Below are 576716 nucleotides of genomic sequence, written 5' to 3' on the forward strand. Positions count from 1 at the left end.
TCCCTTGTGTAAATGTACCACATTTTCTGTATCCATTCTTCTGTTGAAGGACATCTGGGTTCTTCTCAGCTTCTGGCTATTATAAACAAGGCTGCTATGAACACAATGGAGCATGTGTCCTTGTTATATGTTGGAGAATGTTTTGGGTAGATGCCTAGGAGTGGTATAGCTGGGTCTGCTGATAATACTATGTCCATTTTACTGGGGAACTTCCAGACTGATTTCCAGAGTGCTTGTACCAGCTTGCAATCCCACCAAAAATGGAGGAGTGTTCTCTTTCTCTGAATCCTCACCAGCATCTGCTGTCACCTGAGTTTGTGATCTTAGCCATTCTGACTGAGGTAGAATCTCAAGTTTGTTTTGATTTGAGTTTCCTTGACCACTAAGGATGTTGAATTTTTCTTTAGGTCCTTCTCGGCTATTTGACATTCCTCAGTTGAGAATTCTTTGTTTAGCTCTGTACCCCATTTTTTTCATAGATTTATTGGGTTCTCTGGAGTCTAATTTCTTGAGATCTTTGTATATATTTGGTATTAGCCCTCTATCAGATGTAGGTTTGGTAATGATATTTTCCCAATCCATTGGTTGCCTTTTTCTTCTATTAACAGTGAACTTTACATTACAGATGCTGTGCAATTTTATGAGGTCCTATTTGTCAATTTTTGATCTTAGTGTATAAACCATTGGTGTTCTGTTCAGGAACTTTTCCCCTGTGCCCATGTGTTTGAGGCTTTCCCACCCCCTCTTTCTCTTCTATTAGTTTCAGTGTATCTGGTTTTATGTGATTGTCCTTGATCCACTTGTACTTCAACTTTGTACAAGGAGATTGATTTGCATTCTTCTACATGCTGACCTTCAGTTGAACCAGCACCATTTGTTGAAAATGCTGCCTCTTTTTCACTGGATGGTTTTAGCTCCTTTGTCAAAGATCAATTAACCATAGGTATGTGAGTTCATTTCTGGGTCTTCAATTCTATTCCATTGATCTCTTGCCTATCTCAGTAGCAATACCATGCAGTTTTTTTTTTTTTATCACTATTTCTCTGTATTAGTGCTTGAGGTCAGGGATGGTGATTCCCTGAGAAGTTCTTTCATTATAGGTAATAGATTTTGTTATCTTGTGTTTTTTTTGTTTTTTTTTTGTTTTTTTTTTGTTTTTGTTTTTTTTTTTTTGCTATTCCAAATGAATTTGCAAATTGCTTTTTCTAAGTCTATGAATAATTTAATTCTAATTTTGTTGGGGATTGCATTGAATCTGTAGATTCGTTTGGCAAGATGGCCATTTTTTACTATATTAATCCTGTCAATCCATGAGCATTGGAGAGCTTTCCATCTTCTGAGGTCTTCAATTTCTTTCTTTAGTTCTTATCATACAGATCTTTCACTTGCTTGGTTAGAGTCACAACAAGGTATTTTATATTATTTGTAGCTATTGTGAAGTGTGTCATTTCCATAGTTTCTTTCTCAGCCTGTTTATCCTTTGAGTAGATAGAACAGCTACTGATTTGTTTGAGTTAACTAAATCCAGACACTTTGCTGAAGTTCTTTATCAGGTGTAGGAGTACTCTGGTGGAATTATTGGGTTCATTTAAGTATACCAGCAAATCATCTGCAAATAGTGATATTTTGACTTCTTCCTTTCCAATTTGTTTACATCCCTTTGCTAATTGCTCTGGCCAGGACTTCAAGTCCTATATTGAATACTTAGGGAGAGAGTAGGCAGCCTTATCTAGTCCCTGTTTTTTAGTGGGATTGCTTCAGATTCTCTCCATTTAGTTTGATGTTGGCTACTTGTTTGCTATATATTGCTTTTACTATGTTTAGATATGGGCCTTGAATTCCTTATCATTCCAAGTCTTTTACCAAGTAGGGGTATTGAATTTTGTCAAATGCTTTCTCAGCATCTAATGAGACGATCATGGTTTTTTCCTTTGAATTTGTTTATATAGTGGATTATGTTGATGGATTTATGTATATTGAACCATTCCTGTATTCCTGGGATGAAGCCTACTTGGTCATGATAGATGATTGTTTTGATATATTCTTGGATTTGGTTTGTGAGAATTTTATTGAGTATGTTTGCATCAATATTCATAAAGGAAATTAGTCTGAAGTTATCCTTCTTTGTTGGAACTTTGTGTGGAGTGGATATAAGCATAATTTTGGCTTCAGAGAATGAATTGGGTAGTTTTCCTTCTGTTTCTTTTTTGTGGAATAATTTGAAGAGTATTGGTATTAGGTCTTCATTGAAGGTCTGATAGAATTCTGCACTAAGACCACCTGATCCTGAGCTTTTTCTGGTTGAAAGACTTTTAATGACAGCTGCTATTTCTTTAGGGGTTAAGGGACTGTTTAGATGATTTATCTGCTTCTGATTTAACTTTAATACCTGGAATCTGTCTAGAAAATTGTCTATTTCATCCAAATTTTCCAGTTTTGTTGAGTATATGCATTTGTAGTATGATCAGATTTTTTTTTGAATTTTCTCAGTTTCTGTTGTTATGTTCATTTCTATTTTATTAATTTGAATACTGTCTATGTGCCCTTTTGTTAGTCTGGATAAATATTTATCTATCTTCTTGATTTTGTCAAAGAACCAGCTCCTGGTTTTGTTGACTCTTTGCATAATTGTTTTTGTTTCTACTTGGTTGATTTCAGCCCTGAGTTTGAATATTTCCTGCTGTCTACTCCTCTTGGGTGCATTGGCTTCTTTTTCTTCTAGAGCTTTCAGGTGTGTTGTCAAGCTCCTAGTATATGGTCTCTCCAGTTTCTTTTTTGGAGGCACTTAGAGCTATGAGTGCTGCTTTTATTGTGTCCCTTAAAATTTGGTATGATGTACCTTCATTTTCATTAAATTCTAAAAAGTCTTTAATTTATTTCTTTATTTCTTCCTTGACCAAGTTATCATTGAGTAGAGCATTGTTGAGTTTCAAAGTGTATGTGGGCTTTCTGTTGTTTTTATTGTTATTGAAGACCAGCCTTAGTCTATGGTGATCTGATAGGATGCATGGGATTATTTGTTGAGGGCTGTTTTGAGACCAATTATATGGTCACTTTTGGAGAAGGTACCATGAGTTGATGAGAACAAGGTATATTCTTTTGTTTTAAGATGAAATATACTATAGATATCTGTTAAATCCTTTTGGTTTTTAACATCTGTTAGTTTCACTGTGTCTGGGTTTAGTTTCTGTTTCCATGATCTGTCCATTGCTGAGAGTGGGGTGTTGAAGTCTCCCACTATTATTGTGTGAGGTGCAATGTGTGTTTTGAACTTTAGTAAGGTTTCTTTTATAAATGTGGGTGCCCTTGCATTTGGAGCATAGATGTTCAGAATTGAGAGTTCATCTTGGTAGATTTTTCCTTTGATTATGAAGTGTTCTTCCTTATCTTTTTTTGATAACTTTTGGAGGAAAGTTGATTATGTTTGATATTAGAATGACTACTCCAGCTTGTTTCTTTGGATCATTTACTTGGAACATTTTTTTTCCAGCCTTTTACTCTGAGGTAGCATCTGTCATTGTCATGGAGGTACATTTCCTGTGTGCAGCAAAATGCTGGATCCTGTTTACATATTCAGTCTGTTAGTCTATGTTTTTTTTTTTTAAATTGGGGATTTGTGTTCATTGATATTAAGAGATATTAAAAAAGCGATTATTGCTTCCTGTTGTGTTTGTTGTTATAAGTGAAATTAGGTTTGTGTGTTTATCTTCTTTTGGGTTTGTTGAAAGATTACTTTCTTCATTTTTATAGGTTATAGGTTCCCTCCTTATGTTGGAGTTTTCCATCTATTATCCTTATATTGCTGGGGTTGTGGAAAGATATTCTGTAAATTTTATTTTTTCATGGAATATCTTGTTTTCTCCATCTATGGTAATTGAGAGTTTTGCTGGGTATAGTAGCCTGGGATGGCATTTGTGTTCTCTTAGGGTCTGTATGACATCTTTTCAGAATCTTCTGGCTTTTACAGTCTCTTTTGAGAAGTCTGGTGTAATTCTGATAGGTTTGCCTGTATATGTTACTTGACCATTTACTCTTAATGCTTTAAATACTCTTTCTTTGTTTTGTGCATTTGGTGTTTTGATTATTATGTGTTATGTTGGGAGGAATTTCTTTTCTGGTCCATTCTATTTGTAGTTCTGTAGACTTCTTGTATATTTATGGGCATCTTTTTCTTTAGGTTAGGGAAGTTTTCTTCTATAGTTTTGTTGAAGATATTTACTGGCCCTTTAAGTTGGGAATCTTTGTTCTCTTCTATACCTATTATCCTTAGGCTTAGTCTTTTCATTGTGTACTGAATTTCCTGGATGTTTTGGGTTAGGAGGTTTTTGCAGTTTGCATTTTCTTTGACTATTGGGTCAATGTTTTCTATGGTATCTTCTGCATATGAGATTCTCTCTTCTATCTCTTGTATTCTGTTGGTGATACTTGCATCTATGACTCCTGATATCTTTCCTAGGTTTTCTATCTCCAGGGTTGTCTGTCTCTATTTATGATTTCTTTATTGTTTCTATTTTCATTTTAAGATCCTGGATGATTTTATTCAATTCCTTCACCTGCTTGTTTTATTTTCCTGTAATTCTTTAAGTGATTTTTGTGTTTCCTCTTTAAGGGCTTCTACATGTTTACCTATATTCTCCTCTATTTTTTAAGGGAGTTATTTATATCCTTTAAGTCTTTTATCATCATCATGAGAAGTGATTTTAAATCAAAATCTTGCTTTTCAAGTGTGATGATGTATCCAGGACTTGCCATGAAGGGAGAACTATGTTCTGATGTTACCAAATAACCTTGGTTTCTGTTGCTTATGTTTTTGTGCTTGCCTCTTGCCATCTGGTTATCTCTAGTGCTTCCTGCCTTTACTGTTGCTGACTGGAGCATGTTCCTCCTGTGATCCTGGTTTGTCAGAACTCCTCAGAGTCCAGCTGTCTCTGTGATCTCGTGACTCTGGGATCCTGTGATCCTGAGTTCCTGGGTGTGTCAGAGCTCCTGGGAGTCAAGCTGCCTCTGGGATCCTGCAATGCTGGTGTGACCAAGCTCCTGACATCCTGTGATCCTATGATCCTGGGTGTGTTAGCGCCTAAGGTCTGCTCAGGGCATTGGCTCAGGGTGGAAGGAACCAGTGCCACTGGCAAAGTGGGTGTTCCTCAGTCCCTGGATCCCACTGGTCCCAGTCACTTCTGGTGTTGGGGCAGATGTCTCACCTATGATCTCGCCTCCTCACCTATGATCCTGGGCCTGTTAGAGGACCTTGGAGTCGAGGTTCCTCTGGGTGTTGTGGGTTTTGTTTTTATAATCTTTTAAATATCAATCTCTATAAGTTTTATGAATTAATATCTCAATATGATTTTGATTTGTGCTTACCTAATGAGTAAAATGTACTTTAAATTCATGAAATCTTTCCTCTGATCATAACAAAATTGTTTTCTTGTGCTTGTTTTAAAGTAATGTTTAATCAACCTTCTCATTTGTTTGTAAATTTATCTTTATATAAAGAGTTGTTTCTTTATATATAGTTTAAATAAACACCTTCTATAAAATATATGACTTTTACATATCAATATAAAGCAACTTGTATTTTGAGAAGAGACATGAACTTAGATTTTAGCATGAATTACAATGGAACTTTAAAATCTATTTAGCAAAATGATTAGAATCCACCTGTGGTGTAAGGTCTACCATTAAGCCCACTCTTCTATTCTTTTATGACATCTAGAGAAAGCACAGCCTGAATGATCTAATGACAAGCTCTCTTCCCACTCTTTCTTTTGTATAGTGCCTGAGCAAAGGACACAGGGACAGTTCCTATTTGAATAGCAGGTTTCAGCTGTCTTACTCCCACACTCCTGCTAATATATCCTGTTCTCAGAGGTAAAGCCTGTGTTGCCACCTGTGGCATACAATGTCCTTCACTAAAAAGCTCTGGGTATGCATTGCTAGTAACCTGCCACTAATATGATCTGTTCAGTATCATGTGCCATCTGTTCTGTACTAGTTGATTGAATACAAAAAATCTTAGGTAATTGCCATGATGAACAAAGTAACCCAATCTTATGATATAGGGTAGCTTGTCATGCATGCTTTTACCTGCTTTGCTTGCTACTGAAAATATATTATAATTCACTAAAAAACAACTGGATAGAACCTCCATTTCTTGGGCTACAGCTCTGATTGGGTCCTTGGAAGCTTGCTGCCTCCAAGTGTGACCCCCCACCCTGAACTTCTGCCTACTGTGTCCCCTGGTAAGCTCAGCATCCATGATGTCTGTTCTATCCTCTCTGTGCTCCACATTGCAGTCCAAATCTGTACCTGCAATCTGTTCCCAGGACAGTAGCTCTGAATGCATCCCCTGGAGGCTTACTGCCTCCCTGTACAACCAGGTCCTCACTTTTACCTGCAATCCTGGATGCCTGATGCCTGATACTATTAACTACTACCAAGTCTGACAACACCAGAGACAACCAAATGGCTGAAGGCCAGTGTAAGAGTATAGTAAACAAAAGCCAGGGCAGTGAGGCACCACCAGAACCAAGCTATTCTACTACAGCAAATCCTAAATATTATATACCTGAAGTACAAGAAAACGATCTTAAATCTAATCTAATGAAGATGTTAGAGACTTTTAAAGAGGAAATAGATAAACCCCTTAAAGAAATATATGAAAATATCATCAAACATGTAAAAAGCCTTTTAAAAGAAATAAATTTAAAGTAACACAGGAAAATACAATCAAACAGGTGAAGAAAATGAAAACAACTGTTCAAGACCTGAAAATGGAAATAGAAGTAGTAAAGAACACATAAACTGAGGCACTCCTAGAGAAGAAACCTAGGAAAGAGAACAGAATTACAGATACAAACATCACCAACAGACTAGAAAAGATGGAAGAGATAATTTCAGGCATGAAAGTTATGATAGAAGAAATCTACAAATTATTCAAAGAAAATACCAAATACAAATACTTTCTAACATAAAACATCCTGGAAATTTAAGACATTATGAAAAGACCAAACATTAGAATAGTTTGAATAGAAGGAGGAGAAGATTCACAGTTCAATGGCCCATAATTGTAGAAGAAATTTTCCTAACCTACAGAAAGAGATGCCTATAAACATGCAAGAAGTTTACAGAACAACAAATAGATTGGAATAGAAAATAAAATCCTCCACCACATACTAATAAAACCATAAAATGTACAGAACAAATAAAGAATATTAAAGGCTGCAATGGAAAGGAAATGGGAAACAAAAGCAGACCTATCAGAATTACACTTGATTTCTGAACTGAGACTCTAAAAGCCAGAAGGACCTAGCAGATGTCTTGGAGACCCTAAGAGACCACAGATCTCAGTCTAGATTACTATAGCAAGCAAAAGTTTCAATTACTGTAGATGAAGAAAGCAAGCTATTTTATGACAAAACCAAATTTAAGGAGTATATTTCTACTTATCCAGCCCTACAGAGGACACTAGACAAACTACTCCTACACAAGTAAGACAACTACACCCAAGAAGTTACAAAAATAACATCACTCCAACCAAACCAAAGTCTCTCTCTCTCTCTCTCTCTCTCTCTCTCTCTCTCTCATACAAACACACACACAAAAACAATAATAAAATTAAAATAACAGGAACTAACAATCACTGGTAATTAATGTCTCTCAACATCAATGAACTTAATTCCCCAGTTAAAAAGACACAGGCTAATAGAGTGGATGTGAAAACAGGATCCATTTCATGAATGCCACCATTCTGTGGCATTCATGAAATATATTTCAGCAAAAAAGATAGACACTACCTCTGAGTAAAGGACTGGAAAAAGGTTTTCCAATAAAATGGAATCAATAAACAAGCTGAAGTAGCCATTCTAATATCGAATATAATAGACTTTCAACCAAAAAGTAACAAAAGAAAATGGGAAAGGACACTTCATATTCATCAAAGAAAAAATTTACCAAGATGACATCTGCATTCTGATCATTTATTTGCCAAATGCAAGTTCACTCACATTCATAAGAGAAACACTATGAAAGTTTAAATAATACATCGAATCTTGTGCATTAATATTGGGAGACTTCAGTACCCCACTCTCACCGATGAACAGGTCATCAGGACAGAAACCCAAAAGATGCTCCAACCTACCACAAGCACACTTGCTCACAGACAGAGAGAATAGACAATGTCTGGTTCAACTTGAGACCCATCCTATGGGCAATCCCATAATATGCTTTACTTAAACATAAAAGTATAATGAAATATGTTAGAAGAGTGTGAAAATCTGACTGCATCCAGCAAGACTGTTAGACCTATTCTGTGCTCTTTCTGTTAAAAGTGGTGATAATTGAGTGCTTTTGATTGTAGGAGGGTCACAATTTGTAACTATGAAACAGCACAGGCAATAACTCAAACATGATTTGAGTCTCTGATACTTAAACTCAGTAAGGCAATCACCACCTTTGCAGGACCACTATTTAAGTGACAGTGATTTGGGAGTCTAAAATACTTAATATATGAACAATAGCAATGTATAAACTATTGTACTTAACCACTAAAATATACACACATACACACACACACACATGTGTGTGTGCATGTGCACACATGCACACACCTGAGCACATGTGTATACAAGCTGATATGACAACAAAATCTAAAGGAGGAAGGAAGGAAAAGACAGATAGATGGTGGGATAAAAGGACTGAGAGAGGGAGAGAGGGGAAGAGAAACCTTTGCTTTTAGTGAGAAAAGAAGCAAAAAACAAAACTGAACAAAAAGTCCACAAATTGTTCACATAGGAATCCAAAATTTACTACAAGAAAGGGAAAGGGTAAAAAGTAATACAGGTTCCTGATTAGATTTAGTTTCTTCTAAAATGTAACAATTGGCAAACTTTCATGACCTTAACTATTAGCGGAGGTTCTACAAATTTAAGCATTGAGACATCTATAATTTTAGAAGAGATATTAAATATAAGATATATTATAAATAGGATTACCTTGAGCATAAAAACTTTTCTCCTCCCTGCTCCAGGGATAGTCTTTAAATAAACATTCCTCCTTATCTAGATCCACAGCTCTCCAAAAACCTGCTCATAAATAACACGTAGTTCTTATGAGTTTTGATATGAACAGATGCTTATCAAAACATCACTACATAAAATGAGATTGGCATATCCATCTCATCCAGATGACTTTAGGGTATCTTTATTTGTTTTGTTTTTGGTGTCATGTGATATCTCTTAATATATTAAGTACTAAATTTTATCCCACTGTCCATACTGGCATAGGATTATGAGGCAGATCTTTAGGACTTACTGATCTTTTATACTGAAACTTCATGCTAGTTTCCCGTTTTCTCTCCCCAGCTCTTACCATCCACTATTCTGCTCTTAGTCTCTCTGAATTTGACTGCTTTAAATACATTTTTATTGCTGGAGCAATGCAGTATTTTTTTTTCTGTAACTGACTTAGTCACATGGCTCTGAAGGTTTGTGGGAGGGTAGGTGACCATATACTTTGTATATATGTCTATGGGAAGGCAGTCACTGTTAAAAGTGGAGATGACAGTGATCTCTAACTATTCATGCTATGAAAAATTATAGGGTTTTCTTTCTTCAGAAGATTGATTTTTTTAAATTTTATTTTATGAACATGCTTCTATGTAGCAGGTTTAATTTCCATGCTATCTAAGAATTTTCAAGCACTCTGTGAAGGATGGATCAGCCTTCACTGTTCATTACCCAGTCTACCTCTTACAGACTGATTCTCCACATTACTGTAAAATTCAATATTTTAAAATGGATGAATTCTTGGCATAAATTCATGTGACAATAAGTTAATGGTTGTTAAGATAGTTATATGGAAAGCACAGAAACTGTAGTAGGTAAATTATTTTAACAGAAAAACTAATGTAGAATTCTAGTTATCAAATTTCTAAATTTAATATGAAACAATAGTGATCATTGAGAAATATATATATATATATATATATATATATATATATATATAGTGACAGGCGAATGAGAAGAATTATACTACAGTAACAACAACAACAACAACAGAACCCCCACAAATCATAGTGATCACAGACTTAGCCTGAGTTCTGGGTTAAATAAGTATACTGCAAGATTTAATGGTATGTCTGTGGAGGGTCAGGCCTTAGTGGCTTAGTGGTAGGGTTAGGGGGTTGTGGATATAGTATATATGTCTATGGAGGGACAGTCTTTGTTTAAGGTGAAGGTTACTGTTCCTCTGCTTATCCAACACCATGTATATTGTTGTCACCATTAAAGAAATTTAATTCTTAAAATATTCTACAGCAAAAATGTTTCTCATGTCTCAAATAAGGTTGCAAGATATGTGAGCAATCAAAAATTGACCCCAACATCTCTTCCTATTTTCTGTTGCTGGATAAGTCTTCTGAGTGTCCATGTGTATCTATGCTTATGAAAGAGTATTGGAAGGGTCTATCAAAATTACCTTTGCTGCTGAGGTGAAATGTTCACTACCCAAATTACTTAAAACAAAAGGGGAAAGGATGCTGTAGAGCTAGATATAGAATTCTTAGCTATCTCCCTAGCACCATGTCTTCCTGCGCATGCCATCATGCTTCCTAGCATGAGTAGAATAGACTAAATCTTGAACTGTAATCCAGCCCTAATTAAAATTTTTCATTTATAAGAGTTACACTGGTCATTGTTTCTCATTAAAGCAATAAAACCCTAATTAGGACAAGTACATCCACACAAAAAGCCTTGACAAATCCAACATCCCTTTTTGATAACATTCTTAGAGAGAATAAGTATACAAGAAACATTTCTCAACACAATAAAAGAAATTTACAGCAGACTGCAGTCAACATCAATTAAATGAAAAGAACACAAAGCAACCCCACTAAAATCAAGAACAAGACAAAGCAGTCTACTCTCTGGATATCTACTCAAAATAGTCCTTGATGTTCTCGCTACATCAATAAAACAACCAAAAGAAGATCAAGGGGATACAAATTGGAAATGAAGAAGTCAAAGTATTGCTCTTCGCAGATGGTATGATCACATATAAAAACAACCCTCTAAAATCTTGCTGGAAACTCCTATAACTAATAATGATGTTCAGCAAAATGACTGGACACAAGATTACATAAAAAATAATCAGTAGTCCTCCTGTATACAAATGGCAAATGGGCTAAGAAAGAAATTAGGAAAACAATATCTTTCATAATATCCTCAAATAATATAAAATATCTTGGTGTAACTCTAACGAAGCAAATGAGACATGTATGACGACAACTTCAAATCTTTAAAGAAAGAAATTGAAGGAGATATCAGAAGATGGGAAATTCCTTTATGCTTCTGGTTTGGTATAATTAACCTAGTAAAAATGACCACTTTAACCAAATCAATCTCAGATTCAACACAATCCCATCATAAATTTCACCACATTTTTTTTTACAAACTTTACATGGACAATAATCAACTTTATATGGGAAAATAAAAACAATTCTATATAATAAAAGTACTTCCAGAGGTATCATATCTTTGATTTCAAGCTGTATTTCAGAGCTGTAGTAATAAAAATTGCATGGTACGCATGAACAGACATGATGACCAACGAAAGCAAATTGAAGACCCAGCTATAAAGCCACATATCTATGAAAGGCTGATTTTTTTTATAAAGAAGCCAGAAATATACAATAAAAAAAAAAAAAAACTAGAAAATATCATCCTGAATGAGGTAAACCAGCCACAAAAAAACTCACATGGTATGTATTCACTAATAAGTAGATACTAACCCAAAAGCTCACAATGCATATGATACAACCTATAGACCAAATGGAGTCTAGAAGGAAGGAAGATCAGGGGGTGGATGCTTCAGTCCTGCACTGAGGGAGAAACAAGACGATTGTGGGAAATGGAAGGAGAGAGTGACAAAGGAGGGAGAAATAAAGAGGAGGAAATAAGGAAGGCACTATCAGAATCTGGAGGAGACATGAGAGAGGTACAGAGGGTCAGGAAATCGAATAAAAATAGGTAGCAGGAGGCATTAGGAACTGTGGATTGCCTTTGGTAGGTCTCAGACACCAGAGAAACATGAGACTCCCAGGACCCAATGGGATTAAAATTAGCTGTAATGCTCAGAAAAGGGGGTGATAGAACCTGTAGAGACCATCTCCAGTAGATAGGTAGGGCCATTGGTCAATGGATAGAGCCACCCACCCTTCTCAAAGTTGTTTTTTTTTTTTTTTAATCCAAAAATGTTTCTGTCAAAAGGAAGAACAAGAATAAAAACTGGAACAGAGACTTAAAGAAGGGCCAACTGGAGAACTGCCCTCACCTGAGGATACATTATGTCTGCAGACACCAAACCCAACACTGTTGCCATGGGCAAAAAGCACTTGAGGACAGGAGCCAAGTGTGACAGTTTCTGGGGAGGTCTGGCCAGCAACTGGTCAATGCAGATACGAATGCTGGGAGCCAACCATCTGGATGAACTCAGGGAACCTGGTGGAGAAGCTGGTAGAAGGGCTGGAGGACCTGAGGGGGATTACAACCCCATTGGAAGAACAGCATAGGCTGGCATGACCATCAACCAAGAAGTGTACCGAAAGGGATCTTTGGCTCCTGATACATATGTAGCCTGACAGCAAAAAGAGGGGAAGCCCTTGGTCCAAGGGAGGTTTGATGCCTCAGAGTAAGGGGATGCTGGAACAGTGAGACAAGAGAGTCTGGGTGGGTGTGGGAGCACTCTCATACAGGCAAAAGGAGGGGGAGGGCAGCTGTTGGATGGGGGGGGCAAAGTGGTAACCAGGAAGGGGGATATCATGGGATGGGTTAGGTAGAGGGGGAAAAAGGAAAGTGGGATATCATTTGAGATATAGATGAATGGAATAATTAATAAAAAAATTTTAAAAAGAAAGAAACAAAAAGTATCCTTAACAAATCACGCTTGTCTAAATGGGTAAACGGGTGTAGAAGAAGGCCAATAGATTCATATCACCCTATACAAAACTCAGCTCTAAGTGGATCAAATATCTCAACATAACCCCAGATACACAGAACCTGGAAGAAGAGAAAGTGAAGAATAGAATGCATTGGTACAGGAGACATCTTCCTGGACAAAACATGAATAGCTCTTTTACTAAAATTGACAATAATAAATGGGCTTCATGAAACTGAACAGCTTCTGTAAAGAAAAGAACACCATCAACAGCACAAAACGTCAGCCTACACAATGGAAAAAGACACTAACTCCATACCTGACAGAGGGCTAATACCTGAAAGATATAGAGAATTTAAGAAAGTAGATACCAACGAAGCAAAAATATCCAATAAGAAAAGGGGCACAGATCTAAACAGAATTGCTAACAGAGTGCTTTCAATGGTAGAGGAATACTTAAATGTTCAACCTCCTTAGCCATCACAGAAATGCTAGGTTCTAGTTACACCTTTCAGAATGGCTAAGATCAAAAACACAAGTGACAGTTCATGCTGTAGAGCTTGTACAGCAAAAGGAACACTCTTAACACTGCTGATGGGAGTGCAAAGTTTGGAAATCAGCATGGTGGTTTCTCAGAATTGAGACTTGATCCACTTCAAGATATAGTTACGCTACTCCTGGACATATACCCAAAGGATGCTCTACCCTACCACAAGGACACTTGCTCAAATATGTTCACAGCAGCTTTACTCACAATAGTCAGAAACTGGAAACAACTTAGATGTTACACAATGGAAGAAAAGAATTTTAAAATGCAGAACATTTATACAACTATTACAGTTGTTAAAAACAAGGACAATGGGAAAATTTCAGACAAATAGATTGAAATAGAAAAAAAAAAAAAAACCCTGAGAGAGTCAACCTGGAACCAGAAAGACAAATGAGGAATGTACTCATAATAAGTGGCTATTAGCTGTAAAGAATAATCATGGTGCAATTTACACACCCCAGGAGGTCAAGTACCAAGCAAGGGTCATAGGGGAACACATGAATCTCCCTGGGAGGGAGAAATAAAACAGATTTCATAGTTGAACTGTAGAGAAATTGGAGATGGGTATAGGAGAGATTTTAGGGTATTGAGGTAGAGATTACTGGAAGAAATTGGAATTGGAAGCTATTTGGGGGAAAGCTATAAACATAATACACTAGAAACTCCCAAGAATCTATGAGGTTGACCATACAAGACTCCTAGTAATAAGTATGAGGAGCCTAAACTGGCCACCTTCTGTAACTAGGAAAGGCTTCCAGTTGGTGGACTGGAACACCAATGCAACCACAAAACCTTTGACCTTCAATTTGTCCTGCTTGCAAGATGTGCTGGGGTTAAGCTGGTGCAGAAGTTGTGGGAGGGACCAACCAATTACCGGTCTTCCAAGAGGGTCAGGATCCAGAGACATAGAATAGAAAGATAAAAGTCAATGAAATAATCCTTAATGACAGTCTGTTATACTCATAAACTGGAGCCTAGCATAGTTGTAATCAAAGAGGCTTCATCCAGCCACTGATAAGAGCAGATACAGAGACCCCCTAGCCAAACATTAGGCAAATTTCAAGGAAAACAGTGGAAGAGGTAGTGGAAAGATTTTAGCAGCCAGAGGAGTCAAAGACATCACAAGAAAATTTACAGAATCAACTAACCACAGCTTATAGGGTTTCAGAGACTGAATCAAATACCAGCAAGCTTGTCTTAGCTATGTCCTCTGCATACCTGTTGTTTGTATAAGTTTGTATTTTTGTGGGACTCCTAAGAGTGGGATAATGGGCTGTCTAACATTTTTTTGCCTGTTTTTGGAACCCCTTTTCTCCTACTGAGTTGCATTGCCAACTTTAATATGAAGGAATGTAACTAGTCTTATTGCAACTTGATATGCCATGTCTGAGTGATATCCCTTGGCAGCCTGATTTTTACCAAAGGCAAATAGAGGAAGAGTGGATATGGGGTGAGGGTTTAGGAGGAGAGGAGCATGCTGAAACTGTGGTTAGGGTGTAATATAGGAAAGAAGAGTAAATAAACATATTATATAAATAAAAATAATCAACACATTTATTTTGGTCATTTCCTCATCAGTTTTCTTCTATACTGAAAGAGCATGTTCATATTCATCAACTATGAAGTAGTCAATACAAGTCAATAATATACCTGGCTATATCATATAAAGTTAATGAGATTAAAAGTCAGAAAAATGTGAGTGATTTTTATCTCTATATGGAGCATCCAGCAATGGGCTTATTGTAGATGGGTGATGACGAGAAATGTGCTGACAGATGAACTCAGATGCGTGGGCAGGGGCTTGTACTATTTGAAGATCCCTGCAGAGTCCTTTTATGAAAGTATTTTTATTCAGATCCAAAACTTATATTGGAATATATTTGATGCAGTTGGAAGAGCAAATGGAAACTGGAATGTAGGAATATGATTTTGAATATGATACATTTCTCTATAATAGAAACTCCTGGCATGGAAAGTCCAATCTAATAGCAGCCGTGATATTAAAAAGCCGGTCAGTGGCTTTGAGAACCAATGTTATCCTCACCCAACAGAGGACAGCCTGATGATTTAGCAGTAGTGCTGTACATTTTAACTTAAGAATTATTGGACTATACTTTCTACCAAGAAACAAATGTATTCATAATTTAGACAAAAAAATTGTAAATGTCACAATGATTTAGAAGCACCACATTTTTTAAAACACCAAGAGACAAACTTTTACATTAAATTTAAAAATAACTTTGTTAATTTACCTCTGAACACTATCGAAAATACATGATTTTACATTAAAAGTCTTTTTTTTTCTTTTGTAGGTTCATAGTACTGCACAAGACACAATAATTATACTTAATAAATTTTGAAAATATTGAAATAATGATGAAAATCACAGCTCTAAAGTATGGCACAAGTCCAAAATATATTTACTGAGCTTGGAATGATGGGTCTAAATCTATTTCATAAGATTTTACAATATCAGTAGAGTAAAATTCTCTTTTTCATTGTCCTTTCAAAACCTCTTCCACTCAATATCTCATATATTTTTTCTAACATTCAAAACTTTCTTTTTCACCTCAAGAAACCTTACATATCCTCCAAATTCTGAGACCCTTGAGAGTTTTCTGAGAGCAAACAGAATGCGTAGGACATAATACTTCATGACTTTTCATAGCTTCTCTTACTGAAATGAGGAAGTAATGTAAATATTTGAGGGAGTGGATAAACTACTAAGAGCATATACTACTAAGTGCATATAGTACTAAGTGCAAATACTACTAAGAATATAGGTAAATGGAAATACATGTTTCTTTTATTTCTTTAGAACAGTGAGAATGGTTCAAAGATTTCTTTATTAAACAGTTGCCACCACCCAGTCACCACCATGACAAGTGTCTAACTGGAAAGTAGCATACGATCAATTTGAAGTGACTTTATTTACCTACTACTAACAAAAATAATTCTGTTCCTGTTTTTCATTTTCATTGAAAATAATTAACCTAAAAAGTCTGTGTATATTAGGTATAATATTTTAGTTGGAAGGATAGGGAAATATATTAGGATATGATGGAAAAACATAAATTCTTTGTGTATTTTAGTGAAGTAGAAAATCTTAGAAGAATATACAAATTATCCACATGTTTAAGGGTGATAAATATAATGTCCTTCAACTTGACTCAAAGTGCAGATTCTCTGAAGCATATTGAAGAATGAGACAGGTAATTTAATTGAACAGAGGTTAATATTCTGAAGTATATGCATGCAAAGAAATAAAGTAGTTCAGTAGATAGCTGTCTCCAAAAACAAAAGTGACATGTCCTTAAAGAACAGCACAGAATATGAAAGGAAGAAGTCCGGCATACTCCACTTCTGATATCACTATTTGCCTTTTCAGTATCAATTAATTTCCAGTACTATGAAATATGTGTGTGACTTTTACTTCATATTTTGTATTTACTTGTATCTCAGACAGCATGATCTCACATATTAATTTGTAGATTATTATTAGGTGGAAATGAATAGTCCCAAGATTATGTTATTAGTGACATGTAAGATATCAACTAGAATTTATAGTTTAATTCATCACATTCTCACCTTTTTCCTCTTACTCCCAATCCTGACCCACCCCAAAGCCTATTCTTTATCTATAAGCACACAGCTTACAAGGGCTTTGGAAATCAGTCTCACTATGATAGCAATCTCCTCATTAATTGGCTAAAAATCTTTCAGATTCTTAGAAATAAGCCTAATTTCTGCCCATACCTCTCATTTGAGTTTTACTTAGGTTCTTGTTCAGGTTTGATATTATGATCTGAACATGAGACGGTCTCCATGGAGATGATGCAGCTCTGTGCTTTTCTGTGTTGAAGGACATTCATTTTCTGGTTATTTTGGTGTCTATTGTGTTAGTGTTCTTTGCTATTTGGGAATTAAATGCAATGTAGAGAACACTCTGTGCCTTCTAGAAAGGTGAGACCCAGATTGAGGTCAGTGTCCATTAATGCTTTTGCCATGAGTGAATTTATTTTTTTTTTACATCGAAAATTAATATCAGAGCCCTGTACAATGTTAACTGGTGCTCAATCACTGAGCTAGACTTCCAGTGCATTCTGTATTTTCCTTGTGACTCATGGAGAAATAAATCTACAAATGCTGTTATATCTGTGTATTTGTGACAGGAAAATAGATATAATTACTATTATAAGCTTGAGATACATTCTTCAAAGCATGTCAATAAATTACATTATAATCTTTATATAGACATGTTTTTGTTTATTTATGGATAGTAGTAAATAAAAATTTAGAGAGTTCAAGAAAGATCAGATGACATTCATTCTAAAGCCAAGAAAAAAGCCAGGTTCAGAACTAAGTGTGTTAGTTAGGAGAGGTGACAGAGGTTCTGGTTAGTCAACAGAATGATGGACTGGGTATTAGGACTATATTGTACCTCACTGATACAAATAGGCATAATTATGCTCTAAGTGTATTTTGAGAGAAAAGTTTTATTTTTACAGGAAGGGTGATATGTAGGAGGAGCTAAGGGGGAAGGGGTACCGAGAGGAAAAGAAGGAGTAAGGAGAGGAGAAGAAGAAAGAGAGGAGAAGCTAGGTGATGAGAGAGAGAGAGAGAGAGAGAGAGAGAGAAGAGGGGGCATGGAGGCAGATGTTCACGTGTCTCCACCAGTCAAAAATAGTTGATATATCTAGGTTGGGTATTGGGTTACACTTCTGCTTGAGCAATACCAAACTTATAAAGCCTTTGATTAACATTTTAAAAAATTATATAAAAGCAAAAAGGAAAAGGGGGCATGGGATAGCGGTTTTCTAGGGAGGGGAAATGGGGAAAAGGGATGGCATCTGAAATGTAAATAAAATATCTCATTTAAAAAAAAGAACAAATGCATCTAAATATGCCAAATATTTCAAGAATTAATAGAGGTGGAGGACAGGCACTTTGTGTAAAGGCACTCACCAACAAGCCTGAAAACCTGAAGAAACTTAGAACTCACATGAGAGAAGGAAGTGTCCAATCCACACAAGGTACCTCTAATCTCTACATGGGGTAGAGATTACATGTACAGACATTAAGTCAAAGGCAGTTTGAGTTTATAATAAAGCAGTGTTATTCCACTATTCCATCAATCCAAGAATTAACTAACTCACTCATGAGAGAAGAGCCATCACAATCCTACCATGTCCTTAACTTATTACACAACACTCCAAAAATGTTGGGAGGAACATTCAAACCATAGCCCAAATAAGGACTCATTCTTCAATATATTATGGAGGATCTGCACTTTGGGTAAAGTTGATGGACATTTATACTTATCTGCCTTAAGCATTGTCAAAGTGATGGGCTTGTAAGTAGTTGATTGTCATGAATTTCATGAGCTGCTATCTGCAAATATACTTGTCATTGACTGTTATTAGTCACCATATTTTAATTTTCCTGTGAAATAGATGTTAACTTCATTAATAGTGGCAATTAATATTGAGATTTGAGAAAAGATGAATTTAGTTTTCTCAAAAGCAATTTCTCTAGTCATGTTTGAAAATCAAAGTCAAATAAAACACTTGAGTGTTTGGAATAAGTTTTCTTAAACATTCTTAAAAAAGAATGAAGTTCTGTTTGTTTTTTCATTATTTTGTTTTCTTTTTAACCTAGTCAATACATTTCAGAAAAGTAAGCCTAAAATTAAGAAACAAAATCTATTAAAATGCAGCAAAAATCTTACTTTGATGAATTTACTAATAGCATATTATTAATAAATTAATGAGGTTTGCGTTGTCATTTATTGTAATCACAGAATCAAACTTTGTTATTCAATACTGTAAAAGTTAATGTTTTACTTTTTTAATTTTAAATTTAAAATATAAACTACAAATAAGCATTCTTGACTGCTTCTTTTTTGTTCAATTTTCTTCCTTCATTTGTCTTGATGAATAAAAACTTCAAGTCAAGATAGGTCTTGTTTTCTAATGCAATCATCTTTTGGTCTATAATTTTATTGAAGAAATAAAAGCATTAAAATCTCTCTCTCCATATATATATATATATATATATATATATATATATATATGAGAAGTGTTTACTAATTTCTGTTATTTTGCTATTGTGCTTTCTCTCTGTGTGTAAGGGTGTTTTGCCTACATTCATGTCTATGTATCATTTAATGAGCCTTTGGAGGCATTGGATCCTCTGAATCTGGATTAAGAGCTATGAGGCGATAGAAACTGAACCTGGGTCTTCTAGAAAAACAACTAATGCTTTAGTTATTAAGCCACTGCTGCAGCCCTGAGTATTTTTGCCCTTTATTAACAAAGAATATTAAAAGCTTTACCCAAGTAACTGATTTCCAATCTCTGTCAGTCAACTGAACGATTGGTTGTTTTCCTTTTTAATTTATCATGTCTTTGAATCTGAAACAGTGAAGTAACTGTTTTTTCCATAATAGAAGGAACAGAGGTGCAAAACAATTACATTCTCTGCTTTGTGTATATCTTAGACATCATTTTGCCACATTGACTTTTCTTCTACTTAGACATACATATTTTAGCTAAATAACCAACTGTTATCTTTCAATCTTTTGAATACTGTCACCTACCAAATCAGTGACTGAATTTAGTGGAGAAATATTGGGTGTCTTAATAGCTAAAATTCATGTTTCTCAAAATATTTCTGGAAAATCATAGTCTTTTTTTTCACTTTTTCATAAGAGAACCTTGACAAAGTTTAGATTTATATGATAATCTTTCCACTTTTTATCTAGCATCATATTACTACAAAGACATAAAAATACTAAGAGGAATTTTATACAAGTAGCTTTTGAATAGTATGAATATTGTAGAAATGATACAGTTTCCAGAATACAGTGGAAAGCTCACAAGATTTTCCAGAGTTTTTGGATCCAGAGATGACACTGATAGAAGGCTTAGAAAAGAGTCAGGAATCAATTGTGCCAGGTTATGGCACTGCAAACCTGTAATTTCAGCATTTTAGAGACAGAAAAAGGTAGATCATTGTGAGTTTGAGAACGGCCTGTTCTACATAGTAAATTAAAGGAGGTCAAGAATACATAGAAAAACTCTTGTCTCAAAAACAAAACAAAGACCTAATTATTCATGCTATACAAATAAATAATGTCCATTCTCTTTATGTTGGCATCATTGGCTCTGGAACACATCAACCACAGTCATTCACTATCATCTGCAGATATTCTCTGTTTGTAACTTATGTTTCCCTAAAGTTCTCTAACTGAGAGATTTTTTGCCTGATACAAACATAACTGTGCTCACAGTGTTGTGGGCCTCAACATACCCAGGAATTAACTGTAGAAACTTGAAGGATCACACTTAGACTCATATGTTTTAGAATCCAAAGTTAATGTCATTTAAACAACTGTTAGATGTACCAGCAGACTGAGGCTGTAAAAACAGAAGCAGAGAACTTCATTAAAAACAGACAGCTGACCTGTATGAATCAGAAAAAAGTCTCACTGGTCTCACTGAACTAATTAAGGAAATTAAATTGTGGTTATTTGCAATAACAGTGATTTAATTTTCTTGTTCTGTTTTCTGTTGTTTGTTCTCTCCTTTATCTATGCCTGACTCTCAATTTACCAGTCTTATTTATACCTCATAATTCAGAAGCAAACAACCCGATAAAATAATTTTCTTTAATAAGTAAAATATAATTATCTGCAAACACTGTTTTTTTTTCTAAACATTTACTAAACAATGATTAGGAAAAGTGATCATGATGACTCCCAAGATGGCACCCTGATTACCAAATTGAGAATGTATCTCATTTTATCATATGGCAAACCCACACTAGAGGACAAACCTATGTTTGATTTTATATTGCTTTAATGATAAAAAAATATTTAACATACAAAATTAATAGAAGTTTTGTATGTAATTGAGGAAATCAAGATATGGGGCATACATTATACTGTTTCAGGATATAATACCATGTAATAAAATAAGAATTTGTGGGTCCATGTTCCTCTCTGCCATTGGGCACCTTTTGAGCAGGGAAAACATGGAGAGCTTGACTGAGCTTATTCCAAGCCATGGCATCCTGGTGTTGGCCTGAGACACCCCTTGTGGGTAGGAAAGCACAATCTATGATGTGAGTGGCCAAATTTGGGGTTCTCTGACTTCCCGACTTCTGGGTCTCCAGTCATCACTGGAGAACTGCATAGAGAAGTTCAGAATGAAGGGTTGAGGTTCATGGACCCATGACAAGGCCAGGACAGGTTGCTCCCAAACTCATGGACATTCAGGCGTTGCTGAGTCATGAGGAGTTAGGAGAAGAGGAGTTGGAGGCCCAAGAGCTAAAGATGGCAACTAATCCAAACAGGGGGCAGAGGAAGATGAGAGCTCCTGCTTAGCTCATTGTCAAAGGTAGCAGCAGTTGTCTGGATGTACAGATGGGCCTTCTACAGGAGACATAAGTTTCAGGTCTGTAGGCAAAGGCCTTCTCCATGCTCCTAATGACAGTTCTCAATGAAAGACACAGTTCTCGGTTCCAAACTGTTTATTGACTGTTCATTGTGAAAAATGGATATGTACCAACTTCTCAGGGTGGACCAGAGATTAAATACCTTTTGTGAAACAGAATGTTCTGGAAGGGAAGCTTATTGGCTGAACCCTCAGAGTCTCTAGGTACCTCATTAGCATGGAGAACTCTGTTTTAGGCTATGTGACCCACCATGGGGAGCATGACACATGTTCCAGTCTGTGACTCTGGCAGGAAGGAGGAAGGCACCTACCATCTCAGCAGTTTGTACCCAAGATTCCCAGTTCTCAGATCTACTCTACCTTACCAAGTTTTCTAGCATGGCCCACTGTCCCACAAAGCTTAATGTTCATTTTTTATTGTATTAAAATCAGTATCCAGAGAATAATGAGACATAAAGATACCCAATATAGCTAAGATTTTCATGCTCTGGTGCCATGAAATGCTGATAGCACAGTCTCTCAGATATATTTGAAGGCATTGGTAAACTCACTTGCAATGGGCAAAAGGAACATTACTGGTCACACCTGTTTGCTAAATTATGTTGACTAAGTTTGAGGAACACTAATGCAGATTTACAGTATGTCAAAGGCATTAGTATTATCTAAATAATTAAACCATTTCTAACTTTTTCTTTAAAAATTATGTCTAGATTTATGATTTCTTACTTAGAAGTTTACAGAATAAAGCTATTATAGTCTAAGATTATTTCAGATACGCTGACCTGATGGCTAAGTAGATAAAATTACCTATGATGCCATGTTGGTTTGGATTTGCTTGGCCCAGGGAGCAGCACTATTAAGAGGTGTGGTGGCCTTGTTGAAGTAGATATGGTCTTGTCGGAGAAAATCAAACAAATATCACTGTGGGGGTAGGCTTTAATATCTTCCTTCTAGCTGCCCAAAACCAGTCTGCTCCTGGTTTCCTTTGGATGAAGATGCAGAACTCAAAGCTCCTCCAGCACCATGCCTGCCTGGACATTGCAGTACTGCCTGCCATTATGATAATGAACTGAAGCTCTGAGCCTGTAAGCCATCCCCAATTAAATGTTGTCCTCAGTTATGGTCATGGAATCCCTAAGACAGAAGTTGGTATCAGGAAGGGGGTATTACTGTGTTAGGCCTGACCATGCTTTTGTTTTGAGGAATATGGATTTTGGGACTTTACAAAGCAGCTAAATGCTTTAAGTGGGGCTTAATAGGTCATACAAGTAGAAGCACAGAAGGCAGTGTTCCTTAGTGTGCTTTGAACTGGAGGGACCTAGCTCAAGAGGTTTCAAAAGAGAAGAATTTTAGTATGTGGCCTAGATATTGTTTTTGTAATACTTTAATGAAGAATGTGGCTGCTTTTTGCCATTGTCCTAAGAGTTTGTCTGAAGCTGTGTTGAAGAGATTTATATTAATTGCTTAGAAAAATGAAGTCTCAAAACATCCTGGTATAGATTCTGTTGTATGCTTCCTAAAGTTCACTCTTATAAAGAGCATTTTAATGAAAGGTAGCTAACATAGAAAAGGAAAATAACAAAATACATGGCTCAAGTAATAATAAAGGGGCACCAGGAAATGAAATGGAGATGTGTTCAAGGAGATAAAGACTTTAAGGGAGTGGTGATTTCAGGGCCAAATCCCACCCAGCTAAGCTTATTTTTATGTTTACAGTTGAACAAGGAATAGATTGGACTTTTAATCTGGAATGAACTACAATCTAAAAATGGTGGGCACACTTGTGTTCCAGATCTTGTGGCTGGAAGAAACTGGCTTTTGATCTCAAACTTGAGAAAAGTAGCAATGAAAAGCCTAGGACTAGGCATGGTGGTACACACCTTTAATCTCAGGAGACAAAGACAAGCAGACCTCTGAATTTAAGGACAATCTGGGACAGAGAAAATTCTAGGTGAAGAAAAGCTTAAGTATAGACTTGGTGGTACATTCCTTTATTCCCAGATTTCAAAAGACAGAGCCATGCTGATCTCTGTGGTCAAGGTTAATACACAGAGCAAGTTCGAGGACAGTCAAGCTTAGGCAGTGAGAGAGTTGGAAAACAGAAAGCTGTTGATAGAGCAAAGAGGGAAATATTCCAGCCCAGCAAGCAGCAGAACTCAGCAGCTTAATCCATGTATCTTTGGCTTTAGAGTCAAGGATGGAAGGGATTACTGGGACAATTGACACTGGTTGGCTAGAGCTAAGAAATTATGGTGATTAAGAAGAGACCAGCATCACTGAGGTAAAATCTGGGAAGTGTTTTCTAAGAGCACAAAGAAGCTGTGTTACATGATAGCCAAGATTGTACCTCATGCTGCAGCTGGGCTAGGTAATGTTTAATAATCACCCAGGTGGTACTGATTTTGAAGATGTGAAAAGGTCATGGAAAGTAGCTGAGGTTTGGCACTGTGAGAGTCTAGGGAAGGCCACTGATGAAGGTGCAGCCTCAGTTGTAGTTGACAGCCTAGGACTGAAGAGTTAACACAAAGATGTTGAGGCTTGGCAATATGAAGAGAGCCTATGAGAGGCTATTGTTGAAGCCTAGTTGTAGCAGAAGACCCCCACCATATTGGAGATGCCAGTACCACTGGATGACCATGAAGAACAGCAGCAGCAGTGGAGTGGAATCAACCAGAGCCTAGAACACAAGAAGTGATTCAGGCCATTTTAAGAATGTAAGATTATGTAAGGATCCCAGACATTGGAACAAGAAGCTATAAAATCAAAGTTGCATTGGAGATCCCAAGATGTTAGAGATGCTAGACCCATGGGATACTGTGAGAACAAAATTGGAAAGCAGCATTGTAACAATAACAAAAATTCATGGTCAGCAAAGACCACCAACAATTTGTTAAATATAGTCATAATAAAATATTAAGTCTCTCCAGGGGCAGGGTGACCAAAAATGAAAAGGCATGCAAGGACGTGCCCAGACAAGTCCAAACAAGCCCAAGTGAGTAGTGGGCTATCTGGTGTTTACTTTTCTCTCCCCCTTTTCGAGAAGTCCAAGGTTTCATGGTCAAAAGTAACTAGTCATCCTGCCAGCTCACACGTAGCCACTTCTGCAAGTTGCTGATGTTTGAACTATTCAATCATATAAAACTGCGCCAAATTTTCCCGCTCTCCCCAACCCCTACCCATAAATAACCCAAGTTTCCTGGGTTCTGGGTTGGAACCTCTATCTCCTGCATGAGATATGTTCCGGCCCGAGGTTCCTCATCACTAAACCTCCTCTGCAATTGCATCAAGAAGGTCTCTCGTGTGTCCTTGGGGCGTGCAGGTCCGGGCTTGGGTGAGGGTCCCCTTGCGAGGGTCTTTCAATACCTGTGAGAAAAGCTGCTAACAGGAAGTGGAACCAGTCCAGGAGAAAGAAGTTTGTTGCATTCAACAAAGAGGAAAGGAGTTGAAGATCTGAAGAGCATTTAACATCAGAGATAAAGATGCAGAGTTTGGAAGTTGCCCAGTTTGTTTTTGGTCTCCTTTGGTCCAGTATTTTCTCACTATGACATTTTGGAATGATAATGTATGTTTAAGGTATGGGATTTGCTATTTAATTTTGACTTTATAAGGAATTAAAGTTAAGTGGTCAAGTGAATATCAAAATATTTTGAACTATGGACCTTTAACATTGTTGAGATTCTTATAGACTATGGGACTTTTGAAGATAGACTAAATATATTTTTTTATTATGCTATGGCTAGGCATGCCCTGCCCCCCCCCCCCCAGACTCAGGTGTTTGAACAAGCCTTTTTGGGCCAGGGAATGGAGTGAAGTGGTTTGAATATGCTTGGTTCAGAGTGTGTCACTATTAGGAAGTGTGGCCTTGTTGGAGTAGGTCTGGCCCTGTGGCAGAAAGTGTCACTCTGGGTGTGGTCTTTGAGACTCCCCTCCTAGCTTCATAAAAACAATCTGCTCCTGGATGGCTTCCTTTGAATTAAGATGTAGAACATTCAGCTCCTTCAGCACCATGCCTGCCTGGACACTGTCATGCTTCCTGTCATGATCATAATGGATGAACTTCTGAACCTGTAAGATAGCCCCAATTAAATGTTTTTCTTAATAAGAGTTGCCTTAGTCATGGTATCTTTTTACAGAAATGAAAACACTGACTATGACAGATTGGTATGGTTAGTGTCCATTGTCAATTTGATTGATTCTAGAATCAGCTACAAAATGGGCTTTTATGGATTTGTCTATGGGGGATTATTTTGATTATGTTTATTGATGTTTAAAGATGCATATTAATTGTGAGACTATTGTATGACAGGATATTTGAGAGAGTATAATGGAGAAAGGGAAATAAGTATTAGCATTCATGCATTCTTTGTTATCTATTCCTCTGATTATGGATATGATATGACCAGCTGCTTCAAACTCCTGCTGCCTCAATGTCCCTATCAGGGTGTATTTTATCTAGAACAGCGAACTAAAACAAATCTCTTCTATTGTAAATTGATTGTACCTGTGTATCATAGTAAGGATGATACACCTTTATTCATAATAAAATAGCACCTTTATTCATACTATCAGAAATAGCAGAAGTAACTAGCCAAAATGTTTTATTTATGACATATATGAAACTTGGCATAATCACTTGGACATTTATAACTGTACTCCTGGCACAGCACTGTCATGGACATTTTATAGTACAAAGATTGGAAAGAGAGTTAGACACAAATAAGCCAATAAGTAGCCCAAATGACTTCTATAAAAGACAACCAATAGCAAATGTCTTCAATCATTTCCAGAGAAATTATGTGAGAGATAGTTTCACTTCATCTCTCTTACATTTTTCTATTGGTTGAAAACTGAACTGTAGATATCTCCTTTCCATTACTTTCTTGTTTAGGTTTGACTCCATAACCACTTGGCTTCAATTAACTTAAACAGGTAAATATACTTTGTCTTTATTGTAGTATCTCCAGGGGTCTGTCATATATTTTGCACATAAAATTTCAAGAAAAATAAAGGAGCCTCACATAGCTTATTTAAGTGATTTCTAATTATATATGCTGGTGGTGTGTGCATGCATATGAATGTGTGTGTGTGTGTGTGTGTGTATGTGTGTGTATACATAGTTTCATCTTGAAGGATAACTTTTTCATGATAATTAAATTGTCAGAATTTAAATGCAATGTCATTTTATTACAATATTATTAATTTGTTACAATAAATGTTAGGTTAGTGTATTAGACTCTGCACTCTAAACTCTATTGTTAAGAATTTTTATGACATTGTTTTCCTAAAATCAAATATAGAAACACAAGAAGGTACATCAGCGAGCATATTTTAACTAAAATTAAATTTCAAATTTTGCAAAGGAAAGGCATAAAAGATATCTAATAAGAGATAGATTTAATTTGAAAATTAATTCAAAAAGAAATTGAGTTTGTTCAATTATTTGTCTTGGAATAGGCAAAGAAAAACAAAAAAAGTTGTATAAATACTTCAATGAAGCCAACAGAAAAATCTTAGATAATTTAGGTTAAAAAAAATAACAAAGCCACAGTATCATAATGCTATACCATTAATATTTTATACTATGTTTTATTCTTATGTTAAAGAAAATTATTTTATATAGCAATGTTTTTTAAAGAATTTTTACAATATTATAATTACTATTTTGAGAATTTTATGCAATGTATTTTCCTAAATCATATTTCAAAATCTTATTAGTTTATTTCATAGCAAATAACTAAAATTTCTCCTCACCTTTTTAAAACTGCTGTTTTTAAGGATGAAATATGTGTGTATGTGTGTAGAAAGGGGTAAAAGTCAATTATATGAGCTTTCTTTGTGGAAATTTGACATTACTATTCTCAGAGTCAGTCCTGTGTGGTTGATGCAAATTATGGCCATTAATGCAAACAAACCATTACTAAATATTACCCACATATTTCCTGATATGAATAATTAGATTATTTATCCTTTGATAGCATGCATCCATAAAAACTTAAATTTGAATTGAAAAGTCATTGATTTACAAATGTGATTATATAATTATAATAACTTGTTTATCCTCTTGGAACATTGATTTAATATATGAAAAACTAGTTATCATGAAGTCATTTAGAGATATGTCACTGGTCTTTTCCAGAGTTCCAGGATTTATGTAATGACACCCTATACAATGCCTTTGGACTCATCCCTAAACAACTGAAATGGTTTAATAATGGCCAAGGAAGATTCATGGGTCTTTTTCAAGGTATTAATGGCTCTCTTCTCAGTCTCTGTCCATTAAAAGTCTATATAACCTCAGTGTTGATATATAGGGGCTTGGCCAAATAAGAAAATCCCATTCTCCATAGCTGATAGTATTCAACCACCCCAGGTAATTTTTGTATTTGTTTTATAATACAGGAGTGGGATTTTGAAAGATAGGTGAAATACAGGTGTGGGAAAATGTCTGCTTAACTTCCTCAAAGTTGTAGTCTGAACCCTAGGGTTTGGATGGTTGCATGAAGGCTTTCTGTGGCCTGTCTACATTCATCCTGATGGTTGAAGCTATGAGGAAGTTAACTATGTACTGAAACAGGTTTCTTTGTGAATATTTTTGTCTAAATTACAACAGATCTGTACTTAGGAACCCATAAAATGATGCTGTGAAGTCCTTAATCTTCTCCTGGTCTGTTTCCTCTATTTTCTTTTTTGAATGTTTCCCCAAGGTCAGTAATTACCACATGGAAGCATTTTCTTCCTTCCTGTCTTCCGGTTTTCAGCTGAATCTCAGCCTTAAACTTTCTGAGCAATTTCCAAAGGTTAAAACCTATTCATAATTTCAAGTCCCTCTAGTTTGGGAATTTTTCTGTTATTTTCTTTCAGATACTGGCCAGAGGCTAAGTGTGATGTTTTTCAAAAATATATATTATTGATTCTTTGGGAATTACACATCATGCACCCTGTTACAGTTACATCTAGTTCTTCAATGTCCACCTATCAATCTTGTGACCACCTTCAAAAAATATAAAAATTGAAGTCCATCTTCTGTTATTTATATACATACTAGAGTATGGTCAAACTCACAATGGTCGGTCCTTAAATAAAAATGAGTTCTGTCCCTCCAGAACCTTCCACCCCCAGAAGCCATCAATTGTGGAGAGCTAACTTCATCACCCATATTATACTTTTAAAGAATTCTGTTTAATTGCTTCTTGTTTAAACTGCTACAATTCATTATGGGATAGATGGGGGCTGGTATAGTGGTTAGAGTAGGGCTTTTCAAAGAATCTGTCCATGTCCCTCTTTCTCATTTATGCATCTGAAATCATTGATATTAGTGCAAAAGTTGTGTCCATGTTCTTTACAGTCAACAAGAGCACAGGTTATAGACTTTTTCATAGTTTATGGTAGCATCACAGACTGTGTACATGGGCCCCAGTTAAAGTGGCCTCACAGATCCAGACAAGACCTTGGACACAGCCCAGACTCTGGCCAGCACTCTGAACCTAGGTGTCAGGGCAGGCTATTAATATCAGTATGGCCCCTGGTGGCATCATGGCTCATGGACATCAACATAACTTTAGTTGTAGCACAGATCCTGGATATCTGAGTGGTCTTTGGTGGTAAAACAGGGCACAGACATCAATACAGACCTTGGCCACAAAAGCTTAACTAGTCCAGATATAGTGATCAGTAGCAGCATGTCCTAGGGAAATCAGCATGGCTTTAGGTGTCAACCTAGACCATAAACATCTGCATGGATTTTGATGGTAATATGAGCCATGGACATCAACAGATACCCTAGTTGTAGTGGGACTTTAGACTCAGACATGACCCTCAGCACCAGCACGAACCCAGACATCGTCATGGTCTCAGGTAGCAGCACAGGCTATTTATGTTAATAGGTGTATTGGTAATAGCACAGCCCACTGATATCAACATGATGTCAGGTGGCAGCCCGAATTGACACCCTCATGACCTTTGGTGGTAACATGAGCATTGGCCATCAATCAACACAAACCCCTGTTGTAGTAGGATCTCAACCTCTGACATGGTCCTAGGTGACAGCAGTGATTTTGACATCATCATGGCTCCAGAAGGCAGCACAGGGCATCAATATCAGCCTGGTCCTCACCACAGTAGGGTCTAGGCATGTCTCTAATTCTGTTTCTCTCCATACCACACTGACCATTTTCCTTCTTTTCTTTCTTTCTTTCTTTCTTTCTTTCTTTCTTTCTTTCTTTCTGTCTGTCTGTCTGTCTTTATTTATTTCTTTTTTCCTTTACTTCATCATCAAAGTATTTTTTCGCAGAAGCCACAGATCTTTTTTGCTTGGTATCAGTTTGTTTACCACTTGGCTAATCCCCATGCCAAACTCAAACAATATGGCTTCCTTCCTCTTCTCTATCCCTCTTTTCCTGGCAGATTCCATGACATACAGCTTGACTGCCATTAGAGTTTTCTTCAGAACTCTGCTTTTCCATAAGCTTCCTTTGGCATCTCTTCTTAAATAATGCAATTGATGAGATTAAGAACTCAAAAGGGGACCCTGATTTTCCCGACAGTAAAACAATTGATAATAAAATATAATTTTAATAAGTAGATTTAAATATTTTTGGAAATAATTCAGAGTTTAAAAAATAACAATATACATGTACTTGTTTCTACTTGGCAAATTTTTTATTTTTATGGTCATGTGATGAAAATTCAAATTCTCTAATAATTATAATGCTGAATATTTTTTATAATTATATGGTGCTAAATATGAATGTGTTATATTATACTTGTATCAAAAGTAATATTTATCTCTGCTAAGAAAATGTAATTAACTGCTTTATATTTTAAAGGAAGCAGAGATAACCCCCAACAGAAATTTCCCAAATTTTCAGATGACTGAATATTTTCTTTCAAAGAAACTAAAACTACTGTTTTTCATTTTCAACTCTTATAGTATTTAACTCTGATTAATTTACATTGTTGAATATTTCCAACATATATAACTTGAAAAGTTATAGCCAAAAGCTAAGGTCACATATTGGTTTGATTCATAATTGGTTTCTGATACTTAATTTTAATCATCACTTGACACAGTCCAGAATCTTCTCAAAAGACAGATCAATTTTGGGGACTGTCTGCATTCTGTTGATCTGTGGACATACCTGTGAAGGATTCTTAAATAGATTAACTGAAATGGCAGGACATACCTGAAATGCAGATGGCACCATTTGGGGAGTTGGGAGCTCTATTAAAACAAGAGAGTTAGCTGTCCACTGGCCAACACTCATTCATTTTCTCTTTTAATTTTTCTGTGTTAGAACTAGCTCTTTCAAGATCTTGACAGTTTTACTTCCTTCCTACGATGGACTACAGACTGGGATTGTGAATTCAATTCTTTCTCCCCTAAGATATATTTTATCACAATAGTAAAAAAAGGAACTAGGAGAAATTAATGAGCTTCCTATATATCACATGGATGCAACCTAGGTTGCAACCAAAACAAAGCACAAAACAAAATAGAACAAAATAAAACAAACAAACAAAAAACAACAACAAACCCAAGAAACAAAAACAAACTTTTGAGGGTTATTTCAGATTCAAACCACAATACAAAATAAAGATTGGAGTAATAGACTTGACTCTTCTAATTTTTTTGCTTTCAATTATGTCAGAAAAGTCAATACATACTTCTGGCTATGGAAAGTTAGTATATGGATAGATCAAAAAGTTTAAAAGATCAAACAGTTGAGCTATCAAACCATAATAAAAATAAGAATTATCATATTATTCAACATAAAATGAAACTTTTTAGGTCAATTATGTCTCATCAGGGACACATAAACAATGATATAAATCTAGAAGTTATTTGTATATGTGTGTAGGATATGTATACTGTGCAAGCATGTGAGGGGTATCTTTAGAGGCCAGAAATTAATGTTCATTTTCTCTATTTCCAATCTATTTTATTTTTAAAGACAGAGTCTAAATCATGAGCCCCTTATCTGAGTGTCTGGGTGGCCAGAACCAGTGTCATACTTTCTAGACTTACAAGTCTAAAATGATGACCTGAATAAGTAATAAGTCTCTTTTTCTTTATAAAAAAAATCTGACATGTATTTAATTGCAGTGATAAAACATAAATAAAATACTGGTAATGAAAAACAATTTTTATTATAAAGTCACTGCATTAGAACCAAAACCTCAGGGAAGGAAACATTCACAATCATTTTAACAGATGTCTTCAGGGAATCCAATTAAATTGTTCTTAATTTAATTAAAATTACTTGTAAAACAAAAGGAGAAAATTTTCTAAATTGAAAGTTAATATGAGATGGGATTCTCTGGTATTAAAACTAGAAGGTACTGTATGATTCCCTCAGTCATCATTCAGTCTGTAGATAAAACAAACAGCAGAATAAAGCAGTGTTGTACCAATAGAAATAAAATTTTGCTTTTATGTAAATAATGTATCTAAATTATTTTGCACACCATATCTACTACTAAGAAGTTATGAAATATTCCAACTGTTTTATATAAGGTTGTTAAACACTAAACACTTCATGTCCCTGTAACATTGTGGATTACAATTTGAAGAGTAAGCACCAAAGACAAGAAATAAGATCAAAGCACATAGATTAAGAAGAGAGAAAAGGGGAGAAGCAATTTACAGGATGCAGAGAGAAGGGTGAGAATTTGAAGGAAGGTAGGCAATAGGCTCTGTGAACGACATGTGCACATGCCCATGAATGCAAGAAAACGTGTAGAAGTTGGAGAACAATTTGTAGGAGTTGTTTGTATCTTTTTGCAATCTTTCTAAAACTAGAGAACTAAGATATATGACATCAAAGAAACAAAACCAATGACAACCAGGACTATATGTCTTCAGTGGGGCACAGACACATTATGCCTTCAGTATTCTAACATACATGAAGCACAAAACAAACTTTACAACACAAAATGGCCTTTAAAAATATGATGGAGATCCTTAAAGAGAAAATTAATAAATTCCATAAAGAAATCTGTGAACACACACAAAGTAAACAAGCAAACAAAAATAAATAAATAAATAAACAAACAAACAAACAAACAAAACACCATTGGAAAAAATGAATAAAATAGTTCTTGAAAGTTTTAATAGAATCTATAAAGAAAACCCAAACTAAGGGTAATCTAGAAAGGATTAATTTAGGAACTTGAAAAGGAAGCTGAGAAGTAAACCTTACTAATAGAAGACAAGAGGTAGAAAGAGAATCCTAGGCATTAAAGACACATGGAAGAAATGAATGAGTAAATCATTTCTAAAAGTCCAGAAAACTCAAAGCAACTGAAGTAAATAAATAAGTGTCTCAAAGAACTCTAGGAAAACACAAGACAATTGGAGAAAATGAATAAATCCTTTAAGGAAAGCCAACAAACAAACAACTAAACAAACAGTTGAAGGAAACAAAGAAAACTGTTTAGGACCTGAAGATGTAAATAGAGGCGATAAAGAAAACACATATCTAGGAAATACATTCTGGAATAAAAAACGGAGGAATGCAAAAACAGGAACAGCAGAATCAAGTTTCACAAACTGCAACAAGTGATGGAAGAGAGAATCTCAGGCATTAAGGATATAATAGAAGAAATCCATCCTTCAGTAAAAGCAAAAGTTAATTCTAAAATTTTCTAAGAAAAATAGGATACCTAGAGTATTATGAAAAGATCAAACTTAAGAATAATATAAATAAAAGAAAGAGAAAAATACCAGCTCAAAGGCCTTGAAATATTTTCAACAAAATCACAGAAGAAAAATTTCCTAATCTAAAGAAGAAGGTGCCTATAAAGGTCCAAAAAGCATAAAGAACACTAAATACAGCAGACAATAAAAGAATGTCCCCTTTGCCACAAGATAATCAAAACCTAAATGTACAGAACAAAGAAAGAATATTAAAATCTACAGAGGAAAAAGGCCAAGTAATATTTGAAGGAAGACCTATTAGAATTACACCTGACCTCCGGGATCTGAGGCCTGGTGCAGACCCCTGCCTGGTTTGCTCCTGTGGACACCAGATTCCTTCCAAGACATCCTAGAGGGTCCACTGAACCCAGAGCAGTAGCACTCCCCTTCCGCCCCTCTTCTGGATCTGAGACCTGGCGCAGACCCCTGCCCGGTCTGTTCCTGTGTGGATACCAGATTCCTCCCTAGACATCCTAGAGGGTCCAGAGAACCCAGAGCAGCAGAGAAAAACTGAACTCAGAGCACCAGACAACATATCTCGAGACATCCTAGAGGAGCCATTGCACTCAGAGCAGTGGAAACCTTATCATGAGACATCCTAGAGGATATACTGCACCCAGAACAGCAGACACCTAGCTGGTCAGCTACCTAGGAGACACTATATCCTGAGTTATCCTAGAGGTACCACTGTACTCAGAGCAGCTGGAGAAGATCACAGAGACATCTGGACGCCAAGGTGATCAGACACAAGCAAGATAACTGGAGAGGGAGGCTTCAGTCAGAGACAGCGAGTACAGGTAGCACTAGAGTTAACCAGATGGCAAAAGGCAAGCACAAGAATGTAAGCAACAGTCTCCAAAGTTACATGGCATCATCACCACCCAGTTCCCTCATCATAGCAAGCCCTGAACACCCCATCACACAGGAAAAGCAGGATTCAGAATTAAAATCACTTCTCATGATGATGATAGAGGACTTTAAGAAGGACATAAATAACACTTTCAAAGAATTTAAGGAGAACACAGGTAGACAGATAGAAGCCCATAAAGAGGAAACACAAAAATCCTTTAATGAATTGCAAGAAAACACAACAAAACAGGTGAAGGAATTAAACAAAACCATTCAAGATCTAAAAATGGAAGTAAAAACAATAAAGAAATCACAAAGGGAGACTACCCTGGAGATAGAAAACCTAGGAAAAAGATCAGGAATCATAGACACAAGTATCACCAACAGAATACAAGAAATAGAAGAGAGAATCTCATGTGCAGAATATTACCATGGAAAACATTGACACAACTGTCAAAGAAAATGCAAAATGCAAAAAGCTACTAACCCAAAACATACAGGAAATCCAAGACATAATGAGAAGACCAAACCTAAGGATAATAGGTATAGATGAGGGGGAAGACTCCCAACTTAAAGGACCAGTAAATATCTTCAACAAAATTATAGAGGAAAACTTTCTTAACCTACAGAAAGAGATGTCCAAAAATATACAAGAAGCCTACAAAACTCCAAATAGTTTAGACCAGAAAAGAAATACCTCCCGCCACATAATAATCAAAACATCAAATGTACAAAACAAAGAAAAAATACTAAAAGTAGTAAGGGAAAAAGGTAAAGTAACATATAAAGGCAGACCTATAAGAATAACACCAGACTTTTCACCAGAGACTATAAAAGGCAGAAGATCCTGGACTGATATCATACAGACCCCAAGAGAACACAAATGCCAGCCCAGACTACTATACCCAGCAAAACTCTCAATCAATATTGATGGAGAAACCAAAATATTCCATGACAAAACCAAATTTACACAATATCTTACCACAAATTCAGCTCTTCAAAGGATAACTGGTGGAAAACTCCAACACAAGGAGGGAAACTACAACCTAGAAAAAGCAAGAAAGTAAACTTCCAACAACCCTAAAAGAAGATAGCTACACAAACATAACTCCACTGCCAATTGCAAAAATAACAGGAAACAACATTCATTTTTTCTTAATATCTCTTAATATCAATGGACTCAATTCTCCAATAAAAAGACATAGACTATCAGACTTTATACATAAAAGTGACCCAGCATTTTACTGCATACAGGAAACGCACCTCTGTGAAAAAGACAGACATTACCTCAGAGTAAAAGGATGAAAAACAATCTTTGAAGCAAATGGTCCCAAGAAACAAGCTGAAGTAGCGATTCTAATATCAAATAAAATCAATTTCCAACCAAAAGTAATCAAAAAAGATAAAGAAGGACACTTCATATTCATCAAAGGAAAAATGTACCAAGAGGAACTTGCAATTCTGAATATCTATACCCCAAATGCAAGGGCACCCAGATACATAAAAGCAAATTTACTAAAGCTTAAATCATACATTGCACCTCACACAATAATAATTCAACACCCCACTCTCAACAAAGGACAGATCATGGAAACAAAACTAAACTGAAACATAATGAAACTAACAGAAGTTATGAACCAATTGGACTTAACTGATATCTATACAATATTTCATCCTAAAACAAAAGAATATACCTTTTGCTTAGCACCTCATGTTACCTTCTCCAAAATAGACCATATAATTGGTCACAAAACAGGCCTCAACAGATACAAAAAGACAGAAATAATCCCTTGTACCCTATCAGACCACCATGGACTAAGACTTGTCTTTAATGTGGACAAAAGCAATGGAAAGCCCACATACACGTGGAAACTGAACAATGCTCTACTCAACGATGACTTGGTCAAGGAAGGAATAAAGAAAGAAATTAAAGACTTTTTAGAATTTAATGAAACTGAGGATACATCATATCAAAAGTTGTGGGACTCCATGAAAGCAGTACTAAGAGGAAAACTCATAGCTCTAAGTGCCCACAAAAAGAAACTGGAAAGAGCATACACTAACAACTTGACAATACACCTGAAAGCATTAGAACAAAAAGAAGCTAATATACCCAAGAGGAGTAGACAGCAGGAAATAATCATACTCAGGCCTGAAATTAACCAAGTTGAAACAGAAAGAACTATACATAATATCAACAAAACCAGGAGCTGTTTTTTTGAGCTGGTCTCTATTCCTGAATGAAGACATAGACTAACAGAACAGACATTAAAATAGGATCTATCCATCTACTGAGTCTAAGATACACACCTCAACATCAAGAATAGAGATTACCTGAGGGTAAAGGTTTGGGAAAAGATACACCAATCAAATGGTTCTAAGAAGCGAGGTGGTCTAGTCAATTTAATATCTAAAAAAATAGACTTAAAACTAAAACTAAACAGAAGAGACAGAGAAGAAGAACATGTGCAAAAAAAAGAAGAAAATCCACCACGATGACATTTCAATTCTTCACAGTTTTGTTCCAAATAATGAGCACTTATGTTTATAAAAGAAATACTACTACAACTTAAATAACATATTGACCTCACACATAGATTGGGGAAGACTTTGAAACTATACTCTCACCAGTGAAGGTGCCATCCAGTCAAAAACTAAACAGAGCAATCCTGGAGCTAACAAATATTATAAACCAAGTGAACCTAATGGACATTACACAACACTTCACACAGAGAAGAATACATCTGCTTCAAAGCACCACATGGACACATGGAATGTTCTCCAAAGTTGAGCTCATACTCAGACACAAATCATGTCTCAACCTATACCAGAAAATTGAAATAAATTAAAGCTGAATATCAACAACAACAGATAACTTACAAACTCATGAAAAGTGAACAAGTTTGTACTGAGTAAAATATGGACCAGGAAAGAAAGAAACAAAGAAAGTAAGACTGTCTAGAATAATGTGAAAATGAATACGTAACACACCCCAAGTTATAGGTTCCAATGAGAGCAATACTGATAAGCTTATAACACTAGGTGCCTATATAAAAGAATTGGAGTGACCTATATTATCAAGTTAATAGCACAACTACACACTGTAGAAGAGAAGTAAGCACAGCCAAGAGGAGTAGATAAGAAATAATTAAATTCAGAACTAAAATAAATAAAATACTGAGAGAACAATACCAAGAATTAATAAAACAGAGTTGGTCATTTAAGAAATTCAACAAGATATACATAAACCCTTATATACAACAATAAACACACACACAAGAGAGGGGGGGAAGGAGGGACGGATGGAAGGAGAGAGATATGGTGGGGGGAGAAATACAATCCAAATTAACAAACTCAGAAACAAAAAAGGGGGACATAACTGTTACCATTGAAATCCAGAGAATCGTAAGGACCTAATTTAAAAACCAATACTCTAAATTGAAAAAAAAAATCTAAAAGAAATTGATAATTCTTTTAGGTACCACTTACAGTTTTATTGCAGAATTCTGCCAGATTTTGAAAGAAGAGCTAATGGGAATATTCCTCAAATTATTCCACAAAATAGAAGCAAAAAGAACACTGCCCAATTTATTTTTGAGACCACAGTTAGCTGATACCCATACTACATAAAAAAACCAACATAGAAAGAAAATTATACAACAGTTCCCTTTTTGAAGATAAGTGCAAAAACTTCAATAAAAAGACATGTAAACAGAATTTAAAAATATGTCAAAAATATTATCCACCATGATCGATTAGGTCCCATCAAGGACGTTCAAGGACTGTTCAGTATACAAAAATTAGCAAATATAATCCACCATGTCAACAGACTGAAAGAGAAAACCACCATGATAATCTCTTTAGAGACAGAAAAATCATTTAACAAAATTCACCAGGATAGGAGCTGTGTAAGAGGAACGGCAACAGCAAAACAGCTTTAGAACTCATGCAATGCTGCCCACCAGTTAGCTCTATGTATGGTGTGCTCAGAGAGGCAGAGCCCAGAGGACTATGTATCCTGAGGACTTCATTCTGTTATGGAATTTTTACTCTGCTTGTTGTGCTTGGGTCTCTCCTAATCTATGCATTGTATGGAAACTCTAGAGAAGCTTCCAGAATTTCACTAGGCAATATCATTATCAATCACAATAATAGCAATTGATCTTTGTCAAGCATTCTTGCTGGAACAGATTAATGGTTCATTTCCCTCACTCAGAAAGGACTTAGAGATACAGACTGTGAGTAATGTCTATCACACTTACAAAGCATTGGGAGAAGTAGATTACTAGTAAATGTAGGTTAAAGCATTTTTGCTTAGTGGCTTTGATGTAGAAAATCTTACGGAACTCAGAAAGATACACTTTTAGATTTTTTACACTTTTAGATTTTTAGAGCTCAGAAAGGTACACTTTTGATTATTGAGTGAGGGATGTTTCTAAGGTCAGGAAACAAAAACAATGGCATTCCTACTGGTACCAGACAAAAGACTAAAGCTGGGCTGGTGATCAAGGTGATAATTATTTTCTTGTACCCACTTTTCCCCAAGGTTTCCTGATGTGATTTAATAAATATTGTTAATGAGTAAGTGTGCACCCTGAGGATTTAAAGTAGAAATGAGTGATTGTTTTTACATAAAAGTTTAGATTTGAGATTATTTTATAAGATTAATTTTTAAAATCAACAATTGATCCTTTCTTTGTAGCTTTAAATTGCAACCCACCAGTAGGAGAAACTTGCTGAGAAAATTACCAGTTTGCTTATATTTTGTTAATCTATAACAAGTTGCTTAGCTATGAATATATGAGGGTTCTTGGGAATAGTGTGTTCTTTTTTATCTGTACTACATAATGTTTATTCATGTGAGGGTATTGAGGGACATGTTTATTTTTTTCTTATGTATAGTCATCATAATTATTCACTTAAAAAAAGAATATAACACAATTGTGATTTTTGTATTGCTTCAGAGATTTTGCTGGGATATATAAACTGTGAGAGAAAAAAATAAAATTGTTGGAGCTTGCTTGTGGACCTTTGTTCCATCCACCCAATATGTGTATGTGTGTATGTGTATATATATGTATATATGAACTTATGTAAAGTTGGGCCTTGCTCCATTCGCCAAATGTGTAAATCTATGTGTATGCATGTATGTATGTATGTATGTATGTATGTATGTATGTATATAAGTATGTAGGTATGTGTGTATGTATGTATGTACATGTGTAGCTATAAATATGTTTGAAGTTGTTGAAGCTTGCTTCATCTACCTTGTGTGTGTTTGTGTGTGTGTATGAATTTGTGTGTGTGTGTTTCCTTCTCTTTTTTCCTCACTGGCCACAAAAAGTTTCTCATTGGTCCCCCAGGGAGTATTTCACTGGCCTCAGTGGATCAAGCTTCATTCCCTCAGAGAAAAGTTGGCTGAGTGATCAATCACAAACTCTATGCTGTCCTTCAGTTTATCCTGAATGTCAAAGCAGGTCTTTGACACTAGCATCACTTTGGGATAAAAGTACTGCAAAGAATAGAGAGACAAGGGATATAAGAAAATAAAATAACAATAGTTTTCGGCAGGCCTACAACCAATATCAAATTAAATGGAGAGAAACTAAAAACAATTCCACTAAAATCAGAAACAAAACAATGCTGCCCATTATCTCCATATCTGTTCAATATATTACTTGCAGTCTTGGCTAGCACAATAATTTAACTCAAGGGGATTAAAGATCAAGGAGATACAAACTGGTAGAAAAAAGCGTCACTATTTGCAGATGGCAGAATAATAGAATAAGTGACCCTAAAAATTCCATGGAGAAACACCTACAGATGATAGACACTTTTAGCACAGTGATTGGATACAAGATTTAAGTTGAAAAATTACTAAGTATAATATATACTAATGACAAATGGACTGTGAAGGAAATCAGGGAAACAATACCTTTAACAGTGTCCTCAAATAGTATATCTTGGGATAACTCTAATCAAACAATTGAGAGACTTGTATGATTAAAAACTTCATGTATTTGAGGAAACAAGTAGAAGAAGTTATCAGAAGATTGTAGTATCTCCCATGCTGATAGTTCAGTAGGATACATAGTAAAAATGGCAGTCCAACCAAAAGTAATCTATAGATTCAATGCAATCCCCAACAAAATTATAACACTATTCTTCACAAATGTATAAAGGACAATTTTCATTTCATACATAAACACAAAAATCTCAGGGTAAATAAAACAATTTTGAACAATAAAAGAACTAATGAGTGTATACCATTCCTGATCTCAAATTGTGTTACAGAGTTACAGTGAGAAAAACAGTATTTTAGTGATGACATAATATGAGATACTTTGATCAATGATGGACTTGAAGTCCCACACATAAATCTATACCTCTATTTACCACCTGTTGTTTGATAAAGAAGCAAGAAAGACATAGTGGAAACAAGACAGACTTTTCAACAAATGGTGTTGTTAAAACTGGACCCCTGTATGAAAAAAAATTCAGATATGTACTTACCACACTGCAGAAGACTCACCTCAAAATGGACTAGAGTCACCAACATTAAGCTAGATATGCTGAATTTGATAGAAGAGAAAATGGGGACTAGTCTTGAACTCACTGACACAAGAGACACAGTCCTGAGTAGAATATCTATAGTGAAGGCACTAAAATCAACAATTGATAAATGGGACCTCATAAAACTGGAAAAAAAAATGAAAAAACTTCTCCAGGGCAAAGGACATAGTAATTTGAAAACAAGGTAGGCAGCATTGAAGGCATTTTCTCAATTGATGTTTCCTCCTTTCAGAAGTCTCTAGTTCATGTCAAGTTGATATAAAACTAGCCAGGACAACTGAGCTTTTGTCAACTTGACACAAAAACATACCATTTTTCAACAGTAACTTTTTGTTTCATAATTATCACAGAGATCACACAATAACATCAACATCACAATATAACATGTTTTGCAAACATTTTACAAGTACTTTATTCTTTTCAAATTCAAACACTTTAAAATTTAGGCCCCCAAACCCAAGTCTTTTATACTTAAAATCTCCTTTAAAATTCAGTACAGGACATCCAGGTTTATACAGAGAACCACCTACAAAAAAGAAACCTCAGCTACCTCTCCAACATCATATCTGTTTGCATGCTGCCATGCTTCCCACCATGACTGTTACGGCTTAGAAACCTCCATTTTATGCTAGACATTCATCTTCAGTACCTGCCAGCTGTTTGTCTCTGAGTCAATTCCATGGAAAATAAGTTTCCAGTAGCCCTACTCAGTGACACATGCAAAAATTTTACAGTTATGACTATCTATTTGTTATACATATTGAATATATATAATATACATATATACACATATAATGTACTATAATGTACATATAATGTATATAATGTACTATAATGTATATCTACTTTTTTCAGTTTATACCTTGAAATTCAGTTTAATTTGTTTCTGTATTGTTATTGTTTCTTTATTATTTTCTAATTATAACTCTTCAATATATATATTGAAGGTTTTCAATGGTTTTTCCCATTTAAAATTTTTTCCATTCCCTTCTTCCATGGCAATCTCTAATTTGGCTCAGTGTTTGTTTATTCTGCTAGCAGCTAATAAACCTTTTTTTTTTTACTTAGTAAAAATTTCAGTCTATTGTCTGTGGGCTTCTATAAAATAAAAAGGAAACATAGTGAGAAAGATTTAAACCTACATAGAGAAAGAAAAGTTCCTGGAACCATGTACATTTTGAGTAATGTCAAAACTGTATGAAAGGTCTACATTTTTTTCCAGTTTATACACTGAAATGCAGTTTAATTTGTTTTTTATTGTTTCTTTACTTTTTTATTTTCTAATTATAACTCTTTGCAGATAAACTCCAGATGTAATATCCATTGGTTACTAATATCTAAATATTGTTTCTGATTATTCAAGAACTATCATGTTGTTTTTATTATTTTAGTCTTGAATTTATTAGTACATTATTAAGATTCTTTTTGAATTGGATATTTTATTTACATTTCAGATGTTATCCCTTTTCCCTAATTCCCCACCCCCAAAACCCCTTATCCCATCCCCCTCCTGCTACTTCTATGAGGATGTGCCCCAAATTTCCAACGACACCCTCCTCCCCACCTTCAAATTCCCTCACACTGGAGCATCCAGCCTTCACTGGACCAAGGACCTCCTCTCCTACCAATGCCTGACAAGGCTGTCCTCTACTACATATACAGTTGGAACCATGGGTCCCTCCAAGCATGTTCCCAGGCTGGCAGTTTAGACCCTGGAAGCTCTGATTGATTGGTATTGTTGCTCTTCCAATGGAGGCACAAGCCCCTCCAGCCACTTCAGTCTTCTCTCTACCTGCTCCATTGGAGAGCCTAGGATCAGTTCACTGGTTAGTTGTGAGCATCTGCCTCTGGCAGAGACTCTCAGGAGACAGGTATATCAGGCTCCAGTCAGCATGCACTTCCTGGCATCCACAACAGTGTCTGTGTTTGTTGACTGCACATAGGCTGGATCCCAAGGAAGGGCAGTCTCCAGACGACCCGTCCTCCAATCTCTGCTCCACACTGTCTCCTTACTTGCTACCTTGAGTATTTTGTAACTCCTTCTAAGAAGAACCAAAGCACCTACACTTCGGTCTTGCTTTTTCTTGAGCTTCATGGGTCTGTGAATTGTATCTTAGGTATTGTGAGCTTTAGGGATATTTTGATAAATATCTATTTATCAGTGAGTGCAAACCATGTGTGTTCTTTTGTGATTGGGTTACCTCACTCAGGATGATAGTTTCTAGTTCCATCCATTTGCCTAAGAATTTCATAAATTTATTGTTTTTAATAGCTGAGTAGTACTCCCTTGTGTAAATATACCACATGTATCAATTCATCTGTTGAAGGGCATCTGGGTTCTTTCCAGCTTCTGGCTATCATAAATATGAACATAGTGGAGCACATGTCCTTGTTATGTGTTGGAGCATCTTAGTCCGCGGTGATCTGATAAAATGCAGGCGATTATTTCAATCTTCTGATATCTGTTGAGGCCTGTTTTGCAACCAATTATATTGTCAATTTTGGAGAAGGTACCATAAGTTGCTGAAAAGAAGTTATATTCTTTTGTTTTATGATGTAATGTTATATAGATATCTGCTAAATCCATTTGGTTTATAATTTCTCTTAGTTTCATTGTGTCTCGTTTTAGTTTCTGTTTCCATGATCTGTCCATTGCTGAGAGTAAGGTGTTGAAGTCTCCCACTATTATTGTGTGAGGTGCAATGTGTGCTTTGAGCTTTAATAATGTTTCTTTTATGAATGAGGGTGCCCTTGCATTTGGAGGATAGATATTAAGAATTGAGAGTTCATCTTGATAGATTTTTCCTTTGACATATATGAAGAGTCCTTCCTGATCTTTTTTATAACTTTTGGTTGAAAGTCTATTTTATTCGATATTAGAATGCCTACTTCAGCTTTTTTCTTGGGACCATTTGCTTGAAAAATTGTTTTCCAGCCTTTTACTCTGAGGTAGTTTCTGTCTTTGTCACTAAGGTACATTTCCTGTATGCACCAAAATTCTGGGTCCTGTTTACATATACAGTCTGATAGCCTATGTCTTTTTATTGGGGAATTGAGTCCATTGATGTTAAGAGATATTAAAGAAAAATGATTGCTGCTTCCTGCTATTTTTGTTATTAGAGATAGAATTGTGGTATTGTGACTATCTTCTTTTTGGTTTGTTAGAAGATTACTTTTTTTTGCCTTTTTTAGGATGTAGTTTTCTTCCTTGTATTAGAGCTTTCCATTTATTATCCTTTGAAGTGATGGATTTGTGGAAAGATACTGTGTAAATTTGGTTTTGTCATGAAATATCTTGGTTTTTCCATCCAATTGAAAGTTTTGCTAGGTATAGTAGCCTGGGCTGGCATAGGGTTCTGTATAACATCTCTCCTGGATCATTTGGCTTTCATAGTCTCTGGTGAGAAGTTTGGTGAAATTCTGATAGGTCTGCCTTTATAAGTCATTTGACCTTTTTCCCTTAGTGCTTTTAATATTCTTTCTTTGTTTTGTGCATTGGGTATTTTGATTATTATGTACCAAGAGAAATTTCTTTTGATTATTATGTAACAAGAGAAGTCTTTTCTGGTCTAGTCTATCTGTAGACTTCTTATATGTTCATGGGCATCTCTTTAGGTTAGGGAAGTTTTCTTCTATAGTTTTGTTAAGATATTTACTGGCCATTTAATTTGGGAATCTTCAAGCTTTTCTATGCCTATTATCCTTAAGTTTGGTCTTCTCATTGTGTCCTGGATTTCCTGGATGTTTTGGCTTAGGAGCTTTTTGCATTTTGCATTTTTTTTGACAGTCGTGTCAATGTTTTCTATGGTATCTTCTGCAGCTGAGATTCTCCTATCTCTTGTATTCTGTTCGTGATGCTTGCATCTATGACTCCTGATCTCTTTCCTAGGTTTTCTATCTCTAGAGTAGTCTCTCTTTTAGATTTCTTTAATGTTCTGCTTCCATTTTAAGATCTTGAATGGTTTTGTTCAATTCCTTCACCTATTTGGTTGTGTTTTCCTGTAATTCTTTATGGGATTTTTGTGTTTTTCCTCTTTAAGTACTTCTACCTGTTTACCTGTGTTCTCCTGTATTTCTTTAAGGGAGTTATTTATGTCCTTTTTAAAGTCCTCTATCATTATCATGAGAAGTAATTTTAAATCTGAATCTTGCCTTTCTAATGTGATGGGTTATCCAGGATTTTCTATGATGGGAGAATTGTGTTCTGATGATGCCAAGTAAACTTGGTTTCTGTTGCTTACATTCTTGCACTTGCCGTTTGCCATCTGGTTATCTCTAGTGCTACCTGCACTTACTGTTTCTGACTGGAGCCTGTCTCTCCTGTTATCTTGGTTGTGTCAGAGGTCCTCAGAGTCCAGCTGTCTCTGTGATACAGTGATTCTGGATGTCAGAGCTCCTGGGAGTCAGGATTCCTCTGGGATCCTGGAATCCCATGATCCTGGTTGTGTTAGAGCTCCTGGGAGTCCAGCTTCTTCTATGATATTGGGGATGTTAGAGCTAGGAGTCCAACTTCCTCTATGATCTTGGGTGGGTTAGATCTCCTGGGAGTCCAGGTATTGTGAGATTGGTTGCATAGGTAGTACCCAAGGTCTGCTCAGTGCACAAGTTCAGAATGGAAGGAATCCATGACAGTGGGTCAGGGAATGGTGTCTTCACAGGAGCAGTCCAACTAGGAGTCAACTGCTCTGGGTGCACTGGATACTCAACTGCTCTGAGTGAAGCAGATTCTCTGAGATGGATCTGAATATTGTGTCTTCTTGGGAGCTCATCAGCTATGAGTCTGCCCAGCAAGAAGGACCAGGAGGAGGGGGTGGAAGGGGAGTGGTATTTGGGATGGTGGGGTTTTAGTGGATGATGTGTCCCTAGTGAGCTGCTGGTCTCCCAGCTGCAGCTCTGGGACTTCTGGTCATGGGCAAGGGTTCTTGCCAACTGCTCTGAGTGCAGCAGATCCTCTGGGATGGGTCTGAATATGGTATCTTCCCAGCAACAGACCAGCAATGAGTCTGCCCCAGCAAGGAGGGTCTATCATATTCTTGATGCAATCTTTAAAGAGGGCTCTGTGAAGATGATTTTTTAATTCTAAAAATCATTCTTAAGACTTTACTTTAAAAAGGAATGCTACACATAATTTTATTATAGAGCCATACTCCAATGTGAACAGAATAAAGAATTGATCTCTTTACTTCTACAAGTACAATGGTTATTTTCATTAGAGTCTGACTTCAGAGATGCCCTTAATTTTCCTAAGAAACTGAGGATTTTAATCACCCAAAGTGTGACATCAGTGGAATTCACTAGCTCATAGGAATTTGGATTAACACACTGAGAAGGTCATTTTGTACTTGGGAATGTATCCTGGTACAGTGGGTAAATGTCTAGACAAAAATGTGATCTGCTTTGACTGAATCTCATCCTAATCCTTACCATCTGCATTTTATGGTTGTGAGCCCATTCTTGCAATAGTAGCAGACACTTACCACTTCTGTGAGGGACCTGATAACTTTCAAGATCTACAGAAAACAGTGACGTTGCCCTGCGGAGATGTTCTTTAAGGAGGAACATAATATATGTTAATTTAGATGATTTTAAAAAATAATTTTTGACAGGCTCTCTCTTTAAAAAAAAACATTCTAGTAATCAAATCCTAGCTCATTATAAGTATAATTTCATGCTTTTCTACCAAAGAAAAAATAGCAAGTAACTAGATACAAAACAAATTCTTTTGAGGAGAGTCATCAGATGCAGGTATTTTGCCAGGTGGGGTCACTAAGTCCAGATTATCAGGCTCAAGAAAACAAATGAAGCATCAGAGATGCCCAGGGATTTGAGATCTAGTGTGCATCCACATGAAGGTTTTGTGCACCAATTCTGTCACCTATTGATTATGAACTGAGTTAACTACTATATTCCCCATGTCCTTTTCTGAATGACAAAAAGAATGATAGCACTAATTTATTAAGGCAGTACCACAAACAAAATGTGCGACAGTGTAGAGGGTTTAGAGTAGATACTGACACACAGTGAAAAGTAACTGTTTTCTTATGAGAAGACTTAAGGAAAGTCATCCAGGTGGCCAACAAATAACACACATTTCTTGTTCCTTAATTTTACCCACGTCTGCCTTTTGTTATTTTTATTACCCCAGACTTGCTGCACTGTGACCTTCTTAGAAATTATTTCACATCTGTGTGGAATTCTTCATGTGAAAATCCAAGCAGAGGTCTGACCTCCCTTGCAGAAGGATTAGTTGTTAAATGATTGCCAAGCCCTTGAAAGACATGAAAATTTCCAAAAAAGGTTGGTTGCTAATTCTTCCCATTCTAAGAAAGTCCAGCTGATGACAGCGCTAGGCTGAAGTGTCTCATCTCAGACAAATACTCAGTCCATAGTCACTGTGGAATTTTCAATTTGCAAGTGACCAGAGGGCACATTGAGACATTCATGGAGAAACAGCCCATCCTGCACCTGGCATAGGATTAGTGACTTCATAAGGAAAATGTTATTTCCTGCCTTCAGTTCTCAATTTGGTTTCTTTTTTTTCCACATTCTCTCATCTGACTAGTTAAGTGGGTTTTGCATAGCAATCATTCTGTCATAGGTAAGAAGATCAAATGCTGAAAGACAATATTACCTGAGAAAAACCCATTAGAGTTAGATTATGGAAATAAATAGGCATCTTTAGTGGTTTAGTAAGGTCTGCAGATGACATCATTTCCACAAATTTTACTGCATTTAAACCTCTAGGAAAGATACTTAAAGGTCCCAAAGGCATCTTCAGTGAAAGTACAGGATGCAATGAAAAAAAAAAAGTTCTCATGGAATTGTGAATTGAACAGGAGTACCAGCTAGAGATACATATTCATAAGTCATTAACAGATTCCAGATCAGTTCATGATTATTCATCATTAGAGGCACACTTACTTGAATTCACATGAATTATTCATGGGCTTTGTTTATGAACATCTTTAACTGATTAATGGCAAATCTTGATGAATATTCCTGAATTCAGGAATTTGGTTCAGACCAAAGCACAGATCATACTGAATGAAGTCATGCATTGCCCCTCAGGAGTGCAGGATGAACAGCTGATACAGGAAGAGAAGTAAGTTCAATGTCATTTTGCAAATATGTCTGGTTTAGAAATCTAAGGGCTTAACTTTTTATTAGTATCATATTGGCAATCAACAGCCAATGCTTAAAGCTCTTGGCTATAAAGTCAGAAAAGGTGATGTAAGGCATAGCCAGGAAGCATGCCTCAAGTGCCTCTGTGGAATTTTTCTGGCCCAAATTTCTGAAACCAGCTTCAGACCATGAGTAGGTTGTCCATGCATTTATATTGCTTCCTCAAATAAAGTATTTCATTGTAATTTGATACCAAGAAAAATGTTCACAGGCCCTCTAAATAACCTTAATTTTTCATAAGTGTTGATGTTTCTTAACAAGCAAGTAGACTAAAAGTAGATCAATGAAGAACTTTAAAAAATAGGAGAAAAGGCCTTAAAACTATATTTTTATCTGCAAGTTTAAAACAAAAGAGAAGCTGGGTACAGGTATATTTTAATTTTCATATATATTTTATTTCCATACTTTGGTGCAATTTCTGGAATATCTATATATCTATAGTAAAGGTATCTATAGTAAAGCGGTATGTTCTATGAGGGAAGTAGAGAGTTGAGCTTCCTCGTTGTTTGGACAACTTAGAAAGACTAAAGACCAACGTGATTTTGTCATGCAAGCTCTCACTGGAGTTCATTACTAAGCTATTATACTAGTCTATTGCATAAAAATGAGTCAGAGAATGAAAGCTGATCCTATGGGAAAACTAGACAAAATGGAAATCTAGATGATAAAATGAAATACATAGTAAATTGAGTGAAAATGCAAAATATGGAATATAAGACCTATTGAACTGCAATGTACTATTGTGCTCGACTTTTGTATTCCTCAAGGCAACCATAAGGGGTTAAACCATAAGCTCCAAGGAAGGCAGTTCTTCCAGTATCATTTCTTTCTTCCCCATCCCACCCCAATTTTGTTGTATAGTGCAAACTTTCTAAATGGTTTGACAATATCTAAAATATAAGCATAATTTAAGAGGTCAATAGCATATCCCTGTCATATGTTCTGCCATTATTTTTGTTAGGCTAGTTTTTCTCAAACAGATTGCAAATTTCAATCTTCTATATGGAGATTTGAATACTCTGACTTCTTGCATGTCACTGTTTGAGGAGATGGGACAGTAAAACTGCCATGGAGAACCTTCATTTTTGATAAGATTTAGGATATTCAAGTCCTATGTGAGAAGACAATTACTGTACATTTATTTTCACCTATGTCTCTGGCCATGTTCTCCAAATAGATACAGACTTATAACTGATTTAGTCATTGGGATAGTAACTGCTTCATAAAGCAGAGCCTTAAGAAAGAATATTTTCATTGTATTTTATGACCAAAGTCAGGCTTAACAATCAGAGAATCAAACAAAGTTAAGAAAAGCCTTCATTAGCCCAAGTAATTTAGGTATCCAGTTTAGTTCATGGAATTGCTTTCCCATTAAGAATAGTAAGCTATTGAGACTGCAGATGTTTGGGTCTCAAAATCCGATTCTTAAAAAAAAATTCTGACACAAAATTTCTAGCAATGAATTATTTATATTTGATTCTAATTATCATTTAAAAATTCAAAAGGGAGAGGAATGTTTTGTAAAATAGAGGAAAATAAATTAATAAACATAGTGGAAAATAAGCCGTTTCATCAAGTTAGTAACAGTAGTGATTTAGGCAAAATGATTTGTGCATGATACATATAGTATAAATACTTAATTCATTATGCCTCCTTCCTAAGTGCCATGGCTACAGTTATATTCATTGAAAATACTAAATCTGCATCTGAAAATAAGCTAAGCAAAGTTAGTGGAATAAACAATATGCACTAATGTGAAGGATTTATTTTTATTCAATTGTTTACATTTAAAATATTATTTTATTTAATTATTTACAAATACAAGTTAATTATCACTTATGAATAACAATATATACAGAAATAAAAATTAATATTATAAGTAAATACACACATAGAAAGAATCCATATTTACATATAAAAGTATAAGTTAGAAATATTTTATTCCTCCAATATAACAAATATGTTTATTTTTATGCATACTAAATGATCACAAGAGATTCATATATATATATTTTTTCAGTACATATTCTACCATAAAGTTGAATATAATCACTTGATTTCAAAGTATTTTAATAACTGACAAATTATCACATATATTAAAAAAATATGCTAGGTGTATTGAGATGCATTCTACTTATTACAGAACACAAATAACCCTTATATAGGTGACTGTCTTCATCTCTCAGTTTTAATTTTGCAAGCTCTAATACACTTTCCATGGCCTGGCCTACATAGAGCAGAATTTTGAAAGACTTGATTGACTAGCATTCACCTATGCAATTAAAATTTCTCAGAAATACAGTATGACTAAAAAAATCATGGTATGTGGACAAAGTCAAAGTGTGATCAAGAAAAAATATTTTAAAAGAAACTTTATAGACCCTCACTATTCCTACTTAAATATTATAGTAATTCATTACACACAAGGCACCATATTGTAGAAAACTACAGGAGAGACTAGAAGATCTGGTGCAGTCTTAAAAACATGCACAAAATTTTTATTTGCAGATATTAAATGGTCTATTTCATGTCATTAATGTCTTCTTCTGACAGCATAATTCATTATAAATGTTGAATTTAACAAATTAAATATATATATATATATATATATATATATATATATATATATATAATTCAAGTACAACGATTTAGGATGTATACATATCTATAAATCAGAAACACCATGAAAGACTCCTGCTTGAATTTCAAATCTTACCTCTGTGTCATTTCATTGAATAACTTTTCTTGACAAGAGTGTATCCGAACACTCTGGCACATAAGAACTTAAATGACAAGATCTGTTTTCTATAACAATGTGTTACTCAATCAAAAAAAGTAACGCAAGAAGGTAAGAACAAAGAAAAAACAAAACAAAAGGATATTTAATATCCACATATGATCGGTTTCTATTTAGTGACTAATTCTATGGCTATACACAATGTTACAGTAATGCTGTAGAATTATGGAAATACAACCTATATTAGAAGACCTAGGTAAATAAGCTGTCGTGAAATGAATACCTATATTCTTTTGAATCAAAACCAAGATTATTGTCAGACTTCATGATAACTAAGCTCTAGTACAGTAACACCATATTCTATTCAAGTAATGAAACCATAAGCCATTTTCTTTTGGGGACAAGGTTGATATTGCTTATTTTTAAATCTCCCTTTTCATTTTGTTCTTTTGTAGGCAAGCTACTCTCCTCACTGAAGCAACTTTACTGTTGGGAGTTGGGTTTACTTGATGACATCCTATGTCTAGTGCCTCATTTCATTGCAGGATTGTCTCCTCAGGTCAAGATATTTAGCCTTCGGACACTCAGACCAATTGAAGTAGGAAGGTTAAGAGGCAGTGGAACAGGCAAGTGTAAAATGAAATGTAAAAATAAATTGTGACAGGATAATTAAACCATTGCCATTGGGTTCATGGTCAAAAGACCATGTGTTTGACACATAATTGCTTTATCCAAAGATGACATATCAAAGAAAGCAGATAAGTTGAAAACCACTCTTAATTGTACCTAGAGAAAATTGTGATGGCAACTAAGTATAACCCAAGTTCCAGAAGATCTGATACCATCTTTTTACCACCAACAGGAACAGACACACATGTTGAAACGTATATGCAAATATCCAGCCAAAACTCCCATACAATAAAAATAATATATATAAAAATAAAATGTTCATTTTAGTATTAAATGTCAATATTTCAAATAACTATGTAAATGGACAAAAGGAATAGTAGCCATGAGCTAATGTGTTTATTGTCAGAGATATGTTCAGTAATCACAAACTTGCCATGTTTTAATAAAGTACTTTGGTTGAAGATGCTTCATGTTTCTAAGATGGTCAAAGCCTTAAACACTGCTTGTGCCAAACATAATCCCAGAAAGTTATATTCAGCTGTTAGTGTGGGGAAAATATCACTTATGGTATAGTACACATGTTTCCAGTATTCTAACAATGTTTTTAGAAGGTTTTGATTGTGACACAATGGGCCTTTTATTGAAAGTTGTGCTTCTATGAGGGTGTGATTTTCCAGTTTCTATGATGTTGTTTCCACTAACATAAACTGCCTCCTAAATTTCTAAATCCTTCCATTTGTGTTATTAAATCTCCTATTTTTCTTTTTTTCTTTCTTTTTTTCTCCTTTTTTCCTTTGTTTTAATCTTTTTTTTTTAAAGTGGGTATTATATTTACCTTTCAGATTTTATCCCCTTACCTCATTTCCTCCCACCACCCAGAAACCTCATATCCCATCCTCCCTCCTCATGCTTCTATGAGGCAGTGCCCGCACCTACCCCCCCACTACCCCCTCCCCACCCTCACATCCCCCCCCCACTTTGTATTCATTTTTTATGGGACCAAGAAACTCTTCTCCCACCTATGCCCAACGAGGCCATCCTCCCCTACATATACCTCTGGAGTCATGGGTCCCTTCCTATGTGCTCCGAGGCTGATGGTTTAGACCCTGGGGAGCTCTGGTTGTTTGGTATTGTTGCTTGGGATAAGGGGATAAAAATTTGAAATGTAAATATTATAACCAATTTTAAAAAGGAGGAAAAAGGAAAAGTTGTTAGAACCAACAACTTTTAAAAAATGTCAGCCCTCTAGGAAAAAAAATTATTTTTCTTGATACTAAAACTTGTTCTGAGAATTGTATATTGCAGAATACACAGCCTTGGTGTATCTACTCATCAAGCAAACTGAGCAGACCTGCTCAAACCTCTAATATCCTGGAATTCCATCTGGATGCAGTGAAGACACAGCATCAGAGGCTTATCAATTTACTCTTTCCCCCGCCCCTCTTCTAATATCTCAACACCCATAATCAGTTTGAAGAAGTTAAAGAAGTGTCAGCGCCCCTATTCCCTGGGCTTGGGGACTAAGGTAGTTAATATTGGGCTGTCTTTCTAGGGAAAAGTAGTGGTTTTGTTGCAACAGGGAGGATTAGCTAGGACTTATTGCATAGCCATAACCTATTGATAGAAATCTGTATAATTAATATCAAGATGAAGTTATAATTTCTTAAATGGTACAAAATTTACTTTGATTTCAAATGTAAGCTTTTCATTGGTATGAGCTTCTTATTGATATAAAAGTGAGATGAGTATTGATACTCTCATGGGCATTGTGTCTGTATAACACATCTAGGAATACAAGGCTTAGACCCAGTCCTTCTATAACTTTTTTAACTGATTTGGGATGGTTAGCCTATGAGTTAAGGGACTATAGCAAATTCATGGCTTTGAGTTTATTGTTAGGGTGTTTTCCATATTTTATTTAGAAATAGCTGAGAGGAATTAACAGACAACAGTCCAGGTTACCTTACATGGATAGTTGGTTTTCAAAACATCAGAAGTCCATAGAATTGGCATTACAAATATTTCTATATTAATGTTCATTTTGATTAGAGACCTGTCTGCTCCTTACAGCTTCCTGTCTTGGATTCTAAGAAGAAATTGAGCATCCTTGGAGTTACTCCAGTTGTGCGGTGACAGCCACTAGGCAAGAATTGCCTCTTTCCATCTATAGACAAACTACTGTCCAGAAAAGGACACACTTGCAGAATAGTCAACTGATTATATCTGCCTAGACAGAGTAATCAGTCCTTAATAATCCTGCATCACTAAGGTCTGTCAGATGATTCTGGGCCAGAAGGCTGAAGATTTGATGCTCCAATGTTCGGTAGTATAGGGGCTTTCCAGGTGTTCAGAGGTCTCTACAAATTGGCTAAGATTTAGACGCTATGCTTTGTGCTTCCCATAATTTCAGTTAACTCAGTTATTCTGGATTTCCGATGAGGTTGAAAAACTATAGTCTCATAGCCAATCCTGGCTATTTACTTTGGGAGAAAAGATCTGAGTGGATAGGGTTTTCAGCTGACATTCATTCTAAAGCCAAGAAGAAAGCCAGGTTCAGAACTAAGTGTATTTGTTAGGAGAGATGACAGAGGTTCTGGTTAGTCAACAAAAGGATGGACTGGGTATTAGGACTATCTTGTACCTCACTGGTAAAAATTGTCATAATTATGCTCTAATTTTATTTTGAGAGAAAAGTTTTATTTTAACAGAAAGGGTGATATGTAGGAGGAGCTAAGGGGGAAGGAGTACCAAGAGGAAGAGAAGGAGTAAGGAAAGGAAAAGAAGAAGGAGAGGAGAAGCTAGGTGATGAGAGAGAGAATGAGAAAGGGGGGGGGGAATGGAGGCAGATGTTCACGTGTCTCCATCAGTCAAAGATAGTTGATATATCTAGGTTGGGTATTGAGTTACACTTCTGTTTGAGCAATAACAAACTTATAAAGCCTTTGATTAACATTTTTAAAAAATTGTGTAAAAGCAAAAAGGAAAAGGGGGCATGGGATAGGGGTTTTCTAGGGAGGGGACATGGGGAAAGGGGATGGCATATGAAATGTATATAAAACATCCAATAAAAAAATGAAACACACACAAAGAAAGTTGTGTTTTTATCATGTTGCCAAATTTAAGCTCATTTTGTTTCAAATCTTTTTATCATTTAGAAAAACTAGTTGTGCCGGGCAGTGGTGGCTCACGCCTTTAATCCCAGCACTTGGGAGGCAGAGGCAGGCAGATTTCTGAGTTCGAGGCCAGCCTGGTCTACCAAGTGAGTTCCAGGACAGCCAAGGCTATACAGAGAAACCCTGTCTCAAAAAACCAAAAAACCAAACCAAAACAAAACCTTATCTGGCAAGTGAGAGAATGTTGTCCTTATTTCAAGACCCCAGAGAATCCTTAATTGCAGCAACTAGTTAAAGAGGTGTTGATAGCAACAGAGAAAAAATCCAAAGAAGACAAGAATATTCAGTACTTCACCAGCCTCAGCAATGTCCTGGTGTTGTTGTTGATCCTAAGATGGCATGGTAAGCTTTTAATGAGCTTTGAGGAATGGAGAAAAATGAACTCAATTACATTTTGCAGGCACCACACAGTATACTCTGTTGAAAACAGGTTTTACAAAGCAAAAACTAACATCAGGAATATTAAAAGTCAATGGCATTAAGTTAGATAAGTGTTAATTGTAACTCAGAAGTGGTCACTCATTAAAGATAGATTTTTTTCATCAACTGAAGTACAAGAAAGTTGGTGGAGTAAGTCATGTTAAAATAATTTTAAGCATAAAGTCATGCAGTAATGATGAATACTCATTGTCCAGGCTAAATAACATTTTTATGTAGACACCTGAAGTTCAGAAGAAAGGTACAGCCTAGATGTACACATTTAAATTTTAATTAAAATCATTTCATTTCTTATAACAAGAATTAATGAAATCACCTTGTCAGTGACAGCAAATAGAAAAGGACAAAGAATTTCAACGTTTACCTCTTCAGTACCAGCATATGAAGTCATCACACAGACAAGGCAGAGCATCTACAAAACACACTGAGTGGAATGAAGGGTGAGCTATGAGAACATAAACAAGATTGGCTTGCAGGGCACAAGTGGAGGTTAGATACAGCTGATGATCATGCATGATGAATTACTGAGATGTTTCCTGTATAATGACAGAAATGGTTGTTTTCTTCAAAGTTTAAACATTAATAAGTACTTCACAACATTTACATTTACTGAAATAGGCACAAATTCAATAAATTTTGATAACTTCTCTTTAGATTTCACAGAATGAATGTCTTTGATCCATGCATAGAATATGAGGCTCAATTATAGTAGATGATAGAGTGGTAAGATACATGTCAATAGTTACAGGTATGTGTCATGCTTTTGAACTTCTTCCAAAAAGAAGAAAATGGAAGAAGAGGTATTATTAAGAAAAAAATTATTTAAGAAGGAAAAATATATATTTCTATTTCCTAGGAAGAAAAATTTCATAATCAGATGTATTATAGAGATACTAAGCCAGAATTGTGAGGAAATAGGGCCAATATATTCATTAAAAGTAGACAAAAATAAGCATGTGAATTTTATATTTAAGTGATACAGATGTAAATTTCTCCTATTAAATGTAAAGGTTAAACAATAATTGGACAGCTATTTTTCTCCTTCCATTCCAGAGTACCATGGACAGTGGTGACTGATGAGCACCAACGCTTCCACCCAGTCTGGGGGTTAATCTGGAAGATTCATAAATACCATGGATTTTAGAAAGAAAGTCAGCTGTGTAGCAAAGCTTTCAATGTGGTAATTTAAGTCAAATACTTGATTTGGTTTTAGGATTCTAGAGCATCATGTGATATAATGGAAAGAAAATTGAAACAGAAGTAAAAAACTAAGATTTTCAATACAAGAATACTGATTGGCAATTTAGTAAGTCAATTAAAATTTCTGGGCTCAGCTCATTTATTTGTAAAATGATGACTGAAAAGAAAGTTAAATGTATTTATCAAAGGTAGTCTCATGTTCTAATTTTAAATATGTTGGCTAGACATTGACATAAACACAATACTAATTTCTATACCTACATAAGTGAAAAAATTTCAACATTCCCAGTTTTATCTTAAATGTAATAGAATATCTTCTGTAAATGCTTGCCTTCTGGTATTGGATAATATAACTATCATCCAAATTTAAAAAAAAAATAAAGAGTCCAAACATCCAAACCAAGTAACTTGGCAATGCAGAAATTCACAATGTAATATTCAAAAGACATAGGCAGAATGACTGGCTAATGTAATGATTTATATTGTAATTGCTCATACTGTATCTGCTCTTTTCTTCTATCTATATATTGATGTGTATACTTTTATCTCTCTTCTTCTTAAATTCACAAATGACTGCCAAAATTTCATCTGTAGCAAAAAACTTCCAACAAAGTATTTTACTTTAACTTGTTACTGGTGAGAATACTTGTCAATAATAGTCACTTGTAATATTCCCATGTAGATATTTTTCTTTATTAGACTAGAATTTTATAATGCTTTTATATGAATGGCAGCTATTTAATGAAGAAATTGAATTATCATAACTTGCTGAATGAAATTATGGCATTTAAACTCTTGACTACGTTATTATTATTTATTTCTTCAGTGTATCTAATCCTTAGACAGTAAAATTATAAATGGCTCTCATGTCTAGCTTCTCTGACTTCAAAAATTCAGATCCCACTCCATTTGGCATACTTTTTTTTCAGCACATTGATAGACATGCATGACTACTTTTCAATAACACTTAGGAAACTAGCTTTGTCTTAATAGCAAATCTCTGGTCCTCCCTTATACATGGTTTGTCTAACATTCGAAGGATTAGCAGTAGGTTAAGGATAAATTTCATAATTCAAAACCATAAGTAAGAATTAACAATTTTAGTGTAGTACTCAAGACATTGACCCCACCAATCAACTGTTATCTATAACTGTACCCCCCACAGTATTTAAAGATTAAGTTGTCTGTACCATATTAATGAATGTTACATAGAAAACAAAAATCACCTTTATAGCTTATGGTGCTATCATTTAACCTCTAAAATAAAAGATTTTTTCATTCTTAATATTTTTATAAAATTTTTATTCTAAATAATTGTCTTTTTATTGTAATATTAATATATGTTATATGCATGCTATTGTATTTAATTTTAAAATTTAAATGTGTCAAGTGCATAAACTTGTCCCCAAAGCCTTCGGTAAGAGTCAAAATCTAAATCTCACTAATTTTCAATTAGATAGTAAGTTATATCCAAACCTACTGACTAAATCATCGTGTTTTACAAAAAATGCTTTCTCAATAAGTAAGTCTCTTCAAAACTTTATATTTTTACATCTATACAATCCCAATATCATCAATATCAACATTTTCATTTTTCTTAATGCCAATAACCCTAAATTTAAGATATAGAAATTATAAGCAATTCACAAAATATTAAAATCATTATTTGTCAAAATTATATACTCTAATTATTTTCCACAAAAAATCAATAGCATCTATTACCACAAAAAGTTTTGCGCATGTGTGCACATGCGCGCGCGTGCACACACACATACACACACACACACAGAGAAACAAAATCTGAATAACACCTTCATAAAATTATTTTTGTAGCCCTGAGTCAGTTAACTTGCATTGTACATTATTAACCTTATTTATGCAATAACCCAGAAACAGACAGGTCACCAGATTTGCAACCTCAAACTGGAGGCTGAGAACGAAGTCACCCTGAGTCTAATTACCAACATCGTACTTTACTTAGTCACAAAAATATGATTAATATAGCAAATGTAGGTCTTTTCCCCTCAGGGTATGACATAATTCTGTCTGTCTCTTCACAAATATATTCCATGTGTGATGTTGATCTGGTTTTCTGCAGAGCACACCAGGAATACATTACAGTCTCTGTTCAAGAAGAGGAAATAGGCAGACTTATTCATTCACTAAATGTGTAGATTTATATTGCTAAACGTCATGTGCCATTTTAGAGAAGCCTCTGTTTTTTACACATGAAGTGACATAATTATCCTGTGAAGAAAACAAGAATTAGCAAAAGAAATTATTCATTGATCCTTCAAAGGACAGTAACTCTTGGACCTCAAAAATAGATGATCAAATATTGATGTAAAATTCTGTTGTTAAATTATGGGTTTATTTAGTTTAAACTAAATATTGAAAGTTTGTGGGGTTTTTTTTAGTAATGTACACTTTAAGCTGTGTTTCATCCCTCATGTTAAAGAGGATGCCTGGGGATGAGGAGAGGAGCACAATCTCAAAGCTGAAGGGAACAGAGGATGGGGTGAAAAACTCTGGGCGGGCACAACATTTGGGACATAAACAAATAAAATGATTAATTAAAAACATGTAAAAGTTTTAAATTCAATATAATATTTTAGCATGCCATAAAAACCACATAATAAAAATTATCCAGAAAATAAATTGTGTCATCTATTCAGCTCCTAATTTTAAGTAAAATTATAAATATCAACATTAAAATGAAAATGTACTCTTAAAAATATACTCTTATAAATTCACTAACAATCCTTCAACTACAAAGCAAATTTAATGTATTGTAACTATGGAACATGGAAGGAAAAATGATAAGTGAAAATATCTGAAGACTATTAAGATTTTAGGCATATATTAAAGAGTCCTTATGCCTTTAATAAATATAGATTACATTTATGAGAGAAGATAGGTAAAGCTTGAAAATAAATGACTAAATCAATGCTATTCTTTCACAAAAAGAAAATACTGTATAAATATGAAGTTAATGATGAAATATGAATTATCTGTTATATTTGTTATATAGACTGTACTGACAAGGAAAAGAATTTGAAATAACTTAACATATTCAAAGAATGCTGACATCATTGTTATTTCTATCTATACATCCATGTCTGAAATAATGTTTTCATGCCTTTTAATATGAAGTGAAGTAGCTAGAGAGTATCCTTGTGCCACATCATAAAAAGCATCACTGATGGAAGTTGGCATTTTGCTTTCCTGATAAAGAAAAAAAGTATGTGGATAAGCAGAATAATTCTATCTACATAGGTTTCCTCATCTTATGAAAAATGATAATGAAGATGTGAAAACAACAAGACAAAATAAACATCATAATTTAAGGTTCTATGATACCAAAGGAAAACATACAACAAATACTGTAATGTACATGGGTTTTCTCTTTTATTTCTCTAAGTTATTGGATAAAAGAGTATGAAACTCTGAATATATGGGTGTTGAAATTATTATAATAAAATATGAAAACAAAGAGATGGAAATGGAATTATTGGCATAGATTAAAGGATTAAGTAATTGGTGTGAACAGAAAAATATTATAAGAAGAAATAATTAAAGCAGCCATGGAGACTAAAATGTCAGTCCGTGAAGTGCTTACCACATACATATCTGAGTTTGAATCCCCAGTAACAATATCAAACTTTAGATGTGAGTGCCTCTATAATCCTCGACCTGAGGACATGAAACAGAAGGTTTTCCTTGAGCTCTCTGACCAGTTAATCTTGCCCAATCAGTGAGCACACCTGTATCAAAATACAAACCAATAGAGAACAACTCATGAAATCAGCGTCTTGCCTCCACATGGACATTGTCTTTACTCATGTGAATACACACGAATATGTATGAGTACATATGAAACATATACATATTATTACAAAATAATAAAGAAAACAAAATTGAATAATTTGTGATTGTTAGATGGACCGTCAAATTGACAAATAGGAAGACATTAAAGAAGAAACATTAGCAACATATTTTCTCAGTGAAGAAAAAATTAACTTACTAAATTGGAAAACAATATTTTGTCATTGAAAAAAATATCTTCATTCAATTATCTATAGAAAAGCTACCATTGAGACAAATTTGACATAAAATGAAATGAACTTGCCAGTGAAATAAAGGCAAGCAGGTAAATATCAAATACTTTTTCTTGGGACATTCTTATAACTGGAACAACAACAGAAGGTTCTGTCCACATTTAGGGTGAATCTTTCCGTTTTAGTTAGCATAGTCAAAAAGTAATCACACACACACACACACACACACACACACACACACACATACACACACACATACAGATATGCCAAGAAGCTTGACTTTTAGTTGGTTCTTGATGGCGTTAACAACCAAGATTAGTCATTGTTGTATTAATATATAATACAACAAAAATAGCAGAACAAAGACTATGATTTTCAGGTTAAAATATGATACAATATTTTCATACTCAGCTTAAAATAGAAAATTACAACTCCGTGCTACAATAGTAATAACATGATAAATAGAAATAACGATTGTTTTCTACAAAGAAAAAATATGATAAAATTTAATCTGACATGAAATTTCAGAAATCATGGTATAATCTACCTAGCCAAGTTCCTCCTGTGTCACCACAATGCCACTCCAACTGACTAGAGAACATAAAGAACTGATAGGAAACTTCAGGTTTTGCAGTTTTCAGAATCTCTCTTATAGCTATTCAACCATAGTGTTGTAATCTGCAAGAGCCCTAAACAATACTTAAACAGATGGGTACGATTTGACTCAATAAAACTTTATTTATAAAAACTACTGATTGGCTATTGTTTGCCAAACAATAAACCAGATTGTAACTACTCTTTAATAGTAAAGGAGTGTTTGCTGTCAGGACCCTGGTATAGCTGTCCCCTGAGAGGCACTGAGAGCAACTGACTAAGACAAATGCAAATACTCATAGCCAACCATCAAACCAGGGCACCCCAATGGAAGAGGTAGAGAAAGGAATGAAGAAGCTGAAGGGGATTGCTACCCCATAGGAAGAACAGTATCAACTAAACGGACTACCCAGAGATCTCAGGGATTAAACCACCAACCAAAGAGAACACATGGAGGGATCCATGTCTCCAACTGCATATAGAGCAGAGGACTGCCTTATGTGTCATTAATGGGAGGGGAGACCCTTGGTCCTGTAGAGGTTTGATGCCCCAGGATAAGGGGATAGTAGAAGGGTGAGGGAGAAGTGGGTGGGTGGCTAGAGGAGCACCCTCTTAGAAGCATAGCAGAGGAGGAAGGGATGGTGTTTTGAAGAGGGGAAACCGGGAAGAAAGACAACATTTGAAATCTAAATAAATAAAAATAAATAACAAAAAAGATACATAGTAAAGAATGCTAGAATGCATTTGTCAATTTCTCAAAAAAAAAACCTCAAAGTGTCACAAGTGAGTAATTAACTTGTTTCATTTATTTATTTATTTATTTATTTATTTATTTATTTAATTCATTCACTTTACAGCCCACTCACTGCCCTCATTCGCAGCCATGCCCTCCCACAATTCTTCCCCTTTACTTTCTTCCCCTCTGAGCACATGTCTGAGCAGATGCCCCCCACCACTGCCAACTCTGCCCCCATCCTGATACATCAGTTCTCTGAGTCTAGGCACATGCTCTGCCACTGAGGCCAGATAAGGCAGCCCAGCTAGAAGATCATATCCCACATACAGGCAACAGCTTTTGAGATAGCCCTTATTCTAGTTGTTTGGGATTCACATAAAGACCAAGGTGTACAACTGTTACATATGTGTGGGGGAGGCTCTTTGGTTGGTGGTTCAGCTTCTGAGAGTTTTAAGGGTCTAGGTTAGTGGACTATTGGTTTTCCTGTGGATTTCGTATCGCCTTCAGATCCAACAATCCTTCCCCCAACTCTTTCATAAGACTCCTTTAAATCCATCCCCTGTTTAGCTGTGAGTCTCTGCATCCATCTAAGTCAGCTTCTGGGTGGTGCCTCTCAGAGGACAGCCATACTAGACTCCTGTCTGCAAGCATAACAGAATATTATTAACAGTGTCAGGAACTGGTGCTTTCCACTAGCATGGGTCCTAAGTTGGGTTGTTTATTGGTTGGCCATTGTACCTGCATTTCTTGTAGATAGAATAAATTTTGCATTGAAAGTTTTGTGACTGGGTTGGTGTCCCTATTGCTTCATCGGGTTACTGCCTAGCTGTAGGAGGTGGCCTCCTCATGTTCTATATTCTCAATGCTGTGAGTCACAGCTAAGGTCACCCCATTGATTTTTGGGTGACTCTCCTATCCCAGGTCTCTGGCACATCCTCAAGATGCCCCCCTTCTTCCCATCCCTGCTAGTTGCACATTCCTTTTCTTCTCATGGCCATCTGGTCATCTCTCTTTTCCCTCCCCACACCTGATTCTGAACTTCTATTTCCCCTATCTCCTCTTCTACTCTTTCTGTCCCTCCATCTGTTTCTTATGATTATTTTATTTCCCCCTTTAAGTGAGATTCAAGCATCCTTGCTTTTCTATTTCTTCTTGTTTAGCTTCTTTGGGTCTGTGGAATATAGCATGGCTATCCTGTATTTTATGGCTAATTTTTTTTTATATAAATGAGTTCATATCATGCATGTCCTTTGGGACTGGATTACTTCATTCAGGATGATAATATCAAGTTCCATTTATTTGTCTGTAAGATTCATAATGTCTTTGTTTTGAGTAGATGAATAATATTCCATTGTGTAGACTTACTACAATTTTTATCCATTTTTCAGTTGAGAGACATCTAGGTTGTTTCTAGTTCCTTATTCTTATGAATAAGGCTGCTGTGAACATAGTTGGGCATGAGTCCTCATGGTGTAGTTGGAGTATCTTTGGGGCATATGCTGAGGAATCGTATACCTGGGTCTTGAGATAGAACTATTCCAAGTTTTCTGTTCACTGAGTCCTCTGAGGTATGCCAAGCCAACCTGAGAAGCCTGCTTTCCCAGGTGGACCTCACTCACCCACCACCTCCCCACCCAAGTTCATCAGACCTGCGGATCCTTCCCTTCCCTCACCCATCTCCCCTGAACAGAGAGTCATCTGGAGTACCCCATGCTGCCCTAAGCAGTCTGTTCTTCCCTGCTGACCTCCACTCTTCTGCTACCTCTCTGCCCACATTCATTGGACCTGCAGTTTCTGAACCATACAGACCTGATGATCTGGAATCATAAGCCCAAGGATGCCTCTCAGAGGAATGCCATACCAGGACCATGGAGGTAAACCCACCTCTTAATACATACTACAACAGGAACATCCAGGGACCAAAGCCATCTAGATGGCAAAAGGCCCTTGAAATTACACAATACACAAAAGACATGCCAACATGACACTTTCAGAGAACAGCTACCCTACTATAGCAAGCTTTGGATATCTCAAGACAACTGAAGCATAAGGAAACAATCTTGAATTCAATTTTATAAAGATGATAGAGGCCTTTAAAGAGGAAATTAATAAACCCCTTAAAGATATACAGGAAAATATAATTAAACAGAAGAAGAAAATAAATAAAAGTGTGCAATACCTGAAATTGGGAATAAAGGCAATAAAGAAAACACAAATTGAGCAATTCCTGGAAATGGACAACCTAGGGAAGAGAACAGGAATAACAGATGCAAGCATCACCAACAGAATACAGAAGATGGAAGCGAGAATCTCAGGTGTAGAAGATACTATAGAAGAAATTGATAATCAGTCAAAGAAAATGTAAAATATATTTAGTTTTAATCTGAGATTTTTTGACTTGTATGGAAGGCAAAATAACTTAACTTCTTGTAAAAATGAATATATTGTTACAAAACTTTGCAAATACAAATTCTTTCTAAAGTTGTTGATATATTTTACCACAAGTGATACTAGCGCTCAAATTTGGTGTGTATAGCAAAAGAAGAATAATTAAAATGCTCACAACAGAGAAAGTTTTAAAAGAAAATTATGACTTCATGGATGACAAGCAAGACAATAATTCTTTATCAGGATTATTGTATAAATTACTTTTTTATTTTTGTGAGAAAAATACAATAACCAAGGCAGCTTAGAGAAGGAAGAGATTATTTTACTTGGTCTATGGTCCTAGATGGAGAATCCATAGAGCAAAGGACACATGGCATCAGGTAGACAGAATAGGAAGCTGAAACATTACATCTTCAACCACAAACAAGAAGAAGAGAAAACTAGAAGTAAGACTAGACTATTAAATCTCAAGCTCATTCCCATGATGAATTTCCTACAGCAAGGTTCTACCTTCCCAAAAATTCCATAAGCAAACAGAGCTGGTAACGGAGGAGTAAGTATTCAAATACTTGAGCACATCCTGGACATTTAGCATTCAAACATCTGCACTCACGAATGATTAGTTTGTTTGATTATTTGTTTTTGATATGTCTGTCAGGTAAAAAATTAAAATAAGGAGAAATATATTTTTAAAACATCATCTTTTTTTAATACTTTCACTACTTAGCTCAGCACTAGGAATAATATCCAAAGATGAGAGGGATAGAAAGAATATGGTTGTAGTTGATGGCTGTCATTCTTTGCTTCACCATGGATACACAGGTCTATTCGATTTTTTCACCAGTGTGTACACTGAGTCTTTTAAACTTTTTTATCTAATATTGACAATTTTGACCACAGTGAAACATACATTAAACAGTGAACTAATTATTTTTCTTCTACTAAGTACTTAGTGATATGAGCACATTGATGGGTATGTCTACTTGTTTCATTGTTGATTCTTATGTTCATTCATTTTAGAATGTCTTTTACTCTATGCTACACACATAAATATATGAATGTGCATATAATAGAGATAAAAGCAGAAACTATAAAGACATATATTTATACACATACCAGAAGCCTTTCATATATGTGTAGTTGTGTCTGTACAGGTTTAACAAATTGCCTGTGCACATGTACATGTTCACATGTAGAGACCAAATTTTTATGTTGTATGTTTTCCTGAGTAAATGACCACATTATTTCTTTGAGACCACGTCTCACATCGAATCTAGAACTCACTAATTTAGCTAGACTTTCTGCCCAGTAAGCCTTAAGTTCTCTCCTGTCTCTGCTATTTCTAGCTCTGGCATTACAGGTGGAAATCACCTTGCCCAAATTTTTATATGAGTGCTAGAGATTGACTAGTTTTTCAGGCTTACACAGCAAATGCTTTACCAACTGAACCCTTTCCCCAACTCCACATAGAACTTTTCACTTATATTAGTGTATGTGTATTCTTGTTTCTATGATGTATACTTTTAGATTAGTTGGTCTAACCATCTCTCATATCTGTTTCTGTATAATGCCATTATTCTAAGTATCCATACTAATAACATGAATTTCCAGAAAAAAATATTAGATAAAATATCAGTTTCACTGATTAGGCATTCCTTGAGAGCCAGGAGTTATCTCTTTCAGACTCGTTGAGATGAATTTTTATTATATAACCCAATTTAATCTCATGTCTGTATTGAATGGCAATAATTTTCTCCTGGAAATCTTAATTTCATTGTATCTATTTATGTTTTATTCTTTATCAAAATATCTCTTTAAATGCTATCTCTTGACTTGTTATGGTTCTTGCATTCATGAACTTTAAAGCAGCTATTGTTACCTGTAAAGTTCTGAATAAATCAAGCCAGTAATGTTCCAGCATGGGTTCAGCATGGGGACACAATGTTCTGTGCTTAGCTAAGGAGCTATTATTGACAGTTAATAGCTTTAGGAGAAGAGACAATTATGTTCTAGTGGAAGAGGACACACCTGTGTATATATGAGCAGTACTACCTGGAAACAGTAGGATATAAAATAGAATAAAAAGGAGGACATGGACTTGGAAAGGGGATATATTTAAAAAGGTATCCTAGGGAAGTTGGAGAAAATAAATAAGGATGTTTATGCTCAACATGTATCACATACAAATATGATTTTTTATAATAAAACATCATAATTCCTTTTTAAAATTGTTTTTCAAATGTTGCCCCCATCCTTTGCCCCCCCAAAGTTTTTCACCCCATCCCCACTTCTTTTTGACTCCCTACCCTTTAGTAGCCCAACCCTCATTCACCCCACCCCCACCTCATTCACCTTCACCCTGCATCTCCCTTCCCTGGGGTATGGGGTATAAAGTCTCTATAGGATTAGGTACATCTTTTTCCACTGAGGCAAGACAAGGCAGTCCTCTGCTACATAAGTGCCAGGCGCCATACACTATCCTATGAATGCTTTTTGGTTTGTGGCTTTTCTCTGGGTATTCCCAGGTATCTGGGTTAGTTGACACAGTAGGCCTTTCTACGAATTACCACCTTCTCTTCCAGTTCCTTCAATCCTTCCCCTAACTCTGCCATGGGGTCTTCAATCTCAGTCCAATGGTTGGCTGTAAATGATAGCACATGTTGATGGAGTGGAGAAACAGGAACACTCCTCCATTGCTGGTTAAATTGCAAACAGGTACAAACCAATCTGGAAATCAATCTGGCAGTTCTTCAGAAAATTGGAAGTAGTTCTACCTGAAGACCCAGCTATACCACTCCTAGGCATATATCCAAATGTTGCTCCACCATACAGCAAGGACTCCACTATGCTCCACTATGTTCACAACAGCCTTCTTCATAATAGCCAGAAAACTGGAAACAATCCAAATATCTCTTAACTAAAGAATGGATACAGAAATGTGGTTCATTTATAATATGGAGTACTACTCAGCTATTAAAAATGAAGAAACCATGAATTTTGCTAGCAAATGAATGGAACTTGAAAATAACAGTTTGAGTGAGGTAACTCAGTCCCAAAGGGACATGCATTGTATGTATTCACTGATAAGTGGATATTAGCAACAAGTATAGAATATCCATGTGTAATGCCCGAGCTGCCCCACATTGGGCAGCCAAACTGTAACACCCCGCTCTGTTCTGCAGGTCTGGGTCTAGCATGAGAGAATGTGAGGCAAGCGACGCGAGGGTCTGATCAAGTCTCAAGTCTCGTTTATTGTGTCTCTCTCTCCTTTATTGTCTCTCTCATTGTCTCCCGTATTCTTCTCTATTGAAGGGAAATCTGGGGTATTTATAGGCTTTTGCCACGTGCCTTGCAGGTGTGGATATGACGAAAGCCTTACAGGCATCTATAGCATGGAAAGCACATGAACCACATGCCTTGCAGGCATGGATACCATGTGCGCCTTACAGGTATGTATAGCATGGATAGCACGTGGATAGCATGTGAACAGCATGCCTTGCAGGCATGGATACCACGTGCCCCTTGCAGCTGGGGGCAGTAAACAGCAAAACAAAATATGTGGGATATCAGACTGTGCCTCAGCTGTTGTAGGCTGTTGAAAAACAAGTCTCATGTCAGGGTATATGGCTTGAGATGGCTGCAAAGGTGATAGCCTCTTTCTGCTAAAAGTCAGCTCCCAACACCCATGATAAAACTCACATATAGAAATTAAACAACAAGGAAGGCCTAAGTGAAGATGTTCCAATCCCACTTAGAAGGGAGAACAAAATATTCATGGGATGCAGAAAGGGGAAGGGACTAGGGTGAAAAGGGGGATGGGCAGAGAAAGGGGATAGGATCACGTATGGAGGGGAGACAGGAGAAAAGCCCAGAGAGTCAGAAGAATAAATGGAAATATGCAGCTGAGAAGGGGTAGAGTGGGGGGAATTTCTAGAAAGTCCCAGAGACCTGGGATATGAGAGGCTCGCAAGACTCAATGGGGATGATCTTAGCCTTAGCTGAAATGTCCAACAGTGGGGAGATGGAACCTGAAGAGATCACCTTCAGTAGAAAGACAGAACTCCTAGTGGAGACTAGGGGTCACCAACCTACCTTCAAAATTTTTGAGCCAGAATTGTTCCTGTCTAAAAGAAATGCAAGGATAAAATTGGAGCAGAGATTGAAGGAAAGGCCACCCCATGACTGGCTTGGGATCCACCGCCATGGACAGGCACCATACCCTGACCCTATTACTCATGCCATGTTGTGCTTGCAGACAAAAGCCTCACTTGCATGGTTATCCTCTGCGAGGATCTACCAGCAGCTGACTGACACAGATTCAGATACTTATAGCCAACAATTTCTTTTAAACATGGATCTTATACAATGTAGAAAAATAAACCAGTGTTTTTTTACATTTTTATTGGATATTTTATTTACACTTCAGATGCCATCCCCTTTCCCCATTCCCCCCCTTAGAAAACCCCTATCCCATGCTCCCTTTTCCTTTTTGCACTTATACATTTTTAAAAAAATGTTAATCAAAGGCTTTATAAGTTTGGTATTGCTCAATCAGAGGTGTAACCCACTACCCAACCTAGATATATCAACTATCTTTGACTGGTGGAGACATGTGAACATCTGCCTCCCTGTCTCTCCCCTCTTTCTCTCTTTCATCACCTAGCTTCTCCTCTCCTTCTTCTCCTCCTCTTCTTACTCCTTCTCTTCCTCTCAGTACTCCTCCCACCTTAGCTCCTCCTACATATCACCCTTCCTGTTAAAATGAAACTTTTCTCTCAAAATACAATTAGAGCATAATTATGCCAATTTGTACCAGTGAAATAAACCAGTATTAATTTAATGTTTTAGTCACAGAATCTGGAAGAGGAGGGTCAATGGTATTATTGAGAAAATATCATGCTTGAATCTGACCAGTTGAAAATGAATTCCTTCCTTAATTGCAGAGTTCCTCATTTATTTTCTTTGTTTAGACACAGATAAATTACTTACAAATGAGATTTTCAGTGATGTCAAGAGTAAAAACATATGGTTTTATTTGTTCAGAGAAAATTGCTTGTGATCAGTATTGGATGCAACATAAACATTTGAGATGAAATGACTATTTAATTAGATACTTAATTACTTTTAATCAATCAGAAGACACTCAGATATTATTGATGGCACTGTTAAATTTGATACTCCTTGAGGGGATATTAGTGAGTTTGAATTCAATGTGTTTTCTATCTACACTATTGCAATGAAAGATGTATAATTCTAAAGAATCTACACAAGCAGATCAATGAAATGCAAGCCTTAACCAAACTGTATAAACCTTGTTTCAAAAGCATATTTCAATGGCCATACTTTTAATATTTCATTACATGTCTGTTTAGGCAAAGATTTGTTTCTTCCTGTCTAGCCATTTTACCTTGTATGCTCTAAGATGACTGAATGTCAAATTAGCAAACTGATAATTATACACTGGCCTCGGTTCTTTTTGTTTGTTTGTTTTGTTTTTGATCTACATTGCCAAAACTGGAACAACTCCTAAGAATGAAAAATTATTCAAGGGAAACTTCAAAGTTGTTTGTCTCTTGGAAGGTATTACTCTCAATTATCAGAACTTTTAAGCTTTTAACATGCTGTTAAGATACTGTGAGAAACTCTGGCTTAAGTATATTAACAGCAAAATTATCATACACTCTAACAATTATAAATGATTGAACATTCTTGGTTATAAGGAGGCTTGTGAGAAACGCATTTGGCTAACTGCAGATATTCACTTCTCCTTCCTGTCCTCTAAATCCAATCCTCCAATCTCATCCTCAGCTCCCTGGCAACATTGCGTACCTTCCTATCTCATCTCCAGTAGATCAGAAATGGAACCAATAAAGAATAAGAAAGTCTGCAAGAAGAAAAATTAGTAACTCAAAGAGGAACCTTAGAGTTAAGCCTCGTCAGAAAAATTACAAGAGATGGAAGTGAGAATCTCAGGTATTAAGGACATATAGAAGAAATAGGTACTTCAGTCAAAGAAAATGTTAAATTTAAAAACTCCTGTCACAAAACATCCAGCAAATTTGGGAAGCTAAGCAAAGACAAAATTTAAGAATAATAAGAATAGAGGAAAAAGAAATAACCAAAATCAAAGACACAATAAATACACTCAATAGAATCATGGCAGACTTTTTCCCTATCCTAAAGAAGGATATGCATATCAAAGAACTGAAAGCATAGAGAACACTAAATCGATTGTACCAGAAAACAAAGTTCTTATGGCACATAGTAATCAAAACACTAAATATACAAAACAAAGAAAGAATATTTAAAGCTTTATGAAAAAAAAGGCCAAGTAAAATTACAAATGCAGACCTATTAGAATAACATCTGACTTTTCAATAGAGACTCTCAAAGCCAGAAGGGACTGGACAGATGTTCTGCACACTCTAAGAGATCACAAATGCCAGCTAAGATTACTATACCCAGCAAAATTTTCAATCACAAAAGATGGAGTAAGAAATTTATGATAAAAATTTAAGTTATACATGTGTACAGATCCATCCATACCTCAAGCAGTAGAATAAGAAATCTATCTTAAAGAGGTTAATCATGTCCAGAGAAAAACAAGAAACAAATAATCCTTGACCAGTAAATTAAAAGAAGAGAAGCATGTGCATGCACATGCATACAACATATACACACACATACAAAAACACACACAAACATCAACAAAAACCATAATCCACAAACACTGCTGATTTACATCTCTCAGCATCAGTGGTGACAATTCCCCAGTAAAAGACACAAACCAAAGAATGAATTCAGAAACAGAATATATCTCTCGGCTATATGTAAGAAATATATTTTAACATCAAAGACAGATATCGCCTCAAAGTAAAAGCATGGGAAAAGATATTTGAAGTAAATGGACATAAAAAGCAAACTGGCTTGACCATTTTAATATCTGGAAATAGATACTTCAAACCAAACTAATCAAAAGAGACAGGGCAGGTCAGTTCATATTTATGAAAATAAAAATCCATGAAGAGGAATTTGCAATTCTTAATATGTATGAACTAAACACAAGAGCATCTACCTTAAAAAATGTAATGCTACTTTTCTTGGCCTCTTTTTCTTTCTTTCTTTTTTTTTTTTTGGTTTTGTCATATTCCACTGTGCTAGTTTTTGTTATATCATATCATATAAAATATCATATTATTATGTCTTAGATCATAAGGTTTATAAGCCTGTTAATTTTTTAATGAGAAACAGAAAGAGATGGACTTGGATGGGAGGTGAGTTCAGAGTAAAAACCTGAAGTAGGAAGTAGGAGGTGTAGAGAGAGGAAAAAACCATAATCATAATGAAAATATATTACATAAAAATTATGTATTTTCCATAAAAAAAAGACTTGTATTTATTCTAAATATTTTTAAGGACTATTTTCAGAGTTTTGTTTTGCTTTGTTTTTTTGTGTCTGTTTGTTTGTTTTGTTTGTACCAAAAAGATGATGTCACATAAGCAGTTACATATAGAATTAAGGCCACCTGGAGTCTTAAGCAGATCTAATAACGATATGAAAATCAAAGATGGCACAAGTATAGTATGTCAGTTGAAGAGTTGATATGAGTATTGAAATGAGATTTGAAGCAATATGGGCTTCTTGTTTCAGGCAGAATTTTATGTATAGCAGAAATTATTATCATTGTTCTCTGAAAGATTTTCAAGATATATATTATTTGAAACTGTATGTTTATTTGACTCTGGTATTGTGTTCTTAATTATAGTCTATCCATAAGTTAATGTTTCAAAATTTTTTAAGATAATTTTTAAATGTATCAAATTAGTTAAAGTTGTAAAAGTCATGAGACATTAATGACAAAAAAGTTAAATACATTCAGTTAGTGCAATCATGGTTAATACTGGGCACTCTATGCATTTACAAAGTAGTTTTCTATGCATATTAAAAATACTATTAGAAATTATCTCTCTAGGAAGATAAGGCAAAGACATATTTTAGCTACAATTTCATTAGACTATTTTCTTCCACACAACTAATAATTACCCATCAATCTATCACCCACGCATGATTCTTAGTAACAGTAGTCATGACACTGTTATCCTGGCTTCTAAAGTAGAATGTCAGAATCTAATCTCAATTCTCCCCTACTTTTGCTTTTTTCCCACTGCCCAGTAAAAATTTATTTTCTGGATATTTACTGAGGTGTTAAATATTAGTGTAACCTTAAATCAGAATCCAGGCAATTTTGTTAAAAATTTGTCTCCAACTTCCACTTTTTGTTAGTCTTTAAAAAAAAAAGGTCATTCAGTTTTTTAAGGATTAATTTTCTCTTCTTTCAAAGGAAAATAAATTAGGTTTGACTTGAAAGGGATGTAAAGGGATTACTCGACACAGTTATGCAATAAAATTTCCATAGGTACATGCCAAATAGTAAGGGCTCAAAGATTCTACCTGCAATCAGCATCAGTGGGAGCAGTGAAGTCATCACCATCCTCATCAACAGTAGCATTGTCATCATTAGCACCATTATCGTAATCATCACGTTGGTTTATACCTAGTCATACTTCCTGTCCTAACTTGAATCTTCAGCCCATGACCCTTGGTGGCTATGACTCATTTCTAATTATTCTGTTTCCAAAGTTATTACATTTTGAGAGTAGTCTTTCTAAGTAAAAATGAATCCTATCTTCTATCCGCTTAAGACACATATGCAGCAAATCTCTAAGAGGATATACAGGCTTTAAATTAGGATGAAGTGTTCTTGATGCCTCAAACATTTCATCATAATTTCTTCTGTCTGTTGCCAAGTAATATGTATTCATTTGCAATTTATTCATTATTCACATTCTCCTTTCTTTTGTGTTTTAAGTCACAAACTCAAGTATCCCAAGGGTCAAATGAAACTTGTTATAGACATGAGGGTGACCTTGAACTCCTTAATTGGCTTTATTTGCCTCCCAAGTGCTGAGTATGTAGCACCACTCCTGGTTGCACTTTCTCTTTCCTGTAATGTGCCTTTACTTTACTTTGTAGCTGGAATAGCTCTTTCAGAAGAAAAAGTAGGGGTTATGTACTTTCTCATATTCAGACTCAATTACAAGTTTCTATTGTTACTTTTCCATTATAGGCTTTAGCAGACATATATATCCATTGGTATTGTGTAGCTGCACAGAGATTAAAACAGGGTTTAAAGTATCGTTTCAGTGTCAAAATCTGAGGCCAGTGGTTATCATAGTCTAGCAAAAATGAACCTTTCATGATTCTTAATTGCTATCATAAGTCTTATACACTATCTGTGACAATTGACACACATTGATATGGATTCAAAATTAAAATATTTCTTTTCGTTAGTGGCTTCATCTCAGAATATCTACTCCTTTTGATAATTATTTTAAACCATGATCTCAATGTTTTTAAGTCTCCTAAGCCATAAATATCATTTCAATATTGACATGAACTTAACTAATTTAAATAATTCAATCTGAGAATCATTTTAGAAAATTAAAATCAATGTTTCTTAGTCATGAAACTAATACTCCTAGACATAATCTTCCTATAATATGATTATTCTAGATATAAACAATAAATAAATAAGGTAAAAACAAGCCCAAGGCCAGATGGTTTTAGCCCAGAATTCTCCCAGACTTTCAAAGAAGAGCTAATACCAACACTCCTTCAACTATTTCACAAAATAGAAACAGAAGGAACATTTGCAAACTCAGTCTCTGAGGCCATAGTTACTCTAATACCTAAACCACACAAAGACTCAAGAAAAAAAGAGAATTTCACACCCATTTCCTTTATGAACACTGATATAAAATTACTCAATAAAATATTGGCAAACTGAATCCAAGAACACATCAAAACCAAAAGCATTATCCACTATGTTCAAGTAGGCTTCATCCCAGGGATGCAACGATGGTTCAGTATATAAGAATCCAACAATGTAATCGACCATATAAACATATTGAAAGAAAGAAAAATGCTTGATCATCCTAGTAGATGATGAAAAAGCCTTGACAAAGTTAAACACACGCTCATGTTAAAAAGTCTTAGAGAGATCAGGGATACAAAGTGCATACCTAAACACAATAAAAGTAATATATAGTAAGCCAATAGTTAACATCAAATTAAATGGAAAGGAAATTACAGAAATTCTCCTAAAACCAGGGACAAGACAAGGTTGCTCACTCTCTCCATGTCTATTCAACATAGTACTACAAGTTCTACCTAGAGTAATAAGACTAAAGGAGATTAAGGGGATACAAATTGGAAAGGCAAAAGTCCTAAATGTCACAGTTCCCAGATGATATGATAGTATACTTAAATAGTATATGTAAGTTATTCTTTAAAATGTGTTAATGACTATGCTAACCAGTTTTATGTCAACTTGTCACATGCTAAACTCATTTTGAAAGAGTGGCCTTCAATAGAGCAAGTGTTCCCTTAAGATTAGCCTGTACACAAAACTATAGTACATTTTCATGATTGATCACTGATGTGGAAAGGCCCAGATTGCTGTGGCTGGTGCTACTCCTAGGCTCGAGGTCCTGGGTTCTATAAGAAATTGAGCAAGCCAGGAGAGGCAGGCCAATAAGTAGCAATCCCCCACAGGCCATGCTTCAATTCCTGCCTCGAGGTTCCTGGCCTGTTTGATTTGAGTTCCTGCTCTGAATTGCTTCAGTGATGGAAAATGAATTGAGAGTTGTAAGATGCAATAAACACCCACCTCCCCAAACTGCATTTGGTTATGGTGTTTTATCACAGTAAATGATGCATTGAAGACAATGGTGTAGATTATTCAGATGAGCAAATGGCTTGAATGCTGGTGGTCCTTATTCCTAGAAAGTTCCATTCTATTGCTCACTGTGGACCTATGCCTTTGCTGGCAAATGTCTATTTTAATTTAAATGGAAAAATACTTGGAATTAAAGTATAGATTGTGTAACCAGAAGTTCCCACCCAACTCTGACAAGTTGAGCATAATAGTCTCAAGTTGTTTTGACAGGCAGTGATCAAGATAAATATACATGTTTTAGTTGCCATTCCAGTAGCTGTCACCAAACCCTGACAGCAGCAACTTAAAGAAGAAAGGGTGTATTCTGACTCACAATTTGAAGAGCTAGCCTATTTGCTGGGCCCATCATGGTGCTGGGGATGGACAGAATGACATAGTTCCTGTCCCTGGGACAGAGCCCATGGCTTCCATTGAGTATTAATGGCTGCTGTGAGCATAAGGCTTGTTTGTATAATAATGTAAATCTTTTACATTCTTCCTTTACATTATGTCCTCCCAGTTAATGTTAATGACTCAATGATAATCAAAGATGCTTTAGTCTAGGAGCACTCTTACCACATTATCATAGTTTTTTTTTCCAGTAGATGGTCATTAACATAAATACCTACAACTGGCCAGGATTGAAAGAATACATGACTAACTGGAACACCTCTATCTCACCCACTCTCACTAAGGCTCAGGGATCATCATGGGAAAGGGGGTGGAAACATTCAAGAGCCAGAACGGGTAGATAACTGTAACAGAGCTGTTTTCTGCACCCACAGGGAAACTGCACATAAGAATCACAGCAGTTGTGACAGAATGCACAAGATCTGCAATAGATCAGACGAGACAAAATCCCAGCATGACAGGGAAAGGTGATGAGGAAGTGCCATGCCTAGCTGAGGGGTTATTGATAATCGATGGCTGGTGGAAGAGGAAATGTTTTGCCTCAACATATGATCTCTCACCTGGGGTATTAATTTTCTTTCCTAACAAACAAGAGGAAATAATGATTTTGCCCTTTGAAAAGATTGTTTGTATCATATATAATACAGCTGTCTTTGTGTTTGTTACAAAAGGCACTCTCTGAATTATTGAACCAGGGTACTAATGACAGCAATTTGCTTTTGTCAACCTCTGATTATCTCTGCCGAAGGAAATATTGCTTGGTATAACTAGATAAATAAGCATTTTCTCTAAGCTATTGGTTTTTAGTCTTGATTTCCTATGCAAATCACTTGAAAACTTTAAAACATAGAGAAGCCCAGTACCATTGTGTCACTAGATATTCCATCTTAGGGGGTCAGAGACAAACCCCAAGTCTCAGGGTATTTTAAAAGTGTACACAGTGATTCTGTTATTATTTGAAAAACATCAAAGCTATTACATTTCCTCTTCTGACCTTTACATGAACACAATATTGATTGGTGTGAATGTCACCAATAGTGAGTTCACCCAACTCCTCACAGAACAATAAATAAGCAGACACAGAAGAGCACTGTCCTATTACAGTCATTATGTGTAGCTATTATGCAAATTGAAAAACAGCCCTTTGAATTCGGTATATGGGACTCTGACTAGCAAGCTTATCTCTAATTTTAGAGATGTTTAACTTGTACAGGAATAATAGACAGTGTATATTTACAACACTGGAAAGGAAAATGAATTTTGTATGATCATATGAATATGATCAAGATGAGTTAAACCTTAGAATCACTAACAAAAGTTGAAAATACAAAAATAACATAATTGAGACTGATGAAAACATATACTTTGCTCATTATATTGTAACTAGGTCTTGAATCTAATGTAAATTAGGTATTATGCCATTTACATATTTGAGTTTGTATTTACATATTAAGTTTGTAAATAAATTAAACATTGATTTAAAATATGTAGCTATGCTGGCTCACTTTGTGTCAATTTGACACAGGCTAGAGTTACCTGAAAGGAGGAAGCATCAATTGAGAAAATATCTCCATAAGATCCAGCTGTAGGGCATTCTCTTAATTAGTGATTGATAAGGGAAGGCCCAGCCCATTGTGGATGATTCCATCCCTGGGCTGGTAGACCCAGGTTGTAACAGAAAGCAGGCCGAGTAAGTCATGATGAACAAGCCAATAAGCAGCACCCCTCCATATTCTCTGCATCAGTTTCTGCCTCCAAGTTCCTTCCCTGCTTGAGTGTCTGTCTTGGCTTCCTTCAATAATAGGCTATTGGAAGTGTAAACCAAATAAACTATTTTTTCCCAAAGTTGTTTTGGTTATGGTATTTTATCACAGTAATAATAATTCTAATAGAGGAAGTGGCATTGACATCTGGTCATCAAGATAGACCTGGCATGAACTTCCTACATTCCTAAAATTCTTAACATTTCCTGCTATTGTTTTGCAGCATATATCAAATTAGTATATCTTTTGATAGAATTTTGCTATAATGTTTGATTTTTAAAATTTACCCCATGAATTTCTGATTTAAGTATAATAAGAAAATATTATATAGATTTGGCTTAGAAATATAAATTTTAAACAATTTGTGAAATAGTACTAAACATATCTCTGGCATTCACCACTACATAGTTATACAAAGAAGTATTCTCAGCACTGAAGATTATAAAGTAAAAATTTGCTCCTCTCAGAAAAATGAATAAATATTTTATATTTTTCAGAATCAAACATTTAATAAAGATTTACTATTTAATGTAAAGGACCAGATCCATTTTATTAATTTGCTTTTATATTTAGTAATGAAAAATTATATGACCACCAAAGAATTGTTTAAATTTTCTCCCCATCCTCTGGATTTTTAACCAGAACTTGATAGTTAGATGCTGTAATGAAGATAACAAATACTTTGGTTATTGCACATGGATAAATTAAGATGTAGCTGATCTAGAAGCACTATCCTCCCTGGCCTGCCTCCATAGTGCCAGATGGGTCTAAGCAGATACTGGTATAAAAAAGTCATCAGTGATCTTACCCAGTTGTGAGTCCCACAAGCCACATTAGTTACCTTCTAGATGGCAGGGCTTCCTAAGACAATAGTGGCATATGGATTTGAGATCTGTTGCACTGGAGGGAATTCTTGCTTGATTCTGTAGGCCTCCTCAAAATCTCAGGTCTCTAGGCAGGAAAAGTACTACTATATTTTTTCCTTCTTTATTTTTGAGATTATAATAGAAATGCAATGTTTATCCCTTCTTCTTCTTCCCCCTTTAAAACTTCCTATTTACACCTGCCTGTCCCCTTCTAATTTATGGCATCTTTTTAAAATTAATCATCATTGCATGCATATGTGTATATACATATATATTCCTACATATAATCTGTTCAGACCACATAATGATGCTTGTATGTGTGTTTTATGGACAGACGCATTGGCACTGGAGAAGCAATTGGTGTGTCCTTTCATGTGGAAGATGACCAGTCATCTGACCAGTTTTTTTCAGTTGTCTCTAGTCCTTCGTGTAAGGTTAAGTCCTTGTGGGATTTACCCTATTCTCTTTGGTATATCCATAGGTATTATTATCCTCATTCAGCTAAAATATGTCTCCCTGAAGTTCAGAAATGTATAACTGATTCAAGTGCTGATAATTATATGATAGTGTGATGCTCAGCCATACATAGGGCAGCTAAATAACCCTCTCCAAATCTCAGGGAACATCACAGAGGAAAGGAAGGCTAGAGTGTAAGTTCCAAAGAACATGCCCTCTAAGCCCCACCCTCCCGGAGGTACTATATGTATTGATAGGTTTTAGCAGAGGAGCATAATTTTTTTTGCTGGAATAAACCAGAAATGGGTGGGGTGGGAAATTGTTAAAAATCATATAAATGTTCAAAAGTATGAACAAATAAAAGTGATTTTAAAATCTTGAAAATCTTTATGAATTGCTATTAGTACATGTTCTATATCTACTGCTGTATGCCTGGGGTTGTCTAGAACTTTCATGGGCACAAAAGACTTGTCAGTCAAAAAGTCAAAAGTATTGACATATAGTATAATTCAGTCAAATAAAGAAATAAATAAGATGACAACAAATTGCACAATTTAATGTGCATGATGTCATACTTCTAATTTCTATGTTAGTTTTTATTGTGTTGACTTTTAACTACCTTGTTCTTTTGATGCCTCACACATTTCCTTATGAAGCTTAGCTCCAAACATCAGTAATTATAAACAACCTCTGTAGACATCCTCAATCTTTGACATTTCTCTAATTTTGTAAAACCACCCTGACTGATACAGATCAATATTGTACACAATTGCCACAGAATGTCCAGAGAAAAGCACTGCCTTTTGACTGGTTTCACCCAGTCATTTGGTCTTTCCTTTTCTCAGGCAATCATACTAGATATCTATACACTATATTCTATAACTTTTTAAAAAATGGTTCTTCCAATCCTATAAAATGGCCCAGTAGATTAAAGCTCTTGTGGCAAACCCATTGCTGGGACCCTCATGGTAAAAGGAAAGAATTGAGTCTCAGGTGCTTTCCCATTAATTTTACAAATACTTGGTGGCATACTTACACACACACATACGTGCGCGCACACACACACACACACAGAAAAATACATTTATATAACTTTATAGAAAGATGGATAGATAAATTGATAAATAGACACAGATATATAGGTAGATATATATGTAGATAAAGATAGATATGAAATAGAAATAATACGTGAGAGACAGTGTGAGTCAGAGACAGAGACAGAAAGATACAGAGAAAGAGTATAATCTGGAAAAGTACTTTGTACCTAGCTTAAATCGTAGCTAATTTTTTTCAATCTTAAGAGGAGAACTTGTCCAACTTCCTGTCTCACGCTCACCAAAGTTCCACCATTGTCTTCCACAGGATTTGTGTTCTAAATGCAACAGAGATAAATCATGCAAGAGCCTGTTAAGTCTTCTCTCTTCTGCACTAAGCCTCTGACTTCCCTCCTTCAGAAGATTCCACCTATTCCCTTTGTTCATATACATTTTGAGCAGTCACTCTTTACTAGATCATTTTCATATGTATATTGCCACCCATCAAACCCCTACGCAAATAATACTTTCTTTTTTTTTTTTTTTTTTTCAATTTTTGTTTTTCTTTCTGCTGTTTTTACCCTGTTTATTTCTTTCTGGAGCTGTTTGCTATGTCACACACAGTCTTTGTCTTCAGTTTTCCTTTCACATTGTCTATAACTCATACCATTTTATTAAAGCACGTTCTAACATCATCAGTAATTTCTAAGTCGATGAATCCAATATTCAGTTCTTTAAATTTATCATACATGGTATGTGGCAGTATTTTGTCCCCAAATTAATATTCTTTCCTCTTAACTTTACATTAATGTGTTGTGGATAGGATGTTTAAGCCCTCTCATTATTCATGTTGAAGATCAAATTTCTAGTATAAATTCAAGTGGGACATTTTCAAAGGGGAGGTAATTAGTTTTCAATGAGATCATGCTGTCCTTCTTACTCTTTCTAGAACATGTTAGTGATGCTCTTGCTTGAGGCAACTGGACAACGTGTACCCTTTTCCTAACCATCCGTAGGATCAACATTTTAAAATCCATAATTCTAGCAAGATGCATGCCTACTTAATGGCGTCATTCTTGACTTAACTCTCACCTCCACAGCCTCTGCCCTTTAACTGTTCTGCTCACTATTTATCTGTGGAAACTCTGAGCTCTGCACACAATGGTTTGATTTTTAATGTTTGTTAAGCTTTATTTCTGAAATCAGACAAGAAGTGGGTAAAACTGAAGAATTTATTTATTCAGTTAAGGTTTTTTTTGAATCCTAAATTCCTAGAATTATATTTATCAGTCATAATTTTCTTGAGGCTATTTGTATATGAATAAATGATTAAATAATATTTTTATTCACATAGAACTTCACATACCATATGTGGCTCTCATAACAGATCTATGTGGCAAGAGCCATTCTCACACTTCAGTGAGGCTTCAAAAAAGTAAGCAGCCTGCCTGAGATTTTCTACTTTTTAAACCATAAATCTAAAACTCAATTAGCAATAAAGTGGTAAGTTTGAGCTTGGTTTCTAAAAAAAACTAGACAATAATCTTAGTTCTTGCTGTACTTAGTAAACTTATATTTTAACCAAGCATTAAAGAGTTCACTTATGTCACACAAAAGTAGTAATATAGGTAGCAGTAAAATTACATATCTGAGGGTTGGGGATTTAGCTCAGTGGTAGAGTGCTTGCCTAGCAAGTGCAAGGCCCTGGGTTCGGTCCTCAGCTCTAAATAAAAACAAAACAAAAATTACATATCTGGTTGTAGAAATGGGTTTGTGAACACTATTAAAACAATTCTTTAATTTGGATCATTTTTATAGCTTTTCCATTACACTTGTATTAATGACAAAAGTATTCTCATGAAATTTGTCAAATCATAAACTCCCAGCACATCTGAATGGTATTAGAGGTTCATCTTCTTCACTATACATTTGATGACATCTCAGTAAAAGGCAACATGAGGGGAGAAAAGGCTGTGACTAACTAAGCAGGTACTATTTCCCACATGTGGGTAAGGACATTAAAAGACGGGATAAAATAAAAACCAAACAAGCTTATCTCTCACCAACAAAACCAGCCAAGCGCTTTGCTCCTTGTTCTTTGTTGGCTAGCCAGCTTTGTTCTACGCTCCATTTTTATCCCTTCTTTACCTGAACCATTTATTTCTGTGGTTCCCGTATTGTTTCTGTGGTTACAGTATTTTCCATGCTATGCCGAGCCAGATTTCTTTTTCTTTTTCTTTTTTTTTTGTCATTTAGAGTGTCAATCATGACTATAAAAATTTCCAGCAGAATTATTATGCTGTATTAAGCCAAGCATGATTTGTGATATGGGAAAATTTTAGCAGAAACTAAAGCAATTTGCAGTGTTTCTTTGCTCAGACCCTTGACTGAATTTATAAAGCCTTATATTTCAAAAACATTCATTTCACTGGCTGAGGCTGCTGATTTAATTTTTGGAAGCAAACCTAAAATGGGAATGACTTCTTGTCAATCTTTATTGTATTTCAAATGATGCTTTTTATATATCTAAAGATAAATGTTTTTCAAAATCATTGGAGTTTTGTCTGAATTTACATAAGACTTAGGGATATTAACTACTCATAATGTAATCCAAATGATACAATTGTCTGCTAGATTCAATGGCCATTCTTTTTTTTAATTAGATATTTTATTTATTTACATTTCAATGTTTATTACATTTCATTACAAATGTTATCCCCTTTCCTAGGTTCCCTTCTGCAAACCTTCTATCCCGTCCCCCCTTACTCTGCTTCTATGAGGGTGCTCCCTCACCCACCTACCCTCTCCAGCCTCATTGCCCTAGCATTCCTCTACTCTGAGGCATCAAGCATTCACAAGACCAAGGGCCTCCCCTCCCACTGATGCCAGATAAGCCTCCTTCAGCTCCTTCATTCCTTCCCCTAACTTCTCCATTGGGTCCCTGTGCTCAGTCTGATGGTTGGCTGCAAGCATCTGCATCTGTATTGGTCAGGATCTGGCAGAGCTTCTCAGAAGACAGTTATATCAGGCTCCTGTCAGCAAGCACTTCTTGGCATCCACAAGAGTGTCTGGGTTAGGTAACTGTATATGGGATGGATCTCCATGTGGGGCATTCTCTAGATGACATTTCCTTCAGTCTCTGCTCCACTCTTTATCTCTATATTTCCTTTAGACAGGAGCAATTATGGGTTAAAATTTTGCAGATGGATGGGTGGCCCCATCCCTCAACCAGGGGATCACGCTTAACCTCTAGATATGGTCTCCACAGTTTCTCCCTCCCCACTGTGGGGTATTTCAGCTAATCTCATCCCTGTGGGGTCCTGAGAGGCTCTTGCTTTCCTGGCATCTGGGACTTCCTGCTTGCTACCCCCAGGACCCATTCCCCACTGCTAGACACATCTATTCAATTTCCTGACATCTCCTTCATCATTCTTGAGAATAGTGTTTTCTATAAATCTTATGGCTCTGGTAGCAGTTAAAGTCATAGATGAGTCAGTAACAGAAGAATATAAATAAATAAATGTCTACTGAGAGACAGATGAGGCACTAAACTCAGTTATGATGACCCAGCCTCATAATTATTTATTAAATTATAAAATACTACTGGAAAATATAAGGAAGAAAGGTTAGATCTGTTTTCTGGAAAATGGATGGCTTCAGAAAGTCAACTAATCTGAAAATCATATATTGAGATTATTTTTCATCACAACCAAGATGAGATCCTTTCATTTATAAGGTTTTTTTTTTACTATAACCCATAAACATGGCATTCAATATTATACAAAAAAATGAAAACTCATTTGTTAGTTTCATTTTGAATTGGAAATATGGGTATATAACCAAATGTCTGAGTTTGTCCTCAGAATGTAGGGCTTGGACCATGTCTTCATTTTCCCTCCTTCTGGTTCCACTAATAAAATGGCTGAGGAAAGGTACTGAGCAGATTCTGAAAAGCTGGTTGTTGACTGACATGAGACCTAGATAAGTACCTGTTTTGATTATTATTATAAGCTCATAGTTTATTGCTAAGCCAAGATGAACTCTGTCACAAAGCACATATAACAGAGGTAGGTATAGACCACCTACTTTACATCTCCTCCACATATTTATTCTTGGTCACAGCTCATCGAAAGATTGTTTAGCCACGATCCCCTTCACTTCTTCTTTTGACAATATCAATAATGGCTGGGTTTTGTTTGTCTGTTTGTTTTAAGTTTTCTAGTGTTTTTGTTTTAGATAATAGAAAAATATTTTATTAGGTTAGAAAAAGTAGGTACAATAAATAAATCAACAATCACTACTTAAGGGGCCAAAATTTGTTGTGGATGAAAAAAAATGGGTAGATCTTCATAGAAATATAAAATGCAACTGACAGAGACATACTCGGTTCAGTTGGGTGACTGTCTTAGTTAGGTTTTTTATTGCTGTGATCACAGTACCATGATCAGCATCCTGAGAGAGAAAGGGTTTATTTCAGTTTATAGTTCTACAATACACCCCATCACTCGAGGTTATCAGAGCCGAAACTCAAATGGCATGAACCTGGAGACTAGAGCTGATGTAATACCTTAGAGGAGCGCAGTTTACCAGCATGCTCTCTTAGATAGCTCAGCCTGCTATTTGGTAACATAAAGGAGCACTAGTACAGAATATAGCACCACCCATAGTGAGTTGGGACCTCCTACATTCAATTTTAATCAAGAAAGTGCACCACAGGCTTGACAATCAATTGACAATCTTGTGAGAGCATCACCTCAAAAGAGGATCTTCTTCCAAAATATCCGTACCTATTTTAAGTTGATATAAAACCAACCAGAACAAATTTTCCAGGCATCTTATCTTTCTTATCTACAACAGAGTGTGTTGGGAGCCGATTTTAGTAGAAAGCGGCTAGATCAACTTTGCAGCCATCTGGAACCTTATACCCTGATGAAAGACTTGGATTTCAAAAGCCTATAACAGCTGAAGCACACTCTGATAAATATATTGTTTATCCCACATAGCTTGTTTTGCTGTTTAGTGACCTCAGCTGTATAGTGCACGTGGCATGAGTTCATGGGCCCCTGGCAGGGTTTATAAGCCTGCGCCTGGGAAGGGCTCGCCATTTTGACTACCAACTACTAAGCATCCTGAGAAAACTGCTGTGAGAAGGAACTGGTTGTTCAGTGTCTTAATTCCTGCTGGTCAGGGTTGGCGTGGCACAAGAGTGAAAGTCAAACCCCTTTTACAAATAATTGTATTATACAGATTAGTTCTGTCACCAGATACTGTAAATGCATCTGCTGAGATGTAGAGTCAGGGACCCAGTACACACAAAACTCTCTCTGATGATACATTGCCATTATAGATTTAGTTAGAAGCACATTGAAGTGGAATGTGGGTTCTGATTTAGACTATTCTAAATATATTTTCATAAAGTAACTTAATTTCTTTACATATATTTCTCCCATAGAACCAATGATAATGTACCATGTCAATATGGTAAATATACACAAGGTGTTTGTAGAATTGAGTCTGCAAATTTAGAGCATCCTATAGCTAGAATGCCAACCACTACCATATATGGTCAGTTTTTCCAGGCAGTTGCAAGCACATAAAACATCAGAGTGAGAAAAGAAAAAGGCAGAGGACTGAGTAATTGCATGTCATTTGTAGTGGTTGGTAGGGGCAGAATAGCCAGAAATTGGACCTCTTATGTAACTGAATTGGGAAATGTATTTGATTTTGTATAATTGTTCCTGAGTTTGAAGTTAACAGAGGGGACAAGATTGATAAGCTAAAAGTCTTCCACCAAGTCAAGATTTTGGATATTACTGCTATGTGGATGTGATTTTAATTCCTAATCATCTGCTGCCAAACTTGATGTTGGCTTGTTAAGGCAGTGGACATAGGTGTATGGATCAGAGTTTTGTTTTGTTAGATGTTGCCTGCCATAGTTTGATTATATGTATAGTCTTTGTCTTACACATTGATTTCATTTTTACTGACATTATTTTTAAAATAACCTGATGTTTTGTCAGATTAGTTATTTAGATATATAATTTACATGAAGAAATGAATAATTAGAAGTTGGCACTACACATTTTATATCATATCATAAGTTAATTGAATAGGGAAAATAATTCATTTTGACCAACTTAATATTTTACTTAAAGTTAAATTTTATTTTGCTGAAAGTTTCACAAAACACGCTTTTTAAGATACCAATTCTTATAGGAATACAAAGAGAATATAAGTGTCCCATCATCTGGGGCCAGGATGAAGTGTTACCCCTCAGAGGCATAAAATTGCATATTCATCCAATTGCCTTAGAGGTGATGTTTCCCTTCCTTAGAAGCATCTGGTAAAGGTTGCTTGCTAGACAGGATATTGAGTCAGAGTTCTGCTCTTGTATGACAATAACCACAGTCATGTCCTGAGAATGTTAATTTAGTGATAGTGTCTGTACTTAACTCAATATAGCCTTGTTGTCACTTGTCAGGTAAATCAAAGGCACATAGAGCATATTGAATGCCTGTTATTATCTAAGTGTATCAGTCATGCATGAGTAGTCCCAAAGGTTCCATTTAAAGTAAGAATCACAAAACCTGCCGTGGATGAGAGTAGGAGTCTAGGACATATGTTCTAGAAATAGGAAATTGTAAAATGCTACACAATGATTTTCTTGTTTGCAATTTTAACATTAGCTTATTGAAAATAAAAAACACACTAAATATATAGTTTTTATAACCCTACAAAATGTATTTAAAATTAGTTTCTGACCACATGGAGTTGTTGAGGGCAATGGTTTTCAGATTTATTATGATAATTACATGTTAGAAAATCTTAATAGTTATTTCATCTTCCCCCTCTCATGTTTAAGATTTTGATTACTTTAAAATTTACAAATAACCTTCACAATTTTTCCCTGGTGGTAGTAATGTCCTTTAAAGAGCTTGCTTCATGTTTTGTTTTTTGAAACAATCAAACACTCTCACAGGTGCTGCTAATGTCTTTCAACACCTTTCTCTACTCCCTCATCTCTATTCACCTATCTGCCCCTCCCAGAAAAGATGAGCTCTAGAAACCATTTAACAAGAACAGAAAATGCAAATACTTACAGGACTAATTCTCCAGTGATAAAATTTATATAACTGATTGAATAGTTACATGTGGCTATTGGCTTTATAGTAAAAGAAACCTTTTATTTAAAATACCACTTTTAAGAGCAAATACATTTATATCAAGGAAATGAATTTAAATGTAATAGTACATATCCAGAATGCATATTCATTTGTGTATTCCTAAAAATGAATGGCTTTGTAACTGTATGTGTGTCTGTATGTGTATATTCATGCATACATATGCATGTCTATGTATGTACGTATATGTATGCATGGATGTGTGAGTCTGTGTGTGCATCTGAGAATAGAAGCATAAGAGAACAATGTTTTCATTATCGTGTTGCATAAACTCTACTACTATTTGGAATTATTAACACCTTTGATTATACAACTTTAATTTATACAAATTAATTTCAAAAGCTAACAATAATTCTTCATGTTCCAAAACCTCTTATACTTCTTGTGCAAATATTTCTCTAATTCTGTATCAAAACTGTATTTTCCTCTCACTTTTTGTCGATGGGCTAAAATTTTCCCTTGAAAACAACTAAGGTCAGAAGTGACAGGTTTCTTTCCTCAGCTTAATAGGAACCTAGGCTTAGATAATGCTTTCATATCAAAACTGGAGGCTGGTTTATTTATCAAATGGCCTTTATCACTAGTGAACAAGTATTGAAGAAAGTTGCAATGTGGCCAATGAAATATTGAAGAAGGTTGCAATGTGGCCAATCAATTTGCAAAATGGTTCAGCTCTCAGCATCTGAAAAGACAAAAGACATCCCCTGCATCAGATTGGGGTGTGTTGCGGAACCTCATGTACACCACACCTGCAGCTACCAAGCTCCTATGTACTTGCATTTCACACTCCTTTGAATTCCAGCAAGGTGTCAATCAGCAAATTGGTTCCTGTTAGTGATGGGAAAAGGGTGGCATGGCTGTGTAAAGACAGCCTGACATAACCAGAGCTAGACCACAACACACAATGTAGAAGAGTAGATGCAAAGAGATTACATGAAGGAAATTTTACACCTAACCTGAAACTTTTGGGAAAAGTAGAAGATATATTCAAAATACGTTATTTGGAGAATTATTTGATAAAAATCACACTGAGGCACTGAACATAAAAATAATAAAAGAAAGGTTATGTGGGGCTTCCAAGGGAAGAGCTCTGGATTTACAAAATGCAGTGAACACAAAAATAGGGGACAGTGAAGGATTTGTAGCCCTAAAACCTCTGGACTCATGGTTTTCCTCAAAATCTCAATTGAATTTCCATTTAGGCAAACATTACCAGCAAACAGATAATAAATGTACCTGCTGGCAAAATGGTTGAGGCCAGCCTTCTAGGACAGACAGGAGAAAGGAGAAATAGATCTTAAGGGATACATAAAGAAACAATGTAGCAGGAGATTTTTAACCCTAAAAGGCATCAAACCAAAATTATAGGTAGGAAACTCAGGTATTTTTTTGTTTTTAGGAGTGTAAACGAATATTAATGTTCTTTATTAGTGAATTTGTGAGCGACTGTTTGTTAATATTTAAAAGCAATGTTTTTCTGTTTTAAACATTTTGCTAAAAGTTGGGAATCAGTTCCTTTTAGTTTGTTTTAGAAAGAAAAATGGGAGTATATGAAGACAAAAAATTAATGGATTACAGGTGGAAGAGAGAGAAAGAGGGAGGTAGGGAAGAAAGGGAAGGGAAGTGGGAGAGAGAATGAAAGAAACAAAATGAGAGAGAAAGCAAGAGTGAGAGAAAGAGACTATCAAGGGGATCAAGCTGTACACCCAAGGGTTAATTTAGACTTCTTCAGTAAAAGTCTCAAGTGAATTCACAAGAGACAGATAGAATGGGAAAAGAAACACCAATAATTTATTATCAACTAGTGGTCCATAATATAAATACAATGGAATAAGATAATCAGATGTAACTTTGATCAAAGATGTTTTTTAGATACAATTATCAATGGAAGTGTCTTTGAAAAGGTGTCAGTGAGCTTGGGTCTAAAACCCAAAACCCCAGAATTGACTATGGCACCTGTGTAGACCATTTTATTTACCCTTCTCACTGATCCTAGTGTTTATCTTATTTGGGTGCTCAGAAGCTGAGAGATTGAAACCATAGGCCATGCCACATGTTGACAATTAGACAAACAAATGTCTATTCATTTAACCAATAATGGTGATTGCTATATGGTGTTGTGTTTTAGGCTTGAGAAATACAGGATTAAATAAAATATACAGTGAGTTTTTTTTTTTTTTAATCTCTCTCAATAAAACCCCAACTCTGGTAAGAGGGACAGCAACAGTATGTAGTCTATTTATAAATTGATAGAGGAAGGAACAATCAGTAAAGCAGACAGTCTGGGAAATAAAAGGACACAGTGGAGTGTGATGTAATAGAATCTAAAAGAAGAAAGCTTCAAAGGGCAATTGTCATTTATCAGGCACTAACAAAATTGCCTCTAAGTCATATAATCCAAGACCTAGGAAGTGAACTTGACAACATGGAGGTAACTGCTGACATTAATAAAAGCCATCTTGGGGAAGTGATTTGGATCAATTGAAGTGAGTCAAAAATAGAATGGGAAGCCAGGCTATGGCGAGACCAGCTTTTCATGAGGGAAAGCAAAGAAGAAACAACAGCCGTTCACAGTCGCAGAAGATTGCTTTTCTCTTTTCGCCACTAAGTTTTCCTTTGCAGGAAAGTGTTATTACAGTTTATTAAGACATTAACAATGGTTATATCATTCAAATATGTAATGATAACTTAAGTTTAAAAATTCATAATTGGAAGTCGAAGTTTTGAGGAAGATGAGAGATAGCAAAAGAAAGAGCCCTGGCATGTAGATGAACATTAATAGAACCATGAAAAAAATTGAAACATTCAATATAGTGATTAAAACTGTGGGAAGTTGGGTATTCCTGTGAAATGTATTTTTTCTACCCTATTATTTGTGACAAATTAGCTCTTTAGCATTTTGAGCGTGTTTGAAGAAGTAGCATTAATGGAAAATAATCCTGGAGTGGAGCGGGAGAGTGCAAACACAGGGAAGAGACTGACAAGCAGTGCCACAGCCTATTTAGGAAGCACAGTTATAATTTTAGAACAGCAGTAGCTCTTCCTTTTATGGAGTTTCTGAAGGGATGCTTATCCATGCAAGTGAAAGCTTGGAGAACACACATAATTGACAAGGGAGCTGGACTGGGTATACAAGGAAGGAAGAATGGACAATGATGCTGCAGCTTTTCTTCCACCCATTGTTATCTTAGGGTGAATGACATAGAGGAGGTAGTTCCTGACAACTCAGAACCACAAGTACAAGGGTAGCTCCCCACAAAATAGGCCATCCAAACTAAAGAAATTGCCTCCATAATATCAGGTTGTAGGGAGTTCTGTAAGGAATTTTCTTTATTAGTGATTGATGGGGAAGGGCAGACCCCACTGTGGGTGGTGCTGTCCCTGGGCTGGTAGCCATGCATTGTATAAAAAAACAGGCCTGAGCAAGCCAAGAAGAGCAAGATGGTAAGCAGGGTCCTGCTATGGCCTCTATATCAGTTCCTGCAAACCACCATAACTAACTTTTTGGCAACTTCATGTACAATAATTCTTAACTCATAAACTTTCTCTTTTTCGTTCATATCTAAGATCTCAGATTAATAAATACCTCTGTCTTAATTAGACTTTTACTGCTGTGAGAAGACACCATAGACAAAGCAAGTCTTATAAAGGACAACATTTAATTGGGGCTGGCTTACAGGTCCAGAGGTTCACTCCATTATCATCAAGGTGGGAGCGTGGCAGCATCGAGGCAGGCATGGTGCAGGCAGAGCTGACATTTCTACATCTTCATCTGAAGGCTGCTAGTGGAAAACTCACTTCTAGGCAGCTCGGACTAGAGTATTAAAGTCCACACCCTCAGTGACACACCTACTCCAACAGGGCCATACCTTCTAATAGTGCTAATCCCTGGGCCAAGCATACAAACCTTAACATTCCCCTCCCTGCCCCCAAAGACTTGTTCAAACATTTGAATCTATGAGGACCATACCTAAACATTAGAGGTTCAATTACAGGAAGATCTTCTCATAAAATTAACTGATTCTTTGTTTTTCTTTTTGTTTTTTATATTTTATTTTAATTTTATTTTTTTGGCTAGGGGCTTCCCTCAGCTCCGAAAGTGTTGTTTTATTTGTAATTCCGAGTACTTGTGAACATAAACACTTCAAAGCCATAAAAAAAGCAATTTCTCAAAAAATTATAATTATATATAACATAATTATGGGAGTGATGTACCATCATTTTTTAAAATTTTTTAATTAGATATTTTCTTTATTTACATTTCTAATGTTGTCCCCTTTCCTGGTTTCCCCTCTGAAAACCTCCTATCTCATCCCCCTCTGCCTGTTCATCAGCCCACTCACTCCAATTCCACCATACTGGCAGGCCCCTACTCTGGGGCATGGAACCTTCACAGGACCAAGGGCCTCTTCTCCCATTGATGTCTGACAAGGCCATCCTCAGCTACATATGTGGCTGGAGCCATGGGTACTCTTTGCTTGGTGGTTTACTCCCTGGGAGTTCTGGGGGGTCTGGTTGGTTCGTATTGTTGTTCTTCCTATGGGGCTGCAAACACCTTCAGCTCCTTCAGTCCTTTCTCTAACTCCTCCATTGGGGACCCTGTGCTCAGTCTTATTATTGGCTGCAAGCACCCGCCTCTGTATTTTTCAGGCTCTAGCAGAGCCTCTCAGGGGACAGCTATATCAGGCTCCTGTCAGCAAGCACTTCTTGGCATTCATAATAGTCCGGGTTTGGTAACTGTATATGTGATGGATCCCCAGGTAGTGAAGTCTCTACATGGCTTTCCCTTCAGTCTCTGCTCCATGCTTTGTCTCTGTTTCTCCTCCCATGGATATTTTGTTCCCTCTTCTAAGAAGGACCGAAGTATCCACACTTTGGTCTTCCTTCATCTTGAGCTTCATGTGGTCTGTGAATTGTATTTTGGGTATTCTGAGCTTTTAGGCTAATATTCACGTATCAATGAGCGCATACCATGTGTGTTCTTTTATGATTGGATTACCTCACTCAGGATGTTATTTTCTAGTTCCATCCATTTGCCTGTGAATTTCATGAAGTCATTGTTTTTAATAGCTGAGTAGTACTCCATTGAGTAAATGTACCACATTTTCTGTATCCATTTTATGGTTGAAGGACATCTGGGTTCTGTCTAGCTTCTGGCTATTATAAATAAGAATCTATGAACATAGTGGAGCATGTGTACTTGTTATATGTTGGAGAATATTTTGGGTATATGCCCAGGAGTGGTATAGCTGGGTTCTCAGGTAATACTATGTTCAATGTTCCTAGAACCGCCAGACTGATTTCCAGAGTGGTTGTACCAGCTTGCAATCCCACCAACAATGGAGGAGTGTTCCTCTTTCTCCACATCCTCGCCAACATCTACTATCACCTGAGTTTGTGATCTCAGCCATTCTGACTTGTGTGAGGTGGAATCTCAGGGTTGTTTTGATTTGCATTTATTTATATATTTATTTATATATTATTTGATTTGCATTTATTTATATATTATTGACAGTGTCCTTTGCCTTACGGAAGCTTTGAAATTTTATGAGGTCACATTTGTCTACTGTTGATCTTAGAGCATAAGCCATTGGTGTTCTGTTCAGGAAAATTTCTCCTGTGCCCATGTACTCGAGGCTCTTCCCCATTTTCCCTCATATTAGTTTCAGTGTATCTGGTTTTATGTGGAGGTCCTTGATCCACTTGTATTTGAGCTTTGTACAAGGAGACAAGAATGGATTGATTTGCATTCTTCTACATGCTGAATGCCAGTTGAACCAGCACCATTTGTTGAAAATGCTTACTTTTTTCCACTGGATGGTTTTAGCTCCTTTGTCAAAAATCAAGTGACCATAGGCATATGTGTTCCTTTCTGGGCCTTCAATTCAATTCCATTGATCTACTTGCCTGTACCAATACCATGCAGTTTTTATCACTACTGCTCTGTACTATAGCTTGAGGTCAGGAATGGTGATTCCCCAAGAAGGTTTTTTTCTTAATTGTTGAGAATAGTTCTTGCTATTCTTGGATTTTTGTTATTCCACAGGAATTTGCAAATTACTCTTTCTAACTCTGTGAAGAATTGAGTTAGAATTTTGATGGGAATTCCATTGAGTCTGTAGATCTTGTAAGAGTGTTCATCATCAAATTGCAGTTCATGATTGCATGGAGGGATGATGCAAGATATGAATATATGGAAACAATAATCTTCGATAGTCTCTCATAGATAATGACAAGGGAATTAGAGAACATATATAATTTACTGATGGACTAGTTTGTGAGTGAGTACAGGGAAAGATTAGGAGAACAGACAATGGCATTAATGAAGAAAACAAAACGATAAGTTCCAAAGTTTTTTGAGTATAAGGTGCAGATATTTTTCAAAATGAATGAGAAGAAAGTATCTGAGTTACTTTCCTATCTAAAGGAAGTGACATCCAGACTAAGGCAAGTTATATATAAGAAAACATTTTATTGAGATGCTTGCTTACAGTTTCAGAGTGTTAGTCCAAGATCTCCAAGGTGGGGAACAAAACATGAAGCAGGCAGGCATTATGATGGAGCAGTAGCTGAGAGCTTACATCTGATCCACAGGCAGAGGGCAGAGAGAGGATGAAACACACACACACACACCAAGAGGAGGTGAAGGAGGGAGGGAAGGAGGGAAGGAAGCAGAAAGGAAGGGAGAGAGAGAGAGAGAGAGAGAGAGAGAGAGAGAGAGAGAGAGAGAGAGAGAGAGAGAGAGAGATTCTCTGCTATTACACATACTTCCTCTGTGATTTACTGCCTCCCTAGGCAGACTAGTCAAGCTTGGAGTGCAATCCTTGAGAAGCCATGATCCATAAATAAAGTATTTTTTTTTCATACACTGATTTATTTCAGAGATTTGTTATGGTAACAGAAAACTGACTAATTTATATCAATAATCAAAACTTGTTTATCTTAGTGTGGGTGACCATATGTGTCTCTTTAAAAAAAAATCAGTCTAGCAGTTCAGAAAATTTTGCCAAGACTTTGAAGACTCACTGTGCAAACAGAACCCAGAGAGTAATCAAAACAGAGCAGAATCTCTGACCTGTCCAGGTGTTTTAGGACTCCACTGACCATCATTTTTTGTAGATAATTTCTAGTGTCAACATTAAATGATATTTTTCTTCTCAAGTAACACAATTGCTTTAGTAAATGAAATATCCATATATTTGGCTTTGTGGAGTTTTCTTAAGTATTTTAAAGCAGACTCACTTGGGTAATAAATGTGGAGCTTTTCTTTAAAGGCAACATATTTAAGCAACATAGAATATGAATTTTTAAAATATTCTGTGATTTCTTTTCTTTTTAAAAATATAGCCTCACCATTAACATGTTTTTTCGGTCTCTGCTTCCCAATGTACTGGAATTATAAATATGTGTCACAATACCAAGTCAAAATTCTATATTTTTATCTGTATATTCATAATAGTGGTGTGCTGGTTACATTTTTGTCAACTTCACACAACCTAGAGTCACCTATGAGTAGGAAACTTCAATTGAGGAACTGTTCTGTAGGCAAATCTATGGGGCATTTCTTCATCAGTGGTTGAGGGAGGAGCATTCCCTTGGTGGTGGTGACATCCCTAGCCAAGTGGTCTTGCATTGTATACGAGAGTAGGCTAAGCAAGCCATGTGAGGAAAGGCAGTAAGTACATTCCTCCAGGGCCTGTGCCTCAGTTCCTATCTTCAGTGTCTGCCTCAGTTTCCCTCACTGCTTCTGGTTGTAGTCTTTATGACAGCAATACAAAAAAAAAAATAGGACAAGAAGCAAGTAAAACAATAAGGAAATGTAAAGATTAAAAAGCAGTTGTTGCTCATTCTCCAGTGCTGCTTTCCAGAGGACATTGTCTTAAATGTTCTTGGCTCATTACTTGAGTGGTTACCTCCATTACTCTAAGTATTCTAAGGAGGTACTCTTAGTCCTTTATTTCTGAATAAAATGACTTTACAATATATGTATTCATTTTCCATGTGGCAGGGAAAGACTTTTCTGAGGTTGTGTGGCTACATGACTATAATTTTCTGCTCCTCAACTTTTTTCTTTTGGTATTTTAACTACTTGAAAATAAAATTTCTTTTTAATAAGGCAACTTGTCTGTTTCCTTACTGTTTGAAGGTGTGTGGCTGTAAACATTTGATTTCTAAGTGGTGGCTCTGTTTTGTGAAATTATGGAGCATGTGTGGAGGAAGGTGTGGCTGGTCTAGGAGAGTCACTGTGGAAAGTCTTGGAGAGGTACCTCCTTGCCCCACTTCTAGCCAGAGCTGCTTCCTGTCTGTAACTGCTAAGTTAGAAACTACCCCCTACCCCTTACAATCTGTACTTGGTACCAAATGATGTATCACCCCTGCCATGATAGATTATAACCTCTCAAACATGAGTCCAAATAAATACTTAGTTCCTTAAATTGCTTCTGTTAAGAATTAGTACATTGGCCAGTCACAAATAGCTTATAATTATATTTCTTTTATTTATTCTCCAAGAGTCTGACTCTAATAAGATAATGTTTGTTTTTCTTGAATGTAGGATTCTCTAATTGTCTTAGTGTACACTGTTCACTTCTGCCAAGCTTTTCTTTTCCAGAATCCTCCCCAACCCTGCCCCCAACCTGGATGCTTTCTAGATCTGTCTCACAGATGTCATACAGTGATATCCATGCACTGACATTCTCTTAAGGCCTCTGTTTTGAGAGTGTCATGCCTTTCTTCTGCCTGGTTTAACTTTTTGGCTTGCTAAGTTACTCTTCTTAAACCACCAACTACACAGAGTCTATAGAATATAGCTTTCTTCGATTCTTCATGTCTGAGGAATGATTTATTTCTTAACGTTCCACACTCAACTATGAACTCTATCAGCTGGACATAATGTCATGGATTGAAAAACTCTGTCCGTTGATATGTGCCTACAGCCAAGCCACTAACTTTCAGCTATGTAGAGTTTCTGATATTTGTTACACATTATCTCTAGAAATTTGTCTTATCTGTAGATAAAGTTTATTTTTTTTCAATTTATGGTACTTAGAAATTTCAAAATTGTGTATACTGGAGAAGTTTTCTCCCTAGCATTTAAGCTATGGTCTCCTAGTTAGACAAGACTTCTACCATTGTACCAGTGAACTACAAACACCAAGACCTCCTCTTGTTTTGTCATTTTGAAGAAAGGTCCTACAACATTTCTCAGATTAGACTTAAACTATATAGACAAGATAGTTTAAACTTTATAATTCCTCTGCAGACAAGCTGCCCACAAATACCATCAGCTGGAAGTATTAGTCTTACAGACTTTATGAGAAATCCCACAGATGTTTTACACTTGATGACTTGTATTCTTTACCTTTGAAGATTTCTTTTTTATTTTTGGCTTGGTCTCTGCTCTTAATTTTTTGCTTTTAAAATTTAAGCTAAGGCTAGAGCAGAGGCTTAGTGGTTAAGAGCATTGGCTGCTGTTCCAGATGACCCTAGTTAGAATTCAAGAACAGCTGAGATCTGTCTGAAATTCAAGTTCCAGAGGGTTTGATGCCCTCTTTTGGTCATCATAGGAATTACATACATGTGGTATATAGAATTACATGGTGGTAAAACATCCACACATATAAAATAAATGTAGTATATCTAGTATAAAAATAAGAAGCTATTTGTATTTTCACTACAATTGGTTTACACAATTTCTTTGAAAAACTATTTTTTTTTAGAATTTTGAGACAGCTTTTAAGGAAGTGGGTCTTGGTGTATATTTTGAAAGAGGTAGAAAAAGAGGAGTAGGTGGGTGAGGGAGCACCCTTGTGAAGGCAGGGAAGGGGGGTTGCAATGAGTAGTTTTTGGAGAGAAAACCGGGAAGGAGGATATCATTTGAAATGTAAATAAACAAATAACCAATAAAAATTTAAAAAAGCAAAAGACAGTTCAGTGATATTTGATGTAGCATATAAAAAACCAAGACAACAAATGGATAAATGAAACTGGAACAGTATACAAAATTATTTATTATATAAAAGGGCATTTTTGCAAGTGATTAATTGAGGTGATGATTCACAAGATCTATTAAGTTATACTTAAATGGAGTTCAACCTAGAAATATACTTTAACTGTGAGAAATAGCATGAGAAAGAGGAGCTGGAAAGTATTTTGAAGCAGGGGAATGCCATGATAAAAATTCTTGAAGGAGATGCATGTCTATTTATGATGGTGTGAAGAAGCCGAGAGAGTAAAGTAATGGGGCCAGAGCAAGCGAAGCAGACAGAAAGCTTTCTAATTTAATTCCATGTTGCCTGATAACTATCCACTTTTCACTACCTCTGGAGTCTCAACAAACTTCTGACATTCAGCTTTTGCTGTTGTTTGGCCATGAAGGCCGTTATCTCTTTTATCCTACCTACAAATCACATTCTGCAAACATTTTAAATCTTGCTCAACTCCCAAGTTCCTCCATTCCTTTCCTTCCAGTCTCTGATGAAAGTAGAATTATGTGTCCCTTTTGAATAATATTTTCCATTTTCAGGATATCTATTATTGATACCTACATCCTGATTTAATGTTATTTATTATATAAACCTATTTTCCTCAGAGTTCCACAGATAGGCGTTCTATATTATTCATTCAGCTGGTTAGAAATCATTGTAAAACTGAGGTCGGACAGCAATGGCAAAGTAGGTGTTGTGTAAGCCAATGTCTTTGCGACCTCCTGGATGATTTAAACAGAATAAAAGACACAGCATGTAATTGGATTTTACTGCACCAATTGGACAAGCTAAGGCTCAGTCATTGCATTCCAAATATAGTGTGCATTCTAAGCTGTTGAATCAGGATTTATCAAGGTTAGTGATATAAAGTAAACTCCAATTATCCACATGAGACCTATATTCTCTGTAAAACTAGGGAGTCATAAATTAACCAGAAAGCATTCACAGTAACTTGATTTCCTAGACCATGAATTTTAGTGCATATAATCAGGTTTCAATTAAGGAGGGAGGAACAGAAGGAGTCATTACCCAAATATCAATGGTTCAATATTTATCTTTCCACAGATAATTTATAGGTTGAAAGAGTAAAATAGCAACCACCTTTATGAAACTGACTTATAGAAATTTAAAAATGTATGGGGAACAACAGAACACTTATGGAGCTTATAAGTAATAAAATAATACAGTGCAAGACCTGTACTTTTATTAATCATAAATTGACTTAATTTTTGCATTTGAATATATATATATATATTTATTTATTTATTTAGTGTGTATGAATGTGTATTCACATGTGCCTCTGTGTGTATATGTGTTTCTCTGTGTGTGTGCTATGCACATGTGCCTCTGTGTGTGTGTGTGTGTGTGTGTTTGTACTTGAGTGACCTGAGGTGAGAGAACAACTGCATAAGCTGGCATGCTCTGTCCAGAGATGAAGCACAGATGGTCTTGTCAGTTTTTCTGCAGGAGCATTCCTAATACTGGAAGCTTCATTTGGTAATGCCCAGTTTGTCCTTTCTCTCTATTATTTGATGACTTCATTTAGATCAACTTCATATATGTACATATTTTAGGAAGCTTCTGCATTAGGTTTCCATATAACCACTGAAATGGTTCTTAGTTTTAGCTGGACTTACCTATACTTCCTTCCTCACAGTCTTTTCCAACAAGAAGGAGCTCTTGTTTGGTCCTCCTTTTGTTGGTGGATATCCAATGTTGCCAGCATCACTTGCTGAATAAGCTGTCATTTTTTTCTAGTGCATATTTTTGATGAGTGACCATAGCTATGAGTTTATTTCATGTTCCTCTCTTCAGTCCTATCCCATTTGTCTCCATGTCCATCTTTGTGTCAGTCTGTCTTCTTCACAATATAGCTGTGTACTATAATTTTAAGTCAGGCACTGTGGTATCTCTAACACTGCCTTTTCCACTTAGTTCTCCATGACTATGTTAGTCTATTATGTATCTATATAAATTTTTGGACTTTTTTCTAGTTCTATAAAAATGGCATTAGATGAGACATTATTTTTATTTTAATAAGGTGAACCAAGTTAAATTATTTTCATATTTGTCAATATTTTAGGAAACCTTTGTGATAGTAGGTTTCTATACAGCTTTCAAACAACCTTTAATATGAATTGTCCCTCCTAATATTCACCACTTTACCTTCTTTCTTATCTTTCTCCCCATTTAATCCCCATATCTAGTTTTTTCTTTATCTCTTTATAACACTATACCCTACTTCCTCTTCCCTGGAGGAGCTCCCTCCTCCCAGTTGGTGTCAAAATAGCTACCTTGCCTCTGTGGGTATTTAGATTGAGACACATATCTTTAAAGCTTAAAAGCTGAAAGTACATAGAAAGATGCAATATTTATTAATTTTTGTCTGAGTTACCACACTCAAACATGTTCCATACAATATCCATTTACCTGCAAATTTCATAATTTAATTTTTAACAGCTGAATAATATTCTATTATATAAATGTACCATGTTTTTCTTACCCATTCATCAGTTGTTGGAAACGTAGGCTGTTTCTAATTTTTTTCTAGACAGCTTAAGCCACAAAGCAAATTCTCCAATGGTGAAAATTGGTTCCATTTTGTTGAGTTGTTAGCTAACAGGGTCCCAAAGACTCTGTCTCCCAAATATTATGGCCTATTGCCAAGGCTGTTTGTTGTTCTCCATAACCCAGTGCTAAGATTCTTTTGCTAAAATTACTACTTATTTACAGCATTGAACATGGAAAAACTGATCTGTTGCTGCTCACCTAGAAGCTTTACTGTTACTGAGTTTATTACTCATGCTCCACATGTACTTTACAAAATAGTGCAGAAGAAAAGTAATTATCAGTGTCCTCAACTGCTGTGGTTTGAACAGTAATGGCCCCATAAACACATAAGTTTGAATGCTTGGCTCATAGAGAATTGCACTACTGGGAGGTTTGGCCTCATTAGAGTAGTCATTAACCTTGTTGGAGGAAGTGTGTCACTGTGGAGGCAGGTGTTGAGGTCTCTTATATGGTCAGGCTAGGGCTAGTGTGGAACACAGTCTCCTGCTGCCTGGGGATCAAGATGTAGAACCCTCAGCTCCTCTAGTACCATGTCTGCCTACATGCTGTCATCCTCCCATCATACTGATAATTGACTAAACCTCTGAAACTGTAAGCCAGCCTCAATTGAATGTCTTCTTTTGTAAGATTTACTTTAGTCATGGAGTCTCTTCACAGCAATAAAACTCTAAGCTATCCTATTAGAAACTCTGTGACTCACAACAGTGGCTGTAGGCTTAGTTTTTTTTTTTAAGCCTACTTTTAATAAGAGTTCTCAAGTACTGTGATCCTGCTTCTAGCCCACAGTCCTAAGATAGAAGAGAAAAAAATGGTAAATAGGACAAGAATATGTAGGCCTGTTTAGTAGTAGGACTCTGGGGCAAATCCAATCTCCATTTGTTAGGATACCAGTAGTCCAGTTCAGTAGTGTCAGGATACCAAACATAAATCAGCAGTTGTGGCATAATCGAGTAGAAAAAGCCAGGCCTATGCTGAATAGGCACGAGTTTGCAGTAGCAACCAGAATCAGCTAGTGTTGCCAGGATAAGTTCTCAGCTGTGCCTCTTTCAAGGAAGTGAAGATCAGTGAAGATGCAAGATCAAGGAAGTATTGTGAGGCTAGCTATGCAAATGTGCCATCCCTGACTATTAAGTCTTATTTATACTCCTCCAGGCATCATGAGTCCTCCCACGGGTCTTGACTCAGTAAAATCAAACAAAACCACATGGGTATTCCTCAGGAAAACACTATGTGAGGTTGCATCACATGATACAACCAGAAACTTCCACTTCAAGTGGCCTCTGTGCAGTATATACTAGTGCAATAGTGGCATACATATTTTGAAAATAACCACCACTTTTTAGTAGATTTATGACTTACTTTGTGAGATAGAACCCATATTTGACACTGCTAAATTAGTAAAGAACTTGAGAATAGATACGTCATAGGCCCTAGTGCAAAGCCTACTATTATTATTCTACTAAAGAGCATAACAATAAAATTACTCCTAAGAAAATATTGCTATACCTATAGATCAGCACATTGCTCAACTCTTACCAAAGAATTCTTTTTATATTTTTTCACTATAAATGACAATTATCACAGATACCTATCATTAAAAAAATGTGAAGAAACTGGGAGACTGGAGCACACAGCATTAAATGGAATTTCTTTATTAAACTACTTCCATCAAGGCTTGGGAGTCCATGGAGAAGAAGGGATAGAAGTATCATAGCAGTCAGAGGTGGTAGATGTCTACAAATGCTACTTTTATAGCAACGTATTATAGTTGTCTGAGAGGAGAGAACCTCTGTTGAGTAAAATGCTTTTATAAGATTGGACTATAGTTGGACCTAGAGAAAATTTTTCTTAATTAGTGATAGAGGAGGGTGCAGCCCATTGTGGGTGGTCCACCCCTTGGTTGGTGGTCCTCAGTGCTATGAAAAAGAGACTGAGCAAGGTATGAGGAGCAAGCCAGTAAGCTGCACACTCCATAGCCTCTGCATCAGCACCTGTCTCCAGGTTCCTGTCCAGCTTTCTTCAGTTAGATGGAAATTACAAATATGTAAGCCAAACAAACCCTTTCCTTCCCAAGTTGCTTTTGGACATGATGCTTCATCACAGAATTAGTAACCTTAACATGGCACCAATGAAACTGTGTCTTCCTAACATAATAGAACTGATACATGTATGAACTCACTGAGTATGACAACATGCACAAAAACTATACAGGATCAAACAAAACAAAATCCTACCACAAGGAAAGGGAAGTCCCATTGGCTCCCAATTCTAATAAAAACCAAACAAGTAAACAAAAAAACCCATTTGTAACTGATACCTACTGGGAAACACCTTTTCTCTGTCTGATAAAATTTCACTGGCCTAGCAAATGTATCCCTCTTGCCCAGGAGAAACTGGCAAACAGAAAATGGACTACATGTTTTATGTGGGGGTTTTTTGTTTAGTTTTGATATTTTTGTACAATTTGATTGTTCTGATTTTTGTTTGTGGAATAAAATTTTTAAAAAAGAGAACATGAAGTTGGGTGGACCGTCAAGTGGAAAGATTCAGGAAGTTGAGAGGACAAAACAATATGATCAAAAAATATTGCTTATATTGCTTGAACTTTTCAAGTAAAAATCAGTTGATTATAAAAGAATTTGATTAGAATTTTGATGGGGATTATACTGAACCTATAGATGATTTTTAGTTATGTAGTCATTGTTTTCAATGCAAGTTCTGGCAGTCCAGGATTCTTGAAGGTCTCTTCATTTCATGAAGATTATCAGCATTTTAGGATATGTTTTTATTATATTGCCTCATGATCTTCTATGTCTGTCTTAACAATACCACTTCATTTCTCCTTTTATTTGGTTCATCCCTCTCTTTTGGTTACATTGGTTAGACGTTTGTCAACCTTGTAACCTATTTGGAAGAAGCAAATTTTTCATAGGTATTATACCTTTTGCTTTTAGTTTCTATTTCCTTAATCTCTCTCCTAATCTTTATTTTTTTCTTGTCATCATTTGGCTTCTTGCAGAAAAAACTTACATTTAATCCATTATTAATTTTATTTGAGATCTTTCTTACTGTGAGTTCTTAGAGCTATATACATTCTTCTCTGGATTATCTTACTTGTGTTGCAGTGTGTCTGGTGGGTTGTGATGCTTTTCACATCTGTTTCTAGGCTATTTAATATTCCATTTTTATTTTCCACTAATACAATGATCATTTTAAGGTGTGTTATTTAAATATCTGCTGTGATTCAATGAAATAATATCTGTTGTTTTAAATTTTCATTTCAGCTCATTTTTTTTTTTTTACTGCATGGAATCTCTTGAATAAATTTCAGATGTGTTCAAAGTATTTATTGGCCATGTTTCTTGGTTTCATCAAAGCTTACATATGTCGGCATGTATTGTCTCTATTCTGGCTTCTCCCCCTGAAGTTTATTATCTGTATTGTCTTATATGTTAGTGCTCTCTGATGCTTTACTGATTTCTTTTCATTTTCTGAATTCCTGATAGGTTATTTTTTTAGTGTTTCAAGTTTCAATCCTTGATTGAATTTTCTTCTCTAATTTACTGTTTGGTTAACTGGGGAGACTTTTGTCAAGTTTTAAAGTACATTTCTTAAGTTTACTATCTGATCATTCGAGTCCTCTAAATGGCCATTGACCTATTTTTTCAGAGTAGGACTCTTAATTCTTTCTCAGACATTTCAGATTTCTTGGTGTTTGGGGCTACCATCATAGGGAGAGAATGGACTGACATACATTGTTGTCCCATATACTTTGTGTTTCTTTGTTTTGATTGACACATCTTTTGGAAGGGAAGTTTGCTTGCGGTTTAACCCACCTTCTCAGATGCCTTTTCTATTCAGATTAATTATTAAATTGTGCTTTCTAACACAACTCAGAAGGGAGATGTGCTGGTGACCTCTCCCAGTTAATGCCAATCTAGGATTATCTGATAGGTAGGAAACCTCTTTGCATTATACCTGTGTCCCTGTTACATGCCAGAGACAGTACTGCAGGACAACTATTTCAAAAAAAAATGTGATTATTGAATCTTTTTTCTTTTTGAAAGCAAAGAGAATAATCAATGTTTAAGTAACAAAATGAAGAAGGGATCGAGAAAGGGAGAATGGGAGATACCATTTGAGAAATATGTGTGGCCTGTCAACTTCAGATATAAAAACATAGAAAAAATAACTTTGTTGTATTTTTTGTGTATGTGTGTTTGTCTGTATGTATGTCTGTGCCTAGTTCCAACAGATGTCAGAAGGATTTGGATTCCTTGGATTCTTAGAATTGGTGTTATTTTTGTAAGCTATGAGAGTACTACAAATTTACCCTCCAGAAAGAGGGTAAAATAACTACTCTTTAACTACTGAGCCTTCTCTTTAGCCCCTGTAGAAAATAACTTTCTTGTTTGAGATCTTGAAGGGGATTTACAGAGGTCTATATTGTTGAGCTGAAAGCTAAAACATAGTAACAATTAATTTACAAAATTGCAAGTAGTTATAAAAAACATGACAAGTTCAAAGAAAAATATAAACAACATTAGATAAAAGAGAAAATAAAAGCAGGTGTCACAAGACATAAAAACTCTAAGCCACCAAATCTTCAACCAGAAGAATAGCACAGCCATATATCCAATGCAACCACAAATAACAAGAAAAAAAAGGTAGATATGGAGCAAAAACTTTGCTTCTGACTTACACTATATGTGTTCTTCTTTTTTTTAAAGTAGTCAAGAGAAGTATTTTCAGAGCCATAGACATATAAAGTTCAGTGGTAGAATCATGTTGTTCCAGGATATTTGATTATACTTTGAACCCTGGGATTGTGTTACTTACTGGGAAAACCTGAGTCTAGTTGTGGTATGGCACAACCTTATTATACACCCTTAATCTAGGATATTTCTGTTTACTGTGAACAGGATGAGATAAATTCAATTGTAAGTCAACAGGTATATCAAGCAACCAGTTGACAAAGAATGAACAGAGGAGACAAGAACAAAGATGGTAAAAGAAATTCAGGGTAAGGGAACACACACACACACACACACACACACACACACACACACAGGAAGTATATAGGAGGGACATTCATATTGAGGTGTTTTTGTTTTATTTTGTTTGGTTTGAGATGACTCTTTTGGGATATCAACCGAGGAGGTACTTTCTCTGCCTAACTGAGCTACCAGGCTTCCATCCCAGCATCTAGCTCCTAAGTATTCACTGGTAAAGCCAAGCATTTCAGATTTTGTTTAAAACAACATAATTGATACTCATTTGTTGGTGGAGCTGAATTTTTGCCAGGTTTATATTGACCATGCAGAGCTGCCTGCAGATGTGGTTGAAGTGTTGACAACATGTGGACACTAATATCAAGTGAGGAAATGTCTCTTTATCCAGAAGAAAAAAATAGTGCATCCATGAATGACCAGATATATAAGTGATCTCAGAACAACTGCATTGTTAAAAAGTTCCATACCCCAGCATGTGAAATGCATGATGGCTCCCTGAAGCATCTATACAATCCTATCCTTTAATTAGCCATTTATCTCCTCTGTACTCTAGTACTTCCTAAGATTAAATTCATGAGGGGCAAGTGGGGATATGTGCTGGAATACTAAGTACAGATTGTCTGCACTTCTCCATTGCCATTCTGCTAGAAAGTCAAGTGTAACTAGACCAATTATTATAGATCTGGCTATCACTGTTATTCTTTCTATTTTATTGCTGTAACTGTGGAACCACAGTCATCTCTTTTTCATGATGGGTTTGGAATACTTCTGTTAATATCAAAACCACAAAAAAGTCAATACTGTCATGCTAAAATACTATCTTACAGGTATATTCCAGAGGTATTGTAAAATTTGAACTCTTTTTTTTTGTTAATAAGTTATCAAAAAATTTGACCTCCAATTCACCAGGAGAGTCCACATTGTCACTTCACTTTTTTATTCATAATTATTTTCAGGTTTTATACACAGAGGTCTGGCTATAAGGTTATTTTTGTTGATGCAACACACATCTTTCACACCAAAGTAATAAGTGGAAGTTTCTGACTCTACCATGAATGACTACAGGAAGGAACGCAGATTCAGGTAATTTGACATTTACAATCATGAAAGTTGGTGCACAAACTTTTGGAGTCAGGAAAATAGCAGTCATAAGTCAATGAATGCATCAAACACACTGATGTGGGCAGTGGAGGACAGTCAAGGAATGAAAACTCTACTGTTTGATTCAAATGTTAAGTGATAAAATGTTTAGCTTCTTGTTATAGAAGTTGGTAGTCTACTATAAAGCCATCTGATAGGTTTTACCCGAGAGTCAAAGGGATTTCAAATCAGATACTGATGTAGGTGATGGATGGTACCAAACAAAACCCATAATAAATTTGGCTTTCAATCTATAACATTCCAAATCACCACAATAAGGAATTTCTAGCCCATCAATCAAGCTGGAGGACCTTCATCAAAGATACGACTTTTTCAGAGAACATCAGTTCATAATTCTCTCTCCTAAATATTATGTTTACCCACATGAAAGCCATTTTTTAATGTCTGTTGGTAATAGGCTGGCTCAGTATTAAGATATGATCGAGATAAGAATAGGTAGATAGGAGTATAGGCTTCATGAGAGAAATACTGGTTAAAGCTATTTAGAAAACAGCCTATGCACAATATTATTATTAACTATCAAGATCTGAGCCTAAGCTTTCTTTCTTCCCACTCACTACATCTGACATACATTATATATTTAAATTAAATAGCATGATTAAGCCCAAATAATATCCATAACCAAAAAATAAAGACAATAAGATAGGCATTCTGATAAATAAGTCATCTGTGTTTATCATTATAGACTTTCTCTGGACTGTTTTTCCTTTGTGTCTATAGTCACTTATAATTCCATAAAATAGAGATGACTGGAGTATTTGAAAGTATTTATTGTTTTTCCCCCTTTTACCCATAAAGTTTATTTTCTAGCAATAATCTCATATGAAGTAGCTAGTTCTAACTTAAGAAAATATTGATTTTTTAACATCTAAATAATTTTTACTCTTATTGTGACTAATAATTTCATTTGTCTTATTGTTTTGGTATTAGATCATAGTGTAGTTTGGAAAACAAATGGTCTTATTATAGAGGAAATTAGATAATAACAATACTATTTCATGTTTTTTCCAATAAAATTATCCTTTTCCCATATGCCAAACATTATTAATGATAATGATAAAGACTAGAGATGAGACTTGTGAGAAATATGGTTCCATAACCAAATAGCATCCTGTCTTACAGTCTAAAAGGAAATGGGAATCCAATAGGAGTCATTTTGTAAAACTGCCTACCTACTTCCTATTAGAGAAAAATATGAATGTTAGTATTTTTCTGATCCCATCTGCAATAGTCAGGCTTGATTATCAATCTGATGGGATTTAGAATCACCATGAAAACCAACCTCTGGGCATGTCTTGGTGGATTTTCTAGATTAGATTAATTGAAGTGAGAAAATTGATCTTAAATGTAGGTGGCACCAATCCATGGCCTGGAGTCCTGGACTGAATAAAAAGAAGAGGGGGAAATGAGTAATTCCATTCATGAATGTCTGTTCCTGGCTGCATATGCAGGGAGAGCAGCTGAAACAAGCTCTCAGTGCCACGACTTCCCCACCACCATAGATGTCCTCAGTGTGTGAATGAACATAGGTGCTTCTCTCCTTAAGTTCATTTGCTCATGTGTTTGTCAACAACAAGATAACCAACTAACACAGCAGCTGATTATACCAAGGAATGTTTTGAAGAGTCATTTAATTGGGCATATATTCTTAAGGTATAGTCTCTTAAGCCTCAAGTCCTCTCTTTGTTTCTAATATAACATTTACTCTATGTTCTATGTTTGAACATAAATATATTTAAATATGTAGCTTTATACATTTATTCATTTCAACCTGTCTTAAAATTCTCTGTCCAGTACCTACAGCTCTGTGTGTAGCAGACAAGAGCAGTATGAATTCTCTTGCCCGCACCATGAGTTCTGTTGCCATTATCGAGTGCAGAGTATACCCCAAAGAAAATTTCTTTTTGAAGATTTAAAACTTTTCTGTTGGTCTAAAACCATAATTGTTTAAACCCAAATTATACTGAATAATGAAAGGCTCCTTTTGTGAGTGTAGAACCATGTTTAAATCGTTGTAAACAAAGTAGGAGGTCAGAAGGCAAACACTAATAACCAAAGCTATATTTTAAAAGGACCTAATAATATCATCTTTATGTTTCGTTTCACTAAAAGTAAGGCCGTCTTCATTCCTATAATGTAAGATTGCATATCAAGGAAAATTTGAATATTACAGACAATTTTTTTAAAAGGTCTCAATACAAAAGTATTTAGAAATACGTTATTAACAAGAGATAATAAAAATGTTGGAATGTTTTGCGCTCAGACTTGGTTCTAGAATTGTTGGCATGACAAAAGATGAGTACTGTTCAGATTTTTGGAAGTTCATATAGATATGTCCTCAAAAGCAGATATAACACATTTGAGGTGATAATTGCACACCCAAAAGTATAATCTCTGAAGTCTTACAAACAGAAGGGAAATATTGGCCTCCCTTTCTTTCCTAGGACTCATGCAAGAAATAGTGCATCCTTAAGAAAGGCTTGCTTCAGTCCTTCCTAGAAGGGGAAACAAAATACTCAAGGGAGAAAATATGGAAAAGTGTGGAGCAGAGACTGAATGAAGGACTATCCAGAGACTGCCTGACCCGGGGATCCATTCATTATACAGACACCAAACACAGACACTATGGAGAATGCCAAGAAGTGCTTGCTGACATGGAGGGATCCATGGTTCCAGCCGCATATGTAGCAGAGGGTGGTCTTGTCGGGCATCAATGGGAAGAGAGGCTTGATGCATCTGTGTAGAGGAATGCCAGGGCAGAGTGGCAGGAGTGGGTGGGTGGGTGGGGGAGCGCTCTCATAGAAGCAGGGGGAGGGTACATGGGGTAGGCGCTATCTAGAGGGGAAACTGGAAAAGGGAATATCATTTGAAATGTAAATAAATGAAATATCCCCCCCCCCCAGTCTTTCAATGTGTAAACTTAGAAAAGGCTGGTCTATGTAGATACCTTATGAAGTGTCACATGATTCACAGACTAATACTTTGGGCCTTATTCCTCAACTCAATAACCTAATTTCTAGTCTTGTTCTTTGCCTTGAAGCACAAGAACGTGGAAATAGGTGTCTTCCAAAGTCAGATCTGCAGTTATTATTACTGCTCAAGAAAGTCCTTCCCATCAGGCTGGAGGAAATCTTTGATGTGATGTCTTTTCTTTCAGACAGAGACAGCCTTGGTTCTCACTCTAAGGAGTCCTACAAGCCAAGCTACACAACCAGAACATAATACATACAACCACAGGCTCTCTGAATATTGGATTAGTCTCTGTGAGCCCCATATGAGCCCAGGTTAGTTGATTTTGTGAATTTTTCTTACAGGGTCATTGACTCCTCTGACTCCTTTCTCCCCCTTTTCTGCAGGATTCCCTGAATCATGCCTTCTGTTTGGCATCTGTTATCATCACATGCTGAATGAAGCTTCTCTGACGATGATTCTGCTAGGTTCCTGTCTACAGGTATAGTGAGTATAGAAGAATATCATTAGAAATTAATTCATTGACTTTTTTTTCAGGTTGTGTTTGGATTTATCCTAGGTTTCTGGGCTCTCCAGCCTCTAGCTCCTGGCCTTCAAGGCAATGTCAGGGGTGAGCTGCCTCTGCTGACATGGGTCTCAAGCTGGAACAGCCATTGGTTGAGAGTTCTTGCAGCTCTAAGTTCTGGACTGATGTAGTGTCTTTTCTAAGTGGTGCAGTAACCTTATTTCACCCCTAATCACTAGTTGTCTTAAGTCTCTGGAGCTCATTGGAATAATTCTCTGTAACCAATTCTTAATTGTAAGTTACTATTTTTGTTTTGTTTATGTTTTTGTCTCATGACTCACCAGGTTTAACCAAGGCTATTAGCTTTATGTATGGGTATGCTGCTATCCACAGAATTATGACAAACTCATCAGTGATTTTATCCCTGAAAACAATGAGTTTCTTTCGTTCAGCAGATCATGCCTGCTCTTAGCTCCCCTCAGTGAGCAGAGGACAATTGAGGCCCTTCCCCATCTAAGTGTGAATGTTTAGTGGTATAGTTTAATGGGGATTAATACACAGAGTCACAAATTTTAAGAGTCCATGAGTATCCTGGCTAAATCATGCCTTTAACATAGCACTTCTCATCCATCTTGCCATCATTCATCCCTCTGAACCTTCTCATCATGCATCTCTTATATTCCTGTGGCCTCCTCTTTTCAGGTGTTACTTGAGTTTAGAAGTGGCAATACGAGAATCCTGTTAATTGTTTAGTTAGTTATCATTTTTTAAAAAGTCCTTAGAGTATTCTATAATATATCTTGTTTAGTAAAGAGTCTTTTGTCAATTTTTATAAATGTCTAGTACTTATAGAGATAATTGATGTTTTCCAAAGAGGCTTATTATAAGAGAACCCATGAGAGTGCCATTGCATAAGGTAGATAAAACTTCAATCACTTTTGCCAATTTATTTATTTTTATTGCTTTTTTATGTTTTATCATTATATGAATATACAGTGATAAAAGTAGTAAATATAAAAAAGTATGTACAAAAGAACAGATTTTTTAAAAGTTTGTCTATCAAAAATGACTTCTTCTATTATTATATGATTTATCAATACCTGTATATATAGTAATAATCCTTTTAAATATATTATTCCCTATTGCTGAGGTAGAGACTTCTTTCAAGAGATTATTTCAACCCATGAAAAATGTGGTTGTTTGAATATGCTTGGCCCAGAGAGTGGCACTATTAGTAGATGTGTTCTTGTTGGAGGAAGGGTGTCATCTCAGGGGTGGGCTTTGAGACCCTCTTCCTATCTGCCTGGAAGACAGTAGTCTTCCTCCATTATCTTCAGAACAAGATGTATAACTGTCAGCTCCTCCAGCACCATGTCAGCCTGGACTCTACCATGCTTCCCACCATGGCAATAATGGACTGAACTTCAGAACCTGAAAGCCAGTCCCAATTAAATGTTGTCCTTTCTAAGGGTTGCCTTGGTTATGGTGTCTATTTACAGGAGTGCAAACCCTAAGATAGTAAAACATACAAGCTTAGCATTAAGACAAATTTATATCTTCATGTACAAGATATCCAAATAAAATATTTCAGGTTTCATATATTGTACCCAGTAAAGACACAAAACATAAAATGCCTGATCTTTAAGCTATTTTCTGTAGCTATAAACTTCTACAATTTTAGGTAGAAAGTTGTGACTCTAATTGAGACCAATAGTCTTATTGCCTCAAATTTAATTATATATATATATATATATATATATATATATATATATATATATATGTGTGTGTGTGTGTGTGTGTGTGTGTGTGTGTGTGTATGTAAACTTAAAATTTATATTCATAAAATGATTTTATGGTGCACTTCAACTTTCCAAGATAGATAAAATCTTTATCTATTTCAATTTTTAAGCAATCTTTTACTTTTTTTTTTCCCATGAGACTCACTGAGAGTCACAGGGGGAGACTGGGGCGGGATTCGAACTCAGAAAGTCAGGCACAATCCACCCTCTGGTGGCAGGTACCAAAGCCATGTGCCACCGCACACACAATCCTTTACTTTTAAATCATATTTTTATATGTAAAATTAAATAAAGTACAATCCTATTCTCTTCATTTTTCATAAAATATGTTTCTTACTTTAAACACTTTTTAACCACTTTTCATACTTTATAATTCCATGGGTTTTTTAAAACTATGAATTTAGAAAGATGATTTTAACCAAACAAAATAATTTTGATGTTTTATTGAAGACAAAGGAAGCTCTATGTGAATCACAGAAGGCATGATGATATTGTATATTAATCTACAATTACCAATATAGTCAAAGTATGATATGAGTCCTGAAGACACTTTCAATTTTCTTTCTTATCAGCTGTGGTAGTTTGTATGAAAAGTGTTCCCATGGTAATTTGAACACCTCATCCCCAGCTGGTAGCACTATTTTATGGCAGGGTTAGTCACTGTACTCTTGCTAAAGGCAGTCAATGAAGGTTGGATTTTGATGTTAAAATTCTTGTGACACTTGAAATTAATTTACTACTCCGTACTTACAGTTCAAGATCTGAGGCATCATTTCCTGTTCTGACTGCCATGCCTGCTGCTTGCTTATCTTTTCTCACTGTTCTTCACTCATCCCCCTCAGCAACATTAGCCCAAGTCACTGTTTCTTTCTATATGTTGCTGTGACCATGGTTACAGAAAAGGAATTGCTACACAAACAAATTAACATGAGATTTTAAAGATGTCTTTAATTCCTATATATTAGAAGCAATCCCAGTTAGCTTTTCATGAGAATGTACATACTTAACAAACTAACTAACTTGAATTTAACCATTTTCAGAGTGACTTCATCATGTAATTATTTCATATAACATACATCAAAAGTAACTTTTAGAAAATCTACTCAGAAATCACATGTGTGTACAGATGTGCATTTGTACATTGTGTGTGTGTTTACAAACTTTAAGTGAAAACTTTGCACATAAGATGGGCTAACACAGGTGGCCATTTTTTGTCTCCACGTAAAAATAGAATACTGATCAAAATTTATAATGGGTGAAATAAATTAAGATCACTTTTTTATTTTATCAAACTCTAAAACTGTTTCTTACTGTTATTTTAAGTAAAGCTCATTTTTACCAAAACTTTTAGATGTTCTTTTGTTTTGTTCTGGTTTTGCATCTTGTTTTGTTGTCCTAAGCCAGTTTGATAACTAACATTTCCATGTTTGTATTTTAGATACGATGGGTTGGATATAGTAACATTAAATAACCTGTTTTCTTGGAAATAAAAGGCAGAAACATAACACAAACCCAAACAGACTAAAAGACGAAATGATCCTTTTTTATTCATGTACAAATATAAACATTAAATTTCTAAGAAAGGCCAAGACGTAGACCAACAGAGAAAAATGAGAGATAAAATCATTTAATATCAACAATAACTGTAGACACAGGATAGCAAAAACCAGAAAGAATGTACAACACAATTACATTCAGAGTGTGCCCTTGACAAGCAAAGAGGGTGGAGCATCTGCTTCTCACATACACCAGTGTAATCAGAATGCAGACAGCAACTAGGTGAAGGCAGAACAGATCAGCAGCTACAGCTGACAGTGCAGATTTGGGTGACCATCCTTCCTCTTTGAAGAGAAGCTTAGCAAGGAAGTCTTGCTGTTGCACATAGAACATTCTCATTAATTACTAGAAGTCCAGGCATTCTGTTTCTGACCAGGGATTTTGGATTTTACCATATTTCTTCTCCCATTTCACTTTGCCTTAAAGAATCCATGCCATTCTTTTCTTTACTGTAGAATTCTGTTCCTTTCAGGGATTGCCAGAGAAGATAGACAAATACAATGAAGAAGAGGAAGATCAGAGGACAGAAAGGAGGAAAGTACTTTAAAAAGTTCAATTCTTCAGAATCCATCATTCACCTTTTAAATTGATTTCCTAGTCTTAAATATCTCTTAAAATCTTTTATAGAATTTCAACACTTTATTTTCTTTCAAGACAACATTGCTTTATGTAGCCTTGGCTGTCCTTGAACTAGCTCTATAGTCCAGGTTTTTAAACATTGTTTTCTATGAGAAGTTTTCATATTCTAATTAAGTTATTTATTTATCATCTTGATTTCTATTGCATATTTCTACTTTAACTTATCTCCTTTTCCTATTTTTCCAAGTGCTTATAAATGGAATTATTTAAACTATCAAAAGTAAAACCAACTAGAAATCACAAATGGCAAATTTCTTCTTTGAATTTATGTTTCTTCTGATAGTATCCTTTCTCTCCTAAATATTACAATATTTAATGAATGCAGATGGGATTTAATTTTTGATTCACATATCTTTGGTATCCATGAGAGTGGTTCCCTAAGGCTTATTCTGAAGGTAGTTTCTCCCAATTCTGTCTCACTCTTATTCTATACATATGTGGGGACATGAGTGACATCAGGAAACTGTCTGGTAATACATATGTATGCCTTCTTTAAGCTGAGACACCAAGGTTAGTTCCAACTAAGAATTGAACTCTACTGACTTGGGCTTCTCTGTGAGGATGTTGCAAGTTTAATGCATTCTCTCAGGTACCTCTACTCTGCTGAAGTAAAGAAAAAGTGACTCTTATTATCAGTAACTTTATGATTGCAGACACAGTGAATTTCAAAATTAAAATAAGAAAATTTAAAATAATCAGGAAAGATGAGGTACTACCCATGAAACTGGGTACTAGAGGGATTTCAGAAAAGATAATTCTAAGTAGTGCATAGGTTTTGATAAATCCTCTGATGAAGCCAATAAGAGGATATCCAAAATCTAAATTGATGGATCACTGACCAAATGGAAATGGTTTATACATTTTTAAAGTTATTGGGTGGGGGAGACATAAGTCAGTAGACTTACCAAGTATATTGGTGCACATTGTATGTAGGTGGATTACAGAAATACATGAGTGTCTCCGCCATAGTTTTAGATGCTATTTAATGATATTCTAAGCAAGCATAGCAGAATATCATTAATAGTGTCAGGGGTTGGTAGTTTCCCATATGATGAACCACCAACCAAAGGGAATGCAGGGGATGGACCTTGCCCCCTCCCACACACATTTGTAGCAGATGTGTAGCTTTGTCTTTATGTGTATCTCCTAAATTAGAATGGTGGCTGTCTCTGATTCTGTTGCCTGCTCTTGGATCCCCTTCTCATACTTGAACTGCTTTGTTAGGCCTCAGTGGGAGAGGAGGTACTTAGTTCTGCTGGGACTAGATGTCCAAGGATGGGATGGTACATAATGGGGGGCCTTCTCTGAGGAGAAGAAGACAGAGTAATGCAGAGCAAGACTTTTTATGTCAGGACTTGGAGGAGAAAAGAAGGGGGCTGTGTTGGGATGTCATGTGAATAAAATGTAAATTATGGGAAAAAAGGAAAATGAACAAACTATACACACACACACATACACACACACACCCATATATATGTATATTACCTGCTATTAGTTTATGATCTTGTCAGAATGAAATAAACAATAAAAATATCTTGCCGGGCAGTGGTGGCGCACGCCTTTAATCCCAGCACTTGGGAGGCAGAGGCAGGTGGATTTCTGAGTTCGAGGCCAGACTGGTCTACAGAGTGAGTTCCAGGACAGCTAGGACTACACAGAGAAACCCTGTCTCAAAAAAAAAAAAATCTTAGTACTAAATACCAAATTGGGAATGTGGTTCAAAGGATATCTTCCCAAATAAGTTTCTAAGAAGAAATAAAATGAGAGTCTTTGTTTAAAAATTATCATATAATTTAATTATTTTCTAGACTTAGTTATACAGAGTCTACCAAGTGATTTTATCTAGACAAAGAAAACTGTTGATGTATTTTCTGTCACAGTTCTCTGTGTTAAAATCAAATAATTATTTGTATTAGCTATCTTGGTTCTGAATCTCCCCAACAGTTATATTTAAGCTCAACACCCAAAAGATTATTCTTCACTATTCTTTTCATTACATAACATGATCTATTCATTTGGACAGGACTCACCCACAAAAATCTTCATGCTATGCACTTTCTATAAGGAAGGCACCAATGAAAGTATTACTCTATAATTCTCTATATGACACTATATTTCTTGCAGACTTTTTGAAACCTTATTGACAGCATTGCATACAAAGATAGAAATTTAGCACTTGAAAACCTTTGAAATATTAACAGCAAGAAAATAGCTATTGTAATATTACTATAAATATTTTAACTTAGTTTCAGTAATATATTTTAATTGCTTTTAAGTTTGATTATTCATTTTATATGCTCTATTTATTACTTTATCTAATAAGGTAATTATGAGCAGACACACAATCTTCTTTAAAAAGTAGGTTTTAGTGTCTGAAATGAAGTGGCCTGCAGTGCAAGTTCAAGGTGGTTCATACTACAGTCCTAGTCATTCCTTGAAGAAATGGAATTGGCCAGTCAATAGCTCACTTCTTCACTTTTTCACTCCATTTTTGTGTAATTTCCCAGGCCGAAATTGTGTATTATGGTAACAACTACTAACCAGGAGAGTGGAAGATGTAAGTTCTTCTTGGAGGCTGTGTGACTAAAAGCAAGAAATTCCATCTCTTCAAAAGGAGTTAGGAATTACTAGGATACACTCAAGAGTCATATTTAGACAACTCTCAGTCAATTCCCTAAATGTTATAATGATCCAAAGAACACTGAGACATGTTTTTTTTCCTTGCACCTGTTTTTAAATAAGTGACTTTTATTCAATATGTAGTACCTTTATAGCATCAAATTTACCTGCCAATTTTAGAAAATTTTGCAATCATGTAAGATTAGAGTTTCTCAAATAAAGCGATGCAGTGAAATTTTGTTTAATGTAGCAAAGATGCTCTAAGGGAATCCGAGCATGTGTGTGAATCTCTGAGTGATGTTGATTGCATTTTTAGTATAGTTAATATTAATTCACTTTTAAATATATTTTACATGTTTACTTAAAATTCCTTCTTATGTTTTGTTCCTTCTATCTGAGATTCTTCTCCTTCTGCCTAAAGTCTACCTTTCACTATTTGCTGTAGGGAAGATTAGTTATTGGCAGAACTCACATGCCAAACTATATTTTTCTTTCATTCTGTACTGTATGGTTATAACTACTTTTTATTCTGGAATTTAATAATATTTTATTTAATAAAATATCATAAAATTTCCAAAGGGCCTAGTAGGAGATACTGGTTTTGTAAACAAGAGAATAAAAATTGACTGGTCTTTTCAAAAATAATTTTAATCTTGGAAGAGTTTTGCGAGTGGTAAATTTTACATAGTAATTTTTACAGAGCACTCTGTTGTCTACAGGTAGCTTTCAAAGTAGTTCTGTACAGTTATCCAGATGATTATCATTTCTTTTAGTCTGCTTCTTCTGCTTGGCTCTATAAAGTTTTCAGACAACAAATATTACTCTCCCTTGATGCAAATTTAGGGCAGATGTTATGGACAATCTGAAGTTACTTTCTTGAATTATGATCTATCTTATTAATATTAATATTACTAACCATTTGCCACATGCCTGATCAGTTCATATAACACACACACACTTGCCCCCAACACACACATGCACATACACACACACTTTATCTTATCTATCTTACTAAGGTTCTTACATTAAGTTTTTTTGAAACAGGCAGTCAATAATCTCTATTGTCAACCAAGAAAAAAAGCACAAGACAGACAAGTTATAAGACTCATGGCTATAAAACCATGGCAAAATAATATTAATTTGGCATAATTTAAAAAAGAAACAAAAAACAAAAAGGGACTTGGAAGTTTAACTTGTAAAGTTTTCTCTTATTTAGCATACTACATAGGAACCAGCTAGTGCATAAAATTTAAAATGAGACTTTATAAAAATGTCCTTGGACCCTTTGTTTCACCTAACATAACCAAGATCAAAGACATAGAATATTCTTTCAACAAAATCATAGAAGAATATTTTCCTACATTAAAGGAGAAGGTACTTATCATGCTACAAGAATAATATACCACACCAATTAGGCTGAACCCGAAAAGTATTTCCCTATGACATATAATAAACAAAATACTAAATTTACAGAAAAGGAAGGATATTAGAAACTACAAGGTAAACTATTAAGCAATATATAAAAGCAGACTTATTAGAATAACACCCAATACTTCAATAGTGCCTAAACAAAGAAATACAAGATCTAAATGGTATATAAACAAAATGGGAAATTTACATAATAGAATATTACTCAACTATTAAAAATTAAAATAATGAAATTTGCAGGTAAATGGATAACATTAGAAAATATGATCCTGAGTCAGGTAACAGAGCCACCAAAAGAAAATATAGCATGTCCTCACTTAGCTGTTAGTACTTTGGTAAGTAGACTATAATTCCTATAGCTACAGTAGTTAGATATAGAGTAAGAAACCAGGAGGAGTATTGGAGAACCATTAGAAGCAGCAATAGAGAATATAGTTATTGATGAATGGGTAGACTGGAGCAGGAGGATCCAATGGGGATAGGGAGAAAAAGCAGAGTTTAGGTGAGAGTACAGAGAGGGACAGCTACACCTAAGGGCCATTTGTGAGGTTATATGGAAACTTAATACAGTAGAAGCTTTCCAGTAATACACATATATAAAGGTGATTTAAATGAAATTGTCAAATAATGTAGGGAGACAGAGATCTTGGAACACTTGCTCCTATATAGAATGTATACCTCAATTTCCTCCTCTCAAAGCTTTGGAGACCCTGCAGGAGAGGAGGTTAAAAGATTGTAAGAGCCGAGGGGATGGAAGACACTAAGGAAACAGTGTCTTCCAGGCATAACAGTAGTGATACACATATAAACTTGCAGAGACCATAACAACATGCACAGAGCTTGCACAGGCCTGGGCATCATGGGGTCCCAGAGCTGAGAATGGAAATAGACACAAGTCAACATTCCTAACCCAGAAACTATTTCCAATTGATAGCCACTTGCAAATGAAAGTTAGTTTTCTCAATCAGGGTCTAACTTAGTATATAAACCACTCTTAATGGTAGACACCTATGGCTAGAGGCAGCCAACACAAAGACTCAATTTTTTTGGAAGATTATTTTGTCTTGTAGTATTTTTTTCTTACCTTACCATTCTTTTTCATATATATATATATATCATGTTTTCTAATTTTGGTTTTTGCAAGATTTTGTGCTTATAGATGTGTAAGTCTCTAGGTCTGTGTGTGTTCCTTGTGCTTTTCTTTGGATCTTTGTTTTTCTGGTTTTTTTCTTATTCATGTGTGCTTGATTTTATTTTATTTTTTTTTGGTAGATGCCAATTTTCTAATAAAAAGAGCAAGAAATTATATAGATTTGGGTGGGTTGGGAAGTGGGAGCAGTTGGAGGAGAAAAATTATAATCAGATTGTATTTTTATAAATATTTTTCATAATAATTTAAAATAAAGAAAAATATCTTTCATATTATAAAATATATATTTTCTGTCACTCTAGGTAAATAAATATAGTGTATGACAATATTTCTCACATGTAAGTAAATGAATTTAGAACACATTTATAAGAGCTAAAGAATATATTAGAAAGGATACAAAAGAAAAAAGTCACCTTTTACTCAGTGTGTGTGTGTGTCTGTGTGTGTGTGTGTGTGTGTGTGTGTGTGTGTGTGTGTGTGTGTGTGTGTGATGCTCATATGTTATTTGTTTGGGCAGGGTCTGACTGGCCTTCTAGAACTCACAACAATCCTTCTGCTTCTGTGTCCTGAGTCCTGGAAATATGGTAGTAAGTCACCATGTCCTGCTTGCTTGCATAATTTGAAGTCTGATTGTTAATCAAAATAAAAAATTAAGGAAAGTACCTTTCTATTCTCTTAATTAATTTTCTTACATCAACAAAATTCCAGAGGAAAAGAGTTGAGCAATCTTTATGTCTCGTGAGTTTGCAGAATGATGACATTACCTAGCATATGACCTGAACAGCATGAGTTCAATTTTAAATGCATCTCAGTATCTGTAGGTCGGGAAAGATACAGACTTTGCAAGTATTTTATAAGATGACAAATGTATTTTTAAGCAAGTACAGACTGGTATTAAAATAGTTATTTTTTAAATGCATATATTCATGATTTTTCAAATTGTCAGTTTCAACTTTGGTTTTTATTTTCCTTTTAAAATAGTTGCAAACATATTCTTTTGCTTTCCAATAGATGTCACTATCAAAAAGGAAAACAGAAAAACAACCTTTAAATCTATCTTGCAGTACAACAGGGAACATGGTTTTGTTTCCTGTCTCGTGTAAGGAAAATAATAGGCTTAAACACAGACCACTTGCATTAGGGGCGAAAGCTGCTCACACAGTGTGAGTTGCTTATGATTCCTGAGGTGAAGAAAAAGGTGAGGAAGAGGGGGAGTTTTCTCCAGATAATCTTTGTTTTTACTGCATGTGATTCTTTTATTTATTTTAACCAATACATTGGTAAAGGGAAATCAGATCACTTCACAATATGCAGCGCGTTGGTCCTCAATTTCACAGTAACTCACAGGTCCTTATAGAACAGAGTGATGTATCATTATGTGTGGGTATGTACATGTATGTGTGCCAAGTAGATGCAAGAAAACTTGCCTTAGCAAAAGTCTTCTGAATAATACGTTAACTACAATCAAACTACTGTAAACTAAATCTCCAACATTTATTTGTTTTATAGCTATAAAGTGTATGACGTTTGCTAGGCACATTCAAGAATCACAACATCTCTTTATCTTGTGTCCATATATATGTTTGCATATGCCCATGCCACCATGTGACTATGGAGGTCAATGGGCAACTAGACATGGGGTTGGAGCTGCTTCTCTCTATCCTACTTGGTGGGTCCCTGAACCAAAACTGTAGAACACTGCCTACTGTAGAGTAAGTGTAGGTATGGTCTTCTGGGTCAAGTTTCAAAAAGACTCTGGTTCTAACTCTTTAGCATTGTCTAATCAAGAGAGTAGGTTATCTTCTGATATTTTGGGTCTGGGCAACTCAGAGCTACAGCAGGTGGGCTTCTGACAGTAATGATAAAGCACTTCACTAGCACTGAAAGATAATGCCTATAAAATGGTCTGAAAAATTACAAGAGAAAAACCAGGATTTCAAATCAGTTTTGCTGGATCCAGATTACTTTTGCAGATGAAAGAAACCATCTGTTCCCTCCAAAAAATCTTACAGGCATCATTTTTAATGAGGTGCAGTTTATGCCACTGATGCAATGCCAAAAATAAACAAAAAAAAAAAAGCTTAAGATCAGAGTTAACAAAGGAAAAGCTAGGCCTAGTCATTGATTTTCATGAAACCCTTTGTCTAGGCTCTTACTTTCTTAAATAAGTTCAATACATTAATTTGGAACATATATATATATATATATATATATATATATATATATATATATTCCCACATATTAAAAGTTCTAGCCTTCCAGAAGCAAAGATCTTCTTATTTATAATTTTAGTTTTAGTGATTTTTATTTTGCTCTATTTTATAAAGCCTTGTTATTTACAGTTTTTGAGTTAAGTAACAAGGAAGCCTACTCCTGCATTTGTAAGTGAATAACACATAGCCAAAGGATCCCCTTAGCTTCTAAACATGTTATAAATGAAATTTATAATCATCACCTTGTATCTAAATATATCCTACACCTTTATTCACATAAAGCAGCATTATTCACACTGGCCAAGATGTGAAAACATCCAATTTTTCATCACTGAATGAAAGGATCCCAGAATGGTTAGGAGCGTGCAGCAGAGCATTAGTCAGCCTCAGGGACAAGAGAGGACTGGGACACATGCTACATGAAGAAATCTGGACAATATTACAGAAATACAGGCTAATTTAAAAATATAGAACTCCCTGGGTTGTGGGATTTTTACTTACAAAAGGGACATGAAATAGCAAAAAATCATAAAACACAAACACAATGGCAGTTACAGGTTTGAGAACTGGAAATGAGCTTTGTTTCTCCATGGATGAAAAGTTTCAGTTTAGATGAAAAAGTCTTGAAGGTAAATGGTCCAGTAACAATGAATTTATATTTAATAGTATAGTTGTAAGCTCTTACCGATGTTTAAAATGGCAAATTATATATATATATATATTATATATATATATATATATATATATAATTATTTATATTTTATATATATAATAATTATTTGCCAACTTTTACCATGATTATATATATAATATATATTTTACTATATATATTATATTATATATATTATATATTTTATTATAATATATTATATATTTTATATTTTAATATATTTATATTAATATGATTATATATTTATATTAATATATAATTATATATAAATATAAATATAATATATAATAAAATTATATATTTATATTAATATATAATTATATAATATATAATTATATATTTATATTAATATATTAATATATTATATTATATATAATGTATATTAATATATTATATATAATATAATATATGAATATATATTTATATATTTATATATATATTATATTTTACCATGATTATATATAATGTATATATATAATCATGGTAAAAGTTGGCAAATAATTAGAGAATGCACGGTTTTTGCTCAAATATCCTTTAAGTTGCTTTAATATGATAGTGTATATTTCCTTCATATGTGTATTTTATAACCTTTATTTTTTGTTTTTGTTTTCTGTTTATTTTTAAGTATAGAGAAAATAATTATATCTCAATTTTCTACACCCACAAAATTGGAAGATTTTCAAGTCAATAGCCCTTCACTAGGATTAACTGTGCTCCATGATTCAATAACACAAAATCAGAATGAGAGTTTGACTCTTACAAGTACCTATTTACTTGAACTTGTGGATATTCTGGAGCTTCTCCTTCCAACACAAGGATCATTGAATTCATGTTGTTCTCTATAAGAGAGCATTCTCCAGTATTCATACCTACACACCTTGGCTTGCTGCTCGATGATGTGTGTGCTGTTGTACAGTGTACACAGATTCTAAATTAACACACTTAAGGTTTCTTGCACAGCCTTACATTTAGAGAATTTTCCGATACTCTCTGATAGGTGTTATTCCTGAGGCCATATGCTGCTCTAGGAATTTGTAGTACTCCACAGCTGCTATTAACCATTTACTAATCACAGTGCAGTTAAAATAAACCAGATCAGTCCCTCTAGTATTCAACAGTTATAACCAAATGTAAATTATAGAAAATAAATTATTTTTAAGTGCATTGTTGAGAAGCTTAGTTGTTAGAACTATTTCCTGTGGAAGCAGTATTTAATTTAGTCCTCATCATCCACAAATCGGAATACATTTAAAAGTATCTGATACTTTGTATTAAAGAGTCTATTTTTTTCAAATACTATGTGCTACTTCTAACACTGTAAAAGAAATTGAAAAGGCATATCTTTTAGGAAAGAGGGAAGAATAATGAAGTCAAGGAATGGAAGGAAAGATAAAATGAGAGGAAGAAAGACAAGGAAGGGGAAGGATGGAAATAAAAGAGGGAGAGAAGGAACAGAGGAAAAATGAAGAAACTAGGGAGAAAAGGCAGTAAGAGCAAGGAGAAAAGGCAAACTGAGGGGGAGAGAAGGCAGTATGTTAAAATAAATCATTGTAGCTAGAATGAAGCAATAAAGAATTGTCTCATTTTATGAAAATATTATCTAGAATTCAAGGCCAGAATTGAAAGTAAGCTAGAATTCTATTGTTAAAAACTTTCTATGGAATGTAAAGAAAAATGTTTTTATAAGATTTCCCTTTTTATATATATAACACTTTGTATTTGCTGGGATCAAGCAGTGTCTCATCTTCACTCTTATTTAATGTTTTATTTTATTTTAATTAATCATATTAATGTCTTTCTTTGAAAAATATAAACTAAACACGTGAAACATTTAAATCAAGAGCATAAGGTAATTATTTTATGTGTATTTCTATTTGTGTGACTGATGTCAGCAGTAAACATATCAGGTCTTGATGTCATTAAAATTCTGTAATGTTTTGTTGAAAAGTATTTCTCCTTCTGTTGGTAACTGAACTGAGAGCAGAGACTCCCTAGGAAACTAAACCCCTTCTGCAGCATCTCCGTTGATTACTTAGTTTCTGTAGTAACTACATGTACATTCTTTAGTGGATGATGGCGGTAAGTTGCAGTTCAGTGGTGAACAGTTTAGATCTGCTCCCCAGTATCCTAAGGAAACCTCATCGCTCAAGTATGCCAAGAATGAGCTATAAAGAAGAAGGGAAGATAACTTGCCTGGAATTTAATCATAGCTAACTAACTATAAAGGTTCTTTGGCTTTCTACTTTTTAATTAGAGACAAAGCTTGGTTCACAAAGGTTCTGAACCAAAGGTGAAAGTGCAAACTGTAATCTATAAAAAACTTACATCTTATTTCCTACAAGAAAAAGGTTAATAGGATTTCATTACCACTATGTATAAGAGACTTACTAAACTGTTCCAGAATCAAAATTAATTGTGCAGGTTTCAAAAGTTCATGGTAGCTTTTTTCTTTTTGTCCAGTCTTTTAAGTGTATCTCAAGCACTTATGATTTTGGGAACCTTGTGTTCTGAATTTTAAATGCATGAGCTGTGCTCTGTGCAAAATGTTCAGGCCCACAGCGCTATAGACCAGAACAAAGCCCATGTGCAGTTGACAGGTATATGAATACACCTCTCTACTCTAACTCTGGAAACAGTCTCCCCTTTATTACAAAAGTCAACTCTAAGGCTGGTTATTGTTTCACTAATATTCTGTTGGTAAGATGCCACTTTGCAAAGCTTTCTTCATGAGTTCCAGAAAGCATTTGGCTCCAGACAATACAAAGGATCCTTGCAAGCATTTTTGGTCAGTTTTGATTGAATGCAGATTGCAGGACTGTTTTGCAAACCACATTATTCCTTCAAATGTTTCTTCAGTAGTAGCATATTACTTTCTAATGATAATCATTTGCATTTCCAGGGCCCGTTGGTCCCTGACATTTTATAATGAGTTCACCGCCCCTACCCCACACCCACACCCCTGTCTTTATTGTACTTCCCTCTGGGATGAGAGGAGGCTTGCAGCTCCTGGTCTTCACATGGCCACCTTAACAAATGGCTGCACAGTGTAAACGGGGAGCAGCTCCTGCAAACCACCCGCTTAGTCTCTTTAAAGTGTTACTTGCAAAGCCTAATTTTTCCCACGCTCACAGAAGGAAGAGAACCTAAAATGGCCTCAACTCTACTTCATCGACATTATAAGATTGTTTTTAATATGCATGCTAAGAGTCTTGTGCTTCTTATATAATGCAAGAGGTAAAGCAAAGGTTAAGCAGTTCAGCTGGATGTTTGGTCCCAAGCAGCGCCCAGTTTTTCTTTTCATTGTCTGCCGCCTCCACCCCCTCATGCTTCCTCCAGTCCTCTTCTGGTGGTCCACCAAGCTCTCTGCAGATGTTTCGCCCACACAGTGGAAACATTCCCTAATGGATCTGGGCACTTCCCGGCTTGCTCATATGGGAAAAGGAAAAGTTGGAGAGAAGGAATGAATTTCTGGATTGGTCTAATTTCCTTTTGAGCCCTTTAAAAGTGATGAAATAGAGTAGAAAATTAATTTAGACCTATTCACCTTTCCCACACTGCTAGCCATGTAAGCCATTTGTAAATTATTTTTTTTAGATGAGCAAAGAATAAATAAGTAGATAAGTGAACCCATACATTCTTCCCAAAGTTCAAGATAGCAAATTCATGTTAGACAAGTTTACAAAGTTGTATATAATTTTAAAATTTTTAAATAAAGTATTGTAAACTCTTCACTTTTTTGGAAAACCAAAGTATATGTCATTTATTCTACATAAAATTTAAGCATTGCACCATGAAATTGTCAAATATTTCTGTAATAATTTATTTTTTCTTGTTTGCACACTGTATGAAGATTGTATCTAAAAACACAGAACCTGCAGTAACAAAAGAAAACAACTTTTCCCTTTGTTTACCTCCTCTTGGCAAAGCCCCATTCCCCTCTCTTTTTTGAACTTTAAATTTTAATTATTTAAATAATAAAACTCCTCACGAAAGTTATAGTTATTATCAGCTCAGAAATTAATGTCAATATTTATGATTAACAAATAAAATTTATAAAAGTTAAATTTTCTCCATTTCTAGAGCTTCCATTTCTGCAGTTTCTCTGGGGTGAACATTGAGGAGAAGAAAGAAGGGGGAATACAGTTGGGAGAAAGAAGCTGGGGAAGGCAGTCGGAGAAGAGCAAGAAAGAGAGACTGAGGTGGTTGTGTTCCAGACCTGATTTTGGTCTCCATTTGCTCTGTCAGTTCTAGTTCTGCCTTTTATCAATCAGAAAGGGGGAGGGGTGGAGAACAGGTTTGTTGGACATTATATCCACCTATCCTTGACCTGGCAATAGGGAGAGCCTGTTAGGACCTCCCATGGCTCTTCCTGTTCTCCATCTATAGCACCTTCACTGCCATTGCCCCCCATTGTTCTAGCATTGGTTTCTATCCTTTTGATCCCTGCTTGAGAACTTGTTCTCAGGACTCCTGAGTGAGGTTACTTCCTGAATAAAGCTGGTGGCCACATGGACAGCAGATAGGCCAATCAGAAGTTGAGGCAGATGAACTTCAGAGAATGAAAGATCAGGTCTGCCCCAGGTTTAAAGAGGAAAGGACAACCTCCTGTGCCCTTGGCCAACCTTTACATCAGTGCAGTCTGTACAAAAATTCCTTCCCTTGTTTTCATCTTCTAGTCTACACGGACTTCTGTGGGAGTAATCAAGGCTCTTGGTGCTCACTGTAGATAATCAGTCCCTCCTGGCTTTCTATAATTCCTCTTTCAATTTAAGATTAGCTGGTAATTACTATCTTGAGCATTAGCCAATACTGAGATAGTTTCAGTTTTTCCTTGGGTTATAGAAACTGTTTTGAGCAAAGAAAGCATTAATATTTATTAACCTTCTTTCATGTGACAGAATTATATGAGATGCTGGGCAAATATTTCAAGAAGATAACTACATTTTGGTCTCAGGAACTCTTTGTGAAAGAAACAGAACACAATACACACATGAACACACACACACACACACAAGTAAATCAATAGCATATAGATTTGCAACAGAAGAAAAAACAACCAAACAATAAAAAAGAAAATTCTCTTTAGAAACTGTTTCTGTCTGTCTCTGTTTCTCTCTCTCTCTCTCTCTCTCTCTCTCTCTCTCTCTCTCTCTCTCTCTCGCGTGTGTGTGTGTGTGTGTGTGTGTGTGTGTGTGTTTGGAGAGAGGTGGGAAATTGCATTGAGGAAAAATATCTTCACTGGGATTTAATTTGGTTAAAAAAAAATATGTCAGGGAACAAAATGAATAAACCATTTCCAAACCTGAAGATTCTTCTTAATAGATGCTGGCAACAACAACCATTTGAAAATAACTTAGGGAAATAGCTTTCATTTTATAAACATTTCAAAGCCTCCTTTCTATTAGATATCTGGACAAAGCTCATATAGCAACATCACTGCTGGCTGAATGTAAGGCAGCCAGCATTTGTGCAGGGACAATGTTCTCCCCATCATCAGCTGCTCCCCACTTCCTTTCCACCCAGAGCCTCTGGAGGATGCAGAATTAGGGTCGTAAATTTCAATTATCAAGATAGCCAAACTAAGCCCCTTTTTATAGATGATCTTGGCCTCTCATAGGTCCCAGCACCGAGAGTAGCCGTAGCAAAAATTATTTCTTTGTTGCATTTTTATGCCTATAGGTTATGGGTCTGAAAAATTATACTTATACTTTCAGTAAAATGGTGTTTACCTCACATATTTAATGGTGAAATAAAAATGAGAACGTTTCCTGATATAGTAAGCAATTTCCTTTTGTGTCCCAAGACCCTCCCTGCTACTACATGGTGCTACTTACAACCATATGGAGCAGATGCCCTGAATTTCCTGAGATGTTTGTGAAGTCTGTGTTCTCAAGCTCTGTGAGTGTTGCAGTATGAACTGGGCGGCTGTTTATTCATTTTTTAATAGCAGAGGAAATGCCCGTGGAGGACTTCTCCAAGCCTTTCACTATACAAAAGAATAAAGAGGCAATGTGCATCAGCAGCAAATAAAAATGTGGTGGCTAAGTGAGTGCATGGAGAGAAATGCGGAACAAACTCTTTATAAACAAAATCTAAGCAGAGTAGATAGAACAGAGGAAAAGGGATGCAAACAAGGAGATAAGACACACAGGGCCCAGGAAGGAAGACAGACAGTAGAGGAGCTTGAGAGTTCTCAAGTGGTATGGCTGCAGGTGACAGCTGACGTTAGAAAAGAATGTTTGTCTTTAAAGGATTGAGTTGGTAAATGGGGCTAAGATTTTGCATTAGGGAAAGGAAATTAAAATAGTTTACATTATGATTTTCTAGTTCTCATCTTTTATTTTTCTAAAATTGACCTATTAATTGATTATATTTAGCAATTATAAACTTCACTAATTCATTGCTGATATAACAAATTAAAGAAAGTTCAAAATGTGTATATGCGTGTGTGTGTGTGTGTGTGTGTTTGTGCGCGCGAGCAAGCACGCACGTGTGTGTGTATGTGTGTGTGTGTGTGTGTGTGTGTGTTGTGTTTATATGCTTATCTACATGGGTGTGCTTATGCATATAGGTATTCAGACACAAGGAAGCCAGCAGTCTATGCTAGATGTGCTTACTCAATCATGCTCCATGTTAATTTTTGAGACAGAGTTTTCATAAAACTTAGAGCTTTCCAATTTAGCCAGACTGACTAACTAGCCAGTTCCAGGAATTCACTGATCCCCCAGTGTTGGAATTATAGACAGATACTGCTTATACCCTGCTGTAACATTTGGGTAGACATTCAATCAGGTATGCATGATTAAATGAGAAACACTTTGCCATCTGAGACAGTTCCCTAGATTACTAAATGCAGTTTCTTTATAACATGAAAGCAATTTGGATGAACAACTCATTTCAGAGTCAGAAATACAAAGGACCATGGACATGATTGATATGGGATCCCATTTTCCTGTCCAATGAAGATCTTAAGACAGTGGGCTAGCAGACTTGGATATGATAGCATGTGGTCATTATTTCTGAGCTACTTTCGATGTTTAGAGTCATAATTGAGTAGCTAATTTATTAGCAAAGTCTAACTACAACCTTACATTCATTATTCTTAACCAAACAAAACCCATTTCAAAGAAAATGAGTCATTTGTCGTATGTGTTACAATTTAAACGTCTATTTCAGGAAAAAAATATTTTAAATCGTTTGTACATGGAATCAGGTGGTTTGTTGAAACTATTAAACAAAATTCCCTTTTTATAAATATATGTAATACAGTGGGAAAGAAACTTTCAGACCAGGCTCAATGGGATATGATTTCTTATTAAATATCTGGGACTAAATGAACCCTTTTCTTCTAAAAGATTTTAAGGTACAAATAATTCTAAAGGAGCTGTTGAATTAGACAGATTATAGAAACTTCAGTTCTCTTAAATATGAGTTGAGCTCCTAGAAGCAATATGCATTCTGATGCAGAAAAACCTTAGCCCCCTAAGTGAAGGCCATCAACCCAGTTGGATACCATTTTGTAACCGCAGAATCAAATTACACATTACATAATTTAGTTGTTTTAATATTAAGACATAAACCAAACTTTAAGCTAATAAAGTAGATTGCATGAAGTAGATTAATTTCAAAAACATATTAGTATGTGTGCATGCATGAGCGAGAGAGGGAGAGCGAGAGAGAGAAGAGTCAGAGGAAATGAGAGGGAGAGAGAGGGAAATAGAGGGATAAAGAGGGAGAGAAAGAGGGAGAGGGAAAGGGAGGGGGAGGGAGAGGAGAGAGGGAATGAGAGAGAGAGTTAGGGAGATTTGGGAGGGGGAATGTGGGGAGCATGGGCACACACATGACCTATAAGATAAAGTCAAAGGACACCTTGGAGAACTAAGTTCTCATTTTCCAATATAGACACTCATGTCAGGCTGACACAGAAAATATTTTACACACTGAGTTATCTCCCCAGATCTAGGTCAATTATTTTATCCGTTAAAAATGTTTGGAAACTATTTCTTCTATTTATCAAATTGAGATCATCAGCATATAGGAAAACCTAAGTGTTAAGCTCTGATACTAGATCCTCAAAATAGATCTCTCCATGCTGAAGAGTTTGGGAAAACTACAGTTTAAATCTAAACTGCTGAACAAACAGAGCTGCTCTCATATTCATATAAACAGAAAAGTGCATTTATTTAACTAAAATCTATGGATTGCTAGATTTTTTCAACAGTTAGCTCAAAACTGTTCCCCCAACATTTTTGGCAAATATAAAAATGTATAATCATATGATCAAACCAATGTTAAGAAAATCTTAATACTCAAATACTTAAAGTATTGTAATACTGACTTTGTTTTGAAAATATAGAATTATATATAGAATATAGAATTTTTATATAGAATTTATTATATAGAATTTTTATATAGAATTATTATATATTATTATAATATATAATATTATATATTATATATAGAATTTATAGAATTCCTATTATTATATAGAATTTTTGTCCTTATTTTATTTATTGTAAGAGGTAAATAAAGAGTCATACAAATAGTCAGATATCTTATAATAGCTTCTATTTGTGACAAATTTCAAACATATTCAACAAATTTATTTATCAAGAATTTAGCCTCTAATATCTTACTAGAACTTCAGTAAACCCAGCTGCCATGAATTTCTGGCCTTTGAGTTCTTTAGTTCTTTTCAATGTCTAATATAAATTAATCCATATAAAATAGCATGTATGTGTGTATTATACATAAAGAAACTATATATAATATATATGCATATATACATATGTGTGTGTGTATGTAATCCTCACAAAGGAAGATGTTGTCCAATTGAATTTAAGAAGTAAATCTTACATCACACTTTATTTCTAATATGTTCAATATTTTCCTATTTCCATAGGGGTGAGCTTTTATATTTCTTGTTTATGAGTTTTACTTTCAATTTGTAAAAATCAGCTGCAGCTTTTGTACCTTACAAATTTTGTTAGTGTTTACTCAAGTTTGTGGAATTTTCAATTAGTCTTGACTAGGTTCCAGCATAATTTAGCAGACTCTAAATAAACATCCCACTACTGATGGAGAACATAGGTTCACCTATATAACTGTTCTTTATGCTATGTTTTATTCAGTGACTGGGCACCTGCTTAGAACATGATATAATATCCAGCACCAAAGACTCCTTGAAACATCATATGCAACTCAGTATGATGTCTGGCAGAAAAAATACTGCCTCTCTTTTTTACTACTATTTTAACAAATTCTTCTCTGGATAATTCACTATCCTATTTGTAGAAAATATTTTAGGTTATAAATATATCTCTCTGAACACCAACAGTCATACATATAACAATGTACATGCCACTAGTTTCTTTTATTTATAAATCATTTTATTCATTTACATTTCAAATGATACCCCTCTTTCTGGTTACCCCTCCAGAAACCCCTATCCCATTCCCCCTCTCCCACCTACCCTTTGCCTCTATGAGGGTTCTCCTCTACCCACTCACCCTCTCCATCCTCACCGCTCTAGCATCCCACATCAAGCCTCCACAGGACCAAGGGCCTCCCCTCCCACTGATGTCAGATAAGGCTATCCTCTGCTACATATGTATCTGGAGCTACATATGTATGGGTCTCTCCATGTGTACTCTTTGGTTGCTGGTTTAGTCCCAGGGAGCTCTGGGTGGTCTGGTTAATTGATACTGTTCTTCCAATGGGGTTGCAACCCCCTTCAGCTTTTTCAGTCGTATCCCTAACTCTTCCATTGGCGTCCTCTGGGCTCAGTCTGGTGGATGGCTGTGAGTATCTGCATTTGTCAGGTGCTGTGGTAGAACCTCTCAGGGAAGAGCCAGACCAGGCTCATGTCAGCAGGGACTTCTTGGCTTCAGCAACAGTGTCAGGGGTCGGTGTCAGCAGATAGGATAGATCCCTAGATGGGGCAGTCGCTGGATGGCCTTTCCTTCAGTCTCTGTTGCAGTTTTTGTCCCTGTCTTTCCTTTGGACAGGAACATTTCTGGGTTAAAAATTTTGAGATAGGTGGGTGGCCCTGTTCCTTGGCTGGGGGCTGTGCCTATCTACTGGAGATAGTAGCTACAGGTTCTATCTCCCCTTTGTTGCTAAAGTCATCCCTGTTGGGTTCTGGGAACCTCTCCCTTCCCTGGGACTTTCTAATGGCTATCCCAAGTTCCCCATTCCCCAGTGCTCCATTTTTCTATTAGATTTTCTGACCTTCCGTACTGTTGTTCTACCATACTTTTATCTATTAGAATTCATCTCACCAGCAAGAAAATATTTTAATTTTTCTATTAAACTTTGATTCAAACCATAGTGATAAATGTTTCACATCTGATGTGATTAACACCTTACAAATGATTCCAGTAGGTGGTTAGTTTGTTCTTTTGCTGCATTGTGTGAGACAAACTTAGGGTCCTTTAATAGATCCTATGGACTTCAGCTTTGGAAGCCAGGACTTTAATTATGTTTGTGCAGTAGGAGGCTGAAATTGTTAAATGAATGAAATGAACCTAGAGGAGTCTTTTAACCTGAACAAAATCCATTTCTCCATACTACATGCCTGCAGCAGTTGCCAGTGCTAAATCTTGTCATGTAGGTGTGATCACCCCAAAGAAAGCACCGACTTTTAAAACACACATGCTGCTTCTTGGCTCATCTATTTCTATTTTCTGTAATAACAGATATTATTAACCCTTCATGACACTGTGAATCACATTGATTGATAAACATTGATGCAAACTACATATTCCATTCAAAATTTCTTAGAACTCTTCAATACACAGTTTATTACGTATGCAAGTTTGAATTTTGAAAGAGCCATCAATGCAAATTGGTGGTTATTATTTTTTATCATATACATTATGACAGATGCCAGCAATGCTTCTTTAAGTGTCACTTATCTGCCAGGTGCTATTGTTGAAGTCTCTTAATAACTTCCATTTAGGAAGAATTAGCCATGCTTAAACACCGATAGTCACAGCATGTATCATTTTTCTCTATGAGTTAAAATTCATCATGGGCACTAAGGGCAGGTGCTAGATGCATTTTGTCTGAATTAGATAGAAAATTAGAAGAAATCATTATATATGACAATCTATTATATTTAAGATGCTGTTAAATGGAGAACACTTCACTGCTTATGAATCTCTCACACTAATACAAGAGACTCTGTCAAAACCTGAAACTACTATATAGTGTTTACAAAACCCAGGGCAGTATGTGCTTAATCTTTCTATCAATGGTACTTAATTTACAGAATACAGACAGAAACAGGAGCTGTGCTCACATTTCTTGACCCTGTGCTCATCTCTATTTCATAGCTGGTCATTCCCCATCTTCCCAAAATGTCCCCTGCTATAAAACATTCAGGATAATTTCTTTAAATGCACATATAAAATAATTCCATGTTAAAATGTGTGTGACATCTAAATATTTATAAACATATTAAATGTGCCTTTCCTATGACCTTCTTTAGTTTTTCTTTATTTATTTTTACTATTTTACAATCCAATCATTACTCCCCCCCACTCCTTGGGGCCTCAAGTTTCTCTAGGGTTAGGGACATCTTCTCTCACTCAGAGCAGACCAGGCAGTCCTCTGCTGTATATGTGTCAGGGGTCTCTGGACTAGCTAGCGTATGCTGCCGTTTTAGTGGCTCAGTGTCTGAGGGATCTCAGGGGTCTGAGCTTGTTGAGACTGCTGATCTTCCTATGGGGTAGACCTCCTCCTCAGCTTCTTCCAAATTTTCCCTAATTCTACCAAAGCAGTCCCCAACTTCAGTCCATTGGTTGGGTCAGAAGCTTAGCATGGTCATCCCCTGAGAGGCCCAACAAGCAACTGACTGAGACAGATATAGAAACTTACATCATGTGATATTCTTAAACTTCATGCTTACTTAATTGCCATCACCTATTTATCATAGTTAAGATCTTTACTATATCAACAGTTCTGCCTTATACCATAATAGTGGAGCTTTCTTTCTCCTTCTTCATATTCTGGGAATAGAATGTAGTACCTTGCACATTTTAGGAAGACAAATGCTCTCCCTTATTATACTTTAGACTTATACAAAAACTCATTATGTTATTATGAAGATAACTTTGAAATACATTGCTCTGAAGCCTAATATAGGGTTGTGAAATAAATGATTCCACCATGCATTTACATTTCTAGAATGATCTCCATATAAGGGACAGAGATGTAACTTAGTGATAGAACATTTTGAGAGAATCCCAGTGTTTGATCCCTGGTATTGGGGGCTTTTAGAGGGGAGAAGAATACAAATAATTATTGTGTAAAATACAAGCCCTGATTTTTTTGCAATTATAAATAATAAAAATATGCTGATTGGAACTTTGTACTTATTGATAGTAAGTAAATTATATCCAAATAAGTTGTTTATAACCACATTATAATTATCTATAATTAAATAATAGATCCTGGATAGTAGCATTTGTTGGAAAGGGTGTACCAAGTAGCATGAGAAGAGTAGAGTTTCAAAATACCAAACATACAATACAGAACAATGTTGTTTATATTTTTTATTTTAAAAGATTTTATTTTAATTATTTTTTTGCATTTAATTGAGACTATTTTTTTATATAATGTAGTTTTATCTTCCCTTTTACATCTTCCAAACTCTGGAGATCCTTTCTATCTCTCTACTGGTTCATTCTATGCATTCTTTCTCCCTCATTTAAGGAAACAAACAAAAATTGAAACAAAGCAGAATAATTTTTAAAAACTCACATGCACACAAGTATAAAACAAAATCAGCAATCTTATATATAGCCAAAATATCAGCAACACAAAAAAATGTACAAATAAGCAGTATGAGACAAAATGTCTACAATAATTTCATTGAGTTCATTTTGTATTGGTCATATACTGTTGAACATGGTTAACCTGCTTAGTGAGACTTTATTGCAGAACATTATTTTTTCCATTACAAGCAGATGGCAGTTAGAATTACCTTCTATGTTAGGACTGAAAGAACATGTTTACTTCTGCTGGACAGTACTGCAACCCCATCTGGCTTAAGACGGTCCCATTCAGGCCACTACCATCTCTGTCAGTTCATATGTGTGCCACTCATAATTGTGTCTGGAAGACTCTGTTTCCTTGGAATCATTCGTTACCTGTGGCTCTTACAATTTGTCTGCCTCCTCTTTAACAGAGCTTTCTGAGCTCTGACAGGAGGGCTTCAATGAAGATATCTCATTCTCCAAAGTCACTCACTCTCTGGACATTATCCAGATGTAGGTCTCTATGATATTTCCCATGTGCTATAGGAGGAAGCCTCTCTGAAGGTGGATAAATACATCACTGATCTATGAGTATAGCAGACTGTTGATAGGAGTCATTTCACTTAAATATTCCTTCAGCAGAACAGTAGTATTTGTTTTTATTCCTAGGCCATTTCTGTTTGTGTTCAGGTTCTCAACCACCTGAGCAGTGTCAGGCAAGCTCAGATGAAGCCTTTGCTCCCATAGAGTTGCTGAGAATCCTGACATGAACAATACTTTAAGATTATGGAAGCTAAGGTGCACTGTGTTTTCCAGCTTACATGGGTGTTTTCAGCAAAAGAGGAGCAGTAGAAAAGAGAAAAGGGATGGAGTTTGGTTACTGCTGCTTTCATTAGTAGATTGCATAACTTTAGACCAAAATATTTACTGTATGTTAAGGAATACTTCTCAGTATTTTTATTGTAGTTCCCTCACTGAACAGTTAAATTATATGTTCAAATAGATGGAGATTTTGGAAACTGATGAATAGTAATAAAGGCTAGGAACCCCAAATATTACGAGGGCTCCTTCAGTTTACGGGCTAGTTAAACCTCTGAATGCAGTTACAGAATCACATGTCCAAAATAGCATGGCTTTGTAAAGTTCAACAAATATGATTATAAGTTAACTAACAACAGAGAAATGAATGGAAAATTTTAGTGAAAAAGGCAGACTAAGAGCAGGGATGAATTTTTAGGGGGTGGGGCTGTAACAAGTTTATACACAATAGTACATTACCAATGGTCCTGGTTATATTGTTGTGTCAACATAATACATGCCAGGGTCACCCGGATCGAAGAGCCTAAATTAAGAAAATGTTTCTGTCAGATTACCTGTAGTGTAGTCTGTGGCATTTTCTTGATTGATAGTTGATATAGGAGGGCCCAGTTCACTGTGGGTAGTGCTATCAATTGGCACCCCATGCTCTATTGCATAAGAAAGAAGGCTGAATATGCCATGGAGAGTAAGCCAGTAAACATCATTGCCCCAGATTTTTGCTTCAGCTCCAACCTTGCCTCCCCTTAGTGATGGACTGTTCCCTGAAGTGTAGGATAAAATAAATCTTTTCTCCACAAGTTACTTTAGGTTATAGTCTTTATCACAGAAATAGAAAGCTAGTTAGGACATCAATTGAACAAGCTTTAAAAGCCCAGGACACATAAACCTTTTCAACCATTACACTCAGAATTCTCCTTCAATCTTTTTTCAAGTGGGAACATGGAATTGGAGAGTGATGAGACACTCAGCAGCTTCTGAGCCTGTAATTCTTGAGTTTTTCTCTGAATATCTTGTAACAGGAAATGAAGAAGTGTCATAGTCTTTGCTGTTAGAATTCGGAGAATTGAAAAAATACACAAGCACCTACTGGGTTTTATGGCAGTATTGGGTAAATGATTTAATCTTTCTAAGATTTCTGCAACATGGTTTCAGAGTACTTGTTTCTGCTATAATTTAGAGATTCTGGTAACTTTTGCTCATGGAGTTCTGCCCTATAAACACAGGGCCATTTTGTTTCTTTAGGTAGATAAGCAGGACTGAGTTATACCATAATTATTGCAAAGGCAGAGTGCATTTCTCCATCAAAAATGAGTAACGGACAAGCCCAATTTTTAGTGGTATTCTCCTGAGGGAGAGAAATAGGGACAATTAAAGTCCTTCCAGTATACAGCCAGCATAAATTACACGGAATCATTCAAGATCAATTTATGATATTACTAAGAGTTTCATGATCTGTCATCATGCATTAGTGTTTGTCAGAGAAAATAGAACTGGGAAATTAGCAAGGGTGAAGGTGAATAAAAGTCCTATCTCATGCACAGAGCCTCTGGGCACACCACCTGTTTGGGAACCATATTCATATTTAGAGTCTTAAAATTTGTAACTTGAAGATAGCTATATTTCTAAAATAATATGATCCAAATCAAACTGAAAAAATTAATGTTAGAAAACTAATTCATGTGAGTTTCTTCAAAGAATATTGTTGCACATGAATTATTTTCATCATTAAAGTCATTTTAAACTACCCCTGTATATTCTCTCTCTCTCTCTCTCTCTCTCTCTCTCTCTCTCTCTCTCTCTCTCTCTCTCTCTCTCTCATCTACTTTTTCTGGAACTCTACAGATACCTCTCTCTCCCCCCTTCTCTTTCTCTCTCCCCTTCTTTCTCTTTCTCTCTCCCTTCCTCTCTCTCTTTTTCTCTTTCTCTCCCTCCCTCCCTCCTCCCTCTGCCCTTCTCTCTTCCTCCCTCTCTTCCCCATCTCTCCCAATGTGAATGTGGGCTTGTGTATATCTGTCTCTCTCTTTGTGTCTATCTGTCTGTCTGTTTTGTCTTTCTCCATCATGAAATTATTTTGACATGCTAACTGAAAATTAAAGAATATACAAAATACTATTTTCTCTCCATAATTGAATGATGCAGCCTATAGCTAGAGTTTCTTGAGAATATATAATATGTACCTGAAGAACTTTTATGATCCATTAATAATTTTGCACCAGCAGAGGGCTCCCTGCTGTAAGGCAGCTCTATACCTGTGAAGGCCAGCCATGCCTGTTAGTGAGCCTTGGAAATAGGATTTAATGTTTGCTTTGGGCTTCAGAATTTGCTCCACTCCAGTGTTTAATTAAGAAGTATAAAAACAGGAATGGAGCAAAGCCAGACCCACTTCTGATGCTTGAGATATGACTAATATTTTCATCATGCAAAGTTAATCTTCTTCTGCTGTTCCAGCTTGAAAAGTAAATATGCTTTAGCCCTGTCTCATGGGTGCACAAGCACCTGCAGCCTGATTCTCTGACAGTTTCCTATGTTTCTTTCTTGCAGTCTTAAGTAACATAATTATATGATGCAACCTATAGCATAGAGATTCTTGAGAATATATAATATGCATCTGAAGAACCTTAATGAACCATTTATTTTCCTTAATTCAGTGATACATAAAAATTGAGAGTAATGAAAGTCATTAATTTAGATTAGCACTTTTGACTTGGACTGCAAAAATTGATACTTGCAATTGTCTAAATAATATTGCAAGAAAGGAACAATTCTTATTTTTAAAAACTTTTTGAATCCCTTTCTGGACTCAGTTCTTATCTCTATCGGTTCTCCCTAAATGAAACATATATAAGATTTTTAAAATTTTAATAAGCAGTATTTGCATACCAGCTTTGTCAGTTCTGTTGAGATAATTTTATTATCAATATTATGAAAATTTGAAACAGCATGAATTATGATGCCCTTCTCAAATTGTTGCAACACACTGACCCAACATAGAAATATTTATTATATATTAACCTGTTGAACAAATTAATTCCTTTCAAGTCTCATCTTTTTCAGATAGTTGTTATGTTTTCATGCAGTGCATCACTACAGATGATTCGTTTGCAGAGGCAGGTAGAGATTCATGCAGATGGCAATACATTTTAAAGACAACAGAGATGTATCTAAGTATATAGTTTTAACAAATGTTAAAGGAAAAGTTGTCAAACCAAGAAGACAAATGAAATTTTCACTCTTTAAAATACTTTAAGCTACCATTTCCTTTCCATATCTATTGCCAGAGAGAGAGAGAGAGAGAGATGAATACAGCCTCAATGGATATGAATTATCTCATTTTTAGTGAGAGCAAAAACAAATAATTCACATTAATTTTATCAGAAAAACGAATGAGAAAAGCGTAAGTAGAGAAATACTTTCATTTTTCATTAGTTAAGTAACTTCTGTGGGTATCATATAAGATACCGATCTCTCTGTTTCAGTGACGTAGCATGGATGCCATGTAAGATACCGATCTCTCTCCATGTCTTACTGATGTAGTATGGGCAACTGACAGGACCTGTGGGCCTGTGTGCATTAAGGATTTTTCCAAGATCCAGAGGTGAGTAGTTTTATGCTTCTTATGCCCCAGAAAGCAATGCAAATTGAAAAGAAAATCTAAAGAAAGAAAACAACAAAAGTGAGTCAAAACTCTTGTTCCATTGAGTTAAATTATTTCCTGAAAAAAAAAAAAGAAACACAAATAATATCACACAGTCAAATAACTTAAAATTTAGCAAGCTGTTCAAGGATGGAATTTAGTCAAATTAACAATAAGTCGTGATATGGAAAGATCAAAATAAGAGTAAGAAGTTTTTTGTCTCTCTTTTACTGCTACTTTTACAAATGTGGGTTATTTAAAGGCACAGGGCTATATAAACTAGACACTGAACATAATAGAACAGGGTTTTTTTCTGATTTGTGGGTACTGAATGCTATGTGTTCTAAGTTAGATGATGTCATTGTTTCAATAGTTTCAGGAGGCTTAGGAATATGAGAAGTGAAAACACTGTTGAAGAATCATTTTCCTCTGAGGCGATACAATCTAGCCAAGCATGCATTCCTTCAACAGGAATGAAATCCACAAAACTGTGGCTAATTTGCCTTCCCCATCCTTTGATCTCACTATGTATTAAAATGTAGCTGCAAATTTTTTTTTAAATTGAAGATACATCTAAGTCATAAAAATTAGTCTAGGGAGTTCATTGAGCTTAATTTCTTGCTTTTGCATAATACCAGAAACTCAAAACAAAATCACCAAAACTTTATATGTGAATTTAGCAATAAGGACCACACAGCTATTCCCAGCAAGAATAATGGCTTTTTTCCTCTGCATAATCTAAATACTTAATCCCATAATGCACCTGGCTATGCACTGGTTGTGAGTTGTATGCCTTCAGGTTTCAGCTGTGTAAGCTCTTCCCTTTGTTCCTTTTGTTAAGCCATGGAATTGCCTTGGAATCTTTATTTCAGGAGAGTTTTAGACTGATGATGAAAGAAACAGCCATACTCATTTTAGTAAGTTTGTAATTAGCCAGACGTATTGTAATAGGTATGTGAGCTGCCTCCCTTCATCATCTCTCTATATGAACTGTGCAAATGCCTTCTTCAGAATATGACAATACTATCAGTTTTCTCTCCTTAAGAAGACATTTACTGTTTCTGGAGGGTGCATTAAAATATTCAGTTGAAATCTCCTTAAGCAGTAGATGCAAGCATGGGAGCATGCTAGGTACTGATGTAAAGATAATTACATCAACCATCAATTGACACAAATACCCTTGCTATCAGGATAAAAAAATAATGTCAGCAACAAACACACAAACAAAATGACCCAAATTAGACACAATAAATTTTGCTGAACATTGATGCTTGGATGTGATGCAGTGTCCAACTTCACTTCAACCTCCTGGTTGTTTCTAAATGATCAATTGCTGGAATATTGTCTAGTTATACAAGGTTGTTCCCCTCACTTTCTTCATTCATTTGAGCCTATCATACCCCAGAAATGAAAAAAAATAAAAACCTGTACATATATTGGAGCAGAAGACAAGAATAATATTAACATTTTGGAATTGCTTCAGAAGTCAAGCACACTGTGTTGAATGGCTGGTTTTCAAATTGTTTTTTTTGGTCTGTAACTCAAGAGAAATGACCTGATGAGATTTCTCATGGCAGTGCCAGGTAAAATAACACCAGGAGCAGAGGGGAATTGTGTGTACTCCTAAATTTGAGTAGCAAGTTCCTTTTGTTTTCTGAAAATGAGCTAATGTTCACAAGATAGCTGAGAAAACATCTTCACAAGAGGTTCAGACATAATGTCTATAATATTGGTAAACATTATAGACATTAAATTGGTAAATGTCTAAAATATTGGTAAATAGTTCAGCATACTAATCAACTAGTACATCCTAGTAGAATCTGAAATATATGTGGCAATAGAAGATATTATTAAGTTGGAATCTAATTTTTAAGGTCACAAGGATTTTCTCCATGGAAAAAGACTGGTCAGTCATTTCCATGAACCCTCCAAAACTTTATGTAAAATTTCATGTATCATAAGTAATTTTTTCTAATCCTCAAGTATGGATGGTCTCATTTAGATTATGAATACTTCTATCAAGCTTCTTAATGATACTTAAAAGTCTTAACTAAAACTAGAGTGAAAAAGTTAAAAATTACAGGTTATGACATTTTTATTAATCCACAAGGAAGCTGTTCCAACTTTGAAACTCTGGTCCACTTGGGTCCTATAAACCTTCCTCCTACCAAAGCCCAAGCACTGATTATTTCTTACCCACCTCAACTGCAGTCAGCACCCGACCAAAGTAGCAGGGTTCATGTTTTTTCAGTTTCTCTATTTGGGGCATCTATAGACTAACCTTCTAAAGAGAGGTACAGCTGGTGGATCTCAGCTGAATCAGTCAGACCTGACTAACGTGCTATTAAGATGCTTGTGTCAGGCATTCTCTTGGTGTTTTGAGCAGGCTGTGTTGTCTGAACCCTACAACACAGTTTGGAAGAGTGGTGTGTCAGTTGTGGATGAAGCAGTAGGAGGTCAAATGTGTTAATATATGATTTCCAGGCAATCTCAAGAAGATCAATAGCTGGGGCTGAGCTTCATATTTGTGGTAGTTCCCAGAAAGCCCCTGTGTACAGATGACTCTGGAAGGTAGATTAATGACATAAGTAGCCTATCCAGAGTGATATGATAGGTTTTATTTCAAGAGTAACAATCTTGATTTTCAATGTTTAAAGCCAATAACTGCTATGCTTTAAGATGTTTTTACAGTCAACATTTTAAGAATGAAAATTAAACTTTTAAAATATAAGAACATATACATTGACAAAGGGTCCCAGAAATGACATAAAATGATTGTCCTTCTAAACTTGTCCTTTGTTAGAAGAACAAGTTTAGAAGGACAATCATTTTATGGCTTTATTTCTTGGCTTATTGTTAGAAATTTTAAATTAGAGGAAAACTAATTATTTTTTATATTTCTGAACATATATGAATGGGTTTATTATATTACTATATATAACAAAAAATAAAAAATAATTTAGTAGAAATAATTATTTGTTGTGAAATTCACATAAACACTTGATTATTAATACCAAGTCTGTTAATTTTTTTATTTTGTTTGATCATTTATTAAGCTATGCATTTCTGTTTCCAAAATCATTGAGATTAAATGTGTTTTATTCAATAATAGATCATTAATATATATATCTCATTCAAATAAAATAAAGGCCTCTACAACCTTGCTTGAGCATAGTGACAGAGTAAATAGATATTGTAGCATTTGACCCATATTTTTATATATTACTCTGACGTATAGATGTTTTCTGATTCATACAAATTCAATGCTTCCTCATTTTTATCCTAGTTCTGGCTAAGTCCCTTGATTTTAACAGCTGCATGCAAACTATGAAACAGAGGAAGTTCATTCCCAGTGTCAAGCCCTCCTTGTGCTAACACATCATTAGTGATCCTTGTCTTCGGGCTATTTTTCTGACTTCCCAGAGACTTCAACTCTCATGCCTGAACTTTGACCTGGACATATGCTCTCTATGTTTCTTCCACCTCATTCTAGAAAGATCATCAGTTGGCAGGTGGCTAATCTGAACACCTAATCCCTGTTAAACACCAGTGGGAGCTATTGCCCCTCCCAGTTAAGTCTGTTTCTAAGACCTTGTTGAAAATGACTCTAATATAAGAAAATCAGGCTTCTACCCTACTGGAGGGAAACTCATACATGCAGGAGTAGTTTCATGCAAATGACAATCCTAAAAGTTGCAAATTCTCAAATCACAAGCCAGGAAGGTTGACTTCATTTATTCCTCTGTGCGTATTGATCTCTTCTGGTTTGGACACACTGAGTATAGCCATTCAAATAGACCCAATGTCCAAAAGAAACAAACATTTTGTAGAACATTAGGCCACTACAATGAGAGCAGGTGAGCAGTACTACAGCTTTTATGGAGGCTTTAAAAGAAGTTTTCATGGCATTGAACTTTGATATAAATTTGCAGGTAAAACACATGATTTAAATTTCTTGAATTATTAACAAGAGATTGAACATGTATGGGATAACTTGTAGCTTGTCTTTGGCTATTTTGTGAGTTCTTTCTTCTACCCTTCTCTACACTTATTCTCCAACAGTTTCAACCCCATAACCCTAAATAGAACAGAAAAAAAAGTATAGACAAGGAAGGAAAGAGATCCCTGAATAAAGTCAGTGGTCCGCAACATTATTAGACTACTTCCTGTTGATTACAGGCATAGAGTTCCTTGGGGTAAGTTTGATCTTCTCTGCCAGATATCTAATTTCTTTTTGTTGTTGTTTTCTTTCTGTGCACCACTACTTAACAGACTGCAACCAACAGCAACTAACAACAACCAACAACCCACCCCTCTTCTCAAGGATTTAGCATTTATAAACCTTCTAAAAAGTCCTCAGAGTCCAAATATCACAGATACTATCTGCAACTGCAAGCATGTCAAAAGTGTTAAGTCATGTTTTATAGGGGAGGATCACTTATTCTATGTGACTAAGGAAAAAATCCTCAATTATTAAAATAGGAAACTACATTTTCGTGAATACTAATAATCACTTTATTCCATCAAAATTTATGCAATTGTGTAAGTTCACAAAAATGTACATTTCTGTAATTCCCTAATACTCATGATAAACACAGATATTCATTTGTAGTTCTCACAGCTATTATATGAGCCCTAAATAGAAGATATTTTCTATACAATTTATTTTTTCCCATCCAACTATTAATAGGTATAAATTGAAATCATAAAAAATAAACACTATCAAATGAAAGTTACTGCTCCCTGGGTTGGAGCTAAAAGAACTGGCTATCATGCAGATGACCTGGTGTTCCATTTCCACATCCATATGATGACTTATAACAATCTGTAACTCTGACGCTAGAGGATCTGATGCACTCAATGGACTTTCACAGGCACCAGGCACACAAGTGGTGCACATATATCCAATGCAGGCAAAGCACCCATATACATGAAATGAAATCATCTAAAAGTTCAAAAAACTGTTTCTCTAATGTCAATGAAGGTTGAAAACTGGCTACTGTGAGGATTGTCAACAATTATAAGTAAGAACTGCTTTCATGGAAACATGAAAAGTATCTAAATTATATAAAATTACCTGAAGAAAACTGAAACAACACTTCAAACACCATGCTTTCAATATTTTAGAAATGATGTTTAAGTACTGTGGACTTAAGAACTCAAACACTGAATTTGTCTCTGCTTGTAATATATTCTACAAATGGCCAGGATATTGACTCATATGTTTCCAGAAACTGTAGTATTACTGAGAAATCTTGAGGTGTGTGTATGTGTTTATTTCTAAATAATGTTTTATAATATACTCATACTATATTTAATATAAGGTCCTTGGAAAATTTACTACGGTTTACATTTAAAATGAACTGTATGTATTAAAAAGATCTTAGCCTTTAAAAGGCAACATATTTATGCTCATATACAAATGAGAATTGTTTGGACAGAATATATTTCAGTCTTTAAGTATCTTCTGATATTAGTTTGCAGTAAGAAATTACATTAAATATTTTTTTCAAGTTAACTAAAGTACAGCTTTCAGATGATATAGCAAAGCATCAGAAGTCAGATTTCTTTTTAAAGCTTTTAGCTGACTCTATACTGTGAAAACTCAGGTATTTTACTATTTCACACTAAGATAAGGCAACAGAAACAGTAGAAAAAAAAGTAGATTACTGATACAACAGTCAAATCATCCATGTTAATTAACTCTTCAGCCTCAACCTGATAATCTTCTATCATGTACAATAGTGTACACACTTCTGAAAGTCTAGAGCACCTGAGAATGTGTGTATTCCTTCAGCACTATTTGTGAAATAGTCTGCTCTCTATTCAAACCACACTTGAATTATCACATAAACACTTGGGAATGTCAAATATTCTTAATAAGAGCACTTAGAGGTCTACAAAGCCTACCTACAGTTCCGAGAACATGTTTGAAGACAGTTGGCCTGAATTAGCTACTGTGCATGCAAACCCATCTGGTTAGAATTGAATAAACCATAATTAGCATAGAGTGAAAATACATGCTACATTTCTCAAAACATCTGTGGACTTTGTTTCATTGAATTTAAAGATTGAATTAATTATCTGTATTGATACACAACTTTTAGTAATACTAGCATTACAAAGCTTTGTTTACATAGTATAGTATATCTCGTTCGATTTGGAAAAAATGCTTTTGATTTGTTGCTGAATTGTTTTCTTGCTTATAAGCAATAGTTCTCATCCTCTAAAAGTTTTTTTTCCTATAGTGTCTAAAGATACTGCTGTGTCCTCACGATCCACAATTTCTTCTGTTTTTTTTTTTGGGGGGGGGTTGTTTTTTGTTTATTTTCCCCTTTCTTAAGATAAACATTCTTTCGTTTTGAAATCGAAAGTGAAATTAGAGTGCACTGAGCTGCAGAATATTTTAGGGGAAATGTTCTTTTTTATGGGACTCTGTATACCAGGCATCTTCTTGCATTTATGATGGAGCAGCCCATCGTTTTCTTTGTATGCATTTGAGAAGCTACAGAACAAAGCAAAGCTGCAGCAAACTCATTAGTATGAGCAACCTGTTTTAGCTTTTAAAAAGCTGGAGCTAAAACCAGAGTACAAAGAATAACAAACACTTGAACATTACCTAGTTTTACTTTGTGCTGAAACTTTTATATACATTGAAGTTACTGATGGATAAACCATTCTAAATACTCTGACATTCATTGTGGTCTAAAACTGAATGAACTGTGAACTGAACTAACTCTCTCTCTCTCTCTCTCTCTCTCTCTCTCTCTCTCACTCTCTCTTGACAATTAATGAATTGAAAAGTTTAATACTAAATTTTCTACTTTTAAATTTTATTTAATATTTTTATAGTGATAAGTATTAAATCCAAGCCCTTATAAATGGGAAAGAAATTACTCTGCTACTCCAACTATACCCCATAGGTACACATATTTCTTTTGTATTTCTATACATTTACACAAACACTTTGCTTATAAATAGAAATAAATTCTCTTTGATTTTCTTGTGCTTGCTTACCATCAGCACAAAATTTCTTGCCTTATATCCAGTACATTTGAAACAGAGAGCTTTTGAGTAAAATGTTGCTAGATCCTGGTCTTTCAGTGTTCCTGAAAAATTATCTTTAATGAAGATGAGCATGACAACTAATCTAAGATTTCAGGTATCTATGTATACCTCTAACTTACTTCTCACTAGTGAAATTAGATTATATGTATTCTAAAACAGAACTATGTTTCAATAAAATTCATAAACAGAAATAAATTAGTCACAGTCTTCCACCAAAATCCCATTTCTGTATTTATTTAGTAGCAGCCAACCTCTCTCCCCAGAATCTTATCATGAAACAAATGAATTTTCAGTGCATCCAGGACCAAGAGCTTAGATCCTGAGCTTTAGACTGAGGTGGCTAAAAATTCAATATTTATACACTACTCATAGCTGCAAAGGCACATGTTTACAAATACAGAATTACATTCAGCAGTGCTTATCAGGATATTTGGTGTGGCACCAATTTTCTTTTTTTTGTATTTGTATACTACTTAGGAAATAAAAACATAATTGTTATAAGATGTGTCCTATTTTTCAGGAGAAAATGTTAAATTTACAGACATAATTAATAGTGGTTTCTAGTGTTCAAAAAAGGAGTCTATCTTAGAGAGATTGGTTTTTTTGAAAAGAGTTAGACATTTCTTTTGCTTGCATCACAGGAATGATTAGCGCTCCATTAAATGGGAGTCTTTAGAGTAGACAAATAGATGACCAACAGCCCACATATGGCTTGCAGCTTGAGAGATTTCTCAGAGTTCTACCAGAGATGGAACTGCCCAAACGACTTTCTGAGAATGTCCTCAGTCATAAACTGTATCCTACTAGGCCAGTCATGCCAGAACTGGACCCAAGGGTATACAGAGCTGTGGCTGATGGCTAATAATGACGACTTCATAAGTTTGGCAATATAGGTAGATGATTAAACAAGAACTGCATATATCCACAGTTTTAAAGCTATAAAAAATAAAAAGTATTAGCCTATACCAAGACACATATCTCCCATGTTCTGAATGACGATAATAGTAATAACAACTTAATTATGACAGCAAATAGATTACTAAAGAATATATGATGAACCAATAGAAAACACGTAAAATCTTCACAAATTGAGGGACATTTTATATGTGTGTATAGTAATTTCAGGGTCAAAATGAACATTTCACATCTTTTACAGAGGATCTTGAATAACATACTGGAATATAACATACTGGTATAAAACAGCCTACAGTAATTAAGCCAATCTAGAGTAGAAGTGTTTCTTGAAATACTCACTGACGAAGTTGAGAACAAGCAATAAGCAACATTGATTCAATTCTGAGAAAAGCAAACTACTAGAATGATAAATCATTAGAACAAACAACTGATAATAGAACTGAAAGAAAGGGGTCCAATCTGAAGGATTATATGGATGAAGCATGAGGAGAACCAATGTGGTGGGTGCACAGACTTCTCCTATGCTGTACTGTCCACAGGAGACTGTAAGGCAAATGTGTATTTGAAAAACTATTAAAAGCTTCAATACAGAGCGAATGTCAAATAAGTAAGTTTTAGATTTCTAGCTCTTTGAAATAAATATGCATGCCATTTTATCAATTCATTAATTATGTATTTCTAGGTATTGAAATGCAAAAAGAAAAAGCAGCATGGGGCCTATGTCATATGGAAATTGATGCACAAAATATTATGTGAACTAAACCCTTATTAGATAATATTTTCTTTCTTTCTTCCTTTTTTGGATACAAGAAATATATTTAAATTCCTGTTTTTTACTTAAATAAATAATCCTACTAAACTTTAATGTCTACATCTGTAGATAAAAATAATCTTATAAATTCATTGGAAATATTAACTGTAACAATGTGGATAAAAATTTATTACACCTTCAGTGTTGTATCTATTATGCAAGTGTTACTGGTTTTTGTGTATGCTATCCTGTTATTATTGTCATTGCTCTTAGGGACTCAGCTTAACTATGATGTTTCCTACTTTGTTCCAAAAATATGCACATAGGTAAATTTTTTCATTTTTTTTATTTAACTTTGATTATTATTATATAAGACACATAGTGAGGACTTACTTTTTAACACAGTAAGGAAATTACACACAGAAATTTTAACATTCACTTTTTTTTTTAAATCACAATGAGTCCTCTCACCCTTTGCCTTTTAACCACAAATCAGAAGTATAAAAAAAAAGTCTTAAGAGCTTCAAAACTATGGGTTCTGTAAAAACTATTGTCTGAGAGCTCCAAAATCCGACTTGTACTTTTTGGTCACGGAATGACTAACTAATTTACTTTCTCTAGAAGAGAAAACATGGAGGTTTCCAGCACAGGATGACGATGTTAGAAAGTTCCCAGGAGTATCTACAGAAATAATTACATTTGTTAGGAAAAGAACACAGATAAATAGTCTTACCCATAGTATTGGCATAACAAGGTCACTAAATGAACAGAGGACAGAGGAAAAGGCATAGAAAAGTTCCTTGTAAATGTACTCTCCATGCATTGAGAGAATATAAAAAATACAAAAAATGAAGAGAAAAATGGTATTTAAATTACCAGTCCCAGATAACGAGATTTCTAATCTCCACAGATATAGTGGTCTGCACCATTCAGTTGTCTGAAATTTTAAAAAGCCAGGGCATACTAAGACCATCTTTAAAGAGTAATATATGGAATATTGACAAAATGATGGCAGATAATGTATCAGCTATGACATTGAGTTTGGTGAGAGCTCTCACTGAAGGTGTAATAAATTTGATAAATTATCTCTAGCTGTGAAAGCACCTAGAAGAATATTAGTTGATGGTGCATCTCCCTGATCCTGGGGCCACTGTAGTGATTCTGGAACAGCTAGGGGGTCATTGGAAACTTTTTGGTCATTGGAAACTTCCTTAGAATCCGAGAATATGGAACAGAAGGTGTCTAGAAAAAATTACCTAGAAAATCCTTTAAATAGTCCTTATATAATACAAATGGTTTTGTGTATAAAATCCACTTAATACTAATATATATATATATATATTATATATATATTATATATATATATACATTATCTGCCATCATTTTGTCAATATTCCATATTATATATATATATATATATATATATATATATATATATATATAGAGAGAGAGAGAGAGAGAGAGAGAGAACTACTATGCTTGGCTGAAGAAAATAGTGAGGGAAATTTTTTTTTTAAAAAGCCTGGAAATTCAAAGAATCTTTCCTGTGAGGAGTAAGTTACAAACCATCAGAAGAAAGAAATATTAGCCATAAGCTCTAGCTTCTGCCAGATGAGCTTCTTCATGTATACTAGTCTAGTATATATGTTATCTATTTCATTGTTTTTGTAAAGGTCAACTAAGTTTGTTCTCTCTAAACAATAACCTTCACATTATTAGACAACCTTAGCTGCACAGTGTTGTCAGATATTGTGGTCCAATTATATTCGAACCTTTTTCTTTACCCAGTTATGCTCCTCAGCAGTAAATCATGTTACCACAGAATACTTAACTTCATTCTTTTCTTGGTTAAGAAGCAAAAGCCACAGAGAAACTTCACAGAAGTTTGAATGGGAAGATTGTTTTGGCCCTTGACAGTTTCTGTGTTGAAATTTAACAGAATGGAAACAAGGAGTGATGTATTCTGAAATCTGAAGAATGGATCCTCATTCAGAAATGTTCTTTTGTCTTTCTCATTTTTTCCTTCTCCTTGTTTTATTTTTTGCTCTGGTGAAGTGAATTACAAGTTCTCAGATGACCCGAAGACAGCACAGCTTGGTTTGCCGACCGGAATTCTCCCACATGGGTTGGCGGCCAGGTCAGTCGGCATGATATTAGAACACTTAATTTTCAAAACACATACAGTTGGAACAGATGTGTTTTTTAGGGATTGGAAGATGAAGTTTAAGAATACGGAGGCCTGGGCAATGTTGGAATCTAATATGGTTAGTGGTCACTCTTTGAGACTAATGCCTGCTGCTAATCACAGCTTGTCTTGGTGAAAAGCAGTTTATACTATTTGTGCATAGCACTGTGCATAATATCAAAGCTACCAAGAGTTGAAGCAGTACAGCAGAAGCTCCAGATCTTTATGTAAATTAACCTCACAACATGGAAAGCATTAAGTTGGGGGTTTTAGGAATTTGGAACTCAAAATGCCTAGGATGTGGGTTTAATTGAAACACGGTATTATGACAATCAGTTTTCCCCTTGAGACAATTTTTTTAAAGGTGCATACAAATGTGTAATTGAGCATTGACATATTACATCATGATGATATATTCTAAATAAGTCCTATCTGTTTTATGGCATTTACTTCACCAAATACCACTGGATAGTCACAGATTCCTCCTTTAGAGTCAAGCCATCTGAATAAATGAGTAGCATGCTGAGGTGAGCCAGTCAGCTCTCTGATGAAGCCAGGCCTCAGAGGCTCACACATACACAAAGCACTTCTGGAAAAATATTCCTGGGCTTTCAACATAAATCAGGGTCAACACATAATACAATTGTACTCTAGTGCATTTAAGAGCTGGAAAACAGTCTAACTAGGACGTGGCTGCTTCCAGCAAACCTTCAGGCCAAACAGCAATCAGAAAGAATTCATGGCTTGTGTTTCAGTCCATCTTGGTTAGGCCCAGGAAGGAGCTGCCTGGCCTCCTGGTGGAACTTCCAAATGGACTTTAGGAAACAACACTTTTTCACTGTGAGGAGTCCACAGAATTTTCTTTCCTTTCACTGTTTTTTTCTTTTTTGTAAAATAGACACGTACGAAGATAGCAATGATTAATAATAAATGTTTAAAAGCCTTGGTGTTCACACCATAACCATTGACTTACATGTTTGTGGTGAAGAATAGCAAAAATTTTGATTAGAATGTCTTGTGTATACCACTTATAATTTTTAGTATTAATAAGATTTAAGGGTTTGAGAAGTGGTTGTTGGTTAACTGGATGCCAAAGTAAAAACCTCTTCCAAAGAAGTAAATCATCTTGTAAAAGAGCCTCACCGGGTATGTCCAGACCCCAGTTCAAATGTAGCCAAGTGCAGTTGTGAAGAATTAAACCCAACATAAGTGTAAAATATTATGAGGGTATCTTTATATGCGATTTTTATTTTTGTCTTTGGTAATTTGACTCAATAATCCTGGAGCTTAATCACTGTAGGTGGTACTTTTTGTTCTAATGTTAACAAGAGTATCAAAGATCTGTAGACCTAAGGTAAATATAAACAAACCAAAGGACAAATTTGACAAACATCAGGAAAGACTTGACTGAACCCAAGAAATTAGGTTGTTCCAATCAAAAACAAAATGAAACAAAAACTTGTATTTGGTAAAAATTCTATTTGGTCTAATTGTATGCTTAAATGAATAATTTAACAGATAAATCAGTTTAATATTTTTCTAATATAAACATAAGGCATTATATAATACATATTGCATGTTAAAATTGAAGGGACAAAGAAAAGGAGATGAAAGTATTTCATTTGACTACATATCATATATATATATATATATATATATATATATATATATATATATATATATATACACACACACAAACAACAGAGTGACAATCCTCACATGTCATGACACTTAGTAGACAGAAGTGAGAGTGTGAATTCAAGGCCATCCAGAGCAAAAAGGAAACACGTGGCCGGTTCAAAATGACAGAGAAATAATTGTATGTGCAAATTTGTATAGTTTTAATTCCTTTAACTGTGTTTTATCAATGTGTAACACAAAGTTCTTCTTATCAAACAGATTAGGACTTCATGCAAAGTGACTTATATGATGGATATAAAGAATTCTTCTATAATGTGGAACAAGAACACCTTCACGAACCCTACTATGTAGCTAACCTCAAAAGACAGAGAGTAAATGCCAGATATCCCATGAAAACCACCAAAGAGAATGAATGTAAATCTGGAACAGAAGTGCTAGTGTTGCAGCTGGGTTATGATATAGAGCTCAGCATATGTGAATGCAGGATGGGTGGAAATCAGCCTATATGTGGTCCAACAAATGAAATAAAGTAGTCCTAGGATAAAGCACCACTGGTTCAGAGAAGCACCAAAGAAGGGTTTAGTTGGCTCTATATTACAGACAATGAGACTCTACGAAAACTGACAAGTGAAAATTTTCTGCAAGTAGGCACAAGGCTGTGAGATTGACATTACCCTTACTTTAACTCATGAAGCTGATAGGCACACAGAGATGGAGATGGGCATTATATAGAGATGCCTTCATAGGGCATGTGAGAAGTTCAGGGATGGAACAGTCTCAACAAGGCCCTTGCTCATATTAAAACATCAACACCTGGATCATGTGTACCAGCAGCATGAGGCATGTGCTTTTCCACATACACAGAGCCAGAACCAGACACACACACAGACACACAGACACACAGACACACACACACACACACACAGAGAGAGAGAGAGAGAGAGAGAGAGAGAGAGAGAGAGAGAGAGACAGACAGACAGACAGACAGACAGACAGACAGACACAGACAGAGAGACAGAGAGAGAGAGAAATACAGAGAGACAGAGAGACAAAGAAAGCAGGGGATAAGAGGCACACATATAGGACCTCACAAAGGATATGGCAGATGGCAATATGTATAATGAGAGTACTCATCACAAATACTAAAAACTTGTGAGAATTTTAGCAATGTAAGGTAAGATTTCTTAAAAAGCTCATCATAACATTTATACTTATTTTTGATCTGTGTATGTATGAGTGGTTATGTGCTGACATGTGCATACTAGAACCACATCTGACATGTGTTCAAGGAACAAAACTGTAGTTCTCTTTAAGAGCAATACAAGTTCTTAACCGAAAAGTCATTTCTCCAGTCCCAAATTATGATAAATGTTTTAATGACAAGCAATAACAGAAACAAGAAAAAATATCTAAGAGCTGTGAAAACAGCACATATGTCCAAGTGTAAACCAAATAAAAATATCTCAAAGCAAATTGTACTTACTGAAATTAAAATCTGATAATCCGATACAACAAAATGTTTGAGATATATTTCAAAGCAACAAAGAGCTAAATATAAAAGAAATATGAACCATGAATAGAGATGTGGAAGATAAAATGAGAAATACAGTGTGTACAACAAAGATCAAGACCAGTAATGAGAGGAAGAGCGATGAAACAGTGTGAGAAATTTCTCATGTGTGGGCATCTATCTGAACTCTGATTTTTGTAACCACAGCATGACTGGGGGATGCTAGCTTCAAAAAAGAAAGGCAAGAACCCATCTAGCTCCAAGGAAAACTGAAAACAAAGAAAAGGAGTTATATGTCTTCTCAATGAAACTGCAGAAGAGTTAAGGCTGGGAGGTAAATTATAATGAAAGCCAGAAACAAGAGACTATGTTAGAACAAAATAAAAGATAATGGTGATGGCTGGCTGGTCAAATTATGTTGAGCTATCTTCTAATATTAACAATTCACTTTAAACTTCAAATGTATGCACAAAGCACAAAATAATCTCACATCTCAATTAAAAATTTATGATGAACTGGAAGCATTACTATACAGTCATAGCTCATTAATCATATTGCAGAAAGGCCAAATAAGGGTTTATACTTCAGAAAGAATGATATTACTTTGTAAGTGATTTTAGTAGGTGAGAAAACAAGAAAATTAATGACACTTAAACTAAGATGATATGAATAAATATCTTGGTCAAGTTGTCGAGTACTAACTTAGTTGCAATCAATTGAACAGAAATTGATAATAATCTGTAGGGTGTTAAGACGAACATGCAACATTGGGACTAAAGAGGTGGCTTGAAAGTTGACACTGATAGCTGTACTATCAGGAAAATCAGAGTCCAGCAGAAACACACCCATGACAAGCCTCATAACACACATATGCCTTGCACCATAATTTGCCTGGGAGCAAAGGTAAGAGATTTCTGAGCCTGGCAGTCTTTCCACTTAGCTGAGTAAAGATGAATCTTGAGTTGAGGGTGAAACTTTGTTTCAAAGAAATATGAAAAGAGTGATGAAGAAGAATGTCTTATGTCTTTTCTTGCTTCCATGTATGCACACAGATGTAGGTGCATATATATATATATATATATATATATATATATATATATTGCATTAAACTCATAACTACAAATATATACAAACATTCATATATACATAAACTTAAAAACCTAAGCAAAATTATATATGAGCATAAAACTGGAGATGAAGGATTAGAGTAAAATACTATAAATGCACTAAATATTAAAAACATGAGTAAACACTCAAAAATCTGAAATCATAATTTCTAAATAGTGAAATAAAAGTAAGTAACGTGCACATATACCTACATACACACATATACATACTATGTTGAATGCACTATACAATGCATATCAAGAAGAAACAATGAAAAGTAATGATAGTTTATGTGTAACACATTAAAAATTACAAACAAAAGATGTGGAAAGTGATATCAAATCAACCAAAAATTACAATATATGAAACTGCCTTTACTAGACAATGAAAAGGGATTCTCAGGATCTCAAACTGTGAATTTTTCAATAATGTTTATGAGAATGTATGTGTGTATTTGTATGTATATGTGAATGTGCATATGTAAATACACACATAAATACACATATACACTTATTTAAAGAAAAAACCTCCAAATCTTGAAACCTGAACTATTGTCATTGTATAGTATATGCTACTGAAAATGAACAACTTGAGATACATAAGGGAATTATTAGACATGGAACTATCAACCAAAATGAACATTTATATCATGATTTATATATAACCATATTACTAATAAATATGCTAGAGGGAAATGATGTTACTTACTCTCATGTGGATAAATTTCAAGAGCAAAGATGAATGAAAACACAATGTTATTTGATTTTTCCAAAGCATAATAAAAGGCTGTGTAATAACACAACACCTAGAAATACATAAGCAAACATGGGACCTATGAATAATATATGAGCTTGGGCATGCGTGTGTTTCTGTGCCTTACATATTTTCCTGCTAGTTTGGAAGCCGTGAGTTTCAGTTCTCAGGCCTTCAGTTCTCAGTTGCTCTTTGTGTTGCTGATCTCCGTGATGTAGAGATGGCTCACTGGTATTGCGTTTACTGCAGACTCCAATGTTGTTCCTAGCAGCCAAGTTCACATGGCTTACAGCCACCTTCAACACCAGCTCAAGGCAATCGGACACCTCTTATAGAATATATGCCCATAGGCACACACTCATCATAATACCATCAGTCACACATAGGTACATATACAGAAATAAAAACAATAAACAAATGGTAACAAAATAGTTGACAGTGCTTCAATTTGATTATGTTCAAAATCAGGTACTTTTTTATTTTTCTGTATTAAAAAACTTATGGATTAATATAGTTTATGGATCAAATTTATGTAGCATACATTCACACACAGGTTATCTACATATAATCATCAGTACAGAGGTGAGTGCTAACGTGAGCACATGATCATTAAATATTTATGAAACCATAACTATCAAGCAGGCCATTTCTACTGATACAGGAATAAATAAAAAATCAGGGACACAAACTATAGAACAATTGCAGTAAACTGTGCTGTGTATAGCAGGGTACAGCCTGCAATCTGAAAGGTTGAAGAAAGTGCCTGAAGAATTATGTGCTTGAAATGCAGTTATTGCTCAATTAAGACATTTTGAATGACTTACTGATGGAATGCATTAACCGACATGTGGAGCAAGTCTTAGTGAACTCTATTTCTCCACATAGCACAGGAGCTAATAGGTGGAGCAACTGATACAAAAGGTATGAATAAAAGAAAAGTATAAGTTCTGAGGACAGTGAAAATATTCCAGAGAGGGGGCTAGAGGAAGAAGGAGAGAGGGAGGAAGAGGGATATGGAAGAGGATCTAAGAGACTTAGAGAGCTCTGTCTCAAGAAACACAGGAAACAGAGAGGGCCATTGATGAGTTTTCATCATGGCTTGATGGCATTAGTTTGAGTACACATTGAGTACAGTGGAGGACAGATAAAGGCAGCAGCAAGAAAATCCTGTTAGAATACAGTTTGGTAAAATAGCATCAATCGTGGCAACAGGGAGTACTACATTTAGAGACTTAAGATACAGAGAAAAATGGGTTCTCTAAGGAGTTTATCCATAAGAAGCTATTTTCATGGCATCTTAATAACCCACCAGTGTCTTTTTAAAAAGATAAATTTTGGGCTATTACTTGACCACAACACAGATCTTTCCTGTTGCAAAATGCTCTTAATCCTCAGTTCTCTTCCCCTCCAAATCCTTCAGAACTCATTGTCTGCCTAGGTGGTCCTCAATGTTGCCTCCCTCAGAAAATCTCTTACCTTCTCAGTTTTTTTTTTATGAAATATTTAATCTCTGCTTGCTCTACATTTCCAGAATTTTAGAATCTTATTTCTGTTATTAATTTACTTAACATTTTCTCCTGTAGTGGCCATTGTATAGTGTATAGATCTACTGACAGTAATTGAAAATATATAATTCACGTTTTCTCTCATTAAAGTATTTGATATATAAACTGCCTTATAGGTATTAAAGACAGCAATGTCAATACATGTCTGTTTAGAGGTAGTCCATTTTGATTGTCTTGCCAAAATATTTCAATAGAAAATTAACCTAAATTTAAAAAATTAAATTAAGACTGAATTTTAAAAATACAAACCCACAAATGTTTATGAGTTGGTGTCAATACATGCCAATAATATTTTTATATGCTTTCAGAATCTATGCTATGAATAAATAGAATTTGGGTTTCAAGACACATGTACAGTAATGATGCTCTTCTTTGCAGTGGCACCCATAAATCGTAACAGGAAGTGAAACTGTTGAAAGTATTCAATATGAGTGAGAAACTAAGAAGAATAAATTTGAGATGCTGCTAAACCCAACAACAAAGCTTGACTAGGAGCGTCATAAATTAGTCAGCTTGAAATATATAACAAGACCTCATTTCACGCAAAACAAACAGAAACAGTACTGTAATGATCAATAGAATATTGTTTGATACTGTTAAATTAGAAAAAAGAGACAAACTGTATAAACATCTTTCCTCTGAATCTGTACACTTCTTTGGAATCATAACAATGAAAAAATGCAGAAGAGTCATTTGGGCCCCATTTAGCTTCTGGATATAGAGGACATATGTGTCAGATCAGAGTTATAGGGTGCTTTCCATGGATCTATTCCAATTCCTCTGGCAGTAATGTCCAATTCTCAACTGTATGAACCAAATCTGAGTTCCTGTAAGTCATCTATCAAACCAGAATCTGGCTGATAACACTGTCTGCTGCGGAGATGTCTGTCATGAAATAACAACTTTACCTATGTCATAATCACAGGGATGGAGGGAAATTGACACGATTTAAATCAAAACTGCTCAGTACTTTCTATTCAAATTCTTTCATTTTCCTTGCTGTGCGAAAATACAATAGTGGCAACATAATGCCCCCCCATGCCCCACCACACACACACACACACACACACACACACACACACAAATCTACTTCAGTGTTGGCAGTCAGGATGTTCTGATCCTTGCTTTAGCGTTTGATTAACCCTCTTACTTTTTCTTGCCACCACAAAAAAGATAAGTTGGAAATTGCCTAATAAAAAGACAGTAAGCATTAGCTCTAGCAGAACATCCCTTAGTCACAGACAGAACCCCCATGGCAAGGGTATGTAACTGTCTAAATCTGAGTGGTTCATTGGATGCCCATTTTTTTGATGACCCTGTACAGGTATATAATATTTTGCCTTTTGTCTTGTTAAAAAAAAAGACAGTGAGCATATGGAAGCTTTTGTTACAAAACTGTTGTTCACTGAATGTATAGTATGTCAGCCAAGAAATCAAACTTAATTTTTGCTTTCTTTATGGAAGAGCCACTTGCACCTCCTCTAAGAGGAAAACTCAGCAGAAGAAACTGTTTGCCTCTTCTGTAAAGTGTATTGTCCAGGAGAGACATGTGGAAAAATTTGTGGATTTCTCAATATCTTTACAATGAGTAAACCTATAAAGAAACAAAATAATACTTTTCAAATGTAAAAAAGTCCTCAAAATTATTGCTGGATTGTCTTTATGAATGCCCTTGGATATCAGAGTTTATGACACATGCTTAAAACATAAAGTTGGTAGTGTTACATGCAGTCTACTTATGTATTTTTGGACTTTAAATCAACTCTGGATCGATCATATACAAACAAAGTATAAAGGGTATATAAAAGTTGTTATACTTGATTATTTAGGGAAGTACAGAGGGATATAATGGTTCTCCTAATATTTTTGTTATAGGTTGTATCCCTATAACTCACAGATACAGATAACTAATTTATATTTTAGCATGTATGTGACCATCTAAAATATTTCTGAACGTGGGTATTTATGAGTAGTTAAAAATGTAACCATTCATATTACATTTATGGAAAAAGAATTTTCTCTTACATGCTTACAGAAACATAACTACATTTCCTTTATGTGCTTACAGACATATAATCATGTGAGCACATTAAAACAGATTAAACAAGTTCATTATATATGGTATATACACATTGCATATGATGTCTCAAAAATATTACAAATATGCACATGCAGATACATTAATGTACATGTGTATGAAATTTTGGAATAATCAGGAATAAAAATTGCATTTTATTTAATTAAAATATCACTTCAACATTGTTTGAATATTGATAAAGTATAGTTGAAATCTATTAATTGCATAAATTTGAAACTGCATAAATTTTAGATAAGTGACCAAAAACTAACTTAAGCAAATCCTGAAATTCAGTTTTCAAAAAGACATAGGAAATGTTAGGGAATTTGGTGTCACAGTACTGCCATTTCTAATTTTTTTCACTTTTGCTATTTGATGTAATATTAAGATGTAATTTCTAGCACATAACTATAATAATAAAAGTCAATCCAGTTGTGAGGTCAGCAACATCATTATATTATTCTGCAATATTTTTTATTTATTTTTCTGCAATATTTTATTTTTGCAAAAATATAACTTTTGTAAAGGAAGATTCATATATTAAGAATTTTTAAGTGATGTAACCAGACAAAATTTAGACTTTATTCAAAAGAAAATATAAACAACAGACACACTATAGAATATTAAAAAGAAATGTTTAAAGAGAAGAAAAAGTTTGCCTTGTTTATAGGGGTGTGTGTAAGGCTAGAGACAAGTAATATTCTACATATATTGTTAACAATGTTACATTTCTTCAGAGTTCTTTAAAATTTTATTGACAAAATACTTTATAGTGTAGACTTATACACAAATAAACTACATACTATAAAATCTAGATCCTATGTTATTTTCACAGAACCATGTGTTTTTCTAACAGCCTAACTCACACCTTTTTTCATCCTTTTAAGAACGTGTAATGTCAGAGTAATAGCATTGTTGTGATTCAATTACTCTAATCTATATGATAAATTGGTTTCTACCAAAAAAATCAAAAAGAAATGATGGATATGAAAATATCTGAATTTGTGTCAGCATTATCCCCTAGGATAAGTAAATATATCATCCTATAAACAAGCATGACTGAAAAGTTTTTTTAAGGCAATAAAATTAAGGCCATATTTTTTATGACCCTTTGATATATACATGTTTATGGCATCAGTGTTTAGATTGTTATTTCTAAGTAATAAGAACAGACAGATATCTAAATGATACATAGAACCAGACCACAGAGCTTCCTAAAGAAGTTCCATGAACATCATTATTCTAAGATTTCTGAAGAGCTAGGTAAAGGGTTAGACCATCTGCAGAGTCACCTTGAGTTAGCAAATATTTGACTTTTGGTAAGAAACATAGGGATCAGAATGAATGGTTGTGTGTGCCCTGTATTTGCCCATAATTTACCACATTCAATGGTGGAAATCTTAGAATCAAAGAAGTGTGATAAATGAATCCTCAGAAATAAGAAATCAAAAGCTTGTCTCCATTCCTCCTCCTGTAGCTCTCAGTGATGTAAAAGGCACCTAACCCACTGTCTAACTCAAAAGTTTACTCTCAGTAAATAATTAACAAATAAAGTAATGGATGAATAAGACACATCTGCTTCAATTGTGATGTGTGCTTTCACACTTTTTAACCTATACGTGTGAATATAGCCAGTGACTTATTTAACTCAGTCCTGAGACAGCAGTTGTCTTTAATATATAGAGAGGATTGGCATCTTATCAAGCCTGATCTGGAAAATATCTAAAAATCAGAACATTCAGGTCTATGCGACTGCCCTCACATTGTTTCTAAAAGTGCTTTTAAAATATTATCAGAGTGGGTCCACCTCTAAGTTTACACTGAATATGAGAAGATGATGCACAGTTATGAAACTGGCTTGCCTTTTAATTCCTGTATCTTTAAGATATGAAATAGCATTTCCTTCTGACACAGTTATGCTGAGGACCAGTTGCTTATTTTTAGTGAGAAAGTAGTAGTTATAAATAAATTACATCACAGTTTTCGACATGCCCTTGATGTTCCAAACTCATGACTTAGCTCATGAGCTACGATATATTTGAAAAAAAAAAAAAAAACTATGAAATCAGAACTTCTGTCTAGGCAGAGAATTGCCCTTTGAGGAAAACAAATTCTTTCTGTATATGGCCTTCATTTTATTATATTAGTGTTAGAAAAAAACTCATATTACTCACTGACCTACCACAAATCATGTTGGTACCCTGTGGGGCACTAAATAATGCTAGAATCTTCATCTTCATAAGAGAGACTATTTTAGATATTGACCACCACAGATATAACTCAATTTGAAAATCACCTTGTGAAGAATACCATAGCTATGAAAAAGAACCCATCAAAAATTCACCAGAAGGGCAACAAAAATACAAAAACACTGTCTTCATCCTATATATCTCTGGGAAAAAAAATATCATGTAGTAGACCCCAGGTGGGGATGCATAATGAGGGAGGAAGGTATTAACATTGGAGTTATTACTGAAGAACTTTGACAAATACAATTTCTTTAATTCCTAGAACCACCTTCCTTCTATTCTACCAGTTTCTTTTAATATGGGGTAGAACTCATGTTGATTTCCATGAAATCATGTTGATTTCATTTCACGAAATGAAAATCTGTACTTTTCCAGCAGACTACAATGTATATTCAGTTGTGATCAAGAAATGCATTTTAAATCAAGGGATAGCTACTTGAGGCACATGTGGTAAAAATCTGAACTGAGGGCTTCCCCAATGTTCAGAAAAGACCTCATGACTTCATGATGAGTTTGAACTTACAAATATCCATGGAGGAAATGTGATTAAAGGTAATTCAATAGAGCTGAAGAAAGAGCTTTGGAAAATAGAGAACAATGGTACTGGGCACTATGAGGAAGAGGCAGGGAAAGGTGGAAGAAAGGAGTCTGGAAAAACAGCCCTGGTACATTCAGGGAGCAGAAGCAGAGAAATTCAACTATTAAGCATGAGGCCCAATCACATATTACAACTTTGTGAGGACACAGAAGGGGAACGAGCAAGTCAGTAGAGAAAGAGGAAGGAGGCAAGACCACAACGACAACTAAGGGCACCAGGAGACATACATGATCACTAAAAATTATCTGGCATTTATTCATATTTTGGCATGGTAATTATCTACCAAAGCTGAAATTACAGTATTCCTCTGTGATTCACCATAATAGGCTTAACCAGGTGCATTATCTATGAGCATTCTCTTTTGGGGAAAAATTGGACAATCGTGGATCTGGATGTGAATTTGAGAAACAAGAATAAGTAAAAATCCTCGCCCCCTCCCACACCCCAGTGATATTTATGCAGTGATCCAATCAAAATTGCATAAATTACTGAATTCAATTTCCAGGGGAAAGGGGTTAAATTTAATACAGCTAGACAGCTAAGCAGCTGCTTTTATGATTTAAATAAAAGCAAGCTGAACCCTTGCTGTCAGCTCAGTGATATATGACTTGTTATGGGATGTTTCCAGCCTTCACTTCCATATGGCCGCCTACACATTAGGTAATGCGCCCTGCCTCCAGTGCAACCAGCTTTCCAGAAAACATCTGGGTCTCATTGCTGCCCTATTAGCTACAACAATGCCTCCTATAAGCACAAGAGATTCACTGGACAGCACAGCATCCTCCACTTCAGAATCAAATTTGGAAATTTAATTGATAATTTCATCGTGTTTACACCAGAGATACTGAATGCAAACATAGAACGAGTCCAAAAATGGTCTTTATACACTTTTGATAAAACATAGTCCAGTCCAAAAATGGTCTTTATACACTTTTGATACACATATAGGTAATTCATCTAGATTAATTTAATGGTTGGAAGTAAATATATGTATATGTGTGTATGTATGTATATATGCATGCATGTATGTATGTGTAGGCTATTCCTGAATGAATTTTTGTCTTGCTTCTTTCGCAGTACCCTGTGATACACACATCTCTCCAGCTACACAATTGATTTAACTTTTCTAAAATTACAATCTTCTGAAAATAGGATATTCTGTATAGAGGACAAAGATAACTTTGCTAACAACCCCCCTCCCCTCACATACACACATAACACAACAACAACAACAACAAATGATACCCTTTTAATATTTAAGATGTCAAAAGTAACAATATTTAAAGGAATAGAAACATAAAATATAACACACCTACTATTTGAACTTGAGCACATCTTTCAACCCAGTGAGGCAAGTTCTTATCCCATAATTAGGCCTTTAGTACAGGATTATCTGATCTCTACTAGGTACCATTCCACAGATGGTATAGGGAAAATCTTTGTTCACTGGTATTTCCATTATCAGTTTTGTAACACACAACAGGAATTAAATGGAAAGTGTATTTCAACTGTATTTTATAATCCCACATTAATGTTATAACCTGAAAATTTTGCATAAATATACCATTTTATGACGCTTTATCCACTTAGGTATAAATGCACTTCAAAACAAATTTTACTCTTCCCATTAAAAGATGTTAATGATGAAAAAATAAAAAGGTAGAAGAGAAATAACAATCAAAGCAAATCTGCAGCTGACCACAAGAGTTTGAAATATTTTCTGTCAGAAATAGTGGGACAATCAAAAGTGGTTTTTCTCCCCTCTGTATAACAGAGAATAAAGCCTTTGCTTTTTTTCCCCTAGGAAGAGTATATTGAATTCATTCTGAAATTCATAAAGTTCACTGAAAATTTCTGCTTAGGTGAAAAAAATCTATATGCAATTTTTCTGTCCTGAGCCCAGGAAATTTCAAAGGCGTTACCTACAGGACTCAAATGCAAGTTGCCTGCCTTCCTTACACCAGATCTGGGGCAAAGCCAATATTTAGCAAATTGTGAAGACCTAGCCATGAAGACCCAGGTTCTCCATGGTAGACAGGGCTCTTTATCATACTCTTTAACACACTTTCACTCCTGAACTGGGCAGCTTCACTCCTCAAGCTCATTATCTGAGGGACTGTACAGAAACCCAATTCCTGGTGCCACCAGGGGTGGAGGACCTTTGCAAACACTCCAGCTCTGATTCCACAACAGCTGCTTATTTGCAGCTAGTTCCCTTGGTAACCCCAGCTAAACCTTAAATCTCTGTTGAGCTACCCTGGCCCTGACCACAGGGCTGTTGGAAGCAGGAGAGGAATGGTAGCAGCATTCAGGAAGCAGAGGCAGGTGAACATTTGTTGGTAGGAGGCCTTTGTAGTCTACATAGTAAATTCCAGGACCTCAGAGTTACACGAGAGCCTGTCTCCAAAACAACAGCAATACAGCAGATAACAAGAAAAAAGATGTGAAGACTTTTAACTTCCTTATCTCAGCTGTTTAACTATTCAAACCTTGAAATAGAATAAGTTGGTTGATTTCCCTTCTCTGCTTCTGCCTCACTGATCCTAGTGATACACAGGTTATATTGAGCTCTATCAGATCATGAGCTTCTTTTAAACATAATTCATATCTTATATTGTACTTGAGGTGGTAGTTTGATCAGACAAAAGTATCCTCTTAAATGCCATAGCAAATGCATTTTTATATCAGTCTTTAGTCAACAGTTTTATAAAAAAAACCAGCCCAATCACTTGACATGCAAGGTCCATTAAATTAAGTAGTTTCTAGTGGAGGTGGTCAGACTTGTGATTGGAATCTGGATCTCCTAGACATGCCCAAATTATCTGCAATGAGAATGTTACCTGCCTTGCAAGTTCTGGTGAGGGTAAAATGAAAGGTGATTTTTCTACACATCTTTCTCCTCTTGGCACCACATTTCTGGTCATATGGAAGTGGTTAAAAGCTATGCAACTTTATGGCTCAAGTACAGCATGATGAAGTGCTCAAAGCAGTACCAATCTGACAATCAAAAACATTGCAATAGGAATGTATGATTTTACTGCTGACTCAAGAAAATTCCAAATTGTATTAAAAAACGTAGAATATTTTAAAATACTCCTTTTTGCACATTTTTCTTCCCAGTGTCATATTTGTGATATAATACTATCACCAATCAACCTTTCTCTGGTTTTGCTTTATTTAAGATAGAGTCTCATGTATCCATAGTTGTTGTATAGATAGATCAGAGCTCTGCCTGTCTCTATTTTCTGGATGTTAAGATCAAAGTCTAGGCCATCAAGTTAAGGTAAGTTGAGAGGGCATAAACATTAGGGGTTTGTTTGTTTTATTTTTTTATATTTATTTTTTAAGTAATTAAAAACAAACCCTTCTCCTCCCCATTGAATGCTTATTTCTTTTTTCCTCAACTACCCAACAGGTCAGTTCAATGCAATGGCCCATCCCCAAATTTCCAACTTCATCACAGCCATTTGCTCGCTTTGTATATAAGTAGTCCTGGATGCTGGCTAGCAACATTAACCTACTCCTTATAATGGCAATAAGGGTGTTACAAATGTCATATGTCCTTGAAGAAATAGAATGATGGAGACTCACTGACTTCTCTTGTTCTCATTCCTGGAAGAAACTGAACACTTGTGTGTCATCTTTTTCCCTCCATCTCTTACTCTCCTCCCTGAACTTTCTCTGTTAGCCACAGTATCTCAAACTCATGACAACATATCAGAATGCCCGAGGAACAAAAATGTGAGTCTCTCATTCCGATTGAACTGATGAACAAGATGTTTGCAGAGGATCCAGGAGTGGTCATCTAATTAAGGCCATGGCATCTAATGAGGAAGAAAAATGGTTTGTTAGTAGCTTGGGATTTTGGTGCTAAAACTGGAAGTTTGGAACACAGCTGTGAAGTGAATCTACATCTGCCAACAAATAGAGGTAATTGGAAGGAATGGTTACCTGATAAAATTGCTTCCATTACACACTAGTACCCAGCACCTCGTGAAATCACTCTAATGATTGGGATACTTAATATTAATGATGTAAATCACACACAAGTATCCTACATATTTTCATCTTGTTTTTTACATAATATTGTTATTCTAACAGTAATTATCGAGAGCAAAGAAAATGAGCTCAGTAGAAAAAGTACAGATGCTTTAAAGGAAAGGTGAAAAAAACCATTGTAAAGAACAGATAGAGACTATAAAAAAGAAAGACTGAAACAATAGTTGTCCATCAACAGCTGGATGGATAGTGAAAATTTGTCTGCATATAAATGGAACACCACCCAGCTCTAAATAAAAGTGAAGCTTACAACACATTATGCTTTGTGAGGTACACAGTCTGAGAAAGAAATGAATTACATGTCTGCTCTTATATATGAAATCTAGAAAATTATATATGTATGTAAACAAATAAACATTTGAATAGAGTTTAAAGGAAGAAAAGAGAAACAAAGGCTAAGTATTAGGATAAGGAAGGAGTAAATACAGGCAATGGACATGAATATGCAAAAAGGAAAAGAAGCTACTTGTATTTCTACCACTAACTAGTTGTGTATTTCTGTGTTTCACTGATAGATAAATGCATGAAAATATATCTGATACTGACAGTATAAAATTTAATGTGAAGCTTCACAGATACTGATCCAAATGTCCATGCTAACTGTCTAAAAGTTTTTTGAGGTTTTCACACATTGGATCTGCTTATTTTCAGTGTGTGATGTTTTTATTTTTTGTAAGATTTTTTTTTTTTATTTTTTGTAAGATTTTTTAAAATAATGTTAATATAATTAAATAAAAGAAATAAACACTTGTGATTTTTCACAGCGATACTCCACAAAAAAAGTTTTTTAAAAAAAGTAAGTACAGGAATTCAAAGAGAAAAAAAATCAAAGATATAAAAAAGAAAGAAACAGGCTGGTGAGATGGTTCAATGGTCATGAGCACCCAGCAACCACATGGTGGCTCACAACCATTTCTCATGAGATCTGATGCCCTCATATGAATGTCTGAAGACAACTACACTGTACTTTGGGTTGAAGCGAGAGGGTACAGAGTGAGTGGGGTCTGAGCAAGAGGGAGAAGGGAAGAAAGATAAAAAGAAAAGAAAAGAAAAGAAAGAAAGAAAGAAAAAAAGAAAGAAAGAAAGAAAGTTGTGTAGTGAGACCTTATCCTAAGAAGCTAAATGGTAAGGAAAATAAAATTAGATAAAACAAAAAAACAACATAAAATAAAATGAAATAAATAAAATAAAATGTATGGATTTAATGAATACATATATAGAGCCAACCAGTTTTGTGCATGAATGTTTACTTAAGTATATGGTGAAAAACAATGCCCTCAGAGTCTTGAGCAATTGTTCACTTGGTTAAATAATAGGTGTACAAACATTAAGAGCCGAGTTAGAATTCCTGAAACCCAAATGAAAAGCCAGGCATAACAGGTTGTGATTTTAGTCCCAAGCTTGGTACAAGAGTGTAGACAATATACTCCCTAAGTCTTACGTTTTAGCCAGAAGGCCTAACCCAACCTATGGACTTCAAGCTTAGTGAGCGAGCGACCCTGAATCGAAAACAAAAGTGTAAAATTGTTAAACAAACAAAAATGAAAACTCACAGTCTGCCATGCATGGTTGACACAGAGGAAAAAAAGGGGAGGCAGAGGGGAATATTTCTCAATAGTTATAGTCTGTATATAGGACATTCAGTGGTAATATTAAAAAACATTTTGAATGTATTCAATTCTGTATACCTAAGATGTTTGAATAAATATGCTAAAATTTACATTTCAACCTTTAAGGTAAATTCATATGATAGAGAGTTTGCCACAATTAACAAGAAAACAGTAGGCAAGCATGATAGCTTGCAAACTGTAATCCCAGCACTCGAGTTCAAGGCTAACCTGATCTTTATATGAGAACTTATTCCTCTGAGGTATAAACAACATGAAAGGGGTTTTTTGGTTTGTTTGTTTGTTTTTCAGTTTTTTTTTGTTTGCTTTTCTTAACATTTCATTTATTTTCATTTCAACTGTTATTCTGTGTCCTGGTCTTCCCTCCATGAACACCCCTTGCCCTGTCCCCCTTCCCTTTGCCTCTGAGGGTGCTCCCCAACCCATCCACTCCTACCTTACCCCTCTAGCATCTTCCTTCTCTGTGGCATCAAGCCTCCATAGGACCAAGTTTCTCTCCTCCCACTGATGTCAGATGAGACAGTCCTATACTACATATGTAGCTAGAGCCATAAACCAGCCCATGTATACTCTTTGGTAGTTTAGTCCCTAGAAGCTTTGAGGCAACCGGTAAATTGATACTGTTGTTCTTATGGGGTTGCAACCCTGTTCAGATCCTTCAGTCCTTCCCTTAACACTTCCATTGGAGTCTCTGGGCTCAGTCCAGTGGTTGGCTGTAATTATCTGCATCTGTTTTATTCAGGTCCTGGCAGAGCCTCTCAGAGGACAGCCATGCCAGACAGCACATCTTGGCATTAGCAACAGAGTTGAGGTTTGGTGTCTGAAAATGGAATGGATCACATGGTGGGTCAGTCTCTGGATGACCTTTTCTTGAGCCTCTGCTCCATTTTTGTCCCTGCACTTCCTTTAGACAGGGACAATTCTGTGTTAAAATTTTTAGATGGTTTGGTGGCCCCATCCTACCACTGGAGGCCATGTCTATCTACTGGAGATAGTTACCTCAGGTTCTATTTTCCTGCTGTTGGGTATTCAAAAAGGCAACCTACAGATTAGAAAAAGATCTCTACCAACCCTACATCTGACACATAGCTAATATCCAAAATACACTAAGATTTAAAGAATTTCAACTCCAGAAAATTAAATAACCCAATTAAAAATGGAGTACATGCTAAACAAAGAATTCTCAACTGAGGAATCTCTAATGACCGAGAAGCACCTAATGAAATGGTCAACTTCCTTAGTCATCAGGGAAATGCAAATCAAAATGACTCTGAGATTCCACCTCATACCAATCAGAATGGCTATGATCAAAAACTCAGGCAACAGCAGATGTTGCTGAGGATGTGGAGAAAGAGGAACCTTCCTCTGTTGCTGATAGGATTGTAAGCTCGTACAACTTTGTAAATCAATCTGGTGATTCCTGGGTCAATTGTAAAGACTCAGTTCTACCACTCCTGGGTATATACCCAAAAACTTCTCCAACATATAACAAAGAAATGTGTTCCACTATATTCATAGCAGCCTTATTTATAAAAGCCAGAAGCTGGAAACAACTCAGATATCCATCAATGGAAAAATGGATACAGAAAATCTGGTACATTTACACAATGACATACTACTCAGCTATTAAAAATGATGACATCACAAAATTTGTAGGCAAATGGATAAAACTAGAAAACATCACGCTGAATGAGGTAACACAAACCCAAAAGAACATACATGGTGTATACTCACTGATAAGTGGGTATTAGCCCTAAAGCTCAGAATGTGCATGATACAACTCACAGACCACATGAAACTTAACAAGAAGGTAGGCCAAAGTGTGGAGACTTCAAATCCACTTAGAACGGGAACAAAATAATCATAGGAGGCAAAAAAACGGAGGAATCTGGGTGGGAGAATAGAGGGGAGGAAAATAAAGGCAGGAGGTAGGACCAAGTATGTGAAGAAACAGGGGGAGAAGTCAAGAGGGCCAGGAGAATGAGAAAAAATAAACAGCAGTAGGAGTGAGGAACTTGAGGAACCATTAGATAGTTCCAGATGAGAGGGATGTACTAAGCTCCCAGGGTCCAATGTGGATAACATTAGCCAAAAGGTTTAAAATAATAAAATGTTATGACAAAATATAACAGACAGCAGAAAATAGAGGAAAAATTAGAAATGAACAACTGCAATAAGACACACAGGAGACTGACTGCCTAGACTGGAGGATAGCAAGGATCCACCATTGATTATCTGTGGTCCACAAGGTAGAAAACATATTTATGGAGGTTAGGAAATACAGTTTACTGAGCTGAGTCTCTAAGATGGAAATAAATCAAGGACCAGAAGTGGCTATAGAAGCCAAGAAACAATAAACCCACACAGTTGCCACCATGTCCAGTTAGGGAGAGTTGAAAGGATTCTGATAAAATATACTATGAGGATCATAAACTCTGTGAAAGAAGGAGAGGCCAAAATGAATCTCTTAAAATTTCATCACAACTGCAAAATTCTGGAAGGAGGATTAAATAAAATCCTTTTATTTGCTTGACTTTATCTATCACTGAAAACATATGTAAATCAAGTTGAGCAGAAATGGAATCATCCAGTTTGAAGCTAACTTGTGTCTTCCTCCAAGGAGATAGAGCTAATTCAAAGATTTTGATGACTTTATTCTGTGTGAACATCCACTCCTTCTAAGGGTAGATTTTTCTCATACCAGCCTCAACTTTATTACACAGTAAAGGTACAAAATCATCACTATTGGTTTTTCATTAATCTTGTCCACATATTAAGCCATTTTTAAAATTTGACAAATAAGAATAGATTACATAAAAAAACTGCATTTACCAATGTACTCTCACATACAAAGAGCAACATGGGTTTTTTGTTGTTTTGTTTTCTCTTCTTATACTATAATCTCCTAGAAATTTGGTCTATGGCACAAGTTAGCACACATTCTCTGAAAAGGACCAGATAATAAATGTGCTGGGTTTTACTGAAGCTACTCAACTGTTCCATAGTAGTATAGACATAGCCAAAGCAATCCATGAATTAATGACAGTGTTTTTGTGCCAGGAACATTTCCTGTACACCAAACCTATTGTCCCAAAATATCACTCTTGTAATTTTTGTATGATTCCTTCTTAGCTCACAAGTTGCTGAACTCTAATGTGTGGTATAAACTTCATAATCTGTCCCCTGTCTATTTCTCCAATTTAATCTGTTCTATCCTCCACTCTTCTCCTGTAGTTTGGTTATATAGAGCCACTCCAGTTCTCTGTAGCTTGTCTGGCCATTTGCTACCAATGTCATCTTCATTGATTGATTGATTCTTTCTATGGGTTTTACAGACATGTCAAGGAGACTTTCCTGGGATACACTCAATCAGACTGTATAAGTTGATCAATCCAAAACCTTGCTTATCTTTTCTGTTCTACTGTCTATGCAGATTTGTAAATGTCACTCTCAAATCTATTGCAAGTGTTTGTAAAATTTGTCTTCTTTATTGAGTCTTCACCAGAAGACAAAGACCAAAATAGTGTTCTCTTCCTCTGATATTTGCAAAATTCTGGGGAACTAGGCTGTGCAAGAGTGGAAAGAATGCTTGTTCCTCAAATAAACAGGATGATGATTAACTAAATACAATTGAATTTTTTTGTTCTAGCCAGCAAGTAATTACCATAAATCTACATACACACTAGTGAGTGTGTTTCCTTTGGAAAGTCACAATTCTATGTTGCAGTTCACAGAGAACTAGAACAAGCTTTGGAGATGGGTGGTTTCCTTAGTGGGGCCTTGGATAAAAGTGAAGTTGCTTTGTTTTGCTTTGTTTTCCTGGAGACTAAATTAATCTTTTTCTCAGAACATAGGCCCTAAATAGGAAATAGTGATTGGAATTACAATAACTACCAATACCATAGACCTCTAGGGACACACCATTGAAATATCCGGAAACCACACCTAGTGGCTTTTTGTCAATTGGTCTCTCTTTTCATAGAAGTAAATAATTCCCTTTGAAACTTAATTTAAATCACCACTCTCTTAGAACAAGTTAGTCAACAAGGTGGTGCTCCATATCAGAAATCAAAATTTGCATGATTTCTTTTATTTTTCTTTCTGTTTTAAAGATAAATCAGAGAATAATAAAGAATGTCTTTGCCAAAATTATCTTTTCCATTTTGCCTTGGTAAGCTCTACAGGACAAATATTGGAGATGTGGTTATTAATGGGAAGATGTGGTTATTACCACAATAGCAACTTTTTGACAGCCTTCAACTGCATAGAACTTTAAGGGAAGGGAAATGATACAGGAGCATTTGCCTGAGCAACGTGGGCATTCCTCAGGGATTCAGAGTGTACCCTGGAAAATATTATCAGCATATAAAACTTTGAAGTCACTGCAATGATTTCATAAAGGAAGCAATAATTCTAAAAGATTTTTAGTGAAAAGATCTAGGGCAACCCCATAAAAAGACAAGCAGTCTCAACTAACCTGTACCCCAGAGATCTCTCAGACACTGAGCCACCAACCAGGCAGCATACACTAGCTGATATGAGGACCCTGACAAATATACAGCAGAAGACTGCCTAGTCTGGCCTCAGTGAAAGAAGATGTACTTAACCCTCCAGAGACATGTGGCCCCAGAGAGTAAGAAGTTCTGGTGGGGTCTGGGTGAGGGGTGGGGATATCCTCTTGGAGACGGTGGAGAAGAAATGGGATGAGGAACAATCAGAGGGCAGACCAAGAGGGGGAGAATGATTGGACTGTAAAAAGAAATTTGATGATGATGATGATGACGACAGAGTTGGTATGAAAAAAATATCCTATCTAGAAAATTTGACAGAATTTTATGTAGTAAGATCATATTAAAAATATATTTATTCTGTTTAAAAATCAGACTTTATTCTGCATTTTGAAATTTGAAAAAGAACCTATAAGGCTTACATGGCTATTGACGAATTATTGTGTTAGTCTGAAGAAAAGAGCTGTTGACAGGCATGGGGAGAAGAAGACGGAGATACTTGTCTTGACGTATCTGCCTAGACATCAAAAGTACAAAATGCTGTTTTAAGAACCTAGCTTTGACATGGATATAAGAAATATGTAACAACAGGCTAATTGATTCCAGGAACAAATTGTGTAATTCAACATCCTAAAGAAGACAACCATGGATGACATAATTGGAAGGTTCAGTGACATGAAAGACAAGGGAGTTCTGGGCTAAGGATCTGTAATGTGAAGCTAAAGAGCTTCACAGTTCATGCTGTGCCATCATCTACTAGAAGATGTGTCAAACAAAATAAAAACTGTGAACCTATTTAGGAGTTCATGGTGAAATGTTAGCCTGGAACATTTTATGTACCTTAAACGTACATGCCACTTACTGTTCCATCAATAAAATTCTATTAAAAAAAAAATCTCTAAACACTATGGTTGATTACAAGGAAACTAAACAGAAGAGAGCAAGGAGAGCCTTCATCTAAAATTCAGTTAAATAAGAAATGACCTTATAAGTACTAGAAAATATGCAAATATCAGCATAAAGAGTGAGTAAAGATCTGACTTGGAAATAGGAAGATAGGGGGTAGATCTACTTAGGTAGGGGAGAAAAGGAGATAAACACATGGATGGAACTAGAAAATATCATTCTGAGTGAGGTAACCCAATCACAAAAGAATACACATGGTATGCACTCACTAATAAGTGGGTATTAGCCCAAAAGCTCAAAATAATGAAGATACAATTTACAGACTACATGAAACTCAATAAGAAGGAAGACCAAAGTGTGGGTGTCTCAGTCCTTCTTAGAAGGAGAAACAAAATATTCATGGGAGGAAATTTGTACATAAAGTGTGGAACAGAGATTGAAGGAAAGACCACCCAGGGACTGCCCTACCTGGGGATCCATCCCATATACTGTCACCAAACTCAGACACTATTGTGGATGCCAAGAAATGCATGCTGACAGGAGCCAGATATAGCTGTTTCCTGAGAGGCTCTGCGAGACCCCGACAAATACAGAGGTGGATGCTTGCAGCCAACCATTGGACTGAGCATGGGGTCCCCAGTGGAGGACTGAAGAGATATTAAATAAGGGACTAAAAGAGCTGAAGGGGTTTGCAACCCCATAGGAAGAACAACAATATCAACTAACCAGAACCCCTAGAGCTCCCAAGGCCTAAACCACCAGCCAAGGAGTACATATGGAGGGACCTAGCTCTAGCCGCATATATAGCAGAGGATAGCCTTGTTGAGCATGAATGGGAGGAAAGGCCCTTGGTCCTATGAAGGCTCAATGCTCCAGTATAGTGGAATGCCAGAGCAGGCAGGCAGAATTGGGGGGGGGGGGGTCGTGTGGGGAAACACCCTTTTAGAAACAAAGGGAGGGAGTTTCCAGTTGGGGGGACTAGGAAAGGGGATAACATTTGAAATGTAAATAAAGAAAACATCCAATAAAAAGATATTTGAAAAGTCATATGGAATCATATTCTTAAGATTCTGCCTAAAACTGGTAAGTCTATAATACATGCAAGAGTATCTATAAATAAACACATAAGCTTAATTTTTCTCACATGGGCTGTTAATGCTCTTTCCCAGAGCCAAACATCATCTAAGAAAAATCTCTACTACCAGGGAATAGAATTCAGTTTTTAAGCTGTTAGTGAGGGTTTTCCAAAAGACTCTCCAAACTTGATAGGCTGCTACTATTGTTGTTGGTTGCCTCCCAAGTAGTGGAAATGCCTATTACTTAAGACATCATGCATTTCAGACATAGGATCCAGAAGCCTCTGAACCAGAATTAACCTGAAGCATTCAGTACAAGAAGACATCATACATGCTTCCAAAGAATGAAAACAAACCACATTCTTACTCAGCTACTGTATTTATAAACCATAACAATGATCTGAATGAGACAATAACACCAAGGGTACACTAGTAACCAGTGTGCTTTGGTGGTAACCAACAAGTTTTCAGTTGGACTTAAGACCTGCTCAGCAAGAGGAAAGTCATGTCTGGTACCAGAAACCTAGACAGAAGCCTATTGAATTTATGGATCTTGGAGAAGAGCCAGCAAATACCAATTTACTAAAACAGCATAGTCCCTAACTTCACTCTAAACAGTTGTTCTAATATTCACAGGTAAGTGTGGTCCTTACCCCTCATCCAGGAGGCCTCTTTGTGATAGACAGAAACTATTACAGAAAATCATGACAAATCAAAAAGCAAAGGGAGGAGCCGCCCAGTCCCAATGGATACATTTACAAAACAACTCCCACACATAAGACTCAGGAAACATAGTAGAGAGACAGCAAGATTGTAGGAGCAATAGGATCAGGAAGTTTGCTGTGGGACTATATCTCCTAGTAACCAGAATGATAGACATATTTTTCTATCTAAGGGCTCTAGACTTTAGCTACTGTTTTGGAAAGCTACTTCATTTGTCAGAAGCTACACCCACAATATCACAACAACTTGCTAACTTACGCATAAGCTGAAGAAAGACAATAGACATGCCAATGTGGATTGAGGGAGGGGAAAACCGTTAACCCTATGTAAAGAATCACAGGCAACTAAGGAACACTAAGAGCTAGACAAATAATCTTCGCCAGTAAAGGGCACAATTAATTACCTAATACTAAATGGTCATCCCTGTAAAGATACATACAAGTACTATTATATTGACTGAGCAGGTTATATCCAGGAATATATAATGTATACAGACATGAAACAATAATTAATTGTTTAATTAATGTAAAAATTAATGTAAAAAGGGGCCATGCATTTGAAAGACAGCAAGAAGGAGCATACAGGAGGATTTGGAGAGATCAAAGAAGAGGGGAAATTATATAATTATAATATCAAAAATAAAAACAATTGGCCCATCATTAAACCAAAGGACACGTTGAATGTTTCTTTTTCTCATCACCATGTCATCAACCTTAAACATTCCTTGCAACTTAGAACTTATCCAAAGTCTAAGTTGCTGCAAATTTTGTCTGCACATATTCACACCAGACAGTGGCCAGACAACAAGTAGCTTCCAGAAGCAGCAACAGCTGAAATCCAGAACCAGTGGGTGGAAAAATTATGTCTACCATGCTGGGTGTTCTTTTGTCTGTGGAGCATCAGGCATGTTGCAGTGTCTTCAAAGACCTCTCAGCCAGAACAGATGAAAGCAACATGAAGGAGAGAAAGGAGTTTAGGGATACATGTTGTATTTATGTTTTCCTGTGTTCTTTTAATTGATAAAAAATACCAAAATGATAGGTAGCTTCATGTGTACTTTGGGCCATATCAATCTAATACATTTATAGGGGTTATGTTATGGTGTTGGGTATGTCTCCCAAAGGTTCTAATAATGGAGGTGTGGCCCTTCTCTGATAACATGTGATTGTAGATTCTTCCCACAAGAACACAAGATGTTAAGTTTCTTCAAGAAATGAGAACATGAGAGGAGATATATATGCTCCTATAATGACATCAAGACAAAAGATAGGATGGTAATTTCCATAGCTTGTATAAAATATCTACCACTATACTGTAGCTGAGAGTTATACACACTTAGATTATTTTTAGAGAAATTTATAGAGACAAAGAACATGATTGGTCCTCTCCATTCTCCAAACCATAGACAGGCTTTCTTTCCTGATTATAAACACTCATTTCCTTTTTAATTTTTCTCTTTTATCGTGTTTATGTTTAAATATATGTAATTGTATTATTTTACTTTACCAATTTTAAAGTAATTTCCTCTACTTCTCTTCTTGGGATTGGGATATATCTTTAGAAACATAAATCATAAGGAAATAGGGTCCTCCCTTTTATAGTTGCCCTGAGAGAGAAGTCAGGTTACTACTAGGAATAATTAGCAAACAGGCCATGTTATCTCTCCAAGCAGCCTCTTGCTTAGTGGCTTCTACATGATATCATCCTATGTTGAAAATCCCTTTGCCATTGTTTCAGTGAAGCTACTTCCATATGCTCTTCTCTAATGGTATTCTTGGATAATTATATATTAACAATTTGAATAAATTCTTCTTAATTTTAAAACAAAGATCCTGAGTATTTTCTTCCAACCTTCACACATGTATTCAAAAGCATTTTCACTGTAGTCTTTTTCAATTTTTCAGTTTATTAATAAAAATATCTTAATGTTACAGATATAATTTAAAATAGAAAGGTAAAATACCACTTTAATTAAAATTAATATTGTTAGGAACAGAAGGAAGTTCAAACACCTGTTTTTGAAAAAAACACTAAAAAATTGTATAATTTGAAAAGAGCAATTCTATTATTCAGAACTTATTTTACACTTAAAATGTGTATAATTAGATTATAAATGTAAACATATAGTAGAAACAGTTCAGTCAAAGAAGCCTCTCTTTTAACAATGGTACTTTTATCACTGGCAAGCTCTATTGAAAGTTGTATGAATATAAAAAAAATTACCCTCCACATTTACTTTTCTTTTTTAGATGAGGCTAGCTATCTAACCCTATTGGCCTTCAACTAGCTATGCAGAGCTACATGGCCTAGGATTTGTGGGAATTTCCCTGCTTTAAATCTTGAGATGGTGGATGTGTGGTATCATGCCTGCCTCCCAATATTTTTGTTGATATGACTGTCATTACCCTCCATTTCAGGACCTGTGACTCTCTATGCCCTGAACATATGTGTCCAAATAAAGAGTGACTGACTGTGAACATTGTTCAGGTGGAAACTCCAATCACAGAAAGTATGACAATGTCTTGGAGGGGAGAATGTAAATTCAGAATTTTTTGTTTAAGTCAACTCCTCAAAGTGACATTTTTATTAGGGATATTTACATAACAATCAAGGTAAAACTGTGGAACCCCCAGATGTGGATCTTAAAGTATCAACACTCTGCTTATAAATTCTATCAAAGATGCATCAAAGTAGGTGTGCCTGTAATGGAATATGAAATAATCTGCCTGGTCTGGAGCATTCAGGGATAAGAGTGATGCTATAGTTGTCAACAGAATAAGAAAAATCACATTTCTATATGCAGTCATCTGCATGGTGGGGAGGTTAGATATTTACCAGTATTCAGTTGTCTGAGAGGAAGGGTGTGTGTGCTAGGCTCTAGAAATCTCTTGAGAGAACTCATGAAATTTTCCATGTTGATTTCAAAGTGGTACGTTGCCCACAAAACTTTCAGGTTGATATTTTCATATAATTTTAAAGCAGGACTTAGTGTTAATAAAGGAATAGAGTTCATTGGAAAACTACTAATGGTATTTAAATGGTATTTCATAAACAATTTAACTTGGAAACTCTTAACTCTAAGCAAAAGTTTATTATACACTTACGCACATTTATTGTTACAGATAACTTATCTAACTTGTTCAATCATAGAAAAAAAAACATTTTAAGAAACTTGACTTATTTTTTGCCTTAAGTTTAAAGCTTATAGATTTGGTTAGGATATTAAAAATTGATATTTTTGAGCCTACACTTACTCATTTATGCAATTAAAGCTAATATTTTCTCCCCAAACATGTTAATATCTTGTTTTCCTAATTTAGAGTGAAATAATAAATGTTGGAACAAACAGAAATTTTGAAAAAGTGAAACCTTCTCTTAAGACAGCAAAGCCAAAGCAAGCTATAATTTAATTTCATTAGCACCTAGTTATTATTAGCTGCCTAAAGCATTTTTTCCATTTCCTTCACAGTTTCTCAGTTTTAAAATTTCTTTTTGAGAATATCACACAGAATCACTATAGTTCCATCATCTTTATCCACCTTTTCCTTTCAAACTCATCTGATGGACCACCACTCTCCTCTATTACATCATCTTATTCTTTAATTATTGTTTATATGTGCTCAATACCCCCCACACAAGCATACACACACACACACACATACACACATGCCTACTGATTTCTGTAGTGTTGATTATATGTACATGTGTTTTTTTTAAAGAATGAGACACTCACTGAAGCTTGCATTTTTTATAAATAATGATGCATTTCTAATACAAGTACCTTCAATATATTATTACAAAATATTTATACTAAGGAAAAATTAGATGCAATTAACCATCTGCATTTTTCTGCATACTTCCCTTTCTGGGCATATTTCACCTGGAAAGAATTAAGAGGCATAAAGGCTAATTAGGCTAGTTATGACATGTTTTTCTACCTCAGCTACTTTGTAAAATTTGGCTGTTTTAATACATAGTCTAATATAGCTGAATTATGCTATGACCACGAACTTCTGATCCTCTTAGTTTCACCTCCTAAGTGCAGGATTATTTTATAGTGTGCTGAGAATCTATCTTAGAAATGGTATGTAATAAACAAGCATTGGGATAACTCAGCTGTATAACAAGCCCATAGGGTGCCAAGTATGATAAACTTTTTCACTTAGGCTGTTTCATGTGCTTAAATTCTCAGCATATAAAACAATACAATGTCTTTTTTATAGTGAAGATTGATTCAAAGTAAAGGTCCAAAGTAAACTCAAATGAAATAAATGCTATGTACAATGTAAATATCATCTTTAATAATTATATCATCTTCATATTCTAAATTTATAATAGATACACTGGCATTTCATACTTTTAAATTATACTTTATATAAATATTTTCCAAGGGATTTCTGAAATTTAAGCTATTACAAAAAAAAAGATAAATCAACAAAACCCATCTGGTGACAATTGCAATACATACTGGTAGATGCCAAAGAGTTTAATCTTTTAACTGCTGTTCATTTGTCATACCATCCATGTCATTTTTCCCAAACAAAGAAAGCAGCAAAAATTCTTTAGGCTATCTTATCAGAAATGAGAGAAAGCAGAATTTAAAAATATATATTTTTCCCATTTCCCAGTGTTAAACATATTTTCCATTATGTCATTTTGACTTAGATTCTAATAGTTTTTTTATTATTATGTGGATTGTATGGTCCAGTAAAGAGAGTAATATCTCCCACAGAATGTGTCAGCCCTTATTAGGACAGGTAAAATTCTAGAGATGTGTTTTGCCTCTGAACTCAGTTTTCTAATGTCTCTTAAGAAATGAGAAGAGGATATTCATAGGGTTTTATGGCCTCAGTGACGCGATTTTGAAATGAATCTGTATTGGCAAAGACTACTTGTCATTGGAGAATTTCAAGGGGTGCACTAGTTTCCAGTTACTGAACTCTATTTAGGACCAAAGATGAGGCTTAAAACACATATTTTATTTTTCTTTTTTTTTTTTTTTTTTTTTTTTTTTGGTTTTTCGAGACAGGGTTTCTCTGTATAGCCCGGGCTGCCCTGGAACTCACTTTGTAGACCAGGCTGTCCTCGAACTCAGAAATCCTCCTGCCTCTGCCTCCCAAGTGCTGGGATTAAAGGCGTGCGCCACCACCACCCGGCTTATTTTTCTTGTTAAATAAGCTATTTTAAATCACATTTAAATTATTTTATTTTGTGTATGCCTGTGTGTGTTGTACACATATGTAGAGATCAATCAGCAACTTATAGGAGTCATGTCTCCATGCCTTTAACACTGTGGAATAATGCATTCCTTGACTGTGCATGCAGTGTGACAAGCTGGCCCCCAAATCCCAACTTCATGCCTTCCTACCATGATGAATTGTGTCCTGGTAATGTAGCTCATAATGTTGAATTGTTCGTTGACAGTTCTGAAGATCTTTTAGAGTTAGAATGTGGAATATATCCCCTTGGATTATGTGCTTGAATACTTGGTCTACAGATGGCTTGAGGGAGTATAAAACCTTCAGAAAGTAGAGCCTGGCTAACGTAAGTAGGTTACTGGAGGTGTGCCCCTTTGAAGGTTTTAAAATGGGTCTGTCACTTACGTAGTTCTCTGCTTTGTGTTCCTGTTACATAGTCCCATTACTATGGTCCCACTCCAGCCTATTTCTGCCATGATGAGATGTATTGTCCCAAACCCAAAACCCAAATCAACTGTTAATCCCTTCAGTTGTTCCTGCCAGATATTTCAGTAAAAGCAATGAGAAAATGAAATAATATCATTTCTAACTTTTATCTATCTATTATTTATTTATCATTTCTAACTTTTTATTTATTTTTATCTAGCCATCACTTTGGTTCTAGGGACCAAAAAAAGGTATTAAATTGATCAATGAGCAACTGAATCTTAAACAACATCATATAGGAAAGTTAAACAATTTATAGTTAATCAATAAATGAGACCTTTTTCTAAAAATATAAAGATTGACACAATTAATACCTTCCTGATTGTAGGCTAAAGCCTTCAGGGGAAAATGATAAATAAAATTAAATGTGAGTAATATTTATACAAATATTCCCTGCTATTTTATCTATATTAATTCAATGAAATAACTTAATTGATTGATCGAAATGAAGCAAATGCCATTAACTAAATATAATGATAAATGCTGCTACAATGCTTCCAAGTATGCCAACTTAAAATATAGCACAGATTTAAATAGAAAACCTCTGGACATGAGAAATGCCGGTGGAAACAGGTGAGAGGAATGTCTTATGTAACTTTAAAAACCTAGTTTATTATTTGTTATAAATAGTTGAATAGAAATTAAGACACAAATATCTTCAATGTTAATGATGATTAAATGGTATATCTCAAGGGATTTCATTTGCAAGCCTCTTCCTAAGATAAAAATAATCAAAAATGACCATCTTGAAATTAAATCCTCACCAGTGGTCTTTATGAGAATGGGCAGGAAGTATTTATCAATAATGCCTTCTGTGTAGCAACTCCTCTACACGATCCTCTATCCTGTGACACTATCATCTAGAGCAGTGGTTCTCAGCCTATAGGTCAGCACCCTTTTGAGAGTCTACAAACCCTTTCACAGGGACTGCATATTAAATATTGTACTTATCAAAAATTTACATTATAATTAATAAAAGTTGTAAAATTACAGTTTTGATTTAGAATGAAAATAATTTTATGGGTGGAGGTCACCACAACATAAAAACAAAGACCTCTTTAAAAATCATGGATTCTGGTAACAGAGAAATCTTATGAGCTGGATTCCACTCCCCCCCGTCCCCCAAACAAACACACCAGAAGATAAGTCAACCCAGAGCTATCTATGTGGATCTTGCTTTGGAAATTGAAGGAATCTCTGTTTTTCAGCTGTTCAGCTCTAACACAGAGCCATGGACAGTGTTAGTGCCATTTGACTAAGCTGAGATTAGGATGCAGAGGTTATACAGATGGAGGTTTTCAGTAAGAGAAACTACACTGTGTTCAAATCATGTGCTCAATAAGCTTTAAACTGCATTATTAATATTTTAAGTAATAATGTTAACTAATTTAGTTGTTTGGGCAAATAACTAGATGTTAGAAGCCTTCAAAACTCCAAGAAACTGTGGGTTATATGCTTTTATATTTTTAAGCATGCACATTTTCAGTAAGAACAAATGATCTTTTCTCCTATGTCACTGGTTAATGTATGTCTTCTACTAACCTCTCCATTTGTAGTTCGGAACATGGCTTGATGTTTCTTAATCCACACATAAACCTCCACTTTTTTTGCTTTGATATTCTCTTTGTACGGATGATTTTGCTTTTGAATCTCTACACATTAGCTCAGTGATAAAACCAACTCTCTTGAAACTTTTGCAACTCTTCTGAAGTATAAGTGATTTTCCTTCCATTATTTTTTTGCAAAAGCATTTTGTTTAGAAATGCCAGCCAACCCTATGTTAGAGGAGATAAGAGGTAAGGGGAAATAAGATACATATTTATTTAAATATTCATAAATATATAAGGGAGATGGCATAAAACACATAAAGTAAGAGTGGATTAATATTTTCAATTATTCCTTTTTCTATTAATTTGAATTTTCAAATCAGGAAAAGTATGTGTTCAGTAATATATTTAAATTCTTTTAAAGAATTTTATTAATTCTTATTGTATTTTTCTGAACATTACCTTGTGTAAGTTTTTGTAGTTTCCTCTGAAAGAAGGTGGGTTATTACATATCTTCAATATTCTTGCTCTCTGTCTCTCTGTCTCTCTGTCTCTCTGTCTCTCTCTCTGTCTCTCTCTGTCTCTCTCTGTCTGTCTCTCTCTCTCTCTCTATATATATATATATATATATGTGTGTGTGTGTGTGTGTGTGTGTGTGTGTGTGTGTGTGTATTCATTCTTCTTTCAACATTATTAAGGCATATTTTTACAATGGTACAAGCAATTCAAAATATTTTATTTTTTGAAGAAATTGCCCACACTAAAAAGGCATCAAAGATTAAGCTAAAATATTGTTTCTTCAATGTAGTTTATACTTATTAAAACAGTTATCAACCTTTGGCAAATATCTATCTCCAAAAAATGCTCTCATTATGAATGATAAAATAGTAAAATTACAGTTATGATGTAGCAATGAAAATAATTTTACTATTGGAAGTCACCATAACATGAAAAATTGTATTAAAGGGTCATATCATTGGGAAGGCTGAGAACAACCATACAAAAACAATGAAAATATGAATAATTTTAATTGGTTTATCTTCATGTATATTACAAGAAATTCAATTCCAGACTATGAACACTTTATAGGATGAAAAAAAATTCACTGTGAACTACAGAGAACTAAAACTTCTATATATATCATAAGATAGTCTAGGATACATCTTATTAAGCATATTTTGTTTTTTCTTTTTTTTCTGTGACTCCTATGATAAGGGGCCCTTCCATCAAACTATTTTCCTTTCTTACATGATTAAGAGTATTTCACACACTGCTACATTCCTCTTTGACAAGGAGTAACTTTTAAATAGAGTCTGAACTTCTCTACATGACTGAAAGGGAGCCTGCGGTTTGCAGCCTTCTAAATTAGACCTAGATTCCTAATTAGCTCAACAGGGAATGAACTAGCATTCAACCTTCCTTTTTCTTATGATCTTCCCCCAACTTGGCAAGACACTGCAGCCCATGAGGCTCAGTAAAAATAAATCACTACCACAGAGGTATGGTGGAGCATAAATATTCAAAACCTAGAATCACAAGCCTATGAATCAGAATGGTTTCATATGTATATCCTAAGCACACTAAATTACACATCATTTTCTTTATTAATAAAATGAGAAAATATCACTCCAATTACCCATGACAATTTAACCACCTTCATTTTTTTTTTTTAGCTAATTAAGAATATTATTTAACCCTGAAGAGCAGGGCTAATTTCCCAGTAGAGAAATAGCGTAAGTGCTTGGGTTTTTTCCCCTTTTTCTATGATTAGTACAAAAACCAGAGCTTAAAGGAATGATGGAGGAAGAGAAGGGAATCCCCAAAGCACTAAATAATAGGCCTGCTTCACATAGATCAGCCTCCCTAGACAATCAGACACTACATAAATGTTTCCATTGTTCATTCCCTTCATTGCACATACAATGAACCTGTCCATGATGATTAAGTGATGTCTTACCACAGAAAAGAAAAGCATTTTCCTAGAATACATCACTGCTGCATTTTTTAAAAAGCATATTAAATGCATCATCCGATTCATCACAAACGTTCACTTACTAAAGATAAAGAGAGGCAATAATTCAAACTGCATTTTTATGGATTAAGTTTGATGCCAAAATGATTACATATTTCAGCAATAGCTCTCTAAGGAATCTGGTTTCACAAAATACCTTGCAATGGTAAAATGGATAAGCATTTGCAAGCTGAATAAGCTGAATTAGGTACTAAGTTGACATTTGTTTGGTGAGTACATTTATTCTATGATATTGTGATACTGGCTCCCTGAAAGATGCTTAGGTACTGACATTTTGGGGATACACATCTGTTCAAACCTTGTACCAAATATAATTTAATAAAGTAGTCTTTAAAATTTAAATGCAGTTAATAAACAATAGCTCAAATTTTAATTGTGTTTCATATTCTATCATATACTTTAGCAGTAGAGCCATTGAAAAAATTTCTCATATATATATGATATAAATAAACATACTATATATATATACGATATATATATATATATATATATATATATATATATATATATATATATATATATCGTATGTTTATTTATAATGAGCTGTTTCTTCCCAGAATAATAACTCAGACACAAAATATATATTTACAAATACATAGGCCATATAGTTACGCTCATTCCCTTACTATCTAATGATTTAAAGTAACCCATTTATACTAATCTACATTCTGCCACCTCTGGTTACCTTTGCTCAGGTACCATGCATATACTCATATCTTCACCAGTGACTCTTCCCTCTATCTATCCCCCAATTCATTCTGCCTACTAGATGTCCCATTTTCTATTCTATCCTTTCCTGTAAGCCATAGGTTTTCTAATTGACAGGTGATACATCCATAAAATATACAAGTTATTCTCTCTACATATGTTATATATAAATATATACATGGATGTATATATACAGTCATATACACATATACATTTATATATATGAATATTATATATTTATATATACATACTCTCATATATGTACATATATATGCTATATATACATACATATATATGTATATATATTTCATATATATCTTTATATATACATTTCATATATATGTATATATATGAAAGAGAGTAGCTAATGAACAACAAGAACTTGGCTTCATCCTCCCCAAATCCCTAACTCCTCAGCACAGAGTTTTCTCACATATATCAACATATGTCGTTCTTTATGTTAATGCTGGGGCTTTACACTCAGTTCCTCTTGCTTGTTCTACAAACTTTACCACTAAAACACCTCTTCCAAACCCATATATAAATTCTAACATAAAAAAATCATACACCACAAATGGGAATAAACACTGAAATAATCATTCTGGAAGAAATACTATATAATTGTTTAAAAATATAAGCAATAAACAAAGATGTGCATGCCTTGTGTCAATAAAGATATAGTATATTAAAAGAGTATTGGATGTATTATATGAGTAATTAGAATATCAGTTTTCACAGTACATATTTTACCAAGTAAATTAATGAATAGTTTAGGTATGAATTAATGGAGAACAATAAAAATTATATAATTTTTCAATAAATATAAATACTAACCAACTAATCATATACAAATGTGTATATATAGTCATAAAATATTTTTAGCTTTATGAAATGATCGTATAAACTATATGTTAAGTATAATTTTGCCATTTGTAAGAAGAACCTGTATAAAAAATTAAATGATCGGAAGACCAAAAAATCTCACTGTTTACTATTATTGCAACTGTATAAAGGAACTAAGAGATGAATTTAGTTTTATTGTTTTACATGCAGTTACTTAAAAAAATCATCAAGGAACTAATATCTTTTTGACAGATATGAATAACCAGAAAAGTAATTTTATATTATTCTATTTTAATAAGCACAGTTTATTAAATATTTTGTTTAATTTACTGTTCAATTAGATTTTGTCTTTATTAACTGGAATGCTCTATTTTGCATACTGATACTGAATTTTAAAGCACTGAAATATATAAGGAAAAGGGTTTGTGGTTATTTCTGTACCACAATGTAGGGTGTACTTTGAAGAAGTGGCAGAAAATAAGGAACATGTAGGCACTATCATAATTCTCTTCTGTGTTTATGAGTCTTGATATGAGTAAAGTTCAGAGCTACTGAAGACTTTAAAGAACTTGAAAATTCTCTCTCTATATAAAGACAATTGCTGGACAGTACTGAAGTGTCCTTTTTCTTCCCTTTTGTTACAGAACTTACCACTCTTTGAGAACAGGCACTTCTTGATGACCCCTAGAAAGCTCACTCTAACAGATAACTGTAGATTAACTATCTTCAATATTAAAGAGAAATAGTTGAAGATATCAAGTGAATCTTCAACACTAATAAAGACAAAGAGACTATGAAAGGTTAACCAAAGAAAAAACGTTACCACTGCATCCCAGAGATACCATGAGTAGAAAATGGTCTTCAAAGAAGAGTTGATATTTAGCTGCGTTAAAATTATCAGAGAAATTTTGGGAAGATCTAAATAATAATCACAAATTTTAGTAATTGATAATTTCCTGCAGAATTCAATGGCAATATCAACAAAATTTTTATGGGTTGAATAGTACAATGAGATTAGAAGTGAAGTAGATGACCCATACTATAGCCTATTCTAGAATAAAAATCTGGTAGAAGCAGAATGTCAAAAACGAAAAATAGAGAGCTGACACTATGTTATTTAATTAATCAGTGCCTGATTATTGTTAGGACACCTGTTGAAGCACATAATTTTATATAGAAAATATATTATCAGTGTTTACTTACTGATCCTTATCTTTAGTGTAGAAAAATGATAATTTTAGTAAAATAAATGGATAATAAAAAGGTAATTTTGAAACCTGATGTTTTAAAAGTCATCTTTCACTAGAAAGGCTTAGATTGTTATAATGAACAGATATTTATTTTAATAAAGAGTTACACTGATGAGAAGGGGTATTAGGATGTAGTAGGGTGTAAGATATAAAATATATCTATTTTCCAACATTTCCTAAGCCCATGCTCATGTCTAGGAGAAGGGAGGATTCTCCCTTCTCTCCAAACATTTTCCCAGATGTGGAATCAGGAAGGAATTATGACCTAATATCATGGGCTTAAAGAGCCTAAAATGTAGCTTGAGAACTTTAGGCTTGCAAAATTCTCTTAAGAAACTTTCCAAGACAGATTTTAAATCTTGACTTAGAAAACATCTTTTGATAAATCAGCTTTTACAAGGTTGCATCTGTCAGTATTTATTGAAGTGTAGTGAACAAGAGATTATAAACCACTCATGGGTTTGTCCTCAATCTTCATGTAATTGTCATTGAAGTCTTCAACAATTTAATATAATTGTGCTGTTACCACAATTTGTAAAATTATTAACAAAGAACAATATTCATATTTGCTGGCAACTTAAGCTAACCTACATGATCCCTGGGGAATAATATCTCTGAAATATTCTTGTAAACCATCACAATTTAATAATTTGTTTAAACATAAATTTAGTTGTAAGAAGTCACATGTTGATTATTCCACTGCAGAGAGAAATTTAAACTACTCAAAAAGTAGCTGATTTCTTTTTAGGAAAAGCAAGCCATAGACAGCAAAATATTAATATATTCATTAATCATGAAAATTAATGCTTTGTTTTCGGGTGGAGGGAACTGAACTCCAGTAGCAGTAAAACATTGTTCAGACTGTCTGATGCTTTGGTATATATACTGGTAATATATTCCAGTAAGTAGAAATCTCAAAAGAAAATGACCCTAAACAGAAATTAAGTCTCTCTCTTTCCCTCTCCCTCTCCCTCCCCCTCTGTGTGTGAGCGTGTGTCTGTGTCTCTCTCTAACACAGAGATGTCTATGTTGTTGATGTTCAAACAAAAAATCTAAGTTTTGAGTAATATTAGAGACAATAACATAAATTTTTTATGAGGATTCCACTGTGAATTCAGTGGTAAAGTCAAAGTCAAACATGTAGCACAGAGAGTTAGGTAAGTGAAAAATTAATCTCAATATTTTAACATACACAATTGCTTCTGTGTGCTTGCTAGCACATATGCCTATGTAATTTTTTCAGGGACTGTTACACATATTAATATTGACATTTGTCAACTCCATAAGCATATTCACTTCACCTATGGTCACCATTGTCTCTCTCTTAAAGATAGTCCTTTGCTGTTCTCCCCAGTGATGTCCTTATTGAGGTTTCTGCTTCTTTGCTCAAAGATGACATTCAGAAATAGATGGTTGACAGAATATAAGCCAACTGAATTTTCTTTCACAGATAGATTTGGATTTTGTACTTAATCAGTGACTGTGAGCTTGTGCCCATCCAGTATCAAACAAGAAAATAAAAAACTAGCCTGTTCTGCTAAAACTAACAGAATTCCATGTAGCTATTTCACATGTGTGACAAAAAGGCTAAAAGTCAGATATGGAACAAAGTTGCTGCAGAAGACAGTTATTATCCTTTAGAGTGACTGTTTTGCAACTATACAAACAAAAAAAATAGCAAGTCCCCCTTTTTGCAGGACTTAAGAAAAAATGAGGCTAACAATAAGTACAAAGTCTACCTTAGTTACCTTTTAATCCCTACCAGACTTTGAGTTTAATATTCCATCCAACTTAAACAATTTGCACAGGATTCAAGGTAGGAGCCACGACACACAGGTATGCCTATGTCATAAATTCTTCCCAGAGGATGTCTAACAACAGTCAGGTAGAAGAAACTCATTATATGTGTCATGAAATTAAGTCTACAGGGCCAGGGTTAGATTTTCTTTGCTCAAAGTACTTTGTTTTTGTTTCTCTGGACAAAGCACAGCTGGCAAGCACAGCTCTGCCTACAACTGTATGCATCATTGATGCAAATTACTTAGCATAATTGCAGCATTTTTCCCAAGGGACATGGATCCCTGTTTAATAAACTTTGAGCATTCAGAGTAACTCAAATAACATGGGTTCCTGTTTAATAAAACCTATAGCATTCGGAGTAACTCAAAATGTGATATCCTTATCAGTTGTATTTCACTTATGCCCCCCTCCCAATTCTGGTGGAATTTACCAATCAAGAGGTGGTATTAAGACAAGTAGCATTTCTTTTTAAAGTTAGAGTCACATTTAGACTTTTTCAAAGAAACATTACTAGGATTTTAATAGGAGGTAAACTTTTCATGCAATGGGGAGAGGGTTTGGGGCTGGCATCTGTGACTTACTTAAAACAATTAGGACAGTATAAAGGCTGTAGCTAGTCATTCCATTATGCTATGTCCTATGCTGTCCTTTCAATTTGGGCCTTATGGGAGAAAGTCATCATGTTAAAAAGACTCAGTGGAAAGAAATTATGGGAAGACTGCAGCCAAGAATCAGCTCTTAATCCAATGTCTCCTGAGGAACTGAAAGCTGCTGACAACTGTGCGACAGAAAATAGACTTTTCTCTATTCAAGCCTCAAATGGCTGACACTGGCAACATTTCAGAGGCACAAGCAAAGCCATTTTTGGACTCTTGACTCATTGAAATGTCAGAAATAGTGTATTACTGTAAGCTGTCAGACTTGTGATGATACTCTTAGGCGACAAGCAGCTAATTTATCTAAATAGTTCCCATTAATAAGTTGCTTACATGACATCTGGTTCTCAGAAGAAACAACATTTGAGCAAGAGGGGGTATCTAGTGAAAAACCCCAGTGGGGGTTGTGGTTGAGTGTTCTAGGGCAGGGAAGGAGATAATGCATCTACAACAAAATGAGTATCAGGAGAGTAATAGAAGAAAAATAAGAGCTTTATCAGATTTATTAGCTACACTAAAGACTTCCAGGTTTGAAAGAAACAAAAACAGAGTGTCTAGCAAAGAGGGTCTAACAACCTGAAAATAGCCTCATACATACTATATACTGTGATAAAGATAACCTTAAGGAAGTAAAAAGTAGTGATTGAGGCCAGATAGGAGATGATCACAATAATCCCAGTTGGAAGGGATGATGTAGTTATGTGATGTAAGAGGGTGTGGGATTTTGTTTGTATTCTGAAAATACCATCTACAGGAGTTCCAGATAAACTGCATAAGACTGCGAAAAAGAGAAGCCTCCGTATGACTACCACATGTGGGTAGGTGCAATTGGGTGAGGAAACTCTAAGGGAACATGTTTTATGTGTTGATTTTTCCATGAGAAAAATGAAGACTGACTCCATTAAAAGCATGAGACACTTGGGACACATATTGACTTGGACATGTCACATCATTATTGCAGTACCAGTGAATCACAGGGAAGGTTTTGACTTTGGCTTTCCATAGGTATGGACCTAGGTAACTTTCTAAGATGGTTAACACAAAGACAGAAGGGAGGCAAAAGCTAAGCTTACAACTAGTTCAAAATATAGAAAAAGAAGCAACCAGGAATTGTCTAAACCCTCTCTCATCCCTTAATTTTTTTCATCCATTTCATTGAAAAGATCCCTTGAGTTCCTGCTTTAAAAATTGCTAATAACTATTGGAGGTCGTCTCTAGAAGTTATATCTCCCCTTCTCGACTAAAATCTTTCTCATTGGGTCCTGGGAGTCTGGGATCCTCCAGTAGCTATTCCCATTTTCCCACCCCCCCCCACTACATATATTTATTCGATTTCCTGACCCTCTGTACCTCTTTCCTATTCCCTCCAGTACCTGATACTGCTTCCCTTATTTTATCCCCCTCCTCTCTCCGTCCCAGGTCCCTCCTCCCTCCACCTCCTTATATCCTCCTGTTGCCCCCTCAATGTAGGACTGAAGCATCCACACCGTGGTCTTCCCTCCTCCTAAGCTTCATATGGTCTGTACACTGTAGACCACCTTCAATAGATAGATACAGCCCCCGATCGAGGAATGGGACCGCACACCCATCTCAAAATTTTTAACCCCAGAAATATTCCTGTCCAAAAGAAGAACAGGAACAAAAAATGGAGTAGAGACTGAAAGAAGGGCTATTCAGGGACTGCCCCACCTGGGGATCCATCCTGTCTGCAGACACCAAACCCTACACTATTGCCATGGTCAAGAGGCTCTTGCTGATAGGAACCTGGCATGGGTGCTCCTTGGGAGGTTCAGCCAGCAACTGACCAATGCAGATATGAATGTTTGGATCCAACCACCAGGATGAGCTCAGGGACCTGGTCAGGGAGCTGGAGGAAGGACTGGAGGAGCTGAGGGGGATTGCAATCCCATAGGAAGAACATCAGCTGGCTGGACTACCCAGTGCTTCCAGGGACTAGAACACCGACCAAGGAGTGTACAGGGAGTGATCCACGGCTCCAGATACATAGGTATAAGAGGACGGCCTTGTTTGACATCATTGGGAGTAGAGGCCCTTGGTCCTGTGGAGCTCCAATGCCCCAGCATAAGGGGATGCTGGAGGGGTGGGACAGGAGAGGGAGGGAGGAGAGGGAGTTTGTAAGATGGGGAGGGCTTGTCGAGGGGTAACCAGGAAGTGGGATATCATTTGAGATGTAAATGAATGGAATCATTAATAAAAACTGCTAATATGTTAAATTTTCTCAAGTTTTCTCAGTACCCAGCACTGGCTGCTGCCCCTTCTACTTGACTGCAGTCTTTGCCAGAACATGTATGCCATCCACACCACTTCCCAGAGCTATTCCTACATTTCATTAGTAAGTATGCCCAACAAGTTTATTGTAAACATAATATGAAACACTAGGCCACGAATTGACTCTAGGTACATACTTGAGAAAACACGTAGTTCAGGAACTATCTGTATATATTTTTAATAAGAAATATCAGGGTTAACAAAATATCTCAATTGGCAGCGAGCTTCTCTAGCACTCATGAAGCCTTGGGTTCAGTCCCAGCATGATATAAATATGGTGGTTGCTGGCACATGCAATCCTAGAACTGGCAAAATGGAGGCAGGAGGACCAAGAGTCCAAGGCTGTGGGCTGCACAGCCAGTCTGAGGACATCCTGAGAGCATGTGAACCCTCACAAAGCCTTTTACAAAACCCAAAAGGTGAGTACTAGAAAACAACCACAACTGGGTTGTTTATATTCCAATCTAATTTAAAAGTAAATGTAATGAATTTTCTCAATGTCTTACTAAACAATCACTGTAATCATGGAAAAGTTGAATCAAATAAATAGATCAGTTCTAAGACAGAACTGGAAAAATGTTTAATTATTTGCTATCCAAATGTTCCCCACAGAGATGCTACAGACTTACATAAATAAATAAATAAATAAATAAATAAATTCTCTGACACTTTTCTTCACTCAAGCTTCTAAAAAGAAGAGATATAGTTCAGTGAGAATATCTTATTTGCACTTCTAAGATTAGATAATTTTAAAGCCCTCCAATCAAACATATGAGGAATATTATAAAAACTGAACATATTATATTTAGGAATACATATGCATTTGCATATAATCATAATAAATAAAAATAAGAGGCCATAAATTTGAAAGAGAACAAAGGCTATATATGTAAAGTTTAGTAGAGGGTAGGGGAAGGGAGAAGTAATATAAGATTATAATCTCAAAGTAAAAATTGATTAAAAATTACCTGCTTATTTTTTTTACCATATTTTAGTTTGATTTGACATTAATATGGATTTTGCTTTTAAAAAATCTGTTCAAGCCACTAAGTTAGCACTTTTTGAACTAAAAAAAAAACTGAACAGGGATACAAGTATATTATCAAATATGATTTGATATTATATATGTGACATAAAACATGTTAAATATGTGCTGGATGTTTAAGATGACTTTATCTAGCATAGGATCACCTCTTGGGTGAGCTATTACATAATCCCTATATTAAGTTATAAGTTTTTGGCTATTACAAACATGCTACAATAAATTACTGATAATATACAAACAAAAAGTGATAATTGATAATTGACATGAAAATCCATATTTGATATTCTATTAACAAAGATGTAAAGTTAACTGATTCTTAATTTCCTTGTTTGAAAATATCAAAGACATAACTAAACAGTTGTCTAAGTCATAAGAGGCTTTTAAATTTTTTTCCTGTCAATAATAAATAGAATTCCTTTCAGTCATATAAACTATTAAATAATTTACTGCAACAAGAATAGAGTTAAAGACTATTATGTTTTGATTATAAATGTAATACACCTAAAACACTATCTGTTCAGGATGTTATTGTAATATTGAAGGCAGTTATAAGTGGAGGTGGAGGGCAGAGGCGGATGGAGAAGAAAAGCTTCTCCATCTAACTGAAATCATATGCTTTCCCACTACACTGGACAACTGTTGTGGGCAGTGGAGATTACCACCCACTTAAAAATTCAAGCTGAAACATGAAGCTGCTGTCCAGCACCACACCCAACCACATACCCCAAACAGATTTGTTTTTTGAGTCTTCCTTTGTAGTTAACCAAAACTGTATTTAAATAATCTGCTTAGCATAATGCGAAAGCTCAGAATAATAAAGTGAAAACACTCGATGCTCCAGTTTCATTAGATTTGTAGTACTCCCGCCAGATGATCATTTTTCCACAGTCTGGCTGTACTAGCCATGTAAATTACTAATGCCAAGCTGCAGATTTAGTTTATAATTGGGTAAAGGTTGAAATATCACCTTCGGACATAAAGCAGTATATTTCTACTTCAGTGTGTCTTCTAATCGTAAAGCACAAAATTAGAAATGAACTTTTGGACTGGGTTAGTGTATAGGACTGAAGGTGTTTCCATTTAGCAGGTTTAGATTTTTATGTTCCCTCTCTCTGCCTCTCTTCTCATCTTCCTTCTTCTCCTCATCTGCATTTCCTTCCCCTGTTTCTTCTTTCAGTTTTTAGATGACCAAAATAACTTATGAAATAAGTGTATATAAAATGTCCATTAGTGAAAATAATTTTTATAATTGGTATTTATTATTTTCAAATAATAATATAATAATTCTGGGAATGCTCAAAACACTCTTTATATTAATTTATTCATACATGAAAATTTACTAAATAAAAAGGAAAGGCATACAAAGTATTATCTAAGACAATGGAGGATTACTGATTATTATACACCAGAGTAGCAAATGTAGAGTGGCAACCAATGTAGCCCGTGACCCCCGTTAAACAGTAAGTTAGATTATATTTGAAAAGAAAATCATGCTTCTTGTAATTTATCACAATATTTTTCCTTACTAAGTGCAATAGGGGCTGAAGATTCAGAAACATATATTAATATTGCCATTGCTTCTCATATTTAAGCTATACCTCTAATTAACATTAAAGAGACAATGTAATGAAAGAGACCTTCCATGAATCAATTGAAATTTAAGGCTTTAGAATGTACAAGCCTGTCCTCAGATGATGATTCATTTGTCCATCCATCTGGCTTATTGGTACAGTTTCTATTTCTATTTGTACTCATCTCAGTATGTATCATTTTCAGACTCTCTCTAAGAATCTCATTTTCCCAAATGGCATCCTGCAGAAGTCTAAAAAGCAGACACAAACTTTTAAGATATAATGAGATTTTGCATGTGTCTTTATGAATACATTTTCATCACTGATACAAATTTTACAAATGAAGTGTGTGCTATAAATAGTATTTTAATTTGCTCGCTTACGAGGAGCAATCACTTGTAAAAGTCATAAAATTTTATTTATGCCAGTAAACAAGAGACATTCAAGTGGCAACATACAATATGTTGAAAACTAAAATATGCAATAATGTTACTAGTTCCAAGATAATTTAATCAGTTTTGGAAATTCCAAGGAAAAGTCAAATATCTGTTTAATGCATTGATTTAACTCAACAACTATTATGACTTTTTAAAATCTGCCACATAGCAGTAGACTGGATATAAATGTAAAAGGCAGCTTTGTCAACCTCTGGGTGAACTTGTACTAAAGGAAGTACCTGCTTTATTTCAGAGAATTTCTTAATATAGGAGATATAACTCTGTAATCATTAGATGAAATACTGAAATATTAGTAACTGTTTCATTTGTTTGATCTAGTCCTTATTTTTTATCTTGGAAAATACTATTATTTCTAATTATGTCTCAACTGTTTCCTGGAAAAAAATACAATAGAAAATGATAATGAGGCATGTTTGCCACATTGAAATATATCCCATATTGACCTAAATACAGGTAAAATCATTAAATTAAAAAAATTAAACCTTTGATACTAAGCTCAAGTACTTTCAATGGTCAGGGAAAATTGAGACTTTAAATGTCAAATACCATTAAGTGAAAAGCATCAAAATGACCATATTGACTTGCTAGAAACATTTCATTGAAAATGTTACATGTTTATTTTAATTCAATATTTTATATATGTTTAGGACAATTATTTAGAGATAAATTATAATTTACAGTTTTGTATAATACTACAAAGCTTTATTGCCCCCTACAATGATAATTTTAATGGTTCTTTCTGTTATACTACTCTCAAAGAAGACACAGTGTTTGCATTTACTTGAAATAGCACCACAAATTGGAAAATAAAAATGAGTTCACATGTTAATGCAAAATTATTGACATTTAAAAGCCATGATTGCATTAACTAAAGGCAAAGCATACTGGAATAGAAATTCAAAATTATGCCTTCTTCCATAGAATATTAAAGCATATTATCCCAATATATTATAAATATTTCAAATCTAAGGAACATAACAAAGTAAATTTTAATGATGCCAATACATGCAAGAGATAGAAATATAATAAATTATGCTCAATCCAGTAAAATTTACTTTATGTTTGCATATCACTCATACCAATTTGATTTTATTCATTGATTGAACAATTAATATGGATGCCAGCCTTAGGCTCTATTTTCATAAAGAAGAAACATGTTTCGATTCACATAATCATAGATATAATTATAGTTGGTGGTATTTTTATTTCTGGGTTTTAGTTGAAAACAAAAATACATCAATATCATTTTTCAGTGGCCTGTTATTGTTACTGTATGATAAAAAGACAAAAATCATACTAAGTTCATGAAGACTCAATTGCTTTACATATGCAGTAAGGATTCTGATATAAAATGTCTTTATATTTCTTAAATAACCAATATAATACTGTTTTCCTTCCTTCTCCAAATTATTTTATTATAACTAATCTTTCTGCAATCTGCACTGCCATAGCTGTTTCTAAGTTAATCCATTTAGTTACCAATATGGAGTCTGAAAATATACATATATATGTGATATATATGTATATATAGTTACTAATAAGACTATTGGTCTCAACAGGCTAGTTCCAAAAAAGGCAACGGTATGCAGACATTTTGTATAGTCATTACATTGTGAGATGCTCTGTATGACTGACATTGAGGGCTAAAATTATATGATTCTCAAATAATAATCATCATCATCATTATTTCTTCTTCTTCTTCTTCTTCTTCTTCTTCTTATTATTATTATTATTATTATTATTATTATAAATGCTATACACTAAAGTAAGTGTAAAGAACATAACACCATAGGACAAAAAGTTAATACCGTGCACTAAATGACAGATATCAAGATAACTCAACATTTCTACTGGTATTAACTATGACTGTCTCTGATTTAATAATCTAATATTTGTTGCAGGATATTTGATCACATTATGAACTCCAAGATTGTATTTTGTACTGGAAAAACCTGTTTTTAATTGTGGTGTGGCCCAGCCTTAGTACACACCTTTAATCCAAGAACTTTCTGCTTGGGTATTGTAAATAGCATTAAATAAATTCAACCATAGGTCAAGAGGCAGAGCAAGAAACAAGTTGAAAGAAAAATAGGCATATAATTATTTCTTTCTTTTCTTCTTTTTTTCTTTCTTTCTTCCTTTCTTTCTTTCTTTCTTTCTTTCTTTCTTTCTTTCTTTCTTTCTTTCTTTCTTTCTTTCTTTCTTTCTTTCTTTCTTTTTCATCTCAATTGCTGTGTCCTCTCCATATCCCCTCCCTTTCTGATAGGGTAGGGTGCCGCTGGGTGTCCCACACACATACACTCAACTTTCTGCAGGGTTAGGCACATTCTCTCCCACCGAAATGAGGAAGCTCTGTTAGTGGATGGTTTGCACAGACCAACAACAAACAGGTTTAGGGACAGGTCCTGCTCCAGTTGTTGGGAAACAATATCTGATTATTAAGAAAAAAACATACAGAGTAAAAGAGAGTTAGGAGGATTGACAGAGACACACAGAAACTAGCAAGAGGGATGTTAAGTTTGAAAGAAGGTTTGTTGCTGTTGTTGTTTGGTTTTGGTTTTCTGGTTTTTTGGGGTTTTTGTTTTTGTTTTGTTTTGTTTTGTTTTTGTTTTTTGAGACTACTGGAAAGATGGGATTGCCTCTGGTTCTTCAGCTGAGAAGGAAGGTCAGCTGGGCTTTTTCTCAGCCTCTCTGAGCTAGCAGAATTTCACCCCAGCTTTTAGCTCCCTAGTTTTCATTGGTAAACTCTAACGATTGAGATTTTGTCTTGTCAGGCATAGGTGGGAGAGGAGGCCCTTGGCCCAATGAAGGCTGGATGCCCCAGTGTGGGAGAATTTGAGGGCAGGGAGGTGAGTGTGGGCACATCCTCATAGAAGCAGGAGTTGGTGGGGGCGATATGATAGGGGTTTCTGGGTCGGGGGAAATGGGGAAAGGAGATCACGTCTGAAATATCAGACAAACACTAGGTTGTGTAAGGTATATTTTTAAAATGAGTGTTATCTATGTAATTTGTCATTGGTGAGAACTTGTCATTAATATGTAGATACCTAAGAATATTTACATGAAAACATAAGAACACTTGTAAACAATTTTGATAGACTTCTGAAATTTCTATATCAATATCAGTAAGTCTATTTGGTACCTTTCAACTGACCAAAGTAACTTATATATTCTAGATCGGGTTCTTTATAAAACTTACCAGGTACACTTTCTGTGGAAAACAGTGGTGCCCATAGAACACCTAGATTGTTAAATTCTTGGCATTTTGAGCTAAATCAGAGGTTTTGTATCTAATAGTTATCTTGAGTTATTGTGGAAATCTTGACTCTCAGATTATCACAACTAGGTTTCTCACATCACTCTCTAAGAATACTTATTATTGAAAAATAAATTTGTGTTGAGTCATCTTATACACAGAAATATAGTGACTCATTAAATATAACCTCTAAATTTTAAATTACATTGCTCTTCACATCAGCATTTATAGCATACACCTGCATGTTTACTATGACTTGGTCCACTTTATGTACGGTCTTACCCTTGTTCTTTTGGTGGCCTTTATCATAAGCATTTTTCCCAATAATCAAAATAGAAAAAATCTTTATAAAAACTGTGTCTTTTCTGTTTTGCATTCCTTTGGTAGGAAGGGCTTAAGAAACCAACCTAACAGATTAATGTAAAAAGAAATTAGGCACCCCCACATCAATCTTTGAATATACTTATGAAAAAAATTAGATATTAAAGGAAACTAAGAATTTATCGTTAAGATTACTGATCCTTAAATTTCTTCGGCTTTCATAAAAACTCTGATATAAGTTTTGATGTCAAGTTCAAATTTTTTATTATTTCTGTGCTCACTTTTATGTATTTTTAGATCAAATTATAAATTATGTTAAAAAAGATTATAAAGATTATAAAGGCCTGGCAAAAAGAAAAGCAGAAAGAACAACTCCATATTTATAAACAGAAAAGTTTAAAAGATCTTTCTTAAGGCCTACAACACTTTTGGCAAGTATCAAGTCTCCTCCAACTTCTAAGGCCAGGAGCTGGTCCAAATCCCTGGTAGTCAGAGAGCATCTGCATGAGTTGTTGTTCTAGTACCTGACAGCTTTGGCTCTCTCTGTTAGCAGGAATTTTTATTCATTTTTTATAATATCTTTTTCCTTGTATTGAAAAATAGATTTTTCCCTTACATGATTTATACTGATTATAGTTTCCCCATCTCTGCTCCTTACAGTTTCTCCCCACCTCTACTTCCATCCAATGCAGTGCACTGTCTGTCTCTCATTAGAAATCAAGCAGGTTCCTAAGGAATAATAATAAAATAAAATAGGATGTAATAAGAAAAAAACAAGGATTGGCACATGAAGATTTCGATAGGTCAAAACACAAACAAAGCAAAACAAACTAAACTAAACTAAACAAAGAACAAAAGCATAAGAAGAGAACTTGAGACAGGTGCAAGGAAAGAGAGCCATACAAATTCTTAAACATTTAGGAACCTTATATAAACAGGAAAATGGACACACACACACACACACACACATATGTGTGTGTGTGTGTGTAAAACAGCTATAGGGTAACAATATAAGAAAATATATAAATAGATAAAATTAAAAATACTAAGAAAAGTGTTTTTAATAAAAAAATAAAACAAGTCTCATGGGGAAAAAAATAAAACAACAGCAGAAGCTATAACATGGCATTATGAGATAAAAGTAAATCCAAAAATATTCTAGCCATTTACTGCTATAGATGTGATCTTTCCTCATGAGTAGTTTGATTCCCTACTGAATTTTCATTTACACATGACTATCTCTTGTGATTAGTTTTGTCTTGATATCTACTTTGTCATATTTTTAAAAGATTATACCAGCTTGTTTCTTAGGTCCATTTGTTTAGGTTTGCATCTTTTAACTCAGAAATGGTGTCTATTTTGATGTTATGGTGTGTTTCTTGGATGCAGGCAAAAGACTGAACCTGGTTTTGCATCCATTTTTGCCCTTGACTTTTAATTAGGGAATTAAGACTATTGATGTTGAAAGTTATTAAAGAGTGGTTTTTTTTATTTCATATTACTTTTGCCGTAGTAATATGTGTGTGTTCGTAATGTGTGTGTGTGTCCTTTTGATTTGTCAGTCTACGATTATTTGTTCCTTGTCGTTTTTTTTTGTGTATTACTAACCTCTTGAATTTGGTGCTATTTTTCTAGTGCCTTCTATAGGGTTGGATGTGTAGGTAGATACTATTTAAATTTGCTTTTATCATGGATTATTTTTTGGCATCTACTATGATTGAAAGTTTTGTTTGGTATAATAGTCTGTGCTAACATCTGTGGTCTCTGATAACTTAGTACATTTTCTTATGCCCTTCAGTCTTTTAGAATCTTCATAGAGAAATCAGGTGTTATTCTAATAGTTCTGACAGTATATACTTAGTCTTTTTCTCTTATAATTTGCAATATATAAGAACTTTGTTTCTTATATTGAGTGTTTTAATTTAATGTGTCTAAGGAAATTTCTTTTTTGATCTTGCTTAATTAGTGTTCTGTATGCGCTCTGTCAATTTATAGATATCTCCCTTTTAAAGTTAGGACAATTTTCTTCTATAATTTTGTTGAAAATATTTTTGGGGCCTCTGAGCTGATATTCTTCTCCTTTCCTTTATTCCTAATATTCTGGTAAGAAATTATTCTGAGATCTTGACAGAAATGGTCACTGGGGGTTCTGGATAAAAATTGTTTCTAGATATTTAGAAAAAAACACGGTGCTGCTTAATCTTTATTTGTAAGGTACAGTGATTTCAGCCTCCAAATATAATTCAAAAAGTATGTGTAGATATGGTACACAAACAGACTTGTAATTTATCAAATATTCTTCAACATTCCGAGTCTCAAAGAGCAATACAAACAGTCCATGTGTTTGGGGAACTAAACATTTTCCTCTCACCACCACATGACTCCTTGAACTTTCAATCAACTTCCTCCATAATTTCTTTTCTTGTAGGCCTTCCAGACCTACAGAAGGCACTAGAAGGAAAGCTCAAACTTAAAGAGGTTAACCATACCCCAAAAACACAAGGAACAAATAATCCCAGACTGACAAACCAAAAAGATATATACACACCTAAGAATAATGACCAACCTGCTTTTTTTTCTTCTTGTTTGCAAGATATTTAATACTATATCTTCATGCTTTGTGACTCTTTTAATATTGTAATTTAACATGCAAAAGTAAGTTTTCATTATTCAAATTATAAAATTTCCCTGTTTATTCTATTAACAAGTTTGCTTTGAATTAAAATGATGCATAGATGCTTCGAACATATGTAAAGTAAGACTTCATTATTCACGTAAAGTATATTGTTTTAGGGAAGAGAGTGGAATATTTGTCAGACTTCTTTAAAATGTTGTAACATTATATTTGTAAATTTCAAATACAGAAACTGGAGTTAATAAAAATATAAAGATATAGTTTAAGAATATAAGGCCACTCCTTTGGGGAGCTGATTTTGGGGAGCTGATTTTCCTAGTATTAAGTTTGTTCTCTCTCTGCTGTGTTTTGAAGTCTCTAAATATCCCTTCTTTTTTACCTAATATTGTCAATTCTAAAGAGAAGTTTCACCTAACTAGTTAGTGTATTGTTGTTACACATAAACTTCCTTCATGGTCTTTAGCTCACTCTGTCAGCTCAGATCTAACGTTTAAATTGCTGTGTGGTTTAACTTGTAAAAACATAGCAGGAACTGACTCTAAAGGTTCAAGTTCATTGGGATGAGCAGGTCAGAGGAAGCAATGACATACAAGAGTAAGAAAGACCCCACTCAGGATGTACCCTTACTTTCTTTTTTGCTTGTTTGTTTTGTTTTGCTTTGTTTTGTCTTTATTTGTTTGGGGGTTTTTGTTTTGTTTTGTTTTGTTTTTCGTTTTTTGAGACAAGGTTTCTCTGTGTAGCCTTGGATGTCCTGGAACTCACTCTGTAGACCAGGCTGGCCTCAAACTCAGAAATCCGCCTGGCTCTGCCTCGCAAGTGCTGGGATTAAAGGCATGCACCACCACCACCCGACTGTACCCTTACTTTCTATAGCTTTGTTATACCCAATTTCCTTCTATATTAAAGCCCTTTGTGCCCTTAATTAATGGAGATTGCATTTTGAGACCTGTCTTCCTAAAATGCTAGATTTTGAATGAATCTCATTCCTCGTTACCAACAATTCTTTCCCAAATAGTTCTGTATAGTTTGTAGCCTGGACTACCTACTATCCAGGAACAGAAGTAGGAGAGATGAACACAATTTGTATTTCTGACAGTAAACATTGGAAATCCTCAACATCAATCATTATACACAAAACTTTATGTTAGCATATATACATACTTTAGTGACTGTTCAATAATTGTGTTTTCAAGTCTCATAAACAAAATAAAAATAGCCTTTATTCTGTATGAAAATTTCTTCAAAATTATTATAAGTTTTAAAGAAAATGGTTTAATAAAATATAAAAATGTTTAATAAATATTAAAAGTGTTTAATAAAGTCTATCAAATAATCTGGGTGATTTTTTTATTTACAATTATAAAATTTTAGTAGATATTATTGAAATGACCAACTTTAAACTGTTAGTTGTCAAGGCAACCATTTTCTACTATACCTCAAAAAATTTCAGTTTATTTTAACTAATATCAGAGATGAAATTGATCCCCCAAAGATATACCTTTATATTGTTCTCACCTTATTACATGAGCTCTAGGGCTTATTTGAACCAATTTGAAAAGATTGGGAGCATGGGGGAGATGACAGACAAGGTGACTTATCTCTTTCTAACAAATAAATATCCCAGCATGTAGGTATGTTAGAGTAACTTGCCCTTTCTAGGACCAATGGTGGAGGGCCTGGTCATCTCTCTGCCCCATATGCATGCTCTTGCTCTCAGTGTTTGTCCTTACTGAATAAAATCCCAAATCTCTTATTGGGTCTTGCTATCTTTTAGATAATAGCTGAAGTTTTTCTTCAAAAGTAAACATCAAATGTGTACTAATGACCACCATGACAGATGGAATAGAACACAGCATAAAGTTGCATGTGAATTATAACCATGGCAGATACTTTACACATATTTTTTTATAAATCCACCCTTAACCACACATGCATGTATTGGAATATTCAGCAATTCTTCTGAGTACTGGCAAAGTGGTAAATAAGAAAAAGAATTAACTTATCACAGAGACAAGTAACATTTCTACAAATACAGTTAAGACTTGTCATCAGGCCTGAAAGACACACAAGCTGGTGTTTTATTGTTCTGTCCCCCATTTTTATATCACCATAAAACCTCCTAAAATCCACATCATGGATGGTCTTTCTTCTCTATTATTACTTTAAGGGAAACTTTAACACCCACAATTTTACAGACCATATTATGACATAGATTTTATATACCATGGAAGTTACCATGTCTTTCTTTGGTTCATTGCCCAAATAGTGAGTGTCTATACACACATATATACCATCCTCCACATAGTCAGTAGATACTCAATATGTATTTGCTTACCTCATCAATAGAGGATCTAGGTGAATTTATCACTGCTAGCCTTTGTTATTACTTCTGCCCCCTATTAAAGATAGTAGGCCCCATAATCCTTGGAATTATACAATCAAAGACCAACCACACTGACAAAGGACTGTAAAGAATGCATAGCAGTGAAAACAGAAAATATTTGCAATTGTTGTAAAGAACAGGCATATATAAATCATTGGTGGTCTACATTTTACTATTGTAGTTACTGGCATTATGGAACATAGTTTCAAATAGGTTTTTTTCCTCCCTGAAGTCAAATATCTCCATAGAAATGGGGTTATAACCAAACAGCATGGTAAATTTCCAGTATCTAATGATTCATGAGTATAGTTCAACCCTGCCTTTGAAAGAAAAGTTTCACTTCCTTCTTGACTTAAAACAGAGTAAACCACAGACAAGTTTGAATTATACTTGACCATGAGATCAAGAATAAGACAACTCACAAAAAGAGAATATAGCCATCTGATCTCCCTCCCCAGACACTTTTTATGAGAGTGTCAAATGTTTTGAAGTGGTTATGAAGTGCTTTCTATAAGTATGTTTCCACGAAGCTATTTTTCTGTAAGAAAATATAACCATAAGCTCTTTAAAAAGTTGACAGGGTATAGGAAAATTGAGAACTGTGAATAAAGTTTGTGTGAAGAACAAATTATAGATATTAAACTAACAGAAAGGTATTACACTTTGTTCACTACTCTTTCTGTGGGAACACTGATTTCTATGTTCAGACATAGCATTTTAGTACATTGAGGAATGGACACACCATTAAATGGCAATGCTTTCAGTAAAGTAAGTCAAGGAAATATGAAAAACATAAGTTAAAAGGAAGACAAGTTCAATTATTAAGGGTTTTCCTCAGAGGGCCACAGATAAAATGTGACATGGACCAGAAAGTTGTTCATTCTTCAAGATAGGCTAATGATAGGGAGGGTCAGGAGATGATACAAAAGATAAAAGCTGATGCCAGAAATTTTTGAAAAAGCCATTTTATTCAGAGAAAGCAGATTAAAATTTACTGTGTCTTGTACACTATTTTCAGGAAGAAATGAGAGTGAGTAGACTTGAACATAAATAAGGGGAATGAAAATTGATGGCATACCTTTTGTTGAGAGCTGGGTCAACCCAACACTTTCTAAGAGGCCCTAAAGATAGGACAAAATGAACCTAGCTCTGTGTCCTTGCTTCAAGGTAGATTTGACAAGACCAGTCTGGGGCTGAGACCTGGGCCTTGAAGGAATAAACATTTTTTTTTTAAAAAAAAATTCATGTAATCTAATTTTTTTTACACTCCAGATTTTCAGATTTTATTCCCCTCCCAGTCCACCCTCTGACTGATATTCCACAAACCCCAAGTCCCCATCCTCTCCCACATCCCCAAGAGGATATCCCCACCTCACAACCCTCATCCCACCAGACCTCTGCATTCCCTGGGGCCTCCAGTCTCTTAAGGATTAGATACATCTTCTATGACTGAATCCAGACTCAGCAGTCCTCTGCTGTATATGTGTTGGGGTTCTCATATCAGCTGGTCTGTGCTGCCTGGTTGGTGGTTCAGTGTCTGAGAGATGTCTGGGGTTCAGGTTAATGGAGACTGCTGGTTCTTCTACAGGATATCCCTCCTCCTCAACTTCTTGCAACTTTTCTCTAACTCAACCACAGGGGTCAACAGCTTCTGTTCATTGGTTAGGTGTAAATATCTGTATTTGACTCTTTCAGCTGCTTGTTGGGTCTTTCAGAGAGCAGTCATGATAGGTATCTTTTTGTGAGCATTCCATAGCCTCAGTAATAGTGTCAGACCTTGGGGCCTCCCTTGAGCTGGATCCCACTTTGGGCCTGTCACTGGAATTCCTTTTCCTTAGGCTCTTCTCCATTTTTGTCCCTGCAGCTCTTTCAGACCAGCTGATATGAGAACCCCTATTTATCAGATGATGACATATAAGAGCTAGAAGGGAAAGTAAACAGTGTTGTAAAACAAAAAAAAAGAAAACTGGATCAGGTTTTGAGTGACTGTCTCAATGGTATTTAGAAGGAAAAACAGTAGTTTGACCTTAACAGGGAAGAAAAAAGGAGATAGAAGTGGCAAAGGGTGATGAGAAAGATTGAAAGCTGTGTGTTGTAGAAATGATCTCTTGTATACTGTATGGAAGCACGGGTGCTAGTGACTGCACTTGGGAGGCTGCAGTACGAAGATTTCAAGTTCAGGTCTTGCCTAAGCTACATGTCAAGATCATTTTTCAAAAGAAAAAAAAAGGAAAATTAAACACGTCTATACTAATTATAAACACACATGATCCTGAAAAGAAAAATCTGATGGGAAATAAGCTGAAGGTGGGACATTCTGCCGTGAGAGAGGAACTCTGGGAATGAGTCAGGAGTGGGAGGTTTCCCTGCCAGCACTTGGAGGAAGGTAAACCCGTGAAACTGAGGAGGGTTAACTAGCCATGTGGCAGATAGAATAGTATAAATGGGTTAATATAAACTTCAAGATAGTGGGAGCAGGCCTAGCTTAAGGCTTAGGCATTTAACTAATAAATAATAAGCCTCTGAGTCATTATTCAGAAACTGGAGTGTAGGTGAAAAAGCCTGAGGATACAAACAGCATAATGTAAGGGTACAGCAGATACAAAATACAAACTTCCGGTCTGAGAAAAATCCCTGGTTGGAAAGTGGGGAAGAAACTCCCTCCAGAGCAATAACCTAGCCAGGCAAAAAATTGCTTCCTTTTAAGAGAGAGAGAATAGGAACCTTAGTGCACTTCCCAGGCAAGGGATAGGGAATGAGCAGCCTGGGCCTGTGGCAAAACAACATATGTCCAATGGAAAAGCCTGTGAAGACTGGAGACAGAACAGGTAGTGGGATGGAGGGAGAGAGAGGGTTCTTGAGAAATCTGCTTCCCAATTCCTATCCATGCAGTGAGAAGCTTGTACCTACCCAGAGCCAGGCAATGGGACTGACCTACAGGAGTGAAGCAGATCCAGGAGCCAACATCCAGCAGAATATGCCAACTGAGCTATAGAAAAATTGGCACCTCCAGCTACGGTTACAAGCAAATGGTCGAAAAGTTAACAGATGTGGTAAGATATTTCAGAAGTCTTTAAGGAGAGAGGGATGAAAAATATATACATTTTCTGTGTTAAAAAAAAATGGAAAGTGCAATTTCTCTTCCCTGGATGTCAATTGTTATTCATCTTATTTATAATTGGGCCTGGTTTTGTAGGGATATCTATTTAATTCATTAATCTTTTTGGCGGCCATTTAGCTGTGCCTTCTGTGGTATCAAACAGGTATATCAATCCTCGGCCCCATATAGGAACTGGGTTCTGGCCATTCCATTTAAGGGTAAAAGGGTCCTTCCACATAGTTGTGGCATAGATTTTATTGGGCTCAGTGATGCCAGAGGCATCCCTTCTTTTTTCCTTTCCAAAGAAAAATTAATCACCCGTGATGTCTGCTGTTAGGAGTTCTAATCCTAATGCTGGCCTCTGGACTTATACTACTCAGACTTCCAATGAGCCTTTGACAAGGACATCAAACAGCTATAGACTGACATCACTAATCTGAAGAAATCCCTCGTTTTGCTGTCTGATGCGATCCCCCAAAATTGCAAAGAACTTTATTGGACTTGATTTTCTCTTTTACAATAGAAAAGACTGTGTACAGCTCTAGACTGTGTACAGCCCTTAAAGAAGAATGCTGCTTTTACATAGACAAAACAGGGATGATTAAAGAGAGCATGAAAAAGGCCAGAGAAGGTCTTGAGAAAAGACAGAGAGAGAAAGAGAAAAATGAAAGCTTGTACAAGAATTGGTCTTCAACCTCTCCATGATTGTTAACCCTTCTTCCTTCCATCTTGGGACCATTAATTAGGTTATTTTTGCTTATTTCCTTTGGTCTCTGGGTCTTAAATAGCCTAACTTTGTGAAACAACAGATAGATAATCTGATAGCAAATTCTATTCAGCTACATTATCATAAGTTACCTATGGAGGACCATGAGACTCTAGATGAGGATGTTACTCTATTCAGGGTACTCCCAAGTCCTGTCTCCACCCAACCTAAAAGAGGGGACTTCTGCCCCTAGACCAAGCAGAGAGAGGCCACCCAGAACCCCCTCTATCTGGCGATCTGAATTCTTGATTAGGCTGCGAGGCTAAGCACTGCAAGGGAATATAAATAAAAGTTAAAAATATGTTTCTGGGTTCCCTGAGGGACAAGCCTGACTGCATGGAGGTTGATGTCAAAAGTATCCCCTCTCCAGGAAAAAGACATCGGGCCAGGTATGGCCCTCATGCCTCACTGGACGACAGGACTGGAGCCATTACAAGGTCCCCTTTAATTATTGGAGGTTAGGCCTCTATCCCTGCCTTGGCAAGATTAGAATCACCACAGCCCTTCTATACTTGGAGAAGGGAGAAGATGTCAGGGGCAGCCCTGCTTATACACTGAAGGCCTAAAATCAGCCATAAGCCTAAAATCAGCAATAGGCCTGACATACATGCCTGCTAACACAAAGTCTTGGGTCTCTATGGAAAAACACTGAAACAGATGTCTATAAACTATTGTAAACATGCAGCTTTTATGGAAATCTACCAGCCTGAGTAGTCATAGACATTGTAAATAGTCAGCCTTTGGCAGATAGTACCAAATTAGATAAGGACAAGTGAATCATAGGGAGAGTCATAGTGACCTGACCCCTGAACCTTCATCCAGCTGATACCCTGTTCTGAAAGATATCTGTACTCCCCATGAACACCTATGCTCCTGTGTTATCCCCTTCCCCACATCTTGCATTTTTGTGTTTATAACCTCCATGTTAAAAAGTAAAAATTATGATTTGGTTAAAAAAACAAACACACACACACACACACACAGTGTCCCCCTGGCTCTGCTGACTTAGCTTCTGACAATCCATTTTCTTGTTCTCAGAAATACTTTGAATTATAAAACATTATTGTAGTTTTTGTTAGAATGCTGGGTAAAATAATTTTTATTGATTTCATTTTAAACTTCAAAGTTTGTAGTGAGTTAAAATGTCCTTCAACATAATTATAGGTCATATTTATTTTCATATTGCGAAATGCTAGTTAATCTGTTGAACATTTTAAAAAACTGTATTCCTTTTAGAGAATTTCATATATGAGCACTGTATTTACATACTTTTTCCCTTTCTCTCCTTCCTCCCACTCTTCCCAACTTCCCATACTTTTCAAATACATCTTATTATTTAATTATTGTTCATATATGTATGTACATATGTATACATGTATAAGTATATATGTATATACAAATACTAATAAATAAAGTGTTTTGAGTTTAAAAAAAACGGAAAGTGCAATGACAAAATGCATTTGGAACCCATATGATTTTGTTTCACTTACATACAGTGTAACACAATCAGACACTGAGTAGCCAACCTAGACAGCATACACTAGCTGATATAAGGACCCTGACACATGTACAGCAGAGGACAGGCCTCAGTGAGAGAAGATGCACCTAACCCTTGAGAAACTTGAGGGCCCTGGGAATGGAGAGGTCTTGTGGGGTGTGGGTGAGGTGAGGTGGAAACATTCTCTTGGAGACTGAAGAGGAGTAATGAGATGAGGAACAGTCAGAGGGCAGACAGGGAAGGGATAATGACTGGACTGAAAATAAAAGATTAAAGAATAATAATTTTAAAATTACATATATATATAGTAGTTATTTTTAGTAGCAATTATAATTTCATATATCTCCTTTAGGATAAGTCAGAACAAAGAGGACAGAAAAGGAAAAGATTTAAAAATTAACTGCTACATTGGAGGCCATAAAATAGATATTAGGGGACTCTTTAAATCAAAAGAATTAATCGTCAAAAGGATCTATTCTGGAACCAACAGCAACAGCAAAAATGGTAGTTCCAGACTTTAAAACTAGTTTATCCACAAAGGTAAGAAATTGTAGCAGCAAACCAAAGAAATATAATATACTGAGTTAAAAATACAGATTCAGTTAATGGAGTCATCTTTGAAGAATATCATAAAATAGCTTATGTATTTCATTTTTTAGAGTTTGAAATTTTAAAATATGTACATTTTAAAATTTATTTTAATACATCATACAGTTGGTGTATGTTTAGAATTGCAAGGGGCTTCTGCCTTGACTTTTGAAAAGGATGATTCTAAGATTGCACATTTATTAGAGATGATGACTATCCTTACAGTTGGAAACCAGTGATGCTTTGAATTTGTATCCACTTGAATAAACAATATTGTAGACAGGCTGGTATAAAATATGTTATTGGCATATATATATTTCAAGTCTTATTTAAGTTTTGTTCCTATACAATTCACTTACAAATGCAATGTGAAGTTCTATTCCTTTTGAAAGCGGCTATTACTTACTCTGCGATATTAAGAAATGTAAGTTAGTAATTAGTAAATCAAAATTATGTTCTTATTAGGTACTACTTTAGTTAATTGCAGAATTATGTTTACTGAGTTAGGCAGGTAGTACATATCTAGAAATAAGCAATGTTTGCCTATTCAGACATACTCTAGATAGATGATCTTCAAATTCTCAGAGATCTAAAGAATATGATATTTAGACATGTTTGTATTAACATTCAGCTTTTTGTGACAATGAGACCTCTGATCCTGGCAGCACCTCAATTCTACTTCATAGATGATGAGTATTGAAGAACCTCCATATGGAGTTTGCTTAGTATGTGGCAAGAATCTGCCCTTGCCTCAATTGCAGACAGCATGCTGTATAAACTGAACAAACAGGTTGTAGGAAAGTCAACTGAATAGCTTTGCCAAGACAAGCTAGGCAGTCCTTCATCATTCCCACTTCACAGAAAAGTCAGCCAGATAATGTGGGTCAGAAGACTGAAGATGATGTTACAAAGTCGCAGAGATGCCTTGGCTATCTGTCATGGTAGCTAACAACCTCTGTAATTTCTATACTTTGGAAGCTTCTTGCTCTATACTTCTTATTTACTCAGGTAATATTTATCCTTTTCATGTCTCTGGTTGGGTTGAAGACAAGATACTTATATTCTCACATTTAACTTGTGTATGATTTAAGGAAATTATATAAAGTCTAAAATCATATTTTAGATTGGTAATGCAAGTTGTGATAGAAAGTGATTTAGGTATAGAACTCTCGACTCACCAAAATAGGAAAGATAATGAAGTACTTTTTCAAAGGTGCCCAAATAAATAAGAACTGGACATTGTAAACATAATTATTACCTGATATTCTTACTATATCTAGTTTATTGAAGTTTTATTGATACTATGTGGAAGCATCACAGCCACCTGTCATAAAAGAGATCTCATGCCCATTAAATTGAGGCAAGATTAGAAGATGGAAACTCTGGAAGAAGGAGGAACTTGGGAGTCAAGTGTGGGGGTATTTCTCACCTTGACATGAGGGAAAGTAGAGATGAACTAGGCCTGAGATGAGGTACAGTTTCCTTCTTGGACTGGATCTCCTGAAAGGACCATGATGGTTGGTAATGTCACAGAAGGCCATGTATTTGTCAGTAGTCCTGTTTTAGCTGGAAACTGGGTTGATATCTGAGGCCTGTGTTACCACCTAACACCAAGAGGAAGTACATTATCTGTGCTGTGGCTTAAATTCAGGTCAATGTCTGAGGGCTTGCTGTCACTGGAGACAATATTAATGTGAGTGGCCTGTGCTGTCACCTGTGGCCATGGTGATATCCAGGCTTGTGCTGCCTCTGAGGGTCATGAGTGGGTACTGCTGGAGCTGAGGTCTGTGTTGATATTCATGACCAGTGGTATCACTGAAGACCATGCTGATGTCTGTGGTTTATGCTGCAAGATGAGGTCATATTGATATTCAGTGGGCAGTGCTGCTGCCAATGGCGATATTGATGTGAGTAGCCTGCATTACTACCTGAGCCCATGTTGATGTCTGTGGTCTGAGATTCCTACAAAAGCCTTGTATGTATCCATGGTTCTACTAACCAGAGGCTCTTCTCTTGGTGTGTGCTGTCACTAGGAACCATGTAGAGGTCCATGGTCTGTGACCCCACTGAATGTCAAAAGCAAAGAGGACTTTGGCAGTGATATCAATGACTGCACATGCGAAGTTGAGAAGAATGGGCATGAAAGATTCCCTGGCAACCCTCTACCCACATCCTATCCCTTCCCCTCAAAAAGCTACAACATGTGCAGGAAGTCATTGAACAGAATGTTTAAAAAGTGTGATCAGGATGCTAAAGATAGCAGTCCACAATTAATAGCGTCCAATGGGGCTGCAGGAAGGGAAAGACTCAGTTGTACTTAATGGGTAAGCCATTGAGAGTTTTACTACACTTCAGTGAATATATTGATCACTCATATTGGACTTGGTTTTTGTTTTATTTTTATCTTTTTACTGTTGTTGTTCTTTTGGGGTAGAGGATGTCCAAAGTGGGACATGGAAAGACTGGGAAGTGAGTATGATATGGTTGTTTGATGTAAAATTCACAAAGAATCAATACAAATACTATAGTGAAAAAATAGTATGGTAAAATATTTCAAGTAAAAATTTAAAAAAATAGTTTTCAAAAGAAAGGATGACTTTTTATGTTTAATATCATTGCTGTGTAAAATATTGCTGTGATTTAAATATGAATAGTAGAGAGAATTACCTCATCTGATGAATTGAAGAAGCTATTTTCCTACCATGAAATGGCATAAAAAATAGCAAAACTCCTGCAGGAAATTAGAAAATCATAAAAGTGTGAATGACATTCGGTAACATGGCTTGGCCAAGAAAGAAGGTAGCAGGGAAATTTTGGAGACGTCTGCGCCAAACAGCAGCACACACTCTTCCTCAGTGAAATAACCAGGAATCTATCTCTATACATGCCACCACTTTAGGTAATATTGTTGTATTATTACCAGTTACTTAGGAGTCATTTGAACCCCCCCTCCCATACACATGGGATTTCCCCACTGGAAAACACAGAATAATGTTTTCTTATGTTCCTAGAAACAACTGTATGTTTAAAATTTTTCCCATATTTATATGGCTTCAGTGATTCCATATGTTTGTCTGAATCTGTCATTGATAGTAATCTGGAAGCATATGTCGACTGTGAAGTAAAGTCAAATACCTTTCAATACTTGAACATCATGAAAAATACCAGTAAGTAGTTCTCAAAATGTTCTTTATACAATTAACAGCATGAATTAATATTTATGAATGACCCCGTACAGAGGACTACATAAGCAAATATATAGAAAGGCTAAGGCTTGAAATCAGAACTAGCTAGCCACAGGAGTGAGGACTCATGAAAACTTTAGGGGCTCCAAGAAGTTTTGCAACTCAACACCTTGTAAAAACAAATAAATACTGTAATGTTCAACATATAAAGCCTTGATTGCACAAAGGATTTTTAGTAACATGAGTAACACAATAAATTTAACATTTTGATAGAGAAATAAGTTCTGGGACACAAAATTTTATGAGACTATAAAAGTCAGAACGTGTTCCTACCCAGTTACTTATGGTGTCAAAAGATAGAAATAAATATTGGAGAACAAATATAGATAGTCCCTTACTTGTTTCTGTAGTAGAATGCACACCTAAGGATAGCTTAAGTAAATACTGCATGAGCTTTGGTAAAATTCATTATAGCTATTAGTTTCCTGTTGTATCTATTACCTCATCTTGTAATAATTATTATAATATTAACTTAAATTAATTTATCAAGTCAAGTAGAACTATTTTACTTAGGAATCTTTGATATGTTAAATAACATTGTCTGTGCAATAAACAAAACTTCTTTGAAAAGAAGTAGTTCATTTCAAGAAAAATGTGATTTTAATTTACTAGCTTATTCATCTAAAATAAAAAAAAAGCTAGACAGTAACCCTTTTTGAAAGTCATGCTAGTTATGGACTTTTATAGGATATGAATGTTCAGTAATAAAGTAGGTGTGGAAAGAAAGGGTGTAACATGGTTTTGCCAGGTTTCCCTGATTCGTGATGTATTATTTTGTTCCAACTCCAGGACTCAATAAAAAGAAACCTTTGAATGTAAAAGAGATGGGAAATAGAAGGGCTATTTAAAAATTAAAAATCTCTGGAAATGTCACTAAAACTTATAAATGAACGTGAGTAGTGAAGAGTGTTCTTCATAGCATGTGCTGTAGGACAAGTTCTTGTCCCCTTTCCACTGGCTGCTTCCAAGAGGAAGTCCATTCCTATTTTCCCATTATAGTGTAAGCACCTCAGAGAGAAACCCTTCTTAGACTGCTTGCTCCATTCATTTCCCACCAGCTCCTGAATAGTGTCTACACCAGACATAAGGTTGTGCTATCGGACCACAAGACATGTAACCTCTCAGCAAGGGCTGATCTTCAGAAAGAAGATTAGATAGATAACTTCTGTAGTAGTCACTCTTACAGCCAAATATGTAAATTATCTACATGTCATTAACTAGTGCAATACCCCCTTCCCTGTAAAGTTGGTTGTATTGGAGTCAAGGAGAAACTCTGAAAGATCTCAAAAGATGAAAGACATCAGTAATGGTTAGTCAAGAAGCAGCTGTGACCAAACAACTGTGGACCAAAACAACTGTGTCCTATAAATGTTGCTAATGCTGTCCACAGAGATGTAGAACTAAATCCACATAAATAATATTCCAACATATGTTTTTTTAAAAGTACAAAACACCCAGAAGAAATTACAGAATTCTATGTTTGAGATAAAAATGAGGACCCATGCCCTAAATTTTATCCTTTTTCAGTATTGTGTTTGCTTCTTACATTTTAAAAGCATTATGCAGAACTAAATACCATCTTCTAAAATCTTAACAAGATAGCTAGAATGATTTATGTCTCAGTTTGCGTGCTTGGCATCAAACAAGGAAAGAATAGAAGAAATCAGAGAGCAGGAGATGGGTGGTGAACATCTGGGGTGGTTTCTTTTCTATGAGCAGAAAAAAAGGTCATATCCCACCCAGTGAGAAGAAGTGACCTACGGAAAAATGTAAGTGATCTTACTTGGCCTGTGACGCGAGCGTGAAGGTGACCTCTGTTGCTGACCTGCAGTGTGTGTTTCTTGTTAGAAAAAGTGAGAGAGCTGTTCTCTGCCATAAAAGAATGTGAGGGACAGGAAGGTGCTGAAAAGGAGAGGAGTTTGGAGCAGTAGAAAGTTGAGGGAAGCAGTGCAAAATGTAATATTGAGTTGGCTATGCCCTGAAAATATTAGGTAGAAAAGGAATACAAGAGGTGTGTGAACAGAGATTTCCATGGACATGCATGTTCAGAGTTGTGTAATCTGTAAGGGTCATTATTTTTCTGCCAATATATTTATAGCTAAATAACATTCATCTGATTGAGAGCAGGACATTGTGGTATATTTCTAGCAACTCAAAGTATTAGACTTCAAACTCTACGTTATAAATTATGCTAGTTTGACTTTCATTGTCTTTTTTTATAAAGAGATGACAATATCAAGTGAATGCCCTCTCTTAAAGTTTGACGGGCTTCCTGAACAGTTTATTCTATGAAATAAATGGGCTCCCTGCTCCAACTAACTGAAAAAATCCCTACATTACAGAATAAAGGAGAGCAACTGTACATACCTTGACCTGCAGAAACTCTTAACATTTGTTTCATCTTTTAAAGTCTCTTCCATCCTTATTTCTTTCTTAGCTCCTTCTGTTCTCTCAGCTCCCTTGGTCTCGTCACAGAGATCATTATTTGAAGAAGATTACACACTTAGACAGCAGCCGTGGAAGGGAAGAGTCAGGCTACATACACATCATAGACACACACACAAATGGGGGGTGCGACATCAAATCTACTGGCTAAGAAAAACTGAAGTCATTCAAGTATTTGATTTGGGTACTGGGGAATGGTGCTGACGTCAAAGGGTTGGAACATCTATTATCTTATGCAAACATAGGGGAGATTTACAGCTGAAGGTTTTGCAGGCATTTGAGTTTTCTAGTTTATTGCATATTAAAAGTCTTATTTTTTTTTTTTTTTTTGTTTCTTGGTTATGTGTCAAATGTTCTGATTATGTATTTCAGATGTCTAAGTTTGACCATGACTTTTTATTGTGCCATGAAATCAAAATTGGTTTTTGAACTGCCTTCATGGGTGGAGATGAACAGTTAATGAAGTTGTTTCAATAGAACTAGAAATTGGCAGGACTTCTCCTACCTTACTACCCAAATATTCTCATAAAAACAAATCCTGTTGTTTTTTTTAGTTGTGCAATAAAATCAATCATAAAGTTAAGGCTAGCAGGTGACTTACTTAAGCTATCTCTGGAAAGCACCACAGATCACAACTTCTTCTTGTTTTCCCCCTTTTATGAGATTCCCCATTGCACTTGTTGCTAGTTAGTTTTTGTTTGTTTGTTTGTTTACTTGTCTTGTTTGTTGGTTTTGAGACTAGGTCTCACTATGTTGCCCCCACTGGCATGGAGTAAGCAACGCAGACCAGAGTTGCCTTAGAGGTTCACTTTCTTCTGTCTCCTAGATGCTGGAAGTAAAGTTATGCACCCTGAAGCAGTCTTAAAACAGAGTGAGGCAGTTGAAATTCATCAAATAAATTTCAATGCTTAGAATATGACATGCTCTTAAGATATAATTTTAAAGGTCTTACTTATGCCTCACTGATGTGAGAGTACACCACATCATAGTCCATTCATCATCTCTCTATGCTTTGTCTCCCTTGTCTGTTCCTTCAACTTTCCTTTTATCATCCTGTACCTCCCTGCAAGAGGGCAGACAAGGGTGCTCTTTCTTGCAAGAGAGCAGACAAGGGTAAAGAGAAAGTAAACCTTTTGAGAACTCTGGTTTAAAATTATGCTAAGACAGACAGTGCACATTCTTCTATATCTTATTTTTCCCTGATGTGTAAAAATGAGAACTGGCACTGTGAGCATAAGACTATAACCCTCTCTGTGTGTGCAAACTGGAAAGTACACATAGCAAAACCATGTTGCGTCAATTTCTTTTCCCTTGACAAATGCATAATGGCCACTTTGATCACCTTATGATTTTTCAGTTATTTCATTTGACTCAGATGGATCGATAAAATGAAATTAAATTATATTTTCAATTTTACACTAAGGGTAATCATTTGAAAATTACACACAGACACCTTGCCCCCCTCACCCCCAGAATTATGAATAAAAACCTATATTTTGCTTTAAGACAAGCTATAAATTTACTGTATCATGAAGGTGCATCAACAATTTAGTTTTTTACTGTATCAGTACAATTGAAGTCACACAGAAGATTTTATAAATTATGTTTGACTTTTAATACCTTTTTGTAGCAACAATGTTCTAGGTATCATGGGTAAAGAATATTATGAGGTAAATGCATGGATTAAAAGGTGAAGATAGATTTGAAAGATTGTTTTTATTTTTATAATTCTTCATAATAAAAAGGTAACTATTAAGTACCTCGCTTTTCTAGAAATTGATATATTCTAAATATTTAAATATTAATAAAATAAATGTTATAATAAAAATTATAACTTTTCTTCAGAGAAACTTTTAAAGGGTGATTTAAAGAGTAACTAAAAGCACCTTTTGATAATTGATTTTAATTATTGAATTCTATTCCTTGATGTATTGCTTTTGTTTTTTACATCATGTTGTACTGAGATGGAAACAAAACTTTTTACATGTACTGACTTCATCAAATATAAAGGTTTGACAATTTTAAGAAACTTTCTTGATTCCATACCAATAAATGGAACGGTTTTAAATTTCAATGGCTGAGAGGAAGTCAGACTTCAGTTATATGAATCCAGGGTAACTTCATTCCTGGATCAAAAAAAAAAAAAAAAAAAAAAAAAAGACCACCTGGGGCTTGCAAAATCTTTATTATTTTCAAGCTACAAGAAATATTTTGGTAGAGAGCCGGATAACAGAAAACACGTTCTGTGATCAGTTCACTTGGGCTATTTCCAACTGGGAGAAAGTCACACAAACTTAAAAATGTTCCCAAGTTCTCTTTGGCTTAGAGCCCAAATTAGAATATGACTATGTTTTTATAAACCACAAAATACAGACATTTTTGTTACCTAGCTTAAAAGGTAATATTATTTATGACAATATTTAGAATTGTGAATTTTGCAGACAGTTCAATTTTAATAATTAGATTATATGTACAATTTTAAGTTTTTACCTACTATTTTAAATTGTACTAATTCTTATGGAGTTACCAGCATGTCCCAAAACTAAGAATTCTACTTTACTATGTTATATAACCCACATTAGAGAAGTCTATAGAAAAAAATTAATTTATATATTAGGTATATGAAATATTATTTAAAAAGTTATGATCATCATAACAAAGTAAATTAACTCTACAGAACAGTTAACCATTTTAAATGCCATAGTCAAACTAATGAGAAGTATTAGAATTGAAAATATCATATATGTTTTTAAATTTTGTAATCATGAATTTCTCCTGTTGTTAATTAGACAAATGTACCAGTGAAGATGAGATATATATTTAATATTATATTATTGCCTAGTCTAGTCACCTGGCTCTTAGTAGTCATCTTAAAAATAAAGTCATAATTTATATTCCATTAAGACAGATTTCTCTGGGGCCTTAAAATGTGGAAATTCTTGTTTGACATGACTTGTCTTCAAGCCAAGCCCATTTATTGGAAAGAAACTTTGAATCACAAATTTTATTACATGGTAAAAAGTTAAAACAGACCTACACCTTCATTTCAAAGTACAATTCAAAATTCTGAATTAAAAGGTGCCAGTGGTGATAGTGGTGAATAAAGAATGATTTTATTTAACTAGACAGATCAATCTTAAAATCTAAAAGAGTATGACTTAAGTTGACTGCTTTAGAGCTAGTAGAGGCACTCTCACGTAAATCATTAAAAGTATACTAGGCTTTTAAAATGACACCTATGGAGGAAAAGATAATATAATTGCCAATCATAATTGTATCAAAGTGAAAAAAAAAACATTTCCCCCAATGATTGGTTTTATGCAATGCCCATGGCTACATTGAATATCTAAGCATGATAGAGGCCTAAAACCTGTAGGATTATTTATCTTTCTGATCTACATATGTGTAACATGATTTAAATATCTCAAGAGTCATCAAAACACAGATGGTAGTCAATGAAATCAGTACATTTGTCTTCAAGGATATCAGAGAGATTATGACCTGAAAAGTATAGAAAATTAAGAAACCAAATAAAACTCTCACCTTTTTTTCCTCTCACTTCTGACTGATCAGTAAACCCACATGGTTCACCTAATATCTTTTGTCCATTAAAAACTCATTCCTCAGGGAATCAAAAAGAGAAGTTATAATGACTCTTGTATTGTTCTTAAATGTGACCAGTTATTCAGACTCAATCATGGACTTGTCTAGAGATCAATCCAATATTGAAAATAATAGTCTTCATTGTAAGTCTTGTTCTGGACATTTTCAGAGACATATTTGGAAGTTAGCTGCAGTTCTCTATGTTATGTTAGCAAGAGACAAAGTTAGGGAAGGAGCTGTATTTCAAACAGGTGTTAGCACATGAGTTAAGGCTCTTTTAATTCTCAAGTTAAAATTACTTTTGTTCCTTCTACAGTATTTAAGGTAAGTTGCATTGTTCTAATTGTGTTACTGTTTTGAAATCCCACATGTCAGTAATGAAGTTCTATCAACAAGCTTTTGTTTTATTTCCCTGAGTATCACAGAATCTTGGTATTTTAAAAATAGATTGCAAGTACTGGAAGAAATGAGTCAAGCTTTAGGCAGAATCAAGAGGGTAGTGGGCTTGAGTTTTGCTAGTATAACAGGTTTAATTACATTAATTACTAGCACCACTGCTTCTGCAATTGCTTTGACACAAGAAGTTAAGACAACTACTTTTGTTAATCATTTAGCAAAAAGTGTCACTAATGTGTCAAATATACAAGAGGATTTAGATAGGCATTTGGAACAATGGATTGATGTTCTTTATCCTATTCAAATTATTGAAAGGAGGTGCAGAATTTAAGGGTAAGGAGCCATTTCGAGTGTCATGTCAAATACCATTAGATTCATGTTAGTCCTAAAATTTACAGTGGTAGTCATTATAATTAGGAAAAAGTTTAAAGACACTTGCAGCATATTTGGCATAATTCTAACAGCTCTTTGGATGTTTTAACTTTACATAGTGAACTTATGAATTTTAAAAATGCTGCTCTGCTGAGTGTTGATGCAGTAGATACTGCTGATAAAATTACCCATGGCCTGAGGTCAGTATTTCTATTTTGGTCAAACCTCAAGAATGTCATATGTAGCTTGATCACGCTAGCCCTTTTTGTCCTGGGAATAACTTTATTCCTGCCCATTGTGTTAAAGCTTGTCTTTAGCAACATCAATATGTTGGCAGCCAAAGTACATGGCTTGAACCTGAAAATGGACCCCCAGACAGAGTTATTAAGTGGCTGGCAAGCAAATAATAGGTAAGATTCTGCACAGAGCTTTACCAACCTAAAATATAAGTGCATTGCTTTTGATAATGCATATTCCATGATGGATAAGGAAGGCATTCTTGTCAGAGTGACCTAAGAAAGGCCCAGTCTTGTTAATAAAATAAAAAGGGGGAGCAGCCCTTGGGGCTGCTTGGTAAGAATCTGTCAATGGGCCAAGGACAAGGAAATGGGGTGCTTGTCAGGAATATGACATTGGCCAAGGACAAGGAAGTAGGCATTAGGCAGGAATCTGAATTTAGGCTATAACAAAGAAGTAATTTCAGGCAGGAATCTAAATATTTATCTAGATCAAAGAAGTAATTCCAGACAGTAATTTAAGTTTTAGGCTAGAACAAGGAAGTAGGCTTAAGACATGAAAATAACCTTGGGATAGGACAAAGAAGTTGGCTCAGATATTTTGGTCATCCTGATAAGCCCTTAGAAAGAGTGATCACAATCACAGGAGTGTTCATCAAATTTTGTTTATTGCCTTGCTTATTCTTTGACTATTTGTGTTTATTGTCTTGTTAGTCCCTCAACCTAAAACTGAGCTTAATACTTGAATGTAATTAAAATGGTATAAAAGCAAAAGAAGGAGGGGGGATGGAATAGGGGCTTCTAGGAAGGGGAAATGGAGAAATGGGATGACATCTGAAATGTAAATAAATAAAATATCTAATTAAAAGAAAAGAACAAAAAAGTTCCTGTCTACTTCTGCTAGTTTTTCTTTAAGCCCTTGGCTATGTCTTGTTTGAGAAGAATTTTTTTACCCTAATCCAAGGCTGTATAATTCTCCTGTACATTGTTGGCATTAGCATCATATTTACCTCATGTGACAATATGTTCCAGTATTCATAATAACTGCCAACTCATTAATCAACCTCCTTAATTGACACTTTTTGGGAACAAGGTCTATATTTTCAGAATTATTTTCATCAAGATATTCTGAAACATATAAAAGATATTCTCAAAACATTAAGCAAGTAGGGTCCCACCAACTCTTCTGTTAATAAAAGTGCTTTATTTTTTCTTAATTTGTCACTTGTTGCTATTTTAGTCTGTACATATAAGATTGTGGGGAGCCAACAGAAGGTGGCTATCATCCTTGCAGCCATCTTGAGCCATATACCCTGACAAGAGACTTGTTGGGACCCAATGTGGGGCAGCTCAGGCCACAACATAAGATAATAATTGAGAGGATACATCATCATATCCTTCAAAGCATTTCACATAATTTTCTACATTTTTAGAGATAAACATTTACTGTACCTGGGTATTTATTGAAACAAATACAGTCAATATACAATAAAATTGAGATTCTACCTGAATGAAGTTTGACTTTTAAAAATGTTGCTGATTTGTGTTGAGACAAATAAAGGTTTCCTTCAATTCACAACCTAAAATCGCATTACTTCTTACTTTGAAGCAAGTTTACAATTCATCTCCTTGTCCAGGTATTCCGACACTGGGCTAAAAATAATTCCCTGAAAATGACTATATGAAAAAAAATCATCAGCAGAAGTACGTTAGAGCAAATATTTGTCAAATATTTGATTAAAAGACAGGGTATATTGTAGAATGTCAGAAAGAACCAAAATGTCCTTTGGCAAACCTCTTAATTGCAACTACAGGCATACATTAAGAGCTATTATTACCTTTATTGAATGGTTCTACAGACAAGTAATTTGAGCAGGAGTAACATATTTTCCATAGAACAATGTCTCCAATTTTTTTTAAATAGAAGGAAAAGATGGTCAGTAAAAAGGAAATAATTTAGTTTATTAGCAGCACTCTGTAGAAATGACCATCACCAACACCATCAAAAGATCTGCCAAGCAGCCTGGAGTATTGGAGAACTGTACCAATGTTAAAGAACTTTGTCCTTGCCACTAGAGGATATATCTCCTTCTTTCTCTTTTTTCATACATGATATTATCTAGTAATGCACTCTAGGTATTATTACTCTTAATGATTTTTATCTTGAAAGACATATTTAGATTATCCACAATGAAATATTATGTCCATATGAACATGTGTTTACTAGGTATGCATATACTCTTCCTAAAACTGAATAGGGAAGAATTTTAAGAATATGGATTTTTAAATATATGGATTTCTTTTCATTTTAGAGATGATATAAACAAAGCCAAAAAGTGTTCATTGGCATTCAAGAATATTCCATAAATAACCAAAATGTTCTTTAGTGAACATGGCTTTCTCTATTTAATAAATTTTGCTTCTTTGGGTTTTCTAAATTCTTATGTATTATGCTTTAAGAACTAGTGTTTCTAGGAATTCATAAAAATTTCAAATTATGACTATTATAATATATTTCTAGCAATTGTTACATTCTGGTTTTTGTATAGGTACAATTAATGTTTCAATAACAAAATACTTAAGTTTACTGGTACTTACAAAGCACTAAAGACTGTAGGAATAGATAAGCCATGAAAGACATACCTTAAAATTCAGATTTTCCCATAAGGTAATTCCCATAATTCCCATAAGGATATAAAATTACTTGTGAACACTGCCCATTTCAGGACATATTTTGCATTGATACTGAAGAGATAAAAATAACTTTCTTGCAGCATAAAGTAATATATTAATTTGTATGCATTTTACCTTTCTTATTACCCTTCTGTGTTCAATTTCTATATGTAACTCTATACCAACAAGCAAATTTGTTTACATATATACATGTGTACATTAGAGGCTAAAATAGACATGCATAACAGAACACATAGGGTTTTGGTATATTTTTCTGAGATTGTATGAGTTTTCTTGTAATATGTATTTAAGTGCATTTACTTTCATGCAAATTTTATGACTTTATTTTTTAGTGCTGTATATATTCTATTTTAAATATGAAATTAATGTTCATTTGATGCACAGCATTGTTAGTTCAGTTTCAGTAATAAACATGAGGGTGAAAAAACACTGTAGCCAAAAATGGAATTCTTTTTGTATACATGCTCAAGAGTGAAACAAGTGAGATATGATAGTTTTATTTTTCACTTTTTAAAGAACTTCAAAATGATTTATACTATGGTTGTATTCATTTAGACTATAACAACCAATGAATCTCCATCATTTGTTGTCATATATCTTGAGGATAATCATTATAACTGAAGTGAGGGGATATCCCAAAATAATTCAGATTTGCATTAACACGATGGCTAAAGACATTGGTTCCTTCTTTAAACAGTTATTCTAAAGCTTTTTATGTTTATAGTTCAGAAAACTGTCAACTCATCATTTCATTTAATAATTGACAGATTTATTTCCTTGAAATTATTATTTGTTCATTGATTTTTATTTTCTTTAAAAACAATTACATGGTGCTCACTTCAGCAGTTGATATACTAAAATTGGAACAATACAGAGAAGAGTAGCATGGCTTCTGAGCATTGATGGTACACAATTTAGTAGAGCATTCCATATTTTTAAGGACATACACATTCACACACATACACACACATACACAAACCACCACCACCACCACCAATACCTGTAACAACAACAAAATAACAGGAAAAAATAACTTTTAGACATTGATATCTCTCAATACCAATAGATTCAATTCTCCAATTAAAAGACATACATTAATCGAATAGATGCTAAAACAGAGTCTATCTTTCTGTTGAACACAAGAAATACACCTTGACATTAAAGACAGACATTACCTCAGAATAAAGGATTGGAAAAAGATTTTCCAATCAAATGTAGCTATGAAGCAAGCTGGTGTAGACATTGCAATATCTACAAAATAGACTTCAAACTGATAAGTCAATTCTTGTTTTGCTTGTTTGTTTGCTGTTTCTTTTATGATTTTTTTCTTTCAAGACAGTTTTTTATTCTGTGTAAATCCATGCCTGTGTTGGATCTTTCTCTTTAGGTCAAGCTGGCCTTGAACTAACAGAGATCCATCTGCTTCTGTTTGCTAAGTGCTGCGATTAAAATATGCACCACCACCACCAAGCAAGATGTTAACATCTTTGCCTTAAACATTTACACACCTCTGTTTGTAAAAGAAACACTACTAAAGCTTAAATCAGATACTGACCCTCACACTCTGATAGTGGGTGACACTAGTACCCAACTCTAGCAATGAGACAGACCATGACAGGTCATCTAGACAGAAACTAAACAGTGAAATTCTGGAGCTAACAGATATTGTCAACCAAATGGACCTAACAGATATCTACAAAACATTTCTTCCAAACACAAAAGAATATGCACCTCATAGAACTTTCTCCAAAACGGACTGCATATTTGGCCACAGAGCAAGACTTAATGAATAAAAACATATTTGAAACCTCTTGTATCCTATCAGACTGCCACAGATTAAAGCTAGACTTTTGCAACAACAGAAATAAAACAAAAACAAACAGAAAACAAAAAACAAAAATCTGATAAACTTGTGGAAACTGAATAATATCTACTCAGTGATAAATGAATCAAGAAAGAAATAAAGAAGTTAAAGTATTTCTAGAGTTCAATGAAAATGATTGCAAAGAATACCAAAGCTTTTGAAACACAATGAAATCAGTTCTAAGAGGAACTTTTATAGCACTATGTGCCTACATTTAAAAAAAAATGGAGAAAACTCATACTAGCAAATTAATAGTAAAAATAAAAGCTCTAGATCAAAAACAAGCAGGTACACCCAAGAGAAATAGACTGCAGGAAATAATCAAACTTATAGCAAGAATCAATAAAATAGAAACAAAAAGAACTCTACAAAGAATCAATAAAACAATGAGTTAGTTCTTTAACAAAATCAACAAGATAGACAAACCCTTATACAAAATTGCTAAAAGATGAAGAGAGACTATCCAAATTAAAAAATTAACAATTGACAGGTATAGCACAGCAACACATAATGATAGCCCAACAATCATTAGGTCATACTTTAATATCTGTATTCCACAGAATTGAAAAGTATAATAAAATGGACAATCTTCTCAATAGATACAACTTACAAAGTTGGGTCAAGATCAGATCAACAATCTAATAGACCTAGATCTCCAATAGAAATAGAAACAGGCATTAAAATGTTTCCAAACTCAGGAAAGACCAGGGCCTATGGTTATAGCACAGTATTCTACCAGACTTTCTATGAAGAGTGAACACCAATACTCCTCAAATTATTTGCCAACATCGACACAGAAGGAATACTGTCAAATTCTTTTTATGAGGCCACAGTTAGCCTAATATGAAAACCAGACAAAGTTTGAACAAAGCTGGAGAATTACAAAGCAGTTTCCCTTCTAAACATAAATGCAAAAATACTCAACAAAATACTCACAAACTGAATCCAAGAACATATCATAAAAATCACATATCGTGATCAAGTAGGCTTTGTTCAATATAAGAAAATCATATAAACAAACAGAAAGTAAAAAGCCCACATGTTTACCTCACTAGGTGGCAATGTAGACTTGGACAAAATTCAACTTCACTTCATGATTAAAGCCTTCTAGATTAGTGATACAAGGAGGATACCTAAACACAATAACCTAGTTTAAAACCTAGTTTAAAACCTAGTTTTAAAAAAAAAATGCCAAGGCAATGGTGGCTCAGAACTTTTGGGAGCAGCCAACCAATGTCTGATTTTACCTAAGGCCCACTCCAAGAGAAAGTACTCATACCAGACACTGCATACCTAAACGATAACAAGAGCCTAAGAAAAAATCAAGAAAATGATTCCTAATGATGTTCTGTTATACCCATAGATCAGTGCCTTATCCATTTATCATCAGAGAGGCTTTCTCTGGCAGCAGGTAGAAACAGGTGCAGGAACCCATGTCCCGCCCCACTCAACCAGCAAGGAAGACGCAAACAACCGGATCCTTCTCAACAGCCTTTACTGCAGAGGTGCTCTTTTAGTTTTCAGGAGGAGACCCCTGCCCAGGGTGAGCTGCTTATATACCCTCAGCCCTGGGCAGGGGGTGGGGGGAGAAAGCGCTTGGAGGTGCATGAATGGTCAGAACTGCAGTGCCTCATTAGCATACCACATTAGCATACCCCACCCGGTAATGCTAATGAGGGGGGAGGGGGTGATTGGTCAGGATCCTGGTACCTGATTAGCATACCCTGCTCAATTGTGGTACCTCATTAGCATACCCCGTTCTGGAGAGGTTGGCTCCAAACAGAGTTGACGCATGTGCAGTGCACTATTTACTAGTAGCCGATACCAGAGGCCGAGGCCTGCGCCATCTTGACTGGCCGAGTCGGGTCGGCAGCCTACAAACCCACAGCCAGACATTATGGAGAGAGAGAAAGCTAGAGAGAGAGAGAGAGAGAGAGAGAGAGAGAGAGAGAGAGAGAGAGAGAGAGAGAGAGGAGAGAGAGAGAGAAAGAGAGAAAGAGAGAGAGAGATTGGAAGTCCCCCATCAAATTCCTCACAGTAGAGCTCAGAGAATCACCCAGAAAAGGATGCAGAAAGTCTGTTAGAGCAGAGGGGATGGAGAACACCAGGTGAACAAGGCCCTCTGAATCAACTAAGTAAAGCAGATATGAGCTCACAGAGATTGAAGCAGCAAGTATAGGGTTTACATGAGTTTATATTAGGTCGTCTGCATACATACACATACTACAGCTTTCAGCCTTGTATTTTTATGGGACTCCAAAATGTATGAGTAAGAGGGTCTCTGATTCTTGTGCCTTCTCTTGGGACATTTTTCATTCTCTTGTGTGGCCATGTCCAACTTTGATATGATAGTTTTTGTGTCATCTTATTTTATTTTATATTATTTTGTCATGTTTGGTTGCTCTTAGAATCTTGGTTTTTAGTAAAGAGTTAGAGGAAGTGATGAAGTGGATCAGGAGTTGTGAAAAAGTGGAGAGGCACTGGGAGGAGTAGAGAGAGAAAAAAACTATAATCAGGATGTCTTCTATGAGAAAAGAGTGTATCTAAGAAGTATTAAAATATATAAAAATTGTTACATATTGGATAGAAAATTGGCTTCATAGCTAGGGAAAATAAAATTATAATTCTCTCAATGTCAGTTTTGCAGGTTGCTAAATTAACACTGTATACATCTCTATTCGCTGAGCTTTAAAATAAAGAAGCATCCTGTGCTGTTTGGAAGGAAAGCTTCCCTCATGCTGCTGAGCCTCAGGATCCCAGCACCAGGCTCCTCACATGCTTAGAGCCAGTCTCAGGATTAGCAGCTGCCTTTAGCAGACACATAGTGTTAATGCTGAGAAACTTGGCACACTTGAAATAGATCAAGTTTGGTTTTAATTTAAAGAATAATTTCATTAAGCAATGTTATTTAAACAAACCTAAAAGCTCTCATCATAAGCACTCATGTGCAATAAGTGATCAAAGCTATAGCTATTTAGCTTCTATTTGCTAAAAATGCCAAGATAATATTTTTAGCAAAAAATTTCCATTTCATTCTTAGCTATAACTGTGGAGGAAGTGAGCCAGCAAAAAGGGAAAAAGAAAACCAGTCAGTTTCTATCACTTTGCCAGAAATAAGCATATTTGCATACTACTTGGAAAACTTTGTTTCTTGCCTTCAACTCGACATATAAATAGCATAAATAAGTATTAAAACCTGTTAAAATTACATCAAATAAAATTACCCTTTATATCCTTGCTATCATATTGAGTGATAGCATCTTACAAAGTTTTGAATAATATTATTACATGATTGGCATACCTGGAAGTGTGGGGATAGCACCATTCTTAATGTCATATTTTTAGTATTTATAGTTTTATATATTTTATATAGTTAAATATATATATGTATATATAAGATAGTTGCTATTTTTTAGTATATCAAGGTATATTACTATCCCATTGATGCTGTTATGAGTTATCATAAGCCTAATGGCTTAACAGGGCACCAATGCATGATTTTGTATTTGTGGTCAGCTATTCACAGTGGGTTTTACTGTTCTAAATTTAAGGTGTTGGCATGGCTACATTTCTGGTGGCTCTGAGGGAGAATCTGTTACACTGCTCTTTCCAGCCTCTGGATGCTGCTTACATTCTTTGGCTCATGGCTGTCTTTCATCTTCAAATCAGTAACAGTCCATCTCATATGGCGTCACTCTGACTCTCCTGCCTGCTTTTTTAACCTATCCCAGTGCTGAAATTACATTAAGCACAGGCAGTCTATAAAAATCTCCACCACTTTATAATACCTGATTAGCACATTTGTTCATCTACCACCTGAAATTCTTCTTGCCATATTACATACAAAATTCACACATTTCATTCTAGATATGCGAGCATGGATGTGTGCTTGGAGAGACAGTGCTCTGTCTTCCACAGGAGGCAACAAAACTGCTAATAAGAGCAAAACCAAAACTGCTTCATGGCATCCTGAATTATTAAGTGCACTAAAGAGCTACCAAGAAAATAATAGGAAAAACTCCAAGAGAGAATGAAAACTCATAAGCTACAAAAGCTACATCAGGGCAAAGGGCAAGATGGCTCTGTCAACCATTGACCTCTGTCTTTTTCCTAATATTGTAACTGAGATGAAAAGAAAAGTACAGAACACATGATGAGGTGACTTACAGAAAGCCCTCCTCCAATGAGTCCAAACTGCGTAATGATCCTATCCCACTTTTTCATACTTGCAGAGTTGTTTAGCCCTGAACGTATATGAAAGATAAATGCTACCAAGAAGTTAGACTTCTAAGACAGGCCTTGATCAGACTGGCAACCAGGTTGCCAGTTCTCAGGTGGCCTGAATCCCATGTGGGATAGATCTTTCAGAAGCTGACCAACAATGGGCAAATACTCTCTGGATCAAGTCACTTTCATCCTATGTTTTAATGAATCACTGTAATTTTTAGAAATCAGTGGGACGTGTACTTAAAACTCATCAGATTTCTCAGAAATCAGAAGCAGGCAAGAGATAGACAGCAGATCAGACACTGAACTGCAGAGGTTATCAGATATGTTCAAAGAGGATCTGGTTGTCATCTTTAGGGAAATGTACATTTGAAAATATTTTAAGGAATAAAATACTAAAAAGTAATACATATTAAAGTGAAAGAGTTTTGAGGAATAAGAATTATTATAAAAGTATGTATGAACAATTAGAAGGAATTAAGATCAGATTATGATACCAGACTAGACAAAAAATCAAAAGCATGTGAAGAGTTAAACACTATGACTAAAGTATAAGGTGGAGAGTGGAATGAGGAATGGAGAGAGAGAAAGAGAGAGAGAGAGAGAGACAGAGAGACAGAGAGAGAGAGACAGAGAGACAGAGAGACAGAGAGACGCTAACATTTATGTGTTTATGTGGAGAATCTGGAGGTAACAAAGGAGAGAACTGTGTGCAGCTAGTATTCAAAGATCAAAAGGCCATAACTTCCAGTAAGTATAGGAATCTTAAGCTCTGCAACATAACAAAAAGAAAATGAATCCTGTCAGGCCACAGAAGGGTATCCTGGTTCTTGGGTTGTGGGTTTGGCCATGCCCCCAGAACCCAGGCTCCTGTCACAAGGTCTAATCTCCATTCTACCTTCACCCTTCAGTCATGTACACAGGTGGAGGGCGAGATAAACAGGTCCCAGGCCCTAGAGAGATTTACATACTAATAACATACCTGAAGGCCAGAGGGTGGAGTCAATTAAGCATTCCTCCCCAGCCCCTCCTGCTTCTTCCCCTCCCTATTTAACTCAGGCTTGAGATTCATCCACCATCTGCCATGCCAATTAACCTGTTTGGAAACCCAAGGACTTCCTCTTGTGTTGGGGCCTTGCTGTGAGGAGCCGCGGTGGGTGGTGGAGAGGCCTTTAGTTAGTCAGCAGCCGGGGCCTAACTTCCAGCTGGAGGAACCCAGGGTGTTCCCAGCCAACTACCCACAGCATGGCGTGAGGAACCCTGGGTTCCCCAGCCCATTTTTTACCTACAGCATCCTAAGCACAAAATATTACAAACTAACAAATGCTGCAGACTAAAAGAAAATATTTAAAGTTTAAGAGGCAGAGGGGATGGGCATTATGTCACAAATCTCTATTCCTAGCACCCCAGAGCTCAAGGCCAACCTGTTCTACAAAATGAGTTCTAGGACAGCCCAGACTATGAAGACCTTGCCCAAAATTATCAAAACTAACTAACTAAACAAATAAACAAACATAAAAGGCAGAAGGAAAATAAAGGCATGTTTCCTTCAGATTCCTCACAGTTGAGCTAGAAATGACTTCCCAGAAAGAGCAAGTGTTTGTGTCTTTAATGTCCTGAGAGAAAAGAGCTGACATCCCAGAATTTTATAGGTGTTGGCAGGGTGGTGGTGAGTGTGATAGAGGCTCTCATCTAAGGATGAAGTTGAGCTAAGCTGTTTTAAAGACAATCTGTTGAGAGCAAACACCAAAGGAAAGTCTGAACAAGAAAAATTTATTTAGAAAAATAAAAGGTGATCTGGGATAGATGGTCAGAGATGGAGAGAGAGTGCAAAAGAGGTAACATTGGATCTATGTGGACCTTGACTGCATAATGTTATTATACTCAGTGCCTTATGGGCTAAAAATGAAAAGCTATTTTAAGTACTCAAAGAAACGATTCTTTGATTTGAGTGACTTCACTGTAAGAAAGACATAGCTGTTACTTTACTCCCATATTCTTCCTAAAAGGCCTTTCTCACTAATTTTCAATCAACGTCTACCCAAACACAGGGCTAAACATTTCTCAGTCTCTATCCAGAGTCTATTCAGGGAACCAAGCTAAAAGTCACAGTTAATATAAGTGTTAAGCATCCTAACATGGGTAGGTGGGTAGGCTCATTCTTGGTTTTCTTTTTGTCTGCTCTTAAAAGCTCATATGTTAATAGAAGATCTTTATAAAAAGAATGGGCAAGTTTTACATTGTCTACATTTTGAACATCCAAAGGATTTAAAGTTATAGAAAACAATAAATTTGTTTCAGTAAGAAATTGCTTTATGAACTTGATCAAGAGAAAAGACAGAATGACATCATAGTAATGACATGATATCCATAATAAGTAATATATTTTGTTCAGTAAGCACAAGAAACCATTAAGGGAGACATTCAATATTTGTAAATATCAGTTTCAAAGTGCTGATACTAACATTTTGAAAATAAAATGGCATATTACACTTTAAGTAAAAATTTTACCCCACAAAATTTAAAATTGATTCCCCTTACATTTGGATTCATCTGTTTATTTATTGATATATTTCTCCTGAAACATTTCTCAGTTGAGTTCTAAAAGTGTATTATAACATATTATAAAACATATACACAATGTATAAAGTAATTGATACATCAGTTGGGTAGCTCCTACCTCATCAAAAGTTACTACATCTCAATCCTAAAATTAGTAGGGTTACTATCTCATGTCAAAGAAGACACAGAGCAGACATAATTAAAGGTATAAATATTTAAGGTAAGAAAATAATTCTAAATTATCCAGATAGACCCATTCTAATTAATTTAGTTTCTGAAAATGGTAAACTCCTTCTGGCTTGAAGAGAAGAGGAGAGAAAAACATTCGATAAAAGGAAAAAGTGAGAGATATTTAAGAGTGAGAAGGTTTTCTACCTTCTTGCTTACTACCCTACACAGGGAAGCAATGCAGCATGAACGTGGCCCTTCAGAAGATCATAGCTGACAGCCCACAATGAAGCCACAGTATTGAAATCACAGAGAAGATGATGGCAACTTCTTAATCAACTTAAAGCCAAAATTGATTTTGCCATTGTGAATCTGGAACAGAGAAAACACTGAGCTGATCCAGAATTAAGTCTGTGATATTTAGTTATGTAGACTTGGGACACAAATGTCGAGAGCAATTGAAGTATAGTGAGAAAAAAAAAGATGAAAAGAAAACATAGGTGGATGTTTTCTGCATACTTAACTATGAGATATTCAGAACCCAGGACAAATATAAAACTATGTTCTTGTCATATACAGAAGTGACTTATATAAATGAGTGAGTTATTCCATTGGATAAGCACAAATATAACATGTCATTGAGATAGGAAGAAACTCCATAAAGAAGACTGTAGTGATAAATGTATATGCTGGAGAATATATACTTTCTCTCTCTCTCTCTCTCTCTCTCTCTCTATATATATATATATATATATATATATATATATATATATTTGTGTGTGTTTGTGTGTGTATACATATATACATACATATTATATATATATATAGGCATTATCATTTTTAATTATATGTTAATTTTACAGTCAATGAGCACCTCAATAAACATCAAACACTTGTCCTCTCTGTTACCAGATATTTCACTTACCTAAAGAAATGATTTTAATTGATGTTTAAATTAGCATAACATTTAAGAAATACTATCAGTTATAACATCACTAGAACACTATGCAGTTACCAGTACTAGGTAGAGTTCAATTCCACTGAAGAAGATACATATCACTTTATAGTAGCAACCAGAAATGTAGATCTAATTGCATCTGTCTATTACTGATGTTTCTCAGTAAGGGTGTCTCCAAGGAGAAAACAACATACTAATCCAGTAGATGGAACAATATTTTTATTTCTACAGGGAAAAGAGTGAGTGAGAAAGATAAACTCCAATGGTGTACATCAGCCCACAGACAGTGTGCCAGCTTCTCTCTTATCCACTTTCCCATCCCCGCCCTTTATCTTCCAACCCTCAACCATGACTGCTGACACAGAATAGTGAACTTTCAGGCATTGACATACCCTTAGAGAGGAAGAATATAAATGCTGGCCCATGAATTATTAAATATTTAAAAAGCTCAGGAAGATACCTGACCACTGGACTCAGAGAAAAGGACTTATGGAATCAAAGAAAGAATGATGTAATGGTTAATTTTCAATGTCAGCTTGTCTGGATTTAGAGTCTCCTTAAATATAAACCTCTGGGAATGTGTTGTGAGCATGTTTCCAGAGAAGTTTAATTGAGAGGGGAAGATCCACCCTAAATGGGAGTGACATCATTTCATGGGCTGAGATCCAGACAGAGTCAGAAGGGGAAAAATAAAGGTATTCTTTTTGATGATCAGGATTCATCTCTCCCTGACTCCTGATTGCAGAGATAACATGATAAACACTTGCTCTATACCCCTGCTGCCAGGCATTCTCCAGCATAACCAAACCATGAGTTAAAATGAATTCTTTCTCTGTACTTCTTATAGGCAGGACAAATTTTGAGTCAAAGTTTTGTCAGTGTGTTGGTGTCTTTATCCTTCCACCTAGAGTCCTGCCTGGCTACAGTAGGTGGTCACTTAATGCTCCATATAGCCTGCTGTTAGGAACCTCAGCTATAGTCACCCTCATAGACTCCCCAAAGATGTTGTAGAGACTGAGGGAATGGCCAACTAATAGCTGAACAAACTTAAGATCCACCCTATGGGCAAGAATCAATTTCTGACTCTATTAATAATACTCTGTTGTGCTTGCAGACAGGAGCTTAGCATAACTGTCCTCTGAGAGTCTCCACTGAGCAGCTGAGTGAAACAAATGCAGAGACTAACAGCCAAACATTAGAAAGAGCTCAGAATGTTTTGTGGAAGACTGGGGAAAAGATGGAGAAACCTGGAAGAGATAGGAACCCTACAGGAAAACCAACAGTGTCAACTTACCTAGAACCTTGAAGACTCCCAGAGACTGAACCACCAACCAAAGGGTTTACAGAAGCTGGACCTAGGCCCTATACATATATGCAGCAGATATGCATCTTGGTCTTCATAAGGTCACTCAACAACTGGGGTGGGGCTCTATTGCCTGCCTCTGGATCCTGTTCCCCTAACTGTCTTGGCTGGTGTCAGTAGGAGAGGATGTACCTAGTCCTACAGAGACTTGAGGTGTTACAGTGGGTTGGTGCTCAATGGAATTTCTCACCTTTCTCAAAGATGAAGTTGAGGGAAGGATAAAAGAGAAAGGACTGGAAGATAGTGGGTTGTGATTAGAATATAAAGTTAATTAATTAATTAATGGAAAATTAATTTTTCCTTTCATAGATTGTTTTTGTCATGGTAATAAGAAATGACTATAGCAAAAGGGATTCCCACTGCAGTCAGTATGATTGACACAGGTTGTCTGGTGTATTTATTACTTACTAGAGAAGGGTTTTAGACCCAAATTCCATTTCCATTCAACCAGTTGCAGATTCTGAAAATTCTCTTCAAATAAATAAATTTCCATTGCAAATTTTCAAATATAAAATTTTAATTAGTCATGTAAGTAAGTGAAGTTATCTAAATGAAATAGACATCTATTAAGGTCTTTAGTGGGTTAATGTGAATATTAACCAATTTCTAACTTTAAGCAATGTAGTTTTAAATAAACTTCTTAGACAACAAATAATATAGTAGATTTCTGTGTGAGCGAATAAACCAGCTCACCTACATCACCTATATATTCAGTGACATAAAGTTAAGTTACTTGAAGATTTCAGAGTGTGGATGAAAGTGTCATTATCTGACAAAGCTCCTTTAGGTACATGGCACGAAAAGCAAATTGTCCTCTTTTAAAAAGAATATTCAGCTTTTTTCTCCCATTGATGATGAATGGACACAGAAACTGCATCGAGCATGACACAGGTATCATTCTGGCTAAAGTACAAGTATTGTTGAAGTCTGAATTTATGTCTGTTACCTTCAATTTTCAAGTAATATTTCTTGTGATTACCTCTCTTGGAGACTAGACTTTCAACTTGTGAAAGATATTCATTATTTTATACAAAAAGTGGAACTATTCCAGCATACAGAAGTGTATAGTAAGTTGAATACTCATCCATTAGTTAAGATTGTTTTAGTAGGAACTTCAGAAACATACTAATCTAACATATAAGGTATCTATATATGACCCAGAAAAGTCAATTCCATAATCCCCATATACTGTAAAAGCTTATTTAAGCATAGTCTTACAAATGACATATGTCTTCATGAAACCAGATGCTTATATTTAGTGTTGGAACATAAAAATAAATGCAGACTGAAATAAATCATAATAGAGCAATCTTGCTTTTTTTATTAAGTCAGGAGTGGGGATAGGCAAAAAGGTTCAAATTCCTCTCACATTATTTGGGTACAATATTACATTGTAATAAGAGAAGGTTTCTAACCTATTGGTTGGCCTAATCTTTGGTACCATTTTACACACCTGTTAAGTCCTTAAAAGCTTGATTGGATTGAACACAAACACATTGCTATTTAGCTACTAAGAGTAAAATAAAATATCCCAGAAGACTTTCATTCATCCATTACTTTCCAAACACAGAAGTTATTTAATACAAGTATTCAGGATAGCAAGCAATGTAACAGAAACTGCCTTCAAATGAAGACCACAGTAGTGTTCAATGAAAAGCTGCATCAGTCATTTCACTGAAAGTGATTTAGAAAGTGATTATAAATATAGAATGTGCCATGTCCTGAAATGTACTTACATAAATTCCATTGTAAAAGGAAGCTGATCACTTCTTGAACTAGAAAGGAGAATTATGGGTGTAGTGTCATTATTCAACATGATATTATTTTAAAATAGACCAGCACAAAGACATTGTCTTATTGACCTTGAAATCAATTCTATGGTCAACATAAGCAAGCAAACATGACACAAATGAATTCAAAAGCAACTGTGCACATATGAGTCATGAGTTCATAGAAAAGAAATTTAAAAAAATACTAAAGACCTAAACTACCCACAGTCAAAGTGTCTGACACAGAAGTGTTTCTGTCTCAAAGATCTACAAGGCCAAAATTGGAGAAAAGACTGAAGGAAAGGTGGGCCAATGTCCAGTCTAACTGGAGATCTATCTCATGGGGGGACACCAATGTCTGACACTATTACTGATGCTATGGTATGCTTACAAACAGGAAGGAGCCTAGCATGGCTGTCCTCTGAAAGGTCTAACCAGCAGCTGACTGAGACAGACTGAGATACTTACACCCAAACATTAGACTGAAGTCTGGGGACCCCTATGGTTGAATTAGGGAAAGAATAAACGAAGCAGAAAGGAAGACAACCCCATAGGAAGACCAGAAGTCTCAACTAACCTGGAACACTGGGAGTGCCCAGACACTGAGCCACCAACCAGACAGCATACAAGAGTTGGTCTGAGCCCCCCATATATATAGCATAGGACTGCCTGGTCCAACCTCAGTGGGAAAAAATGTATGGGTCTAATCTTCCAGAGACTTGAGGCTCCAGGGAGTGGGGAAACTGAAGTTTGGAGATCTCCTCTTGAAGACAGGAGGGAGGAAGAATGGGATGAGAAACTGTGGGAGAGGGACAGTGGAGGGATGACTGGATTATAAATAAAGGCTATTCGTTCATAGATTTGTATTTACAGCACAAGATGGAAACATTTCTGAAAGGAACCATCACTATTACACTGACAAGACCATCTTCAATAGGGAAAAAAAACCACAAGAGTGCTGAGATGTTTCCTTTGTTCTCTCTCATTATAACTTGAACTCGAGAAGATAGGCTAGCAAGTTAGCTGTCCTTTTCTATGTTGACTTCACAGCAGACCTGCTCTAGAATGTCCTAGATTTGAGGCACTATAGTGCCTTACTTGCAGTAAGATTTGGACCTTCACAACTGTGGGAACAAATAAACACCTGATTTCTAAAGATGCTTTGGTAAGAAATAAGTGTATATGTAATATAGTTATAAAGAAAATATAATTAATTAAAATGCAAATAAAAGTATAGTATAATTAAGTTATGTATAATTATAATAAGTAAAGTTTTATATATATTACTGTCTAGAGAAGTAATAACTTATACATACATAATTGTGCTAGTGGAGTTCACTCAGTGGGTAATGCCCTTGCCACACAAGCATGAAGGTCTGACCAATATAAAGCCATGGTTGAATGCATATGTCTATAAATACAGTGCCCCTTACTTAGATAAGAAGCAGAAACAGAATACCTGATGACTTATGGTCCAGGTAGCCTGGTTTATACAGTAGTGAACTATAATGAGACCTAGTCTCAAATCAGGTAGAAGATAAGAAATGACAGTAGGTGTTGTCCTGTGATACCACATGATGTGTGCATTGGTATATTTATGCCTGACACTAATGAATACATATACACACATTGTACACACTCATTTGCATTCTTGTGCACATGCTACAAACACACACAAACACATATACAATACTACGAGAGGAGGGAGGAAAGGGGGCACAGAAAAGCACTAGCCATAGATACAGTTAAAGAAACAGATTCTAATAATGGTACAATATTTGTAATCATCATATTTTCTCGATTTCCAAAAGGCATTGAGCAAACAGGTAAGTATGAAATGTTCTTGTTTTATAATCAACTAACAGAGACCACTGGGACTCTCAGAGTCTGAACCACCAACCCAAAAGTATACATGAGCTGGACCTAGGCCCCCTGCACATATGTAGCTGATGTGTAGCTCAGTCTCCATGTGGATTCCCCAATAACTGGAGCAGGGTCTGTCTTTTGCATTCTCTCAGTGGATATACAAACCACACTTAGTTTTTGTTTTAAGCCTTACAGGATATATATATATATATATATATATATATATATATATATATATATATATATTACAAATATATTACATGTATGTTTTATGGGATTTGTGTGCGCTCCTTTTTCTTTGGCTACCTCTTTTTGTTGTTTGTTTGCATGTTTGTTGTTTTCTCTCTCTCTCTCATTCTCTCTCAGGTATCTTTTTATTTTTTAATAAAAAGAACAAAGAAAGAATATGAATTTGAGTGTGTGGGAATGTAGAGAGGACCTGGGAGGAGCTCTTGGTTTTCACTGTATAGATATTTAGATTAAAAATAAGATATTCTTGTTTATTGGATAGCTTCCAAAAACAGATACAGACAATTAACTCCAGGAAATATTACACTAGTGAGAAACAAATTAATTCTGACCATTTGATTTTGTTTATCTGGTGTATTTACTGTTCCATTTTGATTCCTAATTCTCTGATATAGGAGAATTAGAGGAAAGCAGATGTAGCTGTAAAAATAACCTACATGGGGGGGTGGGGAATCGTGTCATTCCTTCCAGGAGGTAAGAGAACAAAAGGAAAAAGAAGAATGTGTGTAATGTAAGTCCAACATATTAAAAATGAAGACCATCTTCATAATGTATATTCTCTAAAAAAATTGTCATGCCTCTTCTTTGTGCTTTATAGTTTGTTTTTTCAAACATTAATATAATCCACAACTTCCCCATGGAGGAGACTGTTGAAACATCCAAGGAGATGTAGAAAGCATTCCTGGTCTCATTTAGTATTCATGCAAAGAACCCGAAGATATCACATCCAATGATCCTGAACACCAAATTGGTGTATTAACGTTTGCCAGAGTAAAGACTGAGTGATGGAAGGACCCACAGACTGGAACAGCTACACAGTCAGCAACAGGAACAGAGATAAGGAGTCTTATGCACTTTCTTTAGAATAGAAAGATTAACAAAACAAGCATGGGTAGCTGCTAAAATGTGTTCTTTGTTTTAAGTTAATTTAACTGCAGGCATGTGTATGGAGAAGAAACATACCTGTTCAGAACTCAGAACATTAAAACCCAAAATTGTTCCAGATATATCTATTTTTAAAAGATTATTTTCTCTAACCCAGAATTGTATATTAAAGCTATGCCCATATAATTACTTGTATACCTAAAATCAACTTATCTGTATTATTATTATTATTATGATTCATTTCTAGTATGCCCCAACTATAGTGATGACACATAGGGTACTAATTCAGGTATAATACAAAGTTGTATTATTGGAGGTCTGGAATTACATTTTATTTACTTACTTATTGGTTGATGTTTTGATTGATTTTGGGGATAGAGTCTCATAGCCTGGCCTGGAAGTTTTTATCTTGATGTCTATACCTTTTTGTGCTAGATTACAGTGTTTTCCATTAGGCTGAGCCTGGAATTGTATTTTAACCTTTGAACTTTGTCTACTCTTTCCTAAAACTGGGCCCAAAACCTCTTGTCTTTGTCCCCAGAATATGTCACAAGTTTGTCCTTACCATTTAAATCTTCTATGTAATGTTTAAAACTCTGTCCAAAATAAAACATGTTGGCTTTGCCATGGAAGAACGCACTACAAATATGATTATAGCAAGTGAAGCCTGGGCACAGACTTTATCAGCTGAACTTAGGTGTATATTTCACAGCAGTAACCACCACTCTGTGCTCAGAGAGAGAGAGAGAGAGAGAGAGAGAGAGAGAGAGAGAGAGAGAGAGAGAGACAGAGAGACAGAGAGACAGAGAGATGAAATGAAGGAGAGACAGAGACAGAGAGACAGAGAGATGAAATGAAGGAGAGAGAGAGAGAGAGAGAGAGAGAGAGAGAGAGAGAGAGAGAGAGAGAGAGAGAGAGAGAGAAGGAGGGAGGGAGGGAGAGAATAAGAAAAGCCAACTGGGTATACAGTGGAGCTGAAGCAGAAGACACTTGCCAAGAATCTGGGTTTTGAGGGACTGAGTTTGGGCAGTGATTTCTCTGTATCTTTTTCTCTCTCCTTGCCTGATACATCCAGGTCTCATTTATCCACACTCTTCCATTGATGGTCTCTGTCTTGGGTTAATCCTATAATCCAGACAAGTATTTTATGACTGGTCATCATTGGGCTTTGGCTTTTTGATGTTTGAATGTTATGTGTTTTCTGATTTCTGTTTTAATGGCTGGCTTTTGCCCTGTGTAACCCAATATGATGTTTGACCTTCACCCTTCTCTTTGTTCCTTGTTGCTAGGGACTGTCTTCTAATGAAAATTTGAATACCATGTATAGTATACTTCAAACAAGAGAAAACTTTAGTTTAAAAATTATATCCCTAATTTATAGAAGTATCATAATTATATTGTCAACCAGTAATATTTAAATTAAAATAAGTATTAAATATGACATTAACTTTACCCTTTGAGAATATACAGTGAATATATAATTAAGCCTTCATATTATGGTTAAGATTTATATTCAACTATATGTATATTTCAAAGTTTCAATACTGCTACTATTGGGAAAGTATAAGACACCAGGAAGTTGTATTAATTATATCTAAAAAATTCTTTACAGACACACTTAATTATATCATATTTTAACACAGCTGTACAAGTAAAAGTTTAGCTCTGTAAAAATGTAGAAGAGGGTAAATTGGCTCCAAATTTCCAGTTCTTTCTATTTGTATTAATTATATCTAAAAAATTCTTTACAGACACACTTAATTATATCATATTATAATATGCATTTTACATGTACAAATCAATATGTAATCTATGTAAAGGTGTAATAATATAAGCATGCAGTAAGTGGATCTGTGACCATCTATGAGTATCTTAGGTGAGCATGTACTCTGTAAAGCTTATGATAATTATTCTTTACCTTAGCTTCTCTCACAAGATGTACATGAAAAACCAATTTATTTTTCTAGTGAAAAATAAAACTTTTCATAAAGTACTTGGAATGATGTAATTCATCAGGACTTTAGAAAATACTTAAATATGAAAAACAATTTTTTTAAAAAAAATGTTGAAACAAAGAAACAAGTGATCAGTCAAACTGTAGAGGAAGTTATGAACAATAGAAAGTAAGAACTGGAAATTTGGAGCCAATTTACCCTCTTTTACATTTTTACAGAGTTAATCTTTTACTCATACAGCTGTATTAAAAAATTATTTATCTGTTTGTACCAAAACAAACACGTTTGGGAGTGTGTACCAAGACATAAATGTATCAGTCAGAAAACAGTTTGCATGAGTTGGTTGTATCCTTACACCATTGGACCAACTTCAGGTCATCAGAAGCATGGTGACGCACTGGCCCATCTCACCACCTCTTAGACATTTTGTTTTTAAATTCAGCCTTCATTTTATTCATCTGCCAGTATGTTTATCAGAGGTTGTATCACTCTTTTGGCACAATTAAAGTAGAATTTGGAGCACCTTAGCTTGATAGCCCTGAAAATTTTATGTCTGAGTGAATTATCAAAGAGAAGAAACCACAACTCATAGTGGCCTTATTTGTGATAGCCAGAAGCTGAAAACAATCCAGATGTCACACAAATGACGAATAGGTGCAGAAAATGTGGTTTATTCACACAATGGAATACTATTCAGCTATTAAGAACAAGGACATCCTGAGTTTTTCAGGCAAATGGATGGTACTAGAAAATATCCTGAGTGAGGTAACTCAGACCCAAGAAGACATGCATGCTATGTACTCACTAATATATAGACATTAGCCAAAAAAAAAAAAAAGTTAAAGAATACCTAGGGTACAATACACATAACTCAAGAGGGTTAACAAGCAGAAGGGCCCAAGTGAGGATGCCCCAATCCCTCTCGGGAAGGAGAAAAAATAATCACAGAGGGCAGAGGGGGGGACCTGGGTGGGAAAGGGCAGGGGATTAAAAAGGAACCTGATCAGGTATTGGGGGTGGGAAGACAAGAGAGAAGCCCTGCGGGCCAGCATAATGAATGAAAACATGCAACCTTAAGGATGGGAGGGAGAGCTCTAAAATGTACAAGAGACTAGGGAGGTGAGAGACTCTCAGGACTCAAAGGGAAAGAGCTTTGAAATGCTCAACAGTAAGGAGAGGAAACTCAGATTCCACCTCCAGTAGAAAGACCGAGTATCAAGTCCATTCCCACAGTCAAAAACTCTGACCCAGAACTGGTTCTGTCTAAAAGAACTGCAGGGAAAAAAATGGAGAAAAGACTGAGGGAAAAGAGGTCCAGGGACAGGCCCAACTTGGGATCCATCTCAAGGGGAAGCTCCAAGGCCTGACACTACTACTGATGCAAAGAGGTGCTTACAGCCAGGAGCCTAGCATGGCTGTCCTCTGAGAGACCCAACAAGCAACTGACTGAGACAAACTTACACCCAACCATTGGACAGAAGTCAAGGACCCCTGTGGTTGAATTAGGGAAGGCTGGAAGAAGCTGAGGAGGAGGGTGACCCCATAGAAAGATCAGCTGGCTCAACTAAGTGGAGCACTGAGATCTTTCAGACACTGAGTCTTGCTACATACGTGAGCTGATCTGAGACCCCAGACACATATCTAGCAGAAGACTGACTGGTGTCGCCTCATTGTGACAATTGCCTAACCCTGAGAGACTTGAGGCCCTAGAGAGTGGGAGGCCTGCATGGGGGGACCCCGGTTGGAGACAGAGGGAGGAGGAATGGGATGAAGAACTGTGTGAGTGGGCCCTGGAGAAGGGTAACAACAGGACTGTAAAATATAAAATTAATAATAAAAAAATTACAAAAAGAAGCCATGAGATCAAAAACACATAAATGAATATTCATTGCAGTGATTAAGCCAAATTATATGAATCAGATAAAATAAAGTGTTCTCACTCATGGTTCAAGGTTAAATATGAACAACGTTTTTATCTTTGGAGGTTCTTCTCCCATAAAAAGAATATGGAACTTAATTTATGGTGTCCTACAAATACAAATTCTATTTGTAAAATGAAGGAATGATTTTGGGAAAACATGAAGTCCTGCAGTTACTCTTCAACCACTAGATGGCGCCCAGGCATCTACGGCAAACTCAGCATATGTCCATAGGCTATTTGATCATTGAAGGAAACATGTAAGATAAATAAAAACTGAAAACGAGGGATGTGCAGATGTGTGCTAGACTGACATATCGTAAAAGACTTTACATTACTTAAAATTCATCATACCTTATTCTCATAAAGGTCCTCTTTCCTGAACACAGATGTTCCTTCACACAAAGCCATAGATCTTGCTTTTGTTCCCTGTTCTCCACATCCGACTCCTTCTAAAAGCCCCTCTATTGTATTCAGTAATTTCTTTTAAGCCATTATAGGTTCATTGCTTACACTTTGATGAGCTCACTTTTCAAATGAGACATTCCTTTTGGACATGATGACATATACCAATTACATGTAGGTATGGAGATTTCACTAGAAAGTGTGGCTGTCTTTCCTATGACAAAACCCTCAGATCACCCTGAAGAATGCATATGCCTTCTAATATAGAAGAGGCTGATCTGAAAAAAAAACATATGCTGCATATTTTGTTGTACGTTTAGACTTCTGGAAATAAAGCAATCATAGTAGGAGACCTCCTGTGCACAATATAAACATAGTAAGAGCTAGGAAGACAGGGGTTTACTGCCTTCTGCCATCAGTAACTAAACTGGTCACACCTCTGGCATTTATCTTGGAAATGATTAAAAACTAGAGACTAGAGAAAAGTAAGTAAACTTTTATAAGCTGAAGGAGAGTTTGAAACTCCCCAAATTAAAAAACTAAAAGTGGCAATTGTAGTCTCAGTATAAATGGTTTATTTCCTTTTGATCATGGCTGAAAATTTATGACAAACAGTATTTATAGATTTTAGACAGAGAGACTATGCACTATTTCCTGAGAACACAGGCCAGGATCTAAATTTATAGACGAGAGCAATTATCATTTTTTTGATATGCATAAGAACTTCCGTCTGTGTTCTCTTCTTGATATTTGTGAAAGAAAAGTTAGTTATGCACTTAGGAAATTTCTACATTTTCTCTTTCACATTTATTGAAGGGAAAGATAAAAATTTTAATCCTTCAGACAAAATGGAGGATCTTCAAATAAGAAAATTATATCTGCCTCTAGGGGTAGTGCAACCTAAACACAGAAAGAAAGATGGGACAGAGACTGAGACAGAGAAAGAGACAGAAAAACAAAGAAGATATTAATGACTGTGTTTGGCATGAGGCTCAGACCGATTTCTGGAGAGCCTACCTACTGTCATCCACCAATTAAGAGTATCCACGTACCTTTATAAACAATATGCAGTTAAGATAGGCTGGAGTGTAATGAAGAAAGTGATTAGAGGAAGGACTACTATAACTCATGTTACAGGAAACATAAATGGCAAAAGAAGTTGGGGAGATTTTCAGTGAGGTTTCCATGTGACAAGGAGAAGCTGATTTGTTTGTACCAAAGTCCTAGGAAAAGATCTCCTCCACACACACAGAATTATGGAACAGAATAATACTCTATTGAATGAGCATACAAGGATAAATTAGAGTTCCAACTCTGGAGATTTCCCCAGAAATATTGTGCTAAATGGAGTATGCAGAGATATCCTTTGAAAATTTACATTAGAGAGCTTCATTTTTTCATTTTACAATAGTCAATTAAATTTCCTTTCAAAAAGTCTAGTTTTCTTACCCTGTGTCCATCTGTGTATGTGTTGTATTTGTGTGCAATAATACATGCTTATGAGTGTGAGTTGTGCACACTTATGAGACAGCCACATCAAGGTACCAGGGGACCGACCTCCTTTATCACTGTCCCCCTTATTTTCAGGAGTAAGAACCTGTCACTGAGCAGGAAGCTTGCAGTTTTGCCTAGGCTGGCTGTTCCAAGAGCTCTTGTGATTCTTCTATTTGTGCTTTCAATCATAAAATTCATAAAATTCAGTCATGTACAACTGTGGCTAGTTTGTTAAGTGGGTGCTCCAGATTTGAACTGTTGGTGAGAACAAATTATTTAAACTTTAAAAAGATCTGGAAAGAAAGATGAGGAATTTTTTTCTTATGAATAGTGTTCCTGAAGTACATGACAAGCATAAGGAGATTTGTCAAACAGTAAGCATTTGCTTGATGAGAAAGAAAAAGTTGCAATCGTTTCCATATGATCAGAGGGGAATGGCTTAGGCTACCTAGTACAGTTTTTATACAGCTAATTTTATTGAAACTTTAGGTGCCATTCATTGACATAGTAATATTGCATGTGCTCACTCATTATCATATTTACTGCTATACACTTCGGTAATGCTTTTCTCATTTTCTGAAAAGGAGTAAAGGAAGAATCAAGATCATAGTTTAGGAAGTGATAGATTAAGAATAGAAACCTTTCTCTACTAATTCTGGGAGGCCAAGGGACTTCCATACCCTGTGTTCTTCTCTCTTTTTCCCTTTAGATCTGTAGCTATGTGTAATTAACAAATCAGCACTGTGCTTCAGGTAAGAGGACTGACATTGTATTCTGATAATATAGACAAACAAAAAGGGGGAAACATTAACTGTGCTTTAGGGTATTGGGATGGTTACCTGCTTTGGTATGACAAATATCTGAGATAACCTAAAGGGAAGGATAATAACACTGGAGAGGAAGGATTTATTTGGCTCATGGTTTTATCAAGGTTAATTGGCTTTGTGACTGAGATGAGACAGTAGTTCTGCCTGCTAATACTTAATTCATGGTGACGTTGCAAGTGCCTTAGCACATTGGTTAAGTTACTGCCTTTATGGTCCAGTAACCAATCTGACTACATTGAGCAGCTAGGAGGAAATCTTTCACAGTTACCTTTGTGAGGTGGATCTCGTAAAGGCATACCATTTTTTTTTAATCCAGATTATAAAGTGATATAGAATGTTTTTTTATGTGTTTCTGACCTGCTAATTTTTTTTTTACATTGCATTATTCACATTGGAGTCAGCAATAAAAACTGAATTATCTCAAAATGTTTTAGCATGTAGTATCCCATGCCAGCCCATTTTAACATTATAAAAATAGAATCTTGAACATATGATGAATGGTGTGCCTCTCATATGGAGCCACTGTAAATGTTGGATAACATTATCTTTGCAGGATGAGGAAAAGCTTGAGCAATCTTCCTGTTTTCAGAAATGCGAATTTATATTAGTGAAATTCCAACTCTCTATCTCATCCCAGCTGCTACTATTTTATTACTTTTTATTATAAAATATAGATGGTGACTTATAATTCAACATAAGCATATAGAAAACAATATTTCAGAAATCATTTATACTTTAAAGATCTCAGTTACTAGGAAATTTTTAGTATTTTTATATCAACCATTTTCTTTCAAAGTCTGACATTTGAACTATTTGGATGTCTCTAGAATTCTTCTATTCTGCTTAAAAGCCACACAATATTTCTCCCTGAGAAAATTCATGCCTGCACTATATACTATACACTGCACAATGTCATATACAATTAATACAGAATGATATTAATTTTAGTTGCTAATACAGTAATTAATAGGGAAAGAGTAAACTGGCAAGAAGATCTTAAGAGTGGTTGTTACTAGGACTTTAAATAATATCTGCTCTTACTCAAAATTAAATGTATGTGGCAAGGTTTACCAGAAGGAGTTATCAAAGTGAAAATACATTTAACTTTATATGTAAATATAAAGATATTTAAAGCTCTACATTTTAGATTCCCATTTTCTGGTAGATGTTACAAAGTAAATATTAGTATCTTAAATTATAATACTTGTCAGACATAAGAACGTTATGTGGACGTGGTCTTTGTGTTATGTTTTTAAATATTTTTCTGTTTAATTTGAGATCTCTCTGGTAATAGAAACTCGTTACAAACATTAATTAAAAAAAAAGCTTATAGTCCAAACATATAATCAGAAAACTGAGCTGCACTCCACTATACCCTAATATCCTGCACTAATGTGATGACACAGATGACAAAACTTAACAAGCTCCGTGATATTTATTTCAGAGCACCACTTTGTAGCCTGAAACTGATACTTGTTGCAGCAGGTGTCCAAACTCAACAAACAGTCCACATCCAAAGGAAAATGCAAATTACACTCTGGAACTCTGCAGAGACAACAGCTCCATTCCTTCCACTAAACAGCCTTCATATTCGCTGCTCAGTCACAACGACCACTGATGTCCTAAGTGAATGCAGAAGATTCCCTTACTGACCTAAGAACCATCGGAGTGCATTTCCTAAGCAAGAATTAAAATAAAACCTGCCATTTTGTAACCAAAACAAACATCTTTTGGTGACCCTTTATCATGTTATCAAGGGACTCAGGGCCTCTGTGGCACTTTTGAACTTGGTAAAAAAAAATTTCAATGTATTTGGCCTGTTGATGTTAAATACAGCCCTGACAAGTGCTAATGTATACTCTCTGGATTACTTGATACTCTGTACTGAGAGGAACTGCTGAAACCAAAATATAAAAAGACATTTCTGTTGTGGCTTCAAACATTTATAACAAAAATGATCAAAGAAAGTCAGAATATGTAATATGCTTGGCAAAGTATGGATTACATAATGTTAAAATAACTAATTTTATTTTATAATAACTTTCATATTCCATCAGTGCTTCTCAAGTTGACTGCAAACAATATCTGAAGAATGATAATTTGTTCTGGTCATTCACTGTGCAGAATTTTCAAATTCCCATTGTATTTATTAATAAAATGTTTTCTACGGTAATGTTAATATTTAGATTGGGCTTATATTTTAAATTTAACAACAGATTGTTACTAATTATAGTGAGCAAAATAAACTTGCAGGAAACAAATTGCCAGGTAAAGGAGAAAAGTTTCTACAAGCCAAAGGGATTTCAACTACACTTTCTTCCTAGCTCTTACAACAGAAGGGCCACAAACATCTATGCTTTCCTATCTTTCATATGTAAATAATTATCAGCAAATGACATTTTCAAACCACAAAGAGAAGTAGGTGAAGGAATTAAAGAAGAATGAGCACAGCTAATTTGAAACTCCCAGCATCATTTGGCAATGACAATTTTAAATCATTCTCAAGTCTTTAACAATGACAGAAAATGGCCAAAAATCACTTACACAGTTACTGAGTCATTTTTGAGGAATATTCACATGTTATCTTATTTATTTATAATCACCATGAAGTGTTTTCACATAGTTATATCTTTGTAGTGTTAAGAAATCATCACCTCATTTTATTCTTTTATGATTATCAAGTGACTGAACCCTGGGTCATTAGAAACTTAACAATCTGTTGCAACTTCAATGTCTTGCTTTCCCCCAGGGCAAAGGATTATTCTTCCATCATAATATGTTAGTTAATACCAAAGGCTTTGCCCGACTTCAAAGCAGAGATATTAAAGGCTCACTTTCCACTACAAGGCAGGTGTATTTTTATTAGCTTTCTCTTTCAAAATTGCTATGACTTCACTCGCAGATATCCCGCCAACAACCATTATTGAAAGCCGTAATATAATTGCTAAGTTACGTGCAATGTCTGAAGCTAAAAAACAATGTCACTTGCAGCCCTCAACGACTGACTAAAAGTAAGTGTTCCATCATTAAAGCTGAATTACAACACACAGTGCTGTGTTTCCCATGTGCTACATTTGAAACAATAGGAGTGCCAAACCTGCCTCTAAATTCACAGATTCTTATATGTATTCAGATTTGCAAAAAGTAAGAAATGACATACACCAGAATTAGATCTCTGTTTAGATTTAAGTAGAGGAAGTGCTGCTAGCTTTCTGCTGTAATTCTGAACAGGCAGCCACACCTTCTTATCACTTTGGAAGGCATGTCCTGTGACTGCTTCCGATTAGGAGAAATCAACAAATACAAAGTATCCTAGTTTTAAAACTCGTTTTGTGGTGAAATGATGACCCAGATTTTCAGTGAGTTCAGATTGGATTTCTTGTCTTTGACAGAATGGAATGTGGAATCTATGCACTCAGATATTGTTAAGGTTTAAGAAGATTGTTTTGGAAGTGCATGAAAATACAATAAGATATTCATTCATGCTGATCAAAGGACATATTGGCAGCACATTTGTTCTACTCCCCATTTCTCCTAATGAGGTTCCACTCATTTTGTTATTTAGTGATCTAAGTGGAAATATTCCTTCTGTCATCGTGGTATGCAAAGCTATTATAATTACTTTTTTAGAAAGGTCGACAACTTTTTTATTTGGCTTCAGTGATTTTACGGTGCCTAGATTCCACCGGAAAATATTTAGTCACTCGCTTACTTGGACAGAAATCCATCACCTGGAATAGAAATCATGGCAACTCTGCCAGCATCTTTGTGCAGACAGCCCTGAAAATATATACTGGGAAAAGGCTTTGCCAAACGACTTGTGTCTGGCCAGCACCACCTTTGAAATATTCTCTGCATACCAGTTAATGTTAAGATTTATTATAGCATGTATAAATATATTTTTGCATGTGTATCTACAATTTAGATAATACAGTAGCAACTCATTCTAGATGCATTACCTGTCTTTGTGGTTTTACTAGACAGGCATAATATTATGATTGCTTACCAAAAACAAATAGTTATCCTTAAGTTATTCTAAACAGATCAAATTTTTAAAAACACATAAAATAATTCAAATAATTTTAAAAATCCTTAGGGAAATTAGTATGATGTTTGAATATGTACCCATGTGAGAAACTGTATAACAATAAATGTAATAAATGCAAGTCTAGGGACCATTTCAAAATAGACAATAATCTTAATGTTGTTGTCTGCTTCAGGAAGTTAAATCAACTACTATTCTACCTATTTTAATTGTCCCTTGCATTCATGCCCAAGGTAGTCAATTCACAAGTAGAAAAAAGTTTCACAGACCACTCTTGAAGAGATTCACACTTTCAATTCCATAGTACAAATTATGACAGCAAAAGGAATTTATCAAACTCAACCAAGGCTGGCGCACTATGTTCTCACCACAGATATATGTCCACCCAGTTCTTTTCTTTATTTAGAAATTGTCTGTGCCAACCAAATCAAGACAGCCATGCTATTTTAAGGTTTATTTGTTTTCTTTAAATTTGGCGGACACTGTTCTTTCCTATAAAATCGGTTGACTCAATACGGAAAAAAAACATACACCATTAACTTTCAACATACCCACGTGTTATTCCTTAACTTGGAATCCTCAAACCAGTCCTAATGATTCATGTAGAAAGATGGATAGCAAATAAAATATTCGTGAAATTGTACCCCAAGATATTTACTTGGGATTAATTCAGTGTTCACTTAAATATATGATATTAACTAGATCAATCACATTCTTTGAATGTCAGGGTATGGGCTATTATTCATATCAAGTATTTAATTTTTGATTCTTGGTAGACTTTGCTACATACATTAAGTTGTTGAGTAAACTGTGCTAATTTAAATTTATATATCACTTTTCAGTACGAGATTGTGAAATTATATGATTTTAAAGGAACTTATTAAATAATTGTTTATCAGATTCAACACATATTTTAAGAAATTAAGATGGCCTAGATTTTATTTACATCTTTAACTATAGAGTAAGATTTTCATAATATAGAAACAAAACCATTTGACACCTGGTCCTTTAAAGTTCATGAACTTCAGCATCTAAAAACATGTGTGAGATTGTCAAACATTCCGGGGCCCTCCCCAGGGGGACGCAAACATATGTAGCCATGAATATCATGGTGTCATATGCCAACAAGTTTCCTTGAAAGAAAATTACTGTGTCCTTTTATTGGGGCTTCAAAACATCACTTCACTAAATCTGTGCGATGTGGACCCAGGGCTTCTCAAGGAGAAAGTGTAACCGTGGACTTTCTGATGTTTGCATCAAGCGTGTTCACTCTTTCCAAATCCTTCCTTCTCAAAACAAATGGAACCAAATAATAATGCTGAAAGTATGCAAGAGAGGAGACCTTAAGCCAAAACTTATATTTCAATAGAGCAGATTTCATAAGTTATATAATTTATAGTATCAATCAGGGTAGGCAGAGAAGCAGACATCAGGGAGTGCTGCAGACATTTAGAGGTGACTGTTCATGAAACAGGGCTGTCTGGTGGCCTAGAACAGCTTAAGGAGATACTTGTTGAAATCCACTTACTCAGCCCCTCTTCTCAGTCTCATGCAGGATCTTCCCAGCTGAGCCAGTGATTTTGGAAAAAGAGAGTAGTGGAAAAGCTGATTAAAGCCACAACTACCTGCTACACATGTGCAGTGTTTCCCCAGAGAATAGCTTTTATGCTTGGGGTGTGGGGGGGGGGGCGGATGGGAGAGGCAATTACAACCTGCCTGCTCAGAGGCTTAATGCTTGATAGCCATACATTTGCAAAAAGCCACCAGCTGTAGCAGCAGGAGCCACTGCAGCAGCAGCAGCAGCAGCCCAAAGGGGCAAAATCTCTTTAACAGTCTTCCCCACCTGCCTTTGAGTGCAGCATGTCAGAGGCAGCAGAGTCATGCCAGCTGTTTCTTCCATCTACCACATTGGTGACCCCTTTGGCCATGGTCAGATAAATCACCCCACCTGAACCACACCTTTGCAACTTTGAATTGCAAGAGGAAGCTTAGCTGTACAAGGCAATTCAAGACTCTAAGGCAGATAATATAGAGAATCTTGTGTTATAATTAAGCAGTGAGTGGTTTGGTTGAAAGAACTATTTTAGGGGGAGAATTTTAAATGAAAAAGACTGCTTTTTGAAGTGCCTTAGAAATACTTTTGTATAGAGGGAGATTTGTTTTATTTTTATTTTATTTTTGTTACCATTCGGAGACAGATTATGACAGCAAGTTTACATTTCCCTAGTGATCTTTTTGACTGAGGTAAAACACATGTAATAAAATTAATCACTTTCAACATATAACTCTGTGACTTTTATACATTAATGTCTTGTGAGCACCTACTCTACTAAGTTCTCGGGTATTTTAATCACATTAAAATGAAAAGGTAACTTTCCATATGTTTCTCTGATTGACAAATATTGAATGAGGTAGTGAGCTGATGTGAACTATAGACAAGCGTTGGCCTCTATGTCTTTAGTAGGGCTTCAGCTCAGGAACCTGGAGGATTTTATGCTTACTAAGTCTTGAACAAAGTTGAAAGCAAATTAGTAAAATATAGATATACTTCCTAAAGATATGTACTTTTTAAAAAACAACCTTTACAAACCATTATCAATGAAAGTACCATAGAAGTTGCTACATAAAAAAATTTCTGATACTCAGCTAACAGCAAATATCTAAATTTGTAGCTTTAAATTACAGGACACCAGCCAGGCAGTGGTGGCACACGCCTTTAATCTCAGCACTTGGGAGGCAGAGACAGGTGGATTTCTGAGTTTGAGGCCAGCCTGGTCTACAGAGTGAGCTCCAGGACAGCCAAGGCTACACAGAGAAACCCTGTCTTGAAAACCAACCAAACAAGCAAACAAAAAATTTACAGGACACCAAAGAGAATGTGTCCAACATGAACATGAATGGAAACAAATTTCCTGAAGCCCAATAGTTTTTAAGACTTTAGGTTTTCTTTTTATATGTATTCAAGGTATTAGTTGCTTCTATACTGCCATTCCATAGGTAGGAGATAATGAGAGCCACAAGTAGATAAACTATTCATACAGCAGTTATGATGTTATTTAGAATTACTATTCATTGTGCATTACATCACAAATGCATGCTAGTATTTACACAATGTCTTAAAAACTTAAAAGCAAATTGTATTTATTTAATCATTAGTCATTTATTTATTCACTATTATTGTCCTCTGAATGTGACATAGATTTCAACGAACAGGCTTGATCCTCTTATACTTTAAAACAAAATTAGGCATGGTCATCTTCTAAACCTATTACTAAGGTCTATTTCTGTAGCAGTATGACTTTCTGACTGATTACCCCTAACCGTGAACCACCATTCCTTCAAATTTTAGTTCTGAAGCAGAGGGTTTTTTAATTATAAAATTATTAAATGCTATAAATAGGCTAACAAGTGAACTCAAAAGTAATAAGGGTTAGTGTTGAACTTATTTTATGTCCCTAACTTGTATTTAGGGCAGACAAATACCCTGAAGTATATACTGTCTATCCAAGGTTATCAGTTTTCATGGATGTCTCAGAAATGTATACCTCCAATTACTTTCCTATCGTTTCCAGACCTACATGACATATACAGTAAAAAGGCAATTGGGTGCACACGACTGGATTTCAATGGAGATAACAGAACAAGGTTTATAAAACTTGCTGTCAACAGCGTTTAGAAGACATTTAAACTCACAAGGCTAGACAATTGTTTCTAATGATCGAAGACAAAAGGCCACAGGACTAAAACCAAGCCATGGATCACTATGAAGGTTGAAGGTTAGTAAGTGAAGTTGCTCCAGAGGCTGAGAAAGAATAGTCAGAAAACAACAGAACCGGCTAGAGCTCATTGTCTTGGAGAACAACCAAGAGGAGGGAGGGAAGATGCAATGTTGTTCCCGAGGCCTCTCAAATTCTATCTGCCTAAGAGGTGGTTATTTATCTCCAGGTACAGTGCTGATGGCTTGCTGGTAATAGTCCCAACCCCTCGACATCCCACTTCCCTTCCATCAAGCAGAAGTAGATTTGCCAGAGCAGGCAGCTTCACTGTATTATTTTTTTTTTCCAAAGGGTTCATGTTCCTCAAGGAAATTGCTCAGAATTGTATTTGTTTCATGAACAAGAGATCGAGTTTGGTGTCCCGAGTGCATCTTATATAAAAAGTTTGTCTATTTTTTATTAGTTACAAGAGAATTTGTTATTTGTTTTAATCTATACATCAAGATAGTCATGATTTTTGTTCTCTACATAGGAATGCAGCATAGTTGCAAAAACATGGGTAGATTATGGAACTCAATTTTATTCTTATAACTGTCTGACCTTAGAGGAGATAGTTACCTCTCAGAGCCCCCATTTCCTTATTTAATAAGAGGAGTTCACAGCAAGCATAAGCTTCTGTGAGTCTGTGAATCCATAATGGAATAAATTATGGTGTCCTTTCTTTTTATGTGTGGTTTGAGTTCTCTATAGCGTGTTATATTTTAAAATCTATTCATATATTTTATGTTTGCATAGACCCAAATTGAAACCGAAAATAGTTTCATATCCAGATAGCCCCAGAATGTACCCCATACAACAGTGTGATAATGTGCATCTTGCTACTCATTGTTGGAAAAAATAATTTTTATTTGTTAATAGAACACAGCACTGTATGTTTGGATTAGTTACTTTTATCTTTTCTGTGGTCATTAATTAAAAGGAGAGAAAGGGAAGAAGGATTTACTTTAGCTTATGATTTCAAAGGTATAAACTCATCAATAGGAGAAGAGGTAAGTGACACAGAGCAGATATCATCAAGCCTGGGAAGAGTAGGGAAGTCAAGCACCGAGCTAACTCCCTTGTTTTGTTGGTTGAAGGACTATGAATGATGACAACCACATTTAAGGAAAGTCTTCTTACTTGTGACATTAACCAAGTAATCACTTCACAGACATACAAAGGGCATGTGTTGATAACTTTTTTACATACTTCTCAGTTCAAGCATGAAGACAATTATAATGTGACATTGCGACCTTCAGTGACAAATATACTGATGACTGTTCCTTAAAACTTTTTTTCAGAAAGTTGTCTTAATATTAATAAGAGTTGGCCTCTTAAATCACCTTTATTATTAATTGAGTTTTCAAAATAACATTGCAATACTCATGATCTATGTCAAATATTTACTATAGTCTCATCTGAGCATCCTATATTTAATATATATCCTATAAGCATCCCATAAGTAATATAAAATATAACTGAGACAAGCTTAAATATTGAGATTAAAATGAAAGGTTTGGAGTAGTGCGGGAAAAAAATTTTAGTAGATACAGGTTACTTTATTGGCAATTATGATATTGTAGTTATTCAGAATGTGTTACCATCTAGTAAAGAAACGTAACACAAAGGCTCAAATTCCAAAGGGATCATTAAATGGAGCCATGTACAGACCCAGTTAGCCTCTTCCTTGGTCTACCTTGCTGATATTTTATTTTATGTGGTTGGGAATGACATGTTCATTGTACTTTCTGCTTTGGTTTTGAAGTAATAGGAACCAATAGTAATAGAAAAAGATTCATTTTGGCTTACTGCCTGCCCTGCAAAGTGATCACGAATCGTGGAATGACAAAAGAGATCTGTTTATTACTCCTGAAATAGTTGGTAAAACCAGCCTTTCTGGTAGATTAAAGTAGTAAACCTTACAAATTGAATTTGCATTCATTCATAGACACAGAGAAAATGTTTTCAGTAATAAGTTTTTCTTTAACTATGCATAGAACTCACTGAAGACAAAGGTATTTTCTGTTTATAGATATAAGGACATAAAAATAGAAAGACTTGAATGTAGCTTAGTGATAGAAAACTTGCTTAAGTAGCAACTGAAACATTCAGTGTGGAAAGAAAGATGAGGAAGAAGGAAGGAAGGAAGGAAGGAAGGAAGGAAGGAAGGAAGGACGGAAGGAAGGAAAAAACTTTCCAGTTCCTAAAGTTTACACAAATTAAAAAGATAGAATTCCAAACTTGAGAATAAATAAAAATATATTACGCTTTTCCATTTAAAAAACATTTTAAAAAATTGATTAACTTTGTTTAAGACATGAAAGTACATGGTATATAGTAACCACTATCCTTTACTGCATAAGTAATGTGCATAAATATATGTATGTCTTGGGATTTAAATGCTTTATACAATGCTAATACAACATAGATACTCCTTGTCTTAAAACAGGATAAACAATTTTAGGTCTATAACTTCTCTCATGAATAAAAATATAACTTTAATTTATATATGAATACAAATTTCATTGGTTATCAAAAGACAACTTCCTCTTAATAAAGATGCTAGGTCTACCTGGGTGGTTTGATGCGTCTGAGTCATTTGAATGTATCTCTGACCTGAAAATGGCATCAAATTATATCTGTATGTTGACATTCCCTCTTAGTCCTAATACTTTTGGCCAAGGTAAGATTGTGTTTTCCTGAGATGGAAAGAATTAAATGTGAGAAATTAGACAAATAATCTGAAGTTTCTTAGTTTCGCCATTGTCACACTAGTCTTCCATAGTGACAATTCCCTCAAGCTGCTTCTATATCTTTCTGGAATCACGGTAACACATTTCCGATGTTTCCTTCCTCATGTCTTCCTCTGCATATTCCTTCTTTGTAAAGCTACTTTGTTGATTATACAAAAAGCACATCCAATAAAATATGTTCTAGCATTAAAAGTCACCAGTGGCATCCTGCGTATGTTTCTCATCCATACACAGTTTTTCTGAAGTTTATTTTGTTTAATTTTTCTCCTTCCATCCTTTGCCCTTTTTTAATTCCCACTTAATGCGAGAGCTATCTAGCAACATTCTCAATTTCTTACCGTGTTAGTTATATTTTCCCTTCCAATCTCTAAATGAAACTACTTGGTTTAGGTACCACGCCTCTGTTGTCTTTAAGATGTGAAGAAATTGTGGTTAAACTCATGCTTACCACACAAACATTTCCACCTTGGAAATTTTGCTACCCATCACAGTTATGTATTTTTTATGTTCCCTTTATATGCTCCTTAATATAATGTTATGCGTCATTTTAATATGCACTTATCATACACTATTGAAACAACTACTCAATACTAAAAACTGATATGATGTCTAATTGGTTTTATTTTTCTCCTTACTCTGTATTGATTCGTGGTACTGATGTGATTGTTCTAATCATCATTAACAATAACAACTACCCACTATTTATACTTCCACTATTTAATATTTCGTATTTAACATGGCCATAAAGCATACAGAAATGCTAAATATTTACTATATAAGCTAAAATCCTTACAAAAAATGTTCAATAAGATACTTACAGCAGTTCTCAAGAGTTCTTATTATTTTCTCCAGAAGGCTTAAAATTCACACACTATTCCTACATATGGTACATATCAAAGTCTGAACCCAAATTGGGTTTGTATGAGTTCTGCCTTTCTGTCTATAGCCGCTATGATGATGGTTTCCTCACAAAACTGATACTGAATAGGTATTCCTTGGGCGCATGAGTGATGAGTGGATCTACATAATTTGAGTAAATGGAACACACATCACACGTGGGTACTTCAATAACAGTAAGCTAATTCTTCCCAAATGTTCTAACAGAAGGGTTTCTTGTATAAACAGAAATAATCTTTTAAGTATATTTTGTTGTTAATAGAAAGAAAAAAAATGGACTTTTATGATAGGTATACTTAAAAGGGCCTTAAATTCAGGTATGTTTTACAATCCAATAGGAAGATTCTTTGCCATACAAAAGCTATCTTGGAAACAGACAACTCAAACTGGATATACTGTATATTAGTTTTCAATCAACAATGTAAACAATGTAATAGAAGCATTACATGGATTCTACAATAAGATAAACCAAACCACGTTTGCCAAGCCAGATGTAATCACTCAAACCCCACTGAGAAAGAGGTAACCATGCTATTTGGTCCAGGTCCCAAGTATTTTATTTAGTAAATAACTGGTCTTTGTGTATTCATTTTTTCCTAACACCTATTTCCAACATTTAAACATTACAGAGTTTCAAGTATGCTGAACTTAAAATTCAAATGTAAACAGGACATGTGTTAGTCTTCTGTCCTTAGGCTGTTTTGTAAAATACATCACACAAACACACACACACACACACACACACACACACACAAACACACAAGTTACATTCAGAACAATCCAGCAAAGTAATAAGAGAAAATATGAAAACATAAAAATATTATTCAACACTAAAATCTAACACCAGAGTAGGATATATGCAACACATTCTTTTGAGCATTTCAATGTAATGCTGATTTTTAGTTAAATACCAGTTGTTTGTTTTGAATCATACATTCTTAGCTTTTAAGAATTATCTCTGCTTGTTTATATTGAATGCTTTAGTGATTGTGTGTCATACCTCAATGTACAAATTTTATGTCTTATATTTATTTCCCGTGTCTCCATTAAAAAAATTACTTGTAAATGCGGTCGTTTGGGCAAAGTGAAGCTGCCAATTTTAAAAAGCTCAACTGATGAGCATTGGAAAAGCAGTTAGCTCTCCCTATGTTTATGCCATAGGTTTTCACCAGCTTCTTTAAACTCTCAGAAGAAACCTCATTTGTTTCTACGACCTAAAAATCACAGGGATGTATAACCTCCACTTCCTCTCTTTGCCAGCTCACCTTAGATATGTGGCCTGAAAGAATTAAAGCCTTCTCTAGCACATTATTTCTCCACTAAGACTGTTTCTTCCAAGCTCAGTCCTGACCTGATGAAGTATAGGGTGTCAGGGTAGCCAGACCTTTGAATTGTTTCTAAAGCATTTAGTGTTTAACATTATCCTATTTTACCTAATATGCTCTAACTTTGTAATATAGTTTTATATGTAGAAAATACTTCTGTAATCTTATAACATTCAGTTATCGATAATCTACATTTAAACAAATTATAGACAAGTGATAACCAAAGAAACCTCATAAGACAATGGGATTTTCCAAATTTTCTTATATTTGTCTTGTGCTTAAAAGGATCATCTCATTCGTGGTTGCATTGCAGGTACATATAAACTTATGACCAGTGTGTATATTTATTCTGTACTATTACAGTAAAATGAAGAAAGAGCAGCTCCAAGCATTTAATGTTTGGGGAAAGATTAAGAAGAGTATTGATTCTTGGGTGGGGGACAAAGGTTATCTTTAAACTTTTCAAGAAAAATAACATTCAGCTGTGATTTTAAAATCTTTTGATCTAACATTTTCAGCTCATTCAATATCATTTTAATTTTTTTTAAAAGAAGTAATCCTGTGCAGATAAACTATACATAAGGACTGGATTTAGCTTATGAGTTCAGAGGTTTATTTCTGCCTCTACTTGCAAGGGTTGAGTCACTAAGTTAAACAGTCTGTTAGCATTATAGTTTTGACACAAGATCAAACCTGTCTTTATGGCAAAAGTAGTTACTTTATACCATTATCATTAGATAGTAAAATTCTCAGGTGGGAGACAGAATGGTGGAAATGATGTAAATATAATACTTATGTATGAAATTTTTAAATAAGTTAAAATTTTAATTAAAAAATGAAAGTAAAGTTTATTTATGGATTTCAATTTCTAAAGGCCTTTCTGGAGGCAAATTGCTGTTCTGTATGTCCTTCCTGGCATTGCTCCTTATCGATGTGTGAACCTCTTAGAGGGTCCATCTAAAGTGATTAGAATGCAGAAAACCCTCCATATGCAATGCAAATGGAGAAGCTTAGCTTCATTGAGCCGGCTTTTATTCTCCTAAGTGCATCCTAATGAGCCCACTCTACCTTCAAAGGACATTTGACTTACTCATCTGTTTTCTCCTCTCTGGAGAATCTCCTACCAACATACATTGAAAAGGAATTATATGACAGATGACTTAGGATGCTATTTGGTAGTGATAAGCAGGTAAAATTGTATTGCATGAGAGAAAAATAAAAATGATCAAAGGGCAAAAGGGAGATGTTTCTGGAAGAGAACATTGAAAACCAGGAGTAAGACATTAGTCTTATTGACAGAGAGCATGCATGAAGGAAGGCTTGAATTTGAGCTCCAAAATCTTCTCCACCCTGAGAAAACATAGAATATGTGGTGAAATAGTGTCATATGAAAGAGAGAGAGAGAGAGAGAGAGAGAGAGAGAGAGAGAGAGAGAGAGAGAGAAAGTGTGGAATGCCAGGTAAAATGAAACATCGTGCAATGTACCCTCTGGCTATATGAATGCAGCAGTTCTCAAATTTGTATTACTTTGTCATAACTAGAATAGATTTTTTTATATTAATTCCAATAAAACACGTAAAAAAGTGTTCTTTTTTCAGAATCTCATCATACGGGGATTGGATTAGAAATTTAACAGGTAAACAACACCCTTAAAAGTTCTTCTGGGAATTGAAGAATCTGAGGTACAAGTGCCATTTCAGGTAGAAATAAAGGAGTGTTTAAATAAATGAAAGAGTGAAGTTAATGGTAAGTAGAAATTATATACAACATTACCAAGAGCATTCAGAAAAACATCTGAAGAACATTTAGTAAAATTAAAAAACAAACAAACAAAAAACCCAAAAAGAACAACAACAACAACAAAAATAACCCAAAAAACCATGTTGCACTGTGATTTCCACACAATATCACTAATAAAATATGGACAAGAAATCTGCCTAATGTATTTTGATTAAACATTTCAATATGTTTATTAGAAAACAGTGATGTGTCTCACATTGACTTGTCTTCTGTGAGTGACACTTCAGTGACATATCTACAACTTTATAGGAAAAAACAAACAAACAAACAAACAAAAACAGCTATCTGCCTCTGACTGCTGTTACTGAAGGCACATGGACAGTATCTTCATCTTACTGAATGTTCTTTCTGCACACTTTTCGACAGTTCTTGGCACCAACATTCTCTAAAATCTTTCTTAGTGACTCAATCACTTAAATCAAAAACACTGACCAAGGTGTTATAATTTATAATATTCTAATATTCTCTCAATTGTAAATTTTTTCCAGGCTCCTTTCTTGTAATCTCAATTATTTCCCGTGACTTGAGTTCCCCATGAACTCTCTCTTTGCCACTAAGGAAGCTTCCTAATGTGACTTTAAATCAAGAAAACTGGTTTTCTATTACCTGCTTTGATTTTGTTGTTGTTGTTGTTATTTGGATTAATTTTCAGGTAGGAATTGACATGGAGTTGAGTACATCCAGGATACCTTCAGGACCAGTATCACCTCAATGGAATTGATGTTCTTATGTACAGTAAAGCAGGAAATGGCATGCCCAAGTCCATGTTCTTATATACAGTAAAGCATAAAATGGTATGCCCAACTGCATGTTCTTATATCCAGTAAAGCAGGAAATGCTATGCCCAACTGCGTCCAGAGCCCCTGGATTATATTCTTCTCCACGAGGTAATTATATAAGTGTGAACTAACACTACATTTTACCTTTTTAAAATATTTAAAAACATTTACTATATATATTTAAACTTTGAGACCATTATATAGTCACATGTCTCCCTTCCCTTTCCTCCCTCCAAACTGTCCCATATACCCCTCTCCAATCTCTTTCAGATTCATGACCTTTTTTCATTAATTATTATTATATGTATATTTGTATATACATAGATGTTTCTAAATATACCCTAGTAAGTCCATATCATGTTACTTTTATATATGTTTTCAGAGCTCAGGGTCTGGAACTGGACCACCAATTTTTCTGCTCTTCCATGGGAAAGATCTCTCCCACACTTAATTTTACTCAATTGTCTGTAGGGTTTGTGTAGGTTTGAGACCTCATAGGCTTTTCCCCATCCACTTTGGCATGGCCCCTTTTCTTTCTTCTTCCCCTTCCCCTTCCCCTTCCCCTTCCCCTTCCCCTTCCCCTTCTTCCCCTTCTTCTTCCCCTTCTTCCCCTTCTTCCCCTTCTTCCCCTTCTTCCCCTTCTTCCCCTTCTTCCCCTTCTTCCCCTTCTTCCCCTTCTTCCCCTTCTTCCCCTTCTTCCCCTTCTTCCCCTTCTTCCCCTTCTTCCCCTTCTTCCCCTTCTTCCCCTTCTTCCCCTTCTTCCCCTTCTTCCCCTTCTTCCCCTTCTTCCCCTTCTTCCCCTTCTTCCCCTTCTTCCCCTTCTTCCCCTTCTTCCCCTTCTTCCCCTTCTTCCCCTTCTTCCCCTTCTTCCCCTTCTTCCCTTCTTCCCCTTCTTCCCCTTCTTCCCCTTCTTCCCCTTCTTCCCCTTCTTCCCCTTCTTCCCCTTCTTCCCCTTCTTCCCCTTCTTCCCCTTCTTCCCCTTCCCCTCCCCCTCCCCCTCTTCTTCTTCTTCTTCTTCTTCTTCTTCTTCTTCTTCTTCTTCTTCTTCTTCTTCTTCTTCTTCTTCTTCTTCTTCTTCTTCTTCTTCTTCTGAAGCTGCCTCTGCCTCTGCCTCTGTTTCTTCTGCTGCTTCTGCTTCTTCTGCTCCTTCCCATCCTTATTTTCCTTCTTCTCTTCTCTTCCTCCTGCTCCTCTTCTTCCTCTTCTTTCTCTTCCTCCTTTTTCCTTCTCCTCCTCCTCTTTTTCTTTTAGTACAGTTCATGTTTGTACAGTCATGTTGGTGAGACTTCGTGGGTATATTACTAATATTACTAGGAAACACAATCTCACAGCAAACTCCCTGATCTTCTGATTCTTAAAAATCTTTATTTCCTCTCCCCTCTTCTGCAATTTTATCTGACACTTAGGTGTGGTATTGTTTTGTATATGTATACACTGGGATTAGGCTCCATCGCTGCAATTTTTATGCTTTTAAAAAACTTATTCTGTATCCAAATCTCAGCCTTCCTCCCTCCTTTCTTCCCAGTTCACCCTTACAAATCCCTCACTCCTCTGCTCCCATCCCTTCTCCTCAGAGAAGGTAAGTCCCATGCCCTGATACCACCTCACACTGGGGCATCTAATCCCAACAGGTCTAGGCACATTCTCTCCCATTGAGGCCCATCCAGGCAGTCCAGGCAGGAGGAAAGAGGATCCAATGGTAGGCATCTGAGACCCAATTGGTAGGGTAACCACATGAAGAACAAGCTTCACATTTGCAACATATGTATGGGGCATTTTTATTATAATTTTCTGTAATGATCTCCATTTGTTGCAAAGACAAGACCTAGTTGACAAGAGGGAAACCATGCTTAGGACTGAAAACCCGGTTAACTGCTCATTGTAGTGAAGACACTGAGTTGTTACTGGAGTGATTAGTGAGTGGTTATTAGAAAATAATCTGCGAACACTAATTTACTAAGGCAGTATTATCCCTAACAACAATCTATCAACATTTTCTTATAACCACAAGAAGGTGTACTTAACAGGCATCATCAAGAAAACTTATCTTTGCAACAGAAGACCTAACCCTTTGCTCTTTTTAAATCACACAGCTAAACACACACACTTCTTTCCACATTAAATCCTAAATGTGGAAATAGTGTTAGAAAGGTTTTTCATTCTCTTAACTTCATGGGTCATGAAACTGAGAATTAAAAGGCTTTCCACTTAGTATTAAATCCTTACACCAGTGCATCTAGAATCTGAGTCTAGTTTTATGTATGTATGGTACATATATATCAGATTAAATTAAATATTTGCTCAAGGCTAGACTAAGACTGTCAGAGACAAACACAGGAAAAGATAGTGTATTCTGCTATGCATATATTCCAGGCTCCCCAGAGAGATTTAGTACATTGCATTTTGATGGGAACTCCAGCTTGTATTAGATGGCAGCCGATATAAAAGGCAGTAGAAACTGCATTTACCAATGATTTTGGATTCTGTGAAGTGTATAAAGAATATACTAAGTGCAGAATGAGCTTATGGGTGATGTTGAAAGTTTCAACAAGCAACTCTGCATCAGCTTTTCTCTGAATTGCTCATCCCATTGCTATTTGGATACTGTTTTTCTTCATCTGCTGGCAGTCTCCTCGTATCTAAGAGTCAGAAGGAGCAAATTTCTGTTTTCTCCCATCTTAGACTTTATGACTTTTCTTGCCATTGTTCCTCAGGCCTGCTCGTTCTAAATATGGGGTTTCATAGTGAACAGATTTTCTTGCACATCTGAAGATCTTTAAGACGGGTGATATATGGAATACTCTACAAAGAGTGGACATATTGCTCAAGATTTCCATATTGGAACTATCTGAACAGGTAAATTCTAGAATATCTTTGAAGACTATATGTAATTTTTTCTCTTAACTATATGCAGCCCAGATTATTCCTATCTGAACAAATAAATTCTAGAATATTTTTGAAGACTTTATGTAATCTTTTAACCATAGGCAGCCTGGATTATTAATGATATGCTGAGTGTCTCTGGATATGGAAAATCCAATGATGCATTGTTTTTAAAGATAACTTTTCTCTTATTGTTATTCATATGTGGAACTTCCCCCTGGAATTTTTTTTAGGCACACAGTGACCATTAGCCAACTTTATTTCAGAGTGGCAGGCATCAGACATTCTTACACCCTTCCGTTTAGAAATCAAATTTATAATGGGGAGATGTCTGTATGAGTCCTCCCAAGAATTTAAATTTAAGCTTATCTCTGTTCTTTTGAAATAAATAGATAGTACAAGAAGGGGTGTAGTACACATCTCAATTACTGTGGGACAGCAATAGCCATATTTTATGGGCTAACAGCAATGTTAGTTTTTTAACTTAGGAAGTTGCATAGATATCTCAGCATTTAAGAGCACTTGCAGCTCTGGCAAAACTTGGTGATTCAATTCCCAGCACCTATATCAGAGTTTAGAGCCCCTTGTAACTCCAGTTCCAGAGAACCCAATGCCCAGTTCCAGCTTCTGAAAGTATGAAGTATGCATACATATGTACATGTAGCACAATGCACATACATATAAAATACAAACAGAAACATCTAATTCATTTCCAATTTGACTATAAGGCATATCCAGGAACTAAAACATTGCACTGAATGGTGTGATTGGATGGCAAGGAGAGTTGACACCATTTCTTGATGAAATAAATGATCAACGTAGTAATGAAATCCTCACTTGAAACAAGTGATTTCTTTAAACCATGTAAGAAATAAAATTACACTTCCAGTAAGTATGTCTCGTACAAGAGGAAGGATAAGACCATGAAGGTCACGAAAGTTCAAATTAAATGCTATTGCATATGTATGCATATTTCACTGTATGTAGTATGTATGTATGTATGTATGTATGTAGGTATGTATGCATGTATAACTCTAAAGTGTTAAAAGTCAAGGTGCACTGTTTACCAATAGCTTTTAATTATTATGTAGCAGTATAATAATTGAGCAATGTTAAAAACCTAAATCACACGTGTAAATTAACATCTATAAGTAAATAATGTGTTCTGTTAATTCACATTATTTTAGTAAGTGGATTCCGATTTCCTTTAACCTTGACTATATAGTTTGTCAGGCTAGTAACATGACGAAGAAGATAATAAAGTCTTCCCCCACTTTCATCCCCTGCAAGAATACCCCTATTCAACTGTCTAATCTTCGGGTACAGCCTCTTGAGGAAAAGGCAAATCTAGTACACATCTTCAGTCTCCTCGTTATGAATGAAATAAACATACAATTCTAATTTAACTTCACTTTCAAAGGCACACAAGATTGTCTCTCAACATGACTTGCCTATTAAAAAAAATTTTATGACGGTAAATAAACCCTGGAAAATTCCTCCTCAGACTTTACCACCCGAAAATGCAGCTGTTGGCCGCCACTACCAAGGGCTCACAACTCTAAACTCACGTGCAAACCTCATCAAGGGCAGACATTTCTAATTGATTCCAGAAGGATTTCTTTTGCTTAGATCAGGGGGCAGAGGAAGAATAATGAGCAGCTTTTCAGAGGGAACTGGGGGTTAGACTGTTGAGAGGAGAGGGGTGGGGGCTTTTAAAATCTTGGGCTTGGCCCGAAATGCTTCGCAATTTTACGGTCCATTGGCCAGAGCATCTGGAATGAGGCATTCTAGCCTTGTGGTTAATGATGGTGCAAGTAGTTTACAGACCATGGAGAGCCCAATCTAGCCCTTGCTGTGTCCTTGTAGAAACCAAGGGTGTGCTCTCCTAAATATTTTGTGCCCGATCCTTGTGGGAAGATTCCCTTCCAATCTCAGGTTTGAAATGTGAAATCCTATCCAGCAGGATCCTTACCTACCTTAATCATTTTAAAAGTCGAAATAAGAAAGGAAAACCGCACATTAGAGCATGTATGTGTTTAATTTCATGTGTGTTGACAAGGTTTTCTATCACAAGCTTGTGTTTGCTTTTATTTAAGGCCTCCTTGATAATGTACAGAGGAGTGTCGGATGCTCAGGTCATAAATCACAGCACAGAGCCAGGCACATTCCGGAGAGGAGGTACAATGTGCGGCTCTTTGTTATTTCAAATCAGGGACAGGTGATTATGTGGGTAAGGTGTGTGGAGGGGCATTGCTATTTCAATGCCAAGAAGAAAACCAAGAGTGATATGGAAATAATTTCTTTGGAGAAAATGTTTACTTTAAGCTGAGTTAGGAATTCACCTTGCTGTCACTGACAAACCATAGCCACAAAGGTAGTAGCAACGCCAGGAAAAATGCAGAGATGTTAAGTCAGAAGGCTGGAAAGCACAAAGCTAGGCATGCCTCTCTATTTTTATCCAAACAATATAATTAATAAGGCTTGTATCCATTTGAGAACTTACTCAAAATTCCAAGGTTTGTGATGTTAAACTAAACTCAACATGTTTGCCCTTGGCAGGGGATCATTTCCTGTTTTCAAACAAAAGTAAAACAGAATGAAAAAAGAAAGAAAGAAAGAAAGAAAGAAAGAAAGAAAGAAAGAAAGAAAGAAAGAAAGAAAAAAGAAAAGAAAGAAAGAAAGAAAGAAAGAAAGAAAGAAAGAAAGAAAGACAAAAATGAAGTGAAACAATCTAATACTAAAATAAAATAAAAGAATCTTCCTGCGGTCGTGCTCGCATCTCGCTGCTGCTACAGCCTCCGGGGCTATGTTCCATCCTTTCAGTCTGAGACCAGCCCAGAAGAAAAAAAAAAAAAACAAAAAAAAAAAACAAAAAAAAAAAAAAACCTTAATTATCTTTTCTCGGTACCTATATTGGAACCATCGAAAAAATTTATTACAGTAAAGCCTAGCCATGAGGGAAATTGTGCACATCCAGGCTGGACAGTGTGGCAACCAGATTGGTGCTAAGTTCTGGGAGGTGATAAGCGATGAACACGGCATCGACCCCACCGGTACCTACCACAAAACAGCGACATGAAGCTGGATCGAATCTCTGTGTAGTACAATGAAGCCACACGTGGCAAGTACGTCCCTCAAGCTATCTTGCTGGATCTAGAACCCGGGACTATGGACTCCGTTTGCTCAGGTCCTTTTGGCCAGATCTTCAGACCAGACAACTTTGTCTTTGGTCAGTCTGGGGCAGGCAACAACTGGGCTAAGGGCCACTACACGGAGGGAGCTGAGCTGGTTGACTCTGTCTTGGATGTGATGTGGAAGGAGGTGGAGAGCTGTGATTGCCTGCAAGGTTTTCAGCTGACCCACTCCCTGGGTGGAGGCACGGGCTCTGGCATGGGTACCCTTCTCATCAGCAAGATCCGAGAAGAATATCCTGACCGCATCATGAATACCTTCAGTGTGGTGCTCTCACCCAAAGTGTCTGACACTGTGGTTGAGCCCTACAACGCCACCCTGTCCACCAGTTGGTGGAGAACACGGATGAGACCTACTGCATTGACAACGAGGCCCTCTACGACATCTGCTTCCGTACCCTCAAGCTCACCACGCCAACCTACGGAGACCTGAACCATCTAGTCTCGGCCACCATGAGCGGTGGTGTCACCACCTGCCTCCATTTCCCGGGCCAGCTTAATGCAGACCTTCGAAAGCTGGCTGTCAACATGGTGCCGTTCCGTTCCCCTGTCTCCACTTCTTCATGCCTGGCTTTGTGCATCTTACCAGCCGCGGAAGCCAGCAGTACAGGGCCCTCACAGTGCCTGAACTCACCCAGCAGGTTTTCGACGCCAAGAACATGATGGCCGCCTGTGACCTGCGCCACTGGTACCTCACAGTCGTGCGGCTGTCTTCCGTGGACAGATGTCCATGAAGGAGATGGACGAGCAGATGCTCAACGTGCAGAATAAGAATATCAGCTACTTCGTGGAATGGATACCCAACAACGTCAAGACAGCTGTCTGTGACATCCCACCACGAGGCCTCAAGATGGCAGTCACCTTCATTGGAAACAGCATGGACATCCAGGAGCTCTTCAAGCGCATCTCGGAGCAGTTTACAGCGATGTTCCGCAGGAAGGCTTTCCTCCACTGGTACACAGGTGAGGCACGGATGAGATGGAGTTCACCGAGAGCAACATGAATGACCTCGTCTCTGAGTATCAGCAGTACCAGGATGCCACCGCCAAAGAGGAAGAGGATTTCGGAGAGGAGGCAGAAGAAGAGGCCTAAGGCAGAGAGCCCTGCATCACGTCGGGCTGCTTAGTTCCCTCAGCTTTCTCCATCTACAGTTTGTCCTCCCGTTTGTTTCTGTTGCCTCTGTCCTGTTTTTGTTTCGTTTTGTTTTCTCATTTTGGGGGCGGGGGGGTGGGGGGGTAAACAGTGCCCGGTACATGTCAGGCACTCAATAAATATTTGTTTGTGGAATGTCTCCTTTCTTTCTCTTTTCACTCTGACAAACTTAGATTTCTAACATTCTGGGTATTACCTTGTGCTGCTTCCTCCTGGTACCCATTTTTTTTTTTTTTTTTTTTTTTTTTTTTATAACTGTCCAGTCAATATTCTTCCAATAGGAACCCGAGTTCTGCTCCAGGTCTTACGTAGAACCCAACCCAGTCCAGTTCTGAGAACTCAGTAACTATCTTAAAGCTAAGTAGTGGATCAGGGAAAGGTGGGTAGGGGGGGTACTAGGTAGAGGTCAGCAGGAAGAGAAGGGTGGAGTTTTCCAGTCAGGGCCACTTTGACACAGGAATCCACTGAAGCATTCAATCAATGGGGCTGCTTTTTCCCCCTCCTGCTTCATCTCTCAGCCTCAGGAGAGGTATTAACAGTATTATCTCCATTTATATCCTCCCAGCTGTCCCAAGCCAAATCTGCCATTGGAGGTGTCTTCCCTGCATTGCTCATCCTTTCCCCAAGAGATGGTGCGTGGGGATTGGGGGTGCAGCAGGCCTTAGTCTCTGAGCACCAATTCCTGCCTAACCCTCACACTTGGGAAAGTGTGCTTCCACAGGGTGTTTCAGACACTCCTCAGGGCGGAGGTTAACCTTTGAACCTTTGCCCCAATATTCTTCCTGCCCTTGGTTTGGTCATTTCCTTTCTATTTTGTGTTGAACTTGCATTTTTTTTTTCATATTGAAAAGACAACATTGCCCCAAGAGCCAAAAAATAAATAGGAATTGGAAAAAAAACTAAAATAAAATAAATACACTTAAGCTGATTTTAAAATATAAAGCATTATGTTTTGGATGTGAAAGTTTCTTTCTAACATCTCTAATCTGATGTTCACAGTATTTTTTGTTAATCAGAAGTAGTAGTTCTGTGTTACTTAAAATACATACATAGAACAAGGTAGAAATATCATAGGAACTAAAATCTATTTGAAAATAAAGTGCAGAATGCAACTTCACTTGATGGATTCCAGTGCTAATACTTTTATAAGAATGATGGGAAGAAGCAGGGTAGGTAAATAAAAATAAAAAATAAAAATATACATATCACCTTTTGCTTTATTTTTTCTGAATTACATTCATTCTCAATAAAGAAGCCAAGATACTAGAGCTCACTATGTAGCAAAGGGCAAAGGGCAGCTTCAAACTAATTGTCATCTTCCTCCCTCTGCTTTCCGAATGCTGGGCGCACAGGCAACTGGCTGTGTATTTTAATATGTAGCTGTCATAATGAGCTTATGCACAGAAAGCTATCATACATGACTATTTCCTTGGGTATTACATGTTGGGAAATACCACACAAAGTCCAGTATAATCATGGGATCATTTACAGTTTACTCTGTCAGAGGTAGTATATTTCTCCCTTTTCAAGCAGAGAAACCCAACAATTTAGTGCAATTTTGTTTACCTGATGATCCCTTATTAATGGAAAGAAGTTGTGATTACTAATATAGAAAATTGACGTGATATATATATATATATATATATTAGCATCTGGTGGATTTTTCTTATCTACATCTTGATTTGCTTTGTCTGTGCATGAAGGTGCACATGGCAGCCAGAGGTAGACATTAGCCTCTTCCTCTTAGGCTTTCAACTTTAATTTTTGAGATAATCATCAAATGTAGAACTTTCTAGTTTGGCTGGACTTGTCGACCAGTGGTTCAGGGATTCTTCTGCTTCTCTTTCTACAAATGTGTGCTAGATTACCTAGTTTTCAACGTGGGCAATGGGATCAGAACCCAGCTCTTCCTGTTCACACAATCAGACTGTCAAACATTGAGCCAGCTTTCCTGCTCAAAGAAAATACCTTTAGCAAATGTACAAGATGTTTTCATATTCTGTTTAGACAAAGAACTTCTGAACCCCCCAAAGAAGCCAACCAAACAGAAGAGGTTTGAAAAGACATGAAAGTAAAACAAAATAGCACAAGAAAGGAAATACAATAAATAGTAAACATGTAATAATAATTTCTGTACCAAGCAAAATTGTAATTATGAAGAAAATATTATACTATTTAATACTGTAGATGAACAATGAGTGAAAAATCTAAAAATTAAAATTTAGCTGGAAAAATGTATACTGTAGTAGTGTTGAATTTTATAAGTGCTTTGGAAAATGATTTTACTTTAACTCAAAAAAATTTAAATATATATTTTATAAAGTCTAGAAAACCAATACCTATTCATGTAATTCAGGGAAACTCTGTATATGCACATGCATAAGGAGACTTTAATACATTAATTTTCACTGTAGTACTAAGCCAGGAAAATGTAGAAACAACCACTAGTATAGGAATGTATCTTGATATAGAAACATGGGAAGGTATTTTTAATAATAAAAAAATGAATAAACTATAACTAAATAAAACAGAATAATACATTTTAATAAAATATTTTCAATAAAATATATAGGACAAAAAACCATAAACGGTGTGAAAACATTTTACTTTTATCATTTTTTTTTTAAAGTAATAAGGGCTTTAAGATAGCCTATATCTCGCTGGGTACAGGCAAGTACAAGAAAGGGGCTAACTTGTTCTCCAAACTTCATATGACCATATGAAGGTACTAATAATTCACTGATCTTATAACATTATAATGTTTTCTGGACAGGGTACAATCATTTAAAAATAATTTAATATTTACAAAGATTGTAAATGGCTAAAATTTTAAATACATATAAATTAAAACTTCAATTAAATTTAACATAATTGCTACTTATATGTGCAGAGTTTGTATTTAATAAAGTATTTAAAGTCTGCATAATACCAAAATAAACATGATAAAACTGCATTTGCTATTAATATAGTAAGATTCATAAGTTTGGTTGAATGTATGGCTTAGTTTCAGGTGGAAATAAAATTGTGTGTTGAAAACCATAGTGTATATATCAATGAAAGTCAGATACACCTTGTCTTTACATGCATAATAAACAGATGTAAAGTTGAAATGATACGGCTAGCTGTAAACATATTTGTCTAACTTCATCAATTACAGCTATACCCTAATCATCATTGTAATATGTATCTAGCCATGTGACAAGTAGAATTATTTATGCTTCTACTTCATGTGTGCCCTTCTGCAATCGATCTCAAGGTCCTCGTAAACAACAGAAATCAACCTGTAGAATCACATCTCTTTGTAGATTTCTTTGAAGAACAAATGTCATAAAAGAGTAGAATTTTGAGGGGTAACTTATTTTATACTATCATATCACCCACAAATAGCAAAATAAGACATCAACAAACCAAATATCCCAATTACAAAACTGGGGTACACATCTAAACAGAGAGTTCTCAACAGAAGAATCTCTAATGGCTGAAGAACACTTAATGAAATGTCCAACATCATTAGACATCAGGAAAATCAAAATCAAAATGACTCTGAAATTTTATCTTATACCAGTCAGAACTGCTAAGATCAAATGTGGGGAGCCGACAGAAGGTGGCTATCATCCTTGCAGCCATCTTGAGCCATATACCCTGACAAGAGACTTGTTTTCAACAGCCTACAACATCTGAGCACACTCTGGTAACATCTTGTTTAATATGCCCAGGATTTTCCCTTGGGTGTGTATGACTTAAAGGTGTGACTTAAAGGTGTGACTTAGAGAGGAGACTTAAAGGCGTGACTTAAAGGAGTGACTTAAGAATCTACAATGCATACCTGTTTTTGTCAAAATGTTCTGCAATATATTTTGTCCAATCTCTATAACTTAATTATATCAACCAAGATTTTGGGATAAGAACACCATGACTTACCAATATTAATGATTTGAAAGTTATACAAATAGTAACTCAAGATATACTGCACAGAAAAACTTAGCTACAGATACTGGACAGAAATTCAATAGAGGGAAAACATTTCATGAATGAATTAAATAATTCAACAAATGGCTTACCTCAAATGCAAATGATAAGGATGGAATAAGAGGTTTTAAGTGACCCAATCTGTACAGGGTTAGGAACAACAGGCACCGGAGAGTTTCTACAATAGCTGCCTTGGGTCTGAAATAACATGACATTAATACCCATTAGCTTTAAATACTGTCTCCATGTGTTTATATCATAATTAAATAGCAATAAAATTTACTTTTGATTTTCAAAAAATATTTCACATAATTGAGTAGCATGTCTCTGAAGTTCTTTGAACAGAGTCTCTAAATAATAGGTGAAATATACCTTTTAAGGAAAATCTCATTTATCAATTAATTTTTTAATTAAAACAGTAATGAGCTATGGCAAAACAATAAAATATCAACCAATACATGTCTAAAATGTAAGGCATGTGACATTCATTTCAGTAATCCACTGTTTTTTTGCTTCAAACAATAAAAAATTGCTTAGAAAGAAAACTGATTTATTTAACTCATTTTAAACAATGGTATACAACACTAAGTTTTAAAAACTCAATTATAAAGGTCCGTATTATACTGATATTTTATAGTAGCGTGTAAAAAGTCAGGTCTTACCTTTGATCCAGAAGGAAACCAATGGATGTCAAGGTCAATATAATGAAGAAGACTCTCAGAAGAAGAGTGATCTGAGACAGTACCTGCCAAACAAACACAGTGGTCAAAGGAAAGAATTCCTTAGAGGACTTGGGAGGAGCATTAGCAGCCAGTGCTGCCATGGAAACAGTCTGTACTTTCCAGCATCTTATTTATTACTCTATTCACAAAGGGGATGGATACAGAGGATTTTTTTGTGTTTTGTCACACCGCTAAATAACCTCATCAGACAGTTCAGAAGGAAGCATATTTTCATCGTGAACTTTTCTTAAACTGTTATTTTTACTTGTCTCTTTTAAATTTTTGACTTTTATAATTATTTGAAGCATGTGAGTTCCCAAATATGGATAAAAAGTTCACATTTAAGAAATAAATATTATATTCTAGTATATATCTTTTAACCTGAACAATTAATTCTAGCTTGAATTATAAACTTTATTCGTACAAGAAATGCATTAAAGAAAAAATGTATTCTGCTGAGCAGTGTTGGTTTTATATTTATTTTCAATTATTTATATAAAAGCTAGAGTCATGAAGGAGAGAGAACCTCAGCTGAGAAAACACCTCCATAATATTGACCAATAGTCAAGACTGTGGAACATATTTTTGATTAATTATTGATGTGAGAGTGCCTAACACATTTGAGGTTGTGCAGCTCCTGGGCATCAGAAAGCCCGTGAAGACATAACTGAACAAGAGAGTCATGTTCCAGACACAGCAAGTAGCAGAATTTGGTAGCTTCAGCCAAATGGTTTCGGCTTTAAAGTCAAGAAATATCCCCCAGTGACTAAGAAAATTTGCTGAAGTTAGATGGATGGCAGGGTTGTCCCTGCATGGAGGCCAAAAGAGGCTATTGCTTGAAGCTATGAAGGTGAAGCCTGGATGGCCTTAGAGATCAAAATGTTAGAGATGCCAGAGCTATGGGATGCCTGTTGAAGAAAGCTGCTAAGAGGGAGTAGAATCAGCCCAAGAGAAAGAAGTATACTATTATCAATGAAGCTGAGAGAAATTGGAGATCTAAATAAGATTTTGACATCAAATATGGAGATGCAGAGTTTGGAGTTTGCCCAGCTGGTTTTCGATCTTGCTTTGGTCCAGGATTTTCACACTTTCCCTATGTTTTGGAATGGTAATGTATATCCTATGCCATGATATGTTGGAAGCATATGATCAGCTTTTTGATTTTATAGGGGATGACACTTAAGATATTGTATGAATTCCAGAAGAGACTGAAGTTTGGACTTTTAAACATTGTTGAGGTTGTGATAGACTATAGGGACTTTTTAAAGTAGACTAAATGCATTTTGTGTTATGTTATGGCTATAAACTATGGGGGCCAGGGAGTGGAATGTGTTGGTTTGAATAAGTAGGTCCCCCATAGATTAATGTGTTTGAATGTTTGGCCACAGAGAGTGGTTCTATTAGGAAGTGTGGCTTTATTCGAGGAACTGTGACCTTGTTAGAGAAAATGTGTCACTATGGAGGTATGTCTTTGGATTCTTAAATGCTTAAGCTACACTCAGTAACAAACACATCCAGTCTCCTCTTGGCTGCGTGTTGTGGATAGCCCCGGCCTTGTATTTTGATACTAATTCCCCTTTCCTGTGACAGGGTCCTATTTGGGTTGTAGATTTAAAGGTCTCCCAATACAGCTGCCTTCTGTACCAACTTTTGTCTTAGTTAGGGTTTACATCCTTGAAGAGTCACCATGAACAAGGCAGTTCTTATAAAGGAAAACATTTAATTGGGGTTGGATTACACCTTCAGAAGTTAAGTCCATTATCATCATGGTGGGAAGCATGGCCGAGTGCAGGCAGACATGGAACTGGAGGTACTGAGAGATCTACATCTTAATCCACAGACAGTCAGGAAGAGACTAGATGTGTTTCACACTGGGCATAGCTTGAGCATTTAAGACCTCAAAGTGTCCCCTTCAGCAACACACTTCATCTAGCCAGGCCACACCTTCTTCAATAAGGTCATATCTCCGAATAGTGCCACTCCCTTTGGCCAAGCATTAAAACACATGAATATATGGGAGCCATACTTATTCAAACCGCCACCAGATCCATTCAATCGTTTATCAGATTCCGATTTAACTTTGGTTAGGGGTACCTATGAAAGAAATGATCTGTTTCTTTTAGATTTTTCAATTTGGTGAAGTGCAGATTTCTAAAATATGTTCTTATTCTCTGGATATTCTTGGTGTCTATTATTATATCCCTGTTTTCTTTTCCAATTTTTATTAATTTGGATATTAACTTAGATGCCAAGAATCAGGTCTGTGGTAACAGAAATTGAAGAAAATCCATGAGTTTCCTCTCTGGTCTTCTGTCAGGCATGGCAAGTGGTTGAGAATGGGACTTGGGCACAGATATGGCGTGAGATGGGAAGGACATCAGGGGACACTTTGTGAAATCCATTGGAGGCATGTACGGTGGGAAGGAGAAACTTCAAACAGTGTGTGTTGCAAAACTTGGAAAGCAGGAGGTCTGTTATTCAATTATGTGGCCAGCAATGACTGTTGCTTTGGAAATATTTTATTAGGTATAAGAATAACTAATATGTTCTTGAGTAAGTTAATATTCAATTATGGAAACATTTTTTAAAATAAAAATGTTTTTCTTGCCCTACTGTTTTACTTGGTTTTGCCATATAAATTGGTAAAATGATTTGGTGCAACATACAGATAGCTATTAGCCAAGTAACTATGGGAAAATTACTTACCATCTAAATTATTTGATATCAAATATGTTTATAGTAAAAACTTAAATAATGGGAACATGATAGATTTGTGACTTAAATTCTTGTTGCTATGCATAAATCTTTAGGCTATTATTGATTACAATCCCATAATGATGTAAGAAACAATATTAAATATAAATACTTTTAAATATCACAGGAAACTCAAAACAATGTATAGTTTTTGCTCTGATTAAACAGTTATGATGAGTAGAAACAAAAGGGACTCTATGTTGCTCTAATTTACTACCAAATGATAGGTGGGAAGATGTGGGGAGCCAACAGAAGGCAGCTGTCATCCTTGCAGCCATCTTCAGCCATTGATTGCATTAGCCTACAACAGCTGAGCACATTCTGATAACATCTTGTTTTAGATACCCAGAATTTTCCCTTGGGTGTGTGAGACTTAAAGGTGTGTGACTTAAGGGTGTGACTTAAAGGTGTGGCTTAAAAGTGAGATTTATAAAAGGTGAGAGGCAGACAGAAGAAATGAGTAGGAATTAGGCATTGAGGAAGAAGACACTTGGACTAGAGAACACAGAAGAAATAATTATTAGGTATTAGGCACTTGGCACTTGGAGGAAGAACTTGGAATTAGACAGTAGACACTTAAAACACTTGGAGGTACTAGGGACTAGCAACTAGGCACTAGGAACTCAAGACTAAGGACTTGGATAGAAGAAGAGAGACTGAAGAATAAATGGGATTGAATCACACTCTGTCTGGTCTCCATTCTTCGAGTCCATCCTCTCTCTCTTGCTGAGCCCTGACCCTCGGACTGGAGCTGCTTGGGGGCACTGTGGGCTCTAACAACTTAGCCCCCAAGGCTTTTGGCAGTGCGGGTTCCAACATTTATAGAGCGGTCCCCCAACATTTTTGGCCCCCAAGTGGGGTAGCTTGTGCAGCAACACTTGGGCCCCCAAGCGTGGGGCAGAGAGGTCTTCAACAGGAAGATACCAACTTCACTCGGGAATTCACCTGTCTTTTGATTACTATGTGTGGTGGTTTGAATATGCTTGGCCCAGAGAGTGGCACTATTAGAAGGTGTGGTCATGTTGGAGGAGGTGTGCCACTGTAGGGGTGGGCATTGAGACCTTCTTGATAACTGCCTGAGGACAATCTTCTTCTGCCTTCCTTTGAATGAAGATGTAGAATGCTCAGCTCTTCCAGAGCCATGCCTGCCAGACACTGGTGTACTTTTTGCCATGATGATAATGGACTGAAACTCTGAACCCATAAGCTATCTCCAATTAAATGCTTTTATAAAAGCATTTATCTCCAATTAAATGTTTTATAAAAGCTGTTTTGGTCATCTTGTCTTTTCACAACAACGGAAGCCTTAACTAAGGAAGAAGGACCTTAACTAAGGCCCTAGGATTTTATTTATTGCTGTGATAGGCATGGCCATACTTTTATTTGGAAGAATGTGGATTTTTGGAACTTTGAACTTGAAAAGCAGTGGAATTCTTTAAGTGGGGCTTAATGGGCTATCCTAGTAGGAATATGGATGACTTTCTTGTTGAGACTTATTTGAACTGTGGAAGCCTGTCTCTAGAGTTTTCAGAGAAGAAGAATTTTTATACGTGGCCAAAGACTGTTTTGTGGTATTTTGGTGAAGAATGTGGCTACTTTTGCCATTGTCCAAAGAGTATGCCTGAGGATAATGTCAAGAGATTTATATTAATTGCTTTGACAAAGAAAGTCTTAAACTAGCCTGTTATAAATCCTGTTGTGTGGTTAGTAAAGTTCACACTTGTGAAGAACATTTTAATGAAAAGTAGCAAGCACACAAAGGAAAAATACAAAATGTATACTTTAAAGAATGAAGGAGCACCAGGAAGTGGAATGAAGCTAAATAGATGGAATTAAGGGAGTGGTGACATTGGGGCAAGATTCCACCCAGCTAAACTTATTGTTTTGCAATTGAAGAACAGATAGTTATATTTAAATATTATTGTGACCTTGTTATTGTTTTCACTTGGCCTTTTAATCTGGAGTGAAATACAATCAAGAAATGGAGGGCACACCTCTGATCCAAATCTTAAGGCTGGAAGACACAGATTTTTGACCCAGGTCTTGCGGAATCATGGCTATGAAAAGTTTAGCCCAGGCATGGAGGTACACACCTTTAATCCCTGGAGACAAGCAAGCAAACCTCTAAGTTCAAAGCCAGCCTGGTACAGAGCAAGAACGAAGTAGAAAAAGCTTAGGGTCCAGGCATGGTGGTTCACACCTTTAATCTTAGAACTAAGGAGACAGAAGCATGCAGATCTCTGAGTTCGAGGAAGATCTACAGAGCAATTTCCAGGACAGCCAAGCTTAGGGAGTAAAGGAGCTGGAAAACAGAAAGCTAGTGATACTGTAGTAGAACAAGGGGACATGTTCCATCCCCAGAAATCAGCAGAACCTGACAGCTTTGGCCATGTGACTCTGGCTTTAGAGTCAAGAATAGAAAAGATCACTGGGACAATGATGCTAAAATGGTAATCTGGAGCTAAGAAATAAGCAAAGATTAAGAAGAAACCAACATCACTGAGATGAAGAGGTCTGGGAAGTGTGTTCTGAGAGCACAAAGAAACAGTGTTACAGAGATAATCAACATTTTTTAACCCATGCTTGTAGATTTGGTAATTATGAGGGTTGCCTAGGTGCTACTGGTTTTGAAGGTATAAAGAGATCATGGAGAACAGCTAAGAATTGGCATTAAGAATCCAGAGAAGGCCATTGGTGACAGGCAGCTTCAATTGCAGTTTCCAGCCCATTACTGTAGGACTCATGCAAAGTACCTGAGGATTGGCACCATAGAGGGAGCCTATGGCAGCCTATTCCTGAAGCCTAGTTGCAGTGGAAAACCCCAGCCAGTACCATGGGATGATCACCAAGGACAGCAGCAGTGAGTAGACTCAACCAGAGCCTAGAGTGCTACAGAAAGCAGAGCTAGAGAAATGACCCAAACATTTTCTGAATCCCAAAAGACTGTGTGTGGATTCCAGACATTGAAGCAAGAAGCTATAAAGTTGACGTTGTCTTGGAGGCCCCAAGATTTTAGAGATGCCAGAGCCGTGAGATACTTGCTGAAGAAAGCTGGTCACAAGGGAGAGGAAACAGTCCAAGAAAAAGAAGTTTGTTGCAGTCAACAAAAATGAAGGAATTGGAAATCTGAAGAACACTTTGATATCAGACATGGAAATGCTGACTTGGAGTTTCCCCAGCTGGCTTTTGGTCTTTGTTTGGGCCAGTATTTTCTCACCATGACAGTTTGGAATGGTAATGTATATTCTACATGATATTGGAGGTATGTGATCTGCGTTTTGAATTTAATTTCTTAACAGATTATAACAGAGATTACATGAATCTCAGAAGAGACTTTGAACTTTAGACTTTTAACATTGTTGATACTGTTATAGCCTGTGGGACTTTTGAAGTTAAACTAGACATATTTTGCATTATGCTATTCTTAGGCATAGCCCCCATAGAGTTATGTGTTTGAACAAGCCTAGGGGAGCCAGAGAATAGAATGTGGTGGTTTGAATATGCTTGACCTAAGGAGGGACACTGTTAGGAGGAATGGCCTTTTTGGAGAATGTATGGCCCTGTTGGAGGAAGTGTGTCATTTTGGGTGTAGGCTTTGAAACCCTCCTCCTATCTCTCTGAGGATAGTTTGTTCTTGGCTTCCTTTGGATGAAGATGTAGAATTCTCAGCTCCTCAGTACCATGCCTGCCTAGATGCTGCTGGGCTTCCTGCCATGATGACAATAGACAAAAACTATGAACCTGTAAAAACAACCCCAATTAAATGTTGTTTATTTATAAGAGTTGCCTTAGTCATGGTGTCTCTTCACAGCAATGGAAACCCTAAGACACTATGCTAGGCTAATCCACCACCATGTGTTTTAACATCACATTGGGCTTCTTTCTAACTAATCCAGGCTTAATTTTCATCATCATAGGAAATATCCCCTCAAATTTCAGTTTGCTCAAAACGGATGTCCTTGACTCATTCTCTGTCCACTTTTTATATATCACTTATAAATGTCTGTATTATAATGAATACATTTGTGACAAACACTCCAACCAGTATCCTATTCTATCCCAATAGGACCTCCACATCAATTAATGAAATACCTTTGTAATTAATTTTCTAGGTTCTATGATCATCTTTCTCTCTGTTAAACATACCTTGAACTTTTAGAGCTATTTTATCACATTATCAGATATATCATATAGGTTTTAAAACTTGCGGGGATTTCAGCTATCATACAAAGCAAAGTTAAAACTCCTGATTCCAACCTGTCCATGTTATACTTCAATAAAATAATCTTTCATACATATTAAATTTAATCACTTTATTGTTTGATAATTTTATACATGTATATAATATATTTTGGTCAAATATAATTCCTCCCTTATTTGCCCAACTTCATTTTCTTCCAATATTCTTATGCTGTGCCTCTCTCCCTGCCACCTTCCCTCTCTATATTCATAAACCCATTAGTCCTCTCAGGGATACCTTGCAATGGTATTGGGTCATCAGTAGGAGTAGAAGTAGTCTTAGAGTCTTTCTTTTTCACTGAAAAAATACACTATCCATCCCTCAGGAGCCATCTATTGCCAGCAAATTCTCAACTAAGCAAGAGGCTTCATAATCTCTTTGCTGCCCATCATGGGATTTTCGGCCGACTTGATCTTGTATAAATCTTGATCATGCAATTAAGGTTGCTATGAGTTTGTGTGCATAATGGCTCTGTCATGTGTAAGTACTGTTCTGCTGCAGACAACTACAAACTCGGTCTTTTCAAATTTTCTGGAGCCTCTTCCATTAGGATTTCTGAATCTTGGGAGGAGAGATTATTGTGTAAGTGCACCATTTAATGCTGAGTGCATAGTCTTTTCTCTGTATGTTAAACAATTTGGGGGGTCTCTGTATTAATTTCATCTACCAAAAAAGAAGCTTCTGAAATTAGTATTGAGAGAGGCATTAATGTACAGTTATATAGGTAAGAATTTAGGAGTAATTTATTATCTGTCTATTTACCAGAATGATAGTATGAGATTCTCCCCTAGTCCTATGACTTAGTCAGCTACAGATGTTTACCTAGTGGATGTTATCAGATATAAATTCCATCTTTTGGGGTGGGCTTTAAATTCAGTCAAAAAGTTACTGGATACTCCCGTATTTGTTCCGCAATAGTGGCACCAGTAGTCATACCCTGCCAGGCCAATTGTTTATATATATTTCCAGGCTCATAGGTGGGCAAAATTTCTGATGGCTTTCCCTGCTGGCAGCATCCATGGGACCTTTCAGCACCATGAAAGCTATCTACTAGGAATGAAGCTTGCAGGTGAATCCCAGCCTGATTTCTCGATTTCTTATGAGTATGATTTTTTTTTTACTCATTCATTGATTAAGATATGACTCAATCAATTTTCTTGATTGTTTAGTTAGTAATTTCCTATATAGCCCACACTAGCCTTGAAATTTTGGTCACTCTGCCAAGTCCTCCTGAGAATTGGGATTAAAGATGTGCTTGACCACATCTTGATCCTTGGTTGTCATCTGTAGGTATGCAAATGTTCCTAACAACAGTATCTCAGACCAAAGATCTTTTCATCTACTGTTCGTTCTACTTAGAATGTTCCCCTCCACAATCCTTATAGCTCATTTAATTCAGGTCTTTAGGCAGATACATGTTTTTGTTTATCCATTTAAGGCATAGTACACTTCATCACTCTATAATTATTGACCTAATTGTATTTCTTCTGACTTATGTATATTCTATGCATCCTATGTTCCTTATCTGTCTCCTCTTACTTTTCCCATGACTGTGTGCATGAGCCTAGATCCCTGATGCCTAATACTCAATATACATTTGTTGAAAACTAAGCAAATAAATGTATGCATTTCATTTAATGCTGATAATTTAATTAAATAAAGATTAAATATAATTATTATATTGAACTTTATACTAATATTTAAGGTTTTATACAAATCCAGTTAAACCATTTAATCAGAAATTTAATATTAAGATATTAAATTCTTTAAAACATAAGTAATTTGATATGTTAAATAATTTAATATTAATTTATATAGTCCTTAAAGGACCCAGATGTTCTAATATTTTTACCCTAAGACTGAAAAGAAGGCTTTAATACTAAGCAATTACTTTGATATCTCATCACATATAGCCCTTTTCAAAATATCTAGTGTGTATGTATTGGGAGCTATGATAAATATGTTAAAAGCCTGTACAAGAAAATCAAAGTCCTGCTATTGAATTTATTCCACCTATTTCTTATTTTCTATGTAAAAGACCAGACCATGGACCTGTTACACTAATGTAAGAAGTGGGAAAAAAAGAAATATCTGTTTTGATATCGAGTCGCATGTGTGTGTTCATTTTACATAACAGATTTTCCCTATTGTTTTCACTCCCACTTAACATTAATCACTACTATTCACAACAAGTAATTTATGTCTTAAGTGTTAGAATGGATTTATTCAAAATTTCACTTTTGCTTTATTATTATTTATAATAAAAACATACAAGAAAACAAATTTTAAAGCCTTCCAAAAAGCTAAAATGAAAATAACTTAAGAGTATTAGAGAAAAGCTTTATTTTCATATAGTTTGCTTTTAAGAAATAAATGTAACTGTAAAAATCATCAGACTCTGACTGTTCAAATTTGAATTAAAATACTACATTTGTAGTACTGTAGAGTTGACTCCAGAGTCAGGAGTGTATGAACTCACAGAGACTTGAGCAGCATGCATAAGACATGACAAGTTTCAGCACTAAGATGTGGAAGTCCACACTGGGTCTAAATTCTAACCAAGAAATTATCAGTAACTGATATCACCACTAACAAAGAGAACATCCATTTTCTCCAATGGAGTGCTGCACTGTATATCAACCATACCCAGTGTGGCTTCTGTTCTCAGGAGTAAACTGAATACACAAAATGAACTTAGTGGTACTTCTGTGCACTTTCTGGGCAGATCTGATGCCTCTGGACATAGGGTATCAGCATACATGTTCACATAACCATACTCAACACTTCAATCTTAAGTTATAAAATTTAGAGTTGATCCTAGTTGCAATGAAATAATTTTTAAAGAATTGACTGATACTAATCAATCTGAAGACTTTACTAATGAAATGAAGATAAATGTAATTCTTAATTTAATATTTAATCATTTGGCATGAGTTGTTAGGTTATTTTAGATAAGGTCTCACCTATAGCTTAAGCTAGCCTGTAACTTGCTACGTATACTAAGTTGTTCTCAAACTTCTGGCAATACTCATACCTCTGCTTTCCAAGTCTAGAGATGTAGGCATGATCTTCCATAGTGGTACAACTAATGGCTTTACTTTTGTATTGCAATTTAGTTGAAGAAATTATATTTCTCACTGGAATTATACTTTTTACTTCTCTACCCTTCTCAGGAATATTTATATGAAATAATTAACATTGCTAATATCCACAACAGTCCACACCTAACTAGATTAGGTTCATGGTCCATTTAATTTTCCCAAGGAATACCTAGATATTCAAGAACTAAATGTATTGATGCTTTTTAGTGGGTCCTTTTAAAATGTCAAAATGGAAACCTTCATTATAAAATTCTAGTCCTTTACTGCTCCAGAGAGCATCCAATGAAATTTAAACCTACAATAATATGCTTCTAAATTTATGTTCTAATTGATATGTTCTAAATTAATACCTAGATGCCTTGTTTAATTGATCTATGTCATGAAAGTAATCTATTTTAAAGCCTATCACCAGTAATTTTATTATCTACCCTATCCAAAGACATTTTTAAATACTGAAGCCTCTTGTCTGTTAAAAAAAGTTTGCCTTTTATATTTGTTTGGAAATGCATGCTAATGTAGCTCATATTTCTATTTCAAGAATCTAGTCATAATGTCATCCCATGAAGTAGATGCTGTCAGGGTAAGAATTGATTTCATAAGTATTACTAAAATAAATAATGTAAAGTGCATGAGTCCAGCCACAAAACACTATACTTAAGTAGCTGGTGCACAGTGTTCAGAGAAAAATGGATGTGCCTCTCACATCTTTGTTGTGGCTATTACATAATATCTTTTATCTCAAACATTATTTATACAGCAGCAATACATATAAATTAAGTAAGTACTTATCTGCTCTAGTATATGGATAAACATTAAAACCTCTGTGATCATAACAGACCCCCTGCCCCAAGTTAGCCAGAATCATTCTATGTAATTAATTGCTTATAGTAGATCATGTTAAAAAAAAAGTCTTCATATGCTTTCAGAAATCCTCATACTAGAAAACGACTATGAAATTTTGATCCTAAGCAAGCTTTCTTCTGAGTCAAATATCATGTATTGAGTGAAGAAAAACATATGTAGATAAGCAAGGGTACGCTTCAGAATTAATTTGTGTTAGGAATGAAACTGTCTTCGACTCTAGTTTTAAATTGAAAGGCTTTCAACACTTGATAATTCTCTTTGCTTAGGCATTATACAAGTTTCTTCTATACCTGTTTTTTAATAATATGAGAGAAATCTGAGTTCCAAGTATATCTCTTTATATGTGAAATGCCTACCTAAATTTTACCCAAGATCTGCTCATCTGCTCCCAAAAGTTTAACTCTTTGGATAAATTTAATATTGAGGATGGCATTTGACAACCAAAATGAAGGACACCATTTCTTAAAACAGATAAATTTTTGGTTGTAATTTTGTGAATCAGTGGAAAAACAAATATAAAGAATAAAGAAATCTTGTAAGTTGTACTTGACTTTGGACAATGTTGAGTATAATCTACAGTTTGATATTTTTGGGGGAAAAGGTCTAGGTTGTGCTTTGTTTGTTTGTCTTGGTCTTGTGCAAGTATCTGAACATTATTACAGCTCATACAACTCAGATCCAGTTTGGTTGAATGTATTAAATAACATAACTATTGATACACAAATTCTATGATACTCAAGGAAATGATTCCAAGAGCTTATGGTAAACAGTGACAAAGAGTGTTTTATGTCTGTAAATTCTATGAGTCATGAAACCACAGACTGAACATAAGCAGTGAAAACACTATTTATATTGAACATATGCACAATGTCTTTGGTCTTTAAGTGGCACAACATGAATAAGTACTAGTAATCTATAAATGACTGAATTACAATGAAAGATGCGCTTACACTATATAAAAATACCATGGTACAAATACAAAGAACTTGAGAACCTTTAAATAAGTTAGCTGTGAGGTAAGAAAAAGGTACTGGAATCATTCTCCATAGATACATAGGAAATATTATTTGTAATTTAATCATTTAGGAAATATGTTGACTACATGTGTTTGATGAGATTATGGTAGTTCAAATGGCCATCGTGAATGTTTTACTCATCCAAGAAATTCTTGAGGGCAACTTTTGTCATTTGTCAACTTAATGACAAGCCATCATAGCACAACAGTTCCATCATTAGTTGTGAAATATACAACAAAATCTAAAGAATAGGCAAGTATGCACAGTCATTATATTTTTTTCTTTTCTTCTCATGAAGTAGAGTCTAACTCACTGTTTTATCCTACAGCTAATACAGTCCATTCTATGTTTTACTACAGTTTTCTTTAATTGCATATATATAAAGAACTCACACAAATTTACCAAAATTTCCAAACTAAATCATTAAATGGAGAAATATTTGACTACATGTTGAGGATAGCCCCGGCCTTGTATTTTGATACTAATTCCCCTTTCCTGTGAAGGGCTGCAGAGGAGGTGTGAATCATTACACAGGTGAATTCTAGTGAACCTTCTGACCATCTTAATTTGTAAAATAAAGGCTGGAGCCAATGATTGGGCAGAAGAAGGGGAGGTGGAGAAATGAAGGTTGGTGGAAGAGAGCAGAGGGGAGGACTGGAGGAAGACAATGGAGGAGGAAGAAGACGAAGGAGAGGATGACTGGGAAGCAGGAGGTAGAAGGACAGATGAAGGGTCTGGAAAATCTTCAAGTTATAAGGGTTTCATAGCTGAAGAACAGAGTAGTGTAGGGGTATCTGCCCAATCTAGGCTTACAGAATATATTCATAATTAGTGAGTTGTGTTTTCATTGACCAGTCTTATTTGGGTTGGAGTTTTAAATATCTCCCACTACAACTACCAATTTTAATTTAAAAGTTGAAAAGTAATTCAGAAATGTATTTGTGCAACACCAACAGTTAAATGGTATTAAACATAAATAGCTCTCTACCAAACAGTGTAAGACATCTCTATAAGAAATTGCTGCACATTTCCTTTATTTAACTGGATGGCTATGAAATATCTTATTGGTTCCTCTCCTAGAACATGTCTCTCACTTCTGTATGAATAGTGTGCTGATTCTGCCAGCTGATTCTGATGAGTCTGCCAGGTGATGAGAGGAAAGGTGAGCTGAGACATTATACTTGGCGAGACTGTCACTCATGTGTAATTTTGACCCTCTGTTAGTGATTAGTTGAGTACAGATATGTGAATGAAACATTCACATTTTCATTGTGATGAAACATGACATTTTTTGGCAAAAAAAAAAAAAAAAACTTTTGATATGTTCTGCAAATTTTAAAATGAATTCAGTAAGATTATGTACAAGAATTCAATTTGTTGCCTTTGGCCACAGTTTGGCTGAATTCTTCAGGCAAACTAAGTCACAGCACATTGAAATAGTTAATAAAGACTACTTTTTAAAAAAGATTTTTATGTATGTGAGTACCCTGTTGCTGTCATCAGACACACCAGAGGAGGGCATCAGATCCCATTAAAAATGGTTGTGAGCCACCATGTGGTTGCTGGGAATTAAACTCAGGATGTCTGGAAGAGTAGTCAGTGCTCTTAACTGCTGAACCATCTCTCCAGCCCCAATAAAGACTACTTTTAAAACACCAAGTGCAATCCACACATTCATGGCTGAATGTATCTATTCAGATGATACATGTGTTAAGGAGATGTTGATTTTTGCCAACTCTATTTTCCATTTACTGTGTATTTTTCACTATAATTTTCTCTTCAAGTCTTTCTGTTCCCTCTTTCAGAACATTAGGATGCTACAATTGACCCTGCTGGGTTCCCATTCATAGATTGAATACAAATTCCCAGCATGATTCTACTGGCTATTTTGGAGATATACAAATGAATGTTCAACTAAGTCTTAGATAGTCGTACCTGAAGTATGCCAGTATTTAAAACCAGAGTGTCTGGCAGCCATCTTGGCTCATGCAGGAGACTCAGCACAGAGAAAAGTGTAACTACAAGAAAGTGAGATTTCCAATGGAATGAAAACTGAGGAGACAACCATCCCAAAGGCTCAATTGTGTAAATCTGTAAGTTCACCTGGATAGAATTTCAATCATAAAACCAAGGAATTCTGCTCACCATATTCAAGGATCTATTTCACATGTGGAATTGTATGATTCTAATTCAATATCTAAATTATGTAGACCCTACATATTTGTTGCAGAGAAGTACTCCATTAATATATAATTATTTAATGATAATGACGTTACTAAAAATAACCAGTATATCTAGTTTTCAGCACACATTATTTGTTTCAGCTACTTAGGTGATTTTCAGGGGAGTTCAGAATATTTTAGTTTCAATCAGGTATCATAGGATCCCACAGAGACAGAAGGGACAATCACTGAGCTAGTATGGATCTGTACTGTGTCTTTTGCATATGTGCTGTAGTTGTTCAGTTTGGAGTTCTTGTGTGACTCCTAACAGTGGGAGTGAGGGGTACTTTGACTCTTTTGCCTGCTCTTGGGATCCTTTTCCTCCTACTGGATTTCTTCATCCATCCCTGACATGAGAGTTCGTGCCTACGCTTGTTATGACTTCTTTTGGTCTTTTCTAAAGGGAAACTGAGGAGGAGTGCATCTGAGAGGATGGAAAAGTGTCAGGGAACTGGGAGGATTAAAAGGAAGGCAAGCTGGAGTAAGGATGTAATATATGAGCGAATAATAAATAAAATAATTAAAAGATATATTAGGATTCTGCATTTTGATCTATTTATTAAAATATTAATTGTTCTTAGTATTCTGATTATATTAATTTTTAGAACTCTGAGAGCTTGATTCTGTGGTTATAGCCTATGTTTTGTTCTGTTTCTTTTTCTTCCAGTATGTGTTTATGATTAGCTTTTAAACTCTTGGTTTATAATTGTTGGAATATTTTATCTAGACTTAAATTTATATATTAGCAACATGAATAATTTGAATAATTTTTAGTTAGGTAACTGAACTTTGATCTGAGACCAACAAATTTATTCTTATCTGGCATTTATTCAACACATTGTTAATATAAATTTCTATCCAGTCCTGTGTGAAGATCAGAGAGTTAAAATTCTGGAAAATGGTTAGCCTTTAAAGCATATGTATAAGTAACTTTAAATGGCTCATAGGCTATATTTAGGAATATGTGTATATACATACATACATGCATATATAGGCAGAAATAAGCAATAACTGTTTATGAAAAGAGAGCACATAATTTTGAAATATAATCAAAGGATTTTATGGAAGGTTTTGGAGAGAGAAAAGGGAAGGGGGAAATGTTGTAATTGAACTACAATCTCAAAAATAAACCAAAGAAAAAGGAAAGAAATTCACAAATTTTCAGAAATCTATTTTCCCACTACTTTCTCAAAGCTAAGTGTAAGACTACATCATATCTTCTCTGAATATGTTTTATGTATTAGTGCTTTATTCTAGTTTTTCTGAAAATGTTTTAAATTTTATTTTGAATTTAATTACTTTATCCAAAGTGTGTTGTCTGACTGAAGCAGACCCTTAGCCTTGCCTCATCAGTACATAAGTAACTACAACTGCCACAGATCTCAGTCAGCTAGGCTCAAAAGCACTGCTTTCTCATCATGCTTTCTCAACATTGTTAGCATCTTAGATAATCTATATTTTCTGCTCTCTCTTTTGTGCATTCCAGGAGATATTTTCTTACACTTAGTAAACTAATCGTAGATGGTCTGCACACCCTAAAATCGAACTGTGTAAACCTATTGCACTGCAAGGAACAGAAACAGCCTCCATTTCTTTAAGGCAGAGCCATTATTTTTAGAGTAACCGTGACAACCTCAAAATTCCCGACTCTGAGATTCATATTTTACATTGGAAAAAGGACCAATTCAATGATCTTTCTATCTTATAGTTCTATGTTGTATTTTATCTTCTATTAATTTAGATAAATTATCACTTTTATCTACCTTTTGGGACTCCTATACTTCTATGGAAAATATATGATAAACGAGTCTACAAAACAAGGAAAATAGTTAAGATATTTATCATTTTTCTCGATTTCTCCAGTCCATTTTCATGCTTTTTGCTACTTTTGCCTTTTCTGGAACACAGCCAGTACAGATAATGTTTATTAATTATAATACACCCATTTTTAAACTGTACCTGTTAGCAAACTTAAATTTAAATTTCCCCAGTTCAGTTACTATGTATATCTTAGGGAGAAAAATAGGAAAAACTACAACTTTGCACTGGAAATCTTCCAAACTCAATTTTCAACATATTGCCTAAATATACAAAGTATCTTAAAATTCATAAAACATGTTCTTTTCTGACTTTTGAAGTCTTTATTTCAATGACAAAACTATGGTAATATTTTATCATTTAGATTTGGTGAAAATACATTTGATATATATTGTATACAACACCAGTTGAATACAACTAACTTATTTACATTTAATACTCTTGAAGAAATTAACTTACCTGTTTATTAAAATGCATCATGTCCCCCCAAACTGAAAGCAATTATAAAGAAAAATAGAGCATAGTCACAAGGGAAGAGTTTATTTTAATTAAAAATACTTGTATTATTATCAGATACTATCTTAAAATAGATGCTACCTACCGCTGTGTTTGCAAAGGTCTCTTCATAAAATACCAGCATTACTGCAAACTGAAGGACAGTGTATATCTTCAAGAGCTGAGATGCTGCTGATGAGAAAGGGACTTCCTCTCCTGTAACCTAGGTAGACAGGAAAGACAGTTTCTTTTACTCAATTCCACAGCTCATTTTTCTTCATAAAATTTACACTGTGAGAAAGATAAGTAAAAGCAACATGATTTTGTCAGTTTTTTCCCCCAGAAAGAATTTGACATTCATTTCCTTAGAAAATTTTCTGAAGATTAGGAAAGTTGCTTCTTGATGCAAAATACTATGCCCTCTGGTATTGATTTAGTCTTCCTTAAATAGTAAAATCATAGGTGCTTCAGCTATATGTGTATTCATAATTGCAATATCTAAGAATAATAAATTAGAACCATGTTCAGCAATATACCAAGGAATGAAGACAGGTGACTCTGGACAGCATAAGTAACCATGATTCAACATCAAATGGTATTTTATTAATATCATTGTCTAAGCTATTAAGATTTATAGAAACATAGTGCTATAATTTTATTTGGAAAAAGCAGATGAAGCGCTTATAATTTAAAAATACCCACTTTGAATATTTTATTAAAAAAAAAGAAAACCCTTTTTCCTAGGCATTTTTAAGCAGAAATAATCAAGTACTTTACACCTATATCAAGCTTACTATACAGCTAATTATGGATATAAAACAAATGTAAATAATTTAAGATATTTAAAAATATCAAAATATTATTCATATAAAATATATTAAGACATCACATGATTTTTATCTAAATATAACATCTTCTAATTGACAATTGACTTTTCCTATTGTTTCTGTATTTCTATTTGTGACTTAAGTTTTATTATTTTTCTCTAGAAGAAGATCAAGCCAGTGGTGTTGGAGGATACCTTTAATGCCTGTACTTGGGAGGCAGAGACAGGTGGATAGCTCTGAATTTGAGGCCAGCCTCATCTACAGAGTGAGTTCCAAGACTGTCAGGACTACACAGAGGAAAAAAAAAAAACACAAAACATAAAAACAAACAAATAATTCTTGGTTTCTTGTATTTTTCTTGGTTTTTTTGAAAATTATTTCTATATTTAATATTTTTATCTAATATCAAATAAATTTAGCCATAATTTGACATAGCAATTGCACTGTTTTGGCATGACATCTATTTAGGGCACTTGATTTTGTCATAAATGAAATTAAGACTAGACCTGATTTCCAAAGGTTTTTCCATCTCTCAAGTTTTATGTCTCTGCATGGAGGACAAACACACCAGAGGAGGTTCTTGCTGTAGGTTTAAATGATTCTGAAACTAGTTTCAATTGTTCTACTTTCTAAACTGCATTCCTTCATGGTGATGATCTCCCATTAAGCTATCCATATACATCATGCTAGGTAATAGCATTTTATAGTTTCACATGAATATAGCACATGGAAAGCAAACTAGCCACATATCTAACATATCTAGCCTTACCACCTCTTATGCTATATACAATACTTACCTCTGGAATTTCTTCACTCAGGCCAAGTCTTGGTTTACCTGGACCCCATCCTGGTCCTTTAAATAGGACAGAAAACTTATGGCAGAATCCAGGTGTGGCCCAGAATGTAGTCCATATATAGAGTAAATGGTGAAACTTGAAAAAAAATATAGTTTATTCAAAGTAAGACAAACATAAAAAAGAATTAAATATAGCTAATTATATACCTTATTAGTATAGTCAGTGTAATTTACATATTGTCTGTAATAGACATGTGCATGAGAAGATAATATATTGATATAATATCACACTCTGTATTTTAATTAATTCTATACCTCCTGTATATCATTGATCTGTTCTCATCAATATCTTCAAAATTAAATGAAATTATAAGTTTGAAATGAAAAGAATATAACTGGTTACAAGTCATCAAGGTAGTGTAAACAAACTGTGAAGCTGCTTCAAAAAATTGACTAGCAGTTTATGAAAAATTAACTAGCATTCAGCATCATGCCTACTGACTCCGTTTCTAACATTGCTATATGGATAATACAGTTGAACATGGAGCCAGCACAAGAATGCTTATCAGTTCAAATATTTTTAAAACAATAATTTATTAAGTTAACAACATGATCTTAACAAAATATGTTCACAAACATTCCAGATTGTAAAGGTCCAAGTACTAAATGACTCACTCTGTCAAAAGAAAGGAAAAATTTGATGCCTGACAGAGACCTTTACATCGAAAGTTCTAGCAGGAGCACTCATTCTTTAAATAGCATTTATTTGACATACACAGAAGTTAAAAACATACCCAAACATAAGTGCTCAATAAATTTTAACTACAAGAACATTTCATGCAGGCACTATGATACACCATAGAATTGAATATATTCCTAGGGTTTGGGCATCAACTGCAGACTCTAAATGTGAGATTTTTTTTTTTTTTTTTTTTTAAGTACAGAAATGCATTAATGGAGCAAAAAACATTTGCTCTCAGAATTTGTGGTCTTGCTGGTATTTTAGCAGTCCCTGGGTGAATTTAAATTGCTAAGATTAGAAAAATGGATTTTATGATTGCTTGAACTATTCCAAGAATCAACATGAGTTATTACAGGACTTAGTGGAGAAGTTTCTGAAGATGAGGCAAATGTTAGAAGGAAACTTAGCCTGGGGATTTTCACTACTGGTAAGACATAAGATTAGTATGTTTAGAACTTCCAACACACATTAAAATACTGAATTGTCTGGCTATTTTGAAAATGTACTTCAATTTTATTTGTACACATGCAGATACTACCCATGAACAATATATTATAATAGCATAAAGACATTTCCCTGACGTAGTTACTAATCCCCTGAAACATGGGTCTTCTAAAGAGAGCAGAGTGAGTACTCTATAGGTAACAGGTAACAATAGCTGCCATAGCCCTGTATGTACTGGAGCAAATTCTAGGTTCCTTTAGGAAACTATATAAGCAATTTAGCTTCGTGCAAAGGGATGTCATGAAAAGTAAATAAGTAATTTAGCTTCATGCAAAGAGATGTTAGTGAAAGTAAATGCTTTGTGTGTTAAAATTTCTTAAATATCGTAATGCCATTTCTCAGTAAAATGAGCACATAGGAACATTAACTTTAGACCCACAGGTGACAACTACCATGGTGAAGAAAACATTTTTGAAAGTAGATACCTAGAAACTTAATACTTGCCTTAAATGAGTGGTAGCTAAAGAATGCTTGCCATTGTCTGTCTCTGGAACTTAGGGAATCCCTAGTCATTCATTTGCCTATGCACATGTAGTGTTTACAGTATCCCCTCATTGATCTTTTTCCTGGTATGAACATAGTATCCTCAAAAATTAAACAAACAAAAACAATATATTCCTCAAAGACCTGCTTCTAAAAGTGTTATGAATTCATCAATAACATTAACATCACCTATAACCTATTCCAAACTAAGTCCACAGTGCTGCTGACCAAATCTGCACTTCACAAAGATGGTCAAATGAGTCACTTTGGCATCAGGCTTGTAAAGCTCTTCCTAGATAAATGAAGCAGGATTTTACATTTTTTCTATTTATTTATATTAAGGAGAAAATGTACATGAAGCAAGGGGGGCTTTCCTGTAAGTTTTCTAATTTGGTTTTAAAACAGCTGATCGTCAAGATCCTGATGTATTTATTTTGTCTCCCAAGAACCAGTTCATACCCAGTTCTGAGTACAGACAAGCCTGGATAAAGATGGAAGGAGTGCCATGTAGTAGAAAAGTTCAAGAAGATGAACACCAGCGTTTTCCTTTTCAATTGTGAATAAACACAAATGGCTTTCAATATAGGAAGGACAGCAATTGACCACAGCTGGTGTGTGAAGCCACAGTAAAGCAAGGAGGTTGGAAATAAGTTAAATGTGCCTGGGTCTTGGTTTGCTAGGTTAGATTAGCAGCCAACAATTAAACTTGAAATTATATAAGTGCTCTGAACCTGTTTTTCCCATGTTAGAAAATAGAAATAAAAGAGACACTGGTTCATAAGTTATTACCGATGATGAATGAACTGTTTTGTGTTTGTAGGTACTTGACTTAGCAGAGGCTCAATAGGCGACTGTCTTCCTTTGCTCTCAATGCTCTGTTGCAAGCTTGAGTAGGTTTGCAAAACATGCCCAACAGGAGACTGTAATTTGTTACTTCCAGGGTGTCACAACCAACCCAGTGCACAGAGTTGTCACAGGATGACCATCACAGCTTGTAGAGCATCGTTACCTTTGGTGATGTCTTAACCCCAGGAGCCTTTGGGGCACTCTTATGCTGACATGTCAGAACTTGGCAGACATTCTTCATGTCTCTAGTGCCAACCACTAAGGCCAGCCAGCAAGCAATACCACATGTGTAACAGAAAATTGGTCTGCTCGTAGCAGAAGAGGTAATATGTGGACCTAACTGATGCATAATGCTCCTTGACACCCTGTTCTAAGATGAGAAGGCCAAATGCCTCATGTTGAATTTCTAACTAGAGTTTGAAGGCTTGAAGCAAATATTTTTCATACTAGGGGATCAGCCTTAATTATATGTCTTACCACTACTCCTGAATACATGAATATATTTCAGGTCTATTCTGAGAAAGAACATGTTTGCTAGAGAGGCACTTTCTTTGCATTTGAAGTATTAGACACATTTGAAAATTCTTAAAAGTTTTAATAGATTTTTAAAAATCTGACTCAAGTTGTCACTTGAGCACTAAGTTATTTTCAAATTCATTTGTATAAAACATTTTACACAGCAATGTAAAGCACTTATACCTACAATGACCATTTACCGCTTAAATATTCTATTTGTGAAACTATGTGCATTCAGAAATATCAAGGCTGAATGAATTACCTGCACTTTGAATGGCTCAAATGTACTAATGGGGTGGGTTAGACCATATATGACCTGTTCATTCTCTGCTTCAAACGTCCCTGAAAAATAAACATTGCAATATAACAACTGACTTTCCATCATTTCCAAAGCAGCTAATTGACTACTATGATGTTTGTACACTTTACTTACCAAATATTCTATCCCAAATAATAAGAGTGCCAGCATAGTTTTTATCTATGCAGTAACGATTTCTGCCTGTGAGACAAAACAATAAAAGTAAATTTTTGAATGGATGACATTGAGCTTTAGAAATATCTATTTTTCTTGTTTTAGAAGGTACAAGAAAAATTCCAGCAATAAAATGGTTTTTAAAATATCTTCTTCTCCTCAACCTAAGTAACTGAGGAAAGCTGAGAGTGAAAAGGTGGACTCTCCCAGGAAAGATCACAACAACTGTTTATTCAATGCTAAGGAGCCAACCTTGAAAACATACATATAAAAGCATTGTACAGGGATGAGCAAGACAAATTTGAGATTGTGTGTATCTCTGTGTGTGTATGTATCAATTATATACACAAGCAATAACAATTAGTGAGAAAGGGGCCCTGAATTTCAAATAAAATGGGGAGGCATATGTGTGAGGGCTTAGGGAGTGTGAAGGAAAATGTAAATATTGTAATTATAATTTGATCACAAAAATTAAAAAAATTGTACCACTGACAATGACAGAATTTATGAGATGTAGTTTCATTTTAATTTGTAATAATTTTTATTAAAAAGATCATTTTTAAACATATACTCATTTTCCCAATGTTTTTAGCTAAATATCTACATATACTCACATAACTAGTTTTATGAAAACTACTAAGAAATAATTAATTATCACATTGTTCAGAGGAAGTAAAAAAGAAGTAAGATAATAAATGTATTTGGGGGCGGGAACAATGGTGGCACTGCTACTAAGAGCGCTGGCTGCTTGTACAGTCCGAAGATTCAATCCGCAGCACCAGTAGTGGCTCAAGACAATCTGCAAGTGCCACTCGAGGGCATCTGATAAGTGCTTCTGGCCTCAGGGGAGTGTAGGCATGTGGTATACAGGTATACATGCAGAAAAAATACTCATCTACACAAAATTATGACATAATAAATTTTAAAAGGAAATATATATATTAGCTTTTATTTTATGATGCTATGTATTTTATTTTCTTTGCTGTTGTATCATAAAGAAAATTAGAGTGATATTTGATTATTTTAATAACAAAAGACATATTTAAAAAATTAAACTACACTTGGAATGAGAACTTTTAGCAATATGTTAATTTTCCAGCTCCAAAATATCTAAATTACAATTTAAACTTAATGTAACTGGCAACTTTTCTTAAATTTTGTGTGTTTTAAAACTTAAATATCAAGCTGGGCAGTGGTGGCGCGTGCCTTTAATCCCAGGACTTTGGAGGCAGAGGCAGGTGGATTTATGAGTTCGAGGCCAGCCTGGTCTACAGAGTGAGTTCCAGGACAACCAGAGCTATACAGAGAAACCCTGTCTCAAAAAAAAAAAAAAAAAAAAAAAAAAAAAACAAACCAACAAAAAAACCCCAAAAACAAACAAACAAAAAACCTTAAATATCCATAATGACAAAGCACTGCTAAAACTGAAGGAAAGAGTTTTAATCTACTAAACCATGTGTCTGTATTCATGGACTCACTTTCCGTGCATGTAAGTATTCAGTTGATTCGTAAATAAAGCAAAATCCCTGCAAGCAGAGTAGAAAGTTTATACACCATCTACACATGGCTCTTCACTAGGTAAGAAAGTGGTTTTCCCCTAAAGAGATGAGTGGCAATATCTGAAGACATGGCAGTAATCACAATCAGAAGAGGGTACAGAAGGCATCAATTGGACATAGATCAGGAACTCTGCTAAGCTCCCTGCAGTGCCCAGGTCAGCTTTCACCAAAAAGTGTGATGCTAAGCATGCTAAGAAGTCTGGAGAAGTGGAAAACAGTTAAAGAAGAAACTCCCAGCTGTTTGGTTTTTTTTTTTTTTTTTTCAGTGTGGATTCCTCTTTGCAGATTTTCCTGTTTATATATAGGAATCCATAATAATCTTACACTCCCTTGCTAACTGCTCCCAGGAGAGAGGATAGGGCTGAGGTTGAAAGAGCTTCTCCTGCCCTCTTCCATGCTGCTGTGGCCCCTGCAGGAGAACGGGGTGCGTTCCCCTCGGGAAAGATCATGCTGTAGTGTTCTAATACTGCCCGTGAAGGCAGGGACTAAGAGGAACAGTAGGTCAGCGTTCACTGCTTTGTCCAGTGCCCTCAGCATTATGCCCCTAAGATTTATTCATGCAGTGTTTATGGAAGTGGCTTGGATGATCTTGCTGTTACCTGGCTCTCATTACTTGAAAAGTCTATTTTGTACTCATGTACACTAGCGCTCATACAAATTCCAAGTTTTCTTTTATTTTCCCATCAGAAATAATGCATGTTCTTGATGATTCTTGTGCTGCCCAAATAAAATGCATTTTGATTTTCACTAAACTTGTTGTCTCTATGTCTTGGTACTAGTCACATGGGGTCCTTTTTATCCAGCCAGTGCAGCTCCTGCTGAGATCCTTACTGAACTGAGGCAGGAGAGGAAAGTGCTGGTTACTAGGTTCTTTTCAAATCTCTCTCTCTCTCTCTCTCTCTCTCTCTCTCTCTCTCTCTCTCTCTCTCTCTCTCATTTTTTCTAATAATGTAATTGGCTTCTCATGGTTCATTTCCTATAGTACATGTTTAAAAAACAAAATTCCTTTTAAAATCACAATAGTTTTCAAGACTAGCAATTTCAGTGTGGACAGAGCAGATGCTTAAAACTGTGTTCTAAGGAGTCCTACAGAGGACTCCTGTAAGCTCCTCTGCAGCTGATTGGCACACTTCTCAACCACAATTAGAAAAGATGAAAAGAGGTTGAGGAGTTCAAGTCTACTGGTCCATGCCTTCAAGCTGAGGCTTCTTTGAATAGAAGAGGAAAAGCAATACTTATTTATAATAGTGTCCTCTAATAGTGTAAGGTGTGTTTCTATTACTAAAGTAGCACGAGTATTACACTAATTTCTTTAAAAAAAAAAAAAAAAAAAAAAAAAAAAAGCAACTGAACTGCCTTACCATGGTGAACTCTGTGATGACTAGGAGTGTTAAGGACCATTTCCAAAGGGCCCAGGCTTCTGATGACCTGCTCATAGCAAAAGAAATAGTCACACACACAGTTATCAATGAATATGTATCTGTGTTACACAAATCCATGAAAAACACACATGGGTATGAGATACAAACAGTTTTAAAATCCTTCTGTGGCATCACGAAAAGGCACTGACTATCCAACTGCATTCATACATATGGTATGGCAGTACCAGGCTTGTCTGACTATTCATATTCTCAGGCTTTCTATGTCATCCTAGGAAAATAATGTAAGCTCTTTGTAATTCAATGTCCTCATCTCTAAAACAAAAGTAGTGACAGCGCTATAAAATAATGGAACTCTAGGCTTCTAAATGTGATGGTATCTTGCATGCTTTATGGTTAAGGGGAAAGCAGCCACTATCAATGGTGATATTGACGAACTGGCAACATATCAGTGGTACAGGAAAAGAAAGGGATGGTGCACTTAAGAGCTTGAACTGCTTAAGACAAGCACAGCACATGTAATATGGGCATATTATTTGGATACTTATTTGAAACAATCAATCATAGGTAATCAGGTAGGTAATGACAAGAGAAGAAGAAATCATTTTATTTAGAGCAATAATGGCATTAGCAGTGGGCATGAAATGCAATTTTGTCATAGCAGAACTGGTAAGATCCATAATTTGTTTGAAAATACTTTGACAATAAGAATAGAAAGAAAAAAACTAGAATGACAGAAATGAATCGACATCTCTGAGTTTAATTCAAGCAGACAACACAAATAGACAGCTCCTGCTTTTCTGAATTCTTGGCAGAGATGGGTAAAATTGAACAAAAATGAATTTACAATGCATCAATATATGATAATATTTATTAAACCAATTGAAAGCATTAACAGAGGTTCAAGCTCAGAAATACACTTCTATTTATTCATTTATTTAAATTTTAATTGTGCATATTCATGCATGTCTTATTATGATCTGTGCATCTAAGTGCCATGTCTGAGGAAGTCAGAAGCAGGCTTTCGATCTGATAGAGCTCTACTGACAGAAGTCACTGTACTGACAGAAGCTGTACTGGTACATCAATTGGTAGGGGAAGCAAATTCAGGTTTCTGTGATACAGTACATGTTCTTAACCACTGAATCATCTCTCCAGACCCAGAAATGTACCTCTTAATGGAAATTCTTCCTTCAGGAGGATGTGAATGTTTTGCTTTATTTTATAAATCTTTACTCTTTAAATAACCAGTTTCTTGTTGTTGTTTAGATATTGTTCTCAACCTGTAGTTTCACATATCCTCCTGAAATTGAAGCAACCTGTATGTCTGTAACACAGTCACTCACATCGTCTCCCCATTGTTCACTTTTTATAGGCCTGGAAGGTAGCTGCCATTCTCTTAGGGTTTCTTGGTTTCTGTCTGAAATGAACAGTTGTCTGAATGCAAAAGAACATCGATTGTGACATATGTTACTTTGGATTTTTTTTCCATTATTCCATCCCTTTCCTTGTTACTTTCTTCTTTGCTTTCTATGTCCCTGCTCTCCATAAAGATATTAGACACCAAAATTGTTTTATGTGGTGGTATGAGAATGCTCTCAGTCACTGGGTATGAATGGAGTTATGACAGTGCTGTAGACAGTGCTGTAGTCACTGTGTATGCATGGGGTTCCAATGGTGCTGCCATTGGGTGTAAAACCCCACTTGGTATTTTACGTGTACATTACTGAGAACTGTGACACAAATGCTCAAGTCTTGCCTGCCCCTCTCCTTCTTCCTCTTGCTCTTCATCCTTTTCTTCCCTTCTCACCTCCTCCATACCTCTTTCCTTTTAACCTTCCTCCCTCTCCATTTTCCTTTCTTCCATCTGTCCTACCCATCCCTCTTTCTGTCTCTTTTTATATATCTGGCCTGGGTCGGGGGAGGTCTTATCCATCCATTTTCCATTATTTCCAGAAGAAATGTATTTTAACCTCTAAACACAACTGCATTTTCCCTATCAGAAGGTAACTAATGTATACATTAGACTGTTTCATTTCAGCACCTTCAAGTAGTTTGACTCTATGCCTTGCATTTGTTAAACTATAGTCCTGTGAAGTAAAGCTGAGACTAACGTCTCACAAATAGTGTTAATCACTGGGGATTGAGAAAGAATGCTGTACTTTACAACTTACAACCTGTCACTACATCATTCTCTACTGGTGGAAAACTGTGTACATACAGATGGGAGGCGATGCTGGAGGATGCGAGAGTGGGCTCCTTAGGACTCAGAACCTTACAAACGGATGCTTTTGGTCCGGTTTTTGTTTCTGCCAGAGAACCAGATGGGAAATGAGTAAGCCATTTACCCCTGTTTGTCTCTTTGGTGCCTAACATTTGTTAAGAAAACAAACAACGAGAAGGGTGGAGGGGCCACACAGAGCAGCTTCTGCTGCCCAGATGCTTTCCTGGGCTTGGGTTCTGGCATGTGTGCAGCCGGATCCGAAGCCACACCAGGGGCGAGTGCCTTCAGATGACTGGAGTCTTGGCCAAGGGGAGTGATTTTGATTTTTATGTCTTATTATTATTTTTTTTAATGTCAAGACTTTTACCTTAGGGAAACAATTTGTTCCTTTAGGCTAAAACACAGTGATATCAATATTGAAAGCTCCTTTTTAAGTTCTTAGGTAAAAGCCAAGTCTAACACAGCTAAATTTCCTGGTTCTGAGCCTAGGAGTACTGTGGAGCTGAGGGAGACCACCACAGGGCAGATGATTCATCATTCAGACAACCGGGTCAGAAGCTCTCATGTAGAAAACCCTCTGATTCAAAGTCATGGAGAAGTCATTAATATTTAATAAGAGCCGAGCGTAACGGTTTAATTATCGCCCACTTTTGCAAATTCAGCCATTTAGCAATTCAACCACTTCTAGCTAGGGCTCACTTCCTGAAAACATGTTAATTACTCTGGGAATAATCGGACCCACTCTAACTGTTCAAAAACCTAGTCTTAATTTATTAGATTTAAATGAATTACTTGAAATTACAGAATTTAAGAACAACAGGGCTCAAAATATAGTATAATTCAATATCCTATCATTAAAAAAAATAAAACTAAACTGTGAAGTTATGGGGACTACATCGCTACTCTAAATATTAGAAGCCTATGATAAGCCGTGAACTCTTTCTAAAGTCACCTGAAAGATGTTTCTATTTTTCTATCTTTTTTCTTTTAAATATATATAAAATGATTTTCCATCAAATAAAGTGAATCACATTTGTGTAGCTCTAATAGCAATTGACAGCTAAGCTCTTGACTACACAGGAGTGGAAACAATTTGGCTTATTTGTGAAGGTCTTTGCATCTATGCTGCCTCATGGGTTTTGTGCCACTGGTTCTTATTAGGCCACTGAAGCAATGTAGTCAGTCCCATAATATTTTGCTTTTGGGCTTTATAATCTGAGCAGCATGGGTGCCTGGGAAGGCCGTGGAAAAGCTTCAGAAGGTCGGAAGTACTTTGAAGTTTTATATCAAAATTTATGATTACTTTCTTGGAAGGAAATATTGCTTCATAATATTCTGGAAGGTAAATACAAATTTTCAAAGATTAATAACTAATATCTAACATCTAAGCAGAGATGCCCATAGGTTTGTTCCTACAGCAATCCTATTTGTATTGTGATGTTAGTTTCCATGTCATTAAAACTTGCATGTCAACTTCTGTTCAAGATTGCAAAACAAAAAACTTAAACATTTTTTTGCTCGTTGTTGAAATCATTAACTATTCTTCCAAGACTGTTACTTAGGCTATTTTCCTTTTCAGGATAAGAAATCATAAATGCATAGACAATAAAAGTTCAGATTTTCTGATAGTGAGTTCTGTGATAAATTATATCAGGTATTGTCCATCAGAATGCTGTGGAACAATTGTTGGACTAGTCAAAGGTTCCTTACTTCTCATTCTACAGTTTCTATTAAGACTGGTGGAGAGTCTTCTATATAAACACAAGTGAACGAGAACCAGGTGATGCTGTCATTATCCCCGTATGGCATTTCCTTTTATTAAAAACACATTTCAAGTACTTAATTTTTTTTTCTTTGAGTTCTAAGAAAATCAAAAAAAATCAAAAGCCGCATACATGATATGTACACACTGATAGAGACACACTCACAGAATACATCATCAAAAATAAAATACCGCCAAGGGCCAACTTCCATCCAAAGACCTCTGTCAGACCCGAGATAATCTGCCACTCACACTGCCAGTAAGCTTTCCTGGGAGGCATTTCCACTGTTGGCTCTGATTACTCACTTTAATCTACCTCCCCTGTAGGCCTGGTGGACTCCTGCCTTTCCTGGACACCTACCTGAATGCCACATTCTCTACACAAACTACTGATTTTTCAACTTTGGAAGCATATTTTAAAATCATTAATTCTTGTGTCCCCTTGTTCTGTGTCCACGTTACTCAGGTTCATCCCTATATTGTACGTTTAGTAAGAATGCCTTACATTTCTTGTTTCTTACAGCATGTACAAAGCTTCACAAATAGCGTGACTAGTCAGCAAAATTGAATTTATAAAATCAATATGCCTTCCCATTCTCACACTCTTATGCCGTCATAGGGATGATTTGCTTACCCTGGTGAAAATGTTTTATTTATCACAACTGCAGGAAGTGGTAGATGATTTAGTCCTTAAAAGCAGTCTAATTTCACTAGGCAGCTCACATGATAAAATTAAGTTAATATAGAACATGGTTAGAGCTGAAGTTAAATATACTGCCACATGGATACAGACCCCTTTCCTACAGGCCCTTGCAGGTTAAGGGAAGAACATCAAATGATTTGGACATTCTACTTTAAAAATTGAAGGAGCAGTGTTCGAAGAGTTGAGCCTGGCCATTCTAAAGCCAGAGAGGTAATAAGCCAGTCCAGAACAATGGAATTGAGAGCCAGGAAAGTAAGATCAAGAATGAGAGAATTGGATAATGAAGTCATGGGCAGATGGATACATTTAATAATTTTTGAATTCTTACAGGTTTGAATGAGTTTTGGTTTAATTTAAAAAAAAAAAAAAAAAAAAGAACACAAACACAAAAAAGAGAATTCCTGTGTCACCTGGAAATTTGGAAATAATTTCTTGAGACTCTTCATATCATACTTATATTCACAATCAATATCTTAAATAAAACATTGGCAAGCTTCCTGTTGTATCTAATGATTAGTCTGGACTGAATTATTTTATTGTGGTAGAATAAAATGCATGTAATAAATCCACTAATCAAATATCTCTCATTAAATGATCATAAGTTTCCCACTTTCTGACTCTATTCCATAACCTGGAAAACATCACCTTTTTTTTCAATTCAAACTGAATAATCACTTATAGGAGAAACTGTTAAAACAACAATAAAACCAACAATTCTCATTAATTTTCATATTTTAAATTATTTCCTAGGCCTCTGTCTAATTTTGCCCCATATTGTTATTGTTTTGAAATATTCTTTAAAAATTTTGATTTGGATTCTCTATTCCTTATTTAATAAGAAGCAAAGAAGCAGTTAGCATGACGGAAATTCAGTTATTACAAATTAGTGCATAAGAATTGATCAAAAAATTACATTTTCTCACTTCAGTCCATGAGAAGCTAGAAAACAATAATACATTCTTAATTTTAAAACAAAATGAGTATTTCTACTTTGCTGTCAAATTTTAGAAAAATATTGGGACTGCTACATGATATTTCTGTCTCTCAGCTTTTATATCTGTAAATGGCTGTTAAAATACTAAAACATGATCTTGAAAATCCATGGGGATATTTATAACCACTTTTCAGTAAGAATGCCAGAGCTGATGGCTAATTTTAAAGGCACTTTTAAATAAGGGATGCTTATAATCTTCCTTCTCGTGTGAGAAGGAAAACATCTAACTTGGAAAATATGTTCTAAAAAGCATATGTGTTTTGAGAATTCTCCTTATAAAACTGAGTATGCAAACAATATTATAGATCCTGACATGTGACTAGCTTGAGGATATGGAGTCTCCACTGCTGGAGCCACAGGGCAGCATTCAGATGAATATGGCTTAGATTGGTGACATAGTCTGTAACTGGTCAAGACTTCTGGCATCATATATGATTGATGGGCCAGAGTCCCAGATCACTGTGGGTCTCCTCATTCCAGTGAATCCAGTATTTAAGAGAAATACCATGACAGTCGTAGTCCCTTATACATTTATTTTCTGTCATTTATCATTATTGTTATGTTTTATTTAACAAAGAAAGATGCACTTTATGTTCAATTGTAAATGGAAACATTTCTCAGATAAATTAGTGTCAAGGCTCCATGGAGCCCAAACTCACATTCAATGATCTAATAACTATATTGTAATGAGGATTTTTTTTAATTGTATACCATTCTCTTTCTGCTTTGAAGAAGTCACAATCTTCTTCAATTTCTTCCTTCCATGTTTTCTTTTTGAATATTAATTAAGTCATCAATTTGTACATGAATTATAAATCTAAACATTTAAAATATAGATAATAAATATTTATTCTAATAAATGTATTTTTTTACTTTTATATATTACTTAGTGTACCTTTTTGTAATGTGAATGGTTATAAATATATCTGTCACCTTTGAACAGTCATATTTATTTCAATTTGCAAATAATAAACACAAAGAACGCATATGTCAATGTACATGCATATATTTTCCTCTATTAAATGCATTATCATATATTAGATATTAAATATATTATCAAATTTTATATAGTTACTACCTTGAGCACTCTTTATGTACACTATTAATACTTAAAGCAATTAAATCTCAACAGAATCTTGTTTTTAAAGTGATTTTCATATTTAACAGAGAAAGACCTATCAACCTACATGCAGTCCATGTCTTATAAATTGCTAAGAAATTCACAGGATTTTAGAAGTAAAATGAAATCAGTTTACACAGGAACTTCTCAAATGACATTTGTTTACAAGAAGAATAACTTCCAATAGAAACTTAAAATTTTAGTTAAGCAAAATCAGTTGCTTTTTTTCACTTTCTCTTGGAACTGATAGAAATACTTCCTTTTTTCTTTTATGTCCACTACATAGTTGATTGACTTAAATTAATAATCAGTTTGAATTCATAGACGGCACAAGCATTACCTAGTATGAAGAAAACTGAGTTCTTATTCAGACCTCAAGTTGAAAACTTTTGTAGTAAACATGCTTGCACTACAAACAGCCACACTGACTAATTTAATAAAGTCTGCATTCACTATGACTCTGTCACTGACCACCAACATTAAATGAATCCATTCTCTGCTTACTGGGTATGTATGCAGCTTGTTCTAAGATTTCTTGAGAGGATACAGAATAGAACAAAGCAAATTACAGTGTCATATCTGGGAATTTAATGTGTTTTTTTTCTAATAAGTGACAACATAAAATGTTGCAGGTTATTATAGACATAGGCAGTTTACTATCAGTATCACTGCAGTGATTCTTATTTAAATTTTAGAAAAAATATATAATTCATGAACTACTTGGATCGACTTATGAAAAAGACTTTTACTTCTTCTGAATTGGTTGATTTTCAATTCTCATTGTTTTCTTTGTTATGAGCTTAATTGGTTTGAGCCTTTATGGATTCTGTCATATTGCTAAGCATCTGGTAAAGAAATGTACAAATAAAAACTTAATTCTATCCTCCACTAGTTTTGCTGTGTTACTACAAGACAACATTAGTATTTAGACAGATGGTGGTGGCAGCCATATTTGCTCCAGTCTCTCTACAGGGAAGCAGGAGAAAACAGAGTTCTTAGGATATGTGCTTGTCTGCCTAGTTTCACACTTTGAAATACTGGACAAATGCTGATTTATTCATGGCAGATGTTTTCCTACCTGATTCGGCAGTTTCCTAATTCAGTAGGCATGTAATATGGAAGTAGCCAATTTTCCACACCAAGGAGAGAAAAAACAATATTTATAGTTTGGAAATAAAACAATCGTTAGGAATCAAGACTGTTGAGATCACAAAGTGCTTCATAGGGAGTATATTTCTGATAGATCCACAGCAGAGGGTTAAAGAGTTAAAGGCTTGGTTTGAACAAAGAGTGGTATTGACTATGTTTAGATAATAAACAAGTTTTAAAAGATTGGACTTATAATAAATTATCTGGGAGGCTGATTCTTGTCACTTCTGATTATGGAAGTCTTGAACAAGAAGACAATGGTAGCATAAAGTGAGCAGCTTTTTAAAATGTCCTAACTTACATTTTAAAATACTTAAAAATAAATACAAGGAGATGCTGAACATGTTTCTTCTAGGAGAGAGGGATTCCCAGTGACTTACTTTTTAATACTTATTTTTTGAAATTGAAATATAATTAGAATATTTTCTTTCATTCCCTTTTTCCTTCAACTCCTCCTATGTGCCTCCCACCCACTTCCTCTATATCTTAAATTCATATTTTAACAAGAGACTTATTTTTAAAAGCTGCTTAATACCAAAGGAAAACAAGGCACATTCATAGTCATAACCACTACATTAACCTATTAAGGTCTATTCTTTTTTTATTTAATATTTTATTTACATTTAAGATGCCATCCCCTTTCCCCATTTTCCCTCCCTAGAAAACCCCTGTCCCATGCCCCCTTTCCTTTTTGCTTTTATACATTTTTTTTTAAATGTTAATCAAAGGATTTATAAGTTTGGTAATGCTCAATCAGAAGCGTAACCCAATACCCAACCTAGATATAAAACTATCTTTGACTGGTGGAGACCTGTGAACATCTGCCTCCATGCCCCCTCTCTCTTTCTCTCTCTCATCACCTAGCTTCTCCTCTCCTTCATCTTCTCTCCTTACTCCATCTCTTCCTCTCAATACTCCTTCCCACTTAGCTTAAGGTCTATTCTTAACTAACGTCATATATTCTTTTGTCAGTTTGTGTATCCAGTGACCCAAATAAGTCACATTTTTCTTAGTGTGATGAGACTCTAAAAGAAAGAGCTTTACAAACTGATAAATTCAGGGCTGGAGAGATGGCTCAGTGGTTAAGAGCACTGACTGCTCTTCCAGAGGTCCCGAGTTCAATTCTTAGCAACCACATGGTGGCTTGCCACCATCTGTAATGGGATCTGATGCCCTCTTCTGATGTGTCTGAAGAGAGTGACAGTGTACTCACATACATTAAATAAATGAATAAATAAATAAATAAATAAATAAATAAATAAATACTGATAAATTCAGTAGTCTATGTGAGAAGTCTACTCAAGGAGCTAGAGAGATATTAAATGTACCTCCTACTCTTTCAGAGGACCAGGGTTCTGTTTCTAACACCCATCCAACAGTTCACAACCATCAATGACTCCAGTATCAGGGGATCTGGTGACCTCCTCTGGCCTCGGCATTTTATTTTGATGATTGTGTCATCATAATTATGTTCTCAAATGAACAAAGCACACATGAGTCTCCAACCTGGGTTAACTTCTCTTCTCAAATGTTAAATCTCCTTACTGTTATTCATTATTAATGTGTTTATTAAAAATATTTATAGATGCAAACCTGTTTAAAGTAAAATGTTTGTGTTTCTGCGTGTGTTCTGCTCATGTTTGTATGGTTGACTCTCTGTGCGTGTGTGTGTGTGTGTGTGTGTGAGAGAGAGAGAGAGAGAGAGAGAGAGAGAGAGAGAACATGTTTAAAGTCAAGTATTAGAAAATATTTATTTATTCCATTTGTAGCACCCACAGAGTTTAAGAAATTAGTGATGGGCTTTCTGGGTTGGCTTTTTATGGAAGAATCATAAAAAATTGTCATAAAAATTTCTTTAGTTTCACCTACTTTATGTACAAAATCAAAAGACTAACATAATTCTCATTTGTAAAAAAAAAAAGAAAAAGAATAAAAGGAACTTGCAATCAGTAGACTAAAAACTACTAAGACTAATATATATTAAATACCTTTATATGTCATGTCCATAATTTTCTTTCTAAAAACAAGCCTTCTTACAAACTCCATCCTTTCTCTTGGGACTCTTGTTGCTTCTTGTATTTTAAAGTTATACATTCAATATAGGCAAAGTTACAAGAAAATCAATCATAACTAACGTCCTTTCTGTTTTATCTGAAACATGTCTTTTTAAGAGTTCCTCTTATGCCTATCACTTTACAGTGAGACCTATCCAGATCAATATGTTGCTTAATGTGGAAGCCTGCCAGATAAGTAATGATCAAAACATCATTTCAGGGCAGCTGTGGTTATCTTACATAAATCACAATACTAATATGCTTAGCTTTAAAAGAAATGGTGGTAACTCACAGAAATTGGTGAATATAATTTTTTCTCTTGAAATTTTGATTTATATATTTAATGTGTAAAGGGGGCTTGTTGTCAAACATGATAAACTGAATTCAACCTTTGGGTTTGTGTTTTTCGAGTTGGAAACCAGTTGTGGTTTCTCATCCTGTTTCCTCTCTCAGGGTATCCAGGAACCATTGAATACTGGGCTGGAAGGATGAAGTGGAGTCTAGAATGGGTGGTGTTGGCAGGATTTGGGTCTAACTGCCAGTGAGTGTAGTGGAGAGAAGGCCGTCTTTGAGGATTTAAGTGCTACAGCTCTTTTTAATGAAATAGCTCTCTTAGACGATATTCAGCAAAACAGCTGGTGTACATACATTTTATTCAGAGTGAACAAGACTATATATGAACCATGGAGAGGAAGAAGTTTTCAGGATGAATGTGAAATCATTGGCTGGAGTTTAAAGTCCTGTGAATGCTTCATTTTTGGAGAGGCACGCCAGAATCCCTAGTACATACTGGACAGATTATTATTGGGAAAGAGGAAATGAAACCTATAGGTTTGTCAAAAGCTATATGACCTTCCTCAGGTCGAAGTTTGGGGGACAGCCTCCCCAGAGAAGGTCAGAGAAGAGGAAGCCCTGGTAAAAAAAGGGAGTTCTCCATTTTGTTCTGAGCTCAGAAAAGTTATCTGGACATGATTTCCCAACAGGATCTGTAGGGTGGCAGAGAGAACGAGTTCTTTAAAGTTTTCTTCTCACTTGCATAAGCACTGTGGCACTTTATCCTCACACGTACTCACAAAAATATAAACAAATATAAAAAGTTGCCAGTATTGTTTGTCAGCATGAGGTTCATAGCTGTTGTGACCCCTCACCATTGTCTTAAAATGGATAAAAGAAAAAAGTTTGCAATAGTAGAAAAGTTAATAATACTATGTTATCAATAACAAAATGTTAATTAATGTGGGATTGCAAATGGGAAGGATTAAATGTCTAGGAAGAAATTTCAAGGGTATAGTGAATGTTTTAGTGGGAAATGATATACTATTAATCATCAAAGTAGAGTAACAGACATATGTTGAGATTGTTTCTCATAAACCTAGGTATGCAAAGATATAAAATCAGCTGCATAGACTTCAGGAGAAAAACAAAAGAATGATATATCAAACTTTTAATCACACCTATCACATTAGGTATCTGACATAACCACATCATTATTTTGCTTAATGGGGAAGTCTTCCAGATAATAATGATCAGAAACTCATCTTAACAAATAGCTATAATATATATATATATATATATATATATATATATATATATATATTCTTAGCTTTTAAAAGAGATGGTGTTAATTAACAGAAATAGGTGAACCTAAAGGCACCTGTTTTTTCACTGTCAAATTTCTGAAATAATTTTTGCCACAAGTGCTATTTAAGGTTCCCTTCAAATAAAATTTCACTAACAAGGTAAGATATACCCACACTTCACATTTACATCTCATTTAGTACACCCTTAATGTTTCATATTATTTTAAGGGAAATGTGTGAAATTGTTTTGCTGTATATATATATACATACATACATATATATATATATATATATATATATATATATATATATCTTAGTATATGATACATATTTTATTATCAGATTAGTGTAAGAAATACATGCCAGAAGGAAGCTGAGAAGTGGAATGGACAAAATCAGAGCACCTGTTCTCTGTTTGCTTTGTTCTTGCAGTGTACATCCACTTTGACACTTCCAAATAGATTGACATAGGACAAGTGAGTCAGTATATTTATCTCAATAGATTATTACTATCTATCCCAAAGCAGTGTTAGTAGTACTTTGTACAATAATCAAAGTTTTAATCTAAATTCCTCTAAATGTATTCATATAAAGGATTTCTAGTAAAATACAGAGGCATTAAATTATGACACAAAATGTATGTGAATAGCCATGATGATTGCTAGAAATGCTTTATAAATTTACACAAAAGTAATTAAGTCACATAAACATTTTTGTACTTTGTGTATGTCAACATGTAACCTACATGGTCTTCGTGACCCACAACAATGCTGTGTTGTGATTATGCCTATTTCCCAGTATAAAGGATTATGATGTGCAGAAAAAATATTCAAGTTGAAAGTCACTTCAACACATGAACACTGAGAAATCTTTAGTCCCAGGGAACACAAAGACATTGATATAGTTTACATAATGAAAATGAAAATGTGTATCTGTATTCTTTTAAACCAGGAACATATTACAAAATCAAATGATATTGGTCAAAAAGAAAAAGGAAAGAGAGAGAGAGAGAGAGAGAGAGACAGAGACAGAGAGAGAGAGCCAGAATGTAAAGAAGAGAAAATGTAGAGATAAAATGACTGCTAATGACATTCCGCTGTACTCATAGATCTGTGCCTTATTCCTCCAGCATCAGAGAAGCTTCCTCCTGCACCAGATGAAAACAAATTTAGAGAGCCATAGCTAGACATGATACAGATAAAGGGAACACATAAAAATAGGATATGGCTACCAACCCTGTCTTCTCTGAGCACAGGGAAGCTAAAGGGGGTGGAGGGGTGTGGGCAAAAGGATGTAAGACCAGTGGGGCCAAATGACACCAAGGAAATAAGGCCTCTAAATCAACATGAGTAAAGCTCATGTGTCAAGGAGACAGAATCAGAACGCACAGGGCCTGCGCAGCTCTGCACTAGCTCTTCCCTGATTATATTATGGATTCCAGGTTAGTGTGTTTATGGAATTTCAGAGGATGCCAGCATATGCGTATCTGACTTTTGTGTCCTCACTTGGACACTTTGCCTTCTATTAGTCTGTCTTGTCCAACCTCAAAATGATAGTTTTATCTTACTGTATTTTTCAAATTACAAATAAGATTACAAATCCTTATCCTAAAAAAGAATGGATGACTGAGTACATGAAAGAGAGAGGGAGAAAGAGAGAGAGGGAGAGAGAGAGAGAGAGAGAGAGAGAGAGAGAGAGAGAGAGAGAGAGAAAGGGAGAAAGGGAGAAAAGGAGAAAGATAGAAAGAAATAAACCCATCCACTAATCCACTAAGGTAAAGGTTAAAAAGAGAACAGTCATTATACTTTCTGGGAAAGGGAGATTACTCCAATATAATGACACTGCACATCAGGCATTCCTGGGCAGATCTCATGCTCAGGAGCATATGATCAACAAACAATGGACTCCACAATTTTTGTGTACTTTCATTTGAGTTACAACTTGGTGTTTTATTTCTTTATGGGTAACATTTTTTAATGTTCTGGGTTTTGTGTGTTTTCTTGGACTTGGTTTTGGGTTGTATTTTTTGAGAAAGAACGTAAAGTTGAATGGTTAGGAAGTAGCAGAAGATCTGAAATGACTTGGGAGAGCAGAAGAATGTGATAAAAATATATTTAAATTTAAACATTGTTTTAAATAATAAAAATATAAAATATTAGCAAAAACCAAGCCAAACAAACAAACACTTAACATATCTAATTTTGTGTTTCCAACTCTCATATTTAGGTTTTATAATTACAATGTGGCAAAATATTCAATAACTTTCTTCCAGGTATCACTTTAAGACAAAGCAATGCTTAAATTTATTAATAAAATAGATTTGCAGATTCACTTCCTTCTTCCTACATGAAGAGTAAAATAATTCTTCCAGAAGCCTGAAGTAACCAGTTTTCTTTACAATTAAGACTTAAAAATCACATTACCAATATGTACTTTGTTTCAGAAAGCTAATTGACATTGTGTGTGTGTGTGTGTGTGTATAGTTGGGTATGCATATGTGTGTGTACACATATATATGTGCATGTGTGTATGTATGAATGTATGTATGTATGTATGTATGTATGTATTTATGTGTGTGTGTGTGTATCTGTCTGTTTGTGTGTCTGTCTACCTGTATATGTATATCAAAACAATTCTTTCAGAGTTCTGGTCTTTTAAGTAGATTATAAGATGCTGAACAATACAAGAAAACATCCAAACATTCATGAAAATGGAATTTGGTGATATGTGAAGAGATAATAATCAAATCCTTTCTTGGTTGCATCCTTAAACCTCAGATTTCCTTGTATCAGCCTCTGTTGCTGTCTCCCGGGTGTTTTGTCAGTGTAGAGTAACATTTGTGTCTACTTCTCTGCATCCCCTAATGTCTGCAGCACCCTGGAATCTATTAACCGTCCAGCTAAAGACTCGGTCATTGTGGTATCTGACTTTGCATAGTGCATCCCTATAGCTATCCTAAATTTTAAAGTTTATTGCCTTTTTTTTTAATGTCTAAAGTAATATGTTCTCAGAAGAAAATACCTCATTGTCACCATGAGCAGTAGTGGTGTGGGGACACAGTACGGGGAGGTAGCATTAAAATCTCATGTACTTGCTTCTGGTCAAGGCAGTGGACTATCTGGCATGGGTAGATGTCTAACACTCAGTAGGGCAGATCAGTCACCTAGTTAAAGGACCACGACTTAGAAGTGAGGAATCTTGTGCACTATAAACTCCTGGGGTGCCTTTCTCTTTAGGAACTCTTTAGGAACTCTTGAGACCTGTTTACCTCTACCTGAGTAGAATAAAAGAAAAATGTCTGTTTTAGGGAACAGAAATGAAGCAACCCTTTGCCCTTATTAGTAGGCACTTTTTACATCAAATTTAAATTTATGTATCACCTTAACTTATACTTAAGAGCTAGAGCAATTATCTGTTTAATGAAGTCATGCACTTTGTTCCATCTCAGAAGATCTCCTACCCACTCACCCACATTTCCTGCCTATGCATTCTCTTACAGAACCCCAGCCTTGCAGAATTATAGATCAGTTCAAACACTCAAAAAAAAAAAAAAAAAAAAAAAAAAAAAAAAAAACAAGAACAACATATCTCTTCCTTTTCTTATTCTCTTTTCTAAACATGTTTTTCTTACCACTTTGGGCTTTTGAAGCTTTTTCACTTTTTCTCTAAAGCCGACACACCTGCCCTATTTACCATGTGCCTATTTTTGTGTCATGTGTTTGCCTGCTTGTTAAGTCCTTATACCTAACTAAAAAGTGCATGACTTTCTTCCTCAAATCATTCTCTCTCCTTTGGGCAGCTGTCAAATTGTGCAACTTGTCTCTCCTGTATGTTTGTTTGGTTGGTTGGTTGGTTGTTTTTTTGTTGTTGTTGTGTTTTGCTTTGCTTAGTTTCAACTCTGATTAAATTGTCCCCAAGTTGTCTTTTGAGTCCTTTCTCAAGTGGTTTTATTATTAAGACTGAGAACTTAAAGAAAAGACCCTAAACTTCCCCCATAACAATTCTGCAGTGCTGCCTGCCTCAACCTGAGAATTTCTTCATAGAAAGCTTTTACAGATATATAAAGTCAGGATTCTTAACTCCTCTCCAGAAAAAAAAAAAATTGCATAACAAGCCACCCTGAAGCAGAGGTAGGATTTATTAGGATGTGATTTCCACATCAATTTAGGTAAGAGTTTGATAGAAAGAGAGAAACACAGACAGAGGAATGGTAGTTCATGTGAAAACATAGGTGTGTGATTCTCAGGACATGCAGCGAAAGTATGAAACGTGAGTTTGGAAATCTCTTGGACAAAGCTTTAGAACATTAGTATATGAGTAGCACTAGCAAAACGTAAGGCAACTAGACACTGGGGTGGGTGCAAATATACTCTTCTGGCTCATCAGAACACTGAAACTACACTTCTGGGTGGAGATTTAAGTTGATAAAGAGACATGACTTGAGTAAATTCTATGTTTAGCTACATGTAACAGAGGATGTGTGAAAAAGGTTTTATGAAGTAAATGAACTGGAAAACTGGAGAGGTATAAATAAAAGCCCCAACTTGTGTTACTAAGCTTTCTCTCTTTGCTTTGACCTTGTTTTCCTCTTGGCAATATTTTTATTATTATATTCTCTCAGCTTATTGCTACTAGTATGCATCTCTGTTAAATTAACCAAAAATGTTGGAACCCCTGAAGTCTCTATAAAACTTCAGTATCAGCTAGTATCATGTCTAAGAAACCTTTTTGTTTTTCCTCCTTTTTGGGAAAAAAAGAAGATTATAGTAGCTTCAGGGATGTTCTGAATCAGATTACAGTAGGACATGATAAAACCATTGCTCACAGTTTGCACCAGGGTGGTTTCATTCACGAGTCCTACCTAATAGCAGCTTTACAGCTTGGCAAGAAGAAAGGGCCATATTGAAGTTCATAGCAGCCTTATTTATAATAGCAAGAAGCCAGAAAGAACCCAGCTGTCCTTCAACAGAGGAAAGGATATAAAAAATGTGGTTCATTTACACAATGGAGTATTACTCAGCTATTAAAAACAATAAATTTGAAAAATTCTTAGGTAAATGGATGGAACTAGAAAATATCATCCTGAGTGAGGTAACTCAATCACAAAAGAACACACATGGTATGTACTCACTGATAATTGGATATTAATCCAAAAGCTCACAATATCCAAGGTACAACTCTCAGACCACATGAAGCTCATGAAGAAGGAAGACCAAAGTGTGGGTGCTTCAGTCCTTCTTAGAAGGAGGAACAAAATACTCAAGGTAGCAAATATGGAGACAAAATGTGGGACAGAAACTAAAGGAGGGGCCGTCTGGAGACCATTCCAGTGGGTATCCATCCCCATGTGCAGTCATCAAAAGTAGATGCTGATGTTGATGTCAGGAAATGCATGCTGACAGGAGCCTGTTATAGCTGTCTCCTTAAAGGTCTGCCAGACCCTGACATATTCAGAGGTAGATGCTCAGAATCAAGGGGTTCCCAATGGAAGAGTTAGAGAGAAGACTGTAGGAGTTGAAAGGGTTTGTGGCCCCATGAGGAAAACAACAATACCAACCACCAGAGTTCCCAGGGTCTAAACAACCAGCCTGGGACCACATGGGGAGGGAGCCATGGCTCCAGCTGTGTAAGAAGGGGAGAATGGCCTTGCCGGGATAGGTGGGAGAGGAGATCCTTGGTCCCATGAGGGCTGGAGGTCAAGTGTGGGGAATTCGAAGGTGGGGAGGTTGGAGTGGGGGGGTTGATGAGAGAACATCCTCATGGAAGCAGGAGAAGGAGGAATGGGATAGGGTGTTCCTGGGCAGGGGGTTCGGAGGAATGGGATAAGTGGATAACATCTGAAATGCAAATAAAATGTCCAATAAAAAAGAACAAAAGATTTATAAAATAACTAGAAACAAAGAAACAATGTGATAGATGCTATACCTCAATAAATACATTGAAAATAAGTAGATTAAATTCTCTAAAGAAAAGCAGACTATTGAAAAATGAGTTTTAAGTGAAAAAAGAACATCCTTTTGCTCTCTACATTTTTATTGAAAATAGATTCTTTTCTCATACAATACATCCTACTTATAGTTTTCCTTCTCTCCATCCCTTCTAGTTTCTCTTTTTCTTCCCTCATCCATTCCCTTTCTTTTCTCATTAGAAAAGAACAGGTTTCTAGGAGATAGCAACCAAACCACAAAATTAAACAGAAGATAAAGCAGAAGCTATCATATTGAAGATGCTTATAGAGCTCCAACAAAAGATGAAGAATACTGAGAGCAGGGCGGAGAATCAGAGACCCACTCAGTCTCACACTCAAGAGTCCCATAAAAATACTGTGAGTATTCATTTATGGTTTTAGTAGAGACTTACTTAGTATATTTACCAGTTAAACAGGAGTCACAGCTTGAAGCTGATCTCCAAAGATATAAAAGTCCTCATCCTTAGCACAGTAATAAACCTAAAGAGAAATAATCATCCTGATACCCACTGGAATGAATAGAAATCTTATCTTTTATGAGCTCTTAAGGCTCCTTTCTCTTCAAAAGTGAAATCTTAAACTTTAAGATTCTGTTTAGTGTTACTTGATTTGAATAAAGTGTCTCTTTTAGAGAACAGATACAATGAAGAAACCTGAGGTCAAGTTCCTGTGTTCTCAGTAAAGTATATATTCACCTGTCTCACCTCTAAGTTTATATATGGTCTAGACTTTGTCTATGACTTTCCACAAATTGTGATATTTCCACAATCATGGTGGGAAAGATATAGGACAATAAACACACATGTCATTTAGAAAAACCCTAAACAAATCTCTACCTTTAGAATTTCTGTTTCCCAATTTCATTTTGTGATACTGGGTAATAGCCTTATACAATTACAGACTCAGTAGCCACTATAGTTAGAATGGGTGTTGTTAGGCAAAACATGAAGTCAAAGCCAAACCAAGTGCTGTGTTAATACATCATGAGACAGTCTCATAGGTTGAGCTATAAGCATCATTAAAAGAGAAAGGGGAGCCAAATACTGCAGCCTGCCTGCTTCCCAGAAGGTCTGCAGTGACCAAGGACACAGGTGAGAATTTCCTCCAAATATTCATGCTATCTGGGGCATGCACACAAGACAGATGATGCAGGAATTACTAAAATGGAAATTGAACAAAAAATAAAACACAATGGGAGGCAATAGACAACTTAGGAAAGAGAAAAAGAGCTATAGATCCAAGAATCAGCAACAGAATACAAAAAATTAGGAACAGAATCTCAGGTGTAGAAGATACCATAGAAAATATTGATTCATCAAAAAAAAAATACAAAGTGTAAAAAATATCCTAACCCAAAACATCCAGAAAATTCAGGACACAATGAAAAGACCAAACCTAAAAATAATATGAACAAAGTGGGTGAAGAATCCTAGCCCAAAGGGACAGAAAACATCTTAAACAAAATCATAGATGAAAACTTCCCTAACCTAAAGAAATAAATGCCCATAACTGTAAAAGAAGCCTACAGAAAATCAAATAGATTAGACAGGAAAATAAATTCTTCTGTTGACATAATAATCAAAACACTAAGTGCATGAACAAAAAATGAATATTAAAAGCTGTAATGGAAAAGGCCAAGTAACATAGAAGGAAGACATATCAGGATTACACCACACTTCTCAACAGAGACTAAATGCTAGAAGATCCTGGACAGATGTCATCCAGATGCAAATGCCAGCCCAGAATACTATACCCATCAAAAGTCTCAATTGTCATAGATGGAAAAACCAACATATTCCATGACAAAACCAAACTTAAATAATATCTGTCTCCTCCAGCCCTATAGAAGATACTGGAATGAAATTTTCAACACAGGAGTTTAACTACACCCAAGAAAACACACACACACAAACTAAGTAGTTCACAGCAAGCCAAAAAGAAAAAAATTGTACACACATAATACCACCTTTAGCAACAAAAATAACAGGAACTATCAATCATCTGTCTTTACTTTCTCTAAACATCAATGGACTAAATTCTCCAATTAAAAGACACAGACTAATAGACTAGATACATATTCCAGATTCAGCATTTTGCTGCATACAAGGAACATACCTCAGTGACAAGGACAGACACTACCTCAGAGTAAAAGTCTGGAAAAATGTTTTCCAAGCAAATAGTCCCAAGAAAAAAGCTGGAATTGTTATTCTAATATCCAATAAAATAGATTTTAAACCAAAACTTATCAAACAAGATGGGGAAGGACACTTTGTACTCACCAAAGGAAAAATCCTCCAAGATGAAGTTGCAGTCCTGAGCATCTATGCCCCAAATACAAAGACACCCACATTCATAAAAGAAACTTTACTAAATTTCATACAATAATAGTGGGAGACTTCAACACCCCACTATCACTAATGGACAGGTCATTGAAACAGAAAATGCAAGATAATTTCTGGGCAATGACTTCATTCTACTATGCTATTGATGAAGATTTTAAGGCTCTGTTAAGTAAATAATCCAGTGAAACAACAACAAAGGCAGACTTCATCCAAGATTAAAATCTCTAAGGGTAAGGAAGGTGCATTAGTGCTATAGATATGGCCATGAGAACAGACAAAGTAGAAATTAGTTACTGAAAGTTACACAATCTTTTCACTACCTTCAAATTGAAATAGAGACAAAGAGACAAATTTGAAATGTGATTCTCATAGTGGAGATGGAAGGGGGTGGACAAAGTAAAACAAAACAAAAACAGCAGATAAAAGTAGATTTTATTTAATGTGACCCAAATGTTAGAATCAGCAGAAATTAATTGTAAAGTGCTCTTCATAATTAATACCCAAAAAGAAAAACAAAACAAAACATGAGGATCCAAGGCCTCTGGACTCCCCCTGGTACTCTTCTCACATCCATCCTCCTCCCCACAAAACACATATACATAATTAGAAGTAATATAGTTAACTATTTTTCTTATTGAGAATAGATTCTTCTATCATACAGTACAACCTGACCACAGTTTTCCCTCTCTCCACCCTCTAAGAACCAGTCTCCTCCTCACTCCCTCAGATCCAACCCTCATCTGTTTCCCTTCAGAAAAGAGCAGGTCTCCAAGAGACAACAACCAAACATGACAAATCAGGATGCAATAAGACAAGGCAAAAGCCCTCCTACCAGGGCTAGATAAGACAAACTAATAGGAGGAAAAGTGTCTCAAGTGCAGGCAAAGAGTCAGAGAGAGACACCCACTGCCACTGTTAGGAGTACCACAAAAATCACAAGCTACCAGCCATAACATATACACAGAAGGCCTGGTGCACACCTATGTTGGCTGCTTCTGTCTCTGTAAGCCCATATTAACCCTGCTTTGTTGATTCAGTGGATCATGTTCTCTTGTTTTCCTCTATCCTCTCTGACTTCTACAATCCTCCTTCCCCTTCTTCCATGGGGTCCTTGGAGCTCTGAGGGGAAGGATTATGTACATACATGCATGCATACATACATACATACATACATAGATGCATACATACATACAGCTTATACATAAATTTTAGTCAAAAGAATGGTACCGGAATTGTATCTCTTTCCCTGATTATGTTCTAGTAGGGAAGGCTTATTGAGAAGAAGTTATTTCCTTCTGGCAATACACACACACACACACACACACACACACACACACAAATTCTACTTGGAAGGTGGACTTAAGTTCCACTAAGTAATGGATGGAATTATGTCCCCTTTGATAGGAAAATGTGTTTTATAATCCAGAAAATTTTGACCCTTGTTCTGTCACTAACGTCAATGAATTAATCCTACCTGTTTTTCTTAATCAGTCAGAAAATCATAACTTAGCCATTGTTTTCTCTTTACCTTTTTTCACTTTTTAAGGATATTTCTCAAATATTGAACATTGTTCCCTCCTCCTCTTGTCTTCCTGATTTTGTTGCTTAATGATTTTTTTCTTTTCTTTTCTTTTCTTTTCTTTTTTCTCATTCTCCATACTCTTGGCTGTTGCTAATATTTTCATTTTGCCTTATATGTTTGTTGGTTCCTGAATTTTATCAAAATAAATTTGCTTTGAGCTTCCTTTTGAATCCATTCTTAAGTTATTTAATTTATGAAACTAAGAACACTGAATAGTACCTTTATTTCTCTGTTAATACTTGGCAGCTCAAGTGAAACTTCTCAAAAATTCTGATAACAATTATAGAAATTTCTTTCTGCCTTTTGACCTGCTGTACTTTCTGTAATCATCCCCATCTGCTTCAAAAAGAAGTTCCTTTTGTGAGGGATCAGAGCTACACTTCTCTACAGCACAACCTCTACTGATACATCTACAATATACCTTGTATACCTCAAACCCAGAAAATACTGAAAAGGTGAACATAAAGATTCTAAGAGGACTAGGAAGTCTGTTGTGAGTTTGTGTCACTAAAAATACAAAGATCCCTCACCCATTATATCTTAACAATATGGCTGCCTAAACAACACCTGTAAAATACAGTGCACCATACTATATCATATATATATGATATAGTATATGATATATATACATTTCATGTAGTGTTACATATATATATATATATATATATATATATATATATACAAGTAATATATATATATATATATATATATATATATATACAAGTAACACTACATGAAATGACAAATTGATTTTGTATATTTAGGCATAATATATATTCAAAAGCCTTTGAGTTCAAGATAGAATAAGGATAGATAGAATAAGGCAAGCATAGGGGTGGGACTTAGAAGGGAGACATTAGAAGGAGGAAATAATTAATTATATTTTAATATTAAAAAGATACTGTTTGATTGTCAAGATTAAAAACTGTATATGACAACACTTTTCTTAAGGAACAAAGTTAGACTACTCTCCTGTCCTTAAGAACTAGTCCAAAACAAGCCTCTGACTCACATGTACAGTAATATGCCCAGAAGAAACCATCACCAAACCTTTAAAATATAGTTTCTTCATATTGTTGTTCCCTTTTGGTCATTGTCCACTCTTGGTCTTTGAAGGTGCTCTACTTTGCAATAAACATGACCCATCTTCTCTGCTGTACCCTTTGTACCTTGTCTGACTTCTTAAAATAGAGTTCACAAGATCTGAAAACTAAGCAAGATCCTTATAACAATAGCCTTCAATAATGGAAGGGGAAAAGGATAACTTAAGGTTATGTCTAGGGAAGAAGAGTAGAGAGAGAAAGCCCAACCATTACCTTGAACATTACTGTATGGAAAACACAGCTTGACACAAACAAAGTCTAGAAATCCCCAGCTGAGAGATTCCAACTAAAAGAAACCTACACTACTAGTACAGGTAAGGGGCACTTCCAGATTGTCTAAATAAGGCCTATGGCTATTGTAATACTACTATATACTCTTAAATAGAGTGGTACAATACTCTTGGGTAAAAAGTTAAGACACAGATGAGATATATAACGTAAAATTTAAAATAATATATAAAACTTTATATTATCTGCATAATTATTAAACTTAAGAATACTATTCAAAAGATAGAGAGGCTATAAATAGAATTATAACCAGAGTCCTAAGCAAGAATGCAAATTTGGAGATAAAAACATATCAGCAGACAGTTGACTACTTCTCCAAAATCAACAAATAAAAATAATGATGAAAAGATAAGAAAAGACTTTAATATTTATTTGGAAAATACAGGAATTATGCATTTATATCTATCCTGCATGACTGAGAAGAACCTTAGTTATGTAGAGAAAGAATTGTGTTGGGAGCAAAGGGTATGCACAATGAAACATCAACAGTATAGCTAATCATTACATCAATTCTGATGTTGCAGTGTAGCCTCCAACACTCTTCAAATTGTCCAGGGACAAGCTGCTTCTCATCAGATAATTGTTACTTTGGGCCTCAGTTTGGGAGAGGGTTCAACATTGGTGGAGTGTCTGTGAAACTACTTTTTTCCCCCTAGAATCCACTATGAAATCAGGGTTAGAACAATGAGTGGAGACTTTAAAGTGTTTCCTCAAGGCAGCAGAATATGGCATCTTAAGGGTTCGCAGTAAAAATGCTCTATTTACTCTTTGTGCTTTCAGCCTTGAGGAATGAGATAGAGTATATAATACCGAAATTTAGAGACTTAGGGTTAATTAATAGGACTATGTACAGAGGCAATCAGGAGTCAAAAAGGCATAGGAAGTGAAAATATCATCCTTTTATACTGATGTTAGTTACTTTCAAGATACACTTGAAGACTCCAACCTTTTTGGTAAAAGCAGTTTCTAAGAGAATCTTAAATAATTGTGATGTTATTAGATCCATAAATAAATGACAAATGACATTTATGCAAATTCAGAAAAAAATGGATGGAGAGTGCCTCCCAAATTAAGAGCACCTTCTATTCTTGCAAATGACTTACACATTGGGTGGCTCACAACTGCCTATAACTCCAGTTCTAGGGAGCTAGACACCTTCTCACCACCAGAGGCACATAGACATATGTGGTGTCTGTGCAGAGAATCAGGAATACATTCATATGACTTAATATTTTAAAAGTCATAACTAGAAAAATCATTACTAACAGAAAAAGGACAAGAGAATTAAAGTTGCTCAGAGAAAAAATGCTTAAGAGGAATAGGCTGTGAGAAGATGCCTGTAACTTTCTCTAGCTCATACCTTCTTACTAAAGTGATAAATCAAGGGAAAAAATGAGATGCAACTAAAGGATAAAACGTTTTCTTCCACATTGATCCTGAAAAAAATCTGTAGGGCTGTGAAAAGGGTCTTAGTTTTTGGTAGAAGTGCTGGCTGGAAGTAGCCCAGAGACCCTGCAAGGGATGGGCATCTATTACACCTCTCCCAGAATCCAGGCTACTAACACATAGTGTGGTGGAATTCCATTAACTTGGTAGGGCAAGGCTCCCTACAGCCCCTCCACAGGTAGAAGGCAGGCCTCAGCCTCAAGATATTTACATACTAATGAGATTCCTGAAGGCAAGAGGGCATAGTCAATTAAGAATTCTTCCCCAGACCCCCTCCCCGCCTTTTTTTTCTCCCTGTTTTATCTCAGGTCAACCCTGAGTTTCACAGAGGTGTACATCCAGACTTAACCTTCATACATCATGTCAATAAAAATCTTGGAAACCCAAGAACTTTCTCGGGTTATTGGGGCCTGCCATCTTGTTACGTTGTAGAGGACATCCCTGTGTACCAGCCACAGGGACCCACAAAACTCTAATAGAGATTTTTAAACAAATTTCATAAACTATACCAAAACTCTTGTTACAAATTACAGTTATCAGTAAAGTGAAATAATTGTGTAAAGGAATATAAGTAAACAATGAAAGAGTTTATGAAAACAAAAGTCTCATAGATAATCAATTTCTTTTTAATAAAGTAAAGACCATCCAGCAGATAAACCTGTTGGAGTGAGAATATACCTGCATAGGGCACTGGGTTCAATGCAAAGAGCAATGGATCTTGATGCATATGGCATATGCCTAAATGACACATATTTAAACTTAATATAAACCGAAAGGTAAAGGTTAAACTTTTTAAAGTTCTAAGTGAAATCTAAACAGAACATGTTTCAAGGTTTGTGGTAGGTAAAGACTAAAAAAATAATACATACACACAAATAAAACAATACCCGAAATCTGAGCCAAAGAATCAACATTCTTCAAACGCTTCAGTTTAATATTATAAAACTCTTTCAATCATGATTCCAATTTTCAGTATCAAAGCATTAAATTAATCCCATATAGCTTTCCACTTTTCAAGCATGGTAACAGATTATGAGATAATCTAGATTAATCCAGGTTATTCACACTTATATCATGCTGGGGCAGCTTAAACACAATACCACTAATGCATAAGGAATGGAAATTTATAACCATGAATGTCATCTGTATAAAAACGTGTCTGTTCCGTATTCATGCATTTGTGGAAAAAGAGCACACCAAGTGTGGGTTGCTAACAATTGAGATCCATGAAAAGTGAACAAATTGTTAGACACTAAAAACTCAGCAACAGGTCAGTGTTGTATGTGTACCCTTACTCCTAGCACTCTGGTAGCAGAGGCAGATGGATCTCTGAGTTTTAGTCCACACTGTTCTACATGATGAGTTACAGGACAACCAAGGCTATGCCGAGAGACCTAGTCACTTCCACTTCAATAATCACACACACACACACACACACACACACACACACACACACACACACACACAGAATAGAATGTCAAAACAAACCAATGTTTCGTAACTTTCCAATAAAGATAGGACCAAGATACTTTTGTTTTTTTGGTAAAAGAATCCATAGTAAAAATATTGTTAGTCTATGACTTAAATATTGGCTTATATATGTGGTATCAAATGTTTTATTCTTTCCTCCTATTGTCAGATGTAATGATTTGAAAGAAGCTGAATGTTTCCTTTTCAAAAAAAAAAAAAAAAAGTCAGTGTCTCTTTAAGGAGCTTTCCCTTCTTTAAGAACCAAACTTTTGGATAGTAGAAAATAAACTTCTGTTTATGAATGTACCAAGCCATGTGAACAATACAGGAAGGCCTGCAGCTCATTCAAAGTCTTTTACTAAAGAGTCACTTCCATAATGCGGGACATTAGAGTGTGCAAGAAGCTTTGAGGGCTAACAGAATTTTAGTCATAATGTGCACAGTTTGATGTATGGTAATATTTTTAAAAAAATTAGTTTTGTGTGTGTGTGTGTGTGTGTGTGTGTGTGTGTGTGTGTGTCCCAGAGCTCATGTGGAGACCTAAAGATAACTTGCTTGAGTAAGTTCTCTCCTTCTACAATGGGTCTTGGTGATCAAGCCCATATGGTCAGAATTGGGGATTCAGGCTATGTTACCTTCTAGTTTACAAAGGACAAATACATGTTGAAATATATTCTTGAGGTATGGACCTTGAATTCCTGATCGTTCCAAAACTTTTAACATGAACAGGTGTTGAATTCTGTCAAATGCATTTTCAGCATCTAATGTGATAGGTTTTTTTTCTTTGAGTTTATTCATATAGTAAATTATGTTGACAGATTTCTGTATATTCAACCATCCATAAATCCCTGGGATGAAGCCTGCTTGATTGTGGTGAATTTTGACATGTTCTTAAGTATTTTTGCATCAATATTCATAAGGGAAATTGTTCTGAAGTTCTCTTTCTTTGTTGGGTCTTTGTGTGGTTTTGATATCAGTGTAACTGTGGCTTCATAGAATGAATTCGGTAGAGTTTCTTCTGCTTCTATTTTGTGGAATAGTTTAAAGAGTATTGGTATTGAGTCTTTTAACTGAGAATTGCTCCAGTCTAAAGGAAATACAGGGACAAAGAGTTGAACAGAGATTGAAGGAAAGACCATACAGATATGTCCTCACCTGGGGATCCATCCCATAAGCAGCCACCAAATGAAGACACTATTGCTGATGTAAAGAAGTGCTTGCTGACAGGAGCCTGATATATCTGTCTCTTGAGAGGCTCTGCAAAAGCCTTACCAATACAGATGTGGATGTTTGCAGCCAACCATTGAACTGAGCACAGGGACCCCAATAAAGGAGTAAGGGTTAGGACAGTAGGAGCTGAAGGGGTTTTCAATCTCATAGGAAGAACAATATCAACCAACCAGAGCCCCTAATCCAGAGCTCCCGGGGACTAAACTACCAACCAAAGAATACACATGGAGGGACCCATGGCTCCAGTTGCATGTGTAGCAGAGGATGGTTTTATCTGGCATCAATGGGAGGAAATGCCCTTGGTCCTGTGAAGGCTTGAGATGGGAATGGGTGGGTAGGGAGCTCCCTTGTAGAAGCAGGTTGGGGGGGGGGAGGGGTGTGGGATAGGACGTTTCCAAGGGGGAAACCAGGAAGTGGGATAACATTCGAAATGTAAATAAATAAAATAACCCATAAAAGTTTAAAAACGAAAAAAAAAATTTTAAATTAAATCTCTGTGGGAGATGGAGAGATTGTGCAGTGATTAAAAGTAATCATTACTTTGCAGAGGACTGGAATTAAGCTCCCAGCAATCAAATCATGTCAAACAAATGTTTTAACTCCCTAAACTTTTAACCTTCTCAGAAACTTCATGCATGGTATACAAACATACACTCGAGCATACACACACACACACACACACACACACACACACACACACACACACTCACACACACACATGTGCACACATGCACACACATACATATAAAATTAAATACATAAATATTTAAGTACTAGAAAGAAAATTAGATCTTCCCCTACCAGATGTATATATTTAATTTCTCTGTCTCTAGACTCCATCAGCACCAGAAGGCTTTTGAGTTTTCTCCTGAATAATTCTCTTACTTGTAAACAAATGAAAGTATGCTGTCTGTAATTTCACAGCTGCAGAAATTTTCAGAAATAAATTCATAGCTTATAACATAACCCATTCCAAAATTCAAACATTAAGTTCATGAAATGGGGGCTTGCCTCTCATGCAATTCACCAAAGGTGACTCTTTTTGTTAAAGTTCCTGCAAAAATATGAAGTACAAGTGTGATAGGCTCCAACACACTGCTACCCAGCTGGAAAGGCGTGCGGCTAGCGGAACTGGTCTCAAAAAATTCCCCACTGCTTTTTTTCTGAAATGGCACATGAGCCTTTCTTCAAGGATTTCTTGGTGAAACAGGGAAAGGTAGAAGTTCTTTCAGCATCACTGTTGCGTATCCTAACTAATGGCTGACCAGACACAAGGCGTGACCTTGGGCAAAGACCTTATAAAAATGTTATTCTCCTTTAACCCCTCCACGTAAATCAGCAGATCTCTTCCTTTTTTTGATTTAAACAAATTTGGTCTTTGACCTCTAGAGCCAGAACTGGCCTCAACTCTTTCAGATGGTTATAATACAAGCTGTTTGATGTATGTTAAGTATCATAAAAAAAAATAGTATTTCATGATGGATCGTCAAATAATACATATATGTCCAACGTCAAGGTAGCAGTGTTTATATCCCAGTGATGGCAGTATGAAATCCTGCAGATAATATAATGCTTCAGTATGCCAAGACTTGGCATTTGGTGCCGCTGTGCCTACTGATACTGTTCACAGCACAGCATTGCACCACCGATCAATGTGCTCACTGTGAGGGCTTCAGAAGTCTGCCAATAAACACAAATGCTTAAAATATTTCTCTTATGTATGTAGCAATTTTTCTGGGTCTGTGATATGTCTATATTTTACAACAAAACCAAGACAAATAGTTCATAAGCCAAGTGGTTGCTTAATGTAAACATATAAGCCTGAATATCTGAAAGTCTCTAGAAGACCTGAGAAGCTGCATATTCAGTTTTCCAGAGAAAACAAATAAAACCATAACAATATATTGAAGAAATTTAAACAAAACACAAACATTGTAATTAAAGTAAGATAAATACAGTACCAACATTTTTTCTTAATTTCTGAAAATGTTAAAATGTTAAACATCTTTTCTAGTAATCTTCACACACACACAAACACACACACACACTCACTTCTATCTTTAAATTAAAATGGATTTCAACATCTCTGGTTTAGTAATGTTTAATGAACTGTAATACAGAGAGATATTGTAGCAAATATAGTATTAAAATATTTTGGTACTTAATAGTTCAAAAATTGTTTTATTTAATTGGGACCAACTGGCTTCATTGCATCTTATAAACTTTGCAATATATATTAAGAATAAAAGGAATAAAAATGAACAGATGTTTCTCCTTAAAGAAGGCAACTACGATTTTTCTTACACAATAAATCAGCAGCAAATACATTTTTAGGACATTGCTTGAGGCTGTTTTGGTATAAAATTTTTAGCACACACACATACACACACTCTCTCATACTTACCTCTGTGTGGATCCAAAATTGGTAGAGGAGATTGAATTGAATATGAACAGCAAACACCGAAGGTGGTATGAAAAGAGCCAGGGGACAGTAGAAAACCTTTCAAAGAAAGAAACCATTCACATCACTTTATAATCACGTGTCCTCAACTATAATAATGTTCGTACTTCAGCAAACACAATTTTCCATGTAATATATTTTGTAATATTAATTGTTCACATAGTGATAGGCTTGCAACAACTAGTCTTCTATTTGACATCTAACGTTTTTTAAATTAAAATATCACATTCTCTGTGTCATTTCTTTTTAATATGTGTTTTCTGGAAGTAAAATGGCTGCTTATAATGCACAAATACTTTATTAAAGCAAAATTGTAAAGCACTTGCCTTTGTACTTGACCACTCCCAAATGCTCAGTTATTGCCTGTTTTTTTTTTCAATAATAAAGTGGAATTATTACAAAAGAAAGTACGCGACATACTGAAAGAATAGAAGGCTTTCCATTTTAATGTATATATGATTGATTAAAGGTAAAATATCTCTTAAAATTTTATCCAAGTTATTGAAGTAAGAAGTGCAATGGGAGGACAGTGGAAATAGTTGCAGGGGTCGAGATTTTCTGAGGATGGAAATCTCCTTGCCCTGGAAAACCGACTTTTCCTTAAACCTCAGAACTGCTTAGAATTAACTAGCAAGTGTGACTTGCTGTGGTCTCCTAACAGCTTGTTCCTGTGAGTAGTTTTATGTGGTCAAAACTGTTTCCTTGGAAAAAAAATTCAAAAGAATCAAATCAGTATCTGAAGAATCTCAGTTCTGCTTTACATTCCTGATCTTATCTAATCCATGTTTCTAAAAATGCTGCATATTTTAAAAATATTTTTTTCTGAATGCTATAATTTAATTGCTGAATTATTATGAAGTCTTTGTCCTTGATCGGGCAAACATACTCTTGAAGGATATTTAGTAATGGGTTTGCTCTGAAAATTAGACATTAAACTCTTTTTATGTTCTCAATTTAAGTCAACTAAAATAAATACTTTTATATTTTAGTGGCAAGCAGAATGCGTTTCATGATATTTCGATAAATTTAGAAACAATGGATCAAATTAGTAAACAATAAAAGAAAATAGGTTTGTTATTCAAGAGTTCAGCTTCTCAGTCATGGTCTCACTACAGACTACATAATCACAAATCATAGAAAAATGTGACAAAGATAAAGCACACTAAACTCTCAGGAGAACAGAAAGAGGCTACTAAGAGGAGCATAGAGAGAGTCTGGGGTGGATAGCATTTCAGTGAGTGCAGTCAGTTGAGTTCAGGCAGTGGAGTGGAGTTCAGTCAGTTTAGTTCAGTTCTGTTCAGTTCACTGGAGTCAGTGCAGTAGAGTTGAGTTCATTTGTGAGTTCAACACTGGTCAGCTGCAACAGTTGACACCAGAGAATAAGAAAGAGACAGAAGGTTTGAACAAATTGCCAGAGTTCATTTGAGCAGAGAAATTTAGTCAAAAGCCAAGAAAAGCCAGATTGAATCAGTCAGTTTGGAGAGGGTTTTAGTTGGATTGAACCAGTCAGGCAGAGATCAGAAAGAGCTAGAAAGGGTGATTCTATTCAGCTTTAAATCACTGAGATGAAAATTATATCTGGAGAATTAGTTATTTTTACAAGATTTTCAGAAAGTAATATCTACTTTTAAATACGTCCAAGAGAGAAAAGAAGAAGAGTAATATGGCCAAATTAAGCATTAAATGAGAGATGAATGCTATCTTTAAAAGTAGAATAAGAGGATATGTTCAGCTCTGACATGAATTAATTGAAGATGTGAATAGGAGTAGAAAGAGAAAGATTTCACATTTCACTGTAGTCTTTCATAAAGGGCATGCATGAGGTAACAGTAACCAGAGCTTGAAGTGACTGAAATCCTAGAAAGGTTTCCCAAGAACAAAGAAGAGAAACCAAAGAGGTTTCATGTTTGTTTTATAGCTTACTGAGCACTTAGACAGTTTTTCTATGTCTGGAAGCCCAGGTCAGAGTAGGAGGCCACACACAGCACAGCCAGCTGAAGGACTACTAACATATAACACCTAATGGCAAGTGTGCGGAGTATGGGTCGAGAGATGATTTTTCATGCCCCAAGAATTTCAATGTGGACTAAAATGGTACATGCATTTTGGGAAGGAAGCACCTGAGGTTGCCTGTGTTAGAAAATACGTGCATACAGGCAGACCTGGGAAGAAAATCAGGGCTAGGAGGACACTTAGTTACTAGTAAACTGCTAAGCCAAATGCTCAAACTTTAAGTGTATACATATTTTATCATTTATTACTATTGTTTTATATTTTGGTAGTTTTCCTTGATGTATATCTGTGCAAAGTATATGTACAGGGTCTAATGAAGCCTTGACCGGTGCCCATGAAGCAAGGAATGGGCCTTGGGTCTTCTGGAACTCCAGGTGGTTGTAGGCTGGCATGTGATTGCCAGGAATCAAAACCCAGTCATCTAGAAGAGTAATCAGTGCTGTTAACCACTGAACAGTCTTGTCAGCTCCTAGTAATTTAAGAGACAATAAACAAACAAACAAAACTTTCAGGACCTAAGGATTCTAAGTAGTTTAATTCTTTGACATCTTTACTTCTAGAAGTTTCAACTTTTATAGTATTATCTATAGAAAAAGCTTGTTTTGTTTTCCCTTCAGAAGACTAAAAATTAGTGAGTGTGTCCATACTCCTCAAGTCCATGATAACAGAAAAAGCCAGATCCTTCATTACAGGTACAGAACACTAACATTTGTATTTAAAATATATTTGCTGCCAGTGCGATATTCCATACCTGTACCCCAGCAAAGAGAATACTGTGGTGGGCAGATGAATGGAGATTTAAAGGCCATCTTTAGCTGTCTCATAAAACACTTCTTATGTTTGGAGAAGTATTTAGGACAGTAACAAAAAACTCAATATTTTTGATATAATCTCAGCCTGTCTTTCTGTTTCCATGCCTATGTACCTGTGCATTTTCTCCTATACATCTCACCTTCTCACGCACACTACATTTTAGACAACATCATACTATCATAGGTTGAGTGGTGTCCTCCCCGAAAGAACACCTTGCCATGTGAACTTTTCTGAAAATAGCATATTGCCAGAAACAATCAAGTAAAAATGAATTAAAAATAGTGGGATCAATTCAATAGAAGTGGTGTTCTTACAAAATGAAATTGTGTGCCAAAGGCAGACATGCATGCTGGAAAACAAGATAAAGAAAAGAGGAGGCAGTGTTTAACCATAAAAAGTGTAGCTGCTGCCAGCTAACAACCAAGGGCTAGGCCTGAAATGGGGTCCAGGACTTTCAGGGGAGAAGTTAGTCCTGGATCAGCTGATTTTACACCACTGGCAGATTCAAGGATTGTAAGGAAATCCATTCCGTTCTAAGCTACCAGTCTCTGATCCTTTATCAGATTCCTCAGGAAGTTAAGTGTTTTTAACCTATTGAACAAAACTTGCTCTTCTCTCTCTAAAACTACCCTTTCACCATAATTCTGTGCTTTTCCATGTATATGACTTTCATACAACCTTCATTCCATTTACAACCTTGTCCTTGGCTAATTTTTGCTATTCCTTCAAGTTTGGAAGACCCATTACTTCCTCCATGAAGCGTCCCTCAACTCAGCAATACTGACAGTAATCTAATAATTTGGAACAGTAGCTCATTATCAGACTATCTTCTAGTAAAACAAACCACCTAGAAATGCAAGCTTGCTTCAGTGAACTACTTCACTCCCAGCCTCTTTCATCATGCCAGGAATTGCCAGAGAATGGTATCTATGGAAAAATGAGGTGAGAGCAGGACCATGGAAGTGGCTTTACAAACTGTTATTACGTTGTATACTTTAGCCTCTTGTGTGATTCTCAACAGCAACACTTCAGCTCCTTTCTCAGATTCTCATTCACTGTGAGAGCAAGAAGGGACTAACAGGTTGTTGGGAAGAGTAATGTGAATTCAGCGAGGTAGGTTACTTTTAAACAACTTTCGAAAACAGCTTGGCAAGCCACAGCCTTCCACTTCCTGGATGCACGATATACTTGAGACTCAGAAATCAGGGAAGTCAAAAAAAAAAAAAAAAAAAAAAAAAGAAAGAAAGAAAGGAAAAAATGCCAGTCTCCTTTACTTGGCATCTTAGAGGATTGGTTGATGGTAGTGAAGGATGTCTTGGAGTTTTGAGACAAGGTTCAGAGTATACTTTTGTCTCTGTAACTCATGAGGATCCAAAAATGCTTTTCTTCTGTAGCAAAAACTCATAGTAGATTGTGATCCGTGGTGCATTAAATATGTTACTTCCAACTTGTTAACTTCTAATTTGTTCACATTTATGTAATGCCAATGCCAGCAATTGGAAAAATAGAAAGTATGAGAAAATAAAAAGACCCTGCACTATTGCATGCAATATAAAAAATCCAGTATTGTGCATGAGAAATGTACTTGAAAAGTCTCCAAGAATGTCTCAGCCACTATTTAGGGTGGCCTTGAATTAATCATGTACAAAAGCAGAGAAAATATTAAGAGCTGTATTTCATCTTCACTACCACTAAGACTTAAACACTGATTGATTGGTTCAAAGTAGCAACTGAACTAGACAAAAGATTTAGATTTCTTTTATGTGTGTGTGTGTGTGTGTGTATACATATAAACATACTCAATCATATACATGTGTATCATGTACATATGCACATCCACATGCCCATTCACATATACTTTCACATGTCATATATATATAGAATATATATGCATATATATATGTATATATGCATATATATATATATATAGTGTGTGTATGTGTGTGTGTGTTTGTATTTGTTCTTACTATTTCTTAAAGATATCAAATATTCCTTACTTTTATCAGAAATTATACAAGTATTGTATATTTTTCACCTATTTTATAATGTACATTAAAATACTTCTGTAAGTAAATTTCTTTTGTTCACTAATTTAGTATGAAAAAAGCCCTTTCCTCCTCCAAGTTGCCTTTATTTGTAGTGTTTAGCATAGCAAGAAAACAAAACTAGAATAGCCCTTGACTATGTTGGAGTTAAAGGTTTGGGAGATGAAATCTTCAGGGGTAAAAATTTATTTTTCTTATATTTTACTAAATTTGCTGCTACCAATGGTATCACTACTGATGGTAAATTTGACCATGGTTGGCTATTTGCTTCATTCTAAAACTATTCCTTTTCCATCCTCCTCTAGTACCTGAAGGAGATGAGCAGCTGATTAAATTCTGTTTCAGGGCTCAGTATTTTGAATTCTTGAATGGGTATGCTTACAGTGGTGAATATAATGACATAAAAGTTCTTCCTCAAGAATGGTACTTAACTAAACCTGAGGGAGCCCATTTATAATTACTATCTACCAGGGGACAGCAAGAGTATGCCCGATTTAAAGCAGAGAGTAAGACTTTTGCTAGCGATGACTCTGCTGGACCTGTGACATTGAACTGATCATTTTTTATATACTAAACCAGCTACCAGTACCAATATGCACTATTTTCAAAGTCCTTTATTTCATAGACTATAGTTTTATACAGATCTATGTATTTAATAAATGTAGTACCTACCATATACTTTACTGTAAAATTATCCAAACATATCTCTCTCCCTCCCTCTCTCTCTCTCTCTCTCTCTCTCTCTCTCTCTCTCTCTCTCTCTCCCTCCCTCCCTCCCTCCCTCTCTTTCCCTCTCTCCCTCTTCCTCCCTCCTTTCCTTCCTCCCTCTCTCCTAACCAGGTCTTTTATTATTTTTCTTTCAATTCATTCATTTGCTTGTTTTAGAACTAGGTTTTGTTGTGTATTCCTAGCTGACCTAATGATTACTATACAGGCTAAGTTGGCCTTGAAATCATGGTAATAATCCTGCCTCATTCTCCCAAGCTTTGTAACTGCAGGTATAGGTGGTACACCTGGCTTTTCCCATTACTTTTTGAGCACATATACAGTTGTACATTAAATGAAAAACTAGCTCCTACACGTATCATTCATTATAGTGTTAGAAAAAGAAGGGCAGACCTTGTTGCTCAGGTCTTTAGTCCTACAATTCTGGATGCAGAGGCAGGTTGATCTCTATGAGTTCAAGACTGGCCTGGTCTATACAAGTTCCAGGCCAGCCTGAGCTATAAAGAAAAACACTGCCTCAAAACAAAAACAGAAGAAAGTGATCATTCTGATATAATTAAAGATTATAAGATATCCATGCTATTGTTCTAAAAACATTTAGTATATGTACAAGAAATACACTAACATGTATAATACAAAATTAAAGAGGTGTAAAAAACATTTATAGCAGTATATTGTAAATAAAATGACATGACACTCAGTTTAATAGTATTCTATAAATCGCAGCTCTTTTATGTAGGTAATATGAGGCTTAAAATTGACTTTAAAATACAAATAGCATGCTTATAAATTCTAGAAAATGGAGTTATTATCTTTAATTGCTTCACATGACAGGTCTGCCACTTCAATTTTCATGATAATATGAAAGAAATATTCTCTGAGCTTAATTTTGCTCTTCATTTCACACACCAATTTTCTTTTCAAAGACATGACCCATTTATTATTTGTTCTAAAATACAGAGTTGCCTTGGTAACTTTCAAATTATAGGCCTTCTATAACTGCTATAATTCAAGGAAGAGAAAAAGATTTATAATCAGGCTTTGATTTCAATATATTCAATATACTTCAGAATATTCAATATATTGAAGAAGGGACCCAAAAGTGCTGGTCATTAACGAGGCTGCCTTATGCCCCTTACCTTTTTTTCTCCAAGTGTCTCTTTCTACATCAACACTCTTCAAACAAACAGCAATTTGTGAAATAACTCTGTGACTCATTTCCAAATTCATCACACTTTTTTTTTTTGTCTATGATAGAGTACTATAAGATGTTTGACTTATGAGAACAGTTGTATAAAACTCATTTTGCTTGGATTTGTACTCATTTTTAACTTTAAATATATGGATTTTTTGATTCACATTATTTGATTGGGAAATGATTAAAACAGTACAGTGGAACTAAACTTTAGAGACAATGGATATCATTAACTTAGGTGTTATCAGTTTATTATAACAGGGAGGCATGGGAATTATTTAGATGATGAAATAGTTCAGAATGTCATTGTACTTCTCTAAATGAGAAATAATTCTCACCACTTAGAATTACTTCAGTCCCTCCATCCTCTGAGAGATGAACTTTGTGTCCAACTTTCACATTAAGTGGTAGACTATCTTCATCCTTTCCTTTCATGTTTGACCATTCAGCTATTACTGTTGCTTGCAATATTTTTGCTTGAGATTTTTTTTCTAGACGCACACTTCCATCTTTAAGTCACAGTTTCCGTTCCATGCCTTTTCACCAACACTCTATCAAAGATCAGAGGAAACTGTCCTCCATGATGAGCACTGGGGAGGCTGGGCCTTTGCATCCCAGCTGCCATTGCATGAACTGATTTAATGGCAGAGATGACATGGAGGGAATGAAAATTGAGATTAGAGCAAACTAGGGTTGAATATTAAATTGGCATTTTAAGATCATTTAATGAGATATATCAAAGTGGGGTTTGTGTGAAACTCATGTTTATATATGTTTTTTTAAAAAGTAGATTATATAAAACAGATTTCTTCAAACTCTGAGATATATGATGCTCTGACAAATCTTTCCTTCAGACCAAATCTCAGGCCCGTTATTCATTAATTTCACTGATGTCCTTGGTCAACTTCAACTCCTTGTTTATTCTGTGAGGTGCCAGCATGGGTTCCTCATTCAGAATGACCAGTTCCCTTAGTTTAAAAGGTAAATGTTAACAAAGAAGCAAAAATAACGTGATGTAAAAGCTTGAAAATTGAGGGTTTTTTTTTTCCTAACAAACCCACAAACAAGAGTTTAGGACAGCATATTAGAGCAGATATTCCCTGGAATCTTGGTGGTAACACTGCTCTGGCAGCCTCCAGAACTCTGGGACTATACACTTTGTTGTTGTTTTAAGCTGCTCAGTTTGTAGCACTTAATAGACTAGAGACGTGTTTTAATCTAGTATTAGGAAAAGTTTATTTCAGGCTTGTTCCATTAAGTATATCATCACAGGCTTACAGGTCTCCTTTGCTCATTCTGCACTTTGCATTAGTACACAAACAAGCATGTTTTCTCTTAAATATGCTTAAATAGGTACCCAGTTAAGAATTCGTCTTTTCCACTTACCAAATGTGATCTTACCTCATTGATCTTCAGGTTCCTAATAACCTTTGAATATCAAACTATGAGCTTATTAACAAAGATCAAATGTGGTAATAACTGAAGAATGATCTTTAATGGTGATGAAGAGTTATACTATAAATACAAAAATCAAGTGTCCAGGGACCAGGCTGGGTGAGTTCATCTATACCTTCATTTACTATCTCAGCACTGTAAGTGCAGACTCAATCTTATCATCTTAAGATTAGAGCTACTATAGTTTCTATATATTGTATTTGCTATGAACACATCTCTTACCTGCAGAGAGCACTGAAATGATATGATGTCATTGCAAAGAAATACATGAACAAAACTAATGTCGAAAAATAGGCTTATGTAGTTCACAATTTTAGATATAACAAATGCAGACAGCAGTATACGGCAATGGTGAGGGTATCCCTCTGTCTGTGGCACCTCATGGTAGATTTCAATAGCATGCATGTCTGTGGAATTTAGCTTTCACCTCTTTAAATACAGAGCCAGAGAAAACAATGGAGGTCCAAAGTCCCTTCATAGACACATCTCCAACTGATATAACGACTTTCCACTAGGCCAGACTTCAAAAGGTGCCAGTCTCCTAAATACTATTGGGAATCTTAGGGACCATGCCTATAACTTATAATTTTTTTCCCAGAGTTTTGAAAAAAAAAAGGCAAGTTTTTCTAATTAAAATATTATGTGTATAAAATATTTCTGCCTGAATTGAAACCTATTGTATACATTTCTGCCTTCTGATTGAGATTAAGTAAAAATGATACTAAATAAATGATAATGGATAGGTACATTCTCAGATTGCTGTCTAGAGTGTTTTCTTGAGTGTTTCATACCAAACAAAAATTTACTTCTGGAAAGAGTGTCTGTTTCCTATGTGCCTGGTTTTTATAAACGGGAAGGAGTCACTTAGCACACATCTTCTGGTAGTTTACCAGGAGAAAACAGAAAGACTTGAAATTTAAAAAGCAAATGACACTTTCACATTTATTCAATTTCCAACAACTTACCCAGGAACTATACTGCTGCAAGACAGACTGTCTCAGTGCCGTGCATAAGTTATAGTCTTCAGAACTGTGGTGTGCTTGGTGTGCTGCCCAGATAATATTAATCTCTGCAAAACACATGATTTACAACAAGCGATGAGAGCAAGAACAGAGCAGCTTCCATTCAGTCATGTGCTTTGCTCTGCTGAGAGCAGATAAAATGCCTGGAACATCTCTGAATAGGCTAGCTAACAGAACGATCATTAAAAGAAGGCTCTTTGAAGCACTTTTGGAACTAGACCATATACAAATTATAAATACACAGAAATTGAAACATAACCAGTAAATATTCACACTGTATCTGACACAATTACATACCACCAATGGAATTAAATGACTTCCAAAATGTATGCTTTGCCAAAATTTACATTATGACAGATCATAAAAGCTAACTAGTGATGTTGTAACAACATAGTCAAAGGACAGTGATGATTATTCAGTATGTGATAACACATTTCTAATTAAAGAATTCTCCAGTGGGAGAATTTGGTGTATAATGAAATATTGCACCATATTATTTTCTGATATGAAAAGCTTTTGGAATAAGCAAACCATGACTATATTTGATGTTGATCTTTAAAAATAGACTTTTATTCACACGCTACTCTTTACACATGATTCTTCTCATAGCTTACTAAGATTTACACCATTTCACACGTCATCCATGTGTCCTCAAAGTAAAAATGCAAATCAAGGCTAGTAATTACACCAAGAAGTACCAAGGCCTGATCTCACTTCAAGCAGGGAAAGTGTTTTCATTGACCATTGTCTGATAAATACTTAATCATGATTGGTTATTGTTTTATTCATTTAATCAACCATAATAAATACACAATAGCTAAGAAATCCAAGACTTATTTTTGTTCAAATAAGCAGTAATTCATCATAAGGTTTTTTTTTTAAACTACACAAAGTATTTAAAACTGTTTAGGGCCCAGATTTCTGGTTTATTTATTATATATAAGAGATTTGTCAGGGTAGGTTTTTTCTTTTTTTGTATCTTCAGATGTTGGGTGGGCATTCTTTAAGAGGTAATGAATTTGATGAATTTTCTAAGTTTTGTAAACTGCTTACCAACTGACCATTTCCTCCTTAGAAAAGTCACTACTGAGCATTTTCGAACCAGGTGCTTATAAACCCTGTCTTTAAATATACGTGTAAAGAAACATGTGTTTTTTGACTTACCATTATTTGAACTTAAATATTGATCCTAATGTACCCAAAATGTGGGTTCAGAGATGGGTAAGGTAGTCTAGAGCTACTTCCTTAGAACCTCCACAGAAGTAATTGTGGAACAAAGAATCCATGAAGGCAGAGGTTAAAGACCTGTGTCTGTAGTTGTTTTGAAAGCATTTACTTCCTATCACAAACGGTGTAACAGGAGTCCGAGATCAATGAAGCACAGCTGCATAAACAGCAAGAAGTAACGGGATCCCGCAGGCTCACCTATGTTCCTTTCCAGCAATGGACATGAGTCAGGAAGATGTTTTTTTCTGCTTTGCACAGTGTCTACTCTGCTCATTGGAAGTAAATTATTTTCAAGCATTGTAACAAAAAGGTATTTTCAAGAAAATGGCTCTAATTGTTCCTATGTGAATGGAATAAGAGAAAGTTGATAGTTAATTTTTTTGTTAATCTTCCTCAGTACTTGAATTGGTAAATTCTTTCTTCTAATAAATGAAAGTAAATATTAAGGAGGAAAATGATATTATTTAGAAAAGAGTTTTATAGAAAGATTTAATAAATTATGTATTCTGTTTAACAGTAATATTTTTTCTTTTCCTATAAGCAAATTGTAGACTTTATGTTCATATAACATTTTAATAGCATTTTGCAATGGCATAATTAGAAATAATTTTGCCTACAGTGCCAAAATATACATTTATATGAATATATTTGTTTAATAAGTAGCCAAAAATTCCACTCATGTAGCCAAATTCTAATGTAATATGTATGTTATATTATTGAGTTGTTAACTTTAAACAGTTTCAATAAATGTGCAAGTTTTAGAGCCTGGATGGCTCAGTGGTTAAGAGCACTTGCTGCTCTTTTAGAAGACCCATGTTTCTTGATCATTACATTGGATTGCTCATAGCTCCTTATAATTCTAGTTCCCAGGGATCCAATGTCCTGCTCTGGTCCAAGTACATGCTTGCACATGATATAAAATATGCATGCGCACATACAGACACACACATGCACATTCACACATAAACCTTTATAAGATGTACATATTTCAGTAAAGCCTTCATTTCCAATATTTAACACTTGGCAATCTAAAGCAGTTATGTAATTACTATTGCTACATATAAATTTTATCATTCTATATTTTTTCATGTGCCTCTGTGGTTGAGATAGACACAATCTAAAATGGTTCCTGAATTATATTATAGAATTAAGAACTTTGATAATGTAATGAAATTGGGCTTTGGAATTCTGAGAGAAGTCTTTGAGCTTGCATGATGTGATTCTTTCCTGCCAAGTGAGGACTTGGCTCTAGTGATTCCAGTCCATTCGTGATCCTGCCTTCAGTGATCCTTCTTCCTTTTAAGTCAGCAAGAAGTGACTACCATCTAGGATACAGGATTCTGTCAGACGTGGTGGATGCAATATCTTTTAAATTACCAAATTTAAAAGAATAGCTGTGTTTCTAGCACTCTCTCATGTTCTCCCATTCCTAGATGTCATGGTGGGAAATATCTTTTACTGATCTACTTTTGAAGGAGAACAGGGAGAGGTTCTCAACTCACAAGCCTTCAGGAACTAAGCTTGTTAGTATAAACACTGGGAATCCAGCCAACAGTCATGCAAATGAATATGGATGGAAATTGTGCAGTGTAGACTGTAGATACAATACAGTCTGCCCTCAGCTGAACAGCTTAACAACAGATAAACTTTTGGGGCTTGAACCAGTAGGTTCATAGAAGTGACTGGCTTATTTCTGGGTCCCTGAAACCATCTCACCAAAAACTGTTCTTTTAAGGTTCTAAACTGTTGTACAGCATCTGAATAAGGTAGCCTGTGACTCACTGTCACTCTCAGCCCATGGCATCTTACAGTTTGCTTTCTGTCCTGTTAGCTTTTCTGCTTTGAGGATATCAAATAAATAGAACCTTACAGTACTCAAATTATGAAATATGGCTATTTTTTTAAAAAAATTATTCAACATAAAGAACTAATAGACTGTCTCCTTTCTGTGTTTATAATTATTTGGTCTTTTATTGATGAGTACTACTCCTAGATAAAACTGCTCACTGTTTTGTTTACATTTATTTTATATTTGAAATGCAGATCAGTTATTTTCAGTGTGTGATACAAATAAAGTTTTTTGTTAATATTTTTCTCTTTAAATACTTTATTTGCATATATTCATCAAACATAGTAATGGACTCATTTTGGAATATTAATGCACGTATATAATCTGTTTTGATTATGTATGTACACATTATTCACTGTGTACTTCGTTTAGGGCTTCTACTGATGCCTTTTCTCTTTCTAAATGGTCTGCATTCTGCTTTCAGCCTAGCAGATTTTCATGTCAGATATGTGAGCAAGTGGATTTGTCCATGTGCATGTGCGTGCGGGCTTGCGTGCATGCATGCCTGCGAGTAAGAATGCGGGTGCAGGTGTGGGTGAGTATGTCTTTGTATGTATGTGGAAAGTTAATGAAACAGCATCCTTAAAAGTTATGTGTCCTACTCACTGTTCTATTGCTATGAACAGACACGACGACCAAGGCAATTTCTAAAAGAAAGCATTTAGGGGTTTCCTTACAGTTTCAGGGGTCATTCTGTGGCCATTATGATGAGTAGCATCAGAGTGGCAGTCAGTCATGTATGCAAAACTGTTTCAATTGGCCATGTATGCAAAACTGTTTCAATTGGCAGAAAACTTACATCTTATCTGCAGTTTGGAGGCTGGAATGAGACGGGGGCTGGTGTTGAGCCCACCCTTGATTGATGACATAATTTCTCTAAAATAACATATGTCCTAATCTTTCTTAAAACAGTCAGCCATATTTCAGATACAATCTACAGTACAAGTGATACTTATGTGTGCCGCGCCAACCCTGACCAGCAGGAATTAAGACAGGGAACAACCGGTTCCTTCTCACAGCAGTTTACTCAGGATGCTTAGCAGTTGGTAATCAACATGGGGAGCCCACGATCCCTTCCCTGGGCGCAGCTTATAAACCCTGACAGGAGCCCATGAACTCATGCCACTGACGCTTCAGGCCACCTTGAAGCACAGCCTTCACACCTAATAAGGACTTGTTTATCACTTGGCCCTCGGGTGGCCATCGCCATCTTGGGGCGAGGTTCTTATGGCGCCTAACACTTATGGAGATGACTGAGAAGATCAGACCCATGCATGGTATGTGGCACAATCTCTGTTCAGATTCCTGGGGTGAAGAGTGAAGAGTGTGAGCTGTGCACTATTGTGCATGTGTCGATCTATGGCCCTGTGTTCAAACTGAGCACTGTTGAACATGTATTAGTCTACGGTTCTGTACTCTACCTGAGCACTACTATGTACTATTCATTCATGACTCCGTGTTCTTGATGTGGGTGTGATGTGTACTGCTTTCTCAAGATTCTCCCATAATGACTTCCCTGAAAGGAATGAGGTTGATGAGTTGGAATTATAACCCAAATAAATATTTTCTCCTTTGAGTTTCTTTGTTCAGCATATTTTATCCTAGCAATAGTAAATAAAACAAAGATGAGCAAATTATAAAAAAAGTTTCCTTTGAAGAGAACAAATGTTTCCATCAGTAGGAACTATGATGAATTCACCCTGTGCTTTGATTCTGAGTCTTCTATATGTGTGTTCTCTCTGTGTAGTTTTTACATGTGCCGATATTTATGTGTGTATATATGTTTGTGTTGTTATGAATGCTTGTATATGCATTTGCAGGTAGAGGCCAGAGGTTGAAACCAAGTATCTTTTTCAGCACAGAAAAAAATTGTCTTTTCTATGGGAACCATGGCTACATCAATCTTCAAAATTATTTTATAAATAAGAAACAGACTATTATGTAAGAAGTAATTTGTAGAATTTCAAAAATTTACTGATAAGTTGTAAAGAAATATATTTTAAACATTTCCACAGAAGCAAAAATAATGTACTGTTTATTATTGCTGAATAAAATGTCAAATATATAAGTTATATTGATAAAAATGTTATTAGTAATTGAGGCACTCATTTGTGTTTTAAACGTTTTCACATGTTGGGATTTTAAGCCAGAGTAATGAGGCACATCTTTAATCCAGGCACTTGGGAACTGAAAGCAATAGTCCATATCACAGTTCATAACCAGCATATTTGGGGCTTCATGAAATCAAGTCTCAATAAACAAACTAAATAAAACCAACAAAACAAAAAATGAAATTTTATGGTGAAAGGCTGTGAGAAAGTTAAAAATTAAAACTATGTTTAGAGTAATATTTGATTTCACGCAAACCAAATTAGCACTAATTTATAAAACTCATACTATGACTGAAAATTGCATAGAATCTAAGATTAAAGTACAAAATAGAAAAAAATTCTCATCAGGACTTCTATACTCTATGACCATATTGAAAACTTTACATATTAGTATGCATGGCTGGCACAGGAAAGAATGCTTTGCTTTACAACCTAATAATAATTTCTGTAGCAGTGAAAAACTTAGAAGGTACTATATATTGTATCATATAAAATATTCAAACAAGATTCTTCCTGTAAAAATCAACAATCATGTCCATCATACTAGCATGTAATTTGTTGCCTTTTTTAAAAAGAAAAAAATAAAATCTATATAATAATATTTAAAATAAATTTTCTTATAACTTGTTATAAGTAAATATTTGAATTCCAAAAATTACAAATTACTTCTTGTATCAATCTGTAATGATGACTTTATAAAAACCTTTGAAGGACTGATGTAGCCTGGGCTCCCATAGAAATGTTTTTTCTGTCCATTGCTGAGACACTAAGTGACCCAGCTCTGCCTATTTTCCTTCATTACCTATCTCCAAAATGTCTTAGAAATGAGATTTCATGAATCCCTATGCATACGAATTTGAGTCATTGCCTATTTATTACAATGGTTTGAATATTGTGGCATTCATGCCTCTTTTTGTCTTAATTCCAAATGAGATTGTTAAGTGATATTTAGCTTTAATAAAGGAAGGATGCATATACAGGATGGTTTCCCGTAGCATATAGAGAATATTGAAGCAGATTACACATTTTAAATCGTCTATTTCCCAGAAACCTGTTTGTAAATGAGAAAATGAATATAGTTTGATTCAGTAACCCAACAAGTGATTAGTATGCCTATTTTAATCAACTGACAATATTTGTTAATGATTGCAAAGACTGTCTTTCTTCGTCCCATTATTTAATGTACTTGAATATACAGGATAGCTTCTGATGTCAAACAAGAAGAAATAATGTAAGAATCTATTGTAACCGTTCTCTCCTGACTGAAAGGAATGTGAAGTACTCTGTATTCGGTGGTAACTCCCAGTCCCTTAAGTTCACAGAGACCATGGATGGAGGGTTATTAAATACCTGAAAGTCAACAAAGAGCCAAATTCTACCACTGACCATAAAAAAGGCAGTGATGAAAATCTTTATAGCACCATCACAGAGTGTTTATTGTTTATTGATCTACTTATAACATATCATAATCAATAGATTTTGCTTATACAATGTAAGCAAACAACAAGTTTGCTTATATATCCCAGTAATCAAAGTATGACTTTATTAAAAAATTATAACTCATTAGTCAGTGTTTCCTTTATATGAACTTGAAGAAGACACTTTAGACAATGCACGGTAAACTGAAGCTTGTTTCTAAAAAGCACCGCCAGCTGGCTGAGCTCAACAGAGCACATTTCCTTTTCACTAGCTCTCTAAAGTGACTGTGTTAGAAAGGTGGTGATAGGAAATCCAGAGTATTGTTCTGGCTTTTATTTCCTTGTGCCTTGCTAGCTTGAATCATGTACTATTTCATTCTATGAGCATTGTCACTTGGTGAGGGGCTGAACTGCAGACATCATGGAAAGAAAACAAGTGAGGTCCACATTTTATTAGGAGTACCTACAAGCCTGCCCACTCCTGTGCCTTCCTAGGATCTCAGTTTGCTTACCACAGTGATGCCGTTATTATTCCCTAGTCCTTTGGTTATCATCCTACTTTAAAAGTCTAAGTCTCCAACATATAACAAGGACACATGCTCCACTGTGTTCATACCAGCCTTATTTATAATAGCCAGAAGATGGAAAGAACCCAGATGTCCTTCAACAGAGGAATGGATACAGAAAATGTGGTACATTTACATAATGGAGTAAAAACAATGAATTCGTGAAATTCTTAGGCAAATGGATGGAACTAGAAAATATCATCCTGAGTGAGGTAACCCAATCACAAAAGAACACACATGGTATGCACTCACTGATAATTGGATATTAGCCCCAAAACTCACAATACCCAAGATACAACTCACAGACCACATAACGCTCATGAAGAAGGAAGACCAAAGAGTGGGTGATTCGGTTTTTCTTAGAAGGAGTAACAAAATACTCATGGGAGCAAATATGGAGACAAAGTGTGGGACAGAAACTGAAGGAGGGGCCTTCTGGAGACTGTTCCACCTGGATATCCATTCCGTCCATGTGCAGTAACCAAAGGTAGATGTTAATGTGGATGCCAGGAAGTGCATGCCGACAGGAGCCTGATATAGTTGTCTCCTTAGAGGTCTGCCAGAGTCTGACATATTCAGAGGTGGATGCTCACAGCTAACCATTGAACTGATCATGATGGTCCCCAATGGAAGAGTTAGAGAGAAGACTTAAGGAGCTGAAAGGCTTTTCGGTCCCATGGGGGGAGCAACAATACCAACCAACCAGAGCCCCCAGGATTCCCACCTGTCTGTGAGCACATAGGGAAGGATCCACAGCTTCAGCTGTATATGTAGGAGAGGATGGCCTTGTTGTGCATAGGTGGGAGAGGAGATCTTTTGTCCCATGAAGGCTGGATTCCCTAGTGTGGGGGTATTCAAGAATGGAGATGTGGGAGTGTGTGGGTGGGTGAGGGCACATCCTCATAGAAGCAGGAGGAGGAGGGATGGGATAGAGATTTTGGGGGAGGGGTTGGGATGAGGAAAAGGGATAACAACTGAAATGTAAATAAAATATTCAATAAAAAAAAAGTCACAAAAAGTCCAAGTCTACTTCATTTTCCAAATGGAGATGGGTTTGATTCTGTTTTCTGAAGACTCCCCATTTTAGTATGTATGTGAGATTTTTTTTCTTAATTATCTCAGAATATAAAAGTAGGGTGACAGAGAAAGAAAGAATTTAGAGTAACAATTTTTAATCAGAAATTCCTTCAAAACTGTGGGATACACTTGACAATGAGCAAGGAGAGACTGCAGTATCACAGTCTGTGTCATGGAGGCTGACTATACCCAAGGTGCTGAAGAATAACACGCCGATGACTCATAGGAGTACTTGGGAATAGCAAGAAAAGCACAGTGGCTCTGGGAAGAAGTACTATTGAATAAAAAAAAAATTGATAAAACAGAACAAGCCTTTGTGCCATGCTTAGAAGCAAAACTCTGCTGTAGCTTAGATGTGATTTTAATGCCGAAAGTCCATATGAAACTTCATGCCTACTGCACTGATATGGGAGTGGCTGAAACCTTAAAGTAGTCTTTGGTTAGTTAAGGGGAGCCTTCTTAGGGCCTGCAGGAGTTCCTTTGTGATGCTATAGCAGCTTTCCTGAGAAGATTGTTCTGCCTCTGAGCTTCGCTTCATTCTGTTAAGAAGATTGTGCAGTATATTTCATTCAAGTTTTAGAAACTTAAAAGGGGGAACAATAAAGATACATTTGTGGAAAGATGAGGGAAATGGAGTATTCTTTTTCTCCAAAAGCCTAGTGAGTCAATACCAGAGTATATTTTTCAAGTATATACTCACACAGTGTGTGTATTGTACATCCTGTATATTTATTATGTTAGACACCCTGCAGAGTTATAAAATCCCACATTTCCATACTGAAGTATTAGAGATATCTAGGGTTATTCTGATGGCTGTGCCTTTATACTAAGTACAACAAATAACATACTGCTCAAAAGACCTCTATATTTTCACTTTTATTCAAGTCAGATTATTGTTTACAATTCCTTGTAAGCCTATAGAGCCTTGGTGGGCTTTTCAACCAGATTAATCTAGACACTTAGTAACCAAATGTCAATCTTTAGCCTATTGTCTACTTTATTATCAGATTATGATAAGAATTAACTATTAAAGGGGGTATAAATGAAACACTCTAACAAATTGACTTTTTCTCCTAGTTTGCCATTCCTTCTTTGCATCTTTCTGTTCACAGTTATTCTGTGGTTTCATACAACTGAGAGCAGATTTCTGTCCATTCAATACACAGCTGTATGTCTTGGCAGTATGCTCCAGAGAGGGAATACTGATATTATTTTCAGAAAATGTAGAAAAAAAAGGTTGTGCCTGCTCAACAGATGATATGTTTCTGAAACTGAAGCGCCACTGACCACTGGAATGTCAAGCAATGTAACAGGCTAGAAAAGAGACAATATTGATTAAAGAGATCAGTTTACTTCTCAAAAATTTGGTAAACCAGCTCTCCATGTAGAAAACAAGTTTTTGCAAGTGTTGGTGAAATTTAAAATAAATGTTACCAATATTACATTTCAAGTAATAGTAAAATGTGATGGTTTTGAATCAATTCAAGGCCTCTTCTTCACTCAATAAGTAAAGCTCACGCTTTTATGTCTAGATCAAAGTATCTACTTAACTGTCCTATGGTAGGCTTCAGAATAGTTCAGGGTTTTGTTTTTGTTTTTGTTTTTAATTACAATAAGCAGATTCAAAGGTCTCTGTGTGTTTCACAAAGAAAGCAGGTATTTCTTCCATGGTAATAGCATGCATCATAACTTGAATGAGCTAAATTAGGGAGCGGAAACTGGGGGAAAAATTGTGATCATGATCGTGTGAACAGAGTTAGCTGGGGTTGGCAACTGCTCCCACATACTCCTGTGCATTGCACTCTCCTGTGGTGAGATACAATGAACTCCGCTACATTAATCTTGGAATGACGGTTTATGTAATTTGTGCCAGAAGTGAAAACCAAATAAGTACAAAGTTTAAAGGGGGTGTAGCAGGAGGAAGTGACCAGGTGCGCAAAACAATAGAAGCCTGTCAGGAAAAGGCAGACCACTAGAACAGTACCAGAATATCTAGGGAAAAATGAATTCTCTGCACAGTGAGCATCCTGAGTGGATGGAGAAACAAACAAACAAACAAAAGCATAGCAGGCTCTCGTTGCCACCAATAAGGACTTGTCACCGTTTTGGAAATTTGTCTTTGTGTTATAAAATTGATTTTTAGCACTTTATAACAAATGAGCCTGGTTTTTACATTGTAAAATTTCCATGTTACTAAACTTGCAGAGAGTAAAAAGTAAAAAGGATCAGATTGAATCAGACCTGGAAGCCTAAATCAAGTACTCAACTCCCTCTGTGCTGGTTCTTAATGCATGGAGCAAACTTACAGGAAAGGATATCAGTGAGTGTTCGGTGTTGATATAATTGGAGAAAGAATGCTTAGGTAATGGCTGTGTGTCTTTGATCATCGAAAGAGCTATTTGCACCAGGGAAAGGTTCCTGTAATAAGAGTAACTCATACTCCATGCTACCTAACTCAATCATGATGCATTACTGCCTGATACCACGTAACTATCTGCCATAATCTACTATTATCTGGCATTCAGACTCAGCTGTTGTGAGTTCATTGTTTGGTCTCCAATAGTCTTCTTGTTTCTCGTTTTGTGATGTGACTATGATACCTTTTGATCATGCTTTCTTTCCAACTCAAATCAAAAATTCCATCATCTGTGCCTGCCCATCCATTGTACCATTGGCATTTTTTTTTTGTTCTCACACTCAGTTTCCTGGATGAAATGCTCACAGTCTGTGTAATCAGAAACATTCACTAAAAGACATCTTCATGTGGGCCTCATATGCAAAACCTTGTGAAAAGGTTCATCCACTTCTTACAGCCTAAACCTGAGAGCTATTCTAGCAAGATAAAAAATGTGTTTAACAGTTTTTAAGTGTAAAATTGAAATAACATAATAAGAGCCATATTTTTGTAGCACATAAATGTTACATAAACACTCACACGTATCTTCTCCTCCCTCATATATGCTCCATTCTCTGCCTTTTAACACCATAGTGCCTGCCATGATCCCCTGTCTTTGTATCGTCTGTCAACATATATTTCATCTCTAATTATCTTAAGAAAACTCCTTTTAGTGGTATCCAATGAAAGTGAATGTTTATCCTTATTGTTCTCAGGCAAGAGGGCCTCTAAATTTACAAATACTCTTGAAGTTTGAACCCAATACTCTTTTATAAGTGTTTGAATATGAAGAACCCTAATTTGTCCAATTTTGTATACCCAATATATTTACTGTTATCCTTCTATACTAGCCAGTACTATATGCTCTTGGTTATAAAATCGGTTCATCTGAATCATCAGTAACTAAATCACAATATTCATTTGATTTATGATTATGTGTACTTTTAGTGGTAAAAAATTCTTTTTTTTTGATCTTTCTTGTTCTTTATGCTAATACCTTATCCTGCAGTTTAGATTTATAGAAACATTCTTTCTTATAATGTAGGATTCTCCTGACCTCCCCTCCCCCCTTTGACTAATTCTTTTTGTCCTAAATACCTGAGAAGGGCAGATGAATTACTTCTCTACCTCCCACTCTCTCTCTGAAGATTATTGTTGATGTCATTTAAATCACTTCAAAGGTATTCTCATTTTCCTCTAGCCAAAACTAAAGCCTGTATTTTAGATGTGATTCTATTGAACTTTGCAAAACCCTGGGGTCTGATTCTGCTTTGCACGGCTTTTCTTCTGGCCTCAACAGTACCATGTGGTCATTCTCTTTTGCTCCAATTGTGTTCACTTCCAACATTTACCCCTGTTCTAACCAACTATCACAGATCCAACTCTTACATCTAATAAAAAGTTGGAACTCAATTTGAATGCAGAAAATCAACATATAAAAAACAGACTCTTTAGATAATGAAAAATAATTCAGGGAAAGAATTTTTTGCATAACTGCATTTTAAAAAATGAGTATTCCTTACCATGAACCCCGATGAAGTGAGAGAATTTATAAGGAAAATACTTAAAACACTGTAGAAAGAAATAAAAGAGATATGTGTAAATAGAAACTCATGTATTGCTATAATTTACATTCAAAGAATGGGTATACTCCTAAAAGCACTCTATAAACCTCTTCAAAGTCCCAATGTCGTTCTTCACAGAAGTGAAAAAAAATCTTAAAATGCATTTGGAAATGCAAAAGAATATGGATAGCCAAAGCAACTAAAGAACAAGATAACTCCAGTTATCGTCATAGCTGATTTCAAGTTATACTTTGAATGGACAATAATAAGGCAGGATGCTACTGACACAAAACAGACATGCACAACAATGAAATAGAATAGAGTTTGTGCAGAAACATGTTGATTAAGATCACAGACGACCAGGACTGGATAGCTTCTCTTAGCTAGGAAGAAAATGGAGGACTCCCTTTACCAGCAGGATATCCCCTTCTCTGACCTTGTTTGTGGAGCCTGATCTCGCACATACTCTACCTGAGGAAGACTGGATAGTCCTTGGAAAAGCTACAAGTTCAACCCCTGACCGCCAACACTTTGATCTTATAAGAATCTGCCCATCAAGTACCTGGATTTTCCAGAATGCTTCTCCATACAAATGAGGCATTCACAGTACTTTAAACTCAGGCTGATTATTTTTCATTTACCCTGAAAACGTCTTCCCACTATCCAAAGTTCATATATAGCTCTTTTCCACACTGAAAAAAGTATGAGCATACAAGCCCACCCCGAATAAAGGTATGTGTGCAAGCTAAAATACTCTAAGAGAGATGTTTCACTGAAGATCATCTGAGAAGGCCTTTCCCTAAAAGAGCTTTAACACTAAGATCCTCTGAGAAGGCCTCCCTTCTACCAAGCAGGGGAAACAAAACCACAGCTAGACCCCAACAGGCATACTACAAGTGTTTCTATATCTAAACTTACATATCCATAACCATGTTGGTTTTTTATTGTTTTGTTTTTATATTTGTTGTTATTGTTGTTGATTTCACTTTGTTTTGAAAAAAATATGGCAAATATTTTACATGAAATACAAGAAAGCACCTCTTCAACAAGTGGGGAAAACAGTTATTGATCTGTAAAATAATGCAATTAGATTCCCGTATTAGAAAATCAACTCCAAGAGGATCAAAGACTTTAATATAAGTTGTCAAATTCTAAACCTAATTTTTAAAATGTTAGGGTGCATTATCAGCTAAGAGAGATCTGCCCGCTGACTCAGCTATTGCTCCTTGTATTTACATAAAGGCCTCCAAGTCAACCTATCTCACATATACCAATACAGCATTATTTGGTCAACACTATTTACAATCACTGAACTATGAAACTACTGTAGGTACCTAACAACAAAGCAATGGATAAAGAAGTGTGATCTGTGTATACAATGGGGTGTTCCCCCCCATAAATTAGAGCAAAGTCATGTCAATTGCAGAAAAATGGTTCCAAGTGGGGTAATCCTAATAAAGTTTAGCCAGTCTCTAAGAGATAAATATTGCTTTTCTCATATATAGTAAGTAGATACATTAGATAGGTAGCTACATAAAACCATGTCTTTATGATCTGAAATTAGAAGCAAAATTAAAGAAAGGATCTAGTAGCAGAGAAAGAGAATGTGTGAGTACATGTGTAGGGAAGGAAATTTTCTCAACATTATATACAAACTTGTATGAAAATGTCATGATGACCCATGATAAAAATAGGCTGTGGTCACAGAAAATACCCAATGTTTGCTAAAATACCCAAACTGAGAATGATATGAATATGGCCAGAAAACACAGGTATATCCATGTACATCTTATGTTGTGATCTGTATCTGTTTTTAAAATCTGACGACTTTCACATGGCCTTCCTGCATCCCTTATCTCTTCTTCTTTGATTCTTCTACCAGTAAGATTTTCAGTTCTACTTAGATCTAGACATAGTCTTCCCCTGCACACATACATGCACCTGTTCATGCACTTACACACACACATCACACATGAACATGTGCACACACACACACACACACACACACACACACACGTGCAGAGGACATGAGGAAGCAATTATGAGACATGTACATTTCCCAAGGAGTACCGTTTTGTGTTTCAAAATAATTTAAAAGCAAGAATGAGAAACAGTATATTAAAATAATTAATATCAGACACCATTACTTTAAAAGTGTTAGTGCAGGCACTGTGAAGACAGTTTTGTCTTTAAGATCATACACTGCATACTGGCCGTGCAGAGGACTTGAGTTCAGTTCCTAGCATCCATAGAAGGCAGCTCACACCTTCCAGTAACTGCAGTTCCAAAAAATCTGAGGCTCTTTTCTGGCCTCTGTGGGCATCTGCTCTCATTTGTTCATATCTACTCACACATAATTATAAATAATGAAAGATTTTAAAACTGATAGCACATTAAATCAAGAGCCAGTAATATCAGCCATAAACAGTTATGATACATTATATTGTCAAAGTCTGTCTCACAAAGACTAGTCTATTACCAGTGAGGTATATTTGCCTTGTTCGCAGAGCTTCATAGCACCCAGTGGATATGAAAATATATGCATGTATTAGTAACAGGAACTAATATAGGCCACAAAACAATTTAAACATGTTTGTTCTATGTTAAGCTGTTAACCCTCTGTGATAAACTTGCATCAATCCTTGTCAAATAATATGATTTCCCATACTGATTCCAGTTTTGATGCTGTGACTAGATTAACATTTTTTTCTGTTAAGCCAAATAATATGTACATGTAAAACATGAGGTGTACACTTTTATGTGCAGTTAACCTATTTCTAAATATTCTGATACTGTGTCACTGTTAATTAGACTGCAATAAATGCATTCATTATAAAAAGACATTGCTCATGTGTGAGTGTGTGTGTGTGTGTGTGTGTGTTCACAGCCAAATGGATTCTAATTAATTTCAGGGTACTGTCCTGATTTAAGAAGCTTCTTAGAAATGCTTTAGGGGCAATCATTCCTTCTTCCATTTGGTTAGATAATGCCCCATTTGTTCTTTTAAGAATGTTCTTATTTTCATGTGTTCTGGGCTGTCTTAACTTAAGATTGATGTCTGGTGTCACTGCTAGGAAGTGCAGATGGTTCAGACTCACTGCCCTCCACGTCCTTGCAATCCTGCTCAGCAGGATATCACACACTTTGACTGCCAATATTCAGAAGGGAAATTCTTTAATGGCAATAAGCTTGCCAATGAAACTTTCCCCAAATGCTCAGGACTCTTAGTGGTTGGATGTTAGGGCACCAGATGGCAAGACTAATGGGAATTCACTCGTATGTGAGCCTAACAGTCCTAGCCAATGCTAAAGAGATTCGGAATTCAAAATTTCCTATGTCATTAAAGTTTTCACCAGAAAATCATCCCCATGGTAGCCTGTGAGGATCTGGATCTATTTAACTACAGTCTGACCCTCTTCTTCCAGATGTAAGATCTTAGTGATCAATTACATTAATAACAGCAATTGTCAGTGTGCATTTTCATAGTGATTTCTACAGAGTAACATGTTCCAGCTATACCTTCACCCCTATGGAGAGTGGAGCAATAAGAGTGAACACTTTACACTGGAAGGAAAATGAAAATAAAATTATATAAAATGAGATGAAGCAGGTGTTTAGGAACCATCGAACTTTATATTAACGGAAAGTACTATTGCAGAATTTAACCATTTAGAGGCTTTGTGGTCATGGAAAACCCAGGTACTATCTGCATTGTTTCTCTTCCTTTTTCTTTCCTTTTCTTTATTTTTTTTTAAGAGAAGATCTCATGTAGTTCAGGCTGGCCTCCCATGTAGGCAATCTTGGCCTTGACGTTTGTATAATCTTTCTGCCTCTGCCTACCAAGTGATGGAGAGATTACTTTCTTGACTAGTTGGTTACCACACTTTCTATAAGTTTTAAGCAACTACCTTTCATGAAGAATAGTGTGATCACGTTCACGACACTGAATAGAGATAAACCTTAAAAGTATTTTTTTATAATTTTTTTTTTTAAATTCAGAGCTATACAACATTATCTTGTGGTTGCTTCAGGCTACAAATGTAAAAGGAGAGCCAAGCCAAATAGAATGAATGAATCATGTGAGAATTTGGCCTGTCACATTGCTCTCACTAGTCCTGTGTTTAAAAAGCGTGACCTAATCTTCTGACAGATCAGACACAGACGGCTGTGAAGGGAATGTGTATATGACACAAACGTACTTCTACAATTTGCTCAACTCTCTCATGTACAGGCACTGTATGTGGAACATTTTTGAAGAGAAAACTTTGGAGCATAATTAGCAACCAAAGTTAGTGCCTTTTAAAAATAAGCCCCAGAGAAATTATTGAGCCCTTTCTTCGTGTGTATCAGCATTAAAAAGTGCTCCCAGATTCACTTAGCTGACATTGAATTACTGGCACTGTTATTTAGACTTCCCAGGAAAACATTCTGAACTATAAAACATTCTGTCATTACAAGACATCGGTGTGTAGAGATTTTTTATATCAGTACAAATCAGCTAACACAGATATTGTGCAGAATTCAAATAAAATATTTAAATTTATACATTCAAATTGATCCTAATAGAAATTATGTTTTTCTAATGAATTCATTTGTAGTCTCAATTTCTCCAGTGCTGCTTGCAGGATTTTATCAAATATAAGCAAAATGATGCCTTTTATTGTGCCTTCAAACTGGAGACAGTAAATGATCATCATTAAGCAGTCTCAATAAGGGAGAGAAAAAGCTAAAAATAGAAAGATAAATACTTTGGGGGGGATTATACGTGAGGACATGTGAAAGTGGTTTGAAAGGAGGAAAAAAATGAAACATACTGTAAGTTTAAAAAGCTATTATGAATAGAGGTCTGGGCCACCCATGATATTGTCTGATAATTGTTGTAGTGTTTTACTTCTAAATTTCACTGTATTCAAGATACAAAACAACCAACAACAAAACAACAGCCATCTATCTCATACTAGAACCACCAAATGGCAGAGCTCAAACCTAAACTCACATGTATGTGGCCTCAGAGCTGGAGCTATGCTGATCTCATTTCGGTCCCCACTCTGCTCGGCGTGAGGTTTGACAGTGATACAGAGTGGCTGCTCTTGAACATTTGTCTTCAGGTGTAAAGAGAACATGAGGATATTCACTTATAATGTAAACAGCTACAGCTAGAGAGCTGCACTAACTCCCATTTATAATAAAGCACAAGAAAACAGAAGCATAAATGATCGTGAAGCATCCTCACAATGGGGATTGGAAGCATCCTCACAATGGGATTGGGTTGAAGAGGACTGGTGTGTTCTTTCTCATGTTCTAATTATTGGCTTATAAGCCAGGGGCTTACCATTGTAAGTACACAGACCTCTATATCTGTGTATGTATTAAAAAATATTTACCCCAATTTGCCTTGTTTTAAAGCTTTCAGATATGATCATTGACTCAGTTGACAGCTTGAGAGTTTATTTTTGCAATTCCAAAAATCTATTCTGTTTAATATAACATTTTATGTGTAATTTCAGGAATTGTTATTAATAAATAGAGTGAAATATACAAGCTCTAACCAATTGAATAATAGTCATATAAAAGGGAAAGTAAGATTCATTTGCTTGTATTATTCAATAAACAAGAACTATTTATTTCATCTTTCAGTTCCACTTTCATAAATTATAAACAGTTAGTTGTGACACATGTAAATGAACTTCTGATTATTCATTTTTTCAGTTTAAATTTCCAAATTATTTTGCATAATCATGGAATTAGGTTCTTTAAAACATTCTTGGAACTTGTGCATATCATAACTACTCTCTCCTTTGTCTGGTTAACAATGTTTATTTCTATTTTACTGTACATACTATGCTGTCATTGTTTAATTTCATTAAAATATTTATTTTCAATATTTAAAAAACCCTGAATTTCAGAACAATATTTATATAAATAAGACTATGAATCTCAATCTAACTCAAATTACATGCACAACTGAACACAAATATCACACATACACATACATGGTGAACAGAGTATGTCAGGTATTACCACAAATGCATAAGCCATTTGCCTTATGGACAAGCTTAGCAGCAAAATGTTGCCCTAGAAATAAAGTACTCATAAATATTCATAAGTTTCTTTGGTTTAACTGAAAAAAAAATATATTTCCAGCTCTTGTAACTTCCTTTCACAGAATCAACCTATCTGGTTAGTTCTTACTTTTATACAACTATCTGCTCAGGAAGTATTCAAAGGCAAACAGAACCATAAGCAACTACTCTGTTAACAGGACAAGCTCCATCCTGAGCTAACAGCACACGTTGGCAGTGCTATTCATGCAAGAATGATTTCAGTAGCATACCAAATTGCAAAACTAAGAGGCTTATGAATTCTTTCTCCACAGTTCTAGAAAGCATTGAGACCAGGCAATGTTAGTGAAAGTCAGTGACTCTATAAGGAGGCCATTGCATGAAGCTTTGATGGTGAGGCCTAAATGGTAATGAAGAATCAGGATTTTTTTGATGACAGGACCCTGGGATCTCTATCAAGGAAAGATGCAGGTTCAAAGTGGAGCCAATCCAAGAGAGAGAGAATGTATACTGCACAGGCATATTTTTGATTGCTACTTAGCATCTTTCCATGGCTACCTAGGCCCTTTGATGCCCAGATGATTCTATCATGAGCTCCAGATGCCAAATCTGGAGCATCAGTATTTGATGTTTTCCTTGAATGTTATTGGTCTTCTATTGATTTGAACTTTCCTTATTTATCCTTCAAATTCCCAGTTTGGGGTCATGAAAATGCTTAGTCTTTGCAATTACATATTAAAATCATGACTTCCTTTTAATTGTACGGGGGCTCACAATTAAGATATAACTGGAGTCTCAGGATAAATTCTTTTAAACAAAGTCTGAACTGTTTAAAACTAAGTAGAATTTTGAAATTGATTAAAAGTATTGTATTTTGAGGTGACCATAATTACATTCTGACAAATAATAAAAGATTACACTTAGTATGATGTGTTTTGGTGTCAGTATAATAAGGAGTGGAGTGTTGATGATCAATAGTTATTGTCAGCATGACAAGCTCTAGAAAAGCTAAGGTGATAAGACTATTAGCTTTTCTGGGACAGATTATAAGGGTTAGTGTCTTTGAAATGAGAAGAGCTACCTTAGTTGTTGGTAGCACCATTCAGCAGGATTAGGTAATGGTTTGAATAAAAACAAGAAAATGAGCTCGGTATGGAGTTTATTCAGACCAGAGTTTTTTCACAAAAATGCATATAATAGCCAAAAGAACACAATGCAATGATACTGCTCTCTTATTGCCACAGTTAATTTTAATTGCAAGCCACATTAACAATTTGCTTAATTTAATACATATATTTCTTAGCTTAGCATGTGTTTAAAGTAAAAAATGCACTGTGTAATCTTCTCACTTCTTTGCTTCCTAATGTCTTTTCTTCCTTCATTCCTATTTTCTCTCCTTTCCCCTTTCTTTTAACTTCCATCTCCTCTCCTTTATCTTTCTTTTTTTTTTGTTCCAATGACCTCTTCAGACTAGATTTTCTGTGTAATTGGTAAATTATTGATGTTGTACTATTAAAGACAAGAGGCTATTTTTACTTTGAAAAAAAATAAAAATAATTGCTCCTAAATCTATAATGAGGATTATTTTAGTATTGATACATTATGAACAATATTTCAAATACTTAAATTTCCAGTTTTTATTGAAGTCATCATACTGCCTATAGTTATACCTTTATTTGTAGCCTGTTTTTAAAGGTTTATTTATTTTTATGTTATATGTGTGATTTTATGTTTTATATATATATATATATGTTTGTCTTTATGTATGAATGTATGTATTGCTGTGATCCATGTTTATGTCTGGTGCATGTAGAAGCCAGAAGACAGTGTGTGATTCTTTGAAAATGGAGTTATTTCATTGGTGGGAAATAAAGCTGTGTCTTATGCATTAAGAGCAAGAGTTCTTAACTACTGAGCCATCTCTCTGGTCCCTATTTATAGTTCTAAAATCTATTATGATAATAGTATTTTTAAAAGGAAGTACCATTTTAAAATATTATTTATATAAGCATATTATATCTATGGAACTTAAATATCCATTTGTACAAAGGTTTTGGAGTTTAGGAATATAAGCTGGATCATATTTGGCATGAGTCAATCAAACTATTATTAATAGCATTAACTACATACTATATGAGTATGTGTCAATATATGTATACACACATATATGATTATGCTAAACAACTAAAAAGCACAAACAAGGAAGAAAAAACTTTGGGGGAAGAAGTAAGGGATGGAAGGAAGAAAGGAATGAAATAAAGAAGAAAGGAAGGAAAGAAAAATATACAGAGAAATGAGAAAGAAAAAAATGCCATTCAATAATAACAAAATATTAAACATTATGGAGTGGTTATTGCTATGGTTATAAGATCATTAATATTCAGTTTCTTAACTCTTAATTTTAATTCCAAGAGCATATTAATTTGTTTAATTTAATACATATATTTCCTGGCTTAGCATGTGTCTAAAGTAAAAATTGCACTGTGTAATCTTTTATTTTATCTATACATTAATACATTTAGAATATAACTAAATTACTCTTTTTTACATTTTTACTCTTTTTTTCTCAAAGGTATTTAAAAATGGTGACTCTACAACACCAAATGTCTTCATGATCACAGTGCTGTTACTTCTTATGTTTGGTTTCCTTATTAAACCAATATAATAAGTTCCTGTGGCACTCAGGCTTTGTGTTTATCTTCTTATTCTCTGCACTATAGTTTTTACAATTAGTGAACGTTGTCAAGACTTCACATAGTGGTATGAGGGACAAAGGAAATTTCTAACTTATTTATGAGCATATAGCAATCAAATAGCAAATTTGGATTAATTCGATGAGGAATTACCTTTCACATGGTTGTGCCCTGTTTTCCAGGTGAGTCCAGTGTGCCCTCTGTGCTTGCCCGCTATACACACCAAACATATTTGGATTACAGGTTTCTAGCAATTTTCACCTATTTAGCTGGACAATTTCAACTCAATGCTGTATTGGTAGAATAAAAACCTACCGAGGAGTCACTGTCAAACAACTTTTCTTTAATAAATAGTCTTGTACATTTTCAATTTGAATGGATTGGATTCATCCTACATGATAATTAAACTTTTTGGACAGAAGACCCAATGAAAAAAGCTAAAACAATGAATTTTTAGAAAGGAATGCTAAATTGTATCTTAAGGATCTTGGAAGAAACAAGAGACTTTAAAATATAATACAAAAACTCAGGTAACTGAGATAGAAAACATATTATATTTGACCAAAACTGAAATTCTTAGTGCATCAAAGCTTGTTGTGAAGGAAGTAAAAATTAATTTCACACAACAGAGCAAAACAGTTACAATGTGTGAGATAAAAGATATATGTGTACATGCATTCATTTTATTATTGTAATCAGCATGGTCTCTGAAGGAGCAGTGGAGAAAACAATTGTGTACTTTAGTCTCCCAATGAATGTTTAACAACATAATCTGCAGTATACAGCCATTCTATAAAGAACCCCAAGGTATTTTTGCAAAATTAAAGTTTCTGTTCTCAATGCATCAACTTTCCAGGATAGAACTTGAGATATTAATTATTTATTTGTTGCATTGTGAAAGCCTCTAGTTTTTAAAGTATACTTCCCAGTGTTCAGAGAGCTATGGTTAGATTTCAGACAATTACCTTGCTCATTGCGACAACAAAGGATTGATATATCCAGATTAAAGAGTTAACTTTTTAAAAACTCAGGCTTCATATTTTTTAAAAACCTTAATAATTTTATGCAAAAATAGTAAGAAAATTCAGTAGATATTATGATGTTCATTGTAACATGTGTGCAACCCTGCTGTGCACTTAACATTTTACTCAAGCTGTGTTTTCATATACAAAGAATATAATTACCATTCATTGTAATCATAATAATTATTCTTAAATATTCTGAAAAATAAGTATAGTAGATTAATTTGCCATAGTAATAATATTTATTTTGCCTCATAGGTGGTTAACATGCTAGGAAAAGGGAAGAGTATACAATTAGTAGTTTTACATGTATACACAATTTCTAGGGTACCAGAAATTAATATACATTCATATGGTAAATAAATTTATATGTGTGTTTCAATCTCAAGCAGTAAAAAACATATTTTATTCAGAAAATAAAAGTCTGAATAGTAAATTACACCTACATAATGTATTTTAGCCTGTCCTTTAGGTAATGTTTCAAGAATGCCCTTGCAATATTTTCCATCGTATCATAAACAGAAATGGTGACTATATGAAACTTTAGTGATGACTAAAGTTGTTGTTCTAATAATATGTTGAAGTTGTATGTAAACACAAATAAATGTAAATATAAATCAAGACTATTCAGAGCTCTTCGGAAGTCAAAAAATGATGGCCTAACTTATACAGCTGCTGCATTTCTTTCTTGCCTACAATAAAGCATTGCTTGATTTACCAAAATAGCTGAATTTTTCCCTCCTTGTTAGCTTTTAACCACATGCTGGCACTCAAGAACACTGTCTTCCCTTCAGTGAATTTAGCCAAATGCAACTATAATCCAAAAAAGACATCCTGTCCCTCCTTTGACAGTCAGAGTCTCCTTGCACGTTGCCAAAGAAAAACAAGGGCAAATATTTGCAAAGATTTTTGCCTTGAAGAAAAAAAAATGTCATAAGGAATAAAATCATGCTCAGGGGAAAGTACTGGGAGTATATAAAATGATATTGTAATTTTAAATTGGGAAACATTAATTCATAATATGCAGGAGTATTTTTAGACAGCACTGACAGTTTGCAAGAGGTTGGGAGTGGTGTGACTTGCTTTCATAGGAAAGGAATGGACTTGTCTAGGGATTTCATTGGCAGATAGCATAGCTTAAAAATGCACAGGGGATATCTTTCCTCTAAACTAGCAAGTTTAATATTTTTCTTTTCTCCTTTTATGATAGGAATCAACTATTAATCTACTATTATACAAGCGAGAGGATTTATTGCTTTTCTCATTACTTTATCTAACTATTGTTAAACATAAAATGTTTTGAATGTTACCTAGTTTTTATGGTTCTCTCTGGTTTGTAGAGAGCCTTCCTATGCCTTGCTGTCTTTAATTTTTCCAACAGCTCCTGGAATGTTATTTATATCTTTGCATTGTAAGAAAAATGAATAAGCATAGATATTAGTGAATTTCTTAAGATCATGCAACTGCTAAATACCAAGACCAAGTGTGGACTCAGAAGTGTCCCTCTACCACTTCTGTGACATGTTCTTCTTCCTTCTGATAATTAATTTAGAACAACTTCACCTCTTTCAAAATTTCAGCTAACACTGTGGTGTTATTTTCCATCGTCTATCAAATTAAAGCACACATTATCAATAACTTTTGATGGGAAAGAAGTAAATATCAGCAATTATACATGGTTAAGTCTAATTATACATGGTTAAGTTTCTGTGAAGATATGTAATTCTCGCACGTCAATATTCTGTTAATATTATCTTACAAAAGTCTATTGTTTCTTTTTTTCCTCTTACTTCAGTTATAGCACTTCAAGTTATGCTTGTCTTTACATTGTTTTGGGGATGACACAATTAAGGCATTTCTAAAAAACTATCCAATGGATTATTATTAATGAAAACTATTTTCTTTTACTTTAACATAAACAAACCAGTTAAGTTAGTTTTAAAGTATTAATTTCTGTAAAGACCATCTTATTGATGCAGTGTAGAAAAGGTGTTTTTAGGCAGAAGTTCCAGAGCATGACCACAATGCAACTTTGCAAGCTGGAGAACACTGCAGAATGCAGCGTTCTGAGTGCTCTCATTTCCTGCCCTCTCCCCATGGAAATCACAGATATCACAAAAGGTCCCAGAATGAACTTCCCTGAATCTTAAAATAATCCTTTTTTGACTTCTTTTCCCAAGGAAAATTCATAGCACAATTTTTCATTTATTGACATGTTTATTTTTAGTCCCTTCCAAGAAGGTTTGTACATTTTAACATCTAAATATGATATTTCACTACAGATTTTTTTCAGAGAAATTATTTTATTGTTCCTCCTGCTCAATTTTTTCACATTTCGTTTCCACTTTCCTGATTTCCTGTCACGAATGTCCCCCACCTTTCCTTGATGTCTCTTGTTCTCTCTTATGGTCTCTTAACCAGTTTCTTAGTCTGTAAAAACACTCCCTTATTTCACAACCTGTATAGACTCTCTTATATTCTCTTATTTGCAAACACACATACATTAAATATTAGAATATGCTTATAAGAGTGAACATTCATGTTTTTTGTCTTTCACAATCTAAGTGACCTAATTTAGTGTAATACTTTCCAGACCCATTGATTTTCCTACAAATTTGATTTTTTAATACTAAATAGGATTCCATTGTATATCTATAACACTTTTTATAGTTCATTCACTTGTTGATCAGCAGCTCAGCTGATCTTACTTTTATAAACCAAACTTATCCACCACATAAATAATCACATAATCCATCCTGAATTTAAGTGTTTTTATTCATCTATTTTATAATTCTAAATAGTTACATTTAACAGTGGCATGCAACTGGCTCAATTTAAATAAGGAGAGAAAATAAGGGTGGAAAGATTAATATTCATCAGGCTATGTCACTAATCTGCTGAAATAATTGCTGTTTAAGATATAGGTACCTTAATCATTCTATAGTCTGTCAAGTGGAGAACATGCTTTCTAAGACAAGATTCATAACCTACTTAGTTTATGCCAATCATTACTTGTTAAGAATCTTTATTTGTTATGTTTTGTTTACTGACTAAATAATTATTCACCCATGAATAGCGTCTAGTGAATATTTAACACAGATACAGTAAATTCACCAGTCACTCTACAGCTCTGGGGATGCCAATGGTGGATGTTACAGTAGTTTCCCTCCCCACCCCCATGTCCAGTTTTATATATTCCTCTGTTTTTGCATTTCTTGTCACACTGAAAACTGAATCCAAGGCCTTACACATGTTCTGCCATTGTGCTGTATAGCTCCAGAATAAACATTCACATTTTTGTTAAAATAAACAAAAACAAAACTAAAACAACAAAAATGTTATATTAATTAAGAGATTAGATTTTCAACTCACATTAACATACCATAAAACTGAAGGATCAGCTATAGTTCTTAATCTTGACATGCAATTGCTAAAAGAAAGTAAAAAGAAGATAGGACATAAAAGACAGAATCCTAGGTAAACTACAATAATGAAAATTCATTTAATTTCTGGTGAAAAATTAAGTGATATAGCTATTAATGAAATAATGATAAATCATAGTGGTTTGTGAATTCCTTCCAGAATTATAATTAAAGTTCTTCTAATACTGCATGGATGATATTGATTTTAGGCCTACTGTGTGACATAGGCAGGTATGATAAGTACACTGTAAGGTAGCATACCACACTATAGAACTAGGGTGCGATCAGTAAACATGGATTTTCCATGGGAAGGTGTGTCATCAAACAATATGCCTTTATATAATGTGGTTAGAAATTTCTGCCACCCAGTTAACTGCCTCAGCATTACAATTCTGGATGTTTTTCTTAATGGTATTTTGTGTATTTTATATCTGAAGATAATTATAACTCTCCCTATAGTAAGATATAGAGGGTTTTGGGGGGAGCAGATGCATGTGCAGAAGTGGAACAGAAAAATATGTAATTTATTTTTCTTAAATTTTCTGGATTTCTTAAAGTTTCTGTACTAGCTGAACCAAACACACTTTCACAAACGTGGAAAGTTTCGAGTTTCCCATTTCCCTTGTCAGTAGTTGTTCTGTTCATAGCTCTTCCTAAAGGAATAGAATGGAATCTCAAATTAATTTTATTTCACTTTTTTCTAAAAAATGTTGAATATTTTTATGTTCCTTGCTGTTTTGATTTTTTTGAGAGAGAAAGAGTACTTTAAATTGCATGTGGAGGAACCTCAGAGGACCAGAAGGACTCGGAGGAAGGAAAAATGTGATCATTAAATATTATATAATCATAGTTAATGAAATATTTACTAATCATTTGCATTCCATCTTTTGAGAATGGTCTCATGCGTTCATTTTGCCTTTCACTGGGAAGCATTTGAGGAGGGCGACATTTAGTTTTCTCAGTTCTTTATAAGCTGAATATTAGTTCCACTTTAAAACAAAGATAGCAGACATTTCTTCCCCACCTTGTCAGGTATTTTACTCTGTGGATAGCTTCTTGCTATACAGAGCATTTTAATCTTACCTAAACACATTTATCAGTTCTTGAGGCGAATTCCTTGGTTGCCTGCCATTTATGTTTACTAGAGCTCTCTTCATAACAGCAAAGAAATGGAACCAGCCAACATATTCCTCAATGGATGACTGGATAATAAAAGTGTGTCATATGCACCTGATTGAATTTTATTTAGCTATGAAGAAAAATTAAATTGTGAAGCTTTTAGAAAAAAAATGTATGGATGTGGAAAATATTTTCCTAAGTGAGTTATCCCAGGGTCAGAAAAACAAACTGTGTAATTTGTCTCTCACTGGAATATCCTAGCGGCTAAAAAAAAAAAAAAAAAAAAAAAAATGTATATATTTAAGTGGAAGTAAGCATGGGAGAACATCAGGAAATTAAAAAGGAACCCATGAGACCAAATGAGACTTAAAAATAAAAAGGAAAAAGAACAAGAGATATGATAGGGTAATGATGAAATGATGATTACTAAGAGGAGAAAGGTCCAGAAAGAATGGCAATGAGTTAGCAGGACTGACTGGCAGAATTGCAGTTGCATTGAATGTATAGATTTTCAATACACAGGTTCTTCAATACTATGTTTATATTGTATTTACATTATATTAAATATTAAAGTATTTAAAAAACTAAATAAATGAATATACCATATTTGACTTGGTCTATGAAAAATTATTTTGACTGTCCCCATATTTCCAAGAAACATCTGTAAATAGAACCTGTAGAGAAGTCATGTATTAATGCTCACTGTCAATAATACAGCTCTGTCTTTAACAACCCTCCATGGCAACAACAACCATAACATGGAAAAGACAAGCATAAAACGCTTTAGGAAACCACTGATGGGAATGGTGATCTTATTTAACAGTGCGGTGGCCATGAAGGGCCTATTTTTCTGAAGATCTAAGTATGAGCAGTTTGAGTTTATGCTACCATCCATCACATTTTCCTGCAGAAACCCAACCTGCAACTCAGCTTAGAGCAAGTGTGTCTCTGGGCCTTTTGTTGATCCTTTGGAAGATCAGAAGGAAAGCACACTCAGTAAATAAATCAAAATTTGAGAATTCACTTTTTTTTCCCAAAAACCGAAAACTAGCATCTCATATATTTGGGTTTGCATTACTTTAAGAAGCATGGTCCAAGTTTCCAGGACTCCTGTGGAAATGAGGTGGCTCTTTCATGATCATATTTGGCAAAGGGAAGAGGTTCAATATCATGAGGGGCATATATTATAACCACTGAAATAAATGAGATAAGACTTTCCTTCACTTGATCATCACAAGTGTTCCAAGAAATCCACAATACTTACATAACTATCAAACACTTGGAGAGTTAAGTCTGAAAAATATAAAAGTATATAAATATAGAAGAATCCTATTTGGAAAACTAAACTGATATTAAAAATAGACACAAAATAGCAAAGGTACTACAATTGTATTTTGTGACCTACATCTACATAGTATTTCACAGAAATAAGTTACAGAGAATAACAAAAATATAAATTCATCATAATTGCATCCTACTGCACTTAGTTACTCATCCTATATCTTTGGAGGCCAGTTAATTATCAACAAGGATATATTGAAAAAGCATTATAAAGGAAGGTTGTTATTTTCTAAAGTATTATTTGTTCAATAAATCAGAGGGTTTTAAATTTATAAAAAAATGAAGTAATATTTTTAAACAATTGTTTTATTAGATCTAAGACAAATTTATTTTTCTGCTAGAAAGTCTATTTTACAGTCAGAGAAAATTATTTTTCCATAAAGTGAGATGACAGGAAAAGCTCTAGCCAGACCCATCCCGTGGGCAAGCACCAATCTCTAGCACTACTAATGGTAGTCAGTTCTGCTTGCATGTTGTTCTCTGAGAAGCTCCACTCAGCAGCTGATTCAGATAGATACAGACACACACAGCCAAACAGTGATGGACCTTAGAAACTCTTATGCAAGAATAGGAGGAAGGATTTTGGGTACATAAGGGGATAGGAACTCCCCAGAAAGACTAACAGAGTCAACTGTCCTGAACCCTTCGGGCTCTCAGAGATTGAACCACCAACAAAAGAACATACATAAGGTCCCCATTCATATGTAACAGATGTGTAGCTCGACCTTCATGTGAGTGCTAAACAACTGGAGGAGGGGTTTGCCAAAAGCTGTTGTCTATATGTGGTATATGTTCTACTAGGTGGGCTACCTTGTCTGGCCTCAATGAGAGAGGAAGAGCTTAGCCTTGCAGAGACTTCAAGTGCCAGGGGATGTGTGGAAGGTACCCAGGGAGGCTGTCACCCGCCCAGAGGAGAAATGGATGGGGGGGGGGGGGAGGATTGTAAGAAGGGGTTATTGGGAGGAGGGCAGTGAGTAGAATGTAAAGTGAAAAAGTAAAAAAAAATTAAATTAAATTTAAGAAACTAATATCTGTTTTAGTTGTGTGGGTTTTTTTTGTTGTTGTTGTTTCTTTGTTTTGGGGGTATTTTGTTATTGTTGTTGTTTTTGCTATGAAGAGACACAATGACCATAGCAACTTTTATAAAGAAAAAACACTTAATTGGGGCCAGTTTATAGTTTCAGAGGTTTTGTCCATTTTTACCATGGAGGGAAACATGATGTCAAGCAGTCACACATGGTGTTAGATAGGAAGCTGAGAGTTCTACATCTTAATCTATAGGCAGCAGGAGACTGTGTAGCATATAGGCATATATTGGGCATAGGAAACTTCAAAGCCCACCCCCACAGTGGCACACTTTCTTCAACAATGCCACATCTACTCCAACAAAGCATACCTCCTAATAGTGCAATTCCCCATGGGACAAGCATTCAAATACATGAGTCAGTGGAGGACAGTCCTATTCAAACCACAATATCCAAACTATATAGAGGGCAAACAGTATCTATGGCTTTATAAGAAGCATGACAATTGTACTCTGAAGATAAAATTTAGTCCAAATAGAACTGGCAATCTGACCCATATACCCTAATTTGTTGTATTCTGCAAAACTCTAAATAATTCACAGAACTATTTATTTCTCATTCCAAATATATAATATAATATGGTTGACCAAAATATGTTATATAAAAATTCCACATATCTGGCCAATATTTCTGAAGTGTTTGGCAAATGAACTCATGAAAAGTAAGGAGAAAAATAAAGTGAATTGTATAATTATTCCTGTCTCTGAAGAAAGCACCAGTACTTTAACATGTATTTATGAGAGGGCAGAACTCAGCAAGCTTAGATTGCATGAAGTTATAGTCTGTTAGATTTTCTGAGCGAGATCATTCAGATAGAAAGGTGACATAAATTGAATAGAGTTGACTGTCTAGAAAGAAGTATGCACAGTAGTACAAAGATGCCCAAAAGGGTATTAGATCACCTGATGTTGGAAGACAGGGGCCATGGGGTACTCCACATGCATGACAGGAACATAATTGAATGAGGAACAGAATTGAAGTCCTTTGGAAGGACAGTCAGCATTCTTATCTGAGCCACCTCTATAACACCTTCCATTAGTATTTAACAGAAAGGGAAATAAGTGATTATTGAATATGTAATAGGTTAGCATTAGATAGAGATTCAAGAACAAAGATTTTATCCATTTAAAAAAATGTATTTGAGAACTTTTGGTTGATGGTGTTTTTGATGTTGTTGTACTGCTCAAGCCAATTCATTTCAGTAGCTATGTGAGATGATTATCTCAGTGGCCTTTTGGAAGCAAGCAGAAGAGCAGTAAAATATATGGTTTTCTGTGAAGTAGCCATAGATAAAGGTATTCATTCTACAGTTAGATGAAGCCACCAGTTCCAATGCCAAAGATGAACTAGGTGGTTGACAATACTCTTTTAAATATAAAGCATAAGCTAAAGCTTAAACCATATAGTTGGATTAACTTTTATGCAAATTAATCTCCAGTCGGTCTCCAATTATTAAAAACAAAAAACAGTAGAAGAAGGAGTCTGAAAAGCTAGGGTAACTCTCTTATCAGAAGTAAATAAAAATGATGAGGAAGGAAAGGAAGGGTTGGAGAGCTTGTTTTAGGACTGTAGTACCCATTTCCAACATGTTGGATAAAGCAGAAGGAAGTCCTCAAAATGGTGTTTGAGCCCAAGTCTAGAAAAATCTTTCCCCTAAAAGACAGAAGAAATGAGATGAATGTATTAGCAGGGATTTTTAAATGTTTGAACACATTTTAGTTTGCGGAACCATGAAAACCTTTGACAAGCTTCTTCCAATAATTCTCTGATATTTGACAAGAGGTGGGGGGGAGGGGGAGAGGCTCTTTTCCTTTATACTAGTTTCCTTCAGCAAAATGCACATAATTATGGTCACTTAAAGAAAATCTTGCTCACAAATCTGCCATTCAATACTAAAATGAATGGGCATTCCTCATAGTTATATTTGTGCAGTAACAGAAACATTTAGATCAGGCACATTCTACAGTCAGACAGCAGTACCTATTTCTTTTTCACAGTCCAACTAGGTGGTTGGATCCAAATACCCTTTTAAATATTGAAAATAATCTAAAACTTAATGTACAGACCTTAGCTAATATTTTTTAGATGAATTAATCTCCAGTATGTCTTATAAAACAAGGTATAACTAATTATGTTAAATCCTCATAAAAGATTGTTTAAACAAGTAAGTCATGTGTTTTAAGTTTTTATTTCCTTTGGTAGTTTCACTTTTATAGTTCTTCTCTAACTAGAGACATTAAAGACACTGACTGATTTAGTCTCAAAAATAGTTGGTTAATTCACCTAACAAGAATGCCTTGCAACATGAGAATAACAGTGAAATGGACTAGAAAAAAAATCAAAGCTATGCTAATGGTTGTTCGGGAATTTAATATCCAAGTCTTGCATCCAGGAAACTTAGTAGCAAGAGGGATAAAGATGTAGGTCAGTGTCAGGGTACTTGCCTATTCTGTGCAAGGGTCTCGGTTAGTTTACTTCAAAACTTACACACACACACACACACACACACAAACACACACTTCATGAGTACTATGAGCACTATGTGTTCATGTTATGTTATAATAGTAAGTCTACATATTTTAATATAGGGACTCAGCAAGTATAACAGTAATGATTTAAGAAGAATATACTCTAGTGTCAAGAACCAAATCAATTATGCAACTTGATCTATAGGTAAGACATAAAACCACTTATTTAGAAAAAAGGTAATTTGATATCCTATAATGTGGTATTTAGACGTGCATACAAGTCAAAAGACCCATGCTATACTACTGACAAGTAGTAAAGGACTTTTGTCAAGAAGCAGTCTTACCAACCTAAGACAGAGATGCATTGCTTTTCATAATGCATATTCCATGACAGGTAAGGAAGGCATTCTTGGCAGAACAACCTAAGACAGACTCAGTCTTGTTTATGAAATAAAAAAGGGGAGAGGCGGATAGCTCAAAATCCCAAAGGGCTGCTTGGCAAAAATCTGACATGGGATAAGTACATGGAAATGGACTTCAGGAAGGAATCTGACATTAGGCTAGAACAAAGAAGTAATTTTAGGCAAGACTCTAAATATTAGACTAGAACAAAAAAGTAATTTCAGAAAGGAATCTAAATCTTAAGCTAGAACTAGGAAGTGTCTTCAGATATAAAAATGAGTCTGGGCTAAGACAGAGAAGTAGGCTTAGATATTTTGGTCATCCTGATAAGCCCTTAGAAACAGTGATCACAAGAATGTTCATAGAACTTTGTTTATTACCTTGCTTTATCTTTGACTATTTGGGTTTATTGTCTTGCTTGTTCCTTGCCTATTTGCATCTATTGTATTGCTAGTTCCTCAGCCTAGAACTGGCCTTAATTCTTGCATGTAATTAAAATGATATAAAAGCAAAAAGGAGGAGGTGGAATGGGATAGGGGGTTGGGAGGCAAAATGGGAAAAGGGGATGACATTTGAAATGTAAATAAATAAAATATCAAATAAAAAAATTTAACCCAATTTCCCCATCCCCACCCCCCAAAAATGGAAGCTATCAACTTTTGTGTAATTGTTTTCCACAAGACTTCAAGACTTCATACAACTTGGGAGCCTTGTGTACTACTGGATTACTTAGCTATGGCTCTTGTCTTTTAGATAGTAGGGACTTCAATAATTAACTAGATAATTGTTCTAAGAAGAAGAAGAAGAAGAAGAAGAAGAAGAAGAAGAAGAAGAAGAAGAAGAAGAAGAAGAAGAAGAAGAAGAAGAAGAAGAAGAAGAAGAGGACAAGGAGGAGGAGGAGGAAGAGGAGGAGGAGGAGGAGGAGGAAGAGGAGGAGGAGGAGGAGGAGGAGGAGGAGGAGGAGGAGGAGGAGGAGGAGGAGGAGGAGGAAGAAGAAGCAGTGTTACCAGGCACAGACTATGGTCATCTGTAACTTGACCTATCACTAAGTTCCCATTTCTTTATGGATCTTTCTCCCTATACTTACTAAAAGTAGTACAGATGATGTTCTTCTTATGGGAAGAAATTAATTAAGGTTATATGACCCACAAATGTCTTTACAGGTGTTTTATAACAAAGTCAACATCATCCCAATGTTTGCAGGGACACAACAGCTAGTGTGAGCCACACTCTTCAGGACAAAGATATGGAACTGTTGGAACACCTTAAGATACTTCAGCTCTTCTCAACATGGATTCCAAAGATCAAAGGTACTCTTGAAATTTATGTGAGAATAAGTATAGAAATAGTTCCCTATTGTAGGTGTCCTGGAGCAGATAATATACAGGTAAAATGTTTCATTTAATTGTAATCATCAAAGTAGCAACAGAAGATTCACATACATGTTAGTATTTTCTAGAAGTACATTGAATTTATGTTAACAGAATGTATATTCAGTTCCTTGGCTAAAGAAGAACTGCTTAGATTCATTTCCAAAGTGTTTTGTTACATAGCTACACATTTATTGTAACTTTCTAATGTTTCACTTTGATTTTTTTATGGAAATTTGTGAGCAACACCTTATTAAATGATGAAGCATGACACAGAACAAAAGTAACTGTAATCTACTTGGGGAGCAGAACAAGATCTTCAGAGTTCTACAAAATCTATGCGAGAGAAAGGACATGAGGGACCAGGAAGAGGGTTGAGTGGGTAAAACACTTGCTGCACAAGCATGAAGATGTAAGTGTAGATCTCCCACATCCATGTAGAAGCTGGGTGTGGCTGTAATGGTCTGTAACTGCAGCCCTAGGGCCAGACACAGACATATCAATACCATGGACTGGGTATACAGACTATCAAGAAATATGTACCTCTGAACTCAGTAATAGACCCTGTCTTAAAAATCTGTGGTGGAGATTATCTGGCACCAATGGGGGGGAGGCCCTTGGTCCTGTAAAGGTCTGATGCCCCAGCATAGGGGAATTCCAGGGCAGTGAGGTGGGAGTGTGTGGGTGGTAAGGAATTAACCTCATAGAAGCAGGGAGGGGGGATGGGGTAAAGGGTTTGCAGAGGGGAAACTGGGAAAGGGGATAACATTTGAAATGTAAGTAAGTAAAATATCCAATTAAAAAAATCTGTGGTGGAAAGGTGTTGAGAAAGATATCTAAAGTCAAACACTGGCCTGCACATGCACATTCACAAAGAAGTGCACACTCCTCTATGCATGCTATACATATTCATGCATCACATACAAACCTCCTCCCAAGAAAAAGCAAGAAAAAAATTGTTGTCCTAGGTAGGGTAGAAACAACCATCAGAATAAATTATTCCTTTTTCCTAACAGTGATAGATGACTCAATCCCTTAATAGTATATATTATTAGCATATCGAAAAGCTGGCTGATGCAATAATACTATACATATGTGCATATATGAACATGTCTGTATATGTATATATGCTTATAAGTCTCTATGTGTATATATTTATGTATGTATATGTATATCTATCATATATATATGATAGAGATAAATCTTTTATTTCTCTCCATTAGCATACTTTTGTTTTCTTGACATTCATTTCCCTGAGTTGTATTTGCTGGAAAAAAATTTTTAGTCAAATACAAAATAACTTCTTTTCTCTTAGGATCTATTTCTGAAGCATTAGGATTAAAGGATGGGGTGTAAAGTGTAGCTGCAACCAAGGACTGGGAAGTCTTCTGAGAATTCATATTTACACAAAGATAATGTTACATAGACTACACATGAATATACCATCTAGACAAGGACACATTCCTTTGCATATGTAAATCTCTCTAAAAGACAAGTGAGAAGTTTATGAATGAATAACAATCAGAGAGCGAAGTTATGTGAATACCACAGGACTGTATTGAAAGCCTAAATACTGGGTTATGGCAGTTGATGTTTACGTTTTGAAATTGTCACCATTAACAATGCTATTTTACAGATAGTGCAAGGGTAAGGAAGATTAAGATCTTTCCCAGAGTACCATATATGAAATAAAGCATGAAATTATCTAAACTACGAGGTATTGGTCTCTATTCTGCCATGGTCATACTAAATTTCCTGTACTTCAATTTCCTCTTCTTTTAGGTGGACGGAAAACAGTGCCTACAATGTAGTATCAAAATATAGGTTTAAATCAGTTAATATTTGTAAAGCATTTCAAACAATTTGAATTAAGTAGAGAAAGTTTGTTGAAGCATAAATTCAGTTCAAGCAAAATCATCAGTCCAGCCTCTTAATTTGTAAAACAGTAGTGGATATGATAACAAGAAATTAGAGAGAATTACAGTCATCAGGAATGACTGAACAAGGAAAAAAAGTAGTACTTAATAGTATTGTCTTGGTTTGATTTGTAAATATTGCTGCAGTAGCATCCTAAAATATGGGCTTTACCCTCTGACAGTATTGCTCAATTTTAAAAGATGTAACAAAAAGTAAAAGAATGTAAACAGGACACTCTTGGGGATCCTACATGGAAAGCACATTTGTGACAATGAAATGTTAAGTTCTTACATGCCTGAAATATGTCGAATTTACTCTGGCTTCCCTCATTTCATAGAAACATGTGGAACATATTGAACAATGAATGAGTATATTTAGATGATTGTTAAAGGACTAAGTACAAGGAGTTCCTGTCATTGAAGAAAAGCTTGGCCAGACACGTGAAATGTAATTCATGGAAAGGACAGCTAGTATGGCCACTAAAATATTTGGCCTGAAAATGTAATTAGTTAATGAGAACTTTTTTTTTTCTAGTTTGGATATCAACATTTCTTAATTAAGTTGATTCAGTTTAAGAAATCATGATATTCATCCTTTCACAAAGACTCAACCAAAATACTTTAAATATATACAAAAGGGCTAAAACTTCACAATGGTGCATGGAAATTTAATAATGGTAGGATTCCTGAAAATATTTACACCCCAACACTATGTCTATAATGGTTATTCCAGACAAATAGAAAATCCAGAATTTTACACAGGGTATTTGCACTATATTAAGTAACAAGCATTGGTATTTTTTAAATATTATCTGCAAGACAGTTGTGGGATTTGTTAAATAAATATGTTTAAAATCACTAAGGTTTACCCATAATTCTATAGTTTTAAGAAATTTTAATTAAAGATGAAATCTTTAATTCTTTTATAAGACAGACTTTAATACACTTATGCTTTTAGTAAAATAGTCCTTTTGGTCTACTATATTTTTGCATGCTGGGTAAGTGATTTGCCCCACCTCTGCCTGACCTATGTAAGCCAACACCACCCTCCCTCACAAACTCAGCTTCCCCTTTGACCTCATGAGACCCAGCAGTCTGTTTCTCATTTGTAACTCTTCCTTTACCTAACCTAGCAAGATTTTCTAACCGATCTACTCCTTCCATCTCCTGACTGAACAAGACTGACAATTTATTAAGGTCACATATGCTTCTGTGAAGAGCCCTAGAGAAGTTACTGAGTGTCAGTGGTTGGATCCAGTTGCTAATCTAACACAATTATAGTAAAAACAAAAATACAATGACAGTTCTTACATCGTTTGTAAGTGTCATACAAGGGACACTGCTATGCGAGGATTGTTTTTATTCTTAAATTTACCCTTAGTGATGATAATAACAGATACTGGAACCAAATGAATGCATCAAGAAAATCATTTCTACATATTTTGGGAATTATTCATGTTTACAATACAATATACTATATTAACAATTTCATCCTAGGGAAATAAAGTAAAATCAATTGTATAATTATACAAACATATATATAAGAAGACATGAATTTAGTGTACATATATACACACACATGAATATCCATTTTCAAAAGCCATATGTATATATGGTTTTGGTTTCTTATCAGTGAAAAGATGTTTTAGGTAAGTATGTAGTTTTATAATTTATGTCAATAAGTAGATACATTTGATTTGCTTGTCAGATGGTGGTTTGCACTGTGACTTGGGATAAAATACATAATGATGGATTTCTTCAAACATTTACAGTAATGTGAACTGTGAATTAGAATGTGGATTAGAATTAAAATTCCGCTCTGGGAAGCACATCAATATATCTTTTCACTAATAAAATATATTTCAAAGAGTTAAGAATTCTGTAAGATACAAGCAGATTACTGTTCTATTTTTCTACCCAATTTATTTGCATGCAAACAAAATCATATTTTAAAATTAAGTGTTTTAATTAAGATAGTGTAAACTATTTCTTTGCATATTATTCAGTACCGGCATGATAGTTTGCTTATCTGTAAACTAAATAAAATTATAACTTAGACTGAAATTTTATGTATGATCTAGACCTCTCAGCTGCTAGAGTTAGGAAGATGACTTATTCTATGTAAAATAAGACTTCATTTTAACTTTCAATTTTATTTTATATAAAAGTGCTTTAAATTTTTATTTTTAATATTTTATTTGTAGCTGTCTGTAAGACATCTGTCAATACAGATGTTAAGAATTAGACACTCATGCAGATACCTGTAAAGGACTGAAGAAGAGATCAGATGCTCTGGACTTGGAATTATGGGATGACTGTGAGCTGCCTAATGTAGGTGCTAGAAACTAAACCTGGGTCCTCACTCTTTAACACTGACCTATAGAAATGAGAGTACTCCAGAGAAAGAACAACAAAATCAACAAACCAGTCCCAGCTCCCAGGCACTAAACCACCAACCAAAGAGTACATATGGAGGGACGCATGGCTCCAACTTCATATCTAGAAGAGGATGGCCTGGTCTGGCATCAATGTGAGCAGAAGCCCTAGGTCCTGTGAAGGCTGGATGTCCTAGCATAGGGGAATGATAGGGCAGTGGGGTGGAAGTGGGTAGGTTGGTGGGTGGGGGAGCACCTTCGTGGAGGCAGGGGAAGAGGAGATGTAATGGGGAGGAGGCTCGGAGGGAAATCAAGGAAGGGGGATAACATTTGAAATGTAAATAAACAAAATAACCAATAAAATGAAACTCTCTTTTAATAACTACTTCCAACTCTTACCACTTGAATTATGTCCATCCACAAATTTCTTCAGAAACTTTATAAATGGACACATAGGGTTTTGTTGTTGTTGTTGAAGTCTAAAGGCAGAAATCTATTTATATTACAAGAGACTGATATAAGCTGTGGTAGTTCGGAAAAGTTAGATAAAAATTAATCCATGTCTAATGCAAGGTATAATTAAGTAAAAGTTTATAAGCAAAGTAAACATGTTGCTTTCATGTTATCAGATTATCTAGGAATCAGAAACCTACTTGGGTAGCTACTTGCTGTGAAATGGGCTGTGGACCTGTGTATCGTTCCAGATTAATAATAGACTAAACTAAAACAGTAGAAGAATATTAAAGGCTTCCCGAGAACACTGCCAATATTTTGTGACTGATTAGAGAATATGGTCAAATTTTTGTATTAATTAAAAGTGCCTATAGAATTAATAATTATATGGAAAATCAATAAAAGAGATAGAGTAGACAGGAGGGACCATGGAGCTGACTCTTAAAATAGGTAATGTTGAACAGCTTGTAGATAGTGAAGAAGAACAACACAATAGACAGAGAATTTACCTTACTCAAGAGGGAGCAGTCAAGAAAGGATGGAGACCGGGATACTTGCCATACCTGAGTCACATTTGAAAAGGCAAGACATTCGATAATGACATTTAAAACAACTGACTGAGGTAATAGTACCAAAGAACCAGAGTGAAATGGAAATGACATTTAAAGGTTTTAATCTTAAAAAGTCAGGATGTATTAATAACTGAGCAAGTATAGTTAAAGCAGAAAGGAATTGGAAGCTCCATCATGAATAGACAGTAGACTTTGAAGGAGAATGCAGTGGCATGTTAAGGGTAAACAAAATGATAGTATAAAAATACATGGTGAAATCTAACCAAGTGGACTTAGATTTCATTTCATTGCCAGAAGAGATTTTGAAATTGTAGGAAACAGAACATTTATGGAACTGAGTTTAGGAGTAAGGGGTGAGAAAGAGAAGAGGACCTCATATTAATGACTGGAACATTCAGGTACTTGATTTCAGTTTTCTTTGTGGTATTCATGCCGTGGGCTTATATATTTTTAAATACTATGAAGCTATAAGTTGCATGCTCTTCCTGAGAATTCATAATTAAAGCCTAAATTGATTGGTTCAAAAATTAAATATCAATTTACAGCAAAATTAAATCAAAGATGGAAAAAGTTCTAGAATATTTTCTCTTGTTACTCAAGTGGGGCTTCTCTTCAAAAATATTTAGGCAATTTTAGACTTTGATGCATACTTTTTATTGTTACTATTTTTGAATTTTAACTCTCAGGGGAAGCAGTCTAAAGAAACATAAATACTAAAGTGTCTACACTTAACCAGGTTAAGCGTGAGAATAATTCTAAGAGAAAAACTACTATTTTTCAAAATAACGATAAATACAAATGGTAATTCCAAGTGTTCTCCTATTTGGTAAAGGTGTGAATAGTTAACACATTCATTTTCTCATTTGTAAGCATATAAATGTTTTCCTGAAGAGCAAACATATTTATCATTTTAGACTTGACATTTTCCCATAATAACCATAGTCTTCTGGGACAGTCAACTCTTTCTCAGTACAAGTTAACTGCTCGTACAGGAGGCTTTGCTCTCTGGATTTAGTGATGCATTGTAGTGCCATGATAGTTAAATGAGCACATTTCCCTAAGTTGTTATTTTTGCCTCTAGAATCCTGTGCACATATGTCAGATGCTCTCTATTGTTGCCATTACCTTTTCCTCATTTCTTTCACAATTGATTCATAATGATATCACTCACTGGTACTATCTCAAAACTCTTCAAGCTGGAGATGGCTTTGTTAGTACCATGGCTATTGATGGACAGAGGTAGTGTTCTGAAGTGCAGATATATAAATTTAATATTAAATGGATGCTTTGTGCATCCAGCCATCACTACCACACATTACTACAAAGAATGTGAAACATATTAATATTGGTCCACAAGGAACCACTTATGAGCACATTCCACTGACCTTACTGTAAGAATGATATAATTGCCCAGGATGCTCCTTTCTATTTTAATTATCAGTGAAGAGTATCATGATTGCCACAGTTCAGCCATGCTTGGCAGGGCATGGAAGAGAGTCTGGATTCTTGAACAGCACTGCTTAGTAGCTCAAACTGGAACGGAGGATTACCCCCACAATAAAGCAGCATTGTTTCAGAAACAATCCTCAGCCTGTGATTAATGAGGTGATGGATGCAGAACACATGACTGATTCCAGGTTTATTCCAGCATTTTTCTTAACGTAAGCTTCAGCCAGAACTGTCAGTGCTAATGACAAGATGACCAGATAAAGTTTCACCTGTGAGTGAAGATGTTGACTACAATTTAATTTTCCAAAGCTTCCAAAAGCTTAAAAACAAATGGGATTGTAAATCTCCAAGGAGGAAATGGAGAAGCCTGCTTTGCACTCCTGGAACTCTTAGAAGTAAGTGCAGGCTGATTAACAAAGTGAGAGTGTTGCCCAGAGGCTGCAGCATGAAAAAAAAAAAGTAGTATTAAGAAGAATCCTCCCAAGAAATTGGGAGAGAATTCTGAGCAGCACAGGCATTCCAAAGGATAGAATCTTCAGTCTTCAATAAACATGTTTTGAAAAGTGCACTGAATTCTATTACCTTGACATATGTTGTAATCTTTTGAGGTCAAGACCTAGGTCTTATGAAATCTAGAATCTACCCAGTACTTAGTACTCAGAATTGTGGGGTCCTTCTTCACTCTACGGTTGAACGTCAGGGTCAGCAATAGTCACTGCTCCCATGGACTGCTGCTGGGATAGGTTTTCTCCTTAGTTTATTAAGGAAGAAAATGCACAATATATGTAAAACGTATTTTTAAAATAATGAGTGGAAATCTATTTTTTAAAAGAAATGGCCTGCAGTTAAAATCAGATATATGTAATTACCAAATTTTTCTAAGCCATTTCTCCATCTGTGAAGTAGAAACATAGCATTAAATATGGGAGATCCTTTCCAGCTTCCTGGAACATTCTAGAGTCACAGTATTTTAGAACTAAAAAAAACCTCAAATGTCAGGAAGGTTCAATATTGAGTTTATGCATAACAGAGTAAAATGCATAGCTGGACTAGAAAAGGTCACATTGTTCCCTAAATGTGGAAATAATCCCACATTGCACTTGATTTAGTCACTATTTTTATGGGTCTGAAGAAATTGCCCAAAAATCAAGACAAGAAGAAGGAGTTTATTTTAAGTTTAATGCTAACAGAGGGTTAGAGCCTGTAAAGGTAGGAATAGCAAGTGGTAGACATGGCGTCTAGAGCTGGAAGTTACATCTCTAACTGAAAGCTAGAAAACTGAATAAGAAATGAGGCTGTTGAAACCTCAAACTCTGTCCAATGAATATACTTCCTCCATGAAGGCCCCACCTCCAAAGCCTCCCCAAAGAGATTCAACAACTTAACACTATGTATTTAAATGCCTGAGACTTATAGAGGATATTATATCAAAGACCACAGAACATATATATGTACGTATACACATATAAGTTACATGCATGCCTAAACATGTATGTACCTAAACATGACAAACAGAAAATACAAAGAATCTTTAAATATTGAGGTGTTATGGCATCTTAAGTGTAATCCTAGCACTTGGGAGCTGAGGCAGGGAGTAGATGAGTTTCAGATAATCCATGACAGGGTGAGTCTCTGTCTTAAAAAGAAAATATTAGGATGCTAAAACCAAAATATACATTTTTTTTTACATTTTTAGGCTGCTCTAATGCTAGATATACCTGTAGCCTAAAACGTTAAAAGGTTATTTGAAATTTGAGATTAAAAAAATGAACTGATAAAGTTAGAAACCGCATACATACATGCATACATGTATGCATGTATGCATACATACATATATACATACATACATATATACATTTGTACACTTGTGAACATGAGCCAAGCTTTTGGTTGACATGCATTAAAATATCATAGGAAGGCTCAATATTTTCATTACTAAAAATATGAAGAATAAAATAACCTATATGCATAACAGTTATTTTCTAGGTATGATCTAAATATACATACTCTCTTCTTTCAGGGAGGCTTAATGTTTACCTCTGGAGTTGAGACTGTTACAAACAATCAGGCCAGAGATTTTAATGATTAGGTCAAATGCAATGCTGGATGTGCCTTAAACGGAAAGAAGCAAAACTTTAAGGGGAAACATAGTGACAAGACATCTACATGTTATGGAGACATATATTGAAGTAAAAATGCAGTTTCACTTCATGACTGTTTTTGTCCTGAAGGGTGTAGACTAATTTCATAATCAAGAAATTAATCAGAGAAAGAAGAACACAAGAAGAAAACACTTTGGGAGCCAAGGTGACTATGTTCCAAAGTAAAATTTAAAGTTTCAAAGATTTCTCAAGGTCACAGCAATCCACATATGGATTATATCATTCTTGACATTTTGCTACAAATATTGAACAGTAACTTTCATAAGAATTTCAGCCTCTAAAGATATTCTTTCCATGGAATTTTTCATGCATATTGTATAAGAAATCTAATTAGAAGGAGGTATAAGTGGTGGTTGCTCTCTTACCTTATTTTGTAAATAGGTAATGTCTCCTTAACATTTGTGCATTCAGTTATATTTCTTTCAAAATGAGAAGAGAGATATAAACTTGTAGGTATTTGTTCAATGTTTCTTTCTTTTTCCCATTGGAAGGCCTTTCTCACTAGCTGTGTGATAGACATGGGTTGCAGTGTTTCCTTCTTTCAGGCTTGGAGAGCGCTCAGTAAGATTCTAAGTACTTGGCTTGGAAACATTTGTAATGCATTTCTGGACAGTGTGAAACATGTGAAGCAAAACAGAATGTTGCATGTCAGGGGGTTTAGTTCAGTCCTCTGGGGTTGTTTAACAGGGCGATTCTGCGAATGTTAGGAGTAAAAAACTAGAAATCCATAGAAAGTAATCTGCTTTTGAACTGTCATTGAAACTCTGGCCCTCTGAGCCTAGGTACAAGCCCATTCCTATCAAAATGTGCTTCTTACTATTGAATACTTCTAAGCAAAGCTCTTCCGTGGTTGAAAGTGCTTTTGCTTCTAGTCACATCAGTCTGTGTTAGTCAAAGTAAGTACTAAGTATGTACAAGAAAATTATTAATGTATCATTGATTACTCATTTAAAATGCTTGTTTCTCAAATATACATATTTTCAAATCAGATTCATTTTCAAAATTCAGAAATCATATGAAACATTTGTTCAGAATTTTAAAATAAACCACTGAAAGACAATGATGGCAAACATTTCGATGTATAAAATGAGAGAGACTTTTGTCTCTAGTGACTGAGTAACTGAATGAAAAAAAAAACTAAAAGAAATAACTAAGATTATAAACTCTTCCCAACAGATACTAACAGGTTGTTACTTTGATCTATTGCTGAGAAGGAAACTTTGAAGAAAATAACATGAGAGTATCACATATGTGCTAGCAGAAGTTTACAAATATATTTACCAAATTTAAAATAAAGCCAAATTAGTTCTTAAAGGCTCCCTAATACATCTGGGAACCTAGAATTCAAGAAACAAACAAACCACAAATAGAGACATAACCCTGTCTCCACTGACCTGATAATGCTAGCTGTGTTATTTTTCATAATCCAAGTTTGTTATCATCAATAGTTTCAAGAAAATAGTTGTGATGGTTTGAATGAAATGCCCTCCCATAGACTTAGATATGTAAATTTAAACTCTTATGGGAAGTTATTAGACCTTTATATAGTGCAGCCATGCTGGAAGAAGTACATTACTTGGCATACCTCAACAAATTCCAGTAACCCTGTCTGCTTACTATGTGTGGACAGACGTGCTACCTGCTGCCATGCCTTTTACGCCATTATAAAATGAGAGAATATAAAAAATAAATTCCTTTCCCATAAATTGCTTCTAGTCATCATGATTTATCACTGCAACAAAAATTAACTAATATAACAGTATTGACATCATGGTTTCTACTCAATAGTGAGGATTTCTTTTCTAATTTTGTATTTTCTTTCAAGAAAAAATATTTTGATATATAAAAGCAATATAATATTTAAACCAGCTTGTCAATATATTGATGAATCTGACAGCTAAAACTGAAATTAACACTTCTATACACTGGCTTCATTTGGTATAAACCTGCAAAAAATTTTATTTAAAAATATGAGACGTTGGATCCTTGTATCACTCTTTTGTTCCAATTAAAAATATATATTCTTTGGAAAAAATGTGGGGTTTTTTTGGCCATATGTCATCTAGTCATATGTACTGATAACTCCCTCATATACATAGTTGTATCTTTTAAAAACTATTTAATTTTATACAATATATTATAATCATTCTCCTCTACAAACTCCTACCCCAGATACTTTGCTACCCCAGATACTTTGCACCATTCTATCCTCCTAACTTCATATTTTTCTGTTTCTTTCCAAAGAAAGAACATAAAACAAGTAACAACAAAAATAGAAAAAAAAAAAAAAAGAAAAAATACCAAAGCAAATCAATACACACAAAAAACAAAACAAAACAAAACAAAAACCCTACATGTCTATTCTCTGTTGGCCATGGACTCTTGAGCATGTGGCTTTCCCCGGAGTGTACTTGATATGCACAATGACAATCTAATGGAGAAAATAGATAGCTGTTGCTTTCATTTCAACAATATAAGGCTAGAAAATTAAAGAAAAATGGGTAATAATAATGATGAAAATAATGATGATGGTGATAAAAATAATAATAATAATATTACTAATAAAATAAATAAAACACAGGCACCTAATTCCTTCTACATTGATATAGGGCCTAGAACAAATCATTTAATCCTATTAGCCTTTAATTGCCTTGTTTCTAACGTAAGGCAAATTTGGTAATCTCCAACAAGAAAGACCACATGGCTCATGTACCACTGAGAACACATTGAAATGTTTAGCTGCTTTTTTTTTCTTTCCAAATGCACTCACTGTGGATCAGACTGTAAAATGATCACTGAAACAAATCAGCCAACATACTGTACAAAAAGAAGCTCAGCATATGCACTGAGTGTGCCTGTGCCTTTCTTGTCTGTTGACAGACATCAGACATTGCCACTAGTGTAGTCAATGGGGTGCAAAATCCTGTGGAATTTGCATAACTGAACAAGATACCACATACACTGATGGAAACCCCAGATACAAGCCATGTCAAGTATTGTCATCAATGATGGAGTTCTTGTTCTGACTCCAGAGCCAGCCATAGAGTCTGCTTTTTCTATTTATGGTAATAATATTCAGTTCAGGTCAGATCTTCAGCAATTATTTTGACTCAGTAAAGACCTTCTCTTTTATATTCAAGTTTGTGACTTTTTAATTTTCTTTTTCAGAAATACACATTCCAGAGTAGTCTACATCCTGAGGAGTATTTGATCAACGAAAACAATCTCTAAAGCTTTAAGTTTGTGGGGGTTTTTTGTTCATATTTGATTTCTATTTATTTTTTGTAATTTTTTGTCTTACTGGTTTCTGTCTGTTTGTTTTGGTTTAGTATGGAGAGTGAGAGAGAGAGGGAGGAGAAAGAGTAGAGAGAGAGAGAAAGAGAGAGAGAGAATAATAAAAGTTGTGGGGTAGGGAGGTGAAGAGAATCTAGAAGGAGATGGAGTCAGAGAAAAAGTACATAAATAATTTGTGTGTCTCCAGGATGAAACAGAGACCTGGGATAAGAGAGGCACCTAAGAATCAATGGGGGTGATTATGAGTCACTACACTGGGATTATGAACCTGAAGAGGCCACCTCCTGTATCAAGGCAGGAACCCCAGTGGAGCAATAGCGACACCAATCCACCCACATAACTTTCTACCCAAAATTTATCCTCTCTACAAGAAATGCAGGCCCAGAGACTAAACCACCAACCAAAAAGTACACATGGAGGGACACATGATTCCAGCTACATATGTAGCAGAGGATTGCCTTATCTGGCATCACTGAGAGGTGAGGTCCTTGGTCCTGTGAAGGCTTGATACCCCAGCATAAAGGCATGCTAGAATGGTTAGGTGGGAATGGGCGGATGGTTGTGGGAGCATCTTCACAGAGGCAAATTGGAAGGGGGGAAGGGATGAGGGGTTTTCGGAGGGGAAACTGGAAAGGGGGACAACATTTGAAATGTAAATAAATAAAATAGCTAACAAAAACATTACATAGCATAACAAAAACAAAGAAAAGAAAGAAAAGAAATGCAGGCACAGGGGAAGGATCAGAGACTGAGTGGCTCACCAAAAAACCAGCCCAACTTAAGACCCATCACATGAGCAAGCAACTGTCCCTAACACTAATAATGGTATTCTGTCATGCTTGCAGACAAAAGTATGTTGTCCTCTGAGATTCTCCATCCAGCTGTTGACTCAGAAAGATAGAGACACCTACACACAGCCAAAAAAAAAAGAATGGAGCGTGTGAACTCTTGTATAAGAATAGGAGGATGTATTGTGGATCCTGAAGGGGATAGGAACTCCACAGGAAGACCAACAGAGTCAAGCAACCTGGACCTTTGGGGCTTTCAGTATCTGAACCACCAACCAATCAACATTCATACATGTGCTAGACTTGGCTTTCATATATATATATATATATATATATATATATATATATATATATATATATATATATCTCAGATGTGCAGCTTTGTTTACATGTTGGTCCCAAACAACTGGAGTAGGGTGAGAAGAAGCTATCACAAAAGCAGTTGTCTATATGTGGGATATGTTCTTCCCGCTTGGCTTCCTTGTCTGGCCTCAGTGGGAGAGTCAGTGGCAAGCCTCACAGAGATGTGATGTGCCAGGGTGCGGGGAAAACCAAGGAACCCTAACCCAATCAGAGGAAAAGGGGGAAGGAAAAGAGGGAAGGATTGTGTGTGGAGGTTACAAGGAGGGGAGCAGTGAGTGGGATATAAACTTACAAAAATTACATAAAAAATATTTTGTATGAAAAAATTAAGTAAAAATATATGAGTGGTACATACCAAGTAATCTAAATTTAGAAATGTAACTCCTAATCTTTCTTGTTCATCTGTGTAAGTACTAGAAACATGGCATGTGTCATCACCTTTGTAACTTTTCTGGCAAAGGAAGCTAATAGCCATATTATTGATGCTATTCTTAAAGCTAATAAACAATTGCTTATGCTTAGTTTTCATTGCAACTTATACAAATATTTTTAGAGGGTCTAGTTGCTATTTAGAGCTAAATGCTATTAGATAAATTTAATCTGTATGAAAATGAAGACTCACTCAAATAAATTCTGCTTTTGTTTGTTTGTTTTTCAAGACAGGGTTTTCTGTACAGCCCTGGCTGTCCTGGAACCCACTCTGTAGACCAGGCTGGCCTCGAACTAAGAAATGAGCCTACCTCTGCCTCCCAAGTGCTGAGACTAAAGGCATGCACCACCACCGCCCGTCAAGTTCTGCTTTTATGTTTGAGATAAAAGAAATGACAATGATGAAAGTATTGCAAAGCAGGAAGAAGAGAGAAAGCAGCCAATAGAAACATGGGACAAAAGAACAGACTTAAGACACCCACATATGAAAAGAGATCATTTAAAAATTAGAATCTTACAGTTGGATAGATATGAACTAAAAAGAAAATAAAAAGATTCTGGCATCTCTATAAAATTAAGCAATAACAGGGTTGGTACTAGGATGTTTTTATTCTGTTCCAAAGATATAGCTACAGGTCTCTAAATATTTTCACAGAGTACAGGTGGCACAACTGTGGATGAGGTGAATTTCCTTTCACAGAGAAGAATGGAAGGAAGGCAAAGCTGTGTTTCAAGTTGCTTCTTGCAAGCATATTTTAGAATCACTCATTCAAATACAAGTATAGGTCTTTTTTTTTTTTTTCAAATACAGTGTTGTCTATCAAAACCAAAGACCTTCCACCTTCCAGAATTATAATAATTGCTAGGAATATGAAGCTGAGGCTATCACAGGCCCTGAAACATTTTCATTTTACTAAAGGAGACAAGACATAAATTGTTGAATAAACCTTGAGGCATAGGTGATAAGATCTTAGTACAAAAGCTTAGGACTTTCAGAAAAAGCTGGATTATGAAAGATCACACCCTGGTATGATTTTTAAACCATTTTGACATGAATAGCCAATGCATGATTTAAAGCAAAATGACAGCATGAACAAGTTTGTTTTGAAAAAATATTATTGACTCAATGTCACTAGATAGCAGATGATAATATCATCAGCACAAGGACGAGTCAGAAGCATTTGAAGGCTCTCAAGTGTTTAGAAATTTAGAAATATACTAATAAATAACAAATTGATAAAGAAAGAAATCTCTGTAAATACAAGATAGTACAAATTAAAGTATGCAGACAAAGCTGTGCTTTTAGATTAATTTAAAGTTTTAGGAACATACTAGTAAAGCACAATTCTGAAAATAATATACATACTTCATTAAAGACAGAATAATCTCATCAAATATTAGAGTTATTAAAAAAGTATTTTCCAAAATAGATGTATCAATTATATATCAAAAATATGGCACTATGAAGTCCTGTAAAATAACCCAAAATAAATTATATATATATTAAGAAAAGGTGAGGTAGAGAAATTTTTCATAGACTATAATATATATTGGATCTAAGTAATCTCTTCTACTCTTTGGATGACACAAAATAGTATGTACTATGGGAACTTATTTGCATTAAGTTCAAAACTCAGATTTAATCTGAAGCATTCATACAGAATGGTGGTCACATCAAGGACTGATGAGAGATGGAGTCCCTGAATGGACTTCTTAAATAATAGGAACGCTGTGTATGGTTTTATGTATAGGAGTTGTATAGTGTTCACATAATTATAGTCATCTATCAAATACTACAATTTAAGTATTTAAAATCTGAAATAATAAATTGTATTATAATAAATATTAATAATGATATTTATTGTTATAATAATATAATAATCATTCTAATCCTTTAATACTTTTCACAGGGAAATTTTTTTACTCTATTTCACAAAGGAAATTAAGTTAAGAAAGTGTTTCAGAGGTACAGAAAGTCATCTTTTACAAAAATTGTTTTGGTAGCACTGAGGAAAAGTTTAAAAGGCAAAAATAATTCCTATGGCAGTGAAAACAATATAGAATCTAAAAGATGAAAAAAGTAAAGACATTACATGTTTAAAACTGCAGCGGAGACCAAGGTGTTTTAAAGGTGTTTTCTTTTAAAATAGATACAGGCATCATTAAAATACCTAGGTAGGCGGCCAAGGACTTCTAAACTTTGGTGAGAATATAGAAGTAAATGAGATATAGACAGAAGATAAAGTGGTATGAGTTTGGGGAGATGGTGTTTAAAGACCCTACTTTGATTTTTGTTCAGGGGAAACTACACAATTGAAACTTGGGAAGCAGATGAGTCATAGTGAGTAACATGAGCGCAGAGGATGAAAATCAATCTCACAGTGGCATTACTTGTATCCACAATACTGAGTATTTGGAGCCTTCATCAATTTTATCATGTTCAGATAAGGTCTCTGGGGTGCTTGTTTCTTTGGTGGCAGGGAACCCCACTCAATTTTAACAAATGCACACACACTGTAAGTCACTCCTGAAAGCCTAGCTGAGTTTCTCCCAGGATGGTGGTGGGGTCTGTGAGTGATGGAGATTGATGGCAGCCTTGAAGAAAAATGTGGATGACAAATGACTGGCTTCACACTCTGCCTGTTGCCCTCTAGATCACTGCCAGTGTTATGTTAGTCCTTTCTAGTCTTGGGACCAAGGCAGAGTGACTCCTATTTACCAACAAGCCTGCTGTGTCAGGACAATATGCTTGTTTTTAAAAAAGACCTCTCCCTTTAAGCTGGAAGTCACAAGGCTGTGATCGGAAGGTCTTACTAAATAAAGAAGTTCAATTCTACCTTATTACTTTTTACAATTGCTGTATTTTAGGGAGTTAGGTATTCTTATCATCATTAGGTCTGCATTGAAAATAGTATGACCCAAAGCAAGGTTTCTCTTGCAGTTCCAACCAAGCTATGTGTTAGATTTTTGATGGAAACCTTCAGCAACGTTCCTCTGTCCATACAGGGAGGCTACTATTGCATGTTTGCAGCAGATGTGAGCAGAACAGTTTTCTTTGGTGTTTAGCCTATTCTCTAAGCTCTGCAGTCTCCAGGAGAGAAGAGCAAGAGATATCTGCAGACATTCAGGGTGCAATTTGGATTTAAAAGACAAAATATTTTTCCTAAAGTCTGAAGTGGCTATGTCTTAGGTTTATAAAACATACTCCTTCTTGCTTAAATAAATAAGCTTGTGATAATATAAAGATCAGAAAACTGGAACGGAGAGATATTGCTTGATATCTTTAAACATTCAAGTGACTCTAGTTTTTGTCAGCTATTGTAAACAAATGTATCATTAAACATATATATGTATATATACATATATATATATTAAAAAGCTTTAATGTAAAGAAGAAAACTACAAATATAGACAGATTAACAAAATACAGTAGGTAAAAAGGATAATTATCAACTTAATAAACCAAACACAGTATTTCAAAAATATAAATTACAATACTACATGATAATTTTAGTCTTTATTGACATGACAAAATTGTTGATAAATTTACTTTAGATTTCTGGAAATACAGTAAGTTTTCATGTTTTATTTTTTTACTTCAAAAAATATCCTGATAAACTCAACTAAAACATGTTTTTTATTTTTAAAAAAATGCACAGCAAAAACAGAATTGATAAATTTATTCTGCTCTGCATAACTTATTTTCTCTACTGTCTAAATGACAAAATACTTAGGACTGAGACAATTTTAATTAATTAATCTATTTATTTATTTATTTTTAATTGAGTTTTTGAGACAAGGTTTCTTTATATAAACCGGAATGTCCTAGAATTTGCTCTATAGGTCAGGCTGGACTTGGACTTAGGACTTGCCTGCCTTTGCCTCCTGAGAGCTTGGAAAAGGATGTTCACAAACACGCTGATTTTGAAAAATAATTTCTCAGTCATTACCATTATGTTTTGTTGTTTTATTTCTTCAACAACTGGCAGGCATCTTCTGGACAACGCTATTCTTCTTGGACTCTTTAAACGTAGTGTTAGGTAACATTTTACTTGGGTACATGAAGAAAAGGTGAAGATAAATAAAAATTTATTATATTTATCATTCCCAAATATCTTCTAGCTCATTATAAAATTTTTAAATAAACTTATTCTAGGCTCCTACCAGAAAACAAAAACAAGATTTAAAAACTATAATCCATCACAATAAATAATCAAAATAAAATAGGAACAATGTAAGTGCAAAAGAAAACCATCATTGAAATTATAAATTATAGTAGGGATATGAGATCAGTGATGGACTAGAAGAATAATGAGGTGCAAAGTTATGCACACTCACAGAATCCTTGTAATCAAGTATTGTATCATTTGATGCTACAATGTTTAATTTGTGGGCTAAATGAATATATTAAATAATATTCAATGATGCATATAGTAGGAAATATGAATATACCTAATTTTATCATTTATTTGAGAAAGTTTCATAAGTTACTGATCTTTTGTTAAGCTTGGAACATTATTAAGGGACTTCATTTTAGACCACAAAGACTGTAATAGTGCCAAATGTAAAACAAGAATTTGATAAATATATCTTGGTTATTATATTTCAATTCTCACAAACTGTTAGTAGAGCCACTCATTACTCTAGGTAGAAGAGGAGTATCTGTGACATGTCCTGTCTAGTAATAGATATGCAGAGACATTTAATTCTCCCACTGTGTTATGTGGAAAAGATACTAGATAAACTGAACTAAGGTATCCTCTTTATATACAAAGATAAGCAGAAAAATTACACCATTAAAAACTATGTTTTATAATTAAAATTTATGACTTCTGTTAAAACACAGTCATTTGAAAAGAAGACAACAGAAGCAGGTTTTGCTTGCAGCAGTTGGTAAATATGTAGATATTTTGCAAATTGCATCCTAGGTCTTCAACTTTGATCTCTGTTATAGGAAAAACACAATCTCTAGTTCTTACTGATTAGTTTTGAATTTAAAAAGGCCACTGAGCATATTCAACATAAATATCAGAGAAATATTACTTTCATAATGCTAATAAAGTAACAATGAAATAACTAGTGTTTATTTAAAGCATAGGGTCCTTGAGAGTTCTTACAGATGGGGAGAAGAAAGATGTAAATGGCATCACACAAAACTGATAACTTTGGAAATTTTCTTGAGTACAGAAGAAAAAGACTTAGACCTGTTATTAGTAGCAGTTGAAGGCAATCATGAACTGAGACTGTTCCTGAACATCTTGGCTATTGTTATATTATTACAGAGTCCCATAGGCAATCTTCTCATGTACAGTACATCCTGCATCTTTTGATTCTTTTGTCCACTTTCCAACCTGCTCAGCCAGAAACCTTCAGCCAAGAAAGATTTATGGAGCTCCCACTAACAGGGTCAGCCCTGTTTTATCATCAGAGGGCTTCTTCATAAAAATAATAACATCCATCTACCACTCTGTTGGGCCAATTCTCTTGGCGTCAACATTTTGTGTTTATCTTAACAACCAGTGCACATTCAAAGCTCTAAGCTGAAATGAGTACCCCCATCAATTCTAGGAGGCACAGTAGCCCAGAATTCTGTGACTTGTCAACCCGATGTCACCCAAGCTAATGGATAGGTCTTGGTGTTTTTACTCTTGAAAAGGTCAATAGGGATTGCATATTGACCTTTATAATGAGTTTTCCAAGGCAAAGAGTTTGCAAGGAAAAGTCGAACTATTCCAATAGAAAAATCAAAACTTAAGATGTTACAAATATATTTTAAAAGGTAAAAATATTTTAAATGAATAAATTTTAGAACGTATTGTTCTCCAGGCATGTGTGAGCCTGACCTGAAAGATGTAATTTAAGGAGATTTACCAGCATGTTATAATAGCATAATCTTTGTCTGTTAAAAAATCTTCCACAAGCTACTTTTACACATTAAGGTTTTGGAGAAACAATCTCCTGAGTTGCAGTCATGACATAGTTTTCTATAGGCAAAACATTCTCATTTTAGCATTTGAGTATCTCATAAATCAATTAAATTATTGTTCCTGAAAGTTTGATCATTTGTTTAAAACATTCATTTTTCTTTCTGGTAGTATAAATTTACAAGATTTTTACAAAATGTTTTGGGATTTCCTTTTGGAATGGAATGTGCATAAAAATCCAAAGCAATGCTCAATATTTTATTATAATTGCCTGAAGTAGTTCTTTCACAAAGATCGTCCTTAACAATCCTGTTCCTCTGCACTGTGATGAGAGAGGCTTTTCATGGGTCTTTGGCCAAAGTTTTTTCTAGAGCTAATACTCCCACTCTTCTTCCTTAAGTGTCTTGGGATTTTTAACATCCGCAACACAGACAGGAACTTGGTTTTATGCCTCAAGTGCCTCAAGGAAAGAATGGATCTTTTTTCATATAATGACCTGCAGTGCAATTACTAATGAAAAAGTAATATTGTGCACCATAAACTGCAATCTGCAAGGAACATTTTAGTAATAGACAATTCTAAATGCAAAAAGCATAAGGAATTTGAATCAAGTATGGAAGAAAATCAATACAAGAAAATAAAATGTAATCCCACTATTTTTATATACAAAGGTATTTAGAAGAATAAATGAAATGCCCATTTTCTCCCCTAGAATTTGTGCCTTTTAGAAAGACATGCCTTAAAGCAATCTTATGCTAAATAGTCAAATGGTACAAATTCCTAGGACAATTAATAGTCACCTATGCTGATTAAACTACTTATGAAACTAGATTCACTCAAGAATGAATATTTTAGTAATAATATTTCCAGCATCAGAAATGTTATGCTAAGTGAAGGCGATAAGGTGATTCTGAGTAACTTAGAGTTTATAAATATAAGCACTCAAATCTATCATACTTATACATAAATGAGATTAAATTCACAGTGCTTAATTCATTCCTCAGTCTTTGAATCAAGTAAGATGTATACTTATATCTGTCCAGTACCTTAAGAAACAGTGGTAATGCAGGAAATATCCCAATGAGAGCCCAGAGATGGAAAAAACGTGAACAAGCAAGTATGCAAGCAAGTATGTGCAAAAATATATAAATCATACCTGATGTTACACTGCAGCAGTCTCTCTTACAGTCTGACTCTCAGTCATTTCAACATGCTTGCTGAACTGAACTGATAATTATTCTATTTGTTCTCCATTAGGTATGAGATTAGAAATAATTTACTTTATTGGAGCTTCTTTCATTAGACACTTAAATTAAGATACAGTCCTGATTATGTGACACCACAAAGTACATAATGTTTTGAGGACTTTAACATATTAACTCATTCCATTTACTTCATTATACTTGTGACAGATGATAAATGACAGTATCCTACAGCAAGTTTAACAGCACATCCTCAAATGAAACCCCAAAGGCCACATGAGCCATTATATGGGACGTTTTAAGGACATGATTTCTCTAGTTGATGGAAAATTCACACTTTTGCATCTGTGAGGAACATAGAACATATCAAAGGAAATAGGGAAGACAGAGGGAACACATAGTTATCTGGGGACATTTTAAAATCCTCCATGAATAAATACTATGTAGATCTTCACAGAGGAATTAATATGTCATTTTATTATATGTGTGATGGAGGAGGTATTAAACCAAATTAGTACCAACTATTTTGTTTCATACAATTTGTATGTTATTTTGGTATTGAGGACAGATTTCAGGGACTCATGTATGCCCGGCAAGTATTCTAGCTCTGAGCTGTATCTATCAGCCACTGTTATTCATTTTTGATAAAATGTATAAATATTTGCAGTCTGACTCAAGAACAAAGAATAGCAGGACCAAATATTTCACCCCATATTCTTGTATAAGGGCAATATCAACAGTGATTAAAAGGTTATAAATGCAGATAGGTTCCAATATTTCAAAGTTATTTCTCACATAAACATTTGCTTGATACTCATCACAACTATGTAAATACAATAAAATGTATACTTATTTTTAAAGTCAACTTACATGTTTGATATAATACACCTAAAAGTGATTATCAAAGATGTCCAGTTTTATATTTTAAACCCTGTATTAGATACAGAGATATTTTACTCTTGTATAGACACAAGACTTCATAGCTTGGCTATGAAGATAGATAAAAGAAAATTATGGCAAGACATTGTCAGAACTTTTTTAATACCCTGTAGAAAAAGTAATAATAATAAATTTTTAACAGCAGTGGACAAATTCTGACTTTCAACAAACAGTGGTGTTAAGAAAAGAAAATGGTGGAATCAATATTTCCAAAATGCCTCAGGATCTCATAGTTATGCATGATAGATACCATTAAAATTATGAACTCTATGAGTTTTATTTCTCTGAGTGCTGTGTCAGAATACCTGAGCAGAGCAGGGTTTTTAGATTGGCTCCCAGTTTGAAGGGAAACTGTCCATCATGGAGCAATCTTGGCTGCTGAAGTATGAGACAGCTGGTTACACTGCAACCTCAGTCAGAATGCAGGATGCATACAGGAATTGGCACAGCAATATAAAATCTCAAGGGCTCCCTAGTGACCATCTTCCTTTAGGGCTGTCCCATTTCCAATAGGCTTAACTCCAGTCCAATACAGACTGGAGAGATGGATCAGCAGCATTGGCTGCTCTTTTAGATGCCCCAAGTTCAATTCCCAGCACCACACACATGATGGTTCAAAACTCTCTGTAACTGTAGTTCCAGGGGATCTATGACCTCTTCTGGTGTGCACATGTTCATGCAGGCCAAACACCTATATGCATAAATAAATAAATCTTACTTATTAGAAAAAATCATTGTTATTATTAGGAAAAAAAGCTAATCAAGTAAAAAGTAGCACTTTAAGTACACAAGTCATAATGGTCTGTGTGTTCAGAATAAGAATGCCCAACTCCCCTGTAGGAACATGGATTTGCATGCTTAGTCTCCAGTAGAATTGTTTGGAAGGATTAGGAGGTGTGGCTTTGTTGGAGTAGGTGTGACCTTGTTGAAGGAGGTGGTGATTGGGAGTACATATTGAGGTTTCAAAATCTTAAAAAAGCCTAGTCTTTCTCCTTTTTTTCTTTTCTTTATTTTTTCTTTCCTTTTCTTTTCCTTTCTTTTCTTTGCTTTTTCCATTCTATTCTTGTCTTATCTTATATTTTCTTTTCTCTTCCTCTCTTTTCCTCTCCTCTCATCTTCTCTTCTTTCTTCTTTTCTCACCTCCTCTCTCCTTTCCCCTCCCCCCTCCTCTCCTCTCTCCTCTCTTCTCCAGTTCCTTCCTCTCCAGTCTTCTTTCCTTTCAGCCAATGCTCTCTCTCTCTGCCTACTATGAATCAGAATGTACTTGTCACCTACTTCTCCAGAACTATGCTTTCTTATGTGCCATCCTGTTTCCAGTCATGATGATAAATCCTGCAACCAGAAAGAAGCCCTAAATTAAATGCCTTCATTTATAAAAGTTGGATGGGTTCTGATGTTTCTTCAGATCAAAAGAACACTAGGAGAGGGGGATTTCCTATGTGAACTACAGCATTCTATTGTTGGTCCTCGTAAGCTCATGGCTATATCATAGTGAAAAAAAATTGCACTTGTCCTAAAGTTTAAAATTCCTATAGTCTTTAAAAGTCACCATATAAGCTTCACTAGTCCATAATCTCTTCTGGGATTCAAATAAATCTCAATTGTCAGTCTGTATTTTTAAAGACTTTCACATTTCCTATTTGCAGTGGCTTAGAGTTAATGTTCTCATTCCCAAAGGCACAAATAGAAACATAGGAAAGTGTGAACCAAAGAAATATTGAACCCCAGCAAGGAAAACACAAAATTCCTTAGCTCCATATCTGGTACCACAAACTAGTGATGGAATCCTCTGGGCTACAGCAGCTTTGTGCATAACCATTACTCTAGTTCTACCACAATATATGTAGCGTGTCTCTGGGGTCAACTTCATTCTGTGCCTATAGCTTTCCTCAGAATTCATCCTTTAGTCTGGACATAAAACCTTGGGGTTATTGCCACTTGGGCTTCATATTTTCAACTTTGTTTATTGGTCATTTAGGACTACTTTGGGGAGAATCACACTGTGTGGTTCATCATCTGGCTTTAGCAAACTTCCATGGTACCCTCACCCTTGCATTTTTTGTGCCTGCAAAACTAGTACCAAGTGAATGACACTGCTATTATTTTCTGCCAGCTACAGCTGTATTCTGGCCCCTTGGACCCTTTCTATCAGAGCTGAACCAACACGCCTGTAATTTGGTATCTGAATCTGTTTTTTTGGTTTTTTTGTTTTGTTTTTGTTTTTGTTTTTTGTTTTTGTTTGTTTGTTTTTTGTTTTTGTTTTTGTTTTTGAGACAGGGTTTCTCTGTGTAGTCCTGGCTGTCCTGGAACTCACTCTGTAGACCAGGCTGGCCTCGAACTCAGAAATCCGCCTGCCTCTGCCTCCGATGTGCTGGGATTAAAGGCGTGCACCACCACCGCCCGGCCTGAATCTGGTTTTGATGAGTAGTCTCAGTTTGAACTCCCAATACTTAAATGGATTTATATTTCATTGGCTGGCTTTGATGGGTGATATATGTTTCTTGTGCATCTTTCTTCTAGGAAAGTTGTTGTTTTATGATGACAATCGATTTCTTTAACAGTTATAGCAGCTTCCTCAAAACCCAGTGTGTTGGCAACTTTGAAATTATTCATGCTCTTTTCATGCCAAATGTATTTTAATGCCTTAATGCTTTGATTGTTGCTTTAAATCTTTATAAACTTAGTCTGAGCGCTATGATGTCTTGAAATTCTATTCCAAGAAAATAAATGTAGTTGGGTTTTTATAAGTTAAATGGGTATTCATTACAGAATTTTGCAAAAAAAAAAAATTAAAGAGAATTACTATACAATATATTTTGATCACATTCTTTTCATTCCCAAAATCCACTCAGATACCTCACTGTACCCACCCAATAACACAATCTACCTTAGTTTAGAAATAACAAAATAAAACAAAGCAAACAATAAAAAAAGTACACACACAAAACCATGTAGTCCATTTTGTATGAGTAAATTACATCTGTGCATGGGGCCTGTCTTAGAGTGTGGTTGATATATTTGGCGCCACTCCCCTGAGAAAAACTGATTATTCCTCTCTCAACAGCTATGAATTGAAAACAACTTCTTGGCTGGGAGTTGGATTTGTTCCCATCTCTCCTTCTCCACTTGGGATTTTTCTCTCATTCGAACTGGTGCAGGTCTTGTGCATGCCATCACAGTCTGAGTTCATATGTGTATCAGTACTGTTATGCCTGCTTCCTTGGAATCATCCACCACTTCTGCCCGTACAATCTTTTTGCTTCCTCTTCTGCACAGATTCCTGAGCTTTATTCAGCCCCACCAAGTTATTCCTGACACATTAGTACCTGGATTATTGTCAGAATATAATATGAATGGACGATCACTCAGTTCAAAATAGAGTCCTTGTTCCCTTATGAAAACCCATGAGCTTGGCCTCTATTGTCTACTTCTGATTTTCCAACTGATTACCAGATGTCCTATTAAGCTCTATTGAAAACGATCAAGGGCTTCTGGATCATTTAACTCCAACCTCTTCCATATTTTTTCTGTAAACCAGTTACAAAGGTATAACAACAAAATAGCTAGGTTTATAATAGTAGGAATCCCACTACTTAGACAAATTTTCTGTATTTGTTACTTAATGGGGGACGGGTTTATTATGGCTTATGCACACACTTCATAATGGCAGGAAAGAAAATGCTGAAGAACAGGCAACTTGATATACTGTATCCACAGTAAGGAAGCATGGTAGACAGGAAGTGGGGAAGGCTATTAAACCTCAACGTCAATTCCTAGTGATTCACTTCCTCCTGTGAAGATCTTTGTCTTAAAGGCTCCACAACCTACCAACATAGCTACATCAACTGAAGATCCAATGTTCAAAACACATGCACCTATGGGGACATTTCAAGCCACCTCTCAATGTTGAAACATCGCCAATTTCAACATCACATTACAGAGCACTTCCTTCTGTAATATCCTGTCCTCAAGATGATGCTCTGAAGTACAGGTAATGCATTAAAAACAGGAACAGGAGAGCATATGCTCTAATCTAACTCCAAGACTCAAGAAACTGTTTGATACCTGATTTATCCAAACAGGCCTTCAAGAGGAATCTGATGAAGAATAAAATATTTTTAATTGTATCTCTATCATTGTTTTTTAGTTACTCAAATTACAAGATAAAGTACATTTCAAATTGTTTGTGCCTGTCTAGTAAACAGAAGTAATGGACATAACTGAAATATAACTATATTGGCCACCAAGAGAGTCAGGTGGTATCTCTTCTAGAATGAAGTGTTCCAAGAACATGCTTAGTTTCCTATATAAACAATATCATCATAAAACAAACAACAAAAGTATAAATTTACTATATAAGTTCACATTTTCCATTAAGTACTAGATACAAAAACTGTGTACAAGCTGATTTTTAGCAAAAGTAAAATTGTCTGTATAATAAAAGTTCAACTAAACAAAACATATACTCAAAGAACAAACTCTTCCTTCAGTTCATGATGTTCTTTGAATGTGCGTGAGCAACACTGTTTCCAACTGACTGTTGGTTCTATCTTGCTCATAGTTTTGTATCATTAAATACTTTTTAACATTTCTGTGTTGTTATCTTTATTCTTTACCCAATGCTACACTCAAGAAGAGCAGAAATTTTTAGCAGAAATTATCACTGTTAAATAAACAGCAGTAAAGAGTCAATATGTGAAATTGCATTAAAGAAAGGGAGAGTCCCTTCTCTCTCTCTCTCTCTCTCTCTCTCTCTCTCTCTCTCTCTCTCTTCCATAATCCCAGTGTAATTTTTTAAAAATTTGGGCATGATTTAGCAATTGTTTATACATAATGTACTTTTTTGTATTTCCTCTTTAACACTATGCTGAAGCTTTAAAAAGAGCAAAGTTGGTGGTGTCACACACCTTTTCGATCTGGCAAAGTATGCCATGCCTAGTGGAAACTATTCATCTCCTACCAGTATTGCTGAAACACAGAACAATAGCTTTCAGTATCTGTCATCAACCACAATTGACTTCACAATGGAGACTCATCAGCGAAAGCCATAAAGATTTCTAGATATTGGAGAACTGCTATTTACAGACCACAGCATATGTTAAAACAGAATACAGTACCAGATCTACTACATTACAGTTGACTATTTTCATGCTATAATTAAAGTAATTACTTCACTTTAAAACTAGTGCATTCTAAATATGTTTAATGACTAAAATTTAAAAGAGTAATTATGGTATTAATGCATGAAATTATGTTGTAGTATATTTATACTAATTATAACTAGTCAGCTAAAATAACGATTTCTGGCAAAGTTTCTTCTCCACAAGGCAGTAGTTCTCAAATTGTGGATCATGACTTTTTTGGGCGTCAAGTGACCCTGTCACATGGGTCACATCAGATATCCTATGCAATCAGATATTTACATTATTATTCATAACAATAACAAAATTAAAGCTACAAATGAGCAATGAAAGTGATGTTATGGTTGGGAGTCACCACACATGAGGAAATTACTAAAAAGCTATAGCATTAAGACAGCTGAGAACCACTACTGTTTAGCAAAGGTGTTCATGATCTAAGAACCCATAGGACCAGCACACTTTGCTGGAGGGTTTATACAGAGAAAGAATGTCTTTTATCCCCATTCATGGAGTGATTATTCAATCTTCTAATAAGTTATCAGAAATTATTTATGAAAATACTGCTATCTAATGGTGAATAAGTTTAAGAGCTAGAGATTTTTTACCACGTCAGTATTATCTGTGACTTAATGCTGACTTGTTTTAGCTTGTGTCACTGGGAATAATTGTTATCTTACAGGCAGAAACATCTCAATCACTAGAGTTTTTGCCTGATTATTCGATTTTTAAAATTTCCTCACCTTAACTCTCAGAAATCCAGAGATGTTGGTTGCTACCCCAGATTTATATATTTTCTCTCCTTTATTTAAATTTACTTAGAAGTTGGCATACTTCCAAATACCACCCTCTCCCTTGATGTTTCTGCTGCAGTGCATTTCAGAGATGATTCAATCCATGTGTTTCTGATTCGTTTATTCTCATGTCATCAAAACATTGTTTGCTTAGAATTGTTGGATGCCCACGTAGTTCTACCAAACTCATTTATACACCATGTCCTTTAATAGAGCAAAGGACAGGGGTTGTAAGCCCAAGAAACTGGTAGAAAAGTGTTTTTAATTTTAAATTTCTACAGATCATGGCAGCCCATGTTCCCATTTTTAAGTAAGTCTGTTCAAGTTACCATAACAAAATATCCCAGGTTTGAAGTATTCAAACAGAAAGCATTTATTTCTTACTGCTCTGTGACTAAGCACTCAAAGATCAGGATATTGGCAGACCTCGATGTTGATGAAAAGTTTTTTTCCTTGGCTTATAGACAGTTCCTTGTTCAGTATTTGGCTTTTCTTTGATGGACTGGAATGTAGAAAAGATATCACTATTTTCTTTCTCTCTCTCTTCCTTTTTATACAAAGACACTAATGAAATCACAAGAGTAAGCCTGTCAATTTCCTCTTGAAGATCACACCCCAAATATGACCTTACTGGAATGGATTTGTCATTTTTACTTTTTTGGTGAGAGGCATGATGAGAGGCATTAACATTTAGAATTTAATAGGATAAATAATTAAAAGTACATTAAACAGGCTTTTTAACTGAATATGTTCTTTTGCACAGCATGAAAGGAGTTACCCACAGCATCCTCTAGCCTGTAATCTTGGGAACATATTAAATCCCATTTGATCAACTACATTTCATTGTGATTTGTAACAACAGAAAAAAAAAAGAAGCAAGTGGCAAGGCAGAAGTAGATGTGACTGATAAGCTAGCTACTAATTTTGATACTGAATGAATGATTAGATTTATACATCAGCCTAGAAGGGCAAGTTCAAAAGAAGCTAGTGTTACACTTCAAAAACAAGATTAATCACTATATCAAAGACCAATACTTTCTCTAGAGCTAAAGGTAGGATTGCCTAGGGTCTATTATAAAGTATATGAATTCAGGGGATACAGAGATGCCTCAGTGGTTAAGAGTATTGCTTTCTCTTCCATAAGTCAGAAGTTTAAGTCCCAGCACCTACATGGCAGTTCATAGCCTTCTGTAAATCCAATTCAAGGGGATCAAACACCTTCTAACCACCTCTGATACTAGGTACCCATGTACATAGGTGGTACACATACAGGCATGCAGAAAGAAAAAAAATAAATATATATATATATATATATATATATATATATATATATATATATTTAATAAATATGTGGTTATTTTCATGTATGCAACCAACTGTGTGATTAGGTCACTTCTCTGTGTTTTCAATTTAGATTGTGGGAAAGAAAGCTTGGTGGGGTGTCATTTTAAATACTAATATCCTTCCTACTTAAATGGCCACAAGGAACATAAACAAATAGGTTGTAAAACACAGATAATATTACAGTTAATGGATATAGTTGTTAGATGGTTATATGACTATACATGGTGGAGTTCTGTGAACCTTATTTCATAACTAAAAATATGTAAAACTCTTCACCCATACCCCATGAGCAACTCTATCCACCACCTTAGTTCACCAAATTTGTTGTTAGTGCATTCTTACTTAGGTCTGTTGTTAATTTTCTAACAGAGGTGGGTAGGTATTTGTTCATATCTCTTCTGCAATATTATTTACTCAACAATAGTTGAAGCAGAAAATGACGTTAGGAAAGTTGACTTACATCACCTCAAATATCTTATGAAGCTCATTTTTTCACTTCACCAATTGTTGAAGAGGTTCTCAGTCCTCTTAAAATCTGTGGCATTTCATTTTAAGATGGAGCCTATAGCAATGGACTTATTCTTCTGGTCTCCAAATGTATCTGTGTGATATGCTACTCTTAGCCAACTCTTCAGATTTTGATTTTCAAAAGAACCAAGTGAGAAGCTTCTAAGATGTTCTTGGGACATAGTAGAGAGGAAAGGGCTCTAAGTCATAGACCAGAGTTTTCACATCAGTTCTGTCACTTATTAGTATCATTCCTAGTTGTTTACCTGCAAATTGTTTTTGAAATAAGAATTTGTATTCTGATTCCAATCTTTTCAGTTCTATCTAGCCAAGGAGAAAAAAAATTGTCACAGATGTTAGGTATCTTCAAGTCAATCTGTGATATAGTCAAATTTGAAGTCTGGCTTGACCAAAAAAGGAAAGAAAGAAAGAAAGAAAGAAAGAAAGAGAGAGAGAGAGAGAGAGAGAGAGAGAGAGAGAGAGAGAGAGAAACTCTTAATTGGCTTTATAGATGAAATGTAGCCATAAATCTTATGACAGGATAGGCTCTGAAAAAAAATTTGTTTTTACTTGATTACATATCTATTCCTTTGAAAGTTTCAGTTCCATGGAAACCACACACATTCAGTCACAGTAAATCTCAAAATCCTGTGGGAAACCAATTATTAGTATTTTTTTTAAAAAAAAGAAAGACTGATTGATGATAGAAAATAAACACAAAAAGGCAGAATGCATAAGTGAGATACAGACAAACCATGGAAACAACAAACAAACAAACAAACAAAACACCACAGACACATAGATAATATGCCTGAAACTCACTTGACATGTGTTCCCGTTTTCCTGCCTCTATCTCCTGCAGGACAAATTCAACCTAAACAGACCTCTAAACACTGTAAAAGTCCCTTAAACTCTTTGCAACTTGTCAAACCCAGTCTTGCCAATGTCATGGGATTTATAAGAGTCATAGAAATGCATCTCTGAGTATGTCTGCCAGGGCGTCTTCAGAAACATGTAAATGAAGAGGAAGACTCATCCTGAATGTTAATGATGTTAGCCCATGTGACAGAGTCCTAGACAAGCCAAAGGAAAAGTGACAGAGGCCCAGAGCTTTTCTGCCTTGCATTTCTTCCATAACATCCATAATGTGTTATGACCTCGAAATGAAGCCCAAACCATGCTTAGAAATTTGCTTCTGTCAAGCATTTTGAAAGAGAAATAAGAAAACTAATTCATTATTAAACTGGAAAGGAATAAGCAATTTGATAGTGATGAAGATTCTTGTTACCATATTTCCCAATTTCTCACACTATAGCCCTGGGTGGAACCAAGGAGTTGAAGCTTAACTATATAGAAGCCATACTATGAGGATATTTAAAGAACAGAGCATTAACTGGGACAAACATTTAAAACAGTACTTTGAGGTGCAATATTTTGTTTGATATTGATCCAGTGGTGAGAAAACTTATTTTTTTTCTTTTTAAAGATTTACTTAATATATGAATGCTCTACTTGTATGTGCATGTGTGTGCCAGAAGAGGGGATCAGATCCCATTACAGATGGTTGTGAGCCACTATGTGGTTGCTGGAAATTGAACTCAGGACCTCTGGAAGAGTAGCCAATGCTCTTAACATCTGAGCCATCTCTCCATCCCCAAGACTTAATTTTAAAGTTGGCCTCTCTACTGAATACACATGAAAAGATAGGTGATCGTCTAGTTATCACATTGATTAACCATAGTCAGTAAATGTGTACAGAATCTTAAATACTATTCATAAGGCCATCAGAATTTGTAATACATTTAGTATGATTGAAAAGAAAACAAGAATTTCCAAAGAAATGTTTAAGATATCTTAGTGTTTTTTACAAAACATTTTCATTTAAAGTGAAGAATGAGAAGAGCCATATATTTTATGTATTACCTAAAAGAACAGCTTATGGGAATGTGTCTGTTTGTTTGTTTTTTAATTAAAATGTTTCTTTCTGAAAACTGATGAATGACTTTTGGAGACTCTGTTCTGTCTATTTATACTCTTTTCTTCACTTGTATACACAAAGCAAAGAATGACTTTTTTATACTTACATTTCGACAGTCTGTTATATATGAAAAAATAGTTCATTTGTATGCATAGAGTAAAGGAGGTAAGAAGGACACAAATCATGTTTGTATAAAGTATTACAGTATCTCTCCAGTCAATTGCAAAATTAAACTCATTGATGCACTGACCAAATCAAAACAATGTGCTTTACTTTTCCCAAGAAAATCCCCAGCCCAAATAGCAATTTGGCTTCCTATTTCTTTGCTTAGAAAGTACATTTTCATTTACCACAAGTGTCTAACTTAATCAAAGATACAAACATAGAAACGGTGTCTGGTTCTTGTTTCATTGTGTTTCAGAATATAAATGAGAAACAGTGAGAAATGTACTTTCTGAAGGCATCTATTGTATATAGTCTCAGAAATGTTTATGAATTTCAAACATTTTTAGCTGTAGCTAGAATAAAAGAAAGTTTTTATTACTTAAATATGAAAAATGTATGGAGAATAAAATACTCATTCCATTCCTTAAAGATATAAAGTTCCATGAGTCAAAAGTGTATAGAGTACAAAATTTAAGAGTATATGGAGTCACATAACTCTCCTTTTCCTGGACTTAAAAATAAACAACATTTAAATTTACATATCTCATAATCAGTTTTAGGTGACCACCTAGAAAATGATAGATAAAACTCCACTTTAATATACATGTATCTTTCTAACTGGTGTTAAATTTGAAAGCAATGTGGATAAAGTTGTTACCAGTACACAACTTGTCTAAGAAAAAGTTAATGTGACAATGACAACAGAGGTTTGATGTGTTTCTCAGGCCACCTTTTAATGCTATTTCTCATTATTGTAGATGATTAAACATAGCTTAGACAAAAACTCATACATCTTCGTAAAAACTATCAGCTATATGATCACTAGTCTGATCAACCAGAGATGTCACCAACTGTGTTTTCATAGTATTCAAATACTCCAGAGGATGTCTTTACCCACAAGGTTGGCAAATATTTAAGTTTAGTGAAATTCTTTCTTGAAGAGTTGTTAAGAAATGGCAGCCCTTCCTCAGTCATGCATGGTACATCTCTCTCACAGTTCCTCCTCTCAAGCCTCATGAATCATAGAGAAAGAGGAGTAAAAAGATTACAAGAGCCATAAGCAATAGATGACTTAAACTAAAGAGTGCTTCTAGATACAATAGGACAGTTGTTACAACATGCACAAGCCCTGTAAGAATTCAAGCCCGACAAAACCCCAGCATGAAGGGAGGATGTAGTCATGAATTCCCATATCTAACTGAGGTGTTATTGGTAATTGACAGCTGATAGGAGAGGAATTTTTAAGGGTGTGGCCACTAGTTTGCTGACAATACTTTTGAGTAGGTAGCTACACATACACAAAGAATGTATGTGCAGCACAAACTGGATATGGTAGATTAAAGAAAAAATAAGGACACATGTTTGGTCGGTTACAGAATAAAGACGGAGGATAAGATATATTGAGATAGAGATAGAGAAAGATAGAGATAAAGAGAGATGATAGAGATAGAGATAAAGATATAAAGATATAGAGATATGAAAAGACACATAAAATATGTCAAAAAATTAGTAAAAACATTTTAAAAGGGACTGACCACCTTACATACTGCTGATTTACACACAACATGAACAATCTACTATAGACTATTTTGCAATTTCCATCAGAAACACATATGTATTTCCCTTTTTCAGCTCCTATTCAAAAACTGGTCTTAGAAATATAGTGACAAAATGGATAAAGTATATCTAATAAGACTAAGTACCACTATCAGATATTGAGATAATTCATGTACCAGCAACAGAGAAATGTCTGAATTTTTATGAATCCTCCACTACACACCACAATCCTAATAATAAACCAAGGCAGATCTCTATAAGCAGCTTTAAACAGATCCAGAATGTATATTCTTCAGTAAATAATCAAGGTACCAAAACATACTTATGGAATTTTTGCAGACTAGAGATTTGGTTACTTATACATTTAATCATAATTTATTGCAGAAGACTTTGGCTATTTAAGTAAACAGAAACAAGGCTATTTATGCTGATAAGGACAGACACTGGTGTGAATATGTTGAAGGATCTGAAAGCAAATTCTGATTGATCCCTGTCTTACAGTTTTCACTTTCAATTTAAATGTTCCTTATAACCAAAAAACAAGGTTAGAGTTTTTAAAATCCATCCTTAGAAATCACACATTAAACCTACTGAACTGAATCACATGTTACCTGAATAGCAGCAAAGTCTTATTGCTGGTCGTTTTATGTCAATCTTTCTGAGTGTCTATGCTAAGTGGGAATATTCAAATTATAAAACAAACAATCATAAGATTGCCTTAAGTGTTCTTGCTCTGTGAGTGCACTAAAGTGCTGAAGTAACTCATTGAACTTGCTAGCAACTCAGTGTTTCACTAGGACTGACTGAATTGATTCTTAAAACACTATCCTTGAAGTAAAATGTGACAATGATTATCTTAATTTTAAAACATTAGTATAAGTTTATTTTAGTTAATATGTACTCATGTTTCTTATTGTTACAAGATTGTTACAAGATACTGTGCATATAGATATGTTACAGTAATTGCATAAAGAAATCCTCCTTAACTTTATCAACTAACCAGATTTTTTTTATTAAAAGAAATATATTTTGTGATGTTGATTAACATGGGCAATCATAATCTCCATATGCTGAACCTTTTATAAGACAGACTTTGTTACATACACCACATTTCACACGACCCTCAGGACTTCTAATAAAATAGAAGACCCTCGGGCTTAGACAACAAATATATATTATAAAATTCTATGTTGGATGAAACGGAAAGACTTGTCAAGCACTCCTCAGCTCATATCAAGCAAAGAATGTTTGAATATGTATCCATAAGATAACTGTGCTATATTTAGAACAGCAAATATACTTAGGATATTCCATAAAATTATATTTCAAAAGCAAAATACACTGATAAATTATCTTTTATACGTTTAATTCTTTTGGCCAGAATCTGAATTTGGCCAAGGACAAGGAAATGGGCTTCAGGCAAAAATCTGATGTTAGGCTAGAACAAAAAAATAATTTCAGGCAGGAATCTAAATCTTAGGCTAGAACAAAGAAGTAGACTTCAGGCATGAAAATGTGACTTTGGGTTAGGACAGGGAAGCTGGCTCAGATATTTTGGTCATCCTGATAAACTCTTACAAACAGTGATCAAGGGAGTGATGACAGGACTTTGTTTATTGCCTTGCTTGTTCTTTGACTATTTATGTTAATTGTCTTGCTTGTGCCTTGACTATTTGAATCTATTGTATTGCTAGTCCCTCAACCTAGAATGGACCTTAATTCTTGCATATAATTAAAATGATATAAAAGCAGATTGGAATTTTTTTTTAAAAAAAATGCAAGAGAAGTGGGCTTAAACCATTTTAAGTTCCTTGGTTATTTTTGCATAAGAGGTGCTGATTAATGTAAAGCATTATATGCACATGTTCAATTACACACATACATGCATATTATATGCAAGGTATTTAAAACATTTATTTTCTACCTATTTCTCTTTACATATTTCTTTCTTTCATTCACAACCACTGTTACCAGTTTCAGAGACTTATCTGGAAAGATATTGCGTACATAACACTTCATTTACCTATCTGTGGACATGGATGTGGATGAGAATGAGATAGTAGTGTATTATGCATTTTCACAAATGATTCTTGGATTTTTCAACTAAATGTATAACTGGTGGGGGAAAAAAAGAAACAAACAAACAAACAAAAAAAAGCCCAGTTAATTCATGAATGAAAAAAGCAACCAAGTATTTACTCCATTTTAAAGAAATTAACTTGCTAGCTAATGATAAATTCTTTATATATTTATATATGGAGTAGAAATAACTGAGTCAGAATTTTTCTGTTTTGTGCACCTCAATAATAACGTGAATTAGGAAGCATTGTTGCCAGGTACTGCAACTCTTGCTTTTGAGTAAATATATACCTTCATAAACAGGAATCAACCTTATACTGGGTATGGTATCGTGGCATACATGTTGTTAGCATCGACTTGAAAGTATTTTTTTCCTTGAATGTGCTGGCAAGTTCTACATTAGCTTAAAACAGGAACTTCAATTAATACTTCCATCAGATTGGACTGTGAAAAAAACCACCACACATTTTTTTAAATTAATGATTACTACAGTAGAGCCCAGTCCATTGTAGGTGGGCCATCCCTGGGCAGGTGGTTCTGAATGGAATAGCAAACAGGCTGAACACATTAGCAGATTGAGACAGCAAGCATAACTCTTCCATGGCCTCTACTTCAGTTTCAGCTTCTAGGTTTCTACCCTGCCTGAGTTTCAGCTTTATTTATTTTCCCCTAGTCATAGAAGGATAACAGAAGCTGAAATCAATGCATTCCTCCCAAATTGATTTTGTTTATCACATCAATAGAAATCCCCATGCCATAAGAATTTATTCCGAAATGTTCAATTTGAGCTCAGTCAGTATAATTATGACTTTCGTGAAATAGCATGATGACAGAAATCAAAGATTAATGGTATTGTGATAACTAAATCAACCATACTTGAACCTGGGCAGGTCTTTAATTGAATCATATATATATATATATATATATATATATATATATATATATATATATGCAGGTAAATGGCTGGAAGAATTTAAAAAATTCTAAAAGGGTGTTTAAATGTAATTTGTAGGTCATAATAAATAAAACTATTATGTTAGCCCAGTTTTAATTCAACTTCACAACGGCCAGCTTAAGTAAAATATATTCATGAAATGGCATCAAGGAGTTGTTGTGATTTTCTATATGTACTGTTAATTGTATTAAAAGATGTGAGAGCTAGAGTTGCAGTAACCACAGGTAATATATGAAGTGTGCAAACTGCCTCAAAATATTTCTAACTTAAAGAAGATAGTGCATTTGATCGATGAATTAAGAGTGGTGGAGTTCTGATTGTTTTGAATCTGAGTCGCGAACTGGAGTTTTTAATAAAATATGCTACATCTCTGTCCATATTTGACCCCTTACATAGCTGAGAATAATAATAATAAATGGATTATTAGTGAGAATTTTGCTGCAATGGGTGGAGTTAAGTGAGATCAAGTTAATGTACGTGTGATATAGGGGATGGATGCTGAGTACTGGAGAACAAGAGCATGAAAATAGCATTGTAATAAAAAAAAGACCAATAAAATAGAATTTTCTTTAAAAAAAATCAGGACACTATCTCGACACAAATCCTGAATATAAAAAAGTGGGTTTGATTGAAGTGTAAATTAGAAAGATACACAACAGAAGACAGTCAGGAAATCTACAGTTGCAGGTATAATGATATAATACTCAAAGAAAATAAATCTTTACATTTCATGGAAATTTTTCTATCACAATAGTTAAATGAATTTTAAATGTGATAAGTGTTGAGAAATCACTTTGCATTTACAAATGAGTTTCATCAAAACATGAATTTTGATGTCAGTACAATCGAAAAAAATTCCAATAATTCAAAAGTAGATGAGATTTAATTCTTGTCTGCATCTATGCATTAGAATTTTTTCTTTATGTTGAGGCACTTTTCCATGTATCCTCTCTGGGCATACATTTTCCCACCAATAGGAAAGTTTCAAAGATTCAAAATGTCAGATCCAAAACAAATAATTCCTTAATAGTCTATGGATGACATTATATAATTGAGTGACACAACTTAATTTTCTCTTCCCTTTAAAATAGCCAAAATGCTTGCATAATTTCAAGCTGAAGCATATCAATGCTATTTCTTTATTTCTAGATGTGCTTACAGTTTCTTTCAATTCACCTTAGTCTACATCAATTAAACACACACACACACACACACACACACACACACACCAGCATCAGTCTTCCATGCACATTTTGGAAACTTAGAAAAGTATAAAGGCAGAAGTAAATTACTAGAAAGGAATTTATAATTGCATGAACCTTCCCAGTCACTTCAGAAAAAAAAAGAGAGAATTTTAATAAACAATGAACTTCTTAAAACTATCCAAGCAATAGTTATCAAAACTCAAAGTCAGCTCCCCAGGGAGACACTGAGGACTTTGAGGTTCTGGCTAACATTTGCCCCCTGGTTGCTATTGCATACAGCTCACTCACCTCTCCTTTTTGCTGTAAAGTTTATCCTTGCATATTCCAGGGCAAATTTGTTTAAGGAATAAAAGATGAACTGCATTAAAAAGAAGACTTCAGCATGGCAGCTGAAATGAAAAGCAATACATTATTTAGGTAAATGCTAACTACGTGGGCAAATATAGAAGACAGATCAGGCTAATACACGTCATGAGAAATGTCCTCTGCTTAATGGCAACTGGATTTAATCCCTGAAGACCTTTGTTCTAGTGTAGTTTTATACCATGTTAGGTTAGGGACTGTGCTAATGGTTCACAGTTAAGGGTGTGAAATGACAGTAACGATTTACATTCCCTTTCTTAGTCTGTCAATGCCAATGCATGAAGCCCATGGACACACAATCTTCAGAATTACGTTTACTCAGATTGACAGAACCTGCCACAGCCAGATCCATCTTTTGCCCATCTGCCATTGGCTCCTCTCAGATATTTTTTGTTTATGATTTGTTTATTGGTTATTTTATTTATTTACATTTCAAATCTTGTCCCCCTTCCCGGGGTCTCTACTTCACAACTCCCTGTCCCATTCCCCCTCCACTTTGCCTCTAAGAGGGTACTCTTCCACCCACTCAATCCTGCCTCACCCCTCTAGCATCCTTCCAGCTGGGCTATCAAGCCTCCACAGGACCTCAAGCCTCCCCTTCCATTGATGCCAGATGAGGTAATCAATCCTTTGCTACATATATAGCTGGAGCCATGGGTCTCTCCATGTGTACTCTTTAGTTGGTGGTTTAGTCCCTGGGAGCTCTGGGTGGTCCGGTTGGTTGATATTGTTTTTCTTCCTATATCTCCTCTCCATTTTTAAATTCATTTTCTTTATGTCTTGACCAGCTCAGTCAAGATAGCAAGCTAAGTGAGGCAGGTGTGGGTATCCACCTGGCAGGGCTGAAGGCACAGGGACACCTGAAGAACAAAGAGTTGCTGTTGAACCTCAAGTCACATAATGTCCAGAGCCATTGTAGTGAAGATGTCTTCCAGACAGATACAGTAAATCAAAGAAGATAAATTATTTTTGCATTTGGTTCTTTATTTGTTTGGTAAGTTGGTTTTGGGGTTTTTGTTTGTTTTTATTGTGTTTTGGCTTTGTTTGGTTTTTTGTTTTGTTTTGAGATGCTGGCATGTATTTCAGGCTGGTCTGTATCTCCTTATAAATCTAAGGATGACTGTTTACCCTAACTCCCAACCCTGGGCTTTATAGGTACGCATCAATCTTATCATGCAATTCCATAATAAATAAATACCTTTAATTATGAGGTATCCCAAGGATTATGTTTGAATATCATTACAAACCTCTTAAAATGAAAATGGGGCCATGCTGTTTTGGAATAGTATAAATCAAACGTGAATTGACTCTAAGTTTCTAATATTGTTTTTACTGTAAAAATTAAAAGAAAGTAAACCATATTTCCTGTTTTTCTTTAAAACAATCAGTATTGATACAAAAATTATCCTTTCCTTAATGAAAATTAAATCATACATATTTTCATTTTCCACCTGTATAGATTAAATCTGTACTTGAAAACTTTTCTTCAATTTTTTTCCCAAAAGAAACTATGGAAGTCATTCTTTTATGTATTTTAGAGCCCTCTAGTCTGTTAAGTCAAAATGTAGGCATTGGTTTAATACCAGTAGGTATACTAGAAGCCTAAAAAGCGACACACTTTTAAAGGCAATTCTGTTTTTCTGATCCAGCACTAAAAAAAAAAAAAAAAACATGAATTCAGTCTCTTTCTGTCTTCAATTGAATGCACTGAAATTTACAAGGAGAATGTTTGTAAAGATGAATGAGAGGAGGGAAGTGAACGCCATTACTCTCCAACGTACATTTGATATGTGCTGCTCCTGGCCTCCTCTGAGAGTTTCCATGGTGCCATGTGTTAGGGAAGCCAGCTTTAATCTGTAAAGATGAATCTCAGCCTCAAAACTCCCACTGGTTTTAATGGGGGTGACATAGCTACATGTCACAACAGACTTTGGAAAGGGACCCCTGAGTGTCCAATTATTTTAAGTGCTTTTCCTCTTCCTTGTCACTCAACTGATCACAGTGGATTTATGTGCCTATAACACTCCTCTGACACAAACTTCCGGAGGAATGGTTCCATAATTCAATCCCTGTTAATGTTGCCTTAAAAATTAAGTGTTTCCTCAAGTTTTAAATAGATAACAGCACTTTCTAACAACTGCATGTTTTGGATACAAGTTTATTACTTAGGCAGGGCTTTAAAAAATCTGGCAAGGAAGTCTTTTCCTTTTCTAGTAAAATGGGGGATGTGGAAAAGAAGGAAAAGGAAAAATGGTTAAGAGAAACATCCTGTCCAATGTCCCAGAAGAACATCTTGAATATTGAACTGGAGAAGGGATGTTTTTCCAATATTGTCTAAATAAATGGGGAAGGCTCATCGCCTTCAGAAAGTTGCCCTTAATCACCCTGCCTCCAGCTTCAAAGTGTTTTTTCTAGAATTTGTTCTTGCCACGAATTCTCCATTTTATAATCATTTCTAAGTCTATAATAAATATATATAAATTTACCCTAGTCCCCTAAGTTTCATCCAGAAACCTGGGTATAGCCACAGTTCAAGTCAAATGACCTATTACTAAATGACTATTTTTTTTTTCATATGGCATGCCTACTTAGAATGGGAAAATAGAAGCAGTTATTGCTCTCTTGTTCATCCTAACACTCAGGCAGGATTGGCAAGCAGGTTAGATATAATGAAGTTCCAGTGAAACACATGTCTGCTATTCACTTAGCATAATACAAAGCTGATCTGTGCTGCCTGGATGAAATGACCCATCACTGCCCTAGTGTGTGTGAGTATCTCTGTATGCCCTGGTCTGCAATTAATACTATTCCTTGTCACATTAGTCCAAGAAGACCATTAACCCTACATCGGTTTGTGCATGCTTCCTTCCAACTAGTTTTCTGTGCTATTAAAAATGAATAAAAATGGGCATTAGGCTTTAAAGTCTTTGCTAGAGAATTATAAGATTTTCTTTTGTTTTATGTCTAAGAACAAAGAGAATTGACAAGTATATAATACATATGACTACTTCCATAACCATGAGCTGATAGTATATTTTCATTTATTTGTAAGTTTGAAGCAATTTGAAGAATTACAATCTTTTCGTAATGTTTGAAAATGTGTTTTCTTCTCTAAATTGTGAATATCACAGGCAATCTAAGAAATCCAAATAGACTCTATTTCTGTTTTTAAGTAAAAAAAAGTGAAACAAAATTGCAATCAGATGAGCCATTTGATTACTTTTCAAAGGTAATAGCTTCAGCATGATCCAAAAATTCAGTATTTTAAAATGAAACATCCACCTACGTACTGGACAAATTGCCCAAGTCTAGACTAGCACAGTGACAAACTGAAAAAGAGACAGGAAAATATAATTTTGATCTTATAAAGATAAAACTGCCTAAAAAGAATATCCATTTTTATTTGAACTATCATTTATTTGATTCACATAATCATTCAAATATGAATTAACAAAATTTCCTGGGAAACATCCTTTAAGCTCCACAAATTGAATTTTCCTCAGAACATTCAAAGATTTAGTGAATATGTTATAAGAATTTAGTATGAACTATGTTCTGGGAACTATCTGTAAAAGACATAAATTATCTGCCTTTTCAAAAGTAGAGAATTATTGATCTTTTTTTATTTTTGTTTTCCACGTTGATTTGTTCTTTACGACGGTAAAAACATAAGTGGAGGTTAAAATACTCGCCTGAGCTGCTGTTTCTTGAGGAAGAAACCAAGTCCAGCTAGACTGCATAAGCAGCAGCTCATCTGATGCCCCTTGGACAGTTTTCAGTGTTGACACTTCAACCACAGCAATACCTTTGCAGTCTCTTCTCTATCGCACTCTCAAAGACAGGAGTGCTCAGATTAAAAATCAGATAAATATATAATAATCTTGAATTTCTCTCTGGGTTTGTTCTAATTATTCATTGGTTATTTAATTTCACACATATTTGTGAAATAAAAATGCAAATAAGGAAATGTGTGAAGTAATTATTTGGCACTAATATTTCTCCTAAAGTATTTCCATCTACCTGAAAGCTATATTATTGTCATAAACTTACAAACTACTACAAAGGATGTGAATAGAATGTGAATAGGTAAATTTACATGTTTGTGTGAGAAAAAATAAAAACATAGCCAGCAGATTTCAGAAAGGTTGAAGCATAAACACAGAGAGAGAGAGAGAGAGAGAGAGAGAGAGAGAGACAGAGACAGAGACAGAGACAGAGAGAGACAGACAGAGAGAGAGAGAGAGAGAGAGAGAGTTTATAAAAACAACAGAGAAAATCTCCAGTGCTCTGCCCCCAGCAATGGCCCTGCACACTGTGCACCATTTCTCTCAAAGTTCACACAAACTAACATCCCGCCAAATGAACAACTGGGAATGATTATGGTTGTGTACATTGAGTAATTAATTAAGTAAAATTTGAATTAATGAATGTTCTGTTATGTTCTTGAAGATTATGACCAATGACAGGAGAGAAGGTGTAGCAGAGACAGACAGACAGACAGACAGACAGACAGACAGACAGACAGACAGAAACATAATGTAATTTACACAAGTAAGTACGAACCATGAGTTTTGCAGGCACAAAACCTGGCTTCCAAGGGTATTCTCTCATCACCATACAAGAACATTCCAGAAATCATGTTCTCAATGGAATCAACTGAAAATCAAGGTTTTGAAAATCATAAGTGGACACCTGTTAGTTTTGACTGTGGCCTGCTTATAGGTTTTACTTTTCCGAAGGGCAAATGCACTCAAAAGCTGCATCTGCTGAGGGACAAATAGCCACTTTAATGAAGTGATTTGGAAACTGTGGTCCCATAAGACAAACTTGAAACTTAGCAGGTATGTAGATTCCTCAAAAGTTCATAAAAATGGAGGTAAGTAGAGGGGAAGGTCAAGCGCTTTTACAGGGTCAGGCAGTATAAACAGAAAACTACGTGTGTGATAGGAGAGACATGATTCCATCAATCAAAAATAAGTGCAAGAAAATAGAATTATATAAAATGTAGTTTTAGTGCTATAGTAACATCCACAATGAAGTGACTTTACACCCTTATTAAAAACTATAATTCAGAAAATGACTTATAGGGCAAGGAGAAATTTGGATACTACACAGGTAGCTGATGTTGAATAACTTTTAAAATTTGTTACTCATTGGCTAGAAAAATCATTTAGCTTAACCCTAACTGCAAACTGTCTGTAGACCAAATGACCACATTTGTTTCTCACAACCTATGTAGGTATGGATGAAGAATTAATGCCGGGGACAGGCTATGGGGGTGATAGCTGCTTGGACAGATGTTGATATCAAAGAACTGATTATTGACATTTTTAAATATGTAAAATGAAATAATAAGGAAAAATAAACAAAGTCAGGGAACTAGAACTACCCACCAAATGGTTGGTTATTGTTTAGAGATAAAAGTTCAAATGAACCCAAAATGATACAGAAAAGAAATTATGTCTCTGAAAAGAAAATATGAGATTGTAATTATAAATGAATATTAACTATTTAATAAAATTATCTTGCGAGATTAAAATTCCTGTATAATCTAAGTAGCAAAGCTTGTGCAGAAGTCTTAATGGTCTTAACAGAGCTGCTCAATGATCCCAATTCTGCCTGGGAATAGGGAATGCACAGTTTATTTTCAGTTGCAAGGAGTCAAAGACCCACATTCCCTTACATAGAGCAACAACCTCCTTTCTTTGGAACATTAGTTACTTAGTGATGGGTTGCTTATTTCTTTGTTTTTTTTATAAACAATGAATCTATTGTAATGTATTTTGGGGGATCATTTGCTCCTTGCAATAAATATCCTCTTTCATCTCCTTACCATGTTCTGGTAGGAAGTGCGTGATAAGCTTACGCAGGAGCCTAAGTAAGTGGACAAGGAGATAAGAACTCAGTTGAACTCAGCTCAATTCCCTAGGGAGTAATGCTCAAGCCACGGATATTACAAACAATGGTGCAGAACACAGGATGTCTACAGTGTCCTCTCATCCTCATGGAGCAGATCCTGAGAGTTCTTGGCCCTCATGCTTTCTAGGATGGAGTTGATCTGAATCTTCTTGCTTTCCCTTCTCTCTTTCTTCCATTTTTCTTTCTTCTTCCCTTCCTTCCTTTCTTTCTTTTTTCTCCTTTCCTTCTTTCTTTCCTTCCTTTTTTCTTTCTTTGCTTTTTTCTCTTTCTGTCTTTCTAATTTCAGAGAAAAAGAAAATTAAATATTTTGACATTTCATTTATTATGTGAGTAATAAAAATATTAAAATGTCCCCCAATGTACCCAATTCAGATTAATACAATTAAATGTAAATAATGCATCCCAGATAACTTAGCTTATAAGGATACAGTGAAAAATATTCGCAACACAGGCTATTTGTTTGAAGCTAGTATTATTTTTGCTCATTTTTAGATATGGAAAAGGCTCTAGAAGATTAAATAAATTACAAAAAATAATGTTTATTTATTTATCTAGTGGAGAACGTTAATAAAGCTAGCACAGTAGGAAATAAATATAACGGGTTCAGTTCAATGGACTAGAGTACAAGATGCAAAGAATAAGCCCAAGGATATATGCGCAGCCATTTTCTAGGCATCAAGAATACTCTAAGTCTCAAGGACAGCCTCCTCTATAACAGTGCTGAGGAAAGTTAGATATTTAAAAGAAAATGAAAAATAGCTATTTTTTTTATTCTCGCAACAAAAATTACCTTGAAATGGATAAAAGATTTCATACAGAAGACAAGACACTGAAAATCTCATGGAGGAAGACAGGAGAAGTTCCTTTGCATATGTCCTAGAAATGCAGAAATTTGGATTTCATGCTCAGGGCTCAGGTAACGATAGCAAAACTGAGCTAATGGAAAAGAATCATGAAAAGGAAGCTTCTCCACAATAAACTATTAACAAAATGAAAAGGGTACTTTCAGATTAAGAGAAAACATTTGCAAGCCATATGCCTTCTAAGATTTTCATAGACAGTAATATGCATTGTGCATGTTCAGTGTGCAATATATTGTGGAACTCTGTATATAAATTATTCCACAGCAAAACCCAAAAACATTAAAATAAAAAGTGATACAGAAATTGGCAAAAGACATGACCAACTATGTTTCCAATGACACGCTACTGATAACATTGCTTCAGATACTGTGCACGGACCATAAAGGAAATGAAAACAAAGAAAACAAATTATCACATTGCATACATTCAGGTGGCTGTAGTCAGAAGGACAATTAAATAAAGGTTATCCAGGATGTCTGGGGAAAAGAAGGCCATTAGGAAAAAAAGATAAAAGTTTAGTGAGATCCATAATTCTTTCTGTTGGTTTGTTCAAAAAGAAAATGAAGTCAGTACTTTAAAGAAGTATATCTGAATTCCCAAGTCAGCTACAGCATGATTCAAAGTAAGTGAGACACAGAAGCAGAGATCTGTCAATGAGTGTATGGTTTAAGGGACGGTGATACCCAGTTGACTTTCAGTATCCACAGGGTAGGTCCCGATACTCAGGCAAATGTTAAAATTGTCTGACGCTGAACTACCTTTATGTGTGATGGTCTAGTATTTGCAACTTTTTATTTATGTTTATTATTTATTATTTTACAGTTTTTAAATTTTTTAACCTTTTAAAGATTCATTTATCAATTTATTTTATATGAGTACACTATAGCTGTCTTCAGACACACCAGGAGAGTACATCGGATCCCATTACAGATAAATTGATGGGAATTGAACTCAGGCCCTCTGGATGAGCAGTCAGTGCTCTTTACTGCTGAGCCATCTCTCCAGCCCCCAACACTTTAGTTTTCATATATTTTAACTGTCTTTAGATTACGTACAGTACAAAATGAATATGATTTACCTTATTGTCATGGCTCACTATTTAAGTAAAAAAAGTTTAAAAAAAAAAAAAACACATGCATGTTCAATACCAAAATATTTTCATTAATGATTGTGTTAAGTCCATGGATGGCTGTACACTCTTCATTTTACAGCAAGCAGAAAGGTATATACTAGTGAGAGACAGAGATAGAGACATACATACATACAGACAGACAGACAGACAGATCCTGACATTTGTCACAATGTGGATAAAAGAAAAGAATTAGTTCTCAGTGAAATAATCCAAACAGAATTAGAAAACAGAAAAAGTAGTCTATTCAGGGATTTCCCAGAGGTTGGAGGATGAGGAAAATGTAGAGAGACAGAGGGTATGGGTGAAAGAGTATATGCTGAAGACCTTAGACTCTAGTGATCATAGATGACAGAAAAATTTGCTGATTTAAACTTGCAAAAACAGTAGACCTCAAATGTTCTCAATGCTCAGAAAAGAACTTTCTGAGTTGATGAATACATTTAGTAGCTTGACTATGCTGACCATGTCACAAGATATATTTATCAAACAATACATGTTTTGCATTTTGAAAAGATAATGAACTTCACAAGATTTTCTTTTGATTAATACAAATTAGGAAATGCACACATACATTGCAGAAACAGTCTGTAAATACCTTGATTTGATTTGTAGTTTTCAAAAACATGACAAAATAAATTTCTGTTAAACTAAAACATAGGAGAGAGAGAGAGAGAGAGAGAGAGAGAGAGAGAGAGAGAGAGAGAGAGAGAGAAGAAAAAAGTGAGAAGGAAAAGAAGGAAAAGAAGACAAAGGAGGACAGTGAAATGAACCTGCTAATTAAGTTTAGAAATGACCTATTTGACTTTGGAGCAGTTTGGTCACTCACACAAATGCTGCAGATTCAGGGTGACATAGCTGTTAATGTTCTTTAAACTTATCAGCTACTTGAATTCTCCTCAAATTAAAAGCTTTAAGCCCTAGTTAAATCTCAGAAGTGATATTTCCTTTGCAACTGAAGAGTGTAGATTATAACTGAACACAAATACAATGAAAATAACATTGAGAATTTGGTAATATCAAAATAGTAAAGTGTTCTCTCTTCTCTATCTAGTTTATGGCCTATCTAAGTGTGTGTTCATGTGCTGAGGTTTTTGAATAATATTAGAAATTTTCCCAGGGAGACGAATGCATAGAGAACCGACAGTGCTCAACACATGCCAGCACATCTGTGATTCCATTCTTGAATTCTATTCTTCCCATTATTTCTGGTCCTTTACACCCACCCCTGCAATGCACTCTGAGATGTTCCTTTGATATACTATTGAGACATTTCTCTTCCAACTTATTCAGGATGTTGTACCATGACTTTAAATTTTCAAGTTCCTGTTTCCAGAAATCCTGTTTTTCCATTACAAATTTTAAATATTCCTTTCAAGTACTTTTTAATCTCTCTGTATAAGACTATTATTTTTTTATTTAAATGAATTAATTCCACCCTGACTCTAATCCTAAGTTCTTCAGGTTGTTGTCCTGTTGCTTCTATGGTTTGCCAAACACAAATGCTTTTTTTTCCTTGTGAACTAAATTCACTTTCTTTGCTCGCCAATGTATTTTCTTTTGAAAAGATATTGAAACATCTGTGATCCTAAACAGAACATTTCTAAAATGGAGTTCAACTCATGGCTCTTTTAAACTATTTACCCTGCTCCTTTTGCCTTCCTTGGCTTGTTTTCTTTGCACTGCTGGGAAAGGTTCTGAAGTTGAGCAAGGTATGAACCATAGGTCATTTTAAGCACTATTTCTTTTGTGGTTTTGGAATATTCATTATCAACCTGCTTCATCTACAGTACTAATAATAATTTTATATCTCTCACCAACATGTGATCATTACATTTAATCTTATAATAAATGGGGAGGGGCATCATAATTTGCAAATAAAATTGAGCATCAGAGAAATTAATTGATGAAATTACTTAATTTTAGTTGATGGATTCAGAGTTTAAAATCTTGCCTATCTAACTTCCAACTTTTCTTCTGGTCCTCCCCATCAGAGGGGGTCATCTAAAAGGCTTACAAAGGAAGTCAAATAGTTCAAAAACATTATATAACCATGTTACACGCATTTATATCTTCATTGCAAGTACTATGGTAATGTCAAAACAAAAAAAAACTTATATAAAACTAATGGTAACACTGTATTTGTATGAGTAACTAAATGGCCTATTTAATTCTACATTACTTCCTTTTGGTTTTACAATTATTGATTGAATCCTGGTGACTATTCCAGAGGTTTTTTTTTTTTTTTCCTGCTACACTTTTTCTTTCAGTGTTATTAAGAGAAGGAGCTGTGAACAGGGGGACAGGTTTGTAATCCCAGGCTTGGTTGGCACACATTTCAGACCAACCTAGGCTTCATCGTGTGGGATACAGAGTGAGACACGGCCTGAGAATAAAAACACAAATCTATGGAAGAAAACTTAACAAGGGAAGTCAAGAAGCATTGTCCCACTAGGAGAGGACAAGACAAGGAATTCTTTATTCAGTGTTGACTCATTTCTCTGCAGCTTATGGATGTCCTTGTTCCTTTTGCCATCTCCATTAATGACAGTAGTTAAGCCCTACAGAGGAAATTCTAATGGATACATTTACAAAAAGCTAAGAGTCACTGGTATAACTTTGAAAACCATCCTTTTAATATGTTTCTGTTTGCTTATGCTCCTAGAACCCCAGGGACGTCTCACCCAACTCTCCAGTGAATTTTCACTGAGAACTCTCCCATTATTAAAGACTTCCTAGTAATTCATTCTAAATTAACTTCCAACTAATGAGCAAGCTATATATTTTATTTGGAGGTCATTTTTCTCTGCAGGACTTCATGAACATTAAGAAAATACAAAACCAAATGGCTCTTTTCTCATTCCTAATGCAGTTGTGATTTGGTGTTCAGCCAAAGAACTGTCAACTGCAAATCCCAGAGTTCTGTAAAATCCCAGGGATTAGGATGTGCTTTGTTGTCACTTCCAGAGACCAGAGTTTTCACTTCCAAGAAACATGTGAGACATGATAACCAAATAGAAAACAAGGGCATATTCTGATACAGATACAAGAATGCCTAAACAATGGATCTGACTCACACTGGAGCATTCCTTTGTGCCATTCAGTAACTTTCTGGTGGACAATTACATGCCTGCATGGGTTTTTTGTTAGTTTTTAAAAATAGAGACTTAATATGCTCTTCCTGCCTCAGTCTCCTGACTGCTGGGTCAACAAGCATGTAGGACAATGTCTAGGCTTTGTCTTGTTTTGCACTTTAAAAGTTTATTCTTATTTATTCTTAAGACAATTAACAAATATACTGCTAGTGTTCTGAATAAACAGTGAAGATATTTGTTGTTTTTCCTCTAGGTTGCTGTGAAATGCTTTAGTCTGATTTAAGAATTCTGAAACCCTCCCACAGATATCTTCAGTACTGTGTGAAAAGTAACTTGCATGACGGAAAGTAAAATTGTGATAACTGAGGCTGAGGTCAGCTTCAGGAAAATTGAGCAAATTACACAAAATTTCTAGTTATACAAACAGAACTGTTTCAACAATTATTATACAGAATGGCAAGTATGGTAAATAACAATATTGTATTTTGAAATTCAATGAGCTATTGCTGTTTGCACTACAAAGATACTGAGTTTGGATGCTTATTAAATCAACTCAGACATTGGATACATACTTTGAAAGATTGTATAATAGAAATAAATGTACATAATTAAATACATTTTACATCAACTAACACTTTTTAGAAATAGGACAAATCTGTCTTTTTAAATTGAACTACATTTTAAATAAAGATTATTTATTTTAAATAACAACAATATAAATGGCATCTCTGGTTATAGATAATGCAGTTCATCAGAAATAATGGTACAGGTATATTCATTTATGTATTAAAGGTTATAGAGCAAGACTTTTTATTTTCTAAACTCCCATCTAAGTTAATATAATTTACAACAAACTTTGAAATAACTTTGATAAACATGCTGATTTTAATTCAATGCTAAATGGAATGAAAGAGATCGAAAATTTACTGTTACTTTGAAAAATCTTGTTAAGTCAGATTACATTTGATGACTGAGTTCTGTGTTTACTATTTACAACTTCCTGGCTAAAGGCACAGGTACTGTAAGACATGTCTTTTTTAAAACATAACCCTACACATCTGTCTAGCACACATCTGGACATGTGGCCAAACTCATCGTTTCCTTCTGTATATCCAAAAACTGTCAGCTATTTCAAAGAGGAGAGCGGAAAAACGTTACATCCTTTTTCTGTCCAGTTTTATAAACTCCTTTTTTTTTTTTTTTTAACCTTTACCCCCAGGATATCATCAAATGTAAAAATAAGCAGTCTGCATTCCTGAGCTGCAGAGAATGCAAGCTGGGAGGATGAAGGGTGTGGGCCTTAGGAATCTCTGCACAGAGTGAAGGGGGAGCCTTCTCTAAAAGGCTCAGACACAGATCCTCTGTAAAGTTATAAAAGAAGACTTGTTTTTTTCAAACAAAAAAAAAAGTGCAATGTGAATACAAAAAGTAGATAGATTGAGTCATGAGGAAGATCTGCAGTTTCAAAGATAGGAATGTCACATTTTATAATGTTAACATTTTCAAGTCACTTGGAAAATGTAGTTTCAAATACAAGTAGCCTTACCTCAAAATCTATGAAGTCAAGAATGATGGAAGTAAGAACAATTTAGAACGTTATACTCATGGAGAACAAGCCTTAGAACAATTACTTCAGAAAAACTTTTTTATTTGATTTTATAATTCAAACCATTTTATTGAAATCATAATTTTTAAGAAACTATTTTAACGTAACATAAAATATAGAAATATTTATGTATAAAAACTTCATAGGAATAATATCTGTAATCTCATAGGAATAATATTTGCAATTAGGGAAAGTAGTGTATCTACTTTCCCTAATTACAAATCAATTATCTTTTGAGAAGATCTATTAAGCAACTTTGATGAAACTTATAGTATTAAAGATTGATTTCAGAATGGACATAGTAGTAGTTATTGAGAGTTCAGCTCTGGTATATTAATCTTGCAAGATTAAGGGAAGTTTCTGAAATCACAGAAATCATTCCTTTTAAGCAAAACATAATAAAGATCTGAATTTTATCACCATTGTCTGCTTTGTTCCCATGGTCAGAAATGATAAGACACACAAACGCACAGGTAGAGTGAAAAGATATAGTTTAAATACAGTCAGTGTTTTATTTTTAATTAACTAACTATATATTTCTAATGCATTTATTATAGTTCATTTATTAAAGTTTAATAATATATGTCAGCTCGTCTTTGACATACTTAAAGCATATCTGTATTCCTGTTCAAATTAATAATGGCAAGGAAACAGAAGAAATATTTGAGCTAAAACTAAAGATGAGTTAGAATACACTGTTTTGTTTTGAGAGTCAACTAGAGCGGTGTAAGAGGACAAGATGCATTTCACTTTTGAGACTTGAGTGGTGGTTTTAAACTTTTCGCCCTGTCCCCCACTTTTTTTCTTATAAAATAACACCAGACAAAAAAATTAAACACCCCATATGTTCTGAATGATTCTTTTATTTTACTATGCTTCTTATGATCCTTCATACTTTATTTCCTTTACAATTCCAGCAGTCTCATAGTGTCATTGGAAGCTATTTGCTTCAAAACTAACAGTGAGGATGTTACTAAATCTTTAATTTTTCCTGGTTATCAAACATAAAAATCAATATTGACAGCTACAAGTTCAGCAAGCTGGTTTTGGAATTTACCAGTGAGTCCTTCTTTTATCTGCTAACAATCATTGAATGGCTACCATATAATACAAGATCCTGTGCTAGATGAATTAATATGACCCTGGGCTACTGACATTCTATCATTGGCTAGCTAAGCATAGGCTTCTTTTTAAATAGGATCCATAAAACCATTGCTTAGTGATTTAGTGAGGCAGAGTCTAAATTAATGATAAGATAAGCCCTTAGAAATAGTGATCACAGGAGTGATCATGGGACTCTTTTTACTGCTTTGCTTGTTCTTTGACTATCAGTGTTTATTGTCTTGCTTGTTCCTTGACTATTTGCATCTATTGTATTGTTAGTTCCTCAACCTAGAACTGACCTTAATACTTGCATGTAATTAAAACGGTATAAAAGCAAAAAGGAGGGGGAGGGATTGAATAGAGGGCTTGGGGGAGGGGAAGAAATGGAGAAAAGGGTTAACATCTGAAATGTAAATAAATAAAATATCCAATGGAAAAAATAAAACAAAAAAAAAGAGAGAAAAAAAGAAATAGAAACTTGTGCTCACAGTCTACTGGAAGGCCAGCCTCAGGTCGGTTTGTCTATTTTGGCTGTATTATTGAGTAACGAGATACTATTCATTATTTAGCCACCAAAAATGTTAAAATGCAGCAAAATAACAGGTAATAATGAAGCCAAGAAATTAACCCAGTGCCATGTTTTTATGTGTATGTTTGTAATGAGTAAGAAAGCATTTCATATATGTAATGATAAATTAAATGCTTTCAAATTATTTCAGATATATAGAAATAAAAATAAAATAAAACAAATGATCAAAAGAGAGAAGTATATTTTGATTTATATCTGATTGCTATCACTAAAGCACAAAACAGAGTCCATGTAACCATTAAACAATTTAAATTTTGTATGGTGGAATTACAATAACAATAAAATAAAACTGAAAAGGAATTCCAAACTTCTGTCATTATCCTTTCTGTATGGCTCTATTACTCTATGACTCTATTACTTTGAAATTTTTCATTATAATAAATGAATATGATGTTCATGCAAACTATGACTTTCAGAGCTAAAGGGAAGATAAACAAGTAAACAAAAGAGAAATGCTAACTTGTCACATATAAGTTGTGCTATCAAGTAAAAGTTATGTGTAAATATGGATACACACACACAATAGCCTTATGTATTCAAGTGACAGAAAATGCTAGTTAATATTTGCTGATTAATATTTCTGTTTCATCCATCATTTTAGGACCTACATTATAATAACTTATTAGAAAACTGAATATTAAAATTATATACAGAATAGAATTAAGAGCTAGCCATACTCCAGAAATATAATAATTAACATTTTTATTAAAGAAAATGTCAGTTTTTGACAAAAGATTGAATATTTTAATAGCCTATTAAAATTTTTACTTTCTTTAGTACATGTTCTTGAACCAATTTATATATGCAACAACTTTTACAAAACTTTGCCTTTCATTTATTCAATATGCATTGAAATATATAGAATTACATCAGTAATTATTTAAGCTTTATAATCACACACACTATATATGTGTTACATATCAGAACACCTTATGGACATCCTGATTTGAAACATTTGCTGTCACTTATGAGCATCTTTTGACAAAATTATTTGCACTATCTAAGGAAGTTAGCCTCACACATATTTTCCGGGGAACTAAGACAAAGGGGAACATTAGGTAACACTGGGAAAAGAAAAACGAATCTGTTAAGATAATTTTCCAACTAGTATTCCTGAGATCTTTGAATATGAAAGGTTAAAAAAAATGGGTGAGGGTTAAAGAGAATGTTTGGTGGATAAAAGTAGGTTCCCCAACCCTGAGCTTGTGAGTTCACTGACTCACATAACAGAAGAACTGATTTCTAGAAGTTTTACTTTGACATACACATATATACTGTAGCACATGTATGTACACACACACACACACAGAGGCACGCATGCATGCACACACGCACACACACACACAGGCACGCATGCATGCGCGCGCGCGCGCACACACACACACACACACATACACACACTAAAAGGCAATTTAAAAGAATCACTTTAGGGCTTCTAAAAATCCCATATTGAAGAGGTTGTTACTTTTAAATCTTAAAGAGTGGCTGATGGGTTCTAGTTCTTCCCTGGAGTCAGGCATACTAACACACACAACTATTTACTATATTCAGATAAGAAATAGTCCTGTAGTTTACATATTGAAAATCTGTTATTTTAATAAAGAGTGACAATTAACTAACTTTACTGAGTTCTTACTACAGCTTTCTTAATGTTTCTTGTATGTTTTCATCTTTGATCTTAGAAAACAAGATGATCTATATCAAAATTATTAGCAAGTTACCAAACTGAAGCAGAGTTAAGGCACTTGCTCACCTCACAGTCCTGTATTCAAATGTTAGTCAGATGAAAGCTAGACTATGATACTTGTCAACCGGTTGCTTCATGCACTGGGTGCATGATAAAATTACCTCTTAATCTTTTTAAATATTAATCGCTCACCTGAAGCAGAAGCACTTGGAAGCTCCTACAGATAGAGTCAAGTTTCACCATGTGTGAGCCACATTTAATTTTAAATTCATTTTTTACCTCATTATGAAAAACATGAAAGTATATAAATGGAAAAAATACGTACATGACATATAATTGAATAAACTTCCAACTTATTTCAACTTCAGTGTTTCCTCTTTACAGACAAGCTTTGGGGAAGTTTATCATAAATATTTCTCTAAATTCCTTATAGTGAAATTTTCTAGATTTTATACATACTCTAATATCACAGAGACATTAAAAATATGTCAGTTATTTAATATGTAAGTAATCTGTACCATTGACCAAGGCACTCAATGTTCAGCTATGGACCTGCCTTTAGTTACATCAAGCCTGCCTTTAGTTACATTTTTCTCCATCCTCACTAGCTATTATTATTCATGAGTGTCTCTTCTTCACTTAATTACATTTATCCTTTTACTCAGTTTTCCTAATGACACTTATTCAGTAAAAAAGCAAATTGATTTGCCTACATAGCCATTTCTGATTTATGATAAGTTATATACCTGTCCATGCCATCTTATTATTTTTAAACTTTTAAAATTTGAAATCCTTGTTAATATGATTGAGCCATCGCAGCCTTCACAAACATCTTTGCTTCTAAAAAAAAAAGCACCTCTATGCTTCTAAAAAAGGACAAAGGTCCTCACGAGTGAGCTAGAGTACTTAAAGGGTGGGATTCATTGATTTGATGATCATCTGCATATAATCTGTGCCTCTGTCCAAACTGCTCTTTGTGTGTGATTCACTTGTGTAAACATATGACAGAGCATGTACCTTCTGCAATGCATCGAGCAGATTAAAACTCAGAGCTGGAACTGAAAATCAGTTTCTGGAATTTTTTTTCTCCCTATCTGATAATATGAAGAAGCAAAAATATCTGTATGTATTCTATATACAAATGCTTACTATACAACATTAAATTTTGGAAGGAATACTAACATGTTTGAGGTTAAAAGACAAAAATAAAAAAATATAAGAGAACAATTTTTGAAAACTTATTTTCAAGTAATTTTTATGGGCTTACGGGAAAGAATTTTAATCTGTGAATTAGAAATTCATTTGTGACAAGTAATTAATTTGAAAAAAATGCAAAATAAAACTAAACAGCTGGCAAAATATGCAAATCAAAATAGACTTAATCTCGGAGTCTTTCAATATTTTTAAATATCTATCTGACATCTAAACACAAAACATTGTAACAAAAATATAACATGAGTGGGCTTGTGCTAATGAGAAAATTTTAAATTATGTAATTTTCACTCGAAAGAAGACAGAAAGATTCATTTTCCCATGGATACATTGAACTGAAGATATATATATATATATATATATATATATATATATATGATAAAACCTACAAAAACAGAAAAACAGCTTAAATGCATTATTCAGGCATAAGAAATATAGGCTCATATAATTGTGTGTGTGTGACCATGTGACAATTGTAATATAAATTTCATATTCATGGCAAACTGATGTCAGAAGTTTCAAATCCATCGACAGACATTATATTTTTAAAATTCACTCTAAATAAAAGATATTTATCAATTCTACATCCAACAGAGAACTGATATTCAAAATATACAAAGAACTCAAGAAGGCAGACTGCAGAGAATCAAACAACCCTATTAAAAAGTGGAGTACAGAGCTAAATAGAGAATTCACAACTGAGGACTCATGAATGGCTGAGAAACACTTAAAGAAATGTTCAGTACCCTTAGAAAACAGGGAAATGCAAATCAAAACAACTCTGAGATTCTACCTCACACCAGTCAAAATGGCAAATGCCATCATCAAAAACGTAGGTGACAACAGATATTGGGAAGGATGTGGAGAAAGAGGAACACTCCTCCATTGCTGGTGAGATTGCAAACTGGTACAACCACTCTGGAAATTAGTCTTGCTGTTTCTGAGAAAATTGAAAATAGCTTTACCTGAAGACTCAGCTTTACCACTCGTAGGCATATACCCAGAAGATTCTCCAACATATAACAAGGACACATGCTCCACTATGTTCATAGCAGCCTTATTTATAATAGGCAGAAGCTGGAAACAACCCAGATGTCCCTCAACAGAGGAATGAATACAGAAAATGTGATACATATACAGTGATTAAAAACAACGACTTCATGAAATTCACAGGCAAATGGATAGAACAGAAAATATCATCCTTAGTGAAGTAACCCAGACACAAAAGAACACACATGCTATGTACTTACTAATAAGCAGATACTAACCCAAACTCTCACGGTGCCTATGATACAACCTACAGACCATATGGAGCATAGAAGGAAGGAAGACCAGGGGTTGGATGCTCCATTCCTGCATTGAGGGGAGAACAGTACTATTGAGGAGGATGGAAGAAGAGGTGCACAAGGGAGGGAGAAAGGAGGAGGAGGAACTAAGGGTGCCAGTATTAGAATCAGGAGGAGACGTGAGAGAGATACAGAGGATAAAAAAATCAAATAAAAATAGGTAGCAGAGGAGATAAGCAACTGGGGATAGTTACTGGAGTGTCACAGACACCAGAGAAATGTGAGATTCGCGGGACTCAGTGGGATTGACTTTAGCCATAAAGTGCAGAGAAGGGGGAAATAGAACCGATGGATACGACCTACAGTAGATTGGCACGGCCCCTGGTCAAGGGATGGGGCCACCCACCCATCTCAAAGATTTTTAACCCAGAAATGCTCCTGTCCAAAAGAAGAACAGAGACAAAAAATGGAACAGAAACTCAAAGAAGGGCCAACCAAGGAACGGCCCCACCTGGGGATACATCCTGTCTGCAGACACCAAACCCAACACTGTTTGCAGTGGTCCAGAGGTGCTTGTGGACAGGAACCAAGTGTAGCAGTTCCTGGAAAGGTTCAGCCAGCAACTGACCAATGCAGATATGGATGCTTGGAGCCAACCATAAGGCTGAACTCAGGGAACTTGGTGGGGGAGCTGTCAAAGAACTGGAGGAGCTGAGAAGGATTGCAACTCCATTGGAAGAACAATATAGTCTGGCCTGACAACCCAGTTCTCCCAGAGACTAGACCACCAACCTAGGAGTGTACTTAGAGGGTTCCATTGCTCCAGATACATATGTAGCAGAAGATGGCCTTGCTTGACAGAAATGGGAGGGGATGCCCTGGGTCCTGGGGAGGTTTGATGCCCCAGAGTAGGGGTATTCTGGAGCGGTGGGGCAGGAGAGTGTGGATGGGTGGGGGAGCACTCTCATACAGGCAAAAGGAAGGAGAGAGGTCAGATGCGGGATGCGGGGGTGCTGGAAGGGTAACCAGGAAGTGAAATATCATTTGAGATGTAAACGAATGAAATGATTAACAATAATAAAATAATCTACAATTGGAATAATGTAACCTGGCCTGCTCAATAATGGCTAATATCACTTAAAAGTGAGGTTGGTATGGGTGTTGAGAATTTTTATAGAATGATCAAGAGTACTCTTTTAGTTGATTACACAACTAACCATTCTGAGAGTGGGACCCCTAGGATACTGGAAAAATGGAGTCACACACCGAAGAGGCAGTAAGTGATAAGACCTTGAAGCAGAAGTACACTTGGTTAATTTGCTGGAATTAGTTGTCATCTTACCTGAAGTCAAGTAAAAGAGAACCAAACTTACAAGAGACATAGGATTTCTGGAGGGAGATAAAATTCAGTTCTATAATTCACAACATAGATTGACACTTTCTCTGTCATTATAATAGTTGAATTGTTGGCAGCAATAATCTGTAGCAGAACAATCCAGTATATGTGGCATTAAAAAGCTACCTTAAGTGCCTGTGATGAGATAAACTGGTAGCAATATAAGTGATCTTATTAATTATGGGAAAAACTAATCCAAGAAGGAACAGATGCTTTAGTGACCCTTGTAACAGAAGAAAACAGTTACTAAGTCCTATGGCTTACCGAACAATGTGGACTATACTGTTGAGCTTTGAGAAATAAATAAATCTTTCCTTCTTTAAGCTTATATCGAATACTTTGTCATGGTAACAAGGAAAATGATAAGCACAGGAGTGGGTCCTGAGGAGCTGGGCTGCTGCAGTGATAAACTGGTTGGAGGGGGCAGTGTGAAAGAGATGGGAATGCAGCATTAGAAAAGCCCCTTTTTATTCTGTAAGCAGGACTTAGTGTGCCATTCCAATAAGGACTGGGAAGATCAGGTACCAGGTGAGAAGCTCAGATACTGATTACTGATGTTTCAGAAGAGAATCAGCATTCTCTCTCGAGAACTGTATCAGAAATCATCTGAATTACAGTTGGGCATAATACTCTAGGGGTTCATTCTGCCTGTGTTCTGAGCATTGACTGAGACAGGAATCACTAGTAATGGACTGACAGGTGAGGTAGAGAAAAATCTCAAGACAGAATAACTGTCAAGCTATAATTTGGCGACTGCTTAAAGCTGTTACTCAAGTCAACAATGCCAGAAAAAAAATATATGGTACAGAAAGATATTTTAAAGATGTAAAAGTTGGCCAGGAAGGATCTGGTAGTGAGTTTAAAGATCCAGGCAAGAAAAGTTTGGAAAAATCTACAGTTATTAAAGAGATTAATGTCTTATAGAGATAGGATAGGTCTTGAGGACAACATTCAAGGTTACATCTTATGGAATTGCAAGTTAATCTACAAGTCGATAACCTAAAGTGACTGGACTCCTTGCTCAGAAACAACTTTCTGAAAAGCATTTTCTTTTGTCAGCACACAATGACCAATGAAGACGTGGTCTCAGGAAACCAGGCTTCTCTACACATATAAGATGCACATTCATATAACCACCACACACAATAAGATAATAAATTACAAACACCATTGGAAGCTTTATTCCTGTATGTATTTTTAAGCAGCAAACTCATCTGTAATATATTTTCCTTTCGTTTTGAAACAGATCTCACTATATAACCTAGGCTAGCCTAGAATACTTCGTGTAGCCCAGACTGACCCTCTTGCATCTCAGGCTCCCATCTGCTAGTGAATGACTAGGAATTAGACAGACTTCCTGGTAGACAGACAGGGAGATGTTTATTACTTAGCTTAGCTAGGTAGTAAACGTAGCCAAATTCTGATATGGCCAGCTTCTTCCTCATTCTGACTTGAGGCAGTCTGACTTAAGCCTGACAGCTTAAAGCAAAGGCCTTGTAGACTTTTGTCTCCCAGCATCAGGCCCAAGGCTGATGCACTGATTCAACAAATGCAAAGCCTGATCAGGACATGTGACATAAAAGTAGGAGGGCAGTCAACCTTACTGTATTTCTTTAAACTGACAAACCAAAAAATTAAAGGAGGAACATCCTTTAGAGACTTTAAAAAAACCCAGACCCCAGAAGAGCCTGGATGTTTGGATTGCCAAGTACCCACTCAGATTTGCATAGAGTCTTTTGCTGCGCACGCCTGTGTTTCTAACCCCCCCTCTCTCTCCACCTCCAAATAAACATCTCCATCTGATGATTTTTTCGGCTGTGAATTGAGATTTCTCCACTGCTTCTTATTGTGATGAAGACATTTCTTGCCTTTTCATTCTTTAACTGGTAGGAAAATTGCAATCAAAAGTAATAGACTATATCACTGAGACCACAGGAGACCAGCCAGAACTTCAGGGAAGGATCATTACCTCTTCAGTTATACTAAACGTACAGTTAAAGGAGTAACAAAGCATAAATATGGCACCCTTCCCGAATGGAGTAGAGACATGCAGAGAGATACTTTTAATTTAAGGGTTATTCAATTTTAACACTCCAAGTTTCCAAGTATGCTTTCTGACACTGAGATAAAGAAAATTAATGTTCCGAGAATAAATGTTTTTGCCTAAAAGCACTGTCCTCTAAACAAAAGAAAAAGCTGCCCACATGTGAGATGAGTTAAAGGAAACCATACAAAGCAGAAAGCCAGCATCCTTTAGGCTTATTAAGAAAATAGCAAGAAGGTTGCACTTCTGTAAGTTTTGCTTCCTCACATATCACATGTTAATACACGTGGAATATATTGTTATTCATTTTATGGAAAATAGTGAAACAAAAATAACTACACAGTAAGCGTTTTACTTTTGTTTCCTATATGAGAAGATGGCATTCGAATTCTGAAATTGTTGAAACAGTTTTTCAGTTAAATTGATCTAAATAACTATTTGGTTTGGAATTACAAGTTTTTGTATCATATGACTTTCTTACTGATGTGTATTTCTAGATCCTCTAAAACTATTTTAATACTTTTTGTTACTTTTCTGCATAAATTTTCAAATCAGCTCTCACATTGTCGCTGACATATCTAACTACATAATTTATTTTTTCCTACTGGATCTCCATCACAAACCACAAGTCTTTGAACTTGTGATTAGGTTCCATACCCCGAGGGCTTTGAATGCTTTTCCAGAAGGCTTTCAATTTATTTTATGTCGTCCTCTTCCACTGGATTAGGTTCAAATTTTTTTTTAATATGAAACATATTTTCAAGTGCCTTGATTCACATTTTCATGATTTTTTTGAAAATTTTATCAGTCTTAATTAAGGGTATTCACAAGAAATATATTTTAAATCTTTATATTTGGTAATATTTTGGGTTTTTTCAACTTCATAGAGTAAGTAATTTTGCAAATTTCTCAATCAAGAACATCTATATAGAAATGTATGATATTATAAGGTTTCTTAAATTGAATGACTCAAAGTCTTTTGACATAGTGCATATTGCCCAAAGTATGAGATAAATCACCAATATGCTTATTCTATGAGGAAAATTAGTGCTTTGTGTTAAAGTATAAATAGTTTACCACACTTTTATGTTTAATCATGTTTGACTTGGGAGTATCCTCTTATATTTATAGTCAGGAAGTGATGTCAGGAGCTGACTAATTATTCTCAAAAACATTGGCTCTTTACACAATATATATAATATTTTTAGCTTGCATATTTACTTCAAATTGTTCCAAAGAATTAACACACTCATACCTTGGTTAATGTATGAATTTGAAATGCACACACACACACACACACACACACACACACACACACACTTGTGTGTTTATGCATGTATATAAAATATATAATATATAGTTATATATATGTATATTTATATATGTAGCTGTATGCATAGCAATGGGCCACATTCCTCCTGCTTTGATCATATTTGCTTAGGAAGGATGTACGGTCCACTCTACTGCTTCACATAAAAATTATTCACCCTGATCTCACATTCTCACATCTTGTCTTTCCAATTCCCACCTACTTTTAACGATTATTGCAGGCTTTTTCTTTTCCTTCCTTCCTTCCTTCCTTCCTTCCTTCCTTCCTTCCTTCCTTCCTTCCCTCCCTCCCTCCCTCCCTCCCTCCCTCCCTTCCTTCCTTCCTTCCTTCCTTCTTTCCTTCCTTTCTGCCCCTTCAACCTAAACAGCCTCTGAAATCCTCAGTGGTGCATCTCACTTGCCATTATTTCAACACTAGCATCTTTCTGTACTTGGCTTCAGAATTTTGGCATGTCTCATTGCTCCTCAGAACTCACACACTCTGTTTATCTCCACAGTGCTTAAGGCTCACCCACATCTATAGAAGTACAGGCCCAACCCTTTCCAACTTTTTTCATTTCTTTCTTTGTCTCATAACAAAACATTTCTTTGGAAGGTACAGTTATGAATCCCTAATGCAAATTCAGTGAACCAGCACAGAGAGAAGGCTTTGGATGAGATGGGAACTCTTGGAAAACTATGGGAATGCTCAAGTGCAGTATGGTCAGTGCTGAGCTGATTGCATTTTCATTTGTAATGCAGAAGCACTGCCAAGAAATTGAATCATGATGACTATGAAGGCAGATGTTCCCTAGAATTTTATGCTGCTTCAGAACTCTCCAGAATGACCTGTGATGATTGGGATGTGAAGTTTGGTATTATATATAATTGCCTACAGTTCAACAATAGATGAAAACCCATTAAAAAGCAATGCTAAAGCTATCACTTTCTCGAGGAAATGCAATTATAATCATGAGAAAAATGTATCTGCAGTAATTTTATTTATAATGGTTTCATTTTGTTTGTGCTGAAATTTCTAAGTAAATCTCCACTAGCTATCTTTACATGCTATGAGATGCATTATTTCATTGATTTGTTTATTTATTCCATAAATATTTACCACGTGCTTCTTATGTACTAAACACACTTCATCATTGAAAAATGCATCATTTGTAACTCACCATGTGCCATGCGGTGGAACCAGTAGTAGCCAAAGTCAACTCCTAAGAAGGTTAAATACCATGTCCATGGAGAATCCCAAGGCAATTCAAAAAGCCTGTAGTTCTCCCAGATATAAATATAGCTGGTCACTTCAAGGCTTCTGAAGAACAGACTGGAAAATAAATTCCACAAGGATGATTATATCATATTGTATATCCATGCTTATAATAAAACAGCCTAGGTGATATTTAATATGGATATATTCATATATAAAAATGGCACATGTCTGCATTTACTGTGCTTCTTTCTGATCTGTCTGGTCTCTCTATCACAGTATCAACTGTTCCCCTTGTATGTTCTTTTGTTTGATAGGCATCTATCTCAGTACCAGTTATTTGTACTCTAAACTTCACAGAACTTAGAAGATTTTTGTGTTTCTGAAAACAGATTTTATGGAACACATCATACATTATAAATCTTACTAAACTGGTCCTTAATTCCTGTTATTGTCATTTTGTATTGTAATAAAGAACAAAGCAAAGATGGCTTATAATTGATGGCTTATGACTGAAAGGTTGAAAACTATACATGGAATGTGTCCTATGGAGCCTGAGAACAACTCACTGTCATTAAATAGGATTATTCATAAAATGTGTTTTAACCAAAAGTGACTCCTTCTGCTCTCTCCACACACCCTCCTATCTTATCCCTATTGCACACACTATACTTGTCATCCTGCCTAAGTTTCAAGAGTAGCATTATTGAGATGCCCTGGTCTAAACATGTCAGCTACTTTCCAAAATGACCACCTCTCAAATAAAATTTGTGTTTTATTTTATTTGAAAATTATCATTGATAAATGTTTAAAAGGCAGGGATTCCTTACAGTATTTCAGAAACAAGAAGAATTGGAAGTGCAGAACCTTTTATAGGAGACTGTTTCTGAACAAACCTTAAACCATGATATAAAATTTTAAAATCAGTGTCTAATTCCCATTAAAAGAATATCAATTGTACAAGATTTCCTTTTGGGTTAAAGATGTGAACAAAGTCCTTTTTTTTTCTTTTTTTTTCTTTATTTTTTTTTCTTTTTAATGGTCAAAGCTACTAACTTCTCTAACAAAGAGATTTTTACCATTAAGTTGTTGCCATGTTGGGCCAGATGACTTCTTGTCAGGAAAGATTTTCTACATCCAATAAAACTGTAAAAACACTCCCTTTTCTTTCAATCCAACAGCACCACTCTCCATATCAGCTGTGATAATCTAAATATGTCTCCAGACACTGTCAAATGCTTTCTGGTGATAATATGTGTCCCAAGTTGCTAATCACTCCTTAAAGCAATTAGAAACAAAAATATTAAAGCCAAGAAAATTCAACTAAAGCATGCCATACTCTAAAGATTGTTAGGTAAGCCTTGGTACATAATATCAATCTAGACTTCTCTACATACTTATCAGTTACTTGATAAATTCATACTGGGAGCTCTTTCAGTTTCTGAGTCAGCAGAGGGCCTAAGGGCATATTGTTGAACATGGACCATAATCACTTGATCTTCTTAAGGCTTTTCCTGTCTTCCTTGCCAGGGAAAAGTACAGTAAGAGTAAGATGCCAAGACTTCATTCAAACAGGGCCTCTGTAAAACTTTGATTTGTGAAACTGAGAGAGCCTGCTGGCCGAAATCAAGTGCTGGTTATTTCCTGTTCAGGTGTCAGCATCTAACCTAAAACTTTGTCAAATGAGTTATTAGGATTGACACAAGTCAGGCTAAAATATGTCTGATACATAGTGGCAGTCCTTTCCCGTTTTCTCACTTTAGCAAGAGGCTAACATTTCTTCAAGGCAAATAGACAGAGTGGTAAAGTTATAGGAGTTGTATTTTGCATTTGTTGCTTTCTATCCACAAGATGAACATGATCCTGTTCCATTATACATGTGAAAGAACAGCCACTCAGTGGCCACAACTGAAACAATTTGCCCAGGTAATATAGCTGGGAAATGATTATCAGATTCTGGAAAGTGTTGGGGGCCGACTTTTAGCAGAAAGCGGCTATCAGCTTTGCAGCCATCTTGAGCCATATACCCTGACATGAGATTTAAATTACAATAGCCTACAACAGCTGAGAACACTCGGATAATCTTGGTTTAGATACCTTGAGATTAAAGGTGTGTGAGATTAAAGGTGTGTGACTTAATAGTATACTTAGAAGTATAGAGATCAGAGTTAGAGACAAGACCTAAGGGCATGATTAAAGGTGTAACTTAGAGGCGTGGCTTAGAAGTGAGACATATAAAAAGCAGAGACAGAACAGATCAGAATTGAGACGATAGAAGACAGAACCAGAGATCAGAGAATATAGACGGAGATCAGAGACTATAGAGGGATCATCAGAGACGAATCTCAGACATTAGGTAGAATCTGCCGTCACCCTCGCTCTTGCTGAACCCCCCCGACCTGCAGATCGGAGCGGCAGCTTGGGCCGGGATACAGTGGCCACCCAAACGTGGGTAGGTCCGGGCCTCAACATTTTGCTCAGGCCGAGACATTTTTTGGCCACCCCAACGTGGGACTAGTGCGGTCCCCAACAGGAAAGCCCTTGTTAGCAGGTAATATCACCTACATTTGCAAAACTGTTCCCAGCAGACCCAGAATCATAAACAAAATCACTTTCCTTTTTCTGTTTCCAGTTCCTCTGCCCCCATCCCTAAAGACCTATCATATGCCTCTATATTTTGGAATTTTAACTTGAGCTCTCTAAACCTCATTCAGTGGGAACAGACATACAAATCTGTATATGTAGATATAAGGGCCTCGCTTGATTACATGGAGATGGAATGGTAAGAAACATAATGTCTTACACATATTCATCCTCGTCTCATGGAATACGGATATGAGATAAAGAAAATGCTCTATGTATCAAGAAACATTAGAACCTGCTATACAGTGTGACCTGTGTGAAAAAAAGGCTTCTTTTACAACTCATTTTTCCCCACGAATTCTACTCAAACAGTGGCTTTCTAAGGGAAGAAGTACATGATAAAATTTGGTCCAGGATGGAAAGAGTGAAACAACTCGTACAGGTTGTCCTTCAACCTCTACAGGTACACTGAAGCACACCAACATGCACATACATGTGCATGCGTGCCTGGATGCACATGCGTATACACACACACATACAGAGAGAAATGTAAATATATACATATATATTTATATATATATATTTGTAATTAAAATATATTTAAATATATTTGAGTGATAGATATTTTTTTCTGATAACTATATATTTCTTTCCGAACTTTTGGCAAGTTACCTCAGACATTGAACTGTCTGTCTGAAGAGTTCTCACCACTTTTGCGTCATCTAGTGGAATATTGACTTTTCAATATTTCAGCAATAAGAGGAGAAATGATTCAACTTCTACTTTCAATAAACAAACACAGCCCTTTGCTACTTCTTACTGTAAAATTGCACTCCATTTATAAAATGATTACTTCATTTCCATCAGGCCATACATGTATTTGTTATACTCTTTACAAGAAAATACATTTCTGTACTGTACTGAGAAGTGTGTAAACCCCACCCAAAAACCCATGGAGCTATACTCAGTAATGAAAAAAAGTAATGTCATAGTAATGACAGATATTCTTTATTCTACAGCCCCACCCTAAGAACTTGAAAATATTTCAACACAGTTTAATTTCCTCCTTTTAATTTTTTTAAACTGAACTGTTATGGTCAGGAACGGAAAATTTCACTAAAGGCATAGCCAGTAAAATTCTGCACACGTATGCTTAAACATTGTGAAACCAGTGCCATACTAAAAGCTGGCCATGACCCATAAGTGTTAAGAGTGGAGTGTCCTCAACTTATTTGAAAATCTGCCTACTAAAATTATCTCTTAAACCCACCATAATTTGATTTAGAATCTGCTCTTTCAACAGAATAATGAAGCCCTAAAAACAAACATACTATAGATATTTATTTCTGGAATAAAGCATCTCTGGGGAGGAGCAGTTTATGGAAACATCAACTCTGGGCGGAAGTAACAAATTGAGATCCTGGGTTTCTGATGAAGCATTGGAAATTCAATTCTGCTTAAGTGGGCGGAGGGGGAGGTGGGGTCCCCCTATGAACATGTAAGCCAGTAGTGTAATATTTTGAAATTATGCTTTTGAAAAATAGATTTGACACACATTCATTGAACAAAGTTTAATTTTATAGTTATATATACATATAATTGGCAGAAAAACAATTTATCTACAAGATACTTCTTGTTAGTTATGAGCAGTAGAAAAATCCTTTTACAACTCCAGTTCTGGATTCTGGATAGAAAGCTGCCTACTGGTTTTCAAAAGAACAAATAAATTCAGGATGGCCCAGAATCTGGTATGAGACAGATTGACTTTTATTATGGATGAATGCCTGCCCAACAGGCTTGTAAATAAGATACAATCCTGTCTATGGTTAATATTTTCCATTACATTAAGATGTTAAAGGTATAATCTTTCTTGTGGATATGGTAAGGAAGCTTTTACTTTTACAGAGACTTCAAATTGTATGCAATCATGACATTAGGGTGTTCAAATAAAATTATTTTTTTCTTAAAGTCTCCAGACAACTTTTCTATTGCAAGAATACAGAACTGGAAATAAGTGTTCACTATCTTCTCTTATTTTTTTTTAGAAGCTATTTAGAATTATTATCTGAATCACAGTTCTTCAGTAGTGGATTAATTAATTGGATAGTACTGTTTTTCTTGCAATTACATACTTTAAGGACGGGCAAGCCCTTGTTGCTTGTAGAGAAAATGAACTGCATTCCTTGGACAGGCAAGGACCCACACTGGGTTAAGCTAGCCCTCAACTGCTTAGGATTTTCACAAGGATTCATTGGAATGCTACAACTTCAAATGAAATGTTACTGAAAGTTGATGTCAAGTTACTTTTCAATTGTTTTCCTCCCCTCCCTGTTTTAATATTTTCTGTTAGGAAACTGAGTTGATTGAATCTAGAGAGAAGGCCTTCCTTTTCCCATTATACTTTCATGTAAAGCAGTGAAATAAAAGAAAGTAAATGTAAGTGTAACTTCCAGGTTGTTTTCTTTGCTGGAATGTTTTAGAAAAACTACATTGAAAACTGAGGAACATTTTAAAAATTGCTATTGTTTTGTTATTTCTAACTCATTTTAATACTCATAAGGAATAAAAAACCAATTCGCTATTCTAAATAAAAATATAGCTGCAGAAAATACTGTATAAATACAAGTTAATAACATTCTACCTTCCTTCAAAGGGAACCATATTTAGACATTTTAGAAGAGTTTTGAAAGGAACTTTACCCTTTATTCCGGAAGGACTGGTTTGTGTTGATGTTTGTTGATGTTTTGAGTCTCTCTCTCTCTCTCTCTCTCTCTCTCTCTCTCTCTCTCTCTCTCTGTCTGTCTGTCTCCTGACCTCCTTCCCTGCTCTTGTCTCACAGTGTACCCTTCTCACTTCACACTACAGTTTCCATGTTATTCCATATCAAGTGTGCAGAAGTGAATATGTGTGTGCACGTGTGTCTCTACTTTTTGAGACATAATATTATAAAGAAATATGCTTGGAAATTTGCTTTTTTGTTCTAACTTAATAGCTTCATAAGTTATATTGCTGCAAAGAAAGGCTGTACAGAGAATAAGGTGTTTCCAAGGGTTATATTCTAGAAGAAGATAGTCTAACTTTACTTATAACCAAATCAGACTTTAAAAGTCAAAAAAACAAACAAAAATATGAAGAATTGATTCAATTGGATGTCTCTCAAAATTCTTGAAAAATCAAAACAATAAATACAAAATGTTCCATTCCAAGTCACTAAAATTCATGACCCATAATTGCACCTGCACATACAGTACTTCCTAGTTATTAAATGATTTTCACAGCTGAAAAATCAACTGTTTTCCAAGAAATCTTAGTACATTGCATTCTCAAAATGAGCTACAGAAACCAATTGTATTATGTTCAATAAAGAAATCTATATCTAAGTCTTCATAGCTAAGAATATATATATATATATATATATATATATATATATATATATATATATATATACACAGAAGGAAAGCTTATGCTTATTTCAGACATAGGAAGCCACATGATAGAGGAATTGATCAATAAACTGAATTGTTATTTTAGGCGATCTGGGTCTTATTCAGAGGAATTAGCGTTCACTGATTCTGACTGTAGTATGCAGCCACATCTGTGGTTACTCAGCTCATTATTTTACGACTATAAACCTAATGACCCAGTTTACTCAAAGTAACACGTTGACATGTATTTTTAAGGTTTATTTTCTACCCAAACATGTTATGATTTATACCAGGTTAATGTACCTTTTCTCAGATGTATTTCATGTTAAATGTCATTTTTTAGTCCGTGTTGATTTCCCACTGTATGGTTCCAAGAAACATTCCAAAGTGATGAGCTCTGCTCAGAAATGAAGCTCCACAAACAATAAAAAGAAGCTGGGTTGGGAGCCTATAATGAGCATGCTCTCCCCAGCTCAAAGCTTAGCTCCTTTGGGACTTTTCTCTTGGCTCTGCTTCTTGGGTTAATCCTGATACTCTGAAGGCTCCTTCTGTCTGCCTGGTGGGCTTTCCTTCTGTACCACTCAATTCACTTTATAACATAGGTCATTTACTGTTTCTTTCACCTATATTTGTTCAGTTTTATCATTAACATGACATTATAAAGAATATTATTTTAGAGCATTAGCTTTGTAGCAGATATCATTCCTGGATTCTGAACTAAAACTCTGACATGAGCAAAACTCTTGATTTCAGGACCCATGCAAGTAGGTGTTGCTGACACAAAGAGAAGAACCTTCAACTCTGCCTAAGATTGTTATGTGTCTGGAGTGAGCACAAGAGTCAGGACATGGGCCAAAGGTACCCAACTCAGGCTCAGAAAACAGATGAGCTTTCCAAAAGTTATGCCTATTCATAGACCTACAAAGGAACTGGAGGCAGCCACATTGATAGCTTTCCAAATCCAACAGAGAGTGCTTCAGAGATGTGCCATGACAAGATAAAGATGACAAAAGGATAGACAACAAAAAGAAACTAAACCTTGTGTGTACAGAATTTTACTTCAAGTCCAGGGAAGTATAGAAGTAGGGAATGGCTTTTTTTTTTTTTTTTTTTTTTTTTTTTTTTGGTCCTTATAATACAAACATTTGGGTACCAATAGTAATTGTTTATATATTATACATTGAGAAATATCTGAGTTCTAAGGAGCTATTTGTGGAAATTTGGCTGGAACAAAGCCTAATTTCCAGCAAGGACCTGTACAAAAACTCAAAGCAAGATCTCCTGTAAGGCAGATGAATCAGTCACTTTGGCTAAAAACAAACAAATAAATAAATAAGATGTCAGAAATTAAGACTAGAGATGTTGATCATTCTCTATTAAAAATTAAAAGCGAAAGGTCAGTGCTGAAAAAAATAAGATAATTTTGAATAATAATAGGTCCTGAACTTTTAGGAATGCATAGGGAAATATGTAAAATATTCATGTTAAGTTCCATCTGCTTTACATTGGGAAAGACTTGGATTTCTTAATCTTCTATTCTGTACTATGTGACTCACCTTGGAAGCCGAGACACAACACCAGCTGACATAGATGTGAGAGTATCATCCAAACGACCTGATGGTTTCCCTTTGAGAATCCAGCTGATGACTAGTTCAAGCAAAATCAAGAAGATGAAAAATGGAGTTGCCTAGAAAGGAGATTACATAGAAGAGATGCTACTTTGCTCCATATGAAATCTTTCAAATTCTGTCAGTCCTCTGACATCTGGGAAGGGTACACCTTTCCAGGTACCTACATTTATACTATTGGGTTATTTCGAAGCCAATGAGCAAGAAAATTTATGTATTTTTGACACATTCTAATAATATGTTCAAAACATTCCATGTAATTTGTAAATTAAATAAAAGCATAAGTACAAATTTCACTATTATGCCAAGAAAATAAGTAAAATTAGGAACGAGCTGCTCCAAGTTCAAAAAAATATTTAAAATTAGTTAAGCATATAAAGACCTACTCTTTGAGCTTGAATAAATTATAATCACTTTAGGAGAACCCCTTTAAAACACCTTCAATTAAAGTTTTTACAAACTAGGCAGTCTATTACTACTTCTGAATTTGCCATAACAATGGTAGAAAAAGCATCTGAGACTCTTAGCAAATAAGGTAATTTCCTAAGGTTATATCAGCACCAAAGTTTCATTCATTCAGCTTTGATTTTTGTGGTTTTATAATAATGAGTATTCAACTAGCAATCACTGATTAGGTTTAATGCTATAATCTAAACAATAATTTCATATTATTATTAATATCATATTGTTATATATTATGCATATTATATAATATTAAATAATATAAATCTAAATAAATTTTTGAAGACAAGATTGGTACATCTGACTTCAATAAACAAAATGGCAATATCAAATCGCAAACTCATTATGAGCTTCAATCATGTGGACTATGATAATGAGGTGGAAGTTTTCTAACTGAACTTCCAAGGACTTGCTCCGTGATGTCATAGTTTCCCTATTTCTGGTCTGAACCAGTAAGTGTTTTGGGAACAACTTTGACAGGGTGGGGAACATTATTGCTCGGGCTCTAATTTTGGATATTTCCACTTCCAACCATGGCCAAGCAACAGAAGTGAAAAATACCTCAAAGGTTTAAAATGACAGAAAACAAAAATGGTTCAAGTTCAAACTTTGGAAGTTAGAGTTTTACAAAGCCAAGCTGCATTTCCTTTATTTTGCAGAACTAGTCTAGCAAATTAAAGAGGAAACACCTTACTGGAAGTAGTAGAAAAGTTAAACATTTTCAAACAACATTTTAAACTTTGTTACAAAGTTTACTGACATAGTACAACTATTCAACATTGCTTTCTAAAAGCTAAATTTACAATGCTATCATGTTCAAAAACTAAATTGTTTTCCGTATTCTAAAGTGACGTTTAGGAGATTTAGAAGCAAAGATGTAGATATTGTACAGAAGTTTAATTCAGTTGAAAATTGTACTTTTGCTTTATGACTGTAAGAAATTGGATTTTTATGAGGCTGTAATAATTTGAAGTAAAAATTTAAACAAATCTTAGGGATATGTTGAGCTTATGTAGTAATTTTTAAAAAAGCAAAAAAGCTTCTTCCAAGATAGTCTCACCTTCTTAACGTAATCAGGCACCTCTTCAACAGTTTGGAAGGCAGTTTCACTGGGCTTCATTATGTAAAACATCATTCGCATACCCTGGGAAACTGAAACATTGTCTTGGGCTCCTGGGCTCTTCATTTCTGTCCCTGTCTGATTCCCGCTGGAGATATTTGTGGCTCTGTGGCAGAAATGCAAGACTGAACAAAGAAAAGGAACTGTGTAGCACAGAACAAGCCTTGTCAAAGAAGAACTGAGAACAAAAACCCACAGAGACTTTGGCCAACAGCAGAGTTTGTGTGCAAAGCCACAGAACACTAGCAGCAAAAGTAGGATCAAAGTTCAGTGGGGGATTTTTCAAGAAGAAGAAAGTGGGGGGACAAGGAAGACCCCAAGACAAAAGCAAGCAATGCAGTTTACCTATTGCTTAAGCAACTTGTCAACAACTAAAAAGAGGAATAAAGAAAAACAAATAAAGAATATGTAACTGTGCCTTGGAAAATGAAAGAAGACAACAAGCAAACATACCAGTTTTGTAACAGGTGAAAGTTCACTCTGATAAAGTGGTACAAGTTCAAAAGTCAGATTGCATGAGCAAAAATACATTTTCTCTAAAAGGCACAATGCCTTTGTATTTGTTGTTTCTTCACAGAGTCCTATCTTTGAAGTAATGGGCAGCTTGTGTAATAATTAGTTGCCTCTCCGCAGTAGAGCCTGGCTTCTTACCCCCTATGCATTTCTCCTTTCAGCAAGTAAACTTCTGGACGTTTTGCAGATCAGTTCAGAGTCACTTGGTTTATTGCATAATCTAGCTGTTCAGTGGAAATTTACATTTCTCCATCTTCCTTATTTTTAAAGGGACTCTCTAAGAAACAAACTGTCCAGGGGTTGTCATGTGACCTCATCTGTAGCTTACAAAGTGAGCTTAAGTCACTGTAGTGTTTTGGAAGATTAGAAGGTGCTTACTTGATTGCAGTGGCAGGGAATGTGTAGTCCTTGCCTGAATAACCTGGAATTGGTCAAAGTGATCTTTAGTAGATGTTACTATGGAATATTATGCTTATATTGAAAAGAGTGTTGTGTGAAACCTGACTTCACTTTTCTTGTTGCTGTAACAAAGAGCCTGACACAAGCAACTTAATGAAAGACTCTGGGTTGACTTTGGTTCACAGTTTAAAGTATGGCATATAGACAGCCATAGTATAGCAAATATAAAATGGATGCTTATATTGTGTCAGCAGTCAGGAAGCAGAGACAATCAAGAATCCTGGCATTAAGCCAGCTTCCTCCTGTTTTTCTTCTCAATTCACCCTAAGATCCAGACCATAGGAAGAACAACAGTACATGAGATAGTACCATCCACACTCATTGTGAATGTTCACCAGAAAGAACTGAGGGCATCCTTGCAGGTGTTTGGCAAGGAAATGAAGTATGACATGGGGAGAATAAGAACTTGGTTCAGGTCAGCTTTGTCAGACTTTGGAGAGTCTGATGTCAGGCAACTTATCATCAATATATTTAAAAACAATATAACTTGTGGGGAAGTTTCCTGGTGTAGCCCAATCTTCAGTGCACAAGGAGGTAATAATTACATCAAAAGTTAACTTAAACTACATGTCATCTGTTCAAAGAAGGTAGAGCATAGAGATAGACTACCTATACTAGTTTAAGCACATAAGGAAGGATCTGACCTAGATCCTTACTGGTCATTACAAATTATTCCTGTCTAAAGGAGATGCAGGGACAAATTGTGGAGCACAGACTGAAGGAAAGCCCATCAAAAGACTGCCTTAGCTAGGGATCTATCACATCTGCAGACACCAAACCCAGACACTATTGCTGATGTTAAAGGTGCTTACTGACAAGAACCTGGTATGGCTGTCCCCTTAGAGGCTCTGCCAGATCCTGACAAATACAGATGTGGATAGACACAACCAACCATTAGACTGAGCAAAAGGACTGCAATGGAGAAGTTTGGGAAGGGACTGAAGAAGCTGAAGGGGTTTGCATCCCCATAAGAAGAACAACATTATCAACCAACCAGACACCCCCCCCCCAAGCTCCCAGAAACTAAACCACCAACCAAAGAGTGCACATGCAGTGACCCATTGCTCCATCTTCTTATGTAGCAGATTATGGCCTTATCTGTCATCAATGGGAGGGGAGGCTCTTGTTCCTGTGGAGACTTGATGTCCCAACTTAGGGGAATGCTAAGGAGGTGAGGCAGGAGTGGGTGGATGGAAGAGCTCCCTATAGAAGCAGGGGAAGGGAAATGGGATAGGGGGTTTAAAGAAGGGGAAATGTAAACAAATAAAATAACCAATAAAAAATTTTAAAAATCAAATTGCATAGAGATCATTTGGGTTATTAGCTATCTCTGGTCCCAGTTGCGGGAGTTTGGGGAAGCTTCTGGCTATATAGAAAATGTGAGGGTCATTCAGACTATTAGGTATTTCTGTCCCTGGTTGTGGGACCTCCTGGCTGTACAGCTACTGTAAGGAACATTTAGATTACTAGCCACCTTCATTCTTGAGTGTGGAAGCTTGATATGGCCCAACACATATTGCAGACCACCAAACTATTAATTTTCTCCAATTCTCATCTTTTGGAAAAACAGAAAGGACAATCCTAGATACTTAACATTCCTGGTTTCCCTGGAAATTTGTGGATGCAAAGATCTTTGTGCTCTCAGTATAAGCCTATCTGGAGATACCTTCCTATACATACCCAGGGTGTGTCTGTAAGGTTACTGCAAATTCAGTCAAGTTGACAGTAGAGTAACCACTGGAACCTCAGAAAGTTACAACAGGAGGTATGGATGCTAAAAGTAACAGCATATAACACAAAGGAGATGAGGCAATATAGGTATATGTGCTTGTATAAAGTAGTTCTGTAAAACGCGTATGCCTGTGTGTGTATTCACATTTTATATAGTACTAAGCTGGGCAAGTTTTCTGTCGTGAGAAGAATATTGTTCCTAAATGTCACCTGGTGATTTTCACTGAGATATTCACAGAGACAATTGACGACCTGCTTAAATCTTTCCTGATGTATTGGTCACACTGAACCAATTTCATACTGTAAGGCAGAATGGTTTGAAATACAGACAATTCTCATTACAGATAAAAATATGTTTGGTGTACCCATTTAACAAAAGTAATTATGTAAAGCAGAGTGTTCTTTCTGTCTTTTACATGACTATGAAATTACAAATGTGATACATGACAAGATAAAAATACGTGTAACTTATAAATAAAGTCTTAAATTTCAACAGCCCTCTATCTCTTACTGTAAACACTCGGCATTGTCATTAAAGCAGTAACCTCCCCTTTCACTGGGTATTTTGTTTAATCCTATCTTCTTTTCTCCCAGAAGAGAATTGTTATTGTTGTATAGCAGTTTAGACTTATACTTATGGTTTGGTTTTTGTAATAGAGCATATTAGCTTCTTCTTAGAGTCAGCAACTGAATCAAGAACATTCAATTTAATGTGTGATTAAGTAGTGAGGCTTTGTTTATGTTATTGTTTGTTTTTTGAAACAGCAAAGGTGTGTGTGTGGGGGGGGGTGTTTACCTGTGTATATACTAGGTAAGCAAAGTCACCTTAGGCATTTAATATGTAGGAAGCTGAATAAAAACTTATTTACAGAGATAATGAAAGAAGTAAAAATACAAAGAAAGGGGAAAAACACTAGAGACCAGTGTCACTAGAAAACTACCAGCATTCTTACTCTATAGGGATATAGAAGCTATTTTATCAAAAATCAAGTTTTGCTACAACCCAGTAGAAGCTGAAATCATAAGAAAGTATGATTCTTAGAGTAAACTCTGTCTGTGCCAGAAGCAATATCCAAGGGAGATAAAGAAAAGGAAAAAAAAATGCACTTGAGCTTTCTTGGCAGGGTTAAAAACCAATTGACATAGGAGTGCAGGCAAGAAGTCTGCAGAGCATACCCCACAGGATCAACAGCAGAGAAGAACAAAAAAGAGAATGGATCTACAGAAAGTAAACCAACAATTGCGGTGAACTTCAGACCTAGTACCTGCACCATACTGATTACAGGCTTCATCCTCCTCTGGACAGAGAGTAAATCATCCTCTGAAGCAGCAGCTCAGGGTGAAAGCACTTTCTATTTGGCTTAACAAAGAGACACAAGAACAGATTCCAAGACAGAAATCTTTGCTTTCCCTTGGTGCTGCCACATCTCCAGATCCCACTTGTTCAAGTGAGGAAAAGTAGATGTTCAAGGAAGGCAAGGCTCTGTGTCATCCTAGTTAGTCTTTAGACTTGGTCTAAGTATTAAACTGTAGACCTTGTCTGATAGCACCATCTTAGCAGCATTGTCTTAAAAATTCTACTGCTGTGAAGAAATACCATAACCATAGCAAGTCTTGTAAAGGAAAATATTTAATTAGGTTGGCTTACCATTCATAAGTTTAGTCCATTATCTTTATGGCAGGAAGCATGGTGCCCATGCAAGCCGATAAGATGCTGACAAGGTACCTGGGAGTTCCACATATAGATCCACAGCAAGAAAAGGATTGAGATACACCAACACATCATAGCCCACCCCCTAGTGACCCTTCCTTCAATCAAAACATATATACTCCAACAAGGCCACACCTCCTAATGGTGCCACTCCCTACAAATATATAGGAGACATTTTTATTCAACTATGACAAAAATATTTCCACTATTATGAAAAGAATGCATGTTATCTATAGGTACCATGGAGAAATGAAGAAGGTAATTTTTTAAGAGTATTATCATAACCGCATTAGGTGGATTACAATGGCACACATACTTAAACAAGCATCTTACATTTGAGATCCTATTTGAGAGTATTTTACTTGCTGCTGAGATTACACTCTATGTGTGGCTTGAGGCCCAGCTTGTTACAATTTAGAAGCCACAAGGTGTGTTTAAAAAAAAATAATCTCGAATTAAAAAGTGTTTAGGCCTCTAAAAAGCCCTTTTGAAGACAGTGTGCTTGCTGTCAATCAGGACATTGTGTGTGCAAATGCTAAACTTCTAATGTGCAAGGTGTAACTGCTTGAGACTTCTTTACTTAACAGCAACCAGTACCCAGAGTAATGTAAACAGAACAAAGTGGAAGTTTAAAACATGAGTCACATGATCCATCCTAAGTGTTCAATCAGTCTTATTCTCTCTGAATAAATCAAGACTAGATTTGTGGAGCAAAGATAAGTCACCAGAATACCTGGATGATTTTCTCTAAGGTGAATTCAGTAGGAGTAAAATTAGAAAGATTCTTGTGGTTTCATAATAGTCATATTGCTGACAAAAAAAAAAAAAAAAAAAAAGACTTGAAGATTTGGCTTAATCCACTAAAAGAATTGCTGTTCTTTACTGATAGGGGTACACTAAGAGATTTAAGTAAAATGTGAACTGTCTATATACATCTAGACACAGGCAGTTACAAATATAAATCTAAAGTTCAAAAATCAAAATAAAGAATTAGATATAAAAGAATAGCATAAGAAAGTCTGACAGAATAGCTATAGGCCAAAAATGATTTTATTTGTAGTTACTTTAATTAAATCCATATAAATAACTAATTCTCATTTTAATCTGAAAGCTAGGGTTATTGTTACATTAAGTTTATTTTCCAATGCAATTGTTTGCAGATAAAATACTAATATCATTACATATAATTTCACAATGATTACAAATAATCTCATTGTAAAAGTAATTGAAAAATATTCTGTTTAACTAAAATATGGTAAACTTATTTTTTTCTTTCTTAATGTTATTTTTATTGGATACTTTATTTATTTACATTTCAGATGCCATCCCCTTTCCCTATTTTCATCCCGAGAAGGCCCCCCCCCATCAGATCCCCCTCCTTCTTTTTGCTTTTATACCATTTTAATTACATTCAAGTATTAAGGTCAGTTCTAGATTGAGGAACTAGCAATACAATAGATGCAAATCGTCAAGAAACAAGCAAGACAATAAACACACATAGTCAAAGAACAAGCAAGGAAATAAACAAAATTCAGTGAACACTCCCTTGATCACTGTTTTTTTTTAAATTCGATATTTTATTTACATTTCAGATGTTATCCCTTTTTCTATTCCTCCCCCCCCCCCGCCCAGGAACCCCCTATCACATCCCCCCTCCTCCTGCTTCTATGAGGATGTGCCCCACCCACCCACCAACTCCCATCTTCCAGCCCTCAAATTCCCACACACTGGGGCATTCAGCCTTCACAGGCCCAAGGATCTCCTCTCCCACCTATACCCAACAAGGCCATCCTTCCCTACATATACAGCTGGAGCCCTATGTGCTTCCAGGCTGGTAGTTTAGACACTGGGAGCTCTGGTTGGTTGGTATTGTTGCTCTTCCCATGGGGCCACAAACCCTTTCAGCTCCTTCAGACTTCTCACTAATTATATTGGAGAAGGTACCATGAGGTGCTGAGAAAAAGGTATATTCTTTGTTTTAGAATGAATGTTCTATAGATAGCTATTAAATCCGTTTGGTTCATAACATACGTTAATTTCACTGTGTCTCTGTTTAGTTTCTGTTTCCACAATTTATCTATTGCTGATAGTGGAGTGTTCAAATCCCCTACTATTATTGTGTGAGGTGCGATGTGTGCTTTGAGCTTTAGTAAAGTTTCTTTTATTAATGTGGATGCTCTTGCATTTGGAGCATAGATGTTCAGAATTGAGAGTTCATCTTGGTAGATTTTTCCTTTGATGAGTATGAAGTGTCCTTCCTTATCTTTTTTGATTACTTTTGACAGTTGATTTTATTTGATATTAGAATGGCTACTCCAGCTTGTTGCTTGAGGCCATTTGCTTGGAAAATTGTTTTTCATCGTTTTTCTCTGAGGTAGTACTTGTCTTTGTCACTGAGGTTCATTTCCTGAGGAACAAAAGGAGCCAGGGGGATTTTCATAGTTTACTTCTCGAGACATCTTCCCTGTCTTTAATTTTTGTAGCTGATTAATTAAGTCCTTATACTCTTTTTCTAACTCTATTTGTTGTTTAAGAACAGATATTTTTTCCTGTAACTCCCATCTGGGATCTATAACTACCATCTCCATTGCAGGAGCATTTGGAGGCGGAGGTGTGCTGGGAGAGGAGCTTTGAGAAGAGGGCCATTCAGGGTTGTAATATTTGGCTGTCTCGTCCTCTAGGTTAGCACAATTTGGCTCTGACAAATCATCATCAACCTTTGGTTATATTTTAGATTCTTATTTTAGATAAATACGTTTCTTTTTATTTTGAACATGAAAGATAGCATTCAAACAACAAAACAAAGGCAGACAACACACATGAGCAGCAAACAACAAAATAAAAACAGAGAATTGAGTTCAGGATGACTTATTTCTTGCCCCATTTTTATTAACATGACTTAACTTTCTCAATGCAGATTCCCATGATGATCACCTTCATTTCACTTCTGAATTTTCGGCAGATCCTTCTTCCAGTAATGTCCCTCACTGGATCTATTATTCTTGTTGCCCCACGTTGGGCACCAAAAATGTTGTGGTCGGAGCTGCCCCAAGTTTGGGGGCCAAAATGTTGTGGACTGCTCTGTCAATGTTGGAACCCGCACTGCCAAAAGCCTTGGGGGCTAAACTGTTAGAGCCCGCACTGCCCCAAGCTGCTCCAGTCCATGGGTCAGGGTTCAGCAAGAGAGAGAGTGAGGACGGACTGGAAGAATGGAGACCAGACCGAGTGTGATTCAATCCCATTTATTCTTCAGTCTCTCTTCTTCTCTCCAAGTCCCTACTTCCAGGTCCCTAGTTCCTAGAACCTAATTCTAGTTCCAGTTTCTAGTCTCTTTCCCAGTTCCAAGTTCTTTCTCCAAGTGCCAAGACTCAAGTGCCTACTACCTAATAATAATTTCTTCTGTCTGCCTCTTGCCTTTTATATGTCTCACTTCTAAGCCATGTCTCTAAGTCACACCCTTAAGTCATGCCCTTAGGTCTTGTCTCTAAATCTGATCCCGAAGTCACACCCTTAAGTCACACACCTTTAAGTGTCACACACCCAAGGAAAGATCCTGGGTATCTAAACCAAGATGTTATCAGAGTGTGCTCAGCTGTTATAGGCTATTGTAATCAAGTCTGTTGTTAGGGTATACGGCTTAAGATGGCTGCAAGGATAATAGCTGCCTTCTGTCGGCTCCCCACAAGATGTTATGTAAATTTGGTTTTTGTCATGAAATATCTTGGTTTCTCCATCTATAGTGATTGAGAGTTTTGCTGGGTATAGTAGTCTGGGCTGGCATTTGTGTTCTCTTGGAGCCTGTATGATATCAGTCTAGGATCTTCTGGCTTTTATAGTCTCTAGTGAGAAGTCTGGTGTAATCCTTGTAAGTCTGCCTTTATATGCTACTTTACCTTTTTCCATTAATGCTTTTAGTATTTTTTCTTTGTTTTGTGCATTTGATGTTTTGATTATTATGTGATGGGAAGAATTTCTTTTCTATTCTAGTCTATTTGGAGTTCTGTAGGCTTCTTGTATGTTAATGGGCATCTCTTTCTTTAGGTTAGGAAAGTTTTCCTCTATAATTTTGTTGAAGATATTTACTGGCCCTTTAATTTGGGAATCTTCACTCTCATCTATACCTATTATCCTTAGATTTGGTCTTCTCATTGTGTCCTGAATTTCCTAGATATTTTGGGTTAGGAGCTTTTTGCATTTTGCATTTTCTTTGACAGTTGTGTCAATGTTTTCCATGGTATCTTCTGCACATATAATTCTCTCTTCTATCTCTTGTATTCTGTTGGTGATGCTTGCATTTATGACTCCTGATCTCTTTCCTAGGTTTTCTATCTCCAGGGTAGTCTCCCTTTGAGATTTTATTATTGTTTCTACTTCCATATTTAGATCCTGGATGGTTTTGTTTAATTTCTTCACCTGTTTGCTTGAGTTTCCTTGCAATTTTTTAAGGGATTTTTGTGTTTCCTCTTTAAGGGCTTCTACCTGTTTACCTGTGTTTTCCTGTGTTTCTTTAAGGGGGTTATTTATGTCCTTCTTAAAGTCCTCTATCATCATCATAAGAAGTGATTTTAAATCTGAATTCTGCTTTTCTGGTGTGATGGGGTATCCAGGACTTGCTATGGTGGGAGAACTGGGTTCTGATGATGCCAGGTAACTTTGATTTCTGTTGCTTATGTTGTTGACACAAGTGCTTACCTTTTGCCATCTGGTTATCTCTAGTGCTACCTGCACTCACTATGACTGGAACCTGTCTTTCCAGTTATCTTGCATATGTCAGATCTCCTCAGAGTTCAGCTGTCTCTGTTCTCCTGAGGTCCTGAGCTCCTGAGCTCCTGAATGTAAGAGCTCCTGGGACTCAGGATGCCTCTGTGTGGCTGAAATCTTGCTGCTCTGAGTGCAGTGGTTCCTCTGCTGCTCTGAGTGCAGTGACTTATCTAGAATGGGTCACTTTTTCTTAGAATAGAGCAGCACATGAAGCCTTAATCATTCTCCCTGTTTTCTTAGATGAGATTTTATACTTTGGCCCATCCCAATCCATGACATAATAGAAAAAAGATTAGATAGAAGATGAACTTTAAAGAAATTTATGGTATGGAATTGAGGTCAGAGCACAAAATACAAACAGTATTTCCAAAGTTATTTCTTTACAATCCCATCAGACTAATGCACCTCATTGTTTTAATAATAGCAGAAGTGACAGAAGAATAGCTTAAAGTGCTGTATGCCTATTGGTGACAAAATGTGTGTAATTCTCACTTTATGGGATTGATTCAGAGTCCTTGTTGGAATTAATCCAAATTCACAGTGCAGCATAAAAGAATGTCAACAGATCTCAAGTGTATTTCTTGAAATAGCCCACGAGACACTTTGTGAAGGGAAGGATTTTTTTTTTTTTTTTGCAAAACAGTTGGAAAATTCTAGACACTGCATATGTGTGTCTGATTAATCTTAAACTTAGTATTAAATTAATACTAAAGTGCTTGTAGAATGATAAGATTTGATGTCATCAACAAATAAGCTTTTGATAACTACCTCAACCCATCGTATATTCTGTTTAAACATACTGAAGAATTACCTCTTACCTAGTACTTCAAAACCTCTCTGAAGATGGACACTCCATGATACACTAGACTCAAGGTAGACCCTACTTATTTATTGAGGAATATGGACATTTGCCTTTGCCAAAGGAAGTAATGTGTATATTTTGGGGGAAATGTTAGAAAAGAGTGGTTTGTGCTTGAAACTGAATAGGTTGAGGTAAATCAAATACTGTTCTATAAATCATATCAAATGAACTTCTAATAATGCTGACAAAATGGGTATCTCTGGCTCTAGTGTTCACAGTTCTTCCTGCCTAATCCTAAAAGGGACTGAAGAAATACTTTCAGAAAAATTTAACAGATACCTAGTAGACTGATTATTTTTAACTTAAATTCTTAAGAATTTCATATGAGTACTATATTTATATAATTTCTACTCATCCCTCTTTTCTTATAACTTCTCCCATGTTCTTCTATCCAATTTATAACTTCTTTTAAAATTATTGTTATATGTACACCCACACACATATGTATCCTGATAGGTCTACTCAGATTTTATATATATATATATATATCACCTGAGTGACTTATCAGGAGCCAGACACTAGAGAATAATTTTCCTTCTCTTAGCCACTATTTGCATATAGCTTTTAAACTAAGAGAAGGACCTTAGATTTCCCCCATCTGCATTGGAGTAACTACTGGTATTCTTGGTGTATATGTCTTTTTTTAGATGACCATGGAGTTGAGATTTCATGAGTAAAATTTTCCTCTCCTACACAGAAAACACATTCTCACAGAAGACAGTTTGCTCCTCTGGCTCTTAAGAATTTCTGTGACTATTTTCATAATGTTCCCCCAAGACTTAGATATAGGAGATGCATTGTAGATGTATCAATTGAGGCTGAACCCACAAGGTCAGTTCTCTATTTTTTAAACACCTGATAATTTTTGTAATGGTCTTCATCTGCTTCAAAAAGAGGTTTCTTTGAGAATGAATGAGCTATACTTGTCTGTGGAATAAACATAAGTGTTTAGAATATAGTTATAAGATGTACTGGTTAAGAAAAGTACCATAAATGGGTTTCCTTCAATGGTCTGTAATCTCAACAACAATACCAAGTTGGTTTATAGTAGTAAACATAATTTCCCTCCTATTGTGAGGGCCTTACGTCTAATTGGATAATAGTTTGTAAGCACCACTATTGCATACTTAGGATTATCATGACCTGCTAGTCTTTGCAGACATTACAGCTGGGTTGTTCTATCAATTTTATCTACTTAGCAGCATACACAGAGCCTTCGGATATTTTCGGGGCTATCCCCAAATAAGGAAACTTGCAGGTAATGTCCAGTTTGACTCCTCTAATTTCTTTCATCTTAATGTGTGGTTGCTTTAGCAATAGGGTTTTACATTCAAGTTCTGGGAGACCAATCCATGGCAATAAACACAAAGGCTCTGCAAAAGGACTAGAAAAATGAGTGAGAGGTGGCAGGATTGAATTAGAAAGAGGATACAAATTTAGAGGCAGAAAGGAGAGATAAATAATACATAGGATGTAAAGATTTTTTAAAAGCTATAGGAAAACATATTACTTCGAGTTTACTTAAGATATATATTTATATACATATTTGAATTTTTTCTAACAGTATATTTGGATCATGTTCTTTTCCATTCCCCCATTCTTCCCATATTTTCCCAGCCACCCTCTCAATTTTTTCTTCACTCTCTCTCTCAAATACCATAAAACAAGCCAGTGTCAGGTATGTGTTCCAGCTTATGCAGTGGCCTTTAAACCAATCAAAACATGACTGGTTACTTTCATAACATTACCACTACTGTTATGCCATTACATGTATTCACACAGGTCTCTATTATATGTCAGAGGATTTGTAGCTGTGAAATTTTAATGATTACTCTTCTCCTTCAATAATGCATAGAGTACCTTCCAGTACCATGAAGAATAGTCATCACAAATGAAGCTTCTACATAAATACCAGATAGATTTTTCAATGTTCAGACATTAATATGTGGTGTGTTGAGGAATAGTGTCTTGTCATCAGCTTGTGGAAAGTAATCATTACTATTGGCAAGAGCATGTAATGTTTGGGTGGCAGATAGGAATCTTATGGCTAAGAAGTTTAAAAGGTGTAGCCCATTCCTGATAATAGAGATTTAATTTAGTAGCTTATCATGTCAAGTTGGAGTATTATCTTTCCATCATATAATAATTGCATTTAAATATATGTATATGTGTGTGTGTGTGTGTGTGTGTGTGTGTCTGTGTGTGTATAAAACTCTACAACAGAAAGAAAGTTTTTATATAGCTGTTCAAAACAACGTTTAGTGTTATTTAGCCCTCTGGGTTTCTTTCATCTACTCTGCCCCCTTAATACAAAATAACAGTTAATCCTCTGATTCTAATCTTTCACTTATATTCTTTTATAGCACTATTAGAAGAGCCTTTTCTTCCCCCTGGTCCATAATAATTACATATCCATTGTAAGAAATGTAAATAAAATGCACATATTTTCAGATTAAAAACTAGTATCTCTATTAAATAGAAAAGTTGCATGGCTGCCGTTTTTATATGGGTTATTTCTCTCAGTCAGGATATATATCTACCTATGTCCAGTTGCCTGCATGAGTTTTCATTTGTTTTATTGGTCTTGGCCATTCTGGATATAGTAAGAAGAAATCTGAAAGTAGTTTTAATTACCATTATCTTGATGACTAATGATGTTAAACACTTGTTAAATGTCTCACAAGCATTTGTATTTTATCTTCTGAGAATACTTTATTTAGTTATATATTTAAATTGCTTTGTATTCTTGATGTTAAATTTTTGAGATTTTGTATATTCTAGATATATACATGCAGTTTTGATGAATTTATGCTACTTGGAGTGATTGATACATAAATTATGTAACAAAAACCTTTGTGTAATATATGAAAAAAAAACCTTTCCAAATAGTTGGTCTATGAAGAGAGTCCCATAATAATATAGGCTATTTCAGTTCATATCAATTTAGGATATACTGTATTATATCTCTAGTCTCTGTAAGAATAGTAATGTGTTGTTTCTAACTAATTTTTTGTGATTTAATCTTGCAAGTAACATAATTCACCAATTTAATCCCATTTCCACTTTCACATACTTTAATCGGTAGCTTAGCATCACATACAGGAAAACTCTATTATCAGTATCAGAAGCAAGGGGTAACAAATTGTTCTAGTTTATCACAGCTTCTAGAGCCAGAAACAGTACTATGTGGCTTATCACAACAGCGATGTATTTATCAGTTCTGGAAGCTAAAATTCTAAGATAAAGTGCCCAAAGACATAGTATCTGGTGAACACATGCCTGTTAGTTTTCCAATGGTTGTCTTTTCCCTATGTTCTCATACAATGAAAGGAGCTACAAAAACCTCTGGGAACTATTTTATAAGGTCGTCAGCCAAAATCTTTTAGGTTGGACCTCATAACTTAATCATTTTCCAAGGAATCTATTTTTTTATTATTTTACTATTCTTTTCAGGATTATAGATTCAGCCTGCATTTGAATGAGGGACCAAAAAGTTCAGACTATTGTACCTGACAACCTTATGCCTGGATCTGCACTGATTCTTCCAATACTGTTGTTCAATAATTATCATTATTTTACTCTATTTTCCGACTTTCATAGGGTACACTCATATAACATGTTTTAATTAATTATTAAAATGACGTGTAGTTTTCTAAAGTTAATAGATCACATGACAAATGAAAAAGAAACGGTTTCTCAACTAAACAGTAAGCATCTTGAGAGGAATTATCAGTAAACACTTATCAATGCTACTGTCTTCATGGGAACGATGGCAGCTAGGAAGAGTCAGACTACAGGAGATGGCTCAGATGACACTGCTGTTTTTTTTCAATGGGGAAATAATAACAAAAGTAAAGAACTTTAGTTCATCATTTCCAACATGTTGTATTTTTGTCTATTTTAATTTTTACTTCAAGTATTATCTCCACATTCAATATAAAATCAATTTAGTTACTTTAGATATTTTCTTTGGAAAGATTGCTATTTCTTTAGTATTCTGTACAAGAAACCCTGCTGCTACACTCCTCAGTGATGTGGCTTTGCTCTGTGATGACCTACTATGCTGTTGCTGCCATTGCTAAGTCTGAATTCTTGTACCTTACTTGAATTTAGGAATGTCTGAAAGCTCATCTCTTTACCATGGGAACAAGACTGCAAATTCTGATCACCCTCTTCTTGGAAAAATGAAATAGATAATCTCATACTGTTTTGTTTAACTAAAACAATTAATGCAAATAAACAAGCATGTCTCTGAAATTCCTGTATCATAAGGGTTCTTCAAAATAGTAGAAGACCTTCCAGAGACACAGCCAAGTCACATGGTTGCAGCACCTTCTCAACACTTTCAAAATAATGCCAAATATGCTAGACACAAATGCCACTATTATTTTCTAGATGCAATTGGCACCTCAAAAGCTTAGTGTTGAATAAGATCATTCTTTCTAGTTTTTTTTCTGAACCCTGGCTAGCTGGTTCAACTCAGCTCTTCTGGCTCAAACCCTATCCAAGATTAGGTATTCAATCTGCTTTCACTCAGCTCCTCAGTGAATTGCTCTGTTTTGCCTAAAAGGCAATTTGTTCTAATCTTCTATACCATATATATATATATATATATATATATATATATATATATATATATATGTGTGTGTGTGTGTGTGTGTGTGTGTGTGTGTGTGTGTGTTGTGTGTGTGTGTATGTGTATATGTATTAACTAATCTCAGCTTATACCATATTTGTTACAATATAGGAAATGCTATAAAAAATTAAATTTCCTGACAAACTTCAGTGACATAACAGACAGGACATTCATTCCACCCCTTAAGTCAATTACATTCTTGTTATGGGAAATATTAAAAAACTTGTCACTAGGTTTCCATGCTACACCCAGCTACTCCCTGCCCGGTGGTCTTACCTTCTCTTGGCTTGCCCCATTCAGCAGTCTTCCCTTCTCCAGTTTGCCTGCCTCAGTGCCATCCAGACCTTCTCAGCCATCTACCCTCTGTGATCAACAGTTATAAATTCTCTTAACCCAGTAAATCAAAACTCTGGAAGCTTATATTTAGTCAGATTTATATATCAATAAATTCTCAATTCATAAGATGCTCACACAATAATTTCAGAGCTAATTGATAATGATGTAAATTGCCCACCTATATAAGACCAATTGTCCCATAATAATCCATCCCTTATAAGACATTTATAACTACCTGTGGCTGTTTAAAACCACATAAAGTCTGGGTCATCTTGTTCTTCCTCCATCTTTCTTCTTTCTCTCTGTACTCTCTCTTCTCCTTCTCCCCCAAACTTTTCAGCTCCACTCCCTTCCACTGCCCAATCATCAGCCCTAGCCTTTATTTTACATGTTAAGGTAGGGAGAAGGTTCACAAGAAGTCACCTGAGTATGTGATTCATTCCTCATCTGCAGTCCCTCCAGAGAGCAGAATTAGCATCAAAATACAAGCAGCTCCAGGGCTATCCACAACATATTCTTACCTCACTTCTCTTATATCTACCTATCCAGACTCCAAAACAACTTCTCAGATACATCAGGTTGATTCCCTAGGTATTGGATCTGAACTAAATGAAACAAATAAAGCTCCAGGTGAAGACAGTGTATAAAGGACAATATGAAATAAACATCTACTTATTGGATTTAAAGTACTAGTCAAAACTCAGCCAGTATAGTTTATTTTTATCATTCCATACCTTGAAATATTAATATAAAGTAACAAAAGGAGAAAACATTCTTAAAATTTTGACTTACATCATCTTTCCAGGATGATTCTAAAAACTGAATTTACTTACTTTTAAGGATTTATATGATGATTCTTATTTGTCCTGTTACGAAACAGAACACATGGACTCAATACCGAATATGTCAAACCAAAAGATACAATTGATGGAACTGTAGACTAGATGTAAATTTTTTTTGGTTGCTTGTGTGTATGTGTATACCTGTGTCAGAATGTATATTAATGAAGAGACACTGATATTGAAAAGAAAGTAGAATGTGCTCTGCTTATGTCATTAGAATGGAGCTGTGTTGCTTGGTAAAGCTTCAAAATTAATTTTAAGTCAAGTTCTAGCTTAATATTATTCCTCAATATGCTACATGATAAAATGGATGTCAGTTTGTAGAGAATTAAGTGTTAGATACAATAACTGTTGTTGCTGTACTTCAACTTCTTGCAAGAGTTCTTACTGCAGAATAAGGCATACAAAATCAAAAGAGTGCCAGTCATGGCTATAGCATCAGTCTTGAATAAACTTATGAATTGCTATTGTCATTTTCTAGAGAAAAGTTCAAATATCAGAGAGCTGTTTCCTTAAGGTGAAATCAAAGTCTACTAAGTGAGAGGATCAAACTTACAATACACTATTTGACTTTGAGTTTTTATTTTCACTGCTAACCCCTCTCTAAGCTAAGGCTAGACCTTGGCACTAGAAGATGAGAAAAAAATGTCAAAGTTAATTTGAGGCCAAGAAAAGCAATTCTGTGAGAAGTTGAGAGAAGCCTGATGGAATCAGTCAGCTTGGAGAGGAGTTTGAGCCAAAATATCTGAGATGAACCAGCCATCCAGCATTCACAAAGAACTAGAAAGGGTTAATTTATGCATCTGTAAGACTCCAAGATGACAATTACTTCAGGCAAATAAAAGGTGCTTTTACACAGTACCACATAGGAGACAATTTTATATTAACCAAGGTCAGTGGCTATCTTAATAGAGAGCCTTGCCCTGTCCTGTACAATTGTTGGAGGCCGACTTTTAACAGAAAGTGGCTATCAGCTTTACAGCCATCTTGAGCCATATACCCTGACATGAGACTTGGATTACAATAGCCTACAACAGCTGAGCACACTCTGATAATCTTGGTTTAGATACCTTAGGTGTGTGAGATTAAAGGTGTGTGAGATTAAAGGTGTGTGATTTAAGAGTGTGACCTAGAGATCAGATTTAGAGACAAGACCTAAGGGCATGATTAAAGGCGTGACCTGAAGTCGTGGCTTAGAAGTGAGACATATAAAAGGCAGAGGCAGACGAAGAGAGAGTCAGACACTTCAGAGAGTACAACTTGGAGTACAACTTGGAGTAGGAATTAGGCATTAGGTAGAAGGCACTTGGAAGAGAACTTGGAAGAAGTAACTTGGAACTTGGAGGCATTAGCGACTAGGAACTAGGAACTCAAGACTTGGGACTTGGACTAAGAAGAGAGACTGAAGAATAAACGGGACTGAAACACACTCTGTCTGGTCTCCATTCTTCGAGTCCGTCCTCACTCTCTCTCTTGCTGAACCCCGACCCACGGACCGGAGTGGCAGCTTGGACCGAGATACAGTGGCCACCAAACACAGGGCAGTCCGGGCCTCAACATTTTGCTCAGGTGCGACATCTTTTAGCACCTGAACGTGCACCCAATGTGGGGCTAGTGCGGGTTCTCAACATACAATCATTTTTTTGTAAGTTGTCCTTGAGGAAAAACTTCCCTGAATATCTTGCCTTCACAGTACTGATGGTTCAGCACCAGCTAAGCAACATTAATTGTTCAATAAAGAAAGCTTTTCAGTTCCACAGATTATTAGTTCATAATATAACATGAAGAACCCCAGTAGACACTTTGCTTCCTCTTGAAACTTCACAAGCCAAGCCTCTGATATTTGTGTCTCTCAGACTCTGACAACAGTGCTTAAACTCTGAACACTCAACAGCATTTTCCGCCTCAACGTTCTAAAATCCATCCACAATTCCCCAGAAAACAACCTGGTTAGTCTATCATAGCAATAAAACATTTTCTGTACTAGAGTTAGGGTTAGGGTTAGGGTTAGGGTTAGGGTTAGGGTTAGGGTTAGGGTTAGGGTTAGGGTTAGGGTTAGGGTTAGAATTAAATTAAATCGAAGAGAAAAAGGTGTGTGTGTGTGTGTGTGTGTGTGTGTGTGTGTGTGTGTGTGTGTGTGTTTAACTCCCAGGTCACAACTGGTCGTTGAGTTCCAAGAAAGGAACTGAAGAAGAAACTGAGATAGAAAACTTGAAAAGACAATGCTTACTGACTCATCATGACTTGCTTAACCTGCTTTTCTTTAAACTCAGGTCAACTTGACCAAGAGTGGCACCATCCACACTGGGCTGACTTCTTCTGTGTAAAACATTAATCAAGAAAATATTGTACAAATTGTCAAACAGGCCAGTCTTATAGAGCAAGTTAACTGAGTCTTTTTCTTTTCAGGTGGCTAGTTTGTGTCAAACTGATAAAATATAGCCTATCCAATTTCAACCAATTTATTGGTGCTGGTGATATCTCAAATGTTTAAATGTTCAGATATGTGTAAAATTACTTCATACAATCTATTTTGGCTATATTCTTTCCCCTCCCTAAACTCCATACTCTGTTCCCCATGGAACTTCATAGTTTTTATTTTTTCTAAAAAAAATAAAAATAATGCACAAACAAAAATCATAGTCTGTTTTGTGCTGGCCAACTGTCTTCGGCATGTCGTCTGCTGTTGGTATGGCTGATATACCCAGTATTCCTTCATTTAATTGATCTATATTTCAACTGAAATAATTTTCTTTCAAAGATTTTTTCCTATCTGATAAGTGATTCTTGAGATCCTCTCATTTTCATGACAAGGACCACAAAATGATTGTCACGACTTACATGTTTCATACTCATAGTCCCAAAAGTCAAGTAAAATGGTTCAGGGATTGAAGATTGGTCATGATCACACTATATTTTTTTATTATCTTTCTTGAATCTAATTACTAGAATTTTTTGGCTCATGGAAGGAAAAAGGGGATTAATTTTGAATCAGAAATAACATAAGGGATGTCATGTTACTCCTTCAATTTCTAGTACCATAGTAGATATATATTCATTTAATATATCTGAAAAATAAGCATATGATAGTCATAGTATATTGGCTATCATATAGATAAGGTCAATAATCATAAGGTCAATAAAGTGTATAAAATATGAAAGTTGTATGGTTTCAATATGAGTCAATGACAATGTATATATTAGTGAAATAATTTGTTGATAGAAATTATAAATTGTATTTATACAATGTATTAATAATATCAATTCTATAAGAATATGTATTAACCTTATAACATAAAGCACAAATAAAACAAATGATGGAGATGATGACATACATTCTCTATTTTTATATATTTAATATTTACCTAATTAATATATCACCCTCAATTTGAGAAAATACTTCATATGATGTAACATTTAAATGCTCTATTCTCCATCCTTACCTCAGTCCTATTTTCCAGAAACAGAACACCCTTTTTCTTAATTAGTGTTACTATTGCTGTGATGAAATACCATGACCAAAAGCAAGTTGGGGAGGAAAGGGTTTATATTTTCTCCATCACTGAGGGAAGTTAGGATAGGAATGTACACTAGGCAGGAACCTGCAGGCAGGAGCTGACGCAGAAGCTTTGGTAGAGTGCTGCTTACTGGCTTGTTCCAAAAAGGCTCATCAGCCTGCTTGTAGAACCCAGGACAACCAGCTCAGGAATGGTCCCACCCATAATGGGCTGTGTGTTCCTACATCAGTGACTAATTTAAAAATGCCCTACAGCTGGATATTATGAAGGCATGTTCTCAATTGGGGTTTCCTCCTTTCAGATGATACTAGTTTGTATCAAGTTGACATAATTTGGCACCCTCCTTTTAAAAAATATTTTAAACTCTGTTAATGTCTTTGTCCATGAGTTTCAGTTTATCATGACTGCCATTATTTTATATACTCTACTTCTTACTTTACACAGTTAACTGGTAATCAACCATGCTGGAAGCCATTGATGTATCCCACTCCTTCTAGTATATATTTCTATAAAAGTTGTTTTTGTACTATTATATTATATATCATCATCATTATAGCTGCAAAATTTCTTGCAGTGATTAAGTAATCTGTGTGCCTTGCTTTAAGGGGAATCTTTTCCATCCATTATGGACCAATTTTTCGTACAACCTTTTCTGTTGGTTTCCAGTCCTGTCTTTCATAATAACCATGGTTTCACAAAGAAAATGCTGATGTATAACTGATGCATAAAGTCTTACATGATTGGTACAGTTTAAAGTTTGAAAATAAATAAACAAGGTCTGGGTTAAATGGCTAGCTAACTATTGTTTCCTCCTGACCAAAAGACATAAAGATTATGTGTATTTCCTAGTATCAGGAACCTTGGCTATGTAAGGAATGTTGTGCCTGCGTTGCTGTTTGAGGCCCCTTTCAACAGTTTAAAATCATGTCATATTTCAGATGGTTACATATTTGATGTATAGTTTACTTGCATGGCTGTTAAATTTTCCCTGGTGTTTTAAATCTGTCTCTCTTTCCTCTATATTTTTTTTGTCTCACCAGAATCTCATTTTTTACATCTTTCAACTGTTAACATTTCCAATATTTCTCAAGTTAAACTTCCAAACTTCTGTGATTCTTCCCCAAAAACTTTTAAGTGAACTAGGAAACTATTTTCATAATATTACTAAATATTCCTAAACCTTGGCTGTTTCTTTCACTGTGTGAACAAGGAATGTGTATAAAAGTCAGGCAGAAACCAAGGCTGAAGATCACAACAATGTCCCAGCAGGCCAGCAGCAGAAAGGCAGAAGGAAAACTCAGTCATGTTTCATATTGTTCGAGGGAACCAGCTTCAGTGTTAATGTCATTAATTTCAGGCCTTCAATGAGGGAGCATTCAAGAGTTCTGAAGCTGCCTTCTTAAGTATGATGGTTTCTCAAGAACAACTAGTTGGCCGGTTATTTCTCTAAAGAAAGTACATAGCTGTGGTAAAGCCAAAAATTATTGGAAATGCTTTCTTTTGGTTTTCTAGGGCCATGAAACAATTATCTAAACACTATATTATAATCTTACCTATTATGTTGAAAAGATTCTCTTCCCCAGTATCTCTAGCTATATATTTGATGTAATTTGATGTAATTGGCATATATATATACATATACATATATATATGATATTTATAAGAATCAATTATGTGACAGTTTACTATTGCATCATAAGTTTTAATTTTATTTTTGAGATTGAAATATAATTATAACATTTCTTCTTTTCCTTTATGCCCACCAACCCTCCCCTGTACCCCTTTCCAATCTCCTTCAAATTCATAACCTTTTTTTCACTTGTTACTACATGCACAAATGTATATGTATACACTTATATATTACTAAATATAACCTTTTTATATTCATATAATGGATGTATGCTTTCAGGACGTAGCTCTAGCATTAGAAAACTAATCAGTGTATTCTTCCCTGGGAAAAGTCACCTATCCAAATCCCAACTTTCTTCAGTTGTCTGTATTTCTTTGTTTAGGGTTGAGGCCTTACTGGATTCTCCCTCTCTATTATAGTATGTTCACTGGTGTTCTCTTTGTTCAGCTCTCACATTGGAAGCCAAGTCATACCCATTGTTGGTCTTCTTGTCTTCAGTATTTCAAATAGGCATTATTATCACATTAGGTCTTCATGTACATTCTGCTTAATAATGGTGTTGTGAGATTTTTCATGTCTTTATTGTCATCTTTATCGTTTTTGGTGGACTAACTGTTCAAGGTTTTCCTCATCTTTATGGTTCATTTTTGTTTATTTTTAAATTTTTATTTTAGAGAAAACTATTAGATATGGAGTTACATATTATTTTCTCCTAATTTAAGTCTGGTTCTTATATTCTTCTAACATAGTCTGTAGGATCACAGATGGTTAAAACTTTGATATAGTGAAAACTATCACATTTTGGCTTTACATACAGTGATTTTGGTGATATTTAAATAATTATGGAAATAACTTTCCTTTGTTATACAAACCTTTGTGATTTTAAATTTTATTTTAGACCTATGAAATGTCTTAAGTGTTTTGTGTTATAAATGGCAATTTTATTATTATTTTATATTTAATAGCCACATATCTTACCTCTAAGAAGTGAAAAACTGAATTTTATTTACTGAACTCTTCATTCGTTTTTTGAAAACCACTTACCTACTTACTTATGGACTTACATCTAGACCTTGAATTTTTCAATTATTATTATTTACTTACATTTCTGGGTTAATATTTTTGAGATGGGGGTGGCTCCAACCCTCTCCCGGGGAACGTGCCTAATCTCTGGATATAGTCTGTACAGGTTTTCTTTCCCCTCTGTTGGGCATTTCATCTAATGTCATCACAATTGTGTTCTGGGAGCCTTTTGCTTTCCTGGCATCTAGGACTTTCTAGTGGCTACCCTCAGTTTTCCATCCCCCACTGCTACACAGCTCTGTTCAATTTCCTGTCCCTCTCTGCTTCTACCCAATCTCCTTCCACACCTGATCCTGCCCTTCTTTTCCATACCACTCTTCTCTCCCTCCCAGGTCCCACACTCACTCTATTTCCCCTGATTATTTTGTCCCCCTTTCTAAGAAGGGCTGAATCATCCACGCTTTGGACTTCCTTCTCCTTGAGCTTCATATGATCTGTGAGTTGTATCTTGGGTTTTCTGAGCTTTTTTCCTAATATCCACTTATCAATGAGTACATACCATGTGTGTTCTTTTGTGACAGGGTTACCTCACTCAGTATGATATTTTCTAGTTCCATCCATTTGCCTGTGAATTCCATGAATTCATTGTTTTTAACATTTACATTTTCACCTTTGCTTCCCCCTTGGTCCCCTCTCCTCCTCTTTGCCTCAGAGAGGGTGCTTCTTCCCCCCTGACTCTCCCTTTCCTGGAGCCTCAACTTTCTAGAGGATTAGGCACATCTCCTACTAAGGCCTGACTAGCCAAACCTCTGGTAGATTTGTGTCAAAGGCCTCGAACTGATTCATGTATACTCCTGGTTGGTGGCTCAGTCTCTGGGAGCTCCCTGGGGTCTGGGTTAATTGAGACTGCTGGTAATCTTTGAGGGTGCTCTTCCCTTCAGTTTCTTTAATCCTTCCCCTAATTCAACCATAGGAGTCCCCGACTTCAGTTCAACAGTTGAGTGTAAGTCTCTGCACCTGTCTAAGTCAGCTGCTGGTAGGCCCTTTCAGGGGACGGCCATGCTAGGTTTCTGTCTGTAAGCACATCATAGCATCAGTAATAGTGGCAGACCTTGATGCTATCACATGAGGTGCAGCAAGGCTGAGTCACCTTGATCTGCACAGTACCACTCACTAGGGAGTAAATGTTCAAACACCTGAGACTATGGGGGGCATTTCTCATTTTAACCATTCTAACAACAGTAATTATTATTCATATCTGAAATCTATTTTATGATATTCATATAAGCATTTACAAACAAAGAATCAGAAACAGACTTTTAATACAATTTTACTTCCAGAGAGATTACTACAAAATCTATTATAAGCACTTACTAATGATATGTAATCAACAAGAATGGCCATTCTAATTCTTGGATCTTTGATTAAATTATTGGGGTATAGGTATTAATAAAATAGTATAAAATGAACTTGTTCCTAACTCCTAACAAAACACTAATGGGCATGCATTTTATAGATCCTGCTACAAGTGTGTATTACATTAGAGACTTCTTGTTGAGTCGAATATAAAAATCTCAAGAAACTTTGGATGAACTGAGATATAAAGAAGTATGACTTTTACAGATCTCATTGATTTCCAGACTTCATCACTAAATTAAAAAATGTTTCAAAGTAAAGTAGAGGAAGCTGAACCTTATAAACTTTGAAAATGGAGATGTTTGGATGACTCCTGTCCACAGGTCTTCTGAGTTCTTAAAATAGGAAGGTCTGTCGTCTAGATTTCACTGAGGCAAAACTGACATAGAATCCAGCCTGCCTGGAAAAACTTCACTGTACTGATGTATAAAGCAGAACCAAGGACCTGTCTCCTTGGAGTGGCGTGGCCACATAAAGGACACATATGGCTCTAGTTTTAATAGTTTATTTTCTCAATAAAAGTTTGTGCTCACTTGAGTTTTTCTCTACCTCCAATTTTGCAGTTGACTGCATAACTATGGCTTCTAAAGGTAGTGTTTACTTGTTGGCTTTCTTGTTTGTTTTAAGGTATAGACATTGGGAATTTGGGAAGTTACCAAGCAATATACCTAGAATTGTAATAAATAAAATCCTAAAACAGTTTCCTTCAATGTTGGTTTCAAAGGGTCTTTCCAGTTCTTATCAAGAGTAAGCAGATCTTTAAAAATGTGCCAAGTCATGCCAACATTTTTTTTTTCAGAATGAAAAAATCTTCTGTGCATGGTGCATGCTTTTCATAAGATAGCTTTGTTTTAAAAAATTATTATTAAGTATGCAAAATATTGAAATTCAGCATACAAAATGCACCCACTTTCTAAGCTATGGTAAAAAATTCACCTTATGAGCTCCAACAGGGATGCTTAAATGATGGATAAATAGAGCTAAAAGGATGAGCCATAATCAAATGCAGTGGCAAAATCAATGAAGAGGAGCATGGACAAAGGAGCAAGAGTTTAGAAAAGGATTCAGAAGCAAACCATGACCAGGACTGCATTTGTGAGGATAAAAATGGCTATGCAAGTTCAATTGGAATGCATGACTCAGAAAACCTGGAGCAAGTTGTAGAAACAAACAGATGCTTTTGTTTTGTTAGAGCCAGACTGGTGTCTTCCTTCAATGCAAGGAAAATCAGAAGGTGTTTATGACAGCAAAATTATGACAGATGTATGAATGTCAGGCCATGGTAAATAAACTCTGTGTTATTGAGCAGGTTCTAAGTGTATGTAAGGAGATCTATCTATAAGTATGACAGTTTGGAGAGAATAAAAATTATAATAGGGTAAGTGTCTACAGGCAGCAACAGTTTGGGGGATGAAGTACTCAAAACCTGCTGCTGATGTGAAAATAGGATTAAAAGGCTATTAAAATAGAAGATTGGATGTGCAGAAGGAGCACATTAAAATATTCAATCATTCTAAAACTCAAGCCCTGTATCCCCCAAGAAGAAGGTCACATTTAATGAGAAATTAAATGTGCATTTTGGAAGGGATTCATATTAGAAAATTTGAGTCTTGAAGGCTGGAGATATTGTTCAGTGGTACAGTTCTGGCCTGATATATAAAACCAGGATTTTAATCCCTAATAGCCAGCATAGAAAGGAATGCTGAGTTTTGCAAGAAAAAGTAAATGGAAAAAAAGTGTTATAGCCAGTTGTGGAAAAATGCAAATAGAAATTTAACATGACACACGGTAAGGATAGAATGGTAAGGAGCAAACAGGCAGTTACAAAAAGAAGAAAATTGGGAAGGATCTGAGGGAGCAAGGGGCCCAGGTTGTGGGGCAGAAGCACAGTGAATTCCAGGAGGAACGGCTCAGACACCGAAAACCTGAGATACTGAAGCCTGGTTCAATCAACTGCTGATGAGCCTTCTGTAGTCAGCTACAAAAACAGCGAAGGAGCATGAGACCTGGTAATGATCATGAATTGATGATTGACAGAAGTTTGGTAAATTAAAAATGAAGTCAATGGGAACTGTACTTAGCTAGTTCACAAACTGAGCCCAACTCTTAATAATAATGACAACTGAAAATAGAAAGGTAGTGGGTAGAGATTTTTACTATAGTGAATATTATAACTAAGCCTTTCTTTGGTTTATATCAAAAGCCACTTCCTTTATATTGAATAATAAGTTTTGAACTATGTAACCACATCAGATATCCACCATGACAATATCACGAAGATAGTTTCCTAGCTCTAAAACAACATTCTGCTTCTTCACCTGCTTGTTCTTCCCTTTTCTCCTTCACTGCTGGCAAAGGCATTTTATTGTTGCTATTGTCTTGAATTTTGTCTGATGTCATAATTTTGGAGTCACAATATATCTTCTTTAAGACTTGTTTAACTTACATACAACTATCAAATTAAAGTTCCCCTTGTGATTGATTTTTGTTTTTTTGGTTTTTTGAGGGGGGGTTAATACTTCATTCATTTTTAGTGCTGAGTAAATCTCTATTGTATTACTGTACCATAGAATATTGACTCATATATAAAGGATATCTTGTTTGTTTTCATTTGTTTGTTGATTTAAAAAATATATATATAAGAACACCCAAGTACCTGCACCATGGACGGATCAGCCTGAACAAAGACAGTCAAGTACCTGCTAGTGGTGACACTAAGATAGGTCAATGTGTCATGGAGAGATGGGAAAGATGGAGTTTACAATGGAAAAGCAGAAGAGAAAGCAAAGCCAATGATTTGTGCAGTGTGGAGACCAGCAGTGAGGAAAAGTCAGATATGAGGAGTCCATGATGAGGGCCTGGACCAGGCTGTTATCAAAGGCCATGTCTGAGTTTGTGGTTCTGCTGCAGCTGGGGTCTGTGTTGATGCCCGTTACCTCAGTTACTACCAAAGACCAAGTGAATGTCTGTGGTCTGGGTTGTCATTGGTTACCATGTCTAAGACCCATAATGGTTTGAGCAGCTTATGCTGCAACCTGAGGCCATGGGAACTTCTGGGTTTATACTGCTGCTGGGAGCCATGTTTGGTCTATGGTCGTATTGCAGCAAGGGACTATATTGATATCTCAGGACCTTGTTACCATCACAAGCAAAGCAGATTTCCCTTGTATGGACTGTTGCCAGAGACACCGCTGAGCAGGCCTTATCTATCACTAGCCATCACATTCAGCAGAACTGGCCCTTTCCTCACTTGGACAACACAGTAGAACTGATGCTGATGGCAGGTGAGGTGGTTGTGGGAGAGCTGGCCCTGAGAGCTTGACAGAGAGGCCCTGCCATTCACCAGCTGCAGCACTCTGAAGAGTAGGCCCTGTACATAGCCCTGGTAGCACAGTGGACTTGGCCTAGTGTAATAGTTACAGGTAAGCTGGCCTTGATGGCAGAAGAGCTGACTTTGCTGCTTGTCAGCTAAGGCACTGGGTGTACTAGCCAGAACAGTAGTGGAGAACTTGCCCTGGTGGTATGGGTGCTTGAGGACTGGTCGGCTAACCAACTCAGCTACCTCCCAGACCCAGATCCAGGCTTTGAGTTCACCAATACCAACATCTATCACATCTTTTATTTGCTGGAGCAAAAGGGCCTCTCTTGTAGATCCTGGATGACACGAGGCAACAACATGATAGCTAAAGGAAGTCTCTGTGAGGAGCCAGTATTGATAGTGTAGAAGAAGCCAAAGCCTCAAAATAGACCAATGACTCATTTCAACAAATATTTGTAAGCAAAGATGTATGGACAAAAGGGTATACTGTGGCTGAAACACACTGTGACATACTACAGCTTCCATGAAAAGATGGGTTTGTTATGTTATGTTTTGTATTGTTTTGTATTTTATCTTACTTTATTATCTTTGGGGGGATTACAAGGGTGAAGAAAGGATATCAAGAGACCGCAGATGAGTGGGATTAGAGATGTACTTCAATTGGTGATGTGCTGCAATGTGAAATCCACAAGGAATCAGTGAAAGTTAAAAAAGAAAAAAGTTGCTATGGTGTTTTCAAATTAAGTTGTCAAACATCTGAAATCAAGATCTTTGTACCCCATGAAAGTCAGTTTACTTTTTAAGAAGTAGCCAAACTTCAAAAATAAAAAAATTACTATTCATTTTAGTTCTTGGCCATAGTAAATGTAAGTTTTTTCTCCTTTCTATCAGCTTTGAGTATAAGTTATTCAGAGTTTAATTACTCTAAGAGAAGTGTAGTAGAATTTCATTTTTACATTAATTATCAGTCCCCTGTTGACATATGAGAGCAAACACTTATCCATTGGCTTATTTAATTTTATTTGTCTGTTTTGGCCAACTCTCTGAAAGTTCTGTTCATATTCTTTGCCTATTTTGTAAATTCAGTTGTTTAATTTTATAATGTGTTTTTAATTTTTAAATACAATGCCAATACTTGTTATTTAACCTTTCTCCATCCCCAGTCCCTCTCCCATGCCCAAACTCCCCACTACTTTATTTCAGTGAAAATAGCATTTTAAGATTTTACCTGTGAATGACAGCAGGCATCAGCTTCATTGTTTGTGTTTGACATATTTCACCTAAAATAATTTCCCTGAAATATTTTTCATTATAAGGACAATTATCTTTCCATTGTGTATACAAACCATATTTCTATCTACTTATTCACCAATAAATGCTTTATTTCATTGAATATTTTAACTAATGTGAATTGTACTATGATCAGTTAAGTCTGTGGGTCTTTCTTTGATAGTTTCTCAGAGAAAAGTAAATAACCCTTAGAATGAAGAGCCAGCCTACAAAATTAAAGAAAATATTTGAAACCAGACTTCACAAGGAATTATAAAAACTAAGACTGTGTGTATTCAAAGAAATCTAAAACAAAAATAATATCTTAAGAAGCAACACATACTTGATTTTAAGTTGTATTAAAAAGGCATAGTAATAAAATTGCAGTTATGCTGGCACAAAAAAACTCATGTAGATCAATTAATCAGAGTAGATATATAAGATAAATAGAAACTCATATATTTAAGTTAGAGTGATTACAGCCACCTAGTGCTTTATAATGATGCCAAGAATACACAGTGGAAAAAGCACAGCACCTTCAATAAGTGGTGTTGGAGAAAATTGGATATGTACATATTCACATGGAGGGATAACTACCAGTAAAGACCTTACCAAGTAATAAAAAAAATCCTGTAGAAGTTTCTTAACACAAACAAACACAAACACACACACACACAGAGAGAGAGAGAGAGAGAGAGAGAGAGAGAGAGAGAGAGAGAGAAAGAGAGAGAGAAAGAGAGAGAGAGAGAGAGAGAGAGTGTTTAAATGGAGTTATTTTATAATGGGTAACAATGTCCTTACTAGAAACCACAATCTAAAAAGTAAAGATGGCAGAAACAGGATTTAATCATTTCTTTTAATGTTGTTGATCATAATACTCCATAGACCTCACAAATTAAAAGTTATTCACAATTTGATTGTTTATCTTCCAGAACTTGACAGCATTAGCCTTTGGTTAAAAACACTACATGCTTGAAGAGTAGAGCAAGGAGAAATAAAACTTGTAATAACTTAGAAGTATCATGTCTCCTACCTGTTTTTGTAGACATAAAAGGATTATACATGTTACCAGAGAAGAGATTTACCAATCTGCAAAAACAGTGAGCTGCAATAATTGGTATAGCAAGAAACTCCCACTAGTGAAATAGTGGCACAGATGTCATTAGAGTAACCAACCACTATCTGATTGAATTTCAGTCCATTTCAGAAGAATCTATATCTGGCACCAAAATGTGAGGCAAAAACTTAGATAGACAGATCAGAGATCCTAAGGAAGAAGCTACCACTATTATTCTATTATCTAGACACCAGATTAAACCAATCATTAATTACCTATACTTGTATACATATGTTAGTGCATCTCTCAAGTCACATCATAAAACCTCTTTATTATAGTAGATATTAACACAGAAACCCACAAGTGGCCAAGATGCAGGAGAATAAGAAACTGAACAAAGTACAATCCTAAACTGAACATCCATTTAATTTCCCATTCTCCCAAGACTCAGGAATCACTTTGGATTAGAAAACAGAGGTGGCAAGGCAGTTGTTTCTATGAACTCACAAGTCTCAGTACAAGGTATGAGAACAAAAATGAGATAGAAATAATGAACTTATGGATATTAACTGAACTATTAGTTATCAGCCATAATAAGGCCAGGTAGGCTAAGCCAAAGGGAGAGGGAAGAGGCAATCTAGCTTTAAGAAGCTGTCATAAGCATCTAGTGGTATATAGTGGTCTAAGTTGAATAGGACAAAATGAAGAATGAGGTAACACATTTGTACTGGTTTCTTAGTATAAGAAGTGTCTGTTATGTTTTTCAGGTGGAGATGTGTCCTATAACAGGGAGAGTGTCTAGAAAACATTAATTTTATATATCTGGACATGGCTTTATATTACCCATCACTGGCATTCACCATGGGCATGACATGAGTGTTTCACCACCTGTTATAGTTCATCTGAACCAATGCCATAGTGAGCATATGAAACATGGAGCTGGCCATAGTGATCAAGTTCACAAAGAACAAGTGAATTTATAACATTGAAATGGAATTATTACTTTACATATATGAGGTAGAACTAACCCTCAATTTAAAAAGAAAATTAAGTGTAATTTTCCAATTCCACTCAAAATCTGATGCTATTGAAATATCAATGTGTGCCTAAAATCTATGGCTATTATTGTAATTTTATAGAAGACATTGCAATCTCAATTCAAAGATTGATAAAAACATTTCAATAATAGTTGAAAGCTAAATAACTAGAAAATATTCCATTGCTTAAAAGGCTTAGTTTAATGTTTAGTTATTTATTTCTACACAAGATGTTAAATTCTGTGTGATATTTTTCTCATACTTATTTAATTATTTCTACGATATTTCAATCACTTTTATGGAAAACCAGTAATTACAAATTAGTTCTAGAAGATATAAGAAGTAACAGTAGATAAAGGTGATTAATTTGCCTAGAAGCTGATTTTTTTATTTTAAGAAAAAATGTGCAGTTTTTATCTACTTAATACAGACATATATTTCTTCCCTTATTAGTGTAAAGAACCTATACTTGAAATTCAAACATAGAATCTGTTTTAACTACCTCTTTTTACCTAAGAGCAAAAGGCCTACCACAAGGGACTTAAAGTCAGAGTGACTTATTTTGCTGAAGGGTAAAGACGTCTACTCTCTGCTGTTACTGCTTTTGGACTTCTGGTAAAAAAAAAAAAAAAATCGTCACAGTACAGAAATCTGTGGCAGAGGCTTCTCTTACTACAGCAACTGGAAGCAGAGAGTTAGTAAGGAGCATGCCAGTGACCACGTGTAAACATATAGCATTAGTAACACATTCTTCCTCACAGACCAATTTATTCAATTTACATCACCTCCCAAAATTAGTGTCTTATGTTGCAGATCATGAATTTAGCATGTGAGTCTATTTGGGACATTTCATATTCAAATTGTTAAGGCACCTGTATTGAATACACTTGAAGGATGAGTATGCAGAGGGAGGGGATATTTCAGGCCATTTCACTGTTGGATTCTACCAGTATTTCAGTAGAAGAGTCATATGGTTAATGCGGAGAGTCATTTTCTTGAATAAATCATATTTACTTTTGGAAAAGTGATGGACAATATTAAGAGTCAGTTCAGAATTCAGCTCTGTTACTGAGATTGCTTCTTGCACTGGAATCCTCACCTTCCACAGTTATCTCAATCAACACTGCTGTGGCTTTGTTCAGTCAGCTTCTCTCAGTACTGATGCAGGTACAAGAGACTCCAGCAGCTGTTATGTCTCAGAGAACAATCTCCATTATCATGGCGGGTATTTCTGTTGTTTCCTTTTTTATCTATGCTTTTGTTATATTGATGAATTTGATCTAATAGGAATTAAAAGACTGAAAACCTCATTTTGTATTAAGTCTCACTCATTGTCTTAATTTTATCTCCCAAGAACTTGAGAGATTTTTCACAGTATAAGTTTATTTGTTAGCATTCTAGACCCAACAAGGAAATATTTCCTCTGTTCATTTCCTTGAGGTGATATCTCTCATCATAGCTTGACAACTGTATCACCCAGCATTACCCTTGGAGAATATTGTGTATTTCACTGACTGTTTTGTGCTCCCAGTAGACTTTGTCCTGATTTTTTCATATGGCCTCCAAGTGCAATGAGTCCCAGCCTCTGAAATTAGTTAACATTCTCAGGATTTCCCACTTTGCACCTTTACACAACAGGACAGGTCTAGATAGGTTTTCAAATTACATGGGGACAAGGAATAGTCACAGACTTTTAAGAATTTTTTCCCTGTACAATGATTTTCTTTCTTCTTTTTCCATTAACATCTCTGTACATTTTATTCTATTTTTTATTGTCAGTTCATTTCAGTAAATTTTCTCACAGCAGAATTAAAACTTCCTTTGACCCCTATTGAGCAATAAGATTGAATTATTTTGTATTAGAGAAAACTTCATGAGATGCACCAAAGACACATGAGGCTAGGAGCAGTCTCTAAAACCAGAGTAAATATATAATCCATGTGACATGTGCGTTAGTAGAACACAACATCAATGTCTGAGGCTTCTATGAATGACAGGCGATAACTGAGTTTAAACACCTAATACTTTATGTTAATTTAAGTAGAAAAAGGGTGAAATCATTTTTCCATAAATATTCACTGACTTATTATAGCTTTAATTGTACTACTTTATACTAGTATACTCTAGATCCAAAAAAACTAATTTACATTATTAGTAGAGAATTTACACTAATGAAATGAATATTTAGCTGCACTTTAAATTATGTTAAAATGCCGAGAAGTAAATAAATTTAAGGAAAATAAAATCATTGTATGTCTACATCAAGCAGTAAGGCAGGTCAGTTTTTTCTAATCATCTTCAATTTGGATTCAAAACACCAAGGAAAAGGAAAAGAAGAATGACATACAGGTTCAGCTACAAAGACTCACTGTTTACATCTGTTAAGTCATATGCATTGTTGGCATCAAACTAACTTCAGAGAATCTGGAATGCCCTCTGCATACCAGGAGATCTGAAATCTGTGACTTCACCTAGGTTAGGCTAACACCTGTCCATTCTGCCAATCTTCTTTGAACAATACTCTGTTTTCATTTCTTACTTTCTCAGCTTTTATTTTTATCCTCTCCCTATTAAATAAATATATAGGACCTATGGTGCTGGTGTTTGTACAGACATAAAGACTTGGTCTTCACAAATGTAAAGAACCACAAACTGATAAGTGGTTATGGGAAGCTGAAGGAACAGAGGATGAGTATTTTAACATAATCTGACAGAACCTTTCAATATTGATCAGTTATTTCCAGTCCCTGTCACGTGGTGTGAATAGAGATGCTGTTTCTGGAGGAACTAAAAATGAGAGTCTAACAATGCAATGCTTACTATAGATTTATTATGACCATAAAAGTAAAGTGTTAACTTTTTATATTAAACTTATACCTCTGAGACAGTACTTAGGCATGACATTACCTCCTTACATGCAGAAGAAGAAACCATATTAAAAATCAGATTACATATGGTCTTTTCTGATGCTACTCTGAGATGCCAAAAAGGCTGTTCCTTGTAAAAACATCCCTAAATCACACACTCAGAATCTTGGGCAAATGATAATTATTTGTAGGAAGTAGAAGCAGGACCCTGGAGATTCTGTTTTTTAACAAGTTGTTCTTGTGCTTTTTATTTTTCCAACCAGCAGATGTATAATATAAATTAATAAAACAGTTCAATTATGAGAAAGTCAAGCAATATTAAGCCATTAGTTCCCTAGACAGACTTGCTATAGATGGGATAAAAGTGACTCCACAGTAAACAATTGAGAGTTTTAGAATGCAAGTAGTAGTTTTCACTACTTAGACACATTTCTAGACTCTGTTGTTCTACATTAAGCAATATTATGGTTAGTGGGACACAGAGGGAGCTGGATTTACCTATTTTATTAGAATATTATTAGACAATTTACTTCTTAGAATGTGGATTTAAAGGATATCAGGTTATCTTGGCTTGAAAAACTTGAAATGACAGATGACTAGTGAGAGCTGTGTTTTTATGAAATTGTGTTTTGTTCTCATGCAATGAAGCAAGACATCAGCAGAAATCTGTTATTTTCATTTTTTATATTGTCCTTTCTAACCCTATTCCTATGATGTTGCTGGGGGTCTGATGTTGGAAGTGGGTGGTGAGAAGAGAAGACTTTCTTGTATTTACTTATGAACTATTAAGGAATATATTTTGAATATATTTTGAAAACTCTTTATGTCTTTATGACTACAGAAAAAATAATAGAACCACCCAAGATGTTTTTATACTTTAATCGAATTCCCTACTGTCAAACAGCAACTCCACTTTGAATGAGTTATTGGTGCATTAAAAAAATATAGACTTTGCTTTATTAATATTATCTGGGTATGTTTTATATAATGATGAAATTTTTCTCTGATGTGTTTTAAGTTTAGTAACATGATTTTTATTGACATTAGCTTAAGTATACATTTCACATTGCTCTGTGATACAGAAATATAATCACTCCTTTCTCCTTCCATGTTTGTGCTTTCAATAGAATTTTGGCACTTGAATACATTAATCATGCCAAATATGTTTAAATAATTAGATGTAAATCAAAAGCTTATTATGATCATATATATGTGCTTATGTGTATGTATTTTCAGCTGGTAAGAAGTACTATCAATTCTAAATGAAATTTTATTTTATATATAAATATATTTACATATCATTTTCTGCTTTTAAATTTATGAATACTATAATGTTCTTAACTAGTGTTGGTATCTTGTGAATTAGAGGAGATTGATTTTAGCCACTGACATGTTTCTTGTTGAGTTAAAAAAAATCATTGTTATAGTTTCAACAGCCAAATATATAAATTTTTCCAAATTTCAATTAGGTGACCTAAGATAAGTAAATTATGTAGTAAAGTCAGTTTTAACATATTAATATTTTAGAAAATAAAATATATTAATCATTAAAATAAGAATAAAGAAATATTGTAAAAGATCAAATAATAATCTGAGATTTAAAAAATCATTTCTGCCAAATAGCATTTCAAATTTTTTGCTGATCATCTCATAATAATTAAAACTACTTCTTTTGAGAAACTGTTTTTCTTTTTAGTGGCATCATGGATTGTTATGTCTGTCTCCAGAGAGTATGACTGAACACAGGTATATAAGTCTAAGATCCAAATAGCAACAACCTAAGGTATGTCTCATGATTTTTTTTGTATTTTTTTTTAGATATTTAACTTGATAATTCTTTTTCTTGACATGTACTTAAATTAAAATATAATTTTATTACTTCTCTCTTTTCCTTTCCTTCCTCCAACTCTCCCCCTTCTCCCTCCATTTAAAATTGTCAGCCTATCTTTTCTTTATTATTATCATATATACATATGCATACTACCATATATAGGACAAATGTGTGCTGATTTCATGGTGTAATTGTTAGTTCTCTGGACTCTGACAGTTGTTTTTATATCACTGTGTTCAGGAGAAAAAAATCCAGTTTCTATTAGATATTTCTAATACAATACAGAGTAAGCAACAATATGATACAGATTAAGAAGCAAGAAGCTTTCTGAATTTTGAAATGTAAAATAAACCTCCTCACAAGAGTGGCATTGTGAAGAATTTGTTTTCTCTTGCTTAATTACATAATACTATTCATCTTCATCCACACTGACCCAAATCACAGAATTTCATTCCCTTTGTCACTGAATAGTATTTCTTAAGTACACACACCATCTTTCTTTTAAAACTTCACTCAACCATTGATGGACAAATAAGCAAATCCTGTTACACTAAATGTGGACCCGTGGATGTCTCAGCCATGATTTTCTTTGGATATTTGTACCAGTTTCCCATAGCTTTGACAAAATATCTACGATCATTAACAAGAGATTTTGGGGTTTAACTCATGTTTTAGAAGGAGTAAGTTTCAATGTTTCTTGTTTGTTTGTTTGTTTTAAATTTTTGCCAGCTGGGGGATTACAGTCAACATAGTAATTGCCTTGTATTTCAAAGTAGCTGAGGGAGATGAGAGGTATAATAAATATTTAATGTGGTAGATATGCTAATTCCACAAGCTTGATTATTCCAGATATGCTAATTACTTGATTATTAAACAATCTGCCCACAAAATGCGTAAGTGTGCAGAAGCATCACACCTTCCCTATGTAGAGATGTTATATGTTAATTAAAAATAATCTTTAAGAACAAAAAAGCATCTTGATTTAAGCTCCCGAGTTTAACAACATCAACAGACATGTAATGAAAGAAACGTTTACACTTCCTTCCTGCTTATTTGCCTTGACAACAATGGCTATAGTTTTGGCTATAACTAAGTAGTATACAAATATATAATTGTTTACTATGTTATGATCTAGAACAATTCTTCTACTTTATATATTTATTTTAAGAAAAATATCTCCTTTGTTTTCAAATAACTGAAAGAAGCCGGGCGGTGGTGGCGCAGGCCTTTAATCCCAGCACTTGGGAGGTAGAGGCAGGTGGTTTCTGAGTTCGAGGCCAGCCTGGTCTACAGAGTGAATTCCAGGACAGCCAGGGCTGCACAGAGAAACCCTGTCTCAAAAACAAACAAACAAACAAAAAAAAATCAAATAACTGAATAACTGAAAGAAAAGTTTTAGGAGTTAACAGAATCATACATGTTAAGGCCCAGATCGGCCACTTATAGCAAAGATGATTTAACTGTGTAAGTTTCATTGATCTGCTGTGAAGACCCAGTGAATATTTAACTGATAACTTAATTGATAAAGTTGTGCTGAGGACTAAATGGCATAAAATGTTGAAAATGTTGTAACATGATGTTAAATCATCATTAATAAACAGTGATAAAGGCAGATCCATAATAATAGTGAAGTTCTTATAATAGTAGCAACATCTATACTCATACTAAGAAGGTTTGTGATAGTTTCAACGATCAAGTGAAATTGGACAATCTTGGCCTATATTGAAATAACTGTGTGGAGTTCTATCTTCTACAATAATATAATGAGTTTCTATTAATAACTTAGGAGACTAATTTGGATTATTTTACAAATTCATTTTTGTATGTGAGGTTAAGTCATCAGAGTTTTCAACTCACTGTTATTCCTTTACCAACTTTTCTGGGGGAAATGATGTAATTGGAAAGGTATTTTAGCGAGGAAATGTAATAACTTTGATCTGGCCTTTATCCTTGATTCAAAATAAAGCTTTCTTTCACTGTTGATGGCGGAAGGAGTGCGAGAGTTTTACAGCTTGCTAAGTAGTCTGACCTTTGCAGCACCCAAAGACCGGAATGCTTAAATGTTATGCTCAAATCCCATTTCACAATATGGCAAACCATTCTTTCTCAGAATATCATAGCCTTTTAGGCAATTGTAAGCTTGACACCTGATTTCACTTTAACAGCACCTGGGAAGAACATAATTATCAATCCTTTTTCATAAGGGACTTCCATTCTGCCCAGATGGTGTTCTTCATACCAGACTACCAACAATCAATGTTGGCTAACAGCCAAACTGACTGAAAACATTCTGATGACTTCAAAACAGGCATTTGAGTGGTAGGGGAAATTTTTTCCTTTTCCTCTGAACCATATATGAACATCTGTTAAAAACTGTTCTTAAACTTTTCCTTCTAGCTTTTCTCTTCTGACATGTTATGAATAAAAGGTCAGAATCCATACCACTATTTTTGATTTGCTGTGTGATCCTGACTTCACATGACCCACGAGAAAATTGTTCTTGGATACCATTTCAAACTAACCTCAGATTTACAGGCATCTTCCAGAAAAACTTCACAGCATTTAAGTTATACATATATTTTAAAAAAAAACTATCAATTAGTGCAAATAGTCAAGAACATAGTGAATGATTATATTGATGTAAATAATTTGATTGACAATCACCATAGGGCTCTGAATTTACAGTGATGACTTACAGTTCATGGTACATCAATATTTCAAGCCCAGTGTTTCTAACTCATAAGAATTCTAAATGTATAGATCATTTCAAAAGCTAGAGACATAACAATGAACACAAAAAAATGCTTACTCTTATTATGCCAATATTTAATATGGTTTTAAAATTCAGTAAATATCTACAAACTGGTAGTATCAAAACTATTTAAAGAATAGAATGTTGCAAGTGGCATTTTATTTAACAATGAGCAAAAATTTTCTCCCTAAAGATATAAAAACCTAAATACTGAGGAAATACATCTGCACACATTTGGTGGGTGATCACTGCAGGCAACCAGACCAGGGACCTCAAAAAATAAATAAAATAAGCAGTGGCTAAGAAACTCGGTGGTCAAGGTCAGGAGGAAGCACTGGCAGCTCGGATATAGCTGCAGACATCCAGAAAAGTTTCCTATTTAACTAAATTCTGGGTATGTTGTCAGGCTGTAGTAGAGACCCTGACAAAAACTAGGGGATATATTGTAAGACATGATAGTGTTCATGGAAAGCAGAGGCAGGCCATGATATAGCTTTATAAAAATATAAATGAAGGCTTCACTCTAGACTTCAACCATTATTTGGATTTTTACAATAAAAAAATTGTTTCCATAAACTTTTTATTAACTATTTTAATTCATGTTTTAGGGTAAGCTGTCATTTCATAGTATTTGGTGGTAACTGATTCCATATAACAACATAAGAAAAGAAAACAGAGAAGGCATTATGTTCTTACGTTCAAACTCCTAAAGTAGTTTGCAAAGGACCTTTGCATTGTGTCTTCTGAACTAAGGAACCACCTGGAAATCCCAGTGCTCTTTGGAAAAGAACCAACTTGTTTATATAGATGTTTGATACAGTTGTTTTTATAAATCAATCTATTTTAAATTACAGATGAAATTTATCTAATTTTAAATATGTTCATTAAAAGTTTTGAAACAATTGTGTTCAAAATATTTTTATGAACAGCTTATTTTAAGAAGAGTAACCTAAAATCATAACACTCCAATTATTTTTTAAAGATGTGTTTGATGTTTATGTATGTATGTACATATATGTGCTTCTATGTAAAAGTGTGTTCTCTTGCTTATGAAGGAAAGAAGAAGGTATTGGTTCTCATAGAGATGAAATTGAAGATAGTTTTAAGATGCCCAATGTTGGTATTGGGACTCAAATGTGGGTCATTTGCAAGAGCAAAAAATACTCCTAACCACAAGCCATCCCTCTGTCTCCTAGTACTCAAAATTTTATATTAATTACTTATTAGAGAGAAAATTTTATTTGAGAAAATGAGCGTTCATATAAATGTATAGGATAAATGAAATAGTAATGAATTATAAGGTTTAGCTTGAAATGAAAAGCACAAATGATGAGAAGCCATGGTTTTAATCACAGTAGCTTGGATTTTTGGTGGCATAAACGTACTAAGAATTGACTATTGAAGAGAAAAAATGTGTTATGAATGTCACTAGACATTTATAACTTCATCACTGTGTACAGTGCCAATAGTGGGTTTAACTCCTTTTTCCCAGCTCTCAAGGAACTAAACAACTAGAACCAGAGGAAGCAACATGAGCAAACACTCTAACTCAACTGTTTCCAGGTTATTGAATATGCAATACAAATCATATTGCCTGAGGACTAAGCAGAGAACCAAATAGAAACACTTCATAAGGATGGAATGACTGAAAGTGACTGTTAGCTAATTACTGACATCAATATGTAAAAACATTATAGCAAATTTAAAACAAGATCACTTGGAAATTTTCCTTGATTTATTAACTTGGCAATATAAAAACAATACAGACACAAATTTATAGTCTTTCAGGAGTATAAATATCAAATATTTAAATTTTACATCCCCCCTTCATAAGAAAAGTCTTGGAGAGACCAGGTATACCAGAGGCATCACTAACCATAATGCAATCAATTTACAGCCAGTTGACAGCTCACATCAAATAAAATTGGGAGAAACCCAAATTCCACTAAAACCAGGAACAAGACCAAGTGTCCACTCTTACCATATCTATTCAATATACTACTTGGAGTTCCAGCTAAGTAACAAGACAACTAGAGCAGATAAAGTATATACAAATTAAAAATGAGGAACCGAAAGTATTGTTATTTGTAGATGATATGATATTATACATAAGTGACTCCCAAAACTCCACCAGAGAACTTCTACAGCTGATAAACATCTTCAGCAAAGTGGCTTATAAAAGATTAACTTTTTAAAAAATCAGTAGTACTCCTATATACAAACCACAAAGAAGCTAAGACAGAAATTATGGAATCAACACTCTTCTCAATAGCCATAAGTAATATAAACTATCTTGGTGTAATTTTAATCAATCAAGATAAATACCTGTGTCATAAAAACATCCTATTTTTGAAAAAATGAATAAGATATCAGAGGATAAAAAAAAAAATCTTCCATGCTCGTGGATTGGCAGAATTCACATAATAAAAATGGCCAGTTTACCAAAAGCAATCTACATATTCAACATAATCCCTATCAAAATTTTTTACAGACCTTGATAGAACAATACTCAACCTCATATGGAAGAAAAAAAAACAGGATAGCTAAAACAATAAAAGCACTTCTGGAGGTATCACTATTCCTGATTTCAAGCTATACTACAGAGCAATAGTAATAAAACCAGCATTGTATTGGCATAAAAGCCATTGATCGATAGAATAGAATCAAAGATCCAGGAATAAACACACACAACTATGGACACTTTTGGAGAAAGAAGCCAAAACCATACAATGGAAAATAAAAAATCATCTTCAACAAATGGTGCTGGTCTAACTTGATGTGTACATGTAGAAGAATGCATATAGATCCACATCTATTACCTTGCACAAAATTTAAGTCCATAAAGCCAGATACAATGAACCGGATAGAAGAGATGTGGGGAATAGCCTTTAACACATTGGCACAGGTAACAACCTCCTGAACAGAACAGCAATAGTGTGAGCACTAAGATCAGCAACTAATAAATGAGACCTCATGAAACTGAAAGTCTCTTGCAAGGAAAACGACACTTTCAATAAGACAAATGGCAGTCTATCAAACTAGAAAAGATTTTCACCAACTCTAAACATGACAGGGGGTTAATTTCCAAAATATATGAAGAACTCAAGAAACTAAACATTGACATACCAAATAATACAATTAAAAATGGGGGATAAATGTAAATAGGTAATTCTCAACAGATGAGTCTCAAATGGCTGAGAAACACATGAAGACATATTCAACATCTTTAGCCATTAGGGAAATGTAAATCAAAACATCTCTGAGATTCCACTTTACAGCTGTCAGAATGGCTAGGAAAAAAAAAAAAAAAAACCACTATTGACAGCTTATGCTGGCAAGGATTTGTAGCAAGGAGGAACTCTCCTCCATTGCTGGTGGAAGTGCAAACTTGTATAGCCACTTTGGCAATCAATATGGCAATTTCTCAGAAAATTAGGAATTGATCTACCTCAAGACCCAGCTATACCACTCCTGAGCATATACTTAAAACATGTTCCATCCCACTACAAAGACACTTGCTAAACTATGTGCTTTGCAGCTTTATTCCTAATAACCAGAAACTGGAAACAATCTATATGTCCCACAACTGAAGAATGGATAAAGAAAATGTGACACATTTACACAATGGAGTATTACTCAACATTTAAAATAATAAAATCATGAAATTTGCAGGCAAATGGATGAAACTAGAAAAAAAAAAATCATTCCCAGTGAGGTAACCCTGACCCAGAAAGACAAACATTGTGTACACTCACTTATCAGTGGATACTAACTACAATGTAAAGTATGATTATGCTACAATCTACAGATGCCAAGAGGGTAAGTAACAGGGAGGGCTCAAAGGGGCAAGGTGGTGCATGGATCTCCCTGGGAGGGGTAAATAGAATAGATATCACATAGATATTATGGGTGGATGGGGTTAGGTTGGAACAGAAAAATCAGGGAGCAGTAAATGGAGGTAAAGAACGACGAGAGAGACAGCTGAAATTGGGAGGCCATTGCAAAGCAAGACAGAAATTCAGTGCAACAAAAACTCCCAGGATTTTATTGTGACCATAACTATTGCTCCTAATCATGGAGGATACAGGGCCTGAACAAGCCATCACCAAGAATCAGGCAAGACTTTTGTGGGAAACCAACCCACCCACAAAACCTTCCACCTAAAATCTGTCCTGCCAGTATGAGATGCTGGTGTAAAGGTGGCAGAGAAACTGAGTGGCTAATTAATGACTGGTCTAGCTTGAGACCCATGCCACAAGAGGGAGCCAATTCCTGACACTGCCTGGTGAACCAGAACACAGGGACTGATTGCCAAAGACCTAAAATAGAACCAAATATGCCTGGAAAGAAAAAAAAAGTAAAAAACATATTCCTAATGATATTCTGCTACATTTATATACTGGAAGGTGGCATAACCACCATCGGAGAGGCTTTGCCCAGCAACTGATGGAAACAGATGCAGAAAGCAACAGTCACCTACAAGGCGAGATTCAGTGAATCCGGTGAAAGAAGGGAAGAAAGGATTGTAGAAGCCAGAAGGGTAAAGGATACCACAAGGGAAAACAAAACAAAACAACACAGCATCAGCCTGTCTGGACTCAACAGGGCCTTTTGCATCCTCGATATGGGGAGAGGTGCCCATTCTTATTACAACTTGATTTTCTGTGTTTGTTTGATATCCCCAGAATGCTTACTCTTTTCTGGGGAAATGGAGAAGTGATTGGGAGGGGACTGGAAGGAGAGAGGTGGAGAGGGTGTATTTAAGATGTAATATATGAGAAAATAAATTGTTTAAAATTTTAAAATTGACAAAAATAAAATAAATATTGTTTTCAAACTTAAGGCACATATTTTGAAATTCAGAAATCAGAATGGTTATAAGGGACAGATAATTTTCTAATTTTTCCTATTTGGCTTTTATCACAGCAATAATTTCCATATACTGGAAATTTTAAAATAAATGATGAATTTTATTATCAAGATTGATATCTCTATGTCTGCTTTTTAATCTGTCTAAATCATTATGCTTTTCTTAAAAGTAGTTTGACCTCACACTCTTCTTTGTCTGCTTGCAATGCAATTGAAGAAAGCTTACCACAAGAGACCTTCCAAGTATCTTTTTAGTTTTTCCAATCTACCATTCAGTGTTTTCTCAGCTGCAGAGGTATTGCTCAGAGGACATAACACATACTCTGTCAACTTTTTCTATATTTTTAAATCACTAATCCACACTATTAGACCATATATACATATATGTGACCACAAAATATTGCCATACTCCAATGTTAGAAAAACCAAATAAAAGTGGATTTTACACTAAAAGAATGAAAGTATTACTAGCTCAGCTATAATAACAGTTAATATCCAATATTTAATCAACCCAAGAAAGTCATGATTTATTTAAAAAACTATATCCACTATTAAGAAACCTATAATAAATTATGTTTCAACTACTAGTATGTTATAAAGAGAAGGTATACTTAATTTCAAGAAAATATAAGCACATCTAACTCTATGATTAGTCCTAAATTTAAAGAAAATATGTATGTTCATCCCTGTGACTTACATTTAAAAATGAAAAATAATAAGGCTACCCTTAATAAAAGAGTGTTGTAGATTAACCCACTCTGTTATCAAGAGATATGGCAACTACACTATGAAGTCAGTGTGACAACAAAAGTGATATATGGAACTTTATCTGAAAACCATCCCCAATAAAACAAATTGTATTTATTAAGGGATTACTGAATATTTTGTAATGTAAAAAATAAGTTTTACTGGAATATTTTTTTTACAATGGATTGAAATTAGACTTGAATTAAACAAGGTCAGCCTTTTAAAAAAAACAATAAGATATATACGACAATATTTATGCTGCCATATATTTAAAGTATTTTTAAAGCATTTTAAACATCAAGGTATAATAATTATAAATGCATGATAGAACTAGATAATAGAAAATCACAAACATGAAGAAAAAGCACAGTTTAAAAATCAAGGAACATTTTCTAGAGCCTCAATATTTATCAGCCATTTTTCTTTTTCATTTTTATTCTTTTGCTCTCACTACATTTAACTGCATTCTGTAAGAGCTGAAAAAAATGTTGAAATTGCTATGAGAAAAAAGATATGCAGTTGCCCCAGATATCATTGGGCAAAAATAACGTAAATAAAATTAACTTAAAAACTCATGTTTATAATGTCATTTGGGATCAACTTTTCAGAAAACTCTGAGTAACTTTGGGAAGTAAAAAATAATCAGAGTCATGTGGATGTTTTGCAGAAAATATGTAGTATTCATTCCTTCATTTCTCTAAGCCCTGATGGGAAATCATCCTAATTGCTCATGATGCTTACATGCCATTTCCAGTGAAAAATGTTTTCATACTGATTCATGGGATCTGAGAAGGAATTACATGAAAACATAGGGCAGTATGTAATAAAATATCATATCATGAAGAAAAAAATCTATCTACCTATCTATCTATCCATCCATCCATCCTCTATACAATCCCTTCTATCATGATCATTAACTTCTGAAAATTCTAGTTGATATTTAATAATATAAAATTTTTCTAACATTTTTAAATTTAGTAAAAGAATGAAGTCTATGCAGTTTATGCATTACTTTTGAGTTAGGTAAATACTAAGATTCTAAAAAAATATGCTAAGTTCCAATTACCATCTCTGAAGGGTGGTGATGTAGCTCAGTATTAGGGAATTTGTTTATCATATGGTATTGAATTTGATACTGAGAAATGCAGGGACAAAACCAAAAGCTTTTTGTAATTGCTGTTACTTTGCATTCACTTGTTGGGGTGCTGACTTCTATCTCCAGTGGGTCATGGGTCATTTGAATCCATGTCACCAACTTGTACTTTTGATCAGCATATGACCTTTACTCCACACTTGCTTCTCTGGAATCAGTTTTCATTTTAGGATTGTTCACAGGAAAGTATATTCCATCCTACACTTGCCTCATTTTTTTGAATATCTTTTGTATTAAGAATAATTATCCAATAATTTTATTGGTCATAATAAGCTATAAGTCTGATTTATAAGTGTTTTAGTTTCACAACAAACCTTATTGATCTCGTTGGTTACTTCTAAGCATGAATATTTCATTATTTTCATGCCTAAATGAATTATTTCAAACTATTCCCCAATTGAATTCAATTTTATTTGTATCTTACTTTCATCCAATTTGTCAAGATACTTTATTTTGAATTCAATTCTAAAATAAAAATAATCCAACCCACCAAAGTATATTTTATCAATACAAATAACTTTATATTCATTCAAGTGACTGATAAGAAAATTTGTTTATAACAATGGGGATGATATCTTTGTCAGTATTAATTCAGAAATATTGCTTTATAGCAAGATGAAAATTATTGCACAGATAAAAAAATTGATTTTTTTCAGAAATATTATTGGTATCACATTAGGATAAGTTAAATTAAATTAAATGTGTTTTACTAGTTCAATCATTTAAAGGAAATAAATCAATCACATGTTGGTGGCTTGGGGAACTTTTACAGTTTCAGTACATGTGGAAATGGACAGTGCACTGGTAATACTCCTAACTCCTTCTGTGTCAAACGAATAGCGAACCAAAGCAAGCTGACAAAGTAAGTTATCGTTATAGTAGGGTTTGTCATCCAACGTCCTTACACTTGCTCAGATCTGACACTAACTGTGCAGTGAACATCTTTCCTTTCTTCCCTTTGCAATGTCCATTAGAACTGGAATTCTCCTTCATTTGTTCACTTCCTAGTTCACACCAAAGGTAGAGACCATGAATGTGAAACGTCTGCTTGCAGGCTGGTCAGGGAGCTCAATAGTAGGAGATATGGATGAGTCTCTGGGTTTCACACTAAATACTGAAAAATTAGGTAAGTATAAAATAAAACTTTTGGACTAATGCATACGCATTATCCATAACTTCTGTAATGTATTTCTATTTCATTTACCCAACTGTGCTTAGTATATGCATATTCTTAAAAATTCTATGCCATAATAAAAACTTTACAAATTATGAATCTTAATTATTTCATAACTCATATTCACTTAGATTTACACAGAAACAAACAATTCGGGATCATATTAAGTAACTATTTTTAAAATTCTACTAAAATTAACTAACCTATAATTCTGGCACCTGTACGGCTGAGACGAGATTGCTGAAAGAACAATGCCAAGCTGAATTACCTAATGACATCTAGACCAGCCTTGGTTACAAATAAAAGAATAAATCTAATAAACTCAATGAAGTCACATTAGGAAGACAATAATTATTTCAAGGATCATTTATTTAACTTTTTTTTTTTTTTTTTACAAAATACAAGGACTTGTTCTGCATGAATATAGAGCATATGAAAAATAATGTATTTTGCTGAGTCTAATTGTCAGACATTCAGTTTCTTATCTATTCTCTTGAAGAATAAGCTCTGTTTGGCACTTGGTTTTATATCATAAACAATGAGGAAGAAATAATTTTCCCTGTTAATTGAATCAGACCCATAAGCATTAACAATTTAAAAAATATAAAATCAGACATCTGCCACACAAGACTTGTTCTGCAAGGTAACTGATTTGCCTAATGTTTTTCAAGCTATAAGAAAAAAAGGCTGTAGGGGGGCTAGGTGTATTCTATAACGTATCTGCAGCAGTTGATAGTCAATGCAACAGAAGATTTGTTTTGTCTGTGGTACAAGGATATGTCCTATCAGACTCTACTGCATTTTCTCTACTTGAACACAAGTAAGCACATACTGATCGTCTCTGACTGACAACAATGTATAAAAATACAAGAAGCTGGCTGTGTTTGTCAATGAGAAAGCCTATTTTCATCAGCTAATATGAATGCATTTGCTAAAATTAGTGAAGACAGGAAAATGACTTAGGGGTAATATATACAGAGTTTCAGTACATTTTATATCCACTTGGTGATTTCAGGCACTGTGGCTGTTCAAGATAAACTATTTCATGGGTTAACTTGATAGCAGTTTAATTTTCAGTGCAAGCAAAAGCAAATACCTGCCCAGTGTCACACACATGACCTGGTACAACTGGAATGTTCAAAGCATTTTTATTTTTAACATCTTCACTCTTGTAGACATCTTGAGTAAAAACGTCTTATCGAGTTTGCTCTTGGTAGCAATTTAATTTTCAGTGCAAGCCAAAGCAAACATTCATCTCCCTCTCTGTCATATATAGGAACATGTATATTTGGAATACGTTCACTTTCTCCAATTTCACTGTGGAAGCATCTTCAATAAGAGGCACTTAGTGTAAACCTTCTATCAATCATGAGAAACAGACTTGAGATGCCTGCATTTAATTATATTAAGCAACACTGCCACAGTCATCTGCCATGTAAACGATGTTTGGGTAAGGTTTGCCATCACAATGGTGCTTTCCTGAGAATGGAGCTGGTCTCTGTATGTATCATAAGTGTGCGTGCTCAGAGCTGTGGTCACTATCGCGGCTGTCGTCATTTGCTAGTGAGTCCCCTGTCTGCTGGAGGGTGGCTGCACCGATTCCTGACAACTCTGATGGAAGAAGTGTTCCCTTTTTCACATTCACCAGTTCCTTTTCTCGGGCAGCAGCTCCTTGCTGTCCCCCTTTGACCCGCTTCCACTTCATTCTCCTGTTCTGGAACCACACTTTCACCTTTTAAAAAAAAAAGAGGGGCCGGGGATAAGTAAGTCAGCAAAGGCAATAGAACCTAGTTCCTCAAGTGCCCGCGCACAGATATCATGATGCAGTGATTATAAAAACCGTACAGGATTTCATTGAGTCAGACTGCATGTGCTTAGTAATGGAAAATGCATAGTACATACAAAGAATTATCATAAATTCTAACACAGGACACAAAGTTACTAATAGGAGAAGCTTGCTTGAAAGCATTAAAGTGTCTCTATCAAATAAAATATTATATTTACCTCTGTCAAAGTTTACACATTTTCTGAAATTCATCTTTGATTTGACTGTAGAATATTTGCAGGTTTAATCTATTGATAAATCCACCTCTGAAAGTGCACTATTTATTGCTAATGTCCCCCTAGCTTGGAACGGCATGTATTCAGGTCAATAGAAAAGAAACATAATTCACCTCAGTAAAGGCCCAGATGCTTCTTGATTTATATGGAATGATGTCCCAATAAAACTGTCGTGAAGAACAGTCTCAAACATACGGCTGCTAAATTGGGGACAGTCTGCAGGACCTAGAGCAGTTAGCTTTCTGATATTCTACAGGAAGTCTATCTTTATTGGCCTTCTTTCTGCTCTTGCCTTTATTAAAGCTTACTTCAGAAATATCATTTAACAATTGCCAAAGAATACAGCCACAGTAAAAATTCCTCAGTATTTACCTTTCAACCCCCCTGGGTAAATACCCAGAAACTTCCTCAAAGGACTCAAGAGAATGTGATAATCTACCTCAGTACAAAAGGAAAGAAAGTTTCTCTAAGTTATCTTTCTTATTGATTAGGTCATGAATTCATATTGACTAACATATTTCCCAAGATCTAGATTTGTCAACATTTTTTTCTAATAATAGGACTATGTACTATGTCATTATTTAGCATTTTTAAAAACTCTCTGCTAAAGTAAGTGTCACCATGTTTAGGATCACTTTGCTTCTTTTGTTGGGTATTTTTCCTTCTTGGTTTGTATTAAATTCCTTGCAATTAATTTTTGGATTTTATGGATTTTTTTGCAAGCTACTCAGGCCACTTTCTAATATAGTCTACCCCTTCTTACGACCACCATTTCCCTGTGTTATAATTCATGCTAAGGGTTAAGCCTTCAACAAACTCCTATACTTCTGACAATTTTTTTATATCTGATAGAAAAATACATGACTCTTCTATATCAAAATCATTTGAACATTTATCACATTCTCAATTTATACTAACACACAAAGCTGCAGAGAAATGGGGAGAATAGTGTTCACCTTCCAAAGTTCTTTGGATATTACAATGTTTAACTGAAGCTAGTGAAATGTTTTCAAATATTTACACAGTGAATTATTAGATATTTCATAGCTCCAGCCTTTCATTTATGTCACTTTAAGTACTAAATGGAATCGTGTATTATATTTTACCCATGTACATATTAATCCATTTAACAATACAGAATCAAAAAAGTATAGCAAAAAAAGTTTTGTTCTGATATTTATCGCTAAGATCATCACATATTATTAGTCTAACCAAAAGGTAAGTAATTGCCTTTTATTCAGTAACTGTAGGAAGACAGACAGCTTGACTCTAGGTACGATTTGTACCCTATTTATAAAATATTTTTCTGTTTTTAATATTATTTTAATTTTAGAGTAAGGATGTTAAAGGTTAAATGACTTTAGTAAAAGTCATATTACATGAAAGGAAAGAGCAATGTGTGATGTAACCTTGGGACTCACATAGTTCCCTGTGGTGCCTTTTATTCTCTCTTCTTTGGTACCTGCTGTATTTCAAACTCTTATTTAAGATATAAAACAGCAATATATGTGAAATATGTAAACTCCATTAATATAATTACCATCATTCACCTACTTGATTTAATCAGGTTTGCAAATACCAGACTATTTTCCTGTAGTATAATTCCTGTAGGTAATTATAGTACTACTTTAGATAATTACCTTTACAAGCCTGACATAGTGCAACAGGGATCTGCACTCAACTTTTCTTCCTCTTTTGTGTGCCTCTCTCTCTCTCTCTCTCTCTCTCTCTCTCTCTCTCTCTCTCTCTCTTTCCTCTCTTATTTCTCTTTCTCCTCTCTTTCTCTCTTTCTCTTTCCTCTCTTATTTCTCTCTCTCTCTCTCTCTCTCTCTCTCTCTCTCTCTCTCTCTCTGTGTGTGTGTGTGTGTGAGTGAGAGAGAGAGAGAGGGGAGGAGGGACAAGGTAGAGAATTACATTTTTCTGTTTCAATTTACATATATCTAAGAATATGACAGTGAGTACCCCATGATTATTTAGGGATAAGATCTTTTAAATATGCACATTTATTTTTCAAGGAGAAAATGTATAAATGATCCTGTATTGATGATATGGTATAAAATAAATGTTAAGAATAGGACATTGTTTCCTATGTGTTATGTTGCCATTTTATTTTTATTGAGAAGACTGATAAAAAGCAATAAACACCACACACAAACACACACACACAACGAGAGAGAGAGAAATGTTTGTATTTGAGTTACTATGTATTGACCAAGGCAACTATTAATGACTTGTTATAACTACAGACAGATTCATTTATCAGCCCTCATCAGAAAGTGTCTGTGTGTAGTAGAAAGTGATTAACAACCAGACACTCAACATATGGTAAAGAAAGTAATGGATTAAAGAATGTACAGCTCTAAATGGAATATTTATCATGCACTCACTCCTCCCAAGGCTCATGGTTCATTGGCAAATAATGGAAAGAAGGCATTTAAGAGCCATCAGTTATAGGCAGCTACAAGGAAACAGTGTCCTTTAACATAGCAGCACAATTACACACATTAGCTCACAATGATTTTGACAGCATGTGTGAGACTTGTGCAAGCCCAAGACCAACTAATACCAACATGTAAAGTGGAATTGAGCTTAAAATCCTACCCACAGCATGGAGCTACTGTTAATTGAGAAGTCTGGGAGAGGGAGACAATTTTCTCTAAGGGTGTAGCTCCTGATAAGCTAAATAGTCCCCAGTAGAAGCCCACATACATGGGAATATTTAGTCTTGACAGTTTTATTGTTATTTGTGTTTAAAACGACACAAAGTTGGGTAAATAGAGCCTAAAAAGTAGATCTGGAAAAAAGAAGCACTGGGCATAGCTCAAACACATTCTTTAAAATTATTAAATAAAACTATTTTTTTTCTAATTTGTAGATGATATTTGTGAATCATGGATTCATCACTGACTATAGTTGAAGCTTTTGCTATGTATGAGAATGTGTTAAATTCATACTTAAAGATGGCTCTTAACTGTTGGCTGTTGTATCTGTTGCTGTTGATAAGTCCTAATGAGAGTTTCATTTTCTCAGTAGGGAGGGGAAAGGGCACGGAGCTCTAGCTGCATTCATTTGCAGAGCACACATGGCTGTGTTGCCGTGCCAGCCACAAAATTAGTTGAAGAAAGGAATCATTTTTCTTCTCTGAAATCTACATTTTTGCTATTTTGGGTAATCTTGTTCCTCCTTTCAGTTTCTGTTCTACTCACCAACAGTGGAACCCTAGCTTCTATGAAATTGTTCTTTTAACAATTATATACACAAATGAAATCTGAAATTGAATAATTTAATCATAATATCTGAAGTTTATGAACTTAATCACCGGCTATGCAGGTAGTCCTACGTGATCTCTCATACATAATTAGTCTGTGAAAACAACTCAACAAATAGCTAAACACAGTCATATGGTTTTATAGAATCTGCAGAGGGACAATATCAAATAAAATGCAATGTAAAGGACTAAAATTGTTTCTATTGCACAAAAGATAATTATTGTATTAATCAAGTGTGTATGGGTATTTTGAAAATGCACAGAATTAGGCTATTTAGTGATTTATGAGTAACAAAGAAAATCTAATTTTCTCTTACTTCCACTCATGGAACCTAAGCCAAGTAATCCATTTCCCCCTTATCTCAGCAGAGATGCCATGAATTCAGTGTGTTGGCTAAAACAATTCCAGCCCATTTACAAGGCTGTAACATTGAAATTTTCTTTAGCTCTGTGAAGTAGAAGTATCTCCACTCTTATGTTTGATAGTGTGCACTCTATAAAATGTCTCATTTCCAGGACATTAGTTCATTTCTACAGTTGCTGTCTCCCTTCTTTCTACTATAAAGATACTAAAAGTCTGGTGGGAAATGTATCTACCTATATCTAGATGGAGACAGAAAACAAGAATAAGTTTGTACAGATCAAAATAATTTTGGTATGGGAAATCTCTATGTTGGACCTGGAAAATGTCCCAAATAGCCCTGGCACTGTTGATCTTGAAGAAGACATGAAGTTATGTTGGGAACTTCCAGCTGTAATTTAGAACCAGTAGGATTACTAGACATATTTCTAACCTAGAAAGCAACATTACAAAATAGAACTACAACTTTGTGCTAAGGTCATCATTCTTCTATAATGTAAAATAATTGTATTTAATAGCTACTTGTCAAATAGAATCATATTGGAAATCAGGTCTCTTTCTTGCTGAAAAGAATTGAAACATAATTGTAAAATTTATACTTTTTGGAACTATATATTCCCATGACAGTTAATTATGGAAGACCTGTGTGTGTGTGTGTGTGTATGTGTGTGTGTGTGTGTGTGTGTATGTGTAGATATGAAACTCATTTAGGAAATTTAAGACTGTTTCTCGGGTAGGAACTATGTAATTAACTTGCTGAGAGATGTTTTAGCATTTAATATGTCTCACAGTTTTCTAAGTGAATACCTAACACTGTTGAAAATCTTTATTCAAAACAATTATATGTCTTGCTATAACAGGTAGATCATATATTAATCAATGACATAACTATAGCAAAAGTATCTTTACATACTCTATGTACTTTACAAGTGTATATTTTATAGGCAATCACAGAAAAAAATAATATTAAAGCACAGTAAAGGTTCACCTGATTGAAGAGTAGGATTTTAAAAATTAATAATTATTTATCCAAACAATTCTGCTATGAGTCTGACTGATTAAGCTTTCTCTCTCCCTTTTATAGTGAATTATTTATCTGTATTTGCGTACTGAAAGCTTCTACAAAATCAAGAAAATATTTATGTTTGACAAATGTAATGAAAATTAGGATAACTATTAAACAGCATATGATTAAATATAATGTTTTAACATACACATTTTAGCTACTTTTCTAAATTTTAGTTTATTTTAAAATATATAAAACTAGTTCATGTAAAAGGAATGGAAAAAACACAGAGGTATAATTAAAACAAAGGTTCATAAAAATTTATAGGGTCAAGATGTGGATGGCATAGTGAATTTATTTTGCTGAAAGCACAGAACCATTGAAGTGAGGATATTTATACTGTGGCCTGAACTGTGGCTCTCCCCCAATTCATTCAGAGAAATCCTCAATATGCTCAATATGATGACATTAGAAGTGGAGTCTTTGAAATATTAACCCACAAAGGTAATTACTTTTTTTACTTACTTCTCATATGAATTACTTCCTGTTACTCAGATTAACATTACAGTGGTAACTTCAGAGAGCTAGCTAGCCCTTCACCCATATAGAGTCAGAGTGAGAAGAAACCCCACCCCCACCCCGACAGCCTGCATTGCTTTGATCCTGGACTTCTAAGTTTTAAAATGGTAAGAAATAGATTTAAGTGGTTTGAGTAATCTGGTCTGTTGTACTTTGTTGTTGATGCACAAATAAATCGAGAAACATTTTATCCTATTTTAAGGTGCATGATTTTTAGTGATATCTTCTGAGTCTATGGCTATGACATTAAAAAGCTCAAGCTCCATAATTAAAAATCAAAGACATTTTGCTGGGAATGACTCCCCAACATTTTAGAGACATTTGCCTTTAGGTCCTCAAGAATAGAAAAGGTGATGATTGAATCATTGTGTGTCTATTGTTTGGATGAATTCAGCACAATAAATTCATCACATGAAGCAAAAGTAAATTTCTAAAATTTAGTAATTTGAGACAGTAGATATGCATAAATGTATAGGAATAAATTTACATTTGCTACAAGTTCAAATGCTCTCCTTCAAGTCCATGGTTAAATTCAACAGCCTTTTCCACTATTAACATGTGCTCACCTTTCCTGTCCTGTGAGCTGCAGCACTGACTCTCTAGTTTTTTTTTTTTTTTTTTTTTTTTTTTTTTTTTTTTTTTTTTTTTTTTTTTTTTTTTTTACAGGATTTTCTTTCTAGCATCCATTCTAGCATCCAGCTCAACAAATATTTGTTTTACCAACGTGTTGGTCTAGCATGCCATGAGTAGGAAGCCCCCCTACACCCACCCCATGTAGCTGTCTTGTTCAGTGCCTGCTGAAAATGCTTTTGTTTCCACCATGGTGAGTAAGAAGAAGGAGAAACATGCTTCCTTCAATTTGTGTCCCAAATAGATTTTACTAATGTAAGAAAACAAACTTCTAAGTTCCCAGTCCTAAACAATCATTTACTTTTGTTTTCTCATTCAAAATTTGGCATTTTCTGACAGTGTTCTCTAGATATTTAGTATTGATTAAGAATTTAAATTCTACTGAACATATTATCTTGTCATTTACTTGCAACTGCCAGAAGAGATGGGCAAAATAGGAAACAAAATACACAATATCAAGGTTTTAATTATTTGAGAATTTGAGTATTTCTCCTTTTCTCCAGGTTTTTTTGTACTATTGTCAATTTGTTGTTTGTTTGTTTACCTATTTATTTTTATTTTCCATTTTCCTTGTAAGACCATTGCTGGCATGCTCCAGAGTGACCTCTAAGGACTCTTCTTGACACTAAACTTGGTTGGATGGATGGCTTTGAACAGGAGACATTGGTAAATATGGAATAAACAGAAGCTTAAAAAACCCTAATAGAATGAAGTTTCGTCTCAGTGTTCCTGGGAGTATTTGTCCCTCTCTAAATAACCCTGGGTTAGCTGATTAGAAGACCACTGTCCAAGAAAAGCTTCAGGCAACATTTAGCACTGGATCAAAGACTGCAGTTCTGGGTTGGGTGTAGGGAATACTGGGAAAACTATTCCAAAACCCGGCTACACAAACTTAAATAAACTTAGTGTGGGCTGTTTTGTGAATGCATTAATATTATAGATAGTTTATTACACAAAAAAGACAAGCTGACAAAATTAAAGTGATATTGAAAAACAGTATGATTTTAAAATAAGGGATATATATGCAATAAATATGCATATATTGCATATAATTAATAATATATTGCATATAATTTAATATATCAAGTTAGTTAGAAAGAAAGAATAATTATTGAAAATACCTTCCACATTTCCATTAGTTTACAGAACCTCTTTTAAAATCAATTTGCCCCCCAGACAAGTATGAAACCTGTTTTCTCTGACCAGATAATAAAAGATGATTGACCAACACTATGAATAAGCAAATAGCTTTGCCTTTGCTCTTGGCGAGACCTCAGTCCTGTATCCATCACTGTGTAGACAGGAAGTCAAACCTAGTTTCCAGTTTTCCAAAACATGGGGGTCTTTCCTGGAATTCACGGTTTCTACACAAACTAATGTGTAATTTTTCCCATTCTTTAATTTTCTGCTCCCAGATAAACACATAAAAATAGATCAGCTATCTGATGATGTAGATTTTGGACCCTGCTTTTTGAAGTGCCAAATGCTACATATTCACAGAAGAAACTTTGTGTGAAATTCGGGCAAAGAAAATGAGGTACTCCAGAGCTCAGGAACTAGTCATAATATTTAATAAAATATAAACTGCCAATAAATAAAACCACATAAAAGTTTCTCTTTGTATATTTTTTTTCTAACCAGAAATAACCCACAGAAGCTGAATATAAAGATTAGCAGAAGGGAAGAATAAGATTTAAGAAACTAGATAAAATTACTTGCTATCATAATGCATGTAGTCATTTGTCCACACCCTGTTGGTATTTCCCTGGTCCCAGTGGGACCTCTGGAGGAGGAATGTACAGTGAGAGAGGAAGTAAGAATCTTGCCCTAATAGTGACTGGTATAACTGAACTGTCATAAAGATGTTTGCATTTGCCTTTCAGGAATGTTTCTCTAGCTAACAAGACTTTTAACCATCTGCAGGCTGGATTCTCCTAGGGTAAATATGAATTTATACAGGGAGTACTCTCTGAGTCCCAACAAAATAAGTTATTTTCCATCCAAGTAAAATCCAGTAAAAGCATCTATAAAGCAATTTATCTCATTTAGTTCTCATTAATTGAACATATGGATCATTACTGCTCAAAGCATTCTTTGAGTGGATAGCAGACTATTGAATTCTTAGAATAAACAACATTTTAAAGTATTTTGATTAATAGAGACTATTTTCCAATGATCTATGTATTTTTGCTGCCAATCGCTGCCCTGCCTTTTGAGCATATGTTACAACCCCGATTATTTCAAAACATGTGAGAGTAAATGGAAGGGTAGAAGTCATTTCCAGATGAACATATTTCAAAGTCAGGGACCTGCCAATTCTTTATCACCTCCTGTGGTTACCAAAAGCACCACATGCCGAGAATCCATGGACAGTGAGCTCTGGATTTGTAAAACTTGTGTAGAAAATAAAACATCAAGAGTTGTTTGGGTTTTTTAATGTTATTTAGTTTTAAAGGTTAATGCTCTATTGAAACATGACATGGCCTATTCTGACCTGTACAGAATACTAACCTTTTATTACACCAAATGAGGAGTGTTAAATATAAACACAGGAAGTATTTCACCATTTGCCCACATTATTTTAAAACAAACTGTGTTTTTAAAGTAAACAGAGTAATATCACCACCACAAAGCATTCTTTTTTAAAACTTGTAAAGGCACTTTCCATTCAAATATCTTTTTAATTTTTTTTTTATTTTTGTTGAACAAAGGTTTAATCATCGAATAGTGAAGACTTCCAATTGGTATTTGAAAATCATAAATCTGGATAATTCAAATGGTAAAAAGAAGATTGTTGAGCTACAGCAAAATAAAACTCCATGCAACAAAGACACCCACTTTACCTGTCTTTCAGTGAGGTCTAGATTCACTGCTATCTCATATCTTCTCAGTCTGGTCAGATAATTATGATGGGCGAATTCTGCCTCGAGTTCTCTGATTTGCTCTTTGGTAAAAGCTGTTCTTTCCTTCCTAGGTTTGCTGTTCACTTCTGACTTGTAATTTCCTTCCTGGGAATCTGGGTGGAAAGTGCAAGAAGATTGGTGTTAACACAGTCATGCAAAAGTATGCAATCATACTAGTCACAGTTACAGGATAACTACTTCTTCTAGTGCTTTGCTAGACAGGACCAACAGTGAGCAAAGCCAGCAAGACAGATCACACATCTCCACAAAATGAGATAGGTTTCTCTTCTTTCTCCCTCTTTTTTCTACACACACACACACACACACACACACACATATCTCAAATATCATATATAAAATTTTGTCATTTCGCTCAACAAAAGTTTAATCATCAAATAGCAGAAACTTTGGTATTTGCAAATTATAAATCCTAACTCTCTCTCTCTCTCTCTCTCTCTCTCTCTCTCTCTCTCTCTCTCTCATATATATATATGTATATATATATATGTATATATATATGTATATATATGTATATATATGTATATATATACAGAAATATATGTATATATATATATATGCTTTCTGTTAACTCATAACATAATTGGGAAAGTTCTTTATACATCTATAAAATATAAACATAGCTTTTTAAATTGTAAAATGATACTGTGATAATAAAAGAAACCAAATCATCATCAGAAAACAATTGTAGAAATAAAATATAAACCCACTAGACAGTAAGTTTTAAGGTAAATAATTCTGAGTTGACTCTTGTTCAAATCTAAGCTGACCAGATGTGGTTTTCTCAGAGTATCATCAATGGCAATGGGCTTTCACCAACATCCTGGTACATCAGTTACTCCCTTTACTATAATAGGTAATATAGTAGTATTCCCTGGATGCTCATTATTTATGCCCACTTCTCCAAGTTGTCACTTACTTTCCATATTGGCTGTGATTACCATCTAAGCTGGTCAAGGGAGAGTTTTCAATCCAGGTCAAAGCATGTTTTGTGACATACAGCCTGATTACACTTTAGGATGCCACTGGAACTAAATGAGTTTATAAGTTGCCAGCTCAAAGGTAGGCATGTTTACATGACATTTACATACCTGGCTCAAAGTAGAAACTAGAGTTCACCAAACACTTGTTTTTAACCCACATATTTGTCAGTAGCCACACTGTTGTAGCTTTGAGCTGTCCTGGCATGATGTAAATAAAATTTCCAAGTAACCAACTTTTCACCCTAAGGGCTACTCTGGCAGGCAGCAAATTCACATCATGGAATACTTAGCTTTGAAGTCCCTCCTAAAACTATGTGTGCTCATATGAATCAAAAGAGTTTTGCCAGCTTGATGCTACTTTCATTGAGGTATGGGTTGGTGATTATTTATATGGAGACAATGGTCTTTGTTGTTCAGATCAGCAACTCTGGAAACTGACAACAAAGCAGCAAGTTTTTCTCATGAGAGGTTCAATTTGAGCGACTCACAGTTCACACGTTCCCAGATGTAAGCATGAATGGACAAACTCACATTGAGAAAAGCCTATTAACTTGTATTTATTTTTCTTTCTCTGACATTGATCTCCTCCGGCTTTTGAAATATTCCAGAGTATTTCATAAATACATCACATGGACACAAAACATTTGATGGGTTTATACATACAGCCATTATGACTAGAAATATATAACAGTAGGTTTACATTGCTAGTGACTGGATTTAAGCAAAAATCTGGCTATAATTCAGTACTTCAATTCACAAACAATTTATGGAATGACTGAATCCCAAAGCAAAATTGCTAAGGAAGAAAAGTCTGTCAAGCAAAAGAAAGTGAGCTATTTATATTTTCAGTAATTGAAGAAACAATCATCAAATTGAAGCTAACATGAAGACAGCTATATGCTTCTTAAAGAAGAAAGACAATTGAGTTAAGTAACACCATTGTCCCTCTATATACTGAACACTTTTGTGGTGGTACATATGATTCTGCAGTACTATTAACTCACAATGCCCTTAATCTTCCATTAAAACAAACAGACAAGCATGCTCTTATAACTTTTTCTTTTTGAGTGTGTTTGCTATAATCTTGAATTTAAAGTATCAAGGTTATTATCTGCTTATCCTGAGTCCATCACCATTATCTTTTGACTGCCTATTCTTTGCTGAAAAAATGGGTAGGAAGTTTGGATGAGGCTTTTGGCAGATTTCACATCAGCCTCCATATGTTTTACAGCTGTTTCAACTAAGGCAAAGTTCTGTCTTCTCCAGTCTCCCACATCCTCTGCCAAATGGTAGGTGTGGAGGGGCGAATCTGGAAAGTGCCTTTCTTCTCTACCATCATAAATACAACCTCAGAATTTCTACAACAGTTTTTCATTTTAGGTACTTTCCTGCACCAGTAGGTGCACCTTAGAATTCTCGCTGCATCGAAGATATGTTGACTTACGTCTTCAGGCCCAGATTGCTAACATTAGGCTACTGGGAGTATGTTAATTGAAGAAGTCTGCTCTACTTCTGTGAGGAATTGACTCTGCCCTCCAAGGATCATTTCTGTCTAGTGTTTAGAACTGTTCTACATGTGACATTCTCCAACCCCCCCCCCAGTACAAAAGGTAGCTCAAACATAATAATTGTTTTAAGACAAGTCATATAAAAGATCAATAGGTTGATGCATGGTACAACATGATTTTTAATGTAAGTTAAGAAATAAAAGTATAATGAATATATCACCTATAATTTAAACATGTCTATACAATTTTAAAATGAAAGGACTTTCAGTTTAGAATGACAAAGAATTCTGATTTTCAGAAATATTTCAACATCAATTTATCTATTCTCAAACCCAAAAGAAAATTACGAATGAAGGCAAGTTTGAATGTTTCTATGAATGTGAAAGACAGGAATTACAAATAAAGTAACATTACAGGCTTGTTCCTAAATTGATTCAGATTTAGTAAGTGAATTAGATTTGAAAACAAGCAATTCAGAATTTGCATTTTTAAAAAATCTACCTAAGTCCTCACACATTAGATATTGCTTCTTCCCTGGAGCAGGCAATGACCTGGCCTTGGCATCTCACTGCTTTCCAAAAGTAAACCTGAAAGCATTATAACACACTGCCTCTTGCTTCTTTCTGTCTCTTTTGTAATTTTAAGATGGTGACAATTAAAAAAGTTTTGGGCAATTTGAATAAAGTAGCTATTCCTTCATTCCGTTTACAGTCTTGAGTTTTTGTAACTCTGAATATTTGTGCTGGTTTGTTGTTGTTGCTGTTGTTGCTCATGCTTTGTCAAATTCCTTAACTTTAAATAAGGAAGCACTAGTGAGCATTTTTATTTAAATCATTGCCCATCACTAAGTAGTATCTTCTGAGTGGAGGAAATCAACTCAATGTTTCATTTTACATGGCATAAACATAAACTAAAAATCCAAAAGGAATTAGATATATTGATAAAACTTCACATTTAAAGTAATGTTATTCATTCCGAATATATTGAATGAAAATTATTTCAGTTAGGCAGCAACAAAAAAATAACAAAAGGCCAAAGATACAGAATATTTATATAATCACTTTATTGAAATGTGGCATATATTTAATATCTGGCTCTTCTCACTACAACTTTTAAATTGCTAAATTCAAAATTCACATTAGTGTACATTTTTCTGGGTAAAATGTTTTCCAATTATGACTTTAGGAATTTCCAGGGTGTTAGGATTCACATCTATAATTCCAGAACTACTGAAGGGGCTGAGGACAGGATTGACATAAGCTGGAGTTTAGTCGGAGCTCAGGAATGAGACTGTGTCTAAATAAAACTAAATGAGGAAGAAACAATTAAAAAAAATCACCTCTGGTTATAAGCCAGAGAAGATAGAATGAAACTCTAATCTCAGGACTCAGGAATTAAGACAGCAGGAAGAAATAATGAAGGAGGAGGAGGAGGAGGAGGAGGAGGAGGAGGAGGAGGAGGAGGAGGAGGAGGAGGAGGAGGAGGAGGAAAAGAAGGAAGAGGAGGAGGAGGAGGAAGAAAAGAAGGAAGACGAAGAGGAGGAGGAGGAGGAGGAGGAGGAGGAGGAGGAGGAGGAGGAGGAGGAGGAGGAGGAGGAGAAGGAGAAAGGAAGGGAGCTGGTAGGATAAAAGAAATGAGGAGGAAGAGAAAGAGAAGAAAGTAGGAAAACCTGATAATAGATACGCAAAATTATATTCACAACAGAGGAAATGCAAATTACAAAATATCCATCTATCCATTTGTACAATGTGCATGGTTGGGTTGTACCAAAAGAAAAGATCCTTAATGGACCACACAATACCTGATGAAGATGTTTTGGATATAGAACAGTTTATTCCATTTGCTCTCACAATATTAATTTAAAAAGACATTGCTTATGTGAATATTCTCAAGCCGTCCCTTCTTTTTTTTTTTTCAAATTTTAAATATCCTGCCACTTTAGGGATGCTTTCTTTCATCTTCTAGAATGTAAATTTGATTCCAACCCTTGCCTACCACAGTCAGACATTGATGTAGATCCAGATAATACACTTCTTTGTTAATTTTAGTACAAGAAGAAACGATGACAGATTCTGAGAGAGAATTCAGTGCTCTGTCCATGAACCCCAATACACCTCCTACCCAGCTTGTGTCAGCCAGTGGATGGAGTCATGTGGTATTATTACATCCTCAAAGAAATGGAGACAGAGAAAGCTATGTTCACAAGTTAAGGATAGTACATGACTTGGCAGTGGCTAGAATATTCTGACACTTCTAATTTGTAGCTCTTAATAGAGCAAAGGAAACTTAGCTTTTTTATGACATAAGACAACATATGAATTTGCAGTGCCATTTTAGAAAAGTATATACCTGTTCTTTTAGTAACTTGGTAAATCCTGTCTATGTGAGCAAGACAGGCCAGAGTTGCTTTTATAACTCAGTAGGTAGATGTCTCTGTGTAGCTTGTTTATTTCATGATTCTGAGTTGTCACTTTGTCAGTCTTCATGGTGATTTTACTATATTCTTACAATACTAACACAATTTTTGCTTTGCTTCTTCTCTAGACTGAAAGAAATGAATCATGGATTTTCCTTATGTGCCTTTGTTTCCAGTGCTATAGACTGGATTCTGAAACTGCTGGAATTCCTTTTCATGCTGTATTTATGGAGAATGGTTTGCTCTGATTAGTTTACCTGAAATCCAGCTTCACAAGAAAGCAACACTCAATGCTTCTGCGTATTGGCTTTCAAAGCTTTCTTATACAACTCATGTAATCAGTTGGGATAGTGATAGTGTATGCTTCATATCTGCATGTGTTTAGGCATGCTTAGATGTAAAAGTACCAAACAATATGTCAGTAATATAAAGTGTAAACCTAAAAGAATGGGCAGTAAGTATTGTCATATCACACAATCTTTTCTGAAAATGTCACAATGAAACACACTCTGTATAATTGATAGGACAAAAATGATATGACAAAGATAAAAGACAACAAACTTATAGGTTAAAGGCTTGGATGTTATGAAGGAGTACACTGCACAAAATAAGCAATTTTTTAAAACCTTAGTACCATTGATACTTTGAGATAGATACTTATTGTCAGATTACATTTTATTGAAACAAAATAGAGGTCTCAGTGACAGGCTGGCTCATGCACTGCAGAGTATCTAAGATCTAACAACTACTCACTGCCCTCAGGGAAATTCTCCCCACACAGTCCAGCCAGGAAAATCATGGGATTTTCAATATAATATGTACTTCAGGTAAACAACAAATATAATTCTAGTATGTCGCAAGTTTGAATAACACATACTTATGTAAAAATATTGTTTATTGTTTGGAAATTTGTTTAATTGGCTACATCTAGAAACTTCTAATTGTGATATCTAAAAGGTTTCAAGGTATTGCAAATGGACACTAAGAAGAAAAATCACTACCAGTTGAGAGCCATTGTTTGCAAGTAATATCTGAGGCAGAATATCAGTGATATGACATTATGCAATGCTCTTTAGAAATAACCAAAGTTTATAAATGTGAGTAACTCATATGTGAATAACATGAATTTTATGTGATTTTTATCAGGCTTCTTGCTAATTAGTAAAGCTTGCTAGCAGATAAAATTACTCAAGAGGCAGTTGTCAAAGTACATACAGCTAGATAAGTGGATCTAATATCTCAAGAATAGTGTTCATACTGAACATCAAAATAGAAATTTTATATCAATTTCTTGTGCTCTTCCTTCAGTAGTAAGTCGGTGTCAGTGGATTTTACTAGGCATTGTTAAGTTTTCACCCTATGTAAAGACACATGATAACTAACTATAAATCAACTATTTGATGACTACATATTTTTAGCTAACAAAGACTGATTTAACAAACATTCACTTGATGCAGAGTTGATGAACTAATTTTGATGGGTTTTGTTTACAAATGAAAAATGTTCTTTTCATATGTACTATGTTTGTGATTTTTATGGTTTTGTGGCATTTCTCTATGTGACAGCTTCTGTGTCTTTTTGTTGACTTTATTTTTTCTGTTTGTTTTGTCTGATTCTGGTTGTTTGTGATGGTAGACATCTCTACCATCACACAGTATTTTTACATCTCTGGTATAGTCTAATTTTAACATGAACACAAATATTTCCCTAAATATGGTTTACCTTTTCACATTAACACAAATTGGATAATGGCCCATTACAATGTGATACTGAATATGGCAAAATGTTCAGATTCTTGATCAGCCAAGATGCCACAGTGATAGACTTTAAAGTGTAAGCTTAGTCTATGCTTCTTATATGCTATTTATATGTGGTATTTATCCATTATTACCTTCTTTATCTCTAACATAGAATTTGGGTAAATTTGTGAGTCATTTAGAACACAGTACCTGCATGTTGGAGGCATTTAGTAGCCATGGATAGAGGATAGCTATAATTAATAAAGAGCTAAAAATGAATTAAAGTTGTGGTTATTGAAAATTATGCATTGGATAAAATCAGATACTAAAAAGCATTTTTAAGGTAGAAAAATTATTTTAAACTAGAAGTCAACCAAAACATCATGAAAGTCTAGGAATCATGCAAAGATCAATAGTATTTATGTTAGTTTGATAAATGGATGAGGCATAACTGGATCCCCCTGCTTTTTTCCTGCTTGTTTGTAAGCGAATCTGAGGAGTGAGCTAGGATTCTCCAGGGAAACCAGTGAAGTGATATGTTACAAGACCCAGCAGAATCGGGACATGAATTTTTGTTTCCTCTGAACATTCTACAAGAAATTTAATGATTTTTCTTCACATTTGTTATAATACAAGAAACAGGAGATTGTGTGTGTGTTTCTTCCTTTTAAAAATTCCAGCAAAACTACATATATTTAGAAAAACATTAAGGCATAGAATATGTTTGAGTAACACTCTTCAATAAATTTTTAAAAACTCAAATGCAGAAACAGTTAACACAGGAATTAAGAGTCCACTCTACATATACACTTTTTCTTAAAATACTAATTGTACACAATTTTGTTCACAAACATGAGTTGAAAAATAAATCACTTAGCTATTTTAGACACTAAAATACTCATATTGAAAATTAATAACCGTGGAATTGTATATTTATTTTCCTTTAAAATCCTAGTACCAAAGTCAAATTATATAAAATAGTAAAGGATACACTAAAGTAACAAGGCAAATATTAAGTTTTATTGCAAACAACCTTAGGGTCTAGCTCTTGCAGTCAGCATTAACGTTGTTTGCCTGTTGAGATAGCATGGAATCCTCTGATAATTTTTTCAGCACAGTGAACTAGTCTTTGGAAAACTCAGCTGCACCATATTCAACTGCTGATACTGTATGTGAAAGGATTTTCTCAATAAATTAATTCTAGACATTTAAATTTTACATTCAGAGAGAGCTTTTTGAACAAATACCATAAATAGATGGCTGTTAGCAATGACTAATTATATTTTCTTTCTAAAAGTTAGTTTTGTGTGAGCCTAGACTTTCCTTAATAGTTGAACCATCCCTGCAAGACGTGAGCACAAGTTCAAACCAGTCTTTCTGTGTCTCTTTCTGTCACTCTCTGTCTCTGTCTGTCTGTATGTCTCTCTCTCTCTCTCTCTGTCTCTCTGTCTCTCTGTCTCTCTCTCTCTCTCTCTCTCTCTCTCTCTCTATATATATATATATATATATATATAATTGTAAACTGATTATATAATCAGTGAGTGGGAAAAGTTGGAAGTAGATCCCACTCATAACAAAGAAGCTATAGACAAAGGAAGAATCATCTTTTTCAATGGAGTGTGACTAGGCCTCACTACATTGCAGGCCCTATGACCCAGATGCCCAGGAGTAGTTGCCAACAGAAAAAGAATTCAATGAAATTTTTGTGATTTTTTTTTTGCTCCATTTGCTTTTCTTTCTCAGGGTTTATTTTATTTTAATTTTAAATTTTAATTGTTATTTTTTAATCTTATTGGTCTTTTACTTGTCTATTTTCTGGTTGTGACTTTGTTGTATATCCTTTAATTGCCTTGAAGTCTCAATTCTCCTGCCTCATTATCCTGAGTGCTCTGATTAAAAGCTTGCTCAACCACACCCAATTTATGCAAATAATTCTTATTGTCAACACCACTATCTTCTTTCACAATATGTACCTATAGTTAAAAAAATACAATGGCATTTGTTTAAAAAACCTTAAATGTGATGATCCTATTGGATACTACTTTCTACCATAGCTTACTCCAGAAGCAAGTGTGTGAGAATAGAAAAGTGCTAAAACTTTCATCTTACAAAGCACTAATGGAGAAATATAAAACTTTCTTTAATTTAACATGTATATATAACTATATTACATATATTTGTATATATATATATATGTACATATGTGTGTATGTATGTGTGAATGTGTGTGTACATATGTGTAAGAATGCACTGTTATTGTAGGAGAGTAAATATATTGAAATCTTACAGATTAATTTTATTATTCCATTTTATAGGCAAATTATATAAGGATAATAATACCACTTTTGATTCACATAAAGTACTGTTTAGATAAAATATTGATGCTATAATCTGTTTGAGAACCAGGTATGTATATTTTGTTATAAAACTGTTGTGATATACATATATATGTATATATATATAATTTATATATTTTTATATATTTAATATTTATATATTTAATATATTTATATATTATAAAAATATATATTTATATATTATATATAAAATTAGGTTATTATATTATATAGCTCAAAATATATACATTTATACCAATCAGTATTCCATTACATTATGAATCAAAGGAAGCTTAAAATATAAAAAAACCTTCATTGAAAGTAAATCCTGAGCTGTTACAGACATAGTATATGAGATTTTATCCTAGAATAAAATTATCTATAAGTATCACATGTACATGTGTGAAACTTATCTTAATGTTTACTTTATATGTGAATCCTCTGATTGTCTTCAAACTGTAAGGTCTTCTAGGCCTGTTAAGTGACTTAAAATTAAGTATATTCATCAACAGAATACACAAGTGACTGAGGTCAAGAGAAAAATTGAGGTATAGAAAGCACATATATATGATACATGGTATCTCTTCAATGTTATACACAAATTAACAATAAAATTAAACTGAAATGTCTGTCTGTGATATTTAATTAACCAAAATTTTACTATCGCATTTTTTTTTGTATTTTTAAATTGTGTTTGAATACCCTGTTATTTCTTATCTATTGTTTAGTGAAATGTCCCATTGGTCATTAATGTGGAGTTGATTTTGTAAAAATTTTATATTCTATCTCTTTCTACTACTGTGTATTTTTTAAAAGGGACTAGTTAAACAAATTCTTTGCCAATCAAAAAACAAGGATTAAATTTGCTTTGAAACAATTAGTATCTTTTGCCAATCATATTTTCTTAGAAATTGCATAGTTGTTACACTTTAATACTAAAGAGCCAACCCAAAAATTAACACTCAGATTGCCTAATTCTGAGTCTAAGTAGCAAGTTTTAGTTTTCAAAGAAAATGAAATTAAAATTTTTAATTCTATTTTTGTGGGGTATGTATGAGTGCATATAATTTAAACCTTGAAATATGCTTGTAGGAAGAGCTAAGGTTGAAGGAGTAAAGAGAGGAAGAGGAGGAGTAAGGAGAGGAAGAAGAGAAGGAAGAGCAGAGAGGTAGGGGCAATGGAGAGCCATGCAGGTATGGAAAGCAGTCTGGGTAAAAACTTTTATTTAGGTTAGATAATTGGGAAACAACTCTCTTTGTATGGGCATATTGTTATTGAACATTACTAATTATATATAGCCTTTGATTAATATTTAAGCATTAGAGTCTCATTTTCTTATTAGGCCCACATGGATGGCGGGATGGTCTGGTCAATGCCCAGCCTTGTGAAGACAGATTGGAAGATTGGCAGAGCCATGTCCCATGCTGGTGTCTTGTGGGTGGCAGGGCTGATGTTTCTGGCTGGCCATGTCCAGCTGCAACGTGCACATGGCCTCTGGCCACAGCACATGGCATTTGAGCTAGGCAGAGCAGCTGCAGCTTAGACAGTCTGTTTAATAGGAGGCCATTTTTAAATAATTATTTCAACATATGCTATTTTATTTCATATGAAAAAACATTGGTCTCATACTTGTTTAGTCAAGTTCACTCTATGTTTAATCCACATACATAAAACAAACTATTTCTATACAGATACATAGAACACACTGTATTTTCTAGTTATCAATTGCATTGTCAAGTTTTCATAACCAAGATTTCAATAAAATATTGGAATCACTTAAACATAATTTGATATGTATCATGTTAGGTTATGTGAAGATGACGTGTTCATCCTCCAACTTGTGAAACTTGTTGTCTGTTCAGCATAAGGAATTTCAAACCAGTAAAGTCAGGACAAGTGACCCTTACAAGTGGTAAGAGTCAAACCACTTGTTCATAGAGCTCCAGTAACTATCCCATGCCAACCCAGCATTTCAAATACTTCGCAAGCCAAACCATAGAACACAGACAAACTCTTAAAATGATGAGTAACCAGCTAGGAATGAAAGTGTAAGCACATAAGAAAAAGAATATGTAAGCAGCTGCCTTAGGAAATAGTCTAGACTAAGAAGTTATAGTGATATATAAACTAATAATATTCTCACTTATAGTCCCTTTTTTGCTCTGTTGACCAGACAATCAAGTTTTAAAACTTTGGTGGACACACAGTGGTGGTGTTGATGCCAATGTAAAGAACAATGCTAGAAATTGCTGTAAGTGGAAAAGGCATTTTTAACCCTTATACAATGTATAGAATGCAATTGCCTTAAGTTGTTTCAGTGCTTAGCAATTGCTCACTTATTAGCATATTGTTCTCCCCTTCTTTTATTTTGTCATAGGTATCTCCAAGAAAAGAACCACCCTTTGTTCATCAAGTATTATAGACTCATACCAGAAAAAACAAACCATAATTTCAACCACCCATAGCTGCAATTATTTCTTTTTAAAATAGATAATAAAATTATGTTGCTTCAAATATTTGTATGTTAGGCTTATTTAACAAACTTACAGTGTGTCTTAAGGTAATTTAATCTCTTAATTTGTTGAGAGCTATGGTCAAAGAAAGGGTTTCTCAGGCATATTTTGTTCTTGAACACCTGTGTCAAACTTTCAAATTCCTGACCTCTAACAATTATCTTACAAATTTAAAAAACTCAAAACAAATCTTACCTTCTGAGGAATGTATAACAATTTATAGTGTGCACTGTAAGTATGTGTTGGTGTGTATGTTTTTATAGTGCTGAAGAGAAGCTCCCCTATTTTCTTGCTCTCTTGTAGATCTATAACTCAAAGATCGATGGGATACTTCCATAAGTCCATGTTTACTGTGATGTATTCAAGCCTAAAATGTTTTATAGCTAATGCTCATACAAATACAACAACCAACAATAATAAATGCTATTTCTCAGACAAAGATGACATCAAAATGGTAATTTATTTCACATTTAAAATTTCTTTCTATTAGAGGTTTATTAGTCTGCATTCCTGAGTCTTTCACCATAATCTTGTGTTGCAGTATTTTTAAATGCAAAGTTATATAGTGTATTTGACTTCTTTGTGAGATTCTTTGCAAATGCATATAAAATTTATCTTAGAAACATTTCAGTATCACTTTGAGAATTATTTTACAGAATATTATTGTATTCCATTTTAACCCTCAATTTATGCAGGCTCTCCATTATTTCTCTATAACTATAACATACACACACACACACACACACACACACACACACACACACACTCATCTATATTTTCCACCTTGGGACATACAGTTTGTCCACAGACTAAAAGTCTGTTTTATAACATAAAAACTGCCTTCAAGTTGTTTGATAAAGTATGTCAAAATTTAGTAAAGTCTCTGATGTTAAATTTTAGTTTTCTGATAATATAACTTATTTTAATTCTATTATCAGGTTAAACATTCTCTGACATATGTTAATTACAAGACAAGACAATGTTTTATGAAAAAAGGATATATGAGTATGTGACATGTTTTTTCACAGTGAGAAGGAAAACTTCTAGAATTCATAATGAACATCTTATCAGAAATTTGAGGATATTTTCTGAATTATGGATTTAAAATTCAAAACACCAATAACCAAAAATTTTCAGAAAATATAAAATTGTGAGTGAATTAGTGGAACATTTTTTTTCTTCCTATCCCTTTAAGTAATTTCTCCTTACTCACATATTGCTGTCATCAATGCTCTATGTTGATGGTTTTGAAATATGCCGGCATATACAACAATATGTAAATTATGTATACATTATCCACACATTACATATGTTCACACCAAAGACTGTACATGTTGAAAATCAATACTATAAATTAATTATATTATATAACATTATATTAATTTGTGGTATTATTTTAAACTATAATATTAGTTTAAATTTCTCATGATGTTGAGAAATAACACTTGATTATTAGAATCTTGGATGTTTCAATAATTTTTCAATAAGTTTCAAGAAAATGTGATGTTTCAATAATTCAGCAAGAATATAACTGAGTTTATATAATAATTCAGCAAGAAATAACTGAGTTTTCTTTTTAGATCAATATGACTGATTAGGTATTATGCTGTAGTAGTTTGAGTTTTTGGTTGTAAGGGGGTCAAATAGAGTTCTCATAAATCTATGCTGATCAAACATTAAAAATGGATGTTGGAAGAATAATGTCCTTGCCCATTTAGCAATAATCCTTTTGCCCAAGAACTCAAGGTCACAGTAGATGAAGAAAGTTTTCCTGCCTTGTATATTGAATAAAAGATGCTCAAGAGCACATAGCTGAAGAATTATTCATATAGTTTGCCTCAATTATCATGAAAATTATGCTTGTATTATACATGTGCCTATTTTGATGGTTCAATTTCTTTGTGTGCCATTAACATGATATCCTTTCAGAGGCAATCTTGTGAACAAGCGTAGACATTCTGAAGAGATGGAATGTAGGCTTGAAAATGTAAAGTAGTGTATCTCGATTTCATGGAAATACAAAAGTAGAGCTTCTGGAATGGTCACTACATGCCTGTGGCAATGTCATATAACTGAACGATTGTTGTAATTTGTGAAACTCAACAAGAAATTATGAAAATATTTTATTGCTTTCATCTTTCCAAGTGTGTTACAATAAATTGCTCCCTTTAAAAGATAATTAATGAAACAATAGTTCCCTTAAAATTTGGTACACTGAAAAAAAATAGCTTTTTGTAAAATCATACATACCTTAGATCATTTTCCTATAAAGGAGTGCTTTCAGAAGTATATTATACTTTTGAATTCCCAGTTTACAATGAAAATTAAATAGTACAAATATAATAGTGCCAGGAGAACTTTGTTTTCTAGCTCATTGAGTAAGAAGATCTGGACTTTAAAATGCTAAACAATAATTTATTATATTAATGATCCTAAAGGCATTTCCATGTCCATGAAATTTATCCTGATGGCATGCATTTCTCTTCATATTCAATAAATACTTGTTGAAAATAAGAAAATATAAGCAAGTATTCAAGAGATACAATAATATTTATTTCTCTGAGGCAGCAAAACATGGTGTGTCTACAACTAAAACATAACTTTCTAAAAGCAAAATTTTATTAAAATATTTTAAAGATGATTTTTGAAACATGCAGAATAAACATAAGAAAAATAAAAGAAGTGCCCTTTCTCTTCATAGAAAATAGTTCTTTGCTGTTGTTGATGAGAAAACAAAACAAAACATAATGGAACAAATACACCATATACAAATGAGGTTCTGTGTCTGGAAGAGTTAAGAAGTTTCTTTTTGAAGCTGTATCATCACTCCTGGTTATAGAGGAAAGGCCAGTAGGCCAGAGAATAAGATCCAGGTCCTTCATTGTTGTCATTAAAGTCTTACATAAAACTGTCTCCACATTCCATAAAAATGCCATGGTGCTTCAGGAAAAATACAGACCTGAGACAATAGTTTATTTTGGCTGGAATTAAAGTTCCAGAGATGAAGAGTTACTGCCAGAAATAGGAACCAGCTTTGAGAAAAATGTCATTGAACTAGCATGTAAGGCAAGCACTACAGCAGTAACACTCCAGTGCTTTGGGATCTGAATCAAGGCTTCTTTGTTAAGAACGTTGCAACATAATTAATCACCCAGAGGAAGTAAAGAGGCTTGAGGTTGGAGTCTAGTTACCAAGGGAATTCCCTCTTCCTCTGGCACCCACTTGGCAGTACAGCTATAAAATAGGAGCAGAAATGTTTCACTCTATAAATGATTAATCAGAGCTGATTCACATGAAATTAAGTTGTCCACTAGCTAAGATATCCTCTATGTGTGTTCCAGAGGCTCCCCTACAACTCTCTGAAAACTACTAAACTTTGTGGTCCTCTGTTTCCTTTATTTTTCACTTTAAAATATGGGGTTCTCCATAGGCTGGGCTTATTCTGAAATTTTCCACAATTTCCATATCTTATACAGATCATAATTTTCAAGATTCATAGCCACATGAACTCCACTCAACAAATGTTTGTTGAATACTTATAAAGCAAGGTATTATGATAATCCTCAGGAAACAGTAATATAGTACTCACCTAGTAATGAAATTTCTAAGAGTAATGGTCCTGGGCAAAGGCAATGGGTAAAAATAAATACAATAATACTATAATAGTTTTTTAAAATTTTAATAATGTAGTTAGTAGCTGAAGAAACAGACATGGATAGTCAAAACAGTAAAAAAAAAAATCACACAAATCAAGGATTCATGAAAAATGTCATGAGGAATGGAGGTAAATTGTTAGAGTGATTTCCTAGCATGAACTAGACTCTGGGTTTGGACCCTAGCACCAAATAAATAAAGCATGGAGATATATACATTTGTAATCTCAGCATCTAGGGAACTAGAGACAAAAGGACCAGTAGTTCAAAGTTATCCTCAGGTAAGTAGTAAATTCAGGACAAGTGTGGATTACATGAGACCCTGTCTCAAAACAAAACAAAGCAAAACAAACAAAACAAAATAGAAAGCTTTATAGCCCTCTCCAGAGTCTAGCCAGATACTTATAGTGCTTTCCTCTTCTGTAGGAAATTTCTCTTTGTAATATAAATCAGTACAGAAAACCAAAGCTGATAAAAATGACAACTTGTAGAACTGAGTCATAACTGTTATAACACAGTTCCTAAAGCTAAGTCTCAGGTATTATTTTGGAAGATGAGACAAAAAAAATATTGTAAGACCAGAGGATCAGGAAGTTAGCTGTAAGAATGTGTATCCCAGAAATATCAGAGAAGCTGCTGAAAGAAGATATAAGTAAGAATAGATACCTCTAGATATACTAATGGGGAAGTGGGGAAGGCTCAGCCTTCATCTCATACAAGGAACTACAGACAACTAAGGAGTCCTGAGAGAAGAAAAAATAATACTCCCCAAGGAAGAGAAGGCCAATTGGCTATAAAATACCAAATAATGAGCCTTGAAAACATACATGCAAATAGCACTATATAGACTAAGCAGTACTGTATAATAATGAATATACATATAATTATAAATATGTGTATGTATATATACATATACATACACATGTACATGTACATACACATACATACACATACATATAAATATATATGCTTATATACATATACATAAACATATACATATATATGTATATATACACATAATAAGGAAAAGAGTTTATGTTTTTGAGAATTAGCAGGGGGAAGATACCTAGAAGTAGTAATAGGAAGGAAAGGAAAAATTATGTAATTATATTATGATCCCAAGAAACTATAACCAGTAGAAAAAAATTGAAAGAAAATAAACAGAAATTTCATGAAGAAATTGCACACACACACACACACACACACACACATACACACACACACACGATGGTTCTTAAAAAGAGGTAATAGGGAGAACTCCCTAAAAGACCGAAGACTTTTCTAGGCATCAGGATTGATTCCTGTATAGGACAACAGACTTGCATATAAAGTACAAGCAAGAATGATAAAGATCAGACCATGATGAATGATCAAAGTCATGTGATAGCTTCAGTGAGCTTAGATTATTTTTAGATGCTATTTCATCACAGCATAGACATGAGTGCAGGTAAAAGTTTAAAGACTCACCTAGGGAACTAGGGCCATTGAAAGTAGAGCTCTGTTCTGCCATCATGCTCACAAGACCACACAGCAGGGCTCTAGCAGATTCTGATATTCCTGACAAGGAAGGCAGAGCTTTTCTCTCCTCATCACATGGCAAAGACTAAGCATAGAGCTAGATCTGTAAATGCTAAATATTGGGCAATTCATTGCTCAATGTTGGTTGTTAGATAGGTCTAAAACTTCACTTCAAATGTTCCTGGATTCTGCAACTAGGTAAGATGGCCCCATTCTGCTCTCTTCATTTCCCACTGGAAATGACCACTTGGAGGCTTTCTAATCCCATACAATTTGATTAGTGATACAGAACCAATTGGTAGCAATGTTACATGTAATTTTTCTTTGAAATAGTAAGAAAATGGTATCCTAATTCACCATTTCTTTTGCTAAGATTATTGCAATATTTTCTTAATCCAATTCACTTCTTGCCTTGTTTTCTTGACACTTGTTTTTTTTTTTCCTGTATTATAAAATATACTTCTGTAAGTTATCATGTATGCAATTGATAGTGGCCTTATCACTAAATCCCAAGAATTCTTTAATACAATTCCATCTTCTGTAAAGGAATTATCATTAACATAAACTTTATCAAATGTTTCATGTGTTCTGTACTCCTCAAAGAGGTTCATCTAGTTAGTATTAGGGTTCATCTGATACCTTGAATATTACTATGGTTGAATATGTGTCAGGACTGTACTCTTGTAGGAGTTATGGAGATCTTGGCCTTGCTTTCTCTTTCTCATTTCACAAGGAGTTGTGAGTTTACCATGATTCCTCAGTTATGTACTTGGTATTCTGACCTTACATATTCAAAGGCAACCAGGCAAAGCTATCCTGAAATGAAACCTATGAAGTTCTGAGCCAAAGCAAGTCTTTCTGCTTTATAAGTTACAATTTTTTATGCATTTTGTTGCACTAATAGAAATCTGACTGAACACCCTATGAATTTACAATAGTGCTGTTTATAAATGAAATATGATAGCCTTTTCCTTGCTATAGCTATAAAACTGTCTTGAGTATTTCTCCTGTCTAAAGCAAGTTATAGAAGGAAGTACTAGACATTGCTAACTGCAGTAGTTCATGCAAGGAATGAATGACAAAAGTTTTTTTTTTTTTTTAAAAATAATGTGACTGGGCAAAAGATTTATTTGATGAAAAAAGGAGTCTTTATATTAAACTTAAATAAAAATGATAGCATAATTGCAGTCTTCACTCCAGGCATAAACCACTATTGATCAAATTATAAACTAATACACAGCAGGAATTCACAAAGGACACTACAGGGACATTCATTTTCATGACTAGATGGCATTAAATGCTATCTAGTTTAACTGGTAAAGGTTATCTAACTTGAACTGCTAGCATATAAACAGTTCTGATGTAGAAGCAACTAATAGGATCAGTACTAAAACAATACAGTAAATTAGCTCATAGACAAGAAATTAGATTGTTTTTATCAGCCTTTTTAGAAAATGTATCTGCTGATACATTTGTAAGTGAAAGACTGTATGGATTTAAGGCATATACCTTAAATCCAACATTGAGATGTGGAGACAGGGGGATATAAATCATGTGGGAAAAAATATTAGGAAGTTGTCAAAAAGAAAAAAAGAAAGAAGAAAGCAAAAGAAGAAAATAAATAAGGAAGGAAGGTAGGTAGATAGGTAAAAAGGAAGGAAGAAAATTTTAAACAATATTAAATGCCACATCTATGACGAAGTTCATAAATAAGTCCTGGCCCACTTAATATGCATTTCATTAAATCATTGAGGATTTCATATATTATATTTTGATCATATTAACCCCTGCTCCCAAATTTTATAAGATTCATTCCAATTTCATATACTTTAATTTTGTGACTCCGTTTTTGTGTGCTTCATTTTAAAACCATTCAGTCAGTCCAGTTAGTGTTGGGTTGGCACTCTGGGGTGTGGTAATCCAAGGGAGTGTTATACTCTCTAAAAACAACACCCTAGTAAAAGCTACAACACAACTGTCAATTATCAGCTTCTCTCAGCTAGGGGTAGAACTTCGTAACGGCCTCCTCATCATGCTTTGGTTTGGGGACTTCATCTGTCTTAAGCTGTCATTTTTCCTATGCATGTCATAACAACCTAGTGTGAGTTCATAGATACAGCTTTCATATTATATCCAGAAAACTCTGTTTTGTCATAATCACGATGCTTCTGACTCCTACATTGTTTCTGTATCCTCTTCCATAATGATCTATTAGCACTGGGAGGAGGGAAGGTTCTACGTCGACCCCGTTAGCTCTGAGAATTCTGCAATATTTCATTCTCTGTACCTTGATCAGTTGTGAATCTCCTGGTTGTTCAACCTCTGCTTCAAAAAGAGGCTTCTTCTCTAAAGAAATATGAGAAATGCACTAGTCTATGTGTGTAAAGATAAATTGTTAGATATATATTTAACACATTGTCCATTGAGAAGAGTAACAGTAATAGGCTCTATTTCGAGGGCTATGACGTGTCAAGCCACAGGTTTGTAGCCTTCATAACAGTTGCAGGCGTTTGTTGCAATATATGAATCAGGCCTTAAACACAATCAAAAAGGTGTGGGCTGCCACCATAAAATCTGTGCCACCTTGGAAGCAGTAATTGTATTTTGCCTGGCTGGTGATTACTCTACCTTGCTAAACTTACAGCTACGTAAAGATTGGTGCTTTCTTTACCCTTCTGGTATTGTACATTGCCACTTTCAGAAATATTATATCTGGCTAAAAAAAAAAGATGAAGCTTATTTAAATTTACTGAAATATTTAATAACATATATGAAAGTAATTGTGAATGCCATGACTTTTAGAGATCTGCATTCTTAATTCTGCAAGACTCACCCATATGCTTTTGTGTTCCATCATTGGTTGCAGAAAGTTCCAGTATTTGAAATATACTGTTAATACTTGAGAGAAAAATTTTACTCTTTAAAGAAACTGTGAAATGAACTTGCTATGACTACATTATAGGACACTCTTAGAATACTTCTTTAGAATTAGGTCACAAAGTATAAAACTATTCTTTAATTGTTCATATATTCTGAATGTTCTTGCAAAATAATTTGCAACATTTTAAGGTGTGGCATATAGAAGAATGGCTTGTAAATTGCAATGTGTGTATTGTAAAGCCAAGTAATTTAAATAACCTTATTTTGTTCTCAGCCAGATAAAAAAAAGCACTTCTATTTTAAAATAAGTCCTCACAAGTAAAAAGTACTTCTTTACTTTTCTTTTAGTGGAAACTTCCAGTCTTCCCTCACTAAACAGGCCTTTTGAAAATACTCCTCACAGGTCGAATGAGTCCCCTTTCATTATCAGTTTTCTGGGGCCTGTTGGATGAATGCACATAAAGCTTGTCAAATAACTGTTCTGCACTTATTGGTACAGTCCTGAGAGTTATTTTAATGCAATGGATTTTGTAGGTTTTTAAGTATTAAACCATTCTAGCAAGCCTCAATTACATAACATTATTGTAATATTATTATTCAGTTCTACTATCTAATGTATTATTTTTTCTTTCCCGTAAACCTGTAAAACATTTCACAAAGTGGTTTAAAATAATCCACTCTGATAATTTTCCTGATATATTTGTTATATAAAAACACTCAAACCTTATGTTTGATGGAATTCTCAAAAAAACATTTTGGGGTTTGTTGATTTCTCATCTGAAATTTCCTAAATCAGAAGTTCAATTTTCTTAATTGATTGAGAGTTGTTCAGCTTGTTTTTTATACTACATGAGTTGCATTACACTTATTTTTAATGAACTGATGGATGTGTCTGCTTTTGGCCTTTACCTTGTGAGTAGTCCACAGTACTTCTCTTTGACACTGTGCTGTGTGTATAATATGCACTCCTAGTTCCTATGCCATTTGAGATTTCACTGTTTATTTTTGTGAAATACCCATCTTATTAGTGAATACAAACATTTTATTTCATTTATTTTTATCTACAGTTTTCCTATTGTCAACCCTATTGATTTTTCCTTTTAGGATGAAAATTTATAACCTCTGGGTTTATGATCCCATTTTTCATAACCTTTATAGTTTTCAATCAACAAGATTTGCTCAATTATTAAGAAAAGTATTTTTAAAATGTCTGTTCTAATTAAGTATCTTTTCATTTCTCCTTTAAGTTCTATCAGTTTGATTTGGAATTCCTCGAAGCTCTAGATTAATTTAACAGAAATTTAAAAGTAGTTACATTTTCTTGGTGGTTTGATCTTTCTCAAAATTTTGATCTAAAATCTATATTTCCATATTAAGTCTACATTACTGAATCTCTGAAATCTATAAAATCTATATTACTATATTATCTATATTAAATATGGCTGCATTGTTTTCTTACAATTAAGATGCAGAAACCAAGTTTATTGACTACATTGTAAAGAACACTGGCTTGGGAGATAAGTAAAATTATACCTGCAGCCTGAAGCTAGGAATTCAGGCAACTTAGCCATAGGACCTCCAAAAGTTTAAAGCTTACTTGCCATTCATGCAAATTTATCCTTTCATCTTTTTACTGTCAACTTGAACACCATTGTATTTAAAATAATTTTCTTGCATACAATAGTGTCTAGTCTATGTCTTAATCAAGTTTGATTACCTTACCTCTCAGTGAGAAATTGTTCACTCCATTAACATTGTGTTACTACTTCTCTTCAGGAACATAAGTGCACCTTTCATTTTTTCTTTGTTTCCTATTCTCATTTCAACTTTTATCCTTACTATTTTATTATGTGGTCATTTACTTAAAATTCAGTTTTCTTTTTTGTTACACCTACTATATCTCCTTGAGTAGGTATATTAAAGGTGTTTTCAATGTCACTGTTAATAATATGTCACAGATGGTTTCAGTCTATCAGCATGAGTCAAGCCTGGAGAAGCTTATCATTGTTTTCAAACCATTACAACTCCAGTTGATAAGATCACTGCCTTCACAGTTCCTTTCAATACAAACCAAGGATGGAGATGCCATAATATTGGGATCGTCTTCACAAGAGATCCTATGTATTGTAAGTATAGGGGTTGGTAGTAGGATAAAATGGAATAAACTTGCAATTTGTTCAAATGCATATATATATATATATATATATATATATATATATATATGTGTGTGTGTGTGTGTGTGTGTGTGTGTGTGTGTGTGTGTGTGTGTGTGTGTGTATATATATATATATATATATATATATATGTGCAAAATTCCAATGTTTAATTTTTAAACTAACAACACTGGAGAGTAAAGTATTTCAAGGTAGTTTCAAAAGTTCCAGTCACTGTAAATACTTCATTCTCTTTTCACAATTATTCAGTCATTTATCTCATGCTTTAAAAAAACTAATTGCATAAAATCTATTTACCAGTCATGGTCCTAAGTGTCAAGAAGAAAAACCGGCATCACAGTGATCCCATTCAGAATATAGTGGTTGATAAATCTCTTTTATGTAAAATGTCTTTCAAAAATGTACAACACATCCCATGATCACTAAAATGATGGATGAATGCCTTTTCTATAAGATCATTGTGTGTTTGGGTATCTCAGTTATTTAAATCAGGTCAGAACTTTAGCTGTTACCTATATATAGGAAGGTATATAAGACCTACCCCAAAGGACAAGGAGTAGGTCTTATTTCTAGGCATGCTTCATCCATGTCTCTCAATTTACTTCACTTCAGCATTGATTGAACCAGATAATTCTTGGTTGTGCAGATTGACCCATAACAATCTCATACTCTCTCTCTCTTTCTCTCTCTCTCTCTCTCTCTCTCTCTCTCTCTCTCTCTCTCTCTCTCCTGTCACTGTACCTACAAATTATGAAAATCATTTGTCTCTAATCCTATCAAGTGCCTCATTAGAGTGAGAGCAAAATAACACCCTAGTCCAATACACTAAAGTCTCATCATAAATTTATACACCGTGGCTTGAAAAGTTCTAAATACTTGATGAATAATAATTAGTGCCATGGTCAGAATGACACAGGGAAAAACTGCATTTCTAAACTGAAGTAACAGGAGTATTAACTAGTTGTGAAAACAATACAAAATAGACAGACTTAGACAAATAAGTATATAAATACTTTTACTATAGTTGTGTTTTTCTTGGCTTATTAAATTCTTCATAATCTGCACCTAAATTTCTTCATACAGTACTCTCAAGATTCCAATTTGTTTTAAAGTTAAGATAATAATAGTTTGGTAAAGTTTATCCTAAGTCCTTCACATTCTTTTAGATTGACCAATATATTGACGCCATTACAGATTAATTGGTCAAATAGACATATGTATATTCTGAATCTTTAGCTTTCAAAATCTACACCCTTTCTCACATATTTATCTTGGACATTTTTTCATACATATGTGTATGTGTGTTTGTCTTCTCCATCACTATTACTATCTGTATCAGTTATGCCTATCCTTCTTCTCAAGAGCCTTTATATTCCCAGCATATACTCCTCTCATGTTTATAACCCACTTTTTAATTGAGGTTGCTTGAATATGCATGGGCATAGTGATATTTACTGGAGCATGGGTATTACATTCATGATTATATCATACATAAAGACACACAGTACTATCAGATCCAGTCACCATCAGCTGCCAATATTCAAAAGGGAGGGGGTGGAGCTTCATAAGTCCCCCCCCAGCTACTCTTCACATATTTTTTTCACATAGGCAATGGTAGTCACTCAATAAGTAGTTTATAAATTATTGAATATTTGAAGCAGTGGATGATGAACCAATCATTCTGAAATATTACGATAAGTCACTTAGAAACTGGCAATCTTAAATTTGTTTTCTGTTTATGGCCAGACAAACACACAATTCCATTTGGTTACAAAGAATACCTCTACTATATAGTAATGATCAGGTAAGTTCTGTAGCCAAAAATGTGTCATTTGCTGGGAGAAGCTAATACCACAAGATGCAAGTTTATACTAAGCTTGACATCTACTACTTGAGCTAATTGGCGAGTTCTCCAAGCAGTGGATAGAGTCTGGCTGGTGCAAAGAAATATCAGTGTTACCATCAGCATATATTTATAATCATCTAGCAAAGAGTAAGTGGCTTTTACAATAGAAAGTGTCAACTTTAAAAAGAAGAGAAAAATAAATAATAATGATAATGATAATAATAAAGGGTAGGTTTTGTCATTTTTGAAATTATGTAATGTTAACTCTTATTTTTCAGCCTAAAAACCATCAGTCCTGTAATTAGAAAGAAAGGTACATGTTCTGCCTCCCTTCATGCCTCCCACTATAGAAGGCTGGTTATACCTTTCTGATGTTGATTAAAGAATTTTAAATTGGAAAATCAAAACTACTACTTCCATTTTCCTTCTGGTCAACATTTAAATGAAAAAAATCAATTGATGATCTATTATTGTGTAAAGAATTATAAATATAGTCTTTTTGTAATCTTTATACAAGCAATCCATAAGAATATAGTATGCAATACTCAATTAGGATGTATATGAATTTTATTGATTTTCACTAATACTATTTTTATCAACTAAAAGTAATTAAGTAAGTAAAGAAATAAGTACATAAAACAATTTTTGGAAGCTAGAAAAGTAGCTGAGCAGTTAAGCATAAGTACTAAGGATTCGGATGATCCGTGCTTTATTTTCAGCTTCGTCTGAATTGTTTTTTATGGTGGTTTATAACTGACAGTAACTTCTGCTGCAGAGGTATCAAAACCTGTAGCTACATGTGCACACACACACACACACACAAAACCTCATACACTCTCATGCATACACATTCACATACAAATACAGTGACACCCAGGCACACAGGTATATTAGCACATATATACACATGCACACATATGCAAACACATCCACACAAGCACGTACACTCAAAGACACAAACACACACACATACACACACACACACAACTGAAAATAATAAAAGCAAATTTTAAAAATTTATATAATCAAAAGTTCACGGACTAAACTGCAGTAACATGGATGCCATTATCAGGGGTTTTGTTCTCAAATGAGATTATAGACATGGGCAGACTAGAACCTTCAGTGATACTAAATTTAAAATACAGGAATGAAGACAGACAGACTGGGAAAATTAGGTACATTCTGTAATTTCCAAGCAATGTAATTTTTCAAGGTTGAGAAATGCATTAATCCCCTATAGGAATCATCAGAATTTCACTTTCCATAGTGTTATAACTCATATTTTGATACTTTTGGCATACAACAATGAAGCAGGCCTTCGTTCTTTCAAAGTTTTTCCACATCCTCTTTAATACCCACACTGTGCAGTGACTGAGAGTACTTGGAGTGATTTATTTGCATTTCTTCCAGAGATTTATTTAGAATGAAGTCACTGCAAAAGATTTACAACTGAATGCTCTGCATGTAAAAATTTAAAAAGCACAAATCCTTTAAACCAGTTAAAACTTCTGTAATAAAAAGTAATAACTCAGCAAATAATGCATATTCCATGCTCTATCTACTAACTATAAGACATTATCAATATCATAATAACAGATGACCTAGAATCCAAAGGCCCCAGACCATCTTACAAGATAATCAAGGAATATTAAGGGATAATTGAGGAATAAACTGGGATATTTGAGGCATATAAACAGCTTATGTTTCATGCACACTGATATAGTGTTTAATCCAGCCCATAGATAGAATGTTAACGTTCCTATTGTCTAAGAACACACAAAATTACTGATCTTTTATAGACACACACTCCAAGTTACTAAGAATAATCATTAACTCTGATAGAAATATAATCAAATTCATTGATGAATAAGATTTAATACTTGAAAATACAGATTCATCTTACAGACAAATCTGCTCATGTAAGTCAAGAAATTTTTAGTGGCATTAAACTAAGTTATTTATTTATCTTAGTTTCATTGTGCTAAGGATGGAAATATGAGTCTTTTTCATGCTGAGAGAGTGCTCTAACACCAATCTGTCTTTCTGTCTGTCTATCATCTATCTATTGATCAATCATTTATCTATTTATCATCAATTTTATGTGTGTATGTTTATGTGTGTGTGTGTGTTTGTGTGTGCATGAATGTGCACATGTTTTTGTGTGCATCTCAAGCAAAGAATCTCAGGTGTCTCAGGTACCATTTCTCAGGTATTATTCACTATTCATTTTTCTATTTGTTTGTTTTTTGTTCATTTGTTTGTTGACTTATAACAGGATTTCCCACGAACCTGAACTAACCAAGAAGTCTACGTTGGCAAGCCAACGAACTCTAAAATTTGCTTACTTCTGCCTGCCCAGAGGTAGTCCCAGGACAACATGGTCAAGATTTTTTTTGTTGTTTGTTTTGTTTGTTTCATTTACTGTGTGTGTGTGTGTGTGTGTGTGTGTGTGTGTGTGTGTGTGTGTGTATGAGAAAGAGAAACAGAGAGAGAGAGAGAGAGAGAGAGAGAGAGAGAGAGTGTTAGTTTAGAGAATAAAACAAATGTTCTCTTGGTAAGCACCCTATTAAACAAGTTATATTTTCAGTCTATGTCTCTGACAGAAAGTAATTAGTATGCAAATTACTTGAAGTCTGAAACAATTGCATAGTGCTAGCCATCCAAACAGAAGGACTACCATGATGTAGGAGGGAATCGCTGGAGAAATTAAGTGTTAGGAACAAGCTTTTTGTTGGTCCCTAAGCTTCAGAAAAAAAAAAAATAGATAAGTCCTTGGTTCTTCCAATATATCCACTTTGAATAAGTTTATGAAAGATTAAGATGGAAAACATTTTAGTTCAAATGAAACTTGGATTTATCAAGCAGTTTTATTTGTGGGATTTTTGGCTATTATGATAGAAAAATAGAATCTACAGTTGATTGTTTTAATCAACTAATAATAGTTGTGTTAATAATTAACATAATAATAATTATGTTAATAAAAATGAAAGACAAATTAAAAATGTTTTCTCTGTTATTTAAAAGTGTATGATTCTTTGAGAGTTTCACGCATGCATATAAAGTGTGTACCTGCCAGTTCCTCCCTCTAGCTCCCCCCCCCTTATGTTTTCCCAATGTTGCAGGTTTCAGGAGTTGGATTTTTTAAAAACACAATGAGTCCACTTAGTGCAGCCTGAATGCATTGAATGCAGATCCATCTATTAGAACATAGGTTGCTTTTCAAGGGCCACATCCTTGAAAGTAATCCTTTGAAAATTAACTAGGACAGCTAGTGAGATAGATCATTGGACAAAACACTTGGCATTAAAAAGTCTAAAGACTAGAATTTGATCCCTGAAACCCACACAGATGTGAATTTATTGCTCAAGGTTATTTTCTGCCTTTAACACATATGCTGTTATATGTGTGCACTCACACAAAGATACCAGCAGACAGCAACAATGATAAACAAAAAAATTAAACACAATATAAAAATAAACTTCCCATTTTTCTCTTAATATGCATTTCCTTTGTATCTTACTTTTCCAATCTTCCTTGCTGAGAAGTCATTTGTTTATTTTGTCTTAGTGTACATCTAGCCTTATAAACTACTAGATAGAATTCATAGGGAAATTTACTTTAAAGGCATCCTTTTTCTTCAATTAAGATAAATAATAATAAAATATATATATCTGGGATTTTCCGAGAACATACATACAAGCAAACAAGAGGAATTGGTACTTGCTGCTGACTGTTCAGTAATGACTTGTTTTCTTATAAAAGTTCTCATATGAAGATCATCTGGATCAAAGAAGACTGTGAAGGTTGAGACCAAGCAAGCCTAAGTGAGCTATAAGCCCTACCTCCTAAACTAACAAAACTATGATATGGAGTAATATACAGGCAAAATTATCCCATGGATAATTCAGCTACAGCCTGAAAACACCATCCTGTCCCATTCTGAGTCCCCTTTTCCCAAACGTCAAGCTTTCTTCTTAGAGCTTTTTCTTAAGTGTTTCCTGCTTGGCTTGTGCATACACTTCTGGTGAGTCAAGGTTTGCGGGTTTTCTGAATAACTGCCCTTATGCAGTCTTCTGGACTTTGTATTAGGTATGGAGACCCCACTACTCCTGGTCTTCTTGAATCTCATATCCACTTATGAAAAATGTTATTTTGAAGGATGAAGCAAAAGTGACTTTTGTTTTCCTGGAAGTCTCCTGTTTCAAAGGGCTCAAAAGTGATTTGTTTATTTCAGAGGAAACGGAGACCATTTGGTGATGACAGATTTATTGGTTAAGTGGACATCACACAAAAGTACTTTCCTTACAGCTCAAACTTCCTCCTAACCACACTCTAAATGTTCAAGATAATGTGTGCTTTGGCAAATCAAACCCCTGCAATTCAATATAGTCACATTTCTGAATGTGCATAATTTTTTTATATACCTGGAGAAAAGAAAATGGGTTATCCTAAATTAGAACAAAAAAGCTGATAACAAACATATTTTGAAATATACTTTGGGAATAATATAAAGATAATATGAACAAACCAAGATGAATCATAAGGATTTAAATATATTTGATATTTCAAAAAGGCTACTGGAAACAACCTCCCTATATTCCAGCTTATGAAATATCTTCATAAACATCAGTATTATGTATTTTTCATCTATCAATGATAATGTTCATAACACTTTAAAGACTAGGCTTGAATTCCAAAAAGGTCTGAATTATTGTCCCTGAATACCTGATCACTTTTTACTAAAAAGAACAATTCTATACAGAAAGGACATTAAGATCTCATCCACGAAGATATGTTCGTTCCAGGATTAAAGTGATCGAAATAGCAAACCATGTTTTCACATCAGTAGACTAGAAATTAAATAGTAAGATGGGACTAGGATAATGGGCCTATGCACTAGCACAGACCTTACATTTGTAAGAATCCAGGTTAATCATCTCTGAAATAAAGGTTTAGCTATATGGTATCTTCAGAAATACCAGGAAATAACTTCAGAGTAAATTATAAAGAGGAAAGAATGGGAAGAACCTTAATCAAAAATGCCTTTATATGCTGATCTTAAAGTTGACTCTGTAATCCCCAATTGTCTCATCCTTATGACAAAGTGGATGACTTTGCTGGGTATCAAACTCCCTTACAATTCTCTTACTTGAAGGTGCTGAAGATCAAACCACAGGCATTGTACATAGAAGGCACGTTCTCTACAACTGAGCACCATTCGTATTTTAGAATAATATTTGGAATTAAAGAGTACTTATGTTTTCATAATGACTTCCGTGAAAACCTTGTTGCATAATAAAAGCAACGCCTAAATAGAAAGAATTAAAAACATTAGTAAAAATATCATGAAAACAGATTCTATGAATGATTATAGGATCCTAAATCATATCTTACATTTGAAATTATTTAACAAGGCCTCTTATTTGTTCCTCCATAGCCCAAGTCTGGTGAATTTTCATATGTATATTACTAAAATACATGACAGGATTAGAGCAGTTGACACAGGTTTTAGTCATCCTTTTTCTGAAGTCTCTTCACATTGTCTGAAGATTTTAAAGCCTTTAGTGAATTGTTTGTCACATCCACTCAGTCCTTTGTTTCAGTCCTAGTCCACTTCAAGGGGATAAAGGTGTTTATTCATCTTGGTGTACCCTCAGCATTGAGCCTCAGCAGACACACACACACACACACACACACACACACACACACACACACACACACTGGACTCAGTGCCTTTAGAGAATCCCAAACATACAAAAATAGCTATTGCATAGGTGAGGGCTAGGGTGGCTGGACCGAGACAAGTTATGATACAATCTGAATTACTATTCCTCAAAATAACTGTACCCTAACTGAATTCAAATATAATCCAGCTTTGATCAAGTACACTAGTGCAACTTCCTAAGTTTAAAAGGATATCCAAAAAAGTGTTTCTATTATAAAATATAAAAGAAGAAATTTCAAAATATATGAAGAAATAGAGCAAAAATGTGAGGAGGTACTTATGTGTGTCCTGAGAATAACACAGCTATTTTATGAGGAAACCCCTCGATAACATCTTACATGTTGGCTGTTATGATGAGTGGACCATCTCTAGCTCAGCATCTCCTGGATCCAGTTAAATTATGAATCCACTTCATCCCATCCTCTTCGAATAACATATTTCAATTTCCTATTGGTCTGTTTTGACTTGCTCATCTGGAATTTTCAACACAAGTGACTTAGTACAGAAATTACCTATTTCTATTCTGTCAGGGCAGCTATTAGATTACTTCACTCAACAATGCACTGTAGTGTCATTGATTAAGTTATTTCATAGCTATGATTCTAAGGGAATTTTTTTAGTTATAATATTTTACCTTTACTTGTCTATGGAGAAGGCAATAAAATTGGAAATAATATCAATGTCTTAATCCAAAGTAGATTTTCACATCTACAGATATACTTGCTGAGATCTACCAATAACATGAGTAAAGTCTCAGCGAAAAAATGAGCTCGTAAATTTTAATCACTGTAAACCAGTAAAATGTTTCCCCTGTCCTCTACCCTGCCAATAAAACTTTATTACAAATTATTTTTGGTCTGGACTCGTTCTCTTCCAAAAGAACCTTTATAAAAATTATGTCTGCCTTGATAGTTTTTTGTATTTGAGGCTCTCTCTCTCTCTCTCTCTCTCTCTCTCTCTCTTTTCTCTACATGTGTGTTTGTGTGTGTATGTGTATTCACACGCGTATCCCAGCTAACTGCAGTCATTACCTTTTTCTACATATTGTACTTGGATAAAATCCTTTAAGTCATAAATGATGCAAATATTAATCCTCAATTATTCTTTATTAATAAGTTCATTCACTGATGAACAGCCTGCTACCCACAGGAACAGAGTTCTGCGGTTGCGGCAGTTTGTTGAGTAATGTGTGGCCACAGCCCAGCAGCCCAGATGTCTCACACTATAGATGTGAAACTCCCATATTTCACTCTTCCCTGCATTTGCTGCTCCCGTATGCCAAGATGAACAAGCTATTCTTAATTTCTGTAGTAAAAAAGAAAGAAAATTCTCCTTTCATTACTTCTGCTTTCCTTTAGCTACCTGACTTACAATATTGGAATTCAGACCAAAGATTACAAAAGATAAAATCTTTTGAGAGACTTTGTAGGTTAATAATGCTATGTCATTAATTGCCACTGTCTGATTTTATTAACTTTTCATACTTTCTCCCTGGAAAAATCTAGCTTAGTTCCTGGCATGCTCCCCACCCTTTCCCAGAAAAATGTTCTCCTCCTCATCCCTCTAGAGGCCTAAAAGAATCTCCCTAGTTGACCTTACATTTTTTTCTAATATGCTTTATTGTTTGCTTCTCTATGTCCAAAACTCTAATTTTTATAGTTGTATCTATTGTTACATGTTTTATTTAATTTTCATTGTATATTTATAATTTAAAGACTTAATATTGCCAACTATATGTTTCTTCTGATTACTGCCCATGTTAGAATTTTATATGTATATGTATGTATATATGTGTGTGTGTATGTGTATGTATGTATGTATGTATGTATGTATTCAACTAATAACAGTTTTAAAATGACACAAATATAAGCATTTTTACAAAAAGCCTTTTAGGAAAGTAGTGTATTTTTTTTCATATCTTATTTTCAGATGTGTTTTGTCTTCTTGTTGTATTGGAGTTTTCCTAATTTCTTTCATTGTTTAAAGATTCGCATCCTCAATGCCTGTTCACTAACGAAATGTTAAGTTAGACTTTGTGTTTCTAGGTGATGGAAACATTCTGTACCAGCGCTGGCCAGTTCATGAGTAAGCACCCACCGGTGGCAACTGAACACGTGAATCCTTATCTATCAATTTAATTATTATTATTTTTTTTAATTTTCATTTAAACGGTCACAGATATCCAGTAGCTATTCTTCTACATAGCATATTGTTGGTGATGATTGCAGATACGCAATTACTTCTTGATAGTCTGTTATATTATATTGAAAAACTATATCCACCATTGTTTCCATGTGCTGAAAGGATGATAATGCAGAATATTTCATTCAAGACCCAAGACTATCTTTAAAGGTAGTTTTCAGCACTAGCCAAACATTAGAGCCACCAAGGAAATTTTTTTTTTTTTTTTTTTTTTTTTTTTACAAGCAGCTGACCAACAGAGTCAGATGCAGATAGTTACACCCAACCAATGGATTGAAGTTGAGGACCCCTGTGGTTGAATTAGGGAAAAGCTAGAGGAAGTTGTGGAGGAGGGCAACCCCATAGGAAGACTAGCAGACCCAACTAACCTGGACCCTCAAGATCTCTCAGACACTGAGCGACCGACCAGGCATCATACACCAACTGATATGAGGCCCCCAACATATATACAGCAGAAGACTGCCTGTCTGGCTTCAGTGAGAGAATATGCACCTAACTCTGGAGAGATTTGAGACCACAGGGAGTGGGGAGGAGTGGCAGAGTGAGGAGGGGGGGATGGGACATCCTCTTGGAGAGGGAGGAGGAGGAATGGGATGAGGAACTGAGATTATATTGCTTTAGGAAAGGATCAGTAGTGAGTTCTCTTCTAGGTTCCATGGCCTCAGCCGCTATGGTGTGTTGTCTGAGTTTATAATACAAAAAAAAAAAAAAAAAAAAAAAAAAAAAAAAAAAAAAAAAAAAAAAAAAAAAACCTCCTATCTATTGAGCAGCTCTAAAGACCAATCTGATAGCTAAAAAATTCTAATGTCCAGATAAAAGAATAAGCTGAGATTTATCTGAAAACATTTAATAAAATGTGATAAGGAAAAAATGACAAAAATGAGATTCCATAGGTCATGTGCTGATAAATATTGAAAATAGAGAAAATGGAAGCTTATTATTTCATTCTCTGCACTTTTACTGCTGTGAATTCCAATAATCGGTGCAACAAATGCCGCCGCTACTTTATCTTGATCATGGTATAAGTAGGAAATCAACATTTTCATGAAATCTCTTATAATTCCATTGTAACACAAGTATCGATAGCTATTGGTTTAAATAAAGTAATGCTATAGGACCAGAGAGAGAGCTCAGAAGCAAAGTCACTTGCTGCCTAGCTTGACATCCTGAGATTGATCACTGAGATACACATGGTGGAAAGAAAAAAAAAAAAAAAAAACAACAATGAAACCTGCAGGTTATTTTCTGACCTCCAGGAATGACATACATGAATGTACACATACCTCTTCTTCTTTAACTATTATTGTTACATATTGTAAATGCAACCACTGGTATAAATACTACTATTTAGAATGATGTTCCAAATAACGACCAATATATTTTATGTAAAATATTTTCATGCAAAAATCCTCTCCAGAATAAATGAGTACATCAGATTTTAAATAAAATTCAATTCCAGACATGCAAGATTTAATACATGCAAAGCTTTGTAATATATCTTTGAAAGACATTATCCAATCTAGGTGCAAATACTTATAATTAAATGTTTAGTCTGTAAGTGAAGAATAATTTCAAATTAGTACAGAATTCCAAGCAGAGGAACAATGGAGTTAAAATATACCTGTATGCTACAGAAGTTGAATTGATGCTCACCAGACATTTACTCCAGGAAATAACTAAATTGATCTCAAAAGTAACAAAAGCATGAACAAACAGATATAAAGACTGAGGGTGCAATTGAAACATCTACTTGTTTTGAAATACTGACAGCATACTAAGCCCAGGGCTGATGGGAAAGACAAGAGCATCGGCTGAGATCATTACTCTGAAGTAACTTTTAAATTATAAATTAGGCTTAATTACTTGGAGGCATATCTAGATTGTAGAGAACTTGATTACATGTGAGAGGCTTGCTTTTGATTCCTAACAACACACAACACACACACACACACACACACACACACACACAGGGAGAGAGAGAGAGAGAGAGAGAGAGAGAGAGAGAGAGAGAGAGAGAGAGAGAGAGAGACAGAGAGACAGAGAGACAGAGAGACAGAGAGACAGAGATGCACACATACATGTGTATGTACAAATAGAAATAGGCATTTTCTGGGGTTTTTTGTTTGTTTGTTTGTGTTTTGAAACCAAGTTGTGTTTAAACAAGAAACTGAAGTCCACAAGAAAACTACCCTTATTTTTACAATACATCAGTATTTTATGAGTATGGTTAGAATTATGGACTAAAATACACGAGAGGTCAGTGACAATACACTAAGGAGGTTGGGAGGTTAGCTGTCTTCAGAAGAAAAGATGACTCTAGTGTTTACAGATTGTCTGGGAGATGGGTGTGAACAAGACAGGAGGGGATCGATGAAAGCATTTCTAGTTAGAATAAATACAATGGATAGTCTGTACTGATTTTAGAGACTGTGGTCAATTTTCAAAGTCAATAAAATTAGCAAGGAGACGGGGAGAGAAAGAGAGATAGGGCAGAGGATGAGGCAGAGAGAGAGAGCAAGCAAAAGACTTCACAGAGTACACAAAAATCATTTGTAGTATAGGAAAACACAATTTAAAACATTTAAAAATTAAAATTTCCAAACAGGAAATAGTTTTTTCAAACCCCAAATGATTCCAAAAATATGTGTATCGGGATCACATTGTTGTGATTTTGTTTATGCAAACATCTACTATTTACAATGGCTCATCTGTACACTACAGGATATAAAATATAGGTTGCTCAGGTACATTGTATGATGTGTCAAAAATCCCTTGCAATTCTATCCTTACTGTGAGGAGAAACATAAAACGAGAATGAAAGGTAGATAAGATAATTGTAAAATTCAGAGAAAAATCTATTTATACCTAAGTAAAGTATTTTGCCAATTACATTTTGTTAACTGATAATCATAAGTATTTTTGCTAGAGGACTAAGATCTTAAGGTTTGAAACTACAGCTTGAGATTTTCCCTTTAAGAACTTGATGCTGAAACAGGACTCTGGAAGTCAGCTATCCATTACTAGGTTGAAAAGACAAATTCTACTTAACTTCACTGGGCGAAGACAAGCCCTTGCAAAGCTGAGTAATGACTTGACTCCCTCTAGGATCAGTTCAGAGTCTGGTGATCTATTGAACAATTTGAGTTTATAATTCACCAAGTAAACTCAGAAATCAATCCACCTTGGAATCGGAGTTAATGAAGTGTACGATGCAATTAGTTCTTTCTCATTATTGCTAAGTCATCAGTCACTGAGCATGTAGCAAGTTTTCTTTCTCCTTACATGTTCTGTGGTAAGCCAAGGACCAGTCGCTTAGTTGAGAACATCACTTTACAGGGACTGCGATGTTGTGAGTTCAACAACTGTGAAAGAAATTAGTCTTCATTGAGAGTTTTAATGATGTAATTTAAGATATGCAGATTTAGTTCTGTTAATTATTCAGAACCAAATGCTGAAGACCATCATCTATTTAAACATAAAATGTTTTTTAGTGGCTTTCTGAATTTTCCACATTGAAAGGTGGATTCCATGCATGAAAATAAACTAAATACCATGAATGTAGCTCATGTTCAGAACTTAAAACTCCAGGGAGTTTTGCTATCCTGTGTTGCCTTCACCTGAGCAGTATAACTGAGAAATGTAACTATAGGCAAAGAGACAAGTGTATTATTTTCTTTATACAAAGAAACTATCACTAAACCAAACTCATGGGACTTTTATGTGAAGTATATTCTGAATGCTTTTTTTGTCAGGTTACTCATTGGTTAGCACTTAACTGGAGTAGCTAAAATAACTAAGAGCTACAGCCCTGCAATAAACCATACAAGAGAGCATGAAAATGTTCCCTCCCAGTTAACTGAAAGTGGAGGTTTCATTCCATGTTTGAATCTCATTCGTTGAAGCCCTAGCTCTTGACTGAAGAATAGTCCACGGTGTGTGTGTATGTGAATGTGTGCATCTGTTGTCTGGGTATGTGTCTATGTCTGTTTATGTGCAACTTTATTCTCTTTTTTTGTCCAGTATATAATGTTATTAAAAACAGGAGCTACTCAAGACTGGAAGTAAGGGGATTCCCAAGCAGTAGACTGCAGACTGAGAATGCCTTATATAACCTGACTAAATCTGTCTTGTATGTCAGAAAGATGCCATTGAAATAATTCTAGAGACAGTGCAGATTGTTTTCAGTCTGTAGCATTCAGTTAGGTCAGCAACACTTCTCATCCTAATATCAATAATAAAGAAAAATAGATGCCATAAAGCAGGCTGTTTTTCACAGGATATATACCCACAAGGTAACTGTGCTTCTTATGGATGATAAAATAATAAGTAATGTTTACAGAGCTAGACATTGGTGACTTGTGCATATCATTTGGCTGGGAGTTTTCAGAAAAATGAAGTACACTGGAGTTACATTTCAAGCCCACACTGACACCTAGTAAGGCAGCACGGGACTTTGGCTTTGTGTGTTCCTTGAGCCTTCTCTCCATATTCTTCCTCATAACCTAAATTCCTTTAGGTCAGATTTGAGGCTTTTCATCCACATGTTCTGCGTGCTTGAACGCATTATTACTTCAAGCCGATGGGCAGCAAGACTAAGATCAGAGGATGTAAAGATTGGCAATGGGCTGTTACCTGACCTATTGAAATCCCAGCCTTTAGAGAAGGACTCTGCCCTGAGCCTGTGCTGGTCCTGCAATGAAGGTTCCCAAGATTTGTCACCTGTGTGGTTTGTCACCTGATTATGGACAGACCTTGGCGAGTCTTCTTTTCCTGTTGCTTCCCTACTTTCCCTATCACATACTACTTGTCACCAAATTATCGACATATTCACTCTTAGTTACCACTGGAGTGTGCCATCTCTTTCCTCATCTAATATGCTGAGTAAGGATTAAGACAAGTCCCTTATGATTTATTAACTGCTGGCTAAGTCTACAAATACAGTAAACAGTGTTATCACGTCTTCATATTTTGCCAAATATGTATGTATTCAAGAATAATTTTGATAAAGATTCACTTCCTAAAACCAAACTGTCCTAGAAGAAAAAGTATATATATATATATATATATATATATATATATATATATATATATATACTAAACTTTGGATGTAGATGTTCATAAAGTGGTAATTCTGGAAATGTGGGCAGCAGCAGGCTCCAGACGTGGATGCCTGAACTCTGGCTTTCCTGGCATTTTATTCTGTCTCAAAAGTTTACATCTACATTCTGTCGCGTTTAATACATCCAGACTCGTTTATATTTTCAATGAGAAAAAAAACCCTCTCATGTAAACACAGCTTATGGTTGGGGAGATTTTAATTGTTGAAGGCAGTAAACATACTGAGAGCTTGTTTTACTTTTGAGAAATATTAAATAGGGAGAGATACCACTTGATTCCAATATACTTTGTCAGAAAGCAGTTTCCAAGAGTTCTTACAATCTGAGGCTCACTTGCCAACTTACTGCTGTTTTACCAAAATCACAGCAAAGTTTATTTATTAGAGACTAGAGAACTGGATGGAACAAATCAAATTTTCCTGAGGATTATTTCTTACCTTGTAAAATCAATGTTTTGGGGAATATTCTTTGCATTAATTTGATAAGAAAGCCCACCCATTGTACTTGTTTAAACTGATTATGAATACATCTGTTTAGCTTGCTAGTAGTTTACAGGTAGCTAAAAATTATCACACCATCATGTCCTTGTGTGGTTTTGACGGCCCAAGAAGCCAGTCTACAGAAACTGCATACATTTTATCTCCACATTTGCATGAAACTACAACAGTGTAGTAGTAAGTGTATTTTTGGTGTCATTTCTGGCAGAGCATTAAGGCTGTGTTTTCAAAGGGTAAAATCTAGGCTTGCAAAACTCAACTGGCACCTGCCAATGTAAATTGGGCAGTTCTGTTTGTCTCTCTCCTCCAAACCAGTGAGGTGATTCATTTAAATTATTTTCTAGCCCTTGGTCATGTAAGTTGCTCTGATTTCTTTCCTCCTTGGAGTATTATGGAAATTTTTTGAATTGTACAGAGAATAATGATTTAGAGAAACAGAGAAACAAAAGATGACAAACACAGCAGGGGACTTGTAGTTCTGACTTTTGTGAATATCATTGATTACAAGATCCAGCCTGTGGGAGTCTCCAAACATCTGTGAGATCAGCAAGCTTGATGTTTTATTTTATAGTAGGAACATTTAAGATATTAAGCCTTTAATGCAGAAACTCTAATTCAGATTTACTATTATCACAAAACTTCATTTTGAATTTTGTCTTGATATTAATATGTATATTATCTATAAGACTCAGTACAAATGCATTACTTTAATATTTAAGTAAGGTTACCTCATTTTACCTAATTAAAGAACCTCCTCTCATTTTCTTTAATGACTGGGCTTTCTACAAAAATGCAACCAAATTAAAAATTTATGAAATGTAAACACTATCAATCTCAATACTACACAAAAACTAAACCTCTCATACTCATAATCAGTGCAGCCTACATGAGTTTTAATTAGCAAATTTATAGCATTATAGGTATAAAAACAAATGTTATCAAAGATATTTAAAACAAATTGATTTCATGAAAAATGTAAAAGCAATTTTTAAATATAAAGCATTAACCAATTAATAGATTTTTAGAACCATGAGTCTTGTAAATGTGTTGCATTTATCATCTAAAGTAAAAAAAAAAAAAATCCAATGATTTAAATATTGTCATCATCACTTACAAATATCTTAGAATAATTAAAAACTTCAGCAAATGCTAAATTTTAAGTGACCAAACAATAATATACACGTTAAAAATAATTTGTTAATCACATACTGTGTCTAAAATAGAAAAAGCAAAGCAAGTATTTTTTAGAGATAGTTCACAAATCCTTTGTCAAAATGTATAATAACAAGATGAATTTTGCCTGGTCATTTTTGTTCATATACAGGCACAAGAAAATCATACATTTATAAAATATTTTTAGAACTCGTGCAAAAAAATGCCAGTGTAGAGCACATAATTTATAGACAGTAATGTACAAATTTAGAAATGCATTTAAATGGAAAATATACATATATAATGCATGGAAATTCATAAATATTAGAATACTCTTATTATAAATGCAAATTTTCTAATGTAGAAGAAAATTAATCCATATTATTAAAGTGTAAGTGTATATGCTCACCACATAATTTGTTAATTTGATTATACATTTGTCCAAGGGATTTACAATAAAATAATCTCAAGTATAAAAATAATTCCTATGTTTTGAATACATGGATGAATAGATCCGTTATGGATTGGTTTTATAAGACTTACGTACTTTAGCCATGGAGATGGTTCAGTGAATAAAGACCCTTGTAGTGCCGGGCTGTGACCTGAGCTTAATCTCACACAAAAGCAGAAGGAGAGAACAGACTTAGCAAAGTTGTCCTCTGATTCCCACATTATGACACCTGGGTTTCCTCCACACATAATGTGACATACAGCTACAGTAATAGTGAAGCAGGAAACGGTTTTAAAGACTTATAGAAGAGGCAGGACAATTTCTTAAAGGGCAAACAAATGCCTTATGCTTTAAGAATAACAGTAAAACAGACGGAACTTTTCAAGAAGACACCAGACTTAGAGTTATGCTGTCTTCAAACAGGTAATACCCAGGGCACACACTAAAGCCAGGAACGCTGGGGACCATTCTGCCGCATAGAGTAAAATATTCCAAAATTACGGCCTCTGAGCCTCACTGACCACTGTGACTTAGCAATGGCATGCTTTGCTGTGGACTATGTGCTGTGCCGCCCTTACGTGAGAGCTTCAGTTCAATGTACTTACTCAAAGCAGCATCCTTAAAAAACAGCATGACAACGCAGGGTAAACCTCAGTGCTCTACTGTTTTACTGTACTTTAAACATGATCAGTGCTAACCACAAAACTATGTCAATGTCAGAAATATACTAAAAAGTGTGACAGAACATAAATAGCTTCAATAAGAAATAAGTTACTTATTTTGCTTTCAAACTGGAGGACATACATTGTGGTCTGTGTCTCTTCCTTCCTTCCTTCCTTCCTTCCTTCCTTCCTTCCTTCCTTCCTTCCTTCCTTCCTTCCTTCCTTCCTTTCTTTCTTTCTTTCTTTCTTTCTTTCTTTCTTTCTTTCTTTCTTTCTTTCTCTTAAAAAAGTTCGAAGGATTGGAATCAGTCCATAATACCATGTGCCCAAGGAAATGCAATTTAACTGGTCAACTAAGAATTGATCCTTTTGGTGTTGTGATTACCATCATCTGGGAATGAGGCTATTGCTAATATTCTCATCTCACAGGATAATTTTCCTCAAAAATGTTTATTATTATAAAGGCTGTTGTGAAAAATTAGAAAATGTGAAGAATATCGAAATTTTGAACTATAAACAACTTGAGAAAGACATAAATTAGAAATACTTGACCAGAAATTGTTAAAGACATTTTTACACATAATTTATTTTTAATATATCTATAATCCAACCATTCTTTAATCAGTCATAGATATTTAAAACTTTTATAACAGTGCTCAGATTAAAAATTCTAAAATTTTGTATTTAAATTTAGAGAAATTTAGTATGTATGTAGAAATACATACTTACATTTGTATGTACTTTTTATATTTAATATCATTTTTATCTGAAAATGTCTAAAAGTACACCTATTCAGTTATTCATTTATAGACTGACATCTTTCAGATGAAAAAATACGACAGAAAAAAATAGTCCCCTCATATGTAATTTTCATTTGAAATTTATTTTCACTGCAATGATTAAGCATTATGAATATAAATTACACACTCTAGCACTAGGACAAAGGGGCTGTTTTTCCAAACACAGAAGGGAAATAAAAATAATGGCATTTTTTTTTTCATTTTCTGTTTTGGAGTTTGCTTACAGAATATACACATTATGGTTTTCACTAATAATTACTATAAAATATGAATGTTTACATATGTAATGTTGGGGCTCAGTATAGCTGAATCCACCAGGTCTCTCATTGACTGTTCTTCTCTTTTATGTACAACAATAACCACAAAAATAGATTTACAGGGTTAAGCAAGCAATTTCTGTTTTGCTCAATTTCAAGTTTAAAGCCCTTGATTTAAAAGAAATTCTTGATCTTGATAGTGAGCGTTTTTAACTGAGGCCACTCTTGTAGGTCAATGATATCTACATTTGTTAATTTAAAATCAGATCACCATTTGAAAATGGTCTCATCGAAAATTAAGCTAACACTCTAGAAGTTTTCACTATGCCATTTTGTATACTATAGTTTAAAATATTTAAATTGTTCACAATTCTTCTGGATAACTGAGAACCTAAAGATTACATTTTATCCTAAAGAAAATACAAAAAGTTATAATCCAGTAACACAGATGAATTGCAAAGTGTTTGTTTTATTTTCAGGTAACATGATGATTGGAATACCTAGGATGATTGGAATATAATAGTCAAAGGGAACTCACATTATTCTGAGGTTAGCTTGTAGTATAGTTTAGATACAACACTTGTCATTTAGTATAGTTATACACAGAGACTGACATAATTTGAAACTAAATATTTTGTGTTATAAAGCTATAAATATTTGTGACTTTACAAAACTGTAATGTGACTCAAACTCAAAAATATCCACATCCCCAAATTATTGATTGTATTTTTTTGGAGTGAGTGTAGTTATAAATTTATCCCTTAAAATAAAATGTGTGCTTATTTTCATTAATCTAAACTGACTCCAAAATATGTACATAATAACGGTGTATATTAACTACATAAAAGCTGGCTAGATTAAGTGAGCACATCTATTTTAACAAAACTGAGGAATTCATGCCCACTAATATATTGCTTTGTGTAATTGAAGCCAAGAAGTTCACAGTATTTATAGACATTTTTTTCAGAATCACCTGGCTCGTACTGATTGTTTTAAGCACAGTTGTAACTTTAAGAGTCCCTTTGAAGGAGTGGCAGATGTTGGCTTTACTAACATTGCTGGAAAGGGTAGCTGGCTTAAGGCTATAAAAATGTTTAGCACATACTATGAAAATGTCATAATTTTCTCTTAAAATTGGCTATTTTTAATTGTTAATTAACTACAATGGAAGTCTAAAGTCTATAAATATTTGTTTCTCTTCTGGTAAGCTTTCTGGATTTGTATAAGTCTGCTTTCATGTGGGTTTTCAGAACAGAAATTCTGGACAGAATTTTATATTGAAATTGTTACATTATTACTATGAATAAAAAATGTAAATTTTATACATTATTCAGTTATTTAACACTATTTCCTGGTGCTTATTAGAAAATAACTCAGTTATCACAAACACACTGGTATTACCATCAGGTATATGGAGACTTAGTTCTAATATTACCATAGATTGAGGTACTGTCTATACTGCCAATTATAAAATGTCTAAGGTAATAAATTGTTGCTACCATGTCCGATCTAGTTTTCACCTAATATAGTCCTTAATTTCAGATTGTCCAATATAATTTAATGAACATTAATTAATTATGAAGAAATACAATAGCCAAACTGCACCAAGTAAGGCTTGTGTGTTGATAACAGAATAGGATTATAACTATTTTCTTTTACTTTGCTATCTTATAAGTCAAAATGTTTTCACAATACTATTGTAAGTGATTTGACCTTGAATTGAATGTTCCCTGTATAAACTGAAATAGGAAAAAGAATGGCTTGGAGGTAAGCATACCTGTGTTCTAACCGTTATTAACTCAGAGCCTGAAGACATTGAGTTCATTTTCAATATTGTACCGTGAAAAATTGATGCTTGAGTTTGATAGTCTATCAATGGGAACAGTCATTCTCAGTCAACCCCAGTGGCATCATCCTTCCTAATGATTGTATTTTCCATCCTTGTAACTTGTTAATACACTGTGGAGTTGACACAAATGTTTATTCTCTTTGCTTGTTTTGGTGTTTAAATGAGTTTAACATGCAAAAACAAGTTTAGCTTTGCAGTGTGCTTACTCACCTCTGATAAACGTGATGGAAACCACTGTTAGTCAGTACTAAGACCAATTTTATGAAAATAAATTAAAGAAGACCGTTTTTAGTCCCACTCTCCCTGTTTCCCCAACCAAAAATAACTTCTGCCTAATCAAAAATTCATTTGTGTGCACAAATAATATTTAGGGCATTGGTTCAGCTAAGAAGCAGCACAGTTTCCCCCCTTGAGGAAAGAAAACACGAAAGCGGGGCTTCTGGTCCCTCCTGAAGTAGCTACCAACCTACCAAGGCAATCCATGTGTCTCTGCTCATAAATGTCCAATCTGGGGAAACCAAGTGCATTGTAATGCCTTCTTAGAAACCTTTTCAGAATCTTAGGATTTCACATAGAGTTAGCAATAACCACTGAACAGAATGACAGTGCAGGCCACGTTCTTAGACATAATTAATCATGAAGAAGCATTAAAAGTTCACCCTGGACCTAGAAAATTACAGTTTCAACAATGAGATTGGGAAACGAGTCACCCCACACAGAGATCAAGAAAAATTTTGACCATCTTTCAACATGTTACAAAATACACGGCCTTTACTATCCTACACTGCAGAACACCTTGCCTAGAGGGTTTAAAATGCTATTTTATTTCAATTCTTCAGACTAATGCCTAGAACTATGTATGTTCTAACTCTCAAGCCACAAACATAGAAGATTAAATACATGCAAACAGCGTACTAGTTAATAATTGTCATCTTCCAAAATCTGTATCCAGGTTGCCTTGTAACTACAGAGAGGATTTGATAAAAGAAAGAAAGAAAGAAAAAAGAAAGGATGGAAGGAAGGATGAAAGAAAGCAAAACTTATTTACAATGCGAAATATAGTTAAGGGTTTTGTTGTGATTCCTAGAAATTTTCAGTTTCCCTAGGCTGCCAGGATGCACTGACTATTGAACTTTCAGGCCCTTGAATTCTTTTGGGAGGATCCCCTTTTGTTGAGCTGCTCAAGTTACCCACACCTCCTCTGCTGCATCTTCTCCCAGTGCTGTCAGAGCTGCTGTCCATCCGCTCTCTCCACTGCATCTCAAAGTCAAGTCATTATCTATTTATTCACAGTTTTCAGATGTAGTCCTTAAACACTTTTAGATTACTAGATAACGTCTTTTCTGCCAAATAAATAGAATTTTTTTAAAAAAATATCATTTTAAGTAAGGTGCTATTTAAAGCATTCTGAAAGCAAAATGTAAAAAAAAAAGTTTTGGGTTTCTTTCCTTTTTACTTTCTTTCTTTTTTCTTTTCTTTCTTTATTTATTTTTGTGTATATTTTGTCAAATCCAGTTAAAGTTCAAAATATTGCACAATAATATGTAAACCCAGTTAAGAATAGGAAAAGTAGAGCTGTTCAGATTTGAGAATTGGAAGGGAAAAGTCAAGGAGAACCGCAGGCACGCACACAGCACGCATGCATGCCCAGCGGATGCAGCATCCCAAGGAGCGCACCCCCTCCCAAACGATGGATGGACCGGCATGCTCTTAACTGACTTTACATAGTGTCACTTGCTCTTTCTTCACCACTTCTGTTAAACTGATTTGCGATCTTGGAGGGCTTTGAACGGCTGGATGTAGATATATTAACTTCAGCGAAACACGTGCTCCTGAATTACAGGGCCGACGCTGCATGGATGACATCGGAGCAAGGAAAGGCTAGCTGCTTTTTAGTTTGTCTTTCTACAAGAACCATCCCCGCATCTCCCAGCATCTACCTAGCCCAGAGCGCACTCTCCCCAGGTTGTTTTGCCAGCACTCACCTGAGCTGTCGCTTTTCCTTTTGCTGCCACTTCTCTTCTCCACTTCTGCTGGTGACAGCGCTTGACGGCCATAATCCCCTGGTGCGCACGCGGCCCCCGTAGGGGTGCTGGAGCCCAGGCTAGATGAGTTGGAACACAGGACCGGAGGGCTGCTCCCCAGCTCCGATGGCCCTCCCGAATCAGGCTGCAGGCACAGGCTGTGTCGGGCCGCGCTTGGAGGGGAGGACATCTGCGGGAGGTGCCAGTTGCTTTGCAGAGCCTGGTGCTGCTGCTGCTGGTGGTGGTGATGATGGTGGTGATGGTGGTGGTGGTGCCCCCTGTGATGCTGGCTGGCAAACATGCCCTCCTCGTTGGGGTATCCCGCGATTATACAAGACGAGGAAGATGTGGAGAGTTCGGGGTAGGACATGTGGTCAGATCTTCCATGGAGGGCCAGAGAAGACTGCGAGAAAGGGTGCAAGCCTTGCGCTGTGGCGTGGGGGCTGCGCAGGCAGCCAAAGAGGGGGTGTTCCATGGCATGCAAGTGTCTCGGCTTCCAAGCAGAAGACTTCACGACGGTCCCAAAGTCCACCAAGCGCTGTCACTTTTCACTAGAAATCCTAGGACTTTCCCACTCACTTCTAATGTTAAAGCCGCGCACCTTTGAGCAGAGCCGGCTAATCCCAGTCCAGAGCTTTAGCGGCCAGTCTCCCGCACGTATAAACACTAGGACCTGGAGGAGCTTCCCTCGCAGCTGCTCAGATGTCAAGTGTAGGAGAGGTGGAAGCCAAAAGAAGGTGGTCCCAGAGAACTGCTTTCAGGGGGAAATGGCTCCGAGAGGTTATAAATAGAGTGTAATGTGAGCTGGGGGCTGGCTTAGGAGCCCAGGGCTGACCACATGCAAACTCCCTCCAAAACTCCGGCTCAGTCAGCGCCACCGTGCTCTCTCATTTCCAGTTCCCAATTGCTGGCAGGACAGGAGCAGCAGCCCCACGCCCTTTTCTGCCCTGGGAGCTTCCACGACAGCTAGTGGTGAGCCCAGAACTTCAGTCACTCAGGGCCACCGCGATCTGTCCCATAGGTTCCCATGGCCAGACGCAGAGGCGCTTGGCTACTCTAAGCCAGCTCCCAGTGCCTCTGACTCTGACTGTTCTTGGAACGTAGAGTTTAAGCCTTGGTTGGGGTTGGGGTCACCTGCAGGCGCTCCCTGCCTACACCCTGACCTTGCAGATCATAGAGAACTTACTAGAGTTCAAGAGAAGGGAAAGAGCTGAAGCAAACTCCGAGGCCACTCGCAGTTCCCGCGCCCAGGGCACATTACATTTTTCTCCTTTTAAGTGTCTGAGGATAGATTGTTAGAAAACTCCGCGCCAGGTTGTGGGACTGTGCACAAAGGATAGCACAGAGCTACTCTGAGTGCGTTAGGGAGAGCTATCCACTGGGCTGTGAGTGAAGCAGAGGTGGATGCAGGTTCTGGCGCCTTGGCGGCACACACGTGTCGCTCCAAGTGCCGTCCCCTTCCTTCTTTTTCTGACCATCCTCCCACCCCTACATCTCTTTGCCGGTCCAGTTCGCTCAATTTCCTCATCATTAGCTCACGGTGAAAGTTTTTTGGGGTCAGGAACAACCCGAAGAAATGTCAAACGAGCAAGTTATACTTGCTCCCAGCATCGCCCTTCCTAGCCTGGCCCTACAGGAGCCAATTCACAGCCCCCTCCTATCCTTTGAGAAATGAAATCTCTCTTTAGTTTAGGCGCTGTTCTTTGCATACATTCCGTTCCTAGCCACCTTGCTGTTTTAAGCAGATAGCAAACTTAACATTCCCTCAGAGTTGACCCTGCTATGACGGCTCATTTCCCCCAGGTTTACAGCCTTTGCTCTTGGAAATGAACTCCAGGACGTGCCACCAGTGAATTTGTGAGACCGGGGTTGGGGTGGACTCAGCCATTAGCTTAGCTGGCCACAGAGTCTACTGGAGGTCCTGTCTTTAACCCACAACAAGCTTTGGAGAATGAGCTGCAGGAAAGCCTGGTCCTGTGTGTGAAGTGTCTACCAGGAGGATGTGTACAGTAGCCCACTGTGTTTAGGGCTTGGAGTGTGCCAGTATGGTTAACTGCCGTATGTTTATTGTCTAGGTGACCAGAAGATGATGGCCAAGTCTTTGAAATTGCTAATGGGATTAATGAGTACAACAACCTGAACTAGGCATCTGGTTTAAATTAGGAAAAGGTATTGATTAATTTTGGAGGAGTGTCCTCAAGGCAGAACCCTTCCCTCTGCGGGTCCTCTGGCATCTTCAGTGTGTTGCCCTTTATTTTAAGAGGTTCTCCAGAAAAGGGATTTCCAAACAAACTTTAACATCCGTGTGAAAAGCCGAATTGTTTTTCACTACTTAGAGATGGGGTGGAGTGGGGGTTGATCAGGAATTCCAAGATTTGTAAGCACTGCTTTCTTTAACGGAAATTGAGCCCTATTTTGAGGGAAATTAGTTTTGCAGACTTCGTTAGGGGGAAAAAAAAAGAACCTAAAACTTTTGTTCACCAGCTGCTCAACTTTTCAGTCTGAGGCTGAGGTGGAACCTGCAGCAGCAAGTCTTTGACGGTAAGGTTCTTTGCCTGTAATTTGGGAATCTAATCCTGAAAGGGGGCGCTGAGCATTCTTGGGGTGCGTGGCTGCTAAGAGCTTTATATATAGGAAGGATGGCTTCCGAACTTAAAACATAAGTCTATTTCTTCTGCCACTACCCACAACCTTGGCTTTTTAAGAATTACAAAAGAGAGTGGGAAACATATCCCTCATATAAGATCGGAATATATTTTTATTTTTTTGCTTTTTATGGTTTCAATATGCGCTCTGATATTAAACCTAGACGTATAAAATTCAATGACAAATTTCCTCCCTATACTCCCTTAGTCTCTCAATAGATCCTGGGTTCTGAAAGTATTCAGGTTTTATTCAAACTGGAATTTGGGCAGTTCCTGTAATAAACATAATAAAAATATGTATAGTGTAAGATCCCTCAACTGAAAGCATTGTAAGAAGTGCCAGACAGGACTGACAAAAACATACTTCATCTGTAGACACTGGTTAACCATTGAAGTCTTTTCAATGTGTTTTCTATAAACTACAGCTAAATTATTAGTAAATTTCATTATTAGTAAATGAAATTAGGATGTTGCAGGTAAGAGTAACTAGCAAAAATAAAGTTTGAATCCTGTAGAGGCTGGCATTTGGTGAGCCTGCCCAGTGGCTGTACTGGCTCCCTCCCCCACCCTTCATTCACTACATCATACAGATGTTAACAGCATGTCCAGAAATTGCTCTACGACCTTCCTCAGTCAGTTTTCCTCTGGAAATATGAGGTCAGTAATCTGGGAAAGAAGAGGAAAACAAGTTATAAAAGGAAGAAACAGCTTCCAAAGGCATGCATTTGCAGGACACTATCAAGAAAGGTCTTTTAACTTGAAGGCACAAAACATGAAATATTCCCAAGAATGATGAAGTTCAGATTTCTAATATAAATTATAATACAAGCAAAATGTCATGGAAAAGGAAAAGAGTGTTAAAAAGCAAACGAAGCTAAGACTCACTACTTTCAAAATTAAATATGGCTATCAAAGTTTCATAACATTTAAATACTACTAACTATTCCTATACTAATTAAATATACCAACTAACTATCTCTCAAAAATTTGGCTTTCTTAGAGCATTTACAATGATATAGAATTTTTATTTTTGTATCCTAAGCTATGATTTTTAGGTTTTAGTGTGGCAACAACAGAAAGAAAATACAGCTCTTTAACTAGCTCTTTTAATATTTGGACTTTATGTAATCCAATGATTAATATGACTTTTCAGTAACAATGTGAATTGTAAAAATTCTAACAATCAATCTATGTCATTTGAGCTATAATATTTATATAAATATATAAACATATATTTCAATATTTCACACATGCACTGTTATGTCAGCATAAAGAGAAAATATACAGGTGTGATATCAATGCATGCATTTCAGGGTATAGGAAATGTTTAGCTCTTGTGGAGATACATAACCATAACTAAACAACCATTAGAAGCCTTAACACTAAGTATGTCTGTCATTGTTCGGTCTGACTAAACAGCATGAAAGTCAACACTAGAAACATATTTTTAAAAATAGAATCTTTTATTTAAAGAACGATGGAACTGATTTAATTTTATTTACAGATTCACGGTGAGTTGTTTGAGGGGTGATGAGAATTAACATTAAATCCCAGAAATTTTTTTCTTCTCATTGTTCATGGTATATATAATATCCGAGGTTTTGATGATTAAACTGAAAATGAAGATTGGCTCAGACACTTATTTCTTATAGAAATGCCATCGGTGCTGCATCCCCTCAAGAATCACTATTATGTCCTCTACCTGATTTGAAATTAAGGTTTTAAAAAATATATTATAGTATTCTAAACACTTGATGGCAGCTTAAATGATTTATTACATAATCCATTTCAGTTAAATAAGAAATTATCTTTCTCCAGGTATTATGAATTACAAAATTTAAGGGACAAATTTACTATATCTGGTCTTTATCTAGACTTTTAAAAATGTTAATGTTTTTGTGTTATTTTAACTGACATTTTATAATAGTAACAATTATTGTAAATTATTACTAAATTATGATTAATAAATTATAGCTCTGCCTAAGGCCATGAGACATGCACACACATCTATACATAAAATATATGCATATAATTATTATGTATTTAAAATATATATATTTGAAATATATTTATATATGTACAAATATGTATTTATATTTGAAACCTAGAACATTTGAAAAAGTAGTGTTCTGAAAGACAGCATGATTAATGAAGTTATGCTTAAAAGATTTTATTAGAAATTCAAATCATATTTGATCAGTCTAGCCATGAATCCAATCACTTTCCACCCTTAAGTATTTTATGAAATTTACAGAGCATTCTGCCTTAATTTCTGGAGATAATAAAAATTGGGAAGATCTGAAAAGTATCCTAAATTTTAAAAAGCTTCAAACTAGAATGCTTTTTGTACATATGTTTTAAAACCAGGCTTGTCTGACAGTTAACTTATAATAATGAAAATAAAAATAATTATACTTGTATATATTTTCATCTCTATAGTCATCATCTATGCTATTCTGTTAAAATGGAGACTTTTAAAATGTTATGGTTAAAAATTGCTTTATTTCCATATCTAAATGTAGACTGTAGAGCCATTAGTATAAGACAGTTCTGGAATACCATGCGTATTTATCATTAAAACAATAACTATTTTATTTCTCTGAACGATTTAAGAGAACTGAACATTTAATTCCTCTTATGTAGTAAAGGCAATGCGGCCTTTATACTTTTAAATATACTGAATTGAGAATGAGTTCGTAAATCTCAGAAAACAAAAATTCTATTGAAATGTAAGACTGGAATTCCAGGTAAAACAGTCTTCTGTCTGAGACTTCCATCTTTAAGAGTCTGGCATGACTAATGCAATTTTGGCACCAGTATAGGTTATTCTTCTGTTTTTTGTTTTTATACTTCATCAATTTGTAGAATATTCTTAAGTTACTCTCTCACTTAGAGCTTGGTTTATGAATCAAATCACTGAAATCTGTGCTTTAGCCGTATAAATATAGTTCCACTCAGATATTTAATGCTCACTCTAAGTTTATATTAAGAGGCTCAATACCGCGCATAAACTGGTTTTCATAGATGCCATTATTTTTATTTATAGGCATAAAACAAAAGGTTGTACATTCATGTTCCAAATGAAATGGGAAGTAAAGGCCAAGTACACAATTTATTTTAAAACAATTTCTAAGACTTTAATGTTAGTTCTTTTCTTGGTCTTAAAGCTTTAAAATTACTTTCATAAAAGACTCAGAATATTGTTTGAGTCAATTTCCAAATCAAAATTATCTCAAACAAGAATGAAAATGATAAAATGACTACTGCTCACTTGTGGGTAAGTTCAGTAGATACCAACAACAAAGGAGAAATGTGTGGAGCATCTCCCAAATTAACAAGTCAAATAAACTTAATTTATAGAGAAATAGTTTTATATTTACATATATATGAGGTTGTGAATTGTATGTGATAGTTATAAAATCCCTAAGTATACCTTCTTTTAAAAGGAATTAAAAATTAATTAGAATGTTTTTTATTTCATCATCAACATTATCATCATTCCCTCTCTGTATGTTTACACACACACACACACTCACATTTGATAGACATAATAATGATAAAATACTCCTCTTATGAGAATGATTACATAAATATAATGAGAAAGCTGGAAGAAGACATGAACAGTGCTTAGTCATGTTCAATCTCTGGAATGTCTGCAGTTTTGAAAGATCACCTTCCATTTTATAAGTCTGTGGATTCAAACTCATTATCATCAAATATTTTTGGTCAAAATGTAATGTGTTTGTAGAGATGATTTTTGTTTTGTTAGAATACTAATATGTGAAAAGGAAAAAGCAGCATTTCAATAGTCGTCACAGTCTGAGTAAGTTGTCTGCAGTTTAGATGACTTCCAGACTCCAAGTTGACCTCACCAGGCACAGGGGCCCAATAAAGTACCCAGGAAAAGGGATGTCTCTGGAACAATGGTTAACAGCCATTTTTTAAATTCAAGTGCTAGCAACTGTAATCAAAATCTTAATAAAATTTAAATAAAAATTCCTGAGTATTTAGACTACAGAAGACCCCATTGGTGTCCACTCTACAGGTTCTTGCCCAATAATCTTCAAGTAAACCAATAATACCTAAATTACAGGACCCCATGTTAATTGAGCTTTGTAATTTTTAGGTTTCAGTAATAGAAACCACTAAAGACTAAAAACCTGAGTATAACTGAATAAATCAGTACATTCTAGTAATAAATAATAATAATAAAATATAGTAACATTTACCACTCACACTAACAGTGGCCTTCATGAGTGTGAGTAATCTAACAGTTCTCTCCTGTTTAAAATACATGTAGTGATCTGCACCATTTTTTTTTGCAGATAAATTATTAAAGATGGCCAACTATAGTGACTGCAGTAAAGCTACTGTTACCCACCTGTGATATAAAAAACAAATCAATGTTAAATTAAGCAACCATAAGTATAATTTAATACTATAGCACCTGTATTAACCCAAAACCTATAAGACCTGCTCTTTTCTGCTCCTGATGCTTCAACTCTACAAGTTTTGTTCTGAGTCAGCTCTTGCACACTATCTGAAGTAATTCCTGATGTAATTTGATCTAAGTCAAAAGCTGAGTCCTTTTAGAAATTAAGATCATAGCCACTCAAGTGTTTTTTCTCTTTGCTGATATATTTTTTTCCCTTAACTTATTTATTTATACACTTTACTTCCAGATTACAGTTCCCTCTTTCCTCTTCTCCCAATCCCACCCTAATTCTAATAACGCTCCTCCCTGCATTCTTCCCTCTCCTTCTCCTCTAGGAAGGGAAGATCCCCACAGTTACAAACCTGTTGTTCTACATCACTTCAGAGCAAGTCTAGGCCATCCTCTCCCACTGAGGCCAGATAGGGCAGCCCATATAAGGAAAAACGATCCAAAGAGAGGCAGCAGTATCAGAGTCAGCCACTGCTCCAATTGTTAGGGGTACCACATGGAGATCATTCTGCACATCTGCTACATATGTGTAGGGGGCCTAGGTCGAGTCCATGCATGCTCTTTGGTTGGTTGTTCAATCTCTGTGAATCTCCATGGCTCCAGGTTAGTTGACTCTGTAGGTATTGTAGTGCCTTTGACCCCTCCAGTTCTCTCGGTCCTTCCTCCCACTCTTCCACTAGACTTCCTGAGCCCTGCCTAATGCTTGCAAGTGGGTCTCTGCCTCTGTTTCCATCAGCTGATGGATGCTCTGAAACTCTGAAACATCTCAGGCACAAGCCAGAGACCTAGGACAAGAAAGATTTCAAGGAGTCTATGGGGGTGACCCTAGCTGAGACTCCTAACCACATAATTTAGGTCCTGAGTTTGTTGTTAGGTATCATTTTCTACTTTTTTCAATATCATTAAATGCTTGTCAGTACAGGCATGAATGTCCTATGTATACAACCATTTATTGCAACAGCAATTGGTAAATCATTTTCATCTAGCATAAGTGACAGATAAATAAGTAACGGTTAAAATAATATAATGTGCTAGCAATCTCAATGATAAAAACTTGCCAAATACTCATCTCAGGTGATAGAGACCCATTTCAATCTCTCTACATAGCATTTTTGATAACTTAACAAGTCTCTACTTCTCCTTTCCCTTAGGAAACACATCAAGTAAAGAATATTCTCAACTGAACCTCTTTCTTATTCACTAGCGCCATCTTTCTTTCCACTGCCAATATTATTAATTAATTTCAGGGCTTCATTCTCCTTTCTTGAAATACATGGGAGTCCCATTAAGCTTTCTTACTTAAGGTTGTCTTTCATCTTGAGGAATAGAACTGAGACTTGTTTGAATCTTAGCTCTAACACTTTCTAATTTTGTAGCTATATTCATTTCAACACAAATGAATATTATCATAAATGAAGCTAACAATGTTGTAAAATGTGCATATTATGATGAGCAGTATAAGCTCAGCTAATACTGAATAAGTGTAGCTTTCGCATTGATCTGCACTGTCAAATACAGGCACATGTAGGGACTAAGCACTTGGAGCAATTTAGCATTGTAAATGAAGACTTCCTATAAGATAAACTGCCCCTTTGACTATGCCCCTTGTCTTACAGAGCTTTCCAGTTCCATGAGGTCCCATTTATTATTGGTGATCTTATTGCATGAGTTGTTGCTGTTCTCTTCAGGAAGTTGTTTTCTGTGCCCATGTCTTGAAGGCTGTACCTCTAATTTCTTTTCTCTCTGTTTTAGAGTATCTTGTTTTATGTTGGAGTCTTTGTTCTATTTGGACTTGAGTTTTGTGCAGTGTGATAGATATGAATCTATTTGCATCTTCTACACATAAACATTTACTTAGACCAGCAACATTTGCTGAAGATACTTTTTTTTCTTTCATTGTATAATTCTGGCTTATTTCTCAAAAATCAAATGTTCATAGCTGTATGGGTTTACTTTAGGGTCTTCAATTCAATTTCATTGATCAACCTGCCTATTTTTATGACAATACTATGTGTATTTTTATTAATACTGCTCTGTAGCACAGCTTGAAAACAAGGATGGTGATACCTCCATCTAGAGCATTCATAAACTCCATCCAAAAGGGTTGTTTTTGTTTTGTTTTGTTTTGTTTTGTTTTGTTGTATAGAATTGTTTTTAGATATCCTGGGGCTTTTATGTTTGTTGTATTTTCTTTTCCATTTGAAGCTGAGTATTGTTTTTAAAACTTCTTGTGTTCTTATGTTGGAAATTTGGTGGTTATTACATTGAAACTATAGATTGTTTTTGGTAAGATGGTCATTTTTACTATGTTATTCTTATAGATCAGGGAGCATGGGAGATCTTTCCATCTTTCTATACTCTCTTCAATTTCTTTCTTCATGGACTTGAAGTTCTTGTCATATAGGTTTTTCACTAGCTTGGTTAAAGTTACACTAAGATATTTCATATTATTTGTGGCTATTATGAAGGGTATTATTTACCTAATCTTTTCCTCAGCCTGTTTATCATTTGTATATCGGAGGGCTACTATAGTTAATATTGTATCCAGCCACTTTGCTGAACATATTTTTTAGCTGTAGGAGTTTCCTGGTAGAATGTTTGGGATTGCTTATGTATACTGTCATATCATCTCAAGCCGTGAAACTAGACATCAACAAACCAAATAACCCCATTGAAATGAGGTGCAGATATAAACAGAGAATTCTCAACAAAGGCATCTCTAATGGCTAAGGAGAACTTAATGAAATAACATCCTCAGTCATTGGGGAAATGCAAATCAAAGCAATCCTGAGATTCCATTTTATTCCAGTTAGAAAGGGTAAGATCAAAAACTCAAGTGACAGTTCATGCTGGTGAGGATATGGATCAAGACGAATGTTTATCCATTGCTGGTGGGAGTGTAAAATTGTACAATCACTTTGGAAGTCAATTTGGTAGTTTCTCAGAAAACTGATTAATTCTACCTTAAGCCCTAACTATTACCACTCCTAAACATAAACTCAAAAGATATTTCACCACGCCACAAGGACTCTTGCTCAGCTGTGTTCATAGCAGCTTTATTAGTAATAGCCAGAAACTAGAAACAACCTAATTGACCCTGCATTGAAGAATGGATAAAGATATTGTGGTACATCTACACAATGGAATATTACTCAGTGATTAAAAACTATGACATAATGAAATTTTCAGGCAAATGGATGGAACTAGGAAAAATCACCCTGAATGAGGCAACTTTGACCTAGAAAAAGAAATATGGTATAGACTCACTTATAAGTGGATATTAGCCATAAAGTACAGGTTAATCATGCTATAGTCCACAGACCCAAAGATGTTATCTCATGTAATCATGTAAGACTTCCAGTGGTGGGATTAGGACACCAACCCAGCCATAAAATTTTCAACCCCAAAATGATCCTGCTTACAAAATATGCAGGGGTAATGATGTAGTAGAAATTGAGGGAATGACCAAACAATGACTGGCCCAGCTTGAGACCCATGCCATGAGAGTGAGCACTCCCTTCATACCATTAATGATGTTCTTCTATACTTGCAGAAAGGACCTTAGCAGAACTGTAATCAGAGAGACTATACCCAACAACTGATGGAAACAGATGCAGAGACCCATACCCAAATACTAGGTTGGACTCAGGAGTCTCATGGAAGAGTAGGAGGAAGGTTTGATGGAGACACAGGGGTCAAGGATATCAGAAGAAAACCTACAGAATCAATTAACCTAGGCCCATAGGGACTCACAGAGAATGAACTGCCAGCCAGAGAGCTTGCATAGGACAGACTTAGGCCCTCTGCACACATCTAACAGTTAAGGAATTTGGTCTTTTAGTAGGACTCCTAATGGTGAAAGTAGGGGCTATCTCTGACTTTGCTGCCTTTCTTTGGATTTCTTTCCCCTAACTGAGCTATCTTATATATCCTCAATAAAAGATGATGAACCTAGTCTTACTGTAACTTGATATGCCAAGGTGGGTTGATATCCATGAGAGACCTCTCTTTTTCTGAGGAGAAATGGAGAAGAAGAAAGGAAAAAAAGTGGAGGTGGCTGGGGAATGTCAGAGGGAAAGAAAGGGAGAGGAAGAAGGAGAACAAGCTGTGGTTTGAAGGTAAATAAATTAATAAAAATAAGATTAAATGCATCACAATCTTCAAATATTTCATGTGCAATTATTAACAATTTACACCGATATCATTGTAAAGTAGTCATTGATAGATACCATTAATTTAAACTATTGAAAACATATCATTAAAAATAAACTACTTTGTTTTTTACTTTCTTTGTGTAGCTACTGCTGTGTTTCATATGGTCTGTGTAGTTGACCTCATATTTTCCTCAGAGCTGAGTTAGAGAATGAGAGTGTTCATTTAATTTTTACCTCACTTATTCCTTTCTTTGCAAATAGGAACCAAATTACATATAGATCTGTCAAAATGATGTAAGACCTGAAATTGCTCTGTAAGTTGATCCTCTTTGACCCCCATGATTTGGAGCTTCACAGTATGGCACCACACCTGGAAACCTGCCGTGCAAGATCTCAAACAGGCACAGGAAATTCCTGGAACAGCAATGCATCCTAGTTGAAGACATCCAGTTATCCCTCTGTGAAATAGAAGCATCATTGTTAATTAACTGTTGATATGCTTGAAAGAGTTTGTTTGGCAGTGGTCTTGTGGAGGAAGGCAAACCAGGTGTATTTTTAGAATGCTGTAGACAATGCTGTCATAGTCAGTTAACTTCCACATCTTATTGCCTTAACAAATGTTTCCATTTTTAATCTTTTAAAATCTGGAGCACGATGGTTGACTTTCTAGACAGCTATTGATATTGTGGATTGTGGGTTAGTCATCTCAGCAAGACTCTCCAGGATGCCACAGGAAGGAGGGAATTAGAGAAGTGAAGGGTCACATACCTGGACTTATACATTTTAATCTAAAGACGACAAGTATCATTTCTGTTCACCAGACTATTACCAAAAAAAATTGTGGATACCTACAAATGGCCTTGAACATATTTTGGATTATACATACCTAGTGAAGCAAAAATATCTCCTTAAGGTTGGCCTTGACCACTCAATTTGCCTTCTAATACACAAAGATTACATGGTTAAAATATATTTCTTAAGCCTTCTTGCATCTTGTAATTGTATTTTCTCATGCAGATGCCCATGCACAGAAGGCAATAAATTACTCAACAGAGCACTTAGATCTATAGGGCTTCATGTTTAAGCTAGATTTTAGTATCCTTGTAGGTACTGATCACATCAATAACACTTGGCCACCACTACAGCTATAGTGACATTTTAACTTGGTCTAGCTTCAAGCTTTTGAGTTTGATTAGTTTCATGAATGTGGTTAGTAATTTTAAACCTAGTTTCCTGCTCTAAATTAAAGGTTCATTTCTGACTTCCATTGGAATCAAAACAACTGCATCCATATATATGAGGACATTTGGGTTCATTTTATCTACAAGCATCTACAGTTGAGTTGTAACTTCAATGTCTATTCATGCAAATCAGTGATTCTTTTGCAAATTGACTTTTTGTGAGTATCATACATTTTGTAATGGTTTGTATGATGTATTATATCAGAGCATAATATTAGAATGAAAGTACTTGTGATCATAACTATCATTACTCTACAGTTACAAAGCTTTGTACAAAAAAGAAGCTATAGTCTAAAATAGGCTCTATAAAAGTTTATGCATATTACATTTTATTTTTTTCATATTTATATTTATTCATTACACTTTATCCTACTTAACACTAACATCTTAAGAATGTCCTATCTAACACAGAGATGTAAATATTGAATGGGAAAAACTATATATTAATATAAAATATTATTTTAAAAATTTTAATAAAATATTCAGATACTAATTTTACACATATATGTATGCCTGTTCATCTATGTCTGTGTGTGCACTTGTATTGGCAAATGTGTATGTGTGTATATGTATGTGTGTAAGCCAGAAAAAAATATCTAGTGCCCTCCTCACTTATTGCCAACCTTATTTTATGAACATGGTCTCTCTCTCCAACCTGGAATTCAATCTGACAGGTTGGTTGTCTAGAAAACCTAAGGATCTAATTGTCTGAAGCTCGATGGCATTAAGATTACAAACATATGCCATTGCACTGGATGGTTGGGTAGGTGGGTGAGCACCCTCATAGAAACAGGGGTAGGGGGATGACATAGGGGGTTTCTTGGGGGGGAAACTGGGAAGGGGAATAACATTTGAAATGTAAATAAAGAAAATAGCCAATAAAAATTCAAAAAAAAAAAAAAAAAAAAAAAAAAGACCTGTGTGTTAGGGATTGAACTCAGGTCTTCACACTTGCATTGCAGTCTCTTGCAAGCAGCCTCATCCAGCCCCGTGCTGCATATTTCTTCCTTGAGTTTTCTAGTTTTTCCCAGATAAGAGTATAGTAAAAATACAAATGTAAAACTTAAGAATTTTGGATAACTGACAAAGACTAAATTCATTAATATTCATATTGGAGCATACCATGTGCCGCTAGAGGTATGAAATTATAAGAAAGAAACTATAAACCATTGTTTTCATAGAGTAAGTTAGTGTATTGGTTTGGATATGCTTGGCCCATGGGAAGTGCTACTATTAGGCGGTGTGGCTTTATTGAAGGAAGTGTGTAACTGTGTAGGTGGGCTTTGAGGGATCCAAGGGTTTAAGCTCTGCCCAGTGCAGAAGAATCAGTCTCTCTCCTGGCCACAGTTGGATCAAGATTCACAATTCTCAGCTCCTTTTATAGCACCATGTCTTCCTGACATTATGTTAATGGAATAAATCTCTGAAACTGTAACTCAGCACCAATTAAATGTTGTCTCTTATAAGAGTTGCTTTGGTCGTGGTGTCTTTTCACAGCAATAGAAACCCTAGCTAAGACAGTTGGTAAAAAAATTTAAAAAAAAAAATTATAGAACTGTTGGATGTTTTTGAGTTTGAGTTTTGATGAATCTAAATGCTTGTTTTAAACTAATGAACATTATCTCAACAAGAGAACTTTATTAGAAAGATATCTGGAGAACAAACTCTGTCCTGGATCTAATACCATGTGAAAACCCTAAGTACAAACAATTAGGTCAAAAAGCAATAAAACAAAATATCTTTGAAATAAATAACATCCTAGAGTTTAAGAATTAACAGCCTTTTAAATAACCTGCTGGATTGACAATATATATATTTGAATTGCTTCCTGCCTGGAATGGCTTCATAGTGATTTGTGTAAAATGTGATCAGATGAGACATTTATAAAATATAATATATAAAACCTTCAAAAGCTGTGATCTCCAAATATTCATTATTGGAAGTAATTTTCTTCAGAGAATCTTTTTATAGGACTTAATTCTGTAAAGTATAAGTGAGGAACAGATCTGTCTGTAACAGATGCAGATGAGGAATCGGATAATTCATGCTCTATAGATTCACTTCTCCCTCAATGCTCTGTATAGCTCCTACAAAGAAACAAATCGATCTCAGACTGCAAACCAAAAACTACTCATCTCTCTGACATTTGCAATCAAGCCAGTTATATCCTTTCTCAAATGACATATATCTTTGCTTCTTTTGTCACTGTTGTTGTTGTTGTTGTGTTCATTACTTTGATAGGTGCAAATTTAGGACAACTATTTGAGCAGTGTTATCTCTTATCATCCTGTAGTCTTCATGTACTAGCAAGCAGCTAGTCTAAGTGTACTGGATACCTTTGCTAAATATTTGCCTTAAAAACAAATATTTATCAATCCAAATATTGCCAGTTACTCTGAACTACATTCTTAAGCTATCTCTAGTTTACAGTCAACCTGCAGCAACTCAAATTTGAAAGATTCAATTGTCTGCCTGTGCAGTCAGGTGAAGCATATGGAGTACATTACAGCCAAGACCTAGGGGTTGCACGTGCTGCTTCGTGGTGTCTGGAGTATAAACCAAGGTGTTGTCTTGGATAAATTTAGTCCTTCATGTTTTGAATTATAGTAAATTTGAAACCACTTCTTCTTCCATATGTGAAAAGAGATTGGGTAAGCAACCTCCCCCACCATTTTGTAAAGGTAGGGCTTAATCTTTAGTAGTGGGGGGGGGTCAAAGCAGTAGAAGGTGTTGTACTAAGTTATGGCAAGGAGAAATTCAGTCTCACATGACACCCTCCATTGTTTAAGAGGCAAGAGCTGCTGTCTGGATAAAGTACAAATTTAAAGAGTTTCAAATTTGAGATTATTTTATAAAATCTCAGACAAAACTCATTGCTACCTTTTTAAAATCAAGTCACTGAAATGTGTGAAATGCATTAAATTAAAATAACAATCCAAAAATAAGAACATTCAACTTGCTGACGCATAACAAAAGAAACATTCTTTTTAAAAAGTTGAAAATGTGGAAAATAAAATATGATTTAGCATTCATGTAGCAAAGAACCTCTTTACTACTCTCTTTCTGTCACTCTATTTCTGTCTCTCTGTCTCTCTGTCTCTGTGTGCGTGTCTGTCTGTGTGTGCATCTGTCTCCCTCTCTCCCTCTCTCTTTCTCTCCTTTGCCTCTCTCTCTCCTATATCGTCCTTCTTCTCTTTCTCTCTATCTACAGTTATTGATATTTTTGACATTAACATTCCCCTGACACAATGAGACCTTAAGCAGCGGTATAACAGAAGAAGTGTATAGAGATGTACAAGTGAAAGCAAATCTTATATACATATATTCTGTATGCTTGTAAATGCTATAGACACATTTGGGACCAGTGTAAGCTTGGACTTAGTGGAACGGTCTTAAGCAATACAGACAAGCATTTGGAGAAGATTCTGAGACATCAAGTTCATGGTACTTGCTGTTTAAAGATATGACGTCTTTCTCTCCCATGTTGCTTCCATGATGGGAGAAAGCCAAGGAGAAGGCCCTTACCAGAACTCAGCTAATGTCAGTTTCATGACCCTGAAGTTCCAAAATGTGACACACACAAACCACTTTTTGACTATAAAGCCAGTTTCATCACACTAATATAAAATGAACTAATGCTTTCTGAGCATAAAGACATCTAGAGTTCATCTACATGAATTTTCTTTATTTTTAATTACAAAGAATGATTCAGGGACTAATGAAAGAGTTCAACAGTGGGATTCATTGATGTTACTATAATTTTTGACTCCCTGAAGTAGCTGGTTTAGTTATATTGTGAAATGGCATTTTAGATATTCAGTTAAAATGTCACCTGTGTGTCAAGATCTTTCAGGGCAGAAAAGGTTCTCTAAGAGTCCTTTTAATCAGCATCCAACATGCATCACTACTTCTATTACAACAAGACACTGGTCCTGGAATAAAAGGGCAGAAATAAGAATGACATTATTGAAATTGTCATGTAACCACCCATCAGTAAAATTTTTGCTCCCTGTCCCTGTATGATTATGCTGCACAGGCCTTAAAGGAAATAATTTCAGGGGGTGACAGGCTTCCACCAAAAAAGCTTGTCAATATTCTTCTGAACAGGTGACTAAGACCATTCAGTTATATTGGACTTCTCGTGCCTTTGAGTCAACAAAGAAGTAAGTTATATATAGTGGCTGGGGTGATTAATTTGAATTTTTGGAAAGGAATTCAGATTACTAACTCTATAATGTAAAACAAAGAAACTAAGTCCAAAACACAGGAGAATCCTGAGAATAGCTCTTGATACTTCCATGCCTTTTGACCAAAGTCATCAGAAAATTAAGATGGATATGTTATTCATGAATGGAGAGATAGGCGACATAAAATAAAACCATGGCCATGTGACGCTTATAGAATGGAAATAGACTGTGCAAATGGTATTTGTGAACTGTAAGTACCAGATATAAAGCTAAACATTGTAAACTTTATTGTAAGTATCTTATGTTATAAATATGAATGTCTCCACTTTTTTTCTCCTTTTATTCTACTTTAATTAAACATAGATGTTAATTATTATTAATTTTATAATAAGCATTTAACTTGCTAAATATTAGAAGAATAAAATCACTCAAGGAAATTGTTTTCTCTTAATAAAAATAATTCATGTATTTTGATGTTTTGTGTTTATATGCTTATTTGTTTGTTTGAAACAGTATCTCATGTAATCCAGGCTAGACAAGAATTCACTATGTGGTCAAGTTGGCCTTGAACTCCTTATTTTCCTAACTCTACCTGTTGAATACAGATTATATGTGCCTATCACCATGACCAATGTATATTTTCAATTTAATTCAATATAGTTATATCACTTAGATATGTTTATTACTTTAGGACTTGCTTTTATTGTGGGACTAACAATAAAAGCAAGTTTAACAAGATGTGTATGACAAAACCTGTGGTAGAGAATGTGAATATAGTGGTTAATTTTTGTTTATATACTTGTCTTGGCTGTGAGATCTACTGGGGACTGGTAAAACACTTTAAAATGTGCTTGTTGGGGTTTTTCTGGAAAAGATTAAACTTTAAATCAGTAGACTGAGTATAAAGGATTGCTTGTATCAACATAGCATGTGAAATTATGCAGACTCCATAGTCAGTGGTGTTTATCACAACTACCTATGATTGCTCTTTTAACATTAATTTATTTATTCACTTTATATGCTAATATCAGTCCCCCTCCTCCAAGTCTCACCCTTTGGCAGCTCCTTATTTCATTCCCATTTCATTTCCCCTTCTTCTCTGAAAAGGAGAGGCACTCCTGGGTATCCCCTGTACCCCAACAACACCCCACACTCACCTTCACTCCCACCCCAAGTGTTTACGTTAGTTGACTCTGTTGGTCTTCCTGTGGAGTCCTTATCTTCTTCAGATCCCTCAATCCTGCTCCCAATTCTTCTACAAGACTTCCCTAACTCTGTCTAATGTTTGAATATGGGTTTCTGGGTTTGTTTTGGTTAGCTGTTGCATGGAGCCTCTCAGAGGACAGTTATGCTATGTCCCTGTCTGCAAGCATGATAGAGTATATCATTAATAGTGTGAGGGATTGGTTCTTGCCCATGAGATGGTTCTCAAGTTTGGCCAGTCATTGGTTAGGCATTCCCTCCATCACTGCTCTGGAGTACTTCCTATGGAGTCTGCATAATTTCAAGTGCTAACATGTTGATATTTGTCCCTACATATCTTGTAGAGAAGACATATTTTTAGGTCAAAGGTTTTGTAGGTGAGTTGCTATCCTTATCCTTCTACTGGAAGTCCTACCTAGCTATAAGAATTGGCCACTTTAAGATCTATATCCCCCACTACTAGGAGTTTCAGCTAGAATCAGCCCTGGAGCCACCCTGGGGCATCCCCACCAATCCTGGTCTCTGGCATGTTCTAGAGATGTCTCTGCCTGCCCCCCTGCTCCTGAAGCCTGCTGTTTTCTATTTTCTTTTCCCTGCTCTCTCCATACTGTATCCTCCTTGCTTGCTCTCCTTCCCACCTCCCTCCACCTCTGATAAATGTTTATTTCCCCTTCTATAAAGATCCAACCAGACTTTCCTTGGGCCCTTCTTGTTATTTGTGTTCTTTGAGTCTGTGGATTACAGCATGATTATCTTGTACTTCATGGCTAATATCCACTTATATGTGACAACATATTGCACATATTCTTTTGGGTCTGGATTACCTCACTCAGGATGATATTTCTTAGCTTACTCATTTGCCTGTGAATTTCAGGATATCCTTGTTTTTAATAAATGAGTAACAACTTATTGTGTAGATGTACCACATATTCTTTATCCATTCTTCAGGTGAGGGACATCTAGGTTGTTTCCAATTTCTGGTTATTATGAATAAATCTACTATGAACATACTATGAACATAGTTGAGCAAGTGTCCTTTTATAACATTATAATATCTAACCTTAATATATATATATTCCCAATATATTACATGTAATATGATATATAGATACATATATATTATATAAATAAGCCATATACATATAGCCTTGAAATACTTTAGTCATGTGCCTGAAACAAAATTATATTTTTGTCAAAATATAAGTTGAATATATTAACTAAAGTAAAACTTAAGCTATTTTTTTTCATTTTTAAAACCAGTGATTACTTTGTCAGAATGGCAATGTACATATAAATCATATATATTCATTAGTATGTTTAGTAAAAGTGAAAATTTCAAGGCATCTTTTATAATGTTTGTTAAAATGAAAATGCAGTGTGTGTGTGTGTGTGTGTGTGTGTGTGTGTGTGTCATTGGTTCACAGAGAAAGGAGTTGCTGGACAAGTATGAGTTTTAGACACCAGAGATCAAGTAAACCCCTGGGTATGGTAGCACAGACCTGGAATTGCAACACAAGGGGTTGGACACCAGAGGATTCCAAAGCTTGTTCACTGCCCAATTTAGTAAATCAGTGAGCTCAAGTGTCAAAAATGTTTAGAATGATAAAAGATAGATATCTGACACCATCCTTTGGCTTCTACAGTGATACAGATATGCCTGTGGGCATGTATACACACACACACACACACACACACATGAACTGCAATATTTTTAAATAAATGTATGTCTCTATGTGTTTATAAATTCAGGATTATCTATGTTTACATCCATAGGATTATGCAGATGCAGATTCCCACATTTGCCAACATGTGGCCACACTAAGTCCTGTCTAAACCAAGTGACAAATGATTATTATTGCTTATAGTTACATCTGGTTTAACTTTTCCCATCAGATATCATAAATATATTTACGCTATGTGGTTTACATAAAAATTGCCAAAACATTTTAGCTCTATGTGTTAGCTTTAACTATTAGAAACTATCTCTGTTAAAAATTGATAATTATCAAATAATATGTATAAAATAAATTCTGTTACATTTTGAATAGAGAAGCCGAAAAAATGCTCAGTAAAATAATACTTTAAAATTGTGATCAGATTTATCTTCTGAGAAAAGGCATGGCTTATTAGGCAGGCAAAAGATGTGTACAGGAAGGAGGTAGGTAACAATAGGAGGGGGTGGGGAGGAAAGAGGGAAGAATGTAGGGAGTGGGGTGGTAAGGAAGGATAGGAAGGAAGGAAGCAGGCGGGCAGAGAGATTACTAACAGAACTGTAATTAAAATAACTTCAGAGACCTTTAGAATATATTTTAGAGAGATGGCTGTTTAGAGCCATGTTTATGTAATCCATTAATTATGTTTTAAATTATTGTTTATATAATGTATAAATTGTTAAATGATTACATTTTAAAATTAAGTAGTAATTGCATATGATCACACTGTACTTGCAATCTAAGAGAGTTTATTGTATTGAATAGACTCGGGGACATTAAAATTTTTTTTTCTAGAGGAGAAAGTGATGACCTCTAAATAAAACACATTGCACTGGAAATGATGGCAGCATGCTGAAATGTATCTTTTTGTTTAAAACTTCCACTAGAAGTGAGGATAAGAAGCTTAGCAGTCATGTAATACCTGGGACTAAGGTTATGGATGGTCTTTGTGTAAAGGGCAACGATGTGAAACCATCCTTCATCATTCAGGAAGCCTCCCTCATATAGGAGGGAGAAAATTTTTAAAAAGGGAAGAAAAGGAGAGAAAACACAATGAAGCTTTTCAGACAAATGATACTAGAGAAATGACAGCCAGACAAACATCTCAGTTTCCAAGCTCACTACATGCTATACATAGTCATCACTTTGGTATTAAAGAACTGGGGGATGTTATTTCATTTTATTATGACTATTTCTAATTTTATCCTCAATATTTTATGGGTGCTTGAGTCTGAAGTACAATATTTCTCTCCGTGTATCTGAAATGAAAACATGTGATAAATAAAATCAAGGATAAAATGTAAATAAATTTAATACATAATATGAGGATAAATGTTTGTAATTTATAATATGTAACAGGAGAGATCTTGGAAAAGGCAACAAATGTTTTCCATTAATATAGCAATATTCGAGATAATAGTTGAGCAAAGACATGGGAAATTATATAATAAACAAGTAGACACGGACACAGAGAAAGAGGTTCAGTATGGATCACTAGAAAGTGCAGCTGCCTTAGGGACGATGAAATAAAGTGAATGACTTCTGCTGTTACTTTTTTCTAAGAAAGATGTTTAAGAAATTTAAATTGAATGAATGGATGAAATTCATGATGAATTGCTATCACTTAGAAAATGTGTAGGCTCAATAATGTTCAAGATATAGTTGGTTAAAAGGTTTCAAAAGGCAGAAATTATGTAAAAAAAAATACTTTTACTGGTCAAATGCAGTGACATAAACAGACATCTCCATAATAGATAGGTTGATGGATGGATATATAGATAGATTTGTATGTATTACGTGAAGAAACAGAAGGAAGAGTAAATACATTGAAGCACGTATATTGTAGCACTCTCTATAGTGGGACGCTATTGTGGAGCTCTCCATAGTCATCACCACCACCGCCCGGCTTATGAACATTTCTAATTTTATCCTCAATATTTTATGGGTGCTTGAGTCTGAAGTACAATATTCTCTCCATGTATCTGATATGAAAACATGTGATAAATAAAATCAAGGATAAAATGTAAACAAATTTAATACATACTATGAGGATAAATGTTTGTAATTTATGAGAGATAACAGGATGATAAAACTTTAGCACTAAGCATGTGGCCAATAAGAACTTAGAAATAATAATTGACTAAAAGTACTGTCTCATTTGATTCTTTATAAAATGTTTAGCTAACAGATTATAAGCATGTATCCTAGAAAGTGTCCTATGGCTCACAGACTTTACAGAAGATTCCCCTTTTCACAGAAATTTCTAGTTAGACAAGTTAATGACAATTCATAATGACATGTAACTAACAAAAAACCATCCAATTAATACAAATATATAAATGTTCCTAGAAACTATATAGGAAATTGAATGCAAACTGAGAAATTTAGCATAATTTCTTCTCCTCCCACCCAGGAAAACAGCCTTCAACATTCAAAAAATGTTGAAACTACTTAAACAGTCTTTTAAAGATTGTGTAAAATTAAGAAGGAAAGGAATAATTTATGTAACCAAACCTATATATGGCTTTAAGAAAGATTCAGTAATGTCCTGGTATTTATATACTAATAAGGTAAGATGAGGTGAATGTTGAGTGAAAGAATTAAACATATGGTTAAGAACCTGTGTATCTAAAAGGATAGGGATTCTCTGCTATTGTTGAGATGTTTCGTAGAAAAGTCACCAGAAAAGCAGTGTAGACTCTGGACCCTAAAGTGGATGATCTATATGAGGAGGGAACATATGGATGGAGCTGAATCTTAATTATAAATCATCACAAAGCAAGAAATTTAAGACAACACGGGTTTATTTATTCCTTCCAAAGTCTAGAGTCTAAAACTTTTTAAAAGGATCACTTTTCCTCTGAAGATTTTGGAGCAGATTTGTGTGCATGTTGGTGGTGGTGTGGGGGGCAGGGCTGCTCTGGTTTTCTGGGGGCTGCTATTTATCCTGCTCTTTGCTTTCTTGTCCTGCTGCCCTGTCAGCACTTGGCATTTTTCATGGTGTCTTTCATTCTTCTTAGAAGATCCTTCACCCTAGATTTACAGTCCACTGCAGTATGACCTCACCTGCAATTACCACATTTACCAATAAAGTCATAGTCTATCCTTCAGGAAGTCCCATACTCATCACCATATAATAAATAAACGTATTAAAAAAAAGAGAGAGAGAGAACAAAATGACATTTCTCATTCAAGTATTAGTTCTGTAGTAATTTGTAGGCCTGCTTTAATAATTGAGGTATTACATAAAATAAATGAATGGGCTATTTATATCATTCAGTTTATATATCACAGGTAAGCAAAACACTGCCTTCCCCATTAGGATTAAAAAGAAAGTAACTTTAGATTTAGGCATGTTTTGTAGTCAGGTGATACAAATGGTTTTACACAGATTACACGAACCCTCAGACATGTTTATTTGACCTAGTAGAACATTTCTTTGTAGAACATGGAAACAAAGTTGATCTCAGACTTCATAGGGATAATTATATCTGGAAGTCTTTCCATGGAATGAAAATAAACATTCAGTCTCAGAAAAAGAGTTATACCCTAACTTACCTCAGTTAAATCTCCGTAGGCTTTCACAGCAGCTCTGGACCTATTTTTATTAGATAGAAATATGTCTACCCTCATTAGATGACAAGCTTCTGTCTCTAATTTTACTCTCTGCACTTTTTGTATTTTCTAAATTATGTAAAACTAGTAAAGCACCTATGTTTCCCAAAAACCATTAAGTACACATTTTTTAAACATCTGCATAAAGCATCTATTGTCCCTAAAGACATACCTTCGTATGAAGACATATGTTATTGCCAATTTCCCAACAAAATTTTAATCAATGGTTGGTTCAAATTCCCACAGCTCTTAGAAACAACAGTTTCATAATAATCCAATATTTTGAATTGCAGTTTGCAACTTCCTGATATAAAATATTATTGATTATATACTTTCTTTTAAAAAGTTATTTATTTACTTATGTTAATCAGTGATTATTAAATGATTATATCATTTTAATTTATTCTTCTCTTATACAATACAATCCTCACCACAGCTTCCTCTTACTTCACTCCTCCTGTACTCCTACTTCACTTCTCCCACAGGTTCATTCCTTCACTGTTTCTGGTCAGAAAAGAGCAGCCTTCCTGGGATATCAACCTAATACTGAATAACTAGCTATAATAAGACTAGGTTCAAACCCTCGTATCAATATATCAGTGCAACAGTGCTGAACAAGGCAACCAAAAAGGGGAAAATGGGTCCTTAAACCTGACAAAAGAGTCAGAGACACCCCTCACTCCCATGGTGTTTTGGTTGTGAACCTTTTACTCTGAGCCATCTCTTCAACACAATTTTCTACTTTTCATCAAGAACAAATTACAATGTTTATAATCAATAATGTGAAATCAAATGTGTTTTTGTCAGGTTATTTTAGTATTCATGACAGATCTCCACAGAGTCCCCACAGGGTGCATAAATTTAAAAACTTCAGGACCCAAGGGTAGGTGGGAATGCTTGTATATGAAACACTAGTAAATGCCATTGAAATGGTCCCATGAATTTGGGGAGTTATTTCATGCTTTAGTGCCTTTGTGTCTTCATGTAGACATAAGGTAGACATAATCTGTGAGGTGGTACAGATATGAGAATATGCTGAGGTGCATCAGGTCTGGCAAATGTAATAGTGAGAAGCTGGGAGAGCTAATGTTCAGTATATTAGTCACTGTTCTGTATCACATAGGGACCTCAATCTGAGGTCTAAAATGAGCTTTATTTGCATACATTTAACAAGTCACTTTAGTATTTAATTTGACTCATGTTATGATTAAATTGGATGAATTGAACAAGTGTGCTCTATATGCAACTTTCATGAATTTTAATACTGCCTTATTAATAGTCCCTGAAGATATGGAAATAATATCATTAAGTATATATATTTTAAATTGGCCTATAGGTATGTATCCACAGATAAATCAAATTTAGTTAGAAATTTCCATTTGAACTTCCAACTTATAATAATCGGTTAGATGTCCAATCTTGTGCTGAATTTCAAACATATCATTCAGAAATGTTAATGGATATTTAAACAAAACTGATGAAAAACACCAATTCTACTATGTATATGCTGCTTAAATAAACAAATATATAATTGTATGTGGTATGAATGCTGAAGGTATAGAATGTGAAGCTCAGGAAACTAATATATGAGAGGGGAAAATCAATATTTCATTCATTCATTCATTGGTGAATGAATCCAAGATTTGCATACCATTAAATGACAATAATTAAAATATCCATCAAAATATAATTGGTACCTAAGTAAAGGTCAAAAAAGAAATTTTGGTGGTATAAAATACAATGACTTGACATTATACAAAATGTTATAATTTCTTGTGCCCAGAATAATTTGAAAATATGGGTATGTTTATACCTGATAACTTTAGTTCAAAAATTCAGTTTAGATTCCTGAAAAATAACCCGTGTTTCACATTCTTTCTTGGACATAGGTGAATTATCTAAGAAGCCATTTACTCTTGAATCTTCCAGTTTCTTTTAGTTAAAAAATACAATGCCTACTCAAGACGTACCAAAGCTATTTTCTGAACATACATTGGCACTTTTTGTTCTTCTCCATAATCATCTTCACAACTAAATGAAACTGACAGTTTTTAATGCATGTAAAACTGATGATGTGTAGTTAAATTATATGAAGGACATTAGTCTTATTTTGTTTTTATTGACACAATTATACATATTTTATGGCTATGAGGTAATGTTTCAATACAGGTAGTTGTAAAGTAACAAACAAACTAAGGAAATTATTATTTTCACAAATGTCGACACGTTTTATCTCTTTTTGAAAAGGACATCCTCAATATGCTCCCCTTGGTATACTAAAGTATGTAACACATTGCTGTCCCTTTGCTGTACTGTGAGATAAATAGAACTCTTTCTATGCATCTGCAATATGCTACCCATTCAAAAACTTCTCAGATCAGATGGGACAAGTGTATGCGTGTCTATGTATGTGTATTCAAAATTAGTTTTAACTGTAAATTTCAAAAAAACCTGGAAACATGTAGAAAGAAGAAATCACAGCTGAAGAATTGCTCAAGTATTTGAGGCATTTTCTCAAACACTAATTGACATAGGAAGGCTCAGCCCTTGTGAGCAGAATCCTCCCTAGTCAGGTGTGACTGAACTGTACAAAAAAAAGATAGCTGAGAAACCCAGAAAGAATGAGGCAAAAAGAAGCTCCTCCACAGTTTGCACATCAAGTTTTAGCTATTTTGAGTTCATACAGTAGCTTAAATAATTAATGATCATAAACTGTTAGAAAAACAAACTCTTCCTTCTTCAAGTTGCTTTTGGTCATGATGTTTATCAGAGAAACAGATGGCAAACTAGACCTCCTTACACACATACACAAACACACACACATACACACACATGCACACACACACACACATGAATGTACAATAAAATACTATTCTGTAATAAAAATAGTGAAATCCTATCATTCGCAACAATGTGAAAGAACCTTGAGAATGCCATCATTTTAGTGCAATAAGCTAAGGCAGCCACAGAGCAGCAAATCAATAATTTCACTGATGTGTGAAATCAGCAAAAGGTTACCTTCAGAAGTTGAGATAAAGACATCCATTACAAAAGAACAGTCAAGGAGGAAGTTAAAAAATAAAATTCTATGATGAGATAAAGGGAAATAATACAAAGGGAAGTTTTATTGATGTGAAGGAGAAAGAAGATGTGGGGGAGGGATAAATAACATTAAGGATGTTTGAAAAAGCCACATAGAATTCAACCATTTTATAATGTATACATCACATACACAGAATATACATAGATAGATAGATAAATAGATAGATAGATAGATAGATAGATAGATAGATAGATAGTTCATAGATAGTACATAGATAGTAGATAGATGATGGATAGATACACACAGATAGATAGATAGATAGATAGATAGATAGATAGATAGATAGATATAATGTATATATAATCTATGCATATATGTATATAATATATATATATAATTAAATAAAATACATTATATATCATGTATATACATATATAATATATGTGTGTATATATATATACACACACATATAGGTATATATAATTTCAAAGAGTTTTTTATGGCTTAAATAATTTTTAATTATTTGTTTTTACTTACTTTTCTTAGCTTTTTCTTTTTTCTTTTTTTTATTAGATATTTTATTTATTTACAATACAGATGTCATCCCCTTTCCCCATTTCCCTCCCTGGAATCCCCTATCCCACCCCCCTCCTTCTTTATGCTTTTATACCATTTTGACTACATGCATGTATTAAGGTCAGTTCTAGGTTGAGGGTCTAGCAATACAATAGATGCAAATAGTCAATGAACAAGCAAGACAATAAACATAAATAGTCAAAGAAAAAGAAAGGCATTAAACCCAATTATGTGAAAACTCCCATGATCACTGTTTCTAAGGGCTTATCAGAATGACCAAAGTATCTAAGCCTACTTCCTTGTCCTAGCCCAAGGTCATTTTCATGTCTGAAGCCTACTGCCTTGTTCTAGCATAAAATTTAAATTCCTGTCTGAAATTACTTCTTTGTTCTAGCCTAAGATTTAGATTCCTGCCTGAAATTACTTCTTTGTTCTAGCCTAATGTCAGATTCCTGCCTGAAGCCTACTTCCTTGTCCTTGACCAATGTCATATTCCTGCCAAGCAGCCCATTTCCTTGTCCTTGGCCCATGTCAGATTCTTGCCAAGCAGCCCCAAAGGCTCTCCACCCCTCCCCCTTTTTTATTTCATTAACAAGACTGAGCCTGTCTTACAAGAATACCTTCCTTACTCATCATGCACTTACTCAGCAATGCATTTATGTGTTAGGTTGGTAAGGCTCTATGCAGAATCTTACCTGTCCTTGGCTTGCCAGCCTGTTAATTTAATAACACTGTCTGGGGGTCCATTTTCAGGTTCAAGTCATGTACTTAGCTGCCCAACATGTTGATGTTGTTAAAGATAAGCTTTAACATGATGGGCAGGAATAAAAGTATTCCCAAGACAAAAGCTATATATGCCATTTTTGAAGCTTGACCAAAATAGAAATATTGACCCCAGGCCATGGGAAATTTTATCTGCAATATCTACTGCATCAACGCTCAGCATAGCAGTATTCTTGAAATTAAAATGTTCCTTATGTATTGTTAAAACATCCCAAGAGGTGTTAGAATTATGTCAACTAAAAATAACTTGCAAGTACTAGAAGAAATGAGTCAGGCTTTAAGCAGAAACAAGAGGGTAATGGGCTTGATTATTGCTGGTATAACAGATTTAATTTCATTAATTGCTTGCACCACTGCTTCTGCAATTGCTGTGGCATAAGAAGTTAAGACAGCTACTTGTGTTAAAAATTTAGCAAAAAAAAAAAAAAAAAATGTTACTAATGTGTTGAATATACCAGAGAATTTAGATAGGCATTTGGAAGAATGGATTGATGCTCTTTATCCTATTACTAGAAGGAGGTTCAGAATTTAAGCGTAAGAAGCCATCTTGAGTGTCATGCCAAATACCATTGTATTCATGTTAGTTCTACATTTTACAGTGGTAGTCATTATAATTAAGAGGAAGTTTAATAACACGTGCAGTGTATTTGGCATAATTTCAAAGAGTTTAATTGGAGTTAGCATACACTGGTAATAATGCTTCTCCCAGAAGATATAGATTATCAAATCAAAAGTCCTGTTCTAAATATAGAATATCCCCCCTTGAATTTCTCAGGAGTTTTGCAAAGACCCCAAATCAATTCCTAATGCCATTGCTCATGGTTGACCACAAAAGAACATACTTTGTTCACAGGACAAACAAAAAATCAAGTTCATACTAACAAAAAAAGCTTTTCTACTGCTGGCTAGCTTTCATAGGTCCAGAGATGAATCCTCTGAGGTACAGTGCTGACCAGCATTGCAAGACCTACTCATGCATACAGTAATGGCATGAATGTTATAGGGATAATCAATTACTTTCTGAGTGGACTTACCATCAACTCTACAGGAGAATACCCATGCTATATACTATAAATGTTATCAAGAACTAATAACTGTGACATCACAGGCCACAGAACTAATCCCACTATTGTTATTTTCCTAAATATACATATATCAAATTCTAATTTTGCATCTTCTACTCACAGATTAGTGTAGCTTTCAGACCTCATCAGATAAGCTTCTTTGTGAAATAAAAGGTAGTTAATGCAGAAATTTTAAAAAGTGGGGAGTGTCTTTGGAGTACTCAGTCACAAACGGGGGACATCTATATCTCCTACTTACCAAGGCTCAGGGAATAACTTAGAAGAGGTGGTGAATTTATTTTAAAAGCCAGTAGTTGGGGAAAATAGAAGCTATACAGTACTTTCTTATTAAGAAATAACCATTGATCTTATGATCTGACTGTATTTGTGGTTAACGGGATAAGTTCAGAGCAAGATCAAGCTATTCAGTAATCCAGGTTGAAATGGACCCCATAGACTTATAAGCCTCCATGCCTTCCAGAGAAGGTATGAACAAGTGGTTGATACAAAGAGGGAGAGAGTGGGAGAGAGTTTTCTTAAAGGGTTTACTCCTGCCGGGCGGTGGTGGCACACGCCTTTAATCCCAGCACTTGGGAGGCAGAGGCAGGTGGATTTCTGAGTTCGAGGCCAGCCTGGTCTACAGAGTGAGTTCCAGGACAGCCAGGGCTACACAGAGAAACCCTGTCTCGAAAAAAAACCAAAAAAAAAAAAAAAAGGTTTACTCCCTGGTAGGTCAATCACCTCTAGTGAACTGCCCCAGTCATGACTCTATGGGCTGCACAAATTGAAATAAATTGAATTTAATGGCAACAACATTCAAGCATAGGAAATAAAGGATGTATGAGAGTAATGGATTGATATGGAAGAGTTGGGGGAGGACTAGGAGGGACTAGGAAGTAAAAAATATAAAAATGCTTTGTCCCAAAGCTGCTCTTGTTATATTATAAATCTTCTCAGAATAGTCTGCATGAGGGCAGTGATGAGAACCAGTATCCCTTTCTACTTGCGTCTGTTTCTACACGTGTTTACTGTGTGCATCTGATTGAATCCACAAATGCATTTGTTCTCCTCTAGTAATTATTTTGTTCTTGAAGATGAGATTTTCTGCTTTGGTTGGCCAAGTGACTAAAAGTATCTGATGCTCAGTGCTCAAAAGTTACTTGATGAAAAGAAATGGGTGAGTCCAAACCTATATTTCAATATAACAGTTGTTGATCAAGTGTTATATTATTCTGAGCTGCTGTGTGCAAGAGCAAAAAATGTAGCTCTAGGTTTTTAGCATAATCAGCATTCAGTCTGGGGCTAAAAATTAGCTATTAATATTAAAAGACTACTGTATAATCTCTAATGCTAGATTCAGTGCCACCATTCATTTAAAAATGATAATCGATTACTTTAGGAAATTAGATGCAGTCTCCCAGCCCATCTGCTCCCCTCTGGAAACTGAGTCAGGAGGCACCCTAGGGAGGGCACGGACAGCAGAGCAGCAGGTAGGAGAACCCCCACACTGCCCTAGGATTTAGAAGCACAACTGGCAGTAGGGAGACCCCAGGGCGCACCTGGCATCCAGACCCTGCCCCTGTGGAGAGCCACTCCCCTTCCACCCCTGGGCCCTCTCCCAGCTGATCTACTCCCCTCTGGAAACTCAGTCCAGAGGCACCCTAGGGAGGTCACAGGTCATGGACCACAGAGCTGCAGAGATACCCAAGAGAGGTCAAGGACTGCAGAGCTGCAGGCATCCTAGACAGGACACGGCTCACAGAGCTGCAGAGCAGGGGACACCATATCCTGAAGCATCCTAAAGGAGCAACTAGATTCAGAGCAGTAAACACCTAGCTGGTCTACTACCATGGAGACCCATATCCTGAAATATCCTAGAGGAGCCACTGTACCCAGAGCAGCTGGAGCTCAGGATCATAGAGTCATCCGGACCCCGAGGAGTTCTGACACAACCAAGATAACTGGAAAGGCAGACTCCAGTCAGAACCAGTGAGTGGGAGTAGAACTACAGCTAACCAAATGGCGAAAGGCAAGCATAAGAATGTAAACAACAGAAACCAAAGTTACTTGGCATCACCAGAACCCAGTTCCCCCACCATAACAAGGCGTGAACACCATATCACACCAGAAAAGCAGGACTCAGAATTAAAATCACTTCTCATGATGATGATAGAGGACTTTAAAAGGACATAAACAACACTCTCAAAGAATTTGAGGAGAATGCATGTAAACATCTGCCTAGACAGAGTAATCAGCCCTTAATAATTCTGCATCACTAGGTTTGTCAGATGATTCTGGGCCAGAAGGCTGAAGATTTGATGCTCCAATGTTCGGTAGTATAGGGGCTTTCCAGGTGTTCAGCGGTCTCTATAAATTTGCTAAGTGATAGAAACTATGCTTAGTCCTTCCCATAATTTCAGTTAACTCAGTCATTCTGGATTTCTGACAGGGTGAAGACCTATAGTCTCATAGCCAATCCTGGCTATTTACTTTGAGAGAACAGATCTGAGTGGATGGTTTTCAGCTGACATTCATTCTAAAGCCAAGAAAAAAAGCCAGGTTCAAAACTAATTGCTTTAGTTAGGAGAGATGATAGAGGTTCTGGTTAGTCAACAAAATGATGGACTGGGTATTAGGTCTATCTTGTACCTCACCAGTACAATTAGGAATAACTATGCTCTAATTGCATTTCGAGAGAAAAGTATTAACAGGAAGGGTGAAGCTAGGTGATGAGAGAGAGAAAGAGAGAGAAAGAGAGGGGGGCATGGAGGCAGATGTTCACGTGTCTCCACCAGTCAAAGACAGTTTATATATCTAGGTTGGGTATTGGGTTACACTTCTGATTGAGCATTACCAAACTTATAAAGCCTTTGATTAACATTTTTTAAAATGTATAAAAGCAAAACGGAGGAGGGGGAATGGGATAGGGCTTTCTAGGGAGGGGAAATGGGGAAAGGGGATGGCATCTGAAATGTAAATAAAATATAAAATAAATAAAAAAGAAAAAAATAAAGAGAGTATACAAAATGATAATTACATTTTTATATTTTAATATTTAGAAATCCCAAGAGATTTGTAGTTTTGTACTAGCTTTTATTAAAACTTTATATTTACTCTAAAAAAGGAAATTAGATGCATATTAATTTAATGGATACTGTTTTACAAGTTGATGTTTATAAGTATGGGAAATACAACTGTAAAACAGTTCCTTCCTTCTGTTTTCCTCTGTTCAAATAGTTAGTGTTTTTTCACTTTTACCTGGAGTACCAAGAAAATCCAGCCAGTTGCACATTGGTTTAATACTCAAGGAAAGGCAGGTGTTCACTAAAGAGAGAAAATTAAAAGCAGCCTAAGTGCTGAAACTCCCTTTGAACCACAAGTTTAAGTTTTAATGGTTTTACAGGCTCCTCAAGCTGTCAATGGAAAAACGTGGCTTGACATTGAGCACATACCAAGTCAGTAGCATAACTATTTTATAATGTCTGATTGGTCATTGAAAAAAAATAGTTTAAAATTCAATCCATGTGATGGAAACACTACTTAGAAAAAGACTGTTCATACTGAACCACTACAAGAAAATCAATCGCAATAGTTCTCAGTTCTTCATGCAGCACAAGAACTTTTAAAGACTTAAAGTAGAATAGTTCCTAGAAGATTGCATGTTGAGGATTATTAATATAAATTTTACCATCATAAAATTCACCATTAGGAGAAGAAAAAACATAACATCATTTTTCAAACCTTTATGAGTTGTATTTTTTTTTTTATGTGTTAAAGGAAGATTTTCAGGTTTATTTATAGAAACTCTTTGGGAATATCCATCCATAATTCCACTAGCTCATTCATTCATTAATTTAACATCAATGGGTTATATTGTGTCTCCTGGTGAATAGAAGTTGCCTAGTCATCTATCCAACTGGCATTTATAGTAGTAACAGATTTTATATTTTCTTTGAAAGCACGTGACTGGGTACTTATGGTTACAGAACTTCAGGTTTCTTACTGAGAATAGATTTGGTGTGTCTTTCCACAAACACCTACCCCATCAATTTATCTCTCAATCCTCATCTGAGAATTTGCAGGGGAAAGAGATTAACCCAGAGATCCACAATTGGCAAAAGTGCAGAGAATCAGAGACTTCAGAAATCATACCCTAAAGGGAATATATAAACTGCATCCCTGAGAACTAGACTAAAGGGTCACTGAAGAAAAGACTCTCAAAAAAAATTTAATGGCTTGAGTTGGTAGATGACAGGAAGAAAACACTGTCCCCTGGACAAAGCAGGGCAGCTGCATGCACGAACTCACAGTGGCTGCAATAGCAAGGACAAAACTGTGCAAACTGAAGCTAGACCAAATCTCAGCATGGTGACACAATTTTTAGGTGCTGGAGAGAAAGACTTTTAGGTCCTAACCCCTGGGAAGTTAACTGTGTTCTCAGGAAAGACTGCATGTACATCTGGGAGTGTTTTGGTTAAGTATAAATTGGTCTTTAAGGGTTAAAAAGTGAGAGAAATAAAAGAACATGAAATTGGATGGGTAGAGAAGTGGGCTGGGTAGAGAAGTGGCTGTTGGGACAGGGAAATAAGATCTAAACATTTTGATTCTAAACCTTCCACAAAAGTCTCAAAACTAATAACTGAAAAGATAAAATATCCTCACTTCAACTACACAAATAGAATCTGTATTTCTAAAACTACATGGAAGTGTTCATTTAGCAAATTTCTTTTACTAAAGTCAGTGCAAAATTTAAAAAGAGAGATAGGGATACAAATATAAGAAAAGAAAAGTAGACATTTAAAATATTAAAATTTAAATTTGTCGCATAAAACCATTTTCAAGTTAGAATGTTATTATTCGCATATGGTGCATACATACATACATACATAATGTTTTGTGCTGACATTAGTTATAATTTTTTGCCGTACTTTGAAATATGCATACTTTAAAGATATTAAGATTGAGCCTCCTTGCTGACGCTTATGTAGACCAATCTTCTTCCTCAACTCCCTTGCTCTCTCCTTGTTCACTTCATTCCACTTCACTACAGCTGCCCTGACTCCCTCTTTTTTCTTATTTATTTATTCTTCTCTGTGCATACATTCAACTCTTTTAATATTTTCAGAAAATATCTGAGGTACTTGATGGCAGAAAAAAACAGGCTTTTAAGCCAATCAATAAGCAATAGAGAGCCATTCTAAATACATATTTATTCAATTCATGTGGATCCATTAAAATAAACACTACTAGGGATTAAGTCTTCTTTTCAGCCCTGTGATTTAGAAAATCTCTTCCTCATTGAAAATGATAACAGGGGATTTCCAGACCCTCTCTCTCTCTCTCTCTCTCTCTCTCTCTCTCTCTCTCTCTCTCTCTCTCTCTCTCTTTTGATAGCATTCTATCACCTTCATGCAAGTATCTGGTGATTGTTAAAGTAGCTCTCCCACACACTCATGAGCATGAATATATATGCACACAGAGGAACAACACACAGATACACATGAGCATGAGTACACATGCACACACAGGCACATACACAAAGACAAACACACACACACATGTGCACGTACACACAAATGAAAACCTGGTTTATATTATTTTGTTTGCTTTTAACTTTAATCATACTTTTGGTTTCATCATACCTTGGGCTGAACTGTCTCATTTGAATTTTTATCTAATCTCTGTAATTTTCATATTTTTTACTATATCTTCATTTGGACCAAGAACAGGAAGGTTAGTGCCAGATAAAGGAAGGCAGGAGCATTATCCTTCAACATTCTTTTCATGCAGTGAAATATAGAATAATATTTTGTGGGAACAAGTTGATCTGGTGTAATGTCATCATCCAATCAACTGCAGCTGTTGGAAGAACACCAAAACAAGAATAAAGAGATGTCCCATTGAAGAATGTGCTCCTAAAAACTCCTCATTTTAACACCCATTATACATCTTCTCTGTGTCATCCATACCCCTTGTTCAACATCTTGGTTGTCCAACAAATCTTAAAGATCATGTATACTACACACAGAGTTTTTCTTGATGCACACTACATAGGCTAAAGAGAAGTCAGCTTGGGAATACAGACATTATGGTAGTGCTGGTTTTATATATTTACTCAACAGGTATTTCTTAAGTACTAAAAATAAAAAAAGAATAGGTTATGTAGATTTGAGTTATAGATGGATGGGATTTATATTCCTATGTTGAAATTTCTATTTCAACTCAGATAAATGCTTAAAATTCTCCTCCAGAAGATGACGAAAGAATAAAAATGCTGCAAGTCATCACATTTGATTTACTACAATCTTTCCAGCTAGATGTATTGTGGGTTTTGTTGTTGTTTTCCACAAGATGAGTATCATATCCTAATTATTAAAACAAATGAGTTCCTCTTTTTACTATGTGAATTCTACACATACACACAACCACATCAAAGTCGAACATGAACCTCGAACAATATTAACTTCAGCAAGACATACAATATATACATGATATAGCAAAAATAGTATATTCTAATCAATTTTCATGATTTTTTAAAAACTCATTAAAAACCCCTATCTCTGTGTACTTGTGTGATAAGCATTTGTGAGCATATGGAGGTTCAGAATTTGACTTTGACATACCTTCCTCAGTTGCTTATCTATCTTTGTGAGACAGAGTCTCTCAGTGAACCTGGAACTCACTTAGATGAGCTAGCAAGTGAGCATCCAGCAAGTGCCTTTCTCTGGGGTTCAGTATTGAGGTTACAGGCTTACTGTTCTGGCTTCGTTTTAACATAGATTCTAAGAGTAGAAACTCAAGTCCTTATGCTTGGACCACACACAGTTTACCCACTGAATCATCTCTCCACCCACTGCACGGACATCTTAATTTGAATAAAGCAAGACTGGGTTGAAAAATATATTCAAGAAGAAGTAATTTTAGTCTACCCTCTGCTATAGAAAAGTGTTGAAATATTTTTTATTGCTGGTCAGGATGTAGTAAGTAAGCATTCACATTTATAATTACTAGTCTATGTAGTTTAAATACATGATACTACAATTACCATAATGTTTATCATAATATTTAATTTCCCAATGCACAATTCATCTTAAACATACACATTTTGAGTTTGATTTGCAAAGGAAATAATGGATTGCATCAAAATAATATTCAGAGAATCAAGAAAATACAGCAGTCAATGAGAAAGAGTAAACTGAATTTCTGTCTTCTTGTCAAATGCTAATCAATTAGTTTAATTTATATTTAAAAATGTTTGAAAGCATAATGTTTTCTTCTGGCAAAAGTTTGGCTTAAAGATTTTTTAAAAAATTTTTTTGAAACCTTAAAATGAAAATATCACTCTGTGTGTGTGTGTGTGTGTGTGTGTGTGTGTGTGTGTGTGTGTGTATGTGTATATGACCTTAAAATATTGGAGTGGGGCATGTACCTGTGCATATGCATCTATATATGTATGTGTATATGTATGTCTATGTCTATATCAATATCTATATACACATATTAAAATAACTTAGATTTTTGTTATTTGAAAACCCTAAGTTTGTTTTCTAAATGCATATGTATTATGCAGATACAATCATATAGGCTGTGTATGTGGATCCTTCTTGCATAACTTCCAAACTTTGAACCACTATTGCCATAGAAGAGAAAGGAAGAGCATAATAAGTAACCTAACATTATGGGCTTCACTTAACCAGATTAGAAAGACTCTTTGTAGAAAAAGTAACTAAGGTTTGATGACTCCTGTCTCATTTCCCCACAGTCAGATCATGACGTCACGAGTGTATATATACATACATACATCATATATACATACATACATATGTATATGGACTAGCTATATCCTAATGGAGTTGTAAGCTTCACTTTGGTCTCAGTAATAAATGGGAAATGTCACTTCACACCATACAACATTCCTCTCAGCACAACGGAAGTTAAAGATGGCATGTACAACTGAGTCACACATCCACATGATGGAAAGCAGTGTGAAGGTAAGAGTTCCAGTATACTAAACTTAAATTATGGACATATTTTTATATTTTTTCCTTTTTTACTGTCATGGTTTTATATAAAACAATAAGTTTTAAGTCTTTCATACCTCTACTTTAAATTAAAATAAAAATCTTTATCCAATTTTTAATACATGTGGTACATTCTAATTATTCAAATTAGCAATGTGTTTTATATATTCAGTATACACATTGCTGTCACTGAAATATGTTGTGAGACTTAAAGAAAATCCACAATTACTACCTTCAAGAATGACATGTACTTGCTTTTAGCATGGAAAATCAATCTTAAAATTACACATTTTGGATAGCTTTTGTTGAATGTTCACTTATACACATCCAGGAGAATATAAACATGTTTAAGTGACAAGTATGATTTTAAGGTGTCATCCACTGAACAAAACATTTTTCTGGATATCATATTTGTGCAATCTTTAGGAGTTTGTATTTCAAATTCTGAATATAAAGCAGTAGTGGCTGCTCCTCCCAGTAATTAACATTCACTTTTGGAC

General features: G+C 35.2%; 2 protein-coding genes, 1 long non-coding RNA gene, 1 other non-coding gene and 1 pseudogene across 8 annotated transcripts; 3 read left to right on the plus strand and 2 right to left on the minus strand.

Annotated features, from left to right (window-relative positions):
- Positions 1 to 60135: 60135 nt before the first annotated feature.
- Agmo (alkylglycerol monooxygenase) lies at positions 60136 to 439327 on the minus strand. 5 transcript variants are annotated; one of them, XM_076941965.1, is made up of 14 exons: positions 439233 to 439327; positions 438828 to 438993; positions 437234 to 437364; positions 429635 to 429786; positions 334016 to 334119; positions 324747 to 324842; positions 295310 to 295376; positions 292351 to 292416; positions 292180 to 292259; positions 288828 to 288962; positions 287310 to 287426; positions 270634 to 270716; positions 270064 to 270169; positions 87244 to 87360 (listed from the first exon to the last, which is right to left on the minus strand). In XM_076941965.1, exons 2-14 carry the CDS (start codon positions 438951 to 438953, stop codon positions 87259 to 87261), a joined length of 1365 nt encoding a protein of 454 aa, XP_076798080.1. In that variant the 5' UTR covers positions 438954 to 438993; positions 439233 to 439327; the 3' UTR covers positions 87244 to 87258. The 5 variants fall into 5 exon arrangements, with proteins under 5 accessions (XP_076798081.1, XP_076798080.1, XP_076798079.1 ...); XM_076941967.1 differs by lacking the exons at positions 87244 to 87360; positions 439233 to 439327 and adding exons at positions 133501 to 138189; positions 233791 to 233829 and having other exon boundaries at positions 438828 to 439225; XM_076941966.1 differs by lacking the exons at positions 87244 to 87360; positions 439233 to 439327 and adding an exon at positions 60136 to 60177 and having other exon boundaries at positions 438828 to 439225.
- LOC117717462 (U6 spliceosomal RNA) lies at positions 221747 to 221849 on the plus strand. Its single transcript, XR_004607941.1, has one exon. It is a non-coding gene; the product is annotated as a U6 spliceosomal RNA (small nuclear RNA).
- On the plus strand, positions 264522 to 266013 carry LOC117717250 (tubulin beta chain pseudogene; annotated as a pseudogene).
- Positions 439328 to 484770: 45443 nt separating the features above from the next.
- Positions 484771 to 540246, minus strand: Meox2 (mesenchyme homeobox 2). The gene is made up of 3 exons (XM_034514242.2): positions 539490 to 540246; positions 495149 to 495321; positions 484771 to 486132 (listed from the first exon to the last, which is right to left on the minus strand). The coding sequence occupies exons 1-3, from the start codon at positions 540001 to 540003 to the stop codon at positions 485908 to 485910; spliced, it is 912 nt and encodes a 303-aa protein (XP_034370133.1). The 5' UTR covers positions 540004 to 540246; the 3' UTR covers positions 484771 to 485907.
- Positions 540247 to 540399: 153 nt separating this feature from the next.
- LOC143443859 (uncharacterized) lies at positions 540400 to 552769 on the plus strand. Its single transcript, XR_013113176.1, has 4 exons — positions 540400 to 540500; positions 541604 to 542069; positions 550171 to 550735; positions 551033 to 552769. It is a non-coding gene; the product is annotated as an uncharacterized LOC143443859 (long non-coding RNA).
- The last annotated feature ends 23947 nt before the right edge of the window (positions 552770 to 576716 follow it).

This window comes from Arvicanthis niloticus, chromosome 11 (assembly GCF_011762505.2).
Source record: "Arvicanthis niloticus isolate mArvNil1 chromosome 11, mArvNil1.pat.X, whole genome shotgun sequence".
Taxonomy (NCBI): Eukaryota; Metazoa; Chordata; class Mammalia; order Rodentia; family Muridae; genus Arvicanthis; species Arvicanthis niloticus.

Coding starts and splice junctions, on each gene's coding strand:
- Agmo (XM_076941965.1), bottom strand. CDS start 438,953: ATGAAGAGCCCAGGAGCCCAAGACAATGTTTCAGTTTCCCAGGGTATG. Junction 292,417..295,309: donor TCATCACAGAGTTCACCATG/GTAAGGCAGTTC, acceptor TTTGTCTCACAG/GCAGAAATCGTTACTGCATA. Junction 87,361..270,063: donor CCTTATCATTTGCATTTGAG/GTAAGCCATTTG, acceptor TTGTCTTTTCAG/ATGCTGAGAGCTGAACCATT.
- Meox2 (XM_034514242.2), bottom strand. CDS start 540,003: ATGGAACACCCCCTCTTTGGCTGCCTGCGCAGCCCCCACGCCACAGCG. Junction 495,322..539,489: donor AAGGAAAAGCGACAGCTCAG/GTGAGTGCTGGC, acceptor CTTTCCACCCAG/ATTCCCAGGAAGGAAATTAC. Junction 486,133..495,148: donor TAGACCTCACTGAAAGACAG/GTAAAGTGGGTG, acceptor TTTTTTTAAAAG/GTGAAAGTGTGGTTCCAGAA.